The sequence below is a fragment of the Mustela putorius genome, unplaced genomic scaffold (assembly GCF_011764305.1).
Source record: "Mustela putorius furo isolate JIRA1106 unplaced genomic scaffold, ASM1176430v1.1 tig00000508_pilon_pilon_pilon, whole genome shotgun sequence".
NCBI classification, from domain to species: domain Eukaryota; kingdom Metazoa; phylum Chordata; class Mammalia; order Carnivora; family Mustelidae; genus Mustela; species Mustela putorius.
The window spans coordinates 2,843,803-3,420,518 of NW_025421402.1; the positions used below are offsets into that span (position 1 = coordinate 2,843,803).

Sequence of the window (576,716 nt, forward strand, 5' to 3'; positions counted from 1 at the left end):
TCTAGCAATGAGATCCCTGCAGAACAGAACCGGTCACCTTGGGCCGCAGTGAACTCCTTCATCACTGCAAGAGTTCGACTGGAAGTTGATGAGGGATAGTGCAAAGGGGAATCCATGCCTTGGGTAGAAGCTGAGAATAGATGGCTTCGAGGTCTTCTTCCAACTCTAAAAGTGTGGTGCTACCTGACGAAGGAAGTACCTGTTTATGGCTAAGCAGCCTTAACTTCTCGAAGTTTCTGGGCTCCGTGAGCGTTTATGGGTGACTCGGACTTGACCTGAATCTAAAGGACGCGGCTGGAACTTGACTAGCGTTTGGGGATACTGGGGGTGGAAAAACACCAGCAACACATAACACGCGCCAAACCCTCCTCTCACTGCTTTCAGCACGGCCAGTCTTTCAAAACTTGCAAACCAATTTAATTCTGGCCACTGCCGTGATGTCTGCATTTCGTTCAAACTGGTGTTAAGTAGCACGTGGTTCCCCGAGTCCACTGCAGGCATGTTACCTCTTCTCCAGAGACCCATACATTCACTGGCACGCTGTCCGTGATTCTACCCTGGAGATCCTCACACTGGTTGTAAGAATGAATCGACTAAAGTAGCTTATGAATTACAAGCACAAGGAATCCTGGGACTGTCCAGTTTATTTTCCAGTCAGCTGCTGGGGGTTCGCATTTATTGTTAATATTTACTCGTTGTAGTCAAGTGTGTTCTGTCATAAATCTGGAGTTGGATGCTTATTTTGCTACTGGTACTTTGTTTTAATTCCTTCAATGTCTTTTTTTTTTTTAAATTAAGATTTTATTTATTTACTTGACAAAGAAAGAGACAGGGAGAAAGAGGACACAAGCAAGGGGAGTGGGAGACGGAGAAGCAGGCTTCCTGCCCACAGGGAGCCCGATGCAGGATGGGGGGCTGGATCCCAGGACCCTGGAATCATGACCTGAGCTGAAGGCAGATGCTTAACGACTGAGCCACCCAGGTAACCCCTTTTCAATGTCTTCTTTATTTTCTTCCTACCCCAAATGTAATTACAGTTCTGTCTTCAGAACTGAAACTGATCACTTCCTTGATCTCTGAGATCAAGGTGGTTCTCTGAGAAATTAGTCTTTAAAATGTCTCTTAGAAAAAGCAGGAACTTTGTTGAGTCTGGGGGAGAGGAGAGATGGTATCATAAAACAAGTAAATGCCAATAATTTTGGCAACTAAACTCAAAGGATTGAATAAAAGGAAAAAGGTAAAAAGAACTCCATAGGCTAAATGTACAGTTTCCATTTGTCCACCAGAGGGAGGTATGTTAATTGGTGAGACTAGAGGCCAGGCTGGAAATTTTTCCTTACCTATGTAGGGTGTCATTGCTTTTAAAAAGGGAGCATTTTAACATTATGACTTATTTCTTAAGTGTATGTGTGGGAAGTTATTTAACAAAAGTTTCTTCACACAAGAATATAGATGCATCGTAGCTGGCTCAGTACATTAAAAGCACAAAAATTATATTTTATTTATACACAGGATTATTTGCCAGGATTTATCACTTTTGCATAAAAAATTTTCTATATTTACTATATATTTATATTTACTATTTATATATTATTTATTATTACTATATATTACTACAAATATATACTCTCTATATCAAGTAAATCTAAACTATTTTGTTTGTTAATGGGCTGATTATATAAGTTTACTCTCAGAAAGTCCTGGGGGAAGATGTCACAGGAATAAAAGCTAATGTGATTTTAATTTTGAAAACCTTTTTGAGCCATTATACACAGATTAATTTGGGGGTTTTTTGTGGCATAACTTTTTTTTTTTGGTTGAGCCAGTTAAATTAATTAGATTATAATAATTATTACTTTCATTTATGCTAAAATACTTTTATTTATATTAATTATTACTTGCTTTTTGTAATCATGTAGCTGAAGATACATTCCTCTCCTTCCAGGTAGGGATGCACTTAAATTATCCAAGGAATTTAGGACAAGCTCCAAAGAGGGTATTATATAGTCTAACAACTTCAGTGGAAAAAAATAAGTAAATAAATTAAATATAGTAAGGAAGTATTTCCTGGAACTTCCTAATATTAAGATTGAATTCTTCCTGTTGAAATTTAAGTTTACTTCTTAAGAATAGAAGGATTTAACTTGAACTTGGCCAATTTTAGCATATTTATACAACTGGAGCCATGTAGTTCTTCTTCCCTGATTCTGAATGTGAAGATAGTATAACCAAAAGAAATGTAACATTACTGATCCTTCAAAATTTTACCCCTGGGGACGCCTGGGTGGCTCAGTGGGATAAGCCTCTGCCTTCGGCTCAGGTCCTGATCTCAGGTTCCTGGGATCCAGTCCTGCATCAGGCTCTCTGCTCAGCAGGGAGCCTGCTTCCTCCTCTCTCTCTCTCTGCCTTCCTCTCTGCCTACTTGTGTCTCTCTCTGTCAAATAAATAAATAAAATCTTAAAAAAAAAAAAGAAAGAAAGAAAGAACATTTTACCCCTGTCAAAAATTGTTATTACAAAATCATTATGTTGGGGTGCCTGGGTGGCTTAGTCAGGTAAGTATCTGTCTTTAGCACAGGTCGTGATCCCAGCGTCCTGGGATCAAGCAGGGAGCCTGCTTCTCACTCTCCCTCTGCCTTTCCCACTGCTTGTGCTCTTTCACTCACTCACTGTGTCAAATAAACAAAGTATTTATTTTTTTAAAAAGATTTTATTTATTTGAGAGAGAGTGCATGAGCAGGGGGAGGGACAAAGAAGGGGGGAAAGGGAGAAGCAGACTCCCTACTGAGCAGGGAGCCCGATTATGACCTGAGATGGATTGAAGGCAGTCGCTTAACAGACTAAGCCACCCAGGCATCACTCATCTTGATTGTTTTATTACACATTGTTATTCACTGTTTACAAAGACTCTGTAGTAAGAAAATTAATAGTTACAAAGTATTTAAGAATACCTAATTAAAACATATTTTGGACAGACACAGTATTCTTTTTTTTTTTTTAAGATTTTATTTATTTATTTGACAGATCACAAGTAGGCAGAAAGGCAGGCAGAGAGAGAGTAGGGGACGCAGGCTCCCTGCTGAGCAGAAAGCCGGATGTGGGGCTCTATCCCAGGACCCTGGGATCATGACCCGAGCTGAAAGCGGAGACTTTAACCCACTGAGCCACCCAGGCACCCCCAGAAACAGTATTCTTAAACATAGTATTTTACATGTGCATGTCATTTTTCATTTAATTCTCAGTTCATGTCAGGGGAGGTTGAGGCACCCACAAATGTTCACAATGGAATATAATAAAGTTTCCCTTTAGAATGTCCTAATCACTTTTGTAATAATTTTTAATGAAAAATTTTAAACACGCAGAAGACTATTTGAAAACTTAACCTAATAATTGTATATGCTCTCTTTCATTATGGACAGCACATTTAATTATATTTTGTCCAGGGCTAAGGCTGTGGGAGTAGGTATAGGCATTAAATCAATTATATGGGTTTTATAACAAAGTTCACTGTAAATATGAAAATGTTCTGCTTGCTGCCATAGGAGTTTAATATGCCCATTGTTGTCTTTTTGTAACTTTGGGGGGAAAATTCCCAAAAGACCAGGTATCCACTCTGTCTCCTAAGAATTTAAGATCCAGGAAAGGAGTAGAGAAGGAGGAGGGAGTAAGAAAGGAAATTACTATTAATTAGTATAGTAATGAACTGATATGTGCCAAATATAGTACTAGGTAGCCTTGCATGTATTATTTAATCCATAGGACTATTCTGTGAGGTATTACTATTCCCACTTTACAAATCAGGAAACAGGATCAAGGAAAACAAGTAACTTGTTTAGGGATGTGAATTCAATTTTAATTGAAAGCTTTCATGTTCTTTCCACCATGGTTGGATGCATCCTTTTCTGGATCTTTTAAGGTTTAAGAGCCTAAAATATAAGTGATTCATTGAAAGAATTTATGCATAATATATGACATTATGACAATATATGTATCCATGCTCCTCCTCCCCATGCACCTTTACATTTACTGTGATTAATATACGGTAATGTATTACACGCTATAATGTAAATAAAATTTAGATTTAGAACCATGGAATAGATTTGAGTTTTTCGAGTACTTTATGTCTAGTTTTCCCCAACAGAAAATAGGGATAATTACTGCTTCTTTTCCACTTCAAAGAACTGATGTGATAATTAGGGAGCCAAGATTAATCACAACAGGAATAAACTACAATTCCCGAAAGGCTCAAAGAGGCTGACGCCGGTCTGGGACACGGTTCCAGCTTTAGGGCAAAGGTGACCCCTCTGGCTCCCGCGGCCAAGTAGGGAGCAGCGGGTCCTCGCCTCTTCCCTGAGGCATCCAGGGATTTGTAGTTCCCTCAAGGCCATGATCTGCCGTTAGGGCCCGTCTCTCACTACAAGTCCCGTGATGACCAGAGGCGCGGGCAGCGCCTGCGTGTTGAAGCCGAGGGAACCGTGCGGGCGGTGCTACTGGCGGGAGGAGTAAAGATGGCGGTGCTGGGGTCTCCGCCTTCTGCTCCGGGCTGAATCGCTCTGAGGGAAGCTGCAGCGGCAACTGGGGCAGCAATAGCAATCCAGGGGTGGTGAGTTTCAGCAGCAGCTGCGGAGGTCGGAGCAATGGCGGAGCTGGAGCACCTGGGCGGGAAGCGGGCAGAGTCCGCGCGAATGCGGCGGGCTGAGCAGCTTCGGCGCTGGCGGGGCTCGCTGACAGAGCAGGAACCCGCCGAGCGACGAGGCGCGGGGCGGCAGCCGCAGACTCGTCGCGGGAGCCCCAGGGTCCGCTTCGAGGACGGTGCTGTTTTCCTGGCCGCTTGCTCTAGCGGGGACACCGACGAGGTGAAAAAGCTTTTGGCCAGAGGTGCGGACATCAACACGGTCAACGTGGACGGCTTGACAGCCCTGCACCAGGTAACTCCCTTTTCGGTCGGATAGGCGTCGAGTCTCTTACAGATGAGACTGTGACCCCTGCGGGCCGTCCATGGGGAGTGTTAGTGTCACCACCGAGCTCTCCTGCACGGACACTGGTCCTTTGGGGCTAGTCGGTTTCATTCCCGTACAGCTTGCTCCACTAATCAAGTCTTTTTCCGACCCCAGGGTCTCTACCTGAAGTAGTGTCACCCCGCTGCCTGGTCAGTGTTTGTATTTCCCTCCACCTACTTGAGTTGTCATGGTTACTGATGATTTGGTCGCTGGTGTTATCCCTATAGATTAGTCATCTTCACTCTCTAGTAGGTGTGCCTGTACACCATGTCACTCGTATAGGCATCGTCAATGTCATCTGATGCCTTTTCAGAAAATTCAGTTTTCTGTTTGTGTGGCCCTGTTATCTTAGATCATTCAGAGAGTAAACTCCTATATTAGGTTAAAGGAAGCAGATCTTCTGAAACCATACCTCTTGTTTTGCTGGTTTGTAATGATTCATAAACAGCTAGTGTCTCCCACAGGCTCCTAGAACACCTTTGACCTCTTTGTTATGTGTTTCTTTTTAGGAATATTAAGAGCTTCCTATGGAGAAACTGAATACTTCTGAATACCTACTGAATCACTTATGTTTGTTTGATACTTGTGGAAGTCTTTTTCTTTTCTTTTTTCTCAAAGCTTTTTATAAAAATCATATGCCCTATATATACCTGTAGTATATAGGTTGTGGCTATAACTTAACAGTGGTGTGCTTAGTAATAACACTCTTACTGCCCTCATCTTATGCAACAGTATTCTTACTTATGCAGTAATGTTCAATACATTCTGACTGTCATAACTAACTCCCGCTTCCCTCCCCTAATGGAACTTCATTCCTTATTTTGGTGAGCTGAGAGCTGGTCACCCACTCCTAATCTTTCTTATTTTTTTTTTTTTCCTGCCGTGTGTACAAAGTAAATGTGTTGGCATGAGAATCCACTTCTAAATAATAATTCCATTTTGTGTCATACCACTTACTGAATGTATTAGCCAATAGCCTAAAATTATCTCTTACCATGTTTGCAACCCTTCTCTTTCAGATGGAAGAACCTTCTCTTCTTTTCATTCTGTTTGTATCTGTTTTTTTTTCCCCCTGTTTATAATTGTGGCCCACCTAAGGTAGGCCCACCTAAGGTAGCAAGCAACATTAGTCGTTTGCTGTTTAAAAATTCTTATGTATGTCTTCCCCTATGTGGATCTCAGTAGTGATTCTTGAAGTAGGTGTGGCAAGTAGTGTTGTAACTCCCATTTTACAGATGAGGAATCTGAAGCTTGGAAAATTGTTACTTGTGCAAGATTAGAAAAGGAACAAGTTGCCCTTAGGCATTGATTTTTCAGACTTAAATTCCAGAGCTTTATATCTCACCTAATAAGTAGCTGAATTGAATATAAATAAGCTAGATGCTAAGAGGGCCATATGCATTAAGTTTCTGGACTCTTTGAGAAGGTGAATATTTATTTTTCAAATATATTTGGAATGTTAAGGAGATGGAGATCTGGATTCTGGAAGGAACTGTTTCTTGGGTTCATAGATGATAGAGAAATAGAATACAGCTTTCTGGTCCATGTGCTCCTTTACTGAGTCACCATTCTATCAAAGCACAGTTTTCTTAGTGCAACTCAGGAGCCCTGTTTCTTCTAAGGTGACTCTGCTACCTGAATCTGGTTCTTACGTATACATTTTAGTAATGCCGTGAGAAAAGCACGTGCTTTGAGGTCACTCTGGTAGAGCTTCTTCTCATACAAGGTAACCACTCTTCTGTTCCCTTCTGAAACTGACTTTCTTGGTGCCTTTCCTTCTGTCTTAACTACCGTCTCAAGTTGTGAAATACAACTTCTCTCACTTTATATGCTGTTCACCTTCAGTTATCTCTTGAAACAGGAGAGGAAGGAGATGACAGCTATGAGATTTTTAAAAACAACGACACCTGCATAGGCAATGTAGGGATTTGTCCCTGTTTATGGGCCTGACAGTGAGTTGAATTGAATAGGTATACTTAATACTAGACAAATTCAGCTGAAGATTAAGCTGCTTCAAGATTTGGAGCCAAACAAACCTTCTGTTGAGAAACTATCTCTTTGTTTGAATCCAGACAAGGGGCCTTTATTGGCTCAGGAACTCTTTTACAAGTCAGTTTCCGTGGAGTGACAGTATGTTTCTCCATGCTCTGAAGAACTCTTAAGATACATAAAAGGTTATATTCAAAATGTGAGACTGGAGCTGCCAGTAGCGGAACAACTTACTTTGTGACTGATTGTCCTTCTGTGAAATGGAGAGTGGTACAATTATCTGAATTATTTAGTTAAAATATCCATCGGTTATATAAACACTGTATGAATTATCAGGTTAATTGCTTTCTTTCTCCCTTCTGTTTGGCCATGGCCTCTTGACCAACTGTGAATTACCATCTCGGCATGTTGGAAGAAACCCCCAGGTGATAGTGGTGGTTGATTTTTCTCCTCCCCCAACAAGGTCACAGTAAATGATTTACACTTCAGGTTGTGGTGCCTTGATGCTACTTTTGACGTAGAGATCTTTCTTTCTTGGCAGCCTTTGCTTAGACCACGAGGTGCTTGAGTCAATGATAAGCTCCAGGGGGCCTATTAATAATACTTGAAATAGACTGAGGTAAGAAATATCTCAAAGGTTAGACCTTCTCTGATGAAAGCCTTGGAAACTGATGCAGACTAACTAAACTTGGGTGAGTAAATTGTATATGCCCTTAGTATCCCAGAGTTAACAATGGAAATTAGGCATTACTCAGATTATCTAAGTTGTGAAAGTGTTTGTTTGCTCACAGAGGAATTCCCATTTCATTTATTTATATACACTATCAGTCATGACATATGGGTTAATACAGTTCTGTGTAAGGTGGTACTTCTTAAAATTTCTTTTATTTTTATTTATTTATTTTGCAAGGTTGATTGTTATCACCTATTTTGGTGTCCTTAGTATTACAATCTCGGGTGCTCTAGGTGTAGATACAGGCTCTTAAAACTATATCTGTCAAATTGTTGGGCTGCTGTAAGAGGCAAGTGCTTGTTTTCAGAAAGGAGATTTTCTGGGATTTGTTAGAATGAGTGCCTGCATATTTCTTCAAAACATATTTTAGAGATAGAGAAATAGAATTTTTATTGAATTTATTTTATTGGCGCTTATCTGTGTTGGGTGTAATGGATTCTAATGTCAGTCCACACAGAGATGAGGATGATTCTGTACATGATTCTGTACTTGATTCAGAAACTCAGGTCAGTTTTGTAGTGGTCTCAGAGTCCAAGTTTGGGGACACCCCAGACTGGAATTCAACTCCTAGTATTTTCTGTTATTCTACAGCTGCCTCCATCTGACCCTGTAGCTTCAGGGAGATTAAAATGATCTATCTCTCTACAAGATAGAAACAGATGAGGGAAGGAGGAAAGGCAGAGCAATTTATATTCAGAGTAAGACAGAAGAAGACTAGGATGGTAATGTGTTCAGTTCAGTACAAAATAGTATGTATATGTGCCAACAGGGGTGGTGAAACAAAACTTTGTATTCTTTGTAGTTTATTTTTAAGTAATTTCTCTGCCCAGTGTGGGCCTCAAACCCATAACCCCAAGATCAAGAGTCTTGCTCTATCTACTGAGCTAGCCAGGTGCCCCTAAAACTTGTATTCTTAACCCTTTCTCTTTTATTGCAAGTTCGTTACTTATTTCCCTTATAGTTCTGCTTGTGAGATGCTTTACCTCACCTCTGTGTATTGATGAATTCAGTTCAGTGTCAGGACCCAAGTCAATATGGGATTAAGAAGATCCTGTTGGCTTCATTATTGTGGATCTAGAACAGTCATCCTGAGTCATTTAGTAGTTTACCTCTTTCAGTCGGTTATGATGCATCAGACTATGTCAGGCACCTGGCTCCTTGCCTTATGAGTATTAGTCCCAAGTTTCCATGCTATAATGGACCTCAAAGCCAGATTTGAAAAATAGGCTTATTTTTATGGTGGGGTGTTTTTTTTTGTTTTGTTTTGTTTTTGAGTATACAAGCAAGTTACTTTTATTTGTTCCCTAGTCAGATTTTTGTTGCCCATTATTAAAGTCCTTTAGAGTAGCAGTATACTATCATTTGGGTTTATAGAATCTTCTCTGTGAATATTTTTAAATAGGCAAGCTGTCAGTGTGTTTGGTTTAAGCATAATTCTGCTAAAGGTAGAAGGTTGGGTGAGTCTTATTGGTAAATTAAAATTAAGTCATTGTTTGCCTATTTTTATTTTTAAGTATTTTTAAATTAAAGTACACTTTATTAGGATGCTGGATGGCTCAGTCGGTTAAATGTCTGCCTTTGCTTAGGTCATGGTCCCCAGGTTCTGGGATCAAGCTCCGAGTCAGGCTCCCTGCTTAGAAGGGAGTCTGCCTCTCTCTCTCTCTCTGCAGCTCCCCTTGCTTGTGCTTGCTTTTTCTCTCTGTCAAATAAATGAAATCTTTAAAAAAAAAAGTATACTATATATACAGTAAAATTCACCTTTTTGCATGTAGGGTTCTGTGAGTTGTGACAAGTACATGCAATTGTGTAGCCACTATCGCAAATCAACATATAGAATATTATCATTATCTCCAAGATTTCTTTGTCCTCCTTGTAGCTACCTCCTCCTCCACCCCCCAGCCCCTGGCAGCCATTCATCAATGTTCTGTTCCCATAACCACAGTGCCCTATAGATGAATCGTACAGCATGAAACCTTTTGAATCTGGCTGCTTTCATTTGCTGTAATGCATTGACATCCATCCATTTTGTCGCATGTGTCAGTAGCTCACTGGTCTTTATTGCTGAGTGGTATTCCAGCATATGGAAGTACTACAGTTTGTTTATCCATTCACCAGTTGAAGGACATTTGGATTAATTCCAATTTTTGGTAATAATGAATAAAGCTGCTAGAAATATTTGTGTACACATTGTTGGTGTGGGCATGTTTCGTTTCACTTTGGTCAAATTCCTAGCAGTGGGATAATTGAGTTCTGTTGCAATGAATGTTTAACACTTTTTAAAAAGATTTTTATTTGTTTATTTACTTGAGAGAGAGGGAGAGAGGGGTAGGAGTAGAGGGAGAAGGACATGCAGATTCTGTGCTGAGCGCAGAACCTGGGGCGGGGCTCCATCCCATGATCCTGAGATCATAACCTCAGTGGGATGCTTAACCGACTGAGCCACCCGAGTGTCCCAGGGAATGCTTGACTTTAAAAGAAACTTCCATAACTGTTTTCCAGAGTGCCTCTTCCATTTTGCATTCCACCTAGCAATGCATGAGTTCTAGCTGCTTTGCAGCCTTACCTGTACTTGGTATTATTATTTTATTTGAGCTATTCTAATAGTTACATCGTGATAAGTCATTTTTAATGACAGTAGTAAGAATAGTAGTAACAGCAGCCGTGGTAGATATGGGGTACTACTGCAGTATTTACTCTGAGCCAAGGACTCTTCTAAGTTCTTTTAATATATTAACTTGTGTGGAATACTCAAAACAACTCATGAATAAGGTACCTTTATTTTTGTCTGGAGTTTATAGAGATAGGGAAACTGAGACACTGCCCCTGGTCACACAGATAATAAATGGCAGAGTGAGAATTTAAGCCCAGCAGTCTGGCCGGAGAATCCATGTTCTTAACTTTATATTGCCTCTTCCTGGACTAAATTACTTCTCATTCTAAAAAAATTAGAAAATGAAATTATAAAAAAAAAGTTGAAAGTAATTTAAAATCAGGCTACTCAGAGATATATACTACTAACATTTTAGTGTATTCCTTTCAGGGTTTTTATTTTTTAACATTATACTGGGTTCATATGTATGGGTATAAGAGCATATTTACAAAGTTGGTATTATATACTGTCTTCTGATTTTTTCACTTAACTTTCCTTGTAATTGTTTTCTTATATCACTAAATGTGATTTGAAAGTAAAGTTTTTGACATTTGAATAGTATTTGGATATGCTTTACTATATTATCTTCCTTGTTAAAGGTTTTATTAGATTGTTCAATTTACTGCTACTATTGAATGCCTAATAACAGATTCTAAGTCTGTGTTAAAGTGTATGTTTGTTGATAGATATAGTTTCTTCCCTAAAGACTCACAGTCTAGTTTGGAGATAGATAAATCAGAAACAGTTACTTTTAGAGTGATAATTTCTATGATGACAGGGAAAGATGCTTTCCCAAGTGGAGGGACGAAGGAAGACGGTCCATGATGATGGAACAGTGTGGGCAGGGAGATAGGAAGAGGTGTGGTGTGCAGGCAGAGGGGACTCAGTGGAGGAGTCCTAATGGATGCATTTGGGGGCTTTGGAAATGGGTGAGGATGACATCCTAGAAGACTTTGAGCATCAAACACCAGGCCAAGAATGCTTGTTGGAGTTCTTAGCAGAAGACTTTTGTGGGTTTGGGCAGGGAACCCAACCAAAGCAGCATTAAGGAATATGAGGCTGCATTTGGATTTCAGAGTGAATAGAAAGATGCAGATGAAAGAACCAGCTGAGAGAATGCAGATGAGAAAGGGAAGTATAATACGGTTCTAGCCTGTGAGTCTGAAAGAATTTTGTTACTCCAGTGGATATAGGAGTCAGTCTAATTTTGGACCTAGGAGCTCTGAAGACATCCAAGTAGATATACCCTGTAGGCATCTATGATTCAAAGCTAATCACCACTTCCCTATCTAGGCTCCAGTTTCCTCATATTTAAATGAGAGTTGGTGATTACCATAAAGGTGAGAGTTGAAGAAATGAGTATTGAGGAGGAGAGAATATAAAAGAAAAGAACAAAAAAACACACGATTAAGTGGTAGGCAGAGGATACAGAAGTTTCCATTAGGGCCATAGGAGTATGTGGTGGTCTGACAAAGGCCCCCTCAAAGATGTCCATATCCTAATCCCCAGAACCTGTAAATATGTTACCTTGTATGGTAAAAGAATTTTGAAGATATGATTAAGTTTAGGATCTTGAAGTGGAAGATTATTTTGGATTATCCAGAGGGAGTCCAGTGTAATCACAAGGGTGTTTATGGGAGGAGAGGCAGGCAGGAGAGCAGAGTCCGTGATAGATGTGCTGATAGAAGGAAGCAAGGGAGTGGTCTGAGGAAGGGGCTGTGAGCCAAGAAATGCAGGCAGCCTTTAGAGGCTGGAAGAGGCAAGGAAATGGGGTCTCCCTTCAGAGTCTCAAGAAGGAGTGAGCCCTGCCAAAAATTTGACTTTAGCCCAGTGAGACTGAGTTCAGACTTCAGATCTCCAGATCTGTAAGATAGTAAGTATGTGCTGTTTTAAGCTACTAAGTTTGTAGTGATTTGTTGCAGTAGCAATGGGAAACTAATACAGAGAACCAAGAAAGCACAGTGAAACTAGGGAGGAGTTTCAAGAAATGGATGATTGATAATGTAAAGGGAAATTGAGGGGAAGACCTAAAAAAAAAAAAAAACCCAAACCAAAACCCGTTGGACTTGGCCATTTATAATCTTGGAAAGAAAAGTTTGATTGAAAGATGTTTTTGAGAGCTTTTGTGGAGATTATTTGAAGTTTTTTCTTATTAAGGATAAGTTAATCTTTCTGTTGATTTTTGGAAAGAAAAAAAATAGATCTGCCATCAGTATGATTCTCAATGTAAATAAGGACCCAAAGTATGTGGGAAGACTCCTAAAAAGCTGGCTTTTGGCTAATTCAAAATAATAAAAATGGTTTCATTATTTATGAGTTAAGAATATTATAGAATATTAAACTTGACTCTGGAAACAAAAAGGTTATAGTCCTATTACTGAAGGGCTAATTAGCTAGTTGAGATTATTTTATTTCCCAGTTCTGGTTTGGCCCATTTCCCACTCATTAGCACTGTCACTGGAGGGTAGCCTTAGGGGAACAGTGATAGGGAGGTTAGGACCAATAAAGAGTTTCTTCTGCCATTTATTCTTTCAAACTCATTTATTGAATGTCTACTTTATGCCTGACTCTGTGCTTCTTGTTGTTACTTAGCAATTCATATATTTTAGAAATGAACTAGAATTTTGGGAATGCTTTCCAGAATAGCTGGTTCCTATTATTTATAATAGGAAATTGGCTACGAAGTGATTTTCTATTTTAGCATCATAGCTCTTGGGGATTGGAGGGAGAATCTTGTATTCATCAATATTTGTGATTATTTTCATCTGTGCTTGTGGATTTATACCTTTATACCTAAAGATGGTGAAAAATGGAAATTTGGGATCTTTAATAAATGTTTAGTGTTTTAACAGTAGTAATAAATCCAGATGAAAGATCTTGACCCAGAATTTTATATAGGGCAAGGAAAGCTTGCTCAATTTGTTGACTTGGGGCAGGAGGCTTTGAATGCATTGGGGATTTCTCCCCTACTTTTGAAGTGTAATTTGAAAAACCGTTTCTTAGGAGTGCCTGGCTGGTAGAGCATGTGACTCTTGATCTCAGGGTTGTTAAGTTCAAGCCCCGCATTGGGTGTAGACATTACTTAAAAATAAAATCTTTTAGGGGCGCCTGGGTGGCTCAGTGGGTTAAAGCCTCTGCCTTCTGCTCAGGTCATGATCCCAGGGTCCTGGGATCCAGCCCCACATCGGGCTCTCTGCTCAGCAGGGATCCTGCTTCCTCTTCTCTCTCTGCTTGCCTCTCTGCCTACTTGTGATCTCTGTCTGTCAAATAAATAAATAAATAAATAAAAATTAAAAAAAAATAATAATAGGGGCGCCTGGGTGGCTCAGTGGATTAAGCCGCTGCCTTCGGCTCAGGTCATGATCTCGGGGTCCTGGGATCGAGTCCCGCATCGGGCTCTCTGCTCAGCGGGGAGCCTGCTTCCCTCTATCTCTCTCTCTGCCTGCTTCTCCATCTGCTTGTGATCTCTCTCTGTCAAATAAATAAATAAAATCTTTAAAATAAATAAATAATAATAAAATAAAATCTTTTAAAAAATAAAATGAAAAATTGTTTCTTAAATCTTGGATTTTAGATTGTAACCAGTTAGAGTAAATTTGGGAGACTTGAAGTTTTATCAGGCAACAATGAGTTTATATTCATTTCATGGGTCAATTTAATTAGAAAACTGAATCCTTATTTCTTAACATTGAAAATTGATCTGCATGTGGTTTCTTTTTTTTTAATTAATTAATTTATTTATTTGACCGAGATCACAAGTAGGCAGAGAGGCAGGCAGAGAGGGAGAGGAGGAAGCAGGCTCCCTGCTGAGCAGAGAGCCCGATGCTGGGCTCCATCCCAGGACCCTGAGATCATGATCTGAGCTGAAGGCAGAGGCTTTAACTCACTGAGCCACCCAGGTGCCCCTGTACTTTGCATCTTAAACATTGTCATATTGTGACAATCTTCTGAATCATAGTTTGATGCAATTTTTGGAAAGTATTTTACAATGCCATGCTCGGAATACCCATGACATATATGGTATACAACCTGGCTGTTACTTAGGAATTTTTGGTCTAGTGACCCACTTTCTTTAATTTTTTATAAACCTTTTTATTGTAGAATATTTAAAAATACAAAGTACAAAAGTAAAGAGAATAGTATAAGTGAATTCTCAAAACTTACCAAGTCATGGCCAGTTTTGTTTCATGTATAGGTCCTTTTCTCCTCACACCCAATCTACTGGATTATTTTACAACCAATCGTAGGTGTAACATACTTTTATTTGTAAATATTTCAATATGTATTTCTAAAAGATGGAAGTGTAATAAAAACAATTACAATCTTATTAGTACACCTAAATATTGAACACTTAACTCCCTAAATTATAAAATATTCAGCAGTGTTTCAATTTCCCTGATAGTTCATGGAGTTTTTTTTTTTACAATTGTTTTATTTAAATTAGAATTCATGTAAAGTCTGCATGGGTTCATATGTATCTTAAGATTCTGTTAATTTATACTTTCCTCCTCACTTTTTTTCTCTGTATCTTATTTGTTTAAAAATAAGGGTTGTTTGTACTGTTGTTTCCCACAATCTGGATTTTACTGACTGCATGCTTGTACTGCTAACATGTTCATTTGTCTCCTATATTTTCTGTAAACTGGTAGTCAGATCTAGAGATTTGATCTGATTCAGTTTTGAAGTTTTTAGCAAGAATTCATCATAGGTGGTGGTATATGTTTCTCTTGGGAGGCATATAGCATATAGTGATCTCTTGCTGTGCTTTAATGGCATTGATGGTCTAACAGAATTTTGACACTTCAAGACAGTCTTGACTAGACCTGAATTTTAGTGATTAATTAATTTTTAAAAAGATTTTATTTGTTTACTTGACAGAGAGAGAGACAGCGAGAGAGGGAACATAAGCAAGGAGAATAGGAGAGGGAGAAGCAGGCTCCCACTGAGCAGGGAGCCCGTGATTAGTTCATTTTTATGATTATTATGTTTTCTTGTGTTGACCCTCTAACTGGGATACCAGTGATCAACTAAAATAATTGTGAACATTGTGAATAAAATTGTTAATATAGGTATAGCATATTGACTGTTGGAAGGGTGGATGTGGTACTAGCAAATTTAGATCCGTACTCTTCATGTGTAATATTTGTCAGTGATGATGACAATGGAGTAAGCCCTCTATCACCTCTTCATATCAGTTCCTTTAACTCTCAACTGAAGTTCCCCTTATTTTGAAACAGTGTCCAAAGTCCAGTTCAGTAATATGATTTCTTGTCCCCTAAGATCACTACCAGCCCTTGACCTTTATTAGAAAAGAAAACATGAGGGGCACCTGGGTGGTACAGTCAGTTGAGCTCGAACTCTTGATTTTGGCTCAGGCTGTGATCTCAGGGCCCTGAGATAGAGCCATGTGTTGGGCTCTGCGCTCAGCCAAGAGTCTGGTTGGGACTTCCCTGCACACATGCGGGCTCTTTCCCTCTCTCTCTCTCTCTAAGATAAATAAATAATTAAAAAAAAAAGAAACCCAAAATAAAAAAACTTGAAAGCCTCCAAAGAAAACAACAACAACAAAAAAGTAAATTGGCTGTACAAGGAGAGACCTTCTCAGTAGGCATCTGGCCTTATAGGGGAGACGATAGGAAGAGAAGGCTCATTCCAAGTGCCACAGTTTTGGGCAGTCGACTGTAGACAAATGATGTGCTCATCTTAGAAAATGGAGGTGACATTTGGAATATTCTTATGGAGGTTGGGCTGGCCGACTTTGTGTTGTACCCTTTGAGGCAGAGGAGAGATCTGCCCTTCTAATTGAACGTGAATTTCACAGTAGAGTATATGGTTTTATGAATTATGTTTTGTTTATATGGGGCATTTCATGAAAAACAGGTTTACTTTCTTTCTGCTTCTCTGCAACTTTTTTGCCAGCTTTCTTATTTTGGTTAGCTGTTTTTGTTCATTTACTTATTTTTTAAGTCAGTTGGCCTAGCTATGAGATACGGCTGCGAAGTGCCAAGGCAGATTGTGTTTGGGTCTTTTGGATGCAGCTTCAGTGTTGTATGATCACGACTCTTGCATTGATTTTCCTCCCCATGTTTAGATTGTTTCCCTTTCACAGTAAATAGCATGAAAAATGAGGTCAAAAGAATGACTCACCTCATTATAAATCACTAGAGGTAATGGAAAATGATTTGAAGGATGACCGAGCTATGTCCCATCTGTGGAGAATCACTGTTGGAAAGCTCCTGCAGCACAGACCCGAGTGAAAAGGCCCCCCAATTCATGTCTCACCAAGTGCCATACTGGGCTAGTATCAGGAAAATGTTACTGCTGAAACTCTTTTAAGTGCTTAGTAGATTTTTTAAATAGGCAACATATTTTTTATTGGCGTCCATTTTCAGGTGAGAGTGGAGACTTGTTTGCCTTGATTCAGTTCTTTCTGTGCTTTAGCAGGATCACCAAGACTCAAAAGTTTTCATAGGGGAATAACTTTGAAATATAATGATTTTTATCTCTCTGTTTCTAGTCAGTATCTAAATTAAGAAGGCTCTTATCTGCATTTTTTTAAATATCAAGAGAAGAGAGAATTCCTGATCTTGTAATGTGCTTCTGTGGTTGGATCTTTAAAAAACCAGGAGTCTTTAAAAATAAAAGAAAGCTCCTTTATTAATTGTTTTTGGCCAGATATTTATTGTATACTTCCTACATGCCAGATCTTTTAGTAGATGCTGGGATACAGCGATGGCAAAGTCTCTGCCCTTAGGGATTCTGCAGTTACTGAGAAACTCATAGTTTTAAAGATATAATCTGGTTCATATTGCTCCCATTTATCATTGAATCCATTTCCTATTATCCTGTTCATAGTAAAAGAGAAAAGGGTATTGATTGTTATCCATAGTTTGCCTTTCTATGTTTTTTAGATTATCAAGTGTTGGTCTTCAGCCTTGTGTAGTTCAGTCCTTAGCCTTCTCTAATCTAATGAACATGACCATCCGTTTAATTTAATTTAATATCAATTTCCAAATCATTAATCATTTGCTATCTCTACTGTGGATTTTTAAGCTCTCCAGCTCTCTTTGGGCTCAGTGATAAGAGTCAATAATGGCTTCAGCCCTGGGGAGAACACTATTAGAGGGCCACTTGAAAGTAGTTGTAGGACTAGTCATTATGTATTTGTTTTGTTACAGGATTATCAAATTCCAGGACCTTATAGCAAAAAGAACATTAGAGGACAACATCTGATCCACCTCTGTCACTTGACAAATGAGAAATCTGAGTTCTAGAAAGAAGCTAAAAGAATGCCATAAGCATAAAACAAATAAAATATAATGAAATGTTTTACTTATAAAACAAATGATCCAGTATCTGCTTGATATTCTTTTCTATCTATGAAAGATAAGTTTGGGAAAAAGTAAAATATTCTCTAAATTCTTTTAAGAACTTTTGAAGAACGATAATACCCTGTAGTGTATTTCTCTTTTGTAAGCCTCAATATGATAGAATCTTCATGTTATGATTTTTCACATTTCAAGAGAATTAATCTCAGAGTTCTTTTAAAGTACTGATTTCACATTTAATTAAGTCATCTCTGTATTTATTGTTAAGTAACATCATAACATTACAACAAAATTATATAGAGGCGCCTGGGTGGCTTAGTGGGTGAAAGCCTCTGCCTTCGGCTCAGGTCATGATCCTAGGGTCCTGGGATCGAGCCCCATATTGGGCTCTCTGCTCAGCAGGAAGCCTGCTTCTCCCTCTCCCTCTGTCTGCCTCTCTGCCTACTTGTGATCTCTGTCTGTCAAATAAATAAATAGGGGCACCTGGGTGGCTCAGTGGGTTAAGCCGCTGCCTTCGGCTCAGGTCATGATCTCAGAGTCCTGGGATCGAGTCCCGCATCCGGCTCTCTGCTCAGCAGCGAGCCTGCTTCCTCCTCTCTCTGACTGCCTCTTTGCCTATTTATAATCTCTATCTGTCAAATAAATAAATAAATAAAATATTTTAAATAAATAAATAAATAAATAAAATCTTTAAAAAATTATATAAAAGAAAAAAATAATTCACTAGTACAAATAACACCATAACAATGAACTTTTTTCATTTTTCTTTGTTTTCCCCCCCCCCAGGCTATTAATCTTTACAAATGTTTTACCATGGTAGAAATCAGTGTGTCTTGATTATAGCAAGTACTATTTACTGAGTGCCCACTGTGTACCAAGAGTTGCATTATGCATTTTGCTTTTAAAACTATTTTTACATCAACAACTCTACCAAGTAAGCGGTTTTATTTCATTTAATAACAAGGAAGTAGAATCAGAGAAGGTAATTTGCCCTTTCCTAGGTCTCATTGAATCTAGGTCTGTCTGACTTAGAAGCTTCAAGTTTTCTGCCTAGGTTTTAATGCTTTTACTTTCTTCTTTTTTTTTTTTTTTAGGTTTTTTGTTTTTTTGTTTTTTTTTTTTTGAGGAACAGAGAAAGACAGAGTGTGCCTGTGCGCGCATGAGGAGGAGGAGGAGGGGCAGAGGACCCCAGGCTGCTTTTCTGACAGTTCTGGTCCACCCTCTCCTTTTAGAACTAATATTAACTTTATTTATTTATTTTTTTTTTTAAAGTAGGCTCTATGCCCCACATGGGTCCTGAACTCACCACCCCAAAACTGAGAAATACATGTTCCACCAACTGAGAAAGCCAGGCACCCTTAGACCTTCTGTTTACTTTTAAAAGGCCTCTTAGATCTTTTAGATTCATACCATTTTGGGGTGAAGGGGGAAGATTTCCTTTTTTGCATTCTATTGCTCCTTTGATTTTTTACATTGTCAGAATTTACATCTCAACTCTGTGAAATGATGCACGGCTTCCCTACCTCTTTCACGTCATGGTGTGCAGAAAATGACATTATTTGTATAGCACACTTGGGAGGCGTGGGAGTTTTATATAAAAGTGCATTGTATTTCCCTAACATATCATGATAAAATCTGTTAAAAAATTAAACTTTGGTTAATTGTTAGCATTAAAATCTATTAATAATAAATGGGGCGCCTGGATGGCTCAGTTGGTGGAGCATGTGACTCTTAGTCTTGGGATTGTGAGTGCCAGCTCCACCTTGGGTGTGTAGACTACTTAAAAATAAAATCTTTAAAAAAATTTTTAAAAGGAGACAACTATCATATGATCTCCTTGATAGGAGGAAGTGGTGATGCAACATGGGGGCTTAAGTGGGTAGGAGAAGAATAAATGAAACAAGATGGTATTGGGAGGGAGACAAACCATAAGTGACTCTTAATCTCGCAAAACAAACTGAGGGTTGCTGGGGGGAGAGGGGGTTGGGACAAGGGGGGTGGGGTTATGGACATTGGGGAGGGTATGTGCTTTGGTGAGTGCTGTGAAGTGTGTAAACCTGGCAATTCACAGACCTGTACCCCTGGGGATAAAAATATATGTTTATAAAAAATAAAAAATTAAAAAAAATTTTTTAAAGGAAAATCACTATTTAAAAAATAAAAAATAAGTAAACCAAGGTGTAAGTCAAGAAATGAATAAAATAAATCTTATTTAGAAACACCTATTAATAGCACATAATGATGATGTTGGTCATAGTGATAATTATGACATACCCATCTTCTAGTTAGAAATATTGTGGAGGGGCGCCTGGGTGGCTCAGTCGTTGGGCATCTGCCTTTGGCTCAGGTCATGATCCCAGCCTCCTGGGGTCGAGCCCCGCATCGGGCTCCCTGCTTGGTGGGAGGCCTGCTTCTCTCTCTCCCACTCCCCCTGCTTCTGTTCCCTCTCTCTCTTGTCGCTCTCTATCAAATAAATAAATAAAATCTTAAAAAAAAAATATTGTGGAAAAATTGGAGCAAATTAAATAGAAAACCAATATATTTTACATGTGCATTTAAAACATAGAACTTCACTAGTGTTAAACAGTGGAGACTAAAATTAAAACATAGGCGAAAATGATTCAGTAGGAAGATCAAGGAAAGGGCTATGTTATGGAGTCACTATAGCAAAATCACTGGCAATGGAGTTTTATATACCAAAATTATTATTTCTAAATTTAGCAAGTTTATAGAGGTAGCCATAAAAACTAAATATAACTTTACCTATTTTAAATTTTGATTGGCTGCTAAACATTTTTAATAGTATTAAAAATTCCATTCAAAAAGATCTTTGCGTCATACTTGTGACACATATATGATTGGAAAGACCTGAAAGAAAGTCCTTTAGATTTAAAAAAAAAGAAAAAAGCCCTTTAGGTCAAACAGTTAATAGTTAGCACTCAGTAAATATTGACTCTTATTATTATGTTGAGTTACTATAGCAAAATGGTTAAGATTATGGTTAAAATATACCTGGGTTCTAATCCTGGCTTTGCTTCTTACTAAGCTTTATTATGTAAGCTGCTGAGCAGTGCTGATTCCTAATAGGCATGTAGGTGATTTTCCCATTAGTCTTGAGATGAATACCAGAATCTTTAAGGAGGCCTTCTGTGACCCATCAGGCACTATATGATCTGATCTCTATCACTATTTGATTATCTACCTGAACTCATTTTTCTTCTTGTTCATTCCACTCCAGCCACACTGGCTTCTGTCCTGTTTCTGAACTCCAGTTGCTGTTCCTGCTAAAGGACCTTGTATCTGTTACCCCTTCTGCCTAGAAGGCTGCTTGATCAGATAATCTGCCTGCCTTGCTTTTTGACTTTCAATAGATCTTTATTCAAATGTTACCTTTGCAGCAAAGCACTCCCTGTCACCGGTCTAAAAATTTCCAATGAACTTTCCTCATTTTCTTATTCTTTTTTAAAAGATTTTATTTATTTATTTGACAGAGAGAGATTACAAGTAGGCAGGCAGAGAGAGGTGGGGGGAAGCAGGCCCCCTGATGAGCAGAGAGCTGGATGCAGGGCTCGATCCCAGGACCCTGAGATCATGACCCCAGCTAAAGGCAGAGGCTTAACCCACTGAGCCACCCGGGTGCCCCTCTCATTTTCTTATTTTTTAAAAATTGAGGTATATATTGCATTTAGTAAAATGCATAGATCTTGTGTACAGATTAATGGGTTTCTGACAGTGTATATTACCATATAACTATCATCCAAATCAAGAAACAGGACATTTTCATCACCCTTGACAGTTACATTTGAGCTCTCCCAGGCAATCACTACTGTGACTCTGTCATTCTGGGTTAGTTTGACTGTTCTTAAAATGGACTAATATATGCTTCTTTATGTTTGATTTCTTGAACTGAACATGTTTTTGAAGTTTATCCATTTTTTGATGTATCAGTAGTTCATTCTTTTTATGGCTGAGTAGCTACTCCATTTTGTGAATTTTTGTAATTTGTTTATCCTCCTGTAGATTGACTTCTGGTTCTTTCTTTCCTTTTTTCTTTTCTTCCTCTTCCTTCTATTATGAATAAACCTGCTGTGACTATTTTTCTACTGTACAAGTCTTTTTGTAGATATATGTTTTCCTTTTTCTGGGTAAATACCTAGAGATGAAATTACTGGGTTGTAGAGTGTGTGAAATTTTAACTTTATTAATAACTTAAGCTTTCCAATGTGGTGGTACCATTTTACACTACTACTAGTCATGAATGATAGTTGTTTGCTCCACTTCCTTCTTAATTTTTGATTTTGTCAGTCTTTTTGTTCTTGTTGTTAATCTTCTTAATACTAGCCATTTGAGTGTTTGTATATTGCTGTCTCATTGAGGTTTTTTGTTTTCGATTTTTTTTTTAAGATTTTATTTATTTGAGAGAGAGAGCAGGAGTGAGGGGCGTGGCAGAGAGACAGGGGGAGAGAAAATCCCAAGCAGACTCCTGGCTGAGCCCAGAGGGCTCAGTCCCAGGATCCCGAGATCATGACTTGAGCCAAAAATTAAGAGTTGGATGCCTAGGTGACTGAGCCACCCAGGCTCCCCTCTCACTAAGGTTTTAATTTGGCATGACAAATGATGTTGAACACCTCATGTACTTACTGGTCATTTGGAGTATGTATGTGTGTGTGTGTGTGTGTGTGGTGTCTGATGTGGTGCAAAATCTTTTGCACTTAAAAGTATTTTTTGGTCCTTTTCTTATTGATTTGTAGAAGTCTTTTTTTTTTTTTTTTAAGATTTTATTTATTTATTTGACAGAGAGACACAGCCAGAGAGGGAATACAAGCAGGGGGAGTGGAAGAGGGAAAAAGCAGGCTTCCCGCCGAGCAGGAACCCAATGTGGGGCTCTATCCCAAGACCCTGCAATCATGACCTGAGCCGAAGGCAGATGCTTAATGACTGAGCCACCCAGGTGCCCTTTGAATGTTTGAATATTTATGTGCACTCAGGCCTTCATGGAAATGAAGATATAAAGAGTGAGTTAAACTTACCATATTAGGGGCATCCAGCTGGCTCGCTGGAAAGAGCGTGTGACTCTTGATCTCAGGATGGTGAGTTTGAGCCCTATGTTACAGGCAGAGGTTATTGATATAATAAATGCTTGTTTCTGGTTTGTTAAGGTTTTGTTTTTTTTTTCCTTTAAGATTTATTTATTTATTTTAGAGAGTAAGCACACTCAAGCAGTGGGAGGAACATAGGGAGAGGAATCTCAAGCAGAGCCTAACAACAGGGCTCAATCTCACAACCCTGAGATCATGACCTGAGCTGAAATCAAGAGTCAGATGCTTAACCAACTGAGGCACCCGGGTGCCCCTGTGAAGGTTTTTTTGGTCATTGTTTTTTTTTTTTTTTTTTAAGATTTTATTTATTTATTTGACAGAGAAAGAGATCACAGATAGGCGGAGAAGCCGTCAGGGAAGAGGGGAAGCAGGCTTCCTGCTGAGCAGGCCCAGGATGTGGGGTTTGATCCCAGGACCCTGAGATCACGACCTGAGCAGAGACTTAACCCACTGAGCTCCCAGGTGCCCCCCTGTTAAGGTTTTTTGTTTTTTTGGTTTTTTTTTTAAGATTTTTATTTATTTATTTGAGAGAGATCACAAGTAGGCAGAGAGGCAGGCAGAGAGAGAGAGGGCAAGTGAAGCAGGCTCCCCAGTGAGCAGAGAGCCCGACGCGGGACTGGATCCCAGGCAAAGGCTTTAACCCACTGAGCCACCCAGGCGCCCCACACCCTGTTAAGGTTTTTAAGAACCGTTTTATATTGCAAAATGTAGTATGCATATAGAAAAGTGTGCATAAAACATAAATATACAAATTAGTGGAGTTTTATAAATAAAGGCTTGAATTACCACCACCTCGGTCAAGAAATTAAAGATTTGCTAATGTTTTAGAGAACAGGAATGGGTATTAATTTTTTAATACTTCTGACATTAAAAACATTAGTTAATAACCTTGGGAAGTTTAAAGGGACTATTGGAGTGATATCATAGATGGTATCCTTTAAAAGTGCTAGTTATCAACTGTAGCTTTAATTGAGGCACTGAAGCTGCCATTATTTTACATTTCCAGGAGGATCTGATTTTCTCCTGTGCTTTGTAATTGATATCCGTCTGTGTTCTCATTATCTGTCCTTGGATGGCTCACGGGTACTTCAAAGTCAATGTATTTTATACGAACTGCTTCTCTTCTGGTATTTCCTGTCTTAGTAAATGGTACCTCCGTCTCTCTACCCAGTTGTTATGTGAAATCTGAGTAACATCTGTGACTCCTTCTTTTCTTGACTGATTTGTTCAGCAGTGTTTATCTAGCACTTACTATGGGCTAGATACTTATTAGCACTGAGGAGGTAATAAGTAACAAAACAGACATGGTATTCTCATGAGCTTACACCCCCATATCCTGTGGATCGCACCTCCTGGAGTGTCTCTGAAGTCTCTCTGCTTTCGTTTGTTCCCCTCACCATGACTGTAGTCCAAGTCATTATCTTTCACCTGGGTTACAGAAATAGTCTGCTGAGTAGTTTCCCTGCTTGTCCTTTGCCTTTCCCAACCATTTCCTGTACTCCAGCCAAGAACAGCTGAACATTTTATACTTTCCTTAAAATCCTGCGATGTTTGTCATTGCTCTGTTTTGAGAAGTGAGAAGTCCATTCTCACTTCTTGCCATTCCCAACTTCAAATTCTGTGCTTCAACAATATTTTATTTACTCAGCTTGTGTTCTGTTTTTAGTACATCTCCGTCTACTTCTCCGATGCCCGTTGTCTCTGTTTGCTTACCCATTTTTCAGGTCTCAGGTTCAACATCATTATCTCCAAGGAACTTCCCCATAGCTTACCCATACTATGTTTTTTTTCCCATGGTAGGTACTTCTCCTGCATTTTCCCCTTGGTATCTGATAGCATATGTGTCATAGCACTTGTCATATATTTTTCTAGTTTCTCATTTCTTTGGCTGTCTTCCCCTAACCAGACTTCAAGCTCTGGGAAGGCAGGAACTATGCCTACCTTATTTGCCATTGTGTTAACTGCATCTACCACAATATCTATTAAATTTTAGGCACTGGGAATAAATATTTGTTCAGTGAATAAACTAATTAGGGATAGGGGATGGTATCAAGGGAGGAGCAGTGAATTGTTCCAGCCAATAATATAATGAGAATAATCAGAATTGGTATTAGGGTTCATATTTCAAGTCTTTTCCTCAAAGTGTTTTTTTTTTCTTGGTAATTCATTTTCTGTTTTGGATTTTTTTAATCACTTAAACTTTGGTTGGTTAGGACTTAGAGGGAATTAGGAATTGGATATCATGTTCTTACATCTTTTGAAGACCAAGAGAACAAGAAGGAAAACATAAACCAGGATTTTGGATGCTAAAAATATTGCAGAATTTAGAGCCTTGACCTTCAGGCCGTGTGTCAGTATGATGAGTACAACTGTTAGGAATAAGCATCTCTGATGTAGAAAGTTTTTGCCAAGTTCAGACAGTCTGCTATGTCGTAAGTATTATAGCTTTGGAAATCAGCAGAAAGCAAATCAAAACACTAAATCGAATGGATTGGTAGAAATGCAAGCATTGTAATAAAAATAAAAAGATATTTTTAGCATTGTTTGGGGATTGGTATATAAATGCAGTGTTGTCCATAAAGCTAAGAATTGCATCCTTTTAGAAATTACAATGAATTAAATAAAACTAGTCTGTCATTTATTTGATATAAAAATTATACTGGAAGTTGTTATTTGTAGTAAAGGAGTGTGGAAAGGATCTTTAATGTTTTTTCAATATAATATAAATACTAAATAACGTAGTAGGATAATACCAAACCAGAGTTCATCAGGGACCATTCCTTCAACCTGGCGCTTCTCTTGTTATGGTTGCTGGGAGACTGTTGGTCAAGGACGGTAGATACTTTTGTGCACTGCACTATGCTTGAGGTCTCAGCAGGATAAAAAAAAAATAAAAGAAACCTTTTCTTCCTTCAAGGACTTTATATACTATTTGGTACGATAAGACATAGTTACATGAAAAAAACCAACAGCAACAAAACAAGGTGTTTAAGGTAGAATAATTATAGAATGATTAGACTAGATAATTAGTACAGAGGTTTTGAAGAAATAGGGGTTACTGTCAATGGGAAAGGCACTTTCCTGGCAGGTTGGCATCTCGTAACTACGTATTGAACAGATTGGATATTTTGGAGCAAAGAAGTAATGTGAAAAGAGTAGTAATTTAAGTGAAAAGAGTAGTAATTTAAGTGATTAATTTGGCAAAATTGTATTGAATAGATTGATTTGAGGAGGGAGAAACATAAGATGTGTAATAGCTTATGATCTGGCAATAGTGAAAGGGGTTGGAGAGAACAGTAAATTGTGAAAAGGCATTTAGGAAGGATACAGGATATTGAAACTTACTGGATATAGAAAATAGAAGGAGAGGTCAAAAACAATTTTGAATTTTAAGAATAATACTGAAATTCAACAAATATTTATTAAGCATCCATTCCTTACCACATACTGAACTAGGTGCAGAGAAAACATGGTAAGAAAGACAGTCCTCTTTCATTCTGCACTAAATTCTAAATTGAAATGGGGAAGGCAAGAAAGGAAGCTGATTTGGAGCAAGAGTAGAGCTTAGTCTTAGGTTATGAATTAAGGATAAGATATCGAACGGCTAATATGCACTGAACAGTTGGAATTTAGAGAAGAGTTTAGGATCTATGAGATAGATTATGAAGTTAGAACCGGCTGGGCTCCCAGGCCACTAGTCATCACAACTGTCCTTTTGTAAGTGCCCTCGACTTTCTTTATGGTTTGTCAAGTTCACAGTCCTTACCCTGCCTCTTCCCAGTCCTTCTCTCTCTCTTAAACTGCTCAGCAGTGCTAGGTAAAATTTTAGAATATTTCTTACTGGCTACATGACAGACATACTGATTTTTGTATTAAAGAAGCAGCACAATAGAGTGGTTCAAAGCACAACTTTGGAGCCAGACCATCTGGATTTGAGTCTTGATTGTGTCACTTGCTACCTTAGGCAAGTCACTTCATCTCTCTGTGTCTCAGTTCCATCTCACGTGCAATGAGAACCATAAGAGTGTCAAACACATGGAGTTGGTATGAGGGATAATTGAGCTAATCTATGTAAAGTACTCAGAACACTGTCTCGGCACACAGAGTGCTTGTATATGTATTTGTTAAGTAAATAAATTGAAACGCCCTCCTTTGGGCCCTCATTACCACCTACAAATGTTTTAATCATCCCTAGTGGCTCCATATCTAACCACATCTTTCCTTTCTTTCCTGTTAAGACCTGACCTAATCATCATCTACTCAACAAACAAAACAAAACAAAACAACCCACATCCAGTACGCTCTTCTCCACCTCCAAAATGTCCCTGTTGTCATTTCTTCTCCCCTCCTTTCAGGGGCTAGTATCCTCCTTCCCCACCTCTTCCATGATATTACTAGATCAGTTATGTCTTCACTTTCTTCTCCTCTCCTTTCTCCTTCTTTTCTTTAAAATCCCTCAAGTTGGGGTGCCTGGCTGGCTTAGCCAGTTAAGTGTCTGCCTTTGGCTTAGGTCATGACCCTACGGTCCTGAGATAGAGCCCCACTTTGGGCTCGGTGCTCAATATGGAGACTGCTTCTCCCTCTGCCTCTCCCCCTGCTTATGCGCTCTTGCTCTCTCTCTCTCAAATAAATTTTTTTAAAAAAGAATCCTAAAAGTAAATAAATGAATGAATAAATAAATAAAAATAAAATCCCTCAAGTTGTCTCCATTCTTAGAAATAAAAATGACATGGGGTGCCCAGGTGGCTCAGTCGGTCAAGCGTCCAACTCTTGATTTTGGCTCAAGTCATGATCTCAGGGTCATGGGATCAAGCTCCACCTTGGGCTCCACGCTGGGCCCTGTTTAGGATTCTCTTTCCTTCTCCCTCTGCCCTTTCCCCCCACCTCCCACTTGTGCTCTCTCTCTCTACCAAAAAATAAAAAATAAAATAAAAATAAAGAAAAGAAAGGAAAAGACAAAAGAAAAAAAAATGACCTTAACTGGACTTACTGTGGTGCTCATTTTGCAATATATACATATATCAAATCATATTGTATACCTGAAACTACTATAATGTTATATCAATTATACCTCAATAAAAAAATACACAGATAAAAATTACTACCAAAACCACTTTTTGTCTTAACTCTTGCTTTCAAACTACTGACTTCTCTTTCTGTCCTTTCTCCTCGGATTCTCTAAGGAGTGGTGTTTACCTACTTCGATTTCTGTCATTCTACTGATAACTGCTTTCTTGCAGGTCACTACAGACTTCCTAAATACCTTCCATACCTTCTTAGTTCTTTTCCTTTGGGACCATTTTATGATATTTTGTCTGCTTGATCCCTTTTATTAGTTAAACACTCAACCTTTGGCTTCTAAAACATTGCTTTTTTTCCAGGTCCTCCTCTGCCCACTCTTTTCCAGACTTCCATCCCCAGCCCACTTTTCTCTCTTGCCGTTTCTCCATTTGTAACTTTATCCACTCCCATGGCCTCATCTAGTGCGTACATAACCCATGCTGTCCCGATCTATCCAGCTCTGACCTCTCCAAACTTTATCTTTTCTCTGGACTTCAGATTTGTATTTCCCAGTCATCAACTACACATCTTGATCTACATGTCTTACAGATTTGTATCAGTCTCAGTATTTCCAGAGAAAAACTGTTTTTTTTTTTCATCCTGTTGCTGCTCCTCCTTCTTTTCTCATCTTTTCTTCATAAACCATTCAGTCATCTAAGACATTAATGCTCATTTGTCAGTCCCACCGCTAACTGCAGAGGGCACATGTTAAAAATAGAAACTCTTTGTCCTACCCTCCAAAGAACCTGATTCAGTAGGTCTGGGGTAGGACCCAGGAACCCTTTACTCTGATGCTTATCCAAACTTGGGAATCACTGATGAAAACTGGAATTTGCTCCTTTCCTTCCTTCCCCTGTGACCTATTGAATCATCAAGACTTGTCAGTTCTATCTTTTTTGTGTCTTGACTCTGTCTTCTTGTCTCCATTTACATGGCTGGTACCCTACTTCATTCAGGCTGTCATCTCTCATGTGAACCAGTAGGCACCTATTTATTTAAATGGCTGTTGAATAAATGAATGCCTCATTGCCATGGTCTGCTATAGGTCTCTCTTTTTCTAGTTTTGCACACACTACTGTCCATTTTTAATGGAACCTTCAGAGTTATCTTTAAAATATCAATCTAATAATAAAAGTTTCCTTAAAAAGAATCTATTAATGGTTACCAAATTTTATAACACATTAGGATACTCATTCAGATACACATGTCTCAGCCCTGTCTCTGGAAATTCCAGTTCAGTAGCTCTGGGGTAGAGCCCAGGAATCTGTATTTTTTCCATGGATCTCAGGTTATTCTGATGCAGCTTTGCATTTTAGAACTATTGACTGATGGAGAGTAAAAAGGCTGTTTCCATGGCATGGAAATTTTTTTAAATCCATCTTACCAGTTTCTTTCCCCAGGACTGCTCAACCATATTCACATAACCTGCACGTTTATTACGTGCCATTTCCTGAGCACTCCTCGTGAACATATGCTCATGCTGTTCTCCTTGCTTACACTGCCCTCCCTGCCCTTCTGTACTTGCTAGAGCCCCCCCCCCATATCTTTCAAGATTCTGTTTAGATGTCACCTTCTCTCCAAAGTCTATCTTGTCAGAATTTATTTGTCCTTCCTTCTTGTCCTCATATACTTGTTCTTCATGATAGTTTAGCAACTACCTGTGAAATCATCTTACACAAATTCATAAAACTTTTCTTATGCTAGACTGAGAGTTCCTGATAAGAGGAAGTGTGTTTCAATCATCGTTTTCTCCTTAGTGCCCAGTATACTCCTTAAATGAATGAATCAGTGTCCCCTAAAGTTCTGAAAGAAGAGGAACTCTGTTATTGTCAGGAAGAGCAGACCGAGGTCTGACCCTTCAGGAATTTACATGTTTCAGAAGAGAAAGAGTGATCATACAGAAAACTGAAGAACTAGTTAGTTATCAAGGAAGCTAAGGAAGCCTCAAGAAAGACCATTTAATGGCTCCTTCATCCAGCTGTTTACTAAATACATATGTATTTATTGAGCATTTACTATGTGTCAGGCATTATTCTGGGTAGTGAGGGATATTATTTGCTGCAGAGAACTTGGATGTGTATTTGCGTCTAAAATAGAAAAATAGAAACATCAAAATCTTTTTTAAAAACTTGATTTTATCTTAATGAGGTTTATAGTTGAGGTTTCTTTCTACACTATTGAGTCAGTTATCTCCGTCTTTTAGAGGACAGAAGATCAATATGTAACTGTCACACTAGCCCATGAATGCCTGGCCCCCACAGAGGCTCAAGTCTGTTATTTTCCATCATTCCCTAAAGCTAATAAAGTCCAGTTAGTTGTAGGTTTGAGAAAGTTATAACACAGTTTCCGAAACTGAATTTTCTAAAAGATTGTGAGGATTCGGACCTTCTTAATTTTGGAATAAACTGTTAATCTTACATGAAAGCGCAGGCATAAAATCTTTTTTTCCCTTTAATCTGAGAAATCATTTTCTTTCTGGTGAGATTCCTGGGAAAGCAACCAACTCTTAAGAAAAGTTTAGCTGGTCTGAGACGAACATCTCAACTAGTTTTTCTGAACACATTGGGCAGAGGGAATTGTCTCACTCCCTCCTGTAGGGGCTCAAAATCACAAGAGCAACTTGATGAAATACCTTGTCCGTTTCCAGATCCAGTAGTCGTGTGCTGGTAGAACTCTGACTAAGCCATGATTGGACATCTTGACTGATTGTTACATTTTCATGATTACTTGTTGGACAAGGATGAGGAGTCCCATGTCTCCTGTATGATTTCTGCTTTTAATGAGGTTCTGGTAATGCCTCTACAAGGTTCCTGTTTTGCTTCTGTTTAGCCCTATCCTCAAGCAATTTTATTAGGTTCCATCTGGCCCATGGCTAACAGCAACAATTTATTGCCTGGATTGTGCCTTTTTTGGATCTTATTTATTACTGCTAAAATCAAAGACGTTATGTTTTAAACAGTGGGGAAAAAATTTAGTCCAGGACTCCAAGTTAGCATCCATATGCTTAAATTTTATTATTGCAAACTATGATCAATGGCCAAACAGTCGACATTTGGAGGCATATAGTAGCTTCAGACTTTGCAGACTATCCATCAAGTCTTTTTGAGCAAGTCATGCTGTGGCAGGTGGAAGACTCAGGAGCCAAAGCAGTTTCATTATTTACCTACTGTTTCCAGCCTAAGGGCTACTGTTGCCCCAGTGGAGAGATTTATCAAATGGTTTTGATATGATGACCTGTGAGTAAGGAGGAAAATGTATTTCAAACAAATTCTATGAACATAAGTGGAACTTCGGATTATTGTGCTTGTTTCTATCCACTCTAGAGAGGGGATACACCTGCCTCATCCCCTGACGGCAGAGCCCTGATGATTTATGCTCTTAAACCTGCCTTTCCCCTTGGTTCTGTCCTTCCTGGCCATCTCTTCAGAGTGTCAGTAGAGGCCTTCTCTCTGCTTTGCTGTAGGCCTGCTTTGGTTACTGATATAGTATAAAATCTGTTTGTCCTGGTTATTTTTCTGAACTTGAGTTTATTCCCATTTAGGACCTCTTACTTCTCCAAAGAAAGGATTACGCATATTCCTTCTGAATTCTTCATATTTGAGTCATGTTCTGTTATAACACTTGAAGGACTAAGGTCTCTACTATCTGTGGTCTTTGAAAGTCACTGTCTCACCTTTTATCAGGGTTTCACGTGGTTATTTAGGGAGTGATTGGATTGCACTGAGAGAGTTAGGATTTGTAAAGCGGTTAACTTGCTTTACTAATGACTGTTCTTCTTTCTTTATCTTATTCATAGATTGCTTTTATTGATATATACATAAATTGTTTCTTAATAACATTCCCCTTATGCAGATTTCACTAGTTTCACATGCATATACATATAGGCATACATACATGCTTTTCAGGTTTTTAAATCCCCAAGGGGCTCTGATGGTATCTGCAATTACTCAGTGTAAGAATGTTACTATTTCTCTTCTAAACTTTAGTGGGGGCAGAAATCCCTACTGATGACCTGTCTTACTCTTAAGAAAAGGGGGAAAAACACATCTTTTGGTCTGACCTGATCTAGATTAGCTGACTATTGCCGCTTTGTGTTAAAGAGTATTGGAGTGCTTTTGATGAGCTTTATTGTGATTGTGCGTATGAGTGTGTATGTATTTCTTATCCCTCAACTGTCTGCTGCAGACTCAACCACGACTCAAGGAGCAGTGCTCTCTAGCCACATTACTGCTTGTCTTGGCTTTCAGTTATGACTTGTGAATTCCATCACTGTTTTTCCTAAGCTAATAGGGGATTACATCTAACTGCCAGTTATCCTGCTCTGTGCTTTTGGACCAGCTCGAAGATTTTCCGGTAGGAAAATTAGTATTGCATTTTCTGTGGTTTCTGGGAGTAGCATAAGAAAAGGAAATCTAGTAATTCTAAACCCTCTTCTTATGGTCTCTTTTAATATGTAGCATATTAAAATTATTAGAATTTCACCTCTCTTCCCCCTCTCATGGACTAATAAATAGTTTAAAGGCCAGAATTATTAGAACAGTGGCAAGTCAGGAGGAGAAACAAAGAAAGTGGGACATCTGTAAGCCAACCCCTGGAACTGAAAATGTCTGGGCAAAGGAGTCTCATGCAGAGCTCAGAGAGATATAGGTAAATTATTGTCTCAGTAGCTCATGTTAGATCCCAGGAAATTTTTTTTTACCCTTTTATTTTGAAATAATTGTAGATTCATGGAAACTTACACAGAGAAGTCCTGTTAATCCTTCATCCAGTTTTCTCCCACTAGTAATGTCTTACATAACTGTAGTATGTTATCAGAACCAAGAAATGGACATTATACAATTCATAGACCTTTATTCAGATTTAGATGTCTTATGAGATGCCATCTAACTGTTGAGTTGTTTCCCAGCCTTTAACTTTGGTTGTATACTTGCTAGCAGTGTAAAGTGCACAAAAGTACTAGATGTGATGGCCAGACTTTTTCTCTCATTGACTTATTATTTTCGATAAACTCTTTGAAACCTTGCAGAGAATGATATAACAAATACTTGTGTAGCTGCCAACTAGCTTAAGGGATAGACTATTAGCAATACAGTTGAACATATCTTTATATTTTTACTTCATATGAATGCATCCCTGAATAATGTATGTTGTTTTATGTTTTTAAAATATGTAAATGGTGGGACACCTGGGTGGCTCAGTGGGTTAAGCCTCTGCCTTCAGCTCAGATCATGATCTCAGGGTCCTGGGGTCGAGCCCCACTTCAGGCTCTCTGCTCAGCGGGGAGCCTGCTTCACCCTCTCTCTCTGCCTGCCTTTCTGCCTGCTTGTGATAGCGCGCTCGCTCTCTCTCTCTCTCTGTTAAATAAATAAATAAAATCTTAAAAAATATATGTAAATGGCATATTCTACATATTCTTTTGCTATGGGCTTATTACAGTTTAATATTATATTTGTAAGATTTGTTATCATAGCATTAGTTTATTCATTTTTACATTGATACATGGGATACTTACTCATTTTCACATTATCATATGGTAGCCCAGTATATGATAGTACTAAAATTTATTATCTTCTGCTGATGGGTATTTACATTGTTTTTAGGATGATGATGTTTGTTTTGCTCTTAAAACATAATGTTGAAATGAGAATCAAAACCACAGAGATACTACTTCCCACCCACTTGGATGTTTGTTTTTTAATTAACATATAATGTATTACTAGTTTCAGGGGTACATTTCTATGATTCATAGGTCTTACACAATTTAGAGCATTCACCATAGCACATACCCTGGCAATGTCCATCATCCAGCTGCCCCATCCCTCCCACCCCCTTTCCCTCCAGCAACCCTCAGTTTGTTTCCTGGGATTAAGAGTCTCTTATGGTTTGTTTCCCTCTCTGGTTTTCTCTTGTTTCATTTTTTTCTCCCTTCACCTATGATGCTGTGTCTTTATTTCTCAAATTTTTCATATCAGTGAGATCATATGGATGGTTTTAATTAAAAAGATGGACATTAACAAATATTTGTGACAATGTGAAGAAATTGGAACCTCATACATTGTTTGTGGGATTGTAAAGTGCCATAGCCACCTTGGGAAACAGGCTTGGTAGTTCCCCAAAATATTAAATGCAAAGTTACCACATATGTCCACGCAAAAACTGGTTCATGAATGTTTATAGCAGCATTATTCCTAATAACCAAAAATTGGGAAAAACTCCAGTGTCCGTCAGCTGATGAATGGATAAACAAAATGTGCTGTATCCATACAATGGAGTATGATTGGCCATAAGAAGGAATGAAGTACCAGTGTATGTGACAGTGTGGGTGAACCATGAGAACATTATACTAAGTGAAAGAAACCAGATGCAAAAGACAATGTATTGGGGCGCCTGGGTGGCTCAGTGGGTTAAGCCGCTGCCTTCGGCTCAGGTCATGATCTCAGGGTCCTGGGATCGAGTCCCGCATCGGGCTCTCTGCTAAGCAGGGAGCCTGCTTCCTCCTCTCTCTCTCTGCCTACTTGTGATCTCTCTCTGTCAAATAAATAAATAAAATCTTAAAAAAAAAAAAAGACAATGTATTGATTCCATTTGTATGAACTGTCTAGAATAGGCAAAGACAGAGACAGAAAGTAAGTTAGTAGGTGCCAAGGGCTAAAGAGAGGGAGCATTGGGGAGTGTTGACTAGTGGATATGGGGTTTCTTTCTGGGGTAATGAAATGTCCTGAAATTAGATGTTGGTGAGAGTTGCACAATTCTGTGAATATACTAAAAACTGCCAAATTGTATGCTTTAAAAGAGTTAAGTTTTTATGGTATGTAAATTACAACTCAGTGAAGATACTATAAAAATAAAAAACCCATAATGCTACCGTGAGCATGCTTGTTCCTGGTCCCATGTGTACATGTGTTACAGTTTTTCTAAGGGTTATAGGAAAGATCAAATGTTTGTGCATCTTTACCAGATAGTGCCGTTCTGAATTCTTGGCTATACCAATTTGCATTTCCTCCAACTGTGTGTGAAACTTCCTATAGCTCCACATTCTCATTTTGTCTGATTTTTTTTTTCATTTTGTCAGATTTTTTGTGTCATTGACTTGGCAGCTCAAAGCTGATGTTCTCAAATCAATTGCTTACTATTCTCAGACAGTGCCAACAGTGTGATGCTATTTGTAAATGCCTATTGACTATTGCTACAGATTTCTTAGTGATTAGCTGTAAAATATTAAGGTCCAAGTAGCATATTGCTTGATATTTGAGGTTGGTGCATGAGTAACATCATACAAAGTTTATGAAATCAGGGAGAGATTGGACTGGTCCATTACTAAAAACCTTCCTTAGCATCAGACAACTGCATCTCAGCAAACCATATTTGGATTTTTTAGTTTATTAATTATCTAGACACTATACATTTTTTCCACTGCCTCTTCTGTCCTACCATTTCCCTCTGCAGTTTCTTTATAGTAAAAGTTTTTTTTTTTTAAGATTTTATTTATTTATTTGACAGAGAGAGAGATCACAAGTAGGCAGAGAGGCAGAGGAGTGGGGGGGAAGCAGGCTCCGCGCTGAGCAGAGAGCCCAATGTGGCCTCAATCCCAGGATCCAAGGACCCTGAGATCATGACCTGAGCCTAAGGTAGAGGCTTAACCCACTCAGCCACCCAGGTGACCCTATAGTAGAAGTTTTTCATGTTGTAGTAGAGTTTTTTTGTTGTTGTTTTTCTGGGTTTTTTTGTTTGTTTGTTTTTATTTTTATTTTTTTAGGATTTTATTTTTAAGTAATCTCTATACCCAATGTGGGGCTTGAACTCACAACCCCGAGATCAAGAATTGCTTGCTCTAGTGACTAAGCCAGCTATGAGCCCCTAGATTTTTTTATTTTTTAAGATTTTATTTATTGGGGCGCCTGGGTGGCTCAGTGGGTTAAAGCCTCTGCCTTTGGCTCAGGTCATGATCCCAGGGTCCTGGGATCAAGCCCCGCATCGGGCTCTCTGCTCGGCGGGGAGGCTGCTTACCCGCCGCTCCCCACCATGCCTGCCTCTCTGCCTACTTGTGATCTCTGTCAAATAAATAAATAAAATATTTAAAAAAAAAAGATTTTATTTATTTACTTGATAGGAGACATAGGGAGGAGGGAACACAAGCAGGGAAAGGAGAGAGGGAGAAGCAGGCTTCCCGCCAAGCAGGAAGCCCAGTGCAGGGCTTGATCCCAGAACCTGGGATCACGACCTGAGCCAAAGGCAGATGCTTAGTGACTGAACCACCCAGAGTGCCCCTAGATTTTTTTTTTTAATGGCAAAATTCTGGCTGAACACATAGAAAAAGAAACTTAGATCCTTTAGATATATTTTCCATTTCAATCATACAATAATTGCCACCCTTCCCTCTGGTTAGTGTTATAGTTTAAATAATTACAATTATTCCAAGAACTTTTTTTTTTCCTCCCAGCAAGGAGAGTCTTTATTAAAAAGGATTATTCCAAGGTAGGAAGGGAGTGTGGTTATAGGGGAAGGGGGATATTTGCAGTAGGGAAAACACTGTGGTGATAAGATCTGCAACTTTAAGAATGGCTAACTTCATAAATGTACATGTATGTCTGAGTACGTATTATAGGTTCCTGTATATTTATATGATATGCTGACTTTCTTTGATTTTTGGCACATTTAAGGCACTGAATAATTGAGAATCAGCGTAGGTGCTATTGTTTGACAAAGTTTTGTTTGTTTGTTTGTTTGTAAAGATTTTATTTATTTATTGGACAGAAACCGAGAAAGAGAGAGAGAGAGAACACGAACACAAGCAGGGAAGCGGGTGAGGGAGAAGCAGGCTTTCCGTGCGATGCAGGGCTGAATCCCAGGTCCCTGGGATCATGACCTGAGCCAAAGGCAGACCCCCAATGACTGAGCCACCAGGTGCCCCTGTTTTTTTGAGGATGATATATTTTTCTTACTGCTACTTGCTTTTTGTAATATACCTGTGAGGACTGTTTTATGAGGGTGTATTGAGGCATATCTTTGCCTAAGGATTTTGCCAAATTGCAGTTGAAAGAATGGAATTACACAACTTTTCATGGTGTCCTATTCTTTTATAAAAAGGAATGAAGATGTGGGGTAGCTGGGTGGCTCAGTCGTAAGTGTCTGACTCTTGATTTTGGCTGAGGTCACGATCTCAGGGTTGTGAGATAAAGGCAAGCATTGGCTCTGTGTCAGGCTCTGCACCTGGCTTGTGCTGGGGGTGGAGCCTACTTCAGATTCTTTCTCCCACTCCCTCTGTCCCTACCCCCCCCCCCACAAAAAAAAAGGAATGAAGACATGAAATAAGAGTCAGTTAGGGGGAAAGATCATTTTAGAAGACATTAAGTGGCAGTCCAAACACAGTCTGTTGTCTAAGAAATTAGGGCTAGTGATCATGTTTGCATGCAGGTGTTAATTTTGTGTCAGAAGTCCTTCTGGTGCTTACTTACTCTGGCCTTGTCAGTGCTCTCTAGGCTAACCTGGAAAAGTAAGTTTGCTCTTGGCCTTTCCCTTAGCCTTTGAAAACAGATATATTGAATTACTTTAAGCCCTTGATTTCTACCATTCAGTCTTAAATTGGAGAACTCTGCCAGTCTGGCATTCTAACAGATTAGTTGGTGTTCTGGGAAATAGGGTGGGCTATAGTACTAGGTATGTAGGATGTTTCTTTGTTTTTTTAAAAAACTGCAAATCAACAAAGGTGAAACTTGGTTTCAAAAAGATAAAGGGATCATTGTTGTTTAATTCTTAATTAAGTAGAGATTTCGGCACTTTACAAGCCTAAGGAATGAGGTGTGTGTTTCGTGCACTGCTACTTAAGGTTTATTTGAATTAATGTCAGAAGTTGATAAGTGGATAGCTGTATCTCAAAAAAGACAGCTTAAAACTGCTGGCAATATTTGGCTGCTTTTTATTTTATTTTATTTTATTTTTAAAGATTTTATTTATTTATTTGACAGATGGAGATCACAGAGAAGCATGCAGAGGGAGAGGAGGAAGCAGGCTCCCTGCTGAGCAGAGAGCCCAATGCAGGGCTCCATCCCAGGACCCTGGGATCATGACCTGAGCCAAACGCAGAGGCTTTAACCCACTGAACCACCCAGTTGCCCCTTGGCTGCTTTTTAAACCTGGCTTAATTTTTAATGCTTCAGTGGTACAAGAATTTTTTTATGATTCCCTGATGGGTAGAAAAGAGTCCTTTAGGGATTTGAGGGGCAAGGGTGGGGAAACAGTTCAATGATTACACTGTTTAAAAACCAACGCAAAGGGTGCCTGGGTGGCTCAGTGGGTTAAGCCGCTGCCTTCAGCTCAGGTCATGATCTCAGGGTCCTGGGATCGAGTACCTGCTCAGCAGGGAGCCTGCTTCCTCCTCTCTCTCTGCCTGCCTCTCTCTCTGTCTACTTGTAATCTCTCTCTGTCAAATAAATAAAGAAAATCTTTAAAAAAAAAAAAACAACAACGCAAAACAAAACAAAACCCAACTCTAAATATCAGTGCCTTTCTACCTATCCCTTTGGATTTGACTATTGTGATCATCTAGGTCAGATTCTGCTGGGTGAGAAGACTGCTTTCTAGATACATTAGAAATTTAACCTGATAATAGGGTAAGCCTGAATAGTAAATTTGAGGTGATTGAGTTTTCTAAAAATTGACTCTGGCAGTAGTTTGATTCACTTATCTCTGGCTATACTAAAAAAACAGAAACAAAACAAAACACACACACACACACACACACAGAGTCACTAAAAAGTAAGCATACCATTGAATTACATACTTTAAATGGGTAAATTGTATGGTATATGAATTTTATCTTAATAAAGCTGTTAAAATAGGGTGCCTGAGTGGCTCAATGGGTTAAGCCGCTGCCTTCGGCTCGGGTCATGATCTCAGGGTCCTGGGATTGATTCCCACATCGGGCTCTCTGCTCAGCGGGGAGCCTGCTTCCCTCTATCTCTCTCTTTGCCTGCCTCTCCGTCTACTTGTGATCTCTCTCTGTCAAATAAATAAATAAAATCTTTAAAAAAAAATAAAGCTGTTAAAATAAAAAAGAAGCGAGAAACTGCCCAATTTATTATGAATGAGCAAAATGCAAATTGAAACTCTGATCCTTTTTGTTAAGTACTTTAATAGAAATTTTTATATTCGTTCTGTCAAATGTGGATATTGGTATGAGATTGAGGAACTTGGCACTCTGTTATTAAACACTGTCTTATAAATGGGTAAATCGTTTTCAGAAGGCAGTTTGGAAGAATTTATAAAAACAAATGCAAATTATGTGACCCCAAGTTGTCTGTCTGTCTGTCTGTCTTTCTTTGACAGAGAGAGAGAAAGATCACAAGTAGGCGGAGAAGTGGGGGTTGGGGGAGCAGGCCCCCTGCTGAACAGAGAGTTTGATGGGGGACTTAATCCTAGGACTCTGGGATCATGACCTGAGCTGAAGGCAGAGGCTTAAACCACTGAGCCACCCAGGCGCCCCTGTATTTCTTTCTTATATGAGAACATGTATGGAAGGATGTTGTACAGAAATATTCTTTCTTTTTTTTTTTTAAGATTGTATTTATTTGTTTGACAGAGCAAGAGATGACAAACGGGGAGCAGTAGTGAGAGAGGAAGAAGCAGGCTCCCTGCTGAGCAGGGAGGCTGATACAGGGCTTGATCCCAGGACCCTGGGATCATGACCTGAGCCAAAGGCAGATGCTTAACCAGACTGAACCACCCACGTGCCCCCAGAAATATTCTTTAATTCATTGTTTATACTAATAAAAAATTAGAAAGAAAACCTCTAAGTTTTTATAAACAAGAGAATGAATGGTTAAATAAATTATATGTCCATAGTATGGAAATCTTTTACAGTTATGAACAAAAGGCAAACATCATAGACCTCCACTAACATGGACAGTCTATAAAGATTCGTGAATAGAAAGAAAAATGCACAGATAATACATATAATATGTCTCTATGGTTTTAAAAATTCTAAGTAATACATAAAAATATGTCATAAAGTGTCTGAGTTTTGAAAACATTTTAGAAGGATATATACCAAACTGTATATAGCTACTTTTCAATTTTTTAAATCTTACAGTAAAAATATACTCTTGTGTTACTTTAAAAAATTACTTAAATCATTTTGAAGAAAAAAGCTATAGTAGGTAGTGGATAGAGCCTTGGGGGGGGCGCAGTTAGGAACCCCAGAGCATTAGTTCAGATACGATCATAGACTTAAGCCCTCTTGAGTAGTTTTATTCTCATACATCTCATGTAACTCAGTGTCAGGAAGTAGGATTAATATCCATGTTGTTCACCATTATCACTTCTTGAGCATAACTTTCCATACTCGCTTATAACAGTAAAATACCTTCTGCTTCTTTGATTTGCATGCCAGTTGGCTAAGCCACCTTCTTTCTTATACTTCAAAGACAACTCACAACCTCCCTGGTCTCATTACTATCGGAGCATCCAGTCCTTTGGCCTCTTAGTTTCTTAGCTTCCTCCTTTTGGGTGACTCATCCCTCCATCTTGCTCTGTCACCCACTTCCACAGTTACATCAATGATAGTTTTCATCTAGAGATGCTTCTACCTTTTTGAAAGTAACATGTAATTCTTATTGGGACCTCTAGTTCTTCTCCCTGTATTCTTTCTTCCTAATTTATCAGCTTCCCTTACTATCTTTTTTATTAAGATAATTTTTTAAATTTTTAATTATTTCTGCTTATTTATTTAGAGAGAGCATGAGCAGGGGGTTGGGCAGGAGAGAAAGAGTCTCAAGCAGACTCCATGCCGAGCGCAGAGCCTGATAAGGGGCTGGATCTCATGACCTGAGCTGAAACCAAGAGTCAGATGTTTAACTGACTGAGCCACCCAGGCACCCTTTATTTATTTTAGAGAGAGAGAGAGCAAGCGAGTTTGAGAGCATGGGCAGGATGTGGGGGAATGCAAAGGGAGAGATTCTCAGGCAGGCTTCATGCTGAGTAGGGAGCCCACCTGGGCTCAGTCCTATTACCCTGAGATCATGACCTGAGCCACAATCAAGAGTCTGATGCTCAACTCACTGCATCACCCAAGCGCCCCCTGCCTTATTATCTTGCTTAGATTTTGTGTGCACACTTCCCTTACTACTAAATTAAACCCCTAAGCTTCTTTATCTTTCTGAAATTTTTGAACTTCCGACAGAGTCCCAACCCTTAATGAATCCAATTCTGATTTCTCTGTGGTTACACCTAAGTGACTCAAAAAATCACAAAATTTTTTTTACCAAATTCAAACAGATCTTCCCATTGTCTGGAAACTCCATTACATCTCAACTCACTACTTCTTTCCCCGAAAAGATCATTCTCCACTTCTTTACCCTCTCCACCCTTCTGACCACCCTATTTCCTCCTGTTTGTCAGCAGATGATACTACCTCTTATCGCTCCACAAAATCTCTTATCTGGTTTTTGTCTCCATCACTGTGCCAAAAAAAGCTCTTTAACATGAGACTTCTTAAAGGTCTGGTGATCCTCAGGGTCTAAATTGAGAGTTGATATAATAAAGTAGTCCATAGTGTAGGCTCTGGAGCCAGACTGATTGGGTTTGAATGCTGGCTTAGTTTTTAGCCATAGGACCCGGGACAAGCTACCTAACCTTTTGTTTATTTTTTTTTTTAAGATTTTGTTTATTTATTTGACACAGAGAGAGAGAGAGCACAAGCAGGGGGAGCGGATTGATGCAGGGTTCGATCCCAGGACCTTGGGATCATGACCTGAGCCAAAGACAGACACCTAACTGACTGAGCCACCTATGTGCCCATCCTTTTAAAAGTGAAATCTTCTTAAAAGTTTGCTAGGAGGATTAAATTAATGTATAAGACAGTGCTTAACCCATAGTACTCAACCTTATTAGCTGGTTAATATTATTATTATATTTGTTAATTATAATAACCACCATTCTAATAATTCTCTAAATATAGTCTGTCAATTATATAATTAATGTCTTTATTAAATATTAGTATTCAATATAATAAACACTATTATTACTCCTACCACCACTTTCATTAGTAGTATGATTATTATTACTACTTCACAGACAAGATAGAAAACAGAGAAATTAGAATTTCTTTAAGGTTTTCACTTATAAACCACTCCACCTTAGTTGGAAACACTCTTTCTTCCTTCCCTCCTGGTGCAATGGCAGGGGTGTTCTTCCCATCTAATGCTAAACCTTCCATCTTTGTGTTGGAACCCTTCTTCTCCAACCACACACTGTTCAGTTTCTCTCTGCAAGCTTTTCTGTTTCTTGCTCAGATCTCTTCCGTCTTAGAATAACAAAATCCCTGGGACACCACCTTGGCCTCTAGTTATCACCCTGCCTTTTTCCTCCCTTTCTTAGCCACATTTTTCAAGACTTACCCATGCTTTCCTTTCCCCTCACCCTTTATTCCCTTCCTGTCTGAACTCTGTCTCATTGCTGCGTTGAAACACTTCTTGTTAAGGTCATCAGTGACCTTCAGATCGCTAATTCTGACATTTCCATTCTTCATCTTACTTGACTCTCAGCAACATAAACTACTCTCTCCTTCTCTTTCACCTTTTTATCCTAAGACTTTCATGATAAATTTGTCTTGCCCTTCCCCCTCCTTCTCTTGTTGCACCTGCCTTGTTTGCACATTCTTCCCTACATGGTTTTTCAGTGTTAAAAATTTTCAGATCTTGGTGCTTCTTTACAGTGTTTTCTTACAGTCTTCTCGCTCTACTCTCTTTCCATATCTTGTTCACTTGCCCAGCTTCAAATAGTCCTCAAAGAACACTGGGTGTTATTGAGATTATTATCATTATTCACATTCTTTCCCTTCCTTGGAGAACTTGAGGGAAGACCCATGGGTATATATTTAAAATTTGAGTATGGAAGAAAGAAGGACATTATAATTTGCTTATATTTTATTATTTCATTGCAATTAATCTGACACTAAAATAAAATGAAACTTAATCCTACTGCTCAGCTTTATTATAATATTGGAATAAAAAAGTTGTTGACATGATGTATCTAGAATTATATAATGAATTAGCAATCATGAGAGGGTCCAGATTCAGCAGTGTTCAGATGCTATACATGAAGCCATTTCTTGGCACTGAAGGAAATGATAATGGTGAGGATGAGGATGATACTAATAGAATAACTACAATCATAAAGACAAAAATTCAACATCTCCCTAATACAAATATCATTTATATGTTGAATTTTCTGTTCCTTAAATTGGCAGATTGTCATAGTGTGTGATCTCATGACCTAGAAGAGGGAAAGAGACTTCTGGAGAAACTGAGACTTCTCAGCCAGTGCACCACACACACACACACACACACACCCACCCCATCCCAAAAAGCAAAAACAAAAACCTAAGGGAAGACCAATTATGATGTCATTTCCACAGCAACCAGCTGGGATTTTACAAATGTGACAAAGTAGATAATGAAGTTTCTAATTCATGTGATGTCATGTTAGTGTCACCTGCTAGGCTGTGATCTCAGTCCTTACTGGACCCTCTTCATGGCTGTTATAGCATTTGACTGATTCTGATGGCATTAAACTACCTTTCTGGAAATGTTCACTCGTTACTTTGAAGTCCCTTCCCCTTCTAACCTGTTCTTCCAAAATAGCTTTGATTTTTAAGAGGTTGTGTGCCAGGTATACTGGTTAGCCCGATATTACCAGACACAAGGAGTCTTCTGTCAGAGGGAATGTTGTGTCAGGCGCAGAATCAACTGGGCACAGGATCATAGTTTGCCTGGCAGAGTTCTAAACAGAGAGCCAGAACACCCCTGGCAGGCTGAGAGTGAGAAGGGTGGTGCCTTGGGTTGCCCAAGTAACTCTGTTTCAGTGAGGATCCTAACCGGCTGAGAAAACATACCTCTTTCAGTGGCCTTGGTGAAGCCTTTTGATCATTGACTATTTCCTTCAGAATTTAAGGGCAGGATCAGAAAAGGGCTCCTATTCATACTTCTTGCCCTGTGCAGTGTTATGTTGGTGGAAATTTCAAATTTCAATGTTTAGTGCCCTCCTTCACCCACTACCAAACACGGGTTATTTTGTATCCATTGAGGTGGGAGATGGATTTTTATATCACTAAAAGCTAGTATTGTGATTCTCATTGTGTAGATTCTGAGATGTCCGCTACCAGCTAACAGTGCCAGGACGAACTGGTTTCTCACTGGGTATGCACAGGAATGAATAGTAACCTGATTGATTATGTTAAAAATAGGATATTTGAAATTATTTTCATACTTAGTTATAGTCATAGGTTTGTCATATAAGTAGGAGATTTCTATCCTAGTTACACTTCATATGCTAGGTTCTGTTCTGTATTGTTAATAATACCCTTAAGCAAATAAATATTGAATGCTTTCTCTTTGTTTAGCACTATTCTGGGCCCTAGGGATACAATTAGTAATTCATAGTCTGCATAGAAAGAGTTCATAGTCTGGTTGGTAAGTTGACAAAGATAAGTACAGTAGAATGCAGTGTACTCTAATAGGCCCTCAGGAACACAGGTGGTGGTGACTAACTCTGCTAGGGTGGGAAGGACAATCAAGGCAGGCTTTTAGTCTAAGTCAACTAAGCCTTTGAGACCACAGAGAATCTCCAAGCAGAGAAGTATATTCTAGGCTTAGGAGATGACATGTATAAATGTTCAGAGGCATATTGAAGTGCGGTACATTTGGAGAATTGTTATGGGAATGGCCTGTGACAGCTAGTAGCAATATGTATGAGCAGTCCCATTGTGCCAGTCACATACTTAACATGTACAGATAGTAAGTAATGTAGTCCTTACAAGACACTCTAAGAAAACTATTAATTGTTATTCCCATTTTAAAGATGGGGTAACTGAGGCAGAGAGAAATTAAGTAACTTACCTATGGTCTTATAACCATTCAGTTTCACAGCTAGCATTTGAACTCACATTTTTTGACCAGTGCTCTAAATTGGGTGTCAGCAAACTATGGCCCACAGGCCAGATCCAGCTCTCTGCCTGGTTTTGTACAGCCTACAAGCTAAAAATGGTTTTTGCATTTTTAATTAGTTGCAAAAAACAAAAGAAGAATAATACTTTGTGACATGTGAGACATATATGAAATTAAAATTTCAGTATCCATAAAATTTTCTTGAAACACAGCTACACTCATTGGTTTAGGATTGTGATGGCTGCTTTCACACTGCAATTGGCAGAGTTGAGGATCTGCAAGAGACTCTATGATTTGCAAAGCCTGAAATACTTATGGTCTGACTCTTTACAGAGAAAGTTTGCCGACCCTTGCTCTGAAACAATTCACTAGATTGCCTCATCATATATTTTGTCTGCTAAAATAATACAGAGTGTGTGTTAATAGCACTAGTTGACTTTATGTACTACTTATCTTTTTTTTCTTTTTAAGATTTTATTTATTTGACAGACAGAGATACAGGTAGGCAGACAGGCAGGCAGAGAGAGGGGGAAGCAGGCTCCCTGCTGAGCAGAGAGCCCATGCGCGGGGCTCTCTCCCAGGACTCTGGGATCGTGACCTGAGCCAAAGGCAGAGGCTTTAACCCACTGAGCCAACCAGGCTCCCCACTCCTTATCTTTTTAAAAATCTGTTTTCATATTTGTTATCTTATGTGTCCTCACATCAGCCCTGAAATGAAAGGAAGGTTAAGTTTGGTACTTTCTGTCTTACAGCTAGGGAACCTAATTGTGGGAAGATTGGGATGGACTGTGACATTGAAGTTGGACTCTTTTTCCTATACAATGTCTTGTAATATCCTGCACTCTGTCCTAAAATTTGCCCTCTACCTCTGTCTTAGATACACAGTTGCTCAGAGCTTGGGCTCAGGGCCACTCCATAAATCAGACAGTTGGGATAGATTGAAAGAGCAAGGTAACAACACTCTTTCCTTAACCTTCAGCACCTCTGCAACAGTGTCTGAGATTCTGTGTCTTGGCAAGGTTCGACCTATTGGGAGCACACTACCAGTGAAGTGCTCCAGGAGGCTTGTATCTGATTTCAGATAAGTAAGCACTTACGGTCAAAGGAGATAGGGCATTTCTCATTTTCATTTCCATGAAGGATGCCATTGCATTGGTGGGCTATGTGGAAAGTCTTTGATTTAACAGTAAATTTTGAATTTTTTTTTTTTTTTTTTTTTTAGGTTCTCCCTTGTCCATTATTCTGCCTGTGGCGCGTGAGATTTCTACTTTCTACAGAAAAGATACCAGATCTTATCTGAGCTTAGGAATGCTGCCTCTTAAGTAAAGGAATTTCCCTGGTTATCTCGGCACTACCACCAAGCTAGTCAGGGAGAGTGAAGTCTAACTCTTATATGTGACCGCCAGGGGTGTTTGTGTTATCTGTGCTTTTTATTATTCATTGCCCTCTCCTACCTCTAAGACATAGCAGTCTGAGGATTGAACTATAAGCCATATTTCTTATATTATTAAGCTTGATGCTTTCAGGAAAAAACAAGTCATTCAGATTTCCAAAGCCTTAAACGCTGCGGTCTGCTCTTTCAGCCCAAGTGGTAAATTCATATTATTAGCAAAATTGATTATACCCAGATTTGGTCTGTTAAGGCTCATCAGAAACAAGATGGTACCTTAAGAGAGGTCAACTACATTTCCACTGATGGTCAGCCTTTTCTTAGCCACTGACAGTGCTGAGGTCAGAGCAATGTAGGAAAACATTTTCTCTGTCTCAGGGGTCAGACACCTCAGGGATGCTGAAATGCCTACAGTGATGGATTATTATAAGGGTATACATTTGTCAAAACTCAGTAAATGTGTACTGAAGATCTGTGCTTTTCACTATATGTAAATTTAACTTCAAAAGAAAAATAATACTCTAAACAAGTTTTGAACTCTTTTTTTTTTTTTTTAAGATTTTATTTATTTATTTGGCAGACAGAGATCACAAGTAGTTAGAGAGGCAGACAGAGATGGGGGTGGGGGGGCGGGAAGCAGGCTCCCCATTGAGCAGAGAGCTCCATGCAGGGCTGTATCCCAGGACCCCGAGATCATGACCTGAGCCGAAGGCAGAGGCTTAAACCACTGAGCCACCCAGGCACCCCTGAACTTTTGCTAAAAATGTGCATGTGCCATGTTTGGGGAAATTATTATGAATGTCTGAAATGAGAGCAATGAGTGAAGGGATGGGCATGTGAGTGCAGCGCAGTGTTAATGGCGGACTACGGGTCATGTGAAGGTAAATGGATATTCACTGTGGGAATTCTTTAAACTTCTCTATGTCTGAACGTTTTCATAATAAAATATTTGGAGGAAATGTCTAAAAAGGATAGGCAGGTAGTGTAACTTAATAAAATAGGCTAAGTATAAGATAGTAGAGAATGGTGGAGCGTGGGCCACCAGGTATCATTCTCTGCATAGAGAAGGCAGCTGCCATTCAACTCGGACTAATTGTTCCTTTGCATTGCCAGATATCCTAATTTTTAAAAAATCTCAAATGTAGGGGCGCCTGGGTGGCTCAGTGGGTTAAAGCCTCTGCCTTCGGCTCAGGTCATGATCCCAGGGTCCTGGGATCGAGCCCCACATCGGGCTCTCTGCTCAGCAGGGAGCCTGCTTCCTCCTCTCTCTCTGCCTGCCTCTCTGCCTACCTGTGATCTCTGTCTGTCAAATAAATAAATAAAATCTTTAAAAAAAAAAAATCTCAAATGTAGAATTTTTTAATGCGAAAAATCTTTATTTTTAAAATGTCACATGGACCAAACAAAATGCTTTTAATTTACCAACACTTCTCTGCCCCAAAGATTTTAATTTTAGAGGAAAAATTGGAGGTGTCCATTTGAGTTGTAAAGTCACCATTATTATCACTAACATGTGACTTTGAAAAGATCTCAGCAGTAGTGGAGACCTTCTGCCATCACCTCAGTTCCCCTGTTCTGTGGGCTGTTGTACAATAATGTTTTGCCAGGGCCAGGCCGCCGTATTCATGACACTGGCCCAACCAGGGCTTTGCTGTGGGGCTGGGAACAGCTGTGAGATTGGGCTGGTTGGCATGAATTTCCCTGGGCTCACTTTAGGATTATTTAATAGGGAAAGGGCAGCGAGTAGTACATGCTAGTTTGCTGCTCAGAGGTAGTTCCTGGATATGTCACTTAGGCTTTAACAGAAATTAGCACTAGGTGGGAATCAGCAACAGAAAAGACTTCTAAGACTTCCTTATATTCCCTGTTCTGGTTACGGTGGTGTCCCAGTCTACCCAGGGTCCTAAGCTCTTAACAGTCTCTGTGTTAGCCTTTTTCACTGTGGGCATTCTGATCAGCTGTGCTGTCCGTTCTACCCCGGGGATGCTTCTCAAATCCTTCCCCTCCACGTCTTCACTGCCAGTATCTACTTCAAGACCTCGTCCTCTCTAGCCTTGATTAGTTCTCAGTGGTTGTCTCTCTATTGTGAATTTTTCCTGGCAGCAGTTCAATCTTCATATTCCCACTACAGTTACCATTCTTAAGATACAATTCTGGTAATATCAATCCCTGGTTTAAGAGATAGTACCTCCCTGTTGCCTTCAGGATAAAGGTTAAACTCTTTATCATGAGATACATGGACCTTTATTGCTGCCAACCTATCCTACCATCCTCTTTTCCTTCCATTTCCCATTAACCTGTAGGGTGAAATTCAGATTCTTCAGTATGGCAAATGAAGCCCTGTTCAGATTTTCATGTGTGCCCCCACCACCTGAGTACGAACATGCCAAACTTCTCACCATTCCAAAAGACTTTCTTTTTTTCTTTTCTCCAGGACTTTGTATTATTGTTCTCTTTGCCTCTGATGTTCTTCATCCCTGCATTTCATTTCATTTTTATTTTTATTTCTATTTTCATCCCTGCGTTTTAAACTGGCTAACTCTTTCTTTATAACTCAGGAGAATAATATCCATTCTGTGAAGTGTTCCCTCTTACCCCCAGACAAAGTTAGTGACTTCTTACTCTGTATTTTAATACTTTATACATATCACTCATTTTATATTAGAGTTTGATTTCTGTTGCATGTATCATTTGCATATCTCTTTCTGCTACTAAACAGTAAAGTCTTATTCATTTTTGATTTTTGCATCTCCCCCTTAGGATCATGTCTGGCAGAGTATAGGGCTCAGTAAATGTTTATTACATGAATAAATGGAAAGACACTTTACAGTCAAGGAATGTATTACTAAGATAAATTCTTAACTTGTTCTTTGGTAATGTGAGTCAGTTGTCAGATCCGGAACTTAAATCTGTGTTCCCAGATTTTCTGCCTCTTCTAACAATAGACTTGATGGACCCCTCTGTAGCCAGGGACTCAAATGAGTTTTGGTTATGTCAAAACCCAGCATGCAGCCCCTGAACTTCCTTTGCCAGCTGAAGGAAAGTCATTTGTCAACTCCTGGCTTATTGTTTTCCCTTTCCTCTGATCCTTCTAATTTACTTCCTTCTCTTGTTCATAGAACCTGACTATGGTCTGTTGGCATCTACTAGAACTTACAGAGAGTTTATTCTATATTTATATTTAAGAATATATATATTTTTTGCTCTTTCTGGTGTGGAAAGGAGTGTTCTTGCTAACTCTTAAAGATGAGGGAGGGGAAAGCAGTAGTAGTAATAATAATACTAGCAGCAGTCAACATGTGGCATTTACCTATATGCTGGACATTAAGTATTTTTATGTACGTTAGCTCATTTGTAACCCCATGAAGTAGGTACCATAGGTGAGGAAACTGGGACATACAGAATAACTTGTTTTAAGAACACAAAGTTTAGTAGACCTGGGATTTGAACCCACGAAGGCTTATTCCATAGTCTGTACTCTTAACCAGTACACTATTCTGGGTGGGGGTGCTTTCTTTAGTACTCTCTTCCACAGAGGACCCTGCATGTGGCGAGACATGCAGTAAGTGGTATGGTCTAACATATGACTAGCTTTGCCCGTGTAAAACTCTTGATGAAAATGTGCTGGAAAAAGAGTAACCTCTTGTTTTAATATCTCCTTTTAGGGATAAAATTTGCTGTACTGATTTATACTTTCTGGGAATTCGGTCTTCCTGTAATTTTTTGTGGTTTTTACTCCTTACCCAACTCAGATCCCAGAATTGCCTTCCTTCTTTTCACAAGGCTTACTTGACAGCCGTGGATCCTTGCCCATGCCATAGCTTTCAGGCCGTACTCTTGCGGCTTATGAAACACTTGTTTATGGGCACGGAGTGATCTGGAGTTAAATAGAAAAATCCCTCTCCCTGGGACAGCAATTTACTCTACATGCCAAGTTGGCAGCAGAGTAGACCTTTGGGGGGCTGTGGTTAAGACAGGTAGCCAAGATATGAGGGAGGTTTCTAATCCAGACTCATGCTAATAAACAGAGTGGTAACCAAAGCACTTTAGTGTTTTGCATGTAGTCTAGCCAGGAGTGACCAACTCAAATCAACCAATTGGCCACATTCCTCATATGAAATTATTTGAGTTGACTAATATCAGTTTACCCTATATATGCTAAAGCAAAGTTATTTTTAGGAAGATAGTATCAGGTATTAAAAATGTTCCATGAGCCAAGTGGTATCTGGAGACTGGCCCATGAACTCTATTTTGGATACCTCTAAATTGGTAGGTAGAAACATTTAGGTGAACTGCATCTGTGACCTTAAGTAAGTCATTTAACTTTCTCGGGACTAGTTTCTCCATGTGTAACATGAAAAATCCTAGTGCTTATTGTGCCAGCTACCATGTTCTTTCCTTTGCATCTTTGTTGTAGCGCACTTTTCCCAAGTGTGTAAAGATGAGTCAAGTCTGCTCTTTTGCTCAAGTCTGTGAAGACAAATCATCCCATTAGTGTGCTTCAGCTCTTATGTGCAGAGTTTGTAAGGAAATAACTTCAAGAAGGGCTTTCTTATTTCTATACAAGTGTCCGAGTAACTCAGCTGTGTACAGTCTTCTGACCTGAGAGGAATTCATACTTACATTACATTATTACCAGGGCCTCCTGTATTGGTCCTCCAAGTCAGGATTATCAGTGAATTGTGACACAGCGATTTGGACATTGGAACTGTAAAAGTTCTGTTTGAAGAATAACCATGAGCTTTAAAAAAAAAAAATGGGCCCTTTATTCTTTCTTCTTCTCAACTTTCTAAAAAGCTGCCTGGATCTAACAACAGGCATGTCAAATGTGTATAACCTTGTATGGCACAAAAGTTGCCCAAGTAATACCTGTAAGACAATTTAATAGGCTTTTCTTCATTTAAGTATATAAATGCATGGGGAATGGAGAAGACTGAAGGAAACATTATTTAAAGCGTTTGGGCCTGGGGCATTTAAAGGAGGCCTTAGTAGAATCCAGAATGAACACATTTTTGATATCTAAATATTATCAACCCTTAGTCTGATACTTGCTCTTAACTGAAGGAAAAGTGTTTTCTGGTCCCAAATTATAAACGTTTACAGTCTTGCAGTTTATATGTCAGTTTACTGAGAATAAAACCTTAGTCAGTGTGACACTCCATGGAAAATTCTTTGCTTCTGCTTTATCTCTTGGCTATCTCTCCTGAAAGGCTACAACAAATCAGTGTCCAGAGCCTGTCTGATCACTGAGTACATAATCAGATAGAGTTCTCACCATCTGGGAGCCAAACTGTCTATGCCAGTGGGGTTGTGAGTCTTTCACCCAGGGCTGACAGTTACTGGAGTCACCTGTCATGTTGGAGCAGAATGCTATTCTGATTTTCACTCGAGTAGTAGTTCTACTATATCATGATTGGAATAGGGAGACAGGTACTTGGAAGGAGTGACTCAAATGTTGGATCAGTCAATCTTAACTACCAAAATGTTAAAGCCTACTTGTAGTGATAATCTGCTGATGGTGAAGATTTCCAAATTTACTGATTCCTTTATCACATTTAATTTGCTGGCATTCATTCTTGTTCTGTACTGAGGCTACCTCATTCGAGCAGGGTGACTTTGAGCTTTGAAATGTTGGGTTTCACAGCAAACTCCTCAATCATTCCTGCCCCCTAGTTTCAGTTTCAGTCCTCAGCCAGAGTACTTCCAGCAAAATACCTAGTGGGAGAACCATGGGCAGGTCTTTCAAGGCATTTGCTATTAGGGCTAACGACTAGAAAAAAAAGCCTCCGAAAATTTTCTGTTAAATGTAGTCGTCTTTCAAAAAGTGGTATAATTAATGTTTTGACCATTTTAGATCTGGCAAAGAAAGGATGACTCATTGCTGTGATTTTCATGAATACCAAGGAATAAGGATGTGGCAGACTCTTCAGGGTCTGGTTTCCTGTTTTCTGCCAGCTGCATTTTCTATGGGGTTCAATAACAAATGACCAGAAACATGGTGACTTAAAACAACAGAAATTTATTATTGCACAGGCTAGGTTGTATTACCTGAAGGCTAGAAGCCTGAAGCCCAGGTGTTGATAAAGCCGCACTCCTATAGGCTGCAGCGGAATGTTTGTTCTTTGCCTCTTCAGATTCTGGTGACCGTCAGCATGCCTTGGCTTGTGGCTGTATCAGCTCAGTCTCTGCCTCTGGGGTCACATTGCCTCCTCCTCTTCGGTCTGTTTCAAATCTCCCCCTGCCCCTCTCTCTTTCTCTCTCTTTTTTTTTTTTTTCTTTACGATTTTATTTATTTATTTATTTGACAGACAGAGATCATAAGTAGGCAGAGAGTGAGGGGGGAGCAGGCTTCCCTGCTGAGCAGAGAGCCCAATGCGGGACTCGATCCCAGGACCCTGGGATCATGACCTGAGCCGAAGGCAGAGGCTTAACCACTGAGCCACCCAGGCGCCCCTCTTTCTCTCTTTTTTAAAGATTTATTTGCTTTGAGAGAGAGAGAGAGTGTGTGTGTGTGTGTGTGTGTGTGAGAGAGAGAGAGAGAGAGAGAGAGAGAGAGGGAGAGGGAAAGAGAGAGAGCAAAGGGAGGGACAGAGGAAAAGGGAGAGAATCCTTGAGCACACTCCACGTGGACTCAGTACCACAACTTGAGATCACAACCTAAGCCAAGACCAAGAGTCAGACACTTAACCAGAGATACCACCCAGGCACCCCCTGTCTATCTCTTATAATAATACTTATCATTGGAGTCAGGGCCCACTTTGATAATTCAAGATGATCTTGTCATCTCAACATCCTTAATTATATCTACAGAGACCTCTCTTCCAGGTAAGGTACATTCACAGGTTTCAGGGAGTAGGACACGGACATATCTTTTGGGGAGCCACCATTCAACATACTGCACCATTGAAAAGGAGAGAAATGGACAATACAAAATGGTTGGTAGGCAGCAATGTACAACATCCTTGACCTGGCCCTAGTCCATGAATGGATGTGCTGTATGATTTTGATGGAATCACCTTGGGGAGCCAGAGAGAAGTCTGGGTGATTCTAGATATCTGAGAATCAGCTGAACAGAAAATGTGACTTTCTATGCATCTGGGCATTTATTCTTCCACTTAACAAATATCTAATGAGGGCCTCTTCTGTGCCAAGTGCTGCTCTGGGTGTTTGTGATACATCAGTGGACAAGTAGCCCTTGTGGAATTTATATTCTAGCTTTGGTAAGAATGACTTGAAATACTCATATAGCTGATTCAGAAATGCACTGCTTGCCTGATTAGTGTTTGTGTGAAAGAAATTATGCTCTTTGTCTTATCTCTAATCATTTAGAGTTTCCAGCATAAAGTTGAAATTATGTAATTTGGGGGGTTATATAAATTTCAAATTATATACCTTATATGTAAATTATTATTATTATTATTATTATTATTGAATTATATAAATTTTGGGAGGTTGAAGGACAAAATAGTGAAATGGATAGAATGGGGATATATTACAAACGTCATCATCTCCCAACATGTTTGTCAGCATGATTTGTTGAAATCAAGCAAATGTGAGCTGAAAAGTCCAAACACACAGGTGGTATGCTTCATAAAGCCCAGCTTCTAAGTGTCATCTGGTCTGGCATCTGGAGCTGGGTTTTGTGGGGAAAAGAGTTGTTCTGGGACAAAGGCAGGTAGTTTTAGCAGTATTCTGAGACACGAGAGCAAGGTCAGCTCTTCGAGCCAGCGGCACTTGGTGGTGGCGACAGTTGCAGGCTATTTTGGGAATGGAGGAGGCTTTGTTTTGTAAGGCTTTCTCTGCACTCCCAGATTTAACTCTGGCACTGATCAGCCATCAGCCACTTTTGTCTTTGATATAGAGAGAGCAGTATTAGGTACAGCAGAGAGATCATAGTGCTCTTTTGTCATTTTATTGGTAAAATCAAGTGTTTTTCCTTGGAGATAACTTATCACTGCCAAGGAAATGGGACATGCTGATTTTAGGAAGCTTTAAATTATTACCTGGCAATTTTTCTAATATTTCTCTGGACCAATAAATAATATCTCCTTTTGTTAAGGAGCTTAGGACTACTTGTTATTTTAGGAATGTTCTGTGTGTCCTTAGGAATGAAAAGCAGAAGGAAATGACATAAGCCACAGCAGAAGGAATAGGGTTAAATGGCAAAGAATATTCCCACTGATGTCATAAGTAACATCAGAAACGTCTTTACCATCCTTGGCTTACTCAAGGGAAGGAAAGACTCATCTATCTGGAAGGTTCATTATGGCGCCATGTAGAGGACATCATGTTGGAGTCCGTACCCCTGGACAAGGTTTGATAGATGGACAGATCTGCTCATCCACCGTGCTTCGTTGTAGATGAGTCAGCAGCACAAGCTGCAGACAGAGTGGGCAGAAGGGCATCTAAATTTAGTCATTATTCACTCGAGAAGGTTTTCAGTGACTATTTGTCTCTCCTTCATGGCTTTAGTCATATTCCTTCTTCTGGAGATAGAAACAAAAAGAATGGAGAATGGTCAGTCCAAGATATTTCATGAGCACAACTTTGTTGATTGTATCCGAGGACGATTCTCTTTCAGTTGAACAATCATACACACTATTTATTCACACAGCTTCTGAATTTAGGAACCTAAATTCAGGTTTAGATTCTTAAACCTAAGGCGCAGAATCTTGGACACTAGAGAAGGAATTTTTTGAAATCAGACTTAATAAACAAGCTCTAAAATCTTGATAGTTCAAAGACATTTTTTAAACCAAACTGCCTTCCTCCTATAAGATCTGGGAGGTGGGGGAGAGCAGTGGTGGGTGCTTTTTGTGCTTTCTCTTGGGGAAGTTGCTTGCTATTTGTTAAACTGGTGGCTTAAAAACAAAAATGCCAGGGTTTAGCTCCTTGAATCCTCACAGAATCCTATGAGCTAGGTGGTGTTCTCATGCTGTAGTTGGGGACAGTGAGGGCTCCTGGGTGGCTCAGTCGGTTAAGAATCTGCCTTCAGCTCAGCTCAAGATCCCAGGGTCCTGGGATCGAGCCCTGCATTGGGCTCCCTGCTCAGTGGGGAGTCTGCTTTTGCCTCTCCCCCTGGCTTATGCTGTCTCTCTCTCTCTCTCTCTCAAATAAATAAATAAAATCTTTAAAAAAAAAAAATGAGTACACTGATCCTCAAGTTACAAACTTCACTCCAGGTTACACATACTGGCCGAACTGGTATGCAACCCCAGGTGGGTCTGACTTCAAAGCTGATGTTTTTAACAATATAATGTTCTTCACTTTGTGGAGGGCATGGGGACTAATTTAACTGTTGACCTACTTTATTTTCTCTGAGATGATTCTTTGGAGACTGATGATCTGCCAAAGTACATTGCAGATTAGGCTAGCTTTTTGTTGTTGTCTTCTCCAACATCCTCACAATGTCTAAAAATACTAAAAATACTGTACAAGAATTTGAGATTCAAAGATAAAAATGTCACAGAACTGAAAAGGAAGAGAACTGAAGTGGTGATAGGGTGAAGGAGATTAAGAAAAGGAAGGGAGAGAAGTAAGGGGGACGGAAGAAGTTTTCTCCTGTTTGATACCTGGACTCACTAGGCTTATTTTAAGCCCTCCGGGATTTGGCTGCTCTCATCTTCAAGGGACAAAGAATGATCTTGAAAACCTTGGCTTCCAAAAGTCTGCCGGGTGGTGACATGGATATTGGAGCTAAGTTTTTAGATTGTTGAGCCAAAGAAATTTTGCAACCGAGCAGGAAGCAGTTGACCCAGCTGCTTAACACAGGTTAAGATGGCACATCTGATCTTCATGATACAGGAGTTTATTATTACATGAGCAAAGCATTTTCTTCTCCTTAGACTTTAGTGCCTTTTTGAAAAGTATTCCCTTCCATCCTTTCACTTGAAAGTCTTTACTAACAGTTTTTAGCAAGGTGCTCTGCAATAAGTTGGCCAAATCTTACCTTATGGGGCTTACAGACTGGCAGACATTCAATATATCTGAAATTTTGTGAGAATAATAGCTATGGAATATTTTATGTGGTAAAGAAGTAAAGAGTAAGTGAGGAATGCTTGTAGAAATTGATAAGCCTAAGAGAACGTTGTAGAAGAAATGTAATTTGGGGAGCTGCTTGTTGAAAAAGAGACCAATATGAATTTTGGCAATAAGAGTCATCTGGCTTCCAAAGGTCAGGTTAGAGGAATATGTTATATTGCATCAAATCAAATCTAGGCTGATATGTTAGCTAATCCCAGTATTTGTAAAAAGAGTATCAAATGGTTTGGGAAAAATGAACAAAGATGCTTTTTGTAACCAGGGTTACCTAATTAAATTTTCATCCAAATTGAATCAGTCTTTGTTCATGCATGCCCCTGCTTCTAGGCAGGGTTGATGTGAGGTTTATCTCTGCAGATAACTTAAGTTCCTTTAAGTTCTCTGAGTAAGATATGTATTACTTAAGCCCCATAGACAAATAAACTTGGAAAGAAGACTATTTTACAGAGAATTGTAATGTACAGACAATTGTGGATACTTTTCTTAACTCTTATACTAAAAGTCCAGCAAATAGGAGTTTCTTAAATATTAGTTGCTGTGCAGAATCTGAAACCATGTCGGTGGGTTTTTCTTACTTTGTGACATCAAAATTGAGTGGTCTGACTTACACTTTTTTTTTTTAAGATTTTATTTATTTATTTGACAGAGATCACAAGTAGGCAGAGAGGTAGGCGGGGGTGGGGGGGTGGGGGAAGCAGGCTCCCCACTGAGCCGAGAGCCCGACATGGGGCTCCATCCTAGGACCCTGGGATCATGACCTGAGCCAAAGGCAGAGGCTTAACCCACTGAATCTTTTATCCATGTATGATTATCTAATACCATGTATTTCATTAGGACTTGGAAAATAAGGCTTCATTGCGCTATTCAGATTTTCCAAATGTTAATGCATTTTCTTATATGCTTGTGTATATTCCGAATGATCTCATCAGAAAAGTATTAGGAAGCTGTCAAACTCGTGGGAGTGGTATGTTTCCCAAAATTCCAAGTTTTTTTGGATGGTCAAATTTTATCACTGGCAATAAATGCTATTTATTTTCTTTGAAGTGACAGGCTCACCTTGTTCATTTTCAAGTCTTAAACCATAATATGCACATCAGTTGTTCTTTTGAGTAAAAATAGCATTCCATGAAAAAGTGGCTTTTTCATCTCACAATAGATGCACAAGTGCTTCTTTCTCTGTTCCTTCCTTCCTTTCTTCCTTCCTTGCTTCCTTCCTTTCTTTCTAAAAGATTCTATTTTTTATTTGACAGAGAGAGACACAGGAAGAGGGGGAACACAAGTAGGGGGAGTGAGAGAGGGAAAAGCAAGCTTCCCACTGAGCTAGGAGCCTGATTCAGGGCTCGAACCAGGGTCCTGGGATCATGAGCTGAGCCGAAGGCAAATGCTCAGTGACTGAGGCACCCAGATATCCCACAAGTGCTTTTTTCTTGGAGGCAACCATCATGCTTTGGGATGCAGCAGAAGTGCTTTATGTGTACCTCCTATGTCACACAAATATTTAAAAGACTTATAGCCAAGGATTGAGATTTAATAAAATTGATAATATTTTACTGCTTCCCCAAGGTTATTCTTTTTTTTTTTAAGATTTTATTTATGTATTTGAGGGAGGGAGGGAGAGAGAGAGAGAGAGAAAGTGAGAGAGACAGAGAGAGAGCATGAGCAGGGGGGAGGGGCAGAGGGAGAGGGAGAAGCAGACTCCCCACTGAGCAGGGAGCCCGAAGTGGGGCTCAATCCCAGGACCCTGTGATAATGACCTGAGCTGAAGGCAAACACTTAACCAACTGAGGGACCTAGCTGGCCCCATCAAGGTCATTCTTAAATGAAACTTTTGTTTTAAACTGTGAGTGCGTGATAGGGAAGAATACAGTGAGTACTAGTATCCTTTGATGGTACTGCCTTGATTCATATTAAGGCACCAGTAGTTTTACCCATAATACCTTTTGTATCCTTAGTGTAAATGTCAGCACAGTGAAAAGGGCAAATAATGTCTTAATATTGTTATAGAAAAATCATTTTGATCTGATAATAGCTTCTCAGCTGGAGTTTTAACTCCCACCACACATCCACCCAACCCCCACGGAGAGGATTTAAAGACAGTTTTTTTTTTTTTTTTAAAGGAGTCTCGGGGCACCTGGGTGGCTCAGTGGGTTAAAAGCCTCTGCCTTTGTCTCAGGTCGTGATCCCAGAGTCCTGGGATCTCTGCCTACTTATGATCTCTGTCTGTTAAGTAAATAAATAAAATCTTAAAAAAAAAAAAGGGGGGGGATTCTCATTTGTTTCTAGGTCCTGAATTATTCCAGCTGTTTTAGAACCATCAAAGTCTTGATAATGACTGCCTTTATCAATGTGGACATTTTACCTCCTTTTTGTTCTATAGATAAGTTAAGACAGCCTTTTGGTCTGCAGATCTCACTGCTATTTGCTATTGGTTCATTTAGGCTTATGGTAGGTCTAAAGTTTCTATTCAAAGAGCTCCTCTGCTTTCTCCTAATTGTTGCTGTGAGATGGGCAGCTGAGGATCCTTAACCATCCATAACGACAAGACACATGGACTTTGCCATATTGTTTGGAGCCATTCAAAAAATACATGAAAAGAAAGTACATTTCTTCACGTTGAAATGATCACCTCATCCTTCCTCACCAAAGTGGGGATTGTGCGGCAACCCTAGAATCTTAAACTATAGCCTCCTACCAAGAAAATTGCATTTGATTCTGTGTGACTGTTTTATTTTGAAATTAATAAGCAGATTAGTGGTTTCTAGCATGTCCTTTTTTATATTATGATGATGAAACAGCTCATCCATTTATAGTACTCTGGAAATCACTTCATAATTAATCCTAATAGTACTGTAAATAAAATTAAGTATCATTCTACCTATTTCACAGCTGAGGGTTTTTTAAAAAAATACTTATTTATTTATTAGAGAGTGTGTTCATGTGCACCCATGAGTGAGAGGGAGGGAGAGAGAGAGAATCTCCAGGAGACTCCCCACTGAGCACGGAGCCTGATGCGGGGTTTGATCCCCCAAGACTATGACCTGAGCCAAAACCAAGAGTTGGACACTCAAACAACTGAGCCACCCAGGCATCCCTACAGCTGAGATATTGAGGCACCCAGACAATTCAGGGGTTTGCATAAATTCACAAAGCTTAGAAGTCATCCTCTGGACACTTTTGTCAGCATGCAAGAAATAGACATTAATGTGCTATTACAGCTGCCATGTTGTCAGTACCCAGAGCGGTGTCTGGCACATAGTAGAACTCAGTAAGTACTTGTTGAGTCAATGAATGGATTTTTCTTTTCAGGCCTGTATTGATGAAAATTTGGACATGGTGAAGTTTCTGGTGGAGAACAGGGCCAATGTAAACCAGCAGGACAACGAGGGCTGGACACCTCTTCATGCAGCAGCTTCCTGTGGCTATCTCAACATAGCAGAGTGAGTCTCTGTTTGGGTTTGGATTATTTGTAGGAATAGCCTTCATTTATCTTCTGCTCTTAAAAACTTGAATTCATAAATAGTTTTAATTTATATTACAAATTATAAAAGTGGGAGGTTGAATAATTTTTAAGAAATAATTGATACTTTTTTTTTATATACCTGCTAAATCCACAATTTGTTTTTTGTTTTTTGGGTTTTTTTAAGCTTTATTTATTTATTTTAGAAAGAAAGAAAGAAAGTGCAAATCAGGGGAGGGACAGAGGGAGAGAATCTTCAGGTGGACTCCCCACTGAGCGCAGAGCCCAACATGGAGCTCCATCTCATGACCAATGAAATCATGACCGGAACCAAAACCAGGAGTCATCTGCTTAACCAGCTGACCAACCAAGTGCCCCAAATCCACAGTTTTGTAGTTGAAAATTTTTGTTTCTTTCTCTTCTCCAGTAATTCATATTTGCTGAGCTATTAGGAGGTGGCTTCTGTTGAACTCTCTGGGTCACAAATATGTAGGCAGGCCTAGAGATTTTTTCTGGACTTCTTTGTAAACTTGTTTTATTGTTTAAGAAAAAAAAAAAATCAGTGCTCAGTACAAATGAAGGTAGAGAATTCCTGCATACTGATCACAATACCTATACAGTTAATAGCAGAAGAATGAGCCTAAACATGGAACAAAGGAAGCTAGTAGGGTTTGGCATGTGTTCTCCACATTAGTAGAATGGGTGTGTTTATTAAGACACATAGGTAGCTCCTGACCTCCATGACAACCAGTTGTCCCTGTTTTGGGCAGAAGAATCCTGGCCACATCATGTCTGGTAAGAAGGAATGAAGGTTATTGTTATTTTTATAACACTTATTTATTTTAAAATTTTAATTAATTTATTTTTTTTAAAGATTTCACTTACTTTGAGAGAGAGAATACACATGCAAGTAGGAGGAGGGACAGAGGCAGAGGCAAAGGGAGAGAGAGAATCTCAAGCAGGTTCCATACTGAGCATGGAGCCCAGCATGGGGCTCAGTCTCACTATGCTGAGATCAGGACCTGAGCTGAAATCAGGTGCTGGCCACTTAACCAAGTGAACCACCCAGACACCTCTGTTTATTTTTTTTTACATAATCTCTACGTTCAGATGGGATTTAAACTCACAACCCAAAGATCAAGTGTCATTTGGTCCACCAACTGAGCTAGCCAAGCACCCTTGAAGGTTTGTTTTTTTTTAAAGATTTATTTATTTATTCTTATAGAGCAAGAGATAGAGCAAGAGTGAGTGTGCCTGTGAGTTGGGGGAGGGACAGAGGGAGAGAATCTCAAGAAGATTCCCTGTTGAGTTGCAGCACCTTTTGGGGTAGGAGGGAGGCTTGATCTCATGATCCTGAGATCATACCCTGAGCAGAAACTAAAATCAGACATTGAGCCTGCTGAGCCACTCCGGCACATCTGAAAGTTTTTTTTTTTTTAAATAGGAAAGAGGTTGGGGCGCCTGGGTGGCTCAATGGGTTAAAGCCTCTGCCTTCGGCTCAGGTCATGATCCCAGGGTCTTGGGATCAAGCCCTGCATCAGGCTCTCTGCTCCCCAGGGAGCCTGCTTCCTCCTCTCTCTCTCTGCCTGCCTCTCTGCCTACTTGTGATCCGTGTCTGTCAAATAAATAAATAAAATCTTTAAAAAAATAAATAATAAATAAATAGGAAAGAGGCTTAGCAGTTGAAACATCTTTAAAATGAGACAGTTGAGTGTATTCTAGATAAGAGTAGATTTAGGTTGATAAGGTAAATTCACTAAATAAAATCATGATATTCTGTGATCCTTTGCAAATCAGATGCTTGTTTTAAGGCACTTTTCCATATAATTAGAGCTCTATTATATTTCTCTTACCCAGCAAACAGCAGGGAGGATTCTGTTGGCAGCTCTGTGGAGGCCTGGAAATGGCTTCCCACACAATCTGATTTGCCCAGGTTTCCTGGGGGAGAGCCTGTGTCTCAGTTTTGCTTTTGAGTCGGGGATGCTCAGTGGGAGAATTTAAACAATGGGAGAGTCAGAGCCAGAGAAACACTAGGCAGCAGTGCTGGTGTTTGGGCTGCTTGTTCTAAAAAGTGGACAACGGGACTGGTCCCAAGCCAACAGAAACGAACAATGCCGTTTTCTTTAGTCTCAGTTCTTCTCCTTGTTCTAATTTAGTAAAAATCAGTCATCTCTTCATCCCTTAGGCTGCCCTCTTTTCAGAGTCTCATAGGAAAGGCTCCGATTCTTACTCAGCCTTACCACTAATGCCAGCATTCTGATGTCTAAGAGTTATGGTGGCTTCCTCATAGATATTGTTTTTACTTTAAAAAATTTATTTAAGAAACAGTTATAGAACATTCCAGCACCTCATTTTTAATATTTTATTATTTGTTCAGGTAGCTTGTTGGTGATTTTTAAGTTACCGAATCTCATTACATTCAAGAATTCCACTTTTTTCTGTTGGAAGGTAACAAGCAGAGCTCATGCTTGGAATTAGGATCACTTGTGTTGGCATTGTCCATGGGGTCTCTTTCTTTCACTTCTTTTTGTGAAGCTGAGTACAGAGAATGATTGTAAATGCTTTTTTACAGTGATTTCTTTAATTCTTCTCTCTGGATGAACACGATTCTTTTGGAAATAAGTTCAAAATTTAACAGTCTCCTGCCCAAATAAATATTACCTTGAGTGAAAGGAATCGGTAAGAGTTACTATTTCCTCATATAAATTATTACTCATTAGACATATCAAAGTCTGATCAGGAGAGTGATGATCTAGACTAGACTGTACTGTATACATGGGGTGATGGTTAGGGATGGCCTTCTTTAATTTATCTTTCATTATGCATATCATTATTAGACAGGTTTTGACCTTGTCATTATTTACTTATTTGTGATTATTTTCTGTACAATGGAAAAGAACGCCACTGTTTATGTAATTCATTTTGGTTGCTTTACCTTAGGGCCTATGAACAATGTTTTAGAGAAGATTAGCCCTTGGTCATTTTTTCTTTCTTTTTTTTTTTTTAATCTTAAAGATCTTAAGTTTTATACCCTTATGCTCTGAGTCATAGGAATTCTAAATTTCAAGGGAGTGGAAACAAACAAGAGGCAAACTAGCTTTCCAGGAAGAATCTAAGGGGCACCTGGGTGGCTCAGTTGGTTAAGCCTTTGCCTTTGGCTCAGGTCATAATCCTGGGGTCCTGGGATTGAGCCCTGTGTCAGGCTTACTGCTCAGCAGGGAGTCTGCTTATCCCTCTCCCTCTGGCTCCCTCGACCCTGCTCATGCTCTCTCTCACTCTCGCTCTCTCTCAAATAAATAAATAAAATCTTAAAAAGAAAGAAAGAAATGCATTCTGTTTCATGTTTCATTACCTTTTTGTCTCATATTTGAACTCAGTATGGTATATTTTTAAAAAGAGGTTTAGAGGCTGTTATTTTTCTCATTTTAATTTGAGTTCAGGCTTATTGTTAGTTAGCTGGATGTTTTATATTTTTGTTACCAATGACTGTTTAACTTAGAAGCAACAACAGATAGAGCCAAGGGCACAGCATTTAGTTTGACTTTATAGTTTATTAGGACGCTAATTTATTCTGAGTTTTTAAATACATTAAATTTTCTTTCTTCCTCCTTTAGATAGTAGTAAAAATATCTTATATCAATTGTGAGTTAGGAAGACACTAGAAGGGCTTTATTTTCTAAGGGCTTATTTATTGAGCTCATGGGTAGTTCTGAGCCTCTGGATAACTATAAAGATTCTCATGGGTAAAGTAAATATTACTTTATAGATTGATATTTATTATTTCTCAGGTAGACGTGGGAAACTAAACAGGTGTTTACTTCTTTTTTTCCTAAAAATGGTCTAGAAAGGTAGCTTTGATTAACCATAATCTCTGATTCATGGTGAGCCAGATTGCTTTCTAGAAATGAGTCTTCTTGATCATGAGCGTAAGAGCATGTCAGAAAAGGGGAAAAACAGGGGCCGTTATACAGTGCCTGATCTAGTAAGGGATGGAGTAGATGTCAGAGCAGAGTAGTTAAGGTGTTTCATTTATTTCAGGTAATGTTTATATAGTGCCGAGATAGTAGAGATGCTATCAGAATGTCATAGCAATGATACTAGTAAGGAAGATACAGTTCTTGCCCTCAACTAGCTTTCAGCCTGATTGGACAGTTGGGTCAATAGTGTCTTGGCAGAGGTCCAGAATTGGTGATGCGGAGGACTGTGGGGGGAGGGTGGAGTTAAAGGAAGGAGACAGAAAATTCAGTTGGTGAGAACAAGCAAAGGCTGCATGAAGGCAAAAACATTTCAAAATGGACATTGAAATACGGAATTTCTAGAAGGAAAAGGATAAGGGAGGGTGTTTGATTTTTCAGGGTGGGGGAGGTGCAATTAAATGTTTCTTTGGCCTGAAGTTAAGGAGCCAGAAGAGAGAAGCTATTGAATACGTGGAGATGAAGGAGTAATCTGGTACTTGATAGAATTAAGAAAGCAGATACAGAGAATTAACCTTTGAATTGAAAAAAGTCTCATCCTCAGACTCTGAGGGAAGGACAGGGAGAGCTGAAAATTAGATGAATTGTGAGTGCTTTTGCACTTTATATATGCGCAATTAATCCAGAAATTCACATTTATTGAGGCTCTGTTATACCAGGTACTAGGCACTGAGAAAGCAAAAACACAATTTCAATATAGTCTTTGTTGATTCTCTTTTGCCAGCTCTTTGAATATAGCGACAATCTTGATTATCTTTTGAAAGTCTATGATATCTGAAATGTGGTGCCTTAAATAGGGGACCAATAAATGCTCACCGCTTTGTTGAAACTGATTTAAATAGTATTTCTTTCTCCCCTTTAAATACTCTGAGTATTTGGTAGAGTTCCCAGCATTACTGGGATTCTCACTGGCCCAAAAGCAACTTGATCTAGTGAACAGATGAACTAGACCTGAAGATGGGAGGCTGGGGCCACTGCCTTTGTCGTTTGCCACTTTCTTGATTTTAGGAAAATAACATGTATGAGCCTCAACTTCCTGTGCTGATGGTACTCCCCATATTGTCTACTTCTTAAAATTGCCTGACACATTATGTAATTGTATGTGAAAGCACTTTGAAAATCAAAAAGGATCCATTTAGGATATTAAAATAATCAGACCTTTCTTCTTCGGGGTTGACTATTGTATTTCAATATAGAATCTAATTGAATTTAACTATTTCTTTCTTTCTTTTTTTTTTTTTTAAGATTTTATTTACTTATTTGACAGAGAGAGAGAGAGATCACAAGTAGGCAGGGAGGCAGGCAGAGAGAGTAGGAAGCAGGCTCTCCGCAGAGCAGAGGGCCCAACGTGGGGCTCAATCCCAGGACCCTGGGATCATGACCTGAACTAAATTAAGGCAGACGCTTTAACCCACTGAGCCACCCAGGCACTCCTAACTATTTATTTCTTAAGTAATTTAGTTTCCTCTTAGAGTGTAGAAGGTTTCATGTAGATGGCTGGTTGAAGGGAAAGTTGTGTAGAGGCATAATTTAGGCAGATTCATGCACATTTTATTTCATTACTTTTCTGTTTTCATACCCAGCACTACTTAATATACTCTAATGCGACATTGAGAAAGTTTTTGTGAGAATTACTTCCTTATATATCTTCTGAGGGCTCTTACTGCCAATATTCAAGTGTATAAATCCTTTTGGGAATCTGTGTTTGGACCTCAGAGAGATGGTGGGTGAGTTTTTATGGCTGCATGTCTTCCTTAAGGTATTTAGAAAATCTCTTACTATCCAACAGGAGTGAGAGGGCGGAAGTTAGGAATATGAGTGTGAACGAAATCCTGCTTGTTGGTATTGCTCATCATGAAATAGAGAAGCTTCCAGTCCTAATTATTGAAGGCTAATGGAGTTAGAAAATAACAATGGCACATGTTATCTGGGACCACATTTAAGACCCCAAAACAGTGGCCTTGCTCTGCAGAGAAGACAATATGCACAAGTATAAATCAATATTAGACTGACCGAGATAATGTAGATCCTGGATCTTGTCTACGCAGGTATTTCATTAACCATGGAGCCAGTGTGGGTATTGTGAATAGTGAAGGTGAAGTCCCCTCGGACCTTGCAGAAGAGCCTGCCATGAAGGATCTTCTTCTGGAGCAAGTAAAGAAGCAAGGTAACCTACGCGATTCCAGAGGGCCAGGAGAGACTCTCAAACATTGCTACTTAGAAAATAATCCATTTGCTGTGTAGAGCTTTTCATTATCAGATTATGAGAGGATTAGATCTATCTCCACAACATTGGGTATCTTAACTATCAATCACCAAAATCACGTGTCCTCTTAATAACTCACGCAAGAATAGGCCAGATGTCAAAAGGATGACTGGTGATTCCTTGTTTTTGCCATATCCAAGGGTGTATACACATTGAATAGTTGGGAGTGACCTGAGTATTCTTTGATAATATAAGTCAGACTGATGAGGAGCATGAAGTTTATCACTGTGTGGACATAATACTGGATTTTGCTACACATTGTGAAGTCTAAAGAAAGGATGATAGCTAGTGTAAATTGGAGTATTGGTCAAATTCTGTTGATGACTTTGTATCTTTTCTCTTGATGAGAACTAAAAGTGGTGCTGCTAAAAGTATTATAACCTCTGAAATGATCCTTAACCATACTGACCATGACAGTTATTCTGTAGTTTGTTATTTAGAAGAATAAACTCTATAAATACATTTTCAGAAGAATCCATATCAGAGAGTAAGTCAGGATCTTCCTGAAGTCTCTGGGTTCTTTTAATTGCAAATGGTCAGATGGGAAGGAGGACAGGTTTTTGGAAGTTTGCTAGAACCGTCAAAAAACTTTGTGGACATGATTTGTGGTGATGTTTATTTAGTCTTTCTGTTAAACTAGTTTACCCACAGTCTGCACTTTATTCCAGAAGATTAAGCTCCAGTGGCCTTTCCTGATACGAACCTTTAGAATAGGCAGGCCAAGGCTGGCTACATCCATTTGTTCATATATTACTGAAAGCTGCGTTTGCACGACCACAGCAGAGTTGAACAGACAGAATGGCCCACAAAGCGGAAAATATTGAATATCTGGCTTTTTATGGAAAGTATGCCAGTGCCTTAAAATAATGATGTTCTAGTGTAGTAAATACTTGTTTTTACTGCCTTCCTGTGTATAATTTTTGTGCCCTTTGAATTAAAGAAATTTATACTTAGTTTACCACTCAGTCCCACTCGGCCTTATACTAAGATAGACATCACAATTTACAAAGACTTTTTTTTTTAAACAGTTTTTTAAGATGGCTTTGATTTAGAAAACCAACTTTTCTTGTGTTTAAAAAAAAATTATTTATTTGAGGGAGAGAAGGGGGAGGGCAGAGGGAGAGAATCTCAAATAGATTCCCCACTAAGTACAGAGCCCCAGTGGGACTTGCTCTCACCACCCATGAGATCAGAACCTGAGCCTAAATCACCAGCCAGACGACTGACTGAGCCACTCAGGTGTTCCAAGAAACCAACTTTTCTATTTTGATTTCTGACTCTTCAGTTAAAGAATATGCTGTGTTAGATGAGTGTTCAAATGTATGCTTAACTTTGTTAGCACTGTTCTCTGTGTGGAATTCTGGTATGTTCTAAATCAGATACCTCTTTCAATTAATCAAGAAGATATAAGTCATAAATACATATGTACCCAACTTTTGAACACCTAAATATATTAAACAAATACTGACAGATCTGAAGGGAAAAATAGATGATAATGTAGTAATAGAAGGGGACTTCAGTACACCCCTTGCAAACTGGATAGGTCATCTGAACAGAAAACCAACAAGGAAACATTGGACTTGAACTATACTCTAGACCCTATGGACCTAATAGACATATACAAAATATTCTATCAATAACAAGAGGAAAACTGGGAAATTCACAAATATGTGGATATTAAACAATCTGCTACTAAACACCCTGTGGGTCAAAGAATAAATCAAAAGAAGAATTTTAAAATATCTTGAAACACACAAAAATGGAAACACAGCATGCTAAAACTTACGGAATGCAGCAAAAGTAGTTCTTAGAAGAAAGTTTATAGTGACATGCTTACATTAGGAAAAAAGTATCTCAAATAAACAACTCACCTTTACATTTCAGAGGAATAGAAAAAGGAACAAACTAAGTCCAAAATTAACAGAAGGGAGGAAATAACAAAGATCAGAGCAGAAATAAATGTAACAGAGACCAGGACAAAAAAAGAAAAAAGATCAATGAAACTAAGAGCTGTTTTTTTTAAAAAAATAAATAAAATTGAAAAACCTTCAGCTAGACAAAGAAGAAAAGAGAAGACTAAAACAAAACCAAATGAAAGGAGAGGCATTACAACTGATATCACAGAAATACAAAGCTTGGTAAGAGACTACTGTGAACAACTATATGCTGAACAACTGTATGCCCACAAATTGGATAACCAAGGCAAAATAGATAAATTCCCAGAAATTTACCACTTACCAAGACTGAATCAGGAAGAAATAGAAAATCTGAACAGACTGATAACAAATAAGGAGATTGAGTCAGTAATCAAACAATAAGAAAAGCCCAGGACCGGATGGTTTCTTTGGTGAATTCTACCAAACATTTAAAGGTTAATACCATTCCTTTTCAAATTCTTTCAAACCAAGAGGAGAGAACACTCTCAAACTCATTGTATGAGGCCAGCATTACCCTGGTACCAAAGCCAGATAAGGACAGTATAAGAAAAGGAAACTATAGGCCAATATCCTTGCTGAATATAGGTACAAAAATTCACAACAAAATATTAGCAAACCAAATTCAGCAGCACAACAGAAATATCAGACACTATGATCAAGTGGAGTTTATCTCTAAGATGCAAGGGTGGTTCCGCTACATAAATCGATAAATATGATACACAGCATTAATAGAATGAAGGGTAAAAATTATCATCTCAACAGATGCAGAAAAAGCATTTGACAAAAATGCGACAACCTTTCATGGTAAAGATTCTGAACAAATTGGATATAGAAAAAATTATCTCAACATAATAAAGTCCATATATTACAAGCCCACAGTTAACATCATACTCAATGGTGAAAGGTTGAAAGCTTTTCCTCTATGGTCAGGAATAAAACAAGGGTACCCACTCTCATCACTTCTCTTCAACATATTACTAGAAGTCCTAGCCAGAGTAGTCAAGCAAGATAAAGAAATAAAAGGCATGTAAATCAGAAAGGAAGAACTAAAATTTTGTTTGCAGATGATTATGATCTCAGATATAGAAAATCCTGAAGACTACCAAAAAGCTGTTAGCATCAAAAGCAATAAATTGGTTGGGAATAAATTTAACCAAGGAGGCAAAAGATCTGAAAAGAAAGAAATTGAAGAAGACACATATAAATGGAAATCCACCCATGTTCATGGATTGAAAGAATTAATATTGTTTAAATGTCCAAAGCCATCTATAGGTTCAGTGCAATCCCTATCATTTCAGAGGCATTTTTCACAGAAATAGAAAAAAAAATCCTAAAATTTGTATGGAATCACAAAAGACCCCTAATTGCCAAAGCAATCCTGAAAAAGAACAAAGATGGAGGCATCATACTTCCTGATGATAAAACTATACTACCAGGCTATAGTAATCAAAATAGTGTGGTACTAGCATAAAAATAGATACATAAACCAGTGGAACAGAACAGAGAGCCCAAAATTAAACCCTCATATACTAATGGTTAACTACTATTTGAGCAAGAGAGCCAAGAAGACTCAATAGGGAAGGGATAGTCTCTTCAATAAATGGTGTTGGGAAAACTGAATATAATCACATGCAGAAAAATGAAATGAGACCTCTATCTTAAAACACTCACAGAAATTAACTCAAATTGGAGTTAAGACTAATGCATATGACCTGAAGCTATAAAACTCCCAGAAGAAAACATGGGGGAAAACCTCCTTTTTACATTGGTCTTGACAATAATTTTCGGGATATGAAACCAAAAGCACAAGCAACAAAAGCAAAAATAAATAAGCAGGACCACATCAAACTAGAAGTTTCTGCACTGCAAAAGAAACAATTAACAAAATTAAGACATCCTACAGAATGGGAAAAAAAATCTGCAAATCATATGTTCGATAAATACAATACATATATGTTTGATTAAAAAAAATGGGCATTTTTTCAAAGAAGATGTACAAATAGCCAACAGGTTCATGCAAAGATGTTCAGCATCACTAACCATCAGGGAAATGGAAATCAAAACCACTGGGAGAGATAACCTCATACCTGTTCAAATGGCTTTCATCAAAAAGAGAAGAAATAGTAAGTGTTGTCAAGGCTGTGGAGAAAAGGGAACTCTTGTACACAGTTGGTGTGAATGTAAATTGGTATAGCAACTATGGAAAACTGCATGGAATTTCCTCAAAAAATTAAAAATACTACTACTATATGACCCAACAGTCCCACTTAAAGGTATATATCCAAAGGCAATCGAACTAAAATCTCAAAGAGAGGGGTGCCTGTGTCGCTCGGTTGTTTATGCAGCTGACTCTTGATTTCAGCTCAGGTCATGATCTCAGGGTCCTGGGATTGAGCCCCACGTCAGTTTTCTTGCTCAGCAGGGAGTCTACTTGATTCCCTCTCCCTCTGCCCCTCCCCACTAAAATAAATAAATCTTAAAAAAAAAATCTCAAAGAGATATCTGTATTCCTCTTTTCAATGCATCATTATTCACAATAGCCAAGATACGGAAGCAACCTAAGTGTCAGTCTATGGATGAATGGATATATATATATATATATATATATATACACACACATATAATATTACATATATATATGAATATATATGAATATATATATATTGTGAATATATATATATGTAATATTATATGTATATATATATATGAATATTATTCAGCCATGAGAAAAAAGAAAGAAGGAAATATTACTATGTACAACAACGTGGGTGGACCTTGAGGGCATTATGCTAAATGAAGTAAGACAGAAAAAGAAACAAAGAGAGTAGAATGGTGGTTTCCAGGGGCCAGGGATGGGGATAAATGGGGAGATAATTGGTCAAAGGGTACAGACTTCTGGTTATAAAATAAGTTCTGTGGATCTAATGTACAGCATGGTAACTTTAATTAACAGTATTATGAACTTGAAAGTTGCTAAGTGATTTTAAGTGTTCCCAGCACAAAAAAAGAAATAATTATGTGAGATGATATTGTTATTAGTTAACTTTATTGTAGTGATCATTCTGCAATATATAAGTATCAAAACAACATGAACAAATTTAGCTTACACAGTGTTTTATGTCTATTGTATCTCAGTGATGCTGGGGGAAAAAAGAAATAAATTGCTTACCCTTTCACCCCATCTGTCTCTCCAAATCAGACAGATAATCCTTAGGGTAGTTCACAGGTTTTCATTTAGGAAGTTAGTTGGGAGTAGACCAAACTCAGATAAAGCCTGCTCATAAGTATAGAACTCTTTGGATGGGTATGTTTGTATTTGGGACATGCCATTTTTGGGGTAATTTTTTGGTATTTTTTTATTAACATATAATGTATCATTTGTTTCAGGGGCACAGGTCTCATCAGTCTTATATAATACATAGTGCTCGTTACAAAACATACCCTTCCCAATGTTCATTATCCAGTTACCCCATCCCCCTGACTCCCTCCCCTCCAGCAGCCCTGTTTGTTTCCTAAGAGTTTCTTATGATTTGTCTCCCTCTCTGATTTCATCTTTGTTCATTTTTTTCTCTCTTCCACTATGATCCTTTGCCTTGTTTCTTAAATTCCACATTTCAGTGAGATCATATGATAATTGTCTTTCTCTGATTGACTTATTTCACTTAGCATAATACCCTCTAGTTCCAGCCACATCATTGCAAATGACATAATTTCAATTTTTGATGGCTACATAATATTCCATTGTATATAGATACCAAATCTTCTTTATCCACTCATCTGCCAGTGGACATCTGGGCTCTTTCCATAGTTTGGCCATTATGGACATGGATGCTATAAACATTCGGGTGCACTTGCCCCTTCAGATCATTACATTTGTACCTTTGGGGTAAATACCCAGTAGTGCAAATACTGGAGCATAGGTTAGCTCTATTTTCAACTTTTTTAAGGAATCTCCATGCTATTTTCCAGAGTGGCTGCACCAGCTTGCATTCCCACCAACAGTGTAGAAGCGTTCCCCTTTTTCTGCATCCTTGCCAACATCTGTAGTTTCTAGACTTGTTAATTTTAGCCACTCTGATGGTGTGAGGTGGTATCTCATTGGGGTTCTGGTTTGTATTTCCCTAATACGGAGTGGTATTGAGCACTTTTTTCGTGTGTTTGTTGGCTACTTGGATGTTTTCTTTGCAGAAATGTCTGTTCCTGTCTTCTGCCCATTTCTTGATTGGATTATTTATTCTTTGGGTGTTGAGTTTGATAAGTTCTTTATAGATTTTTGATACTAGCCCTTTATCTGGTATGTCATTTGCAAATATCTTCTCCCATTCTGTCTTGTCTTTGGTTTTGTTGACTATTTCCTTTGCTGTGCAAAAGCGTTTTATCTTGATGAAGTCCCAGTAGTTCATTTTTGCCTTTGTTTTTCCCTTCCCTTTGGAAACGTGTTTATCAAGAAGTTGCTGCAGCCAAAGTCAAGGTGGTTGCTGCCTGTCTTCTCCTCAAGGATTTTGGTGGATTCCTGTTTCACATTTAGATCTTTCATCCATTTTGAGTCTGTTTTTGTATACGGTATAAGGAAATGGTCCAGGTTCATACTTCTGCATGTGACTATCCAATTTTCCCAACACCATTTGTTGAAGAGATTGTCTTTTTTCCAGTGTATATTCTTTACTGCTTTGTCAAAGATCCATTTCTGGCCTCTTTATTCTGTTCCATTGATCTATGTGTCTGTTTTTGGCCTGTACCATACTGTCTTGATGATTACAACTTTGTAATAGAGTTTGAAGTCCAGAAGAGTGATGCCACCAGCTTTGGTTTTCTTTTTCAACATTCCTTTGATTATTCGGGGTCTTTTCTGGTTCCATACAAATTTTAGGATTATTTGTTCCAGCTCTGTGAAAAAAGTTGATTGTATTTTGATAGGGATTGCGTTGAGTGTGTAGATTGCTTTTGGTGGCTTAGACATTTTAACAATATTTGTTTTTCCAATCCACGAGCTTAGAACATTTTTCCATTTCTTTGTGTCTTCCTCAGTTTCTTTCATGAGTATTCTATAGTTTTCTGAGTACAGATCCTTTGCCTCTTTGGTTAGGTTGATTCCTAGGTATCTGATGGTTTGGGTGTATTTGTTAATGGGATCAAGTCCTTAATTTCTCTTTCTTCTGTCTCACTGTTGGTGTATAGAAATGCAACTGATTTCTGTACAATGATCATGTCATTATTTTATCGAAGGGGGAATGCCCCACCGCAGCCCCTTTTCAGTGGCACACAAATGTTGGAGAGTTTCTGGCTAAAGAGAAAAACTTTTTGGAGTTCCTCTATAATGTTTTAAAGCGAAACAAAAGCTACATTCCCTTGGAAGCTTTAACTGCACGTGACCTACTCAGCTGCTCTAGATTATATGGCTTCAAGTCAGTATATTTCCCTACATGTGGAAATGAACATTAGGGCTACCTCTAATGATATACTAAAGTATATCATACCTGAATCTAAGATTTTTTGATACCAGCCTTATGGACTAGTAAGTGGAAAAGAACGACAGGGACCGGGATGCCAGGTTTCTAATGACAGCTCTAATGTGTTTTGTGGTCTTGAGTGAGGCACCTTTCTATGTTATTTTGTCATCTGTTAAATGGTGATAGTGATATCTGTTACATTTACCTCAAAGGATTGTTAGGAAACTAAAATGGTAAAACATGTAAAAGGTCTTTGAAATGTAGAGCATTATATAAATACTATAACACAAAACTCAAAGTCCACTTCGGTCTTTATGTTCTTAAAACTAAAAACCATTTTAAGCATGTTACTTTAATGGATCTGCCATCACACCGTATTTAAAATGATTTAACCCTGATAAAACTACTAATGTGTGTATAAATGTCATTGTTCTTCTAAATAAAGAATAAATTTAATGAATACCCAACTTGATGACTTAAACCATTATTTGCGGTTTTATTTATGATGTGTTTAAAATCTAAGGAAAATATCTCGTCGGATTTAAATGGACCCTGAGTAACTCTGGCTGGTCTGGTTTCTACAGGAGTTGATCTAGAGCAGTCAAGAAAAGAAGAGGAACAACAGATGTTACAGGATGCCCGCCAGTGGCTCAACAGCGGGAAAATTGAGGATGTAAGGCAGCCTCGCTCCGGGGCCACGGCCCTCCATGTGGCTGCTGCCAAGGGCTACTCGGAGGTCCTCAGGTATCGTCCATTTACATCAATCAGGAGTTGGCCAGACTGGGAGAAGATGAGCTAGGGTTTGGAAGCAGGGAGTGAATTAGATTTTCAGCTACGATGTTTTAGATTTTCAGCTTCCTTATTGTTTTCCTCTCTAATCATGCAGTCTTTTCTTATATTTTGCTGATAATAACCCGTAGCTGGTCTCCCACCCCACTATTGTCACTCTAGCTTCTCACTGACACGTATAATAAGAAGCAGATGAGGTATACTGGCCTAGAAGATGACCTTACATGATCTCTTCCAGTGCTATGACTTATCGTTACTATCCCAGCAGTCTCCTCCCCTGTTGACATGTAATACAGGACAGGCTTGTGATTTGGGTCCTTTTTGGACAGAGGTAATTTCTCTGGGCTCTTTAGATTAAGGGTATAGATCTTGAGTGTGCAGTGTGCAGTTAGAGTGAAGTAGTTAAACTGATAAGAGGGATTTGGATTCTACTACTCTACCTGTTCCATTTTTTCCTTGTCCGTACATGCTTTATGTAGCTTTTGATGCTTACGGGTTGACAGGCTTTTCCGGATGCTCGTAGCTGATAGCATTGTGTGTGTGTTCGTTGCCAGACTCTTCCAGTGCTTCACTTTCCACTGAATATGGGGTTTCTAATGGGTGTGGCAATATGTCAGTGTACTGTTTCTGCCTGAGAATGACATTCATATTCTGGTCATTTCTTAGAAGGTGTCTGGAGGCCCATGATATGGGTAACCTCAAGTCAGGCCAGTGCATTTTGGGGTCTCAGGAATCCTACCTTTCTTCCTCCATGCACACAGATTTTGATAGTTAGCAAGAAGTCCAAGCAAATACTTCGCAGAGTTGGGAGTTTGAGGGTCTGCAGTAAATATATGGGATCCTGAAAATATCAACTAGAAAGTTAGTAAGTAAAGAGCCCGGAGGAGAATTGAGCTCTCATTCTAGATGTTCTTTCCTCCCCATACTGGGAAATGGAAAACATGCCTTGTAACAGAGTTGTGATTTGGCAAATTTAATCAGGCTTTGGTGACTCTCAAAGGGATACACCTTTCTAAACACTACGCTTGTGTGGTATAACATGGATATGCCTAGGAAATACCTTATGACCTTTCAGGGTGGTTGATAACTGCTGTCTCTGGTTGACTCTCAGTGTAGGAACCATGAAGCCTGAGCTGTGTCTTAGAGGCCAAAAGTAACCACAATTTCCCAGTGGTTCAGGGCTGAAGTCTGAATATCAATTAGGTGATAGTTTATTTGGCAGAAAACTGCAATATAGAGAGTATAAGTCTCTTGTTTGGTGTTTTCTTCTTAGACTTTTAATCCAGGCTGGCTATGATCTCAATGTTCAGGATTATGATGGTTGGACTCCCCTCCATGCTGCTGCACACTGGGGAGTGAAGGAGGCTTGTTCCATCCTGGCGGAAGCACTCTGTGACATGGATATCAGGAACAAACTGGTTAGTATGCCTGACCTCTAAAAGGGAGTAAAATTGGTGGCTGGGTCTCCAGAACAAAAGGCTTAAAGTTTCAGTTAAATGGCCAGGCTTACTGTCTAGGGAAATATGTATCACGGGTAGCTATTGGCTCTGTTCCCTGCACCCTTCTCCCTCCCCACTGCCCCATTACCAACACTGTAGTGTTTGCTATGTAAAACAAAACTCGACTGATCAGCATTCTGATTCTATTTGTATTGAAGCCCCTAAAATAAATTGGAAAAAAAATTTTTGCCCTTGACAAAAATGAGCACAGGGAAATCCTAAGGTTACTGTCTATGGTGGAGTTATGAAGGATTTTATTTTATTTTTAATTCAAGGACTTTGATCGCTGAGCTCTACTCTCATCTAGTCATCAAAAAAATCACTATAATGATAAAGATCCTTGAGTCTGGCTGAAAATAGTTACTCAGCCTCACTAAAGCAACTTTAGAGGCCTTAGAACTCCTGTCCCTACTTCTAGTGATTTTCTAGAAATACAGAGACATGGCTTTTTATTTAGTAGCTGTTCTACCTGCTTCACATCTCTCCTGAACCCAGCTTTCATCCCCAGATTATGGGTTAGGGTCCTGAACTGCACCAATGTGTCCTAAAAGAGATACCCTTCTCTCACTTAAAGGGACATGACTGCTGTGACTTAATCTTTAGTGCACATGAGCCCTGGACCCCCTTCTGAGGCTTTTAAAAGCCCCTTATTGAATTTATCATATATATTAAGTAAGACCATTTAAGAACAGGTACAAATAGAGATTTCAATTGATTATATGCTGAGGTGCAGTAAGCATTAGAGATAATTTGGTGATTTCCTCAATCCCGTTTTATAAAATGGAAAAACATGTATTTAAAGGATTTGATATATTTTGTTTGTTTTGGTTTGGTTTAGAGGAAGAGAGTGTGCGTGGGTGAAGGTGTGTGTGTGTGAGGGGCTGCAGAATCCTAAGTGGGTTCCACGCACAGAACATGACCTGAACCAAAATCAAGAGACGCTTAAGCAACTGAGCTATCCAGGTTCCCCAGCAGACTTGCTGTTTCCTGTTAAGTTTCCTCTGTGGTAGATGAAGCAATTATTATTATGTAGAGTAGGTAAGTTAAGGAAGTAGCTATCAATTGGAACAAAGGCATAAAGTGAGTATTGACTAGTTCTCTGATAAAGTCACAACATCACTACTTCTGTTTTCTTTTGATCATGGTACCCCCTTTTCTGTGCCAGGGCCAGACGCCATTTGATGTCGCTGATGAGGGTGTTGTGGAGCACTTGGAGATGCTCCAGAAGAAGCAGAATGTGGTAAGTCTTTGGTTAATGCTTTAAAGCTTTTATAACAGTGCAGGTATCTCATACCTTGTTTCAGTTGTGTCTGCTGAGAGCTGAAGTGGACATAGCTACATTTCAGAGATGACAACTATTCCCTTCAGGGACTAACAACAGTCTGTTAGAAAATATCCCAGAAACCATTGTTGTTAAAGTTTGCTCATTATAAGCTAGCGTTCAAGCAGCTGAAAGTCAAAAATGATGAGAACAGCAAACTAATAATTACCCTTGAGTTCTAGGAAATGAATGTGGTATATTCAAAGTTTTTTCCAAATAGGGAGTACTAGAGTAGAGGACATCTTGTAACTTTTTTCTCCCCTTATTGACTGAAAGGACACGTTTATTTAAAGCAAATTCATTACAGAGAGAAATTCATTATTTCTTTCTTAAAGAGGTTGGGTGAGCCTGGTAGTGGGTATTATGGAGGGCACGTATTGCATGGAGCACTGGGTGTGGTGCATAAACAATGAATTCTGGAACACTGAAAAGAAATTAAAAAAATAAATAAATAAAAATTAAAAAAAAAAAAACTAAACCTATCTTTTTGTATTGGACAATACTTGGTCAGTGATTCATACTTAGGATTCATCAGATATCCAGAATTCAATCCTCCTCTCCCTTCTCATTCTAAATCTTTTATTGTTTGCTTACATGTACCATTATGTTGTTTAGTGCTATACAGGAGAACTACCTAAGTATGTACTCATGTACAGATTGTGGAAGGAAAAAACCCACCCAATATCCAAAAAAACAGTGAATAATTCACATTTTCTACCTGTAAGTGAGATGAGTAATTTGGGCAAAGAGAATAAAGATCAGCTACTGACGATCATCAGGGCTGATGTCTGAACAGAGTAGGACAGAAAAAAATCACTAGCTTTCCTTTGTGTTTTCCTTTGCATGAGTTGTGACTAGGGCGTGTGAACTCAAGTTTAGGACAAAGGAGAGAAGCTTGGAGCAGTCCTGAAAAAAGTAACTATGGAGTTCCCTGGTGGCACAGCTCAACTGTATCCCACCTCACACATGTACAGCACTACGTCTGGACTGGTAGAGGGAAAATCCTTCGAGGCTTAGTGGGACAGTTGCATGCATAAAGCTCAGACAAACACAACTTAGTATTTCATTTTGTCTTCTTTGGTAAGCTGTGGAACCTAGGCTAAAACTTGGAACTTATCACACACTATCTGGGCTGTTATCTTGCAGAATCAGCCTTCCTAAGGTGTATGCTTTTTTTAGTTAGGTTTTTGTTGTTTTCTTAAACTTTTCATTCTGAAATAATTTTTAGAACCACATAGAAATTACAAAAATAATAGAGAGTTTCGATGTATCCTTTAACCAGCATGGTTTGGTTTTTGAACATAAATGATATTTTCACTAAATAACATTTCTGCTTCTCTTTGCTCCCTGCATAACTTTGGGGTCTAGGGATATAAACTCATTTTGTCTAGAGCATGTATCTAAATACCAGATAATTTATTCTAAGGACTTATTTCCCCTTTGGTACCTGTTTTTTACCTTGAGAACTATTGCCAGCCTAATTCAGGATATGGTCATAAAGAATTCTTTCAAAGTTCCTCCTTTTTTTTTCTTTTTTTTAAATAAACATATCATGTATTTTTATCCCCAGGGGTACAGGTCTGTGAATCGCCAGGTTTACACATTTCATAGCACTCATCATAGCACATACCCTCCCCAATGTCCATATCCCCACCACCCTCTCCCATCGCCCCTCCCCCCAGCAACCCTCAGTCTGGTTTTCGAGTTTGAGTCTTTTATGGTTTGTCTTCCTCCCGATCCCACCTTCTTTCATTTTTTCTTTTCCTACCCACCCCCCCACATTGCATCTGCACTTCCTTATATCAGGGAGATCATATGATAGTTGTCTTTCTCCAATTGACTTATTTTGCTAAGCATGATACCCTCTAGTTCCATCCACGCCGTCGCAAATGGCAAGATTTCATTTCTTTGATGGCTGCATAGTATTCCATTGTATAATATATACCACCTCTTCTTTATCCATTCATCTGTTGATGGACATCTAGGTTCTTTCCATAGTTTGGCTATTGTGGACATTGCTGCTATAAACATTCGGGTGCACATGCCCCTTCAGAGCACCACGTTTGTATCTTTAGGACATATACCCAGTAGTGCAATCACTGGGTCATAGGGTAGTCCTCCTTTTTTTTTTTTTTAATTCATCAGAAGCCAGGCTTTTTTTTTTTTCTTTTTAAAGTTTATTTTATTTTATTTTAGTAATCTCTCTACACCCACCATGGGGCTTAAAGTCACAAACCCCAGATCAAAAGTCGCATGGTCTTCCGACAGAGCCAGCCAGCTTCCCGTAGAAGCCAGGGTTTTTTTTAAGATTGAGTTTGGATATTTGATACAGACAGTTTTATTGAAGCTCTAACACCATGGTTTTTCTCTAACCTTGGATGAGGATTTTTGTCTGTCATTTTCTTCGAAGGAGACCCAACTGATGGGTTTCTCTCTTTCTCAGTTCTTTCTTCCCCTTTTGGTGTTAGTCCTGTCTTCTTCAGAATGACAGTACCATTTTGAGTTCTTCTCATTGCTGCTGATTTTTACCAATAGTCAACTTCTTCCCTTTCCTCTCTGTTTTCTCAATTTCCAGCTTCGAAGTGAAAAAGAGACACGGAATAAGCTCATTGAGTCAGACCTGAACAGCAAGTTGCAGAGTGGACTCTTTAAGAAGTAAGACATTCGGGGCTTAAGAAATGCAATGAGTTTGCTGTGTTTGGGTACATATGTGTGTGTGACATACTTAGTTCAAGAATTTATACAGGAAAGAAACTGTGTTCAATTTAAACCAAATGATCTTTAAATATGTGGGAAGTTTGAGGGGCAAAAGAGCTGGCATTGATATATGAGGGAGACACTGAGGATGGATGAATGTGGTTTTTTTTAATTTGTTTTTTAAAAGATTTTATTTATTTATTTGAGAGCAAGAGTGCAAGCATGAGCAGGGAGAGGGGCAGAAAGGGAGGGAAAAGCAGACTTCCTGATGATCAGGGAGCCCAACACCAGGGATATGGGGCTTGATCCCAGGACCCTGAGATCACAACCTGAGCCAAAAGCAGATACTCAACCAACTAAGCCACCCAGGTGCCCCAGGTGATGATGTTTTAAATTTAGAAATTAATTGAGACAGTGTACAACATATTTTCCCCCCAGCTTAGGAGTTCTTAGTCCTAGCTACATCTTTAACTGTAAGTTCTCTGAACTCAGGGACATGTGTGTTTTGTTTATCACTGTTACCAGCTTGATTCCTGGCAGGTAATAAGCACTCAGTAAACATTCGTTAAGTGACTTTTTAAAAACACTTACCTGTTTCATCACCATCAAGATTCATAGCCCTCCTTTTTCCTGTGTGTTGAAGATGCTAGATCTACTTAAGTCATATTCTAAAGTATGAACCTTAGTCTACAAAAACCCAAGGATTCAGAAGAATGTAAAGAAGGATTTGATGTAGTTCTGTTATTGCTGTTACACAGAAGTTTATGGATTTGTTTTCCTTATGTTTGATTGTCAATGAACTTAAATAGTTTGCCATTTCTGAGTTACACTCAAATTGTCATCTCTAATTAGCAAAGAGAAGATGCTGTATGAAGAAGAGGTACCCAAGTCCCAAGAAATGGAGGAAGAAAGCAAAGAGTCCAGCAGCTCCAGCTCAGAGGAGGAGGAAGGTGAAGATGAAGCTTCTGAGTCAGAAACTGAGAAGGAAGCAGGTAATGTAAAGATGTTGGTAGCAAAGGTCCTCTGTTTCCATAATGCAGGGAGATAACTGCTTATCAGAGCTAGGAGGCCTTAGAGGACTTTAAGTTCTTTAAGTTTAGTTTTCCAGGATAAGATACCAAATTTTGAGTGAAAACTTGGTTGTAAAAGCCATAAGCTAGGTTAGAATATGTGTATTAGTTTCTATGTAGCCATATGACAAGGCACACACAAAAATTTCTTTTAAAAAAAGGGTTTATTTATTTATTTATTTATTTGAGAGAGAGAATAAGCCAGCACCCAAGCGTGTGCTTGTGAGCAGGCAGGGAGGGGGAGAGGGAGAGGATCTCAAGCCCACTCGGCACTGAGTGTGGAACCCAACAGGGCTCTTGATGCCATGACCCTGAGGCCATGACCTGAGGGGAAATCAAGAGTCAGATGCTCAACTGACTAAGCAACCCAGGTGTGCTGCAAACCCCCTCCATCCCTCCCCCACGCCCTGCACCAAAATTCTTGTGTAAAGGAGCCAACTCTCTGACCTCAGGTTGGTAGGGTATAGAGATCAGATACGCAGTAGGCTGAGAAGGTGAGATCTTGCATTCATATTTGGTCAAGTATCTTTAACCAGCTGGTGAAAATTTACATTTAGTTTTCAGGTTCCTCTGATTCCCTAAACAAAATCCCAAGATCTTTTCATTTTCCTTCTGATTATGTGAGGCTCCTTCAATTCCTGAGTTGGGGATTGAAGAAGAAACAAAATCATATTTACCTTTATGACTCTTATTGATATTGTATATGCTTCATATGGCATTTCTTAAGGTTATCATATGGAAGCCCAACAGTGAGAGTGAGGTGCTGAACATGGTTAGATCCACAAGTTGCAGAAGTACCCACTGGTTTTGATACATAGGCAAACACTGAGAAAAGAGATACTAGGTTTTACTGAATAGAGGTTCAGTGGCAACAGAATAGCTCTCATGGATAACTGGAAGTTAACGATAACTAAGGTTTGGTTTTGTTTTGTTTTTAAAGATTTTATTTATTTATTTGACAGACAGAGATCACTAGTAGGCAGAGAGGCAGGTGGGGGAGTGGGGAAGCAGGCTCCCTGCTGAGCAGAGAGCCCGATGCAGGGCTTGATCCCAGGCCCCCGAGATCATGACCCGAGCCAAAGGCAGAAGCTTAACCCACTGAGCCACCCAGGCAGCCCAACGATAACTGAAGTTTTATAGTACATGTGTCCTGCACTCACTGTTTTATATTAGTATAGTATTAGCTCACTGCATGTCATCAAAGGAAATGAAAGATCACTGATTGTATAGAGAAGATAGATACCAACTAAGTTTGTAGCATAGGAGATGACTTTTTACTCATGGAGCCTTGAATTTCTATTATTAAGCAAGCACAACTTGCTCTGGAGATGCTAGTCTAGTACCTATCAACATTTGTAAATGTTCATCTTTTTAATGTTTTTATTATTTATTGAGGACTTACATGTCTTAAGCTTCAGGAATTAATTACTATCTGGTCTTGCTCTATGCTAGATCACTTTGTTAGCTACCAAGGTATTTGAAGAATGGGAGGGAGCTCCCTGAACTACTGGAATTGCTTTGCAATATGTTCCCATGCTTCAGGTCTCTGGTCCCTGCAGCCCATCTCCACATTGTGGTTGGAGTAAAACACCCTCAGCTCCCTTTGATTATATTACACCCCTGTCCAGAAACCATCTACGACCTCTTTCGCTACTTCCATCTTTGCTTATAGAGTAAATCCCAAGTCCTGTAGCCTGACCTTCAAGATCTTTCATAATCTATCTCTAGCTGAGCTTTCCAGTACTATCTATAGGCAGTGTCATTTACTAGCCAAGCTGGATTTCTTGATTTCCCCAAACATGCCCTTAGTTTTCCTACCCCTGAACATTTATTTGCACCTTAGAATTCCTTTCTATCAAATGTTTATTGACTGATTTCTGTTACAAGCTATAGGATTTACTGGAATGAAGAGCCCTTCTTTAGGTTTTTCTATATAAAAAACTGAAAAGGAGTGGATTGCTTCACTGTTCTCCCACCCCATGATAATTGCTCCCCTGTTTGTATCCCTCTAGCACTTCATACTTACCTCTGTTGTAGCACTCATCATTCTTGCTGGAACTCCAGGTTTATCATTTACACCTAAGTCTCTGCATGACGCCTGACACAGGACAAGCATTCATGTTCATTAAATAAATGCTTTTTGTTGGATACATCTAGGACATACAGGGGAATAGGAAGGCATGTACATGAATAAAATACATGTCACATGAGAGATATAAATGTTGTCAATGGTATTCACTAGTAAGAGAGATTATATTTAGTTTGAGGGATTATAACAACATTTGGGTAGTGCTTTTTACTCTGCAGTGTACTTACAGCCACACTCTGAGGGAGGTATTATCACCACGTTTTAGAGTGGGAAATTGACCCTGTAAGGGGTGAGGAAAATTGGGTCTCATAGTTGCCAAGTCGTGTGCCTGAGATCCTGACTTTGATCTGGGACTCCTTAGAGTAGCAGGGGCAGAGTGAAATGTGGAAATTATCTAACTAAAAGGTAGAAGCTAAAGGTATGGGAAAGGAGGAGATTCCCAAGGGAGAGATTGTAGAGAAAAGATGTACAAGAAAGAGTCATGGGGCATGCTGTGTTTAGGAAGCAAAGAAGATATGGTCAGAGAGGTTGATAACCAGGATATGTGTTTCTGCATCAGGAAAGCCAGGGTAAGGGGATGCCTATGTGACTCATTCAGTTAGACAGCTGCCTTCAGTTCAGGTCATGATCCCGGGGTCCTGGGATCGAGCCTCATGTCAGGCTCCTTGGTCACGGGGGAACCTGCTTCTCCCTCTCCCTCTCCCTCTGTCTCCCTCTCCCTTTGCATTCTGTTCCCCCTGCTTGTGCATGCTCTCTCCCTCTCTCTCAAATAATTAAATAAAAGCTTAAAAAAGAATGCAAGAAAACCCAGGGTAAGAGTGGGAAGGGAGAGGTCAGGAAATAGACAGCATTTAGGGAGTCTGGTAATCTCAGCAGTTTCTGTGGCCTGATGGAGGCAGAAGCCAAATGGTTCCAACAAGCTTCCCTGGTCATTTCTGCCAGTTGAAGTTTTCCTCATATTTCAAAGCCCAGCTCAAATCGCTTCTCTTATGAAAAGAAGTTTCTTTTATGAAACTTGTTTTCATCACAGAAACAAGTTTTTTCCCCCTTCTCTGACTAGTAGCTATCTGTTTGAACTTCTTTCATATTACTTACCCTACCTAATAGTAGTGTTATTTCTGTTTGTTTCTCATCTCCTCTCTTCTTCCCTTACCAGCAAGTTTCAGAAGCACTGAAATGTGTTGTGTGTTTTGTTTATCTTTCTGTCTTCCATAATGCCTGGCACTGGGTCTTCTAAGTGGTAGGTGCACAATAAATATACATTATACATAAGTGTATATTGGAAGAATATGGGGAACTGGATTATAGCGAAATGTTTCCAAATGCCCAACACATTATATATGTACTAAACAAGTATTTCATTTTTTTTAAAGGTTTTATTTATTTATTTGACAGAGAGAGAGCACAGGCAGGGGGAGGAGCAGGCAGAGGGAGAGGGAGAAGCAGGCTCCCCACAGAGCAGGGAATGCCCGATGTGGGCCTCAATCCCAGGACCCCAGGGTCATGACCTGAGCTAAAGGCAGTCGCTTAACCAACTGAGCCACGCAGGTGACCCTAAACAAGTATTTATTGAATTCATTTATCCTGTTTTTAAAGATCCACAGAGTAGGAAAAGAATTAATGAAACAAGATGGGATCGGGAGGAAGACAAACCATAAGAGACTCTTAATCTCACAAAACAGAGGGTTGCCAGGGGGACGGGGGTAGGGAGAGGGTGGTGGGGTTATGGACTTTGGGGAGGGTATGTGCTATGGTGAGTTCTGTGAAGTGTAAACCTGGTGATTCACAGACCTGTACCCCTGGGGCTAATAATACATTATATGTTAATTTAAAATTTAAAAAATTTTTTAAAAAGATCCACAGATATAGTCTCATAAAATGACAGTTTTCATGTGTCTTCCATGTAAATGTAGTTGTAAAGAATACTAATTCTCTCTTGAGGTGAATGTAAGTGGTTTGATCTGGATTTCTATTTTCCCCTTTCTTTTACTTATTCAATTTAAACACTTGGTATATTAGTTATCTATTGCTAAATAACAAGCCATTCCTAAATATAGTGGTGCTTAAAAAAACTATTTATATATACCCAATTCTGTGGGTTGGCAATTTGGGAGAGACTTCCCTGGGATGGCTTTTCTCTCCATGTGGTAATACTGGCTTACACCTGTGTTGGTGGTCAGTTGGTAAGTTAGTTGGGGCTGGCTGGTCCCAGATGGCCTTACTCACCTCTCTGGTGGTTGGTTAAAATGAAGCAAGTGGGCCATGTTCATCAAGCAGACTAGCCCCTGCTTCTTCCCACAGCAGTTGGATTCCAGAGAAGAGAGGGCAATGTTCAATGCACAAGCACTTTCCAAGCCTCTGCTTGTGTCACATTTGCTAATGTCCCAGTGGCCATAGAAGGTCACATTGAGGGGCGCCTAGGTGGCTCAGTGGGTTAAAGCCTCTGCCTTTGGCTTGGGTCATGATCCCAGGGTCCTCGGATCGAGCCCTGAATTGGGCTTTCTGCTCAGCGGGGATCCTGCTTCCCCCTCTCTCTCTGCCTGCCTCTCTGCCTACTTGTGGTCCCTATTTGTCAAATAAATAAATAAATAAATAAATAAAATCTTTAGGAAAAAAAAGAAAAGAAAGTCACATTGATAAGCCCAGAGTCAATCTGAGAGGCCACTACACAGGGGTATAGATTCATTGAGGGTTCTTACTGTAATGATCTGTCACATTTGAGTAGTAAGGTATGCTTCTTAGGGAGAGAGATATTCAGATAATATTTAAAGAATGTCTTAAATATTCATAATAACCACAAGAAATGATAACATTAATAATAAATAACTGTTTACTAGGGACTTATTATGGCCAGACATTGAACAATGCAATTTAAAAACATTATCTCTAGACTTTATAGCAATTCATAGGTAAGAATTAAATCCCTGATTAACCAGTGAGAAAAGAGAGGTTCATATATGTTAAGTAATTTGCCCAATGTCCACAGCTAGAACGTGGCTTAAAATTGTCACGTAATTCATAGGTGGATTACTCTGGGGCCCTATTTCCAGAGTACATGGATCAGAAGGCCCCACCATACCTATTAGGTGTAGGCGCTGATGTAGCAGTGAACGAGACAATTGGAGTTTCCACTTGATGGCCCTATAAAATGGACTACCATTATTTATTAAGAGGGTTCGCCTACTACAGTTCTGTAGCTTAACTTGCAATACCCTTTGTAACCCTTTCTACCTTTATTTCCTATTGTAGTCCCAAGAATATTCATTACTTTAGTTCGGCCTGCTTAAATTAGGCCCACTTAGACTTAAATTTACTGACCAACAGATGTGTGTATTTTGATTTCTGAATCATTACTCATACCCTTTCTTTCTCCTGCCAGTTGGTATTTGTCTTCCAGTTTTTCTATGGCATCTTTCCTTGTCATTTCCTGCCTCAGAGGATTTACTCTAGATTCATAAAGCCCCATCGATCCAACTCAGCCAATTTAGCACCTGACTTAGATACGATCTTCTGTTGTTACTATTATCATTATGCATCTTATCTCATGTCTTGATTATAATTACCTAGAAAGCAAGATCTATCTGGTTTTTCCTGCCCAATCTCCCAAAACAGAGTAGATTCTTACTATGTACTTACTGATGAATTTTATATATGGTACATAATGTGGAGGAAGTTTTCAGCTATATATCTGGGAACAAGAGCCTATCGAGAAAGAAATTTTACCATGGAGTTTATTTCCTTTTGGCAACAGTTGCTAGAGATTTCATTTTAGTTTGAATCCAAGCATTACATGGCCCTAATACTCTGTTTTGATAATGGGTAAACCTTTTCTGTTAGCAGAAAAGTACATACATAAATGCACAGATAAGGTTTTTATATTTGCCCTTGTTGCTTCTCTTTGTCTTAAATAATAGATAAAAAGCCAGAAGCCATTGTCAACCATTCCAACTCTGAAAGCAAGAGTATTATCACGGAACAGATACCACCACCAGCTCAGAATACCTTCTCTGCCTCTTCAGCTAGGAGAGTGAGTATTTTGGAACTTATTTGAATATTATATTTCTCCTACTATGGTTACATACAGTTTGAAAGGCCTTAAAGATGCACTCTTAATATAATATAGATACATCTTGCCTATCCTTGTCTGCTTAGTCTGCCGTAACAAAATACCACCAACCAGATGGCTTTAAACAATACAAATGTATTTCTCACAATTCTGGAGACTGGGATGTCCAAGATCACAGAGCTAACTGAGTCAGTTCCTAGTGAGGTCTCTCTTCCTAGTGTGCAGATGGCTACCTTGTCTCCAAATATTATAGTCATATTGGGCAGAGCTTCAAAGTATGGATTTGGGGGGGTGTGCAACCATTGCATTATAACATTGCCCACAAAAGCTACAAATCCAGCACCAAATTTGGCTACAGTGTGTTTAAATAACATAGGATATAGTGACCTGGGACCAAAGAATTTTGTCCATTGCTTATTTTCTTCATATCTAAGGCTAAGTAAGGTAAGTATATGTAAAGTTCAGACTGGGTTAGGAGGATAGCTAGCATTCAGTATTAATTGATTCAATGACTTACGTCCTTTTTTTACTTCTTGTTTAAAATTTTACTTTCATAAATAAAGTCTTGTCAGTACTCATCATAATGTGTAGAGAGCAGAGGTAGAAAGAACTTTTCAAAATACCAGAGACACCTCCTCCTGCAATTCAGCCCAGACCTCTAAGAAGCTATAGGCTTCTAGGCAGTGAGATGGAGTTGAATAATGACCTTGCTCTGCAAAGGATACAGTTAGTTTTGAGATTAAGAATTGATCTGAGTTCTTGGGAAGGAAGTTGTCCAAAACCCTATGGTTTTGTAGACACTAACTTACACCGATCTTAGTGCCTCATGAATGGAAAAGACAGGACTATGGTATCATTGTGGAGACGGGGAAGCAAAGGCCTGGCTGCTTGTTTATTCCCATGAGCATCGCTTTGAATCTGTAGCGATGTCTCCGACAGAGCCCAGACCTCCCTCCTTACCCAGGCATATAGCTCTACCTCACATATTCCCACTGCTTCTAAGTATGACTAGACTTCTTGCTTTCTTTTAATTTATTTTATTTCTTGTTTTTTTTTTTTTTAAAGAGAGAGAGTGTGTGCGTGACTCCCAGAATCGGGGTGGATTAGAAAGAGCTGGAGGGAGTACATAAATATATCCATTCAGGGACTAAGTAAAAGAGAAAGTCTAAGTGTGAGCTGGAGATGAGTGATTTAGTGTCTCTATTGCATTTTTCACTCCACCAGGCAGTAAAGGTGGCCTGATAACCTGGAGAAAGACCAAAGCCATCTTGCAGAGGTCCCCCAGGTCCCAGGCATGGATCATTGACTGCCGTTCGAAAGAGCAGCTACTTCAGACCAGTGTTTGGGCCTAACACTAGTCTATGATGTTTTCTGTGGTTTATGGCAAAATGAGATGAAGACAATGTAAGCTTTTCAGAAAGCTCTCTTTTCTGAGGTTAAAATGTTCTTCTTTTTTTAATGAAATGATAGTGATGGAAATGATAAGCAAGTGTTTGAAAGATGTTGTCCTGGCAAAATCTAGACAGATGGCAATTCTGTGACTTCTGCCATTTTTCTTCTTTTTTAATTTTGCTGCTTGGTGAGATCTGAAACACTTGGAACTGCTACCCAAGATCAAATAAACTATTTTCTTGAAATAAGCAATTAGAATTTGAGTGGAGTGAGTTTTAGATTTTTTTTTTTTTTTGAAAGAAAGAGATCACAAGTAGGCAGAGAAAGACAGGGAGAAGCAGGCTCCCCGCTGAGCAGAGAGCCCCAGGATCCTGAGACCATGACCTGAGCTGAAGGCAGAGGCTTAACCCACTGAGCCACCCAGGCGCCCCAAGTTTTAGTATTTTTATTACTGTTAACTTAAATTGGCTTACCACAGCCTTACCACAGTACCTTAAAACATATTTATACATTGCCTCATCTGTGTTTTCTAGTCTTCACATGTTATAAGGAGGAATTAAGCTTATTATCACCATTTTACAGGTGAGCATGTTGAGACCTAGGGAAGTAAAATGTCCCATTTTCAGTTACACAGTCAAGCAAGAGAAGATGTTTTTACTAGAACGTGGATCTCCTGGTGTTCTAGGTCAGTACTCATTGCTAAGAGAGCAAACAGTGTTTAATTTCTCAGAGAGCAACTCTGTCAGTAGGAGCACTGTGTTAAGAATCTGAGGCTATTTCTGGCTCAGGGAGAAAGGGAGCCTTGAGCAGTTACTAGCATCTGCCAGGTGAGGAAGGGAACATTGGCAGAAAGCCTGCCATGTGTTTGTTCTTGTACTGCCCGATACTGCCTCGCTGAACTTAGTTAAGTGTGGGAAAAGGCAAATAGGCTGAAAAGAATCATCAGGACCTTTTTTTATTCCTCCTTTTCTTTTCTTTGCTTCTTCCCTTGTAGTTCTCCTCCAGCCTTTTTAACAAGCCGGAAGAGCCCAGAGATGAATCTCCTTCTTCGTGGAGACTGGGACTCAGAAAAACTGGCAGCCACAACATGCTGAGTGAGGTGGCCAATTCTAGGGAGGCTCTGAGGGACCGAGGCTCCTCCATCCACCGGTCGTCATCAAGCCCTCGGATTTCTGCCCTGCTGGACAGCAAAGATAAGGTGCAATTTAGGCAGGGTGTGGGGGAGTTCCTAGGCAGTTCCCTTCTGTGGAAATTCAGTCTCAGAGCAAAGGAAAGTGTGTTCTAGTCCCTGGTTTGATTTTGGGAGTACAAAGTCTTTAAAGGGAGATGGCACATCAGTAGTTTAATCAGTTAGTGATTTGCTTGCTATTACTACTTGGCCAAAAAAGAAAAACCCTTTACCTTTTGGCATAGTTTATGTTTGTTCTTCCTTACCCTCCTTACCTAGGGCAAATTAATTAATTAATTAATTAAATCAGAAACAGGAAGATTTGGGTATGGCCTAAGTTTCCCTTGAACCAATACCAGTAATTTATTCTTTCAGTGTTTGGAAGCAAAGTTCCTTAGCTGGACTTTTTTTTTTTTTTTTTTTTTTTTTTAGATTTTATTTATTTATTTGACACACAGAGAGAGAAATCACAAGCAGGCAGAGAGGCAGGCAGAGAGAGGGGGGGAAGCAGGCTCTCTACTGAGCAGAGAGCCCAATGTGGGACTCGATTCCAGGACCCTGAGATCATGACCTGAGCCAAAGGCAGAGGCTTAACCCACTGAGCCACCCAGGCACCCTGGACTTTTGATCCTAATGAAGCTCAGGCAAATTAGCACTTAGGAAAATCATGTTTCAGTGCCTCATTTTTTTCATGACTAGATGTATGATCAGGCTTACTTCACAAACCCCTCATCCATGTAATCATCCAAGATCAGTGCATTGTTATTTCTTAACTTTTGGTTCTAGGTTTTCTAGAGCTCACCTGATGCCCTTCTCCGGGGTCAAGTCTGCCCTGTAACCATAGTGCCCTTGCTCAGGATTATATTTCTGGAGATCCTGAAGGAGAGAAAGCCTATTAGTTGGATGAACTCTGCAGCATGAAGCTGCATTTCAAAGGGAAGATGGGCTGGGGAAGAAATAAGGCTTATTTCATGAAGAACTTTCGAGTGGAGCTTTCTGTTTGTGGCTTTCAAAGGCTCCGTCTCTCTTGGCAGCTGCTGCTTTGTGTCATTTGTGCTGCTGTTTTCCCTTTTTTGATCATCTTGGCTTTTCCCGTGAGAATTATTTCCCTACATTTTGGTTTTTAATGGAGGAAATGTAGGAATCAGCCTTTGGAAGGTAACCTTTTGTAATACCAGTCAAACCAAAATTGGTATTGGATCAGGAAATAAGATGATATAGGTGTATCGCTTTCTGCTTTTTCACCCAGAACGTTACACTGTGTCAGTATTGTACCTTCTCTGTGCTTCACTTGTTTTGATTTTACAGGAGAGAGAAAACAAAAGCTATTTTAGTTCGCTAGCCCCCCGGAGGCTCAGCAGCACAAGCGACATTGAAGAAAAGGAGAACAGGTAATCCGAATACAGGCCAGAAGATGGTCCTCTAGGGGCAGGTGCCCCTGGCCCATTATGGATTGTTTATCCCTTCTGCTTAGAGCTCCTCCCAGCCCCAGCCCTAGCTCTTGTGCTTTGCCAGTTCTTCACCCTTCATGCTTTCCCTTCAGCTTGGGTGTTACTGTCTTTAGGAAGTCTTCCCAGACCCTTCCAAGGTAGGGTCTGTATCTGTCTGGTTTCTCAGGGACCCCTAGTACCTAGCACACGACCTACTCCATAGTAGATAAAAAGATAGTGTTGTTTAATTAGTGATTAACTTCTAATGTGTATGTACATAAAATTTCAAGTCTTCCTCATCAGTGAAAATGAATGTGAGGATTTTGAGATACTGCTGCATCTCAGGCAGAGCCTGAATGAGAGCTTGCTTTTCCTTCTTTTTTATTTTATTTTATTTATTTGACAGAGATCACATGTAGGCAGAGAGGCAGACAGTGAGAGAGAGAGGGAAATAGGCTTCCTGCTGAGCAGAACCCGATGCAGGACTCGATCCCAGGACCCTGAGATCATGACCTTAGCCAAAGGCAGCAGCTTAACTGACCAAGCCACCCAGGCACCCGAGAACCTTCGTTTTCAAGGTGTGGTCTTCCCACTCAGCAGCACTGGTATCACCTGGAAGCATGTTAGAAATGCAGAATCTCGGGCCCCACCTCAGACCTGCTGAATTAGAACTTGCATTTTAACAAAATTCTCTAGGTCATTCTAATGCACATTGAAGTTTGAGGACTGTTATGGAGAGCTGCAGCTTTGGTCGCAAAGGCCCTGAGTGAACAGTTGTGAATTAGAAATCCTACAACTGCCCTTTCCTGGATGGCTTTTATTTATAACACTAAGTAAACTTCCAGCATGTTCTTCTCTTTTCCTCTTTAGTTACCTCTTTCCCTTGTGACAGACTTCCTCATCTTCCCCATCATCCTCTTCTCTGCTTACTTAGGAACAATCTGTTGATTTTGTAAAGCCCTTTAAAGGAGAAACAAAAGTGAGTTCTTATTACCAAAGAATTGGAGACCTTTGATACAAGGATTTGGTACCTATTGAAGTTAGTTGGCTTTGAAGCTGATAAAAGAAAGCAGGCAGTGTAATACTTGACCCATCCTTTGTGTATATAGAAAACAGGTTCATATAAAACTAAGCATCGCTCGAAAAGTGTTTCTATTTCTTTAGCCATATTATAGTTCCTGTCCCTGGCTCTTCTCTCCCCGTTTGGAGTGTTTTTGTTTGTTTGTTTGTTTTGTTTTGTTTCATTTTTTATTATTTACTTGCAACAGAGAGAATGTGAGTCGGGGGGGGGGTAGGGGCGGGGCAGAGGGGGAAGCAGACTCCCCGCTGATCAGAGAGCCTGATGTGGGGCTCAGTCCCAGGACCCTGAGACCTGAGCCAAAGGTCTCTGGGTCTCTGACCCAGGACCTGAGCCAAAGGCAGACACTTAACCAACTGAGCCACCCAGGCAACCCTCCCAGTTTGCATTGTATCATGGACAAAACTGGTGGCAGGAATCAGTGCTTTGTTTTATTTTTCTTCCGTGCCTCTCCAGAGAATCAGCTGTTAATCTAGTGAGGAGTGGTTCGTACACACGGCAGCTGTGGAGGGATGAAGCAAAGGGAAGTGAAACTCCACAGACAGTTGCTCCTTCTACCTATGTATCAACCTACTTGAAAAGGTACCAGGTTCCACGCGGCGGGAGATGATTTTTCTTCACTCTGGTTATGGGTGTATGGGTAATAATTGCATGCCATTTTATATCCAATTAGCACCACAAAAATGAATCAAAAATGAATTACTTTTAGATTTCTTGGGAGTAACATCTTGACTAATTTTAAATTAACATTTATTTTTCTAACTGAAGTAAAGTAAGCTAATTCCAAATTCTCACCACAGACAGATCCGAATTTATACTCTTCCTTCTCAGTCCTATTAAAATCTTCAACTGGAAGTGACTTCTAGTAATCCCCGAGCAGGACTGAATCTAAATCACCTTTGTCCAGTAGCTAGTTTTCCTTTTTCTAAAACTTGAGTAGTTCTCATCTCAAGTTACATTTTTATGGGGAGGAAGGGAGGGACCCTATAGGGTGGTGAGGGGGTTGGGTAATGGGGACAGTTTTGAATTGCATTAAAGAAGTTTCATATTGAAGCCTGTTAATTTAGGGACTTGAGTTGTTGTTTTTTTTTATGACTTTAATGGCCCTCAGATCCATCAAGATGTGAAACTCGCAAGTTTGGTGCAGAGAAGGTACATGGGTTTCCTTCCCCTTTTCTCATTTATATATTCTCTTTTCTGCCATTATTTTCTTTGCCATGTACCAGCCAGCAAGCAAAGCACCTTTGCCAGAGCCATTAAGCTGTAAGATACACTTAAGTAGTGTTTTGATTTGAACTTTGCTGCTGATGTGGAAGAGTCTGGCTCTCATTGCTCACTGTGAATTCTTTCTTCACTTTGATTTACTCAACCCCTCCAGCTGCCTCTTCATGCCATGGGCTTCATCATTAGGTTTTATGGATGATTGGTTGGCTGCCCGAGAAACAGCCTTTTGCCATAAAATATGTGTTTGGGTTTAAAACTTATTTCCACTGGATTGAAGGAATCTTGTCAACTAGTTAATGTCAGAACGTGGGAACTAGCGAGCTATAAAACAAACAGCCACTGTGGCCTTTGGATGGTCTTCAGTTCTACAGGGGTAGTGGGTAGTTCAGTGATCTCACTAACACTTCATTATATATACAAACTCGGTGTTTTTGGCTCAATGAAGCTATTACTTACCTGTCTTCAGGGCTAAGGTCTTAGTCTGTCTAGATACATCATTACCTCTTATGGTTGTATCCAAGACCAAGAAAACTTTTCTAAGAAAGTAACATTCTAGATCTAGGAAAGAGAGAAAACCACATTTAAATTCCATGTATGTTGTTACATTGTGGTGGGGTTGTTCTTTTTCACCATCCAGATCATTAACACATGGGTTGAGGGAGTAGCATCTGGATAGATAGATAGATACAGTTGGCATAATTATGGTAAACAGAGGAGAAAGGGACTGTTTCTGTTTAGGGTGGAAAGCATGCTTAATTATGAGTTGAAAGATCCACAACTTGCTTCATGCTTTGGATTTCCAAACCTCTGTCACCCTTAAAGCATTTTTTTATTATACAAAATCTCATTTTATGATCTTTTCAAAAGGGAAGAATTGTATGCTATTGCTATTTAAAAAAGAAAGTGTGAGAAGATACGTGACCATCTTGGGCTCCACCAGTCCTCAACAAACTTTCCATTTTCTTCTAGTTCATCTCTTGTCCTTGGGCAGAAATTTCTTTCCTGTGTCCCAGTAAAATGAATTTTTACCAAAGAAGGCTTCATAGTTTGTCTTGGTCACCTCTGCTTGTGTCTCATTACTATAATAGTCAAGACTTTTTAAAAAAAAAATTCTAATCCAAATAATTTTTTGCTTCAATTGAGATGGTTCTTACTTATCTTCATTTGAAACAAAGGAAAGTTACCTTCTATTGCCCATGCAGTATTATGTTCTAGACTTAAAACCTTGAATCCTCCCAAGACACATTTTAGGCTAAGTAACCACAATTCTCAGAGACTTTTTTTTCCCCCCCACAGAGCTTTTTTATTCTTCTCCACTCTTTAATTTTAAATTGCTACTCCAAAACCTCTCCAAATTCTTGGTCTTACTTTAGCTTCTGCACTGCTACTTCTGTATCAGGTAGACATTTGGGGTTGCATGATTTTTTGCCTTGGGGTTTGTTGGAAATTACTTTTTCTAATGAAATTATTCTCTTTGCTAATATTTCGTAGCCCCTCTTCTGTTCCTATATACTACTCTTCTGCTTTCTCTTATTGCATATCATCTCTCCTCCATGTTCCTTCACTCTTTTGGATGATTGACAGATGCCTGCTTGCTGCCAGTGACACAGCTCTAGCTGGAGTTGATCACTCACTCCACTTCCCAGTTGCCGTACCCTCTCTTTGGTCTACATTCCTTTTAAATGCACAGTCTTGGGGGGGAAGGTGGTGCTGGGAAATGGTGGGTGAGCAGCATGTCCTGAAGAAAGTGACTGTGTGCTGTTTTGCAGTGCTTCATTTGGTAGAAGTAGTGACCCCACAAGTCCCTACATTTCAGCCAATCGCAATCCATCTGCTACCTCACCCATTACCATTGGTTCATCTACCTCTCAGGGCAGCAAGTGGCAACCTGCCTCTTCTTGCCCTGCACCAATCAGTGCAAACACTACTGCATCTGTACACCATGGCAGGTAAGGCTTCTTGGGGCCATTTGAGTTACAGTCATCGAAACTCATGCCTCTAGATGCACATATGAAATTCGAACCAAAGGGACTTTGGCACTGGGGATACAAGTTTGAATTCTTTGTGAAAATGTCCGTGATTTAACAAGGATGTTTTGTTTGGACTTGTATTAGCCACTCAGCAGTTGCTCATTGGGTATATATATATCTTGGTACTTGGTGTTTAGGCATCAACTTAAAATGACTTCTGTTGTGTGATTCCTGTGTAAGGGTCATCCTATTATGGGAAAACACATATTAAAAATATCCCCATACTTCACTTACATTAATTTTCCAGTAATTGTGAGTAGGAATCTTTTCTACTTACTCTTTTTTTCAGAGTATGAGATACAAACCCGAATCAGAAGAAAAGCTAACTCTTGTTCCAAAAGCTTCCTATAGCTTTCTAAAAATTCCTAGTCAATGAGAGAATTTTGCTGGAAACACTGTGGGAGGGAAGAGATTTGTGTTTGTCTGAATTTGTCTAGATTTGTGATATTCCTGGGGCAATGGTGTCTAGTCTGCCTAAGGGGTAGCATCAGGGTAGCATGGGCAAGGCTTCATTGTGAAAGTGCAACAGAACTTCAGCTGTGGTTTTGACTATGGCTTTTGACTGTATGTATGGTCAGAGATCTTTTTTACTTTGGGGTATGGCAAAGGGACCCCTTTTTGGGGGTTTGTTTCTAGAACTGACACAAAGAAAATGAAAAATAATGATGATAGTGTTGCTTGTTGCTGCAAGAACACTTGCTTATGGTAGTGCTTGATTGATTTTTGTCCATTTATTAGATTTCTTTCCTTAAAATAACTGGTGAGCATTGGTTGGCTCAGAGGGATAGCCTCGGGTTGGATTTATTATTAATAATACTATATAATTATGTAGAAATTTATTAGACCCTCACAATAATTCATCTGCACAGGCATAGTAAATATTATATCATAGATAAAGAAACTGAAACACAGAGAGTTTACTTGCTTAAGTATTAAGAGCTAAGACTAGGGAGAAATAGTAATGGCTGCCATTTGTTGAACCCTATCATGTGCCAAGCATTGGCTTAGGTAATTACAAAAATTTCATGAGCAATTGGTTTACTCCCATATAGCAGTAAATCTAAATAATTAAGGTTAAAATATGATAAAGGTTTATCTTGTTTTCTCTCACTTAAGAAGGTCCAGCAATAGCCAGGGCTGGCACCATAGCTTTGAAGTCATTAAAGAATCCTGGATCCTAATGTCTTTCTGCTTCACAGTCCTTAAATCATGCTTCCATTTCCATGGGTTGCCTCATGGCACAAAACAGCTGTTGAAGCTCTAGGAGTCATAACTGCATTCTAGGCAGGAAGAAGGAAGAAAGGGAGAAATACACAAAGAGGGAAGGCCTCTGAACGGAAGTTTCCCCCAAAGCACCAATTTCTACTGATGTCTCACTGGCTACCTCTAGCAGCCAGGAAGACTTTGGGAAATGTGAATTTTTTTTTTTTAAAGATTTTATTTATTTATTTGACAGAGATCACAAGTAGGCAGAGAGGCAGGCAGAGAGAGAGAGGAGGAAGCAGACTCCCCGCTGAGCAGAGAGCCCGATGCGGGACTCGATCCCAGGACCCTGAGATCATGACCTGAGCCGAAGGCAGCGGCTTAACCCACTGAGCCACCCAGGCGCCCGAAAATGTACAATGCTGGCCTCAATAAAGTCTGGGTTCTGTTAGGAAGAAAAGGAAAATGAATATGGGTCAGGCAACTCGCTATCTCAGGCACACGTACATTGTTTATAAAGAGGCCTCCAGTATATGAAGTACCATTTTAATTTTATAGACATGGAAAGTGAGACCCAAAACCTATTCATCTGCTCAAGGTCACATATCTAGTAAGGAATCGAGGTAGAGTTTGAACCTAGATTTTTCCATGTCAGAGATCCTGTTTAACTATTTTGTTTCCACTGAGCTTATGTTTTGTTTTTGTCAATACTAAGTATTTGCCAATACTAAGTGTTCTTCATAAATTATTTTATTTAATTATCACAAGAGCCCTGGATTTTATGGTATCATTATTCCCATTTTACAGATGAAGAGACTAGAGAGGTTAACTTGGCTGCAATGTAACACCAGTGGTTCCAGAGCCTCTGACGCCTGCTTTGGAGCTTTTCCTATTCTGGCAATCATTTTTTTTTTTTTAAAGATTTTATTTATTTATTAGAGAGAGAAGGTGTGTGCAAACAGGAGGAGCAGCAGGCAGAGAAAGAAGTAGGCTTCCCACTGAGCAAGGAGCCCACAATGGGACTCAATCCCAGGTTATGACCTGAGCTGAAGGCAGACACTTAACTGGCTGAGCTACCCAGGCGTCCCTTCCTACTCTGCTCTAATATTCTACTTGTAAAATCGTATCACACATCCAAATAATAGTTCAAGTCCTATTCTGTAATTCAGTAAAATAAAATCCTTGGCATTTCTACAGCAGAAAAAAATCACAGAGAGAACAAAACATGTTACTAACCTAAAAAGAATGTCAGGTAAGATTTTGATAAATGTAATTCTTTATAGCTTTGTTGCTGGGTAATTATATTGGTATGTCCTATAGACTTATACATCTTGTAAGTCTGAGGAATTTAATTTCACCTTTTTTCTGAGTCATTAATTGCTTCTGGGGAAGTGGCTTGTGTTTTTTAGATATCTCTTCAGAACTGTTCTATTTTTATATTTGCATCTAGGTACCCTGTTTAGATTTTTACAATCTGATTATTGCTTTCAAGCTTATTCTAATGATGTAATTATTTGAAAATGAGCTTATAGCTACTTATAAGCATTTCTGGTAATTGTGAGTAGGTGAAAAAAAAAAACAGATTTTTAGCATTCTTTATTTTCATTGCTTTTCCCATCTCTGTGAATATCAATTTTGGATCTCTGTTACCCCAGCAACAAGCTGTGACATCACAAATGATAGCTTTTTGGGTGGAGAGCCAATGGTTGCTCTCAACTCTTTGTTAAGAAACAAAGATCTTGTTTTCATGTAAATGAGTTTAATTATACAGCTTGCTGTTGGAAAGTCTGCAGTTAAGGTTACATATAGAATCTTAATAGTTTTTGTTTCGGTGGCTCATGTATACACTTAAGGATACAGGCAGTCAGGCCATTTGGTTAAATAGAGAGCAGTTGCTGAGCTAGGTGAGAAAGAACTAGACATATTGAGGTTGTATTTATCACATATATCTGGAATCCAAGAAGATGGTCATCTAATCTAGGCTGAGGACTACCACAGACTCCAACTGTCAAGAATTAAGGGGCAGGTGGAGATTAATATCGTAAGTGACTTTAGTGTTGTTTTCATGTGTGTGGAGAGGCCCTGCCTCTGTGTGTGCGTGTGTGTGGAGACCAGATGGTACTCAGGAATCATTTAAAGCACTCTTGCATATGTTACTATCTTCTTGTGCCATAGCTAATTTTTTAAAAAAATTTTAATCTTAAAAAATAATTCATGAAATAGAACTCTTTGGGCAGAGGATATCATATTAAATGTATAATCATACTGTTCTAAGATTTAAGAGCTCAGAATTGAAAAAACCAGTCAACCAGCAAATAAAATCTGAGCCAGAAGAGTCTCTAGTTAAACTTATCTCAAACCCTCTGTCTGTGTGCTGCTAGTGCTTTGTTATGTAGCATGCCTGACCATTCTCTTTCTGCTTGTGTTTTTGTGTGTTGGGTTTCAGGACTCCTTACAAATCCCAGGCTGACTCAACAACAGAGAAAACAGTAGACAATGTCTCTTCTAGCACCCCGCTCTGTGTGATCACTAACCGCCCTCCACCTAGCACTGCCAATGGGGTTACAACTGCCACTCAGCTCCCCACTCCTGGAACAGACTCCTCTGTGGAAGCCCGGGACAGGAGGAGGTATGTTCTGTACTGATTGCATTTGCGGGATTCTGCTTTGAGGTAGGATAAAGGAGTGGGTGTGAAGTCTTTCCCCCAATCCCAAATATATTTGTGAAAGTAGATCTTTATATTACAGTTTGGGTTTTCTATTTCGCCTCTGGGAGACTTTTGATGGAGCTCTTAATTATTTCTGATTATTTAACATAGATACTTATTCTGTTACGAATATAGGCATGTCTGTTTTCCACTTATCTTATAAAAGAAATCAGGGTCAGGCATGTTTCCCCCATTTTGTGATGGAGAACCTGAAGCACGGAGAAGGATCTTTTCTTTTGTTCTGAGGAGTCGATGAAGACTTTTTCGGCAGCAAAGAAAAGCAGTATCATGAAAAAGACTCCGAGAAATAAAGCTAGGATATCATTTTAATTCGTAAAAAAATACCAGAAAAAGAACTCAATAGTATATGATGATATGGTGGAACGGTAGGGACTGGTTACTGTACAATTTCTTCCAAGAAAAATTAGGAGAGAGCAGTCATATGTAGCACAGGAGAGGTTTAAGGTAGACGCTAAGAAGAACTTTCTGATAGCATTAGGAGATCTTGGAAAACGTGACCAAGAAAAATGGGACATTTTCCTCCACTTGAAAAAGTGGAAAAAATAGAATGCCCTCCATTTGGCTGTTTCAGATCTACTTAAAAACTGAAGCCATACTTATCCCTTTTTTAAGACTGGAAAAAGAAGTGAAATCTTATCAAAATTTAAATTTCCGTCTGGCTTCATTTTCTTTTGAATATCCAAAGGAAGAAGATTTTATGTTTGTGGGTGTGTGTATATGTGTAATAAATCAAGAAGTCTTATCATCTGTAAGAATAACGAGTTAAACTTTTTAGATGTTTGTTTATTGTAAAGACAGTTCGAAGAATAAAATTCTGAGAAGTTGAAGAGAGATGTTAAGTGAGTTGAAGAATAATGTTTTTCTTCTTCCTTTCTTTTCCTTTCTTTTAATTCCTTCCTTTCTTTTTTCATTTCTTTATATAAAAATAGAAGGAAGTCAGTTTCCTGGGCTAACACATTATAGAGCGTCATCTTTTCATTGGTTTCCAGCTAAGGAAATTTTAATTAATCAGTCTTGAATATTTAATGTTTATATATTTAATAGCTCAGATGGAATTAAGGTATTATTAGTTTCATCTAGGAACTAAATGCAAAATTAATTTTTTTCTGAATATTAGGTGAAAAAAAACTCCCTTTAAAAAAATGCTTCTGGGCTGAGGCAAGTAAAATGAGTTAAATTCATCATTAAGATCATGATCCCTGAAAGGATGGCTAAATCAGGCTTCTTATCAAACTGCATTATTAAATACTCATTGTATGCACCATTATTTAGAGAAACCTAGAGAGAGAGTTACTGTCTTCTGGGATTTTTATAACCTACAAACAAAATATAGTGCCTGCTACAGATTGTAATTTTGTTTTAGAAGTTTTACTTAAGCCACAAATATTTATTGGTTACATACTGTGTACCATATATTGTCACTAGGACATAATTCCTCAAGAAGCAGCAAATATAAGAATAGAAGAATTATATCAAAACATCACTGAATTAAATGAATGTGGTGTATCAAGGTAAGTGCATTTTTAGAATGGTGCAAGATAATAAGGAGATATAGCTATTTATTAGATAGCAAATAATCTTTATTAGACAAATAAGGTAATGGCACAAGATAAATAAGGAGATATTACATAAAGAGCTGTTGGACTCAGTCACCAGCATTCATTCTGTTCAAAATTTTATTGAGCATCGGCCATTGCAAAGTACTATGATGAACCTCGGTAATGCAGCAGTGAATGAGAAAAACAGTCTCAGCTCTTGGCAAACATATATGGTAGTGAAGAAAAACAAACACTAAATAATGTGATATATACTGTGAAGAAGTAGTATGAGTTGTTATGACCAAAGATCTGCCTACAGAAGACTTCCTTTCTTCTGTAGGATCGGAGAAGGTTATCTCAAGAGGATGATACTCCAAGTGTAAAGGGCAAATAACAGCTGGGAGAAGGGGATGAACATTCCTGCCAAAAATGTGACTGTTGAAAAGCCACTAAGGTGGAAAGGTGCTTGATCCTTTGGAGAATTTGGGGGGGAAAAAAAAGATTTTATTTTTTTGACAGAGAGAGACACAACGATCTAGAGAACACAAGCAGGGAGAGCAAGAGAGGGAGAAGCAGGCTTCCCGCTGAGCAGGGAGCCCAGTGCAGGGCTCCATCCCAGGACCGTGGGATCAGGACCTCAGCCAAAGGCAGACGCTTAACAACTGAGCCACTCAGGCCCCTCCTCTGGAGAATTTGAGAGATGTTGTGGCTTTGGGGTAGAGAGTTAGGGAAAGAGCAGTCTAAGGCGAGGCTTGAGGAACAAATAGGAGCTATATAATGCAAAGTCTTAGAGCCAAGGACAAAGATTGTGGATATATATGTTAAGAACCATGATGAGCTACTGGGAACATTTATTAAACAGCTTTATAAAGATGTAATTTATATACCATATAATTTAAGGTGTACAGTTCAGTCATTTGGGGTATATTCACAGATATGTGCAGTGATTACCACAGTCAATTTTAGGACATTGTCATCATCTTAAAAAGAAATCCCATACCTACCTTTCATTATTGGCCCTCTTGCTCCCACCCCCATCTCCCCATTCCCTAGACCTCAGCAACCACTGATCTACTTGCTGTTTCTATGGAATTGCCTATTCTGGACATTTCATATAAATGGAATCAATATGTGGTCTTTGTGACTGACTTCTTTCTCTTCGAATAATGTTTTCAAGGTTCATCCATGCAGTAGCATGTATCGGCGCTTTATTCTTTTTTATGGCCAAACACTATTCCATTATGTGGATATACTGCATTTTCTTTGCCATTCATAAGTTGGTGGACATTTGGGTTCTTTCCACCTTTTGGCTATTTTGAATTATGTTACTGTGAACATTCGTGTACGAGTTTTTGTGTGGACCTATGTTTTTATTTCTCTTGGCTATATATGTAGGCACAGAATTGCTGAGTCTTATAGAAAATATCCAAAAAGCAAAAATATAACATGACCTGACTTACATTTTTTTAAATTCTGGCTTTTAAACTCTGGTTACAGTAGTCCATATGAATTGGACATGGGAAGGATAGAAAGGAATAGATGTGGGAGGACCATTGCAAAAGAAAGGTGCATGAGAGCGAGCAGCGGCTTGCCCAAAGGTAGTAGCAAAAGAGATCGAAAAAAGTGAATGGACTTGGCTCAGTGGGTTAAGCCACTGCCTTCGGCTCAGGTCATGATCTCAGGATCCTGGGAACGAGTCCCGCATTGGGCTCTCTGCTCAACGGGGATCCTGCTTCCTCCTCTCTCTCTGCCTGCCTCTCTGCCTACTTGTGATCTCTCTCTGTAAAATAAATAAATAAATAATCTTAAAAAAAAAAGTGAATAGACTCGAAACTTATTTAGGAAAACGTTTAGCAACATGGTAGATGAATTTATAAGGACCCCTTTCCCATTATAAACATAGGAAAATAGAGTTGAGTTTAGAAAAGTGAAAGGAAACTGTGAAGTGACAAAAATGAGGAGAATCCAAAAGCCAGAATGGTTTGAGTGGCCCAGGGTTGGTATAAGACCTCTAGAACAGACGTCAGTGTCTGGAGGCTCAGATTTTAATGCCCATGCGTGGGTGTACGAAGTATGGCTTTGGACCTGACTAGGTCAGGAGCTGTAAGTAAGAACCCGTCTAAAGCTGGAGCTCTCGAAAGGCTGCCCAGTTCATGAAAAGGATACTTTGCCTGTGACCTGAAGAAGTGTCAAGGATGGCGCCTATTCAAGGGTCTGAGCAGGGACAGAAAAGTCTTCTGTGGGAAATTTTTTACTATCCATATATATATGTGTGGAAATCCCGAGCCAAGAATTTTATTTATTTATTTGTTTGTTTATGTATTTATTTATTTATTTAAGAGAGAGAGCGCAAGCATGTGCAGTGGGGAGGGATAGAAGGAGGGAGAGAGAATCTCGGGCTGACTCCATGCTGAGTGGGGAGCCCGATGTGGGACTTGATCTCAGGACCCTGAGATCATGACCTGAGCTGAGACCAAGGGTTGGATGCTTAACCCAGTGCACCACCCAGGCACCCCCGACCTAAGCCGAGAATTTACCATAGAAACTAGGTCTGCATTCTTGAAACTCTGAGGCCATAGGCACAAGCAATTTGAAACCACTGTGAAGAAACACATCAAAAACCCAGGGTACAAAGGATTTCTATAAAACAGTTGCCTGCCAAAGACAGACTCACGTAGGAAATGAACCACTCTGAGGAAAAGTTAACAGATGCAGATACTTAGATACTTAGCTACTTTTAGAAGAAGTACATGCAGATCACTATGTAGTAGAATTTTTGGATACAAATCAGAAACCTCAAACTATTACTTAATTTGGTAACAATAACTAGACGTGAAACAGTTGTACTGAGGATAGACGCATCTGTAAAAATGGCAAATTAATCAGAAGTGGTGCCTAGCATAAAATGTTTTGAAAACGTGTTGTTCCTATATAAAGTCCTATTTAAATGGGAATCCACATATGTAAAGCCGACTATCAATCCTTTATTGACAGAGTGCCATGTGCCAGGCACAGTTATTAGAGATACAAGGTCAAAGAAAAACGTCTTTCCTGCCCTTGAGTGTTTAAATTTATCTATTGTGGGAAGGCAAACAAGTAAATCAAATAATATAGTCAGTTGTTAAGTGCTCTGATAAGGATGTGTATAGATTGCTGTGGGAGCACAGAGGAAGGAAGACTAAATCAGACTGAGTAGGGTGACAGAGAAGGTATGCCAGAGGAGGTGAGTGGAGCTGAATTTTGAAGGCAGCTGGGAGTGAACTCTGAGTAGTAATAGGATGCTGGTATTTTAGAGGGCACACAAGAAATTCAACAAACAAGTTTAATATGCCTGAAGCAGGGAGCAGGCAAGGCCCAGTGTTGTATTCCTGAAAGTGTCTTTGTGAAGTAGATTTAGATGAATCAAAATTTAAAAAAAAAAAAAAATCTGTGGGCAAATGATTTTGTGAAAGAACGGCTAAACAGAGTTAAACAGAATTACTCCAAAGCCGCCTCAGAATCCTTCCTCTCAGGGGGCGGGGGTGGGTGGGGGGAGTTGGGTGAGGAAAGGGGAGTGTGGGGGTGGTTAGAATTTGCAGCATTTTCCAAATTTCTGTGTCCATCGAATAGTTCCGTTTTTGTTTTTTGTTTTTGTTTTTTTCCACAAAAACCCAAGACTGGTATCCCACTGGGTATACTTTGGAAATTGTGGAGCTAGAGAGGTAGGCAGGAACCAAACCATGTAGATTTTTGTTGTGCTATGCTGAGAAACTTGAACTTCTGTTTTCAAAGCTATGGAATACCATTGAAGTATTTTCAGCTAGGGAATGACTTGATCAAATAAAACATATCATTTAAGCCTTTACAGAATTAAAGCCAAACATAAGCTGAAAGAAAAAAACATAAGCTGAAAGAAAAAAAAATATCACATGTTTTGAAAACAGCTAAATTTTCCTTTTGAAAGAGCATGCTGGGTGCTAATTCTTCTCTTGAAGCTGCAGCTTTCTCTGTAATCAGCTCCTTGTGGAAGCATTGGGACTCCTGCTGAGAACCATGATGGAGGCCTGAAGCTCACATTCACAGGTCCAATTTGAAACAATTAGTGAACACTGGGATAAATGGGGCTTTAAAACTGGCCACAGGGAGACCTACCCAGTGGAAAAGCCATCTTCCAGAAAGAATCTCCATTTGCAATGTAATCAGAGCACATGGACTGAGGAGTAGGTCTTGCCATTAAAGCCGCACGGCTGGCATTTCTTTTCTGAGAATGCTTAGTCCTAAGAAGGGGTAGACGGGTATAGACGGGTATGTGCGTACCGACTGGCTTAAGATGAGTCTCAGCTTTACACTGTGTGCTCTCGTCTGTTCATAACTACGGATACATGATTGAATGGACAGAGCTAGAGACAAAAGAAATGGATTATGATACCAAACAATAATAAACATGGAAATCTTAACATTAGATTTTTCAGAGGGGGCCAAGGGTAGCTTTTTCTTTTCTTTTCTTTCCTTTTTTTCCCTGTATTTTCCGAAGTTCCAGAGTGATAAAGTATTACCATTACAAGCAGGGCAGAGGAAGGAGAGCTTGAAAAAAAAATTTTAACTCTAGAAACCACAGTCTTTCTTAACGATGTAAGTCTCTGAAGATGGCCATAGTCACTGAAGAGTTAACAAAAGAGTTGAGTTTCAAGGTTAAAGCCTCTGCCTTCGGCTCAGGTCATGATCCCGGGATTCTGGGATCGAGCCCCGCATCGGGCTCTCTGCTCTGTGGAGAGCCTGCTTCCTCCTCTCTCTCTCTCTGCCTGCCTCTCTGCCTACTTGTGATCTCTGTCTGTCAAATAAATAAATAAAATCTTTAAAAAAAAAAAAAAAAGCCTCTGCCTTCAGCTCAAGGTCGTGATCCCAGGGTTCTGGGATCCCAGAGCCTGCATCAGGCTCTCTGATCAGGGAGCCTGCTCCCCCCCCCCCCCATCTCTTTCTGCCTGCCTCTCTGCCTACTTCTGATCTCTGTCAAATAAATAAATAAAATCTTTAAAAAAAAAAAGTTTCAAGGTTTGTAGGATTTTAGATAATTTATGATTTTGCTACATAAGCTCAGTGCAGGCCTTTTGAAATAGTTTATTACTTTGAAGAAGCACATGATCTTGGATTTGCAAAGTTCCTTTGGTTTTCTTTCCTGAAAAGCTCAAGAGTGATTAAATGTATTCTCTTTACAAATGGAATTGCTGAGGCCCTAAGAGGTGGAATGATTTGCTTAATAGCACACCTGAGTCAGAGGCACAGTGGAGATTGTCACCCAGGCCTCTTTTTCCCTTGTCACTGAGCTCACCAATCATTTCTTTTGGATTTCAGAATAAAGGTTTTGATTCAAGGGCCCATCCATCTTAGTGGGGAGCCCAGCATGCAGCAGTCTACCTCCATGGCACCCTAATCACTGTCGTCCGGTCTTTGGAGTGACCCTGAGGATTTCAGAAACCAACAGGGTCATCTGATTGTAAAGGAGTTGATTTGACTGGCAGACAGCGGGACAGAAAGGGCGAGTGGCAAGCAGTTGGCAGACAACTCTACAGGGGCATTAGAGCCAAGCGGCAGCTGTCACAATAGCGTAGTGGCTGGGTTCATTTTCCAAAGCGCCAAGTTTTCCTTAGCAACAAAATGTAAACAGTTCCCTTGGCTAATATTAGAGTCTGATAGTGTCTGCCTTTGATCCTCTTGCTGTTTCTCCTTTAGCTTTTTTGCCTCTCAACCCAACCCCTGAATTTTGCATCTTTCTTTTTTTAATGTATGCAACTTCGGTAAGAAATGAGATCTAGATTACAACATACTACCACTTAATGCTGAGTTTTACATCTTTTTTATTGATGCTGTTTCCTTTTTTTAGAGAAACAGCCAAAATAGTTTTTCTCCATAGTGAGCTAAAATTGGGGGCGCCTGGGTAGCTCAGTATGTTAAGCATCTGCCTTCCACTCAGGTCAGGATCCCAGGGTCCTGGGATCCAGGCCCGCATTGGGCTCCCTGCTCAGCGGGAAGCATGATTCTCCTCCCTCTGCTCCTCCTCCCCACTTATGCATGCTCTCTCTCTCTCTGTGTCAAATAAATAAATAAAATCTTAAAAAAAAAAAAAAAAAACTAAAACTAAAATTGTTTCCCTTTCCCAGATAGCCCGCATGCGACCATGCTTGGTCAGGATATGGTCAGTATTGGCTGAGTCATATATACCACACTTACCGACCTTCTTGAATCCCATGGGGTCCATGTAAGCTAGGTAGTTATTCCTGCTAATGTGAAGCTGTCAGCAAATTAATTTGGCATCGTCTTTGGAATGTTAGAAATTTAAACCAAGTAATTAAACTCTGAGTCATGGTTTTTTAAAGTCATTTGACTCATCTCTCTGTCTCCAGGCTAAAGACAGGCAGTTGTCCATTGGAAAAGGCGCCCTAGAAAGGGGATTCCACAGCTCCTCCACTCTCAGCTTTGATTCTAAAATTAGTATTTTTCTCTCCCTATCTAAAAGACTGCAAAGAAGCTGAACTTAATTCATTTTTCTCTACTGAGATAGTTCTTTCTCTTCCTAACTGTGACTGCGAACAGGAAGAGAGTGAAATGTGTATAGCAGTAGATACATTTTCTGCCCCCATCCTGGGGGTTTCTGGGTTGCTTAGGTGATAAGTTACTATGTTACCTTATTAGTATATATAGATTATGCTCTCCTGATTCCTTTCCTGCCTAGTTAGTGAAGTCAGTATCTGTTGTTTTGTAACCAAGGAGGCTCCAAACCCTGCATGCACTATTTGATACTGTTGATTCTAGGGTGAACATTTTTCACATTTCAATGTCTCTAAAGCCAGGATGTCTTACTGCTGGTTGTTCTAGTGCATGTGTGAATTTGGTCATAGGTATTTCATTACTACCACTGAGGTATGTGCATTGCTGGTACAAAGTATGTCTAAATCTGAAAGATCCCTTTCAGTAACTATTATACCAAGTGCTGAAAAGGTGATGAAAAAAAGCATGTGTGATTGGCACTGCTTTTTCTTTATTAGTGGTAACGTGCCAGTGCAGCTTACAGTGGGCAATCGTTAGCTTTGGTGCAATGTGGTCCCCTTTAGCCAGTGAGAATGATGCTATTGATTTATATTTTAAAAACATGAACTGGAAAGTGACTGCTAATGCGTATGTGGTTTCTTTGTGGGGTGATGAAAATGTTTCAAAATTGATGATGGTGATAATTACATAACTGTGAGTGTACAGAAAACTACTGAATGGTACGCTTAACTGGGGATGGGAACTGTATCTCCAAAAAGCCATTTAAAAATAACACTAAGACCATATAGGTCCACAGAACTGTTCTGGGAAAGAAGACCTTGATGGTGCCTGCTAAGAGTTACTATGGTAAGATTTAAGGGTCTTAAATTTCCAAGTCTGTTATCTTTTTCCCTGTATTTCTGCGGCTAACCACAGCTGTTAAGACACAAACTCACTTCATTTTCCAGAGACAGTGGCATTTGTCACATAATTCCTCAGCACACCACTTAACAGTTGAGGAGTGGAGCTTTAAAACGTTCCCCTACCCCTTCGGGACACATGCATTCCAAAGAAAGGACAAGAATCTGTTCCCTGGTGCGGTAGAGCCTCTAGTGGTTCTGTCCCAGTTCCCCAACCACTTCAGAGTAAAGTGAGCATTCACCCAGCACCTGCTACTCAAAGCCCTTATCAGCTGTGTTTTTACAGTTAATCTCCTTCTGATAAAGTGGTTCTTTTTTCCGAGCTGTATTGTGACATGTGGGAGGGACCAAAATGTTGTGCCCTCTCTCAAATCCCCCTCCCCTTTCTCTCCTATGAGTTGATTTTCCCGTGTTGGAACAATCTCATAAAATGAGCTCTGGTGTTTACTAGGTTACTAGGGAAGGACAGTCCAAGGAGTGGCCACCTGTTTGTGAAAATTGGGCTTCTGGGAAGCTGCTGCACAGGTGTGTGGCAAGGTGTGTCTCAGGTAGCTTGACCTGCTCTCACCTAGAATGATTTGATCTGGCAGTGGAGTTCCTTACTCTTCCTGGTTTTATGGAAATCCGAGGCACAGGAAGTTGATCTTTGTGTTCTGGGGAATTGAATCAAGCCCCTGCCGTAATTTACTAGCACCTTCTGTATTTGGGAGCTAACTCGGTATGCTGAGTTGAGACATCAGGAATGGGCATGGAATAGCAGAAGCAGAAGGTAAAATTTCTTTGCTTGTTGGCTTTGATGTCCTAGATGTGTGTATCTACCCTCCGTGCTCTTCCCTTCCTTATGGTCCTTTGGGAAGCTGACTTTATTGCATACCTTGTGTTGGTGGTGGTGTGGTTGGGAGAAGAGGGAGAGGGTGGGTGTTTAAGAATAAGATGTACATGGGCACCTGGGTGGCTCAGTGGGTTAAAGCCTCTGCCTTCAGCTCAGCTCATGATCCCAGGGTCCAGGGATAGAGCACCACATTGGGCTCTCTGCTCAGCAGGGAGCCCGCCTCCCTCTCTCTCTCTCTCTCTCTGCCTGCCTCTCTGCCTACTTGTGACCTCTGTCTGTCAAATAAATAAATAAAGTCTTTAAAAAAAAAAAAGAATTAAAGGTGTACAGTTTCAGAATAACCGGTTTAGAACTTCTCTGGTGTTTGTTCATATTCCTAAAGAATTTAAACATGTGCACTAACTTAAGGATCCCACCCAAGAGGTTAGAGTGGCAGAGGACAACTAATAATTTTAAGAAGTAGAAACATGCTTCTCTTTTCAAGAAGAAACTGACATCAGTAATGTATTCTTAAGTTGGATGATAGGTGGTGGTTGTATTCTTTTTTTTTTTTTTTAAGATTTATTTATTTACTTTAGAGAGGAGGGAGGGGCAGAGAGAAAGAAGGCAGACTCTTCGCTGAGCACTGAGTCTGACATGGGGCTCCATCCCAGGACCTTAACCATAGCCTGAGCTGAAACCCGAGATTTGAACTCTTAACTGACTATGCCACCCAGGCGCCCCTGGTGGTTGTATTCTTTGTATCTTTTTAAGTCTTAAATATTATATAATATATTTTAAATAAATGAAACAAAAAGAATTTTTGGATATGTAGGACAATTGCAGAGAGAAGCTGGTTTAGGTAAATGAAAGGTTAGACTACTCCTTGAGTTGGCCTTTGAACAGGAAATTACAAAATGCAAAGACTAGCTCATTGAGCTGTTTACATACTACAAACCATACATTCGCATTGAATCTTCATGGAAGTAAATGTTTCCCATACCTACAAGAGGAGAAGTTTCCTAAGTCATCTTTTATATTCCTAGGACCCATTTTTCTAGACAAAATTCAAAATCATGCTGTGTCCGGCCATGTAAAGAATTCTGTGGATGGGTAGTCATTTCAGCCCTGTAGAGAGATCACTCACTAGAGTCTGAGCTCAGCTTGTCCAGAACTAAACTTTGGCTCTTCTCACTGGTCCCTCTCTACTCTTCTTCTTGGGCTTTGTGTCTTTGGCATCGTATCACTCTGTGTACTCAGGTAGAAAACGCTGGCTATTTCCCGAACATGCTTTTCCTTTTATGACCCTCTTTGTGCTCGACCTTTCTGGAAAGGGCTTCTATCACCTTCCCCACTGAACAAGAGTCTATTCATGGGGTGAAAACCCACCACTGGCTACCCTGTTTCCCCAGCTCCAGGCTGCACTCAGTGCAGTCTCTAGAGTGTTCTTCGGTAGCACTTTTCTTAAGACTGCTTTAACTAATTAATTAAATTAGATGTTGTCTCTCCTCATTACTACATTGTGAGCTTCTTTTTTAAAAAAAAAAGATTTTATTTATTAATTTGACAGACAGAGATCACAAGTAGGCAGAGAGGCAGGCAGAGAAAGGGAAGGAAGCAGGCTCCCTGCTGAGCGGAGAGCCCGATGTGGGGCTGGATCCCAGGACTCTGGGACCAGGACCTGAGACGAAGGCAGAGGCTTTAACCCACTGAGCCACCCAGGCGCCCCTACATTGTGAGCTTCTTGAGAATGCTTTTTTTATTGGGTTTTCTGCATACCACAGAGCCTAATACATAGTGGGGGTTGGGTAAATACGTATAGAAGAAACTTCTCAGTGAAAATGGGCCTCTGTGTAGTAATATACTCTTTCCAGAAGGTGGCAGCAGAAGAACGTCAGTTGATCTACTTCATGTAAGGTGCCCTAAGACCTGATTTTGTGTTTGGGTCAGTTTGCAGATAAGCGTGTTTATCCCATTCCGTATAAAGTGTTTTTCTACAGGGAGTGCAGGTGTTTCTGGCATGGGGAGGCCCTCTGTGGGCATCGCTGGGGTGCTGCTTCACCAGAGCTCAGCAAACTCTCTGGGGGCAAGGCAGGAGACTCCAGTTTCCTCTTCAGTTGAACACACAGTGTATGCCCTCTCAGGCAAGCCATTTAACTTCTTCACTCTCAGAGTCTTAATTGGTTAGTCAGTGGAGTTAGGAGATTTGTAGGTAGTATTGGATTCTAAAATCATCGGATTCTAAGTCTTTGATGGCCATCTGACTGTTTCTGTGCTCAGTATTGTGCTGAGTATAATAAAAAAGGGGTATGTCCTAGGCAGTGCCTAGAAGATCAGGGTTACCACATACACACACAGTAAACCAAGAGTATACATTAAGGAACTGTATATCCTTGACTGCAAGACTGTGTTCCTGTATATTAGGAGTTTAGAGAAGAAGCTGAATGAGTGAGGGAGGATGGAGAGGGTAGGAAGGGCTTCGTGAAGCCACTGAAGATAGAATTTGAGTTGGCTTTTGAACATATGAGTTGGTTTAAATGGGGTAAGAGAATTCATATTTTTGGAAGCTTGTTATGTTATACGCCGGTACCCTCCTAGATGCATTTAATCCTCCCAGCTTTGTGAGATAAATAATATTGCTTTCTTAAAAGATATAAGGAAGTTAAGGCTCAGATAGACTATGGAAAGTGCCCACACTCACAGAGCTAGTAAATGGCAAAACCAGGATTCAAAACCAGATCTTTTGGAATTTAAAGTCCATGCTTACTGTACACCACTGAGCACACAGATGTGTGCCAGGGTGCAAGTCTTCATTGGACCATTGTATACCATAAGCTAGCAACGAGCACAGTGGTTAAAATCTCTTGACATTTTTTTGAAGGGAAGACAGAACTTCTAGGAAATGAGTATTCATCTTGGGAGATACCACTTTTGAAAACAAAGCAAATCAAACACTTTCTATCCTATCTGAAACTGAAATAGGAAGTAAGGGTTTTGGGGAAACAAATGAGAAGTTGTCTTATAGATCCACTGGCTTATTCAGTGTTTTGTGAGGATGCTGGATATGGGAAGGTTACTTTTGGGAGAATTCCAGAGCCACGGGCAGGCTTGTTTCTATTTTAAGAAATATTTTAAAAATTGGGATTGGATGACAGCAATTACCTGAATAATTCATTGTTTCTGGTTTGTCTTTAAACCACTTTTCCCCCTCTTCCCCAGAGTCTTTTAGCTAATTCTGGGTAGTATAATTGACCCAGCTCTTTAAATTGTTTCCTCTGAATAAATTTTAGTCTTTTAACCTGAAAAAGGAAAATTGAATGTGATTCACAAATCTGGTGCATTTGTGCTGAAAATGGCTCACTGCTCATTGCCATGTAAATAAAATATAGTAATAACTCAAGGACTACGTTCCTTTACAATGAAGCTTATAATCTTTAAAAGAAAGAACATTTGGCACACAAAATTCATAAGTCATGGGAACCAGAGCTGCAAGCTTAGCTGTATCTATGACAAAAACACTCCTGCACAAAGATGTTGTTTGTCCTAGACAGGTGCTTGTCTCTTGTGTCTTCATAGACTTCCCTTCGGTGCTGCACTACCTTCTGAGGTCATCCTGTCTCACTCTGTCTTCCCTATTACTCTTGGAAAAGCCCTTATGTCACTTTATTTACTTCCTAGCCTCCTGTTCTCTCCACAGCCTATTAAAGTAGAAATTTTGCCCCACTCCCATTTCCAGTGAAATTGCTCTAGGAGGGGGCCCAGTGGCGTTCCTAATGATCAGATTCCTTAATCACTGCTTCATCTGTTAACCTGAACTCCCAGCAGCATGTTATGATGTTGACTGCTGTCTTCTGAAATCTTTATTCTCTCTTGACCCCTGAGATACCACTTCTGTCCGAAAGAGAGACCCCTGAGGGCTCACTTCTGTTCTTTGGGACTGCTCCTTCACTGTGTCCTTTTAAGCTCATTTTCTTTTGCAAACACCCTATGTACTGTTCCTCGGGCTTCCTTCTTTTCTCTTCTCAGGACTCTCTAGTTGATCTGGTCCACTCCAGTCTCCTCAGCCATTACTCGACTAGATTTCTAGCCTAGACATCTCTGATGAGCTTCACGGCACTGCGTGGAAAGGACTTAGGTAGAATAGTGCCTGACTTCCGGTAGCCACACCTAATGTTTTCTGGCCATTGTTTTCCTTTCCCCAATATTCATGATTTCAAGTGTTATTACAGGTGCGCATTTTTAAGGATTCTCTAGTCCTCTATAAGAAAAAGAATATAACCAAACCAAACCATTTTCTTCCTTCTGACCCAAAAAGCCTGGAACGAGAGACAAAAGCCTGTTAGTTTTCATGTATTTCTTTAAGATTTATTTATTTATTTGAAAGAGAGTGAGAGAGAGAGCGTTGAGTGGGGGCGGGAGGGAGGGACAGAGTGCTAGGGAGAGAGTCCCCAGGCAGATTCCCCGCTGAGTGAGGAGCCCTGCACAAGGCTGGATCCCAGGACTTTGAGGTCATGACCTGAGTCAAAATCACGAGTCAGACACAACCAATCAAGCCACCCAAGTTTTCATGTATTTTAAAAAGTCTTTTTGTCCTGAAGAAGTGTCACCCAATTGGGAAACACAGAAATCAAACTAGAAACCTTCTCTTTACTTCCCACCAAGAAGTGACATAGTCCTCACCAGGTCCTGTCATTCATTGTCAAGAGCCCTTCAATTATACTCTCTCTCCATCTGCACTGCCCTCTGTTAACTTGGCCCCTCCCAGCTGGACCCTTGGCTACCTTCTCCCCTTCCCCATCCCAACAGTCCCTCCTCTACAGTGCAGATCTGATCGGCTCACTCTCCTGCTTGAAATCCAAGAATGGAGCCATAAGCAGTGTTGTCCCCCGGCTTGGTGTAGGAAGCCCTCTTCCCAGTCTTTCCAGATTCCGTTCATATCACCTCCTCTATGTTTTATCTCTCACCCTTCAGATAATTCTGGGCTTCCTATTCAGAGCACGAGCTCTTTATGTCATGGCATTTCTTATCTTAAATTTTAATTATCACTCCTTTATATGTAGGACTTCCTCACGAGATCCTGTTGGAAATCAGGCCTGGTTTGTTTTGAAATATAGTATCTGGAGTAGGTTTAAAAAAAAGTGTAGGATGGGGCAATGGTTGGTTAAATGGAATGAAGAAAATGAATGGATCAACACACTGATGGTGAAACTTTCCAAATGGTAAATAAATGAGCGTGTGATTGGGACCAACCCTAAGACAAAGCTATGTTAACTTGAATTCTAAATTTCCTCCATAAACTTAATTGAGTCCAGTAACCGTGTTGGAGCACCTACTATAAGCTAGACACAGTGCTAAATGTTAATGATGTGATGACAAAAAATAGCCCTACCTTCCTAAAACTTAGAGAATGATGGCTAGTGGTTCAGAGAATATAAGGAATTTTATTTCACAAGAGCTTAGGCTCGTTTTTGTTACGATCTATAAGGTAGTGGCTAACACCTGATTTAGTGGGTTAGGACAGTTATTGGTTTACTTACTACTTTTTAGTGTGAATGAAAAAGTCAGTGTGTTCCTTTAGTATCAAGTTTTAAAGCTTTTTGTGTAATTACAAAAAATTCCCATAGACTGGGATTGGGGGAGATGGACTACAAAGGGACATGAGAATTTTGGGGGCTAATAGATCTATCTCTATCCTGATTGTAGTGATCGTTACAGAATTATAGGCACTTGTCAGAACTTACAACTCTTCGACCTGTATACTTTCTAGGGCAAATTTTACTGTGTGTAAATTATATCCCAGGAAGCCTGAATTTTAAAAAGTGCCACTGAGGGTTAATTAATCTGTCATCTGAAAAGTGGGGTGGTTGGCTGGGGAAGATAATCTGTTTTACAGGCCTTCTCTGAAGAGAAATCTGATTTAGGTCCCCGAAGTCCTTCCATTGTAGACCCGTCTCTTCTTAACCCAAGCTTCAGGAAAGTTCAGAAATCCCTGAAATTGTTAGCAAAATTTTGTTAGGTGTAAATTACTTTTTTTTTTTTTCTGGGAAGAGATGACAACTTAAATCTTGTTGTTATAAGTAGGCTACTGTTCAATAAATGTTAAAAAAAAAAAAAAACAGGTTGGGGTGCTTCCCCACTTCCCAGGTCCTCCCTTTTTCCTAAGGAAGGCCATGCTAGTGATTACAGCAGTTGGAGACCACAGTTTCTGGAGGGTGAGAGGAGTCCGTGAGTCCACTGACCTTAGTACTTAGAGCCCACCTGGTGCTAACACAGGCCTGTTCCTAATTCCCCACTTACATGGATTAGAGCCCTCTTTTCCACCTTCTTAAACCCAAACTCTTACTCCCTTCTCTGTCCTAAGGGTGACGAAAGGATATTTTTTCCCTGAAATATTTATATTACTTTAGTATATCCTAGAAAGTATCTGTCCTTTCTAGGTCACTGCCAATTATGGTAATAAAGGATTTTTCTAAGTGTGGAATATAACTACATCTTACTCCTTAAAACAGTCCTTTGAATATTAATAATCAGTTTTTAAAGTTTGGGATGCCTGGGTGGCTCAGTCGGTTAAGTGTCCAACTCTTGATTTCAGCTCAGGTTGAGTGCTCGGGGTGGTGGGGTGAACCTGCCGCATTGGGCTCTGCACTCAGTGCAGGGTCTGCTTGTCCCCCTCCTTCTCCTCCCTCTGCCTCTCCCCCCACTGACTCTCTCAAATAAAATCTTTAAAGGTTTTGGAGTTTATAAAATTTTCCACCATGTGCATATTTTAAGGAGAAAAATAATTATTTATCCATAATCTTAACCATTCAGCAATACCCCTACTAACATCTTTTTATGTTGTATTGATTTTGAGAGTACACTATAGATTTTTTTCTTATTAAAATATTATTATTAAATATTACAAATACCCAACGTATCCATTTCTGGCTCAATTAAGTTCTAGCTATATTAGCTTCAGTGGGGTTTTTTTGCTTGTTTGTTTGTTTTTTGTTTTTTAGCTTCAGTGTTTTTTAAATAAAATATTAAAAATGTCGTTGAGGCCCCTGCGTCTGTCTCAGTCTCATCCCCTTGACTCCCTCCCTAGCTGGAGATAGCTACTATACTAAATTTTGTGTTTGTCATTTGCAAATTTTTATTAGTTATTATTCTGTTTATATATACACATATTACTACTTTCACATGGTTTTTTTCCTTCCTATAAATTACATCATTCTGCACACATCATTCTGAAACCTCCTGTGTTTTACTTAGCATTCTTTTGTTCATTTTGAATGCTCATTTTAGTCCATTGTGTAGATATACCACATTTTGGTTTGGGGTTGGTTGTTTTTTTTCTGCTAATGTACATTTAGGTCATTTTCTGTCTCTCTCTCTTTTATAAATACTGATTATTCTGTTGCGTTGCTGTGTACATTCTTCATGTTTTCTTATCTAAATATGTAACAGTTTCTCAAGGGTATTTATTTTCAAATGGAATTCCTGGATCTAAACAGGGAGTACCTCTTTACTTGAGATGCCAGACTGCTCTCCTATTTCCACTCTCACCAGCAATGTAGGAGAGTTTCTACATCTTTACAACTAATGTTATACTTGATAATGTCAGTGGTTTGTGCTTTTGAGAATCTCAGGAAGATGAAGTGGTTTTCCTTGTTTTAATTTTGCATTTCGTGATCATTAAGCGAAACTGAACATTTTCTCTTATGTGTATTGGCTTTGTGGGTTTCCTGTTTTGTAAATTCCCTGATTATATGCTTTGTTATTATTTCCTCTTGGATTCTTGGTCCTTTTTTAAATTGGTGTAAGTTCTTTACATATTCAAAATGCTAATATTTTGCAAGTTACGTATCTGTAGTAGTTTGTGGTTTGTCTTCTAATGTCTGTACAGACTCTGTCATATGAATGTTCCATAATCTATTCAGTTGCTCCCCCTGTTGTTTCTATTTGGATTATTTCCATGAATATTTTGTGTTGACTTTTTGAATTTTTTTCTTTTTTTTTTTTTTTTAAGATTTTATTTATTTATTTGACAGACAGAGATCACAAGTAGTCAGAGAGGCAGGCAGAGAGAGAGGGGGAAGCGGCCTCCCAGCTGAGCAGAGAGCCTGATGCGGGGCTCGATCCCAGGATCCTGAGACCATGACCTGAGCCGAAGGCAGAGGCTTAACCCACTGAGCCACCCAGGTGCCCCTTGAATTTTTTTCTTAAAAAAAATTCAGTGGTGGTGCTGAATTTGACCTGGTCTATTTTGTAGTTAGTGATGAATGTTCAAGACAGTTGGCCCAGTCCAGTTGGTACAGCCTGTGGGTATGAAATAAAGCAGCCCTTGTGCTTTTGGCACCTGAATCTGCCATTCTTGGCATCCCTAACACCTGTTCTGACCAATGAACTAACTGTAGAGTGACCTAAATAAGTAAAAGATTGTCATTTGTGAAAGTGGTTTTGGCACTTGAAGCTGGAGTGTTTTTAATGGAACAAATGTTCAGAGATACAGGAATTTGAGGCAATATAGTACTTATCAAAGGTAGGTCACAGAAACACCAGGCTCACGTGGTTTGTAAAGCAAAAGGAGTTCTCTGAGCTGTCATTTGGTGCCATATAACTTAAGAGGTTAGGGCAGGGGATCAGCAGACTTTTTTTGTAAAGGGCCAGACAGTAAATCTTCTGGGCCTTTTGGGCCCTGTGCTCTCCGCTGCATCTGCTCAGCTCTGCCCCTGCAGCAGAGCAAGCAGTAGGCACACAGCCTCACCCCTCATTTCTGTATTGTCCGTGACCGCTTTGGCACTATAGTGGAGGTGTTCCGTAGCCTTGCAAAGCCTGGAAGATAGACTGTCTGGCCCTTCACAGATAAAGTTTGCAAACTTGGCAGTATTGACATTTGGGGCCAGATAATTCTTTGTCATTGCCCCTGGTGGGGACCAGATTGTTCCCTGTTGAGGACTGCTGGTCTAGGGGATTCAGGAAATTCTTCGTTTAGTTGAGGGAACTCCTCCCTCCTTTTTAAATAATTATTCTGCGTCGGGGAGATGTAGCTTCGATTGTTTGCTTAAACTTTCACTCTGATCTCAGGGTTGCGTTAGGAATGTGTCAAATGAGCACTTGAATACAGTTATCCCTAAACTGTGAATCTCCTGATATGTGACACATACCGTATCTGGAAGTCTTTCTGATCTGTAGGTAGCTTATCAAATTGAGCAGTACTTAGTCTCTCTGTGTTTAGCTTTAACCCACTTATGCCAGATTGGAAATTTGTCCCTGCATTTGTCTGTCGTGTGTTCTTTTTTGTCTCTGTTCCTTACCGCTGTTGACCTTTGCCAGCCAGCTGGGCCTGAGCCTCTAGTGAGGCACGTGGGTAGATGCAGCTACCAGGATAGCCCAAGGGCAGATGAAATAACATCCAGAATAAGAACACAGCATCTCTCTTGCTCTGTCTTTCTCACACAGAGTTCCTCCCCCTCCCCTCTGTATGAAATGAGAAGTAGTATTGATTGGTTTCGTACAGTGTATAAAATATGCATCTAATGGAATGGTATTTTGGGCACTATTAGCAGCATTTGCTGTGCCGAGCCCCAAGATTTTGCCTTCCTCGCCTTTTCTCCTCCCCTTCCTTCTCCTCCTCCTTAGTAGCAGGTTCTTAGCAAATTGCAAGCTTTGCCTCTGGCTTGCTGGATAGCAGTGGAAGCGCAAGCCTTTCCTAGTTTCCAAGGGAGACCGGGTGCTGAGACTGCAGTCTTGCCCAGCAGCCGCTTACCTTTCTTGCTATTCGTCTCCACACATCTTTTGACCTTCATTCTGCTATGCAGGCCTGCACGAGGAGGTAACAGTCCGTTTTCTTGACGCTCTCTTTGTAAAGGGGGCAGAGGGAGAGAACGGTGGTACGGGGTAAGGCATACGGCGTTAGCAGAGAATAAATGCTGCCATTAGGTAAAAAGTGTCTTTGAGGTGTGCTGTATCTTAAGCTTGTTCCTGTTCGCTATGTCTATAAATATCTTACAGACAGGAGCCCCACCACTACATTATAGGACTTAAAAGCACCCCATGTAAAAATGCAAAATTAATGTCATAATGCCTCTAGAGGCACAGAAAAAAAAATGGAACTTTAATCTTTGGAAATAAAATAAAATCAATTGGTTTTAAACTCAGCTGTCTGACAAACTGCATTCTGTTAGCTTATGTTGTATGAGCTGAATCTAGTTTTCAGGTTTAAGGAGAGAGCTTCGTGATAACGTGTCTTAATTGGATTTTCAGGACTTCTGGAGCTGTGCTTTCCAGGATGGTAGCCAGTGGCCATGAGCGGCTGTGTAGATTTAAGTTAACTAAAACTTAAATAAGATTAAAAATTCATTTCCTCTGTCACACTAGCACGTTTTGGGTGTTTAGTAGTCACACATGACCAGCAACTGCTGTTTTGGACCAGGCAGGGATACGACTTTTCCATTATCGTACAAAGTTCCATTGGACTCTACTAAAGCAAGTGACCTATAGAATATAGGAAATCTAGTATTTGAGCAGAAGCAATGAATAGGCATTTTAGTGAGAGACTTAGAGATGGTTTGTCCAGAATCAGCGTAAAAACGGACTCACTAGGAATTCAAGTTGCATGGGACCTTAAAACTATAGACTTAACCCTTCATTTTGTAAGTGGAGAAACTAAGGTACCAAGAAATCAAACAATTCTCTTGAGGTCAAACATGTAGTTAATGGCAGAACTGAAACTGGAACTCAGGTACGTGTTCTTTCTGCCATACCACAGTGTTAGCATTTCTAACACTAGAAATAGCGAGGGAAACTTGAACTCAAGCTACCTGCCAGAGCCCTGGCGACTGTAGCGTCAACTGCATTCTCTGTCACTTGTGCTTTGTTCATGACAGCTTTATAATGTGTTGGTGGCAGGCTCTGAAAATGGAAAAATCATTCTTTCCCAAGATAGAGTGTTGATTATGGCATTCTTCTGGGAGACATCAGGGGAAGATAGGGGAAAGTCTAATGCAAGGCATCTTGATACACTCATTCCTGATATTGCTAGATTTGGAAGAAGAAGTGTCCTGCCCCATAAATCCACATAATTAGGGTACCCTTCACGGTGCTGGGTGGAAGAAACAGTTTTCAGTTCTTTGGTGTAATCTAAAAAAAGCTGTACTCAAAGCAGGAGACCACAGTTATAGTCCCTTTAGGCTTGTGACTGAACAACACTGTGAGCTTAGGCAAGTATGTTAATGTTTCCTTAGGCTTTTATCGACTCATCTCTAAAACAGGAATTTATCATCTTTGCTGCAGTCTTGGAATTAGATGACTTCTTGGAGTCATAAAGTCTTTATCTACGGGTTTATGAATCTGTTAATCCTCTTAAGTTGTCCCCCTCCCCTATAGCTATCTATAGGTGCTTCCAGATTGATATGGAAGCGGTTCTCTTTGGCCTTTCTGGAATACCTTGTCTCTATATCCTTATAACATAGGATATAGTCCAAGGAATGACAAGCTATCTCATAAGACCACTAAATATTCTATAATTAACGACCGCAGCCTCATGAGTGCCATAAAAGACACATATGGAATGGTCCTTCCCAGTTTGAAGCTAACCATGTAAGTACCCTCTCTCTCCAGTACAGATTTTGGATACAGGACTCCTTAGCGGTATTTCAAAAACCAATTTCCTATTGGTAGATTCCAGACAAAAATTTTATTCTAGGGAAAACAGCTTTGTTCTTATCTTGGAGATCATGGAAATTTATCTCTCTTTAAGTCTTCTACTTATGGTAGTTTTATTTTACTCAGAGAGCCCTTTGATCCTTCCTAGGGCATATTTTCAAGGGAATCAACACCTCTTCCAAATGAATTATCCATTTCTGGTAAAAATAATTAAGGGGAACACTTAGATTAGATGGGTTGCCTATTACCGTATACACGGCCTTTCTTTTCCAATTGCCACTGCTGAGCTTTTACTGCAGCGATGAGAATGATGTCGTAGGCAGTGTGGTGTGCCCTGGTGGCGGCAGCAGCGACACTGTGCTGAGTACTGGCTGCGTGCCAGCTCGTGTTCTAGGCGCTTTATGTGTTTTCTTATTTAATCTTCACAAGAACCCTATCTGTACCTGCTAATATCTATCACAGCTGTTAATATCTTCATCGTATAAGAAACTTGGGTTTGAGCGCACTTAAATACTTTATCCAAGGTCATTATCTAGCAAGGAACTTGAGGAGTCAGGGTTCAAACCCAGGTGATTTGATTCCTACTCCCGGGTATTTTATCACTACACTGTCCTTGTCAGAAGATATATTAGGTCTTCTGTTATTATTTATTGTGACTTTCTTCAGGTTCACTGGTGATTTGCTAGGCATTCTGTGCAGCTTCTTAAGATAATATCAGCCCATCTCTGGTATATAAAGGGGCACTATGAATTTAGATGCAGAGAGCAAATTATTTTTGTGATGTCATGCTAATTACCTGTAATTATGTGAATTCCACTGATTATGTAACCTCAAAGTCTTAGCAAATACAAAGAAAAATGCTTCCTGCCCTCCAGGAAACATAGTAGTAGACAAATAGGGTAATCAAAGGACTTTGGCATTGGAATCCCTTTCTGTGCCGTTGAACTGGGGTTTTAGCCTAGTTTTATCTGGATGTCACAAATATGTAGAGCCATGGCTTCTGTTATACTTTATTGTACTATTTTGTGAACATAGACCCATCTTCTTTTCCTAGCAATAAGGAATTGTGTTGCACTCAGATTTTGTGGATGGCTCAAATGCTTCTCAGAAAGAGCAAGGTGTGTGGAGCATGGGCTTGGTATAGGAGTCACCAGATTTTTTTCTGTAAAGGACCAGATAGTGAATCCTTTAGGCTTTGCAGGCGATTTTGTCTCCACTGCAAATATTAAGCTCTGTTGCTGTAGTTACATACAACTTTATTTTACTTCCAAAAATATGGCAGGCCAGATTTGGCTCAGGACCAGAGTTTGTTCACTACCTGGTCTAGATTTTAGAAAGTGTTAGGACCTGGGCTCTACTTAAAACTTAGTATGTCCCCAAGGCAACTGTAAGTTAGGTGTGTCACTTTTGTGAACCTTGGGATCCATATCTAGGTAAAGGAAAATGAATGGAAGTGTTACTTCCTTCCTCAAAATATTTACAAATTCAAGTATTGGAGTTTTCTGGGTTTTTTAATTTTTCTTTTACAATTTAAATCATAAACCTCTCATATATTGACACAGGTAATGAAATAGTATACATAGTATATACTACATGTATACTGTATAATAGTATACATAGTATACTATAATAGTATACATTTACTAAAAAGATACACTAAATACATACATATGTACATGTTAATAATCTAGACATAGATGTGGTAGAATGGAAATGGGTTATTTTCATGTGGTGGAATTTAAGTTTATTTTTTATTTCTGTTTTTGTCTTCTCATTTTTCTGTGAAAAACATGTATGACTTCAAATATTTAAGACTTCTTACCTACCAGGCCTGTTTTTACCTTGTCTCTCATCCAGGAAAACCCTAGAATATGCAGTGAGAGTATGCAATGGGAGAAGCCAGTTTGAAGCTCTTTTCTTTCACTGTTGCTCCCATCTAGTATGGAAGGAAGGTTAACAGTCAAGAATTAAGTAGAAGAGTGATGCTGTCTTTATTTTGCAGGTAGAAATGACATGTGTGTAGGCCAGTTGGTAACCCAGACAGAATTTCATGGGGAGCTAGTCCTCAATGGTCCAGAGCTTTCCATGTTTGGAGACTTAATTTTTTTCAGTTCACCCAGAAGAGAGGAACATATTAAGGAAGGACTCAAACCTACCAGACTTACAGTGGATTAATACATGTATCAGAATTCCAAATTTACTAATCCATATCAAGGGAAAAAGTAAGACTGTTAAAATATAGCTTGGGGGCACCTGGATGACTCAGTTGGTTAAGCATCTGCCTTCAGCTCAGGTCATAATCCCATGGTCCTGGGTTTGAGCCCCACATCAGGCTCCCCACTGCTTCTCCCTCTCCCTCTGCCTCTCCCCCTGCTTGGACACTCTCTCTCTCTCTCTGTCAAATGAATAAATGAAATCTTTTTAAAAATCTCTATAGCTTGGTTGGGGACCTCTGCTTCAGGCTATGGCGTATCTTGTATTAGACAAACTCTCCAACTGAGAATAACTAGGAAAACTGGACAAATATTAAAAAGTATCTTTGAAGATATTGGAGAGTTATTAAGGAAGTGAAGACTTGAGAGATCAAGATCCTAGAGAGAAAGAAATCATAAAGAGGTGAACCCAACAATTGGCCTCCCTTTGAGGTATTTGCTGATTAATAGAGCTTTAGCTACAAAGCTAAGAAACTGGGCAAGATTTTCAGCAATTGAAGTCTCATGGAGCTGAAGGAACAAAAACTGGGGTTCAGATAGTGGGGCCCCATATATTCACCTGGGACCACTGAAGAACTACTTTCTAAAGTGAGGACTTACCAGAAATAGACCAGCCCTTGCAAACACTGAAGTTTGCCTTCCAATCAGCTCAATCTCAAGGTAGATGAAGGTCATTTGCCTTGGCCCTGTAGTTCTCAGAGGAGGTCTCCAGATCAGAAGCATCACGGAGACCTAATTAGAAATACAAATTCTTAGACCCTACTCCAGACCTGATGAATCAGGACATCTAGGCGTGGGGCCTAACAAGTTGTATTTCACAAGCCCCCTAAGAAACGCTGATGCAGATGGAAGTGTGAGAATCACTTCCTTAACCTAAGTGCCAGAGGAAAAGAATATTCTCTCATTAAAAATGTTTGGCAGTTGATGCTTGCTGGATGCTCAAGCTCTGAGCAGTGATGGGTTCAGTGTTAAATGTGATAAATACTGTATTTTGTATTTTTTAAATTGGAGCTATAATGTGGAAATGGTCCAAAGAAGACAGCTTCCTTTATGCAATGTGCTTTTTTTTTAAACAAGTAACAACTCCATTTAAGAAACAGTTACTACTTTGAAGTCATATCAGTGAGAAAGATGTATATGCACTTACAGTTTTCCTAATAAAGACATGTATTCAAAGTAAAGCAAAATGTGGATTTTTTTTCAGAGATTAGCAGACACCAAGAAATAAGACTGATTTACCAAAAGACTAAGAAAACTAAACAACATGAAACAATACGAATAGAGCCAAATATTGATGTTATCAAACATGGACTTTAAATTAATTATGGTTAATATGTTCAAGAAAATAGAAGGTGGAGAATTTCCACAGAGAACTGCGGTCTATTTTTAAAAAGAATCAAATAGAAATTCTAGAACCAAAACTTTAAATAACTGTAATTAGAAACTCAACTGGTGAGTTTATAGTAGACCAGCTGAAGAGAGGATTAGTGAACTAATTAGATGGATGATAACAAATATCTAATGCAAGGTGTCCAGCTGGCTCCACTGGAAGAGCGTGCAACTCTGGATCTAGGGGTTGTGAGTGCAAGCCCCATAGTGAGTGTAGAGATTACTTAAATAAATAAAACTTAAAACAAAAAGAAAAAGAAAATAACTCAGAATGAAACTCAGACAGAGACTAGGAAGGGAAATATAGAAAAAGCATAATAAATAAATAGAATATGGCAAATAAGGTCTAACATAAGTAGAATTGGAATGCAGAGGAAAGAAAAAGAAGAATTAGCTGCTTTTTTCCTGGGACACCATTTTTTACTTGAAAGAATGACTAGGCAAACTATAGTCCTTTAGACTTAGGTATCTGGCAGACATTTTCTTGAAAATGAATACAGTGAGCTTGTCACAAAGTTAGTTGTTGCCAATTACAAAATAAATTTCAAGGAGAGATTAGAATTTTGGAAAACCTGTATCTGCCATTATGAGTGGTATTATTGACTGCTTCCCAATATTTGAAGACTGTCCCAAGATCAAAGGTGATATTAAAGAATGATTTTTTATGTTTTATTTTTCTATTTTTTTGAGATATAATTGACATATTGTATTAGTTTTAGGTGTACAACTTAGTGATTTAATAAATATGTTACAACATGTTTACTACAGTGAGTTTAGTTAACATCCATCATCACACATAATTATAATTTTTTCCCTCTTAAGAACTTTTAAAATTACTCTTTTAACAACTTTCAAGTTTATAATACAGCATTGTTATTTATAGTCACCATACTGTACCTCATATACCCAGGGTTTACTAATCTTATAAATGAAATTTTATACCTTTTGAGCACCTTGACCTACTTTGCCCAGCCACAGATCAGTTTTCTGTTTCTATGAGTTTGTGTTTTTTTAAGATTTCACATATAAGTGAGATTAGATTTTTTTTCCCCTCTTATTTTGTATGAGTTCTTTATCTGTTTTGGATATTAGCCTTACCAGATATATGATTTGCCAATGTTTTCTTCCATCTGTAGGTTGCCTTTTCTTGTTGATTGTTTGCTTTGCTGTGCAGAAGCTTTTTAGTTTGATACAGTCCCACTTAATTTATTTTTGCTCTTGTTGCCTTTGCTTTTGGTGTCAAATCCAAAAAAATCATCATCAGGGCTATGTCAAGGAGCTTACCCCTATGTTACAGAATGTGATTTATAAAACTATTACTTTATAATGCAATGTGTCAACATTTGGAGGATCTGCACCAGTGTTTTCCAAATGACCAATGTGCGATGACCTAAATTCGTGCAGGGGTAAGAAGGTCCATTCAAAATGCAAGGCAGACCAATAGATTTCAATATAACAATATGTACAGTCTGTTAACATGGTTTCAGATTCCACTTGCTACTAACCATTTTTGTCTTTCTTTTTTCTGCTACTAACCTTTGAGAAACTGCCATTTGTGTTTTAGTATATAGTTTTAAAGAAGAATATCCATAATTATCTAAAAAGGCTATTACAACACTACTGGATTTACCAACTACAAACCTGTATATACAAACCTTTATATATTTTAATTGAAACACCATTATACAACATATTGAATAAAGTATAAAGTATGAATGAAAATCTGGTTATCTTCTACTAAGCCAGTGTTAAAGAAAATGATAAAAATGTAATACAACACCCTTACCAAAATCTTTTGTTTTAGATAATAGTTATTTTTCATAAAAGCTAAGTTATTGATATAACTTTTTATAATAGGGCTATTATTTTTAAACGCATTAGTGCATATTTTTAAAATTGATCAGTTTTAATTTCTGCTAGGGTAAATATGAATAGATATACATAAACAAAAGCCCTTTGGGGGTGGGGTCTTCAGTAATTTTTAAGAATGTAAAAGGGTGGCACCTAGTGGCTTAGTCAGTTAAGCATCTATCTTCAGCTCAGGCCATGATCCCAGCGTCCTGGGATCAAGCCCCACATCTGGCTCCATGCTCAGTAGGGAGTCTGTTTCTCCCTCTTCCTCTGCACTTCTCTCTTGCACACACTCTCTCTCAAATAAATAGATAAAATCTTAAAAAAATATATATATAGGGGCACTTAGGTGGCTCAGTTGGCTAAGCATCTGCCTTTGGCTTAGGTAATGATCTCAGGGTCCTGGGATGGAGCCCCACATCTGGTTCCCTGCTGAATGGGAAGCCTATTTCTCACTCTGCCTGCCACTTTCCTTTGTGTGTGCTCTCTCTGTCTGTCAAATAAGTAAAATCTTAAAAATATATATATAGATATAGATATAATGTAAAAGGACCCTGAAACCAAAAAATTAAAGTATCATTGCTGTAGATACTAAAATGACCGTTGAAATATACAGGAGTAAAATAAATAAATAAAATATACAAAAATATTATGAATAATTTTGTGCCACTAAAAGAATATTAAGTTCTTTGAAAAATAAATATTATCAAAACAGAAAATCTGACTAGGCCTAAGTCAATTAAAGAAATTGAACCCCTTATTTAAAACCCTCCCGTAAGGGGCACCTGGGTGGCTCAGTGGGTTAAAGCCTCTGCCTTCGGCTCAGGTCATGATCTCAGGGTCCTGGGATAGAGCCCTGCATCGGGCTCTCTGCTCAGCAGGGAGCCTACTTCCTCCTCTCTCTCTCTGCCTGCCTCTCTGCCTACTTGTGATATGTCACATAAATAACTAAAAATCTTTATTTAAAAAAAAAAAAAACAACCCTCCCGTAAAGAACACTTTAACTCCAGATGCCTTCATTCGTGCACTTTACTAATTGCTTAAGAAGGAAACAACCTTAATCTTATACAAATTCTTACAGAAAATAGACAAGGAGAAAACACTTCCCAACTTGTATGATCTTACTTCTAGAGCTGACCAGGTTATTACAAGAAGGGAAAATTACAGGCCAATTTCTCTAATAAACGTGGATAGAGAAATCCTAAACTAAACAATACTGAATCTGTAGAAAAGTAAGTCTATGTAGGGGTCTCTGGCTAGCTCAGTCAGTAGAGTGTGCAACTCTTCATCTCAGGGTTGTGAGTTCAAGCCCCATGTTGTGTATAGAGCTTACTTAAAAAAATAATAAAATAATATTTCCTTAAAAAAATGATACATCATGGCCAAGTTGAGCTTATCCTAAGAATCCAATGTTATTTTATCATTCAAAAATTATTCAGTGCAATTCACCATATTAACAGAAAAAAGAAGGAAAATGATAATCTCAGTATATGGGGAAGAAAACCATATGATAAGTTCAACACACACTAATGATTAAAAAACAGAACCAATAACAACAAAACCCTCTTAGCCTACTTCCTCCTGGAATAAAAAGGAGTTGATTGAACTTGAGAAGCAGTGTCTACAGAAATCTTGCATTGGACATCAGGGTGATAAAATGCTGAATGCTTTGTCTCTGAAGGCAAGAACAAAGCATGGAAACTTGCTATCATCACTCCTTTTCAACATATCCTGGAGGCTCTAGCCAGAGCATTAAATCAAGAAAAGAAAGAAAGAAAAATTGTAAGGATGTGGAAAGAAGAAATGAAATTCTTATTTTATAGATGACATGATTCTGCTTGAACAGTAATACATTTACAAGTAATGTCTTATTTTCACTGTTAGCATTTCTATCATTTTGATTCTGCCTAAGTTCATTCTAAGAGTATAGAAATCACCACAGCATGTGGAAGTACCTTGTCATTCCCCATTTCCCAAGTACATGCAACAGAGGTCTCTTACTTCTGCTATGACTTTTTTTTCTCTACAGATCATATCTGACTCCTGTACGGGATGAAGAAGCAGAGTCCTTACGAAAAGCACGCTCCAGACAAGCTCGGCAGACTCGAAGGTCTACCCAAGTGAGTGTGGCCTTCTTTTTTATGTCATTTTGTCTATCTTCCTTTCTGTTGGCGGAACGATTAAAAAATCTTAAGATGAGTTCCTTACTCCAGCCACTGTTGTAAGAGTTTTCACCTGTGTTAAATCTTATACTACGTAGGACCAGATGAATTTATAGGTCCATCTGCCCACTCTCACTTTTATTTCTCTAGGCTCAGAGCAGGTTTATCTCCTTTCCTTCACAAGACTAATCATTCCATTTGTATTTAAGAGGCCACATCTGAAGAATCCCTAAAGGAGAAGGGTTTGGCAGTTCCTCAAAATGTTATCTGTACAGTTATCATATGACCCAGCAATTCTACTGTTAGGTATATAGTCAAGAGAAATGAAAACACATGTCCACACAGAAACTTGTACATAGGGGTGCCTGGGTGGCACAGTCAGTTGGGCAGCTGCCTTCAGCTCAGGTCATGATCCCGGAGTTCTGGGATCAAGCCCCGCATCAGGCTCCTTGCTCAGTGGAGAGTCTGCTTCTCCCCTGCCTGCCATTCCCCCTGCTTGTGCTTGCTTGCTCTTCAAATAAATAAATAAATAAATAAAAGAAACTTGTACATAGATGTTTATATAACAGCATTATTCACAACAGCCCACATCCCAAATTCAGTGTCATCTCTGAACTCTGACCAGAGTTTACTTGCTGTGTAGACCAACTCATGTGGAGTTTACAAGCTTGCTGTAGAGTTGAGTCCTGGGCCCCCAGCAGCAGCAAGGGTTAGCACTGTGTGGCTGGGTGCCTCAGCTATCTTCAGCAGGTGTAGGAGTGGTGGGCACAGGCTGAGCCATCAAGAAAACCAAATAAATTAAGCAGTTAGCATAATTGGGAAAAAAGAAAACAAATTTCCATCAATAAAGGAATGGATACGCAAAATATTATAGATCTGTACAATAGAATATTATTTGGCAATGAAATGATACATGCTAATGCTACAATGTGCAGGAACCTTGAGAAAACATTATGTTAGGTGAAAGAAACAAGACATGATTCCATTGATATGAAAAGATCCAGAATAGGCAAAGCCAGAGAAATAGAAGAAATTAGTGGAGCACCTGGGTGGCTCAGTCACTTAAGCGTCCAACTCTTGGTTTCGGCTCAGGTCATGATCTCAGGGTCATGCATCAGGCTCCATGCTGGCCATGGAGCCTGCTTAAGATTCTCTTCCTCTCCCTCTGATCCTCCCCCAACCTCACACTCACTAGCTGTCTCTCTTAAAAAAAAAGAAAAAAAGAAAGAAAAGAAAAGAAAATAGGTTAGTGGTTGCCAGGGTGGGAGAGAGGAAGGTGACTGCTGATGGAAGGAGTTTCTTTTTGGGGTGATGAAATGTTCTGAAATGAGACGGTGATGATGGTTGTGGAACTCTGAACATGCTAAAACCACTAAATTCTATACAGTCATCCCTCATTTTATTATGCGTTGCAGATACTGCTTTTGTTTGTTTGTTTGTTTGTTTGTTTGTTTTTAACTAATCGGAAGTTCAAAGTTCAGTGGCAGAAGTCACTGCGGATGTGGTGGAAGTAGCAAGGGAACTAGATTTAGCAGCGGAGCCTAAACATGGAACTGAATGGCTGAAATCTCATGGTGAAACCTGAACAGGTGGGAAGTCGCTTCTTACAGATGAGCAAAAAAACTTGTTTCTTGAGACGGGATGTACTCCTGGTGAAGAAGACCATTGAGATGACAACAAAGGATTTAGAATATGATCTCAACTTAGCTGATGAAACAGTGGCAGGGTTGGAGGGATTGACTCCAATTTTGAAAGCAGTTCTTCTGTGGGTAAAATGCTGCCAAATAGCATCCCATGCTACAGAGAAATTGTTCATGAAAACAAGAGTCAAGCAACACAGTACACTCCTTCACTGTTGTTGTATTGTAAGGAATTGCCACGGCCGCTCTGATCAGTCAGCAGCCTTTAGCGTAAAGGCAGGAGCCTCCACTAGCAAAAAGACTATGACTTGCTGAAAGCTCAGACAATGGTTAGCCTTTTTTTTAAGCAATAAAGTATTTTTTAATTCAGGTATGTACATTGTTTTTTGGACATAATGTTATTGCATACTTAATAGACCACAGTATAGTAGGAACATAACATTTCTAAGTATCGGGAAACCAAAAAATTTATTTGACTCACTGTATTGTGATACTCACTTTATCATGGTGGTCAGTATCTCTGAAATATGCCTGTTTGTTCTTTCTTTCTTTCTTTCTTTCCTTCTTTATTTATTTTTAAAGAGTTTATTTATTTGACAGAGAGAGACAAAGTGAGAGAAGGAACACAAGCAGGGCGAGTGGGAAAGGGAGAAGCAGGCTTCCCACTGATCAGGGAGCCTGATGCGGGTTCGATCCCAGGACCCTGGGATCATGACCTGAGCCGAAGGCAGACACATAAAGACTGAGCCATCCAGGCACCCCATGCCTGTACTTTAAAAGGGTAGGTTTTATGATCTGGGAGTTAGTTTTCAATAAAGAGATATATATATATATTTTTTTATTATTATTTATTTATTTTAGAAAGAGAAAGCGTGTGCATGCCTGCCCAGGGCAGAGGAAGGGGCAGAGGGAGAAGAGAGAGAATGTCAAGCAGACTCCTTGCTGAGCGTGGAGCCTGAGGCGGGGCTCGATCCCAGGACCCTGAAACCATGATCTAAGCCAAAATCAAGAGTTGGCCACTAAACCCACTGAGCCACCCAGGCACCTCTTCAATAAAGATAATTTTAAAAGAAAAAAAAATCACTAAGGGAGCCACTGAAGTAAGGAAGAGTCTGGATATAATCTGCATTTATATAAAATATACATATAAATATTTATATAATATTAAGAAATAAATTTATATATATACGTATATAATTTTTTATTTATTTTTTTAAAAAGTAGGCTCCATGCCCAGTGTAGAGCCCAACACAGGGCTGGAACTCACAACCCTGAAATCAATACCTGAGCTGAGATCAAGAGTCAGAGGCTATGGAGTGCTTAGGTGACTCAGTCACACTCTTGCTCTCTCTCCCTCTTAAAAAAAAAAAAAAAAAAGCATCTGATGCTTAATCAACTGAGCCACCCAGTGCCCCAGTCTGCGTAATACTGCAGAAATTACCATGCAGAGAATTGATGGGAATGGACGGCGAAAGTATGTTTGGCAAGGCAGGAAACAAGAAGATGTGTTAGGAAGCGTCACAGTAGTCCAAGCTGGGAGAAACAAGATCATGAACTCAGGATGCACTGGCAGGGAGAAGGGAAAGAAAGCTGTGACTTGGCATTAAGGAGGCAGAGGATGATGAGCTGATAAAACACAATTAAAAGGAGCAGCCAGAGAGATGAAATGTAAGCCAAGAAATAGGAACAACATAGAAGTCAATGAAAAGTCAGTTTCCTGGTAAAAGGTGAAGGTAACAGTTGTAAATGTTACAGAGGTCAGGCAGGAAAGCTGAAGACTGAAGAAAAGAACTTTTTTTTTTTAAGATTTATTTATTTGAGGGGTGCCTGGGTGGCTCAGTCGGTTAGGCATCTGCCTTCGGCTCAGGTCATGGTCCCAGGGTGCTGGGATGGAGCCCTGCATAAGGCTCCTGCTCGGTGGAGAGCCTGCATCTCCCTCTCCCTCTGCCTGCCTCTCTGCCTACTTGTGCTCTCTCTCTCTGTCTCTCTGTCAAATAAATAAATGAAATCTTTAAAAAAGGAGATGTATTTATTTGAGAGGGAGAGAGAGCACAAACACGGGGAGTGGCAGAGGGGGAGGGAGAAGCAGACGCCCTGCTGTGCAAAGAGCCCCATGTGGGGCTTGATCCCACAACCCCAGGATCATGACCTGAGCCAAAGGCAGATGTTTAACTGACTGAGCCACTCAGGTGCCCCAGAAAGGGACTTTATGAATAGTCACAATCGTACCCCAGTCTTCCCTGACTTTTTCCAAAGTAGGTTAAGTGTCCTTCCTTTGTAGTAACTATGACTACTGTTACTTTGCTTTTGCTTCATTATTTCTCTGTTTTTCCCTCATGGAATGTAACCTCCATAAAGATCAAGACTGACGATAACTTTTTTGTTTTGGTTTGGTTTATTGTGGTAAAATACACATAACATGCAATTTACCACTTTAACCATTTAAGTGTACAGTTCAGTGTTGTTCAGTTCATTTGTGTTATTTTGCAACTCTTACCACCATCCATCTCCAGAACATTTTTGATCTTCCCAAACTGAAACTCTAATGTATATTCAACAGTAATTCCCTCTCCCACCCCCTTCAGGTTCTGGCCACCACCATTCTACTTCTCGTCTGTGTGAATTTGATCAGTCTAAGTACTTCTCACAAGTAGAGTCATACACTATTTGTCCTTCGGTGGCTGGCTTACTTCACTTAGCGTAATGTCGTCAGCATTCATCCTTGTCACAGCCTGTGTCAGTGCTTCATTCTTCTTTAGGGATGAAGGGTATTCCACTCCGTGGTTAGACCGTATGCTGTTCATTCATTCACTTGCAGATAGCCACCTTTTGTCCACTATGAATAATACTGCTGGGAGCGCGGATGTACGAATGATCTCTTAGAGACCCTCTTGCAGTCCTTTTGGGTAAATACTCAGAAGCAGAATTTTCTGGATCATACCTTTTTGTCTTAATGACTTATATCCATTCCATTATGCTCATCTGTTTATTATGTCTTTTCCATTAGATTAAAAGGTTCTTCAGTGCAGGAATGATTTGATTTGTCTGTAGTTCCAGTGCTTAAGGACACTTAATTTATTAAGAGAATGAGTGAGTAAATTCATGAATAGTTAACAACAATAATAACAGGGTATAGTACTTGCTTAACTACCTCCAGCTTTAGAACTTCCTTCTCCTGAAGACTTGAGCACATAACTGCTTGAGTTGGAATCCGTTCGCTCTCGTCCTAACTCTTTCCCTTCTTCTTCAGATGGCTCTTCCTTGTTTTTCTTCCGTACTGCTGCTCCTAAGAGCATGGGGGAAATATCAGTTGTTGGAATGTTTCTGTGTCACATTTCTAGAGTTACTTAGGAAATCATCTTAGAGTAAAGCTAATTTAGGTGGTATCGTTTTAGTTGGTTGTTGGTTGGTTGTTTTGTTGTTCTAGCCTGGCTCAAATTTTCACCTTTTTGAGCCTGATTTTTCTTTCTATAAATAAAATCAAGTTTTTCTTATTATCCACTGTTTAGAGAATTTGTTTCGGTAGCCATTTGTTCTTGGGAGGTATGCAGCTTTCAAATGAAGGTGTTGAGAATTAAGGGTATGAGAGAAGTACATCTATGACAGGCAGCCATCAGTGTTGCCCTATTTTCTGGCACTCAAACTGGAAAAGCTAAAGTATTACATTTGAAATACGCATGGGCTCAGTCTGGGGCTCTCTGCACACCAAGGTGTTTATTTTAATCAGATCTTACTTGAAATGGCCTCACACGTTTTGAGAGCTTCATTTGGAATTTGATACTATTAGAACTGTAAGGCAGTCTCCCTGCTTATTTATCAAGAGTTACTCCACGGTTAAGGTGTAACTTCCCTGACCTTGTATCATTTTCCCAGGGCGTGACACTGACGGACCTTCAGGAAGCAGAAAGGACTTTCAGTCGGTCGAGAGCGGAACGGCAAGCTCAGGAGCAGCCTAGCCAGAAGCCCGCAGGCACCGAAGGGCTTGAGGGAAGCTCAGAGAAGCATGAGCCCTCTGCAGTCCCGGCAAAGGAAGCTGGCGAGGGTGGTCAGCCCTGGGGCGGGAGTCTGGATGAAGAAGTAAGTCACTGGCATGTACTATGCTAAAAGCAGGGTCATTAACATGGGGAATCCCTCCTCGCTGGTAACTTGAGCACAGTGCTCCTTTGCAGTGGACAACGCATAGAAAACACTGGTAACGTCTGTCTGTCATTGGCAAACCTGAGTGGCTGAAAGAACTCAGAGGATATCTGTCCGTCAGTCATCATTTTGTGCTCGGAGTTAACTGACGCTTATTTTTCATCTAGTTTTATTGAGATGTTGACCTATAACAGTGAATTAACATGCAACATTTTATTAACTTTAGGTTATGTACAACGTGATGATTTGATACATGTGTATGTTGTGAAATGATTACCACAATAAATTCCATTAACTAAATTAATTCTTTAACTAAAGATGTTTTTCTATTCTCAAGAGAGAGGTTATAGTATAATAAAAATACAAATAGAAATAAAAGGATTTACTGAGTGTCTACTTTATACTGGACATTATTTCAACAATTTTGTATGTATTCAAAACAACCCTCCGAGGTAGATGATATTATTTGTATTGTACATGTGAGGAAATCAGGTCACAAAGAGGTTAAGTAACTTGCCCAGCATTTCACACAGATGCGAAGTGGTTAAGCAGGACTAGAGCACAGGCAGTCAAGCTCCAGAGTGCTCTCCCAACCATGATTAAATTATTGTCTAAACCCCTGCAAACCTAGGAGTTTACAAAGCACCCACTTAATCCCATGCCACAAGATGTCACTATTGAGGTGGACAGTTTTAGCTTATGGTTCCCTTTCTCAAGTGGAGTTGGTAGTCAAAGGTATAGGGTTCTATTTAGGGTGAACGTAACTTCTAGTTTACTTAAGACGGTTCGAATTACACCTGTTATCTTAGTGTAATTATTGATATCATTCATCTCTACTCTCCGAAGTATCTTAATTGGGATGACAAATTTTTCTCGTCACCATAGTTAGAGGAAGAAGAAATCTCCTTGCTCCAACTCTAAATGGCTAGGTTATATAAACTAATTGAGGTTCTTTTTTTTTTTTATTTTTTTCTGTCGGCTACTGTTTATTGATTAGTTACTACTAGCCACTGTTCTAAGGAGAGCGTACATTACCTTTATAATCCTCACAACCCTCTCTGAGAAAGTTATTATCCCTACTTTACATAGGAGAAAGCTGAGGCTCAGAGAAGTTAAGTAACTTATTCAGGGCCACACAGCTAGTAAGTGGTGAAACTAGAATTTGAACCAAATTCTGTCTGATTCCAAAGCTTACTATATTTTATTGCTTCTGTCTTTATAAACAAAAACATACACAATCTCTACATATAGTAAGAATTTCTCTCTCTGTGCACCTTTAATAAATCAAGCTAAGGCTTATTGTCAGGCTCTGTCTTTCTCCTTAGGGAAAAAATTCAAAGTGGAAAATGGGGAATTTTTTAAAAGAGTTATTTATTTATTTATGAGAGACAGAGAGAGAGATTGGCAGAGGGAGAAGCAGGCTCCCCACTGAACAGGGAGCCTGATGCAGGACTCTATCCCAGGACCCTGAGATCATGACCTGAGCTGAAGGCAGATGCTTTACCACCTCAGCCACCCAGGCACCCAGGAATTTTTTTTAAGTTTTAATAAGCCTGGTTATGGCAGGCTTGTAGAGTATTCAGAAATTGGTACACTGCTCAGACTTGGTAGCTATTCTCGGATTACTGTCTTATTTCTTCATATTCCCAAGCTGCTTTTTATTTTTCTCTGTAAACTTTGCTTTTCAGCGCTCCATCTTAAACAGATCATCATCCTTCTTATTTTCATTCCAAAATGAAAGGAATTTTTATTAACAAGGTTAATGCTACAGAGTACCCTTTGGTCAATTTAGGGAAATTTTTCGAAATTTTTCCTGGGCTGCTGTCAACATGATGATGTTATCAGATAGGAATCTAGAAGCTGTTTCCTTTCTGGCTAATTAACTAACTTTAGTTCAGTTCAGTAGCTATTTACTGAGCATCTACTATTAATAAGCCTCTTGGTATAGGAAAAGCCCATTGTTATAAGCCTGCTATCCTTATCATTTGGTTGGATTTGACCTCTAACATCTCAGCCTATGGATTATTTCCAGCCTGTCTATCGTCGCCTGAGGTATCCGGCTCAGCCAGACAAACCCTCAACACCAGTGTCTCCTTCTGCATCAAGGCCGTCTCTCTACACCGGTTCCCATCTGCCACGGACAAGCAGATCTTCAGTCCCTGACTCTGAGAGTTCGGAGACCACCACAAACACTGCAGTTGCAAAGGAAATGGACAAAAATGGTTTGTAGAGCTTCAGAATATGCGACCCCCACTCATGTACATGCCCCCACTTCTTGAGATCACATTTTGTTTTCTCTCTGGCCAGAGAGTGAAGAAGCGGATGTGGATGATCAGTCCTCTAATAGACTGTCCATCCGTGAGAGGAGGCGGGCCAAGGAACGACGGCGAGGCACGGGCATCAATTTCTGGACAAAGGATGTAAGTAGATTGGTCCGGGATGGGACATATCACATCACCCATGGCTGCCATCCTCTGTTTGAGGGTCCCATGTGGTCCGATGAATCTTGCAGATGATCAAGAAATATTACTGAGGAAAGAGAAGAAAGACTACCCTGGAGTGGGACTCCTTTCATATATTCTTAGCTGGATACCCAGTGCCTAGAACTGTGCCAGGCACAAAGTAGACACTCAGTAAATAATAGGTGATAAATGAAATGACCAGAAATCTATAACAACTATGTAAGCAAATATAACAAGGGAATAAGCTTGTCAAATATTAGCAATTCTCCCTAGTAGTCCCAGAAAATCATATAGTTAGACAATAGTATTTTCCCATATAACCAGAGGTTCTAATGAACTATTTTAGGAGCATTACAAGAATTTCAAGGATTTGTGTTACTAAAATCTTAGTAACACAAGTTCATCTGATCCAATTTTACTCTTTTAGAGGAAAAAAGAAAAAAATACATATAAAACAGATTAACTTCAACTTTAAAATAAAGGCAGGTGCACTGGTGCCTACTAACTGCAGACACATTCAGTACTTTCATTTACCCTCTTACTCTGTGCCGTTTCACTCAACTTTGTTATTGGCATTTTTTAAAAGGAAGTGACCAAGAATCAAGATGTCCCTGCTTACCAATGACTCATTTGAAAACTAGATGAAACCTTCAGGGAGACAAGGAATGAAACAGTAATAGTCATCTTTTAGAATCTATTCTTTAAGATAAAAGTATCTCATGTTTATAGGCCCCGATAGACTACTAACTATTGACAGAGATGAAATAAAGTTCTGTCTTTTCTAAAGATACCCCTTTTTCTGCTGTGGCCTATGTGGTGTTTTTGATGACAGGTGATGTTCCTGCTCTGTCTGCCTCTGGTGGCTGTTAAAAACAGCAGTAACAGAGCATCACTTGGCAGTCAGTTCTCACTGCCTGTGTTGGAAATGCCGAGATGCATAATGGATGGGAGCTGACCTTGTTGCTTTCAAGGAGGTCTATAACCATGGTCTTCTTGTTTTTCTCCCTCTTCCCTTTTCAGGGGGATGAAGCTGACGTGTCCGAAGAGGTAAAAGCAGCACTGGTAAGTGGCAAGCCAGTGAGGCATGTCCCTTTCGGTTCAGCCTCTCTCACGTGCATATAATTTTGAGAGAAAAGAGCAGGCCCTATGCAGATTTGAGTTACAGGAGGATTTGGAGATAGACATTGCTCTGAGAGATGGGGCAGGTGTTAGTTGGCGGTACATGGTCTCAGGTGCTCTTGAGCAGGTTTCCTGCACTTCTCTATGTCTTCTGCTGATCCCCAATACAGTTCTAGGAGCTGTTTAGGATCTAGGATCTGTCTGCTTTTTCTCTCTTTTGAGTACGCTACTGGATTGTAGAAAGTACTTTGAAGTCTTTGGAAGAAAAGTGAAGACTGATACTATTTCTTTAATGGATTTATACTTACATACATGTGAAGAATGTAAACATCGCACAATCCAAAAGTCACTTATATTTGACTTTGAAATGAGGTTAAACCCTTGACTCTTATACAACTCAGGCCTGGCATCCAACTTCTCTCTGTAGTGGATGGCCTGGGCCCAGCTTTCCTGACATTCCAGGTTCCTGAAAGCCACTCAAAAATGACAGAAAGTTAGTGGTTTCCTTATCAGTACTGTTTTTGAGGGAAGAATGAATTTGGTTTTGACTACATGAATTGAGACTTACATGTACGTTTCTACTGGAAATTATGTAAAAAGATGGCCTTTTTATATTCTGCAGTTAGCTGAAAGTAGGTTCTTAGAATATATTTGAGGGGCATCTGGGTGACTCAGTTGGCTAAGTGTCCAACTCTTTTATTTTTTTTTAAAATTTATTTTATTTTTTTAAAAGATGGGGACTGGGCAGACGGCAAGGGAGAGAGAATCTTAAGTGGGTTTCACACCCAGTGTGGCACCCACTTAAAAAAAAAAAAAAGGAATGTATTTGATAAACCATACTGAAAATCAACAACTAATGCATTCTTAGCAGAGAAAATAGAAATACTGCATTATGTCATTGACCTGCCTGTATTTTAGTCAAGATGCAAAGCAATCAGTACGGCCTTCCAAGAAAGCAATGCCTAGACGACTAGTGGTGACATAGGTGAGAACTGCCCACCCTTGGTTAAAGCCAGGTGGACTCACAAAGAGGAGCTGTGTCGGTCGAAGTACCACAAAGACGTTCCTACACTTGCATAAATAACAGCAACTCTTCAGTTCTTCACTGAGCTGGAATGGGCTTTTGGAGACATAAAGAGTGAATGTAGGGAAGTTGCTTTGGGGAATTATAAAATACCTAAAGAGAGAATCTGAATAATAAATTACAGAGCACTAAAATGGACTGTAATTCCTAGAGAGTTATAGGGGCCATTAAATCCATAAAGGGAATGACAACAAGAATGGCTTTGTTGTGACAGAATGTCTTTCGTCAGTGAAAATCTGTGACTCCACCTTTCCAAACCACTTGGCATGGGAAAATCCTGACATAGCGCACAGGTTAGGAAAGCTAGAATGTTCTTGATGCAGTGCTTCCCAGAGAATTTCATCTCAGGCCTTGAATGAAAATTATAGAAAAATTTTTCTGATTGGAGGAAGAACAGACTATTGAGATTTGATGTGAAAGTCATTTGTCAGACTGAAAAACATTTCACTCATTCAATTGCTTGAGGCATCTATTAGTGTCTGCCATGTGTCAAGCGGACTCCAACAAGAATCTTCAGAGAAGAATGAACGGTCTGTTATCTCTAGAAGGTAATTTAACTGAAGAGGGAAAACAAAAAGCCAAAAAACACCTGTTTTTCTCGCAAGTACTCTCTTCTAACACGAGCAGGCATGATGCCATTATCCTGTGGACCCACAGACCAACACACCAGGCCGCATAAGGTGCGGTTGTACTACAAGACAATCAGTGATCTCTTAGGACCAGTCTTTCTCCCCCTCCTCCATGTCCTTCCATCGGGCAGCAGAACTGAGCCAGCCCGAGGAGGGGGCATTCTGTTGAATTGGCACTGTTAGCTAATGAGCGTGGATACTACTGAGAAGCCAGGCCAGTTCTTTCTTTTCTTGGTTTTTGGTTCAGTAAGACTATATATTGCTATTGAGGTCATGACAGCTCCCTTCTCTTTCTTAGCCTGTTGTTAAAGAGTAGTGTCGGTATTTTTAAAATTAACTCTTCCCAAGACTCTGGCATATATGTTTTTTGAAATATAATTTACAGTCTATAAACTGCACAGATCTTTGGTGTACGATTTGATGAATTTTGACAACTGTATACACCAGTGTGAACACCACTCAAATCAAGATATAAAATTTTTCCATCACCTTGAAAAGTTCCCTCATGCCCCCTTCCCTGTCCCAAGAGGCAGCCATTCTTCTGATTTCTGTCACCATGGATTAATACTGCCTGTTTTTGAACTAAATATATAGGAATCATACAGTCATATTTCATTTTAAGAGTAGAAAGGAAACTTTAGTGGTTATCATCCCTATCTTATGTTCCAGTTAGAGTTAGAATTAAAATGACTCCAAATAAGTACAGATTTTGTTTCCTTCTCTTAAATGATTTCATAAGAAGATTCTTTGCCCTCACGCCCATCTATCAGTAACAACAACATGGTTAAGAAAACTTCTCTGTTGTTTAATCTAAATCTCTGTTGGTATCATTGAAATCCATTTCTTCTTTATGTGTACCTGTGCTAGAAAAATGTCATCAGCATTTATATACACATATCATTTATTGCCAGGAAGGACCCTGGTGTTTGTTTTCAATTGTGTGGTAGGAGAAAGACCATTCGTGCATTTCTATGGTGGTGACACCAAGGAATGATACTTAGAAGGCTGAGGACTTCGCTTAAGCCCAACACATTCCATGATTTTAGTCAGAACCCATCTCCATTGGTAAATCCATGAACAGGTGAGACTGACAATATATAATTTGATGTCTTAGCACCTCCTTGACAGGTGTGTTCAAAGCACATCTGTTAATTATCCATATTAGGTATGTAATAGAGACTTCCCAGAAGTCTTTTTTTTTTTTTTTTAAGATTTTATTTATTTATTTGACAGAGATCACAAGTAGGCAGAGGAGGCAGACAGAGAGTGGGGGGCAGGAGGCTCCCTGCTGAGCAAAGATCCCAATGCAGGGCTGGATCCCTGGACCCTGGGATCATGACCTGAGCCAAAGGCAGAGACTTTAACCTACTGAGCCACCCAGGCGCCCCCAGAAGTCTTAATAAATCTTTTATCTTGCTAAATGAAAAAGAGACTGTATCCAGATCTTAATGTGAGGAAGAAGGGTATTCCAGTCATACCTGAAAAAACTTTTATGTTCAGGAGCATGTTTGTTTTCTTCACTGTAAGTAATTACTAGAGGTAATTCCTTTACAGTGTTTGTTCTAGACGGCACAGTCATAGCCACACTGCAGAAAGTGATAGCCATTTGATTTCCTTCCAGCTGTTTGTTTTGGTTTTGTTTTTTTGTTGTTGTTGTTGTTTTGTTTTGTTTTGTTACCTACATCTTTGGCCTGCTTCTCTTTTGCTTAACACTGATTTTATCTACTGCGTTCTTGCTGTTTTCCCCCTTTTACTCCTCTGGAACAGTTTCCCTAGCCAGTTCTGTTGTATAATTAAGTGTGTCACTAGAGGGCGTAAGTAGTCAACAGAAAAGATGCTGGAGAACAAGAGTAGTGCCCTAAAAAATTTGAACAGAAGACAGATTCTTTAGTTTTAAAGGAATTGTTAAAGAACCCAGCTCAGTGTATTAAAGTTACTTGCCTCCCAACTTTTGGGAATTTAGAGAGATAACCTGGGTTAGGGACTTCATTTACAGTTAAGAAAACTGAGGCCCAGGGAAGTTAAGAAGTGTTCACGGACTTGAAAGCTCTGCTAGTTGATTACCCTGTGCCCCACATGAGGGAATCTTTTTATTCGACCTAAGTGAAACAGACCTGCAATCAGGGCTTATATCCTTCTGCATTCCCTGTTGATCCATTTGGTTTTTTACTCAACAGATTATATGTTCAAATTGACTTGCTAGTAGCTTCTTGCTTCCTTAAGTGAAGGAATGTCTTCCTGAAGGACAACTGAAAAGCCTCCTCTGAGTATCAAGATTCAGTCGGTAGGTAGAATAGCAGCATTCTTCTGTTGTCCTTGACATAGTAAGAATTTCCATACAAAATGCTTCCCTCCCGTCCACGCCCTCCCTCCATCCCTGTTGGCTTTAGGCCAATCAGGTAGCACTCCATCGGAACAAATTCACTGACACCTCACCTCAAAATTAGCAATGTCATTTTTCCAGTCCAGAATGGAACCAGTAGATCTTGATTGCTAATCACCCCTCACAATGCGTTGGTAAAGGAGATATTGTTAAGGAATTACTAATTCATGAACATTAAGATATCTGTCTTATAAAAATGGTGGCCTGGGTCGCCTGGGTGGCTCAGTGGGTTAAGCCTCTGCTTTCGGCTCAGGTCATGATCCCAGGGTCCAGGGATCCAGCCCTGTATCGGACTCTCTGCTCAGCGGGGAGCCTCCTTCCCCTGACTCCTCTCTCTCTGCCTCCCTCTCTGCCTACTTGTGATCTCTCTCTCTCTGTCAAATAAATAAGCAAACCTTTAAAAAAAAAAAAAAAGATAAATGGTGACCTGCTAGTCGATAGATGTGTTGGGAAATTGCTCCAAAAGAAGCAAGCTATTAAATGTAAGATTTTCATATTACATAAAAGAGAAACCATACAGAGACTTGCTGCCAAAGCTTGGTTTTGAACTAAGTTTTAACAGAAAATGAAACCTGCCTTGGGAGCCACTTGGCCTCAGAAATGTCTCTACTACCAGAAGTCACTAAATGCATTTCCCATTTTGTCCTGCCTTCTCCCTTTATAACCTTCTTCTCATTTATTCACTGAGCAAGTACTTTTAAGTAACATGTTATAATCAGGCAATTTTTTAGATACTGGAGATGCAACAATGAATGAAAAGTCCTGCTCTTATGGATTATACATTCTAGTGGAGGAAATCTACAATAAATAAAGGTGTGAAGTAAGTAGTAGGTGAAAAGGTAGTAAGTGTTTTTGGTAAACCCACGTAGAATAGGCAGGAATCAGAAATGCCTGAGTGGGATAGGAAGTTGACATGAGAATTTTAAGTAGGGTAGTCAAATGAAAGCATCATCTGGACCTAGACTGAACATCATCTGAAACTCTGGAGCTAGCCAGGGGGAATAGCACTTACAAAGATTGAGGCGGAAGTGTGCCTGATGTGCTTGAGGACAGGTGAAAAGAACGATGTGGCAGAGCAGAATGGGCAAAAGGGCCCAAATGACATAGACTGATAAGTCATTTTAAGGGCTCTGGCTTTTGATCTGAGTGAGTGGGTAGCCATTGTAGAGTTTTGAGCAGAAGAGTGACATGATGATACTTATATTTTAAGGAGTTACTCTGCCTGCTGTTTTGAGGATGCCCTCTAATGGGGTTTGGGTGGAAGCAGGGACGTCAGGAGGCTGCATATAATTATCCAGGGGAAAAGTGATGGCGGTTTGGACCAAAGTGATAGTGGGTACTAAAGATACCGAGCAGTTTTCAGAATCAGGATACAGTTTGAAATTAGAATGAATAGAATTTGCTGCTAGATTGGGTATAGAGTGAAAAAAAGCCTGGGGTTGTGGGGAGGTGTAGTGATCAAGGTTGACACTGAAGCTTTTAGCCAAAGCAACTGAAAGTATAGAGTTTTCATAACTGAGATGGAGAAGACTGTGGAAGGAATGAATTTAGTGGGGGAAGAGCAAGCCTATAGTTTGGCTTTTAGGAGTGTTAAATTTAGTATGTCTGATTGACATCCACTTGGAAATGTCAAGAAGAGACTTAGTGTTTGGAGTCTGGAGTTCAGGTGAGCGGTCCAGACTGGACATACAAACTTGAATGTCAGCAAATATGTAGATTGTATTTAAAACCATGAGATTGAATGAGATCACCAAGAGAATGAGAGTTGACAGAGAAATCCAAAGAAAATCCAAAGTGCCCTGGGGCACTCCAAAATTCAAAGTGAGAAGAGGAAGAACCACAGAGGAAACTGATGAATCCTAGCACTTCACTCTGAGAATATGACTGTTTTTGGTTAAATTAGAAGAATTCTATTGATAACCATATTGCAGGTGATCTTTTAAGTAGACTCAGCTTTTGGTCTCCTTTGCTTTACTTAACCTCCCTTAGCTTTATTACATCTTTGAATAACTAGCACTTCCATTCCATTTAAGAATAAGAGACTTTCTTTGAAAAACTTATTTCTGAGTGGTATCATAAGCTAAATTCTGAGTTAGCTCTGTGATATATAGAATAGAAATTACAGAGTGAATTTTAGAACTGAAAGAGACTTACACTTCTAGTAAGTAGTTAAACTTCTCATTTTAAAGATAGCCACTGAAGCCCAGAGAGATTAAGTAACTTGCCAGGATCACATAGCTGGGTTCCTAGTCCATGGCTGTGGTACTGCCCTCAGGTGTATTTTTATGTCTGTTATGTATCCCCTACTAGTTAAGAGTGCAGACCCATGATCTAGATGGACTCCCTGGGCCACATAACTGCTTTGGATAAGTTGAAACTCACATGCTTCAGTTTCTTCATCTGTACAGTAGGGATAATCATAGTAGCTACCTCTTAAAGTTGTAAAGTGAAAATGAAGAAATACATTAAATAGTTAGAGATGATTGAGATTCATTCATGCTATCTTCCAAACTGTAGGTTCGTAAATCTGCGTGAGTATAAGACTTTGGGAATACTTTCCTTGACCTTAGAGTCATGTGATCTGGAAGTTATGTATTCATTTATCCCTAAAGAATGGGTTCTTTGGAGAGTCAGGGAAGTAACCAGGCTCCTTTCTGACTCCAGTATATGTCCGTGCCCTGAGAATGTACCTGATGAATTTTGAGAAAGAAGTTTTCGAGGGGGTTGCTGGAGTAGGAGAAACAAGTAATGAGTAGAAAGGGAAGAAAGAAGAACTAAACATTGGGACGCCTGGGTGGCTCAGTGGGTTAAGCCTCTGCCTTCAGCTCAGGTCATGGCCTCTGCCTTCATCTCAGGGTTCTGGGATCTAGCTCCGCATCAGGCTCTCTGCTGGGCAGGGAGCCTACCTCCCCCTCCCCCTCTACCTGCCTCTCTGCCTACTTGTGATCTCTCTCTCTCTCTCTCTCTGTCAAATAAATAAATTAAATTAAATAAAACAAAGAAGAACTAAATGTTCCCAGTTTAGCTGGGAACTCTCTGAGTACCTGACCAAGTCAAGTTCCTGCAGATTTCTCTGTCAATCAAGCAAGCTTTCATTTCTGTGCCTCAGTTACCCTTCCCATTTATCTTTCTCTGCCGGTATTACTCCAACAGTTCTAGTTTTATAGATGTTTACTCTCTTCCCATACTCCACCCTCCCCCGCCAGCACACACTCTTTCTTTGAGTAAATAATAGCGCCTTTGCCTATTTGCTCTGTTTTTTTCCACAGCTTTGCTTCTGGCTATTTGCTGGGTCTTTTCCCCTCTCTCAAGCAGTATTTTTAAAATCTTATTACTTAATCTTGTGAAGCCCCTTAATCTGCTGGAGGGCATCCAGCGATTTTCTGTCTGCTCTCCACCACGGGGCAGTATCCTTGCCATTCTCCTTTTAGGTAAAATCCTAGAACTGTTTTGCTTTCCTCTCTCTCTGGGGCTTGATTACCTAATATGGTAAGGTATGTCCCGGACAAGACGGCACTGTCGAGATGGAACAGCAGTTTGACTAAGTTTAAAGACAGTGTAGGTGAGCCATCAGAGCTAGCAGGATTAGTTATTTATGTAGGAAAGTCGTATTTTTCACAGTATACCATGTAACAGCCACAGTCTTGTGTGTGTGTTTTTTAAAGCAAGACTTTCTTTCTTTTAATCAAGTGAAAGGATAAGAAAATACAGATTTTCCTCCCTCTGCCTCTTTATCTTTAGCCAGATAAGGAAAAAAACAAAACAAAACAAAACACGAAGAGAACGGAGTAGTTTGTCCCCAAATTGAGAGGGTTTTGAGAAGTCTGAGAAATTTAGTTACATAAAAATGCTTATAAGGATATTAAAAAGAAGGGTAGATTTAATAAGTGATGGCTGTTATAAACAGTCCTGTGGGAGCAGGCTAGCATTCACATGAAGAAAAGCAAGCCGTCCTGGATTTGACCAATTGATGACAATGGGCAGTCCCAAGGAAGGAGATGAAGATTGAGACTTGGCAGCCAACCAACGCTGTGTGGGGGAGGCTGCCTTCTATCCAGTGTGCAGTAAAGAATCTTCTCTAGTGGTTGACTCCACATTAGCCTGGAAGGATCTTTCCTTTCACTGTACATTTGCTCTTGCTTTGCGACTATAGTTTCTTAAAATACTGCAGATGCTGTGATTTTCTATATATGGGTCATACTGTGCCTTGCTCTAGCCCAAGCTATATAAACCAGCAAAGTTTCTTTTGGCATCTTCCTTTTAAGGCCTCTATTAATTTTAGGTCGTGCTGTTGCCAAGGAAATCTCAGTAATCAAAGCTCACATGTATTCCTTTGAGACCCTGTAATTTTTGGACCCATTGTCCCATTACATCAGTGAATTCTGCTCTAGTCAGAAATTGTTTTTGAGATAGAATAAACTGACCTTCGAGGTATCTGTTTGGGCCCTGCTCACACTTCTTATCCAAAGATGTGGAGGGTTTATCAACTAGTAAGAAAGTACAGTTAACCTCTTGACCTTTTGCTTTTCTTCCAATTTCTTTCTTCTGCTTCCCACTGCCTTCAAGGTATTGCTTTGTGTTAGTCACCTGTGACCTTCTGTCTTTTTGTTGGAGAGACACTGATGAGCTTGAAACTCTACTGAAACTTTTTTTATGGCTATAAAGTCAATATATGTCATTATAGAAAATATACTAAGTATAGGAAAGTGTAATGCAGGGTTCTCAAAAGCAGCAGCATGAGCATTTCTAGAGGTTATAAACATTCATTGGCATACTTGATGGGTCACAGTGATGGGGGGATGGTCTACATGCATTCAGTGGACAGAGGCCAGAGATGCTAGATGTCCTCCTATGTCCTGTATGACAGTTGTCCCTGTAGCTTGCTTGACTTTTGACTACCTTCCTGGACAGTCAGAGATGAAATCTGTTATCTGAGTATAAAACCAAACTTGATTTTATGAAGAAGTTCACATTTTATGGCAGAGGGAATCTAAAAATTCAACCACCATCTGAACGGAGGAAAAACTGTAGTTTTAGTTTTACTCATTCCTGATAGCACTGCCATTTGTATAATGGCATTGTTATAAAACACATCTGCATCTGACTTTGTTCTTCACGGCTATCTGTAAGGGGTCCAAGCCTCTGATTACTTCATTATACTTTCTAGTACTATTAGCCCAAGAGTGTATACATTGAAATAAATATTTCACTATAAATTTTTGTTTCTCTTCATAGTCTATTTTTTTTTTTTTTAAATGATTTGGGCTAAGTTTTGTATCTGTGAGTTCAGGATAATAAAGATGGGGAGAGGCTGTCAGAAAATATTTGTTATAAAAGGGGATTCTTTGTACGGTAAAGAACAAGAAAATAGTTATACCACTGAATAGTCCAAAGTTATACCACTGAAAGGAAATTACTGTTTAACATTCTGGTGAGTTTTCTGCTGGTATTTTCCCCAAGTTGTTTTATTTTGTTTTGTTAAACATATTCAAGATTGACTAAGGACATTTTTAAGAAAAAGGATCATTTCCAACCTGAGCATTCCTGGGACCCCATCATTACCATGATGACAATCTCATGGCATTGTCTTCAAAGCACTTGGGTCCAACTCTTTTATCAAAGTAGTCAGTCCTGTGATGGCTTTGATTACAGAGAGCCTCCTGGAATCATTGTTTCTCTTTCAGTTGGAATCTAAGAGTTACCTTAGTTATGAAAGTATTCATTTCTTCTGTTGATAGCATGGCTAGAGAGTTTTAACCATGGCTTAGGCTTAGCTAATGTCAGAGTTCTGGCCCCATGATTGAGGTAAAAAGCTTAGTGTGGGATTTACAGCTCTTTTTCAGCAAATGGAGTGTTTATAGATTTGCCCCAGCAGGAATGTTGCCCTCAAGGCGCTAACAGATGTTGCTTTTAAAGCTATAATTCATGTACGAGCTAAAAGGTAGGATAGTTGGGGTGAAAACCTAAAGATAAATGCTTACAGTCTACCAGTCTTAATTTTGTCTCTACCATCTCAGTCTTCGATGAAACAAGTTCAAGAGTCAGCAGCCATTTAGTGACATGACTTTTTTTCATAGAAAATCCAAAGTTTTATATCCAAGTATGATTTTTCAAGACAATGTTCATACAGGTATGACTTACCAGTATGTGCTTTTGAAAATACTTGGCTTTTCATTGCTTTAAAAATGTTTTTTATGCCCTGAACTCTTAACACCTTAAACTATACCAATGTTACTGACTACTGAGAAGAAAAGAGGGGACATTTTTAAAACCCATTGGCATAAGTCATGAGGACTTAACAAACAGTATGGCAACTATCGTTTAAAATGCTCTGTGGGGCGCCTAGGTGGCTCAGTGGGTTAAAGCCGCTGCCTTCGGCTCAGGTCATGATCTCGGACTCCTGGGATCGAGCCCCGCATCAGTCTCTGCTCAGCGGGGAGCCTGCTTCCTCCTCTCTCTCTCTCTCTCTCTCTCTGCCTGCCTCTCTGCCTACTTGTGATCTATCTGTCAAATAAATAAATAAAATCTTTTAAAAATAAATAATAAAATAAAATGCTGTGTTTCATGGGGCACATGGGTGGCTCAGTGGGTTGAGCCTCTGCCTTCAGCTCAGGTCATGATCCAAGGGTCCTCTCTGCTTAGCAGGGAGCCTGCTCCCCCCGCCCATGGCCTTCTCTCTCTGCCTGCCTCTCTGCCTACTTTCGATCTGTCTGTCAAAAAAATAAAATTTTTAATAAATAAATAAAATGCTGTGTTTCATGGTTGAAGGTTGCTAAGAGAATAAGTCTTAAAAGTTATTATAATTAAAAAAAAGTTCTTATGGTAAGAAAAAAAGTTCTGTAACTATGGTAAGGGATTTTAATTAGACTTATTATGTTTATTTTGAAATATATACAAATATCTAATGATCGTGTTGTACACGTGAAACTAATATAATGTGTATCATATACACCTCAATTAAAGAAACATGGGCAAGTTTATAGCTCAAACTAAAATTACTTAGCTGTTGGGTGACTTTGAAAAGTGGTATACCAAGTTGGTGAGTCATGGGCTATCTATGGTACTGAATTCTTAGTTTCTTATTTCTTCAGGTGTCTAGTAGAGCTGCTTGCTGGCTCTTGTGGAGGGTCAACACCCCCTTCTTGAGGTCCACAGGGAGGGCAGATGTCCATGTCTGTTCTCCAGTGGTGTGTATTGGGGGAGGGACAACAGCAGCAGGGCCAGCCTAGTTTTCATCTTGCATACATTACACTTTCTAGGTCAGGGCTTAGCAAACCTTTTATATAAAGGGCCTGATTGTAATATTTTCTACTCTTTGGTCCATATAGTCGGTTGCAACTACTCAACTCTGCTGTTATAGTGGGAGAGTAGCCATAGACAGTATGTCAACAAATGGAGTGGCTATGTTCTAATAAAACTTTACTTATTAAAGCAAGTTGGTGGGCTGGCTTTGGCTTACGGCCCAGGCCACAGTTTGCCAGCCTCTGCTCTTGGCTACAGATTCAGAAATGTTTGCTGATGTAAACGTGGCTCCAAATGTCAGTTTGTTCTCCTCCAAGCGCTTTTCTGGTAATTCAGCATTTTTCCAATTCCTCTGATTCTTTAGTATCATTGACACTTTGTGGGGCAAGGGGAATCATGTGGAGTGAGACATGCTGTTTTTCTGCGCTTGGAAAGCATCAGTTTTGGTCACGCCGCAGAAAACAAGCTCTAACAATTCCTGAATGAAGGAGTAAAAGAGGGAGAATTTCTTCCATGTCATTTTAAGTGTAGTTTCCCTGTTCTCTTCGTTCTGTACCTTTTTTCTTTCTTAAACATTTACCTTTTTAATGAAGCATAGTTGACACACAGTGTTACATTGGTTTCAGGTGTACAACATAGTGACTCAGCAAGTCTGCAGGTTTACTGGGCTTACCACAAGTGTAGCTGCCATCTGGTAGTTCATTACCTTTTAAGGACAAAGTCTGAAATTCTCCTAATATGTCCCTATCTGCTTTTTTTCATCTGATCATATCCCTTTTTACCTCCCAAAGACCTGACTTTGAGGTTAGCTAAAATTACAGTTCGGCGATATACAATCACTTAACACTTGAGAAATTCTGCTTTTTTTAGGCTATGGCCATAAATAAGTTTGCCTTTAAGGCTCACAGATTCTTGGAAGGATACCTGTCATTCACTTTAATTGCTGGTTGTCATTTGAATTCCTTAGTCAGGAGTAGGTTATGGAGTATATTAGTTTTGGGTGGTTTTTTTTATTCTTTTTTTGTTTTTGCCTTGTTAACTTTGGAAGAATTTGGGGGAGATTTACAAAGGGGATGACAGAACTCTTTAAAGCTTTGACCTTGCACTTACTGAAATGATCATTAAGAGCAATGGATTTTTGGAAAGAGAAGCTAAAATTCTGGTTATTGAACAGATTTAAGGAAAAAAGTGATGAGAGCTGACAGTGATATGTCACAGTAAAGACTCATATCACATATGGGAATCAGCGATGGGTTGGCACAATGAATTTTGTGCCAAGTAAATGAAACCAGATCCTTTCTATAGAATAAAGTTCTGCCTAATATATGACATGTTGTCTAAGAAGTCTTTGCAGTCACTGGTGACCTCGGGTTCTCAAATAAACCTAAGGAAATAGTGTTTGGGCAACTTATAAATCATTTTGGGTGTGTTCGACTTAGCACTAAGGGCAAATTTGGATACTGCTACCCAGCAAGCTGAGCCATTTTCAATAATTACATAATTATGAAGCTTCTCTAGTCGTCTTCCTCAGACTTGTCAGTAAGAATCATGGGGGTCATTTGTTTATAATACAGAATTTTAGGCCTCTCCCCATTGAGGTTCTGAATTAGGAGGGGAGATGGTGGTGGAGGATGGAAAGCCTGGGAATCTGTATTATAATAGAAGTCGCCTAGGTGATTCTTAACAGGCAGATTTGACACTCTTCCTACAGGTATAATATTTAGAGATTGCTAATCTCCCAGGTCATTATTAAAAAGTAGGATTAACTATGGCGCACTGAGGGGACTTAGAGCCAATCTGTACTCCTACCTCTACTCCAAAAATGTCCATTTAACCCGCAAAGAATCAAATTCTTAAAGGCCCCCTAGGACAGTTCAGTCCCATTCAGGAAGTCTTTGGCTCACATAGCAGCATGCCTTTATTCAATAAAGAAATGGTTATTGGTTACCTAGTATGTGTTAAGTATTATGCATTAAGGATACAGAAATGTATAAGGTAGACAATGATCCTGCCAGACTCATAATACTCGTATTTTAATGGGGCAGGTGGTATTCCTATCAGACAGACAAGTTGAGATACTGCATAGGCAGTTGAATATATGAATCTGGTGATCATGGGAGATATTAGAGCTGGAGATGAAGCTATTTGGAAGTCATTGTCTTAAAGATGATACTCAGAGATGGTGAACTGGGTGAGATCTCTCAGGAAAAGAACATAAAGAGGACAAAGGCGTCCATGACCACGCCCTAGAAGACCCCAGGGCCAGCTCTAGACAGAAGCAGGAATAGTTCTTCTGTGGAACAGAACTTATACGGGTAAGTTGGTGGATCTCAAATGGAGAAAATGAAGTAGTTCTGATCTGACTTTATGTAATATGCAACACACACACACACACAGTTGTTTTTTTTTTTTTAATATCTAGAGAACAATTAGAGTCTATTTGTATCTAAATGAAAGGTAATGAACAAGATTTCTAATATTAAGTGTGGTTTGAATGGGAGGAACTTAAGAAATATGAAAACTCAACAGGATTTGATATTTTACTGGATGTGGACAGTGAACATAAAGAAGGGTCTAGGGGACGCCTGGGTGGCTCAGTTTGTTAAGCAGCTGCCTTCGGCTCAGGTCATGATCCCAGCGTCCTGGGATTGAGTCCCACATCGGGCTCCTTGCTCGGCAGGGAGCCTGCTTCTCCCTCTGCCTCTGCCTGCCTCTCTGTCTGCCTGTGCTCACTCTTTCTCCCCCTCTCTCTCTCTGACAAATAAACAAAATCTTAAAAAAAAAAAAAGAAGAAGAGTCTAGAGTGGTTGAGAAGATACATGGATCGGTAGAAACTATTGGCTTTGGAGCCAGAAAACCTAGGGCCAAAGCAAGTTCCATCTCTTTTTAGCTGTATGGTCTCAGAAAAGTAATTTAACCTCTCTGAATTCTAAAAGTGCTTTAATTGACTGTAAAAATGGGATTGTTATTCCTATCTTGTAGGCTTGATGTAAGGACAGCAATAATAATGTATTTCACTTTAAATAGTGCCTAGCTTTAGCAAGTTTTTAATTAACGAAAGCTGCGAGTTTAATAGTACTTCATCAGTCTTCCCCCCGCCCCGCCCCATATTTTTGAGCTTTCACACTTCATTCCCGTTTCCTGGAATGCTCTTCCTCCTACTTTACTGCCTATTCCTCTGCCCACTCCCTTTTTTAACACCCATTTATGACTTAGATTAGGCCCCAACTAGGGCCTCCAAGAAGCTTCCTTTGACCCCTCCTTAGAGTAGATTAGGTTCTCCTCAGTATCTTGAATTAATCTTTAATATATAGTGGTAATTATTACTGTGTGGTATTCACCAATTAAACTAAAATCCTTAAAAGCGAGGTCTGTTTCTTGTTCGTTGTTTTCGCTACACAGGATGTAGCAGAATATCTAGTATTTAGGTATGTCTTCTATGAAGATTTGTAGAACAGTCCAGTTGATGACATTCATATTTCCAACTTTGATGGCTGCATGGATCATATGCCATTAATGAGATTGGGAATTCAGGAGGAAGAACATGTTTGTGATGAAGATAATGTGTTTGCTTTTGGACATGCTGACTTTGAGGTACCTATCGGACTTATGAAATTAAATATCCTATCGGCAGTTAGAGAGGCCTGAACTGTGGGAGGTTTGGGGGCTAGAAATAAAGAGTTAGAGGTATCAGCCTGCTGGTAATAGTTTTGAACTCTGAAGAGAGTGATATTTTCCAAGAATAACTTGTAGGACAGTTGCTTCTCAACTTTTTTTCTTCCCCATTGTTGTAAGGGATGCACTCATTTGGGTAACTGGTTCAGCATCACAATGGTTCTGAAGCAGGATGGGCAAAAGGAGCACATTCCCCAGGGGAGGCCTCAAAATGATTGAGGAGGAGAGGTGCCCATGAAAGAGATCAGGGTGGAAATGGTCAGAGAAGAAGCTAAAGAGTCAGGGAAGAGTATGTCCCATCCAAAAAGGGAGTGAAAAGTTTCAAGGACTCGAGGTGACTGAAATGTAATTTCATGTAGCTCAGGCAGAAGGCTCATGTAACTGAGAAATCTGCACATTGATCCAGGCTGGTATCAGGCATAGCTAAATTCAGGAGGCTAAAACTTGGTCATCGGAGCTCTGCAGCCTCCTCTGTGTAGACCACAAGAGGAAGAATTTTGTCTCTGTCTTAGTGTCTGTCTATCCCATTGACCCTGTCTGGGTCAGTTGAACCTCCTGAGCCTATTTCTGTAGCCAGAGATTAGACAGAAGGGCAGTGAAGCATAGTGGTTAAGAGCCAGCACTTTGGAACCAAGGAATTTGAGTTCAGATCCCTGCTCTGCTACTTACTGTGCAACCTTGGGCAAAGTACATACTCCTTCTGTGCCTCAGTTTCTTAGAACTCTAACATGTAAGAAATAACAGTAGCTATCACATAGGTCATTCCTTTAAATGAGATAATACAGATAAAGCTTACCTTACTGGACATGGGAAGTGCTCAGTAAATGGTAACTACCATTGTGGTGGTAATGATGATGACAGTGGTAGTGATGGTTGTGATAATGAGGAAGTAGCAGCAGGAGCTACCCCTTGTTGCAAGGGGAGGGTTAGGAGAAGGTCAGCTATGTGTATGGCTCCCCACAGGCTAAAAGGATCCTGTTACCAAAAGAAAAGAAAGGGATAAATTGCTGGAAAGACAAACTGTAGCTACCACAGCCCTCTGTAATCATATCCAGTTTGATTCTATAATCCACATAGAGTCTGAGTGGATTTGGCAATAAGAAGATCTTGCTGCTGTGAGAGCAGTGTGGTGGTCTGGGTGACGCTGAATTAGTGGCCTCTTCTCTTTGTGACTGTCCACAATAATGATCTCAGTGAGCTTCCTGGGGGTTCATAGCATCTTGTTAGCAGCCATTTGCTCTGTAGGCGAAGCTCCAAGATGGTTTGCTCTGAAAGAAGGAAAGAAGGAAAGAAAAAAGAGAGGGAGGGAGGGAGGGAAAGAGGGAGAGAGAAAGACTTTGTCAAGACTTAAAGAGTTCAAACACATCTAATCACCATATCATTTGGCAGATTGTGGTGACTGTCCGATTTCATGCTTTACTCTGAATTGGGCTTCCTCTTAACAGTCCTTATTCCACATTTCTGCTCCCTCTCCTTTTTGAGAACAGATGGTAGGCCAACATTCTTGCCTGCTCCTGCAAGCATATTTTGAAGGAATGAAAAGCAAATATTCCTCTACCCCAGAGGAGCATTTTCCATGTTATGCTGGCAATTATGAAAGGATTAGCTAGTGAGATGCAATTATCAGTCACTGTCAGGTTCTCATTACTGATCATGTTGTCCAGACCTACCATTTTTTTTCTGACCATCTTACCTTTTTTGTGTTTCACTTGTTTCCAGAGCACCTAATTGAGGATTAGACAGAAAGCCTAATTCAGGATTGACAAAGTTCTGCTAAGCCACCCCAAGATTATCATAGCTAAAGAAGTTCAATAGAGTGCAGTTGTGGAAAACAATCCTGAGAGGTTCTGGATTAATCTAGAATGGCTTCCTGAAAGACAAATTCCAGAAGAATTATATGGGAACCTTTTCCTCCCAGCATGGCCCCTCCTCAGCTGTATCATCACCCCGGAAAAATGACACAAATAAAACAGAGCTGTATACCGGGACGCCTGGGTGGCTCAGTTGGTTGGACGACTGCCTTCGGCTCAGGTCATGATCCTGGAGTCCTGGGATCGAGTCCCGCATCGGGCTCCCAGCTCCATGGGGAGTCTGCTTCTCTCTCTGACCTTCTCCTCATTCATGCTCTCTCTCACTGTCTCTCTCTCAAGTAAATAAATAAAATCTTTAAAAAAAAAAACAAAACAGAGCTGTATAGCAGATAAGTGTTAGGGAAAGGTCAAGAACTGAGACTTCTCGCTTCCAACTTGACAATTAATAAAAGCACATTGCAGTGTAATAATAATGCCTAAGTATGAATAAGCTACTCCCAGCTATGCATTTAGGTTAGTCTCTTAAAGTTTCTTCCAGAATTTGCTCCCTAAAAATGTCTTTTTTTAATTGCAGCCTACCACTGAGCTTAAGGAATAAATTTGATTTAGATAGTAAAGATTATTAGAAAACTATTTCAAGATGGACAGTGGTGAACATCTATAAGAGAAAGTACATAACCTCACTAGTATTCAAAACTGTAAATTAGTATTGTAAGTAGGGCTTTTTTTTTTTTCCCCACTAACCAAAATACGCAAAGTTTTAAAAAGATAATGCCCAGTTTACATGAGTATAGTGAAATGGGCCTCCGTGTATTTTACTGTTGAGAATGCAAGTTAATACTTCCTTTTTGGAAAGCAAACTGTCAGACTATGAAAAGCCCCAATTTGATACAGAATTTCCACTTACGGGAATCTTTCTCTAAGACACAGTCCTAAATCTAGGAAAGTTGGGAAGCTTTATATACAGAGATTTTCTGTATATATATTCTTTATATACAGAGATTTTTCTGTATATTATATGTATGTAGCTCTATAAACGTTTATTCATTCAATAAATACTTGAGTACCTATTATGTGAAACACTGTTTGGGAGGTACTATTGAACAAAACAGATTGAGTCCATTTAGCTGTTCGTGATGGTGGAAGAATTGGAAACAACCTAACTGTCCAGTATTCTGGCAACAGTTAAGTAAACTATGATTCACCCATGCAAGGGAATACTATGAATCATAGTTTGCTTTCCTGTTCCCTGACTACTAGCCATTTACGGGTGTTTCCTTGGAACAGATTAGAGTATGAGGCAGCCATTTAAAATTGAGTTACAAAGATAGTGTAATAACCTGGATAAATGCTTATGATAAAATATTACTATATGAACTAGATGTACAATTATGTATGTAATAGGAGTACAACTGTGAAGGGATAGAGGACACCCAGGTCCAGGTAAAAGGACCAGGGGGGAGAGTCTCCAGAGTGTTACCAATGATTGTGTTTCTAAGGTGAGACTAAATATGACTGGCTTTTTTCTATTTTTCTTTAATGCTCCTGTGCTACTTATATATATATATATTTTTTTTTCCTTAAATGCTTTGGCCACACAAACTTCCATAAAGTGATGGCTTGCCTGAAAGTGAAGACTGAACCAAGTGGGAATTTTGTAAGAGCACTTTTTCTGTCTCTGGTGATGGGTTGTGTGTTTCTGATGGAGTACACGTGCTGGATAGCGGAGTCAGAAGTCTCCTGGGCACCCACCCCGCCCCTAATACAGTCTGTGTCCACACATAGCTGTGTATCTGCATGTGGATGGTAAGGTTCCTTTCAGTGAACGTTGGGTTCTGGGTTTTTTGTTTGTTTGTTTGTTTCGTAAGTGTCTTTAGAATGTTGTCTGAAGACTGCTTGGGAGTGGGGCTGGTCACATGCTAATTCTCCATCTTCTCATCTATGCAGTTGGAATCTCTGTCACTTTTAGTGCAATGTGGTGAAATTAAACAGTTCATAGAAATTCACACTGTGACTTAGTCCAGGTGCTAAGAAGCTCTAAGATGATTGAGTTTTCCTTGCCACCTTAACTGAATTTTTAGATTTTTAATTCACTCTTCCTTCTTTTCAGTAGAACTTCAACTTTATTCTTTCCTTCCTCATTCTTTCCCCTACATGAACTCTATCATGGTGCAGACTTTACAGTGAGCACAGTCAGACCCCTCACGTCCTGTGACTGCGGCAGGATGCCTACTTTTGCCACTCTCTGCACTTTGATGTGCTCAGTGTATGATTTTTCATTGTCTTCTCAACTATTAGTGACAGATATGTTTGTAGAAAAGACCTGTTTCCTCTGTGGTGTCTGAGACTGTGTAGGGGTTTTGTTTTGGTCTGGCTTGGTTTGCTTTTCTCTATTTAAAACTTAGATTGTGTCTACACCCACACAGAAATTTCATACAGTCATCAGGCACCAGTAGGCTGTTCCATTGCAGAGTGGTGGTCAAAAAAAGCCATACCTCTGGTGATCATAAGTTTCAGTTTTTGAAGACTGGGTTCAGAAATGCATGGTTTTCTTCCTTTACCTGGCAAGTTATTGACTCAGCAAACCAAAGAATGGAAGATTGGGCATACTTATGAAGTACCAAACTGTTGAGATCACAGAAAATTATTTCTGGAAGGTACTTTAGAAGCTCTTCTAGCTCAGCTCCCTTATTTTACAGATAAAATGCCTGGAACCCCAAAAGGGATCATGGCTTAACCTATGCTGTACAATAGCTTAGTGGCAGAGAATGAGCTAGAACAGTTCTGAATTCCCAGATCGGCATTCTTTCCACTGCGCTGATGGCTGTCTTCCAGGTGCTGGAGTGCAGGTGGTGCTTATGACAAGACTCTGCTGGCGGCAGTGCTGGCCCAAGGTCACGGGAAGCACCCTCTTCTTTTGCTCAGTCTGATTCCATTTATAGTAGAGTTTATACACAAGGTCTACAATTAAGTCTGCTGCTGTCCCAAGTTTCTTACCTTTTAAAATCATCTTCCCTCCATTTCTGGTCTTTCAATCTATCTGTTACATATTTTAATCCAAACTACTTAGAAGTAATCAGAATGTTCCTCTACTACAGTTGATTTTAAGTTCAAACCCTGGATATATTTGCTAATGTTTATAGACTGGTGAGATTAGGAGAATTGAACTGTTATTATTTCAAAACTAAAAGCTACTCCTAGGACTTCCACGTCAGGATGGCAAAGTAAGGACACTGAATCCTGTTCCTCTCATTACAAAATTAAGAAGTAGTGGGTAAATATTTTTTAAAGATTTTTAAAAGTACACAATCATACTTAAAAACAAGATGGAAAGTCTCTTTGGGCCAATAATGGAGAGAAAAGCCACTGTGGGAGGGGAGCCATAAAGGGATATAGGCAATTGGGTCAGGGTTTTTTTGTAAAGATTCTGCCTACTCAGAACATGAACCAGGAACACACTATGCTACCTGCAAATGTGGGCTGGGTTAGTTCAGCTCATCCCAGTAGCATTATAGAAATACATCGCTTGCACCTGGCCAGAAATTAGAACGGACAGCCAGAGGCTGCAAGCACAAGGACCCACTCAAGACAGAACCATAGCTGTCAACTTAAGATGGGGTTCAAGGCCAGCATCTTACCAGGTCTAAGATGAGGCAACTTGAAACCACCCTGTAGAGACAGATACTCATATTTTAACACTGTCATAGAAATTGAGTCCTCAAAATCCTATAAAGAATTCATAAAATTTAAGACCATGAAAAGCAGTCAGGAAACCCAACAAATGAGAGAATTGATACCTGAGAGAAAAGGTAATAGAACAGTCTAAAGAGGGTTTTAAAATAAAATTCTCAACATACAAAAGAAGTTAGATCCCACAAAACAAGAATAACAGGTAATAAAACAAGAACAGAAAGGTGTGCAGGATGCCTAGGTGGCTCAGTTGGTTAATCGTCTGTCTTTGGCTCAACTCATGATCCCAGGGTCCTGGGATGAGTCCCACATCAGTCTCCTTGCTCAGCGGGGAGCCTGCCACTCCCTCTGCCTGCTGCTTCCCCTGCTTGTGCTCTCTCTCCCTTTCTGACAAATGGGAAGAAAAGAAAGAAATCTTTTTTTAAAAAAAGGAAGAAGAACAGAAAGGTATGAGAAAGAACCACTTCGAGGTCTTGGAAGTGAAAATGTAATATTTAAATGAAAACAATATCTAATGAGGTGACAGAAGAAAGAGACTTGCACAGCATACTGCTTCCAGCTTCAGAGAAAAACCAGTGAACTGGAAATAGGGTGGAGAAAACATCTCAGTGCAGCGTGGAGATGGCAGAGAAGTGGGACACAGAACACAGCCTGAGGAGCTCAAGCTCACGTCTGCCAGGAGGCCAAAGAAGCAGAGAGAGGGAATGAAAAAGAGGGGATAATAATAAAGATTGCAGTAGAGTATTAATCCATGAAGGCAGGAGTCCTCAGAATAGAAAAACCTCATCCATAAAGCACAATAAATAAACCCATGGCTGTTAATCATTTCCATAATGAAATTGTAGGATATTAATGATATAGAGAAAAAAATTTTTTAAGATTTTATTTATTTATTAGAGAGAGAGAGAGAGAGCGCGTGAGCAAAGGGCGGGGCAGAGGAGAAGGGAGAGAAAGAATCCGAAGCAGGCTCTGTGCTTGGAGCCTGACATGGGGCTTGATCCTGTGATCCCAAGATCATGACCTGAGTGGAAACCAGTAGTCAGACACCCAACTAACTGAGCCATCCAGGTGCTCTGAGAAAAAATTTTAAATGCAAAGAAAAAATACAGATAATGTATCTACAAAATCGGCATTAGGCTCTGGCTGCAGTAGACAATATCCTCAAAGTACTGTGGAAAGACAATTATAAACCTACAGTTCTGTGCAGTGCTTTGTGTGTACAAGAATGAAACAGGGGCGCCTGGGTGGCTCAGTGGGTTAAAGCCTCTGCCTTCAGCTCGGGTCATGATCCCAGGGTCCTGGGATCGAGCCCCAAGTCCGGCTCTCTGCTCAGCGGGGAGCCTGCTTCCTCCTCTCTCTCTGCCTGCCTCTCTGCCTACTTGTGATCTTTGTCTGTCAAATGAATAAATAAAATCTTTAAAAAAAAAAAAAAAGAATGAAACAAAAGCATTTGCAGATACACAGGGGCTAACTTCTCAACCCCCAAACTCTTGCTAGTGAAAGAACCAAAGGGAAAAAGCAAAAAGAGAAGTACATGCAAGAAAACAGTGGAATACTAGAAGCAGAGATAGTAAAATATGGTGATAAACCCAATATTTTTTCTTTTATGTGTAAAAAACTGGATCTAAAACTCTAGCGACAACAATGTGTTAAATATATAAAAGCATGGTGAGGTCCTTATTTTAAGTAGAGAGGATACTGATTAAGTTTATAAACTGAAAAAATAACATTTAAATAACTTTGTTGAATGTAGGAATGACCACTAAAGAGGAATATAGAAATAGAAGATACAATTCCTAAGTCAGTAGTGGAAAAATTGGTAATTTTTAAAAAAATTTTTGAAGTTTACTTACTTATTTAAATAATCTCTATACCCAACATGGGGCTCGAACTCATAAACCTGAAATCAGGAGTCACATGTTCTTCCTATTGAGCCAGTCAGGCGCCCCTGAAAAAATAGGTAATTTTAAAAATATATTTACTCGATTCAGTAGAAGGCAGGAAAGGAGATAAAAAGAAGCAAAGGGAAAACATAGTAGATAGGAAATATAAAATAAAATACATAAGCAATCATAATGAACATAAATTAATCTACAAAGCCAGAGAGGCACTCAGATTATTCTGCTTACTTTCTGCTGTCTTCAAAATGATACTGAAGGGGGTAAAAAAAATATGGGGAAAAATATATGCAGATACCCACGAAGAAAAAAACTGATATGACAACATTAATATCCATCAAAAGATAATTTCCTGCCACCTGCCTCCTGCTCAATGCCAAGTCAACACACCTTCACCTCAGATTGCCAGTGGCTCAAACTGACAGTCTGCCCCCCAGATTCCAACCCTGTGCTCGAGTCTGTGCACAAAACTGGGCTTGATTAGAACAGGAGAATGAAGCATCCCGAATAGTGACACTAATTCTGTGGAATATATAATGGGTAAAAGGAGTGTGCTAGGCTGAGAACATCAACAAGCACTTCAAAGAACAATACATACAGCATGATTCTGATTCCTAAAAGAAACAAACCTGGGAAAAATAAAATAAGATGAAAACAGAGAGGGAGACAAACCATAAGAGACTCAACTATAGGAAACAAACAGGGTTGCTGGAGGGGAGGGGGTTTGTGGGTGGGGTAACTGGGTGATGGGCATTAAGGAGGGCACGTGATGGAATGAGCACTGGGTGTTGTACATGACTAATGAATCACTGAACTCTACCTCTGAAACTAATACTACACTCTATGTTAATTAACTGAATTTATATTTTTTTAAGAAGGAGCCCCCCAAAAAAGATAATTTCAAGCAAAAAGCATCAAATTATAGGAAGATATTTCTTATTGTTAAAAGAAAAAAAAAGGAACAGTCCACAAACAAGATATAAAATAATGGACTGTAGACACTAAAATACAGTTTCAACATTTATAAAAAGCTGACAGATTTGCCAGGAAATAGTATATTGACATTCAGCATTGCAGATTTTAACACACCTCTATCAGAAACTAATGTCAAATAGACAGAAGTACTTAAGGACATAAAAGATTTGAACAACATAATTAACCCTCTTGATCCAGTAGATATAAAGCACACATGGAATGTGTGTACTGTGAAGATCATACTAAATTTAAAATCAACATCACTCACTCGTTCATCAAATATTTGAGTGCCTGATATTTGCCATACATTGCTGTAGGTACTTGGAATACGTGAGTCAGCAAGACAGTTCCTGGCCTCGTGAAGCTTAACATTCCATCAGGGAGGAGGAGACAGACAGCGATAAACATAATGAAGTATATAGCATGTTAGACAGTGACAGGTGCTGTTTGAAATAAAAAGAGTTGGAATAAGGAGGATTGGTGGAAAGAGGACAGGTTATAGTACCAGGTAGGTTGCCTGAGTAAACCTTGTCGACAGACTAAGATTTGAACAAAGATTTGAAGGTGAGAGAGTTAACACGAAGATATCTGGAGAAAGAGTGTTCCCGGCAGGGGAAACAGCTAGAGCAAAGGCCATGGGGTGGGCAAGTTCTGGCACATACAAGAAATTATAGAGGAGAATTGTAGGAAAGAGAATCAGATCATGTAGGTAGAGGATGTTGTAAACCTTTGTTTTTCCTCTGAATAAAATGAAGAGCCTTTGCAGGATTTTGAGTAGAGAAGTGACATGATCTGACTTAAGTTTTAAAAGAATTCTAGCTGCTGCATTGAGATTAGACTTGAGACAAGAGTAGAAGCTGAGGGACTATTATGGTAATCCAGGCAAGAAAAATGATGGGAACTTGGATCATGTGGCAGTGGTAGAGGTGTTGAGGGTTGATATATTCTGGATCTGTGGGATGTAAGGGAAAGAGGAGTCTTGGATGACTCCAAGGTCTATTGGCCTGAGGAATTGAAAAAGATAGAGTTGCTGTCAATTGACATGGGAAAGTCTACAGGTGTTCAAGGTTAGGGAGGAAAATCAGGAATCCAGTTTTAAGATATGTTAAGTTTAAGATACCTATTAGATATCCAGCTGGGAAAATGACAGAGCTGTTGCATCTTTGGAGTGTATAGAGGGCAGATGGTATTTAAAGCCATCAGACCATATGACATGATGGAAAGGGGACTAAAGGGATGCCTTGGTGGCTTAGTTGGTTGAGCATCTGCCTTCTGCTCAGGTCATGATCCCAGGGTCCTGAGATTGAGTTCTGCATCGGGCTCCTTGCTCTCTCTCGGCCTACTGCCCACCCGCTTGCTTGTGCTCGCTCTCTCTCTCTCTCTCTGACAAATAAATAAATAAATAAACACTTTAAAGAAAAAAAAGAGGACTAAGGACTGGAACAATATGGATATTTGACTAATTAGAATGGATTAAAAACCTAAATGTGAGATCTAAAACCATAAAAATTGAAGAAGTGAACACAGGCAGTAATTTCTCTGACTTGGCCATAATGATATGTCTAGATACGTCTCCTAAAGCAAGGTAAACAAAAGTAAAAATAATCAATTTGGACTACATCAAAATAAAAAGCTTTTTGCACAGCAAAGGAAATCATCAACAAAACAAAAGGACAACACACTGAGGGGGTGATGTTTGCAAATGTGATATATCCGAAATCTCCAAAATATTTAAAGAACTTATACAACTCATCATACATACACACACACACAAATCAGAGTAAAAAATGGTCAGAGGACCAGAATAGACATTTTTCCAAAGATGGCCAACAGACACAGGAAAAGATGTTCAGCATTACTAATCATCAGGGAAATGCAAATCAAAACCATAATGAGATACCCCCTTATACCTGTTAGAGTGGCTAAAATGTGAAACACAAGATTTAGCAAGTGTTCACAAGGATATAGAGAGAAAGGGAACCCTTACACACTATTGATGAGGATGTTAGTTGGTACAGCCCCTTTGGAAAACTGGAAGTTCCTCAAAAAATTAAAAATAGAAATACCATCTGATTCAGTAATTCTGCTATTGCGGTATTTAAAAAAAAAAAAAAACACCTCATTAGAAAAGATATATGCAGGGCGCCTGGGTGGCTCAGTTGGTTAAGCAACTGCCTTCGGCTCAGGTCATGGTCCTGGAGTCCCGGAATCGAGTCCCGCATCAGGCTCCCAGCTCCATGGGGAGTCTGCTTCTCCCTCTGACCTTCTCGCCTCTCATGCTCTCTCTCACTGTCTCTCTCTCAAATAAATAAATAAAAATCTTTAAAAAAAAGAAAGAAAAGATAATATGCATCCCATGTTTATTGCAGCATTATTTACAACAGCCAAGGTATGGAAGCAGCCTAAGTGTCCATTAATAGATGAACAGATGAGGAAGATGTGAGTGTGTGTATTTGTGTGTGTGTGTATATATATATATATATACACACACACACATGTGCCATGGAATATTATGCAGCCATAAGAAAAGATGAGCTTCTGCCATTGGAAATAACATGATTTGGACCTAGAGGCTATTATGCTAAGTGAAATAAGTCAGACTGAGATGAAAGACAAATACCATGTGGTTTCACTCATTCGTAGAATCTAAAGAAACAAAACAAAAAACCAAATGAATAAAAAATAAAAAGCAGAATCAGATCCATAAATACCAAGAACAAACCGACGGTTGCCAGAAGGGAAAGGGTTAGAAGATAAGACTTTCAGTTACAAATGGACTATGCCATGGGAATAAAAGGCACAGCATAAACGATAGAGTCTATGAAATTGTAATAGTGATGTATGAGGACAGATGGTGGCTACACTTGTGGTGAACATAGCATAAAGTATAAACTTGTCAAATCACTGTTATACACCTGAAACTGTTGTAACATTGTGTATCTGCTGTACTCAGAATATTTAAAATGTAACCAAAAAAGACATTTGACTGTATCTAGGTGATACAGGTTTCTCTAGTTGGACCATCAGACTTCGTGATCATCCTTCTGGATGGTTAAAAATAGATTTGCTTTCCGGGCGCCTGCTTGTGCAGTCAGTTGTGCATCTGACTCTTGGTTTTGGCTCAGGTCAAAGTCTCAGGGTCTTGAGGTCGAGCCCTGTGTCAGGCCCTGTGCTCCACACAGAGTCTTGAGAGTCTCTGCCTCTGCCCCTACCCCCCTTTTGCTCTCTCTCTCTCTCTTTTTCCTCTCTCTCAAATAAATAAATAAAATATTTTTTAAAAACAGATTTGCTTTGCTCTTAGAGTTTTGATTCCAGTTTTAATGATAGGTATTATGTACTCTCAGTTTGTATTAGGACCAGTGGTATACATTTGTAAGATAGCTAGGTCACCAGTAGTCTGTTATGGAAAAGGTAATTTTATTTTTTGGTTTGTTTGTTTAAATATGTGTTAACTAACCGTATAGAGACTATGACCTTAACTCCAATAATGCATTGTTATCAGCACCCAAATTGACTAGCCCAGATAGTAACATTACATGCAGCATCTCACAAACTGATTAGAACAGTGCCCAGCACACTCAAATATTAGTTCTTATATGCCCTTTGTGCTCAAAGCAATATTTGGTTCTATATATGCCAGTCAATCAGTCAGTCATCATGGAGCTTAGTTCTTTCTGGAACTGCATGCTAAGCAACACACTCCAGGAATCTAATTAATTTGATCCCCACTTTGGTCCTCTTTGCTACAAACATTGCCATGCCTCATGAGTGTTATACGTTGTGTTTCTCGGAGAAATGCATACGTAGCAGTATATTTATATTCTACAGCAGTGTTTGCCTCCACATAATTGTGTTTATGTGGAATTACATTGGCACTGCAATGTGGGAATGACGGGGTTGACAGGACCATTAACTTAAGTACCCTGGGAATTGTCCCCCCCAACCAACCATGGCTGACTAAAGGAGCCGTGTTTCTGAATGATGTTATGGTGTGGGGGTTTGAAATGGATTTCTTATTAAACAGACTGTTCTTTACCTGCCATGGGCAAAAATAATTTGGGCAAAGAATAGTACTCTCCCTATGAAGTGTTTTATCTTTCAACTTTTTCTCTGTAATGAATGGCTTTCTTTTTTTTTTTTTTTAATCTCTTGTACCTTAGATATAGGGAGAATCTTTTATGTCCTCTTCAGAGTTATAGCTGTACTTTTTAGCCAGAACCAAAGCTTAAACTTCCTCTGGCAGATCCCTGGTGAAGGGGCAAACTTAGGTCCAGTGGAAATGAGAAAAGCAGAAAAAGGAAAAATTGGATATGGAGAGGATTCACTTGGCACAGAAGAAAATAATTTGAGTGTAAGAGAAATGAGGGCATTAGAAACTAAACCTATAGCAGTGCAGTGGCATCTTCCATTTCCAACTATTTTGAAGTATTTTTAGCAGAGAGCATGAACATAGAGCATATATACACGGCACACAGACAGCTCATAAAGCATATGGACACCCATTGATGCTGTGTATGTCAGCAGTACCTGCAAAGCAGAAAGGTGCGTGCCAGTTCGTTGTAGACTAGGAAGCTTCCTTGGTGGCTTTTCCAGGATCTGTACTAGCATAAGAAAATAAAGTGTTGAGTTTTCTCTCTTTTTTTTTTTTTTAAGATTTTATTTATTTGACAGAGAGAGATCACAAGCAGGTAGAGCAGCAGGCAGAGAAAGAGGGAGAAGCAGGCTCCCTGCTGAGCAGAGAGCCCAATGTGGAGCTCCATCCCAGGACCTTGAGATCATGACCTGGGCCGGTGGAAGGCAGAGGCTTAACCCACTGAGCCACCCAGGCGTCCCAAGTGTTGAGTTTCTAACTACATTTTTAATGCTATGGAGTAGTAGTCTTAGTAAACCTAGATGAGTGGAGCAGATTTTATATCTGGACCAACTATAAACTCACAGTTATGAAAGATTTAAAACTTCTACATGAACCACACATAGATTGCTTTTCTTTTATAATGACCTTTTTCCTTAAAACTCTGCCATTACTAATGATGGGAAATATTGTTCCTTTTCTTACCACCTGATGGAAGATTCAGCCAAATTGATAGGCTGTAAAGAAAGTTACCAAAATATTACAAAAAATAATAAATCAGGCTGATGACAGTTAAAAAACTTGAACTTAAGATAGAATTTCTGAACCTTTGTGTTTATAATTTGTTTTTAAGTTGTAGTTTACATTGTCAAGAAACTCATTATTGCCAAATACTGAGGCTTAGTTTAAGGCATGTTGCCACCAGATGGTAGTACAATTTGCCTGATATACAGATTATAAGCACAACATAAATATCAAACATATCTTTGTGCACCAAACAAATTTATTTTAAAGACTACTCTAAAGTATAATTAAGTATATTAGGGTATTATAAAAAATATGGTATTATTCAGCATCATTTTCCTTGGTTTTTTTTTTTTTTAATTTTATCCATTTATTTGAGAGAGCACACACATGAGTAGGGGGAAAGGCAGAGGGAGAGGGAAAAGCAGAATCCCTGCTGAGCAGGGAGCCCGATGTGGGGTCTCTATCCCAGGATCCTGGGATCATGACCTGAGCTGAAGGCAGACACTTAACTGACTGAGCTACCCAGGCAACCCCTTTCCTTGACTTTTTTAAGTAACTGTATTAAGATAACTTTTTAAAACAACTCTTGGGGCACTGGATGGCCTAGTCGATTAAGTGACTGGCTCTTTGTGGCTCAGGTCATGGTCTTAGGGTCATGGGATTGAGCCCCAAATTGGGCTCTGCACTGGGCATGGAGCCTGCTTTAGATTCTCTCTCCCTCTCCCTATTCCCTACCCCCCTCCCACCCCAACCAGTGTGCATGCTCTCTCTCTCTCCCTCTCTCAAAAAATAAAAAATATTAATAAAAAAGTAAAACAACTCTTTACTCTTTACTGAGTATATATAGTTTTAACAAAAGGTTTAGATAAGTTACACTGTTTTAAGTACTTAGTGTTTAACCAGCCATATAACCAGAGAGCACCCTTTGGGCTACTTTTAAGCTAATCAAAAAAGATTTAATTTGCTCTGTTAGTGCTTCTGATCAGTTGCAACATTTTGACTGATCAGGGTATTGTGAGCATTTTGACAGAGTAGTTACTCCTTCCTCGTGTGGCTCTGTCTGGAGCAGAGCAGGGCACATTTTGAGCATCCCTGACCCTGGCCTGCTAAATGCTGCTAGCACTCGGCAGTCTCTGTGAGAGCCAGTGTCCCCACATGTTTGCACATGCCCCTAAGGGAGAATTGCCCCCACTCCCACCAGTACCCTTGGAAAAAACCTCCACTCCTGTTCTGAGTTGCCCCACCTAACTTTACTTAACTGCTGTTGCTATCAGATACGGCCTACAAAGAAAGTGTGAATAGAGGAAAAACTACGTAAGTTAATTCACATAAAAAAGGAGGTAGCTTCTCACTTCTCTTTGTCCTTTTCTGTTACTCACTTTAAAATTAATTGCAAAACACAAAACCTACAAACTAATTCTGGGACAGGTTTCTTAAAGGATCTGTAATAATCCCTTACGCTTAAGTGAGTTTCTGGGATTTAAACTTTTATAACACTGGGACATTATTTAAGTGTATGAGAGCAACATGGGAAATGTGCTGTAGACTAATAAAAACTGGTGAACTCCATGCTAAACAACTTGTAGGTCTTATCTCACTTTGCTTCTGTGTTCCTACCTTGTACCTCAAAATGGCATCATCTTCTGCTCCTTCCCTCTGCAACCCACCAGACTATACACAAGCCTTTTAGTGGTTGTGTTTTGTTGGTCTGATTTTTAGCTTTTATTGCTTTTTCATAAAGAACACATGTCAAAAGCCCTTTATTAAATGGAAAGAATTGCATGACTTCCTTCTGCTCTTTATTTCCTTATATTGTAATGAAGGCCGATTGACTCTTCACTCTGCAGTGATTCATTTCAAAGGAGAAGTTGAGGGTAAGAGAGTCATTTCACAGTAAAATCCCTAATATGTCTGCCTCACTCAAGAGCATTCCGCAGAAAGAATCATGAAACATGAGTTCCCATCATTGATCTTCCCCATCCTCAAAGAAGGGGGAAGATTTTCATATCACATACATTAAAAATGAGGATTAAGATGGGAAAATGGAAGGACAAAGGAGTTATGTGACAACTTCCTGTTCCCTTCAGAACTTCTCATATATCCCTTTTCCCCCAAGTAATGCTTGTGGCCCCTCCAGATGCCCAGTAGTCAGAACAGCAGTGGAGAAGTAGGTGCATAGCTCTCACTCAACACAACAAAAAAATAACGGAGGAGTAAATGCACCACTCTCACTCTCACTGCTCTTCTGACTTGGCTGCGTGCTTGTGATGGTCGCCTTCAGAAACAGCTTCTTTGTTTAGTGTGAAGTTAGATATTACACTGAGATCACACGGAAGAGTAGGGCTTGATTGGGTTTTTTGACTTTTATTTTTTATGTTTACAGTTGCTTTTTTTTCCTAAATATTTATTTATTTTGAGAGTGCCAGATCGAGGGAGGGGCAGAGGGAGAAGAAGAGACAAAAAAAGAGAGAGAGAGAAAAAAAAACAAACTCTTCTGAGTGCAGAGCCTGATGCAGGGCTCGATCTCAGGATCCTGAGGTCCTGACCTTGGCCAAAACCAAGAGTCAGTCTCTCAACCCACTGAGCCACCCAGGTGCCCTTTACAATTCTTTTTTTTTTTTTTTTTTTTTTTTAAAGATTTTATTTATTTATTTGACAGACAGAGATCACCAGTAGACAGAGAGGCAGGCAGAGAGAGAGAGGAGGAAGCAGGCTCCCTGTGGAGCAGAGAGCCTGATGCGGGGCTTGATCCCAGGACCCTGAGATCATGACCCGAGCTGAAGGCAGAGGCTTTAACCCACTGAGCCACCCAGGTGCCCCTTTTTTTTTTTTTTAATTGAAGTATAGTTCACCTACAGTGTTATATTAGTTTCTGATGTACAGCATAGCGATTTGACAATACATCAGGCCATGCCACAGTGAATAGTCACCATCTGTCACCATACAAAGTTATTACAGTATTACTGACTACACGCCTGATGCTGTACTTTTCATCTCAGTGACTTGTTTATTTCATAACTGGAAGTTCGTACCTCTTAATCCCTTTCACCTGTTTTGGCTACCCCCCAACCCTCCTCTTCTGGCAATTGTCATTTTGTTCTCTGTATTTATAAATCTGTTCTGTTTTTTGTTTTTGTGTTTTTTAAATTCCACATGTAAGTGAAATTGTACAGTATTTGTCTTTCTATGTCTGACTTATTTCACTAAGCATAATACCCTATAGGTCCATCCATGTTATAACAAATGACAAGAGTTCATTCTTTTTTATGGCATATAGTATTTTTATTTTTAGGTTTTTGAGAAACCTTTATAGTGTTTTCCACAGTAGCTGCACTAGTTTACATTCCCACCAACAGGCATGAGGGTTCCCGTTTCTTCACGTTCTCACCAACACTTGTTATTTCTTTTTTTTTTTTAAGGTTTTATTTATTTATTTGACTTGACAGACAGAGATCACAAGCAGGCAGAGAGGCAGGCAGAGAGAGAGGAGGAAGCAGGCTCCCCACTGAGCAGAGAGCCTGATGTGGGGCTTGATCCCAGGACCCTGGCACCATGACCTGAGCCGAAGGCAGAGGCTTTAACCCACTGAGCCACCCAGATGCCCCAACACTTGTTATTTCTTGTTTTTTCTATAATAGCCATTCTGACTGGTGCGAGGTGATATCTCATTGTGGTGCTAATTATTAATTTAGCAGTATGGGTCCTCACTTTGTCGTTATGTAAATTTTGAGATTTCCTATAATCTCTTTGAAGACAACAGTCATGTCTTAAAGAACTTTATATAACCCTAATAATACCTTGCATGGAGTAAGTACTTAATAGTAATAGATTAGTGGAAGAAAAGTATCAGTTGATGATTAAAAATAAAAATGTTTTCAGGGGCACCTGGGTGGCTCAGTGGGTTAAGCCGCTGCCTTCGGCTCAGGTCATGATCTCAGGGTCCTGGAATCGAGTTCCGCATCGGGCTCTCTCTGCTCAGCAGGGAGCCTGCTTCCCTCTCTCTCTCTCTGCCTGCCTCTCTGCCTACTTGTGATCTCTCTCTGTCAAATGAATAAGTAAAATCTTAAAAAAAAAATTTTTTTCAGGACACCAGGGTAGCTAAATCGGTTAAGTGTCTATGTTCTGCTCAGGTCATGATTGGGATGGAGTCCTGCATCAGGCTCCCTGCTCAGTGGGGAGCCTGCTTCTCCCTCTGCCTGCCAATCCCCCTGCTTGTGCCCTCTCTCTCTCCCTCTCTGACAATAAATAAATAAATAAAATCTTTAAAAAATAAGTAAGTAAATAAATAAAATATTTTCTTTGGCCCTTATATTCATAAATGGGGCTGAAAATGATTGCTCTATTTTAAACTCTTAGTTCCAAAAGGAGGAACAGGGATCTTAAACTATTTATAGTTTTTAATTGTTAATATTTGACTCATTACCTTCTTCCCTAAATCTAAACTAAAATACTGTATAATGGTCACCTGGGTGGCTCAGTGGCTTAAAGCCTCTGCCTTCAACTCAGGTCATGATCTCAGGGTCCTGGGATTGAGCCCCACATTGGGCGCTCTGCTCTGCGGGGAGCCTACCTCCTCCTCTCTCTCTGCCTGCCTCTCTGCCTACTTGTGATCTCTCTCTCTCTCTGTTAAATAAATAAAATCTTTAAAAAAAAAATAAATGAAATACTGTATATTGTGGCTACTTAGAAGTTTATAAACTAAGCTACCCAAAAAAAAAAAAAAATTGATTTGCCAAAAGCAGCATAAAAATTTTTTTGGAAGACTAGGTAATGTCTGCCAATTTAACAATGTCCTTTAAGCTTTGAAGACCTTGTGGTTTGGAATCCAGGCTTACCTTCCAAGAGGAACTTTCCTATGCTTTCTTTTTTTTTTTTTTAAGATTTTATTTATTTGAGAGAGAGGGAGAGATCACAAGCCGGGGGAGGGGCAGAGGGAGAGAGAAAAGCAGACTCCCTGCAGAGCAGGGAGCCTGCCTCGGGGCTCAATCCCAGGACCCTGGGATTATTACTTGAGCCAAAGGCAGACACTTAACTGACTAAGCCACCCAGGCGCCCCCTACTTTTGCTAGATCTGATGAAATGGTGATGGGAAAGGATTCTTTTGGCACTATGAAAAATAGAATTTTAGAGATTAAAGTTCTAGATGATTGAGTTTCAGGTGTGGGACCCCATCAGTAAAATCTAGGCCTGATGTTTCTGACTATAGTCAGACAACATTTATTTATTGACTTAAACATCTCATAGTTCAGACTCAAATCTGACATTCACAAGTGCTAATAGGTCTTTTCTGATCCCCTTTGCCAGAAGCACTTCAGAACTTAATTCTGTTACTGTATTTCCTTTTTTTAACAAGAGTTTGGAAGGTATAGATAGGGACCATTTGAGATTGTGAAACCACTCTGAGATCATTTTCATTTTAAAAGTGACTAATTCTAAGAGATTAGTTTTTCTGTGACCTAGACAATGATAAAATAAAGCCTCTGTGGGTTTTACAATCTAATAGAATTATGAAGTTTAGGGGCTTCTGGGTGGCTCGGTGGGTTAAAGCCTCTGCCTTCAGCTCAGGTCGTGATCCCAGGGTCCTGGGATCGAGTCCCGCATAGGCTCTCTGCTCAGCCTGCTTCCTCCTCTCTCTCTGCCTTGCTACCCTACCTACTTGTGATCTCTGTCTATCAAATAAATAAATAAAATCTTAAAAAAAAAAAGAATTATGAGGTTTACTTTAAGCAGTTCATAGTTGAACATAATTCTGCAGGTATATCCATGCCTTTCCAATTCACATCCATTTACATTTGTCTACTGTGCCCTCAGGAATTTTAAAAAACTAGTTTGGGGGGCACCTGGGTGGCTCAGTAGGTTAAGCCTCTGCCTTTGGCTCAGGTCATGATCTCAGGGTCCTGGGATCGAGCCCTGCATTGGGCTCTCTGCTCCATAGGAAGCCTGCTTACCCCTCTCTCTCTGCCTACTGGTGATTTCTCATTCTCTGTTAAGTAAATAAATCTTTAAAAAAATAAAACTAGTTTGGCTCTGAACCAAAGAGCAAATTATGTTCTTTCTAGCTGGCTATTATCTCACCTGTGTCTTCACATTCTCTCTGTCCTTATATACTCCTAGTCCTTGCCCTATTCAAATCTTTACCAGATTAAGTTTTTTTTAAAAATATATATTTTTAATCTGTCCTGGGTAAGCATCAGGACCCCTTCTACAGGCTCCTAGTCAGTGTGGAAGAACAAATACAGCAAGCAGAGTATCTAAAATGGTTTTTTTCCTGTGAACTTAATAATACCATGTTTAATACCCAAAATGTAATATGCTTACAAATTCTAACTACAGTCTCCCTGTTCATATGGTAATGAACACTGTTGATCTTGAATTATGAGTTTATTGGGGAAAAGGGGGATCTGTGTTCTTCAACTAGGAAAAAAAAAAAGAGTTGGAATTCCAAGCATACCTGTTTGAGATGATAATCAGGGGTATACTGGTTCCTCTAGTTAAAACCCTTCAGTGACATTCAAGGAATCTCCATTCGTGCCTTAGACCACACAGAGGATTTGCAGGGTGCACTAAGTACAAACTTAGTGTTTGTAAGGTGAAACTCTGAGTCTGACACTAGAGATGTTTCTGGGAAATTTATCAACCATAATAAAATCATTCTCTGGTGTTTGTCCGCCAAATCCCACCAAAAAAGAAAATTTTATTTAATAAATAGTGACTTCTTGTATTTTCAGATTTTACTGATCAAGCAATATAATATTGGGTCAAATTGAGTTCGAAGCACATATCTTTTGTCAATTTGATAACTCAACAATGAGAGTCCTATCAGGCCAGAGTAGAAACTACTCTTTGGCTTCTTCCCAGTGAAAGACTTGTACTGGCTCTTTGTTCTGTGCTTTCAGACTTTTTGACCATGACCCACAGTAAGAAATCCATTTTACACTATGACCCAGGATACATATAGATGTATTCTGTCTAACAGAAACAATGGTTCCATGAAAGCATACCCTTACTTCATGTGTAATTTACTCTGGAATTTGCTATTCTGTTTCACTGTTGTTGTTTTTTTTTAAGATTTTATTTATTTATTTGACAGGCAGAGATCACAAGTAGGCAGAGAGGCAGGCAGAGAGAGAGGAAGGGAAGCAGGCTCCCTGCTGAGCAGAAAGCCTGATGTGGGACTCAATCCCAGAACCCTGGGATCACAACCCAAGCCAAAGGCAGAGGCCTTAGCCTACTGAGCCACCCAGGCACCCTCTGTTTCACTTTTTATTGATCTGGTTTGTGAACCACTAAGTTGATTCATGGTCACCTAGTTCCTTGTGCTTTAGCCCAAGTGATTGCTTACTGCTATTAACAAATCCATTCTTTGGTGAACGCAAAATCTTAATTATATCTGTAATGAGAGACTATGTTTTGAAAGTTCTCTGGAGTTAAAAGACGTTACCTCGTTTGCCCCCATTTCCCACCTTTATAATACAACAGAACTGGGTGGGTATTTTTTAACTTTTTATTTTGAAACAATTTCAAACTAACGGAAATATTTTAAGAATAATACAGGGGCGGGGTGCCAGGGTGGCTCAGTGGGTTGAGCCTCTGCCTTTGGCTCAGGTCGTAATCTTGGGGTCCTGGGATCGAGCCCCGCATTGGGCGCTCTGCTTGGCAGGGAGCCTGCTTCCCCCTCTCTCTCTGACTGCCTCTCTGCCTACTTGTGATCTCTCTGTCAAGTAAATAAATAAAATCCTTTAAAAAATAAAAGAAAGAAAGAATAGTACAGGGGCATCTGGCTGGCTTGGTCGATTAAGCGTCTGACTTCAGTTCAGTCGTGATCCTGGGAAGGAGCCCTGTGTCAGGCTCCCTGCTCAGCCTGGAGTCTGCTTGTCCTTCTGCTCCTCCCCCTCTCGTGCTTTCTTGTTCGCTCTCTCTCGCTCTCTCTCAAATAAATAAAATCTTTAAAAAAAAAAATAGTCCAAAACCCTTATATATTCTTCACCCGGAGACCACATTCAAATTTTTCCACTTGTCCCAATGATGTTCTTTGTAGCAAAAGGATCCAGTACAGGATCTCACATTAGACCTGATTCTCATGTCTCTCTAGTTTGATCCTTCCCTTGCCTTTCATGATGTTGTTTTTGGGGTTTTGCTTTGTTTTCAAGATTTTATTTATTTATTTGACAGAAAGAGAAAGCACACAAGCAGGGGGAAAGGGAGAGGGAGAAGCAGTCTTCCTGCTGAGTGGGAAGTACCACGCAGGGGTGTGATCCCAGGACCCTGAAGGCAGACTCTTAACTGACTGAACCACCCAGGCACCCCAACCTTGGTATCTTTTAATATAACAGGCCTGTCATGTATGTCCCTCAGTTTGGGCCCAGTGGTTCCTCATAAGTATACCCAATTTATGCCTTTTTTACAGTGTCGCAAAAGTGATCCTTTGCTCATTGTGTTCTAACAATTTGTCCAATTACTGGTAGTGCTGAGCTTTGGTCACCTGATTAAGGTAGTGTCCGCTAGGTTTCTCCACAGTAAAGCTCCCTTTTCCTCCTTTGTGATTAATAAATATTTTATAAGGCAATACTGTGAGATTGTGTAAAATCTAGTTCCTCATCCTGTATTTATCTATCTTTGGTATCCACTATGTTCCTTTCTTGGATTGATTTTGCAAAATGGTCATTTTTCTAATTTCATTACTTCTTCTCCATTTATTAGTAGGCATTCTATTGTAAGGAAGAACTTTCTGTCCTCATTTCTTTTTATCATTCATTTATTTATATTAATGTGTGCTCATGGGTTTTTATTTTGTTCATTGGGTTGTAATTTCTCACTATTATATTTATTTTGATGCTCAGATTGTTTTAGGTTTGGCTTTTTTTTAAAGATTTTTATTTTCTTGAGAGAGAGAGAGCAGGAACACAAGCAGGGAGAGTAGGAGAGAGAGAAACAGGCTTCCTGCCTAGAAGGGAGCCCAATGTGGGGCTCGATCCCCGGATCCTGGGATCATAACCTGAGCTGAAGGCACATGCTTAACGACGGAGCCACCCAGGTGCCCCCAGGTTTGGCTTTTTAAGCAGGTCTCTGTGTCCTTTTGTCATGTTCCCATTATTGTAAAGTGCTTCCTTACTTTCCGACACAAGAGACCCAGGCTCATTTTCTATCCCTGCCCCAACTCTGGAATTAGTCATTTCTCCAGGGACCCCCGTTCCTAATGGAGAATGGCATGTAGAAACAACAATCTGGGCACTAGATGTGCAAAATGCTGCTAGAGTGTCGGTCTTCCCACATGTCTCAGTGCACAGAGGAAGGAAATACACATATAGATGTATTTACTTAGACACATGTGCACACACACATCCTTGCGTATTTTTTTAAGATTTTATTTATTTATTTGACAGAGGGAGAGAGATCACAGGTAGGCAGAGAGGCAGGCAGAGAGAGGGAGGGAAGCAGGTTCTCTGCTGAGCAGAGAGCTCGATGTGGGGCTTGATCCTGGGACCCTGAGATGATGACCTGAGCCGAAGGCAGAGGCTTAACCCACTGAGCCACCCAGGTGCCCCACATTCTTACATCTTTCGTTGTTTATGTCTGTATATATTGCAGATCACTTGTTCACACCAATACCTTCAATCCTGTGTATCACAAGGTTTATCCTAGGTTTCCCTTTTCTTTTATACCTGCCTTCGCCAACATTGAGAAACCTAGCACCCATTAGCCTTAATATGTTTGTTTATTTGCTCAACCCTCCTGTATAAAGCCAGTCCCCTAGCTAGACCAGGTTATTGCCTCTTGGTGTTGAGAAGATCAGGTGAGATAACGTATGTTAAAACACTTTTTTCCCCTAAGATTTTATGTTTTTATTTGAGAGACAGAGAGTGAACAAGAGAGCATGAGTGGGGGGAAGGGGCTGCAGGAGAGGGAGAAGCAGGCTTTCCACTGAACAGGGATCCCTTTTTGGGGATTGATCCCAGAACTCGGGGATCATGACCCATGCTGAAGTCAGACGCCGAACCAACTGAGCCACCCAGGTACCCCAAAACACTTTAAAATATAAAAGAGTTTACCACTGCCTAGAAGCTGATACAAGAAAGAAAGAAAAAGAGACAGGAATAATAGTTGGGAGTAATAGGCTTTTACATTTCCTGTTTAGTTGCCAAGGAGTAATGAAATCACTGTATAAACCTTACAGAAACAGGTCAGAAAGTGACTGATCAGGGGGCGCCTGGGTGGCTCAGTGGGTTGAGCCGCTGCCTTCGGCTCAAGTCATGATCTCAGGGTCCTGGAATCGAGTCCCGCATCGGGCTCTCTGCTCAGCAGGGAGCCTGCTTCCCTTCCTCTCTCTCTGCCTGCCTCTCTGCTTACTTGTGATCTCTCTGTCAAATGAATAAATAAAAAATCTTTAAAAAAAAAAAAAAAGAAAGAAAGAAACTGACTGATCAGACTTATTCTTGCCATGTCTTTCTTTCTTTCTTTCTTTCTTTCTTTTTTAAGATTTTATTTATTTATTTGACAGACGGAGATCACAAGAAGGCAGAGAGAGGCACCTGGGTGGCTCGGTGGGTTAAAGCCTCTGCCTTCAGCTCAGGTCGTAATCCCAGGGTCCTGGGATCAAGCCCCGAATCGGGCTCTCTGCTCGATGGGGAGCCTGCTTCTCTCTCTCTCTCTCTCTCTTTCACTCTCTCTCTCTGCCTGCCTCTCTGCCTACTTGTGATCTCTCTCTGTGTCAAATAAATAAATAAAATCTTTAAAAAAAAAAAAAAGTAGGCAGAGAGGCAGGCAGAGAGAGAAGGGAAGCAGGCACCCTGCTGAGCAGAGAGCCCACGCCTGGTGTGGGGCTCGATCCCAGCACCCTGGGATAATGACCTGAGCCGAGGTCAGAGGCTTTAACCTACTAAGCCACCCAGGCGCCCCTTGCCATGTCTTTGAGGAATAATGTAACCTGATGACTTTCATTCTTCCAAGTGAAAAAGTATCCCTCCTAATCTTTCCCTAGACAATCATGCTTGTTATGAGACTGTTACTATTTAGGTTTACATCAATATTTCTTTTCTAAGTGAAGAGATGTAATAGAGAAAAACTCACTCTTATCAGATGAGATTAATTGTATAAGTAGGATCTAAAATGTAAGATTCATAGATCTGAATTCCCAAGATAATTGGCCTTTCAGACACAGTATAGTTCTGGTTTGTGGTAAAATTAATTAGTCTGCTTAAGTTTTTTTAGATTGGGAATGAATTAAGACCTCTCCTAATAAACCCTTATCAACCTGTATTCCTCAGACCAACCCCCAAGTAGCTTATCACTTCCCTTCATTTAATTTCACAAAATTTGTCATAAGAATAAGGAAAATGTCAAGATAATTAGAGGGAAAAAGAGTGGCATGCTGGGAAGATTTGAAGGAAAAAGTATAAATTTCGTGTAGGAAAAGGAAGGGCAGGATAGAGTTTCCAAGAGCCCAGAGAGAAGTGAGTTGTCACTTTGGGGCTAAATCCACTGGCTTAGAAAGCATTTGGCCTAGAAATGTTGGATAGGGTAGTGATGACAACAGAGTGCAAAAGATTAAATTTGAGATGTTTCAAGGCCAAATCCAAGAACCTTCAACACTAAGAAAATAAATTCCTTTTTTTTTAACTCTTGGTTGTGCCTGTGGATAACTCAGTCCTGTAGTCTTGCATTTCCGCTCCTGTCTCTGCTTTCTCTCTTCATTTCTGACCCTTTCTTTCCCCTTACCTGAGCCCCTTTCCTGTCTTGTTCTTCCCTGATTGCGGCATTTTGGAAAACTCTGGTAAGCTGAATACTCAGAGACTCAGGCATTAAAGTCTCTGCTGTACAGAGAGATTCCTTTGCAGTGGGCCAGAGTTTCAGTTTGCTGGGCTTCCTTGTGCAGCCAGAACGATATGTCATTAAAGTGAAACACAAAGGGCCTGAAGGTGCTCTGACTGATGTGTCTGTCAGGGCTTTGTTACTGAAGAGATCCAGAAGTTGAAAAGTCCCCATTCTCATATTTAACTCACTGTTAGGAGAAATCAGCGTTGAAACGGCGGCTCACTCTTACTGAAACAGTGGTACCAGAAGGTTTGGTGGGGTTCGCTCCTGAGCATGTCCCCAAAGAGCCTCTCTTTATTCCTAGAAGCTGGCAGGCTTTCTTTTCCTCCTGCAAGTGGCAACCCGAATTCTGAGTTGAAAGTGAATCTTTGCCCTTGGCTCTTCTCCAGCATTCCTCGCTGAGCGAATAGGGATTTGGAATGTCAGAAAATAGAAGAGGGGAGGGGAAAAGATGTGTGTATGACTGTGAGTGTTTATATGTAAAAGCAGCTTCGTCTGGGAGGACTTCGGGAAACTTGACTTCCTCCGATTGCTTCCTTCTCATAAACTCTTGGTTCCTTATTTGTTTTGTTTTTTGTTTTTTGTTTTTTTAAGTTGTTTAATCTGAATTATCACGGCAGTTCTAAACCCCTTCCAGCCCAGTGGAGTCAAGCTAAGGAAAGACAGCATGATTTCCAGAGGATTTCTCTTTCTTCCCTCTGGATAAAGTGACGGTAGTTCGTCCCAGGCTCGCCTCCGGCAGGATCCAAGGTCGTCTTTCCTCTGGGATTTAATCCGGTGTCATCGGGAAACTAGAGTCAGGTTTTATTGGGGAGCAAGTCTCACCAAGAAGTGTCCTTTTGGGAGAATCAAGGACTCGATCTAGGCAGAAAAGGTGTGGCTCAACGCAGTACTCTCCATCGTAAGCTACCAGTCCCGAGCACTTGTGGTTGAAGCTGGACTGAAAATATTGATGGAACACGCCTCTCAGACTCTGTTTAACTGTGGACTGGTTCAGAGTGCAAGACTATAATTTACAGGGTGGCTTTTATCCTTTATTTAGTTCTATCCAAAGTCTTCTCGCATCAAATCAAAAGGAGAGATTCTGGGAGGGTAACCTGCAGGGCCAGTTTCCCAGCGTTACGTGAAGAATCCAGCGGTTGAGTATCTGTCTCCATCCTGAGGAACCATGTCCTCTTTATATACCCGAAGTAAAGAATTCACTCGGAATAGGAAATCTCAGTCTGATTCTCCCCCAGCCTCTCCCTCCCCGACTGCCAAGACGCTCCGAGTAAGCAGCATTTTATTTACATATGTTCCTAGTTGTGTCAAAGGTGGAGAATGTGTGTGTAACTTGGGGAGTTAAGTTTAGAGCAAAGGCATTTCAGAGCATATGGGAATCGGTAGAAGAAAAAAAGAAAATTTGCAAGTAAAGACCGTGTATGCTTTTCTGCAGGAGGTTATGGTTCACAATACTTACTGTAGTCTTAAGTAAAACCAGATTTAACTATGTCAGACTACAGTTTCTGTCTTTTAGCTTTCAACCATCAGTTGGTAAGCTGTCTGACAGATTTTAGAGTCCTTGTCACTGTATCTTACACACATTTCTTAATTTCTGTGGCTATTTTTAGTTGCTCCCTTTCCTGTTTTTTTTTTTTTGTGGGTCAATACTATACTTCTAGAGAAAAAGCTCCCAAATGGTCATGAAACTATATACATTAAACTTCAGTTATGTGCAAGTTCCTCGTGAATGTGAGAGAGAATATGCCCTTGCCTGTTTTATGTGTCCGTTGAGTGATAGAGAGAAAAAACAAAACAGAGCAAGGAATTATGGACACTTGGAGTCTTTCTTACTCCTCAGTCACCAACAGGAGATTTCCTGCTTATAAAGGCAAAGAAAGAACTCCTAGCTATTGACAACCAGCTGTAGGGAGGTGATTGTAATGTCCTAGGCAGATTCACTTGAGTTTTTTCTCAAGTGCATATTTCTGTGGAAGCAATTTGCGTCTTAAATTGCCTCCATAGGAAACTGACCAAAGCGAGGACTGTTACCAATAGCAAGCGATGAGAAGCCCGATGGGCATATTAGGTAGTAGGCAAGGTAGCAGTTCCTTCTAGGGAACAAGATTGTGCTCTACTGCATATACAGAATAACAAGCATGATGGTCACAGCTTCCTTATTTGGGGAGCTGTTGGGGAAATATCTGCGAGAAACCAGAATTGACTGCTGCATTTCTGAGTTATTTTATATTCATTTTCAGTGTCTTTCTCATGGGATAAATTACCATGGAGTGGCATTTGGTGTGTGACATGTTGGTCTAGGACATCAGCTTGGGATGTTTAGTTATCGGAATACCAAAAGGATTGTTACAAAGCTCTTTCATTCATGACTTCTTTCTGTGAGAGGAGTGGGAGGCTCCAGGGTATATGTCACCCGTGTTGAGTTCCGGGAGAGTTCCATAGGCTGCTGCCTTTCCTTTCTAGGAAGCCACAGAGTGTGGGGCACCACGGGGGCTCAGCTGGTTGAGTGTCCAACTCTTGGTTTCAGCTCAGGTCATGGTCTCAGTGTCGTGGGATAGAGCCTTGCGTTGGGCTCCGTACTGAGCATGGAACCTACTTGGGGTTCTCTCTCCTTCTCCCTGTGCCCTGCCCCCTGTACACACATACATTCTCCCTCTCTCTTTCTCTCAATTAATATTAATTAAAAATAAAAGGGACTATAAACATACAGTTATTTAAAAAGAAGCAACAGCAGCCACAGAATGCTTTCCCCTCAACAGCTGTTGGGTACTTTTTGGTGGCCTCCAGCTGAGGTCCACAAAATGGAGCACTTTTACTTCAGTAGTGTGTCCCTTTGTTCCTGTCCCTCTTACCAAACTGGTGTAAAGAACCCATCGTTAACATTTGTTCACTGCTGTAACCACAGTTCCCAGAGCACTCAGCAAAATCTGTTTGGCGACACACGTGCCTTTTCCTTTTCTCTTTGAACCCATTTCTTCTTCACAGTTAAGTACTACTTTCTTCTTGTCTTAGTCCTCACAGCTGCCATCCACCGTTTCCAGCCTCTTTGCATCATCCCCCCACCCCCATTCCCTGACTTTTTAGACAGAGGTCACCATGGGACGGAATTTGAAAATTTGGATTTACAGGAAACCAGCACATGGATGGCCTTAATAAGAGACCGCGTCCCAGTGTTAGTGGTCAGTGGCTGTGGATTCCCATAATAGCATCTACTTACTGTGACCAGCTTCTAGGTCCACACAGCCTTGGGCTCTACTCTGGAGACTGTTGATTTTTGTATATCATTCATGTTCTATTACATTGCTTGTGTCTTTACTGTCTGAGAGTGTGAAGGATATGCAAGACTAATTTGGAGGCTGAATAGGTTACAAAACCAGGATTTATCTCCTACGAGTCCCCTGTAGCCTAGTTTACTCTCACGTCCTAACTAACTAGGGTGCTAACTGGTTTTGAATGCTGTGACCATCGCGCCTCTCACTCTGTATGTGGTGCTCTTTAATGACTAGTGTTGTGGTGGCCATGTTGCGCTCATTTGCGTTCTGATGCCCAGTTACTGCACTGGCTGCTGCTATACCATCATTACCGCGTTTCACCCCTAGCCACCCTGAAAGGTGAGTGTTGCTCTCACCATTTTACATGTGAGGAGACTGAGATACATGGAAGAGAAGTGGCTTCCCCACATCACTCAGCTAGTAAGCAGCAGAGCGTGGCCTCTCTGGCCTCAAAACCCATATTTATCCACAACACTGGTTTCATACCAAGTACATTGGAAGGTTAAGGACATTCTAGAGTCAAAGAGGACAGTTAAAAGCTTGGATAGCTGTGGGAATCCAAAATTCAGGCATAATGAGGACCCAGGAAACTGAAATTGCAGGAGGGAGGAAGACGGTATCTGTAGACCAACGGAGGGAATTGACAGGCTCTACTGATTTTCCCACGCCTGATTCTCGAATCCTAGTCAGAGCTTATGGAAACATGGATCCCACAGAGCCTGAGACTGTGTAGGCTACAGGTCTTCATATTTCTCTTAGAGGCAGAAAAACTTGAGTAAGGATTCAAGGACATGTCTGTGGTCATCTTCAGAGTTAAGATCGGAACACCTCTTGTTCTCCCCATGCAAACTTGTGTACCTTCGGTTTTCTGCTAAAACTTGCACAAAGAATCCAACATTTTTCAAAACAAATGATTGAAATTTTGAGCCAGCATATAAATATTTATGGTGTTTTTTTTTTTTATTATTGCTAAACAGGCTAAATACTAAATGCTTTCAGATACGGAACATGCTCTCAAAGGGAATTTTTAAATAATGGCTATTCACAGGGGAGCATGTTTTGGACCCCTTGCTCTTAGCCAGATGTTCGAGCAGCAGCTTGGGCAAACTGTAAACTGTAACTCAAACAGGTATGAATTTTAACTCGAGAAAACAAACAACAGGATGATTTCTCAGTACTAGAAAACTGAAACTCTCTCATCATACCTTTACTTTTCTTTTTTTTTTTTTTTAAAGATTTTATTTATTTATTTGACAGAGAGAGATCACAGTAGGAGAGAGGAAGGGAAGAGATCACAGAGAGAGGAAGGGAAGCGGGCCCCCTGCTGAGCAGAGAGCCCGATGTGGGACTCGATCCCAGGACCCTGAGATCATGACCCGAACCGAAGGCAGCGGCTTAACCCACTGAGCCACCCAGGCGCCCCCATACCTTTACTTTTCAACTCTCATCAGCTTCTGATACTTTTAACATGACATAATTCTGTGGTTCTGTACTTGGCAAACTAGGACCCTTTTAAATAGTATAAAAATGTAATAATGGGGGCTCCTAGGTGGCTCAGTCGATTAAGTGTCCGCCTTCGGCTCAGGTCATGATCCCAGCATCCTGGGATGGAGCCCGGCATCAGGCTCCCTTCTCAGCAGGAAGTCTGCTTCTCCCTTTCGCACCCCTCTGCTTGTGTTCCTTCTCTCACTGTGTCTCTCACTGTGTCTCTGTCAAATAAATAAATAAAATCTTTAAGAAAAAAATGTAATGCTGGCCTAGAGATTAAAGAACTAGTATTCTCCCTAATGAAAGTCACTTGCATATGGAAGATAATATGTGTCTTACCAGCTAAGATTTTACTTTCTCTAATTTGTATTTTGAAAATAATATTTTTCATTCTCTGAACACAAAATTACACTGTCAAACATGGTTTTTAAAAATACACCCCTCTCTTTCCATAACAAAAATATCCATCATCCATTCTTTTAGTATCCCCACCGCACTCTAAAATGACTTGTGTCCTGGGATTGAGGCCCTTGTGGAGGCCTGCTTCTCCCTCTGCCTCTGTCTCCCTCCCCTGCTTGTGCTCTCCCTCTTTGTCTCTCTAATAAATAAAATATTGAAACAAAGAAAAGAAAAGATATCTGAGTCAGTCTGGAAGTTGTTCTGTTTTACCTGAGTAAAAAAATCAGAGATGAGTAGATCTGTTATTCAGGGAGCTCCACAAATTTTAGAGACAAAAGAGATGTTGAACTAGTGTGAAAGCCCAAAGACTTGTTTAAAAAAAAATAATTTCACTCTTCAGGGTCAACAGAGACCAAAGCAATATTAAGAGCATACCATTGAGAATAGTCTTCTTATTTTTTAAAAAAGATTTTATTTATTTATTTGAGAAAGGGTGAGAGAGAGAGAGCACAAGCTCAGGGGAGAGGCAGAGGGAAAAGGAGAAGCAGACTCCTGGCTGAGCAGGGAGTCTGATGTGGAGCTCAGTCCCAGCATCCTGGGATCATGACCTAAGTGGAAGGCAGACACTTAACCGACTGAGCTACCCAGGCGCCCCAATTCACTCAAATTTCTAATGCAAACCACACCAATGATTTATGTATGAGAATTTGAAGGCTTAGCCTCTGTTCTCACATCCTGAAACAACTACGTGAGGTGCTGGGTTCACACAATTAGTAAACTTCCTTTTGGGCTGCCCCGGTGGCTCAGTGGGTTAAGCCTCTGCCTTCAGCTCAGGTCATGATCTCAGGGTCCTGGGATCGAGCCCCACATCAGGCTCTCTGCTCAGTAGGGAGCCTGCTTCCCCCTCTCTCTCTGCCTGCCTCTCTGCCTACTTGTGATCTCTGTCTGTCAAATAAATAAATAAAATCTTTAAAAAACAAAAACAAAACTTCCTTTTGATGTAATTTCCCAACAATTGAAAAAAATAATAATTCTGAACTATAAATACATTAAACACCTCTAGCTCTTGCTTTTTCCTCACCATTTATATTATCAGTTCTCAAGTATATAAATTCTATTAACTTAGAAATTAGTCCATTTAAATGGCTTAGCAGTTCTAAATCATCTTGAAAACAAGAGCCAGGTAATCAATCATTGGTCAATGGTCTCAAATTATTATTTGCTAATTTAACAACATAGTTTTCAATATAGGTATATCCAAAGATAATAAAATACTAAAGAATGTCCACATTGTAGGGCTTAGTTGATATTTACTTATTATATGGAACATTCTTGAAGTAAGTAGGTCATCAGCTGAACCCTGGGAATCTTTTAATTAGACAGATTTTCATTGAATTGCTTGGCATTTATGATAATAGGATTGGGCCTGCATCTATAAAGCAAGATCCGTAGCATTTTTCCCATTTAATCTGGATTGTTACTCCTTTAGGATTTATATCTCAACTGAAAATGTAGAGATTTTTCATAACGTTTGTCACCCCAGCCATTAATATAAATAAAGGGAACAGTTAGCCAGTTTGTTTTGTTTTATAACCAGTTCTACAGACTAATCAGAGAACATTTGGTAAACAAGTGAGTGATAAAGGATCGCTGCTTTCACAGACCTCTCAGGTTAACAGCCTCCCCTCAGCCTCTTAGCCTTCCAGACCATTCATTATTGATAGTCATTCTTTGCATGTCCTTTCTGCTCTCCTGTGGCAAACACCAAACAGTTTTTTCATGTATTATCCTGTTCTTTCTACCTCTCATTCTGCATCTGGGCACTACCAATCTGGAATTCATACTTCACTTTGCTTTATAATCCATTGTCATGGAATGAGAAACATTTGTCTGGGTGAAGAAGGCTAATGAAGGATGCAATCTGTGAACCATTTTTTTCCTAATGAAAACCACTAGCGTGTCTGTTTTCTTTTTTAATTCCACTCAAGAAAAGCCAATGGCAGGAATTCTATAACCCAAGGACCCTCCTAAGCAAGAGTAGTAGAACCTGTAGAAACAAAAGCGGATTCCCCATTTGGAATCTTGGGTGCTGGACTCGTTAACCCGTGTTCTCCATAAAGCTGCATGAGATGATGTGGCGCCCGGGTGGCTCAGTGGGTTAAAGCCTCTGCCTTCGGCTCAGGTCATGATCCCAGGGTCCTGGGATCGAGCCCCACATCAGGCTCTCTGCTCAGCGGGGAGCCTGCTTCCCCCCTCTCTCTCTGCCTGCCTCTCTGCCTACTTGTGATCTCTGTCAAATAAATAAATAAAATCTTAAAAAAAAAAAAAAGGCTGTATGAGATGGCATCTGAAGTCATGGTTTTTCGACCAGAGAGACTGGGAGTTTTGAAAGCATCAGTTCCTTTTGTGGAGTTTCCATGTGACAACACAGAGAGGCAAGCCGTGCCCTACCCTTGGCCCTCCAATTTTCTGTTTCCATGATAAATGTTTATCAAGGCCACCTACTCTATTTCCAGTCTTCTCACCATTAACATTCCTGGAGCATCTGCTATGCAAAAGCCCTATGCTGGACACTGGAATTCAGAAATGATAGATACAGTCCCCGCCTTCAGAGAATTGACAGTCTAACTAGGGAGATGAAAAAGAAAATCAACTACAAGGTGTTTTTGTTTTAAGAGATCAGTCAAGTGTAAATGCATTAGCCGGATATTTAAAGAACAATAGAAGATAGGTGATTGAAGGAGGAGGAGATTACATTACAAAAGTGGGAAAAATATGTATGAGAAAGTATAGGGTTATTTTGAGAGCTGCAGATCAGTGTGGCTAGAACAAAAGATATATTTAAGAGTATAATAGGAAATGAAACTGGAGACATAGCAGGAGCCAGGTCATATGGGGCTTAATATGTCATTCTGAGGATTTGGGGAGTTATCCTGTAGATGAAGGATTGTAAAGTTGCTGTGATCAGAATTGCTTATTTGAGAGATTTCTGGCATCTGTGGAGGCAGGATTGAAGCAGGGGGAGTCTAGAGGTTAAGTCCGTTGCCCCGAATGCTATACTCCAGGTGAGAATTGATAAGGTCCTGAACAGAGACATTCTCCAGGCAGAACAGAGAAGCATTCAGCTGTTTAGAAGGTAGAACTGACAAGACTTGGGAATTGATAGAATAGGGCTAAGGATGTTCTTGTGAGAAGGCAGAGTCCAGGATGACGCCCAAGTCTCTGGTCTAGGTGACTCAGTAGAAGATGGCGTGACAAAACTTAGTTGGCATACAGGGGAGGGGGAAAAGGGCATGAAGTGGGGGAAAAGATTTCACTTTTGGATATGTTAGAGGTTTGGAACATCCAGGTAGTGGTATCCAGGAAGAATTTGGTCTAAAGCTCAGGAGAAAAGTATGGGCTGAAAACACTGATATTTATGATTAAGCTATGGGAGTGGTAAGCTTGTCTGAGGCATAGATACAACATAAGAAGGGAGCTGAGAATAAAACCTTGAGGTGGGGGAGGTAGTAACAACGTGTGGCTTCTTCCCGTCGTTTTTGCTATTCAGTTACTGCACAGAAAGCAGAAGATCTTATATATTGTTTGTTTGTTTGGAGGTATTATAGTCACCTCTGTTAACGGTGATAAGCTTTAGTTCCCAAAGAATCCAGAAATTTAGGAGGTCAGTTTAGGGTGAGATAAGAGTTTAGGGTTCTCATTTTATTTTCTGTACATAATCAGCTGTGCAACCTGGGGTTGTTTTTCGAATTTGAAAAAGTGCTCATTTTATTCAGCTTTGTTTTTCACTTCTCTTTCTCAGTCATAATATTTGTGTGAACAGACAACTAATTATTGTCAGAAGACCGAAGGGAAGCAACTGGAGTTGGCTTTCATCCCCTTTTGTTCTTTTTCAGCCCCTTTTTGTTTCTGTTCTTAACCTGTTTATTATGCAGTGAGTGGCGGTTATCCACAACTGGGGCATTAATTCTTATCACAGCCCATCGTCTTTGGTTACACAATCTGGGAGTTCTGCGGGTGCAGTGATTAGATGATGATACTAAAAGTAAGGCTGGCCTTTATGGTTCATTATGAAAGCAACATTTTCATACAGGACTCTTCCCACCTTTGTGTTTGTTGACTTCATGTGGTTGGTTATCTGGGAGAGAGTATAAGTCTCCAGACAGTAAAATAATGACCTTAAATGTCTGTAGGTTAGAAAGGGTAAGTAGGAATTAGCCTGGATTATCAAAATCTACAAATAATCAAAACCCTTTACTTGTGTGCCAAGGAATTTGTTTGAGCTTTTTACTCTTGCCACCAAGAGGCATTGGCAGAGCCAAAGGACCAAACTGGAGTGGAGAGAAGAATTAAAAAACAGAGAAATTGTGGTAATATCAGTAGCTCACATTTATAGAACATTTGCTGTATGCCAGGTACAGTCCCAAGCACTTAGATTTATTGTCTCATTTAGTGTTTTTGATAACATTATACACTGGGTATTTCCCCTGCTGTAGAGATGAGGACATTGAGGCAGAGAGAGGTTAAATAATTAGCTAAGACCACCTAACAAGAAAGTGCTGGAGTGCTTAACCAGTAAGCCATCTAGCCAGGCCAGTGAGACTGCAGTCTCCAGTAGACAACTCCCGAATTACAGTTAGTATCCCTGCCTACTGAACCTATTTTGAAAAGAGACAGTCATCACTAAACCTTATAAAAGAAACAAAATCTTTACTGAATAATTTAGGAAGAAAAAAATCTAAATTAGTCAAAAGTCAGAATTTTGCATCATCTCAAAATAGGTAGTTTTATTATTTGTAAGTATCTGTGATGAACTGTTGCCAAGGAGTGAAGATCTGCTGTACCCTTAAAGGTAGTAATCTAGACTTTTTAGTGAGTGTATTAATTGTATATAAGTAATTATGCTAAAGCTCTCAGTGCTCAAAAGTAGATCCTTTAATAAGGTTATTTCTCTTCTTTTGCTTATGCTACTATAATTTGCTTTATAAATTAATTTTTAAACCAGTGGACAAGGGGCACCTGGGTGGCTCAGTTGGTTAAGCATCTTATTCTTGATTTTGGCTCGGGTCATAATCTCAGGATTTTGAGACTGAGCCCAGCATTGGGCTCTGTGCTGGGTGTAGTGCCTGCCTAAGATTCTCTCCCTCTCCCTCTGCCCTTCCCCACCCATAAGTAAATAAGTAAAAGATGGTACAAAGATACGCTTAAATTCAGGACTTGTTAACAAGTTCTGAATTTGAAGAGCCTGAGTTATTGAAGCTTTTCTTATCTGAGAGACCCTTCTCCTGCCAAAAATCAGACTGCAAATACTTCCCCTCTCCCAAATTTCTTCATTCTGAATTACCTGTTTTGTTTGGGGAGAAAAACTTAGCCCCCTAAATCCAAAGAATCTTAGGCATCTAATACCTAAGGTCTATATGGGGGGCGGGGTATAAAACGTTTCTAGTGGAAGAATCAAATTCAGTGGAATTAAATTTAGTGAAAGAATGCAAAGGAAAAAAAAAAAAGCTTGAGTTATCTTTTAGAGCTTCCAGTAGCACTTAGGGATAACTATGGCCCCAATAAGGTCCCAACTTGTGCCAGACTTCTTACAAGTCACTCATGATAGTGTCTTTCTTCATGACTACCTAGTTTCAAACTCCAGACTGATGAACCCATTAGGCCTGTTCTTTCCATGAAATTTTATGGAAAATCTGTAGTCGGTATTGGTCTCTCTCTTTTCTGGCTACTTTTTTATTTGCTGTACATAGCAGAAAATCTAGTATCTGATCAGTTTCTTGCATCACTCTCTTATTGTTTTATGAATATGCTTATCTTTCCTTCCTAAAGAAGAGCTCTTTGACATTAGAGAACCATGTCTTAGATTCTGCACATACCTATTTTTTCCTCCAAATATCACTCACAGAGCTGGGCACACAAAGGCATTTAATATACATACAAGGAATGAACACTGCTGCCTAATTAAGATCTAGTCTCTCTGTTCCTATCCTATTTGCACACCTGGAAAGGAGTCAAAGGCCACATACTAGAAAACCCTATTTCTGAAATGAAGACCAACGATAGGTCTTCCTGGGGCAATTCAGATACCTGCTCATTGCAGTTGGATAGTGCATCGGTAGCTCCAAGATACATGAGTTAATATTTTGGCTTCTGTGGGGACAGAAAGAGAAAAGACTAAGAGCAAAGAAAGTGCCTGATCTTATGTGGGACCTTCTTAGAAGTAAAAACGTTTACCTTATGTTATTTAGGTTCCCAAGTGGTTATTTTCTCTTGAAATGTGAGGTCTGGAGAGCCTCACTAACCCCCTTGCAAAGGTTTTGATTTGATCGTAGCTGTCTAAATCTAAAATAACTGCTGCTCAAGCAGGCTGTTTGTTATACAAGGACATTTACCATGTTAAGAAAAAAAAATCCGTCTTTTCCCAGGCTTTGGGAATGGAGAGGTAAGTTAATGCCTAAAATAGGTGTTAGTGGTGATCAGTAACAGCATCTACTGCAGAGCCTTTTTTTTTTCTTTTTTAAAGATTTTATTTATTTATTTATTTGAGAGAGAGCATACGCCCAGGGCAACAAGCCCTGCGCCAGGGAGTCTGCTTCTTCCTTTCCCTCCACTTAAGTGCATTCACTCTGAAAACTTGAAAAAAAAGAAATATTTATGATATAAACTGAACATTAAATACTGTATTTCTTGACTTTTCTTGCTTGTTTATGTTCCATGGGTATTAAATAATTGGGAAAGACAAATCAAGGAGTATAATATAATAAAGTTATATGTAATTTAATCCTTCTAAAAGCTAAATTTTACTTGGACGTACACTCTCACACACAGCACCTGCTTGCATGGACACGTGCTTCTCCCCAGTGCAAGACCACGTTCTCGTCATTCTGAACGCATATAATCACTAACTGCAGCTGATTGGCCATATGTACTATTGATATTTCTTATTTTGAGGAAGTTATAAACTAGACCACATGTTTTCGTTTTTTGTTTTTTTTTTTTAAGATTTTATTTATTTATTTGACAGAGATCACAGGTAGGCAGAGAGGCAGGCAGAGGGAGAGGGGAAGTAGGCTCCCTGCTCAGCAGAGAGCCCAGTGCGGAGCTCCATCCCAGGACCCTGAGATTATGACCTGAGCCGAAGGCAGAGGTTTAACCCACTGAGCCACCCAGGTGCCCCTAGACCATGTGTTTTTTAAAGAGGGATCCTTGTGCTAGTTAGAATTCTAAAATGGCTCCGCAGAGATGTCCTGGCCTAATCTCCAAAGCTCAGAAATATGATGAGACAGTTCTCTGATTATGTCATGTGGCACAATTCCCCTTAAGACGGGGGGATTTTTCTGGGTGGGCCTGATCTAATCACATGATCCCTTAAAAGTAGAGAGCTTTCTTGGCTGATGACAGAGGGGAAGCCACAGAAATTTGAAGTGTGAAAAGGACTCAGTCTGCTGTTGTTGGCTTGAAGATAGAAGAGGCCTTGCGGGAAGGAATGTAGACACCTGTAGGAGCGGTGAGCGGCCTCCAGCGGACAGCCAGCAAGGCAATGGAGATCTAAGACCTTCAGCCACAAGAAACTGGATTCTGCCAACACCATGAATGATCTTAAAAGCAGATTCTTCCCCCAGAGCCTCCAGCTAGGAGCCCAGCCAGTAGACACCTTGATTTCTGCCCGGTGAGAACGTAAACAGGGAACCCCGTAGACCTATGCTGGACTTCTGACCTGCAAAAACTGTGAGATAATAAATGGATGTGTTGAGGGCACTACACTTTGTTACAGTTTGTCACAGCAGCAATAGAAAGCTAATACAAGTAAGATTTTTTAAATGATATTAAGGAAATACTAAATTTTTAGATGTGGAGAAAAAACGTGATATAGGCCTCATCATCACTATCCTTTCCTGTCACACCTTTGTGTAAGTCTTGAAAGTTCTTCTCCACCCCCCCTGTATTATTCCAAATTGTGCAGGATCCCCAAGTTTATTACTAGAACAATATAGATTCAGAAAGATCCCTTTCAAGCTAGACTGGGAGCCTCTCCTTTCAAATTACTCAAGTCCCATCTGTTTGAGTTGTAAAGAGTATTCTTCCCTTAAGGTAGAAAGATAGGAAAACTTTGTCTCTCTGAGACATATGTAGGAAACCAGAATGATTCTTAAGCTCAAGAAGTTATAGAATTCTATTACTTGTCAATTAGCTCCGATATTGAGTAGCTTTGCAGTAGCTCTACAAATCCGAAAGGTCCATGTTGCAACCACACTCCCATCCTTGACTCGTTCATCATCAGTCATTAATCTGAGAACACTGAAGGGAAGGCTGGTCCTCTGTAGGCCATCCCAGAATAGCTCAAATTGTTTCCCCTGGCTCTGCTAGTGCACGAAAACATGATATAAAATGTTCTTTCTGCTTCGTCCCTTTCAGGCAAAATGTAAATAGGAGATTTTTTCCCATCACTGTGGGGTCAGGCCCTAACTCCAAAGGAACATAAGTTAAACCCCTTTCAGTCTTGGCAGAAGACATGTGACTTAGTCTCATTCCTTTCCCTTGGGCCCAGCTTTCCAGAGCCACAATTTTATTTTAAACTTGGTCGGAAGAGTTTGGTTTTAATTACGTGCCTTCCTGAACTCCTGATAACTTTCAAGTTAAAAGCTTTTGTGGGGATTTTTCTAAGCCGGTCTCTGGTGTTCTGAGAGCCCTACACATTTCACAAATCAAAACCAGCCTGGTTCCCGTCCCTTTCCAGGATTGCCGTCTGAATTAATGACGATCTTCAGTCTGTTCTTTGATCAGAAACAGGTCCCAACCAATGAAATTATTATGGGAGAATTTCAAGAGGCATGAAAGGAGAGAGCCCACTTCTTGGTTTTGGAGCATTTTTTAAAACTATGGTCTATGTAGCTGATCATTCTTTTTATCTCTGTTTTCTGTGTTCCTAGTGGTTTCTGAACAGCTCTTAGTCTTTACCCCTCCAGGGTCTCATTCACAATACCTAGTGCCCCAGTTGGGCCCTAAAAAGCTGTGAAATTAATTCCTTCTGTGAACAGTTTTTATCTCATCAGATGCACTGAAGAGTTTCTCCATCATTCGTCTTCAGTAGAAGGTAGAGGAACAATCTTTAACTAAAACACTTAGAGAAATGCCTTCTACGGCTTCCTGACTAGAGCACCTAACATAACACGTGTGTTAATTGCAAATAGGGTAGAATACTCATGCCTTCTCTGAAATATATGATGTCATCATGTACAGATGAGCTCTTCAGACCCTATCGAAAGAGTAGACTAAGAGTAACTGTTGTTTTTTAAAAGTGAGAGCCTGGGGCACCTGGGTGGCTCAGTGGATTAAGCCTCTGCCTTTGGCTCAGGTCATGATCTCAGGGTCCTGGGATCGAGCCTTGCATCAGGCTCTCTGCTCACAGGGAGCCTGCTTCCTCCTCTCTCTCTGTCTGCTTCTCTGCCTACTTGTGATCTCTATGTCAACTAAATAAATAAAATCTTTAAAAATAAATAAATAAGTAAAAATAAAAGCGAGAGCCCATGGGGGCACCTGGGTGGTTAACCGTCCGACTCCTGATTTCTGCTCAGGTCATGATCTCGGGGTCCTGAGATCAAGCTCCACGCTGGGCTCTGTACTCAGTACACAATTTGCTTGTCCCTCTCTGTCTGCTCCCCCTGCCCTCTCTCTCATAAATAAATAAATAAAATCTTTTTTAGAAATAAAAACAAATAAAAGAGAAAGATAGGGCTATTGCCAGAACATAGGTAAGAAGAACTCACATTCCTAGCTTCCAGATCCTAGATTTGGCTAGCATCCCCGAGCCCTGTGTTGTAGGGCTTCTCCTTATTTGCTGCCCAATAGGCTGACTTCTTAGAATCTTCTCTTGGAAAACCTTCAGTGTTCATTTCCCCAGCCTGTGTTCTGCTTACCTTTTATGATGTCACTTCCTGGCTTGCTGTTCCCCTGAGACCACTTAGGCAGACTCCCACTCTGTCTTGTCTCCCTCTCTCCACACTCACTCAGTAGTCTCCCTGCAGGGATGGCAAGCAGCTTTTTAGAATGAGAAGCAGTGTCAGGATAACGGTGAACTGTGCTTTAGTTTGATCGACAGCAAGATGAAAAGGGAAGATTGAAGTGAAGTCTTCACCAGTTCAGCAGCTCTGCTCCTTTTACCCAAGAACCAAGAAACCCAAACTTTTCTCTCCCTAAATCTAACCAGTGTTTTTTCATCAAACACCAGATTATCTAGAATATCAAGAGGCCAAACAAAATACTCCACCAATGAAAAAACGAGAATGTATGATCTGAAAAGGTTTTTATTAGAAGCTGGGAAATTGTACCCTAAGTCCTGTGTGTTTTGTTGTTGTTGTTTTTAGAGAGGGAAGTGGGGGGCATGGCACGGGGGAAAGGAGAGAGAATTTTAAGCAGGCTCCATACCCAGTGTGGAGCCTAGCACAGGGGTCAGCCTCACAACCCTGAGATCGAATGGGCTGCTTAACTGAGCCTCCACGTGCCCCATGTCATGTATACTTTCAGCCTATAGGAGCACTCCTCTTAAGCTAATTGCTGTTATAGTGAGAATACCATCACCTTGAGAAATCCCAGTTGTTTTTTTTCTTTGGAATGATACTGTGTTATGCTAATATGCTGCCTCTACTGTATCCACATCTCAGTTCATAAGGTTTATATGCTCTCCTCTAATTAGTTGGGTTGACCTTCCCAGGACATAGCTAAGGTAGCCCTTGAAAGCAATAAAAAAAAAAAATAAAAAATAAACAGAAAACGAAAAACAGGGAGTCCAGATAGCTCCAAAGGTCAGGTAAAAGCAGGAGGAGAGGGAGGAATGTCTGAAGTAGTGAGGAGAGATCAAGGATTAGCGGGAAGTCCTTCTTTCTTGGATATCTGGATCTAGGGACATCATCTCCCCTCATGTCTCCTGGATCACTCATCACCTAGACTTTGTTTAGTTAAAGTTCACCCCAACATCAATTGATAATGCAAATCTTTTTTTTTTAAGATTTTATTTATTTATTTGACAGAGATCCCAAATAGGCAGAGAGGCAGGAAGAGAGAGAGGGGAAAGCAGGCTCCCCACTGAGCAGAGAACCCCATGTGGGACTCGATCCCAAGACCCCAGGACCATGACCCTAGCTGAAGGCAGAGGCTTAACCCACTGAGCCACCCAGGCGCCCTGATAACGCAAATCTTAACATGCCTTAAAAAATGATAAACAGCAGACTGTGATACCTGCTTTCAGTTGCTCCCAGCAGGTGGAAATAAGTGTCCTTCATCAGTTTCTAAGGGGCTGTCTATGGGAGCTGTCTCCTACAGTATGCCTGGAGGGACAGAACTGGTACGGCAGGCACAGGCTTGAGCACCCTTAGCAGTACCTTTCTCGGCATGCTGTCCTCTGTGGAGAAATTGATTTAGGCCTCTCGAAAACACAGTGGAATCTACCTTTTCCCATCCAGGAACCTGATTGCTGTGTGGTAGCTCTAACCTATTTCTTGTTTTTAAGTGTTAATATTTTATATCAGCCTCCTCAGTGGTGGCCAGACGGTATATCCAGCCATACTGTGCAGTCACATATCTGTCTGAGAACTTTCTTGGGGGTGACGATAGGACATAAAAAGCTTCATAGTGTTTCCAGACCATCCTAAATGAGAAAGGTTAATTATGTGTCATTCTTATAAGGAATAAGTCAGTGGAAATGATTAGCATGCTTTGATGTCTATGTAATAGCTAAAACTGATACCTGGTAAAATCCTTATTTCCTTGTCTTAGTGAAAAGAAACAATGTTTCTTCACTCTAGAGGCAACTGCCAGAGTCTACAGGGCCTGCTGGACTTAAAGCTGAAGCTGTAGCTAAAATCGTACCCAACAAATTAGATTTTTACAAGGAGGAAACTAAAGTATTTTCAAGTGAGGTCCCACATTTTAGGAATAACAAAGTCAATAGATAAACATGATCTGTCAGTAAATGAATCAGGCCTCAGTCAGTGTATACCATGCAAGGCAGACTTCTGTTTCAGTTAGGAGGAAGCAAAAGAAGGCTTATATAAGGCAGAGCAGTTTGATTATACATGGGTCCTTTTCCATACCTAAGACATGGTGTGGCAGGTCTGTCTTGGAGAGACTGACAAGAATGGTTCTCCCAAGGGGGTAGGTGGAGGAAGAATGATTATCTCATATGGATAATGAAATTTGAAAAAGGCAGCTCTGCCTAGAAGCAGCAAGAGAAAATAAGTGGTCTCCTGAATTGTTAAATTGTTGTTTCATTTGGTTTTCTGTGAACTCAGTTCCCTGAATCAAAAGTCCTAAGCTAACTTACTGCTCTAACAGACATCAGCAGCCAGTATAGTATTTCTACAACCAGAAAGGGAATGGGGGAGGGGGGTTCAGGGCAGGAGAGGAAGCTGACATTTTAAGGATATACTTCCTCGTAACTATCAAATTTAATTTTTACCACAAGAGTAGCTGGTAACTTGCACAAGGTCACATAGCTAAAAGATGTCAAGGCAACAATTAGAGCTGAGGTCCAGCCAAGGACATCCCACTCTTTCCCAGAAACATTAACAGTTTAGTTCAGTGAGTCTTTACCAAGCACCTGTCATGTTCTGGCACTGAAGGTGTCACTGGGAATAAATGCATGGATCACTGGTAAGGACCCCACCCCCACCCCAACAACATATCTTTTTTTAATGTATGTATGTATATCTTTGTATTTCTCTAACCTTCTCTTCTCATAATTCATGAGTTTCAGGAAGCCTTTGTGGTTGGAGCCCACTGGTGGGCACACTTGCTCACGTGGGTTCCTCCCATCGCTTCAGACGATTGTTGATTCTGTTCATGGGGCTCTCCTCACTCATGCAGCTTATTCTGGCCATTCTTCCTTGGGACCTCTTCTGCAGGGCTTTGTGTGCAGTGGGTTCTTAAATTCAGTAGACCCTTAACATTTGCTGGTATAGAGTTGATTCTTAATTCATGAATCTTTGGCATGTCAGTTTACAGTCCTCCTAGGATATGAATTTGAATTCACCCAGATGCCTTAAAGGCTGGACCTTATCACTAAGCTGGTGAGTGGGCATTGTCAACAGTGGAGGATCTCAGTTTTACTTGAGTAGACTTGAAACATGTTTGCACATTAATTAAATTCTCAAGAGGTGATTCAAATTTAGTGCCTTTGTTTAAAAATAGGATTTAAGTAAGAGGAAGCAACCCTAGGGTCGCCTGGGTGGCTCGGTTGGTTAACCTTCTGCCTTAGGCTCAGGTCAGTGATCTCAGGGTCCTGGGATCGAGCCCCACATTGGGCTCTCTGCTCAGCAGGGAGCCTGCTTCCCCCTCCTTCTACTTGCCTCTCTGCCTACTTGTGATCTTTCTCTTTGTGTCAAATAAATCTTAAAGAAAGAGAGAGAGGGGGGCGCCTGGGTGGCTCAGTGGGTTAAAGCCTCTGCCTTCAGCTCGGGTCATGGTCTCAGGGTCCCTGGGATCGAGCCCCACATCGGGCTCTCTGCTCAGCCAGGAGCCTGCTTCCTCCTCTCTCTCTCTCTCTCTCTCTGCCTGCCTCTCTGCCTCCTTGTGATCTCTCTGTCAAATAAATAAAATATTAAAAAAGAGAGAGAGAGAGAGAGAAACAACCCTAGTTAATGTTGATAGGGTAGTCATTGATAGTGTAGGCTAGGCATATGGTTCTCACTGAAGATCAGTTATGAATGTGAGACAGAAATTCCTCAATCCCAGATTTGTAAGCTTAGGATACTCCAAGTGTCTGAGAAGGCTAAAGATGCACCATATACTTTTCTTACTGGCTTCCTCATCTCCAGTGGTCCACATCCACATGTTGAAAAGCCTTTGTTTAGTCCAGTGGTGCTTGGCCAGGGCTGTAAAACAGAATCACCTGGGGGACTTTAAAGAAATACATGTCAGAAGGCACTACTCTAGACCTTGGGAAAGAGAGTCTCTAGGACTGACGTTGGGATATGTGCATTTTGAAAGTACACAAAAGAATTCTTATGAATACACTCATGATTTAGAGAGAGAATTCCTTTCAGCAAACACTTCTGGACAGATTTAGGGAGTGGTCTGTATTGTACTGCCATGCTCTGTTGGTTGGCAAACCAGTGGCTTCCAGGGACTGTGTAATGCTTCTACAACAAAGCAGTGTCATTGAGCGAGTCCTCAGTAGTCAAAGAATTTATTATTCATTTTGTAGATTATTGGGCCCTTGTTTCCCTTCCTCCTCCTCTTGTGTGTCATTGAGGACTTTATTGTTCTTCAGTATCTCCAAAGAGAAAATAAGTAAATACATTGAAATCAACCAAGTTTCTGTTTGCCTGAGTTCTTTAAAAAAAAAAAAAGTGGAAATAAGAGGGTAATGGTCATCTATGATTTTTAAAAATGTAAAATATCGACATAATTATTGTTTGTTGTTTGTTTACAACCATAGATAGACCATCGGTAGATAACCAAGCTTACAGTGTGCATCTACAAAACTCCTTTCTGCTGGGACCTCAAAGTACTTTCTTATTCTTTTCATTTTCTAACCACCCTCCTAGGGACTAGGATTCCTGTTCCCCGCACCCTCTTACTCACCCTTCAGTAGGGTGCGTGGTAAAGCTACTATGTTAAAGCCAGGAACTGTCCTGGGTTTATTTTTTTTTTTTTAAAGATTTTATTTATTTAACAGACAGAGATCACAGGTAGGCAGAGAGGCAGGCAGAGAGAAAGGAGGAAGCAGGCTCCCTGCGGAGCAGAGAGCCCGATGTGGGGCTCGATCCCAGGACCCTGGGATCACGACCTGAGCCGAAGGCAGAGGCTTTAACCCACTGAGCCACCCAGGTGCCCCCCTGGGTTTTAATATTTGTAGATTGCAGTACTCAGGGCAGGGCTGGGGGTATGTGAATCAAAGGAAGTTAATAGAATGGACATTGAAATCCAGAGAGGCTAAAGGCCACACAGAAAATCAGTCCCTCCTAGAACACAAGGGTGGTTTGTTGGGTGACGCAGATAAGAGTGGGGGTGCAGTTTTTGTTCATTTTACAGTTTGCTGACTTCCAGTTAAAAAAGATGCTTTCCCCAAAGTCTCAAGTCTACTGTGTCATGGAAGACAGGCTAAGTAGCCTTCTGTGCCGTCTGTTGAATTGCTCTTCTTAATTTGCACCCGTACCTCCAACTGTGAAGTTGAGACATCGATTTGAAAAGTGCATTTGTAAATGGAAATAATAATTTTCAGTCCCTTGCTAATGCTGGTTTTTTGTTTTGTCTCTTCCTTTCTCTAGCATGAAAGACTTTCTAGGTAAGACCTTTCCCTGTTTTATATGCATGCTTAATACTTGTGAGAAGTGCATGTCTAAAGCTTTTTTTTTTTTTTTTTAATTTTTTTTTTAAGATTATTTATTTATTTGCCAGTGATAGAAGGAGAGAAAGCGAGCAAGCACAGGCAGACAGAGAGGCAGGCAGAGGCAGAGGGGGAAGCAGGCTCCCTGCCGAGCAAGGAGCCCGATGTGGGACTCGATCCCAGGACGCTGGGATCATGACCTGAGCCGAAGGCAGCTGCTTAACCAACTGAGCCACCCAGGCGTCCCGAGAAGTGCATGTCTAATTGAACTTAGCTTTATATCGTACGCTCATATTACTTGCATCCTTTCCTTCCATTTCCTCAGCCACCACGGTAGTTCAGACTTCTGTTATTTCCTGCCCAAGTTAATGCCGCAGCTTTTCAACTCACCTCCTGCCATCAGAGTCTCCTCCTTCCAATTCGGTTTATGTACTTCCACCACATTAATTTTCCTATAGCACCTACCAGGCACTGTGCTACAGAAACAACTTGAATAAAACCCTATCCTCACCTTCAGTAAGGGCCAAGATAGTAGTATGGACAGGTATTATGAGCAGAGAGAAAAGGCCATTAGCCTAATCTGGTGGTTCAGGGAAGACTTTGTTGCAGGGTACGTGCCTGAATTGTGATTGCGTTTAGATACTGTCACTTAATAGTGAACGTAACACAATTCCTTGTACCTGGATGGTGCTCCATAATAATTTATTGAATGAGCTAAAGACCAAAGTTGCGAGTGCTAAAAAATTAAGGAAACAGATCAGAGTTTGGGGAATGATCCTAATTTTTCACCTAGCTTCTGAGGGTACAAAACTGATCTTCCTGAAGAACAAAATAAAAAAATATAAAGACTGTGGAGCCAAAAGTATGAACCTCTCCCTTTCCACTTTTCCTCTGATAGAGAAACTAAGAAGAGATTGAGGGGAAATGTGGTTATGGGATAACATAGGACAAATGAGTCTTATAATTTATTTGATAATTGAGCTTATCCTACCTTAATGATATATTTCAAAATGTGTAAACTTGCGTGGATTCTTCCTCTGCTTACCCTCTAACCAGGCGCAGGCTGAAGATAAATAATTTACATCTAACCCAGCAGACAATTAGCTTTGCAAAACTGGTGGAGAGTGGTATTTTGCTATAGTTAATTTTTTTTTAATTCTGTTACATTATAATAGCCATTTATGAAAAGAGACTTCCCTATAGACCTCAAAATATGTTACAAAACTAATGGTTAAAAGAGTGAGGTGTTAGTTCAGGAATAAACAAAGATATCAGTGGAACACAGTAGATAGTCCCCGAAAAGTCACGTGTTTATAAGGTGATGATGTCTCAGCTCTGTTGGGGAAGAGATATTTGGTAAGTGATCATTGGCACAACCAACTATTTGGAAAGACAGATCCTTCCCTGAAGCTATACCAAAAAAAACAAACAAAACCAGATTCCAGATGGATTACAATTTTTAAGAGAAAATTATTTTACTACAAAAGCAATAGAAGAGAATATTTGTAATCTTTATATAGGAAAGACTCTCCCAGGCATGGTACCATAAAAGTAAAAATTGTCCAATTTAGTTATATAAAATGTAAAATCTTTGCTAGTAATAGACACCATAAACAGAGACAAAAAATAAAGTAGGAAAAAATATTTGTACCTTATGTTCATCTTAAAAGCCTTGCTCTATAGAGCGCTCCCACAGTGTAACAAGCAAAAGATTCACAAAAACTTTGAATAGACAATTCAGAAATGAAGATGAATAACCAAAGATACTCAACCTTCTCAGTGATCTACAAATATTTAATTTAATGAGAGTGTTTCTCCTATTAGACTAAACTCTCTGAAGGACAGTATGACAATACGTATATCAAAATTTAAAATAGACTTGCCCCTTGACCAAAGGGTTCCACTTCTAAGATTGGACAAATGCACTAAAATTTATGGACAAGTCTTCTCGCTGTAGCATCATTTCTAATAGCTAAAAAGTTATAAATAATATAATTGTCTGTCACTAGAAGATCCAGTTGCCATACAACCGCTCGGTGGAAGACTGTGCATCATTTTTTTTTAATGAGGCAGATCTGTTTACTTACATGGTGAGATGCCTCCAAGTGGAGGGAGAAGGAGGAGAGTTAGATAATAGTATGTATTATCTGGTTTTATTTATAGAAGTATGTACATTTTAACATGTGTTTAACTTTTTGCAAGGATATGAAATAAACTGTTAATAGTGGGTTCTTTCTTGGGCAGGATTATGGAGTGACTTTCACTTTCTGTTTTAGACACTTTGGTATTACTTACATTTTTCTGTTTTAGACACTTTGATATTACTTACATTTTTCTTCAAGCATATATTTCTTTTGACATCAGAAAAGCCAGTAAAGAGGTTTCTATTTACAAATTAAAAAAAAAAAAAAAGTGTAAGAAGAAAACGAACGTTTCAAAGAACGTTGTAGGACTTAGCATCTCTGTAAGACAGTGGCCATTAATGTCATTAGGAGCTTTGCCTCTCCCCCTCTGTGTCCTCCCTGTTGTCCCTTTACTACTTCTAACACTTAGTCCAGCGCCCCGACCCCCAGCTTTGGCAATAGCTACCGCACGACAGAGCCTTCAGATGGAAGTTCCACAGCTGTGACTCTGTACACCATCCCCGTTCGGGGAGGGAGAGCTCTGCAGGGCTGGTCTGTACGTAGCAGTCTCATGGGCCACATTTTCATTTGGAAAGAGCAAACTCTGAGAAAAATGTAAACCACGGTTAAGAATCAGGATAATCGTTGTACACTTAAACAGATAATCAGCTGAGAGACCCTTCCACTAGTGAACTTACCACTCCTGGAAATGAGGCCCCCATCAACTCTCAGAGCTCAACTGCTGGAAGACGTAGAAACCCTCATCACAGTCCACAATGTGGACCGGAGAACAGAGGGTAGAAAAATAGCTGTGGTGGTACCCTGAAATGTTTGAGATTGCAGCAAACCTGCAGTGCACCTAAAAAACATACGCACCATGCCCTCCTTATCACCCTCCAGACCCCTCCAGCTCAGAACTCCCAAGTCCATATGTTTCTGATTCATTGACAGTTCGTTGGAATCATCATCTAAGAGCACTGAGATCCAAAAAACGTATGCTTTTAAAAGCACACTCTTTGAGGAAAGCTGTTCAAACCCGAACTAATTTGAAAAGCTCTAAGATTTAAATCGGCACATGAGTCCAAACCGCCAATTTTTCAAGTAAGCTCCATTCTTGGCAAAAGACAACCTCCTCCTCCAAGCTGGCGCGGCTTAGCCCCAAGGTCCGAGAATGCTGGCGGAGGAGATTCAAGGAAGGAATGTGCCTTGTTTCTGGCCAAGGCTCTCAAGTGCTTCTTAGAAAAGGCACGACTCCCCTGAAGCATTACCCTCCCCCATCTCTTCATTCTTGAAAACCAATGTTTACCTTTAACGTATCTCCGACAGGTTGGAATCAGGAGGTAGTAACCCTTCAAGCAGCGATTCTTATGGTGACCGGGCCTCAGCGAGAGCCCGCCGCGAGGCCCGGGAGGCGCGCCTCGCCAGCCTGACCAGCCGCGTGGAGGAGGACAGCAACAGGGATTATAAAAAAGTAGGCTCCCCTTTCAACTTTCCCGTTGTTGGGTTACAACACGTCAAGCTCTCAGCCTTTTCCCCAGTGGAGAAAAATGAATGTAGTTCCCATAAACCAGAAGAAAAGGTGCTTCCGTGATAAATCCGAGCTACTAATTCCTTTCGGGTTTCTTGGTTTGCTCCATCTCTCTTCTAGCTAAATACAGACCGTTCCATATATTGTTTTTAGTGCAGTAAATCTATGCCTTGAATCTGGTATTTAGAGGTGTAGGAGAAAGTAAAGATTGACAGTTGTAGAAAGGGAAAATAAAAGTAGTTTTTCGTGTGTCTGAGCCGTGGAGAGTCATTTGGTAAGACTTTTAATATTAACAAACATGTGCTTTTCATGAAGTCCTGTGAATGTCAACCAAATACTTCTTGGTGATGGTAAATGATAATCTGGTTTGGGGGGGTTTAAAACACTTTATAGTTCATTGCCTTTGGTTCTTGCAGAAGAGGGCCTAGCTCCAGGGGTCAGCTTGAAAACCTTCCCTTTCAAATGCTTGAGATGCCAGGGGGAAAAACCGTTTTTGTTAACGAAATGTTTGTTTTGTTAATGTGTTAAGCAGAACTTGACTAAAATTAATATATACACTAGACAGGCTCTAAAAAAAAAAAAAATGTTCTCTTTGTACGGGGAACCACAGTGACTCTTTTTTCCCCCGGAGATTAACATTTTTGAAGTTGGAGCACCATTCTATTCATTTATGTTCAGCACCTGGGACTTCACCAGTACTGAGAGGCAAGAAACCAATTGGCTGAATATAATTTGTTTCCTAGACTTCCTCCATCTTCTCCATCTGCCCCACAATGATGGTCTGGGGCGGCGGGGATTCTCATGGGATGAAACTGTGGGAGCGCTAATCCTGGGAGCCCTGCCTAGTCGGTGACCTGATTCTTTTTCCCTCCCCTCAGCTCTACGAGAGTGCCCTGACCGAAAACCAAAAACTGAAAACAAAACTTCAGGAGGCCCAGCTAGAGCTAGCAGATATCAAGTCCAAGCTTGAGAAGATGGCCCAGGTAAGGGAGAAGAGGAAAAAGGCTGGGTGGCACGGTGAGCGCAAGGAGGCAAAGTAACCTAGGGCTGTGAGAGAGGGGAAGTGACAGGGAATGAAGACTGGCCCTCCCCAGAGACAGGAGGACAGAAGTAGAGATTCTCGTCTGCTTTCAGGGTTCAGTCGGCATTTAACCTAAAGTGGAAAACTGATCGTTCAGTGAACAATTCCTAATAGCCTGAGTGCTAATAATTAATATTATGGATAATCTACTTATTTCTTAGTAGAAGGGTATTAACCAGTATCACAAGATTAGTGCCTAACAGTGTCTCCTGTTGTGATCATCATGTTTCAGTTCAGTTTATCTGCAGGCAGCTCCTAGAGAGGGATAAGCAAGATACCATTGAACCTAATGTAGAGAGGCAGCAAATTAGGCCTAGAGAAATAATGGTTAGCATGGGTCGTACAAGAAATTAAGGACAGGAGGACCTGGGTGGCTCAGTCAGTTAAGCATCTGACTCAGTTTCAGCTCAGATCATGATCTCAGGGTCGTTAAGATAGAGCCCTGAGTTGCTTTTTGCTGGGCATGGAGCCTGCTTCGGATTCTCTCTCTCCGGCTCCTTCGGCCTCTCCCCCTTCCTCATGCTCTCTCGTGCTCTCTGTCTCTCTCTTTAAAAAAGAAATCAAGGACAAATGTCTTGTTAGAATGTACAACCAGATCCCAAAGCAAAGATTCTGTCCTACAGCATATGTTACCTCCTCAAGCCACCACCATTGTTCAGCCTAGGAATAAGGAATGTTAGCGGCAAACGGACCAGATAAACCCTTTTACTGCCAGGCCTGATTTAATTAGGCAACGCTTTAGAGGGGACTAGAGGCAATAACCTCATCACCAGTGAGACAAACACTGCAGCAAGTGCCGTCTTGGGTGATTGCTGAGTTAACAGGAAACCTATGGAGTTATCACCCTCCTGGAATGCCCAGTGACTAAGAATTTTGAAAGCTGAACGGAGGTAAAAATGGCTCTTTACTGGGAAGCCATAAATGAAAACCAGAGACGGCTAGTTGTTCTGGCTGTATGATATAATGGAAAAGCAAAGCCTAACTAGGAGTGTACAGTACTGAATACTCGGGGCTCGGTGGGACAGGGGTGCTCAGGCACCTCTGATCATCTTACGGCATCCCCTCTGGAATGGGGTGAGCTGGCGCTGGGAGACCGCACGACTTAACTGCAGACAGCTGGAATACGGGCGCTCTCCGGAGAGGGGCCCAGCCAGGCGCCCAGTGGGTGGCCTGGCCTGTGAACTGCCCGTCAGTGGGAAGAGGTCCCCCTCCGCCTGGTTGGAGTAGCTGAGCATGGCTCTTCGGCTGGGGTTTGTAAGACCTGCTGTAGCGCAGAGGACAGCTGTGCACAGAGTGATGCAGTGGGACAAGAAAAGTGGGTCTCGATCCAGAAGAAAACACACACACACACACACACACACACACACACACACACACGGCAGGGGGATGGAACTAAATGAACCTCAAGGGCTCCGCTGACCCCAGCATGCCTGAGGCAGGCAGAACGTCTCATTCACAGCACACCCATGGAAGATTCCGAAGGCTGACTTTTCTTCTGAGTCGTGCCACGAACTGACAACAATTAATTAATACAGACCTGCTGCTGCTTCCCGTTAGGAATGACCGGGGGTATTTTACAGGAAATGGGGAGGGGGGTGGTCACGTGAGGAGCCATGGGAGGATCCAATGTCACCTGCTCCCCACTCTCTTCAGAAGCACATTTCTTGACCTTTAGGGGTTCTTGGCTTTTCCTCCAGCTCCGGAGCAGTGAGCAGGCTAACAAGCGGTGACATTGACTCGCACGGGGGACACTGAAAATAAAATCAGCCCTTCCAGTCACCGGGGAAAAGGGCTTTACTTTCTAGCCAACCGCTCTGCTGGGTGTGTCTGAATATACTGAGTTTTGCCAAATACAAGTGATGGAAATTCAGAAGAAACAGTGGTGCTACAAACCAGTCCTCTGCTGTTTACGACAAATCGAGTGTCTGGCAAGAGAGGAGGCGAGCCTGTCAGCCCCACACGTCGTAGGGAGACACTCACCACATGGACACATGCGATGTTTTACATGAAAGGTCTGCCCTAACTCTAACGGGGTTAAGATTTTAAAAGCAAAACAAAACGAGTTCTTTGTAGAAGTGAACTAGTTAAGGTCACTCTGTAGAAGGGGACTAAATGAAAATACTGAAATCGTGACAGCTTCTGTGCTTCTCAGGCTCAGGGAAGGGAGTCAGACGAGGATATAAACCAGCGCCCGGATCTACTTCTGCCTTTTCTCTTTTCCTTCCGCTTCTAGTAGATTCAGTGGAAAGGCAGATAGCCCTGACCTTCAGAACAGAAGGTGAAAGCCCAGGACAGGAGCCAGAAATCAGAGTTTTACTGTTAGCTCTAGCTATCCCTTAACATTCTGAAAAAAGAAACCTCTTGCCAAAAGACCAGTATACTTTCTGTATTCTTAAAGTGTTGCTTGCACATGGTACTAGGCAAAACACCCCGTATTTATTAAATATAGTCTATTAAATATAAGAAATTTTATAGTGCTACCGCCAAAAGGAACTTAAGGTTCATTTCCAGTCCCTGTTTAAGAGTCACTACCTGAAGTTATTCTACTTTTTAGCTACGGTGGCTAAATCTTCTTGGCCCTTCAGTGACATTTATAGCAAAAATCAAAGATGTTCTAAGTTCCAGTCTTTTGTTCAGGTAAAATCTCACCTCACCTGGAAGCTCAGTATACAAAAGAGATAAAAGTGGAGCTGTTCAGTTCAAAGCAGGGCTGATCGCACAAGTGGGCTCCCAGAAGCCCGGGAAGCCCGCCCACGTGTGCACACCACTGCTTTAAAAGAGAAACCGTGTCAGTGCCCAAAGCAGAAGGACGACAAGTGCAAAGGGATTGCTTAGAGCCATGGGGCTTAGACCCTCAAGTTCATGAGCCTCTAGCTTTCAAAGGAGAAAAGCCACTTTTCATTTCATCTGAGTCGTGAGATTACTCACAGACCAGGAGAAGAGAGGGGCGGTGAGGTAGAAGGAGACAGTTGGCGTTGAAGACCTAACAAATGTTTGTGTGTCTGTGTTGTGGGTATGTCTTTGCACTTGGGACTGTGCTAAATTTTAATAAGCATTACTACCACCTCTGCTCCCTCATGGGAATCCTGCAAACTTCAGAGAGGCAATAATGTCAGCCCTAGAGATCTATCAGAATCTGTTAGCTAGTGGCTTCTGCCCCAGTGAGAGCCCAAGCCCTGACATCTATTTCTGGGTGTCTCACGGTGAAGCTGAACCAGACTGGGCTTCCTAGTGACCCTGAGACAATCGAAGTGACTACTGTTTGTCTTCAATTTGCACTAGCAGAAACAAGAGAAGACCTCTGACCGATCATCAATGCTGGAGATGGAGAAAAGGGTATGTGTGTTTCTTCCCCTGCTCTGTTTCATCTGAGTTTCTCTGACTTTGTTGTTCAGGCCAGTGGAAAAAGTTTGTCTTAAGAAGGCGGGAGTTCTGCCACATTCCATTCCTAGCTTGATAATAAATTCTTTTTGTGTGACTCTGGACAGCAGTTTGATTGCTAGTCCTTTTGGCTTCTTTAGATGGTTAGTGCTTTTCACTTAGTCCAGTCTTAGGGTCTGGGGTGGGTCCTTGGAAGGTCATCCCCATGCACTGGTTTGGCCTATAGGCAGAACTGCACACACACATACACACACACACACACACACACACACCCCTACAGTATATTTTGGTTTACTGTAAATCAGCACACATCTACACATCCGGACCAAGGTTTCTTTCCCCTTCCTGTCACCTTGAACAGAAAGGAAGCTTTCCGCAGGACCCTCTGCCATTGATTTAGGTCTTTTGACTTGTTCTATGAGCCAGCAGAATCTTGCACTCACTCTGACTGGGAGTGGGGAGGGGACATTCCAGCTCAATTGCTGACCTCCCAACTGCATTCAGAATATTTTTCTGGGATTTGACATTCTTGGATTGGGAAAACTCAGATTTATTGATGAACCCTAGCTGTGATTTGACCCTAAGGGTATAATATGTTCTCATCCCTCCTGTTTAATTTGGAAAGCAGCAAAGTTTTATATTTTATTTCCTTGGCCTGTAACAAAATCTCACTGGCATCTCATCTAATCAAGGAATCTTCAGAGTCCAGGCTAACTCAGGAGTGGGTTGCTGGGAGAGAGATGGACTAGGGGGAAGGGTGCTGTTTCTTCCCAGATAATGATGGCTGCTTCCCCACTCACCATCTGCTCCCCATCATGGTAGAAGCAGCTTCTTAGGAATTTGAGGGGAGCATTATTGAAGATAAGGATGCCTTTTATTAATAGAAAACAAGGGCCCTGGTCACTGGCAGTCACTTGAAATTCCATAAAATCAGAATATCCAGAGGACCCTGGTCCTACCATTTGCTTCTCTTCGAACATTCTGATGGAGATTTAAGTCACGTGATTTCTATCAATGAAGTAGTTTCATCCCACAGATCAGTCTCTTAGTCTCCTGCGTGAGGTTTGCCTGAGATGTGACACTGCTGATCACGTGGCCCCTGGGAGGCAGCATTTTGACTCCCTTCTAAACCCAGTCGATGTTCCAACAGTCTCGTTGTTTCTAAACAGGAGAGGCGAGCCCTGGAGCGGAAAATGTCAGAGATGGAGGAGGAGATGAAGGTATGGAGAGCTCTTTCTTCTTCCCTTGTGTGCTCATTCCCTAAATGCCTGCTAGGACTGGGTGATTGAGCCTAGGCCTGCCCCTCCAGATTTCCCCACACACTCAACCTCCTCCAGAAGAGAAGATGTGTGAAGAGGAGCCGAGCATCTCTCCTCAGCCATTTCAGAGGCCCCCTGTGGGCACCTCGCAGCGTCTCTGGGAACCAGTGCTGCTCTGGCTTAAGGGGAGGTGTCTGCAGGCTGGAGACAAAGCTAAGGTCAACTTCTAAGATTTTTCCAAGCAATAGCTTCACCCTCAGGGGCTGGATGAAAAGGCTAAAACAAGGGTCCCGGCTCTCTAGGCCTCCCATGCGGTGCCCAGGGAAGCCTGAACACAGCCAGAGACTTTCCTGGCTGGTGTGCCTCCCTGTCGCAGCCCTTCGCTGCGACACAGTTTGAGTCATTCTGCAGCAGAATGCAGATTAATTCACACATCCATTTCCTGCCCCAGCCCATTTCCCCCGAAATATTCAGTAATATTCGGCACTCGCCCACTAGAATAAGCTCATGCCCCCACTGACACCCCCCGGCTTACTGCTTTCCCCTCTCCCTTGACTGTGCCCTGCAATGACCATCATCTCCATTAGCCGCTTTAATGAACAACTGCCATCCCAGGCAGCTTTGAGTGCTGAGAACTGGCAGTCGACCCAGAAAAGGCAATCCCTGCTCTGGAAGGGGCCTGCAAAGCAGTAGGGACATACTGCTGCTCAGGGTAGCCACCTGGGGTGACGTGGGAGCATCTGAGCCCTGAGAGTACATGTTGCCGCATGCCCATAGTCACCTAGCACTTGCTCGGCTTTGGCCTTCTTTTTTTTTTTTTTAAACTTCAAGGATCTTATTTTACCAGCTATATCATACAAAGCATTCGTCTGATGAAACTTGGGTTTCCTGACCTGGGATCAACAAACACTGGGGTAGTACAAGGCAGATCCCCAGAGCCCTTGCTGTGAGCGAGCATCTCTAATATGCAGTTAGAGCACTTTAGGAGAGACATTTATTACTACAATGGCCAAAAAAATCGGTTATTTACTGAAGAAAAAACTTCTCAGCACCTGACAAGGCCCAGGTTTACAGAAGATCCAGTGCTCGTAGTCCTGTTACTCTTTATATAATTCCAGAATGAGGGAGAGATGCCCTGCCCTTGAGTTCTTAGTCACCATTCCAAAACTGTAACATCCCATTCACATAGAATTTCAAGCAATACCTATTTATATCTCCAAAAAGTGGCACTTATATCTTTTAAGTTGATGTAAAACAACAAGAAGTAAAAACACTTAATGGTTAATTCTCCTATGGTAAAAACAGGATGACCCAACACCCTTAGCTTCTCCTTCTTCTGAATTTTTCCAAACACACCTCACCTAGAGCACAGAAGTATTCTCTCCCATTTCGAGCAGTATGTTAGTAGAGCTAAACAGTTCTGGATGAATGAATATCCACAGTTCTTGGTTGCGCTGGGGGCTCCTCCATTTTTGAAACCCCTTGAGTAGATGCTGTCTGTGCTCTGCTGTTAGGCAGCTGTCGGTGGTGCTCATTAAGGAATAGCCTAAATGCTGATCGGGAACATGTAAATGAAGCCAAAGGTGGTGCCTTCTCATGAGGACCCCGGAGCCCAAGGCTAGCCCAGACCCATTTGTCACAGAACTCCGCACTACTCTGCCCAGACCCGCACGCAAAGACCCAGAAAGTCGCCAAGTGGAGCAGCTGAGGTCCTTCTTTATTTCTGTTCCGATCCTAAATTGCCGAGCATGAGAGCCCCTTCAGTGGTTCTAGTTGTTCTCAGGCCTGTGGTTTGAGATAGGCTTCCATATTTCTTTCTACCTGTTCTGTCAGGGCGAGGACTTCCTAAACTAGGTCACGAGTTCCTTTCTTTCCTCAAGAGATCAAAATACATGAAGGTGTTCACTCCCTCAGGCTCAAGTTGTTTGCCAGCCAGCTTCAGATCCAGTTGTTTAAATTATCAAAGGAAGCCAGATTCTGGCTGTTTAGACCTCAAAAAATAGGCACATTGATTTGAAACTGGTTTTTGTTGTTGAGTTTTTTGGGTTTTTTTTTTGGGGGGGGGGGTTGTTTGTTTGATTAAAAATGGATGCATTCAGTCAATTGCCATTATTCTCCATGACCGATTGCAAAGTCAAATGGAGAAGACACACCTGCAATTTCTCAAGCCCCTAAACGCCCTTGGCTCAGGTCCAAGCCCAACACCAGGTTTACAGATCATCCGGCTCCCCCTAGAGGACGAAGTGGGAGGAACATACAAGCCTCACAGCCAACACCAGTTTCATGTTTGTGTCTATACCTTGAGATAAGCAAAAACGTCAAATATTTAGATACAGACATCGTAAAATTGATGTCACTGACCTTAAAGGAGTCTAAGAAGCTGCTTGGGTAGCTTTCAAGTCCTCCTTCATCCAGGCTACAGTTTGTGATCAGTAACCTCTTGGGAATGATCAGTGGTTAAAATCTGTGTGTGCTAGGCAGCCAGTCAACCACACAGGTAACTGTCTTATCAAATCTGGGACCCAGTACAACTAAAGTCCAGTTAGCCCCCATGCCTGTTGCGTATTTGGTTTATACAGATGCTCAAACCTCTTGGAGCAATCAGTAGGGAGCAGGTTGAAGGTTGACCTCCAGTGAACCTCCAGTGAAGATCCAGCAGGTCCTCAAGGATTCTGGTGCCTGTTTTTCTGATTCTGGCAAATAAAGTGCAAAGGCCACGTGAAATGGGGAACCCTGAGTTGGGCTTGCCCAGATGTGCATGGGGCTCTGAGCTTGTGACATGGGTTGCATCTTTCTGGCCTTACTAGAAAGGTAAGTATTTATGAGTTCTCCCCAGGACATACTGCACTCAGATCCTGGATTGGAGTGGAATGATGTGCCAGCCTCTGACAGGTGTGCATGTCGGCGCGAGCTGTGCGAGGCTGCACTGGGTCTGGCCCACATCAGACCGGATGACTTTTCCACTGCATCAGCCATTCGGCATTGGCCTCCTTCCCAGATCTCCTCCCTGCCTCTCCAGGTCCTTGCATGAGGGGCCCGGCAGCCACTCCCCTTTTAGATCGCTCTTGGAATTTTTATTTTTACTTACTCTGGAAATACCACTAGCTGATCCTGCCCTTGCCCACCCTGCTCTGTGCCCTGCCCTCCCCTCCATCTTGCTGCCTTATTTTCAGTACTATTTCCTACGGAACATTCCACCAGATGGTTTCCTGCCTCTCTCCCTCATGCAGATAACTTCCAAATTCTTCCACCTCGATCTACTTGTACTCACTTGTTAGACTGAATCATTTTCATTGCTCGTGCCTTTTATATGACTCCCTAGGAGGCAAGGACCACTCACGTAATGACTATGGTTATGTTGAAAGCTTTGGTCCAAGGTCAACACCAAAGAAGGGTGAGAGCCAGGGACTTTCTATTGGTTCTTACATTTGGTCCCTGCCCATTTCTTTAAATATTTCCATATGCTGCACCATGATCTCCTCTGATCTCAGTCCTCTCCATGGCCAGGATGCTTGCAGAGGGTAAGAACCACTGCCTGGTCCCTACCCTTCAATGGCTCCATGGAAGTGTTGGGCTGCTCTGCCTTTTTGCCAAGGTGCTCATTCTCCTTCTCTGGGGAAAGAGATATTCTGCAGTTTGTCTCTGCTTGTTTTTCCTTTTCACTGTTTTCCCCGCCTCATGCTGCCTTTCATTTTCTTGCTTCTTCACGTCCAACTCTAACTCTGCTCATCCTTCATTTCTGTGCCTCACATCCAGAGAGACTTCTCTCTGGTTTGTCATCACTGTAATCCGCAGGATTTTTCATCTTCCTCTGTGAAGCCCTACATAATAAAATCCTTTTCCTCCTCCCAAAGAGCTGAAGGTCTTGGTTACAGGGTCAGTACAGACAACCACTTAGGGAAGGACAGTCACAGTAAGGAGGCCTGTGATATAGTCCCATTTATTGAAGTCTTTAGGTCCTTTATGGGCTATGAGGTATTAGGAAGAGTATCTGTGGACTGATTATTCTGTCCCATTTGTAACACTTACAAATAGTGAGGTCTGAACTAGTACATCACTCCAAGCAATTCCACTGTCTTGGATATTTATTTCTCTAACTTTTGTGCACAGCTGTAATTTTCAGCGCACGAGTCTGTATGTGAACACCTCCAAGCAGCCGCCCGCCTGTTCATGAGCTGGGACAAAAAGCAGAGTCAGCTGTGAATTTCACAACGCAGGTAGTCCTCTAGCAGGTGAAAGGCGGGTTGGCAGTTCTTGGATCCTGGAACAAGCTTCGGGACTGCAGTGGAGAACTAGCAGGGTTAATGAGGCACCCCAAAACAAACCCCTGCTGATCACTGCCTGTCTCTTAGCTTGTACGTGCCCCTTAGGCCTTCTAAACAGTACATGCCCCGTGCAGAAGGTACTTAAACAACAGGCCTCTCTTTTGTTTTCCTTGTTTCATTTTTTTAAATAAAAAAATGAAGTAAGAGAAGGACCCGGGGGTCGGGGGAGTAGGAATAGGGGCTAAGTATGGGGCACGATGAGAGGAGGGAGAGAGGAAAGGGCCACAGCTGGGTTTAGGAATGCGTGGAGTCCTCACCTCCAGGCCCCACTGATGATGAAGAAGGGCCCCTGAGGCTGTGGCTCAGGCTTGTTAAATCTGTTCAGAAGGCCCAAGCCACATGGTGGCAGTCCTTCTCAAAAGCCATCCGCACATGCTGTTCGAGAACATGGTGGTCGTATTCACGTGCTGACCTGCAGCGTAGATAGACCTTAGCCAAGAGTCGTAGGCCCGGCTCTCCCCCTCGTGGGTGCTCTTCTCCCTCGTCCCTCCTCTCATCCTGCACCATCACTCCTGCCTTCCTCATTTCCTTTCTTGCATGCCAACTACAAACAAAAAACAGAAAGTCACGTGATTTCTTTGTCCTACTTTTATCTCTTCTGGTCTGTCTTGTCTCTCTTTTGTCTGTCTGTCCCCTCCATGTTTCACTCTCTACAGAACCTCCACCAGCTAAAACAGATTCAAACCTTGAAGCAGATGAACGAGCAACTGCAGGCTGAGAACAGGGCCCTGACCCGAGTTGTGGCCAGACTCTCGGAGTCCGTCGAGTCCTCGGAAACCCAGGAGCTCTAGTTCTTGCCCCTCTTCTCCACCTCACTTCCCTCCTCCACCACTCCAGGCATGTTCACTCTTCTTGTTGGACCCAGAAGCCCTGTGCTCATGCCCCTCCACCGGAGCCACCGTATTGTGGGTGCCTCTAAGTGTCGGTCATCTGCAGATGGAAAGAGCCAGGACTGAGACCACAGAGTGAGACATAACAGCCTAGGTCAAGGGGAGGCCGTGGAGGAACCCTTACCTGGGCCGGTGGTCTATTTGGTAAGATCACCACATCACCTTCTCCTCCCCTGGAGACTGAATGTGGATTTGCTCACTCGGCTACACATAGGAGTACACAGACGTGCACACATACCTGTGGATGTGCAGACTTGGTGGGGTCATTGCCGAACTGAGATTGAGCTGCTCAGTCGGCAGCAGCCCAAGTACATCATGGTCGCTGGAGCAATGGGGGCTGGTCCCGGACTCCAAATTCTTGTTGGGCCTGGGGTAACCAAAGGCAGGGACTCTGAACCCTGGCTGGGAGCTTTGAATGTATGTAGTGCCTGGTGGGCCCATGCCCCCCTCCCCGCCCTGCCCCAGTCCCCAGAACGTACCAGACAGAACGAAGTCTTCCACATCTGACGACATGCTGCGTGGGGCTGACTCGCACTAAAGGCTAGAGCTCCCCCACCAGCGACGCCACTGTCCTGCCCACCATTTGAGTAGAACTGGCTGTCCTTTGCCTCCCTTCTGCAGTAATCTTTGCTTTCTTCCCCCTCCTCGGGAGGCATCGTTCTCCTCCCTGTCACAAATCTCTGGGTCCTAAGGATGTGCCCCTTGACCCCCACCCCTAGCCAGTGTGTGGGCTGTGAGGCAGAACACAGCCTGGATAAATGAGACCCGCACACAGCCAGACCTTCCCTAATGGGAGTCGGTTTGCAAAGGAGATGACAGTCGTTGCAGCAGAGAGGAGGGATTTCTTCTCAGCTGGGAACCAAAAACTATGTTTGCTAACCTGGAGCCTTTCCTTGGTAGAAGCCTGAAAGACAAGCTCACAGATAACTTGTTTTCCCATCCCGCGGTGGTGTGATGGGGTCACCGCCGCTGAGCAGTTTCACTCTTTGAAATGAGTTTTTAATTTTCAGCAACAATCTAATGAGTCCTGACCAGCGCCTGTTCTTTTCTCTGCCTATTTGCTTGTGCCTTCAGGGTCAGTAGCTGGCAGCTAATACCCACTAGATCTCAAGCACCCAAATTACCTTAAGGGCTGAGCTAATACCAGCTGTAGATGTTATCACGCACAGAAAGAAAACTGAAAGGGAAGTAATACCGTGGCCTGGCACCAGGCAGCTTACCGAGTGCCATGTCAGGTCCTAGCTCCATGCTTTAAAGTAAGCCTCAGGATTACTGGGAAATTCGACAGGGGTGAACTAGGGACCCACAGAAGATGTCCCAGTTATTTTTAGTTTCCCTCTTTGTGCAACATAGTATAGAGTATGGAGCAAAACTAGATCTTGTGCTTTCAGTGGTTAATAACTAAGGTAACAATTATCATTTATTAAGGCCTGTGCACAGTACCTTCTATGCTTTTTCCTCACTTATTCCCCAGAACAGTCATTTTAACATGTGGGGGAAGAGCAAGTTACAGATCAAGTAACCTGTCCAAGGTCACTCAAAGAGTAAATGGTAGAACCAAAATTCATACCCAATATGTCACGTTCCAGACCCAAGCACTCAACCACTGTGATTTTAGCTGCCTCGTGTTTGGCACAGAGTTTTAGCCATTTGTTAAGCATATGGCCTAAACAGTGCAAGAAGAATCTGATCGTGTGCCCCACCTTTGCAGCTGAGGGATGGGGGACAGCATTCTGCTTTCTCTGCACTCTTGACTTCTTCAACAGCCATTACCACCCAAAGATTTTGCCACTGAAAAGAAACCATTGCATAGCACATGTAACAGATCAGCAAACTGTGGCCCATCAAGTCTGGCCCATAAGCCATACAAATAGTGAGGGGGCGGGGGGCAAAAATCAAAAGGTAAAGACTATTTCATGACACATGAAAATAATGGAATCAAATTTTGATGTCCAGAAATAAAGTTTTATTGGAACTGAGCCATGCTCATTTGTTTACATATTATCATTATGTTTATAAGTACTTTTGGGCCACAAGAGCAGAGTTGAGTAGTGGGAACAGAGACCGTATGGCTTGATACCAGTTGTCTGGCCCCTTACAGAAAACACTTGCCAACACCCACCAGAAGGAAAGAGGGAATAACTAAGCCAAACTGACAGGGTGGCCAAGAAAGTTTGCCCTGCCTTTTTGGGTGTTTTGGGGTTTGTTTTGTTTTTTAATAATCCCCTAGAGAAATCATCATCTCAATGTGTTGTATACGCCATTTCCAAAAGAATGTAAGCGTGGGACGCCCTCCCCACTTCCCACGTAGTCAGAAGCGAAGCAGCCTAGGTAAGGCTCTTCCTGAGCTGCCATCACCCTGCAGCTAGCCTTGTCCTTCCCAGGACTCCGCAGCTTTAAGACCCTCATATCCTCTCCCTCTTCAACACATTCCTCATCAAAGGCTGGACAAAGTCATGTTTGGGAAAACATGCACTGAAATTTTATTTGCCCAAGACACCTTACCATCAAACCTGTGAACTGGTAATTTAGCAGTTAAGAAAGCTGACCTCCAGGGGGCTGAAATGATAAAGCTCCATTAAACCTCATACTTCTCTAGTGCTTCCGCATGTGTTCTTATTTAATCCTTCTTTAACTCCAAGTGGATATCAGATAACACTGTTCATTTCCTCCTCTCCCTTTTGAGAGTCAAGTTTATGAGACTGTTTTCCCCCTTGATTTCTACATTCCACGTCTTGTACTTTTTGACACTCCCTTAAGATGTCAGTTGTAGCATATTGCAGCTGGGAAATTGCCTTGTCCAAGTTTTTTGGGTTTTTTTTTTTTCAAAGAATTGAGTTCTTAATGTGGAAATAAATCACCAGGCCCAGCGAGTTGTTTGTACGTTTAAAAAGCAGGGAGGGGTCGGTCAGCTCAGTTCTGATTTGGTGAGCTGCTGGCAGAGGAATGAAATCCAACGACACGTACAGCTCCTTCCCTGCCTATGGAACGCTGTAGTGGAAATACGACTTTCAGAGTCTCACTGACACCCAGGCTGGCTGTAGGATCCAGGATGGAGCATTGGAGAGCAGATGGGAAGCTGAAGCACTGTGGGGCCAACCTGGCTGACTTTTTCTAAAAATCTTCTCAGACTGAGCTTTCTGAGCATTCGATCTGGTAGCCAAGGCCACAGGGATGGAGGCTCGGAAGAGAGCAGCCAGAACAGCTTTGATTAGGCTGGAGGTAGGGGAGGCAGAGGCAAAGGACCACAACTTTATTTTGATACTATCTGGATTAAAATCTTTGTAGTAAAATTTGCAGATCACCTACCTGCCATCCCACATTCATGGGAGGACTCACCGTGAGTGAGAATCCCCAGAATCGCAGAGCACGTCCTGCCCGTCGGCACACTTCCCCGTGCGGTTCTCCCGGGGCCCTCAAAGGGGCCCAACTTGATGAGCGACCGGGGCAGAGATGATGATGGATTCTTTAGACACAGAAATGGAAGCCCAGACAAACTGAGTGATTTGCTTAACATAATAGAGACCATTCATGACCGCAACGGAGCTGGAATTCTGGACTTCTGGGGCTGTGTTTTCCGCCCCCACACGACCTCCGTAATGAAAGAATCATCTTCAGAGTCAGGCACACATGGGCTCGGTATCAGCTTTGCCATTTAAGAGCTGGGTACTCTGGACTAGTTAGGAAGTTTCATTTCCTCATTTGTAGACGTAAGGATAGCACCTGTGTCACAGACTCTTGCGGTACTAATGAGCCGATGGGAGTGAGACCTTCCCCATTATGGATGTTCACTGCTGTTTTCGTTCCCTTAATACAAATCCTTTATGTCTCTGTGATACATATATTTGTGCTTACACATAGTATTCGTGTAATCAAGGCTACATCCTCCATAAGAGATTGAGGAAACAAAAACTCTGTTTCTTAATGTACAGTTAGAGCCCCTAGGTAGTTAGTAGCAGTGCTGGAGCTAGAATTAAACAGGCCTCATGATCTCCAAGCCCAGGCCACCTTGACTGGTAACCTCACCTCCTGCTGGAGTCCTGTAGGTTTGCTGACTAAATACATCAAAGCACGTTTGCCTTGATGGGATGTAGATGTAGATTTCTGTAGCTTTCACGGTGAAGATGTACTTCCCCTCTAACCGAAGTCTCCCTAAACTGCCAGCAGGGCCCACACAGGAACTGTCCCTTCAGCAACGTCCCATGGTAGTGCTTTAGACGCTCAGCACACCTGCCAGCCTGTCCGGTCCCCTCTGAAGACTTGGCTGTCCAGACTAGGGCCTGGGCTGCCGTGTTTCCTTTGTTCGCCTGTTGAACAGCACTGTGTCGTGTTCCAAGATGGCAGAACTGATAGAATAGAAATCTCTATTCCCCCATCCTCCAAAGCACCTATTTCCTGGATTTGTAACACTATCCCCTAAAACTGCCACTGAGGACCCTTGGTATCCTGTGGTGGCTCCCCACAGGGAGCTCCGGGTGAGAATTCAATACATACCTATCGCTTTCTGTGTGTCACAGCTGTGCAGTGACCGAATTTGTACACTCCCTGGGTTTTAGTGGTTGAAAGTAGACACATGTAGTATGGCCGGCAGGAATTTGGGTGGATTTTATCACAGAAGGCACGAGGAGGACCTTAAATCTTGTGGGTGTGACAGAAAGCCAAGCTGTGCCCCGCCCCCTTGCATTCCTATTTTTGATGGGGTGTGAAGCAGTGTCTGCCCTTAACTCTTTTAGTTGACCAGGACTCCTTTCTCAGTTTCTCCTGAGAAACTGTGTCCTCACCAGCTCCCTTTGGCGCACTCCTTACTATCTCCAGGCTAGAAATGAGTTCAAGCGCCAGAACCATTGTGAACAGTTACCAATTCAGGAGAATGAAAGGACACGTGGTGTGGAACGTGAAATAAGACGCTGTTGCTGAATATGCTAGTTCAAAAGACGGAGGGCTGTGGTCTCCCTAATGCACATCTCCCTTTGCACATCACCAACTCAACAAACATGAAGATTCGGGGGACTTCCCTCTCTGGGAGAAAGGGTGGTGGCAGTACCCTGCATATGCTGCCTCCGAACGCCCCGCTCGCTGGGCTGGCCTGGCCTGGCCTGGCCTGGGCAGGGACGGTACGGAGGTGATGATTCCAAGCTCTAACACACCTTTCCCTCTGTCACCCTGCAGGTGTTAACAGAACTGAAATCCGACAACCAGAGGCTGAAAGATGAAAATGGTGCCCTCATCAGAGTCATCAGCAAACTATCCAAATAGACTAGGCTCCCAGTTTGGGAGGGAAGGGGCAGCATTTGCGGTTCCCACCCCTCTTTTCCAGCCATTGCCTTCCAACCAAATGAAGTGAATGTTTTGGTGGAAGGACTTCTTTCTGACCCTCCTCCAGTCACCTCCTCTGCACCATACGCGTCCTCCGCACTCTGAATGCCCTGTCCCTCCCGTGCCCCCCACCCCCTGAGTTTATGGCAGTTTTAATTGAAGCATGATTGTGATCATTTGAGCCGTTCGAGCCATCTGGAGAAGGCCTTGGGGAGTCCACCAGGCTCAGCTGTGGGTCCCAACTCCCTGCTGCGCAGCTACTCGTCCACACTGGATTTGATCCAAACATGTAAGGCTCTACCCAAACGAGTACCCCACAGCCTTTTACACGGACCCAGTGTCCTCTGATCTAGGTGAGTCTTACGGTGGCCATTCCAGGATCCTGTCTGGGATGCCAAGGGAAACAGGATGTTGGCATAACCACCGGACAGCCTCTGGAGCTGTGTTTCCATTAGATTCCAAGGTGACCGTGACTCTGCACTGAAGGTCTCTGCTAGTCTGCACCTCTCAGGAACTGACTTTTCTCTTACTCTTTGCTGGTGTTACTGTTATTTTTTCTATCAACAACCCAGTAACATGCCTGATTCGTCTTAATTCTTATTCTTTCCTCATGCCTGGCCCCCTTCCCCAGGGCTCAGATGACCCTGGCTTCCTTATTCCTTTTCTTTCTATCCTTCTATTTTCCTTCCTGTGTCCCTCGTCCACCTTACCACATTGTGTAAGAGCTAGAACAGAGCATCTGACCTCACTTGTCTTTGGCCATTATGGAAAATCATTTCTCTTGGGGCGCTCTGGAGACCAGAAGAATTGCCTTGTCGGCACCGCTGGCCCTGTTGCAGAAAAGCCAGACCATGGCATAAGTGTCAGCCCACTGTTCTCATCTCCCACTTGTCTTCCCTACACAGTGATTTTCCTTATTAGAAAATCTGGGCTCTGAACACGCCATTCTGCCTCACCTCCTTTCGACCTTGTTTTCCTCTCTTCACTCTGGCACCTGCTCCAAATGAGAAAGGAGGTCCTTGCAAGGAGTCGAGAGCTGGGCTGGGTGGGAGGTGGACCGGGGAGTGGAGGCACACATACCTGGTGTGAGTAGACTATCTGGGGACATCTGCAACCTTGTGACAAAGAGGACAGAAGATAGATCGTGCTGTGGTAATGGTGGTGAATGTGATGATTTCCAGTGGCTAGATGTAGGGGAGAGACCATTTGTTTTCTAGAAGCAAACAGGAGAAATGACCTCTTAATAGAGGCTTAAAGGGATGGGATACTTCCAGCCCACTGACGAGAGTCTCAGAATCTTAGAGTGGCAAAGCCCAGAGGTCATTTGGTTGAGCTTTCCATTGTCATGTTAGAGGGACCCCCGCTGGGACCCCACTGCCCCAGCTCTGGCCCGCCATCAGGTAGCTGCACCTTTGTCCCTCGAAAGGTGAGCAACTCTGACAACCAGAAAGCTTTTCCTAAGATGAGTCGAGGTCTGCCGTGGGGGCTCCACACGGTCCAGTGCTGCCCTTTCATGTGACAGCCCCTCGTGTCGTTAGTCATCTCCCCTTAACCTTACTTCCAACTAGCGTTTTCCCAGCCCTTGAACGCATCCCTCACATGGCATACTTTTCCTGCCTGTCACATCTCGTCCATCTTCCTGACGTATTTAGCCTTTACAGGCATTTTCTCCCAAGGTTGGTTTGAGTGTGCGGGTCATGTAAATCCTCCTCATTTTAGAGTGGCCCATGGTATTCAGTGCTTAGGGTGGTCCGTTCTCTTAACATATACCATCTCTGCCCATTTTTAATTTCTTTCCCAAAAACGACAGTGTAGTTCTTCACGGCCCTCTGAAATGTTACATGCTCTTTAAACCAGAGGTCCTAATTCCAGAATAGGAAACATGTCTCCTCTGGCAAGACCCCATTTTTAGAATATACAGAATTCTCTCTTCCGTTTCCAACCATTTTCCAGGAGAAGCCACTACTGATTAGGATTTCGTATGACCTTGGGAGCACTGTCAGCTCAGTTCTCAGGGAATGCTAAATTAGAGTAAAATGTTTCCTCACTTTCACTATAAACATCATCTTCATTCTAGGGAGAGGGGAAATCAACAGAAGGTGTTGACTAATTGATTCTCCTGGCACATCCTGGATATTGGGCAAGGCATGGGGGTGGTTCCTGCCTCTTTCTCAGGAACGGAAAGCTGAATTATTAGGAAAATACCCTGACCCTCTCGCATTAGATAGACCAAGTAAAAGGGTTACAGTTCCCTCATCTGTTTGTGCCTTTCAAAAGCGTGGGACAGAATCTAAAAACTCTTAGGTGGGTGTTAGGCCCTGCTGCTTCACACAGCCCTTTCACATTAAAGATGCCTTTTCTTGCCAGAAAGTTTTCCTTGTGATGAAAAATTTACAAGCTTTTCAATCTCAGGAATAATGGATTCTATGGCCAAAAAACCATGAAAGTGTAAACCATCCCAGGTAATTTCAGGCACTCTCTCTTAGGCAATTAATTTTATTGGACAGATAGACTGAATTCTGGTCCCTTCCCAGAGAATAAAATACCCTTTCCTCCCAGTTGCGTTGCCTGGAAGCCCTGGAGTGATGTCTAGAGACCCAATGGCCAGCCGTGTGCTCTCGGCGCCAACAGCAGCAGGCCTCCCTCCACTTGTGCTTTTGGTCTCTGCAGTGGCCACAGACCTCCTGTCCTCAACCTACTGGTCTGGATACCCAAGAGCACCCCAGATAGCTCAGGCTGTGTGAATACTGCCGGTCTGGCCAACAATTTGGGGCTCAGCTGTGCTGGGTCACTTTCAGACTCTTTACAGGATGAGGACGAGAAGGTTCTTGGTACGACTTTATATCCTCTGTTCTCATTAATTTGATATTTTTCAAAATCAAGCCACACCTTCGGGAGTAATGATTCGGCCATTCCAGAGATTCTCTGGCTGAAGTTTCACTGCTTCAACTGTTTGGCCTTCAAGGACTGCTTACTCTTTTCCAGATAGCTCTTGGGCTTGATGGCCCCTGTCCCAGTCCCAGTCTCCAGTGCAACAGGGTCATGCAAATCTTGGGGTGTTGCCTGTAAAGAATCTGGAGAACAGACATGCCCTGGGCTTGTGCAGTGTGCTGGGTTCTCTCTCGGGCAGTCTTGCTTGACATCTCCTGGAACCCGCCTGGCTTTTCCTATCCAGCTACAGGATGTGCTCACTTCTTTCTGCCCCTTCCTGTCTCCCTCTCCGCGTTTGAGACCAAGATACATTTATTGCTCTCTGAGGCCTCTGGTGAAGGAGGCTTCAGATCTCTGGTTTGGATCATTTCACGGGCTTCCCCGGCCCAAAACAAAACGTGCTTATTCAGTGGTTGTGCTCAGAAATGAGAAAGCTGAACCCCCATGTGTTAGCCTGTGAATTCCACAAAATCGTGCGTGAACTCTCAGGGGCTTTTAACTGAGCCACGGATGAGAGGAGAAGAAAGTCTCAAAGCCACGCATTTGGTTTGGTCTCTGGCTTTCTGGCCCCAGTGCAGCCTCCCCTAGCCAGACAGACAGACTGCCTCCCCTCAGACAAAGGCCAGCGTTTCTATCCCGACCACGGTGGCAGTCCTTCTGCAGTGGGAGAAGCATAGAGAGGAGAGATGAGCTATTGAAAATATTGCCAGTTCCTCAGCTTCCAGGTTGCTCAGCCCCACAAAAGGAAAAGCCTGAAGGATTCAGCAGCTGAGCCATGAGGCAGGGGGCAATTCCTGGTACCACCCCACTGGTTCCACTGGAGCTTAACAGGTGACACTAGATGGGCACTGGCTGCAGTCCTTCCCTCCTGGCCCTTCCCAGGGCCACTGTTTGTGCCAGCACCACACCTAACTCTAGACACACAGCAGCCCCAAATCTTGGCCCGATTCTAACTGCAAAGCTTGCACCCCACACTGATTTTTAAGGCAGGTTTCAGCCCATCAAAGGATGTGAGTCCCCTCACCCAATAAGCAAGGCAGCTTTGAGGGCAGAAGAAGCCAACAGGAAAGGATAAGCCCCTAGGAGTCAGAACAGCTGCATTGTAGGGCCAGCTCTTAGTAGCCATGTGACCTTGGGAAAGTCACCTTCGCTGTCTGCAGAATGCAGTTTTGGACTAGATTGTCCTTAAGATCCCTTCTAGGCTTATAATTCTGTGATATATTTATTCCTGGGAAGATCAGAACATTTCTTAACTCAGAATTTTTGCTCTTTCTAATGGCAAAAAATCTTGTTTTCTTCTGGATTCGTACTGTTTAACATCAGCACGTCAAGGTTGACTTCTCATCCTTGTTAGAAAGTGAATTTAATATGGAAGGTAAAATGGAATGGTGTTGCAATTGCTTTCCCTCCTAATGGCTCGGTAAGAATATTAAAACCTGCAGAGGTGGAAATTGGAGCTCATGGGGAAATGGATAGAAAGCAATTTGTTGCAGGCAGCCTTCGGACAGGTGGTTTTAATACAGGAAATAGAGCTACTGCTTCATAGATTTCGTCAGCCTTCTCGAATGTGTTCTTCATGGCCCTTAACATCCAAAGGGCAGACATGGCCCCTCTGCTTAGCACCAGCTTACCCATAGTCTTAAATTCTGCCCTACAGCAGCAAGAGAGTTTTCCTCAATAAAAACCTCAACCTTTAGTTCTGGGGAGCCCCTCTGGGTTCTGGACTATCCAAAGTAGGAGGTTCCCGTGCTGTTCAGGGTGATCCTTCTTTTAAGCAGGTCTGCAGAGGAGACCGCTGGTGCAGGAAGAGCTCAGAGACCCTAAGTCCACACAACGGTGTGGCATAGAACAGCGCTCGGCTCCAAAGAGCCTCCTGCAGGACTGGGTGTGAGTAGAGTGAAAGGCCAGAGACCCTGAAAGTGAAGGTGGCCAGTGAGCTGCGGTGGGAAGATGGGAAGGAGGCAGAAAGAAGAGCAGGGTGGAGGCTGCCAGCGGGGAGGGGAGGGGGAGCAGAGGGAGGGTCACTGAGCAGTGGAGCCGCAAGCAGGGAAATGAGTGCTGGTCCCTGGTACCCTGGTCCCTCTGCCTCCCGCAGAGCAGAGATGTTAATCAGCTTCCCTAATGGTTATCGACATTGCTCCGGAGCAGTAGACCCTATCAAGGACAGCTATTGATCGCTTGTGTTTTGATTAGATTGGAAAACAGATCAACTTCATTGCAGCCCAGGAACTGTTACTGTCACAGCTACTAGGGGGGAGGTGGTCTCTGGGGTCTGATAAAAACCAGCTCGAGAATCTTGACTAGCCTGCTAGCAACTGCAGAGGAAGAGATGCTTTCACTTCTCCTTTGAGATTTGTGGTCGAGGGTCAAATTGAGCATAGGTGTGGCTTGCAACCCAGTGTCCCGGAAGAGTATAGGGAGTAGGTTTGTTCACAGACAGACACCACTGGTGAGTGATGAGTTGACGAATGATCTGATCTTACCTCAAGAGGTGTAACGACTGGGAGATCGCCCTTGCTTCTAACCTGCATGCACGCGCATGTGCACATCTGCTGGCCTGGTGTGTGCTCGGATCAATGTTATCCAAGTCTGTTATTCTGTTAATTCATATCTTTTGCTCTTCCCCTGCCCTTCCAATCCCCAAAAGGCTTTCTCTCTGAGCCATTCTCCAGTCCCATCTGCTCATCATTTCAGACTGTGAATCTGCCAGAGTAATAGTTTCTGTTATTTCTCCTCCAAATTTCCCCTTCATGCTTCCAGTAAACTTCTTGGGTGTCCCCTTAAGGTGACATTAGGATGCTCTTGTGTCCCTACAAGCAAAGAAACTTCTCGTTCACCCTTCCTCTCCCATCTCCCACCATTCTTTGTTCTCTGCTGTCTCACTTGGCGCTAGTGGCACTTAGGAGGTTTTCCACACATCAGCCATGGTTCCTGTTCCACTCCCATTCTCCAACCACAGCCACCACCACCCCTCTTCTAGTTTCAAAGGTCCCTGGCCGTTCTAACAGCCTCTCAGAGAGGAGGTCTGAATGGTGGGCCCATCTGACTTGTCCGTGGCCTGGCCAGGGAGACCATGGGTAGCCGTGTGGAGCTTACTCAGTCTTTGTCCTGAGAGCTTTGACTATTTCCAGCTAGGGACAGAGTATTTCCCCAGAAAAAAACCTCAGCCCATTGCTCCCTTGCAGGAGAGGAGGCAGGAGAGGCACACTGACTGCAGGGAGCCTCTGAGAGCCTCCGATGTCCCCGCAAAACCAGATTTGAGGATGAGGGGCAGATCCTGAACAGGGACACGTGAAGTCAACACTAGACTCTCACCTTAACATATCTGACCCTGTCTTCCCTCCCTCCCCCACCACTGAAGCCTGGGACAGATTCCAGCTTGTCCTCCGGTGAGGAAGGCCAGAAAACGAGAGGTGAGGGGAAGGAGGATGTAGGGGCTCAGGCACAGACCACCAGGAGGCGGGCTGCAGGGCTGCGAGAGGGTTCTGGGAGGTTGCAGCAATCCAGAAGAACGCCACTTCCGCCTAGAGTCCCTTGAGCCTTTTGAAAGACTGGGCCTGCCACCTCACTGGCCCCCAGGAAGGGCCATCATTTCCCCGAGGAGGGACGAAACCTGTTTCATCCTTGCTCCCCCGCTCCTGGAGAAGATACAGCCTGTTCTCACGGGACTCCTGCAGACTCTGGCGTTGGCTTCATGGTTTCCCTCCCTCTGTTCCTCCTTTGCCCTTGACCGTGATCAGTTAGGGGTGAGAAGAGCTTAGAAGAACCACCCTGGGGTCCTCATGCCTCTCCCATTTTAGGGGTTGAATTTTGTGTTTTCTCCATTCAGTTCACCCTTCACTCCCGACCTTACTTCCACCACAGTTAAAGCACCAGATGTAAGTTTTTCAGCTGACTTGTACGGATTAACTTCAGTCCATTGTAAATACACCTGGGGTGGGATAAGGGCATTTAGGGAGGGGGAGCCAGATTCGCTTTGTGAATTGAATGTATTTTTATGCAATTTTGAGTGGCCTTTCAACCCTGAGATGAATGATTTTGTTTTACTGGTTGTTATTATATAGTATTATTAAGTATTCTGTGTTTGAAAGTTTGGGAGTAATATTCACATCTATATGATGCCTGTAAACACGACCATATTTATAAATGAGTAAATAAAACCGTGTTTTAACTTTGTGACTGTGTCTCCACGGTTAAGGAAGTGGGGTCTATAGACTGTCCCATCTGGGGCAGCCCATTCCAGGTTTACCGGGGTGGGGGGTGCTCACCCTCCTGCCTCTGTCCCAGGAACAGCCAGGAGTGAGTCACTGTCACTGAAAGTGGGATCTCTGGAGTCAGACCAAGGAAAAGCCGAGATTGGACGTTCAAAGGAACCATTCGAAGAAATGAAGATTCCCGGTGTTGAGCGACTCGGAATACGGTGATTTCTTTGCGGGGAGCAAGCTCTGTGACTGAGGGGCGGAGCCGGTCTGGATGGACACTGACACGCTCGGGCACACGGGCAGAGGAGGGCTGGAGAGGCGGCGGCTTTCTTGGGCTCCTGGAGGTCGCCCGGCGTTCCCCCTCAGCCCTCTGCTGTATGCATAGTGGTCTTCGCTAGGCCACCCTGTGACTGAGGAGAGCCGAAACCACGCAGCAGCTTCCGGCGACCAAGCTGCGGGGTTACTGGAGGTTAAATCCGAACTCCCAGCCAAGCAGCCGTGTCCAGGGGGGCGGCCGCTCAGGCCCCCCGGGCGGGGGTGCAGGTGGGTGGCCAGGTCTGACCTCGCTCAGCCAAGGTTCGGGTCTGCTTTCTCCATCCAGCAAGCCCTGCCTCCAGCTTGGCTCAGCCCTGTGTTTGCCGCCAAGCGGAAATCCCTGGTCACTGACTTGGCGCAAGCACCGGGAGGAAAGATTCTTTTCCCTTGCTGTCACCCAGCTGCTCGGAGCCCAAGCAGCAACACAACGAACATGACGTCATGGTTGAAGAGTTCAGACCTGTCCTGGGGCCCGAAACAGAGGCAAAGCAGCATGTGTGATGTGAGGGCCTTCGAAACCACAAAAATCCTTTCTCCTCCTGTTCTCCCCCGCTTGAGCTGATGAGGACTTGTTCCCGGTCCTGGTATCCCCTGGCAAGCCCTCTGCAAAGGGGAAGAGCCCATGGCGGAGAGCTCACGTGTTCAGCCAGGAGACCCACCACTGGCAAGTCCTCAGCCCTCCAGGCTACCCAGCCCACCCTGCTCAGGAGCTAAAGCAGCAAGCCCAGATCCGCCTTCTGGTCTGGGTGCCGTCGCCGCCTCCTGTGTCCGCACCCGACAGGCAAGCTCAGGTTTGGGCCCAGCGGCCCCGCGCCCACTCGGCTGCCCTTAGACACAGCGGGAATCTCAGCCAGGGGGAAGCTCTCGAAATGACAGAGATCTGGTCCGTCCTCGAGGCGAGGAGACAGGTCCACAGGAGGGAGCGAACCAAGGAAGGGGCCTCACCCTTGCCAGTTCTTAGGGGTGTGGACCTGCGTGAAACCTTAGAACGTAAGAGACTCCATTCTGGGACTGACGCTTCATCGTGCTTTCAAAAACACGTACTGAACTACTGAACTAGGCAGAGGCACAGGCCTGAACACTGGCCTGCTGCCTCCACATTCTTTTTTTTTTTTTTTTTTTTAGAGAAAATAGGCAGAGAGAGAGGGGGAAGCAGGCTCTCTGCTCAGCAGGGATGCTGAGGCAAAAGCGGGGCTTGATCCCAGGGCCCCCGAGATCATGACCTGAGACAAAGGCAGTGGCTTAATCCACCGAGCCACCCAGGCCCCCCTGCCTCCACATTCTTGATAACAGTCGGACCCTGTGCAAAAGATTTTCCTAGAACCGACCGTACTCGGAAAACCAACTGTACAATGTGATTCTATCCTCCAACCATAATTTTTAGAAAACAACTTGTGTGCATTTCTTAATACTTCCAATCTGCTGATAAAAACCTCAGGCTTTTACCCTTGAAGGGACACCGCCGGTTTGCTCTCCGAAGCTGGGTCCCCTGAATTGCAATTCTAAGACCCCACACAAATGCCTTTGTTTTATTTCAGTTCACCCTCTTTTCCTTCTCAGTAGGGGCGGTTGCTGCCCTACTTTCTCTTTTCTTAAAATTCTGAAGCTTCCTCTTTGGCCCCTAACATCTTTGCCTCAGTAGTCAAAGACATTACAATGGGGCAATCGAGGACTTCTTAGGCATTCTCTTTTCAAACTTCTATTCCCCAGGCCCAGGTTCCGTGTCTGAGCGCTCGCAAGGTCTGTTCCCCCAAGCCCGCCCCACGGGAAAGGAATGGAGGATCCCCCAGCCTCCCAGGCCCCCTCCCCCAGCACCACTGCCCTGACCCCGTCACGGGGATGTGTGCGCCCCACCACCCATCACAGACTGCATCCCCAAGAAGAGAATGAGCCTCAGGCCCCTTGCACTGCTTCCCTGAAGGAATACGCTGGCCTCAAGGCCAGGTTCTCCAAACCCGCTCCCCACACGCACCCACCACCCAGACTCTCAGGAGGCAGCTCCTGCCAGGCCCCTCCCCACAGCCCAGCAAACACAAGAGACAGCCCCCCACCCCCGGGTTTCTTTCAGCTCATTTCTTTAATAAGGAGACGCAGCTCATTACAAAATAACATTTGACAAGAGATCAGACAAGAACAACAGAGTCCACATAAGGGGGGTGTGGAGAGCATTGCCAAGCAGAGGAGGTGGGGGGCGAGGGGTCGGGGCGAGGGCTACACATGTGTCCTTCTTATGAAGACAAAGGCAGGGTTCCTGGCAGGGTCGATGCATCCCAGCGGTGACCTGAGGCAGGCTAGGGTCTGCCCCTCTGGTTTTGAAGTTTTCAGATCCCTGGGATTTCAGAAGCAGCAAATCAAGTCCTTAGAGGGGGAGGAGTCAGGGCAGAACAGTCAAGCTTCTTTGAAGAGGGTCCCCCCCCCCACCCCCGAGTCCTGATGGCTGAGGAGGGTCAGGTGGAGAGACCCCCGACCCCTTGCACCCAGCTCTGCCACTCCACCAGGCCGGACCCCCTCAGCTCTTGTCGGCACTGCTGTCTGCCGTGGGTGGGGACAGCGGGAGGGTCCCAGAGAGCGCTAGTGGGAGGCTGGGCTGGTCTTCCCTCCTCCAAGATCCCAGCCCACCCGGAGACAGTCCCCAGCACCGGGATCCCTGGGACTTCTGTGTGCTCATGAGTCATGGTTTGTGAAGGGCAGAGCCCACCTCACCGCCTTCGGCCTTGTTCTCCTCAGGTTTTTGTCTCTCTTCTCCCTCATGCTTATTGGTTGCCATGCCTCAGGCCTCCTGGCATTTTCCACACAAGTCTAGTCTGCCCTCGCCGGTGCCCTTGGGGCGAGGACCTGCAGGCTGGAAGCTATGTGTCCGTCCTGGTACAACACAGTGACGTGGGACCTGCAGAGCCCCCAGCGCCCCCACCCCAATTCTCTACCACAGGATGCTCCTGGCTGGGGCTGCCCTGGAGAGCTGACGGGAGGGTCTGCAGGCCACAGGCCACCGGCTCTTGGAGGGAGCCTGCAGGAGAGAGCATGGTGGGAAGAGGCCAACCCATGGCACGCTCCAGTGTACCCCCCAGAGGCCCTCCCCCATTGCCACCCACAGCCCCTGAGCCCACAGGGTCACAGAAGCAGGGCTGGTTCTGTCAAGCCCGGATGGTGATGGGAACCTGAGCCGCTGACTAGCTGCTCCCGAAAATCCCGGTGGCTTCCTCAGTGCCCTTTGAGAATGTAGCCAACACTATGGCATCCCCGCCACGGCCCCATCCACGCACGGGGTGGAGATGGAGCTGGACTGTCAAATCCAGGTGAAGGAGCCCGCTCGGGCAGGGCCAGCGGGGACGCCTCCTGGGACTCAGCCAGAACCCCTGGACGCCATCCGTCCTACGACACGGGGCTGAGAGAGCGGGAGGGGTGACAACAGGTGAGCCCTTCACAAGTGTTCTGTGGGGAGCCAGTCAGAGGGACACGGGGGGCTCCTGGGAGGAACCACGGGCAGTCTCCTGCAGGAGGCTCCCTTTATGGCTTTTCAGTTAATTCATACAGTGGGAGGAAGGGGCATACCGCACACACACACACACACACGGGACACAGAAGCTACTGGGACAGCAGACACCAGGCTGGACACAGCACTCAGTATACTGAGGGTCAGCTCGGAGATGGGGGGATGGGCCTTCGGGGCGCCAGGGGTCCTCCCACGTCCCCGAAGGCAGGGCTGGGGCTGGTGCCAGAAACCGGCGCCCCCGGCCCGCGGCTCCCACTGGGGGATTCCTGATGGGGTGAGACAGGGTGGGGCTCGGGGACAAAGACTGGACATGACATAAAATCGAAGGGGCAGCCTCAATGAGGTGTGTCAAGTGGGATCGAGGTCAGGGGTCGGGGGTACTCTCAGCGTATGGCCATGCGGCTATTTACAGAAAGTCAGAGACATGCATGTTGAGTAAACAAGACTTGGTTCGTAGGTTTATAGGTCACTATCTTCTTGTCTATCTAACTAAATGCACATGGAGAGGGTCATGAGGCTCAAATGGCTTCAGAAGGTTCTTGTTTTGTTGTCACTTAAAAAATAAAGTATATTCGTGTGTCTTCAAGTCACAGTGTCCCCTTCTCAATGTTGCAGCTCGAAAAGCAGGTTAAGTAAGATCCTCAGTGACCAGTCGTCTCTGGCCCCCCGGGACTGAGGGGAGAGGGGGGAAGTGGTCATAGAATGGGGTGTCCGATAAAACAGGATGGCCAGTTAAATTTGAATCTCAGATAAACAACAAATCCCTCTTTGTATCGTATGCTCCAATTTTTGCCCAAGACATACTCAGGCTTTAAAATTATGCATTGTTTATCCCAAATGCAAATCGAACTGGGTATCTTGTATTTTTTATTTGCCAAATCTGAGAACCATGTCGTGGGGCTCTGGGCCACCAAGGTCAGGCCTTGGGACTCTTCCCTGCCTGCCACCAGCCAGGGCTCTGAGAAATGACCCCCCACCGAGCCTCAGGTGGGAAGGGGGTGGAGGGTGAGGACAGAGTAGAGGGTAGGAGGGCAGGTCCCGGCTCAGTCTCTTCCTACCTAGGCGTGGAGGAACAAAGGCCAGCCTCTCTCCGTATATAGTTGGGTGAGACCAAGAATTAGCATACATTAGCATCCATGGAATCTCTCACTCCCAGCCCCAGGGGGGGTTTCTCCTCTCGGGGAGCTGGTTTTACCCACAGGAGGACCGCTGCAACCTCTCTTTTCTCTCTCACTGGAGCCCTGGGCCAGCAACATCAGCCCAAACTGATTCTGCAGAAACCTAGCCAAAGATGGTTTCCTGGGAAGAAAAAAAAAAATCAGGATCTGAGGCTGTGCTCTAATCGCGGCCGGCCCACCCTCCAGCTGAGGGATCCCTGCAAGGGCACTTCTCCCTGTCTGGGGCTGCCTGAGCATCCTCTACCTTACTTCCCCCCAGACCTCAGCTTCCACTTTCCGAAGTCCAAAAATCTGGCCACAGCTCTGGTAGAGTTAGCTTCCCCTCTGGAATGACTTCCAGAAAGGAGAGGACCAAGTTCTCTGGTCTCCCCCAGTTCTGGGTGGGACTGGGTTTGGGTCTTTATGATCTCAGCCCTTTGGAAGAAAATCACTCCTATGCTAGGTCCCTGTCTGCAATAGACTTTGGGCGTGAAAACGCACAGCCGCAAGAGACCTCCAGAACCCCTCACTACTAGCCAGACCCTAACTCTGTCCTACTTAGGGCTTGCATGCCAGCATCCTAACATCCCCAGAAATAAACCTGCTTGGCAGTGAGGGTTCAGAACAATGCTCCGTGCTTCGGGTAACATCCTCACTCAGGTGTGGAAAACTTACAAGCCTAAGTATGTTTACCAGCCTAGTTCATAGACCTGGATAGAGGCCCTCACTAGGATGGCTCCTCTTGGCCAAGAGCCCATCCAAGGACCGGCAGGAACCTAGGCGGGTGGGAGGGGGGAACTGTTGCCTGAGAGACACTCAGGTCTCTCCCTGGGTCACACTGGTGCCAACACCCAGTCTCTCGGCAACATGTCCCCACCCCTCAAGCCTGCTCACTAGAGGGGGGTCCAGAGTAACAAAATCCAGCCCCTGTCTTCTTTCTGGAACATCACCCAAACCCACCATTTCCTCTCCTCCCCATCAGGAGAGTGGCAAATCTCGGGCTCTGGAAGGGCTAAATGAGGTTCATGGGCACAGAAGAATCTCAGGGGGTAGAAAGTACATCAGGAGAAGCCAAAGAATGGAGGTAAGGAAGATGAGATCGACAGGGAGGTCCTATGAACAAGGATTGTGGGATAGAGCGGGGAGAGAGACCTGAGAAAGCACCAAAATCCCACAGCTCTGGGGATGGGAGAAGAGTCCAGTGACTTCGGATGTCCATACCAGGACATCCTACGCTGCCCTCAGCCAGATTCTGAAGGCACCCTATTTTCCTACAACTCTCTACTATGACCACAACTCTGGTCCCAAGGTCCAAAGTTCACAGTCCTTGTCAGAGTCCTACCTTCTCATCATTGAGTACACACCCACACTCACACAGGGTCCAGTAAAATACAATCTCCCATGTACCAAGGGCCACTAGCAAGGAGAAGGGTCTCTGAGAGATGAACAAGGCTGAGCCCTGCTTCCCAGTCTGTTTCTGGTGGAAGTGTTCCCTCGTCCCCAACTCTAAACAAAAAAAGTTGGCACAACAGAAACAAAAAACCTTTCTTTTAAGAAAATAAAAAGACACTCTGCACCTTCTTCATGTGGATCCTCATAGCCTGATTTTCTCTAACACTGTCCATCTGTCTCAGGTACCTAGAGGAAGCTGAGGTGGCCCAGATGGGGCATGACAGGAAGTGCTGCCATTTTTGCCAGGAAAGAGGGAGATCCCCAAGGTTCTGAGGAAGCTGTGAGTATTCTGTGGCGAAGAGATGACAAGGGCCTCAGGGCTTCATGGTTGGAAGAGAGAGGCTGAAGGCTGAAGGAAGGGAGGCAAGAATGGGAGAAAAGGGCGGAAGGAAGTGGCGCTAACCTCAGGCCGTGTGGGGCCTAACTCCTTGCCCAGGCTGAGTGTTTGGAAGGAGGCTCAGTGCAAACTTGACTAACACATATATGGCTTTTTATCAGTGTTGGGGACAAAAGGTGAAGAAGGAATGGGACACAATGGAGCGTGGGGTAGAAACCCCCACAGCTGTCCTCCACCTCCCATTTGGAATGGATATCCTGCTTCTTGGCTTTCATAGAGAGAAGCCTCCCTAAGAAACGGTAGGATGGGGCTCCCCACAGGTCTCCCTGGGCCACGCCAGCTACCCATAAGCTGTCTGGCGTGGAAGGCAGAGGAGTGGGTGCTGGGGGGGACTCTCAGCACCCCCACCCGTCTCATCCGGGAAATCTCGGCCTTCTGTCCACCATCGTCCCCCTTCTTACCTGGACCTCAGGGGAACTAAGAATACTTAAACCTTCCTTTTAAGAGTTCTCTGGCTCTGTACAGATAACAGTCTTCAGATAGCATTGCTCCACTTAGATTAAAAGAGAAAACAGAAGCAAAGGCATGATGGGGAATCAATGCAAATCAACCGCATAGCTTATATTCTGGAAAGGGAGAAAGCATCTGTGTTTCCCACTGGAAGGGACTGAAGAAGATCCAGGAGTTTCATTTGGTCTTTCTAGGTAATGGGTCTTTGTTTCTTCATAGTTTGATGTTAACTGTCAACAACAGTGAGATCCCAGGAGTGATGGTCCCTTGTTAGAGCCTGACCGATCTAGTAATAGTTCATGTCCATGAATGTCCCAGAAACCATACTTGTGGGGAAACCATGCCTGACGGGAGGAAGTCTATGATGGCATCAGGGGTTTGGTCCTAGTTCTGGACAAATCCAGTCTCCACATCTTGCCTCCCACACCCACCCACAAGGAGTATGGGAGTTTCTGGCATCTGGCCAGGATTCTGAGCCCTCTCCACGAGTTGACAGATCTTCCACTTAGACAGTGGAGGTCTCTTCATTTCAGAGTCCCTGAAGAGCCTTCTCTTCCCACACAACTTCACTGTCCATGGCTCATTCCAGGAATGCAGAGAGATACTCAAACACACACACACATACACGCACACACACACACACACACACCTTAGGCCACTGTGTTGCCTTTCCTGTCAGGAAACGGGATGTGCTGCCATTTTGTTGGTCCAGAACTCTCGAAAAACAGGAAGTGCTGAGACTTTCTGCCAGAAGAGGGCCTCACTCAGGGTGAGGCTTCAGAGAAGCTTTGAAGGAGTGAGAGGGAAACGTGACAGGGCATGCAGCAAGGACAGCTCCTGGGACGATGAAAAGAGCCAGGCTTCTCTTTCACCTGTTAGGGGACTCTCCTCACATAGCCTTCAGAGGGAAGTTGGTCTTTAAAAAGAGATGAAGGAAGGAAAAACAAGGACACAACCACAAACAAATGAGAAAGAAAACCTCTAAGGTCGCATAACTGAGGTATTGATAGCTCTGGATCTTGTCAGTGTCTGTCACGGCGCAGGCTCCCGGCCACTGCTGCCTACTTGTTCTTCCCCAGAAGCGCGTCCACCTCCTCCTCAGGCTTGAGTGAGTGCCACTGGGCGATGGGCCTCCGGGGGTTGGCCAGCATGTCGGACCAGTGCCGCAGCTCCGTGCCCGTGGCGTTGCTGCCCACGAAGATCTTGCCAATGGCTTCGTTCTTGCCCAGCTTGTCATAGTCCAGCACGGTGACCACCACCTGGACTTTCTGTGAGGAAGCAAAGGAGGGGAGGAGTTGGCAGGTGAAAACGAGCGATCACGTGACCGAACTTCTCCTCTTCCCTCCTCTAGTCCAAATGCTTGGCAAGGAGAGCACCTTGCTTCCCTTTCTGGCTCCAGAAAGGCTGGACTTACACACAGGCAGGGGCTGCACCTTCTGGAAACAGCCTTTGTTTCTACCAATAGCTACTTACTGAGCACGTGCCATGCTCCGGCCACTGCTGAGGGCCAGGGGGTGGAGGGGGGTGAGGAAAAGGGAAAAGGCAACATCACCTCTAACGAAAGCAGCAGACACGTACTCAGAAACATACAACTCAAAGTGATAAAGTTTACGCTAGAGAGGTAAGTAGAAGGTACTATGGGAACTCGGACAAGGTGACCGTCCTCCTCGGGTCAGTCAGGAAAGGCTTCACAGAGGTGACACAGATTCACTGGAGGGGGACTGGGCCTGGCTGGGGGGCCGCGGCAGGGTTGGGGGGGGTGGGATCGTGAATGCCTGAACCAAGGTGGGGGCAGTGGGAACGGAAGCAGAGGCCAGACTGGAGGCGTTGAGGGGAGAGAATCAAGAGGACTTGGTGGTCAGTCGGACTGACTGAGGGGACAATCAGTGCCTTCCTCTGGCCTGGCCACCCCTGCCCCCAGCCCTTCCACCCCTCCCCCATCTCAGGCTCATCCTTTAGGACCAAACTTGCTCTGGGGAGCCTCAGCTGAGCTGTTCACCGTGCTCTGCGGTCACACACACTGAAGCCCCATCTCCCTGGATCTCAGTGGCCTGTTCCTGCAGTCCCTCCCGACTGTGAGGTCCTCGACAGTGAGGACTGTGTCTTCTACACCTGTGTTTCTCCGGCATCTCACGAGTTCCTGGCACTTAGGGAATGCTCAGCGAAGTATGTTGGATAAATGAGGAAGGAAAGAAAAAGGACAGAGGGTCTGAGATGATGCCCAGGTCTCTCACTTAGCGAGCTTGCTGGTAGGAGGCAGGAAGGAGAGAGCAGAGAAGGGAAGGATGGAGGAAAAGAGGGGAGAGGAAGGGGGCAGTGGGGGGAGCTGGGAGCAGACCTAGGGAGCAGCAGAAGTGGGGGAAGGATGACCAAGGCGGGAAGCGGCCGGGCCAGGTGGAGGCTGCCGCCCACCTCCTCGGCAGCTCAACCTCACCGGCCCATCGCACACTTGGGTGCCCCCCGGTTCTAAAGGAATGACTGGTAGAATTGTTTTGAGTTGTTCGTGTTCATCTCTGAAACACTCTGGAAGGAGGCCTGGGAAGGAGACCCCAGGACAGCACCGTGAGAGCCAGAGCCCTCCCCGCCGATCGAGGCGGCTCCAGGGCTGCGGGGGAGCTCCCTCACGCCCCTCGAGGTCACACCTGCCGCCCCCACCCGCCTGGGCCCCCGCGCCCGGAAACGCGAGCACCTGAATCTGCTCAAAGGGGATCTCAAAGCTGAAGGACTCGTTGAAGTAGGGGTTCAGCGTCTTCTTCTTCACCGTTGTCTTCTTCTTCTTGAGCCTCTTGCCGTTCTGCATCAGGTGGATCTTCACGTAGGGATCTGCGCAGGGAGAACCACGGCCCCGGAGAGGCCCCCTCAGTCCCCCACCCTCCCACCAAATGCCCTTGCCCAGAGCATCCCCAGGCCAGGGCCAGGCGCCCAGCAAGCCCGGAGGCACAGGTGGCTGAGTCCCAAGGAAGCAGAGTGAGTGTCTAGTTCAGGGATGACAAGAAGGCTGAACTGGGAGGACCAGCGCGGGCTGACTGGTTGTGGCTGCCTGGAGCACTGGATGTGGGCCATTCCTGAGACTAAGGCTTCTTCCGGAAGGAGTAAAGTGGTCATGTGCTGCTCTCTGTCCTGGGCAGGGGACGGAGGCATGCCACAGGCACCACACACATCGCCATCCCCTATTCAGTCCAACTCTCCAGACCTTGCAGATGAGAAACTGAGGCCCACAGAAGGGAAATGGCATGTCCCCGGTCTCACGGCTGGTCGGTTATAGAGTGGGGGACCAGCCGCCAAGCCTGATTCCCTGCAAGGCATGGCATGCTCCCCTGTCCCAGCAGACCCTATGCCATAGGCCAGCTCCACTCCGAGTGCTCCCCACCCCGCAGTCCCCTTCCAAGGTAGAGCCGGCAGGGCCTCCCTGGAGAAGCGTCCCAGATGGTTGGTGATAGGACAGAGACGCAAGCTATGGCCTGCAACCCGTCCGCTTCCTACACCTCCCTGGGAGAAGCCATTAACTCATCTGGGAGATAAGACTCCGATCATTTCCTCCACAGCCCATACTGCCTGGCAGCTCAGAGTGGGGGCAGGGAAAGCCAGGTGTCTCCTGTTCCATGGTCCAGCCTCTGGGTCCAGGGACAGGAAAGAGTTCCTGGAACCAGTGCAGCAACAGAGGGCTCTGGGTCGTGACCGGCTCGCTGCTGCCACCCAATGGCAGCCAGAAGCCCTGCATGTACCTGAAAGGCCGCCCACGTCCATCTTCTTCAGGTTCTTGGCCTCCAAGATGCAGACAGTGAGTTTCCCGGCTGTGGGCACATAGCGCAGGGAGGTGCAGATGTCGCCCAGCTTCTCTGGCTGTCCAGGGCAAGAACGGGACTCAGGGTCATCTCAACCATCCCGCCATTCCCCCCCCCTTTTGCTGAGACTGGCGAGATAGTGGTCCTCCCCAACTCTCTCAGTCCCCAGTCCCCATCCCCATATCTGTGATCTTTGAGGTCTCCCGGCCTCCTGCTCCAGTTCAACGAAGCCCCTGAGAGTGGCGCTGCAGGAGCCATGGCCTCCAGAGTGAGAGGAGCAGAGCACAGGCTGCGGGTGATCATAGACTCGGGGTACAGGGTGTGGCCCGGCTCCTACCCCAGGCCTAGGGGAGGTGGGAAAGAGTGGGTGTGGTACACTGGAAAGGGTTTATTTCCAAGGACACTGGGAAACTGTCTCGGAAGTCTTCCTCCCTGATTCCTCTGCCTTTGAGGCCACTCAGGGTCAACCATTCTGCCTGAAGAGGGATCTGCAGTCTTCCAAGCACTTTGCATCTCTTTTCTTGGGTGACTGTCCCCAGAATGCTTTCACATAGATAAGTGGGGGGTTCCTTGTGACCAGTGAAAGTTCCACAAAGTCCACAACAATTTAGCACTGGGGACAGGGGGAGAGCCCAGCGCTGGTGGGTACTAAGAGCTCTGCCAACACCAGGCCAGAGTCGAGCTGCTCAGAAATGGGGTGCTCAGAGACGAGGCGCTCAGAGACGGGGCCACTCGGGCCAATTCTGACCTCTTCACTCTCAGCTCAGGTTTGCTGGGCCTGCCTTCACCCAGCGTGAGCCCCAAGGGAAGGAAGGGTGTCGTAAGTGTCTCTTCTCACCTACCCCCCATTACCAGTACTGCACTGGTCACAGAACAGGGGCTTGGCCTAGACAAAGGATGGATGCTTGGAAGGAGCGGTGGCTAAAATGGAATGTTCGGCACAGTATATGGCACACAGGTGTTTAATAAATGTTGGGTAAGTGACTGAGTGCCGTAGCAGTTGCTGGGAGGGCAAGCCCCCATGCTGAGAAACCTTTATAATAAACGTGGGCTTTCCCTGTGGGTAAACTGAGGCACAAAGTCAGGAACCCCCTGGCCCTAATGATAGCAGAACCTTAGGAGTAAAATAACAATGGTGTTCTCCTTTACTTGAGCACCTACTAGATGCCAGATGTCTACTGGGTGCCAGGGGCATTACAGAAATAGGTAATTCTTACCTGTAAAGACAGACTACAGGAGAGAAGCCAGGTCTAAAGAGATTAAGTGACGTACCCAGGGTCACACAGCTCTGGCTGCAGAGCTGGGATCCTAACCCAGCCCACCCACCCTAAGGCCGCCCTCTCCCTGTCGTGCCAGTAGGTGGCAACCCAGGTGGGCAGCCACATTCATCTTCCATCCGGCCTCTCCTCTCACCTCCTCCTTCTCCCCGCCCTGCAGGTCTCTCCACTCCTCGATGGGCTGGCCAAGGTCCACGGTGTTCATAGGCACCTTTACCTCTCCGATGATGTCGTGTTTAGAGAAGCGGTCAAAGTCGTAGATAGCCATCACCAGGGTTTTGCCTCCTAGCTCCTGGTATGGCACCTGGAGGGCACAAGCAGGATCAGAGAGGGGTCAAAGCAACTCACACACCTCCAGGGGCTGCTGTGGGCGGGACCCTGGGTCTGAGCTCTACTCCCCCTAACCCACGGGACTCCCGGCAAGTTTGCAGAGACAGAGAGACGACTTCGGGGTCTAGGGGAGACGAGTGTGTGTGGGAAGGTGGGATATCACCGTCCTACAGGAGCCTGAGTAGTGACCTCACCCATAAGCCCACAGTCCAACCTGCCACTGCTCCAGCCTGAGCTCATTCCAGGGCCTTAGCCGCAGCCAAGGATGAAAGAAAGGACTGAAATGGAATTGGGATCAGGGAGGGAACTTTCTGGCCGCATCACCTTGAAGGTGAAAGTTTCATTGAAGGCAGGGTTCAGGGTCTTCCGATGGACTTTGGTCTCATATTTCTTCTTCTTGTCTGGAAGAAGGAAGACTTTGACATAAGGGTCTGAGGTGCCTCCCATGTCCAGGGCGGGCAATTCGGCAGCCTGCAGAACGCCGACGGTGAGCTGTGGAGAGAATGAGAGGGGCCCTGCGTCTCGGGACTGCTCCAACACCAGACGTTGTCCCGGACCCAGCACGCACCAACCCTTCTTCAGTGCTGGGCGGCTGTGGAGGCGGGAACGGGGTGGTGCTAGAGAGGAAGACCGGTCTCCCACCCCAAGAACTTGGCATGACATCGGTGGATGCCGGAGCTGAGAGGTTAACTGATTTACCCAAGGTTGGTAGGCCAAGTTCACGGCAGAGCCCATCCGAGCCAGGGAACCTTCTCCAGAGCACAGTGGTGGCCAAGGCAGTCTTGGGGTACATGCCTGTGATTTCCAGCCCACCCCACTCCATGAAAAGGAGCAATGCCTATGGGCCGAGGCGGGAGTGAGGTGTGTGGGAGTGTGGAGCTGTTTCTATCCCCTTCCCACCCACATCCCAGCCCTCTGCTCCAGCCCCCACTTTACCCTCCAGCCAGGTCCTCATACCTGGTTGGCCTGGAAATCATAATCCAGGGAAAACTGCAGTTTGCCCAGATTCTCTGGCTCTTTCTCTTCCTCTCCTTCACCCTCTCCCTCAGTCAGGCCAGTCTCTGCGTCGTCATCATCCTGTGGGGGCTGGGCAAGAGGATGGGCGAGTTAAGAGGAGAGAGAACAGAGCCTGGCCAGTGCAGGGCCAGCGGGAAGCCAGCCCCTCCATGCAGACCCTGACTTGGAGCTGGGTGTGGAACAAGGAGTGGGAATGCGGCACTGCCCTGGGGGACTTGCTTCTGCACAACCCCTCAAAGCCCCCAGGCAGCCCATCAGGACCCCAGCCTGTGTCTGGAAGACATGGCTCTGGTTTGGGTGTGCCCCTCTCCCTGCAAGACACAGTCCTGTGAGCCCAGGCACCATGCCAATGCTCTAGGGCTTCTTGAGGTGGGGGTAGGGTGGGGGGGTGCTTCCCTTGTTAGCCTCTCCTCAGTGCTTCCCCAGCTCAGCCCCCCCCCTCCCAGGGCAAGACTTACCAGGAGCACAGTCCGGGCATTCAGGAGTATGGAAAGTCCACAGAGGTGAGAAGGGAAGGAAAAAAGGATGTAAGAGAAAATCCTACAGCTCAGACCAGCCCCTGAAGTCACAAGCACCTGGTGAGAGCAGACTGGGTGGGCTACATCCAGATCATTCTTGGAGTCTTGCCTACCCCCCTCGACTGTAAACTGCAGGCTTACTTTGGGCAAGCGCCGTGCGCACGCACACACACACACACACACACACACACGCATACAGGCAGGAGTATACGAGCACACACAAGCCCTCAAAGGCTTAAATCTCTGGCTGACTTCTTGAGATCAAGACCTTCCTTCCACCCTCCATATTGATTCCTTGAGCAAGAGACTTCCCCTCATCACTCCCAGAACAAATGAGCAAAAGTGAAGCACACAGGGGCCTTTGTAAACTCAAAAGGAGAAACAAGAGTTTATCAAAGGACCTTTCCGGGCCAATGAACATTTAAAAAATAGGGGTAAATAAGCCAAATTATTATGTGAGAGATGGATTCCACTTGGCCCTGTCTTGGTGCCTCGTGACCATTCTTTTACCTCCTTCGGTCCCCCACCTATCCCTAGCAGAGGCCTCCAGCAAGACTTTGTCCTCTAGTCTCTTCGGGCAGGAAAACACAGGGTCACTCCAATGGTGGTTTCTTGGCAGGCTGGGGTTTCTCTTTCCAACATTTTGTCCCATAGCCTCGTTGGGCGCCCATATATTGTTCTCATCCTCTGTGTTTTCAAGGATGAGTCGGGCTAACATGTGGGAAGGGGGCTTCCCACTAGCTGATGGGTAGACAACAGTTCACTTGAGATGTAGCCAACAGGCACAAAGGTGGGGGGCATGTGGAGTTCTAAGAAGGGGAGCTGTTTGGGCTATAGAGCCCAGAAGCCTTCGCGTCACCTTCTAGAACCTGGAATGGCCGGCCTGGGCCCCTTTCCGGTCCTCCCGCCCCTGCCTTGTCCTACCTGACCCCCTTTCATGTCCTTCATGTTCATGGCGTTCTTCATGCCTTTGCCTTTCTCCTTCTTGTTCTTCTTCTTCTTACAGCAGCACTTCTTGCAGATACAGAAGCAGCAGGTGAGAAGCAAGAGGCCCGCGACCACGGCAATGGCGATCAGTGCCCAGGGTGGTACTGTCCGCACAGAGAAGACCCCAAAGTCAGCAGCGCTCTGCCATACAGCCCCAGATCCCAGAGCACTGGCTAGAAGGGGTGGAGACTAAGAACTCCAATGCCCACACTCCACCTTTGTGAACCACACACTCACGAGTGATTGACATAGAAGTTGCATATCCTTTTTGCGTGTCTTTTCATTAATACCCTCCTCTCTCCTTAGCCTACTACCCTTGTGGTATAGGTCCCTGAGAGACAGCAGCCAGGTGTATATGAGGAAGAACATCAACTCTGGTTGTGGAGCTGTCTTCCCACTGGCTCTGTTGAGTTTTGACTCCTTTGATCTATGGAAAACTGGCTTATAGTGGAGAGAATGGGATGGTCCTTACTGGACCAAGTATAGAAAGAGCCCCTCCAACCCACTGCCAATGCCCAGTCTTGAGACGGCTGACCCAGAGCCAGCAGGCCAAGCTCCTTTAGGACCTAGAAGGTTCAACTTGGCAGAACTCGTGGGCCCTGGGCTGCTCTCCGTGGTCCTGAAGCGCCATCTCCCACGGGTGGGGCTGCTCCCCTTCAGCTCTGGTGATCCTATATAGCCTTTGCCAAGAATTCAGAAAGCAATGGGAGAGGAGGGGAGGTATTTTCTGTCTTTCACACTAACGTAGTTTCAGAATATGACTGGAAAACCTCAATTATAACTTCTGTTTTGTGATTTTTCATCTTCCTTTGGTTTCAAATTTTGATAATTTTCTAAACGTTAAGACTGGGGCATATAAAACCCTTTTTCCCTTTATTAGTGCCAGACCACACTCTCCCCCACTCCTGAAGGAACTCCCCAAATAACCCATCCTGAAATCCAAACATGCAGCCAATCTCATCCCACTGGCACTCCCCACTCTTCCCCACCCTGCCCTGCCCATAAGGCCTTTCACTAACCCTAGCCTCACCCCACCCTCTCAGCCCCCTGGGACACTCACAGGGGATCTTCTGGATCTCATTGAAGAATTTGTCCTTTATCGTGGCAAACATGTCCTCCTTACTCTCCCCAGCGCCCCCGCTCTCGGTAGAGTTGTCTAAGAGCCCAGTTGATATTGTAGCGGTGGTAGTGGCAGGAGCCACAATGGGCTCCTGGTTCCTCTTGAAGATGTTCCTCATGGTGGCAGAGGAGATTACTGCAGACGAGAGGGGAACAGGAGCAGATGAATGTCCCAGGGGTCATTTCTGAGTACAGAAAGCTCTACCCAAAGGACTGGAAAAATTCTTTCAAAAGTGAGACTATTTGGGCGCCTGGGTGGCTCAGTGGGTTAGGCCGCTGCCTTCGGCTCAGGTCATGATCTCAGGGTCCTGGGATCGAGTCCCCTCAAGTCCCGAGAGCCAGGGATCGGGCTCTCTGCTCAGCAGGAAGCCTGCTTCCCTCTCTCTCTCTCTGCCTGCCTCTCTGTCTACTTGTGATCTCTGTCTGTCAAATAAACAAAATCTTTTAAAAAAAAAAAGTGAGACCATTCAAATAATTCCTTATAATTCAAAGATATTTCCTATAATATTAATAACTATGGTAAAACAACAATAATAATTGTCATCATAAAGTTACGATGTATATGAGTCAGGCATGGTGCAAAGTAGTTCCATGCATGACCTCAACTAATCCAAACAATTGCCTAATTTTTTTTTAAATAATTTTTGCTCTATTTATTTATTTGAGAAACAGAGAGGGAAAGAGAACACAAGCCAGGGGGAGGAGCAGAGAGAGAAGCAGTCCCCCAGCTGAGAGGGAGCCCTATATGGGACTCAATCCTGGAACTCCAGGACCATGACCTGAGCCAAAGGCAGCCACTTAACCGACTGAGCCACCCAGGTGCCCCAATTCTTTTAAAGATTTTTATTTTATTTATTTATTTGAGAGAGAGAGAGAAAGAAAGAACACAAACCGGGGGAGGAGTGGGCAGGGACAGGAGCCAAGGCAGGAGCAGACTCCCCACTGAGCAGGGAGTCCGATGTGGAACTCAATCCCAGGACTCCAGGATCATGACCCAATAGCCTAATGTTTGATTATTATTCCCATTTAACTGATGTGAAAATGGAGGTTCGGAGAGCTCAGCCAGTTTTCCCAAGGTCACTTAGCTGGTAAGTTCTGAGACTGATGTATGAACCGGATGGCCTGACTCCAAAGCCTGTAAACCTTATCTCTTTCGTATATCTCATTTAAACCCAAACACACAACTCTAGGAAGGAGGCAAGGTTATGCTATGGAAGACTTCTTCTTGAGCCTGTCTTCTCCTTAACTTCTTCCATGACCTCGTTCTGCCTAGATTCCTGCTCGTTCCTCTCAAATTCCTGCTGTCACCATCCCTGCCCTCAGTCTACATCAAAATCTCTAGAAAACAGAGGGCAAGAGACTGAAAGAGAAGCTTCCCAAAATTTTATCACCCAGAGATAACTCAGGTTTACATTTTGCAGCATTTTGTAAGTTTTTCTGGGTGTGTTTGACTTGTTGAGACCATACTATGTGTAATTCCGCATTTTGCTTTTTAAATTTTTTAAATTTTTATTTTTTTCATGACCCTGACTTTTTAAAAGATTTTTATTTATTTATTTGACAGAGAGAGAGAGATCACAAGTAGGCGGAGAGGCAGGCAGAGAGAAAGGGGGAAGCAGGCCCCCCCGCCGAGCAGAGAGCCCGATGTGGGGCTCAATCCTAGGACCCTGATTTCATGACCTGAGCTCAAGACAGAGGCTTAACCCACTTAACCACCCAAGTGCCCCATTTTGCTTTTTTTAATATATAATTTTATCATAAGCCTTTTCTCTTTAAAAAAAAAAAGATGTATTTATTTATCTTAGAGAGAAAAAGAGCACATGCACAGGCAAGTGGGGGAAGGGGCAGAGAGAGAGAAAAGCGAACTCCCCCCCGAACTCAGAGCCTGATGTGAAGCTTGATCCCAGGACCCTGAGATCATGACCTAAGTCAAAATGAAGAGTTATTAGATGTTTAACAGACTGAGACACTCAGGCGCCCCCAATCTTTTCTCTTGTCATTAACATCTTCCTTTATTATTAAATAACTAGACAGTACCCCATTCCGTGGAAGCCTCGTATTTGCTTAACCGTTGCACTATTAGACATTTAGACGGTTTCCAAGTTTTTGCTGGTAAAAATATTACTCTGGTGGCATTCGTTTAAGGCAGAGGAGTGACCTGCTCTGTTAAAAGTGGGGCTTTGGGAAGACAGCTCCACAGGCACTGGAGGAAGTGAGGCTGGGGCTGAGGGCCAGCATAGGGTTAGTTCCACAGACCAGACAGAGACGATGTGGATCCAGACCAGAGTAGGAACACAGGGGATGCACTAGAGAGGACAAATGTGAGAACCATTCATTCATTCATTCTAAGTGAAAATAAAAGTGTAATTCTGAGAAATGCCACAAAGGAGTGATACTTGGTGGTATGAGTTTATAATGGGGTACATCTGACTTAATCTGGGAGAGAAAAAATGCTTTCCCAAGGAACTGACCAAGATCTGAGGATAGTGGGAAATATCCAAATGAGGGGGACAGGAAGGAGCAGCCTGAACAGACAGGACAGCATGTGCAAAGGCCCGGAGGCAGGAAGCAGTGTGCTGAGTGCAGAACCTGAAGGAAAACCAGAGTGGAGGGAGCCTGAGTCAAGATGGGGCTGGAAGAGCAGGCCGGGGAGACCCAGGCACAGACCATCACAGGCCACAGCAAAGACTTCGTCTTCACCCAAAAAGTAATGGGAAGCTGTCAGAGGGTTATAAGGATGCAGGTAATGTGTACAAATTTACATTTTGAAAACTGCACTCTGGTGCCAGTGAGTAAAAGCCTAGAAGGCACCCTGACTCCAGAGGGAAGGGGAAAGAGTTTAAAACAGCCAATAATGGATGTCATGTCATCCCCAAGTTCCCATGAAAGACTCTCCAGTGTTCTTGGGCAATCCCCACAGGGGAGTAACAACAGCGGCTTGGAGGTTACGTGGGGGCTGTTAATAAGGCCGCAGCACAGAGCAGTGGCTTCTCCGGGGCCCGGAGCCTGGAATGCCCTTTTAAATCCACTTCTGGCCAAAAAGCATGAGAACAAAACTGCCCAGCTAAGCAAGGGAATAACGGAGATGCTGGAGAAGATGGCTCTTGACACAAGGCAGGGGCAGGGGCAGGCGCGCGGAGACGGATGGGGTGGATTTAGGGCCCACCTGCTCAGCTACACATCTAAAAAGCGCTACTTTCTAGATGCATCACTTTCTAGAGTTATCCTGAGCTCCTCACCTGCCGTCACCCACACAGGGGGTGCGCAAACTCGTCAGCTCCACTCGCAGTGGTTTCCAAGTCCGGCCACTTCCCACCTCTCCACCTGGAGTCCCACGGTAGCCACCTGTCTGGAAGCTCCCCGCTCTCCTCTGCCCAGTCTAATCACGCAGCAGCCAGCCACGTGTTTGAAAACCCTCCAATGGCCTCTCATCACACTTAGATTAAATCTCTGCTTGGCCTGGCCTCTGGCCCCTGGCTGGCTCCCTGGAGCATTTCCTAACTCCCCTGCTCTCAGCTCCTCAGTTCCTGCCCCAGTGGTCTTCTGGCTGCAGGTCACAGGCTCACCAACCCGACTCACAGCTTTCACACTTACTTTCCCCCGGCCTAGCCTGCCTTTCCCTCCAGAAAGCTCCTGGACCTCCCTGAGGCACCTTCAGTCCCTCCTGTCTTCATCTCCCAGAGTGGTCCAGCACGCCAATAACTTTCTCCCTAATTCCCTACATACCCTCCCCATCTCTGCCTTTTCAACATCCGCCAGGCTAAACACCACCTGGAGAAATCCCCTCCCCCAGGAGGGCTGAGTTTTTGTTGTGTCCCTGCCCCCCAAACTCCTATGCTGAGATGTCGAGCTCAACATCATGACGTTAGGAGGCAGGGTCTGGGAGGCATTTAGGTGATCGGGTGGAGCCTCTGGGATGGGGTTAGGGCGGGAGAAGCAGAGGCCAGAGCTAGCCGGCTCCTTTCACCAGGTGGGGAGCCAGACGTCTGTGGTCTGCAGCCTGCAGGAGAGCCATCGCCGGAACCCAGCGGTGCTGGAACCCCAATCTCAGACGTCCCAGCCTTCGAGCTGTGAAAAAGTTCTGTCATGGATAAGCCTCCTGGTTTATGGTATTTTGTTATGGCAGTCGGAGCTAAGACCCGCCCTATCAAGGTCGTCCTCTCGGCTGCCCCCCAGACCATGGAGCACGGTGGGTGAGCAGCCGCAGGAAGGCAGCCGGGCGCCCCCTGGATGCTCAACATGGAAACCTTCGCACACATGCCCCATCAACTCACTCCGCCTCCCTTCGCAATGGACACAGCCACGTGACCCTTCTATTTCCGTGGCCCCAACACCTGGCCCGTTATTATTAGAAGCCACTGAAAGAAATCTGAGAATGCCCCACCAGAGGCCAAGCCACCCACCCTCTCCTCATGACGACCTGTTTCAGCTGAGTATTTTCCTCCTATCGAAGACCAGGCCCTCCATCTCGGTTGGAGGCGACCCCTCTGACCTCAGGACACCGTCTTGATCTGTGGTCTTCCTTAGCCCGACCTTTCCTGCTCAACCAGTTCATTCAGATGTAGTTGCTTCATAGCCTACCGGGACTGGTCACCAGGTCTCCCAATGCCTGCCCAATCCTACTTTCCTCTGGACCATGCAACCTCTTCAATGGTAGAGGATACACTAGTAAGAAAAGTTATTTGTAGGCTCAGGAATTATTTTAGAACAGTGGATGTTGTCACTTGAGCCACCACTGTATTGGTAGCAGCTGGCAGTTGGTGAGGGACACAAAACAAATACAAAGTGCAAATAACAGAAACAAACAAGACAAAACAAAAATGGGAACAGGGCAAGGCTGGGGATAAGAAAATTTCCCTCTCTGGAGCGCCTGGGTGGCTCAGTCAGTTAAGCATTCAACTCTTGATTTCTGCTCAGGGGCAGAAATGATCTGAGGGTTGTAAGACGGAGCCCTGGGTCCGGCCCCGCTGGGGAGTCTCTCCTTCCGCCTACCCCCTGCTTACTTGCTCGCTCTCTCTCAATCCTAAGTGAATAAATCCTGAAAGAAAGAAAGAAAAGAAAGGGAGGAAGGAAGGAAGGAAGAAAAAAGAAGGAAGAAAAAAGAAGGAAGGAATTAAAGAAAAGAAGAAAAGAGAAGAAAAAGAAGGGGTTCCGTGTGCTGGATTTTTCCCATTTTAAAATACCACCAACCAGGTGCCTGGGTGGCTCAGTGGGTTAAGCCTCTGCCTTTGGCTCAGGTCGTGATCCCAGGGTCGTGGGATCGAGCCCGGCATCAGGCTCTCTGCTCAGCAGGGAGCCTGCTTCCCTTTCTGTCTCTGCCTGCCTCTCTGCCTACTTGTGATCTCTGTCTGTCAAATAAATAAATAAATAAAATCTTTTAAAAAAATTTTTAAATAAATAAAATAAAATAAAATACCACCAACCAAGCAATGAAGACCCTCCCTTCCTCTCCTCATTCAGATGCCTCAGTCTCCCCCTCCCCTCAGGGTCACACCTACCACAGGGTCTCTGTTTCCTCGCCCCCCTCCCTTCAGCGCCCCCTCCACGGCTTCTGCCCCATCACCCACTGATGTGGCCCTCTGCCTAGCCACAGATGACCGCAAGGTCGCTGAGCCCAGCAGAACCTTTCATTTGGTCATACTTGACCTCCCTCGTGTTCACCCCCACCACTCCCTGATTTTCATCCTAATTCAGCTTCCAGCTTCCATCCGTTGCCTCAAGGTTTGCCCTCGAGCCTTCTTTTTTCAGGCCTAGGGTCCCCCCAGGTGACCACAGTCCCATTCCAACGGCTGTCACAACCCACCTTACTTCTGAGCTCCGAGGCCCAGAGGTCCAGCCATTGACACAGACCCTCCATCCCCTGTATTTCCTCTTGCTCACCTCCAATCAGTGCTGCAGGTGCCACCGAAGCAACCTTCATAAAACATGAATCTGACTACATCACTATGGTCAAAAGCCATCCCAGAGGGGCGCCTGGGTGGCTCAGTGGGTTAAAGCCTCTGACTTCGGCTCAGGTCATGATCCCAGGGTCCTGGGATCGAGCCCCACATCGGGCTCTCTGCTCCGTGGGGAACTTACTTCCTCTTCTCCCTCTGCCTGCCTCTCTGCCTACTTGCGATCTCTGCCTGTCAAATAAATAAATAAAATCTTTAAAAAAAAAAAAAAAAGCCATCCCAGGGACACAAGCCGCCATCCCAAACGTGGCCTACGAGGCCGTCCTGTTCTGTATCCACTTCATCTCCTCTTCCCCTCCCCAGTCTCTAACACCAACCACACCTGCCCTCTGCTGTTTCCTGTAATACACATGCACCGCCCCCCGACACACACACTCTACAGGGCCTTTGCACCCGCTGTGCCCCCACTCCCCAACTTCACAGAGCTAAGGCCTGCACAGCCCTCTCAGCCCAGCTCAGATGGCACCTCCTCCAGAAAGCTTTCCCAGACCATGCCCACGGCTCCTGCCGCCACCCGCACCAGATCAAGGCCTGCTGTGCGTCCTCACTCTCCCAGCCCTTACGTGGCCTGTAACTATTTAAGCAGAGACCACGCTAGTTTTGCTCACTCCTGTAGCTCTGGGGCAGGGTTTGGTAAACTCTGGCCCGCGGGTCACACGAAGCCCACTGCCTAATCTTTGTAAATAAAGTTTTATTGGAATACGGCCACACTCATCTGTTCACACGATCCCTCTGGCTGTTTTCCGCACCACGACAGAGCCGAGTGGCTGGGACAGAGCCTGGGTGGCCCGAAAAGCCTACAGTCTCTACTCTGGTCCTTTAAGAGAAACTTTGCTGACCGTGCCCTCGCAGAAACCACAGCATCTGACATAACACAGGCATTCAGTAAACATCTGATACGTGACTGGAACACTGAGTGAGCAGGACACAGACTCTTAGATCACTGGGCACGTTATGTCATCTCACAGATGACACCGGAGCCCATCCTTCCCCGGACACGGGGAGCACCACTGCCTGACTCTGCTGGCGGGGCTCTTTCCAGAAGCATGTTAAAGACTCCATCCGACTGCTCCAGTAGTCCCCTGGCTGGGTTCAGTGGGTGTGCACGCATTTGTGCGTGTGTGCGACAAGACAGGTAAGTGGGGGTGTGCACAGTTCTGGGGGCTGCCCACCCTTCCTCTCCCTTGGCAGCCAGGCCCCTGCCATGGAGTCGAGCACATTCCCAGATGAGCTGTCTGACCCTGGCTGGTTTCTTTGACCTCTCTGAGCATGAGATGGCTTCACTGTCAAACAGATGGCGTTCCTCTTGCCTTTAGTCTCGGCTAGGATTAAATGGGCTGGTGCGAGCGCTTTCCAGGGCCCTGCGCCTGCCCAGAACACTGACAAGTGCTTCTCCTCTTTCCAAGGCTGCTCTTTGGGCTGCATTTCCATTTCCCCTCTAGAGTCACTCCCTCCGAAGTGACTCACTGACTCTGATCTCACTCTCCCAAGCCCTCTCCCCACCACCCCATAATCCCACGGTGCCCTCTAGAGGCTCCAGGCCTCTCTGTCCTTCTGCCCTGCCCCAGAGCCCTCCCAGGCTTGCTCTTCCAGGGTTTTTTCTTTCTTTCTCTCCCCGCATAATCCTCCCCCTCCACTCGGGGTTCCATCCCAAGACCCTGGGATCATGACCTGAGCTGAAGGCTGATGCTCAATCAACTGAGCCACCAAGGACCCCTCAGGGGGCCTTTATGTCAGGACAAGGAGGATGGTAGGCTCCCTACTTTCCCTCTTGTCCATCTCTAGTTTGTCAGCCCAGCAGGCAGAGGGATCCTGTTACAAAAACAAAACGCTTACAGTGGCTCATTCCCCCTCAAAGTACCCCATCCTCCCAACAGCATCCTGGCCCTGCACACAGAGCCCGTGCCCTTGGTTCTCCCCTCCTTCTGCCTCGCTGGCCTCCTTCCAGATCTTCATGCATGCCAAGCACATCTTAGCTCAGAGCCTTGGCACCTACTGTTCCCTCAGCCTGAAACACTGTTCCCTGCAGGTTTCCACATGGCTACGTCTTTAGCTCAGTGAGGTCATCGGTGATGACCGTTTTTGAAAGTGCAAACCCCACCAGCCACTGGCACTTCCTCCCCCCACTTTTTTTCTCTATAGCACTTATCATCAACTGACATGTGCTGTATTTTATCATTTTATCTGTGTCTCCACTCCCCAGACTTGAAGATTTATGAATACAGGGATGTCTGACTAGCACACAGTAGGCCCTCCCAACCATCTGTCAGGAATGGATGAGTCCCATGCCTTTCATGTCCGAAGTGCCTCCTAGAACTCACCCAGCTGTGAATGTTTGTGACATCACCAACCATTTCTAGAGCACGTATGCATTTCTAAAAACTACGAGGTTTTATGTTCCCTCTTGGGTAAGCCTAGGGGGTCAGTGTTTTCTTCCCTACTTATTCCACCAGAAGCTAAGGAAACAAGGGGTTGAAGACTGCGTGCCAGTTCCCAACAGTCCTGTGGAAAACAGAGGCCCAGAGAGGTGAAGTGACTTGTCCAAGGGCACACAGCCCATGCTGCTGGCAGTGCTGGGAGCAGAATCTTCTGGAGCCCCAACCAGTGCTCCTTCCCTCCCAGCAGAGCCACCTCCTTCGTCTCCAGGGCTCTTCCCCACTCTAGGCTTCCAGGGTCTGAGCAGAGGCAGAGACAAGCACAGAAAAAGAGGAAAAGTCCAATCCTCAGGGATTTATAGCTGCCGTGGCCTCCCCCGTGGCTCAGGCTGCAGTCCTGGGGAAGGCAGCCAGCTGCAAGTGTTGAGGATGATAAATGATTAGAGGCTCCAGGGGCTCCCACGACGGAGTGAACTCCTGTGTCTGGTGAGAACTGCCAGAGCGGGAAAGCATGAAATGGCACCATCAGGCAGGGAGGGCTGTAGGGTGCTGTGACACCAACACCGGGACAGCTGGGAGATGGGCTGGGGGCTGGGTGGAGGCGCCCGCTCTGGGCCTGCAGGGTCTGGGTCAAGGTCTGACAATGGGGGGGCAAGGGGGATCCCCAGGAGACCCAGCCAGGAGCAGACAGAGAGGAAGGGATGAGGGAGAGTCTCATTCCTGGGGAGACCCTGGGAAGCTTATGCAGACCCACACCGCCCGCGCCCTCAAGGCCTGGCTCTGCGGGGTGGAAGTGTGACCCTGGAACCCCTAAGCAGCCGCAAGCGCCCTGGATCACCGTGACACAGGAACTCAGGGGCCACACTGTGGTAACTAAGGTTCTAAGACTTCAGAGAGGCTTGTCAGGGGAAGTTCAAGTTCAAGACTAGTGCCTGAAGTCAAATAAGCCTTGAAGGCTCTGCGACAGCGCCCTCTGCAGGCTGCTGGAGGAAAGGCAGGCAGGAAGGACTAAGTAGTCAGGTCTCCAGTCTTGTTCTCCATGAATCCGCCTGGGAGGGCTCGGCCATCAGAGATACAGCAAATTCCGCTCAGCTAAGTGCCTGCCCCACAGTCAGCATCATGACTGGAGCCCAAGTCTGCCTGAGGCTCCTCCTGCTCTACCACTCCTATCCCCCCCACCCCGGGGTGGCATCGGGGGAAGGGGCGCAGCGGAAGCTCAGGACAGGGGAGTCTCCAACAGTGGGAAAAGAAGCCCCAGGAGCAGGGGTGGAGATGAGCTAGGTAGCTGGGTGGATGGAGAACCCCGCAGGTATTCACTTCTACCCCCAGCCCACTGGTTGCCATCCGTCTGTCTGTCTGTCTGTCCAGGATGGCCACTTGGCTCCTGTGACGGTCTGAGTCCTCAGCACTCTGGCCTTGGCTTCCCTCCTCAGGGGTAGTCAGTTGGGCCTCTGGGCTGCACTGCAGTCACCACTCAGTGAGCCCTCTCCACCTGCACATACTTCGTCCCCAGCTTCCCCTCCTCCACCACCCCTGCACTATCCCGGAGAAAAGCAGAGAGGAGGCAGGCTTGGGTGGGCAGGGCCAGGTGAGGTGGTACAGGTGTTCTAAGAGTCCTTGCACACTCAGAACCACGCTGGGATCTCTGAGCACTAGCTTGCTGCCTCTGGGCCCCTCTGCAGGATGAGCAGACACTGGTGCTGGGGGGCGGCGGGGTAGGGGGGCAGTGTAGGGGAGCCAGTGACAACCTGATTGACTTATTCCTTATCTTACCCATCTACATGAGGAAGTGCCCTGGAGCAGGGGAGGAAACAGGCTAGCCCATGGGGGCTAAGCAGGGCATATGAACAGAGAGCCCTGGGGTACAGCAAGACAAGGAGGGCTACCCCCTTCTCCAGAGAGCCTTCCCAGCAAGCAGAAACAACAGGCCCCTGGAGGTGATCCCCCTCATGAGCCAGAGGCTCTCCGAGATCCCTGTTATCTAAGATGCCCTTGACCACAACCTGTCCGACAGGATGGAAGGGGGTCAGACGAGAGGCAGAAGGTGGCTTGAGCCAGCCTCGCACCCCCTCCACACCCACAGAAGTTCCCCAGTGCTCTGCTTTTAGGGTCTTTGCTCAGCTCATGGTCACCAGATTCAAGAGGGAGGTTAATCTGCCCCAGGGCTTCAATCTGTGGGTGCAGATATGGAGCGACCTCAAGAGAATGTTAATCAAAGAATGAATATGCACGAGGGTAAGCATAATATCGGTGGTGGGGGGGGAGGAGACATGTAGATATGGGCTTATATATTCAGAGACTGCTTCTGGAAAGATGCAGAGGGAGTTGGTGACATGTGTTGTCACTGCTTCAGGGGAGGGGAGTTGGGAAGGAGTAGTTGGCAGATAGATCGCTGTGCACCCTGCTATGGTGCCGGGGTTTTGAAGCACACAGGTAAATCTGCCTATCCCCTCCCCAGCCCCAGGGAGGCTTCCAGAACCAAGAGCCCAGTCCCCAGCCTTGCAAAAGACGGGCACAAAGGAAGGGGCTTGTGTAGCTGACCCAGGAATCACCCAGCTTGGGGGTCACTGAGACCTCCCCTGCCTCCCCTACCCAGAACCCACCCTGCTCCCTGCCCCTGCTTCTCCTCTGCCCTAGAAAGCATCAGCAGCTCTAGGGCCCCACACGCTTCTCCAACAGGCCCCCTGGACCCCCACGGTGTCCTCCCTGATGAGATTCCCTTCAAAATCAGACTCTGACCCCACATCAAAGCTGAGTACATTTGATCCCCACCTCGCACCCAAAGCACAGGAGCGTGCATGTTCACGCACGCACACACACACTCACCAACTGCCACCTCAAACCTCTTCAGAATGATCTGGGGACTCTGCACCCCTGTGGATTACCACACTCAGGTCCAGATCATGGGGCGCTAACTGGATACAACTTATTTAATGTCTCCTCAGGTTGTACTTGCAGAAACCATCATAACGAGATGGAAACGCACAACCAGCAAGCTGCCTCTCACCAAAGCCGGGCAGGCTAAAAAGATCAATACTTCAGGATAAGTTACTTTCTTATTTTTTTGAACCAATGCTCCAATCCCTCATTTGGTCCAGGGAAGCAGAAGATAAAGTTTCAACGAATTACTTTTTTAGCTCATTTTGGAAACCCATGAGCCATCTCTGCGAGTTCCTTGTGTAGCGAGGCTTGGGACAGGCCACACGTCCCGCAACTTGGCAGCAAGGTCGCCATGGCTTCTCTATAGAAGCAGAGCCTGCTGTGGACCCACCACAAGGTCCCAGGGAGCAAGAAAGTCCTTCCCAGGGTCTAACTTCAATCCCTCCTGCTGCAACACTCCACACTCCTTTCCCTTCTTTTGCATCTAGGCTGAGGTCAGCAAATCCTAGGCCACCTGAGGAGAGGCCCAGGGCAGATGGGGGTGATGAGCGGGACTGAGTCCCCCCGGAGCCTTCCCTGGCACCTTGCTAAATTAACCATCCCCGCTCGGCTGCCCGATGGTGCCAAAGGGGAAGGCCGCACACCTGGCGCAGGGTGTCTGTCCCTGGGCCTAGACTTGAGGCGCGGCTACTCTTCATCACAGAACTAAGGAAACCCAGCAGACAACGCAGTCCAAATCCCTTGTCTGAAAAGTGAGGAAACCGCCCCCCAAGGGATGTGAGTTCTCACCTCACACAAGCAGCAAGGCAGAGCACAGAGCGGCAGGAGCAGTCGTGTCCTCGACTCCCCGCTCTTTGTCGCCCCTGCTCCACCCCCAGCAGCCCACAGGAAAGCAGGGCGCAGGGGGACTGTGGAGGGGGTGGGGTCAGGGATGCCCTAGTCCGGCCAGGCCCCGGGGACCTGCGTCTCTCTGCCACCCCAGCCAGGACCACAGCTGGAACCAGGAGGGAGGAGCGCCCACCCACCCCCTGGGCGGTAGGGAGAGGGGCCAGGGCCCTGACTCCCTCAGAGCAAGAAGGCTCTGAGAAGCTGCTGAGTCACCTCCCCAGGCTGCCCGCCAGCCGCTGGCCTGTGCAGAGCAGCCGATGGGGGCTCCCGTGCCACCAGTCTAAAGGGTCCCTCTACCCCTGGACCTGCTGCTTTCCCTCCCCCTTCTCCCAAGACTCAGAATCCTGGGTCTTGGTCCAGAGCCCTGCTGCCTGGCACCCGACAATGTCTCCCAGACCCACAGGCAGCTCTCCTGGGGCGGAGGAAAGGGTTTCCAAGGGCTGGGTATCAGGATGCTTGGGAACGGGCTAGGAAGGCTGGGGGACCCTGACCAAGTGGGGATACATGGCAGCTTGAGGACGCATGCCTCCCAGGCTGCCTGGTGCAGTGGGGGTGCAGAGGGCTGACCCCCAAAGGTCACGGAGCCTCAGTGTACGGGGCAGAGAGGGGGCTGTGCCCTTGTCAAGGGTACCCAGGACAGCCGCTTCCTGTAGCACATGGGGAAGTACTGGTTTCAGAAGAGGAACCCGATGGCTTAGTAGTGATTACCTGACGCCAGTCCATGGGCTCCCTGCTCTGCCACGTGAGCGGCCCTGCACTCCCCAGCACGGCCCCATTACCCTGCACGCCAAATGCACATCTTCATTTTGAGCTAAAAACCGTTAAAAATTGATGCATCTTCTTCCTGACTAAACGTTACTGCGCTTTGAACACACCAGCTCCGCTCAGCGCTGCCCGACTAAGGGACCGGGGGTTAGAGGCTGGGCTGCAAGCAAAGGTCTTTGAGTTTGAGTGTGTGCATGTGGTGGTGCGGGCCGGTGTGTGGGATGAGTTTATGAGCGTGTCGGAGGGGGCGAGCGTGTGAACGTGAGTGTGTGATGCGTGTGTGGGGAGGGTAGTGTGGGTGGTTGGGGAAAGAAGGAGCAGGCAGGAGCAGGAAGCCGTAGCAAGGTGACAGGGGCCCTAGGTGGCTCTGAGGAGGAAGTGAGAGACCCCAGGAGCCTCCCCCTCCCCGGCGGCCTGGCTGATAGGGACCCCGGTGGTGCCCCCACTGTCTGCCAGGAGGCTGCAGCCAGCCGGCCCCATCTCCATTTCCACGTGGGGGGGGCATGGATGAGGCCCCCCAGCCCTGCTCAGGTTCACGGATTCCTAGGCCCCACTCAACGCTCACAGCCCAGAGAGGAGGAGGTGGGCGAATGGTGGAAGGCCCCATTAGCCGAGTGACGGAGCAGAACTGCGGCTCCGTGGCGTGTGCTGGCAGCCGCTGGGAGACAAGGGAGGCTTGGCACCCCTCAGGCCCAGCCCAGCCAAGCGACAGCAGCCACTGAAGGACCGGGACAGTGAAGGGCCGAGGTACCGGCGAGGCTCTGTATGTGACATCATGTGCCACTGTGCTAACACGTGTGCACGGCACTGGGAACACGTTACGTGAACAAGCGAGTAAATGTGTGGGTCACGCAGCCACATACAGGAGTGTGAGAAGCCCTAGGAACAGAAAATTGGGGAGTCCCAGACCACACCCTTGTCCAGGACTTGGGGTGACATGGGAAGACCCTGTACTTGGATGGCAAGCGGGACAGACCCCAGCGTGGGACACCTTGCAATACCACAGAGCCCTGGGGGTGGGGGAGACAACAGGCCCCCAGCCCCACTGCAGCAATCCTGTCACCTCTCACTGGTCCCCAGGCGAGGGGCTCCTCTGCTTCCTCAGGTGGCCTGAGGTACGGGACCCGACGGAGGCATGGGGGGACCTGGTGTCTCCCCGCTTCCTTCCACTCTCTGGAAAGTGCCTCTGCACCTCCCTGGGTGATCTCGTGACCTTCCAAGATGCTTGGAGACCTTGACCTCTGGGTAGGACCGGGAGCCTAGCAGTGGGGCACCTCTGGGAGCAGGGCTCAGGCCCCAGCAGAGACCGGGCGAAGTGCCTGTCCCAGCAGGGCCCCATGAGGACAAAATCAGCCACGAGGCACGGCCACAGAGTGGCCCGAGTGCCCATGCCTTGCCCTTCCTCACCACTCCCCAGAGGGGCTGGCAGCGTCTGAGCTGACCATGGGCCCCAGGTTAGGGCTAGTGTCCCCAAAAGGAGTCCGCAGCCCTGGCTGAGAGTCAGGGACTCTCCCCCTAGCCCCGCCTTGTCCTCGGGGAGACTGCGCCACTCCTGTGTCACAGTCCCTGCATGAGGCTGTGAGGTGGGAGGTGTCTTGTTGGCCTCCGCATTTCCTGCCAGCACTGGCCCTGCACCCTGGAGCAGCCTGGCTGCTGGGCTTGACAGGCAGGGAACGGAGAAGGGGGGGTGTCACAGGGCACAGCACCCTCCCCTCCGGCAGCCACACCAGCAGGCTCCCTGCTTCGGACGGGAGGGGAGAGACTCCAAGGCTTAAGGCATGCTGTCAAGGCCAGACCTCCGCAGCCTAGGGCCTGAGCCGTCCTTGGTCTAGGAGAGGCTGGCCTGCTTCCCTGGACGGCTCAGCAGGGAGACAGACACAGACAGCCTCCAGCAGGCTGTTCCCTCGGGCTTCTCCCTCAGGAAAGGCAGCACCACACGGTCCAGACCTCAAGAGAGACACAGGCCGAGGAAGGGCGTGAAAATTCCTTCCCTCCTTAATGAGGGACCAGGCAGAGGTTGCCCGCCTCATCCAACCTTGAAGGTCATGTCAGGGCCAAGTTTCGGGAATATGAATGAAGAAAACTCAGCCCCATCCTCAAGCAGCTCGGGGCAAGACGACACACTCAGGTTTTCTCAGAGGTGGAGCAGATGGGATTCTCCCCAGTGACAGGAGACCTCTGAGGCTCAGAGATCAACGTACCCAAAACCTCACTGTGAACTGGAACCCTGATTTCCTGGCACCCAACCCAGGGCTCTGTTCCCTCCTAACAGTCAGCCCCAGCTCGTGGGACCAAGTGTCGGGGGAAGAGATCACAAAGGCCCTGGGCCCGCAGGTGGGGGTGTATGTCAGGGGAAAGGAAGGAAAGCTTCCCTTCCTCGAGTTTCTACTGCCTGCCACACTGAATTTCATTCATGCTCAGCCATGTCAGATAGGTACAATATTCCCATTTTACAGATGAGGAGACTGAGGCCGAGCGGGGTACACTCGCATCGTGCCCAATTTCCCCTGCCCCATAGGACGGGAAGAGCTGCCCTCAGGGGCAGAGCACTTCATACTCTGAAATACTGAGATCAGAGTATTTTACTGGCGGCCGATCAGGAAGCTGGGGGCAGTCCGAAGTCAGGGGAGCCCAGGGCGCTCTCAGCACCTAGGCGGGGGGTCAGCTTGAGGGGGATGCTGTCTGCTCTCCCCAAATCCCCCCAGATGCTGGACAGGCCCTGGGGAAAAAGACGTGCCCTTCACTTTTCGGATAAAGATGCCCATTACTGCCAACACCTCTGACAGCTCAAGGTCTCCAAAAACTAAAGTGGGTCACGTAAGTCCCGGGGGCACAATTATAGTCCCCGAAGAAGCAGACTTTCTCTGGCCCGACCTGGGAGTGAGAAGAGACATGGGGAATAGGGGCCCACAGGGGCAAACCATGTCCTCAAAATGCCAGCGGGCTGGAGGAGGGAAGAGATGCAGGAAAATTCCAAGTTGGAAAGTCCAGCTCGGATTCTATGTGGATCCCAATCTGGGAGCAGGACCATTAAGGGAACGGAGCCCCTGGGGCCAGGTTGGAGGGGGGCGGTGGGCAGCGACGTGGTGCACGTTAGCACCCGACCTTGGGGTCAGACGACCTGGCTTCAGGTCTCAGCTTTGCCACTTGCAGCCCTGCGAACTTGGGCGGGTAGCTTAGCTTCTCTGGGTCTTGCTTCTCCAACTGTGAGATGAGAACCAGGAGAGTTCCTGCCTTGGAGGTTTTGAAGCTGTCCTGTTCCTGAAGGGGGGGAACCAGCAGGTGAACCTCTCCTGAGCACTTACGGTGGCCCAGGTTAAGCCTCCGGCCAGCACCCCCATTCTGCAGTGACAGAGCCCGGAGGCAACGGAGCTAGTGGTGCTGGTGCCCGGAGGACGTCCCAGTGGCACTCTAGCCGTGCCAGTGGGCCACCGAGCGGCGGTGATGTTGGCAGGTACCTGGAAGGCTCGTGTGCACTCAGGAATGGGCGCTATGGGGAGAACCAAGGTCTGGGAGTCATTAGCACAGGTTGGGGGGGGTTGGGAGAACAGTCACCCCAGGGAAAAGGAAACCAGAGACGGGCTCCCGGGAACATCCACATTGAGAGGAGTCGCAGGAAGAAGGGAAATGCCAGGCAGATGAAGCACAGCCAAGTACGGAAGGAGACCCAGCGAGAAGAGAACCGGCTGGGCGGCAACAGAGGAAAGAGAGCAGTGGGCGGGGACACAGGCAGCTTTTGGGATACTCGTGCGGAGAACATTCCGGTGAGTTGTGTGTATTAATCTAAGTTCCACCTCAATCAGAAAGAACAAAGAACACGCAGAGCAGAAAGCTCTCCCGGCAGACCCGTGGTCAGTGCTCCAGCTCTGCACTGACACGCTCCATTTGGTCCACGAGAGCCGGACTAGAGGGCCACCCGGGGAGACTTAACACAGCCCCTGCCCCTGGCGCTGGGCACCAAGCAGGGCACCTGCTTCCTCTGGGATGCACAGGTGCTCCTGCCGAGAGACCACGGAGCAAAGGCACAAAGAACCAGGGAGCACCCCCGAGGGGAGGCTTCCTGAGCCCCAAGCCAGGGACACAGACGTGGACCTGGAAGGGGCTGGACAGTTCTAGGTAAGAGATCTGGCAGGTGGCAGGGGTGGGTGTCTGACAACCACAAGATGAGATGGGCCCACTCGCCACCACGGCCCCGGAAGGTGCAGGAACGACATCTGACGGGCAGTAGGACATCGGCCCGGGCTTGAGAAACCCCACCTTCTGGGACATCCACCCCAGAGCCTGACCTGGGGCAGGAGAGTCTCCTTGGGCCAGGACACCAGAGGCCTCTCGGCGTTCTCTCCGGGAGCTGAAGTACTGCTCTACACCAACCATTGCCAAGCGCACTGGGAATGAGCCAGGCCGTAGTCAGGGGCAAAAGGCACACAGGTTTCCAGCCTTTCTGCCATAGGCTAAAGGAGACCAGAAAAGGCATCAGGCGGGTGATTGTCCCCTCCATGCAACCAGGGACACTGAGCATGACAGCATTCAGCAACCGCAGGGCGAAGATGCCCACGTCCGTTCTGAAGGGCCACACGCAACACAGGTTAAAGCAGAAGAAACGGAGCCAGAGGGAGGAAGTGACTGGCCCAAGGTCACAGGGTTCATGGGGCAGAGCCTGGCTCTCAGTTCAGTGCTCTTCCAAGCCGGCAAAACCCTCAGGCCTGGAAAGTTTCCCAAAATAGGCACGATGTGAACATCAGGGGTTTCCATCTCCCTATGGAAGGGCCTGGGTTAAAACTTCAGCTGGCATTCCTGCCGTGGCTCCCATCAGACCCCGCAGCCCTATGGCTGGTAAGCGGGAAGCTGCATTTCACCTTTTCCATATACGGAGCTGGTCTGTTTCAGTCATTTTGATTTTCTGCCACAAATTCAAGCTCCTCACACACTTGAAGCAGGAAAGGCTTCGGGCATCTAACTTCAGTTTTCTCCGGCAGCCATCTTGGCTCTCCTTGGTAGCCTCCTCCGAGGTGAGGACCATAGCACACCTCCTGGGCTCAGAGGCCAGTCTGCCCCTGCCCCCCACACTGCGCTGAGGGATTCCTCTGCTTCCCCTCTTCAATTCCAGCAGTGTGAGGGCTGGGGAAGAAGATGAACTTCAAGCTCAAAATGGGGGAGGAGTTTTGCAGTCAGCGCTTTGCAAAATCCTGATGGGATGGGGGTTTCGTGAGGTAATGAGTACCCTGGCATGGAGGGCCATAGACAGGGACGGGACACAGAGTTGGCCTCGATGAACTTCAAAGTTCCCTCTCCAACCCCATAAGACCACACACCATCCCACCGCCTGCTGGCCCCTGGCTTCATTCGCTCCCAGGCTCTTTGTCCTCAAGAGAAGCCACCACCGATTACGTGGGGGAGCTCAACAGTTCTCTTCAGAACATCACTACTCGTGGGGTGCCTGGGTGGCTCAGTGGGTTAAGCCGCTGCCTTCGGCTCAGGTCATGATCTCAGGGTCCTGGAATCGAGTCCCGCATCGGGCTCTCTGCTCAGCGGGGAGCCTGCTTCCTCCTCTCTCTCTCTCTCTGCCTGCCTCTCTGCCTACTTGTGATCTCTCTGTCAAATAAATAAATAAAATCTTTAAAAAAAAAAAAAAAAAAAAAGAACATCACTACTCGTGCAGGGATGGCTTCGGGGTATAGAAATTAAATACAAAACGGAGACCAAACTGGAGAATTCCCTGAGCAGACAAGACCATTTAGGCCATATCAGCAAAACTAAATCTAGCTTATTTGATAAGTAAAATTTTACTTAGATTATTCTTGTAAATGCCTCCAATGATCATTTAAAAAAAAAAAAAAAAAGCTGCCTTCCTAAAAAAACCATGTAAGATAATCACCTTTAACCAATCCCCTGCCAAGTGGAAACCTCCATTGTAATAAGGTACTCTTGGTAAAAGGTAAACAACTTCCTTCTCACTTGATAAGCCATCCTGTGATGCCAGGTCCCTGAGCTTCTTATCAGTCTTTGGATTTAAAAGCTCCCAGTTCACCAACTGTTCTTAAATACACAATAAACTCTCACTAAATACTATTTATTGATTTGGTGGTTTCAATTTTGCTTTTTCTGGGCTTGGGGCAGGATCGGGGGGAAAAAACAGGACAAAAGACAGCATGGAGGGAGGGGGGGCACCTGGAATCCAGTGTGGCCATCACCAAGGCCAAGTTGGGGGGCACCTGGGAGGGCGGGTGTCCTTGAGCGGAGTTGGGACCCAGACAGGCCACAGCCCAGCGCTGGCCTCCTGATTGGGGGTGGTTGTCAAGTGAGAAGGGAGCCCGCTCAGCTCTCCAAGGTTCATTAGAGAAAAAGGTGAATGTTGAATACGTGTCATGGCAGGCAGCTCATTAAGCCCACGGAGCTTAAAAATAGTGAGATACACAGGAATGGGGAGAGGGGAGGGGAACTGGGGCCTGAAACCAGCTCAGCACCCCAGAGGAAGGAACAGCAACCCCTGGAGAGACTGAAGCCATCCCCAGGGGAAGGAAAGTTTGCTTAGATCTCACCTGATCTTCCCGGGTAAGCTTGGAGCAGGACCCCGCTGGAGACACGGCACCTGCTCAGCGAAGAGAAGACGAGCCCCAGAGGATGACTGAGCTCCGTGCAGATGTAGACAGAGATACGGCAGCGGGACACACACCTGCCTTGGAGGACTGCAGAGCCGGCCTGCTCACAGACACTACTCGGTTTCCCTGGGTCTGAGCACCCCTCAAACGTCCTTTATACCACCTTTCTGATCAGTCTGCTGTGCAGGCTGCGGGATTAGACAGCCTTCACTCAAATTCTCCCGCTGCCACCTACCAGCCTGGTCACCTTGGAGAAGGCACTCCCCTCTCCTGGACTGGCCTCCTCTTTCATAAAACAGAAACACCATGGATCCCTACCACGTAGGGCTACATGCACTAGCCCCACTATGGCTGAAATGCAGTAGGACCTCTGGCAGGTTCCAGGAAGCAGAGAATGCGGAGTAAAGGGAGGGCCTGGGAAAGGCTGCCATAGCTCTAAGAATATGCAGAATTGTTGCAGCTGCCTTGCTTGGTGGTGCTGGGCGGGTTTGGAAAACAGTTACGGCTCTCACTGAAAAAGGGTGGGAAACTAGGGGAACCAGATTCCTTCAGCCAGCACACACAGGGCACCTGCTGTGTGCTCTGCCTTTTTCCACAGGTGGTCCCAAACCAGGAGGTAGGGCCAAGCACCAGAAGCCAGCTAGGTAGTTGGCTGGTGTGGGGATCACACTGACTCTAGACAGCAGAATTCCAGAAGTGCAGGACTCAAGAGAAGGGAAACCGAGAAGGAGGGATAGAGGTCGGGGGGAGGTGGGATGTGAAATGGCTCTTTTCTGGGTTAGATCACAGGAGAAGGTCCCCAGTCCAAGGGCTCTAGGATGAAGGGGGCAACCAGGGGGGGAGGGAGGTCTCGCCTACCACCACCCGCAGCCCCAACCTGGCCTGTTAACACACCGAGTGGGAGAAATATTGCCGAGCACCCATGGTGACCCAAGACCCTGGGCATCTACTCCAGGCTTCGCTCCCAGGGGGCTCAGGCCACTGAGGAGACAGCACGGGGTTTACACAGGACAGAAGAGCTGCAACGCACCTTAGGGTAGATTATTACAGCCCCTTCTGGAACAAAGGGAAACCAAGGCCCAGAGAAGGGAAGTTGCTTTTTCTTTTTTTAAAAGATTTTATTTGTATTTACTTTAGAGAGACAGAGCATGGGGGGTGGGGCAGAGGAAGAGGGAGAGAGAATCTGGAGCAGACTCCACACTGAGCGCAGAACCTGACATGGGGCTCGATCCCACAAGCACGAGTTCATGACCTGAGCCAAAATCAAGAGTCGGGTGCCCGACTGACTGAGAGCCCACCCAGGAGCCCCAGAAATTACTTTCACGTCAGTAAGAGAGTCAGAGCTAGAATCTGGGATGCTTTCCACTGCACTGCACTTGCCACACCCTGATCCTGGGTCATATAGGTCCTCTCTGCCTCTTCAATTCCACACTGGAAGCTTTATATTCTGGAGGGAACTGGACTAAGGCTCAAAGGAACACAAGATGTTCCGAAGGCCACACAGCAGGTCAGACAGAGAAATGCAGGGTGTCTGGTCATCTTCCCCAGGATACAACAAACATTTACTGAGCATCTACTATAAGCCAGGCAGTGTGCTGGGAACACTCTGGTGCTAACACTCTCATTTAAACCTCACATACAGAAGCAAGATGCTCTGGCGCTATCGTCATATGCTCAGGGTTCGTCCTGGCCTTGTTAGTCCAGCATCCCCAAATACGTTATCTGGGCCTGGGTCTCCTCATTTTGCACAATGGCACCTGCCTCACAGAGTAAAGGAGATAATTCATGTAAAATACTCACAAGAGGACCTGATAGAAGTCAACTTTCAAAATAAGTGTACATTGGACCTAGAAATTCCACTCCCAGGAATGTGCCCCGGAGAAGTGAAGATACGTGTTTTCTCAAAAGTCTTGACATGCAGAGCCCCCTGATGGCTCAGTGGGTAGAGCACAAGACTCCATCTCAGGCTTGCGAGTTTAAACCCCACATAGAGTATAGCGATTACTTTAAAGAAAAAAAAAGGACATGAATGCGCAAAGCACTCGTAATAGTTCAACTCAAATGCCCATCAACTGATAAAGGATAAACTAAGTGTGGTCTATCCACACAGTGAAACATGATTTAACAATGAGAAGAAATGAAATGGCATCTGCTATAGCCCAGAGGTGCCTTGAAAACAACATTAAGTCAAAGCCAGACTTGAAAGAACATGTATCATATGATTCTGTTTCTATAAAATATCCAGGACAGGCAGATGTGGAGAGACAAGCCGTAGACCATCCGTGGGTTAGGCTTGAAGAAAGGAATAGGGAATGACTGCTAACGGGTGCAGCTTTCTACCTGCGCTGAAAAAAAAATTCTGAGATTAGATCGTGGTGGTGTTCACACAACTCTGTGACGGTACTAAAAACCACTGAATTGTGCACTTTAAATGAATGAAGTATATCTCAATAAAACTTTTTTTTTCTTTTTAGTAAAAAATCGATATCCCCCAGTAAAAGGAAGGAGCTTCCAATCACATTTAGAGGGGGGAGGGTGATGAGGTTCAGAGAGATCCAGCACTTAGCCCAATAGGGCTAGAGTGTGTAGGATCTGACTTTGGACTTGGTGTTATTGAACTCTAAGTCCAAGGCTCTTTCCCGAAGCTTCTCCTAAGACCTAATCCAACCTGGACCCCCAAATGTCTTGGGGAAATCTTCCTTTTTCTCCCCTTAACAAAGCTACTCTGCAAATTCTCCTTGCTATTTAATCTAAGTCCTTCCAACTTCCTGAGATAGGAGGTCCAGGGAAATCTGAGGTCAAGGCCAAGGTCACAGGAGACAGGCATCAGGCTGGGCCCCTCCATTTCTAGCCAATGTCCAACGTCTTCTTTAGGAAGCCTGGGGAATGGAGCAGATGAAATACAGTGGACTCTGAGCATGAGCTCACGGCTGACTTTGGAGGTGACCTTGGCAAAGCAACCTCATCTCTGGGGCTCTGGGTAAAATGATATTTAGAAAGAGGCTCTGAGGAGGGCTCCAGAGGAGACATTTCCAAGGCCCTGAGTAACTCTGAAATAAAGTGTCCTCCCTTCTCCAGATCTGCCATTCACCCCAGATGACCAGCTGTGAGGGATGGGGACAACGGACAGCTGTCAGTTGCCAGCTTGGGTATCTGCAGCCTGGTCACCCCTGTGGTCTTTGGCAGACACCTTTGGTGACCTCGTGTGAGACACTTGGCCTAATCATCAACCCAATACTGTCAGCAGGTCAGCTTGGTGCCATCTCCCACCCCAGGAAGGAGACGGATAAGGGAGGGGATAAAAGCGCGATCAAGCAGGGTCCTTGACTTACTTGGCAGGAAAGGTGCTGAATATGACCTGTGCCACTGCCCTGCTTCCGGGCAGCGCCCCCTCTGCCTCCTTGCACTGCAGACAGCCTGGCTGAGGGTAAGAGGAAGGAAGTATGGCCTGTTTTGGCCATCCCAGGGAAGGCATGACCCAAGTCTGCCTGTGGCTCCTGGCCAGGGTGTCCCAGCTTGAAGGAGAGATGGTCAAGCCTCCTGCTCCCTGTTTGTACAGCTGTGGGCCATATCCAGAAGCACTCCTGTCCCACTGCTAAGGAGCATGGAGAGACACAAAACCATCATCCCTTTTCCTGGCCAAAATGAAGAAGAGCAGACCTAGAGAGAGGCCAGATTCCCCCAGAATCACCCAGAGTCTGAGCGGTCTCACTGGGAGAGCAGCCCACTGGGTTTGGTGCCATTTGTAGAAATTTCAACGGGCCAGAGCCTCAGCCAGGAAGCCTGCCTGCGTCACAGAGGCTCAGACAGGAGGACGCCAGGGTGTACATCCTCCAGGCCCACTGGTTTTTCCAGACCATCACCCACCTCACTGGATGCACAGGCACCCTGGAGGCGGTGAGAGTCATCCTTCTCCACATTTTCAAATGGGGACTAATGAAGTCCAACGAAGGGAAGACACAGCATGTGTGGGACCATGTGCAGTAACTCAGCAGTGAAACCATTGGCTTCTAGATCCTTCTAATCAAATACGGTCACATCCCTGCCTCACCCCACTCCTAGCTCCAGTGACACGTTTCTTTTTCTGCAAAATGTCCCTTTTCAGTTTTAAGAAGCCCCACAACAACAGCTGTGCTAGCACAGAACGCCAGGTACTTGCTCTTCCTGAACTTCTCATGTCAACCCTCCGGCATACCAGCTGATTTATTTCCATGTTAAAGGTGAAGAAACTGACATTCCCAAGTGTTTAAACCACAAAATCCCAAAGGAGTTGGGGCAAGCTAGCGCCCTGGTGTCCGAGAACTCAGTCACCGTCCCATAGTACCGAGGACCCAGGAGGATCTTTATGCTCCAAATCCCACCAAAACGGGGAGCAAATGTCCCCAGGCAGGCCCAGGGAGTCTGCTCAAGATAGAGATGTGGGGAAGCGGAACTTTGCTCCCGCCCAGAGGCCATGTGCTGGGAAGCCTGGGGACAGGCTGCTATCTGTCCCTGAGCAGCTGGCCGCTCCCAAGGCCCAGCCCTGGCCAAGCAGCGGGGAGCAGGCTAAAGACAGGCCCCGAGCTGGCAGCCTTGGCCTGCCCCACTGTGAGCAGCAGCTCTGAGAGACTCTCCTGCCACCAGGGCCCTGAGAAGCTGGGCGGGGAGACCCAGGGCCCTCCTTCTCCCCCCAGCTCAGCCCCACAGCCCTAAGCCTGCAGCAGCAGCAGAGTGGGCCCCGATGGCGGGAGGTCACTCTGGCTGCATGGTCTCCAGGGCCCATCGGTCCTGCTGGTTAGTTTTGGAGCTACAGCACCAGGGTTAGCTTTAGGGGGCACGGCTGACCTCCAGGAAGGTCACTGCGGCCTCTTCCGGGGGCAGGTAAGAAAGCTAGCTCATTGCCAAATGAGCTCAGATCCACCCCCACGGTTCCCCCCTAGCAGTCGCACGGAGAGCCAGTGAGTCCCACCATAGGAAGTCCTTCCTCGTACCTCACCTGAGTCCTTCCTGCTGCAGTTCAACCAGGCCCACTGCCTCATACAAGAAATGCTTCTGCTTCCAAAGGCACCCTTTGTGACATTGCTAAGATGCAACTCCACGAGCAACACGGCCATCACAGAAGCCACTAAACCAGCCGGCAGCTGCCGTGGGGTCAAGAATTTCATTTCAGTGAGAAAAGGCTGGGGGCTTCGATCCTCCTCCCCCCCCCCCCCGCCGCTATCCAAATTCAGGACCCAGAGAACAAGTAAGTGGGATGCAGAGGAAAAAAAAAGAAAAAGAAAAAAGGAAAGATAACAAAACAATGGCAGGGGGAGAAAAAATCATTCACAGCTTCTCTTGACCTGCCAAGGACTTTTACCACATCTTTCCCTGGGCTCAGGGGCCTAGATAGGGAAGCAGCTTCTGTTTGGCTCTGCCTGAGCTTCACTCAATGGGCATCTGCTCCAAGGCCTTTCTGCAAAAGCTTTAAAAGTCCCATTTCTCCAGGGAGCTGGAAGCTGGGGGAGGCATCGGCTCCAAACAATAAGGGGAATTTATTAGGGATCAGGGCTGCCAGGAGGAGGGAGCAGGCAGATGCTGTCCGAGAGGCAAAGGGTTATTTAATGCGGTAAACCCAAAGGCTCCTTTAGAAGTCAAGTACTCACACGGGAGGCCCTACACTCTGCAACCTTCCTTTTCAGAATCCCTCTCCTCCCCCACAAACCTCAATCCCAAGTCAGACTTATTTCCCGTCCTTTGCCACTGGGCAAATATTGACTTTCTTTCACTCAGCGTTGCCAGTGGAACTGAGACCAGCGGGGCTGGCTATTGTCTCCTTCCTCGGCGAGGGCAAGGCAGGCTGTCAGCAGAAGAGCTCCGAGCGGGGGGCCCCAGAGACGCGTCAGGAAAGCAAGCCTGGAAGGAATATCATGGTCATGGGAGTAATATTTCTGTCTTTCTTTCTTCTGCTTTGTCTTTCTGTCCTCTGTCCCTCTCTCAAGCACACTGGGTTTTATTTTCTCACGTTCTGGCTGTCCTAAAGCCACGAAGCGTGTCTGACCCAGGAAAGGCAGCCTATGACAGCTGGCAAACGACCAGAGCTCTGGCCCGGGAATTACAGTCTCAGACACGGGGCAACCTTTTGCTAGTCTTGTCATTTTTCTGGGACCTCAGTGTTCTCATCTGAAAAATGGGAATGTCAGACTAGATGCTCTCAGGATTGGGTTAGAGGTGATTTCCCACCCATGATTCCTGTCCTCTCCATGGCCATCAGGCGTAATGCCTTGTGCTCTCTGATTTTAGAAGATCTGGAAAATACCTGCTTTGTGCTTACTGGGAAGAGTGCAAAGAGCACTGCACGAGGGCCCCCAGATGCAGACTCAGTGCCGCCCCTGGCACCAACGGGTCATGTGGTCCTGGGCAAGGGGCTCCCCCTCCCTGAGTCTCAGTTTGCCCATAATCAAAGTCAGACTGGATGAGATGAACCGCACGGCCTCTTCCAGTGCCTCGTGCTGTGATTCCATTCACCTAACCCATCCCCAGGAGCAGAGATGCCTTTTCCCCAAGACCTCATTTTACAGCCCTTTCCTCGCGACTAACCTTGAGTGGAAGGCTGTGGCGCCTCCAGCTTGTACTCCCTGAGCACCGCACAGGGCGCGCGTGTTGTTAACCTCCATGCTCTCTCTGACAGTCTCACACTCTGCCTGCAGCCCCCTGTGGCTGAGCTCACCCCTCCATGGGCCCTGGGACAAGGACCAGTGCAGACTCCTGAAGCCCAAGCTAGGGCACGGAGGGAACTGGTCTCAGAAGCCTGTGCCTGGTGACAACTGCACCACTGTGGGCTCTGTCCCCACCCTTCCTTTAACCCAAGCCCCCCTCAGTGACAACACAGAGCCTCAAAAACTCAGTGCTTATGCAGCACCCAGTCCCCACTTAGAAATGCCCATACTCATGGTCCTGGGAGGAATTTTATAGAAGTTATTCTCATGTAATCTTCATAAGAACCCTAGGCGATACGTAATTTTCTCCCCAATTCACAGATGAGATAGCTGAGGCTCAGAGAGCTTACATAATTTGCCCAACTTCACACAACTCATAAGAAGAGAGAGCCAAGATGAGAACCCAGGTCTGTCTACGTGCAAAGCCTTTGCTCTTAACCCTCAGCATTCTTACTAAGAGAAAGATGGCATGCCCTCTCCCCAGGCTGTCCTTGAATTGTGACCAAGGGGCAGGGAGTCTTGATGCTCAGATGATGCCCACAAATCTCCCACTCCACCCCACTGAGCCTCAGCGAGGGCAGTGCCAACCGGGCCCTGAACCCAAAGGGTTGGCAGGACCTTGGATTCATCTCAAGCAACCTTTCACTTTGGAAATGAAGACTCAGAGGCCTGTGGATGGGACTTGCCTAAAGTCACCCCAAGAGCTGGCCCTGCCACCCCTCCTCCCAGCCCACCAGCGCACCCGTCCGGTCTGGCTCTGTGGTCTGGGATCCTGAGAGTTCCCCCAGGGCTGAGTCAGGGCCTTTGCCAGCCCTTCTACCCAGCCCAGACATGCCTCTGGCTCCTTGCCCCCCAGGATCCAGTCTCAGCCCTCCCTGGGCTTGGGGGTGGGGGGGCTCGTTCCTGGAAAGTTCAGGAAGTGGAATCAAACCCTCATGTGTCCTCACCACGGAAGGGACCAGAGGTGTGGCAGAAAGTGGGGAAGGGAGAGCTAGAGGCAAACAGGTATGAGGTTATAGGAAAGTCAAGCAGTTTTTTTCTTTCACATGAAGTTTCTGCTGCAGAATGATGTTAATGATGAGAGCCGAGTGGGGAGAGGGGGACAGAGGGAGGGAGAAGGGGAAAGAGGGAGGGGGAGAGGGGGAGGGAAAGACGGAGGGAGAGAGACAGCCATCCCATAGGGAAGCTCTGGAAGCCCAGAGGAGATTCCAGGGCCCCCTCCACAGGGAGGCACACCGGCTCCTGCAAGCTTTCTGGGTACCAGGGCTAGCAGCTACCACTCACTGAGGACACAGAGGGCTCAGCACTGGATGAAGCATTTTTTGAGCATTTCTTGTTTAATCCTCACAACAATCCTAAAATACCACCACTATTTTCGAGTAACTGAAACCCAAAGATGTAAAATCCTGTATTCGCTCAAGGTCACTCAGCTAACAACCAGTAGATCCCAGGGTCTCCCGGGGATTCACTCCTTGGCGTGCAAGGCCTTGAAAGGGGTCCCTCTATATAGGGAGTTGAGGCTCCGGTGGTCTCTGTGCTGGAGACAGAAGTACTGGGGACAGAAGTGAAGTGTGTGTGAGGCCGAGGCTGGGGAGCACCACCTGCCCCCATCACCCAGCCAAGCCCCCTGGCTGGCTACTCAGACACCAGTCCGGAACTCCAGCCACAGAACCACAAGGTGGGAAGGGTCGGGGGGAAGTGATTCAGTTCAACCCTCTCCATGGACAGGTGAGGAGAGCAAGGAAAGGGCTTGCCCAAGGTCACACAAGGTCACCCAAATTGGAGGCAGGGCCTAGAATGAAACTCTTGCCTCCTGTCTTAAGCCAGGACTCGCCCCTACGACACCCTGAGGCCCAGGGAGAAGCTAAGGTCCCACCCCACCTGCAGACAAAACCAGAGTTCACCCGAGAAGAAGTGAGACGAGGTTTTCCTATGGTGGAGGCTTCGAGGCTGCCCAGTGGAGTGCTGGGGGCTACGATAGTGGAGATCTCTCTAATCAGAGACAGGATCTTTCTAAACATAATTCCTTCAGATCACCCTTGTCTGAGGTGGATGCAGCCTTGTCCAGAGCCAGCGGCCAGACAGCATGACCTTGGGGGGATCCTTGACATCCTCCCTTTTGCCCAGGGGGCTCCTATCTGTCCCTGGGAATCTCTTCCCAGGGAAGCTCTGCACCCTACAAGGACATGTGGTGCTAGGAAGCCGGATAATCTCACAGCCGGACTGGAAATTCTTGAGTGGGAAGAAATGATGGATGAGCAGGCAGAGGGTCTCAAGGCCCTGCTGACTTTCTTAGGTGGCAGGGACCCACAGCTTCCCCAGAGGATAGGTCACAGCAGGAAGGCAGCTCCTGCGGGGGGGGGGGGGGGGGGGGGGGAGAGGGGGGGGGGTGGTGCGCACCTCATCCAATCCTTCCATTGGCCTCCCTTGTATGCTGGGGCCTGCACAGGTGTCAGAACCGGGAGACTTCAGATCCAGAAGCTCCAAAACCCCATTCTGCAGATTACCAGACTGAGGTTCAGAGGACTAAGTAAGTTGTCCAAGGTCACAGGCTGGGTCAGAATGGAAGCTTCCTGACTTCCCCTGGAACGCTGGGTACACAGTTCCACACTGCCATCTCCTCCCCAGGAAGTGAGCGCGGAGCTCCCCGCAGAGAGGCCTTGGATCAAGGGCGTGAGTTCCTAGGCTCCAAAGCAAAGGACAGGCATCCCGGAGGCTGGTTCCCCTGACCAACCTGTTCCCCACCTGGTCCCCATTCCTGACTGGAGCACCAAGTGTCTCCATCTTCGTGAAGTTCAGAGAGGTACAACAACTTGTCCAAGGTCACACAGCAAACTGAATAGAGCATGCCCTCCTCCTGCGCTGTTGCCCCTTCCCCACCCCCCACCCGTCTCTCCAAGCTCTGCCGATTGCCAGAATCCTTAGGACTGGGCTTCCTCCAACAAACGGAGCCGCGGCGCTTGTTGGGAGTATGAAAAAGTTTCGAGGAGAGGAAGGGGCGAAGATGCCGCTGTCCATTCCAGCCCCAGACCGCTGCGGCAGCGCGGGGGGCGCGGAAGGGAATAGAGCTCCGCGCACCGCCAGTGTCCACAGCGCGTCCCGCTCTGCGCCAGGGGGCTCCCGAGCTCCGCGCGCGGGGCCCTTTGGCTCAGCCTCACTGCGGCGGGGGCGGCGGGGGGCCCCACGTGCCCCGCACCCACTTTTCACAGTACACCTACTCTATCAGCCTCCCCCGCACCGCCTCCTGCCGTGCCCCGCTAGCCCCGGGTGCCCGCGCAGATGCGCCGCGGCCTCTCTCGCCTTCTCCCCGCGCGCATCCCGCGCTACCCGCGAGGAGAAGCAGGGCAATGGCGAGGGGTTCCCGGCATAATTCAGGACGCTTCCCCTGGGACGCCAACGGTGGTCCGGAAGCAAGTGGATTTCCGAAGCCCACTGCTCCCACCGCGGGCTCCGTCCCGCACTTAGTTTATCCGGCTGCGAGCGCCGAGCCCAGAAAAAGTCGGAGCGTCCCAGATTGGCGACCCTGCATCCATCTGCCCCGCGCCCCAGGCCCTCCGGGTGGCCGCGCATGGTTGGCGCGCTGCTGCGCTCGGGACCACGCGTTGCCCTCGCAGGGTGTCCCCGCCCGGGGCGGCTCTTACCGCGGACGTCCGTGCGCGGTGCGGCGTGAGCTCGCCCAGAGGCCAGAGTACGGGGACGGCCGGGGTCTCGAAGTCGCGGTCCCCTCTTTCCACTTCGCGGCGGGCCGGGCCGCTGCGGCTCTCCTCCCGCCCGCCGGCTCCCGGCTCGCCGGCTCGCCCGCGCTCTCTCTCTCTCTCTGCAGTAGTAACAGCCCGATCCCGCTCCCCCCGCCCGCCAATTGAGATGCTCCTCACATCCGCCTGCACACAGCGCGTGCCGGCCCCTCCGAGGGCGATCCCCGCAAACCGCGGTGCAGGGCCCCCGCCCCAGCAATCCCCGCTCAGGGGAGGCCGCCCCCGCACGCCCCGCGCCCCCCTGCTCGGGTCCGGACCGCCGGTGGGCGGGGAGGGAGGAGCGACAGGGAAGGGGAGGTGTGTGTGAGGGAGACACGGCGTGCGGGTAAGGGGTTCGACCCGGCGCGCCCCTAAAGAAGTTTGCGGTGAGTGGGGCTGGCCTCGGGTCCCCAAACCCCGCGGGGCAATGCGGAGGAGTCCCCTCCCGCCCCGTGCCCTCCTGCGACACTCCCCACCCCACCCGCGCCACCCACGAGCTTTACAAGCCACTCCGGAGCGGGGACTGGATGGGGGAGGGGCGCGGGGAGGGGGATCGCTGCGCGGTCGGGAACAGACTAGCGGGTAGGAGGGAGCGGATTTGCTTCAGGGGATACGGATGAAGGTTTTCCCGAGTCGGGAACGGAAAGAAAAGGGAGGGAGAAGGGGAGTGATGGAGACAAAAGGCAGAGAGCAGAGGAGAAGGGGCGGTGGGGGTGCCTACCCGGAGAGCTCGGACGGGAGGGTTAAGTAGGGACGGGCACCCGGGGCTCTCCTCCGGTCTCTCGGGAAGGGGAGGAAGCGGCTGGAGGGGCCCCTGGGGAGCGAGGGGGAAGTGTGCGCTGCCCTGGACCTGGGCCTGGCCCCCAGGTAGGAACCCACCGAAAGGGCTCAGGCCAGAGGAACCCAGAGACTCCCCGCTTGCCACAACTCCGCTTTCTCCCTCTTAGGGAACGCCAGGCCTCAAGCCTCCCAGAGCAACGAGAGGACCAGGAGTTGCCCCTACTCTCAGGGCAGGAAGGGGCGGGGAGGGCTGCGAACCGGGTCGGGCTCCTTTGCCTGGGCCTCACCCTCGTGCCTCCGCCCTCAGGGCTCCAGCTCAGCCCCGTCCAGTTTGTGCTGGCGTCGTGCCATCACCCATCCCTGACCCTTCCCAGCCCCACCCCACCCCACCCCACCCCTGCCCTCTTCCCCACGGCTTCTCCTCCCCCTCAGCTTCCTCCCGTTTGCTCCTGTACTTCAGATCCAGACTCAAGAATCAAGTTTGACTCAGGAGGTGATTCTCCCGTCACGCCCCTCCCCCGAAAAACGTGTATGTGTTGGGGAGGGCGTCCCTCAGAGCTTTCCAGGGCTTCTTATCTCCACAGCGTGTGAGGAACCCTGGGAATTCCCCATACCTGCAGCGAATCCCCTCTCCTTGGCCCAGCCCCCTGACAACATCACCCCAGAGCCCGGCCACTGCAATACTGCGACACCCGCCGCTTCTGGCTGGGCTGGAGCCTCTCTTTAGAACAGCAGCTCGCTAGTCACGGCCCCTGGGCTGCAGAAATAGCTGATTCGGGGATTTCCAGGCTGCGAGCGAGTGGGGGAGTGTGTGCCACCCATGTACCGGGCTGGGGCCGCACATCGCTGTTAGGAAGGGGGTGTGTGTGCACACTGCTGTGTGTGAGTTTAGGTGTGGGCTAGGGGACAAGACAGAGGCCGGACAAGAACTCTCTGGTCAGCTCTGCTGACCCCTCACCATCCTTCGGATGGAAAAGGGGATAGACCATCAAAGCTTCAAGGTCAGATGCTCCACAGGGAGGACACTAGGGATTCTCCCCCACAGCACCACAGGGACAGACCACAGGGCTGCTGGCCTCCCACACTGCGGGGGGCTTGTCACTTGGCTGCTCCCTTTCTAGAGGAAGAAACGCTTCTCTTTTGAGATCCACCAAAGGCTTTTTTGCCAGGAGGAGGGATAAAAGGGCTGAAAGTTCAGCGGCCTGGATGGGGCACAGACTGGGATGTCCTGAGACACTGGGGCGGCAGATGCCTTGATGACTGCAATGGACTGCTGCGTGGATGCTGGGGGATGGAGGACAGGAACCCCCTGGCTCCTTCTGGTAAAATGGAGGAAAAGACACCTGAGTCTTACCAAAACTGCTGCCAGTTAAATTGGGTCTAATGACAGAAAATAAAGCATTTATATAGGACTGTGTCTGCTCATGAAAATCCCTGTGTTCAATGTATAAGCTTCCTCCACTGTGGCCTCTCCCCTCCTGGGGGAGTGGGATCTGATAGGGTAGGGAATGATCAGGTGACATTTGCACAGGCAGGGGGCTGGGTCAAGATGGGGAAGGGGAGCAGTGTGGTCCTTTGAGAAAAGCTAGCTTGGGTTTGCTGAAAGTCCCTAGGGCCCCAGAGGGGCACCCCCACCACAGTCCACTATAGGGTGGTAGCAACAGCTTATAGCCTTGATTTTACTTGATCCTTTCAAGCAATCCCAGGAGGTAGCAAGGCAAGAAAGAGACAATCCTTCACTGAGCTATAGGGAGCCCTCAAAGGGGGAGTGACTCCCCCAGGTGCCTGTGTTGTTTTGGTAGGGAGTTAAGAGCATGGAGCTGGGTCCTGTGACCTCACATGCTGATCCTCTGAGCTGGTTGCAGCTGCTCCAGCTGGGGCCTGTTCCCCAGGGGCTCCTTATGGTTACCTCTCCTACCAGACGTTTCTAAATGTGGCCCCTGCCCACCCTCCAGCTCGGCCTGCCACGCCCCCAATCCCTCACCCTCTGAGTTCCAGCTGCCCTGATCTTGCAGGTCTGGAAAGGGCTGTGCTCTTCCCTGCCACAGAGCCTTTGCACAAGCTGTCCTCTAATGGAGGACATTTGTCCTCTCTGCCCCACGTCACCACACCAACTCCCCTCTGTACTGCCTGCCAATCTCAATTCCCTGGCACCTCTCTTGTGTACCCAGTATTTCTCATCTGTAGCACTTGTCACCCTTGCCATTTCCTGCTAGAAAATAGCACCCCCCCACTAGACTGTAAGCTCCAGGAAGGAAAGGAACCCCTGCCCATCCAGCTGGTGCAGAGTCAGCACCCAATAGATCTTAGTGGTTCTAAGTTTCAGGGTCCTCAAATCCTGGCACAGCCACATGTGTGCTGTGCTGTGTGACCTTGGGCAGATTACATAACCTCTCTGAGCCTCAGCTTTCTTACGTGCAATGTGGGGATTTTAATTATAAAATAGAGTTATCTTAAGGATTATAAGGGGTAATTAATGTAGAGAGACTAACAGTGCCATTCCTCACATATCCATGTTAGAGAAATAAAGGTTGTAAAGAAACACAAATAAATGGGGGTTGAAAGAAGAAAGGATTGGTCCATATTCCTCTGCTTCTAAGCTTCTCCATGGGATGCTCAGTGAATCTCCTCTCCTTGCCCTCCCCAGGCTTCCAGGACCAAGTAGTCAGCATCTGCCGTGGCTCCTTCCTCCCCAACCAGGCTTTGCCTTTCAGCCCAACATGGCTTCTCTGCTCTGACCCCGCGTTGGCTTCAGCGGCTGGCACAACCCAAGCCCACTTGGAGCTTGGCAGCAGGCACTGGCAGAGCCTAGCAGAGGGCAGCAAGGTAGCCTCCTTCCTGATCTGTATCAGCATCTCCCAGAAAATCATCTCCAACTAAAACCAGTCCCCTCACCTCCCTTCCGGTGAGATGGCAAAGTTTGAGCTCCTCCTACACAGAAATTCTGGAGCTGCCCCGGAGCTCTGGGCTCTAGGCCAACGCCGCAGGATCGGGCTCCTGTGGCCCATATGTTTCCTGGGCCCGGGGATGGAGGGCCATGTGGGGAAGAGGTGTCCTGAAGAGGACTTTGCAGGCTCCCCAGGCTGGCGTCCTGTTGCTGGTCGGATGTCCTCCTTTCTGTGTGAGGGACCCGGGCCTTCCTGAAAGCTAGTGCTTAGCAGGTTGACAGCCCCTTCCCCCCAGCCCTGTTCCCCGAGTAGCCCCACAGCTGGTGCTCTGGAAGAGCAGCTAAGGCAGCCTTGCTGGAAACCCCCAGGCCACAGCCCAAGCCCAGGCTGACTGAGAGAAAGAGGGGAGGAGAGAGGAGAAAAGGCTGGTTGAAGAGCTAACCTAGCTCTTCACCTTGACCAAGTTCCCTCCCCACTCCAGACTTGTCCAGACAAAATAAGGACTCTCCATTCTTCCCTTACAGAAATGCAACTGGATTTCTGCAAAGAGCTTCTAAATCCTGCAGCCGCCACTAAGACCATCCCTAGTGCTAACAGAGCCCCACTCCTCCCCTCCCCCCCCACTCCCCTCCCTCCCTCCCCCTCAGCTTCACTGAGCAGCGGTCTCTAGTGTTTGTCAAGGGGCCAAGACTTAGAATCATGGGATCTTCACAGCAGTCCTAGGTGACAGGGTAGAAACTACACTGGATTAAAACACAGGCTCTAGGGCACCTGGGTGGCTCAGTCATTAAGTATCTACCTTCAGCTCAGGTCATGATCCCAGGGTCCTGGGATCGAGTCCCATATTGGGCTCCCTGCTCAGCGGGGAGCCTGCTTCTCCCTCTCCAGCTCCCCTGTACTTGCATTCCCTCTCTTGCTATCTCTCTCTGTCATAAATCAATAAAAAATATAAAAAAAAAAAAATAAAAAAAAAACACACAGGCTCCAGCTGTATAACCTTGGGCAAGTTTCTCAACCCCTGGGCGCCTCATCTGTAAACTAGGAACAAAAATGGTATCTATCTCGTGCAGTCATTATGCATATTACATGAGTCAATACATGTGAGACACTTAGAACAATGTCTGGGACATAATAAGTAGTTAGTACATGTTAGCTCTTATTTTTATATTATCTCTATTTTGCAGGTGAGGAAACTGATAAAAATAGCTACTGTTTATTAACTGCTTACTCTGTGCTAGGCAGTTTATATGTTGTAGGGGGGGAGAAGTCTGGGACAGTTACAGCCAAGAAACATCTGCACACACTAAATCTGGGGTGTGTGCGGACACCCCTCCTCTTCTGGAGTATATATTTGCATCCGTTGGTTTACATGGGGGCTACACATTATAGGGAAGTTTGAACTTCGCCTATAATGGGCTCTAGACACAGGACATTTCTGATAGTCAAAAAGAAGGAATATGGCTGACAAAAAGAGCCAGACCCCACAGGAGGGCTTGAGGGTCAGAGGGAGTGACCCTCCAGGTTGGGGAGAGTGGCTGGCACTTGACCTTGCCTGACTCAGAGGTCTGCAAAGAAAAAGAGCTGTGTGTAAACTGAAGGGAGGTCTCAAGGGCTGGCTTCCCAAATCTGACACCTCGGGCTCAGGCCACCCTGTCCCTCAGATGAGTATCTCACGGTGGGGGGTGGGGAATACTGTTCTCCATCTCTCCTTTGAAAGAGCGCTTGCGGGGCAGGGGAAAGATGGAGAGCCCAGGCTGATAGGCACATCAGAGGGAGGAGCAGGGAGAGGCTGCAAAGAGCAGCTGGGACAATGACAAGGTGTGGGGAACCAAGTCACCGACAGAAGGGTCAGCCTAGAGCCACGTGGCAGCACACATTAGGAGGACCCCACACAGGCGCCAGCTGCGGCAGACTTAGGAACTAGATTTCCTGTAGGAGCAGGTGGGTGCGTGGAGCTGATGCAGGGCGGGTACTGAGATGCTAAAACACAGTGACAGCCGTGGGGACAGGAAACACACATGGGGAGCGTGTTCTGTGCCAGGCACTGTTTAAGTGTTCAGCATGAACTTACTTAATGCAACAACCTTAGGACCGAGGATCTTCTTTTTCCCAGTTTACAGATGGGGAAACTGAGGTAGACAGAGGTAAAGTAATTTGCCAAGGTCATGCAGCTAGGAAGTGGAAGATGCAGGATTTGATTCTGATTTTCTGCTTCTGAGGCCATGCTCTCAACGCCTCTGTCCCATGTCTTGCCAATCCTTAGCATGTGCCCTTGTTCCTAACCAAAGCAGGACAGGGGTGGGGACGCTGGGTCCTCCATAAGTTTTTACAACGACCTTATGAAATCAGTGTTTGTCCCCATTTCACAGCTGAGTAAACTGAGGCTCAAAAAATGCAAATGATTTGTCCAAGTTCACATAGCTGGGAAGTGCCAGAGTTGGGATCCGAGGGCTGGACTATGGGGCCCTCATAGTCATCCAGCTCCTGGGGTGTGACATGACTTGTCCAAGACCACCCAGCTACCTCCAGTCTCTCAGGCTGCTGTAAGTTCAGCCCCAGTCTTACTGTCACAAGAGAACAAATCATCTCCATGTCCCCCGTTTTCCTGGACATGAGGAGGGAGTCCGGGTGCTCTCTAGTCTCAGGCCGGACATGTAGGCCATCTAAGAACAGCTGTTTGGCAGAGGGCCCTGAGGGGGGAAAGGGACTTGTGTCAGAGGATCTTCCCAGAGAATTCAGGAAGCCAACGTAATCAGCTCCCATTACCGTGGGTGTGTAAGTGGCAGTCCGAGGAGCTCTGTCTACCTGGCAAGCCTCACGCTTCCAGGTCAGTCTGCCCACCTGCGAGCAGGGATTTTAGCTGGCCTGAGACAATCACCAGAAGGGGACTCTTGTTTGCACAAGGTGACATTTCTGTCGCCATCTACTGGTCAGAGGATATATGTACAGGACATAGCACGATCGTATATTCCTTTTAGCGTGACTTTGGTCTAGTGGGTCACTGGAATTTATTTGTCAGAGGGAGAGGGAGAGCACAAGTAGGGGGAGCGGCAGGCCGAGGGAGAAGCAGGCTCCCCAAGGAGCAGGGAGCCTGACACAAGGCTCCATCCCAGGACTCTGGGATCATGACCTGAGGTGAAGGCAGATGCTTAACCGACTGAGCCACCCAGGAGTCCCCTCAGGGGGTGGCTTTAAGCCACCCAGGTGAGGGCCCCGTGCAAGGCCTGGAAGCCGTGTGCTGTCGGCAGCAGTGTGCTCAGCGGCCACACTGGACAGAGAAGAGGCGGGCCACTGCCATAGGTAGGTGAGAGATGATCCCAGCCTGGACAGGGAGCACAGGGGGAATGAAGAGGAAGGGGAGGAAGGCTCCCCATACTGGTGACTGGGAGTGCAGGGTCGGGGAGAGGAGCCCAAGATGGCCCTGATGTCGGGCTTGTGTCTCACCACCTTCCAAGATGACGGAGTCATTCACTAAGAGAAGTCGTTCCCCCAAAGGGGGATGCGGGGCGGGTGAGGGAGGGGGATGTGAGCTGTGAGTTCATTTGCAGGTGGGTTCCGTGGGGAACCTGTGCTAGATTCAGGAGATGTCTGGTGGGCACTTGGAAACGTGGGCCTGGAGTTCAGGAAGGAGGCTTTGACAGGAGATATGCCTTTGGAAGTCACTGATTAATAAATCAGAGAGCAAACCTTGCTCTGAAGATGTTAATGACCCAGTGAGTGGCAGCAACTGGATCTGACCCCCAGCTGTTGCATTCCTATGCTGGTTACTTCTCCCACCTCAGCACATTCCTATTAACAGTTACTACTTTGGGGCACCTGGGTGGCTCAGTCGGTTAAGCGGCTGCCTTCGGCTCAAGTCATGATCCCAGGGTGCTGGGATCGAGCCCCACATCAGGCCCTTTGCTTGGCAGGGAGCTTGCTTCTCCTTCTCCCTCTCCCTCTGCCTGCCTCTCTAACTGCTGCTCTCCCTGCTTGTGCTCTCTCTCTCTCATTATCCATCTCTCGGTGTCAAATAAATAAGTAAAAATATTTTTTAAAATAGTTACTACTTGGGGTGCCTGGGTGGCTCAGTGGGTTAAAGCCTCTGCCTTCGGCTCTGGTCATGATCCCAGGGTCCTGGGATCGAGCCCCGCATCGGGCTCTCTGCTCAGCAGGGAGCCTGCTTCCCTTCCTCTCTCTGTCTGCCTCTCTGCCTACTTGTGATTTCTGTCTGTCAAATAAATAAATAAAATTTAAAAAAAAATAGTTACTACTTTTCAAGTGTAAGTTTCTATTCCAATATTATTCTACCCATTTTACAGAATTGGAAAGTCGAGACGCATTTTAAAATAAGCCACAGACGTTGATTAGAGAGTCCGTCCCAGCCATTCAGCCAGAACTCTCTGGGATTCTCCCTCTGCAGAGCGGGTGGCAGTCGATGCCCATGGAAAGGACGCCGCTGGAGAGAGAACACCCCCTACCCCTTTGCCTTGGGTGAGTGGCATCTCAGCTCAGAAGGGCAGTTTGGAAGTCTGGCTTGCTGGGGAGAAGCGGGCATGTGTCGATGGTTGTGGTGGCGGCGAAGCTGGAACTCAGGGGCCGTGCAGGGAGTGTGAGGGGGTTCAGTTCCCATCTTCACTGTTTTCCCAGAATCCACCACAGACCCCCTAAGCTTCTCATCTCTCACCGTCCTTTGGTGGCTGGCACCTGTCCTTCTGCAGGAGACCCATCCCAGATCCATCTGTCTTCCCTGCTTTCTGCGTCCTTGACAACGGATGAGCACCGGGGGACAGGACCGCCCCCTGTGATGGTGGGACGGCTGGAGCCCCAGGGCCAGGGCGGGAGGCCACCGGCTGCGGTACTTCTCAACGTCCATCCGTCACCCGAGGAGCTGGAAAGAAAGATGGCCAGCCTCCCCCTGCCCCCACCCGGAGATTCAGATTCAATTAGCCTGGGAGGGGCCCCGGCATCCGTCATTCTCTGTGTAGCCAAGGGTGAGAACAGAAGGCTTCAGAACCTGTCTTCCCCTGTGGCTTCAAAGTCAGACCTGGAGTCTCTGCTCTGCCTTACTGTCAATGGTGCGACTTGGATGAATGACTTAAACTCTCTGAGTTCTGTTTCTTTCTCTGAAGGAACGTTCAGAGCCAATTCACCCAAGAGCCAATTCACCGTGCCTCGAGCTTGGGCTGCCCTTTGATACCTGTCACTCGGCCCCCAACCTCCAACTCCCTCAGAGTTTGGGGTTTCCTCTTAAGCAAAACTTGTGAGAAGTCCCCCAGCTTGGCAACCCACGGAAAATTGGTCTCTCCGGAAGGCTGGCGTTCCCCCCGATTCCGCATTGTGGCTGGATACCGCGGTGCCATTACCTTCACTGAAAACCCTGAGCATCACCCTTTTCCAGCAGCAGCCAGGCAAAAGGCTGCCCTCTGGCCATCGTGCCCCTTCCTGAACTGGCTCCATTGGATCATTCCAGCTCCCTTGCTCTGCCCTCAGCGCCGACCCTCCTGAGCCATCCAGCCATCTGTACCTCCCCGTGCAGGGACGGGTCTCCCTGCACGTATTCAAGTAGCCACCTGGAGCACCTTTCCTTGTCCCTCAAATTCCTCCCCTCCCCAGACACCGTCCCTTCCCTCGTGGCGCCAGTCCTCCCTGGCTGGACCTCGAGGACACACCGTTCCATGCTCCATTACTCACTCTTCTGTGCAGCTCTCGGGCTGCTTCAGGCTAAACTGTAAACTCAGGGACGTGGGGGCTCATCCTAGCAGTTGGATCGAGCCCCTGGTAGGTGCTTAGTCCATCTGGACTGATCACTCAGGGGATGTGAGAAAGAGACTGGAAGCTATGCACGCAAGACTGTCCCCAGAGACTGGGAGCAGGGCGTTGGGGGTGGGGGGAGGCTCTTCAATCCTACTTCAAAGAAACTCTAGCCTCAGTTTCCAGATGTGGGAACAGAGACTGGGGGCTAGAGTCCCAGATGGGGGCGGGGGCTCCTCAGGTCAACCTGTGTCTCTGGGTGAACCATGTCATGTGACCCTGTCCCCACACCTCCTGGGCCACCATGGTCATCATCCATACATCTTCTCTTCTCCCCATCAGGAGGTCCTGGTCTAGGAAGCTGGGAATCAGGGTTCTGGGTCTGCCCCTGTGTGAACTTGGCAAAGTTATTCTCTCTCTGGGGTGACATCTCAAAGCCCTGGAAATCCTGTCTTTATCAGAAGGTCCGTGAGGTAATGGATGGTCACGGGCCTTCTGGTGCCCAGGCAGCCTACTTTCAGCCCCCAGGGTCCCTCTCTCCTTCCCCCTGCAGGCCCCAAATGGGGGAAATTAATTGTGTGTTCACGTCCCACCCCTTGCCCAGCCACAGCCGAGCTTACTGGGGAAATTAGGGTGACATTGGTGCAAATAATTGAGTGTCTTTCCCAAAACGGTCTTCAGGCCCTATTGCTTTAGCTGCTGCTTAAATGGATGAGCTAATTAATTTAACTAATTGTTCTTGAGGACTCATATTTTCAATCACGTCACCTAAAGGCACATTCTCCCAAGAAGGCCACTCAGTGCCCCCCCCCAGTCTCTGTCGGACCAGGCTTTGGGGGAGCCTGTGATAGCTGCCCCCACCCTGCGTGCTCTACACTCCCCGGATCTTTTAGGAACCAGAACCTTCTCCAGCCTCTGTCCACACACAAAACCCAGGGCTCTACACTCTCCCTCACCAGTTCATTCATCCGTTCAACAGTTTTGTGTTAGTTGCCTACTTCATGTGTCAAAGCCTGTTCTTGGCATTGAGGGGTCAGTGATGAGTAGGAGCAGACAAGGCTGTGCCCCATGGGGTGTTCAGTCTACTTACAGATAAGACAGTAATCCTACGACCACACACACACACACACACACACACACGCATGCGCGTCAGATCTATATACTATAGTCAGTACTGTGAAGGGGTGTGAGACGGTACTATACAACTCTACTAGACAGACTTCATGGGGGAGATCAAGGGCGGCTTCCTGGAGGAAGTGGCCCCTGAACCGAAGCTTAAAGGCTGCACAGAAACTAACCAGAGAGGAGGGAGGGAAGTGCATTCCAGGCAGGGTGAACAGCTACTTCGCAATGCAGGTAAGAGACTGGCTGGACCAGAGTACTGGAGAGGGACATAAGTGGAGGGTTTCAAGAGAGATTAAGGGCCTGGCTTTGGTCTGGGGTTGGATATGAAGGGACGGGGTTGGGGAAGTGTTAATAATCACTCCTAAGCTTCTGGTCTGTGCTGCTGGCTGGATGGGGAGGTCACTCACTGGGACAGAAAACCCTAGAGTCAGACAGGTGTGGGCAGTGGGTGTAAGCATGAGCTGGATGCCGAGGTGCCTCTGAGGCCCCCAAACAGGGATGCTGAATGCGCAGATGATCAAGCGGCGGTGTTCGTGGGAAGAGCGGGCTACGCTGGAAATGCGCGTCTACACGTCCCCTACTAAGAGGTGGGGGCTGACGCGGCAGGGTGTGGTCGGTCAGATGACGACTGTCCTGGGTGCGGTGGCTCGAGTGAGCAGGTACAACTGGCCCCAACCGCAGCCCTGCGAGACGACAGATGCAAGCGCGCGCCCCATTTCCACAGTGTCATCTGGTTCTCTTTTCCTCTCTCAGGGTCACGTAGGTTTCCTGTTTCCTTTATCTCCTGTTAAAACGACAGCTGTGTGCGTGAGACTCTCCCTGTGACAAGGGAGCACAGCCTCGTTCACAAGGGACACCACGGTTCAGCTGGGCACTGTGCTGAGTCTTTCCCTGTTTTCACTCACTGCGTCTCTGAGGCAGAGACCCCTGTCCTTGCTTTTCAGAACAGGATGCAGAGCTCACAGAGGTGAGCAGCATTCCCAGGGTCAGGCCTGTATGATGCGTTCTCACTGCCACGTGTGTCTCCCCAGAAGCAGTGGGTGTGTGCTGCAGGACCTACGAGATCCTGAGAGCACTGAGGACCAGTGCCTAATTTCCTCCAGCTGCTCCCAGGCCTGCGAAGATGCAGGTAAGGAGGGCACAGGGGCCTCCGGCGGGCAGAAGTGCTGGGCCAAACCGCGGAGAGGTCTGGGCCAGGGACTTCCCGGTCAGCACAGCAGGGGGAGACTGAGGCAGGGAGTGGGACCAGAAAGCGTGGCTTGTGCACCCAGAGGAGGCTGTGCTGGGGCGAGGGGGAGGGCAGGGTGAGAGAAGTGAGCCCGCACACAAGAGTGGGAGCAGAAAAGGGCAAGCTAGCTTAGGGGGGTGCCGAGGACTCCAAACCTGAGGGCCAAGGGGCTCCTGCCATGTCCTGCCCACCCCACCCACTGCCCACCCTGGGGGCTTCACTGCCACTGGGAGACGAGGGTAGGACCCAGTCTTACTGGGGCTGTGGAGGATCCGGGAGGGGGCTTAGCTGGACAGAAGCCGGGAAGTCCTCCCAGCCGCAGCCGCTTAGAGGTAGAACAGCAGGTGTTTCCAGCAACTGGTCCGGCAGCTCGTGGTGGGCTGGGATGAGGGACTGTGAGGCACTGCCGGCAGGGGCGGGCTATGGGATATACACGTGTGCGTGCAGGGACACACAAGTGTACATGCACATATGCAGGGACACACACGAGAGCGCACGCATACACACACACCCCAAAAGGGGTAGTCAGTGGAGGTGGTCAGTCATAATCCAGGGGCTGGGATAACCCAGGGGCTGAATGATCGTAGCTGTATGACTCCGAGGCAAACAATCCTCTCTGGACCTCCACACCTTCAGCTCCCCAGGGCTGCTTCTGCTCCCCCCTCTCCTTGACTCTGCTGCTTTTTATTCTAGAGCCAGAGGAGGAGCGGTGTGGTCCTCCATCTGGGCATTTGGCCGCTCCCTCCTCTCCAGGGCCCCAGAGAACCTGAGACTCAAAGCTGAGAGTGGGCGGGGGCCTGGGTTTGAGTCCTGGCTGCTGCTTCCTAAGCTGGACAGCCTTGGGGAAGAGTCTTGAACCTTTCCAGGGCTCAAGGGTCATCCTGAAAAGCAGAAAATGACACTTCTTTCAGCAAGGATGCTGCGAAGTTTTGAGGATTACAAAGCACGTTGACTCAACCCACTCAGACCCACCGCGTGCAGAGGGCCGGCCACAGCCGTCACTGGAGGTCCCTTTGCTTCTCTACTAGGCTGTCCACAGCCCCAGCTCCTGCTCCCTGCAGGAACTCCCTGTCCCCATCCCTGATGACCTGGCCTCTGCCTGCACATTCCAGCAGTGGCCCAAGTGAGGAGACACCCCTTCCCACTCTGTACGTCTTTAAGAGTCAGCACGGGCTTCCTTAGCTTGAACTGTAATCTTTTGCTGGGGCTTACACTGCCGATGAGAGCGGAGCTGCCCAAAAGGGTTGGTGGTCCTCCCGCTCGCTGACAACAGCCGCTGGGGCCCCCAGAGGTGGCCCTATCTACCAGGCTCCCTAAATCCTTCTTTCAGTGTTTGCCACTGCCTCCACTGAACCGGCCCAAATCCCTCTGGACAAGATTTGGTCTGTCTGTCCTTCTTGAAATGGGGTATCCAGAGAGGTACAACTGACCCTACAGAAGAGCCAGGGAGGCCAAATTCCCGGCATCAGACTTTGGCAGAGCCCTGGGCAAGAGGTATGGTTACATTTCTCCCCCACGGATGTACTTCCTATGACCATTGGATGTTTACATAATTCATAATCTTATCTGGAGAAGTTCTCAAGAGTGACCCAGACCTGACTGAGATTTCTGGTCAGCGGCACACAAATGTCTTCATCCCCCTTGAGCAGAACTGGTCCAAACACCGGCACATGGGAGGGGCGCTCACCACGGTCAGAGGGCAACCTCCCAGAAGGTCCCCACGGCAGGCTTCAGAAGGCGGGGACCCGGGGAGGCCTCTTTGCCCACCCATAATCCTGTCCCCTCTCAGGCAGACCTGGAGCAACTTGCCTGGGAGAGGGCGGGTCAGGCCCCTGAACAGAACTGCTCTTTGCTTTTATTTATTTATTTATTTTTTAAAGATTTTTATTTATTTGACAGACAGATCACAAGTAGGCAGAGAGGCAGGCAGAGAGAGAGAGAGAGAGGAGGAGGAGGCAGGCTCCCTGCTGAGCGGAGAGCCCAATGTGAGGCTCGATCCCAGGACCCTGGGATCATGACCAGAGCTGAAGGCAGAGGCTTTAACCACTGAGCCACCCAGGCGCCCCTGTTCTTTGCTTTTAGAAGGGACGACTGGAGGGGTGATCACACAGCCCTGGGGAGAGTCGGGTGAGAGGGAAAAGTCGGATAAGTCTGTGATCTGGAAAAGGTTGGCAGATCTTTGTCTTTTTCCCTATTCTCCCTCACAGAGGGAGCTATGAGCTGGCTTTGGGTGCATGGCTCCTGGGGCGATGAATGGAAGGTGCCCCCCTGCTCGGCCCCTCTCCTGGATGTCGGCACCCTGGTCCAGAAACGGAGAGCTGCCAGCACAGAGGAGGGCCCTGAGAACCCCCTCACTGTCCTTGACAAGTTCTGGAAGATAAGTTTGGAGCAGCAGTGGGGAGAGGGTGAGGACAGAGGGCTCCAGCGGGGACTTCCCCTGGAGGAGGCTCAGAGTATTGGCGGGTGACACTGACCCCACACCTCCTCTCTGGCTGCCTTGAACAGCTAACCTAGGAATTCATTAATCAATCAACAGAAAGCCACTGGACCCCTGGGGGGTGGGGGAGTGCGCTATCCCTTGGTCTCACTCAGCATGTCCCCATCACTTCCTGTACTACCTCTGGGCCTCTGCTCTAGGACCAGCTCTGACCCCAGCTCGCCGAGTGACCTTGGGCAAGTCACTTCACCTCTCTGGGTCTCAGGTTCCTGGGTGATACAATAAAAGGATTGGGCCGGATGGCCTCTCAGGTCCCTTTCACCCCTGATGGTTCTAAGAGTCTGCAAGCTGGACGGCAGGAAGTGGGGGGACAGCAAAGGCTGTGCAGCCCCTTTTCTGGAGAAGGAGGAGAAAATGAAGGGATGTCTCCCAGCGGGTGGCATCAGGGATGGGCCTGCCCTCGGCCATGGAGATACCCAGAGGGTTGTGACAGAACCCCGCCACCAGGTCCCCCCTGCTCTCTCCCCTCCCCCGGCTCTGTCATCCCCAACCTTGCCTCTCCCAGCACCCCTGGGATCCTGCCTGGGCCTGTCAGGAGCTGGGTGGCAGGAGGGCTAGTGACCCGCTGCCCCTGCCCCTGGCCAGCAGGGCTGTGTGGGCAGGTGCCTGCGGGGCTGACTGTGCAGGGTGCAGGCCGGGTGAGGACGAGCAGCGGGTGTGAGCCTCGAGCACACACCCAGCAGCCGGCACCAATCTCACAGGCACTGCAATGCAGTGGCAGGGTTTTTTTGGTCATTGTTAGTTTTTTCCCTAAAAGTCCTCATTTCCCAGGGAAATGTGCAGCCAAATGCTTCCATAAAGGAGTGGCCAGGTTGCCTGGAGATGTGTCAACCCTTCTACTTCAGCATGGTGCCCCCCACCCCCAACCCCTGCCAGGGTACAGCCCCCTGCCCTCTGCTCCTGGAGGAAGCGGGAGGCCCAGGTGGAAGGAGCAGTAAGGGGTCCCATCTTCGCTTCCCAAGGCCTGGGACACAGGCTGATGGAACTTAAATATCTGCTGATTGCGAGCACTTGTCAGTTTCCTGATCCCCGGGGGCTCTGGCTTGAAGCTCCTTCCCTGAGGCAGAGATGCCTTCAGATTCAAAGAGAATCCATCTCTCTCTCTCTAGGAGCATTTTTTGGGGTGTGGGGGGGGACAATGCCCCTCTTTAGAGTGTCAAATACCAAATCTGCTGCAGGGTCTCCTAGGAGGCCAAGAACTTGAACCACCATCTTTCTCCCCTGTTCGTTCCACCGCACAGCCCACTCCCCTTGCACACACTCCCCTTCTGTGTTCTTCTGTTCTTGGGTTTCATTTTAAGGGGACTTTGCTTGCTTGCTTCCTTCCTTCTTTTCCTTTCCCCTGTCTTTCTTTCTAGATTTTATTTATTTATTTGACAGAGAGAGAGAGCGCACGAGCAAGCTCAAGCAGGGGGAGCAGCACACAGAGGGAGAAGTAGGCTCCCAGGATCCTGGGATCAAGACCTGAGTTGAAGGCAGACATTTAACTGACTGAGCCACTCAGGCGCCCCTTAAGGGAAGTTTTTTTTGTTTTTTGTTAATGATTTTATTTATTTATTTATTTATTTGACAGAGAGAGAGATCACAAGTAGGCAGAGAGGCAGGCAGAGAGAGAAGGAAGCAGGCTCCCTGCTGAGCAGAGAGCCCAATGCGGGACTCGATCCCAGGACCCTGAGATCATGACCCGAGCTGAAGGCAGCGGCTTAACCCACTGAGCCACCCAGGTGCCCTTAAGGGAAGTTTTTAATCCAGCTCCGCTCTCCCAACAAAAAAGGTGATGGGTTCAATCAGCTATGAAAATAAAGCCAGACAAGGAGTCTAGGGGAACAGGGGAAGACCTATCCCTGCCAGCTCCACCCCTCCCCTTCCCTCTTTTCCCCCACAACTCCAACAGGGTTGGGAGGGGGTGGCCACGGGGAGCAGGGGTGAGCTCTTTGCTGACAGAGAGCAGCAGCAACAGAGAGCTTAGATGAGTAACTATGGAGTGGGTCAGCAGCATTTGCTAGGGGAGTGGCATTTCCTCCTTAAAAAGGACTTTGAAAACCCTCTCTCTGCAGGGGCAGGTAAGGCTGAGAGCCAGCTCCCCCTTGCCCTAAGCTCTCTCCCCACAACCTGGAGGGGCTCTGAGGGCCCCGTCTGCCCTTCTCTGTGGCGTTGGGTCTCTCGGGCACAGATGGCTCTAGCTCAGGGGCAGCCAGGACACGGCTGAGCCATCTGGGTACAGCCCAGGGACAGGGGCTGCCAGTCGGCCATCTGCCGAGCAGGTGACAGCCAGCGACATGCAGGTCCTGGCTGAGGGGCAGGGAGCTCAGGGCTAGCAGAGTCCGAGCTGCTGCCTGCAGAATCCCCATCCCCAAGCCCCAGACAGGAGGTGCCTCCAGGCTCTGAGTGGGCAGGAGTTCTTTAAATGAAAACAAACCAAGTCTCCGCCCCCTTCTGCATTGTTTATTTCCATCAAAGCACAGGCTGTGGATGAAAGTGACAGCGCATCTCTTCTCCCTGAGATGGGGACAAGGGACTCCACTCCAAGGACCAAGGACCAAGGACCAAGGACCGTGAGGGGAATCGAGGTTAGCCACCAGGAAACACCCCACCAGGACAGCAAAGGGAATCCCACACAGTGTGCAGTATTTATAAACCACACTTTGGTTCTGACTCTGCTACCATCTTGCTGTGTGCTCCAGGGCAAGTTCCTTAACTCCTCAGAGCCTGTTTCCTCTCCTCTAATAGCTGTGTTTCCCAGGGCTGCTGGGAAGTTACAGGACCAAGTGCAAAGACACCTGGGGGAGTGACAGCTGTTTGTTTTAATACTACAACCCAGGAGAGCAGGTGAGAAAGGCAGGGAATCTCCACCTAAGCAACCTTAATTAAACAGCTCCCAAATTTTTTTAGAAGGCTGGAAGGAGGGGCAGAGGGAGAGGGAGAGTCTCCAGCCCCGAGGGAAGCCCAACTCAGGGCTCAACCTCGCAACCCTGAGATCATGACCTGAGCCAAAATCAAGAGACTGCGCCACCCAGGCACCCCAAGGCTCCCAGATTTTAACGTACATTAAAAATCTCCTGGAAGGGGCACCTGGGTGGCTCAGTGGGTTAAGCCTCTGCCTTTGGCTCAGATCATGATCCCAGGGTCCTGGGATCAAGCCCCACATTGGGCTCTCTGCTCAGCAGGGAGCCTGCTTCTCCCCCTCCCCTCTCTCTGCCTGCCTCTCTGCCTACTTGTGATCTCTGTCTGTCAAATAAATCAATAAAATCTTAAAAAAAAAAAAAAATCCTCCTGGAAGCTTCCAGAAAGTACAGAGTCCCAGGCCCAGCCCCCCAAATTCTGATTCAGTAGATTCAATTTGGGCATCTTGTGTTATTATGACATGGATGGTTCACAGACCACATTTTGAGAAGTACAGCCCCCGGAGAGATGGTCCCAAGACCTTGGCTCAAGGAAGACCCTTGCCCTTGCTCCTTTCCCCTGACCAGACCTTCCTCCTCCCTGGGCACGAGGCCTCTCCTGTGCCTTGTCCCTGCCGCAACCTCACACTTTGGCTCCCGCATTGCTCAGTCAGGTCCTCGTTCAGCAAATCCTTCCTGAGTGCCCACTGGGTTCCAGACGCTTCTAGGTGCTGGAGAGAGGACAGCAAGTAAGACAGAAGTCCTTGCCCTTGCAGACCATATAATTCATGTACTGATTGACTCACTCAGCCACTCACTCTTTCATTCATTCATTCATTCATTCACTCAGTGAACACTACCAGGCACCCACTCTCTCCCGGACACTGGGCTAGGTGCTAGCGTTGACATTCGCAGAGTCCTTCTTGTCCAAAATAAGGGCAGGAAGAGATGCTCTTAGGGACCACATGCCCCTGGGGACTCTCCGATCCAAACCGCAAGGCAGAGGGCAGTGTCAGGCTGGCTGCTGCCCCTTCCCCCACAGAGGCAACCTGTGGCGGACCATCCGCCAGCCCCGCCAAAGGCAGGGTGGGATCATTAAGCAGAAGCCATCTGCAAGAGATGGATGGCTTGCCCTTCCTCCCCCGCTCACTCATCGTCACTGCTGGATACAAAATATTTCTTTTTTCCTGATCCAGCCCTGTCCCTTTACATAATCCTGTGCCTCATAATTACATGTGAGGACAAGCCAGTTCCCCCAAACACGGTGTCAGGCCATCGATAACAGTCCCTTGCTGTTGCACTGCGCCACTCAGTGGCCCTCAAGCCACCTGGCAGGGGGGGCTCAGCCCCTGGCCTCGATTTTTCATGCCAGTCCTGCATCCATCACCAGGCCGCCAGCTCCGGTCTCTGCTCCAAGGGGGCAGGTGTTCAGCGAGAATGCTCTGCGGGCGCTGGCCCATTCCCACTACCCCTGTCGGAGGGTTTAAAAGCACTCAGGGCCTTTGGAATCCATCGAACCCAATCCCCTCACTTTGCAGGTGGGGTAACTGAGGCTCAGGGTAGGGCCTTAATGTGCTCAGAGTTGGTCACAAGGCTAGTGTGTTTACGTCATTCATTCATTTACCCATTCATTAATTCACCTGTCAAACACCTCAAGAGTCTGTTAGGTACCACAGCTCTGCTCATCACTGAACATGGAACAATGACCAAGAGCCTCTCGACCTCAAGAGGCTTACAGTCCATTTAGGAGACACACATCACCAGAGTTTAATATAGTTAGCTCACTAATGTGTGTGGTGGGATTAGAAAGGAGCCGAGGGGGCTTCTGGGCAGAGTTTTAGAGGGAAAATAGGAATCATCCAAGCACATGGGACAGGAAGGGCGTCCCAGGCAGAGGGCACATCATAAGCTAAGACCAGGAGGGGTGCCTGGGTGGTTAAGCGTCTGCCTTCAGCTCAGGTCACGATTCCCAGATCCTGGGATGGAGCCCCGCATCATCGGGCTCCTTGCTCAGTGGGGAGCCTGCTTCCCTCTGCCTCCCTGTCTCCTGTCTCCTGACTCTCTTTCTCTATCTCTCTGCCAAATAAATAAATAATCTTAAAAAAAAAAAAAAAAAGGAAAGACCAGGAAGTGACAAGAGGCTCATTGTATGCAACACTGGTGGTAGAACTGGGCCCAGATCTCCAGATTCCAGTGTTTTCCCCTCCCTCTGCAGCCTTGTGGCTTCCTAGGGTCCTAGGGATGCAGGAATTACACTTCCGTCTGTGGAGCCAGGCCTGCCTGGGGGAGAGGTAACCCTCTAATTCACGGCGATGTCCAGGGTGACCTCAAGAAGGGAGCACACCAATTACTAATACCTGCTGGGGCCAATGGCCCTTCTGGAGGTAGAGCAGGCACAGATGCCAGCAGGGCCGAGTGCAACCCCTGCACCTGCTCAGGGACGGGACAGTTAGGCGGCTGCAGGTCATCAGTCAGCAGGGGGCGGGGCTGGAGTCAGCAGGCTGGAGACCCTGAAGCCGAGCTGCCCCCAGACTCTGAGCTGACTGTACATGTCCCCCACCTCCTGGGCCGGTGTGCCAGGCTCACCGGGAGACTCTATGGTAACGACAGATACAAGCTTCGGCATCACACCAAGCTTGGTCTGATCCTAGTTCAGGCGCTTACTAGCTGAGCAGCCTTGGGCAAGTCAGGCAACATCTCTGAGCCTCAGGACCTTCGTCTGCAAAAGAGGATTCCTAATGCCTGTGCCAACAAGTCAACACGGTGTGTACAGAACGGTGAGCCTAAGGGCCTGGCACATGCTCAGTAACCTGAACGTAACAACAGTGGAGACATGATGGGGATTGGGAAAGAGCTCGTTCCTTCTCAGAGGACAGAAGCCACAGCAGGACAGGACCCTGGGTCCTTGGACACAGCTCCATTGCCCAGAGTTAACTGACTGAACTGGCCCAAATGACTCGTCTCCTGGCTTCATTGGTTCTTCCTTTTGTTTTTCCCTGTAATGGAAATACTGTTTCACAGGGTTATTATGGGAATGACCCAGCCTATGCCTGGGAGCTGCTTGCTGTAGCAAGAGTGTAATAAAATTGTCTCTGCCTTCTGCAGAACCAGGCTCCCGCTCATGGTGGACACATGACGGTCCCCTTCCCCAGATTAGCCTGAAATGATCGGTAGTTGGCGCCACGGATGGGGCCAAGGTACCAGAAATTACCCCACACATATACAGTCAGTTTATGACAAAGGAGCCAAGACTATATCAAGGGACAACGGGGACCAATAACCCTCGGCCAGAAGAAGGCCTCTCGGCCAACACGCTTCCTTGGTGGTCCCTCTAGCACGGAGGCTGGGTTCCCATGCCGGCATGTCAGCCTTGCTCCCAAGGCCAGGCCTCCCCTTTCCAGCTGTCTGCTAAACCCCATCACAGGCATCCGCTCCACAGTACCCTTCCGGGCCAACTCCTCCAAGCAGGCTCCTCCTCCTGACTTCCCTGTGCCTGCTCGTGGACCCCTGTGTCTCGGTCTACTCTGCTTCAAACCCTTTGGGACATCTTCTTAAAAAGACTTTTTATTGGGGCGCCTGGGTGGCTTAGTAGGTTAAAGCCTCTGCCTTCAGCTCAGGTCATGATCCCAGGGTCCTGGGATCGAGCCCCGCATGGATCCCGCTCAGCAGGGAGCCTGCTTCCTCCTCTCTCTCTGTCTGCCTCTCTGCCTACTCGTGATCTCTGTCTGTCAAATATATAAACAAAATCTTAAAAAAAAAAAAAGACTTTTTATTTATGGACATTTTCAAACTTCCAGAGAAGAAGAAAGACTATAATACGCCTCATGGGCTTGTCACCCAACCTCAACATTTATGAACATTTGACCATCTTGTTTTACTAGCGTCCTCTACACTTTTTTTTTCCCCTAGAGTATGTTGTTTATTTTTTTGAAGACTTTACTTATTTATTTGAGATGGAGAGCTTGAGCTCAAGAGCGGGGAGGAGCAAAGGGAGAGAGAGAAGCAGAACCCCTGCCACCCACTGCGCAGGGAGCCTGACATGGGGCTCTGGGGCTTGATCCCGGGACTCCAGGATTATGACCTGAACCAAAGGCAAACTCCCAACCAACTGAGCCACCCAGGCGCCCCGTTCTGGAGTATTTTAAAGCAAATCCAGACATCATATTATTTTTCCCATAAATACTTCAGCATAGCTCTCTAAAAACCTTTTTAAAACACAATCTTCGGGGTGCCTGGGTGGCTCAGTGTGTTAAAGCCTCTGGCTTCGGCTCGGGTCACAATCCCAGGGTCCTGGGATCGAGCCCTACATTGGGCTTTCTGCTCCGCGGGGAGCTTGCTTTCTCCTCTCTCTCTCTCTGTCTGGCTCTCTGCCTACTTGTAATCTCTGTCTGTCAAATAAATAAATAAAATCTTAAAAACAAAAACAAAAACACAATCTTTGTAACTACCATGTCACTATCACACCTAGCACAGTAAGATTCTTCAGTAGTATTTGACACCCCATCCATATTCAAACTTTTCTGATTGCTTCAAAAATACCTTCTCCCTCTTATGTTTTCTTCTAGAATTGTTATAGTTTCTCATCTTATGTTCAAGTCTGTAATCCACTTTGAGTTAATTTTTGCGTGTGGTGTATGATAATAGTCCAGTCTTCCCAACACCATTTATTGAAGAAACCATCCGTTCCTCGTTGAATATTCTTGCCTCCTTTGTCATAAGCTCACTGACCACGTATATATGGGTTTATTTCTGGGCTCTCTATTCTGTTCTGTTGATCCGTGTGTCTGCTTTGATGCCAGTACCATACCATTTTTTTTTAAAGATTTTATTTGACAGAGAGAAACACAGCAAGAGGGGGAACACAAGCAGGGGGAGTGGGAGAGAAGAAGCAGACTCCTTGCTGAGTGGGGAGCCTGATGGAGGGCTCAATCCCAGGACCCGGGGATCATGACCTGAGCCGAAGGCAGATGCTGAACGACTGAGCCACCCAGGCGACCTGGTACCATACCATTTTTGATGACTGTAGATTTGTAGTATAGTTTTGCCCTTTCGAGGTCAGTTTGTGGGGCGCCTGGGTGGCTCAGTCGGTTAAGCGTCTGCCTTCATCATGATCCCAGGGTCTTGGGATGGAGCCCTACATCGGGCTCCTTGCTCAGCCAGCCTGAACTCGGCTTCTCCCTCTGCCTTCTGCTTGCTTGTGGGCGCATGTGCTCACTCTCTCTCTCTCAAAAATAAATAAATACAAATTAAAAAAAAAAAAATTTCAAGGTCAGTTTGTTTGCGTCCACACCTTGCATTTGGTTATTGTATCCAGTAAGTCTCCTTTATTCTATGAAAAACCCTTCTGTCTCCCTTTTGCGGTCACTGCTTTGTGGCACAAACCAGGTCACTGCTCCTGCACCGTGTCCTACTCTGGGGGGTGGGCTGACTTAGTCCTCCTGGTGTGGTTTAGCTTTCCTCCTCTTTCCCGTCACAGCTCACGCCTCCACATTCTTCATTTACCCGTTTACTTACATGTTTCTCCCTGGACTGGGAGATCCTGGGGTGGGGGAAGGGGGGACTGGGTTATAATCCTCTTCCCACCCCCAGGGCCCATCACCATGTCTGTCCCATCTTAAGCATTTAATCAATATTTACAGAACAGATGCAAGCCCCCCAGAAATGGCCCTGGGATCACAAAGCCTAGGGCAATGACAGGGTTTTTAGAAGCACTCTCTGGCCAGACGCTGGGAGCTCACAGGCATACAGAAGACCAGGGACCCACGGAGCAAGAGGAGCCTCCTTTGCAGGGAGCGGGACTGAAAATTCCCTCCTGCGCCTCACATCTCCTCCCTGTCTGTCCTTCACCCCATTACCCTACCCCTCGAGGCTTCCTTCGGTGGACTGGAAACGGATGCTCCCCAGGAGGGCTAAGAAAGCCCTACTCTGGCCACAGGGCCTGTGGGAGGCAGGGCAGCCCAGGACTCAGTCCCCGGCCTGAGCACCGTGATACTCAACATTCCCCAGCAGCCCCCAGCACCCGGGTGCTCTGTGCATTGGGGTCTCAGGAAAACGGGTTCCCCTTTCTCTCCACTGCACAAATTTTCTCACGGCCTTGAAACCCAAGAAGTTCCTCTCCCGGATGCAAGTCAGCCAGATTACCAACTCCAGGATTCTAGGAGAGTGCCCTCTGGGGTTATACCATGAGGCAGAATTTGGGGGTGAGGGGATCAGCTACTCTGCCTGGGCTCTTCCTGTCACTACCCTCAAGTAACTCTCTTCTCTTCATGCTCACAGGTGGGGACGCAGGTTTACCCAATGCCTGCAGCCAGGATTCCCCAAACAGAAGACGTGACTGGTAAGGGGATATTGGGAACGACATTTCCACATGAAATGAGAAAACCAATTCCTGGTCCCTCTTCCTAACATAAGGTCAAGACATCCTTATGAGGTCTAACCTCAAGCCCCTCCACCTGGTCCAGCCTTAGCTGGCAAGAAGGCAACTCAATTACATCCAACTTAGATTTCCCCAACACACGCAACACCAGCAAAGCCCAATCCTTTCACTGCTCTATTTTCATGTTTTCTAATCAACTTTATAAGGTATAATTACATAATACAATAAAACATACCAATTATAAGTGTACAGTTTGATGAATTTTGTTAATTTCACCAGCATTCTAATTTAGAGGCAGAACATCCCCATCACCCCAAAAGTTTCCTTGTGCCTCTTTGTGCTCAAGCCCCCATCATCCCCAGGCCCAGGTAACCACTGATTTGTTTTTCTCACTATAGATGAGTTCATCTGTTTGAAAAGCTCATCTAAATGGAATCCTTCAGTACATACCCTTCTGGACTGGCCTCCGTTACTCAGCATAAATGGTTTTTTTTGTTGTTGTTGTTGTTTTTTAATTAACAGATTTTATTTATTTATTTGACAGAGAGATCACAAGTAGGCAGAGAGGCAGGTAGAGAAAGATAGAGAGGGAAGCAGGCTCCCTGCCGAGCAGAAAGCCTGATGCGGGGCTCGATTCCAGGACCCTGAGATCATGACCTGAGCTGAAGGCAGAGGCCTAACCCACTGAGCCACCCAGGCACCCAGCATAAATGTTTTCATTTTCACCCACATTGTTGCAGATAGCAATTCATTCTTTTTTGTTGCTGAATATAGTATGCCATTATACACAGAGCCTAGGGTTTTTTTTTTTAGATTTTATTTATTTATTTGACAGACAGAGATCACAAGTAGGCAGAGAGGCAGGCAGAGAACAGAGAAAGAGAGAGGAGGAAGCAGGCTCCCTGCTGAGCAGAGAGCCCCACGCAGGGCTCTATCCCAGGACTCTGGGATCATGACCTGAGCCGAAGGCAGAGGCCTTAACCCACTGAGCCACCCAGGCGCCCCTGTGGAGAGCCTATTTCAATTTAAATTCCATTTAAAATAATTCAGGCAGCTCTTTCTGCCCATGGGTCCTGTCTCCATGCGTTAATATAAACACCTTTTTGGGGGCCCCTGGGTGGCTCAGTGGGTTAAGCCTCTGCCTTTGGCCTAGGTCATGATCTCAGGGTCTTGGGATCGAGCCCTTCATTGGGCTCTCTGCTCAGCAGGGAGCCTGCTTCTCTCTCTCTCTCTGCCTGCCTCTCTGCCTACTTGTGATTTCTCTGTCAAATAAATAAATAAAATCTTAAAAAAAAAAAAAACTTTTTGCACTGAAAAAAAAATAAAATAAAATAACTTATTTATGTTTTCTGTTCTTACCCTTCCCCCAGTCTCCTGTTCTAAGAAATTCTGCTGCCTTCTAAGAGAATAATGAGTTTGTCTCTGGGATGAACATGTTAAAGTTAAAAAAGGAAAACTGCAAAAAAAAGAATAAAAAAGGAGACTCTCTACTACTACCTCTTACAGACAGCATGAAGTCCAAAAGGTTATGCCTGGACTAGGGAGAGGCTGAATCAAATAACTTCTTACACTGATTTTCAGCTCTCTGATTCCCTTTCTGTGACATTCATCAAAAAAATGTGAGCAGCAGGACACAGTCAGTGGGGCATGTGACTTTTGATCTTGGGGTCATGAGTTCGAGCCCCATGTTGGGAGTCCAGATTACTTTTAAAGGGGGTATAGCTCAGGGGTAGAGCATTTGACTGCAGATTACTTTTAAAAAAATATATGAGCACCGACTATGTCCTTATCCCGGGGCTGAGGACACTTGACAAGGTTCCTGAGTTCAAGGTACTTATCAGGGAGGTAGGCAGATAAACACGTGTTTCTACACTGGACTAGAGCCGCAGAGACCTCTGGGGATCTGCCTTCAGATAGGGTCTATGCCTAGAGCTGGGAAATAAAACTACTTAAGTCTTTAGCTGTGATATCCTGAAAGACCACAGGAGAGAGGCATCACGTGGTGAATTATACGTTATTTCTCTACATTTCTATCTTGTTCTGTACATGAGGGTCTCTCACAGAGCCTCTGAGCAGGTCTCTCCCCCCCCATCCCTCGCTCCCTCGTTGTCTACCCACATTAACTGGTCATTAGTCCAAAACTTAAATTTTTGTTATTTTTAGTGCTTATTTGATATGCTTTTTAAGAAGCAGATAAATAGGACACAAGTTTATTTCCTTAAAAATCTCACTAAAATGAGTCAGTTTTGTCAGGATGACCTGGTCCCTGGCCTTCATAACCAAACAACTCCTTTAACTTAAATTTCCCTGGTGATGTGACAGCTTGACTGATAGTTTCAGCAGAATCTGGGTCCAATCTGCTTGTTGAAATGGCAAACTTCTGTTCACCCAGAGAAATCTCCCATCCAGGAACCTGGGACAGACTGGCACCCCTCGGAGCAATCCTGCGGAGATTACGACCCCGTAGGATTCTACACGACCTTCAGGTCTTACACAGAACATCAAAACAAGGGAGAGTTTGAAGGGCGGAAGCCAACTAGGGGCAAAGAGTTACTGCAAAGGAAAGCAAAAGCAAGAAACCCCGACCACTCCTAGAGCTGGTACGGAAAGCAAGAGGAGGCGGTACCATCAGGACCCAGAATCTGGGGCCATCTATTAGGAAATATAGAGCCACAGAGGAAACACAGGTGCTGCCAGAGAGGCCTCAGTGAGCCAAAGGGAGACAGGCCCCTCCAGCCCTCCAGTCGACCTTTGGCTGAACTGGCCCAGATGCCAGTTAGCAAAGGAGCTTGGGAAATGTAGTTCCTGCTGTCAGAGCTCAGCAAAGGGCAGGTAGCGGATCTGAGGGCAGGCAAAGAACCAACATGTTTGTGTGTGTGTGTGTGTGTGTGTGCACGCACGCGCGTGCGCACATGTGTGCACAAACAGTCATTGTCGTCGTCGTTGTTGTAGTTGTATGTGTGCGTGCCTGTATAGCTATTGCCAGAAAGCAAGAGATACTGATACTTTAGTTTATGCTGGCCATTCTCAGCAAGCCCCACGAGAGCAATTCACCGGGCCCGCAGCAGGCTTCTCAGACATTCCAGGCAGCTCTTCCTCCCAGCACTATCCGCGCTCACAGAGCAGCTCAACAGCACACAGGGGGATGGAGGTGGACCGCCTGCCGCGACCAGAATAGAGGAAAGAGGCCGGAAGTTCACCCAGAATAGAAAGGTCTGGAATATACCTCCGCCGACTGGCCCTCCTACTCACAGACACGTGGAGATAAGCATCGGCTCACACACTTACCCATTTGTATACTCAGACACACATATTTACACTGTGGCTAGCATACATAATATCTGCTTTAAATCTTTTTTTATTGTGGTCTGGAACTCTCAGGAGCGGTGTGGGATGTAAACAGAGTAGTCTACATAAAAACGGTTTATGGAGTTTATAGCACATTACTTAAACAAGCAGAAAAATGGAACCTGGATTCCAACTTTATTCTGTAGTTTGTTGTGAATGAAGCCTGCTCGTGATGGTTAGAGACGGAATTATTAAAAGACTTACTAGGTTTAAAGACTCTGGGATGGGGGCGCCTGGGTGGCTCAGTAGGTTAAAGCCTCTGCCTTCAGCTCAGGTCATGATCTCAGGGTCCTGGGATCACCCCCACATGGGGCTCTCTGCTCAGCGGGGAGCCTGCTTCCCCCTCTTTATCTGCCTGACTCTCTGCCTACTTGTGATCTCTCTCTCTATATCAAATAAATAAATAAAATATTAAAACAAACAAATAAATAAAAATAAAGACTCTGGCATCAATAAAGAGGAACCTTTATTTGGGTAAAATATCATAAGGACAACACCCACTTATCACATGCTTACCAGACACCAACTATTTTATGTGCATTCTTCTATTTACCCCTTGGAGCATTTCTGAGAGGCAGGCATTACTCTTCCAGTTTTCCAAAGGAGAAAAGATTAAGTAACCAGGGGAAGAGCTCACGCCTGCCAAGGGCAGAGCCAGGATTTGGGGCTTGGGTCTGCATGGTTCTGAGTCCCACCCACCCCTGTGTAAGGCATCTCTTCAAAGAAGGGAATCAAGGCATTGCTGAAGGGTACCCCAGGAACCTGAGGGCTTTCATTTTGAAGCCATGGGTATTTCTTGAAGCAGCAGCCAAGAACAGTTAAGTCAGGTAGAAAGGATGTAAGGAAAAATGGCCAAATGGAGAAGAACACAGCGGTCAGGTTATCTATTTGTATCTACTTTTTGTCAAGCCTTCAGAAATTTTGGAACCCTCTGATGATTCTGAAAGTCTTGAGCTCTATGAATAAATTCAGAGTGCTTGAATTCCACACAAACCACGAAAATATCAGCTACTAATACAAAATTAGATATGGTGAGTGAGTCACATAACTAGCCAACGTCTTTGCATCTCTTTAAATTTTGCATTAAACTATGTGTTAAAACACCATTCAGAAATACTGGCTGAGGTTTAACCCTTAACTTTCATAGATTTTAGGAACCACAGTCGAGCAGAAAGACACAAAGATGCTCCCCTCACCCAGTCTACTTACCCGGGAGCCCTGGTCTTTCAGATCACGGCATAACTAAAACACCGCCTCTGCCTGGTGACAGCTTTTCCTAGTTGATGTGGAAGTAGAAGGTCTGAAGAACTCAAGGTTTGCACGTTCAGACCCAACGGAGGTGGGCGTCACACTCCACTCCAAGCACTGATTCGCCTGCCTTTATGCTCAGATACATATGGCGGCGCTCAGGAGGAAACAGAGCCCACAGAAGCCCCAGAAAGGACAGAGACCCACAGAACACCCCCATGCTGTGAGTCAGAGGGAATGAGGGACGCGGTTTTTAGAGTTTAGGGTGATGCCGGAATGTTAGAATTTAGCTCCCCTTTAGACTGCCAGGTCCCGCGAGAGACTTTCCCTCACGGGAGCTCTGGAGGGAATGGAGAAGGTACTGGGGACAGGCTGTCTATCATTCCAGAAGCTCAGGAACCTCCAGAGAGAACAGGGCTGAGGTTAACAGAAAAGTGGGAGAACTTAACTCTCTAACCCCTACTTCGCCAAATGTCCTTTCACCCCCAGTGAGCTACTGGTTCAAAACTGGGGTGAGGCACCTGAGGCCCCAAGGAGCTGAAGAACCCCAGAATCTCCCGTTGCCCAGCTAGACATCACCAGGAGTAACGCTCTTCTCTGAGCCATTCACTGTGTAGAAAAATGAAGGGGAAGGGGGAAGGGGGATGCTAGTACATTGGGCACTAAATCAAGATTAATGAAGTTCCCGCCAGGATTAATTACTGCTCTCCCTGGGAGCTTGCGAGCATAATGTGGGCATGGCCATTTATAATGGCGGAGTCTGGATCTGAACAGCATGGGCGGGATGGGATGGGCACCTTAACCCTCTCGCACCTGACGTTTGAAGGCAGCTGTGAAGAAAGCAGGGTGAAAGGAAGGCACCCCTGACAGCCCTGGGTCACTGCTCTGCAGAAAATTCATCCTTTGTTCGTCCCAGTTCTTTCATCTGTTCTGATCAGTGTGGGCTCTGAAGAAGTCACACCCAGCGCGGATAAAACAGAAAAGCAATGTATTCATTGGCCTGTGGATGGGGAGGCGGAGTTGAAATGTGACCTCCCTTCACAGATTCTTCCTCCCCTTTCTGGACCCTAAATGTGCACCACACCAAGGCCTCCCCGTGATGGACAGGCCAGCTGAGCCTGTGTCTGCTCACGTGATCAGTGCTGATCTAGGGGAATCCAGCCAAAGAACCAATCCGTTTAGCTAAGCGACCCATCATCTCCTTGGGACATCAGCTGGTCTCATGAAGCAGTCAGAGCAACCAAAGCCACATTAGTCCTCAACCAGTGTGCGTACGGACAAGGGACACGAGCAGCCGCCCCTCACCCCTTCACACACACAAAAAAAATTCGTGACCATCATCTCTGACTCTTGAAAATAAAAAGCTAAAAGAAGTTTGCGGAAGAGTGAAGACCAGAGCCAGAGCTGTGTGACCTATAATCTCAGAGCTGGAGAGAAGTGTCACTATTCCTACCTTCGTGGGACAAGGTTACAGCTCCAGGATACCACCCTAGTCATGGCCGTGGGGCTGTGGGGGGCCAAGCGTGCACAGGCCAAAACAGAGGGATCCACTTTAGCAAAGGGAAATTAGGGAGTGAAGATCAACCCTCCCACTGAGGACAACTAAGAAAAAGGTTTGAGGAAATACAAAATCACCTTTTTTTTAAAGTTTTATTTAAGTAATCTGTACATCCAAAGTGGGGCTTGAACTCACGACCCTGAGGTTAAGAGTCGCACACTCCTCTGACTGAGCCAGCCAGGAAATGAATATGAAATCATCCTAAAAGCATCAAACACCCAACCAGGTAATGAGGAGGCCCTGAGCCAAAATCTAGAAGACAACAAAAGCCTGCAGACGAAATCTGGAAGAAAAACCACTTTTGTCCATGAGGAAGATACTCTGAGAAACTGAGTACAGCACCACGACCCCTCTGGCAGCTGTCCTGGTTCGGGGGAAATTCGAGTCAATGCCCAAGGCCCCCCAAAGCAGGACTATGATAAACTACCTATTGTTTTAAAATGGTCTCATCCTTTAAATGCATTTCAGAATGAGACTTCTGGTCTGATTTCTGCTCTCTGATTTAAGGAAACTTAAGGCTTGAACTTAAATTAAGACACCCTGCTCTAGGAATGTCCCTAGGCAGCCTGTGGAAGCAAACAAAAAATCCCTTCCAGGGGAAGACGGCATACAATTGGCCCAATGTAGTGCTTATGAGCACATCATTGAAGAAAATCAGATGCGCCAGGAAACAAGACTCCTCAAATGAGAATGGGCAGGCACAACAGATAACAGAAAGAGACCCACAGGCACTCTGGGAATGAGAATTAGCAGATGCTGATTATGAAACTACTGTTTGCTATGTTCAAGGCAATAAAAAGCCAACCATGGACATTTTAGCAGGGAACCAAAAACTGTAGAAAGGACCACAGAATACGTTTAAAAGAATGAATTGTAAGCTTTTAAGTGATAAATACAATAAATGAAAATAAGAATTCAGTGAGCAGATTTAAGCACAGGTTTTATACAGCCGAAGAAGAAATTGATGAAGTAGAGGAATGATCAGAAGAAATAATCAGTGCACAGCGGCAAAACTTGGCAAATGCAGAAGACAGGTGAAAAGACCTAGTGGAAAGAGTGAGGGGCATGTGGGTGGCTCAGTCGTTAGGCTTCTGCCTTCAGCTTGGGTCGTGGTCCCAGGGTCCTGGGATCGAGCCCCACATGGGGCTCTCTGCTCAGTGGGAAGCCTGCTTCTGCCTCTCCCACTCCCCCTGCTTGCCTGTCCCTCTCTCTCCCTCTCTGTAGGTCAAATAAATAAAATTTTTTAAAAAAGAGGGATGCCTGGGTGGCTCAGTGGGTTGGGCCTCCATCTTCACTCAGGTGATGATCTCAGGGTCCTGAGATTGAGCCCCGCATCCGGCTCTCTGCTCTGCCTCTCTGCCTACTTGTTCTCTCTCTCTCTGTCAAATAAGTAAGTAAAATCTTAAAAATAAATAAATAGTGCTCGCTTCGGCAGCACATATATTAAAAATAAATAAATAAACAAATAAATACAAGAGTGAGAGGAAAATATCTATTTCATTGGAATTACAGTAAGAAAAAAGAGCTGAAGGGACAGAGGTTATATTTAAAGAAATGAAGACTGGGACAGATATCCAGGGCTGATATTCGGAGCTGATAGGAGATTCAAGGACCCCAGCAAATCCCAAGTGAAAAACGGGAACTGAAATTCACAGTGGACATGTCCAAGAGAAACTGCACAAAATCAAAGGAAAAAAAATCTTAAAAATATAGAGCCAAAGCAAGCAAACCAAGAGCCAGGAGAGCAGTACAGATGCCGGTTGTCTCATGAAATCCAGAAGTTTGCTAGGATGGAAGCTGAATGAAGACACTTTTTACTCCTTGCCTGGACATCTGGGCCCAAGGATGTGGGGGGAGGGAGAAAAGAAAATCTCGGGGATGGGAAATAGGAGGAAATGAGAAATGTGAGTCCACCAAGTGTAGATGGAGAGGCTGGATTTATGGAACATTCTAACAAACCAACCAGGAAGAGACAGGCGTCTAAGTGATAGGTACAATTAAGCCTCGCTTAGTGATACGAATGAGAAGTCTTTTAGAATAAACAGCAGGATAAATCTCCCAAGACCGTGTAGCAGGTCAACTTCAGCACTGGGACATAGAAGTCAAAAAAATAAGTGAAAAGGCCCAAACAATATTGTAAAACCATGGGCCTGAAACCTCAGTAACTTTCCAGGAAAGAATCAGCAGTCTGTATCCGATCAGGCCCCAGAAAGATACAGATGTTTTGGCTAGATACTCCAAAAACAGTGGGAAGTGAGTTTGGACTCAACTAACGCTTCTCCTCCCAGAATGAATCAAATGATACGGACGTTTCTATGTCAAGAAGACCAACAACACTCAGCCCCATCCTTGGGGGCGGACCGGACAGCGAGGGCTGACAGCACACGTCACCTGTCACCAGGGAAGGAAGCTTCCGTTACCTTGGGGTGACCTTCCAGCCTCCTTCCCCGCATTCGGGCAAATGGAAAGCCCCAGCTGCCGGCACGCCCCTCACAGATTTACTACCCTGTCCCCACCACCATCTACAGCCGCCTCTAGTCGCTAAGACTTGAATGCATTTTCTACATCTGTACAAGATTTATTCGAGGTAGGGAGATTTATTTAGCACATTCATGCTCAACAGAAAGGACAATTCCTCACAGAGTTCTGATCTCATTTGCCATTAGAAATCTGGATGAGATTGCCTGGGTGATGGGCGGCGCGCGTTGGCCGACTCCGGGTAGGAGTGAACGTGTGTGTGTGCATTGACGCGGACGTGAAATTCGTGTGTCCCGTGGAAGTCAAGTCCAGGCTGGAGCATGAGCGTCCTCGCATGTGGTGAGAGTGCAGGTGTATTTAACTACACCTAAGCCCAGAGGTTGGCATGGCACAGTCGAGCATCTGGACATCTGTGCAGAAGAGCATGGAAGTCTGCAGCATACGGTGCTATCTGTATACATGCACAAATAGAGGGAAGATGAGGTTTTCTTTTTTCTTTTTTTAATTTTATTTATTTATTTGACAGAGAGACAGACACACACACACATACACAGCGAGAGAGGGAACACAAGCAGGGGGAGTGGGAGAGGGAGAAGCAGGCTTCTTCCTGCCGAGCAGGGAGCCCAAGGAGGGACTCAATCCCAGGACCCTGGGATCATGACCTGAGCCAAAGGCAGATGCTCAACAGCAGAGCCACCCAGGCACCCAGGAAGAGGAGCTTTATCCGATGACGATGTGTGCATACCATGGTCACATATATTCAGCCACACACCTGTATCTATATAATCCATGGGAGCACAGTCCATTACCGACCAGACAGTTCTTCCGAAACAGTGAGCCACATTACCTCTCTTCAGCTTACACTGCCCCAAAAGTTCCTGGTGCATTTAGGATGAAATCCCAAGTCCCTATTCAGACCTTGAAGGCCTTTTGTGGTCCAGCCTGTCCAGCACACAGACCTCAGCATCCCACTGGCAGCCTCTCCTGCATTGCTCTGGTCACAGCAGCTCCCTAGTGTTTCCTCCACCCACCACGCTGGCTTCTTCCATCATACTCGAGGACCCCTCAGACTGTCGCCTCTGCCCCAGGCCCTTCACCACTTCTTCCACCCCTCCTCCCCCAGATGCGTTAGTCTGCTCGGGCTCCTACAAAAATACCATAGACTATGTGGCTTATAATCAGAAATATATTTCTGGAGTCTGGGAAGTCCAAGATCAAGGTGAGGGCCTGTTCCCTGGTTCACAGATGGCCATCTGTTCACTGTGTCTTCACACAGTGGAAGGAACAAGGGAGTTCTCAGGGGTCCCCTTTATAAGGGCACTGATCCTGTTCATGAGGGCTCTGTTCTCATGATGTGGGAACAGAGCCCCCCAACCAACACCAAAGGCCCCCCCCCAACACCATCACATTAGGGATTAAGTTTCAATTTATGAATTTGGGAGGGAACACAAGGACTCGGTCTCAGTTCAAATGTCTCCTCTTCGGAGAGGTCACTCCTCATTCTATCACCATAGCATTTTCTTCAGAGCACTTACTACCCTCCGAAATGATCTTCTTCCGTATTTACTATGTTTACCATCTGTCCCTGCCTTCCACGACAAAGCAAGAGGCAGAGGGGGGACCCCGGACTTCTTGTTTATGTCTGTACCCCAAGAACAGCTTGGCACCCAGGAATGGCTCAGTGAGTATCTGTTGAATGAAGGACTCTACATGCTCAACCATGAGATACACATAAGGAAAAAGGAGATGCAGTGAGTGTCCGTGGACTCCGGGCACAGGAATTAGAGTGAGTCTCTATTACCCTATATTTAATATACAGTCATCCATTCAACAAATATTTACTGAGCTCCTACCAGACACTCTAACAGACCCTGGGGACATGCTAATAAGCCCCGCTCTCATTGAGCTTACAGACTAGTGGGGGAGGCACACAATAAATTTTCAAAAACATAAAATTATGCCCCGACTAGGAACACAAAGCCCAGAGAGCCGAGAGTATTTGACCAGGACACATGATTGAGTTGAGGACTGAACAAATGCACTCCCGAGGGCTGCAGGCATGGCCGGGCTGAGGTAACACCAGTAAAGGCTGCACTTTGCACTCTCATCCCGAGTGTGTATATCCCTCCACAGCTGTCATCACTAGAGGTGCTGGACACAGAGCAGGGAGAACTTCCAGTCTTTCAGGATGAAACCTACTCGTTCGCTGACACCCAGATGGGTTCCTCGCGTGGCCTCCTGGCTGGTCTGGCTCCAGCTTCCCCCACTTTATCCATCCCACCCAGCCAGGTTGCTAACCTGAAACAACACCTAAAGGACCAAAGTCAAGCTCTTCGATTGAGGTTCCAGCCACCTGTCCCCTGGCCTTTGCCTGCATGGCCATCATCGCTCCTAGTCTGCCTAGTTTACAGATGGAGAGACTAAATAACTTGTCCCCGGTCATCTGACGAGGAAGTGGTGGAAGTGGCAGGTTCCATCCCAGCCCAACTCACTACAAAGGACAGTCTCTCCAAGGCCACGGTTTTTTCCATCCAAGCAGCCAGGCAGGTGGCTCGCGGTCACTCCCACCCCGGTACCCAGGTTACAGCCCCTTGCCACGGAATGCTTATCTTCTCTCCTCCCCCCATCAACTCCAGTCCCATTTCCTGCATTCAGCATGCATTTAGGAAGGCAGGAGCCCTTCAGCGGACTGGGGACAGGAAGCTGGGTGAGAACCAGACTAGCCTCAGGAGCCCAGGGGCAGGATACCCCCGCCCCAAGGCAGCCTCTAACTCAGCCCCTGCTGATCACACCCTCTGAACTCCACTTACAGACCTCGCCATCCCTGTGGGTGCCTGTCTCCTCTGCCAGATTACTAGTTTCTCAGGGGCGAGAACCCTGCCTTAGATTTCTTTGCCTGCCTTACAACTCAGCATACAGACTCTCACTGAATTCATTTTGACTGATTACATTTCTCTTTGCCTTATCTTGCTGAGATTTACAGTTGAACAAGTGGCAAGAGTCTGGAATTTCCCAACAGACAACCAGGCTCAGCCTTTTGGCAGTGATAGCACTCATCAAAGCAAGAGCTTCCCACCAGGTGAGCTGTTGGCCTTACTAATATAGGGCTACACTGAAACCAAACCCATAATATTGCTAACAACTCTCCCTCACTCTCTGAACCTGAACGCCAGCTACAACATGTATAAGAAGTAAGCTTGGTGGGGCACCTGCGTAGCTTAGTTGGTTGGGCATCTGCCTTTGGCTCAGGTCATGATTGAGCCATGACCTGAGCCAAAGTCAGAGGTTTAACCCACTGAGCCACCCAGGTGCCCCTTGAATGGACCACCTTGACTCTCCAGGCCTCCGTCAAGCTGACACCACGTGGAGCAGAGAGGAACCGTCCCTGCTGAGCCCTATTCAAATTTCAGATGTATCAGCAAAGTAGATGCTGGGTGTTTTAGGACACTAGTTTGGGGTGGCTGGTTCTCAGGCATTTTATCAAGTCCCATAAGGTAGGCTGTTGCAACACACCACCCGGTTTATGAAGTCTGCACAGCAAAATCCTCACGGCAGCCTTCAAAGAAGTGGACAGGGAGCGAGATTGGAAGGGACACTCCAGGGGGGACCCTGGCTTCATTCTGCGATGTGTCCCATCCATACACATATTTTCATAAAGGGCAGTGTGCACCTACATTATTTGTATTGTTCTTTTTTTTTCCTTTTTTTTTTAATTAATTAATTAATTTGATAGACAGAGAGAGATCACAAGTAGGCAGAGAGGCAGGCAGAGAGAGAGGGGGAAGCAGGCTCCCCTGTATTGTTCTTAAATATATAGAAAAAAAGACTGACACACATTCGAAGTTGTTAGTTCTGTGAAAATGGACATTTGTCACGTTCTTCCGTGATTTTAATTTTCCAAAAACAATTTTTTTAAAAATATGGCAACTTTCAAAATTGATGCTACAACCTGTGCGAATCCAGATGCAGTCTGTGATTTGGAGAGTGAGACTGTGTCTCTCAAGGCACTTCTGCCTCTCCCCTTCCTTTTTGTTTTCATTTCGAGGCTCTCCCAATTCCCTGCCTCCCCCACGGTCCCACAGCTCCGTTGTTAAACTCTCTCCCTCTGGGATCCTAAATGGGTCTCCATCTCCAGGGCTTCCTCCCTGTCCCTGTCTTCCCCCACCCCCACCATTCTGCCCCCCCCCCCACCAAGTCTCCCAGGCAAGGACTGGCCTTATTCCAGCATGAACCGGTCTCCTTGTGCCCTTCTCCTCACACTCCCCACCACGGTCCTACTCCTCGCCTCTCCCCAGCGGCTCCTCTATCTTCCGCTTGCCTTGCCTTTTCCACTTACAGAGGAGCTCAAGTTTATTCCATTGATAAATTTAAACACACGTACAACCTCCAGCCATGCACACGTATCTCTTCTTCCCGACACAAACACACTGCTATCACCTGTTGGAGCACACGTACTCCCCTTCCTGCTCACCCCAGACCTACTGGCCCCATAATCTGACAGGGTCTGGCTCTGGCAGTAGCCCCTGGAGGGCCGATTCTCAGGGACACCTCCAGCCGCTGCCTTGCTTGACCTCACTGGCATCTACATAGTCCCAGCCCCTTTACCTCCCCCTGCCCACCTGCTCTGGGGCAACAACCCACCTTCTGTTCTGCAGCAACTGCTCCCCTCCCCCACCAGGCCTGTCCTGCTGGGGCAGACCCCCCCACCCCCTTCTCTGTCTTCCCTCCCTGCCCAGCCCCCCCCTCCCCTGACATCTGATCCTCAGCAACCACCCCATGGGGCAGACCCCCCCACCCGCTTCCCTGTCCTCCCTCCCTGCTCCCCCCACACCTCCCCTGACATCTCATCCTCAGCAACCCCACCCCCATGCCCCGTCCCTCCGGAGCACTAGACTCACACTTGCAGCTGTTTATCTGTAATTTCCACACAGACGTCCCAGAGGCACTCTGAACTCACTCCATCCCAAACTGAATTCATTCTCATCTCTCGAATTAAACCCATCCTTCCTGCCCCACTTGCCTTCTCAACGCACAGCGCCATCATCATTCACTCATCTCCGAGTTCAGAGGCTCAGGGATAACCCCCAGCCCCCTTCCCCTCTGCCTCCCACGTGTAATTGGTTATCAGGTTTGGTGCATTATTCTTCCTAATTAGCTCTCGAACGCAGACTCCAGCTCCCAGAGGCCCAGGCCTCATCTCTTCTCACCTACATTCCACAATTATCTCCTTGCAGCTTCCCCTGCCTTCTGTCTTTGCCCCCCTTCAAACCAGGAATCGCACCTCTGTCAGAATGAAGTTTCTAAAATGCACGTCTGGTCTTACTTATCAAAACCCTGCTTATTATCCGGCAAAGCATAAAACCCAAATTCCTCAGCCTGCCATGCACGATCCTTCACGGTCTGGCCTCATTCCCAACTTCTCTGCACACCCCAGAAAGCCTTCAGTCCTCATCACGCCTTTCCATTCGCATCCATCGCCTTCCCTCCATCTAGGAGACTCTATTCAACAAGCGACCTCTACTCCTTCACATTTATGGAATGACACCTCCCACCTGCTGTCCACCAGGTCTTCCTTAGCACGTATTCCCATCCTTCTGAACGTCATCTTGCTGAACTGAGGTACCGTCTTGCATGTCAGTTTCCCTGGGACATGGACTCTCTGAAAGCCGGGGCCATGATCATCTCTGTACCTCAGAAGCCAACACAGTGAGTGTGGAGTGTATGGAGTTGGAACTCCATACATTCTGGCTAAATATAGAGCTTCCTTAAATCAAACATGAAAATTCAGAGGATTCTAATTAATATGGGCCATCATGTAATTGTTGCTGAAAGAGGAAACCGGAACATGCGAGCTTCTGCCTCTAGGGGGTCTAGCAAATGGGACCTACCTATGCAATCTTTGTGAATGATTCTTCCTCTCATTATGTAGAACCCGTTGGTGATGAAATGTGTCACTGTCAGAAGCGATGGAGCAAGAAGGTGGGCAGGGAGGTGCCCGAGAGGAGAACGGAAGAGTAACCCCACATCCCACTTAACTGCAGAATTTGCATCGTTCCCGCACATTCTCAGCTTCTTCCCCGCTACCTGCTGCCCCTGCTTCTCTCCACCTAAAAGCATTCCCAGAGAACCAAAGTCCCAGCCCACAGCAATGAACCCTTGGTGTTGTCCAACAGCAAATTCCTGAAGCAAACCCGCCAAGAAGGAATGTAGACAGAGAGTGGAATGATCCATCACTCCTGAGTGAGCAAGCGGATTTCTGCAGGCCCCACTGATTGCCGTGGACCCCAGGAAAATGGCCCTGAGCTACAATATCAGTATCGGGTGACTTGAACAGACAGAGAAGAGCCCTTGGCAAAAACAGCTGTCCCATCCCCGCAGCTGGTGCCCAAAGCCCACCATTATGCCTCCAAGATGGCGCCATGTCCAAGTCCTTCACTCAAGTGGAGGTGGTTCTGGCTGAGCCAATGCAGCATGGCCAGTGCCTCAGCGAGGTGTGAGCTCCCTCAGCACCGCCAGGGCCCAGGCTGACTCCCCGCCACATCCCGCTCCAGTCACACACACACACGCCCCGCCCCCAGCCACGGCCACCGGGCATCAGGAGCCCACCTTCCCTTGCTGCCCATCACGCTCAGAGCGTTCTCGAGGCCCACTCTACCCACTGGCCTAAACTCAAGGGGGCCCCCCGCGATGCTCCCAGGCCCAGGGGGCCCAGAGGGTGGTAGCAAACTAGAGGGAAGGATCCCCGCCGCAGGAGATGGAAAGTGCGAGGTGGCCATTGTAGAGGACCTGCCGCCTCCCCACAGTGTCTCTGTCTCGTCTTACTTAACAGGGGAAATCCCCAGAGCAGGGCCCTTAACTTCTCCAGGTGAGGCCGGCAGACAGGAGCACTCAGGAAATGTTAAGTGAATCTCTAAGAGGTCCCACTGAAAGCCCATCGGCCTCCAGGGCTGAGAACAGGCTTCAGACCAGAGGAGAATCTGCAGCCACAAGAGCAAAGGCTGGGAATGCACCCCCTCTGCCTCCCCAGGGGACTCAGTTGGGAGCAGAATGAGTCACCCTCCAGAGTGGGGGCAGTGGGGTCAGAAGAGCCCTTCTGCGGGCTGCGATGCTATCCCAGGGCAGTATGGCGGGGGGGGGGGGGCAGAGGCTCCTTGTTCCCAGCAGTGGGGAATGTGTGGCAAGGAGCTATTCCTGTTGCCCCCACAGCCCCCTGTTGCCCCCAGCTATAGCACTAATAAGCACACCAAAGTAGCAGGAAGTGAAGAATTCCCATCTCCTAGCACAGCCTCCCCTGTGAGGTGGGAAATGGGGTGCATGAAACAGAGGTGAGCGACACTGCTTTCCTGAGAGCAGCTGTGAGCCTTGGTGGGGATCAGATCTGGGACAGTGACCTCATCAGCCACCCCATCAACCAGTCAATGGTGCAGCATTCTGATTATAGGACCTCCTAATGAGGTCGGGGCCACAGCCTGGCAGTGACCTCGGGTTTCTCAATCTGGACCCCCCAGCCCATACCTGCTCTCGTACCACCTCTATAGCTCCTGGGCCCCTGTCTTGTTTCCCCAAAGAGAGTGAACTCATGGAGGGGAGGTACTGCTCATGGCTACATCCCTACCCTTGCAGTGCAGAGCTGGCACCTAGCAGAGGCACAGAAAAGGTGTGTTGGTTGACTGAGTGGCCTGACAAGTGGGTCTGCAGAGAGGACAAAGGGAGGATGATGAGGCTGTCCTGTGACCTTACTTCTGACTGCCCCCTCCCCTTTCCTGGCGCAAGTAAGCACCTATATCATGCCAGGCACTGCGGAAACACAGGGACACCACCAACTCCGGGAGATGAGGCAAAACCACACAACAAGGGGCGCCTGGGTGGCTCAGTGGGTTAAAGCCTCTGCCTTCGGCTCAGGTCATGATCCCAGGGTCCTGGGATCGAGCCCCGCATCGGGCTGTCCGCTCCGCGGAGAGCCTGCTTCCTCCTCTCTTTCTACCTGCCTCTCTGCCTACTTGTGATCTCTGTCTGTCAAATAAATAAATAAATAAAATCTTAAAAAAAAAAAAACACACACACACAACAAGTTAACAAAATAAGACAATAATGGAAGAGGTGTCACAAGACTGACTGAATGGATGGATGGACAAATGGATGGATGGATGGATGGATGGACAGACGGACGGATGGACGGACGGATGGACGGATGGATGGATGGATGGATGGGTGATTAATTGCTAAAGGAGGCCAACAGACACGAAGGGCCAACCATCAAAGGGGAAGGGACCACGGTGAGCTGTTGGAGGTGAGAAAAGTCTCACAGAAGAGGGGGGATTTCATCTGAATGGGGTTGGGGGAGCACTGGGATTTGAATACCCCAAAAGGCTCCCAGAAAGCATTCCGGGTGAAGAGCATGCCAGAGCAAAGGCCCCAAGGCGGGAAGCGGAGAGTGGATCTGGGGCTGGGATGTGGTCTATTCTGACCCAGCCCAGGATTTTTCTGAGTGGGATGCAGGGAGGAGTGAGGGATAAAGCCCGAGAGCGGATGCGGGGCCAAGCATGGACACTAGACAAGCAGCAACTGGATCCAAACAGGTCAATGTTGATGGAAATCAGGGAACATGCAATTAACCAGCCAGGTCCCGGTTTCCTGAACTACCCGACCCTGCTCTTGTGCTTTCGGAAGAAGAGCACGAGTGAAAGGTCAGGGCATGGGCCTTTAAGAGAAGTAGGCCTAATAGGCCTGATGTGCACAAATCAACAAGAAGAAGACAGACAACCCAGCAGAGAAATGAGCAGAAGACTTAAACAAGAGTAATTTTAAAACAAGCTGTCCAGGGCCACCTGGGAGGCTCAGTTGGTTAAGCATTGGCCTTCGGCTCAGGTCATGATCCCAGGGTCCTGGGATGGAGTCCCACATCAGGCTCCCTGCTCAGTGGGGAGTCTGCTTCTCCCTCTCTCTCTGCCTGCTGCTCCCCTGCTCATGCTCTGTGTGTGTGTGTGTGTGTGTGTGAAATAAATAAAATCTTTTAAAATAAATAAATATAAATAAATAAATAGATTTGTCCGAACCGCCAACAGGTACATGGAGAGAGGCTGAGCTTTTTTTCAGTCACAGGGGACGTGTACACTGAAATCAAAAGGAGAAAACAAACACCCACTAGAACGGCTAAAATAAAGAGACAGATAGTACTAAGTGTTGGCAATATGGAACAGCAGCGACCCGCCAACACTGCTGATAGGAGTGTAAACTGGCAAGAGCATTTTGGAAAATGCATGGCCTCCAGTGACAAAACAAACCATGAATGGACCCCAAGACCCAGCAGGAGAAATGTGTTTATTGAGAGGCATACAGAAATAAGTCACAGCAGCACCGTTCACCACAGCCCCAGGCCAGAAACGATCTACATGCCATTAACAATGGAATGGACAAATAAATTGAGGTACATTGTCATAAGGGGCTGTGACACAGCAATGAGAGGAAACAAACTCCAAGTACAGACAATGACATGGTTAATGTCACAAATGTGAAGTGGAAGAGGACGGTCACAGGTGAGTGCACTCTGAAATGTATTATTCCAGTTCAAAGACTGAAGCTATAGTGCTAGAAGCCATGGCTGGAGAAATGAGGCATTTCTCATTTACCCGGTGCATCTCCTCCCTCTGGGGGACTGGAGATGTTCTATCCCCTGGTCTGGCCGCAGGAGACACAGGTACGTTTCATTTGTGAATTTCACCCAACTATACACTTAGGATGTTTATATTTCAGTCAAAGGTTTTTAAAAAGAGAGCATATGCAGAACCTTGTCCCCAGGTAATTGTCCTGAGTGTCCCCCCTCCTTCTTGCCCCCGATATAATGGGTCTCAGTTGGGAGTGAACCCTTCCTCCTACCCTGCCGAACTCAACATGTTTCTTGACATGTTGCAGAGCTGACTCTCTGTCCCCAAGCTATGAGGATCTGTCAAAACTCTCCATCCCAGCTAACCCACCTCCAACCCACTCGCCCACTGTTGGCATCAACACCCAGACCCTCCCTCTGGCTCCCTGACACCTTCTGGGAAACAGCATTTGAGTGGGGGAGGGGAAGGCAGGGACATGCTCAAATGACAGTTCAGGGATATCAGTGTAGCCGTGGGCAGGGGGTGGGGGCTGGGGAATGACCAGGAGCCCTGGGTGCCAGGACACTGGTCTAGATAGGATGACAGCAGCAGCATGAAGAGAAGGCTGCAGAAGCTTGGAATCGAGAATCATCCCTGGGGACATCCCCCTTGCCAGGGAGGGAGACAGAGCCCTTGGCAGAATCCGGCTCTGGGAATTCAGCCCTCTCCTGGCAAACCGCCCGCTGAGGAAGTAACTGCCCGAACAAACAGTACTTTTACCTCCTAAGGAGTAAAATAAACGAAAATAGAGCCATTTCCCATTCACCTGGCTGGCATTATTCATTCTCTGGGTACAGTCTGTTTGCAGGTTATGAGAAACAGAAGTGGGGTGTGCTGAGAAAAACCCGATCCGCACCAGTGCCCACACACCCCCGGGTGCCAGGCCCATCCTAACAGCTCCACTGCTCACACCAATAGGAATTCCACTAGCAATGCAGAGAATCAATGGAATTTAATTATTCAGGCCCAGGTATCCAGGAGCTTTAAACATGCCTATTATTTCTTCTGTGTGTCTAAAGTCGCCATCATTCTAGAAATACAAGGCTTCAGCTCTAGCGATATCTCTGGCGCTTTGGGGTTCTGGAACCTCCACAGCTCCTTTCCCACATCTTTCACCCCCTCACCCCACCCCACCCACACGCTGGGATGCTCAGGTGGGGGACAGAGGAAAGTCTGGGGGAAATGTACCCTTGAAAGCTGGTGTCTGGATGAGATCCCCACATTATTCCTTTTTAATGCTCTGTTGCAAAATACACCAAGTGTTTTATTTCAATCCACACTGAAGCATATTTCAGGGCAAATTTCCTATTGCCTGTCACAGCTCAGGGGAAAAATGAATGCACATTTCCCCAGCTCCATTAGCTAGGGAAACAGGCTCACATGGCTAGAAGGCATGGTCCCCGCAAGCGAGGCGGGGGAAATGAGATCACTGGGAAACAGTCCCATGGGGTCCGGGCATGGGGTGCACAGGTGCACAGAGCTCTCGCCTTCCCGGGGGCGACTGCCAGGAGACCCCGGGGGCAGGGACAGGCACATCCGCTGGAGAGAGGATCAGCCCAGGGGGATGTGACCCTGGTCCCCATTAGCACTGTGCCCCATGGGTGCTCCCCTGTGGCCTTCCTGCGCCAGCCTGTCTTCTTATCAACCCTACTTTAGACAGACAGACAGACAGACAGGGTCTCAAGGAAAACAGTGAGGCCACAACGTCTCTCTTTCTTTCTTGAAGGTGGAGTTCTAATGCCTGTCTCTATTAGACTGAGAATGCAAAGGCATAATCTGGGGCAGGTTCCCCACTCCCAGGTTTCCCAAGGAGCCAAGGACAAGCTACCCTGACACCCATTCCCTATACTCTGCTGAGGTGGGGGGGGGGCAGAGACCCCTTCGGGCTCCAACCAGTCCCTTTGTCCACCACCTACAGGGCCAATGCCGCTCAAAAGTCCCCAACCCTAGCTTCCTGTCTCTTACCACGCTCTCCATGCCATTCTTTGCACCCTGCCTGAGTGAGAGCCCCGGGGGCTCAACTAGCTCACCTCCATCCTTCCCACTGAACATTCACCACCTTCCTGGGAGGGGCCCCTGCCTGTCCCCCCCCATTTCTCACTGCCTCTTTTGGCACTATTTTTGCCCCCCCACCCCACCAGCCTTTCAAATCCCCCCAGGATAACTCCAACCTCCAAGTCTCCATTCCGGTGACTCCCTCTGCTGGAAATGAGCATCCTCCCTTTGTTCATCTGGAAAATGCCTGACGTTTCTTCTAGCACCAGCTCAGGCTTCTCCTGGTTGAGGTCCTCCCTGATTCCCTTCAGCAGAACGGACAGGGCTGCCTGGGTAACAGAGTCGGCTAAGCATCTGGCTCCTGGTTTCGGCTCTGGTCACGATCTCAAGGTCCTGGGATGGAGCCCCGTGGCTGGCTCCCTGCTCAGCAGGGAGTCTGCTTGAGATTCCTGCTCCCTCTCCTTCCGCCCCACCCCTCCCCCCACTCACTGAGTATGTGCTCTCTCTCTCTCTCTAATAAATGAATAAATCTTTAAAAAAAAGAACAGACAGTTCCCTCCCTTGTCCCACTGTACACTGTAAATTTATCTCAGCACTTACCTTTCTATCCTGAAATTACTTGCTGATGTGCTTGGACCCTAAGCCCATGGGGGGAGGGGCGCATGTCATCATTAAACATCTCTACCCCCAGCACGCATAGTGACTATCCCCTGATAGGTACTCAATGAAATATTTGTAAAATGAATGAGTGAGCTCTCAAAGACCCCAGTGAGGCGTGCTTCCGATCTAAGTGTCCTCCTCCAGGAGGTCCTCCAGCCTGCAACAAAGCAGTCTTCGGTCTCCTCACCCTCCTGTCTTGTGTGGCTGCCCCCTCCCCCCCCCACCGATGCTGACTGTCCCATCCGTGTGACAAGTTTGTGTTGCCGTCTCCTGCCATTTCCCTCACCCCCCTGGGGAGTTGAATCTTTTCCATGTCACCCAAGGGCAGAGAGGAGCCTTTCACCCTGCACAGCCTAGCCCTGGGCTGGTGTGCGGTAGCCCTGCAGCAGAGCCTGAGGACTCAGTGACTGAAGGATGGAGAAAGGAGCTCTGTGAGAGGGATGTCCCCTCGACCAGCTGCCGGACAGAAGTCCAGGGACGGTAACTCCAAAGGCACGTGTGGCTCAGACAGGAGGAGGGCTGCTCTGTGAGAAACGGCCTTGTTGGTTTCTTTATTTTTATTTTTATTTTTTTTAAGATTTTATTTATTTATTTGACAGAGATGGCAAGTAGGCAGAGAGAGAGGAGGAAGCAGGCTCCCTGCTAAGCAGAGAGCCTGATGCGGGGCTCGATCCCAGAACCCTGGGATCATGGCTGGAGCTGAAGGCAGAGGCTTTAACCCACTGAGCCACCCAGGCGCCCCTGTTTCTTTTTTTAAAGAAGAGATCCTCTTCCAAACCATTAATATTTCCCGAGGCATGAAAGCTATCCTTTGCCTCGAACCCTGTGCCTTCCTATTTGCCAAGTCCTTTGCACCTAACACGGAACTAAAGCTAAAAGAAGCAAGAATAGCCTTTGAAGCCGTCACAGCTCAGAGAGCATATTAATGGAACAGGGAGGGATGCCTGGGTGGCTCAGTGGGTTAGGCATCTGATTCTTGATCTTAGCTTAGGTCTTGAGCTCAGGGTCATGAGTTCAAGCCCTGTGTTGGGCTCCAGGCTGTGTGTGGAGCCTACTTTGAGGGGGGGTTAGATAATGGAATAGGGACAGTGCCCCAGATGGCAGCATGGGCCCACTCTGTGCCTCAGCCCATCTAGTCCACCAGGGCCCCTCCTGTAGCAGAGGCCAAGAGAACAGAGACAACTTTCGAAGGTAGGATCCTCGTGGCTTTCTGGTCATGCTCACTCCCCATACCCACAGCCTGGATTTCTGAGCAGAACACACCAACAACACTTTCACACTCCCACTGCAGTGTGAACTTTGGCATGCCATTTTACTCTGAGTCTCAGCTTCCCCATCTGTAGAATGGGCTAATGAAATCTGCCATCGTGACCTCACTCCTTCTCTACCCCTAGCATCAGGAGGGTGAAATGAGGAAGGTGGTGAAAGTCCACTGAGGTTTTTAGTCATTCCTTAGCAAGGAGGACCCTTTTATTATAACACTCCAGCCTGCCCCAGTGGGAGGACACAGTCAAGGGTCTGTCTACATGAGGCAGGGAACCGGCCTGCTAGATGTTCTGATTTGGCCTCCTGGACAGCGCCCAGGTATCGAGCGGAGGAATGTGTCAAGTTGGAAATGAGAGATAGCGACACAGGGATTTGGCTCCCAACCCCAAATCCTGAATTGCGTTTTCCTCTCTGTTAAGCAAGCATTACTCATCCATCTCCCACGCCTGTGGTGTTACAGGAGACCGCGGAGGGAGAGAACTGCAGACCCGAAGAAAAGAGGATACACTTGGTTGCAGCAGGAGGCCATGGGACTAGAAGCCAGAAGAACTTCCTGATGGTGGGAGGAGCTGGTGAGATGTGGAAATGGGTGGCCAGGGGCAGGGGCCCTCTCCCTCTCCTCAGGCTATTTCAGAACTTAGGAGGGTGGGCTGAGTTAGGTTGTTCATCCTACAGTCCTGTCCTCAGGCAGCCCCTGACCCAGCTTCTGGTGGGGATGGAAGACGTGGGGACAGAAGGAAGATCTATGGGACTCAGGATTTATGGGTTCTAGTTGGGGTCTAGAGCTCCATGGAAGGTTAAATGCTCCTGGGAGCAGCATCAGGAAGGCCAACCACATATTGACCGAGTGGGCTGGGGCTTAGCAAGGGAAGGCACTCCTTTCAACCCCACCATGGAGCCAGGCCCTCACTGAAAATCTGGCAGTGTCCTCCTTGAATTCCTGGCTCTGATATACTCGGGGGCTTCCTCTCCTCCCTGCTGAGCTGATCAGACTCAGACACACACACACACACACACACACACACACACACACACTCTCCCCCCACCCCCACCCCATCATCCCATCCCCCACAGGGGACCAGCCAGCCCTCTCTGCACAGCTGCTTGGGGCTGTAATTCAATCCCGGGATCCCAATGACATCATTCCCACAGGGTCAGTGGGAAGGAGAGGAGGGGACAAGGCAGAGTTGGGGTGGGGAGAAAAGGCCAAGAGACTGTCAACTGCAGACCCAGCTCTGGGAGGCATTGTGGGAGGAGCCCAGCTCGGCAACCCTAGAACAGTATGACCTTAGGCAAATCGCTGAACCCCTCTAACATTCTTCCTCATCTGCATAATAAGGCCATTCTACAGAGTTGTTTAAAGTACCCAAGGGGTAGGGAGCACTGTGAGAGAGGGGGTTTCCCCCATCCTCTGTGCCAGTCAGCATCTCACTGCCCCCTCTCAGATAGCCCAGGGGTGTCTGTGTTATCATCCTCTCTGTAGTTCAATATCCTGAAAGTAGGGCAGTACACTGCCCCACAGAGCAGGCAAGTCCAGAAGAAAGGATTATGGGCCTCTGCCCCCTTTCTCTGTAAAGTGCACCCCATAAAGGCCGCTGTAAGGGGCCCTCTGCACCAACCTACTTCTCTTTGGGGAAGTGCCCCCCCCAGGATTCTGAGAGTTGGGGAAACCCAGGAGTCCCATGCCTACCAGGAGGGCAGCATGAAACATCTGATTACACAAACCTGCCACAGTCCCTGCTGAATATTTCATCCGGGAGCAATGATCCATTAGTCACCATCAATTATTCATCCTCATCTGGGCCAGGGACGCAGCATGGGAGCAGCTGGCGCTGGGACCCACACCCACTCCACCTCCACTCCCCCTAGAAGGCGACCAGCAATCTCTCCCATCCCCCTGGCCCACCGAGGGTCCTACTGAGCACACATCTCCAAAAAGTGAGCATGGCAGTCAGACGGACATCACAGCACCGAACAGATGGCCAAGCAAGTCACAGGCCAAGCTGAGGCTGTCACACACCAGCCGCGCGCTGAGGATTTCCAAGAAATGAGAGAGATATTCTCCTTTATCAAGTTCAACAAGTGTCTTTGGCAGTAGGTTGATTTCACAGAGGTGGCTGGGCCAAAGGTATGGGGCTATCTGTCCCTTATAAAGACTCCCATGGTCAGGCCAGTTCTGGCCCCATTCCAAAGGTCTCCCTTCTTCAAAAGAAATCAGAGTCCTCTCAGAGTTGGAGAGAAAGGGCCCTGAAGACCAAGTCATCAGTGTCACAGGAGCCCCTCCAGCGACATGACAGTGAACGCACCTTGGGACAGGATGCTTGTGTCTCCTGAGAAAAGGCACTGAGTGTTTGGATGTACTAATCCTTCAACATCCGTTCAGTAAATATTTGCTGAGTGTCTTCCACATGCCAGGCACTGAATGAGACACTAGGTTTACACCCAACACAGACCAAATTTTTGCTCTATTAGAACTATCTTCCCCACGGTGGGTCAAAATTAGTGTCCACATGTCTTGTGCTCTCTAGACCTAGAAGATGAGAAATAGAATCGATTGTCTTTTAAGACCAAAGCCTTGGGCTCACTGGAGTAAGACTGTGGGACCCAGCTTGCTCCTCCAGGCTGAAGTTGTACCCCAAAGGGTCATGGTTAGACAATGGTTTTCAGGACAGGACCTGAGCAATGGGCACTCTTGGGTGGCTCAATGGATTAAGCTTCTGCCTTCGGTTCAGGTCATGGTCTCAGGGTCCTGGGATTGAGCCCTGCATTGGGCTCTCTGCTCTGCAGGGAGCCTGCTTCCCTCTCTCTCTCTCTCTCTGCCTGCCTCTCTGCCTATTTGTGATCTCTCTCTGTCAAATAAACAAATTAAAAAATCTTAAAAAAAAAAAAAGAATAGTGTACCCACAAATGCAAATGCCAGTCTTCTCTGCCAAACAAAAGACTTGCTCCACCTCTCCCTGTCCCCACTCCACTCCCAAGAGCAGGCTCTGCCCACTGGTGAGGTAGGCAGGGTTATAAACGACAGAGGAAAGCACTGCCTTAAATATGTTCCCCAATAGCCCTCGCCAGGCCTGGAATCCCATCATTATTTATCCAGCCTTTTCTGGGTAGGCATCACTGCCTGTTCAACATGCAGATGCCTTTTTGTTGGGAGGAGTGCCATGTTCAGGAGAGGAGCAGCTTGAATCTGTTCCTGGGGCTGCAGAAAAAGACATATTGCACTGTTCTCGGGGCTGGTGAAAGGGAGATGAGGTGAGCAGAGCAGAGTGGGGAGGACTGGGTAGGACAGGACAGCTGGGAGGCACTTGATGTCTCTAAGGGGAGGAGCACACAGAGGGGAGACAGAAGGTAACCGGAATATTGCCTGGAATTTGCCTTTTGTATTGGGTAAGTTACGGAGGACTCCAAGGGATCCCACCCAGTAAGCAGAGCCCCAGCTGCCTCTCTAATGACCCAAAGAATGACAGGTACACACTCTCCCCCACACTAAGTGCCCTGGACAGGGAAACAAGGAGTGTTGGGATTATCATTTTAGGAAAATATATGGTGATCAGGGAAGAAATGTAGATGCAGGGAAAATGAGAAAAGGAGGAACTAGAGGACAGAAAAGAAGAGCTTCGCTCCCCTTACAGGATTTCTGGGGGGCAGAAAGCAGAGGAATGACCCCATTCAGATGAACCAAGAGGCTGAAAGGGTGGTGTAGTCCTCCTACAGGCACATAAGGACACAGTCATGGTCTGATACTCTGATACAGTCATGGTCTGATACATGGTCTGATATCTTCTCTCCCACAATCACAGGCTCCCCCAGTCCTCAGAGCTCTGCAGAGCTTCCAGTCTCTGCCCACCCAACCCCCACACCTGGCCCCATGCCAATCGATGCAGCCATTCTTCCTCTCCTGTTGTAGGCCTGCTCCCACAGCAGCCCAGCCCTCCCACAAATGAGGGAGGGCCTCAGTTCTAACACCCTGCTGACCTCCCAACAGGGAGAGGACTGGATTCTCCACTCTAATTCCGACATAGTCCCCTCCCCTGCAGGGATGACCAATCAGCTCCAGCTTCATTTCAGCACTCTGTCTTCAGTTAAGCTACATGTGACCGCACCCTACCACGAAAGCCCTCCCCTCCCACCAACCCAGGCTAGATTTTGTCTACGAGTGGAGTGGACATCGGGTATCTGGAATAGTGAATATTACAGGAAAGATGCCCCTGCTTTACACATCTCAGCAAGCTGGAGGGAGATGCAGGTCACGGACTCCAGGAGACGAGAGCCAGATTCCAGGATTTGAGGTCATGAATTCCTATCACCTACAAGCTAAACTGACCCTCCCCTAACCCAGACCAGGCGTGTCAAAGCTACTTTTGAAGACCTCCTGGGAAAGATGATTATGTAGACACTCAGGCTCATAGCATGTTTGGAGTTCATCCCTCTCATTTTACAGAGTAAAAAGTGGAATCCAGGAAGAGGAGGTAGCTTGGCCAAGGTCTCACAGTCAAGAAAGGGTGATAACAAATTTCTACAACACCAATGTTCCTCTCACCCCTGCCTCTCTATCTCCAAAATTGGAAAGTTACGGCTTAGCCTGTGACCATCTAGTCTGGACCAAGTGTGCGGGTGCAGTGCTCTGTCCATGGTGCTGAACCTCCCAGTCCTAGAAGTCTGTTTGCCTTTATTTTTAATTTTTTACTTTTATTTATTTTTTTTTCAGACCTGCATTTTTTAAAAATTTTATTTATTTATTTGATAGAGAGGGAGATAGAAAGAAAGGGAACACAAGCAGGGGGAGTGAGAGAAAGAGAAGCAGGCCTCCCGCTGAGGAGGGAGCCTGATGTGGGGCTCAATCCAAGGACCCTGGGATCATGACCTGAGCCCAAGGCAGAGGTTTAATGACTGAGCCATTCAGAAGCCCCTCAAGACCTGCATTTTTAAGCACTGTCAGTGTTGGGGCCTGTAGCATCACAAGGGTGCTATGGGAGATTCAGGGGAAAGTTGATAATATAATCCAGGAGACCATTTATGTAATGGAAGGAGAGACTAATCCAAGGAGATAAACAGGCAAGATGTGCAAGAGAATGGGGAAGGGGACAGTGCACCATCCCTACCCCTGACCTCTTTTCATCCTCTTGAACTGGGGATGGCTTTCTGGTTCTAAGATACTGAGATACAGGTCCTTTCAGAGAAGCTGAAAGTGAGAAAACTATGTGACTGACAGCATTTAGTCTCAAAGTTTCCAAGACAAATTTTCTAAGAAAGAAGTCACCAGATGCAAAGGCCAAAAGAAATTTGGAGTATATGTAGATAACAGGCGAGTCTTCAGAAGATGTGGGGGATTTTGAAAAGTTCTGCCATGAATATGGAGACTGGATATCAGGATCTTTCAAGGTCACACCCCGAAAGTCGAGAATCATGACTGGGACCCTTCTGCGGTTCCTTGGAATCAAGTGGGGGGAGAGCGGGGATGAAAAGTAAATCCACTGTCAGGATTGTTCCAAAAAGGTTTGTCTAGCCTGAGCCCCAAACTGGAGTCCATGCTGAGAGAAATCCAGAAGCCATATTCTTCACAAAGTCCCTGGCTCTGTACTCTCTTCAATATGGAGGCTGAATGACGGTGCCTTGTTGGGAAAGCAAATCCGCAGCATGTGTGAATGGACCCCAAAAAAAGGAGCTGTCTGATGGGTGCTCGCTTCGCTCAGCTGTTAGAGCATGTGACTCTTGATCTCAGGGATTGTGAGTTCAAGCCCCGTGTTGGGTGTACAGCCTACTTAAAACAAACCAACAGGAGCTGTTCTAGCAAGAGATGGACAGCATCTTGAACTTAAACGGGCAGCTCACAGGATAGCAGGCATCTACACATTCTGCTGCAGGTTTGACTCTCCTAAAAGAAGTCTCCTGATACTGAGTTCACACACACACACACACACACACACCATCCCTTACCTCAGAGATATCATCTTAATACTGATAAAGGGCTTTTACTCTCCTGAGCCCTATTATGCACAGCATTATTCTCTTCCCCTTCCTCCTCCTCCTCCTCCTCTTCCTTTTCCCCTCCCATACTGTGATACACCGCTGAATACAAGTCAACTGTAACAACTGTGCACACAGCCAACTCTCTTCAGCATGTCTACCTCCACACTCAAGAACCCTAGGATGCAGAAAATCTTGGCAGTCAGTCTATCCTTTCTAAATATCTACGCTGTCCTGGGGCACCTGGGTGGGTCACTGAGTTAAGGCTCTGCCTTCACCTTGGATCATGGTCTCAGGGTCCTGGGATCGAGCCCCACATCGGGCTCTCTGCTCAGCAGCAAGTCTGCTTCTCCCTCTCTCTCTCTGCCTGTCTCTCTGCCTACTTGCGATCTGTCAAATAAATAAGTAAAATCTTAAATAAATAAATAAATAAATAAATAAATATCTACCTTTTCCCAGACTCTCTTCTTTTTGGAGATCTCACCATCTGTTTGGTTTTCTGTCACAACGTCTAACCACATTTACCATTCAGAAATTCCTCTTTATGTCTACCTGAAATCCTTCATGCTCTAGGATGCTATTCTGACATTATGAATCACTGAAGATGAAGAGCGTCTTCCTCAGGGGGAGTGAGGAGCAGGGTGTCATTGGACCTTTCAGTCTAGAGGCAGAGACATGCACCAGGACAATACTCACCCCACCTACGTACACACGGAGGACCTGTGACTGTGGAAAATAACGACAAAGAAGTCCAAGGTCACAAAGAACCCTTGAGATGGCATCAGATCTATCCCCCATTCATGGAGAGAGAACTGCCTCAGGGTCCTCTGAGAAGAAGGTCTCGTGGGCTGCCCAATCCCATACCTTCAAGATGCCCATCTCCAGCCTTTGTTTCTGGGTCTGCAACATAAAACACCCTGGCCTCCCTTAGCCCCCAAACCCAGCCTCCCAAGCGATCACACTGCCAGCAACTAATACACTTCTCAGAAGCCATATTTATATTACAGCCGGACAAGAGAGCAAAGGTGTAATTGGGCTCGATTTGATTGAGTGTGACAATTGCAGTTAGCCACATGTGTCACTGAGAGATGTGAACTGGGGATAGTTTATGCTCAAAAACTCATTTCCAAGAGGACCTGACATCTTCCTCTCCCAGACATCAGACAGCGCTGACATCAATGGCAATGCAAGATATCCACAGACTCGCTTGGCTGAGGGAGACCTAGTAAGGTCATCTATCCGCCCCCGCACCCACCTCCACACAAACATTCCCTCGGAAAAGCTTTTTCTCTACTTTCTGGAATACCTGATGCTCTCTCTTCACCCCCTTGATGGCCTGCCAGATTTCTCAGTGCAACATGCATGAAAGTGCTGCCGGATATCTAACTGAAACCTGGCTTGCTTCAGTTTCCACTCCTTGCTGTAGTCCTACTCCTGGTGCAATGACAGCAACCTTATCCTGTTATGTTTCCATCCCTGATTCCAGCCACTCCGGGGACACACCGCCATGCTCACTCCCCACTTTGTGACCTCAAAGAACCATGATCCCCTGGCTCTGGGCTTATTCTCTCCCCACTGCTCTCTGGAGTCAGTGGCCAAGAAGCTTTCACATCCTTGTTCCTGAATTCCTTTCTCAGTCTCCAAGAGAACTATAGTTCGGCCTTTGAACATCTCTAATGCTTTTGCTGGGACTCTGAGAAAGGACTGCAGGGGTTTCTGGTCAAAGATCCCCATTTTACAGAGGAATGAACAAATTCAAAGGGGGAAAATGACAAGCTCAGGGTCACCAGTGTAATCAGAAGCAGAGCCAGACACTCCCTTGCCCTTTGCAACCTAGAGCCTGCCTTGCAGCTTCCTGGCAGTGACCTGAAGTGGCCCAGGAGTGCTTATGGCTCTCCAAAGCTCAGGAGCCATGGGGGCCATTATGCCCACTAGCCCTACGCTGCTAGGTACCCCCATTATAAGCCCTAGGAGCACTGAGCTCTTTTTACTTCATATCAATTATCATAACTGTCGTTGAATAATCAATGGTGTGCTTCTTCTCTTCAGTGCCCTGCTTCCCTCAGACTATAAAGATCAGACCAACTTTATTACCACTGTAGCCTCGCTCCTAAGTGCTTGTTACATGAATGAGCGACTGAATAAAGTCTTTTTTTTTTTTTAAGATTTTATTTATTTGAGAGAGCATGAAAGGAGAGAGGTCAGCAGGAGAAGCAGACTCCCTGCAGAGCAGGGAGCCTGATGGGGAACTGGATCCTGGGACTCCAGGATCATGACCTGAGCCGAAGGCAGTCGCTCAACCAACTGAGCCACCCAGGTGCCCTGAGACTGAATAAATAAATGAATGAGTGGGGCCTGTGGAGGGGTGGCCATGGCTAGTGTGAAATGAGAGAGGCTGCAAGGCTTGGGGGTTCTAGCTTCTTGCCCTGCCTCCAACACTGAGGAGAGGGAACAGGTAATGTCACCACTCTCCCTTTACTAGAGAATTGGGACACAGAAAGGAGATTTGTCACTATGGGGTCCACGCGAAGCAGTCCCCTGTTTTAGGTGAGCCCTTCACCTCAAGTGGTTGGGGAAAGGATTTAGTGAGTCTACATATTTTCTTACCTATCTTTCTCCCCGCCCCCACCTCTGCCACATCACCTCTGTCACTAGAGCCCCAAGCCCGGGTCCCAGACACCCTGTCTCATTCACCTTCCCACCAAGCCTCCTGCTTCTGAACAACACAGCACCCCCCATCAATGCTGCCTCCAGAAAGGTCTAAGCTAACAGCCACCGCCAAGCAGGCTTCACCTACATTAGCTCCTAATCACAGATGGCAACTGCCACAGGGTCTGGAAAGGCAGCAATAGTTACGGGAGAAACCACGGGTCCAAATCCTGCCAGCGGACCAGAGAGCTGCCATGCGCCTCCCCTGCCAACCCCCCCCTCCCGCCACCCGCCCCCAGGCCTCCCCGCCCCCGGCCACCATGCCAGACCCCAGCCTAGCACCGCCCCCAGCAGTTCCTGGCCTAGCCGGGAAGTGGCAGGTGGAGGGAAAAGGAGAGCACATGTCACCTGGAGAAGTCCTCTCCAACCTGAAGATACGGTCTCAGATCCAATTTCATTCTCAATTTCCAAGGAATGTGAGAGGGAGGCCCCACTGCCCACAGGCAACCTGCCAAGAGCTCTGTGTGTGTGTGTGTGTGTGTGTGTGTGTGGTAGGTCTGCATCTGTGTGTTTATGTGGAGTTGTGAGTCTTTCCTACTCCGAGCCAAGTGCTCCAGGATGTCACAAACCCCAGACAAGGAAATGCTTCTGAAAGTAGGGCAATGGGATAGACTCTGGGAAGGGCTGTTTGGGAATCTGTCTAGCTTGTTAAAGGCCAGAGCTCTGCACCCCAAACAGAGAGTCCTGGGGGTACCACCCTGCCCTATGGAGGCAGCCCCGTCCTGTCTCTCTGTGCTTCCAAATTTACTTTTGAGTCTCCCCTGCCCACCAGCTGCCAAGCCCAGGGTCTCTCTCCAGGGCATCTCCTGCATCGAGAGAAAGAGCCAGAGGGACAGAAACACATTCATGGGGCTGAGAGAGTGGATCAGGAACCCAAATCCTGCTTTAGCTCAGCGACCCCATAGGATGGCTTCCAGGGGTTCCATGTTCCCTCCCCTCTCCCAAGAAAGGACAAATTACTCCTGCGACCCTCTCATCCAGGAAGGTCTCCATCTTTTATTATGTCTCCGTCTTTCCCATTCCTGATCGAGGATGACGAGTCCAGGATGGCTGAGCCGGGGAAGGAGCCATGTGCCAGGACAATCAGTTCCCCAGCCATGCGGCCGCTGAAGATCTGTGAGACACATGTCCCGGGGGGGGAGGGGCAGATATCGTGTGCAGACACCTGACCTCGTCTGAAGGTGGCTCTTCCAATGCCCTCCAGAGCCTCCCTGCCCTGTCCTGCACTTGTCCTCCCAGGACGAACCGACCACATTCCCTCAGTGCCCAAGCCACAAAAGCCACAGAAGAGCCACGAAGACTGCCTGTCCCTCCTGAGGCAGGAGCAGTTACCTCCCAGCCTCTCAGATCAGGGTGCTGACTCTTCATTACAACAGGCGGGTGCCCAGGCAGACACAGCCTGTAACACGGGATCCAGCTTGCAGCCTCTCTGTGGCTACAGGACTGAGTACACTGACCCCCAGATTCACCCGGCAGGAGGCGGCAAAGGATGTATTTTATAAGAGGAAATAGGAACTCTACAGCAGGAGAGATACGGTTAGAAACAAAGAACTTCCTCACTCTAGGGGGTTACCATTAAGGACTGATTTTACTTCCCACCAGGTGGCTCTTGGAGGGCCGTCCAATAAGGAGTTCTAGATGCCCTTACAAGATAGGCAACAGGAAGCCTAAAGGTTACTTCTAAAGGGGGCTGACATCCAGGTTTCCTTTGCATCCCCAGAGCTGTGTGGACAGAACCAGTGTCCAGACTCCACCAGCATGACCAGTTCCAGAGACAGCCCTGTGAATACCAGTCTGTAGTGGGCATCTATCCATGGTCTAGCCTGACTGCCCCCCACCCACACACAGTCCAGCCTGACCAGCCCCATCCACAGTGTGCAGTCTGGGGAAGTAGGGCGGTGACAGGGGGAGGTTTGGTTTTGTTTTGTTTTAAGATTTTTTACTTATTTGACAGAGGGACAGTGAGAGAGGGAACCCAAGCAGGGAGAGCAGCAGAGGGAGAGGGAGAAGCAGGCTCTTCACTAACCAAGGAGCTGGATGCAAGTCTAGATCCCAGGACCTGGGATCATGACCTGAGCCAAAGGCAAACGCTTAACAGACTGAGTCACCCAGGTGCCCCTCCCCCTTTTTTTCCCAGCAGCAGCAGCAACTGTTTATTGGGGGGGGCACCCAAGCCTGTATTTGTATGTTGACTCAGCCCCCCACTAGCAGTGTGACCTTGGGAACATTCCCCTTTCTGAGACTCACAAAGAGGGTGAGAAATCATAGGATCTAAAACAAGAAGGGCTTTGTGTGTCCTCATTTCTTCACAAAGAACATTAAAAAGATGAGCACTTGAGAGCCAAGATTTAATAAAACTTGTAATCTTTACTCCACCATCAAGAAATTCTTAAGTGAAACCGGCATTTATTTGTTTCTTGTTTAGCAGGCATGTGGTGGGGAAGAATGCAGCGACCAGAACAGTTTGGGGCTCTGCCTTGATCCACACTACGGTACCAGGAGTTCAACCCATGGCCTGGGAACCGTCACTGTCTCCATATTACAAATGGCATATAACCCTAAGATTACTCGGAAAATAGCTTTGACCTTATGGCTCCCCCTGAACAATTCTTGAGGACCCTCAGAGGTTGACAGCCCACAGTTTTGAGAACTGCTGTCCTAGGACATCTCGTGTACTCTTCCCATGGGCTATATCCCTTGAACAATACTATCACCGTTTTCAAATGAGAACCTGCATGCAGCTCAGTCCAAGTGGCTTCCCTGGGGAGACACAGGCAGGACAGGGCAGGTGCAGTGTCTGTTATGCCCTGCAAAACTCAGAGCTGTGGGGCACTGACCCAGGGGGTGTCGGGCATCACCTTTCCGCCTTGCCCATCACCTGTCCTCCCCAGCCCTTGGAGCTCACCGTCTATATCCCTGGGGAAGACTGAGGACACCTGCTGGCCTCTGCAGTAGTGAGGACCTGGCTTTTGCTACAGTCTGTCCCCCCTGGGCACCTCTGTTACTCTTCTACCAGAAGGACACCTGCCAGGACTGGGGACCGAGGTCTCCCCGGGAAGCCTCAAACTCTGGGGGCCTGAGCTGCCTGCCCATTGCAGGCTCAGCCCTCACTACTCCCCTGCCTCCTAGAGCAGCTGCCGGCATCAGGCATCAAAGAGCTAATCCAATTTCTCCGTGTGCTTCCCCACTCGCCTCCTGCAAAGCCAGGATTGATCTGGAACCAGGGCAGCCTTATTAAAGTGATGCCTTTTCCTCCTCACGGGAGAGTCAGACTGGGAGAGGGAGCCCTCTTGCCTTCCCTCAATTAACTCCAAGTGTCTTGCTGACTCCAACCCCACCTTACCGCCACCCTGTGCTTCCTAGAGCTTAATTCTAACTCACCTTGGCTCCTAATGATGAGGTTGGGTTTCAGCCCCCAGGTCTGCTTCTGTAGGATCCCAGAGCACTAAAATGCTAGCTTCCTGTTCATCCTCTGTACACTCCTCAGATAGGGTGGAAACACAGGAACGCAATGGTGTGGCACCTATTCTCCGACCCCATCACTTGGCCCATGACTTTCGTCCATGGCGGTTGGCACAATAAGGGATCCATGGCTACCAATGAAAATGGGGAGCCAAGGAGCCCCAAGGAGGATAGAGATAAAGGACCATGTGTTCGCTTAATATGCTTTTCTCAAAAAACAAAACAAAACAAAACAAAACAACAACAACAAAAAAAAACACAGAAAATGAAAGACAAAGAGGGTCCCTTGAGACCACGATGCAGGGCCCATGCCCAGGACCCCCTCACGTCGCCTGTCAGGCTCTCCTCCTCTCCAGGAGGGAGGCAGGGGATATGAAGTTGAGGTGGAGCAGAAAGACATCAGAAAGGAATTCCTTTCCATAAAGACCATAAAAAGCTGCTTCCCCACTAAAGGAGCATGTTGAAGGCCCAGGTGAGTCTCCTTGATTCGACCACAGTCACCTCTTGCCATCTGCAGGGGACCCAGCCTGGGTCTCCCCTCCAGGTCATGTTCTCCATGCCCCACCCCCATGCTTCGTCCAAGAGGCCCCCCCCCATCCCATTCCTCCATTCATTTCCATTTCCTCTGCTCCCTAGTGCCAAGCTCCTCGTTATAACCACTTACACTCAATATTAAGATGTATGCCATGGTAATGGGTGACTGCCACCTCCAATTGCTAAATTCCAGAGCTACCACTTTAACCCAATTATCAGATGCCCTGTCAGGGGTTTCAAAGGCCTGAGGACTCTGTCCCACCCAGAGACACCTGGGTCTCCCTGACTCTCCCGCTCAGCCTCTGCCTCACCCTAGTCCCAGGCTGTCCAGTGATGAGCCCTTTGGGGTTCTCAGTCTCTCTGCAGAGACAGGAAGGGCACAAGCCTCCAAGGACCGAGGGAAATCTGGTCCTGGGGTCGGGGAGCTCTGAGAGCCCAGGCTCCTTGCAGCCAGCCATCACAAATGCTCCTGGCTACAAGCACTACTCTGAGGGCTGGGGGGCACCCAGCAGAGGAGAGGGAGCCTCATGCTGTCTGCCTTTGGGGGAACCCCAGGCCAACGAACAATACGTGGTTATTCCAAGCTCCCTTTTCATCCCTAGAGCCTTTTCTAGAACAGGTGCTTGGTCCATCTGAACTGGAAGTGGAAAGGAAAGGAGGAAAGTGGGAAATCAGGAACAGTGTGCTCTGGCTCTGCCACTGCTTGGACTCTAGCTGCCGCTACACAAGACGGTTGAGTGCTGGGCTGTCAAGTCCATGGGGATCTTGACTTCTCAAGCCTGGACTTTCTGAAGAAAAGAGGCAGTCAGATACCAACCAGACACGAGCATCTGTGCCCGTGCCTGGGTCCTCTGGGCTTCAGAGAAGACTTGACCGAGCTGGGACTTGCTGAAGATGCCAGCACCCCATTCAGAGAAGGCCGCCTGAGGCTGGGGACAGAGTCCCCGGGTGCCCCAGCATTTGCTCTGCTCCTTCGGCCGGGGCTCCTCCCTCCTCACTTCAGAGCAGGTGCTCCTGAAGATGCCAAATTCCTCACGGGGAGTCCCAGAGAAACCCAAGACTGGAGAGGGAGAGCCGATTCCCTTTCTCCAAGGGATCGCTGCCTAATTTTGTAAAAGCCTGCTACGTGATTTCAATGACCGGCCCCCTGCTTATACTCAGAGCATTAATGACTCGGGGTACCCCTGACCATGTGGGCAGGCTCCACACTCTAGATGGAGCTGGGGAGAAGGAAGAGGGGAGGTAAAGTTCTGACTGATCAGCTACAGCGGCCTGGAAAGACACCCCCCCGCCCCCAGAGTGCCCACATTCTGGGTTTGAGACCTGGCTCTGGCCTCCACGGTGAGAGATTTTAAACCACTCACGCAACTTCTCTGGGCCTTTGCCACTTTGTTGGAAGTGGGACTGTGATGTCTGCTCGAGACCTCTGTGGTCCTGAGACCCGCAGGGATGGGACACAGAAAAGCGTTATCATAGAAGGAGAAACAAAGAGGAGAGCTTGAGACAGGAGCGGACCGGGGTGGGGGGGCTGGAGAGCCAAGTGTTGCCTACATCCAAAGCTGGAGTGCCAAGGCCCTGGACTTGGGAGCTGCCTGGCAGCACCCACCCCTCCAAGCATCAGTGGCTATGATAACAGACCGAGCAACTCCCAGCCTCCTTCCCTAAGGAGCCAACCTCCCCATCCCAGGCATATTCAGTCCTGCGGTCTGCTGACCAGCCAGGTGGGGAGGTCTGTCCTAGTCTGGAAATTATCCAGGGAGGAAGCTTTTAGAACATCTCTTGCGTACCACATATTTGGGGCATCCTTCCTGATGTTTAATTTTAGACCCCCCTGCCGAAGCACAGACCTCTGTGTGTGTCTGTCGGGTGGGGGGAGAGAGGGGGCTGACAGCTAGGTGCTCTATGCACTCGACTCAGCAGGACTGTTCATGTCCCTCTAGACCCAGAGTCAAAGGGACCCATCACTCTAGCTCCTACCCTGAACTATCAGTTCCTGGGAGGAAAATGAAAGACTGCTGGGACAAATCCTTCCCAGAAATTAAGCTTTGGCAACATAGGGCCTCGTCGGGCATAAAGAACTGCGTGAAAATCAGAGGAAAAAAATTCTGGAATGGCCACCAAAGTAGTTATAGCAGTTCCTTCGAGTTTTTAAGATTAACAGAGGTGGAGAGTGTTCTGAGAGATTCTGGGCTGCAGGCAGGGAAAGGGCTAGGAGGGCCAGCAGGTAACAGGACAACAGTGGAACACATTTGCCGGGCTTTGACCAGCTGCTAGACGCTGCTCTAACCTTTTCCAGGAATTCACGCTTCGCCTTGGCGGAAAACCGCCCAGGTCAGATTCAGGTTTTATCTCCACTCACAGACAGGCAGACTGAGAAAGAAACTGAGAAACTAAGAATTTGATGAACTTGCCCCAAGTCAAGAGGGAGGGGCAGAACCAGGAGGAACCCAGGCAATCTGGCTGGAGGCACAACGCCATCTCCACCACTTGACCTCTCACCGGTGGAAGCCTGGTATTGGTCACAGGCTCCCTGTCCTCATATGAGAACCCAGGAGCGGATCCTGGTGTCTCTACCTTGGTTCCTCTGACCTAGTGGAGGACAAATAAGCAACTCGTGGCATGGAGGAACTTTAGAATTGTATCTATCCACAGCACCACATGAACAGGTTATCATTTACTGGATGCTTCCTACCTTGTGGGATAATATATTGTTATATTATTGTGGGATTTATGGATGAAGCCTTCCAGACATGGTCAGGTAACCCCACTGCACGGTCTCGAGGCATCCTATACATCTCCCTAACAGGTGTCACAGTTATGATGAATTATTTATGTAATAATCTGCTTAATCCTGTGTGTTACACACTAGATGGTAAGTGCCATGAGGGCAGGAACCAGGCCTGTTTTGTTCCCAGCTGAGTCTCCATGGACGAGCAAACTCCCCGGTACACAGCAGACTCTCGTAAGCTAATAGTTGAATGAGTGTAGAAACTGATCCTCAAGAGCAGCTAAGCAACTTGTCTAGGCCCATGGCATGCAAAATCCACAGCGCCCAGGGCTTCTGTCTGTTCACTGCTGTATCCAGTGACTAGAAACACATAGTAGGCGCTCACACGGCAGGTGCTCACCAGTAAATAAGTAGCATGAATGAATGAACAAAGTCACACGCTGTGTAATTAGTAGCCCTGGGATGATGGACCCAAACCTGTTGGGTTTGCTGCTTCCTTTGTTAACCGCTACCCTGTCCTGAGTAAACAACCTCTACTGTTCCCTCTGGCTTGCCATTCCAGTTCCCAGAAATCATCTCCATCACTCTGGACTTTGTGTGTGTCTCGCTCAAACAAAGCAGATCCAGCTTCAGCTAGAACCCAGACCAGGAAAGCCCAAATCCCAAAGGCAAACAAAATAACAAGTCTACTCTCCAGGGTCTCTGACTATCCCCGAGGATGCTTCTGTCCGAGGAAGGGGAGGACGAGCCACTCTCCCGGCCCACTGAGCCTCAACTTCCTCCCCCTCCATCCTCCGTCCCATCCTTCCCAGGCCCTGGATCCCCGAGCACTGCTGGCCATCTATCCGCTCTCCTGACAGGGCTCCACAGACTCCACAGGGTCTGCGGGAAGAGACAGGAGACTCCACTGAGAATGGACAGAGTGTAGGTAGAGGCACAGGGTGTCGGGAGGTCAGGCTTGCCTGGGGCTGGGGAAGAGGCAGGGAAGAGGCTTCTCCAGCCATATCCACAGCCCACCCGCCCACAGTTCCCTGCAGGGCCAGGGACATTCCTGCCACTCCTGCACAGCAGCTGACTGAGAGTGAAAGGGAGAATGACCTCTGATCCCCTTCTCCTAGGGACAACCGGCCAGGTCTCTGTGATTCTGGAAGTAGAACACTTATATCTGCCTTCCCCTTTTTCAGCTTTCCAGAAGTTCCCTAGCTCCTCCTTGGGCAAGGCATGGAGAGCGGGCCAGGGTCAAGCCCAAGAGGTCCCCAGAAAAAGCAAGTCCCCCCAGGAGTGTCCTAGAGGGTGAAGCCAGGGTCTGTCTGAGCGCCAGGCAGGACAGAAGCTGGCAGCACCCCAGAGCAGCCCAGGACTGAGGGATGAGCAGGTACCAGTCATTCCCAGGGGCATGGGGAAGAGAAGCAGGGTTGGGGCTGGGCTCCCTGGCCCAGGTCTCAGTTTGCCTGCTTTGGACCCCTGAAGCTGACTCACCCCTGGGGCCCTGACACAGGCCACAGCCAGTAGTGGCTGCCAGGGACACACGCCAGGCACGCACGTCCCACTGCGAACCGCCCCATCCCTCCCACCTGCCCCTCTGGCCCCATCTTAGGGCATGGCTCTTCTTTTGGCTCCTCTGGTGGGCACAGAGATAGTTCTAGCAGCCCAAAATCTGCATTTGGACCTAAGCAGGGGGAGAGGAAGATTAAGGGCTATCCTGCTCCTCGTGGTCACACCCTCTGATGAAGGGCCCATGTTGCCAAGGACTGGATGACTCAGGTTGAGGATCATCTATTACACATGGGAGACCCTCTCAGGATGGCAGCAGGAGGAGGGGGAAGGGCACCCCCAGCTCTCTCCAGGTTAGACATGGCCCACCTTCCCGTCTCTCTGGGTACACAGAGCCTAAGGACTTCTCCATCCTTCCACCTACTCCATTCCAATCCGGGTCCACCCACCCCATCAGGCCTCTGCCCTTCTCTCCCCAACTGCAGCGCCCCCCCCCCATCCTGGGCCACCTCCTGTGTCCTTGCACTCCTTTCTGCTGCCACAGGAGAAAGCAGCCAGAACACTTACTTCTCTACCTCAACAGAGAATGGGGGGAGGATGCTGCAGAGGGCGCGATGGGACTTTGGAGGCCCCCACACATACCCTGGGCTGGGGGTGTCCAGAAAGCACCTGTGGAATGCAACAACGGAAGGGGAGAAAGGAGAAAGGAGGGGGTATTGGGTTAATGGGATAGGAGAAAGGTAAATCATCTACCCTTTTAGTTAAAGAAAAATAAAGCCCCTGTGTCCTGAGAGAAAGGGGGTTGAACAGAGACAGGGGAAGGGGGGACCCCAAATGGGGAAGGTAAATGAAGGAGTCCAGAAAAGCCGGGTGGGATTGTTGGCACTTTCTGGGCCTAGGTCTGGGAGCTCAGCCCTGGGGAGGAGGGCTGAAGCAGGGACGGGACGTCCTAGGTCGTGCTGAGTCATGAGATTTGGAGAGAGACTAGGGGTGCTTCCATCCCCCTCTCGCGTCCCTGTCCCAGTTCCTCTCGACCCTCACTTCCGGATAGTCCCTGGAGTCTGTCCCCCGCCCTCCCGCGGCCCCCAGCCCTCCCCTCGCCTCCTAGAGCCCGCAAACCCTCTCTTCCCCTCCCACGACGGCGGGGCCGGGGGTCCCTGAAGCGCGAGGCGGGGGCGAAGGAAGCTGCGTTGGAGACGGCCCCGAAGGGCAGGGGGAGGGCGAGAAGCGGGGCGGGGGGCGTCCAGGAGACAGGGCGGGAGCCGCGGGGACCCAGAGCTCCGGGGACGTCGGCCCGCCGCTCCGCTCTGCACCTCATTCTCCCCCTACCCGATCCCAGGGAAGAAAGCTGCTCCCTCCTCCCGCCCCAAGCCCGCAGAGCCGCGGACTCCTCGCCCCTCGGGTCCAGCTTCCGCAAACGAACCTCCCACCCGCACGCGTCCAAACTGCCTCCGAAGGAAGGACGGTGCGGACGCACGGCCCCTTTAGCCTCGAACTTCCCGGACCCTCCCCACCCCCGCCGGAAGCCCCCTCGGCCCACCGAGTGGCCCCTCCGCTCGGTAGCGGAAAACCCGCCCGGGGAAGAGAAACTTTGGAGGGGGGAGTCGGTGCCCCCCCACGGGCGGGGGGGACGGACTTACCCGGAGCGGCCAGGCAGGAGGGATCCCGGGTCCCCGAAGTGAGGGGGCGGCGGGCTGCAAGGGCGCTGCGCTGGCCACGGCGCAGAGGGGCGTCCGTTCCCCCGGGGCCCGGAGTCCCCGCTCCGCCCCGGCCCCAACTCGGTGCGAAGTGCCTTTGCCGCAAGACTTGCTGAGCTTGGCAGTCTGCGCCCAGGCGGCGGCGAGAGGCGGCTGATGGATGGGCGAGCGCGGCCAGCGCTGCAGTGAGGGGAGGAGACGCGGCCGCGGGGGGCGGGGCCGGCGGGGCGGGAGAGGCCGGGGCGGGGCGTGGCAGACCTGCCCTGCGGGGCCCCGGCCGATTCGCGCCCCCGCCTCCCGCTCAAGGTCACGGCTGCAGCTAGGGGTCCGGGAGAGTCGGACCGGGACCCGGGCGTCCTCGTCCCCACCCGCGAAGGGCTGTCACTCTTGAGCCAGCTCCCTCTCCCAACCCCCGGAACCCACCGCAGCTCAAGGCTCCATTATTGGCCTCAAGAGCCCATGTAGCCATTTGGGATCTCCGAGCCCCTCCCCCCCATCTGTTCTCCAAGTTAAGGCCACCTGGAGAGTAGGGGCTTCTGAGCCTAAGGGGTTGTTGACAAAGAAGGGGATGCTTGGGAGAAGTTACAGGTGGAGAATAGGGTGGGGGGGGGGGGAGAGAAAGCACGGGGAGGGGTTAAGGAAAGGTGGGAGGAGAGGGAGGATCTGGAAGGAGATGGAAAGGAAAAGAGGAAACTCCCATCTATTCAATGACACGCTTTCCACGCTGGAAATCCATGCTGGTTTCTAAATGCTTAAGACATCCCTTTAAGGTAGGGTCACGAGTAGTTTGCAGTGAGGAAACAGCCTCTGTATGGTACTTTGGGCAAGAAGCCTCAGACACACAGTCAGGGATGGCATGAAAGAGCCTGGGGTGAAGAGTTTCGAGGACAAGGTGGAGCCTTCCTCACCCGCCCAGGAGCCCGGGCCAGGGCCAGGAGTGGGCAGCAGGACTTGCTGATGGCACAATTTGAATATTCACTTTAGCTCTTGTGGAGTCAACTTTTTTTTTTTTTTAAAGATTTTATTTATTCATTTGACAGAGACAGAGATCACAAGTAGGCAGAGAGGCAGGCAGAGAGAGAGAGAGGGAAGCAGGCTCCCCGCAGAGCAGAGAGCCCGATGCAGGACTCCATCCCAGGACCTGAAATCGTGACCTGAGCGGAAGGCAGAGGTTTAACCCACTGAGCCACTCACGCGCCCCTGGAGTCAACTTTTATAATAGGACATGAGCACCCAGCCTCTCCTCTCCCGTGGATACTGCAAGAGGCTCCCCTCCGGATCTGACCTGATGTCAGTCCTCAATCCCTAGTGACCCAGTGAAAGACTAGCTGAAGGACTGCAAAGAGGAAATGGGATTTCAGGCTTGGGGGCAGGGAGGGAAGCAGCACCGAAGGGGGCTTCTTCAGATCACTTTGCCAGTAATGTCAGGTAGAACATGGAAACCATGCCAGGCCACCTTGCCTCAAAGCAAGGGGCCAGGGCTGCCACTCAGTGGCTCTCACAAAAGAGATGATGAAGGTCTTTAGGCAGTCCTAAATGAGACTGAAGCTGTGCCTGCCATCCCCGGAGGCTCAGAGGTCATCCCCGCCCCCCTGCAGGGCATCTGCTGCAAGGGGCAGAGGAGGAAATGGGGAATTGAGTCTGAATCTATGAGGGACTGAACCAGACTAATAAGTCATCCAGTGTCCTCAGAGGACACTCAGTCCCACCCTCAGCTGGGAGTATCCCAGAACTTGTTGCTTCACCAGAGGGGCTCAGTGTGCTCCTCCGTGACAACGAATCTGCAGGACCTTCATTAGGGAGGAGGCCAAAGAGAGCTGCAGCCTCCTCACACAGACCCCAGCCAAGCTAACTAGTCCTACTCCTGGGCCACCGCTTGTCTCACCTTGTTACCCATCTGCTGCCCCCGAGTTCTCCTAAGTCCACCTGGGAGCCTGGGGTGGAGGTGTAGAAGAAGCCAGCCTGCCTTTCCAGACTATAATTTAGAGAGTCAGTGCTGAAATCAATTTGGTTAAATGAAAAATGTGGTGTCCCTAGCTATGGCCTTAATGTTCTTTTAATTCATCAGGACCAGCAGTGTCTGAGTTATAAACCTAATCAGGAGCTCAGCCTCCCTCACGCTTATTCCCCCAGGCTTCAGCTGGAAAAGGAAAGAATGGAAAAGACATCCATCCCCTCCACACCCAGCCAATTAGCCAGTACTTTTTTTTCTTTTTTTTTAAGTACTTTACTTTTCAACTTTTTTAAGTACTTTTACTTTTTTGTAAAAAGAAAAGCCCTTGGAAGTCTTAGACCCGCCATCCCTGACTTGCGTCAGGGACCATCCAGGTAACTGACCTCTTTGGCTCCTTACCACATCCCCTCGCACCCAGGGCGATGCTGGGGAGACAGGGTTGCCTGACTAATCACAAGCGTTTTCCAGGGAGGAAGAGTCTGTAACTCCCTGGCTACAGGTGGTTTCACCACTTTCCACTGAACAGTGCTGCCTGGAGGTTTCATTTTTCTGGTTTTCCTGGTTTTCCTTAGGGAGCAGAGAGGACAGGGCAGGGAAGTGCACCATCGCCTCCATAGCCCCTCTCCCGGGAGGGGGACCCAGTTTCCCTGCGCCCTCCCCATGGGTGGCTTATCTTCAGCTTAAATAACCCTGTCCTGCACCCCCCCACCCCACTAACACTTGCACTTCCTCACACTTGGATTGGATTCCCCTCGTGCTGGTGAGGTCTTTGTCTCCACCAAGCTTTCCAAAGCTCTGCTTGTCATCAGAGCAAATAGAAAAGAGCCGGAGACAGGCGAGCCGGCCTTACCGCAGGCCCGGCCAAGCTCCTGTGTCCTGCTTTCTCTTCTCACGCATGCCAACACTAACACCCCCTGCTATTCCCATATCCCAACCCCCACCACCACCCCACCACCCCGCACACGCCTGCCGTTTCTCCTCTGGAGCAGTTTCTATCTTCCTGACAACTAAGCAAACAAGGATTAAACTCTCGGCTGAAGAAGCAACACCTGCTTTACGGATGGGCATTGAGAAAACAGTTGTAAAGATTTCCTTAGATGCAAGTCCTGTCGGCAAAGATCTTGGTTTTCATCTTCTGATCTGAGTTTGGGGACATGCCAACTGCAACTGTATTTTAAAGTTTATTTAAATTAACATATTTCAGGGACGCCTGGGCGGCTCAGTTGGTTAAGCAGCTGCCTTCGGCTCAGGTCATGATCCCAGCATCCTGGGATCGAGTCCCACATCGGGCTCCTTGCTCGGCAGGGAGCCTGCTTCTCCCTCTGCCTGCCATTCTGTCTGCCTGTGCTCACTCTCTCCCCATCTCTCTCTCTGATAAATAAAATCTTAAAAAAAAAAAAAAAAAAAAAAAATAAATTAACATATTTCATACTAAAATCCACTTAACTTTCAGATATTATCTAGAAATGGTTTTAATCCAGAAGACATTAACTCATTAGATGGGGAGGAAAAAAAAAAAAAAACATGAATAAAGTTAAATATCATACAACCCAGGGCAGTGATGACCCCAGTGTGATTTCTATCCCAGCAAAAATGAGCTCCTCCAAGGAATACTTGACCTGTAAGAGCATTCTGGAACTGTGGGTGAAACCAAAGACCTTAGTGTTTCTGTTTATCCTAAGCTGGTGTGTGGGGTTGAATAGGAAAATTTCCCTGCGGCAGAACTCAGCCAGATTTTGAGACATTGGGAGTGGGGTAGAGGGGCAGGATAGGAGATGACTCCTGAATTGAATGAGTGTGTATGTGTGTGTGTAATAATATTCAGTCTGGGGCGCCTGGGTGGCTCAGTGGGTTAAGCCGCTGCCTTCGGCTCAGGTCATGATCTCAGGGTCCTGGGATCAAGTCCCGCATCGGGCTCTCTGTTCAGCAGGGAGCCTGCTTCCCTCTCTCTCTCTCTCTCTGCCTGCCTCTCCATCTACTTGTGATTTCTGTCAAATAAATAAATAAAATCTTTAGAAAAAAAAATTCAGTCTGGAGTTCTTGATTTTTATTTTTTTAACGATTTTATTTATTTGGCAGAGAGAGAGCACAAGCTGGGGAGAGAGGCAAAGAGAGAGGGAGAAGCAGACACCCCACTGAGCAGGGAGCCAGACATGGGGTTTCAACCCAGGACCCTGGGATCATGACCTGTGTCAAAGGCAGACGCTTAACCACTTAACCGACTGAGCCACCCCGGCGCCCCTGGAGTTCTGTGATTTTTTAAATGCAATAATAATAATTTCTTATTTGGAAAGAAAAAAAAGTATACACTCTACACAATATCTTAGGTCTAAATTAAAAATGACCCCTGATTGGGGGTGCCTGGGTGCCTGGGTGGCTCAGTGGGTTAAGCCTCTGCCTTTGGTTCAGGTCATGATCTCAGGGTCCTGGGATCAAGCCCAGCATCGGGCTCTCTGCTCAGCAGGGAGCCTGCTTCCTTTCCTCTCTCTCTGCCTGCCTCTCTGCCTGCTTCTGATCTGTCAAAATAATAAATAAAATCTTTAAAAAATAAATATAAATAAATAAATAAAATCTTTAAAAAAAATTAAAAAAAAATAATAATAACCCCTGGCCTCTAAAAGGCCAGTGAAGGCCAGCTCCTCCAGGAAGCTGATTAAGTGGACTGTAATTAATTCTTCCCCATGCAAGAAACAAAACAATAAGTAAAATGGAGTCAAATAAAACTCTTAAATACAACAGAATGAGGAGGAGGATGAAGGAGGTCTTCCTATCTATAATTTTACACTACACTCCTCCAGGGGAGGCATTCTAATGTTTTCTGGACCCTATTGGGCATATAAAAGAAATTCATAAAGTTACAAATAATAATCTCAGAATTTTATCAGATTCCAAGAACTAATTTCTATCATGGGGACTTCATCTTTTTACATTCTTCTATCTCCTAATTTGTCTGGAAATTATTTTCTTTCTCAGAGAGAGTAATAATTTTAGAGGCGCCTGGCTGGCTCAGTGAGAAAAGTGTGAGACTCAATCTTGGAGTCATTGGGTGTAAAGATTATTTAAATAAATAAAACTTTAAAGTTATAAATAACTGCTTCTTCCTCTCTCTCTGCCTGCCTTTCTGCCTACTTGTGATCTCTGCCTGTCAAATAAATAAATAAATCTTTAAAAAACAATAATAATAATTTAAATAAAGATTATTTAAATAAATAAAACAAAAGGATTAATAATTTTAACCACCAGAATAGACTGGTCCTCCTTCCTCAGGGAAGCACCTGTCACACGGCTTCATGTCCTAGGTAAGTCAGTCTGAGTGTTTTTTCATTCTTCTAATAGAGGACATGGTTCTTCTGGATTAGTCTGCTCAATGTCCAAACTGTCTCCTTCTCCAGCCACTTCCCCTCGCACTTGTACTCTTAGTGAATCCAAAAAGAAGCAGGAGATCGTATGCGCAGAGATGTGCTTGCTTTCTGGAATGTGAAGAACGAGTGGCTCAGAACTAGAAATCATACAAGGGAAGGATGTCTTTTCTTCCCAGGGAGTGAACACGGGCTTTGAAGCTACCCATCCCTGGGGCGCCTGGCTGGCTCAGTTGGGAGAGCATGTGACTCGACCTTGGGGACAGGAGTAGGAGCCCCACATTGGGGACAGAGTTTACTTTGAGGAATTAAAAAAAAAACCTTAAACCAAAAATAAAGCTACCTGTCATCGAGGGGATGGAAAACAAGTCAGTTGAAACACTTTCTGAATCATTAACCCTGGCCCTTTAATGTTCCTTTGTCCAGTAAAACCCTCCATAAACTGGGGTGCCTGAGTGGCTCAGTGGGCTAAGCCGCTGCCTTTGGTTCAGGCCCTGGTCTCAGGGTCCTGGGATCGAGCCCCACGTTGGACTCTCTACTCGGCGGAGAGCCTCCATCCCCCCGCCGCCTGCCTCTCTGCCTACTTGTGATCTCTCTCTGTCAAATAAATAAAATCTTAAAAACAAACAAACAAACAAAACAAAAAAAAAAAACAAGCCTCCGTAAACTGAGGTTGTATCGCGGATGTGCTATTGGTGCGTGCGCTAGCTGTGGGAGGGAAGCATCAGAAGCCAGAGCGGAGGACATCTGGGGAAGAAGCTCTAGGAAGAATATGCTCTTTGCTTGGGGGTCCCAGGACCATCTGCCACCTTCCTCTCAGTCTTAGGTGTAAATCTGGAGCAAAATCTGGTAAACTGCAGACTCCTTGACTCATGTCATCATCACCCAAGTCACAAAATTTTACCACCAAAATTTTACCACCACTAAGGATATTGTCTGCCAGGCACTGTGCTAGGGTCTGGCAATGTGGAGGTGAGTACCGAAAGAGTTCAGAGCCTAGTTAGGGAGGACGGGCGGGGAAATAAGCAGCCACAGTGCAGGGAGTGAGACATGTGCGCCAGAAGAGTGTACAGTGTACGGCACGAAGGTGGCAAGAGCCACCGACTCCACAGGGTAGGAGGGCGAGAACTAATGGCAGGCTTCCCTGATGCAAGAACCTTCAGCGGCCTTCAGAGGAAGGGCTGGTTGTCCAGGTGGGCGATGAAGGGGGAAGGCACTCCAGGCAGAGACACCTGCCTGGTTAAAAAGGTACCGCACTCACTGCAGATCTTCAAAGTCCAAATCAGGAAGCTGGGACCTTGGGCACATTTCTTAACATCTCTAAAGCCTCCATTTCTTTCTCTGTTGGAGACTTCGCCACATACCTTAAGGCATTGTTGTGAAGATCAAATAATGTAATGTTTGGAAGCACTAACCGGGGGTCTTAATAAAGGATAGTGACTATTATTCTGCTTAAGGAAATGGAAATCGCTCCCCGGGGGCTATGGAGTGAGGGGTGGCTTTGGGGAATCAGGAAAGATCAGGGGGGCAAAAGCAACATCATGATGGGTCCTGCAGATCAGGCTGTCTGGATTTTCTTCAGAGGCCACAGAAACTGTGAAGGAACACAAGAAGCGCAGGGCCAGTTTTATGTTTTGGAAAAACCACTCACTAGGGGGTAGGTTTGGAGATCCTGTAAGGTCCCTTCCCCTGCTGGTTTCTCAAAAGAGGCAATATGGAAAGTGGTCACCAGCTGGGCTTCTGGAGCCCAGTTGCCAGGATTCAAATCTCAACTCGCCTCTCACAAGCCCTCAGGCAAGTTAGGTGACTTCACAGAGATGGGCTTATAGGATTAGTTAACTGAGGGGATCCGGCTCCTGGCACTGTACCAGACACCCTAGTAAGCACTCAGCAGTAATTATTGCTTCTGGTGCTAGGAGGCAGCAAAGAGGCGTCTTCTCCTTTGCCCCAGAGCACCTGAGTGACTCCCAGGGAACTTCAGTAAGTCTGGAAGCCAGCTCCGCTAGGGGAAGGTTCAAAAAGGACCCAGAACTCTGAGCCTGCCCCCCGCCCCCTAGGGTACCGTGTTAGGTGCCAGCACCTGTCTGGACTGAAGAGGGCTCTGTGTGTGTGCAGCTAAGCCCCACAGGCAATGCAGGTCTGCTGGGTCTTGCATGGTGCTTAGGAGCCACTGACCACAGCTTCTGGCCCCTCAAGGGCAGCTGATCTTGGGGCAGGTCCTCTTTCCAGTTAGGCCAGTCACCTGGAGACTCTCCATACTTATGCAACTTTTATCACTAAAGGTCTTGGTTTTCTCGTACTGACTTGGTCTTGTTGCCAGGAACACAATAAATCTGCCTGACCTCAGTCCCAACTAAGGGGACTTGGCTACTAGTGGGCGGAGTTGCTGGAGGATAGCTGAGGGGGGCCACTATCCACCCCCAGGAAGCTCCTGAGGGCAGAGTCCCTGCACACAGGCCTGTATGACGAGGCACCCTGTACCCCGAGGCAGCAGATACCGGGATGTTAATGAGGCAGCTCAACACCCAAACCAGTTTAGGAAAGAGAAGAATGTTCACTCACTCCTCTAAAAATAAGGCTTCTATAAGCCTCAGCCTACTGGTGGTGGGAAGGAGAAAACCCGCAGCATTGAAGGGTGGCAGCAGGTTTGCTGGGGAATTTTAGGAAGGGCTGATTGCTTTGGAGAGCCATAGGCTAGACTCAAGATTTTTTTTTTTTTTTAAAGATTTTATTTGACAGACAGAGATCACAAGCAGGCAGAGAGGCAGGCAGAGAGAGAGAGAGAGAGAAGGAAGCAGGCTCCCTGCTGAGCAGAGCGAGGCTCATCCCAGGACCCTGGGATCAGGGCTGAAGCTGAAGGTAGAGGCTTTAACCCACTGAGCCACCCAGGTGCCCCTCAAGAGAGATTCTATCTTGTTTTTATGGGTCCAGACCCTAGAAGTAGGCTGTCTGGGTTAAAATCCTGGCTTCTCTACGTACCAGTTAGATGGCCTTCAGTCTTAACCTAAGTTCCAGTTTCTCATCTGTAAAATGGGTAGGATACTGCCAACCTCACTGGGATGTTGTAAAGACTAAATGACTTTATATATGCAAAGTGCTCAGAAGAATGCCTGGCACATACTAAGGGCTGGGCTGGCCTTTTTTATTCTATGGCATTTCTTTGCCCGAAATGTCTTCTTCCTCAGCTTGCCCCAGATGTACATCTTGTCCTGGTCACATTGTGAATCCTTGCAGGTGCTAAGCAGACTCATGGGACCACTTCCCTCCTTCTCCACTCACACAGCAGAGTGCGTGTATCCAAGTGTCCCACTCTTAGGTAAGACCTACTCAGACGCTGGAACAATTTGCTGTCCTTGTTTGACTACCTTAGGTGGTGCTCTAGGTAGCTGTTGTTAAACCAAACTTGGGTGAGGGAAGGAGAAATGATGTCCCTGGGGATCCTGTAAACCAGTCTTAATTTTTTAAAAAAGATTTTGTCAGAGAGAGCACAAATGGAGGGATCCCCACTGAACAAGAAGCTGGATGTGGGACTCAACCCCAGGACCCCAGGACCTCAACCTCATGACCTGAGCTGAAGGCAGACACTTAACCAACTGAGCCACCCAGGCGTTCTAACCAGTCTTCATTTTACTTTTTTAAAAGATTTTATTTGACAGGCAGAGATCACAAGTAGGCAGAGAGGCAGGCAGAGAGAGAGGAGGAAGCAGGCTCCCCACTGAGCAGAGAGCCCGATGTAGGGCTCGATCCCAGGACCCCGAGATTATGACCTGAGCCGAAGGCAGAGGCTTAACCCACTGAGTCACCCATACGCCCCAGCCTGTCTTCATTTTAAATGTGCTAAGCCTTCATCCTCAGCAAGGCCAGTTTGGTAAGGACATAGTTCAAGTGTCAACTTTTCACTTTTCCGAAGCCTTGCTCTCCTCTGGCTCCATCACAATTATGCGTGCCCGCTAGAGAAGAAACCGTTCACATAGGTACCTTCTATGCTAAACTTGGAGCTCCTTGGGTGCAATGTCCATGTTCTAACCACCCTGAGTCTATAAAACTTAGTGCAGGGCTAAGAATATAGGAGGTGCTCAGTATGCTGGGCACATGATTAGGATAGCCAGCAGTTTAGGAATTTGCTCTGCCTTAGGTGGAATGAGGACCCAAAGCCTGGGCTTCGATCTTAAGTCTACAACTCAAGCTCTTTCTAAACAGCGAGTTAGATAGAGAACTGAACTTTGTAAAGGGGTTAACATCCTATTAGTCTGTGTCTGAAGGCAGGTTACAGAGAAGCAAAGATACGAAGAATGATCTTAAGTGTTAGCCTACCATGGCCTCCCCTCCGGTGGGCTCCATGCCAGCTCTGGGAACCAGGTAGGAAAACAGCCCAATCCTGGTCCTCTGCTGCCCTCTTGTGTTGCTTATAAGTAAGAGACGTTCCTGTAGCCTTGTCCTGAGGTCCCGGCAAACACCCACTTTCCTCCCCAGTAAATCATGCTGCCCCACCCCATGGCAGCAGTGTATTAGAGCATTAATAGTAGAAGCAAGAAAGAGAACTGTGATTGCCATTAGTTCAGCTAGGAAATAGACCGCTATCTTCCTGGGCAAAAAGGCTAAGGAATCCTGAATGTCCCTCCTTCAAAGGATCTGGATGTGGAGCAAAAGAAATACTGATGTGCTCCCTATTCCAATTTTTTTTAAAGACTTTATTTATTTAACAGAGATTACAAGTAGGCAGAGAGGCAAGCAGAGAGAGAGAGGAAGCAGGCTCCCTGCTGAGCAGAGAGCCTGACTGGGGGTTTGATCCCAGGATCCTGGGATCATGACCTGAAGGCAGAGGCTTTAACCCACTGAGCCACCCAGGCGCCCCTACTTTGTTTCTGTTAGCAGGATTAACTAACAGATGTAAAGCCCCGAAGAATACTATCTGGCCATTTGTGTTGTATAAGCATTTTATTTATTTAGATTTTTATTTGAGAGAGCACGCGCGCCCAGGCAGGCAGAGCAGCAGGCAGAGGGAGAGGAAGGAGCAGGCTCTCCACCCAGCAGGGAGCCCCATGCAAGGCTGGATCCCAGGTCCCCAGGATCATGACCTGAGCCACTTAATCGACTGAGCCACCCAGGTGCCCTTACATAAGCATTTTAAAAAAGAACTTAGGAATGTGGTAGAGGTCACGGCACAGTGGAAAAAGTAGGAGCCATGTACTAGCAGGATATGGGTTTGAGGTCTGGCTCAGCAACTGGCTTCAAGCCTCATACAAATTCTATCTGTATTCTAGCTCAGCTCAAATCCTACACTCCCAACTTCCTCAGTACTATCACCACACAGCAGAGATAATGAGCAGCTCCTACATCTGCTTCCTTGAGGACCCAGCCACTACGGATTCATAGAAAGCCCTCAATTATACGTTAGTTTTGTTATGGCACAATCAGGGTGGCCCTGAGGAAGACACAGGCTTCCAATCAGCTCACCTCACTCCTCTGATCAGGCCAGTCTTTCTCTGGGGTTTTCCCTTTTATCCCAATCCCTTCAGCAAGAGGACCTTTGCTCCTAATCTCTACCTTTCCCATTTTCCCTTGGATTTATAAACTTATTCAAAAACCAAAGCCGGGGGGGGGGGCTTTGTGTGCAAGAAAGGACTGGAGCCTTAACTCCTATTAAAAATAGCCTAATTTGCTTCCCTCCTGGTCAATCTAAAGGGGACAAACCTACATCAACATGGCAGGAAGATCAATGGCGTTTATGGAAACCAAGTAGCACTCCCTGGTGGCCAAACCTGGAGCGACAGCCAGGGTTGCCTATAGTAGCGACTCCTTCAGGGACATGCATCCATGTATAGACTAGGAAGTCTGAGAGCTTTTGTATCCCGCCACACTTTTCAGATTTTATTTGACAAAGAGCACAAGAAAGCAGAGAGGCAGGCAGTGAGAGAGGGAGAAGCAGGGTCCCCGCTGAGCAGGGAGCCTGATGCGGGGCTTGATCCAGGACCCTGGGATCCTAACCTGAGCCTAAGGCAGCTGCCTCATCGACAGAGCTCCCACATGGACTTATTTCTTCAGACTCTCCTCTGCTTTGGTTTCTGGACACCACTTCCCCTGGATTCGTTAAGAAGCCCCACTCTAAGCTGCCTACTCCCCCCTTGAAGGATTTCTTTGGGTGGGGGGACAATGGGGTGGGACAGCAGCGGAGAGATCACGAGGACAGCCTGGACACTCGCATCCGCCATGCTTGGACATCTCGCAAGGCCTACACAAGTTTGAGAGGCCTGAGCCCATGACCTGCCTCCGCTCATGAAACTGCCTGAGGGGACACACAGGTCTCTGGCAGGCCAGCACTCTCATGGGACACACATTATGGACTGTGTTCTCACTCACTGTTGGGAAAAGGAAACTTGAGGGCTTTTTGCCAATTTGGGAGTGGCCACTTCAAGGCTAGTGATGGCTGCTGGATTTCATGTCATCTCTAGAAAATAAAAAACCTCTCACAACCATAGTCACAACAGAACAAATGGCCCACTGGGGACTACAGCCCTTGGTTGTACTTGCCCACTCCTCGCCTACTGTCTGGAGACAAGAGGAAGGTGGGGGCTGGGGCAGAGGGTGAAGCGGGGTCACCAATGCCAGGAGCCAATATGCTGAGTCATTTGAGACTCAAAGAGCCCCAGACCAGAAACCAACAAACCACAGAGGGATTGGTTCTTCCAGATCAGTCTCCTCACATTCCTAAGCCCACCTGACCTAGGACTGGCTTGCTTTAGTTTTCACACCGGTGAAATACGGATACTTGCTACCTATACCTTCAGACATCACCCTAAAGAACAGTGACCATGACAGAGACTCCCTTAGCATTAAAGGAACAGAATTCTCTGCGCTTTAACTGGTCAGTGCGTAGGCCAGCTCCAGAGGCTACATACAGGTCATCTCTAACAGCCTCCTCCGAGCGGCTGAGAAAGCCTCGCGAGAGCTGGACCAAGTGACTTCGAACACAGGAGACACTCCGCCAGACCAAGTCTAGCTTAAGCTAAGCTTGTACTTTCTGTAAAAGGCACTGGTGGTCTTGGCCTGAGGAGCGCTGGTAATTTGCTCCCTTCTGATCACCTGTGGAGCCCCATTTGTTCCTCATCCTATACTAGTTCATCTGTACAAGTAATTATGTTCTCATTATTACACAACCAACGAAATGTGTGAAAAGAACCTGTATAAAAACTAGATTGGGGGAGTCAGTAGAGCACGTGACTGGCTGACTCAGTAGAGAATGTGACTCTCTACCTCAGGGTTGTGAGTTTGAGTCCCACATTAGGCATACAAGTGACGTGAATATTGAGATGCTTATAAAACTTGGCTATTAAATTAGATTTAGGTCAAACTATAGATTGGAGAAATGAGTAAATTATCTAGAATCCTTAAGTCCAGATATTGCACAATGTCTAAATTCCTTATCCATTTTAAAAGAAGTCCAAGCTAGGGATCCTGGCTGGCTCTGTCAGTACAGCACGCCGACTCTTGATCTTGGGGTGCGGAATTTGAGCCCCATGTTAGAGTAGGGTTCACTTTAAAGAAGTCCAAGCTGAAAATCATAGATCATTCATTATGATTATTGTGAATGAAGGTTCCTTGCCTTCTAACCATAATTTTCCTCACTTTTAGAGTTTATTAGTAAACATACGTATAATAACTATGCTGTATGGCTAACTTAAATGTACAACTTTTTCACACTCAACTGACTTAACTGTCAAACTACCCATCCCAATCATATGTAAAAGCGGCTTTTGTTTAAATTCCCGCTAAAATTATGGTGAGAAACCACTGGCAGGGGACAAGAGGAGGAGTCAGTGCTAGAAAGTGCACTCCTCTCTAATTTTGAGCGGGGAAGAGACTGCTGGGAGCTGGATTTTCTTTTTTTCTTTTCTTTTTCTTTTTTTGGAGAGGTTCTTTTGGGCATTTTTTTTTTTAATCATTTTTGTTTTCCCAGAAAGGCAACTTTTTAATTTCTCTGTTTTTCCATCCAAGGGGAAACAAAGAATAGTCCTTTGGCCTCTACTCACCTGGAACAGATCAAATGACATCACAATTCCATCCCTCGATGGCAATGCAGCAGTTGTCCTGAAAATAAAAGACATGTCCAAACCCACCATGTCCCAGCCCTCCATTATTTACAATTAACCCAGAGCCAGGACAGGGAGCTGGATGGCCTGTTGCTGGGTTCCGTTCATACTGACAAAAATGTAAAGATGTATTCCTATGTAAGCAATCATGATAACATGAAAACTTTACATAAATTTGGAAGACATGAAATATACACTTTACAAATTGATTCTTTATACTTTCAAAATGGATTTACAACAGTATTACTTTACACAAGTTCCTACTTTATACAATATTTTGTTTAGGCAGCTTTTCAGTAACATTTCTATTACAAGTTAGTTACACATGGAACCTCTCAGAAAGTTGGGAAGCCTGAGGAGCTACATGCAAGGGGCTGATGACAGAGGCAAAAGGTGTGAGGCCATCGCTCTGGTGCCCAAATAGGAGCTGAGAAAGGACTCCGACTCTCATATGGAGCTAAATCAAGGCACTGGGATCTTCACTGTTTTCCTCAGCTCTTCTTCCCAACAGGTAAACTTTCATCAGAAGAGGACTGTGTTTTCTACATCAATATGGCAACGAAAGGCCTCTTAATACAGGTAGACACCTATCATAGACTAGCACAGTCAGATATTGAATGGTGATGGTTAATGACTTGAAGTATCTGTCGTTCAATTCTATCTCCTGTTACAGATCTATAATAGCATCCATAACCCATTCCAGTCTGTGCTATGTGGCAAGAAATCTAGGCAGGACTAAGCCCAGAACACCCAGGAGCACAAAATATCACTCAGTGCCTGATCCAAGCCAGAAGCAGGTCTTAATACAGTGCCAAATACCCAGCAAGATTATGAAAAAACAGAAGAGGCAGAAACCCCTGACAAAAGGGTCTTGAGTTCAACAAAACGTACAATGCAACACCAAGTTTAACCCGCTTTCCAGGTAGGACTCCACTTTGTTCTCACGGTTATCCTGCATAAATACCCGAAGGGTCATGTTAATTCTAACAGCAAATTAAGTGAATCCCAGATACTTCTGTCAAAACGAAGACCTAAAGTCTCAAGATATTTATATAGCATTTTTTGAAGCTCTGTATGGCAGAATGAAGCATGGAAAGCAGGCTATTACCAACCTCCACCACCATGGACTTTAGGCTAACCTTGAAATAGAAGAAATTAAGTTCCACCTCCCACAATGCTGAAACCAAATTGTGAAAAGAAGTCTAACTCCTTTACAGCTAGTCTAAATTACACAACCTTTCTCCAGCCTAGAGCCTACATTTAAGAAATAAGCCCTTTCTTGAGTCCACATAAGAAATCCTCCAGTCTGATTTGGAAGAAGGAAAAACAAAAACACAAGAGCCACCGGCATGAAGCAGGGGCACTCATCTGCCCTCTGGCACTGAGTTCTCTAGACTCCTCCCCTCTCCCGGCTCAGACTCCGGCTGATGGTCCTTCCTTCTCACACCTCATGCAGCTGCAGGACTATGGAGACGAAGCATCAGTTTCTCTGTGTTTTCTCCTCTTTCTCAGGTGCAGAAGTTTTTCTAGGACACAGGCCAGCTTCACAGCTAACACCCCGTAAACAAGTTTTTACATAATACCACTCTGCAGTTGAGATCTGGGTTCTTAACAGTGGGCAGGTGACAGCTCTCTCCAACTTCAGTATCATCGTGATGTGAAAACATCAGAGGCTTTCTCCTGGGAGAGGGGGTAGTAAATACACACATTCTTGCCCTTCCCCCGACTCAAGAGAGGCAGAGAAGCTACCTCACTGGGAATGCTGTCGTCAGGGACTGTGGACAACCCACACGTGAGGAAGAAAAATGAGGAGGGGGCAGAGGAGGTACATACCAGATGGGCAAAAGCTCTCTAAAGGCAAAGGCTTTAACTGCAGTGTATCCTTTTAGCTTATATTCTCAATGGAATTGGGACAGCTGGCATCCTGTCCCAGTGTCAGGGGTTCTAAGAATTTGGATACTTAAAAAGGCCAAAGCACGTTTATTCCAGATTGTCCTCTGGAGACTCTTCTCTTTTGGCCCCAGAACTCTCAACAGACGAGGACAAACATCACAACAACTGTGGGAAAACTGCAGACAATTCCAAGTCATTCTTAAAGAGATTTAATTATTTGAATTGCATCAAAGGGGATATAGTACATTTAAATCTCTGCTACATCACAAACTGCTGTTTTTGTTTTCTTTCATTCAAGACCCACTAGTTCTACCCATCTCCTGGTTTATGGCTATAGAACGGGGGGGGGGGTGGTGGTTAAGTATTACCAACAGAAGATGAAAACCCAAGCAAGCGTCTGTTCTGTTCAGCAGAAGGCCTTCTTCACTGCAGAACAGAGCCTTTTAAAAAAGAGAGAAGGAGAAAGACTGTGGACTATGGACAACCACTAATGACAGCTAGAGTCAGAGGCAGGGAAGGAAGTGTCGGAGGCACAGCCTGCACGTTTATAAGCTGCCCCTCGACCCACACTTTCCTAGCCCTCTGCAAGGACCATCTTCCTTAGATTTCCTTTTGACATCTTAACCCTAAACCAGGTTTTCCTGTCAATTCCAATATAATGAAGACAACATTCTCACAAGGAGGACTGAATTGAGGATTGGAATGATTTGCCACCATTCTGAAAAGCTTACTGAAAAGCATCATGGCTTTAAAGACAAGTTCTACTCCTTGAAGACTAGGTGGGGTTCTTTATTTGTAGAGACAGGAGGCATATGGCCCACCAAACAGAACAGGATACAGAAGAACCATCCACCGCTCCTGTAGTCTAGTTGGGCAGAGGCAAAAGCAAGCAACCCCCCTCTTGCTCTTCCAAGCCCACAAAGTAGAGGGGAGTATGAAGCTGTAGTCTAATGGCTCTAAATAACCAGCATTTAGTGTTAAATTAGGACCAAGGATTTATTCCACAATATAAACTGCAACATTTGATACAAGCTACCAAAAAAATAGTAGGAGAGGAAGGAAGGGGCAGGGGAAAAGCCAAAATACAGCTGTGGCAATTACTTACAGAGCAGTCTCTTTTCTACATCACTAGTTCATCAGTGACACTAGAAACTAGACATTTGTGTTCTGTACATCAACCAAATGCTAAAGCACCAACACACTGTTTGGAAGTTTGTTTTGTTTTGTTTTAATTCCAGCCACTGAAACCAACATAGAAGTTATTGCTTTGATAAATAAACCTAGTCTACCAGGAAAAAGAAAAGTGGATAAAGAAACAAACAAAAACCCCAAAAGTGAAAAACTTAAGTTCCCCAATATGGTAACAGAGTAAACAAGAGAGAAATTCCTCAAATGAGGATTTACTGGAATCTCTGGAGCCCTTCTGGGCACTGGAACTGAGTTGGACTCTTAAGCCGGTAAATCCCAGACAGAGGTAAGACTTTAATGCTGTACATGAAAAGGTGAAAGCTCCAATGCCTTCCAAATTGCTGGAAACCCCTGCAAAAAACCAGTCAGCATTTCACACCTCAACAACCACAAACAGCTCTTAAGGAAAAAAATACAAAAGTGTCAAAAAATTTTTTAGTTGTTTTTTCTTTTTTTCAAAGAGTTCTGGAAAAATGATCCCGTAAGGAATAGAAATAGCACCGTTTACAGGCTGGTCTGAATACCAGTCCTGTAGCTTTGCTGAGAAATTGAAGAAATCTTCTTGGTTGGAGTCCTGAATTACATTAAGTGGTTGGGGTTGGGGGTGTTTGTGTTTGTGTTTTTTATTTTCGGCTTGGTGCGTCCTTCACAGTACAGCGCACACAGATGTAGTCTTCTTTCTCTGCCATCTCTGGAGAAACACCAACACAGACCTGGTGAAACCACTGATTGCAGCTGCCATCACACTGGACCCAGTCCACCTGGTTACAAAGAGCAGGGAGACGGGGTTTTCAGAGGAAAAAAATGTGATTCGAAATTGGGCAGGCCAGCCTCAAGATATTCAGGCCGTTTGCCACCAACGGCCACCGTCCCACCACTGGGACCTCCGGCACAACAGCTATGCCACACGAGTGTAGCTGGCCCACCAGCCAAAGCAACCAAGTCAAAGCCATTCTTCAAGTCGTGACTGCTTTGGGGTTAAGACAGCGCCGCCCTGTGATAAGTAAGCAAAAGGGCATTACATCAGCATCCCTCCCACCTTCTTAGCGCCGGGAGGTGAAAGCTGGAAGAGCAGGAAAAGGAAAAAGGGAAGAATAAGAGTTTCTTCAAGAGAAGGGAGAAGACCCAGGAACGATGTGAGAGCAGAGATATCAGTGGGGGAGGGCTGAGCAATCCATTCAGATCAGCTCAAAGCAGATAAGCAGGAGAGAAAGACCCAGCGAGATGAGGTGTAGCTTACAGGGTTTCTGAGTTAAGGGAAAGCACGTCCTCTATGGCCCAAACCTCACTGACCTCATCTCCTTCTGGCTGCAGGCAGCTCACAGCTGGGCAGATGGCATCTTCATCCTCAGAGTCCTCCTGTTCGGAATAGGATGTGTCTGAGGGCAGGGAATGAGTTTCGGCAGAACGGACTAACTCATAGCTACGCTCTCTCTCTAACTTGAAACTGTTCATGTCCTTGGAGTGGCTCAGTTTGATTTTCTTCTTTTTGGGGGTCCGCATTTTTTTAACTCGATCCCATCGGTCACTGGAGAGGCCTTCTCTTTCCAGGCGTCTCTTCAGTTTTCTCTCAAGACTGTTGATTCCGTCTCGCTTCCCACGGCAGCACTCATTCTGGGTGGAAGATAGGCAAATTGGATTTTAGCCGTCCCTCGGCCTGTTACTCAAACTAGTGAAGTATTAGCTGTATGAGAAACCGGATGATCTCTCATCAACATTAAAAAAAAAAAAGCCTGCAACCCGGGGCGCCTCGCTGGCTCAGTCGGGGAAGAGCACTCGCCTCTATCTGGGGGTGAGTTCGAGCCCCACATCAGGTGTAGAGAAGACTTACTAAAAACAAAACAAAACAAACCAAAAAACCCCAAACCCGCATCCTAACACCCCTGCCACCAAGTTCTCTCATGTCCTACAGGACAACCTGTTTGGGTTTAGCTAACTTAACTGCTAGTGCTATCAAAAGAAAGAATAGAAAAAGGAAATGTTAAAGACATGATTAGCTTTCAAATTAGCAGCAGAAAATGGGGAGATGCCATTGTCTCTTCACCAACTACAGGAGTAAAAGACTACCATGTAGTTCCTACCTAAGTGTGTATGCTTATCCTCTTACCTACGGACTTCTAAGGAACTGTGCTGATACTCCTTCTTTAAGGACATACATCCCGACCCCTTAAAGAAATAAAGTGCCTTAACTGAACATCATCAATAATGGTGCTACAATACTATTTGGTATCATAATGAAAAATAAAATTCTAGGGGCACCTGGGTGGCTCGGTTGGTTGAGCGTCTAACTCTTGTTTTAGGCTCAGGTCATGATCTCAGAGTCGTGAGATCGAGCTCCATGTCAGGCTCCAAGCTCAGTGGGGAGTCTGCTCTCCCTCTCCCTCTACATTCTCTCTCTCAAATACATAAATCTTTTTTAAATTTAAAAATATAAAAATAAAATAAAATTCTAAATGATAGTTGATAATGAGATTCTTTTCCCCACCCTGACTACATTTTCATCAGGAGTTTTGAATGTTATAGGTCAGCTAGCTCACTAACATAAGAGTAGCAGCATCTTTAAGCTAAGACGTAGGACATACATGATATCTATCCCCTTCAAGTAAGTCAGCACTCAAAACGGGCACCCTCAGTCTGATGACCCAGTCCTCACACCAGCTGTCCTGTTAGGGTTAGAGCAGTTAAAACATTTGTTAAACATTAACTCCAAGATATTCTTTAAGTTTTGAAAGCTTTATACCAAAGCCTTCCCAGCTATAATTACATTTTCATCTCTACCGTCTTTCTCTTACAGAAAAGAAATTCTACTTCTAGCTATTAACATATGGAAATGATGAAAAGCACCATGCTAAAAGGAAAAAAAAAATTCACAGTCACTTAAAAAACAGCACCAGGGGCGCCTGGGTGGCTCAGTGGGTTAGGCCGCTGCCTTCGGCTCAGGTCATGATCTCAGGGTCCTGGGATCGAGCCCCACATTGGGCTCTTCTGCTTGGCAGGGAGCCTGCTTCCTCCTCTCTCTCTCTCTCTGCCTGCCTCTCTGCCTACTTGTGATCTCTCTCTGTCAAATAAATAAATAAAAATCTAAAAAAAAAAAAAAAAAAAAAAAAAAACAGCACCAAACTCTAGGATGTGAGGCCAGAGTGATGCCTAGCACGCTTCTGTTTATCAGAGCCTTAGGAAATGAGGCTGTGAGGTAGAAGTTTGCATCCTTTTCTGGATCGAAAACAGAATCCCATTCACTGAACTAATTAGATGGGATGACACTAAACATCATGCCCCCCATGCCAGGCTGTCCTCCCCGGCTGCCCGGTGGACACTCACCTTCTCACTGCTGGGTCTAGCTGGTGAGCTTCGATCAGTTTGCGGAGCAGGGGCTGGCTTTGCAAGTAACGTCTGGTAAAGTTCCTGAATTTCAGGAAGAGATACCTGGAGCAACTGGGCTTCCATCAACAGTTCATTCACTTCTGGACTAACACCTGCCAAAGAACACACCAAAGTGTAATGACAACAAATGGAGGGTGTTTCACATGGACACGGACATGCAAGCAAAGCAGGATTAGCCCTCAAACCACTGCCACTTTCTCCTTGGGAAATTATATTCAGTTGCGGTCAGGTTCACATAATGTGTTTAAAGCCATAATATAGTAAGAGCCCATACAAGATTTTCTCAGGCTTCTGATTCCTGGGAAGTACTAATTCTACACGGAATCCCTTCTTCACTTTCAATTACTGCTAACACGGAGGAGGCCGTACATCTGCCTGGATAGTTTCTGCTTTCAACAGAAGGCAGGGAAAAGGGCAAGATGTGGACAGTCTGGGTGAACTGAGTAGCTCCAACCCCATTACCAAACAAATACTCCTAGGGCCTGACTAAGGGTCAGAACTCCCGTGTGGCTCCAGGCAGAACTCCTGGGACAGCCATGTACACACAAGCACAGCGGACCCCTGAACAACGGAGTCAGGGGAGCTGTGTCCCTGCACAGCTGAAAATCCATGTTACTTTCAACTCCCCAAAACTTCATGCTAACAGCCTACTGTTGACTGGAAGTCTTACCAATAAAGCTGATTGACACATTTTGTATATTTATGTATTATATACTATTTCCAGAATAAAGTAAGCTAAGGAGAAAAAACTGTTCAGAAAAATCACAAGGATGAGAAAATATACATTTATAGTCACGTGTTTATTGAGAAAAATCTATGTTTAAGTGGACCTGAGTTGTTCAAGAGTCAACATAGGAAAAAAAAAAAGGAGGCAGGTTTCAGGTATAGATTATGTCTAAGATCCCAACAGAACCCATGACTTGGCATCCGACTGAAATGACTGGTATTTAAATGTCAGCTGGCACGGGATTAACCCTTTTGTCTCTGAAAGCAATGTGTTAAAGCCTTTCTCTATTTGTTTTGCATTTATAAACCTTCAAGCATGATCATTCTCCTACCTTGCAAATACACAGTAACCCATATCCGAATCTGAAGATAAAGTCTTTCTATGGACCTGAACAACAAAACCCTATTGCAAGATTACTTGTTCTTACCCAGCCCTCCCCGCTCTTCCTCAACATTAATACAAACCATGGAGGGGGATACAACTTCGGCCAGTGGAGAAGGGAGAGAGTACGTATGAGGCTTTGTTGTCCCAGTCATCAGGCAAGGAGAAGGATGTTGTGCCAGTAGGCTGAGACACCTAATGGAAGGAAAACATTTTATAGAAAGGCCTTCTCAGGATTAAAAATTCTCCTACTAGTCCAGGGAATGCAGTCTGGGTTATCAAGCAGGCAAACAGGAAAGAAGGATTTCAATTCCCAACTGAAAGAAGTCTCTAATTATTTTAGATCAAGCTAAACCAACTCATATCCAACAAGCCTTTAATCTTCCAGGTTTTACCTGGACTGATTCCACAGAGATCAAGACCACCATTGGGAGATAAGGCATTTTCTTTGCATGAGAATAGATCATACAGCCTTGTATTCCCTATGTAATACAATGAACACAGACATGCGCCCCCCTTTGATCAAAGCGAGTGAGGAACTGCCAGATCTCATGCATGTCCACCTTCTTCCCTTCCTCAGTGTTTATTAGAAAGTGCTAGGACAAACACTCCTTTGACTTAGAAGAGTTATGTCCTCTCCTTTTATCAATAGAAGTAAACCTCTAGCCTATCTTATGTAAAGAACATACATGTTTCCCCTGTAGGCTACCCAAATGACCACAACTCACCCTATGCAACAAGAATTTAATTCATCATTTGCTAAGTGCCAGGCACTGCCTGCATTTCACAAGCCCGGAAAGAAATGTAAAAGAAAACAAGGAAACATATATGATAGAAATCAATTTTTTTTATCTTTTATCTTTGGTCAGCTGAACAATTTAACTCATAATTCACTGTCTGTGTTAGTATAGCATAATATAAGCAAGCTATGAGATCTCAGCTCGAAAAATCTGTATGAGATCTGAAAATCAGGTCAAACTCATAAGACAACTGAATATGGCCCTCCTGACTCTACTTTTCTGCTATTTCACATTCTTTTGCTGCAGCCACGTTCTATGGAAGAAGACAAAACACTCTGCCCACCCCAGTGATGGTCAGGAGAATCTGGCTTTTATAGCAGAAAGATCACGGCTGGTATGAAACCCACTGCCTTTCCTCTGAAGCAGCACAGTACTCAGACACTTCAAAACCTACTCCTTCCTCAAGGGGCAGTAAGAGACACAAGGCAGAAAGCACCTTCCCCTCTAGTCAGTGACTTACACGAGAGGAAGCAGGGGGGAATAAACAGTCAAGCAAAAATTCCAAAAATTGATGTAGGTTAAGTACATATCCCACAGAATGGGAAAACGTAGATAGCTACGTTATCTATGAAAAGGTGAAAACTGCTCTCCAGAAGTAGACTGCCTGAGAGACATCTTCCCAGTGCCAGGAGCAGAGGAAACGAAAACAACACGGCAGGGACACAGAGCCCTCAAAGTGGAGAGCTGCGCAGTCAGCACTGGTATCAGTCAAGCCATCGCCAGGAGCAGCAGACGTCCGGGGCAAAGGTGTAGGGGAAAGGGACAGAGCTCGGCAGATCCCAGGAACTGGCAGAGACAAGTCCAGACTCACCTTATTTGTCTCGGCCACCTGTCCCGCTGAGGCCTGCCATCTGCTGTACCACAGTCCCGATCCCCCTCGATCCTGCACAGACTTGAGGTTCCCTGATGAGAGCAGCTGCTGGGCTCTGTGCTGCCAGTTCACCGTTCTTTCGATCATGTATCGAAGTGCATCTCCCTCAGGAAGGCGAACGCGGATACGCTGCAGGGAGGCCAGCAGGGGCAGAATTTTCTCTAATGGAGGCTTCTCTGATCTCCGACAATGGGGACAAAGCCAGATTCGGGGGCCTTGTGAAATACTGGGTACCGCCACACAGCTCGTGTGGAAAGCATCCCTGCAGAGTTCACACTGGATCATGGGGGCAGCTGGGGCCTTCTGACACAGGCAGACTCTCAGCTCCACATCTTGGACAGGTGACAGCAGCTTCCCTTCATTGGCTAGCCTGAGAGACTGCAAGGCTTCCATTTCCCTTAGGCGAGCTTCCCCAAGTGTTGCCATCTAAAAAGGAGTTACCAATCAAGGACTACGTCAGAGAGAATTGAGCCCTCTCCTAAACCCCAGGTCCCAGAGTAGATGATCTACGTTTGAATCCTGGCTCCATTTCACTGAGCTGTGTGAGTGGCCCTGGGCAGCACATTCCACTGCAGCTCAATGTTCACATGCGGAGCCCACCCCCCAGGCCTGCAGGGATGATTGCGGGGCAGCCGCTGTGCCTGGCACACAGGGAACAATGTGAGCAATGACTGAGCACACGCTACTACTTAAAGTCTAACTTCCTTGCACATTTACTTCTCTTAAAAGAAGCAGCTTCTCACACATCTGCATGCTCTAATTCCCGGGGTTCTCCATGTTTTCGTAGTTCCATTAGCTCCTATTCTCTTAGAAAGGCACTTTGGGTAGAAAAGTCTCAAGCAGCCACTACACGACTGGTAGTTTATGCCTCCTACAATCTTTAACATTGAGGCCTTTGTGTGTGCTGAACACAGCCACTGTAGATAATGAACCTCATGCCTCATGAAAGAATTAAACAGAGAGCACTTTATCAGACTTCACTTACACACGTGTACCCAGCACATGTCCATCCTAGAAAATAAGCTCATTGGGGCACAAACAAAAGCAAGTTGCTTTTGTGCAGAGTGTGGCAGGTATATTCAAATTGAAAATCTTTCCTCCCTATTAATACACGAGACATGTCCCAGAACAGTGGGGAGATCGGTTAACCTGTATAAATGACTTAAAAATAACTCATGAACAGAAGCAACTTCACAGTAAAAACCTGAGGTGACACTGAACATATTCCTGAACAGTATTTACAAGATGTCCATAATTAGAACCTTTATATGAACGGACTAATGAACTATATAAGCTATCCAATACAAAAACAGGTCTAGGCATTAGAGATTTATCCATTATGCACCATGAAGTAAAAGCTATTTAAACGTGATAAACTAAAATTACTGGCTACATGAAGAGTTAGCTACTATGGGCGCCTGGGTGGCTCAGTGGGTTAAGCCGCTGCCTTCGGCTCAGGTCATGATCTCAGGGTCCTGGGATCGAGCCCCGTGTTGGGCTCTCTGCTCAGCAGGGAGCCTGCTTCCTCCTCTCTCTCTCTCTCTCTGCCTGCCTCTCTGCCTACTTGTGATCTCTGTCTGTCAAATAAATAAATGAATAAAATCTTAAAAAAAAAAAAGAGTTAGCTACTACCACCTTGATCTTAATACCCAGTTTCCCCCATAAAAGGCTGGACCACCGTAGTCCTCCAACAGCACTTTATTGATACAGAAATATAGATAAATGGAGGAGAAAGTGTAAACTTTTAAAACTGAGCTCTGCCCTCTAGAAACAGAAGCTACAGGCTGTGGGAACCATCCCTTTCCCCAATTCTATTCACAAATACTTAAAATGTTAACCTGTTAGTTAAAACCATTCACAGTTATCACACCCACCCACCATCAGACCCATTATGATTCACCAGATGAGGTACCCTGAGTCATAAGGCCAAAATGAACTCTCCATTATCTTTTTGGAATGGAAAAAAAAAAGTATGAATGAATAGGAAGAAACAAAAAGATCTAGAAGTAAATTAGGGAACAAACCTTTGGCGTATTTTTAAAAGCTCCACTGTTTCTGTAGATAAAAACAATGTACAGGCGATACATACATCTTATATGATAAGATGCCTTCCTAGAACTCACAAATGGAGAGCCGACAGCTTGTTTTTCAGAGTTTTAAATGAAGTCAACAAGTAATGCCTGAGTTCTTAAGCCACAGCTTCATACACTAGATGGGGAGAGACTAGACTCTGAAAGAGCATGCAAAGTTCAAGAAAATGGCTTTACAAAAATAGACCACAGAAGTTAACAGTGGAAAGCAGCACCTTAAAAAAACCAGAATGAGGGGCGCCTGGGTGGCTCAGTGGGTTAAGCAGCTGCCTTTGGCTCAGGTTGTGATCTCAGGGTCCTGGGACTGAGCCCTGCACTGAGCTCTCTGCTCAGTGGGGAGCCTACATTCCTCCTCCTTCTCTGCCTGCCTCTCTGCCTACTTGTGATCTCTCTCTGTCAAATAAATAAATAAAATCTTAAAAAAAACCCAAACAAACAAACACAGAATCATGCTCAAGCAGCAGAATCTGATTAGAATCTGACTCAATATACAAATATGCCCTAAGGAAATCTGTGTCAAAACACATAAATCAAGGCAATCCCATGTCAATCACCAGAGAGGTCAGACAGCTACAAAGGAATGGACTGGGATGAAACTGGAAGAGCGGGGAACATTTTTTTTTTTTAAAGATTTTATTTATTTATTTGACAGACAGAGATCACAAGCAGGCAGAAAGGCAGGCAGAGAGAGAGGAAGGAAAGCAGGCTCCCTGCAGAGCAGAGAGCCCGCCTTGGGGCTCGATCCCAGGACCCTGGGATCATGACCCGAGCCGAAGACAGAGGCTTTAACCCACTGAGCCACCCAGGCGCCCCAAGGGAGGAACATTTTGTGCAACTTACAGCACCCACATGGGACTACATCCAACTAAAAGCTTCTAAAAACGGAATTAAAAGCTGACCTATAGAACAGAAGAAAATACTGGCAAAGCACATACTGATAAGGGGTTAATATCCAAAATTCATAAAGAACATATACAACTTAACAGTAGAATACAAACATAGGCAGAGGATAGGAGTATTTTTCTAAAGAAGACAAACAAAGAGGACACAGGTACATGAAAAGGTGGTCAACCATGAAACTGCAAATCAGAGAACCACAATGCAAGATCAATTCATACCTAGCAGAATGGCTATTATAAAAAATGCCAAGAAGTAACGTATGATGGTGAGGATGTGGAAAAAAGAGAACCCTGATGCACTGTTGGTAGGAACGTAAATCAGTGCAGCCATCTTGGAAAATAATAAGGAGGCTCCTCAAAAAATTAAAAATTAGAACTACCAAATGATCTGGCAATTCCACTTCTGGGTATTTATCTGAAGAAAAGAAAAAAACTAACTTAAAAGTTAGTGTTAACTAACCTGCACCCCCCATGTTCACTTCAACATTATTTCCAGTAGCTAAGACATGGAAGCAGCTTAAGTGTCCATCAGTGGATAAATGGATAAAGATGTGGTATACAGAGGTGCCTGGGTGGCTCAGTGGGTTAAGCCTCTGCCTTCAGCTCAGGTCATGATCCCAGGACCCTGGGATCCAGCCCCGCATCGGGCTCTCTGCTCAGCGGGGAGCCTGTTTTCCCCTCTCTCTCTGCCTGCCACTTTGTCTACTTGTGATCTGTCAAATAAATAATTAAAATCTTTAAAAAAAAATGTGGTGTATGTATATATAATGGACTATTACTCAGCCATTTAAAAAAAAAATAAAGAAATCTTGCCACTTGCACCAATACAGATGGAATGTAACTGCGTTAGGCTAAGTGCAGTAAGTCAAAGACAAACACTGTATGAACTGAGGAAAAATAAACCAAACCCAAAAAACAAAAAACCAAATCCACGGATATAGAGAACAAATTGGTGGCTGCCGAGGCCAGGGGTAGGGAGTGGGCTAACTGGGTAAAGGCAGTCTAAAGGTACAAATTTCCTGTTATAAAAGAAGTTCTGAGGATATAAGGTACAGCACGTTGACGACAGATAATACTGTACTATACTGTATACTTGGATGTTGCTGAGAGTAGATTTTTTTTTTTTTAAAGATTTTATTTATTTATTTGACAGAGAGAGATCACAAGCAGACGGAGAGGCAGGCAGAGAGGGAGATAGAGGGAAGCAGGCTCCCTGCTGACAGAGAGCCTGATGCGGGACTCTGATCCCAGGATCCTGAGATCATGACCTGAGCCGAAGGCAGCGGCTCAATCCACTGAGCCACCCAGGTGCCCCAAGAGAGTAGATTTTTTTAAAAAAGATTTTTAAATCTTTAATATATAAGTATTTTTATTTTTTATTTTTTAAATTTTTAAATCTTTAGGAGTGCACAAGTAGGCAGAGTGCCAGGGAGAGACAGACGGAGAAGCAGGCTCTCCATTAAGCAGTGAGCCAGATGCGGGGCTCGACCCCAACACCCTGGGATCATGACCTGAGCTGAAGGCAGCATTTAACCAACTGAGCCACCCAGGCACCCCAAGAAAATAGATCTTTAAAGTTCTTATCATTAAAAAAGAAAAAGTCCATAACTATGTACACCTGAACCTAACAATGTTATATGTCAATTACAGGTCTATAAAAGAAAAAAAAAAGAAAAAAACCCACTAAACATCTAAATCACCTGTCTTCTTTTGTCCTAATACTATGGCTCACTAAACATGAGCTAGACACTGCTTCAGCTCCTTATGATGATATCTTTGAATCAACAGCGCTTACGACATACAGTCGGATGCAAAGGTATCCAATACACTTTTCTTTTTTAAGCATGTGTGTTTGTGTATTTATTTATTTTTACTTAGTAAGCTCTATACCCAAAATGGGGCTTGAATTCACATTCACCTTTGACAATTTTCAGACAGTCTTTCGTGAAACGGAGTACTTTTAAGGTTATTCTTTTACATGCTTTACCAATATCCCTGTGAACAAGAAAGGGTTAGAAATCCTCCTCCCTAGGCGACAGAGAAAGAAGAAAAAGCCCACTACGTACAGCGGAAGCAGTCTCCTTGCTTTCACTTAAAGCTCTCTCCAGGTCACTCAGACTCTCTAGTTTGGTGCTTTTCTTCTTTCCACTTGGTGAGGGCTCCTTGAACTTCCTCTGCTTCCTCTTCAATCCCCAAAGGCCAATGTCACATCGAGGACACAGCACCTAACGTGGGGCAAAGCGCAGATTTCAGATTCAGCCTTAGGAATAAGCCCCACAATAAAAGCCTAAGCAGTGGTTAGGATGGAAACTTATCTAACATTTCCTCTGTCACATGCCACCCTAAAGTTAGAAAACTCTCCTCTTCAAAGGGAGGGCCGAGGAGGGAGGGAATGAATTTCACAAAAAAGACTGATTTGATTATAGATTGGATGAAACAGTAGTTAAGTTCAACATGATATTTACCAATTCTAGTCATAATGTACCATCAGTATCAGCTACAAAAAATACAAGTGCAACTCCAGAACTTCATGAGCTGTGGATGAGACCATTTACCAGGCTTATTAAATGCAAATGGTACCGCATGGCCAAGGTTAGAAGTCCAATTTCAACCCAGATTGAGGAACTTCAATGAGAAAAATGTTCTTCTTTAGACACTGAATGTTATCCCTAAGTATATCCAGATGACATTTAAAGGTTATTTCACTGGAAGTTTAGAAGAATCTCCCTGGCTCTATTGAAAAAATAACTCCCAATATGTAGACCAGTCAGTGATACCACCTTTGTAATGGAAGGGACTACATGTTCTATAAGCTACGAGATCGAAGGTCTTGTAGGTGGGCTGGTTGCAAACTTACCTCTAAGAGAGAATATGGAGAATTCTCAGTCAAGAATGTATTAGCAGCACATTCTTTCCAAGCCTGAACCTCAGCTACTAGTAATTCCAGTCTTGGTAAAGAATTCAGATGTACCGGGATAGATCGGCCTCTGGTAACAAGTTCTATGAGTGTGTCTAATACTGGCACACGTCCTCCAACCTAGTGAGTCAAGAAAAATTGTAGCAACTTAGGAAAAAGAATACTTCTCTGCAAAGTGGGAAAAGCACAATTCAGAGTAGACCTACTCCATGATTTCAACATGTTAATTTCACAGAGATGGACAAAATTTGCCAGCTGACCAATGGCAGTGGGGGTGTGGGTGACATGTGTTCCTTCACTTAATACTTCAAAAGAACGTAGTTTGTACTAGTCGCCAAGGATACAACTATGAACATGACATACACTGTAATCTCTTGTTGACTTTTTTATTTAAGATTTTATTTATTTATTTGACAGACAGAGATCACAAGCAGGCAGAGAGAGAGAGGAGCAAGCAGGCTCCCCACTGAGCCAAGAGCCCGATGTGGGACTCAATCCCAGAACCCTGGGATCATGGCCCGAGCAAAAGGCAGAAGCTTTAACCCACTGAGCCACCCAGGCGCCCCTCTTGTTGACTTTTAATGCCCTTCTAAATTTGTCATCTTGATCCCTACAGACAGCCTGAAAAAAATTCAAGAGAAATGCAGATTTGCAATAACTCAAAAGGTTTTTACACAGACTTACGTTGATAAAAACCAACCGTATTTTACTCCAATCCACCCAATGATGAAGCAGCTCAGTATAAATTATTCAGAAAACTAAAAGAAGGCAAAAAGTCCCATGGTACTCAAATGTTCATATGCATTAAGAATCAAGCGGAAGCTTGTTTAAGTAAGTTTCCCAGGCCCCATCCCCAGATATTCTGATTCAGGTCACCAGCAAAGAGCCCATAAATTTGCATTTCTTTCTTTTTTTTGTTTTTGAATTTGTATTTCTTCATATGTTTCCAGATTATGCAGATGCTCTTGATACTGAGACCACATTTAAGATTTTATTTATTAATCTGAGTGAGTGAGTGAGTGAGCATGAGCAGGGAGAGGGGCAGAGTGAGAGGGTCAGAGAGAAGCAGATTTCCCACCAAGCAGGAAGCCCAATGCGGGGCTCTATCCTAGGATTGTGGGATCATGACCTGAGTCAAAGGTAGATGCTTAACTGACTGAGCCATTCAGGCGCCCCTTGGGACCACCTTGAGAGTGAGAGACCCAAACAGGAGAAGAATAAAAACATGAGGCTGGGGGTAGGGAGCACTGGTGTGCTTGTTCTAATACAATGGTAAATTCTAGCGTCACTAAGTAGTTATCCAAATATGTCCTGACGTGATGCAATACAAAGTACACAGTATCACCTGATTACTCTAAGTAAAAAATATTTAACTTTAACCCATCAACTCTTTGAAACTAATTTCCAGTTTAGAGGAAATACCAAAGCTAGAACACACCATAAAGAAATAACGAGACAAGGGCGCCTGGGTGGCTCAGTGGGTTAAAACCTCTGCCTTCAGCTCAGGTCATGATCCCAGGGTCCTGGGATCGAGCCCCGCATCAGGCTCTCTGCTCAGCGGGGAGCCTGCTTCTACCTTTCTTTCTGCCTGCCTCTGTGCCTACTTGTGATCTCTGTCAAATAAATAAATAAAATTTAAAAACAAAAACAAAACAACAACAAAAAAACAAATAACGAGACAAATCCAGGAGGCAGAACTCACCACAGGATGACTATTCTAGACAGTGACATGAAAGAAAGAAGGCTCAAGAAGAAAACACCACGAGACTCAGAGCAACTTAAAGCCCTATGTCAGTTAGGTGCAACATGTGGTGGTAGACGAGATAAACAACCAGAAGGGACATTTTTGGGGAAACTGAGGAAAACTGAACATAGACTAGGAACTTGCTGTTTCATTGCTTTTGATATTAATTCTTTTTTTTAAATTTATTTATTTGACAGGGAGAGATCACAAGTAGGCAGAGAGGCAGGCAGAGAGGGAGAGGAGGAAGCAGGCTCCCCGCTGAGCAGAGAGCCCCATGCGGGGCTCAATTCCAGGACCCTGAGATCATGATCGGAGCCGAAGGCAGCGGCTTAACCCACTGAGCCACCCAGGCGCCCCTTGATATTTATTCTTACAGGCTGGAACTGTAAGGGCATAAATGTTCTACTAGACACTTAAAAGCGGTGACTCACAAATTACATGCTGTCTTTAGTATTTAAATTAGAAATAAATGGAGGGGCGCCTAGGTGGCTCAGTGTGTTAAGCCTCTGCCTTTGGCTCAGATCATGATCCCAGGACCCTGGGATCAAGCTCCGCATTGCATGGGGTTCTCTGCTCAGCAGGGGGCCTGCTTCCCTTCCTCTCTCTCTGCCTGACTCTCTGCCTACTTGTGATCTCTGTCAAATAAGTAAAATCTAAATAAATAAATAAGTAAGCAAATAAATAAATAAACGGAATGCTTCCTATGTGTAGAGTACTGATTAACATTGAAAGTACACAACCCACTAGGTACGAAGAGGCTCTGTGCTGTTCATCACGTCCCTCCGTTAGTCCTTAAGGACATAGTACAAGTAAAGGCCAGGCTGTTATTTTAGGAATGGAGCAAGACTTGCTTTTTGTCCTTGTGGGCACTGTGGAAAACACAGTACTAAGTAGTATATAGTACGTCCTCCTCCTGATTCCACATGTTCATCTCTCCTTACTGCAATGACCTCACCCTGCCATTCTGGTTGCCACCAACTGTAAGTAAAAAGGGAGACCGCGACTAAACCTAATCAACAATATCTCCATCGTTATCAAGAGTTTGCACCTAAAACTCCCATTAACGAAGTTTATGTACACAGTACATAAATTTTTTTCCTTTGGCTAGCTGGGGTCACCCCTTAATTAGCTAATAATATCTATCAAACAATAATGTCTTCTCTCTTCCCTTTCAACTAGAATAGATGACCAGATGTTTTGTTGCAAACATCTGGCTAAAACTGTCTGATTTGGCATTGCTTGTTAGCAAAATTTATCAATTAGCACTACTTAAAATGAGAAAAATATTCAGAAAACCAGGTAGTATTTTTTATTTTTAGAATCCAAGGGCTTCGGGGCGCCTGGGTGGCTCAGTGGGTTGGGCTGCTGCCTTCATGATCTCAGGGTCCTGGGATCGAGCCCCGCATCGGGCTCTCTGCTCCGCAGGGAGCCTGCTTCCCTCTCTTTCTCTCTCTCTCTGCTTGCCTCTCTGCCTACTTGTGATCTCTGTCTGTCAAATAAATAAATAAAATCTTAAAAAAAATAAAAAAAAGAATAGAATCCAATGGCTTCAACAAAACAGAACTCGAGACTCGGAATGAGATAAATTTTTAAAAACCTAGCCTATTTAAGAATTCAAAGATCTTTTTTCCTCAATAGGTCCGTAAGACTGACCTACAACAATTACAAAGACAAAAGCAAGACACTATCCACCAACCACTTTTCAATTGAAGCAATCCAACTGAAACTGGGTAAATCACAGAATGCATTTTGTCTGTACCTTAATAATGCTACAAGTGAATTTAACGCTTTTATAAAATATAGGCAAGTCATTTAAGTATGACATCTAGCACGTACACTTAGTGCTAATTACTTGGAACTTGTTAAGTTTCATTTCTTTTGTGGGGTGGGGAGGCACTGTTCTTTTTTTTTTTTTTTTTTTTTTAAGATTTTATTTATTTATTTGACAGACAGAGATCACAAGTAGGCAGAGGGGCAGGCGGAGAAAGAGTAAAGGAAGCAGGCTCCCTGCAGAGAGCCCGATGCGGGGCTCGATCCCAGGACCCTGAGATCATGACCCAAGCCGAAGGCAGAGGCTTTAACCCACTGAGCCACCCAGGCACCCTGGCACTGTTCTTTTAAGTCACTACTTAGTGAGGGGTACTGGGGTGGCTCAGTTGGTTAAGTGACTGCCTTCAGCTCTGGTCATGATCCTGGAGTCCCCAGGATCGAGTCCTGCATCAGGCTCCTTACTGAGCAGAAGTCTGCTTCTCCCTGACCCTCCCCTCCTCTCATGCCCCCTTCTCATGTGCTCTCTCATCTGCTTTCTCATGCACTCCCCAGTCTCTCATTCTCTCTCTCACATATAAAATCTTAAAAAGAAAAAAAGTCACTACTTGGTGAAAAATGCCAGGCCTTGTGGCTTACTTTTGCCTTGTAATCATATAACCAGACTCACTAAATCTGCTACTCTTGTCTGTACTCTAAGTTGTTAACAAGCCAACAAGAGACAACTGTACTCAAAGGTCAGAAACTACCTTTCTCCCACTTTTATTTTTAGCTTTTTCTTCTAACCTTAACCAAGTACTTAAGTTTGTCAGGATACCAAGCTCCCCCTAAAAGTTGGTTGAATTATCTAAACTTTAAATATTTAAGCCAACTGGTCAGGACAACAGGTGGGTAAATAGGTCTAGGTAAGGCTGAATAGAAAAAGTTATTAATTTGGCCAACTGAAAACAATCTATATGGTGAGATTCAACACAGTACCTTTTAAAATTTTTAAATTATTACTCTTCATAGATGCACCTATACATGCAAGGTCTTTTTCTTTTTTTTTCTTTTAAAATTTGACAGAGTGAGAAAGAGAGGATAAGCGGGGACGTGGCAGGCAGAGGGAGAAGAAGCAGACTCTCTGCTGAGCAGGGAGCCCAATGTGGGGCTAGATCCTAGAACCCTGGGATCATGACCTGAGCCAAAGGCAGACACTCAACCACTGAGCCACCTAGGCACCCTAAGACATTTTTTTCTTACACCAACCTGCAGGGCCTCCACATCCTGAAGCCAGTCCCTGGCTCTCTGCACCGAGTCTTTGAGAGCTGCACCATTTGGCAGATATGCAGGGATCTCCTCAATCTCCTTAACTGCCGTAGCAAGGCTGTTCAATGAATGCCGAGGTCTAAAATATGAAATGTAAGAACTAGTTAACATTTTATATTGTGGTTCATTTTTTTCTTTTTTCTTTTTTTCCCCCTGTGGTTCGTTTTTCTTAAGGTTTACAAAAGAAACTAGAAAAGCCATTTCAAAAGAACTTCAGGATAGCAAATAATTTTTTTTCAAGTGTCAGTAACTACTAAATATCCAAATAACGAGTTTCAAATGTCTGCATAAAACTTTAGAGCATAAAAGATAAAGGAAATAACCAATATAAAGCATTAAGTTCTACCTATTCCTGAATTTATGCTGCTATAACCACAAACTTTTCATTTGCAGAAGGTAACTTAAAGATCATTTACTGTGTTGAATTACATACACTGTTAAGATTCATACAGTTTCACTAAGGAAATTTAAATTCTCTAGGGTATCAACATACCAAAAACATAGTATCAAAAAATGTGCTCTCTACTCAAAGACTACTATTTTAGGATTACAGAACAATGTCTGTAACCATGCATTTTTTGGATACTTTATGTCATCAGTTGGACCAGTGAAGATCTGTCAGACAGAAAGCAAAACTAGGGAGGGCCTGATCTTTCTCTCAGATGGTTTACCTGAGTCTAATCAAATCTAACACAGGTAAGATGTTCCATGTTATTACCCAACAGCAAAAAAGTACATTCCTACTCCTGCAGGCAATTACTGGCACTACCTTCATTTTACCGAACAGTGCCAGCAAGTAAATGTCTTCAACTCAAACATTTCAAGACTCTTTGGGAACTTACTATCTGTGGGTTTCAACAGTTTGCTACTTATTCGTAAAACTTTTTCTTCTCTTGAAGATGGATGGTATCATAGGGGTCCAAAGAAATTTCAAGCAACTCTAGGAATGGCAATTCCCCTTTGAACCATTCATTTCACAATCAGGAAAGGAAGAAAAAAAATTAATATTCCTTTACTCGAGTTCCAAAGCAACTCCAAACATCTCAAATATTTCTACATGTATTCTATACCTGTATCTGCAGCTTCTGAACACTGGTGTGCTCTACTGCTCTAAGATGAGATGTATTACCCAACCTCCCCCAAAAGAAAGAGGTGGGTTTGCTTTTTTACCTGGCCTTGAGAAGACTCTTGGCTTTGTCATCCCAGTGCTCTGACACTGTGAGCAGTTCCTGAAGCCGGGCCATTGCTTTCTCCACTGCTGAATACGGGGCCAGACCCACCCCTAGGTCTATGAGACGTCTCATATCATCTAATGTAAGGGAGCTGGGGTCTAGGCAAGCTTGCTGAACCTCTTCTAGCCAACGGGCCTGCTCCAGACGGATACGCATCTCAGCAAGCTGTGGAAGTTCAACGTCAAATTCAAAGCTGACATCCAGCAAGTCTTGCAGCTCTGCAGCACTGGGCATTTCCTCAGAGAGCAATTTCTGACTGTGCTGTTGGAAATCTTCTACACGATTCAAGAGATCCTAAAAAAAAACACAGGTTGTTGTATCAAAATAGCAATTTTAGTAATTGGATTCTTTCGTACTTAGAATCTTCAAATCATATTAAATGGACTCTTCCATCTCATAGGATTTTATCAATAGTACGGGTAAATGAGAGAATATATAAGCCAAATGACAACTGAAAGAACTGACTATAACAGACCTTTTACCTACCGCAAAGAGTGGCAGATGGTTACTTTTAAGGTAAAAATTTCCAACTTTACCTCTCCTTTGTAGGCCTGTTATAATCTCTTTATACACACATCACAAAACACTCAGCAGGTTATTAAAAACATCTGCAAATAGGGTTCCTGGGTGGCTCAGTTGGTTGAGCAACTGCCTTCAGCTCAGGTCATGATCCCTTGGTCCCACCATCAAGCCCCACAGCCCCAAGATCTAGTACCGCATCTGGCTCCCTTATCAGGAGGAGTCTGCTTTTCTCTCTGACCCTCCCCACCCTCTTGGGCTCGCGCTCTCTCTCAAATACATAAAATCTTAAAAAACAAAAATAAAATCTGCAAATAAATGTACAAATTAACCACCCAAGATGACTTAATCATGTCCGTTGAATTCATTTACAAAACAGAGGATTACCAAAGTACTTCCCCACACATAGCTCTAAGAGTTACCTTTAGCAAAGGTGTTTGACTGAGGACACATGGAAGCGCATACAGCTGTGTCACAAACTGTCGGAGCTCATTCACTGTCAATTGATTTTGGGATTTTCCACCACCAGATCGGTATCTATAAAGACAAAGGCCCAAGAAGCCATGAGCACATGATACATTCATCATTCTCAGATTCAGTGTCACTGGAATACAGGATGGAAGGAAAAACTAGTTACAATAGGTTTCCAAGTTTAGCCACAAAAGAGTCCAAACTCAAGCAGAAGTATATACCTAGTCTGTCTTTTGCCATTAAGCAGCTGCTGTGCAACAGAGGCACACTTCTCTGCATCCTGTGTGACTAAGCGAAGGTGACGCAAAAGATCATTGTCTGGGAATTTCTTCATTTCAGATTCTTCAATTAAAGCCTTAAAGCTGACAAGACCTAGGAATAAAGAAAAGGTCATTTTTTATCTGTGATTATTGTTTATTACGAGTGATATGAAATATAGGAGGAGAGTTCGTCATTTAATTTTTATTTTTGGGCTAAGGGTGGAGTGTTTTTAATTATTTAAGTTTTATTTATTTATTTATTTATTTACTTAAATTGTTTCCCGGAACTATTACTTTTATATATTTTTTATAAATATACACTGTATTCTTAGTCCCAGGGGTATAGGTCTATAAATTGCCAGGTTTACACACTTCACAGTACTCACCACAGCACATACCCTACCCAATGTCCATAACCCTCCCCACCCTCTCCCTACCTCCCCCAACCCCCCTCAGTTTGTTTTGTGACATTAACAGTCTCATGATTTGTCTCCCTCCCGATCCCATCTTGTTTCACTTATTCTTTTCCTACCCCTCGAATCCCCAACATTGCATCTCCACTTCCTCAGATCAGGGAGATCATAAATTGTCTTTCTCCGAATGACTTATTTCACTCAGCATAATACCCTCAAGTTCCATCCATGTCATTGCCAATAGCAAGATTTCATTTCTTTTGATGGCTGCATAGTATTCCATTGTATATATACCACCTCTTCTTTATCCATTCATCTGTTGATGGACATCTAGGTTCTTTCCATACATTGGCTACTGTGGACACTGTTGCTATAAATATTTGGGTGCAAGTGCCCCTTCGGACCACTACGTTTGTATTTTTAGGGTAAATACCCAGTAGTGCAATTGCTAGATCATAAGGTAGTTCTATTTTCAACTTTTTGAGGAACCTCCTTGCTGTTTTCCAGAATGGCTGCACCAGGTTGCATTCCCACCAACAGTGTAGGAGGGTTCCTTTCTCCGCATCCTCACCAGCATCTGTCATTTCCTGACTTGTTAATTTTAGCCATTCTGACGGGTGTGAGGTGGTATCTCATTGTGGTTTTGATTTGTATTTCCCTGATGCCGAGTGATGTGGAGCACTTTTCATGTGTCTGTTGGCCATCTCGTTGTCTTCTTTGCAGAAATGTCTGTTCATGTCCTCTGCCCATTTCCTGATTGGATTATTTGTTCTTTGGGTGTTCAGTTTGATAAGCTCTTTATAGATTTTGGATACTAGCTCTTTTTATCTGATATGCCGTTTGCAAATATCTTCTCCCATTCTGTCAACTGTATTTTGGTTTTGTTAACTGTTTCCTTTGCTGTGCAAAAGCTTTTAACCTTGATGAAATCCCAATAGTTCATTTTTGCCCTTGCTTCCCTTGTCTTTGGAAATGTTCCTAGGAAGAAGTTGCTGTGGTTGACGTCGAAGAGGTTGGTGCCTGTGTTCTCCTCAAGGATTTTGATGGATTTCTTTCTCACATTGAGGTCCTTCATCCATTTTGAGTCTACTTCCATGTGTGGTGTAAGGAAAGAGTCCAATTTCATTTTTCTGCATGTGGCTGTCCAATTTTGCCAACACCATTTGTTGAAGAGGCTAAGTTTTTCCGTTGGACATTCTTTCCTGCTTTGTTGAAGATTAGTTGAGCACAGAGTTGAGGGTCTATTTCTGGGCTCTCTATTCTGTTCCATTGATCTTTGTGTCTGTTTTTGTGCCAGTACCATACTGTCTTGATGATGACAGCTTTGTAATAGAGCTTGAAGTCCGGAATTGTGATGCCAACAACACTGGCTTTCTTTTTCTTTCTTTCTTTCTTTCTTTTTTTTTTTTTTAAGATTTTATTTATTTATTTGACAGAGAGAGGTCACAGGTAGACAGAGAGGCAGGCAGAGAGAAAGAGGGAAGCAAGCTTCCTGCTGAGCAGAGAGCCCGATGGGGGACTCGATCCCAGGACCCCGAGATCATGACCTGAGCCGAAGGCAGCGGCTTAACCCACTGAGCCATCCAGGTGCCCCTGGCTTTCTTTTTCAATATTCCTTTGACTATTCGAGGTCTTTTCTGGTTCCATATAAATTTTAGGATTATTTGTTCCATTTCTTTGAAAAAAATGGATGGTACTTTGATAGGGATTGCATTAAATGTGTAGTTTGCTTTACGTAGCACAAACATTTCACAATATTTGTTCTTCGAATCCATGAGCATGGAACATTTTTCCATTTCTTTGTCTTCCTCAATTTTGTTCATGAGTACTTTATAGTTTTCGGAGTATAGATTCTTTGCCTCTTTGGTTAGGTTTATTCCTAGGTATCTTACGGTTTTGGGTGCAATTGTAAATGGGATGGATTCCTTAATTTCTCTTTCTCCTGTCTTGTTGTTGGGTGTAAAGAAATGCAACTGATTTCTGTGTACTGATTTTATATCCTGACACTTTACTGAATTCCTGTACAAGTTCTAGCAGATATGGAGTGGAGTCTTTTGGGTTTTCCACATGTAGTACCTTATCATCTGAAAAGAGTGATAGTTTGACTCCTTCTTTGCCAATCTAGATGCCTTTAATTTTTGTTGTCGGACTGCTGAGGCTAGGACTTCTAGTACTATGTTGAATAGCAGTGGTGAAAATGGACATCACTGCTGTGTTTTTGACCTTTGCAGAAAAGCTCTCAGCTTTTCTCGAGTGAGAATGATATTTGCGGTGGGTTTTTCATAGATGGCTTTGATAATATTGAGGTATGTGCCCTCTATCCCTAAACTCTGAAGAGTTTTGATCAGGAAGGGATGCTGTACTTTGTCAAAAGCTTTTTCAGCATCTACTGAGGGTATCATATGGTTTTTGTTCTTTTGTTTATTAATGTATTGTATCACATTGATTGATTTGCAGATGTAGAACCAACCCTGCAGCCTTGGAATAAATCCCATTTGGTCGTGGTGAATAATCCTTTTAATGTACTGTTGGATCCTATTGGCCAGTATTTTGGTGAGAATTTTCGCATCTGTGTTCATCAAGGATATTGGTCTGTAATTCTTTTTGATGGGATCCTTGTCTGGTTTTGGGATCAAGGTGATGGTGGCCTCATAAAATGAGTTTGGAAGTTTCTCTTCCATTTCTATTTTTTGGAACAGTTTCAGGAGAATGGGAATTAATTATTCTTTAAATGTTTGCTAGAATTCCCCTGGGAAGCCGTCTGGCCCTGGGCTTTTGTTTGGAGATTTTTGATGACTGTTTCAATCTCCTTACTGGTTACGGGTCTGTTTAGGTTTTCTATTTCTTCCTGGTTCAACTGTGGTAGTTTATATGTCTCTAGGAAAGCATCCATTTCTTCCAGATTGTCAAATTTGTTGGCGTAGAGTTGCTCGCAGTATGTTCTTATAATTGTATTTCTTTGGTGTTGGTTGTGATCTCTCCACTTTCATTCATGATTTTATTTATTTGGGTCCTTTCTCTTTTCTTTTTGAGAAGTCTGGCCAGGGGTTTATCAATCTTATTCTTTCAAAGAACCAGCTTCTAGTTTCGTTGATTTGTTCTATTGTTTTGGTTTCTATTTCACTGATTTCTGCTCTGATCTTTATGATTTCTCTTCTGCTGGGTTTAGGGTTTCTTTCTTGTTCTTTCTCCAGCTCCTTTAGGTGTAGGGTTAGGTTGTGTATTTGAGACCTTTCTTGTTTCTTAAGAAAGGCTTGTATTGCTATATATTTTCCTCTCAGGCCTGCCTTTGCTCTGTCCCACAGATTTTGAACTGTTGTGTTTTATCATTTGTTTCCATGAATTTTTTCTATTCTTCTTTAATTTCCTGGCTGACCCATTCATTCTTTAGAAGGATCCTGTTTAGTCTCCATGTATTTGGGTTCTTTCCAAATTTCCTCTTGTGATTGAGTTCTAGCTTCACAGCATAGTGGTCTGAAAATATGCAGGGAATGATCCTAATCTTTTGAAACCAGTTGAGACCTGATTTAGGACCCAGGATGTGATCTATTCTGGAGAATGTTCCATGTGCACTAGAAAATAGTGTGTATTCTGTTTCTTTGGGATGGAATGTTCTGAATATATCTGTGATGTCCATCTGGTCCAGTGTGTCATTTAAGGCCTTTATTTCCTTGTTGATCTTTTGCTTGGATGATCTGTCCATTTCAATGAGGGGAGTGTTAAAGACCCCTACTATTATTGTATTATTGTCGATGTGTTTCTTTGATTTTGTTATTAATTGGTTTATATAGTTGGCTGCTCCCATGTTAGGGGCACAGATATTTAAAATTGTTAGATCTTGTTGGACAGATCCTTTGAGTATGATATAGTGTCCTTCCTCATCTCTTATTATATAGTCTTTGGCGTAAAATCTAATTGATCTGATATAAGGATTGTCACCCCAGCTTTCTTTTGATGTCCATTAGCATGGTAAATTGTTTTCCACCCCCTCACTTTAAATATGGAGGGGTCTTCGGGTCTAAAATGAGTTCTTGTAGGCAGCACATTGATGGGTTTTGGTTTTTTTATCCATTCTGATACCCTGTGTCTTTTGATTGGAGCATTTAGCCCATTTACATTCAGGTTAACTATTGAGAGATATAAATTTAGTACCATTGTATTGCCTGTAAGGTGACTGTTACTGTATATTGTCTCGTTCCTTTCTGATCTACTACTTTTAGGGTCTCTCTTTGCATAGAGGACCCTTTCAATATTTCCTGTAGAGTGTAGAGCTGGTTTGGTGTTTGCAAATTCTTTCAGTTTTTGTTTGTCCTGGAAGCTTTTTTATCTCTCCTTCTATTTTCAATGATAGCCTCGCTGGATATAGTATTCCTGGCTGCATGTTTTTCTCATTTAGTGCACTGAATATATCATGCCAGTCCTTTCTGGCCTGCCAGGTCTCTGTGGGTACGTTTGCTGCCAATCTAATACTTTTACTATTGTATATTACAGACTTCTTGTCCCGGGCTGCTTTCAGGATTTTCTCTTTGTCGCTAAGACTTATTAATTTTACTATTAGATGACAGGGTGTGTACCTATTCTTACTGATTTTGAGGGGGGTTCTTTGCCCCTTCTAGATTTTGATGCTTGTTCCCTTTGCCATAGTAGGCAAATTCTCTATAATAATTCTCTCCAATATAACTTCTGCTCCCCTCTCTTTCTTCTTCTTCTGGAATCCCAATTATTCTAATGTTGTTTCATCTTATGGTACCACTTCTCTCTCAAATTCTCCCCTTGTGGTCCAGTAGTTGTTTGTCTCTCTTTTGCTCAGCTTCTTTAATCTCTGTCATTTGGTCTTCTGTATCACTAATTCTTTCTTCTGCCTCATTTATCTTAGTAGTAAGAGCCTCCATTTTTTATTGTACCTCATTAATAGCTTTTTTGTTTCAACTTGGTTAGATTTTAGTTATTTCTCCAGAAAGGGCTTTTATTTCTCCAGACAGGATTTCTCCAATATCTTCCATGCCTTTTTTGAGCCTGGCTAGAATCTGACATATTACCATTGCCCATATTGATTAGGTCCCTAGCCTTCAGTACTGCCTCTTGTTCCTTTTTTTGTGGGGAGTTTTTCTGCCTTGTCATTTTGTTCAGATAAGAATATATATGAAGGAGCAAATAAAATACTAAAAGGGTGGCAAAGACCCCAGGAAAATGTGCTTTAACCAAATCAGAAGAGACCCCAAATTGTGGGGGAGAGAAAGGAGGTAAAAAGAAGTTCAGGAAAAAAAAATTTTTTTAAAAGAAAACAAATAAAGAAAAATTAGACTGGTGACTAGAACAGCGTCACCCACTTAATTTTGGGAGTATTTTAGTCTCTTAGAAGAAACTACCTCCCAAAATTCTAAAGAATGAAAACCACATATAAGGATAAATACAATGAAGCAATGGAATATAACTATAAAGATAAAAAAAATTTTTTTTAATTTCTAAAAAAAAGGAGTTGATAAGGTAAGTTGGTTGGGAGAATAAAGAAAAAGGAAGTGGAGAGAATTTGCTCGGGATGGAGACTAGAACAAGCCTGGTGCTAGATTTAGGGTGTATTTTGATCTATTAGAAGAAGTTGTACCCCAAATTTTTTAGAAGAAAAAATGCTATGTGTATACAAAAAATAAAGTTAGATACAATGAAGGATAAAATATGACTATAATAATGAAGGTTTAAGAAAGTTTTTTTTAATGAAAAGTATTGTTAAGATAAACTAGTTAAAAAACGTTAAAAGAGGAAAGGACAAAAATTAAAAAAAATTTAGCAGAAGAGAAAAAAAATTAAAAAATTTAATTAACTTTGCAAGACTAAAGATTCATGGGAAGAAAGCCATGAATTCCATGCTTTGCTTTCTCCTCCTCTGGAATTCTGCTGTTCTCCTTGGTAAGTGAACTTGGTCTTGGCTGGATATCTTGTTGATCTTCTAGGGGAGGGGCCTGTTGTAGTGATTCTCAAATGTCTGCCCTAGGTGTAATTGCACCGCCCTTACCAGGGGCCGGACTAAGTAATCTGCTGGGGTTTGCTTTCAGGAGCTTTTGTTCCCTGAGCGCTTTCCGCAGAGTTGCTTTCCGCAGAGTTCCGGAGGGCGGGAATGAAAATGGTACCTCCCAATCTCCGGCTCAGAGGAGCCGAGAGCTTAGGGCCCCACTCCTCAGTGTGCCATCAGAGAAAAGCGCTCCATCACTCCCGTCTCCCTGGCTGCCGGACACACTCTGAGCTCACCCAGCCTGTGACCAAGTGTCTCTGTCTCTGGCACGCAGCTCCACCTGGAGTCACGGAACCCCGCAGATTCCTGAGCTCCTTGGGGGGGGGGGGGGGGTCTCCCTGATCTTGTGGGGTCCCCACTCACAGAGCAGTGGCCTGTGCCACGGATTACGGTTCAGATAACACAGAGCTGAGAGCTCACTCCTTGGCTCTGTCGGTAGCCAGCTTCCCTGCAGTAATACCTGCAAGCTCTGCGACACTCAGACACCCCAGATCCTTCTGTGACCGCGCGGGACCTGGGGCCATGTTGTCTCCACATGGGCTTCACCCCGGTTTAACCTCTGGAGCTATGTCCCTCAGTGAAGCCAACTTTTAAAAGTCCTGATTTTGGGGCGCCTGGGTGGCTCAGTGGTTAAGCCGCTGCCTTTGGCTCGGGTCATGATCTCAGGGTCCTGGGATCTAGCCCCGCATCGGGCTCTCTGCTCAGCAGGAAGCCTGCTTCCTCCTCTCTCTCTCTGCCTGCCTCTCTGCCTACTTACGATCTCTGTCTGTCAAATAAATAAATAAAATCTTAAAAAAAAAAAGAAAAAAAAAAGTCCTGATTTTGTGCTCCATTGCTCCGCCCCTTGCCGAGAATGGGCCCCTACCCCTGCGGCCTATCTTCCCGTTGCTTTAGATTCACTTCTCTGCAGGTCCTACCTTTGAAAGTGGTCGATTTTCTATTTCTAGAATTGTTGCTCTTCTTCTCTTTGATCTCCTGTTGGATTTGTAGGTGTCTGCAATGGACTGATAAGCTATATGGTTGATCTCCTGCTACCTGATGTCATCTCAGCCAGCTACTTCACCATCTTGACTCCTCCCCCACCAAAGACCTATTTATTTATTTTTAAGTAATTTCTGTACCCAATGTGGGAATAGAACTCATGACCCTAAGATCAAGAGCTGCATGGTCTTCTAACTGAGACAGCCAGGAGGAGCCTGTTTAGAGTTGGCTCTTCAATGTGCAAATATATCAGAGATGGAAGACAATGGACTTGTCAAAACAAGGCAAATGTAGATTTCCCATTGTTGCATGACCAGTCCTTTCTCCTACACTCTGTGATGGGAAAGTCATGACTTTCAAGGTAATAAGAGACAGAAACTGTGACTTTGATTAGCACTGAAAAATGATAAACCAGAAACTCCTAATTTAATATAACACACTTCCGGACACCTGGTGGCTCAGTTGGTTAAGCAGCTGCCTTCGGGTTGGGTCATGATTCTAGCGTCTTGGGATAGAGTCCCACATCCGGCTCCTTGCTTGGTGGGGAAGCCTGTTTCTCCCTCTGCCTGCCATTCTGCCTGCCTGTGCTCACAAATAAATAAAATCTTTAAAAATATATATATAACACACTTCCTTTGTCTTCAGCTCTAGTTTTTAAAAATGTTTTCCTAGGGTTCCATATAAAATGTGAGATATTTTTGTTTCTGAGACAAGAGGTATAAAAGGTTATTCTGTTTCCTAATAATACGATCATTGTTAAAAACATGATCTTATACATTAATTCATCTATCAAGATTTTCCTCTGCCAAATCTTGTGTCTTAAAACTTTGTATGCTTACACTCCATAAACCTGGCTAAAAAGGGGAACTTCAGGGGCATCTGGGTGGCTCAGCGTGTTAAAGCATCTGCATTCCGCTCAGGTCATGATCTCAGGGTCCTGGGATCGAGCCCTACATCAGGCTCTCTGTTCAGCAGGGAATCTGCATCCCCCTCTCTCTCTGCCTGCCTCTCTGCCTACTTGTGATCTCTCTCTCTGTCAAATAAATAAAAATCATTAAAAAAATAAAATAAATAAATAAAAAGGGGAACTGAACAAGGAAAAAGTCAGGTTGTTTCAAGTAATCTGTTGATAACTACATTGGCTACATTAGAATCAGTCCCATTTTGTCAATCACCAAGACACACTTTGTATACCACATACTTTTCTTTTTGTTAATCTTTGCCTCCAAAGCTTCATTCACATTCAGGGCCCATTCATTGTAAGATTCTGCTCGAAGCTTCAGTGCATTCATCATGGGGTAGAGATCATCCAGAGTGTATCTGTACCTGGACACAAAATAGCAGACTTAGTTTTGACATATTTGGGTTTGGAGAAAATCATACATTTTATGTTCAGTATTTCAATCCTAGAACAGAAAGATCACTTTCATAAGGATTTAGGATTTTCCACAGAAAAATGCCATTCTTCCTACTCACCTCAGTTTATATTTGTAAGGAGAACAGGAACACAATTCTTTTACATGATGCAGGCAAACAAGCAGGCCAGGCTTACAAGAACAGGAGATGGCAGACATGAAGCATGTGGTTTTACATTTTATACACTGACGCTCATCATCTGGCAACAGCTCGAAATCCATTCTTTCTGAATCAATTACTCCCTAGAATAAAGTGTACTTTAGAGATCTCCAAAGGAATATATAATCCACCAGCCCCCAAGACAAACACGCAATAGGTGAATTTTAAAAATGTTTTTAAAAAGGGAGTAGGGGGAGCCTCACCAAAATAGGAGTGCATGATTAAAAATGTGTGGAATACAAAGTAACAACGATCTAGCAAATATGGGCAAGGTAAACTACCTCACTTATTTGGGAAGAATGTCTTTCTGGACAAGATAGGTCCTTATGTTTGGCCACTTTTAAAAAAGATTTTATTTATTTATTTATTTATTTATTTATTTGACAGACAGAGATCACAAGTAGGCAGAGAAGCAGGCAAAGAGAGAGGAGGAAGCAGGCTCCCTGCTGAGCAGAGAGCCCGATGTGGGGCTCGATCCCAGGACCCTGAGATCATGACCTGAGCTGAAAGCAGAGGCTTTAACCCACTGTGCCACCCAGGCGCCCCTATGTTTGGCCATTTTGATCAGAGTAAGAAAACAGTTATTAATAGGACTATAGACTATTGAGATTTGCTCTTTATTCTACTCTAAGCTGGCTCTATCCACAGTTTGGGTATAGATGATAAGAGCAAAAGAAATGTTTATGTTTTGTACTTCAGAGGAATTATTATATATACAGAACGTCAGAGTAATACTGCTAGAGAATCCATAAAAAGAACAAATGTAAATAAGAGGAAGAAGAAAAGACTATCATGAATCAATGACTAATTAGAAGATGCTGAGTAGTCAATTAGCTTTCATAGGTAAAGTTACCTAAAGGGATAGTATTTATCTAAAATTTTAGAAATATGTACAAGACACTAAAGTCATAATAAATCATTTCCTAACTGAAACAGTATCAAGTAAAATGAGGTCTTAAACCAATAAATTTTAACTGCAGTTTGTACCACCTAGAGAGTCCTCCCTACGATATACCTTTTGTCACTGAAAGATCAAGCTTTGACCACTTTTTCTTCCTATCAGAACCTGCATCCAAATCCAACCATGAGCATGCCAGAATCCGATTAAGTCAATTTATAAACCATCAAGCTCCTTTGTTTTACTGTTTTATTCTATATTTTAACCTTTTGATCCCTTCATACTGATTACATGGACCAACAAAAACAGAGGAGAGTAAAGAAACCGCTAATGAGTGAATTTCAGTTTTAATTGGAACTGATCAGGGATACCTGGGTGGCTCAGCTGGTTAAGCCCCTGCCTTTGGCTCAGGTCATGATTCCAGGTTCTGGGATTGAATCCGGCATTGGGCTTTCTGCTCAGCAAGGAGCCTGCTTCTCCCTCTCCCTCTACCTGCTGCTCCTTCCATTTGGGCTCTCTCTCTCTCTATCTCTCTCTCTCTGACAAATAAATAAAATCTAAAAAATAAAAATAAAAAAATTAACTGGAACTAACTAAAAAGGACTACAAGATTAAAAAAATGGTTGCAATTTTTATTTAAAATGAGCTTAAGGACCAACTTTATGGATCTTAGTTAAGAATGAATTATACAGTTCACCCAATTTTAACTTGTCAATTTCTACATCTGGAAAAGCTTGTAAGTTCTCAAAGTTCCTCAAATGAGTTACCATTTTTGATGTAAGACATTGGTAAGGCACTTAAACCCTCTGGGTATTGTTTCTGTAACCTATAAAATATCAGAGGAAGGTGAATAAACTTGCTGTTGGTCCATAACAGGCTTCAGAGAGCCAACATTCAAGGATTCTATCTGAAAAGTCATATTTAAAAAAAAAAAAAAATATCAGTGTGACTCTATTTGTAGATTCCAAAACAATCTATTAAAAAAAGCCAATAGAACTATTGAGTTTAGAAAGGTTGCAGAACATAGAAAGACAATATACAAGTCAATTACATTTATAGATGCTACCAATAAACTGTCTGAAATAAAAAAAGTTTTAAGGCATCATTTATAATAGTACCAAAAAACATAATGTACGTGATTTTTTTTTTTAAGATTTATTTACTTGACAGAGGAAGAGAGCTCAAACAGGCAGAGCAGCAGAGGGAGAGGGAGAAGGAGAAGCAGGGCTCCCCAAAGAGCAGGGAGTCCATTTCAGGGCCTGATCCCAGGATGCTGGGATCATAACCTGAGCTGAAGGCAGTCACTTAACCAACTGAGCCACCCAGAAGCCCAAGTACATGATTTTTAAACCCAAGAAAATATGTGAAAGATATGTGTTGCAATCTGCAAAATAAGAAAGAACTCAAGATTTAAATAAATGGTGGATCTACTATATCCATGAATTGGAAGACTCAACACTGTTAAAGATATCAATTCTCCCAACTATATTCATGGATTTAATGGAGTCCTAATGAAACTGTCACAGGATTTTTGGTAGAAATCAATAAGCCAATTCTCAAATACATATGGAAAGCAAAGGAACTAAAATAGCCAAACCAGTTTTTAAAATGAACAAAGCTGGAGGACTCACACTATCTAATTTCAAGACTCATTTCAAAGTTACAGTAATCAAGACCATATGGTAATAGCAAGAGAATAAATGCATAGGTTAAGAGAATGAAACAGTCTAGCAATAGACCCACATACAAACTGATTTCAAAACAAAGATGCCAGGGCATTTCAACAGAAAAGGAAAGGTATTTGCAAGAAATGGTGCTGAAATGATGAGAAATCCATATGTAAAAAAGGGTAATTTCAACCTACACATTGTACCATAAATAAAAATTACTTGAGACGGATTAGAGATTTACTTGTAAAACCTAAAACTAAAAATTCTAGATGACTAACAGGAAAAGGCCTTTGTGACTTTGGGTGAGGTAAGATTCCTTAAAGACAAAAAAAGATAAAGGGTGGCTTAGTTGGTCAAGCATTTGACTCTTTTTTTTTTTTTTTTTAAAGATTTTATTTCTTTAACAGATAGAGATCACAAGTAGGCAGAGAGGCAGGCAGAGAGAGAGGAAGGGAAGCAGGCCCCTGCTGAGCAGAGAGCCCGATGCGGAACTCGATCCCAGGACCCGGAGATCATGACCTGAGCAGAAGGCAGCGGCTTAACCCACTGAGCCACCCAGGTGCCCAAGCATTTGACTCTTGATTTCAGCTCTGGTCAGCTCAGGTTGTGATCTCAGGGTGGTGAGATTGAGGCCCACCTCAGTGGGGAATCTGCTTTAGATTCTCTCCCTTTCCCTCTGCCCTACCCACCCTTCCCAAAAGATCCATAAAAGAAACAACTGCTTAACTGAACTTCATCAAAATAATAAACTTCTGCTTTAGAAAGTGCTCTGAGAATGAAAAGTTAAGCCACTGACTGGAAAAAATATTTGCAGAACACTTATCTGATAAAGGACTGGTATATAGGATGAATGGACATCTCACAACAATCCAATAAAAAAAGGGGTGGGGGGAAAATATCTGAACAGTTAACCAAGGAGATAATATACAAAGAATAAATACGTTTATACACGATAGGATGTTCAGTAAATCAATGGCCATTAGAGAAAATTAAAACCACAATGAGATATTAATACACATCTATCAGAATGGGTCTTAGAGGAAAGTAGCCAAAGAAAAGACTTCTTAAAATGGTATTAACATGTAAGAATTTTACTAAGTTATACCCAGAGCCATACAATTGGGATTCCAGAAACCTTACCAATTTACGGACAGTTTCTCTTAAAGCCTTCTCATCCTCAATCATAATGGCCATGTCTTTCTGAACAGTTGAAGCGACCACGACATCTAGTACATCAGCCTTGGAAGCCATCTTGCAAATCATCTCATCATGGGAAAATACACAATAGCGGTGAAGCAAGCGGTAATGCTCCACACACTGTCGGCCTAATGGCAGCTGTGTCAAAAGACAGAGGATAATATGTGACATTCATCTTTTTCCTTCCTATTCACAAAGACTTCTGACCATTATCAAATTACCAAAGATCATATTCCAGGTCATAATACATACATCAATCCTACAGCCAGACTCTAAGAGGCCTTGGGCCTTTCTTAATCTTTGCGTCTCAAAGATCAGGCATATTAGATACCTTAATTAAAAAGCAGTTTGAAAAAGCCAACATACAGTGGTACCTGGCCAGCTCGGTCAAAAGAGCATGCAACTCTTCATAGTGGGGTCGTGAGTTCCAGCCCCATGTTGGATACAGAGATTAATTAAAGACACTTTTAAAAAAGCCCAACGTATTAACAATGTAGTTAATGTCCAGAACAATGTATAATCTAAATGGACATGTGAATTTACACATTCCCTGAAACAACTATGCCAAACTGGTGTGGTTAAACCTACTTCAGGGAAAATGATGCTCCAAACTACAAAATGGAAAATAATTTTAGATATAGGTAGTACTATTACTCAGTAAAGCACCGAAACAAGGCTGTTTATTAGATTTAACATCACATACTTTAAACGAGATCTTTTTACGTAAATGAAAAGTATTAATACTAATATAAAAATTCTACTTTAAACTGAAAGCAAGTGCATCATTAAAAAAAGTTGTGTTGTAGACGATCTAAGATAGCGTTGTATAGTCTTAAGACAGAACTCTTTGTTAGGAGTTTGCATTGAGACTGAATTTTGCCCCCAGTGTAAATCAACACTTATTTATTCATCAAGCCTCACTTTTACAGAAGAAAAACTTATCAGCTGAACTGAGCAGTGTGTTGAGTTAGTAAAGGCTTGGTTTACAGTGTGGTGCCAAGTGCTTTATCCCACTGTGGATGGTAAATAATTTGTAAGACCAGCCATTTGAGGAGCAACAGGTTTAAGCAACCACACCTGAAAGCTTCTTAAGTATTATATGCCATTTCTGCAAGAAAACAATACATTTGAAAAGGCGCACTACATCATGATTACATACCCAATCAACAGTACAGAAGTTAACGGCCTCAGCAAAATTAAAACCTTGATTAAAACCACTGTGGTAGGCTCTTGGAAATGTAATCACAAACTCCCCAGCACACTGATTAGTTCGGTAAACCTAGAGAGACAGAAATTGGGGATTTTTAGTGACAATCATGAAAGATAATCTGGACACAGACTATCAGATGATTCTCCAGAAGGGAGGCTTTATTCCAAAACAAAAAACAAAAAACAGAACCCCAAAAACACCACTACAGAATGTAACAGGAAGAATTACGGTAAAATAATCAGAGAGATACTCAATTCTGCCACAAGATGGGAGTAGTATCCCAGATTATAAGGGCTGATTAGTATCTGAAAGGAAAACATGGCTTTCACTAGGCTTTGACTACAAAAATTTAGCTACATCCAGGATTAGGACATACCTAAATATAACTACAATTAAGAATATTCTAGGGGTAGGGGCACCTGGGTGGCTCAGTTGGTTAAGTCTCTGCCTTTGGCTCAGGTCATGATCCCGCATCTGGCTCTCTACTCAGCAGGGACTCTGATCCCAGGACCCTGGGATTATGACCTGAGCCGAAGGCAGACGCTTAATGACTGAGACACCCTGGAACCCCCTTCAATAAAGTTTTAATTTAAAAAACCTATATTGGGGTGCCTGGGTGGCTCAGTGGGTTAAAGCCTCTGCCTTCGGCTCGGGTCATGATCTCAGGGTCCTGGGATCGAGCCCCACGTTGGGCTCTCTGCTCAGCAGGGAGCCTTCCTCCTCCCCTCTCTTTCTGCCTGTCTCTCTGCCTACTTGTGATCTCTGTCTGTCAAATAAATAAATAAAATATTTAAAACAAAAAAAACAAAAAACCTATATTGCTCTAGGCACCAAACCCTCAGACTGAACTTACGAAATAAGAAAATTAAATAGCTTTTCAATGTATCTTTCTCCATCAGTGGTTGTCCAAAATGTAGTTCCTGGACTGAACGGGGAACCTGTTGAAAATGTAAATTCTTGAGCAGCACCAAGACTAGCAGAACAAGAAACTGGGGGTGAGGATCAGCCATGTGTATTTATTTTTTTAAAGCTAAGGTGTATATATATATATATTTTTTAAACATTTTATTTATTTGTTTGACAGAGATCACAAGTAGGCAGAGAGGCAGGGGGAAAAGCAGGCTCCCCGCTGAGCAGAGAGCCCGATGCTGGGCTTGATCCCAGGACCCTGAGATCACAACCTGAGCCAAAGGCAGAGGCTTGACCCACTGAGCCACCCAGGCGCCCCTCGCCATGTGTACTGTAACCTGCCATTCAGGGTTCAAATATAGTTAGCAGTTTGAAGACCACTACCCACCACATGAACACAATCCCTCTTACTGCTAGTACTTCCTTCCCTCCACCCCAAATCTGCCAAAAATATTCCTTCTCAGAGATCCAAGTTTTAGTTCAAATGGTCATTTTGGGTCCTTTCTAATTCTCTATAGAGTTAATGGGTCAGCCTCCTCGACACCACCATCAAACCACACCACAATGCCATTATCTGTGTAAACACTATCTGCCTTTTCTGATAGGTTATGATTACAGGGTCCTGGTATCCAGCCCCGCATCAGGCTCTCTGAGTCCCCAAATGCACAGGTTCGCTCATCCATCTCTGTGGTCCAGAATCAAGTCTCAAGGGTTCTTCAATTTAATAACTGAGAACCATGGCCAGAAGTCCCATTAGGGCAAGTTACTTATAACAAACCAGAAATATCAATCAATATGAGGGGGGAAAAAAATCAATGTGGAAAATACCAATGAGGAGACCACCATTTTACTGGTCATAATTTTCTAAGCTATTGTCCATGAATAATTTATAATCCCTCAAAGAAAAATCCTTTCCATCTGCCCCCATTTACTAGCCTGTGAACCCCAAAAGCATGAAATTTAGGTCACAGCAGCATTAGGAATTCACTTTAGCACAATAAATATATCATTTACATATGACTTAGCAAACTAAGATGGACCCCCTCAATTTCATACATTTCAATCTGGCCTCCCAACATATCTTCAGAGCATTCTCCAACAGGAAATCAGTATATAAGTGTCACTTTATATATCAACTGCAGAGGTAGTATCATCAACAGCACCTTTCAGTCTAGAAGAGACACCCTTAAATCCAAGCCCAGGAGCTTAAAATTAATTTTTTCTTTATTTTTTTTTTTAAAGATTTTATTTATTTATTTGACAGACAGAGAACACAAGTAGGCAGAGAGGCAGGCAGAGAGAGAGAGAGGAGGAAGCAGGCTCCCTGACGAGCAGAGAGCCCGACGCAGGGCCCGATCCCAGGACCCTGGGATCATGACCTGAGCCGAAGGCAGAGGCTTTAATCCACCGAGCCTCCCAGGCGCCCCTAAAATTAATTTTTTCTTGAGGGGCACCTGGGTACGTCAGTCTCAGGGTCCTAGGATGGAGCCTCCCATGTTGGGGCTCCCCACTCATCAGGAGTCTGTTTCTCCCTCTCCCACTGCACTTTCCCCCCAACTTGTGCATGAGCTCTCTCTCAAAGAAATCAAATCTTAAAAATTAAATAACCAAGCAAGCTTAATTAGGGGTGGAGGTTTAATATCTACCGAGCATGTAAATTATTTCAGTTTCTCATTCAGAATTAAGTTCATGCAGATTTCATAAATTATTTTTTTTAAGTATGGACAGAGTATGAAGGATTCTGACACTAGAGTTTAGATCTAATTGTAACAGAACCCAGACGTTTTCACAGTAATTTATACAGACGAATAATATTAAGGTTTTTGTTTTATTGCATTTAAAGACAGAAGTTCTATGGAAAAATTATAGTTTAGAAACCCTAAAATAGACAATGAATAAAAAAGAAAGCATCATACTTATTATTTGCAAAATATGGCCGCTAGCAACCTAGTTATTATTAGTTTTTATGGTGTCTGAGGATCCAGTCCTACTGGTTTATTGCAATATAGTATCAAATTTCACCAAACAGCTATTTTTTCTACCAGTTATAGTATGGAACACACATAACTAAATCAACTTCATAAAAAAAACTGAGTAACAGGGAAGAGAAGAGGTGGGTTAAGCCTAAGTACAGGAGAATTGACCCAGAACGTACAGGCACTTCGTGAGTCATCAGGGTATTGGGGTTCATGATGGTCACAAGCTGATGGAGAAGATCTGGCTGGGACACAAAGAGCTCTGGAGCTAGTTTCTTCATTACATTTTCTAGCTGCTCGGCAGCATACCCCGGGACTCCATACCAGGTTTTTGGCTCACCCCTGGAAACAGATTGTAAAAATAAATCAATCTCAAGAAATATATAAACATCAAATTTCATTAGAAAAAAATCAGTCTGCAACACTAACACAAACAAAATGGTTAAAAAGTCATGTTTTTCAGACCCTGCTTTGTAAGATTATGCCACAAAGAAAATGTTCAAACTGAGTGTCATTAGAAATGTGATCTAAACATATGTGATGCATTTTCCCCCTTCACATACAGAGTTTCAATGAGAGACTTTCCATCTGAGGCTCCCCTCCTCTCTCCCATTTTTATCTGACTCTTTAGAAAATGTAAATATCTAGAATTTCTAAAAATATGAGGCATCATATGTTAGCTACAGGATATGTGGTTACCACAGTCTCTTACAGCAACTGACAAGGGATGGCAACTCTCCATCTTCCTTTTCCCTTGTCCATTCTGACAGGCAAGGGTAAATCAAACACTAATAAGGCAATTAGCATTTCCAAAGAGCTCTTATTCTTCAAAGCACTTTAAACTGTCAACCAATTAATCTGTAACATCCCTGTGAGGTATGGTAAATACAATCTTCATTTTACAGCTGGGAGCAATTGCCTAGGGAGGCAGAACTGATGCTCCACATATATTTCCTAACTCTCTCTTTCTTGTGGTACATACTCAAATTCCTCGTGTGGGGATTTAAGTGAGTTACAGAGCTTCAGATATTTCTGTACTTAGAAAAGCAAAGGAAACAGAGAGGTTAGAAACAGATGTGAAAAAAGACACAGCTTTGGAAGAAGAGTTTAAAAAGTAAAAAATGTCTGAGTATCTGTACCCCGCCTCCATGCACTCGTGCACTGATGAAATCCATTCTACTGTGTGTAATGATGCCAAAACTCAGCGCAACAAAACAAGCTGGCAGGCCCAAGGAGCTGGAGGGCACTTTGGAACCTATATTCCACTACCCAAAGGATATCTGGGCTGTCCCTGCCACAGAATGGGATTTCTCCATAGGAAAAGTAATGTTCAGTGCTTTTTAATCTTTCCATGAGCAAAGGCTTTCACTAACAGCCGTTTATCCCCTCCCCGGAAATATGTTATACTTGAAAAATAGTGTATATGCCATTTCAGGGGATTGATTGGATTTCCTAGGATCATTAAGAACCACTGCCTTATTAAGACGCCTGGATTCAACAGTAGTGAAAAAATAGTTCGTTACTCTTCAGACACATTTAAAAAGTTTCCAGCCTAGCTCGCATACGATTCAAAGGTTATGTGGAACTTCTTACCAGTGCAGGTAGTTAATTGAATAGCTCCAGTGGTCTTCAATATGCCAACAGAATGAAGAAAAGCACATTCCTACATACAACCAAGGAAGTTTCATGCCACATATATCAGCAGTAATGTGAGCAAGGACAGACTGTTCCATCACCGGCATATTATTCAAATTCCAGCCACTATCAAGGTACTCCTAAAAAAGGAAACAAAAAAGGTATAAAGGATTAGCTATGCATGCTAACATTTTAGATTCTCAATGTTTCAAAAAGCTGGCTGAAAACAGTCTCCCTCAAAACTAACGGGTAAGGGTTGGAGAAAAGGAGGGGAGACCACTATGCTAACTTCTTAGAGGCCCACTTCTGCTCGGTTTTGAGCTTAATATAAATAGATTCACATAGTATATATTTCTGTATCTGTATAGCCACCCCCTTGTGTTGGCTATAGAGGAAATAAGATAGTAATGAGTCTGTTTATATCAAGTCCAAAAACAGGCAAACTAACTTATGGTGCTGTAACTCAGGATAGTGATTGTCCTGAAGGTGGGAGAAGTGGTTTTCCTGAGACAGGGAAGGTAGCGAAAGAGGGAGGACAAAAGGGGAACTTCTGGGATAAGGTCTGGTAATAACTGGTAATGTCCTAATTCCTGTTCTAGTGCTAGTTACATGCATGTACTCAATTTGTGAAAATTCAGTGTGCATATGATTATGTACTTTCCTGTGTATATGTTACATTTGAAAAAGATTTCTAAAAATCTGACTTCCAGGTGCCTGGGTGGTTCAGTGGGTCAAGCCTCTGCCTTCCGCTCAGGTAATGATCCCAGGGTCGGGATCGAGCCTGCATCAGGCTCTCTGCTCAGCAGGGGACCTGCTTCCCTCTCTCTCTCTTTCTGTCTGCCTCTCTGCCTACTTGTGATCTCTGTCAAATAAATAAAATCTTTTAAAATCTGACTTCCTACTAGAATAGGAATAGAAACCCTCCTAGACGTTTGCTATTGTGGAAAATAACAGACTCATAAACACTAAAGTTCAAAGATAAATTGAGGTCTGGTCCCAATACCTCACATTTTCTTCAGAAGGTAGTATCATAGTTATAGACTGAAGGCAAAGGGAGGTTAAGTAATTTTCCCGTATCATCACAATGTAATTGAACAGCTGGGACTAGAATTCTTCTATGGGCTCTTTCTGCTTTTCTTGAAATCATTAAAAATCTAGTAATCAGGGTGCCTGGGTAGCTCAGTGGGTTAAGCCTCTGCCTTCGGCTCAGGTCACGATCTTAGGGTACTGGGATCGAGCCCCGAATCGGGCTCTCTGCTCAGCAGGGAACCTGCTTCCCCCTCTCTCTCTCTGCCTGCCTCTCTGCCTACTTGTGATCTTTGTGTGTCAAATAAATAAATAAAATCTTTAAAAAAAAAAAAAATCTAGGGGCACCTGGGTGGCTCAGTGGGTTAAAGCCTCTGCCTTTCACTCAGGTCATGATCCTGGGATCAAGCCCAGCATCGGGCCTTTCTGCTCAGCGGGGAGCCTGCTTCTTCCTCTCTCTCTCTCTGCCTGCCTCTGCCTACTTGTGATCTCTGTCAAATAAATAAATAGAATCTTAAAAAAAAAAATCTTAATAATCATGGGTGCCTGGGTGGCTCATTTGGTTAAGTGTCTGGCACTTGTTTTGGCTCAGGTCATGATCTCAGGGTCCTGGGATCCTGACAAGAGTCCTGTCAGGCCTCCCTGCTCAGCCGGGAGTCTGATTATCTTTCTCCCTCTTCCTCTCTCCCCGCTCGCTTGTTCACTCTCTCTCAAATAAATAAGTATTTTTAAAAATCTGGTAGTCAAAAATGTACTGAAAGTGATCATAAATTATTTCAAGCAAACCTAACAGAATTTTAATTAATAATTCAAGTTCCAAATACATGCATGTTTGCACTAAGGCAATTAATCCTGTATTAAGCACTTTACATAAGGATATGTGGAACTATTAGGTTTAAACGCAGGTCTCTGCTTGACTAGAAGTGCCTCCTGGTGAGAGCCTACCTCCTCCTCAGGCGAAAGTTTGATTTTTCCATCTCGGACAGGGAAGCCACTGCCAAATTCCTTAGAGGCAATATCGGCTCCATATTCTACTGTGACATCCTCTTCAATAGTGCTTACCAGTCGCCAAAATTCTTTCTCTACTAGTTCTGTGGGAACCATCTGGAAACAAAACAATGAGGAAGACAAAAAACTGAATTTTCAGTCACTCATTAACTACCCATGACCAATCTGAAGATATTAGCTAAGTGACAGGAGTCACAGGACAATACACCCTAAGGAAAATCACACCCATAATATTCCACAATTGATCCCGAGCAGTTTAGACACAGACTATTTTCTAAAAGCACTTCTGTAACTAAAAAAGTAAGTACTAATTAAGAATTCATGTTCCTCTATCACTGATCTGGCCACTATACTAAAAGGAAATCAAGGAAAGCAAAATTCTGAATCAAAATGGAGATGTTTTTGTGTGTGAGAAATGTAACCTATAACTTGGTAGACCATTACACACTACTAATAGCTGTGTCTGAATGACGCTTCATCCTTCCAGACGTGTTCAAACACACTACCTGAGTCCATCATTTCACTCCTTGCCCTTGACCTGGCTGAGAGTAAGGCAGACAACCATGATGAAAAAGACATAGTGCAAAATATGAACAGAAAGAACAATTCCTTTGCAGAAGCCACCAGCAGTACAAAGAGCCACCAGACAGCGTGTCCAGGATCTGTTGTTAATCTAATGCAAATCTAGAGAAAGGTAACTTAAATGCCTTAAATTTGGGCACCACCAAGACTGGCTAAGCAAACACACCGGGACATCATACAACGTTATAAGGCGTCAAAAGAACTGAAACTCAAATGAAGTATAACTTGAATTTATAAGCCCTTCAAGTAAGCAAACATTTTAAGTAACTAACAGCTAATGCTAGTGCTATCAGAGAAAAACAAGTTCACACACACATTGCTGGGTTCCCATAAATGATACAGCCGTTAAAGGGGGTGGGGGAGATGGATAAATATTCTCATCGTACCTCAGTAAAAACCCCAAGAAAATAATCCAACTAGAGAGATATAGATGTTTGAAGTGTCTGGTACAGCACTTTGTTGGTAAGTGAGAAAAACACAGCTCAAGTGTCCAGAATTAGGGCAGAAAACCATTTAATTCTGCTGCTCTCACTTGACAGAATGTTAAATGCTGAATGAAACATGCTTATGCTTCTAAGAGCATAAATGAACTCATCCTAAAGTTTACGATACTAACTTACAACATTAACAATATATAAATGTGTTCCCAATGCATAGCATGATGACTGGCACATAAGAGTCATTCAATAAATTATGAAATTTTCTTTAAGTTACATTTGTTGAACTGAAAGGATTCCTGATAATTTCCTTTATTAACATCCTGTTATTGCTACTTTATGATGTGTGTGGAAAAGACTACCTGTAGAGAAATCAAGTGAAAAATCAGAATGCATTTTAACATTTTAATTTTTAGTATCATTTTTAACACCATTAAACAAGTTAAAAATAAATGCCAAGTGAAATGGTCTTGATACACTTTTTTCTAACAGTTATTAAAATTCTAAATCAAAGCAGTATGTATGTACATACATGGACTGGCATGTTGAAATAATCAGATTTGAATGCATCTGCCATTTCCCCAAAAGTACGGAGGGTATAGTCCCTGGCTGCTTGTTCAAAGCCAAATGCTTCTTGTGGCTTGCTACACTCCTGCCAAAAATAAAAAAAGGTAAAAAAGAGTATTTTTATTTATATACACATAGTTATATTTTATTTATATATTTTTAAAAAACAGATCAGTAAAATTAGTTATGTAGTGTTTAAAATATAAAAAAAGTCTGGATGGATATACAACAAAATAACTTGTCTATCAACTGCGAAATCATACTCTCTTTTAAGTCATTTGGTCTAAGAATTTTTGCAAAGAACATGCAATGCTTTTTTAAATGGAAAAAAAAAATTTTTTTTAAATGTAGTTAGTTAGAAAATTTTTTCTGCCTCTTAGCTTGTTTCGTTGCTGTGGGACACACTGCCAAGACCTCCTTCCTAGTCAGGTCCAGCCCACTCTTTATCATGAGGCTCACTGTTATCAACTGCTAAACCTAAAACCCAAAAGCAAAAAAAAAAGTACTGTGAAGGAAATTTTCTAATACAATCTCTGCTATTAATTCTTACCTGAGCCAAACACTTAGGACACCTCCAGTCTCCCTTGGGAACATCATGGAGAGGGGGGATCAAGCAAAAGGTGTGGTAACTGTCGTCACACCCATCACACAAAAGCAGCCGGTCTTCATCATTGCCACTGCCACATAAGAGGCAGACATATAGATCCACCTGCAGCAGTGCAAACAGGTATAGAACAAAAGAGCATGAGCTACATTTGATTTTGTGAAATTCTAAGAACAAAATGGATAGCGGCGTAATCTAGTATTCCCGTCCTTCAAATGAAAATGATTCACCTCCCATGAGAGGTATTTTAAATAAAAATGCTTCACCTTTTTTATAAGAGATGTTTTATAATGCTTAATGCATTCTCAACACTAAACTCTAATGTCAGAACTTTTTCAGCTGTGTGTGTGTGTGTTTCTAAAGATTTCTCTGCGGTACCCAGGTGGCTCATTCCTTTAGGCCTCTGCCTTCAGCTCAAGTCATGATCCCAGGGTTCTGGGATCAAGCCCCTCATCAGGCTGGGCTTCCTGCTCAGTAGGGAGCCTACTTCTCCCTCTCCCTGCTGCTCCCCCTGCTTGTGCTGTCAAATAAATAAATAAAATCTCAAAAAATAAATAAACTATAAATAAATAAATAAATAAATAAAGTCCCCCCCCCCCCAATTTAGGGCACCTGGGTGGCTCAGTCAGTTAAGCATCCAACTCTTGATTTTGGCTCAGATCATGTTCTCAGATCTCATGCCCCTTTCCCTTTTTTTGAAAAAAATAAATAAAATAAAATAAAATAAAAATAGATTTATTTATTTGAGACAGAGTATACATGGGAAGGGCAGAGGCAAAGAAGAGAAAATCCCCAGCAGACTCTGGCTGGGCAGGGAGCCAGAAGTGGGGATCCGTCCCACAGCCCATAAGATCATGACCTGAGTCAAAGTCAAGAGTCAGACACTCAACCGACTATGCTGCCCAGGTACCCCTCAGCTGTGTGTTTTAAAGTTTATTACTAGGACATCTAGCTTCCAGTGGCTTAGAGAATGCTAATCTTTTAGAAGAACATGTTCAGTAATAAATTATCAGCTTAACCAAAAATAGAATTAAAAAAAAAAAAATTTCCATTTTGCCATGCTTAAAAGAAAAGAAAAATGTTTAAGTTCATTAACCACATTAAATTACTTTATATTGAGGTGCCCAGGTGGCTCAGTGGGTTAAGCCTCTGCCTTCAGGTCAAGTCACGATTTCAGGGTCATGGGATCGAGCCCTGTATCGAGCTCTCTGCTCAGCAGGATGCCTGCTTCCCCCCACCCCCGTCCTGCCCTCTCTGCCTACTTGTGATCTCTCTGTCAAATAAATAAAATTTAAATAAATAAATAAATAAATAAATGGGGTGCCTGGGTGGCTCAGTGGATTAAAGCCTCTGCCTTCAGCTCAGGTCATGATCTCAGGGTCCTGGGATCGAGCCCCACATTGGGCTCTCTGCTCAGTAGAAAGCGTGCTTCCCCACCCTGTCCCCTCTGCTTGCCTCTCTGCCTACTTGTGATCTCTGTTAAATTAAATAAATAAATAAATATTAAATAAATAAATAAATAAAAAGGCAAAAGAATGAATAAAATAAATCACTATATATTCTAATTAAGGATTCATGGTTAAGAAGTTCCCCCCAAACACAGTGATAAAAATACATGGTTATTATCTGTTAATGGACTGAGCCCCAAAATTCGTTATCTTGATGTCTATTTTTTTTTCCTGTATCTTGATGTTTTAACCCCCAGTACCTCAGAATGTGACTATATTTGGAACTGGGTCTTTATAAAGAGGTTAAGATAAAATGAATTCATAATGAGTGGGCTCTAATTCAATATGACTAGTATTCAAGAAGAAATTAGGGCATAGACAGGTACAGAGGAAAGCCATGTGAAGACAAGAAGGAGACAACCATCTACAAGCCAAGGAGAGGGGCCTCAGAAAAAAACCAACCCTCTAGACAACTTGATCTTAGACTTCCAGCCTCCAGAACCATGAGAAAATAAATTGTTGTTTAGGCCAGTTTGTGATACTTTGCTACGGCAGCCCCTAAAAAATAATATATATCCCAGTAATGCTTTCCGTATTACTAAGAATTTAACTACTCAGGAAATCTTCTCAGTCTTTCTGTTGTAGCAAATAAAAACCTGGGCTCTGATCATTTTCTGATTGTATTTTTTTTCTTTTAGTGGTAGGGTGGGGATGATATTGATGAATAGAAGAACACGTAATTAGAATAATTTCAAATTCCAAGATAAAAAGCACTGTTGTCAAGCTATTCACTGAGCTCTCAGAAGGGACAGAGAAGAAGAAAAGCAACCAGATCCTCTGTAAAGTCCTCAAGCTTTAAGTTTCCATTTGAGTAAGTGGCTACCTAGTCCTACAATTCTTGTTGGATGCTCAAGTCCTATTCCCCCAATTCCTTTCCTTTTCTCTTCCTACCCTGTTGTAAAGTTGGAAAACATCAACCGGATTTCTGATCTAGCTCTCAGATCATCTGGACGTGATCTAGTGACTTAGGAACATTCCATATACAATCCAGCTCACATTATTTGTCTTTAAACTGCATGTACTCCAGAAAAATGGATGTGAATGTCCTCCTCCCCCGTGTTACTATTATCTTCACAATGCATTTGTGTATTTCTTCAATTAAAAACTGATAATATAAATGGACAGAAAAAGTTCTTTTAATTGTCACACTCTAAACTAGCAGTCCTAAGTAAGGCACAAAAGTGGTTAAAGTGTTTAAACATGTCAACTCACAGCATTGGTGGCTTTTTTAGATCGGCTTTTGGGTTTTTCCTTCTCGCTTTCTACAATGTATTCTTTCTTCTCAATGGTTTCTTGCTTGAGGATGCCTTTCATTTCTTTCTCTGTAAAAGAGGCAATCTGAGTTAGAGCTTCATGTACTACACTTGGCTCACCTTGTTCCCTCACCTCTCCCTCCCCCAAGCACACACAGGACACAAACACAATTTCCTTGTTTCTTTTCAATGCAGGAGCAGCACCCAGTGTTATCATGTTCAAGAGCTAGGTGCTGATAGCTTGTGATAAAATGAAAACTCTCACACCATTTAAATGTGGTAATAAATACAGATATGAGTACTTCTGGAGATGTTGCTCAGGTCTGTAGGCTTTTAATAAAATAGGAGCTGAAGATACAGGCTTCTTAACATGTTACCAACATATATTATACTGACATATATACTTAGCATGACATATATTGATGAAAGCAGGTTCCTCCTGACCTTAACTGTACCTCCTCCACATTACAGAGTATCCCTCCATAACCTATGACTACTTACTACCCCAATATCCTGGTTCCAAAGACTGACAATTTCAGCTATAAAAGTTAACTATCAATTAATGAACTATCCTGGGATGCCTGGGTGGCTCAGTTGGTTGGGCAGCTGCCTTCGGCTCAGGTCATGATCCCAGTGTCCTGGGATCGAGTCCCACATCGGGCTCCTTGTTCGGCCGGGAGCCTGCTTCTCCCTCTGCCTCTGCTGCCACTCTGTCTGCCTCTGCTCGCTTGCACGTGCTCTCTCTCTCCCTCTCTCTCTCTCTGGCAAATAAAATCTTTAAAAAAAAAAAAAAAATTAATGAACTATCCTATCATAGGTAGGTGCTGTGCTATATGCTATCCATAGATTACCTTTTGCAACAAATCCATTTCAAAGACAAGAAAACGGACATTAAAAAAAATCAAGAAATATCTACAGTCATACTTGTTGGTTAGGCCAGGATTCAGATTCAGATCTGTATTTTTAAAAATCCATCTACTTTCCACTACAATGTGCAGCCTTTCCACTAAATTCACCAATCACTAAGAAGCAGCAATTTTATTAACTTCTTCATTTGTATGTGCCTGCCCATATAGGGTTGAGGACTTCTCTTTCTAGAGTCTTGAACTTACCTCTCAGTGAGTAACATCAAGCAACAGCCAGCTAAGCAATTATCAACTAAAATTCAGATTTAAAAACCATGTCTGCCTGCCATGCCTGAAATAAACTTATCAGATATTCAGTCAAAAGCACCTATGCTACGCACAAATCACTTTTTTCAATGAATGCCATTTAACCTAATTCCAAAGTAGCAATTAGTGACAGCTGAGAAACTCAGTCATATTTCTAATATGCAGATCTGTTTACTTCTATTGGTCACTATGAGAACTGGGACATTAACGTACTAAGATTTTATTTCAAGACCCAACCCACTGACTAGTATTCAACAGCTGTTGTAATGTTTTCTTAAAAAAGGAATACTTGTTTTTACTAATTTACTTTTTACTTCTTTCCTACTCATGGATAAACTTTCTTACCATTTTCACATTTTGGAGTTGGACAGCCCATTCGTCGTCTCAGGTTATGAGTTCTGGCTTCTGCTGTCTCTTCTGGTTCTATTTTAATATTCATGGCCTTTAAAAAAGTTGTAACATAGATAAATATTTCCTTTTAAAAAACAAATCTAAAATTCAACTGAAATCTCCAGGTGACTATAATCTTATAAACTGACATTCAAAACCTGCTTCTTTCTCCCCACAGAGGTGTGATATACCCTTAAGATTATTATTATTTAAGGAAAGGAAAAAAATCTAGTAAGTTAGAAGAGTATCTACACTGACAGGTCAGAAAACAATAGGGAAAGATAAAAATAGGGAAGAATCAAAGGATCAGGAACAAATTCGGGGGAGAATAATTACCCCACTGGGATCAGCTCTGATTTTCCGCCCAGAAGCTTCCCAGTTCTTATCTACTCACCTTATGCTTGACTCAGTCATCACTAAGCCAAATCCTTATTAGTTATATAAATATATAATTTCATTAGCCTTGAAAAGTTTGCTGGCTTCTTCCAAAGCTGGCTCGCATTTACAGAAAACTCGGCTTCCATAATAATTTTCTATTAATTCTTCTGTTAAAGTGTTAACACAAGCTACTCTTCTAACATCAATAAAGTATTAAGGATTCCCCTATCATTAAGTCAGTCTAAATTTCAAATGTTTCCCAAAGTGGTAATACTTACTAATAAAGCAAAACAACTTTTGTGAAGTTTGCAGAACTACACTCAATCATTTTTGCCCGTGTTCATTTGTATGTACTCAGGGTGTCCACTGCTGACCAAATCCCTCCCAGGGTGCTATTACCACCCTCTGCATCTCTCATCAAGGCAAACCTAGACACCCACAGCACTAGGGCATGTCTTCTATATTTAATGATCAAGACGTGCTCAAACAAGAATATTTTAGACTAATGAAATGTAAGTATGTTTATGGGTTTCAAATTACCCTATTTTCCTATTCTGAGGCAATCTTAATTCAGAAAAATGGAGTTACTAAATTTTTTCCTATCTCTAACTTACCTAAGTTAAAAATAATCGCCTTATTTATATCCATTTCTTCAGGAAAGAAAATAGATATTTTCTTTTTCCTTTTTTTTTTCCCCATCTTGACCAATAATTACTAATAACCAGGGACTGATTTAAATACCTGATTAATGCGACAAGGCTTCCCAGTTCTAAGATGTTCCTAATACATTATCACTGATTCCTAACATTTACATGTCCAGTTAAGGTAGGCAAAACCTCTTAACCTTCACACCTCTGTATGGAAATAAGGTAACCAGCAAAATATACCTTTCGTAGCAGAAAAATCTTGACGCAAACTGGCTTTCTTATCCATTCATTCCTCCTGATCATCCCTCATGTTCTTTCCTCTTATATATTCAAAGCCTCCACCCCCACGCTGCCTAATTATTTCCTGTATTAGTGTAAGTGTCTCCCATAGATTCCATACTCCTTTTCAGGAAGCCTGAGAAAAACAGTTTTCACTATCCTCTAACCTCTCTGTTCAAGAAAAAAGTAAAGTTTCCAGTTCTCTATTCCCTAGCCTCAAACCTCAATAAACACTGCCTAATTTCATCACGGTAACAGGCAAACCAAACTACATCACAATGAATGCCTATTCTTCCAAACTCTGTCAATAAAGCAGCTGTCTGTTCAGGCAGAAGAAACCCAGAAAGAATTCTTCAATCCCTTATCGTTTTGACAGTACAGTCTCCCCAAGTGTGAAACCTAGAATACAAACAGCATCCTTCTCTGAGGTTAACAAGGTTCAAAACTATGAAGAGCACACGCATGAGAGAAATCCAGTGTCAGACAGACATTGGTATAAGAGCTCAAGAATTCTGTCTGATCAACCTCATGAGGCTCTCACCTCTGCTCTCATGCGTTTTGCTCGTCGGGCTGGGGGGCATGTTTCTGAGGGCTGCACAGACTGCCTCTGGGGAATATCATGAGGTTTGTATTCCTTGTCCTTTGTGTCTGTGCTCAGGTTTGGCTTCTGCAGACACTAGAAATAAAACACAATTTATTAATGAATTTCCCCTCCTTTTTTAAGAATTTCAATGTATTTTTGCAAGGTATATTTTATAGTTGTTTGCATAGATACATAAAAAGTCTGCAATTTTTAAGATCTAAATAAACACAAGTCTGCAGTTACCAATCATATACACACACACACGTAAGAGTTTTAAAAAAAATTTAGTAGGTGAATGGCGTTGCTTTAACTCATGTAACTGCTCATGACATCAGGTTATACCAGGCCACAGCAGGCTCAAGGCATTCCCAATGAACCACTTGCAATTATCCCTGCTTGCAACTGTCAATTAATTGAAGGCTCAAACTGTTAGATAGGCTTCTTGTAAGTTTCCAAAATAACTTTCCATATTAAGAATATTTGATTTTTTATAGTGTTTAGAGTCATAAAATATGGAACCTAATAGGTTTTCTACATTTTAGAATCCTGCAGTTTCAAATATAACTAACAATGTTGTGATCAAAGATATCACCTGAACTGAAAAAACAGGTAATAAGACTGAAATGTTCTCCCTTATTAGTAGTTTTACTTACTTCAACATATCCTACAAGGTCTAACTCCCAAGACAAAGGCTAATAGGTAGCTCACAGCAATAACTTCTGGTTCTGATCAGACAAGAGTTTCTTCTTGCTTTGTTTTTTAGTTTGTTTCTAAACTTGCTGATAGAGGGTATTTAATGCCAACACAACAAAACACAGTAACATCAAAATATTACCATGAAATCTAATATGAATTTCAAGTAACACTCCTTTGTAATAGGACCCACGAGTATCACAAGAAGCACTTTAAAAAGCAGGTTCCAAATTGTAACCACTTTAGGTATATCATCTATGCTAGTGTAAGACACAATAAATTAATACTCTTCTAGAACTCCTGGCTCTATGGGTACCATTACTACTATACAGTCTCACTATTGGCTCCTTCCTCCTAATGTTTGCAGAAAGAATTCAGTGAATGGTGAGAAATACAAGAATAACAAAAGTTGGGGAGCCTGGATGGCTCAGTGGATTAAAGCCTCTGCCTTCAGCTCAGGTCATGATCCCAGAGTCCTGGGATCGAGCCCCACATCGGGCTCTCTGCTCCACGGGGGAGCCTGCTTTCTCCTCTCTCTCTGCCTGCATCTCTGATCTCTGTCTGTCAAATAAATAAATAAAATTAAAAAAAAAAAAAAAGAATAACAAAAGCTGAGTAATCATCTAACAAAACTTATTTCTAACATTTTAAAAATATATAATACACTATAAAAGAGCTGATAGATTTCCTGATATTCTAAACAAGTAATCTACCACAGATACAACAAACATATATATGCGTGTGTGTGTATATAAGTGTATGTGTGTGTGTGTGTATACGAATGCTCTTTTTAATTAAACTAATATATTAACTTGTCTGGAAATGTTAACAAAATTTGTATGGACTACCACCCTCCATTCCATAACAAGTTCTCAAATTAAGTACTTAAGAGTATATTCAATGAAAGCATGCAGATGGGAATAAAACCTATCATGTAAATTAACCTCTTTTATGTATTTTATAAACTTTCTATGTGATACCTAACAGTACATGTGATCATCCAGGTAACAAACTGAACTGAATCAAGGAACTTTTATAAAGTCGATGGTCAGATACTCAGAGATTAGGAGCACCTGGGTGGTTCAGCTGGCTAAGCATCCAAGTCTTGATTTCAGCTCAGGTCATGACCTCAGGGTCCTGAGACTGAGCCCCACTTAGGGCTCCACACTCAGCAGGGAGTCTGTTTCTCTCCCTCTCCCCTTCCCCACTCACATGCTCTCTCTCTCCCGAAAATAAATAAATCTTTTTTTTTTTTAAAGGAAATTAAGAGATTATATATGTGGTCCCTATCTCTCACAAAGTCTATATAGTCCCATAAACAATGGTCTGCTTTGTTCTATAAGGACTTTAGAGATTGAAGGTAAAATCAAGCTCTGAAATTTTCAGAATATATATGAAGATCCTTATTATTTTTTTAAGATTTTATTTTTATATATTTTTAAAGACTTACTTGACAGAGAGAGCATAAGCAGGGGGAACAGGAGGCAGAGAGGAGAAGCAGACCTGAACCAAAGGCAGGCATTCAACTCAGCCAACTGAGCCACTGAGGTATCCCCCCCCCTTTTTTAAGGTTTTTTATTTATTTATTTGACAGACAGAGATCACAAGTAGGCAGAGAGGCAGGCAGAGAGAGAGGAAGGGAAGCAGGCTCCCTGCTGAGCAGAGAGTCCGATGCAGGACCCTGGGATCATGACCTGAGCCGAAGGTAGCGGCTTTAACCCACTGAGCCACCCAGGCGCCCTGAGGTATCCCTTTTAAAGATTTTATTTATTTGAGAGAGAGTGAGCAAGCAAGAGCATAAGCTAGCGGAGGGGCACAGGAAGAGGGACAAGCAGACTCCCCGCTGAGCAGGGAGTCCTAGGTGGGACTCGATTTCAGGACCTGGGGATCATACCTGAGCTGAAGGCAGATCCTTAACCGACAGAGTCATCCAGGTACCCAAAGAGTTTTATTATTTTGTTCCAAACCACAATTCCCAACACACAACTGATGTGTATGCTCTGTATCCACTGCTAGTACATCAGACTAATTTTAACCTTTGAGAAAGCGGGACTGAGAGGTGACTGATACCACAGCATGAGGACACCGTGCTACAGAGACAGGGACGTTTAGAAAACACAGAAATACAAGAGGGGCACCCGGGTGGCACAGTCGGTTCAACATCCAACTCTTGCTTTTGGCTCAGGTTGTGATCTCAGGGTCCTGAGACCAAGCCTGGCATTGGGATCCATCTCAGGGCAGAGTCTTATAGAGTTTCTCTTTCCTTCTCTCTCTCCCACTTCTCCCTCTCTAAAATAAATAAGCCTTGAAAGAAAGAAAGAAAGAGGAAAGGAAAGGAAAGAAAAGAAAGTAAAAATGAAAATGAGAAACAGAAGAAAACAGGACTACAGGAGTGGAGCCTCTGTGCCACTGCACCAGTACATCTCTACTCAACTTTTCTTTTTTTTTTTTTTTTTTAAAGATTTTATTTATTTATTTGACAGAGAGAAATCACAAGTAGATGGAGAGGCAGGCAGAGAGAGAGAGAGAGAGGGAAGCAGGCTCCCTGCTGAGAGCCTGATGCGGGACTCGATCCCAGGACTCTGAGATCATGACCTGAGCCGAAAGCAGCGGCTTAACCCACTGAGCCACCCAGGCGCCCACTACTCAACTTTTCTTAAGTTTCCCAAAACTTGCTTCGGTTCACCCTTTTGCAACAATTCCTTTGTTGGGCATCATTTTTTTCTCTTAATATTAAGCCTTTTTTTTTTTTTAAGAGAAGTTTTAGGTTTATAGCATAGTTGAGATGAAGGTGGAGATTAACTATACACCCCGCTCCCCCACTCCCACGCACAGCCTCCCCCATGGTCACCACCCCCACCAGAGTAGTGGTACATTTGTTACAAGTGATGAACCTATGAAGTCCATAGGTGACATTAGGGTTCACTTGTGGTATACATTCTACAGGTTTGGACAAATGTATAATGCCATGGAGGATATTTTTATTGCTCTAACAATCCTCTGGGCTCTGAATATTCCCCCACCCCTGCCCTCCCTCTTGCCCCAAAAACCCTGGTGACCACTGATCTTTTTACTGTTTCTATAGTTTTGCCTTTTCTAAAATACTATGTTTGGAATCACACAATATATGTAGTCTTCTCATGTTGGTTCATTCACTTAGTGATATATATTTAAGGCTCCTCTCCTTGTCTTATCATGGCTTGAGATCTTTTCCTTTTTTTTTTTTTTTAAACATCTCCTTTTAATGCCTAATAATATAATACTCCATCGTCTGGATACACCATCATTCATTTATCCACTTACCTACTGAAGGACTGCATTCAACTCTTGGCACTTAAGAGTAATAAAGTTGCTAAAACACATCTATATGCAGGTTTTGTGTGGACATAAGTTTTCAACTCCTTTTTGTAAATACCAAAGAACATGACTGCTGGACTGTACGGTAACAAAGTATGTTTAGTTTCCTAAGAAATGGCCAAGTGTCTTCCAGAATGGCTGTGTCATTTTAACATTCCAGCCAGCAATGAATGAAAACTTCTGTTGTCTTTGCCAGCCTTTGTGCTGTCAGTGTTCTGAATTTGGCCATTCCAATAGGTGTGTTGTGCTATTGCTTTCTCCATTCTTTTAAAATATATGTATTCTATTTATCTTTTTTCTAAGAATTATTTTTAAAAATCAGAAATGAGCCAAAAATTAGGTACAAAAACTGGCCATCTCGGTATAATATAACATTCGATAATAGAGAAATCAAGTCTAGCTACAAAAATGGAATGCCAGAGACATTCAACTAGACTTTCAAAAATATTCAAGGACATGGCAAATGCTCATGATATATTAAGCAGAGGAAAAGCAGATTATAATATTGTAAATGAAAAATACTATCCCAGTGTGTATATATATGCATAAAAAGAGCCTTGAAAGAAAAAACAGGTGAAAGGTTTAAAGAGTGATTTTATTTTTATCACACTTTCCTTTGTTTTTAAGCTTTCTGCAATGAACACCTTTCAGTGCCTAGAACATACTTGGCACACAACGGGCCCCTCAATAAGTATTTACCTGTGTTGTAAACGTAATGTTTGTAAAAGGTATCTTTAAATACCCACTCCCCTCCAAACTACAATTGAATAAATGCTTACATGCTTTTCAACTACGAAACTTACACTAAGTTTATAGATATTCTTAAAATGTTGCCAACCCATAAAGCAGGCAGACTCTTTCCTCTTACTCATTGTGACTTCCACACTGAAACGGAAAGGTTATGTAGGAGAAAATCTACTGTAGGCAACTGTATATAGATCAGACAATAAAACAGAGACTTATAGATTCCAAATACAACGTTCTAAATAATTTCATCCCTGGGTTCATTAAACATTCACATGTGTATATTTAAAAACGACAACTTTCTGAATATCAAACTGATCATGTTCTTCTAAGCTGAAAAGAAAGCTCTCCTGGAATGGAGAAGGGAGAAAGAAAAGAAAAATGCAATGCTATAAAAATCTATAGGATTTGAGCATTACAGATGGTACGTCTATAATATCAAGACAGAGTTCTGATAAGTAGTTTACCCTCTGAAACTATGTTATTAACTTTCTAACTTCACTACAGCACAGTAACAATTCTTAAAATTACAGGGCTTACAGCTCTTGCCTTAGAATAACTCAAAGGGTATAAACGGATTATGACATTACTCTTTCCATCAGTGTCTTGAAATAAGTAGAAAGATTTTATAATACAGTTATACTTTAATTACAACAAAAAGTTCCTACTCGAATAAGCTGGCAGATATCATCTTTTTTTTTTTTTTTAAGATTTATTTATTTATTTATTTGAGAGAGAGAGACAGTGAGAGAGAGCATGAGCGAGGAGAAGGTCAGAGGGAGAAGCAGACTCCCCATGGAGCTAGGAGCGATGCGGGACTCGATCCTGGGACTCCTGGATCATGACCTGAGCCGAAGGCAGTCGTCCAACCAACTGAGCCACCCAGGCATCCCGGCAGATATCATCTTTGTAAGAACAAACATGGATACCCAGGAACTATTAGAAGAGGGATCCATTAGCTATCTAGCCATTATTAAGTCCCCTACCTTTTACCGCATCTGCACTGTATCTGAAAATCTCCTTGGAGATTTCAGCTGACCAGAGAACAGGTAGGCAAGTTATTTCACAGGTCGGACTTTCATGTGGCAATTAGGAATATGATCGCCAACATAAGTGAATGCAAAAGCATGAACCATAACAAGATAATAATCAACCTGTCATAAGGAAGACGCAGTTTTCGTGAAGTTAAACACAGACTTCAGCCTCGGACAGCAAAAGGCTATTTCCTCCACAAACATATCCATTCCAGAAACAAACTTCTAAGTATGGCTGCTCTCAAAACAGAATACCACATACACTGGAGGAAAAATTCACAAAACAAAATCTTCTCAACAATTCACAAAACAAAGTCTTCCACAGAAATTAATTAAGGCCTCTTCATTCACCCTGAAAGACAACATACCAATAAGCTGTGAAATAAAACAGGTTAAAGTTGGGGTGCCTGGGTGGCTCAGTGGGTTAGGCCTCTGCCTTTGGCTCAGGTCATGATCTCAGGGTCCTGGGATGGAGCCCTGTGGCGGGCTCTCTGCTAGCAGGGAGCCTACTTCCCCATCTCTCTCTGCCTGCCTTTCTGCCTACTTGTGATCTCTCTCTCTGTCAAATAAATAAAATCTTAAAAAAACAAAAACACCAGGTTAAAGTTGACCTGAATACTCACCCTCAAACTATCTCCTGACAGGAACAAGTTGTAGGGATTGAGGATGCGTTCATAATGCCCTCTGATATGGGACCCCACAGCTTTGCCAGGAGCAAATCCCATCTTGGTGGCAATTTTGGTCCATTTTCTGTCCTTGCAAACAACTGTAAATCCACCTTCTTCTGCAACTAACTGTTAACAGCAAAAGAAATCAGAAATGTCTATATAGAAATCACTTCTAATTCCCTCTTACCTAAGTACAATTCCAAGAACAGAATGTTCTTGGCTGTGGTAATTTTTTAAAATACATTTCCCAAGTCAGACGAAAATATATATGCAATACTTATTTCAAGCTGGAAAATTAGAAAATCACTTTTGACAATACAGTCCATAAACATTTTGTACCCCCCAAAAGCTACTTCTCAGCTCCCCAGAGCAGTCTAGACTTTCTGGGAGGAAGAACTAGATCAACAATTAAATCTGTAACAAAGAACAAATCCTAGCACTTGGTCTAATGCAGAGACCCTCAAAAATCTCCATAAACTAAGAAGTGGGAGAGATGGCACCATTTTGGGGAAAAGAACATAGGCTTTACACTGAAGTAAACCTGAATTTCAGGTATCAGCCTTTAGAGCTCGGTCAATTTTCTCCCTAAGCCCCAGTTGTTTTAACTATAATAAAACAGAAAGGAGTATCTTACAGAAATGTTAAGTTTTAAAATGATACCCACAAAAGGTGGCAGCAAAATATTTCACAAGGCTTTCAGACCTGACAAATAGAGCCTAATTATCACTCAAGTGAACAGAGAATTTCATTTTACATTTCAAACAATAACTTTTTTTTTTAAGATTAGGAAGATGAAGCTGGCAGAAAAGCACTAAAATGAGGGAGATTGCCGTTGGCCTCTTACCTTATTGAGCTGAAACAAGTCCAAGATCTTCCTCTCCACATGTGGAATTTTCAGAGTACTTCCCTGTAACTCCCAGTACTTTGCAATCTGGTCCAAGAAATTCAGTTTTACTCGAGTTTGAGCCTAAATGACAAAGAAATGGATTTTAATCTCACCTAGCTTATTTTAAAAATCCTGTGTGTGGTATTTTCACTCTTAGAATAGTTAAGTGAGGTGTGCCTGGGTGGCACTGTGGGTTGAGCATCCAACTTTTCCTTTCAGCTCAGGTCATTTCAGGGTCCTGAGACTGAACCCCACATGGGACTATGTGCTCAGTGCAGAGACTGCTTGAATTCTCTCCCTCTGCGTCCCTACTCATGCTCTCTTTCTCTCTCTAAAATAAAAAAATCTTAAAAAAAAAAAAAAAAAAGATATTTAAGTGAAGTATCACTCCTAAATCCAATAGAGAAAGTGCAAAAAAATATACAAAATAAAGCTGGTTGAATAATTATACATTAACTCAACAAAAATTTAATTCAGTGCCTACCATGTGTAAGCAAAGAATTAAACAAAGCAAGCCTCCCTTAAGTAGGCACTCTGAAAAGGGCTTCACTTATGGAGGACTAAAGCACAATTTTGTTATTGGTTAAAATTATATGACAAGTTCCTATATGCCCCTCTAGGTCTTTTTACAATTTGGGTATTTTATGAGACTTGACACACTGCCTACTGCGCTAAGGAGGCACCTTAATTGGGGTATTTGTTCTTTCCAAGCACAAATTTTCTTACTTTCTCAAACACAAATCTAAAAACAGATTTTACAACAGTGATTCCATATCAATTTTAATGAGTCCTGATACGGTAACAGGAAACTTGGAGACAAATTTTTTTTTTAAGATTTATTTATTTATTTATCTGACAGAAAAATCACAAGTAGGCATATGTAGGCAGAGAGGCAAGCAGAGAGAGAGGGAGAAGCATGCTCCCTGCTGAGCAGAGAGCCTGATGTGGGCCTCAATCCCAGGACCCTGAGATCATGACCTGAGCTTGAAGGCAGCTGCTTAATCAACTGAGCCACCAGGCGCTCCAAGGAGACACTTTTTTCTTTTTTAAACTTAAAAAAAAAACGTTTTTTTAAAGATTTTATGAAGCAGGCTCCCCGCGGAGCCAGGGGCCCGATTCGGGACTCGATCACAGGATCCTGGGACCATGACCTGAGCTGAAAGCAGACCCTTAACCAACTGAGCCACCAAGGTGCCCCAGGAGACACTTTCTTAATTAAATGTTATTCTTTTTATTACTGTTGTTTGTAAGTTATTAAAAAAAATTTTCGTCATTTTTCTTTCTCCTCCTTGAAAATTAAGTCAGACAGTTTTAGCAGTTTTATCTTGCTCAAGGGCAAAACTGAGATGAATGTTCAGATGTTCCCAAACACAGTCCAAGACCTCAGAGTTAGTACCCATTTCCTATCTTTGGAGCTCAACTTAAAAATACAGACACTAGATTCTACTACCACCAAATCCATGCTACTACCACAGAATCCCAGCAAATATGAGCTCCATTTAAGTTAAAAAGGCTTGGTTTTTCTAATAAAAAAGCAAAACATGATTCAATGTTAAAATCAGATTAGAAGGCACCTGGATGGCTCAGTTTGTTGGACGGCTGCCTTCCACTCCAGTCATGACCTCAGGGTTTCAAGATCGAGTCCTGCATCGGGCTCCCGGCTCCACAGGGAGTCTGTTTCTCCCTCTTACCTACCCCCGCCTCGTGCTCTCTCTCAAATAAATAAAAATATTTAAAAAAAAAATCAGATTAGAAAAAGGTTAATGAAACATTATTTCTGGGTTATCAACACCCAACTCTCATTCACCCCATACTTTAGGGTTTCAGTAGCAAAGAGATTGAAGAAACATCATCTCTTCTCTAGAGAATACCCAAATAAGTATTCCTCACCCCTTCTTAGGAAATTAAAGTGTGTTATTAAGTCTAAGTAAAGATGTGTATTTGGAAGAAAATTAGAGCTGGAAATCTTTTACATTAGATGGTTCCAAGGTACATTCCTTTCAAAATCTAAATTCTTGTGGCTGTCACCTAAATTTAGAAAGATGTGTATGAATTAAGAGGCCAACAATGATTGACTAAAATTGGTGTTTTTAATGAAATCTTGATTGCTACAAGGGCCTTACTGCCATTTGTTTTACCATGATTAACAATGTTTGGCCATAATTTAGCTTCACTAAAACCACCAGATTTGTTACAGAGATTCTTCAAAGAAAGTCCCTCTGGTATACAATCCACCAGAACAACAGTTAAGATATTACCTCCAATTCATTCAGCCTCTGGATACGTGGAGTAAAATGAAGTTTGTCAACATCACATGCAAATGGTGGCTGCCAATCCTAGGGGAGAAGCAAACGCTTTGATTAGAAGAATTTGTCATTCTGACATTTTAAAAAAATTCTGTTAAAACCCCAGGTGAGTAAAACACACTATCTCTAACCAGTTAAATAAAACAGAACATGGATAATAGTTTAACCTTTTTTCCACCAGAACAGCAGAATATGTATGATTACCCTTCCCCATACAAATGATGCAGCCTGTACACACCCCTATTCACACCTTTCAAATGAGTAGTTACTTAACCGCAAGCTGCTGAAAAACCCCTGCCTTTAAAGTTTATTCATGGGGCCCCTGGGTGGCTCAGTCCTTAAGCAGCTGCCTTCAGCTTGGGTCATGATCCCAGGGTCCTGGGATCAAGTCCTGCAATGAGCCCCTCATCAGGCTCCCTGCTTGATGGGAAGCCCGCTTCCCCTTCCCACTTCCCCTGTTTGTGTTCCCTCTCTCGCTGTGTCTCTCTCTGTCAAACAAATAAATTAAAGGAAAAAAAAAGACAAAAACAAGTATTTTTTAAAAGTAAATAAGTAAAATAAAGTTCATTTATTTTTAGTAATCTCTACACCCAACATAGGGCTCCAACTCACCACCCCAAGATCAAGAATCACATGATTTTTGGACTGAGCCAGACAGGAGCCCCCTGCAAAAGTCACTGACTGAAAAAAATCAAAATTCCTCTATTCCATAAAAGCTATCTTTTTACAAAATAGCTGTATTAACGTCAAAACATCCATAAACTAAATTTTTATATGTAACTTCCTAGCTACCTTAACTTTTATTATAAAATTAAAGTTAAGTTTGGAGGTGGTGGTGAAGACTGCCATTCAAGGCTAATTTTAAAAAATCGTCCTTAACATATCTACTGCCACAGATTCTTAGAAGAACTGCTGTCATGAGGAAATAATCAGACAAGGAAAAGTATTATGCTACCTCTAAGTAGAGAAAACTGCAAACAACTTAAATGTCCACAGTAGGAGAATATTTAAAGGAATAAAAATTATGCTGTATTAATGGGGGCGCTTGGGTGGCGCAGTTGGTTAAGCAGCTGCCTTCGGCTCAGCTCACAATCTCAGTGGTCCCACATCTGGCTCCTTGCTCCCTCTCCCTTTGCCTGCTGCTCCCCCTTTGTGTTCTGACATGCGCACACACTCTCTCTCTAATAAATATATAAATAAACCTTTAAAAAGAAAAATTATGGGCCACGTGGGTGGCTCAGTGGGTTGGGTCTCTGCTTTCAGCTCAGGTCATGATCTCAGGGTCCTGGGATCAAGTCCCACATTGGGCTCTCTGCTTGGCAGGGAGCCTGCCTCCCCCCTTACCCTCTGCCTGCCTCTCTCTGTCTACTTGTAATCTCTGTCAAATAAACAAAATCTTTAAAAAAGAAAAGAAAAGAAATTATGCGGCATTAATTAATGAGTACAGAGTTCAGTTTGGAATAATGAACAAGTTCTGAAGATATTTTAGTGTTAATGGTTATTTTTTTAAAAGATTTTATTTATTTATTTGACAGAGAGAGAGACAGTGGCAAGGGGTGGGGGGAGGGAGAGCGCCCACAAGCGGGGGAGGGAGAAGCAGGCTTCCCACAAAGCAAGGAGCTGGATGTAGGGCTCAATCCCAGGACCCCTGATCATGATCTGAGCTAAAGGCAGAATCTTAACAACTGAGCCACTCAGGTGCCTGGCGTTAATGAACTGTACCCTTAAAATTATTACAATGGTAAATTCTTTATTATGCATATAATACTTTAACACATTTAAAAAAGCAAAAAGACAAAAAATTATGCAGCGGTAGAGCTCTATTTATTGACACTGAAAGATGTTATATTTGTTAAGGAGGAAAAGAAATACAGACTATGCAATATAAAAATATAACATTGGAAAGATATACAGCAAAAACAATTAGTAGTGGTTGTCTTTGGTGGTAGGAATACATATGATTTTCTTTTACTTCCTTAACCATTTCAAATACAATCTGAACTATGTTACATACATTAAATAACATTTCTCACATATTAAATTACCTTGGATTAAGAAAACAATACAAGGAAGTTCACAGTCTTTTTACCCTATTTCATACCCAGGAGTTTGTTCTAAGAAAATAATTCACCCAGAATCAACATACATGAAATTAACTACAGTATAATGTTAGAAAGATGACTGATATTATAACAACACTGAATATTATACAGCATTTTAAAATTCTAGATTTATGAAGAACTCATACCAATAAATAAGGAAACACAGAAAAATGGACAAATTGTGTTAGTAGTTACCAAGAAAAAATGGCTAGCTTTAAAAAGACTGTTGTTCAACTTTACTCAAAATTTAAAAAATACACAAGATTCCCATGTTTTTACCTACGAGGTTACCAATGATTTAAAATATACACACCACCATTATTAGCAATATGTGAGGAAATGTGGATCCCAATGATTAGTACGCTGTTTCTTTCTTTAATTTTTATTTATTTATTTTTTTAAAGATTTCACCTATTTATTTGACAGACATCACAAGTATGCAGAGAGGCAGGCAGAGAGAGTGGGGGAAGCAGGCTCCCTGCTGAGCAGAGAGCCCCATTCCGGGCTGGATCCCAGGATCCTGGGATCAGGACCTGAGCCAAAGGCAGAGGCTTTAACCCACTAAGCCACCCAGGTGTCTCTAGTATGCTGTTTCTGGAGGTCAATTAGAAACATCGAATTTTTAAAGGTCTATTGACCCAGCAATTCCTCAGGTTAGAATTTAAAAATATTTGTTAACATTCACAACACCAAAATAGAGGAAAAAAAAAATTAACTGCAGAATTGTTTTAACTTAAGACCTTACTAATGGGGAATCTGGCTGGCTCAGTGAGTGGAACATGAGGCTCTTGATCTCAGTTTGAGCCCACATTGGATGTGGAGAGTACTTAAAAAAAAAAAAAATCCTAAAAAACAAACAAACAAACAAACCTTAGTATCTATCAGTGAAGAATAAGGTAAGTAAATGTTGACACATCTATAAATAGTAATAAAATACTCTGCAACTGCAATAAAGAAAAAAAAATCTACATGTTCTAAATACAAAAGACAGCCAAGACTGAATGAGTAAAAAACCCTCAAACATGTAAAATCATGCAAACCGTATTACATGTATATAAATTTTAAAGACTTTCATAATAGGAGGGGGAAAGATTATTTGACACACAGATCACAACTGGGCAGAGAGGCAGTCAGAGAGAGAGAGGAGGAAGCAGGCTCCCTGCTGAGCAGCGAGCCCAATGTGGGGCTCGATCCCAGGACTCTGGGATCATGACCTGAGCCGAAGGCAGAGGCTTTAACCCACTGAGCCACCCAGGCACCCCAAAAGAGATTATTATTATTTCGAATCTATATTATTAGAATTTTTATTACTATTGGTTAGTTTTAGTTTAAAAGTAAAACAAGGGGAGTGAATGGGTGGCTCAGTGGGTTAAGCCTCTGCCTTCAGCTCAGGTCATGATCCCAGGGTCCTGGGATCGAGTCCCACACTGGGCTCTCTTCTCAGCGGGAAGCCTGCTTCCCCCCCCCTCTCTCACTGCCTGCCTCTCTGCCTACTTATGATCTCTGTCTGTCAAATAAATAAATAAATAAATAAATAAATAAATAAAATCTTCACAAGTAAAACCAGGGTCTGGTGCACCTGGCTGATTCTGCCTCAGTTCGTGGAGAATACAATTCTCGATCTTTGGGTCCTTAATTCAGTCCCACACTGGGCACAGAGCTTACTTTAGACAAAAAAAAAAAAAAAAAAAGTAAAAGAAGGTTTTGTTTTAGTGATTAGAAGCCTTCAGTAAAGTGCCCACCAGCGATGCCTGATAAACTATTATGTTAAAAAGATTACATCTTACCACAATTTCTTTTAATAAGGAAAATGCAGATCAGAAATTGGTACAAAGCTATTTACTATTAGAATACCAAAAAGAGGGGAGCCTGGGTGGCTCAGTCGTTAGGCGTCTGCCTCCAACTTGGGTCATGATCCCAGGGTCCTGGGATGGAGCCTGGGGGGATGGGGAGTGGTGTTCCTGTTCTGCCGGAGGCCTGTTTCTCCCTCTTCCACTCCCCCTGCTAGTGTTCCCTCTCTCGCTGTGTCTATGTCAAATAAATAAATAAAATCTTTAAAAAGAAAATACCAAAAAGAAGAAACAAAAAAAAAGAAAGAAAAGGAAAAAGTAAAAAAAAAAAAAAAAGTGGCAGCACTACCCATTTAAAAAGGTCATCACAGATAAGGGTTTCAAGTATTTTATGTTGTCACACTGCCTCTTCCACAAAGACTATGGCTCTTGTTTCAGCTGTCATTTAAAGAAATACTATACTTTGTTAATCAACTTAAAAATATTACCTACTCCAACCTGGGTTGGAAAGGTGCAAGTCATTTATTTTTGTTTGGCTTGATAACTAAAGATAAAGAAAGCAATGTGTTTAATTATATAGAACACAATGTAGTGGAAGACAATCACATTGCTCAATATCCTATCACAGGCTAAGAGGAAGACTTTATGTTGTTCAGAGCTTTGCTCTCTAATATCTCATAAAAGCTGTAGGCTTTCTGAAATGAACTGATCTGCATTGAAGGCTACACCAAAAACGTATCAAAGATAATATGTAAGAATATACAAGTAAATGATTAACATACTGTCCACATGGCCTAAAAATTTTATAAACTAAGACTTATGGGTAATGTAGGACATCCCCTGATTAATCAAGTTGGACTTTTTCTTTTCCAAATAGGCCTTCTAATCCCAAAACACAATGATAGGAAATTAATTTCATCTTATCTATATATTAAAGTTTTAATACTATAGTGAGTTATGTCTTTGTATGTACGTATGTATTTTTATATATATATGTATGTATTATATAATATATACTTATTCTATACTGAAGCTTTTTCAAATAAAATGAATCCTAAAAATAAAGCATCAGGAGGAAAACAGAACTTATCTATCACTAAGGAAGTTCACACAGCAGGGATAATAAGCTAAAAACTAAAACTCAGAAGATCATTCCTTCATTAAATACAGATCGCTGAAAACTATCACTTCTTCTAGTTACAGAGAATGAGGGAAAATGGGATGCCATTTAGTTTCAAGACTTTCACTGTCAGCTGCAAAGCTTTACTACAATAAAAGAATTACATATTATTTGCAATGCTCACATTGAAATATCATTGGCTGAGTCTCACCTCAATGAGCTCTAATTTTGAAATGGGGAGAAAAAGCCAGCAAAGAAGGAAAGAAATCATTAAATAACAGTGCGATAATTTTGGGTTTGACACTTAAGTATCTAAAGGGGATACCATATAATCTAACCAAAACTTTTAGTCCCGAACAATAAAATGATTCACAAATATTTTTCTAGCATAAAAAGAGTATTTCCATACTAACTAGGTGTTCTAAGGGTTCATAGATTGCAAGGCATCCCATATAAATTTCCTGCTAAGATTCACTCACTTTTAAAACTTCAAATGTCTTTTAGAGGTGCCTGGGTGGCTCAGTCAGTTAAGGGAACAACTCTTGATTTAGGCTCAGGTCATGATCTCAGGGTCATGGGATTGAGCCCCATGTCGGGCTCCAAACTCAGTGCAAAGTCTTGCTTGAGTTTCTCTCTCCTTCTTCCTCAGCCCTCTCTCTCTCTCTCTCACTGAAATAAGTAAGTCTTTTTAAAGCCTTCATTTTGAAAGGCTTATTTATTATTATTATTAATTATTATTATTTAACTATTATTTAAACGTTCAATTATTTTCCTAAGCACTAAAAAAATATATTCCTTGCAAGGCAATTAAATAGGAAGTTGAAGCTTCAAAATCGTCAGAGGCCTGGGACACATCAAGCAACATTTTCCTTAGTCCCAGCATTAACTGAGCAACAACTTACAGTACATTTAACTGAGAAATGTGCAATAAAATTGACCAGTGGGAGATTAACTTAACTTTCATAGGATGCTAAGAATTTTTTAAAAACTCCATGAAAATTCACTCTGCGAATCATCCCCAACTAGCAGCCACATACCAGAATACTGTCTTTATCTTTCTAAATACAGAGAAGCTATCACCATTTTAAGATCTAACACTAAGAAAAATTAGAAAGTACATACTTTACAAGAGGCTTTTCCAGAAGCTGGTTCTCGGACTCTGGCAGACAAACTAACTTTTAAAAATTAATGTCAAGGGGCGCCTGAGTTGCTCGATCCGCTGGACATCTGCCTTCAGCTCAGGTCAAGATCTCAGGGTCCTAGGATGGGATCGAGTCCCATGTCAGGCTCCCTACTCAGGAGGGAGTCTGCTTCTTCCTCTGCCTCTGCCCCTCCCCCTGCTCCGGTTTGCTCTCTCACTCTCAAATATATAAATAAAATCTTAAAAAAAAAAAAAAATCAATGTCAAAAGCTCATTCTGGTTAGTTCACAAAGAATAACATTAACTAAGGACCACTGTATTTTATAACTGCATGTGTTCTATGAAAGCTAGTCATGACAGAATATACGCATTCAAAGGATTTTTAATCCAGTGCAGCAGAGCTAAACTTTGTGCCTGAATCCAGAGTCTGTTTTTAGGTTATCAACACAGTAACACAAAATGATAGTGCAAAATTTTAAGGAACTGAACAAAGAATCTGTTAGTATTTTAAGTCAAGTCAGAAAATTTTTCAGTTAAGCCACCAAGATTTATCAACCTGAATTAAGATTTTTTTGAGCTGTTTATTTGAGAGCTCAGTGGTGGGAGGAATGGTGTTGTTGAGGAAGCAGAGGAGGAGAGGGAGACAGAGAATCCCAAGCAGGCACCACATGCAGCACACAGCATGGAGCCCAACATGTGGCTCAATCCCACAATTCCAAAGGAATTGACCCCAGCAGAAATCCAGAGTCGGATGCTTAACTAACTGAGCCCTTCAGGGGCTCAGTTGGTTAAGCCAAGGGCCCCCACCTTGGCCCCTTAAGGGCCCCCAGGCGCCCTTCAAACTTAATAAAAATCTGAGTAGCACATATGGAAGTATGTATGAAGTACAATTTAAAAGACTACTTTCTCATACATTAACAGTTTTATGTCAACACGATGTCCTTAAGACAAATTCAAGGAGGAAGAACTGGGAAGAGCATAATCATTATAAATCCCCATTTATAAATTAAAAGACAAGCAGAGTTACTATTTGTGAGTCCCTCAGTGGAATCCACTGACCACTCACTGATGGGCGGTCTACCAGGACAGTTCTGTAATACAAGACTTCGGTGTCTTCCCAAAAGAAATAAAATGTGTTAGATACGACTAACTTCTCCCTTTTTTCTTAATTCCCTCTAGATAGGCTTGGCACTAAGCAGCTTTAGTTAGCCACCCATTTGTTCAAAGTCTGTTTAAGACCTCCCATCCTTAGTGAGCCACTAATAAAAAACAAACAAAAACACTGAGAATTTTCTTTTTAGACTTTAGAATCACACTTTCTTCCTTAAATCAGAGGTTCTTACATTGTATAGAATTGACTGTATGTGGATTTTTGCCAGCCAGTTCACAGCTTTCACCAGGGTTTCAAAGGGGTATGTAACCTCAAAAAAGAAGGAAAAAAAGTCCTGGGAATATGTTTGGCTTTCATAAATGTTTGTACCTCCAAGTTCTTTCTCACTACCCCAACCTACTTTTTTCAGTTCCTTCTTGTACTTAACCAAGACATGATAATGGATAAGATGCGTGGCTCCTCAGAATGTCAGAGGTTGTAGATATTATAGTACAGGACACAAAGAGCAATGCACTTAGAAGTCAGAAGACCTGGATTTGCACTTTGGTTCTTTAACCACCACCAGAAGGATCTTAACTTTTCAATTTGAACTGTACAAACAAGAGCCACCTTCAGAACTATGGCGAAAATTAAAACGACAAATATAAAGCACTGTTTATTGTAAAACAAAAATAGAAAGTACTATATTTACATTAAGTTCTGATCACTGAAATATCATTTCTTCTAGCAAAAAGTCACTGCAAGGTGACACCTGGGTGGCTCAGTGGGTTAAAGCCTCTGCTTTCGGTTTGGGTCATGATCCCAGGGTCATGGGATCGAGCCCCAATCGAGCCCCCACCCCCACCCCGAGCTCTCCGATCGGTGGGGAGCCAGCCAGCTTTGCCTCTCTCTTTGTTTCCCACTCTGCCCACTTGTGATCTCCGTCTGTCAAATAAATAAAGAAAATCTTAAAAAAAAAAAAAAGTCACTGCAGGGGCTCCTGGGTGGCTCAGTGGGATAAGGCCTCTACCTTCGGCTCAGGTCATGGTCCCAGGGACTTGGGATAGAGTCCGAATCCGGCTTCCTGCTCAGCAGGAAACTTGCTTCTCCCTCTCTCTCTGTGCCTGCCTCTCTGCCTACTTGTGATCTGTCAAATAAATAAATAAAATCTTAAAAAAAAAAAAAGTCACTGCAGCCTCAACTTTCAAGGACCATCGGACATCTAAGCTTTATCTTTAAGGACTCTATCCTTCCAGCCTAACTCTAGTTGGCATCAGGGCAATTTCAACCCAGATTAAAGGACTACCTTATATTTCCACACCCTGCCACCCAATTACTCCTTCAATGCTCTTTTTTTTTTTTTTAAAGATTTTATTTATTTATTTGACAGAGAGAAATCACAAGTAGATGGAGAGGCAGGCAGAGAGAGAGAGAGAGGGAAGCAGGCTCCCTGCTGAGCAGAGAGCCCGATGCGGAACTCGATCCCAGGACTCTGAGATCATGACCCGAGCCGAAGGCAGTGGCTTAACCCACTGAGCCACCCAGGCGCCCTTCAATGCTCATTTTTTAAACACAATTATATCATTTCCTTTATCCTTGTAGAGTAAAACAGATGTGAAAGAGGATACACTTTGGAGTCACACTGCCTGGGTTCAAATCCTGACCGTGTGGCTTTGTACTAATCTCCCTGTAGCTCAGGTGCATGTATAAAGGGGAAACTATGAGGCTTAAATACATGTAAAAAGCCTTTAGACAGGTCCTGGCATTTACAAAGTAAATGGTCAAAAATGTTAGTCACGGGACGCCTGGGTGACTCAGTGGGTTAAAGCCTCTGCCTTCTGCTCAGGTCATGATCTCAGGGTCCTGGGATTGAGCCCTGAATAGGGCTCTCTGCTCAGTGGGGAGCCTGTTTCATCCTCTCTCTCTCTCTCTGCCTGCCTCTCTGCCTACTTGTGTGATCTGCCAAATAAATAAATAAAATCTTAAGAAAAAAAAAGGACCTTTAAAAAAAAATGTTAGGGGGCGCCTGGGTGGCTCAGTGGGTTAAGCCGCTGCCTTCGGCTCGGGTCATGATCTCAGGGTCCTGGGATTGAGCCCCGCATCGGGCTCTCTGCTCAGTGGGGAGTCTGCTTCCTCCTCCCTATCTCTGCCTGCCTCTCTGCCTACTTCTGATCTCTGTCTGTCAAATAAATAAATAAAATCTTTAAATAAATAAATAAATACTTTTTAAAAGATTAATATATAATATTCAAGGCCCATTAGTCTAATTTTTTGCTGGATTTTTTTCAGCTTTACTGAAATATATACAATTGTGCAGAGGGAGAGGCAGACATCTAGCTGAGCAGGGAGCTGGGTGTGGGGCTTGATACCAGGACCTTGAGATAACAACCCCCACGGTAGGCAGACATCTAACTGAGCCACCCAGGAGCCCCTATGCAATCTTGCTTCTTCTTCTTCTTCTTAAGATTTTATTTACTTATTTGACAGAGATCACACGTAGGCAAAGAGGCAGGCAGAGAGAGAGAGGAGGGAGTAGGCTCCCCACTGAGCAGAGAGCCCTATGCGGGGCTCAATCCCAGAACCCTGGGATCATGACTTGAGCCGAAGGCAGAGGCTTTAACCCACTGAGCCATCCAGGTGCCCCTGAAACCTTGATTCTTAAACAAGAATATACTGTTAGGTTTCCATGCTTAAAGAGCTTTTTCTAAGATTGTTTTAGGTATGTAATTCAAGAGTAGAGGCACTTAATGGATCTGCTAAAAGAGGAGCTCGCCTGGGTGGCTCAGTCAGTTAAGCAACTGCCTTTGGCTCAGGTCATGATTCCAGGGTCCTGGGATAGAGTTCCACATTGAGTCTGCCTCTCCCCTTGCTCGTGCTCACTTGCGTGTGCACACGCTCTCTCTTTCTCTCAAATAAATAAATAAAACTTAAAAAAAAAAATGACAGTTATTCTGGCTCTACAGATTATCAGCTACATCTAAGTATAAAAATTATTTAATTATTTAATTTAAAATGAAGACTACCTTCACAGAACAGTACTGAGGATGTTCAACAAATGCTATCGAACAAGTAAAAATTCCAGTCATGAAAGTTAGTGTTAAACATTTCTACAAAGCTAAAAGGTATAAAGTCAAAAGGTCTGACTGGTAAAAACATGCCAATGAAGAAAACTTGATAACAAGACTTCGTAAACGAAGAAAACAGTTTAGTAAAAACACATCTGCTCCTTATTGAGATATGGGTTAGTCTATCAAGGGAGGTGAGGCTCATGTTGTGGCACAGGATTTATGCTCATTATGATGATACAAAAATTCTCAGTTTTAAGTCCTTCCATAGACAAGACTGCAAGAATAGGTATCCCCTTTAAAAAAAAAAAAAAAATCAGAGGTTCCTGTCTGGCTCAGCCATTGGAGCATGCGACTCTTGATCTCAGGGTCATGAGTTTGAGCCCCACACTGAGTGCAGAGATTACTGAAAAATAAAATCTTAAAAATAAATAAACAATATTAAAAAAAAAAAAATGAGTTGCCAATATACGTAGTCTCACCATGAGAAAAACAAGAGATAAATTCCAATAGTGGGACAGCTTACAAAATTCCCAGTCAGTACTCCTCAAAATCGTCAAGTTCATCAGAAATAGTTTGAGAAACTGCAACAGCTTAAAAAAGCCTAAAGAGGGGTGCCTGGGTGGTTCAGTGAGTTAAGCCTCTGCCTTCGGCTCTGGTCATGATCTCACGGTCCTGGGATGGAGCCCGCCATCAGGCTCTCTCTCAGCAGGGAGCTTGCTTCCCCCACCCTCTCTCCCTACCTCTCTTAATACTTGACCTCTCTCTCTCTGCCAAATAAATGAATAGAATCCTTGGGGGGGAGCCTAAAGAGACATGACAGCCAAATATGTGGTACCCTGGATGAGATCCTGAAACAAAAGAAGGGTATTAGCTATAAAACTACGGAAATATAAATAAAATGCATGGACTTTAGTTAATAACAATGTCCATTCATTAATTATAGCAAAGATGTCATAATAATGTAAGGTGTTAATAAAAGAGAAAAGTAGGTGAAGGAATACGTGGGAACTCTACACAATTTTTCTAGAAGTCTAATAGTTCTTTAAAATACCAAGTCAGGGACGCCTGGGTGGCTCAGTTGGTTAAGCAGCTGCCTTCGGCTCAGGTCATGATCCCAGCGTCCTGGGATCGAGTCCCACATTGGGCTCCTTGCCCCGCAGGGAGCCTGCCTCTCCCTCTGACTCTGCCTGCCACTCTGCCTGTGCTCTCTCTCTCTCTGACAAATAAATAAAATCTTTAAAAAAAAAAAAAACTAATAAAATGACAAAATAAGACCAACAAAGCCCACTTTCTCACATTTTAGTTGATACTGGTTATAAGGGAAGTGTATTGTTTTCCCTTTAGGAAACACATTTAAATTTTCATTTCATTTCACAGAAGCACAGATAATTGAAGTTCTTACCAAACCCTCTACTACTGGTTTTAAATGTCCTTTGCAACCAGTGTACGTCTTACACATGCACAGATCCTAGATTTATTTCTCCTGAGTCAGGCCTTTGCAGAACTGTTTCTCTTATGACTACAACTCTCAAACTTTTGGTCTTAGGACGCCCCTATTTTTTTTTTAAAGCTTTTATTCATTTATTTGTCAGAGAGAGAGAGAGAAAGAGAGGCAGGTTCCAGCTGATCAAAAAGCCTGATGTGGGACTCGATCCCAGGACCCTGGGAGCATGACCTGAGCTGAATGAAGGCAGATGCTTCACCTACTGAGCCACCCAAGCGTCCCATGGACCTCTGAAAACTCTTAGAAACTGAGGCCCTCAAAGAGCTTTAGTCTATTTAGCTTGTATCTATTCACTCTGATGACAAAAGAAATTTAAAATATTTTATGTGCACCTGGCTGGCTCAGTTGGAAGATCATGCTACTCTTGATCTTGAGGTCCAGAGTTCGAGCCCTACTTTGGGTGTAGAGATTACTCAAATAAATTAAAACTTAAAAAAATAAAATGTTTCAAATAAATTCATTTAATAATAATCAAAAAGTAAAAGAATGGCATTGTTTTATGTTGCATATATTTTACAAGTCTCTTTAATGTCTGGCTAATGGAAATAAGTCGTTGGGTGTGTGCCTTCCCACTCCCTCTGCTTGTGTTCCTCTGAGAGAGGCTGTCCCAGTCAAATAAATAAAATTAAAAAAAAAAGCTAGAATTTCATATTTTCTTTTATAGTCAATCAGCTGTAGTATATTGTCTTGGTTTAAAGCCTATCAAGAAAATCTGGTTACATATATTTAGTTGAAAAGAGGTAGTTCTGGGGTGCCTGGGTGGCTCAGTGGGTTAAGCCGCTGCCTTCGGCTCAGGTCATGATCTCAGGGTCCTGGGATCGAGCCCCACATTGGGCTCTCTGCTCGGCAGGGAGCCTGCTTCCTCCTCTGCCTGCCTCTCTGCCTGCTTGTGATCTCTCTCTGTCAAATAAATAAATAAAATCTTTAAAATTAAAAAAAAAAAAGAAAAGAGGTAGTTCTTTTGGACCTGCTGAAAAGGTCTCAAGAACACTCCAAGAGTCATTTCCTCAATCCAAACCCTGGAAACAGGGGCGCCTGGGTAGCTCAGTGGGTTAAGCCTCTGCATTTGGCTCCGGTCATGATTTCAGGGCCCTGGGGTCGAGCCCTGCAGGGGGCTCTCTGCTCAGTGGATAGCCTGCTTCCCCCTCTCTCCTGCCTGCCTCTCTGCCTACTTGTGATCTCCGTCAAATAAATAAAATCTTTAAAAAAAAAAAAAAAAAACACCCTGGAAAACAACTCTTAATAATCCTTATCCCTAAAGAATTCCCAACCAGTCTGTCCCTCCAAGGAACTCTATCCATCCAGATTTTTTTTTTTTAAGACTTTATTTATTCATTTGAGAGACAGTGAGAGAGAGCATGAATAAGGAGAAGGTCAAAGGGAGAAGCAGACTCCCCTTCGAGCCGGGAGCCCGATGCGGGACTCGATCCCGGAACTCCAGGATCATGACCCGAGCCGAAGGCAGTCATCCAACCAACTGAGCCACTCAGGCGTCCCCCATCCAGATTTTTTAAATGGCCCCTTTATAGCGAAATAAGTCAAGCGGAGAAAGACAACTATCATATGATCTCCCTAATATGAGGAAGTGGTGATGCAACAACATGGGGGCTTAAGTGGGTAGGAGAAGAATAAATGAAACAAGATGGGATTGGGAGGGAGACAAACCATAAGTGACTCTTAATCTCACAAAATGAACTGTGGGTTGCTGGGGGGAGGGGGGTTGGGACAAGGGGGGGGGTTATGGACATTGGGGAGGGTATGTGCTTTGGTGAGTGCTGTGAAGTGTGTAAACCTGGAGATTCATAGACCTATACCCCTGGGGATAAAAATATATGTTTATAAAAAATAAAAAATTTAAAGAATAAAAAAAAAAGGTCCCTTTAAGTGTTTTCTCTATTCACTAGCAATGATTTCTTGACCTTTATATGTACTGCCAACCTTTTTAGAAAAGGTATACCAGTGTCAGCCCAGTCTTCCCTAAAAACCCCACCACCAAAAAGATCTTGAAACTACCAACTTAATCATATGCAAACATAAAGAAACGATTAACGGAGGTACTAAAGGGGCACCAGGGTGGCTCTGCCAGTTAAGGGTCTGCTTTCAGCTCAGGTCATGATCCCAGGGTCTTAGGATGCAGCCCCCAGTTGGGCTCCCTGCTCAGTAGGGGAGTTTGCTCTCACTCTGTCCTTACTCCTGGCTAGTGTTCTTTCTTGCTCATTCTCTCTCAAATGAATAAATTAAAAACAAAAAACACCACTTGTACTAAAATATTAAGGACCTTTGTTAAAATTGTAATGCCTATAATTGACAGGACCTGGTAAAAGCTGTCAGTTTACATTTTACAGACATCTTCACAGACTCTTTACAAGAATATTAAGTGTCCGAGCACTATTTCTATGGAGGAGAATCTATTAGTAAATGAAAACACACTGGTATAAAAGGGACACCCCATGTACTTTTTAAGCATCAGTCCCAATAAGGTCCTCTTTCACCACTTTTTAAAAATCTTATTTATTTATTCAGGAGTGAGAGAGAAGAGAGAGAGAGCATGTGTTGGGGCAGAGGGACAGAGGGAGAAGTGGACGGCCCACTGAGCAGGGAGCCCACACGGGACCTGATCCCAGGACTCTGGGATCACGATGCAAACGAAAACCGAAGGCAGATGCTTAGCCGACTGAGCCACCCAGGTGCCCCTCTCTTCCACCATTTTTTTTTTTAAGATTTTATTTATTTATTTATTTTATTTATTTATATACAGAGAGAGAGAGACAGAATGAGAGAGAGAACAGAAGTAGGGGGAGTTGGGAGAGGCAGAAGCAGGCCTCCCACGGGGCAGGGAGTCTGATGCGGGACTAGATCCCAAGATCATGAGAACATAACGTGAGCTGAAGGTAGAGGCTTAACGACTGAGCCACCCAGGTACCCCATCTTCACCACTTATAATAAAACTTGGTAACAATAATCTGTATTTGTAGGACCCCTAAATGACTTAAATTTATTATTGTCAAAACCATGTGGAAATACCATGGAAAATAGTCCTTCCAAAACTTCAAAAAGATGGTTTCCTTTCCAGGACAGTTACAGGAACAAGCTAACTAAGTACCACCTTGTTTATAAACAGTAAGAGCAAGAGAATAATAACAAGATCACGTGAAGACCTTACTCTTTCAAAACATCCCTAACAGGGGCGCCTGGTGGCTCAGTCGATTAAGCAGCTGCCTTCAGCTCAGGTCATGATCCCAGGGTCTTGGGATCGAGCCCCACATCGGGCTCCCCGCTCAGCAGAGAGTCTGCTTCTCTCTCTCCCTCTGCCTGCCACTCTGCTTACTTGTGCTCTCTATGTCTCTGTCAAATAAATAAATAAAATCTTAAAAAAAAAAAGTCCCTAACAGATGTCTACCCCTACCAAAAAGTTACGTACTGAGGTGATTCATACAAATTTTTGGCATATTCCCAAAAGTCTTATTTATATGCTTCTATTTAGAAGCATCCTTTTAAAAATCACCCGGAAGGATCATAAGAAAGCTAAATCCCTAGTATAAATCATCTTCCACTCAAATAGGTTGACATGATAGATCACTCATGAAAATTTAAGAGGAGAGCATTATTTCTCTTGGATCATTCATTGACACCTCATGACACAAAAGTCACCAAATAAAACCAGAAGAAATGTCAGATTCTTCTCCCCTACAGCAATTATAACTGGCATAAATATTGCTTCAATACAATCAAGTAGCTATACTGCCAGATTTTCTCCCCCAAGAAAATTTAATTAAGTAGTTTTGATTCTGTTTTTCTTTTTTTTTCCCAAGTAGGATCCCAGTGAGGAAAAGACAATTTCTGAGAGAAAATTGAGGCTACCAAGGTTAAGAAAAAATAACATGCTTCAGAGAAAGGTTCCAGAAATGATCTGTCAGGGGAAGGGGTTGAGGAAAAAGGTTGGACACGGCCCCTACAACCTTCCCCTCAGCAACACCCAAACCCACCTGGGTACGGAGGGGAGGGAAAGGTAAACAGGCCACACCCTACCTTGAAGGCCTTGCTGTATCTGTAAACACATGTTCTACAACTTTAGTACTTTACATCTGGACACTCCAAGATTCAAAATCAAGGTCACGAAAGGGACAGTAACTACACTACCAAATGGCCTAGGTCTCTAAGAAGATACTAAAAGACTACAAAATCTTTGTTTTTGCTTGATGTTCCATATCAAGACATATTTGGCAATTGTACTAAGAGAAACATAAATAATAAGCCATTCATTTCACTAGATGCAAATATTTAAGTTATTTAGCCCAGCTACAATTAGCTGCAAGCCTAACGTTAAAAGTAGAAATAAGGGGCGCCTGGGTGGCTCAGTGGGTTGGTTAAGCCTCTGCCTTCAGCTCTGGTCATGATCTCAGGGTCCTGGGATCGAGTCCCACATCGGGCTCTCTGCTTGGCAGGGAGCCTGCTTCCTCCCCTCTCTCTCTGCCTGCCTCTCTGCATACTTGTGATCTCTCTCTGTCAAATAAATAAATAAAATCTTTAAAAAAAAAAAAAAGGTAGAAATAATTTTAGAACCTGTATGATCCCTAACAGCCACATCTGAAGTAAAAGACTGAAGTCTGGACTTGAATAGGAATTGATAGGAAGCTGCTCTATACATCACTGCCAGATCACTTAGTATTTTTAGGGCAATATGCAATTCTACTCAATATGCTATAATTCTGACCATGTTTCAAGGCTAGCTACATCTCCTATTTGAAAGAGAAAAAGATGCACTAACACATAGGCATGCTCAACTTACAATGGCAGATAAATAGGTCTTACCTCCAAAGGTCTTAAATTTATCTTGGGATATATCTCAAACCATGCTGGTATTATTGTAGAGACAGCACCATCAACTGCCTTATTTATTTCACATTTACTGCCACATTTAATAATAGTTTGATTTACAAGAAAACCCACTTTAATGTAAAATACGCAGAAATTGCAGCCTAATAAAATTGGTCCTCAGCTGAATGGCTGCCGGGTATCAAAGGGACAAACTCCATAAAACTCTTCTATTTTTGCAGGTTTTAAATAAAGGATTTTGCAGCTGTGGACCCAATTCATTTCTTCATTCACCAGAGCTGAAAAAAAAGGAGTCCCTAGTTTCTGGCCCTATAGTTGAGAAATTCTGCTAATTCAAAGTCAAAAGATAGAGAATTCCTTATATTAACAGCTGCCTAAACCTTATCAGGGAACTATCTAAAATCAGTTCTTAAACCTAGATGGGCGGGGGGGGGGGGGGGGGCACCTGGGTGGCTCAGTCGGTTAAGCATCTGGCTTCAGCTCATGTCATCTTCTCAAGGGTCCTGGGATCGAGTCCCACATTGGGGTCCCTGCTCAGTGGAGAGGCTGCTTCTCCCTCTCCCTCTGCATGCCGCGCTGCCTACTTGTGTTCTCTCCCTCTCAAATAAAATCTTCAAAAATAATAAACACACACACACACACACACCCCTTGGCTTTTAAAATGACCAGAGGAGGGCGCCTGAGTGGCTTAGTCAGTCAAGCATCTGCTCAGGTCATGAATCCAAGCTCCTGGGAATGAGTCGTCCCCCTCCTCCCAGGATCCCTGTTCAGTGGGAAGTCCGCTTCTCCCGCTAACACAGCCATGCCCCCGCCCCGCCATTTTTTCTCTCTCTCTCAAAAATAAGTAAAATCTTTTAATAAATAAACAAATAAATATGACCAGAGGCCAGAGGAATGCCTTAAAATTCAAACGTGGGCATTCCATGAGATTCTAATTCAATTCTGCAGTGGAGTCCAGGATGATTTTGATGGGAGTTAGGGCTACATTCAGGGTGCCTAAGGCTTAATGGATACTCTTCCATTAAACCTGGGTGGTTACTGAAATTGATGAGCCAGGATTAAGAATTAATGAAATGGGGACACCTGGATGGCTCAGCTGGTTAAGCAGCTGCCTTCAGCTCAGTTCATGATCCCAGGGTCATGGGATCAAGTCCCACATCAGGCTCCTTGCTCAGCAGGGAGTCTGCTTCTCCCTCTGCCTCTGCCTGCCATTCTGTCTGCCTATGCTTGTTCTCTCCCCTTTCTCTCTCTCTGATAAATAAATAAAATCTTAAAAAAAAAAAAAAAAAAAAAAAAAAGAATTAATGAAATGGTATTTTAGTATCATTTGGTATCACTACTAATTTTACTGATGTTCCTTCAGTTGTGTTTGGATGGTGAGAAGGAAGCTAGGGAAAACCACTCTTTGCCCCAAAAAGCCTATGAGAGGAAATGAGAAGAGCTAGCTAATTAGTGGGACTTATTAAGGGAGCCACTGTATATAATAAGGAAGAACAGTGAACTTGGAAGTAAAGCCATGGTTTGGAAGTTTCTAATCTGTCCTTTAAAAGCTGTGTCACCTTAGGGGGTACACCTGGGTGGCTCATTTGGTTGACCATCTGACTCTCGATTTCGGCTTAGGTCATGATCTCAGGATCCTGAGATCAACTGAGTCCAGCATTGGCTTCTACACTCAGTTGGGGGCGCCTGGGTGGCTCAGTGGGGTAAAGCCTCTGCCTTTGGCTCGCCGGGGTCCTAGGATCGAGCCCCACATCGGGCTCTCTGCTCAGCAGGGAGCCTGCTTCCTCTTCTCTCTCCCTGCCTGCATCTCTGCCTACTTGTGATCTCGTTCTGTAAAATAAATAAATAAAATCTTAAAAGAAAAAAAATACACTGTTGGGAATCAGCATGAGATTCTCCCTCGCCCTCTGCCCCTACTCCACTCACACACACACACTCTCTTTCTCAAATAAATAAATAAACCTTAAAAAAAGGCTTTTTCACCTTAGACAAGTCACTTAACTTCTCTCAGCAGTTTCCTTATCTATGAAACTGTCATATGTTAGCAGAAAGAACTAAGTAACAAAAATGTTTTCTGCTGAGTACATCAGAAAAAAAAAGGGTAGCCTACACCAGGACAGGAATGTATAAGCAAAAGAATAATACAAACAGATAATAAAACAGCCAATAATAAAGTAATAAAAGATTCATAATTTTCCATCAACTGTCTCATCTATTAACTGTTATCTTTACAATGGATATATGAGGCAATATAAGTAGTGGGTATTTTTAAAAGATTTTATTTATTTATTTATTTATCTATTTATTTATTTTTAAAAGATTTTATTTATTTATTTGACAGACAGAGATTACAAGCAGGCAGAGGCAGGTAGAGAGGCAGGCAGGCTCCCCGCTGAGCAGAGAGCCCGATGCAGGGCTCGATCCCAGGACTCTGAGATCATGACCTGAGCCGAAGGCAGCGGCTTAACCCACTGAGCCACCCAGGCATCCCAAAGATTTTATTTATTTATTTGACAGACAGAGATCACAAGTAGGCAGAGAGGCAGGCAGAGAGAGAGGAGGAAACAGGCTTCCTGCTGAGCAGAGCCTGATGTGGGGCTCGATCCCTGGACCCTGGGATCATGACCCGAGCCGAAAGCAGAGGCTTTAACCTACTGAGCCACCCAAGAGCCCCTAAGTAGTGGTTAAGTGCACTAACTCTAGGTTCAAATCCTTACTCCATCACGTACTGGTCAGGTGACTTTGAGTAAGTTTACTTACCTCTTTTAGGACTCACTATGTAAAGCAGGGCAAGTTCAATGGAATAAGAAACTCTGAAAATAGTCAGGACCCTCTTAAAGCTAACAGCTCAAGGATAACACATTAACAATGGAACACACACCAGAAGGCAAATGTTTTGTTTCCTACTGTAGTATTCTTTCCATGAATCTGCTCTCTTCAAGTTCTCACTTCCTAGCTGATACCAATCTCCAAAAACAAATTACCTTGGATCCTAAGTCAAATTCTAAACTCCGTTCCTCTCAAAAAAAATCTTGATAAGCAATTAAAACGTAAGTTGAAGATAAATTTTATAAATGAAGAGGAGAAAAGCCACAGATTAGCAGAGAAAAAAAGGGGTGAAAGGAACCCAGTAGAATGGACTGCCATGAAGTACAATTTTTCCTTTAATGACAATCTTTCTTTTTGTTTTTAAAGATTTTATTTATTTATGACAGAGAGATCGTGAGAGAGGGAACACAAGCACAGGGGAGCTGGACAAGGAGAAGCAGGCTCCCCACTGAGCAAGGAGCCTATATGGGGCTGGATACCAGGACACTGGGATCATGACCTGAGTCGAAGGCAAATGCTTAACGACTGAGCCACCCAAGCTCATGAAGCACAGTTTTTAAAAACCCTAAATCCACATCATACACAAATCCCTGAAGCCAGCTTCCTACTGGAAAATCTGGTGGCCAGTCTCAATTAATCCATAATACATCATACCACTGGATAGGAGCCTCTCTGGGAGAAGAAAAAGCTTTGAATATGTGAATATCTAAATTTTACAAAATGGAAATTATACTCCGAAGTCTGTCTTTGTAGACCTCTCTCATCTCCACTCCCTCAACCCTGTCCCATAACTAAGATACCATAATACAAATCCTAAGAGATCCTGCTCTCCCCATCTCTTCCCTCCAAGTTAGAGACTGGCAAAGATGAGACATTACCATCTGGTTTAATGATGAGTTGGTACAACCACACAGAAAATTGGGAGGATTTTTTTTTTTAAGATTTTATTTATTTGACACAGAAAGAGAAAGGAACAGGGAGAGAGGGAATACAAGCAGCGGGGGTGGGAAAGGGAGAAAAGCAGGTTTCCCACTGAGCAGGGAGCTGGATGTGGGCTCCATCCCAGAACCCTGGGATCGTGACCTGAGCTAAAGGCAGAAGCTTAACGACTGAGCCACCCAGGTGCCCCTGGGAGGATCTTGCCTTAAAGACCTTGTAAATGTGTGGGTTTGATAAGGATTTGTTCTTTGTTTCGGAGTTATGAGATTAGAGTAAAATGGTAACATTTCAATATCTAGTCTGGAGTATGTATGCCACATAGGAATATGAGCTGAATGAAAGCCCCAACCAAGTGCTCAACACACACTAAGTTTTCAACTTTCAGTTCTCTGAACATTACAATCTGGTCAAGCCAGTGAGATGGCATGAATTAGCACAGGAATGCACAAAAATCTGCCTACGGCCACATAAGGAGCATAGCTCAGAAGAGAACTCTTAGGCTAGGTGCATGTTCCCTAACTAAAATACTCAACGTTTGAAGACTTAAAAGTTGTTTAAACATACTGGAAAGTGTTTTTAATACATCTAGGAAGCAATACTAAATAAACTGCTTGATTCAAGATAAAAACAAACAAACAAAAAGGAAACGGGCACCTAGGTGGCACAGTCTGTTTAGCCTCTGACTCTTGGTTTCGGCTCAGGTGGTGATCTCAGGGTCGTGGGATCAAGGCCCACAGTAGCCTCCACACTCAGTGCAGAGTCTGCTTGAAATTTTCTCTCCCTCACCCACTGCCGCTCCCACACTTGAGCACTTTCTCTCTTGAAACAAAAACAAACCAAAAAACAAAAAAAAAACAAAAAAACAAAAAACCCCACTAGTACAAACAATATATATGAGTCTACGTAAGAGACAATGTTATGAGGTCCAATAACAAGATATATCCGGACAAAAGACTGGGGAATCCAGGTTTGTATGGGAATTCTCAGCAGCTTTTTTTTTTTTTTTTTTTTTAAGTTCGCCTGTTACTAAGGAAAAAAATACAGTCTGGCTCTGTCCTGAGGATCAAAATAAACATCTTCCCTGCCGCCTTTTACTTTTCTTTCTCCCCATTTTACAAGAAGAATTACTGTGGAATATTACATTAAAGACGCAATCGAATAACTCAATTTCCTACTTAGGAAAAACTGGGATTATTTGATTGTTAGGTAAGATAAAATGCCCTCCATTTACAGGGCTTTGACAACATCACAGCCATCTCATACTAGGAGAGATTTAAATGATTTTAAACATTTCTTAATACAAAGCTCACCTAATACAAACTCTTGCCTGAATATGCATACTACACAAGACACACATAACATATGCACCTGCAAATTTTCTGAAATAGTTTATAACAGTTCTACTTAAAAAAAATTTTATTTATTTTTTAAAAGATTTTATTCATTCATTTATTTGACAGACAAAGATTACAAGTACACAGAGAAGCAGGCAGAGAGAGAGGAGGAAAACAGGCTCCCTGCTGAGCATAGAGCCTGATGTGGGGCTCGATCCCAGGACTGTGGGATCATGACCTGAGCCAAAGGCAGAGGCTTTAACCCACTGAACCACCCAAGTGCCCCTAAAAAAAGATTTTAATCTAATTTTAACCTAATTTTTAAAAATATCTAGGAATAAACAAGCTTCATCTAGACCAAAAGAAGAATTACATTCTGTACATCATAGTTTTAATGCTGAGTTTTTTTACTTTTCAAGTTTCACTTTTTAAAAATCCTTTCTTTCACTGTAGGGGAATAGGAGGGACACATATTTGTACTAACTCTTGCCTCACTAAATCTGTTCCCAGACTCTTCCTAGCAGTGAACAAATAAAGCTTTAGGATTTAAGCTCCTTGCAACCCATCAATTAATTAATCTGGACAGCAGCCCTAGGTCAGTGTCAGATCCCCTTAAAGCAGATGAGAAAGCACACATTGGAGAAAAATGACATTGTCCAAGGTCATGACAGAATTAGACTCAGAACTCTACCTACCTATGCTCTAAAATCTAGAAACACATGACTCCTTCTTTTACATAATAAAGGAACAGACTTTAGGGGCTCCTGGGTGGCTCATCTGATTAAGTGCTATGGTCCTGGAGTCCTGGTATCAAGCCCCAGTTGGGCTCCCTGCTCAGTAGGGAGTCTGCTTTCCCCTCTCCCTCTGCCCCTCCCCCTGCTCGTTCTCACACACACACACTCTCTCTCTCTCTCTCTCTCTCTCAAATAAATAAAATCTTTTAAAAAAATAAAGGAACAGACTTAAAAAATAATAATCCAGGGTCACTGGGTGGCTCAGTAGTTGGGCATCTGCCTTTGGCTCAGGTCATGATCCCAGGTTCCTAGGGTCAAGCCTCAGCTCAGCAAAAAGCCTGTTTCTCCCTCTCCCACTCCCCCTGCTTGTGTTCCTACTCTCACTGTGTCTTTCTCTGTCAAAAAAAAAAGAAAAACTTCCTTAAAAAAAAAAAAATTCCACATACACTTCCCTTGATAAAGCTTACTTTTACCCATGCAAAATATTCCTTAAATTTTACACCTATTGTAAAATAACGTATTACCAAGTGAAATGAAATCAGTCAGTTCTAAAAAACCATTCATGGGACACCTGGGTGGCTCAGAGAATTGAGCCTCTGCCTTCGGCCTAGGTCATGGTCTCAGGGTCCTGGGATCGAGTCCCGCATCAGGCTTTCGCTCCCCTGCTTCCCTCTCTCTCTCTGCCTGCCTCTATGCCTACTTGTGATCTCTGTCAAATAAATAAAATCTTTACAGATAAATAAATAAATAAATGCAAACATTAATTATGTGATCTTCTGCCTGGTGTTGTTTAACCTGTTTCCTACTGAGAAATTAAGTTATTATTTTGACGGGGAAAGCAATAAAATTTTAAGGGCTTATGACAGAAAATATTTTTCAATGACCTGATTTTCAAACTGTCCCTTTTCAACTTTTGACACCACAGAAATGTTTATCAGCAATTCGGCTAAAACAGAAACTGCACCGAGGCTGAAGGCCAAACTACCCCTCTTCACAGAAAAGTGAACCTAACAGCCTAAGCAACAACTAATTAGCCCCCTTTGATTCTCATGTTCTTAAAACTCCTTTTCCAGGAGAAATTTCAGATTCTTTTCCACTATAGCAATTGTAATTGGTGCAAATAGTATTTTAAACATGCTTATCCCAAGCCATGTTATAAGGAAGTAGCTACACTGCCACCATTTGTCCCCCAAGGGAGAGAACAGTTGAGCTAGCCTGGCAGACAGAAATGGACAGAGAAAGAATGGAAGGATGCTTGCAGAGAATGCCCTCCAACCTACTCCAACCTACTCCAACCACCACCACAACCACCACCACACTTCTGGGTGCCAAGAGTTGACTGAAGATGGTCAAATTTCTGCACAGGTTCCAATAATGTGTAATAAAGCAACAAAGCCACTGCTTAAAACTGAGAAATGCAGGGTGCCTGGCTGGCTCAGTCAGTAGAGCATGAGTCTTGATCTCTAGGTTGTAGGTTCAAGACACAAACTGGATACAGAGATTACTTAAAAATAAAATCTTAAAAAAAAAATTTGAGAAATATAATCCCCATTCTAAACGGGTAAAGAAACCATCACTCACTAAAGGCTAGAAACCCCATTCCTAACTGCCCAAATCTCACTCACACCCTTCATAAGGCAAAATTGTTCTTTATAACTAACTGAAGGCACTAGCTTACTCTCAATCCCAATGCTACTAATCTGCTTTCTGCTCTTCTATATCCAGGAAAATAGCTAAAAGGGACTACATTCTCTGTGCTTTTGTGTATGGTTGAGTATTTTCATAATAAAAATCTTTGACTTTACACACTGGAAGTGATAGCTCTGGCAGAACAAAGTAATCTTTCTGTCCAGAAAGAAAGGTAAATGAGAAAAAAAGAAAAAACAAAACAAAAACAGATGGGATGACTGTAGACAGTGTCTAAGGTATAAGACAATGATAGCAACTTTTTAGAGGAATGATCTACAATGAAATGTTTAAAAAAACAAAAGGACTTTTAAGAATGCATTTAGTCAAATTCCAAACATGGCACAATTATGGAACAGAAATGTCTCAGTGCCCTGGTGGTGGCTTTTCCTCATTACTCTGGTTCATAAACACGGGGATTGTATAAAAAGCACATTCACCACAGAAATCATCTAATAGTTAATGACAGAAAAAGCAGCACTTTTGGAAGAATTTTTGGAGGTTATTAAGGTAGCATCTCATTTAACTTTTTTCCATGCTAAGACACAGCAGTTAACAAAAAAGTCCTTGGTATGCTGCATACAATTCTCAGGTCTCCAACAAGTTTCTCACAAATTACATTTTAAAATCCAGTTATAAGTTTCTCGAACTTTATTTTTTTAAAAGATTTTATTTCAGAGAGAGAGAGACAGAGAGCGCGTGCACAAGCAGGGAGAACAGCAAAGGGAGAGAGAGAAGCGGGCTCCACCATCCCAGGACCCTAATCCCAACACAGCCGCTTAAATAATCTGAACCACCCAGGCACCCCTCTCAACTTTAATATAAAACAAAATGGGAGAAGCCCAAGTGTTAGGCTTTCCAAAGTATCACTCTACTCACCTCACCCACTTACCCTAAACTCATCAGTTAGCCTCTGGTAATGCCTCTTCAAGTGACTCAAACTTAAAATTTCAGAAAGAAAAGTACAGAGAGCCTTTCAATTCCCAACAATTATCCCACTTAACCTTTTTTTTTTTTAGATTGGTTTAAAAAAAAAAGGTTTTTTGGGGGTTGTTCTATACTTTAATTATATTATTAGCATCTCTACAGAATATCTACAGAATCTCTACAGAATATCTAATTCTCTTAGGAAGGAAAAAAAAAATCACACTACTAACTCAACACAAATCAAGCTGAAAGATCTGTACAACGAGGAAAGCAAGGATTTTCTAGGTTCCTGGTTTTTTAAACCTATATACAGCCTTTATATAGCCTTTGGAAAGAGGTAACACAAGTAGGCTTCCTGGAACCCAAATCCAGGAACCTAATTAGCAGTTTCATGGCGGGGTGGTGTACCTAAGTTCTCCCTTTAACCCTTTCTATAGCCAACCTTTAATATGGTCCAATTAAAACAAGAAGTTACAAAAGTCTAGAAAAATATCCCATTTACAGCACATAAACCAGATTCAATTTTTTTTTATCCAGTAGTTTGCAATGGTATTTTCTTTTTTTTTTTTTAAGATTTTATTTATTTATTTGACAGACAGAGATCAGAAAGTAGACAGAGAGACAGGCAGAGAGAAGAGGAGGAAGCAGGCTCCCTGCTGAGCAGAGAGCCCAATGCAGGGCTCAGCCCCCATCCCAAGACCCCAGGACCATGATGACCTTAGCCAAAGGTAGAGGCTTAACCCACTGAGCCACCCAGGTGCACCTCCCCCCACCCACCCCACCCCTGTGCTTTTTTTAAGAATTCATTTGACAGAACGAGAGAGGGAACACAAGCAGGTAGAGTGAGAGGGAGAAGCTGGCTCCGTGATGAGCAAGAAGCCTGATGCAGGGGTCCATCGCAGGACCCTAGGATCATGGCCTGAACCAAAGGCAAAAGCTTAAAGGCTGAGCTACCCAGGCACCCCTTTTTTTCCTTTCTGAAAGAAAACTCGCTCCCTGGAAGATTTCTACCTGCATATTAAAGTATCCTAAACATCCTGAATTTTCTGTCCCTCAAATTAAACAAATAATTAAGTTCTGCTGATCAAACAGAAATACTCTTAAATTTAGGCTAACACATCATAAAGAAAATTAAGTACCTCAGAGACAAAGATTGAAATTGAGGGCTAAATAAATTTTTCCAAATTTTTTCTTATCAGTATATCTCAATAATGAAAGCTTTAACCCTAGCTTTACCACAACATTAACACTTTTCAAAGGTAATTCTCAGTTCATTTTGCTCTTGAAAAAGGTTTAGGTTGCATGCTTAAACAAATCCTATAATCAATGGTAGGGAAATTTTTCCAGTGGGGTATGAATCTTAAGCTGAGCTGGCTCATGTATTTATAACACCACTCACATTCTATTCTAAAAATCTATCAATTTTGTTGATCAGTTCACTAAAAGTCACAGCTAGGTGGATAGGTTCGTGGCTCCCTGTGTAACCAATTTACATTTACTACTAGCAAAGTCAAATTCAGCTAAACACCCATTCAAAGACTAATAACAAATGAATTTTGTTTTTATGTTAAGGCAGACACTTTCAAACTACCTGAAGGACTTAATCCAGTCTCCTAGTTAGTGAGAAAAAAGTTTTTCTTCTGAGCAGCACAGTCCTAAATTTGTCTTAAAAGGCAGTTACAAGTGGGCACAGGGTTTCTTTTGGGAGTGATGAAAATGTTCTAACATTGATTGTGATGATGGTCTTACAGCCCTGAAACTACTTAAAACTACTACGTGTTACATTTTAAGTTGATGAATTACATAGTATATATGAATTATATCTCAATAAAGCTGTTATTTTTAAAAAAGTAATTATAAGTTTTTCTTTCACTCAAGGATGTTTTTGATTGATAAGCCTTTTCTCCAAATGGTAAAGGGTCTAAGGTGGCTAAAGAATCCCAACCAGAGAAAAATTCCGAGACACCAAAGGAACTGGGAAAACAACAGAGAGAGTTAGGCCAAAGTCAATCAAACCTAAAATTAGGGAGATTGATAGGTTGGAATGAGAGTAAATGAGCTCCATATCATTAACACCTCTAACCATACAAAGAAATGTGTATTTAAATTCCTCCCTGCTCCTAATGGAGCAGGCTCACTCAAAGATGCTGACTGCATTAAAATACTCCAAAGTTTTACACTTTGCCTATGAAGATGAAGGGATCAAACTAATGACCCACGGGAAGTTAAAGCTGAAAAAAATGTGTCTGTTGTGCCATCTGGGGTTTGATTTAAATCCCTGATTTTTGGACACTGCCAAAAAAAAATATGTGGAATCTGACTATCTTTGGCCAAATGTTAGACATTTGAGGGCAACAAAGTTATTAAATCCATCAAATATATTCCAATCAAACTTGGGAGACTCGGTAAGTATCACTGAGCAGCCAACCTATTTTTTGCTTAATAGTTAACACTCCTAAAATTAATCACTTCCAAATACCACAAAGCAACATGGAAAATCTGCCCTTAAAAAGACATCTAAGCACATCAAGGAGGAAATGAAAATGTGCATTTTTCAGGTAGCAAACCAGAAGTCAGATTAATTGTAAAGTTAAAAAAATTGAAGCCCAGGAAATAAGACTTGTTATCCTACATACTTCATTTGAGAGACATTTATTTCCTTCTTTAAACTTTTAACTCAGGATTTAACAGTCTTCTTAATTTATTACCTTATATCACATTTATTAAAATTTCACAAATTTCTGTGAACCCCAAGTTTTCAGAAGCAAAACAGTTTAGGACCCTCACAGAATGCAGCTATAAACTGAAACTATGTAAGTAACATTAATTAAAGATACAAAGATAAGAACAAAGGAAATAGAAATGCTTTATAATTCTTCCCTTACTCTCCCAACAACAAATACCAACAGACCCAATCTCCATTTTAATACAGCCACTTGTATTCCAAAAAACTAGAGAACAAAAACCATCTAGAAACACAGGCATTATATAACTATACCAGGGACAATATTTCATACCTCTTGGATTTTTTTTTGCTTTATTTCAACTATATGAAACCACTTGTTCACAGCTTTCTAAAACAGAACAGTTTCTAAAACAAAGACTGTTTACATCCCTTAAGAAACCTTTGTTCCAACAAGACCCTTCTTCAAGAGCTACAACTTCTGGAAAGATTTCCCTTTTTGTGGTTATATCAACAACAAACTCTTTCCATTTGGCACAGGAGTTTGTTAAACAAAGGAGGAAGAAAGCCCCCCTCACACAAAGGAGGTCTCCAAAACAGAGCACTGTTTATGTTTGTAGATTATTTGTGCCTACTTAACACCCTTTCTCAGGCTGTAGAATGTACTACTCTCATTACAAAATGGTGGCCATCATGTCTGTCTGGCATTCAGAATGGGAAAAGGCAGTATGATCACACATTTTGCAAAGCTTACCATTAATACCCTAGCCAAGATGAAGAAATGGGTAGCCAAACCTAACCAGAGCCAACACTATCTTTCTGGGAAAGGGCCCTACAAAAGGCACAGAATAATAAAGTAAAATAAAGGGTTTACCCCAGCCCTAGTATACCACAATACCAACATGGAGGACAACTCTCACTCCTAGGAACCCGACTCCACACATTTTGGTTACCAAGAACTTAATCAAGTTGCCGATTTCTGAATAAAATCTCACTAATGCAAATGAACAATACTCACATTCACCCTCCCTAGCATATGACATAAAGCCAAACTGCTAAATGTTTGAAACATGACCTATTCTTCAAGAATTAAAACCTTAGCTCTAATATGTCCCGGCTAGAACTTCTGCAGGCCTCTTTGCACTCTAGAAGAAATACACTTCCCTTAAGCAACAAGAACCAACCTTATCCACTTCTTGAAACAAATGGTTCTATTTTCAAACATTTCCCCCATTCTAACTGAGCAGTTATTTTCTGAAGCATACATAGGTCTCATCTCCATCTTCAAACTTGTCCAAGAAAAACCAAAGTGTGGTGTCTGTGTTTTAATTTTGGGGGGAAGGAGATGGGAGACGCGAGAAAGGAGACATACAGAGATCTCCCTCAAAACTGCTTTTCCAAACCAGAAGGATTACATACAGAACCCCTGCAACTCCAAATGTCATTACAAAGAGCAAGCTTAAGAAAGAAAGGGATGGGGGGGGGCGGAATCTTCCTCCAGCGGGTGTGGGAGCGGGGGTAGGAGTGGGGGTGGGGTGGGGGGGTGGGGAGGATAGTGGGGAGAAGATTCTTCAACTGTAGGAAAAGCAGTTAAACATCCTTCCCAACGGTTCCAGCCCGTCCAGGCCCATCCCAACGGTTCAGGCCAACTCGGACTCGGACCATCCGCAAGGTGGGCAAAAAAACAGGGGTGTAGGCGCGCACCCAGTTCCGGGTGGGGGTGGAGGCGGAGGTGGGGGACAAGGAAGGGCTGGCCCGGCTCTGCTCAGCGAACGTTGGAGCCGTTAGGGATGACTTCAGCAACACCCCACCCCTCACACACACAGCCCCCAGGCCCGAAGCGCTTCAAACGGGGCTCAGAGAGCTGAAGTGGGGCTGCATTTCAACCTCCGCGGGCTGCGGGGCGCGGGAAGTGCGCGTGAAGCCTCCGGAGGTCTTCTGGTCTGACACGTCCCCCTACTGCACGACCTCGCCCCCACCCCACCGACACAGCCCAGATCTCCCAGGGGAGCCGAGCGGCCCGGCCCAAAGTCGGGTGTGTGCGCAGCCGGGCGCGCGGGCGGGCACCCGGCCCTCCGCCGCCGGTCCTGCGCCCCAAGCGCCCCCACACACACTTACGCCCCCCACACCACCACCTCGGCTCCGGGGCCGGCCCCGCGGCTCCTCCCCGCCCCCCGGCAGCGCTGGACGCCCCCTCCTCAAGCTCTGCCCAGGGGACAGCAGGAGGCCCGGGGCCCGGGGGGCAGGGGGGTGCCCCCGCCTGCAGGGTGGGGCGCCCAGGTGAGGGCCGCTCCGGGCCGACGCCGCCACCACACAAAGGACCAGGGGCTCCCGCCGCCATATTGAAAACTTTCCTCCGCGCACGACAACTCGCAAGTCCCCCACCCCCCCACCCAGCACACACCCCCGCACCCCGGGGGAGGAGGCGAGCCCCAGCCCGCGGAGCGGCGCCGGGCCCGGCGCCCGCCCTCCTCGCCCGCGACGCCGCCGGCCTCCGGCAGGAAGCATCCCCGCGCCCACCCCGGCCGCCACTCCATCCGGAACCGAACCCGAACCCCGGGCCGGGCTGCACACCCGTCCGCCCGAGCCGCGCGTCGCCCGGGCCCTCGGGGTGGCACCACCGAAGCGCCCGCTCTCCCACGCTCCTCTTCTCCAACCCTGCAGAAGCCCCGTCCTCCTCCCCCGGCCTCAACTCCGACCCTGGGGCAGCCCCAAACTTGACGCGGCATCTAGGGCGACCCCGCTCCCCGCCCCGCCGCGTTTCGGGCCTCCCCGGCCCGCGAGTCCCCGCTCCCTCCTCCAGCCGCAAGCAGGATCCGGGGTGCCGGCGTGACTCACCGGCGGCGGCCGCACCTTACAGATCCCAGTCTGCTCGGCTATGGGCCGGATCTTGTGGATGAAAGCGAAGGGGTCCGCGAACTCTTCCCAGCTAGGCTCGAAGACCGGGCACTCGGGGGGAGGCAGGAACTCGCCCAGCGGGCCCGGGCCCCCGAGGGGCAGCGCCGGGCGCGGGCCCGGGGGCAGCGCGGTGGCCGGCTCCATCACCGCTGGTCGGAGACGGGTGAGGACTGGCTGGGCTCCGGGAGCGCGGCGACGGGCTGCGCTCGGTCCGAGACGTGTACAGACGCGGCTCCGGCGACAGCAAATCCGACTTGTACTAGCAACGGCAGCACCTGGGGCTTTTTCAGCCTTCCTCCGACGACGTCTTGCCGCTACCCACGCCGTGCGCCTCCGCCGCCACGGCGAGGAAAAAGAGTCCCACCCCCACCCCCACTTATTCCCCCACACACCCCCCGCGCCGAGCTCTCGGCCCCGCCCCTGAATCGGGCGGGGCCGGGGCCTTTAGCCTGGGGATGGAGTTGATCGTTACAGTCCAGTCAGGCCAGCATTTATTGACCATTTACTACGTGCCAGAGTCCCTTCCCTCAAGAAGTTAATACTCTGGTGAAGAAGATCAGACACTTGAGTGGGTTATTCAATCATGTCGGCACACTCTGGTAGGTGCCATGATAGAAGTGTATACACTTAGTAAAACCTGGGGAGGGGCAAAAAGTGTCCGGCATAATGGAGAAGGATCTTCTAGGTAGGGGGAGAGGCTTGAAAGCAAGAACAAAATGGAGGGGAGAAAACAATCGTTTTAATGTTAATAATAAGCCAACTCTTGAGCGCTTGCTATCCTGGGAACCATTTCTGAGTGCTTTGTCTGAGTAATCATTTAATCTGCACAGCAGCCCTATGAGGTAGGTACTCTTATTTCCATTTTACAGATGGAAAGTGAGGCACAGGTTCAAAGTTTACACAAATTCATACAGCTCATAAGGAAAAGAGACTCTGTCTTTGGGAAGAGGCAGGGAAAAGAGTGATCCTTGAGCAATAGAACAAGGAGGCGGTGGTGAGAGAAGCAGAAGACTTTAAAAATAATCTAGATGAGAAACTGATGGTGCCTAAATTAAGGCAGTGGTGCTATTCATTAGGAAGAAAGGGTGCAAATGTAGGAGACAAAATTAGGACTCAGTGATAAATTGGGGAGGGATAGTAAGGTATGGAGGATGATTCAGGCGTCCAAGGTACGTGCCTGAATGGTTGCTCTGCCCATTGGCATTGCTGAGACATTCCCCTAGATTACATACAGGAGAAATCAATATGAGGAGGGAGATAATGTGTTCAGTTCTGGATGCATTTTGGATATTGTTGAGTTTGAGGTGTCTTTGGTACAGCTGGAAATATTTTACAGGCTGAATAGTATGAATCTGAAGTGGAGGTGTAAGTCTGGAGTTTTTGCATATGATGATAGCCATTATCTAATGCTTACTGTGTGTAAAGCATTGTTGTAAATGCTTTGAGTGTGTTAGTATATTTGCTCATTGAATCTACAGAACCATCCTGTTGGGTTGGTACTATTATGTCCATTTTTTAAAAAGATGTTATTTTATTTATTTGTCAGAGAGGGAGAGAGACACAGAGAGCACAGGAGCAGGGGGAGCGGCAGAGCAAGAGCGAGAAGCAGGCTGTCCACTGAGCAAGGAGCCGGATGTGGGACTTGATTCCAGAACCCTGAGATCATGACCTGAGCCGATGCCAGACACTTAACTGACTGAGCCACCCAGGCATCCCCTATTATGTCCATTTTGCAGAGGAAGCAATGGAGGCACAGAGAGGTTACATAACCTTAAGAGATATGAACACTTTTGAGGCATCAGGGTAGGGGGACAGGTTGAGTGCCTAGTGTCCTGCCCAGAAAAGAGGAAATTCAACAAGTAGGACCTCAACACAAAAAAGATCTCTCTTATCTAACCAGTAGGACCTCAACACAAAAAAAGATCTCTCTTATCCAGAAATCAGCTAAACCCATGAAAGTACTGTTTGGGTCAACATAGTCCTAGTTCTGTTTTCAGATTCATTAGAAGAAAGAAATCTCTCTTATCCTTAAGGAGTCCTCAATTTAAAAGGGGAGGAGAGAAGACTCCTCTTCAATAAACTCTTCCCAGAAGTACTTGGTCCCAAAAGAATTCAGAAAGGGACCTGTACCCCTGGGGATAAAAATATATGTTTATAAAAAATTAAAAATTAAAAAAAAAAAAAAGAATTCAGAAAGGTCCTTTACAGAAGGTACTGCTTGTCTTAGCTCTCTAGGGCTTCAGACCTAGGTGAGCCTGTTTGGCTCCACACTGCAACAGACACTTAAGCCAGGGGGCAGCTGGCATCCTGTTGGAGAAAAAGTCTTCAGTGCAAGATAGATACGAGATACAGTAAGTTCTAATAAAATGCTAACGGTAGAACCTAGGTAGTGGGTCTAGAGGAATTCGCTGCAAAATTCTTTTAACTTTGCAGAATATTTGAAAATGTTTCATAATAAAATGTTGGGGGAGAAGAATCACTGTTGATCTTTGCCGAGAGTATGTATGCTTTTGAGGGTCTCGCTGCAGTTGATTTCCTGTCATGTGCTCTTTCCTGGGAGAGCGTTAAGACGATTTTCACACTTAACACTGGCATCCTTCAACCCGGATAGGTATAATTTCGGGGGCAATTCTAGGGACATATCAGTAATGACTAATACTTAACTGAGGGGCACTGGAAGGAGTCTAGGAAAAGCTTTCCCAACCCTCGGCTGTGTACTAGGACTCCCTCACGCTCCCAACTCGCAAGCTCTCTCCATTTCCGGTAGTGACCCTAAGTGAGGAGATTTTGTTGCTCCCAGATCTGGCAGCAGCTGTTTGGCTCCCCACGGACCCGATGTGACGTTGAGGGAGGGGGCGGTTGCCAGGGTAGGGAGGGGAGCCTGGGGACCCAAAGGGCTCTCCCGCAAGGCGACAACTCCCCCACCTCGCACCAGACGCTTCCCTTGCCCTTTATGATGTGTGTTTACATGGGCGGAGGGATCCCTCGCCAGCTGACAGCCACACCGCGGCCGGCTCTTCTTTTTTTAAAGAGCCTAGCCACAGGCGCTGATTGGCCGCGGCCGGGGCCGCATCAGCCTCCGGGGGCGGGGCCCGGGCCGCATTGTCTCGACTGGGGCTGGCCGGACGCCCCAGAGGCCGGACCTGGGTAACCCCGGTCCGGAGGTCCCAGGGCTGGAGCTCCCGGAGGCCTGGGTGCCAGGCCTGGGCGGGTCCGGTCCGGCTTACCGGGGGAGAGCGGGGTTGGAGCCCAGGCGCCCGAAGCGGAACCAAGCCCCGTTCGGAGTGCCACGTCTCCAGGAACCCCCTCCTTACTCTTGGACAACACTCCGCCCCACCCGGGCCTCCGTCCCCCAAACCACCCCTGTTTGTGCAGCCCCAAGTGCTTCGGACACATTCCTAACGGTCTCCATCCTCATCGGGCTCCCTTGGTCTCCAGGCCTCACTCCCGAAACTGCGCGATCCTACTCCGCCCCCGGCCTGCGCCCCAGATCTGCAGCCTTCGCCCCTAGATCCGCCCGCCTAGTGATGAGGCGCTCCCCGCGTTCCTTCCGGTCGCCTCTACAGGACGGCCAGGCTCCAGGGTTGCAAGCCGGGGGAGCGACTTTCTCCTTCCCCAGCCCCCACCCCCTCCCCCCTCCGCCAGTCCCCAGCTCATTGCGGGGGGATTGGACTCCAGGATGAGGGGCGGCCCGACTCCCCAGCAGCCAGGGAGGGGGCGGCGGCCCGCGCAGCACGTAGCGCACGTGTAGGGGCCGCTCTCCACCCCGTCTGCCGCCCGCCGCCTCCGACCACTTTCCAGAGCTCCGGGTGTCGGCGGTGCGCCTGCCTTCCGCCCTGACCTCCGGTGTCTGCGCCCTCCGAGTGCTGCACTTCTTCGAACACCACCCTTCCCTTCCCCGCCCTGATGATCCTCTGCTCTTTCTCCTTTCCCCCAAGTTCCCCGGTGCACGGGCCTTTCCTCCCCGCCTCTGCACAGTCGGTCTCAGCGCCTCCGCCAATTCAATGCCATCCTCTCTCTCCCTGTGCCCCCCTCCCCCACTCTGGGTGTCCTGGAGTGTTTTGTGTGGGAACTCACAAACTCTGAGATCTCGAGATGAGCTGCAGACTCTTCGGCCTCCCTGTTTTATTTATTTTGTGTACTCCCACAGCGTCTCGTTACTACTCTCTTACTGCACTCATAACTCGGTAATTGTCTTTAACATCGCCTTCTTCCCCTATACATGGCTCTCCTCCAGACTGGAAGCCGCTAGCCCTGGCGGCAGGCACGTGGTAGAAACCCCAGAAATATTTGTTGAAGGGGACGGAAAAAGGCCTTGAGCGTCTGTGGCTCCTGCTGGCTGAGGATGCAACTTTGGGCTGGAGAGGAAAAGAATCTGGCCTCCACAATAGATCAGTATGTGCCGGGCGGGGGGGGGGGGAGGGGGCGCGGGGGGGCACATAATGGGATAAATCCATTTCCCCCATCCCCTGCCCTGTTCATTTTCCTGGAACCAGCAATACTGTTTCCTCTACTGGCTTGTCTCTCCTGTGGGGCTTCTTTGCTCAATCCTCTGCCCTACCCCCAGCCAAGGGGACTGTCTCTTCACATCAGCTCACCACCCCAGGACAAGGGTCTCATCTCTGGGCTGCTTTCCTGGGAAGGTGGGTCTGGATTCTGGATTATTTACCTAATAAGTAAATATCTCTTCCTCCTCCCCACCTCCTCTTCCTCTCCAGTCCTGGGATCCCTTCTCTACTGATTCAGCCCAAGGGGATCCAGGATTCAGGATTTTGGTTGGCCTGGGTGTGGGGCCTAAAGGGCTAAACCCTCCAGGACCACGGAGCCTCCAACAGACACTGGCAAGTAGGGCAGTTCCCACGGTGTGGCCAGCCCTGCCTGTAGGGGTGGGGAGGGCCAGAGTCACCCGTCACCCGCACTAGGGCTTCAGGGTGTTTCCTCCCTTTCTGGTTGGACCACTTTAGAGGCCCAGGACTCCTGTGGAACAACACTGTGCTGAGGAGAGAAGTGGAGAGGCGGAGAGGGAGACGCCCTCTCTGTTCATTCTGCAGCAAGACTGCAGCTAAGTCTGGGGACAGAGGCGTCCCTCTCAGCACACTGTATGGCCTTGGATAGCTGGAATGTTTGGAATTCCTTATATCCGGGATGAAAGTCTTCCAACAGGAAGAAAATGACTTCTACAGGAATTATGTCAGAACTTTAGGGAGCACTCCCAAATCTGCCATGCTCCTTGGAAATGCGCAGTGTTCTGCCAGATCCTGTTGAGTGACCCACACAGGGTCTCACACACTAAATGCTAATTCCCTTCCTTCTCTCTCCTGGCCGGAAGTGGTGATAGGTGAACAACGAGAGAAATTCTGCCCTAGCATGAACGAGACAGGGCCAGCGGCAGGGAGTAATTCAGAGTCTCTCAGACACATCAACAAGGTGAAGTGGGTGGCTATTAGTGGCATTGCTTTTCAGAGGGGGAAAATGAGACTCAGCAAGGTTAATGAGCCAAAGTCACACAGATAATAACAGAGTCAAAACAGGAATGGCGATCCTAGAGCCTTTGATCTTTCCCAAACACCAAGCTGATTTCTCTAAAGCTGAGGAAAGGGAACACAGACTGTCACCCCTACCCAGCCCTTCCCGGGCCAACACACAGCCATTCTCTTCCCTAAGCCACAGTGGCTTCACTTTGACTGTGATCTCCAGGACTTTTGTTTATATCCCAAGACTTTCACAAAACAATACAAGTTTCACAAAACAGCACTTGCCCTCACACAGTGACGTACTTCCTTGCTAATTAAGATCCACGGAAGCTGGTTGTATAAACCATTAATGGACTGTGACCCTCCATTTGAACAAGGGTGCAGTTTGTTTTTCCTGCTGTTTGGGAAGCTTTCAAGATGATACAGATCAAGCAGTGAGTTTTCTCTACACATACCCATCTAATCTTGAATTTGGGGCACTGCCCCTTCCCCCGCCCCACCTCATGTCTTCTGTAAGCGCTCCAGAATGTTATCCACATCACATACAAAATTGGTCATCATCTCTTCCCTCATTTTTGTTTTTCATTGTTTATCATTCACTTGTCTGCAACCCTCTATTCGTTTTCTTCCTACCCCTGACCATGGCACTTCAACCCCAGGGATGATTCTGTTGCCTCCTCTTTTTAGCACCTTATCCCAAATGGGTGCCCAGTATAAGACCAGGATCTAACATCGCCTTACAGTCTCCTAAGGCCTGACTGAGAGCAGTGGCCGAAGACATGCTTCAAGGGGCAGAAGTAACAGGAAAGTCAAGCAGGTGGTGTCTCAAACAGGGAGAATGCATGTCTAGTCACCGGGGACCATCACCCATCAGGCCAGGGGGTGCAGAAAGCTGCAATTTTTCAAGAGAAGCCAAAAGTCTAGGTTTCTATACAAGCTCCCCTTGTGTTGAAATATTCAATCTTCAAACAGATTTTTTAAAAAACAGTGTGTGGGCCAGGGGCACCTGGGTGGCTCAGTAGGTTAAAGCCTCTGCCTTTAGCTGGGGTCATGATCCCAGGGGTCCTAGGATCAAGCCCCACATTGGGCTCTCTGCTCAGCTGGGAGCCTGCTTCCTCCTCTCTCTCCCTGCCTCTCTGCCTACTTGTGATGTCTGTCTGTCAAATAAATAAATAAAATCTTTGAAAAAATTTTTAAAAAATAAAAAATAAAAAACAGTGTGTGGGCCAATCAAATGGGCTTGTGTGATTGCTGTGAGCTGTGTGGGGCCCCCTGTCCTGGAGAGGCCAGGGGGATGATGAACTTCAGACCTTCTGAAAGAACAATGGTTGCCAGGGGGATCACTCACTGAGGCACCCAGAGAGAAATGCTGGAATAGGGGTGGGCTCCTGCCCCATCCCTACTCCGTGGGACAGGCTCACGTGCCCAGGCTTAAAGGAGAACTCTGATTTTCAGCCAAGTCCGGAACCCACACCCAGGACATACCGTGACAGCAGGCCTGGTGTCAGAGTTGGTCTCCTCATAAATGCAATGCTAACGAGGGACCTGGGGGGTGTCGGTGCTTTTCAGTATTTACTCCCCCACCTCCCTCTATTTTCTATCTCCTCTAAAGCCCTCAGAGAAGTGGAAATCAAATGACAAGACACGGAAGCATCCTCAAAGTGTCGTGCATCAGTGTAAGAATCTCAAAGGAAAATTGGGGTGAAGGTTTAGGAATTAAAGTAAGATGCTCTCCCAAGGGTGAGGGAAAAGAAGACCATGCTGAGATGCCTGGTGGGGCTCAGTCAGTTAAGCATCCAACTCTTGATTTTGGCTCTGCTCATGATCTTGGTCGTGAGATCGAGCCCCACGTCAGGCTCGGCACTGGGCATGGAGCCTGCTTAGGATTCTCTCTCTCCCTCTGCCCTTTCCCCACTCTGTAAATACGTAAACATATAATGACTGTGCTGTCATGGGTGAAAATGATAGTTGTTCAATTTACTGAATGCTAGCTGTGCTAGGCATTTTTGTGTGAATGGTCTCTTAAAATCCTCATACAAACTCTTAAGAATAGACATCATCTTCATTTTCTGGATGAGGAACTGGGGTTCAGAGAGGCTGAGTCATTTAGCTACGGACACACAGCCAATAAGTTTAGCAGAACCCAGATTCTGCCTAGGCTGAGTCCAGCATCTGCTCTATCCATTGGCCACACATTGCCTTTCTCTGGCATACTGCACGGTCCCAGCACCTAGCACAGTGCCTGTTGAAGACATATATGATCATTCACCATTATCACATAATGCCTGATAATTAATGAGATGATAACTAGCTGCAGAGCATGTTCTCTGGGCCAACTACCAAGCAAAGCACTGTAGACATAGCATTGAATAAAACAAAGTCCTACCCTTCAAGAGATTATGCTCTAGTCCAGTGGATAGAGACAGGCAATAAACACATACGGTTTCTGGTAGAAACCGATGCTAAAGAAAAGAAAATACGTGACAGAGTGATAGGAGGCTGGTGAGTGAGTGGCTACTTTAGGCACAGTGACCTGAGGCAGGAAGAAAAACATCTGCGCTCAAATTTTGAATGTTGGGAAGAAGATGGCTCTTGGAAAGTCTACCGAGAATAGCTCCAAGAAGAAGAGTACCATACACAGAGACAAAAAGCTTAGACTATCCAAGGGATGATGCCCCTTCCCCAGAAAAAAACAGTGGGTAGAGGGAGATGGAGTCAAAGAGGCATGCAGAGGGCTGGATCAGGCAGGATCTTGTAGGCCATGGTCTGGAGTTTGGATTTTGGAGTTTGGATCTCATCTTTCAATGGTAAGCCTTTGGAGAATGTAGTCGAGGAAGGGATAGCATTTGATTTACAATTTTAAAAGGTCTTTCTGGGAGCACTTGGGAGAATGGTTTCTTAAAATCCTCATACAAACTCTTAAGAATAGACATCATCTTTATGTGTTATGTGTTATGAGTTATGTGTCCAACTCTTGATTTTGGCTCAGGCCATGATCTCAGGATGGTAGGATAGAGCCCTAAGTCAGGCTCTTGGCTCAGCGGGGACTCTGCTTGGGATTTTCTCTCCCTCTTCCTCTGCCCTCCTACCCACCCACCACACTGTCTCTAAAATAAATAAATCTTTTAAAAACAAACAAATAAATAAAAGATCTCTCTGCCACATGGAGAGTAGATTGCAGGAGAATGGGGATGGAGTGAGAAATCAATTAGAAGGCGGTTCCAATAGTCCAGGCAGGCGATGACGGTGGACCAGACTCACGTTGTAGCAGTAGAGATGGGTGAGAAAAGCTCATGCTGGGGATACGTTTTGAAGGAAAAGGTAACAGGGCTAATTCAACTGAATGTAGACTGTTAGAGAGAGCTATCAAGGATGACTTGTACATTCTTCCCCTGAGTGAATGGGCAAAGGGTAGTACTGTTTACTGAGATGCAGAAAACTTGGGGAGGAAGACACTGGGGAGGTTTGTCGAATCCGTGTTTCTATTTTGGTTCTGTTAAAGCTCAGATACCTCTTGTTCACCCGGATGGAGGTGTACAATAGTCAGGTAATCTGGAGCTCAGGATAAGGGGTCAGGGTTGCAGGTAAGATCAGCTCTGGGTTATCTGTGTGTGTGTATATATATGTATATATCCACAGGCTTATATCTATATAAGCCTGTAGATATAATGTATACACATCTATAAATATGCATACATATACTGTATATACATATATAGTTACACACACATATATAATATTTTGTACTTAAAGCCATGGGACTGGATAAGATCAGCAGGGAGAGCATGTAGGAAGAAGAGAGTCAAGGACAGAGCCCTAGAACACTCCTACAGTGACAGTTTGGGAAGAAAATGAGCCAGGAAAGAAACAGAACAATCAGTGTGGCAAGAATGATGTCAGGGAAGAAAGTATTTCAAGGAGGAGGCAGTAGTCAACCACGTGAAAAGTTGCGGAGGGGTTGAGTAAGAGGAGAGAAAAAGTGACATGAAGTGGGACGACATAACAGAGGCAAGGCTTTCGAGGAGTTTTGCTGTGTTAGGGTAGCAGAGGAATGGGCAGGATTCAGAGAGACCATGAATTTTGAGAGGGGTTTTGCTTTTTGCCTCCGTTCCCACCTGGATATAGTAGAGCTCCTTGTCAAGATGACAGGAATGGCAGAGCAGAGAGAAAGAGAGTAGCACAGAAGAGAAAGGGTTCGTTGCAGGGGTGAAGCATCTGAGACGGTGAGAAGGGGGTGGAAGTCAGGGCACAACCACTAGAAGGGGTGAGTACGGCATTGAGGTTCAGGGAAGTAGAGGGCACCGTGGTGGGAATGTTTGGTAGTTCTTGGCATCTCTTTGTTAAAAGATGCTGGTGCTGGTCTTTGGAATGCATCATACCAGCTACCAGTTCTGAAATGTACACCTGTGCCCTGGTGAGTCCTGTGCCTGCTCTGATGGTGGGGCTGTAGGTGAAGGGGACACAAGAGTAACATCACAGAGGGGGCTTAGCTCAAAGCTAGAAGACTTGCTTTGCTGGCCTCACCCTCTCTTGTCATTGTGCCTGCAGTGACTGGTCCTCTGCAGCCCAGCTCTCTTTTCCTCTCTCTCTCCTGCCTCTTCCAGAAGTCTGTTGAACTCAGAGGGCTACAGGAGAGTGGTCCTCTGGCTGCGATTGGTAGGTGACCCAGGAGGAGCCGAGGAGAACGGGCTATGGCTATGGCCATGAACTCCTTCAGCGGTCATTGTAAAGCCTTTTAATCCGATATGTATCTTTGTATTTATGTTCTGGAGGAAAGAAACTGATCTCTTTGACATCAAGTGGTTTGTATGTGAATCACCTAACTGACTTGAAGTCCTGGCTTAAGGCAACTAGGTAAGAAAAGTTTACTCTGGGATGCCTGGGTGGCTCAGTCTGTTAGGCTTTTGCCTTGGGCTCAGTCATGATCCTACGGTCCTGGGATTGAGCCCCGTGTCAGCATCCTTGCTCAGCAGGAAGCCTGCTTTTCGTTCTGCTACTCCCCGTGTTTGTGCTCTCTCTCTCTCTCTCTGTCAAATAAATAAATAGGAAAGTTTACTCTGTGAAGCCTTCCTACCATGTATAGGTTTTCTCTTTACAATTCTTATCAAAAAGCTAAAATTTTAAGGGAGGGTGTTAAGCTCTGCGGAAATACTGCACTGGCAGGGATCCAGAAAACAGGGAGATTCGAGAATATTACAGCCTCAGGAACACAGAAATTACCCACCACCATTTCTTTTCTTTTGTGTGTTGAACATAGAGGGAAAGAATCAAGAGCAGGTGACGAGGCATATTAAAGCCTTTCCTCTGATCATTTAGAAACAATCAGGGAAACACATTCTCACGGGAGAAAAGACACTGAAACAGAGGAAAAAAGCTGTAGACAAGTGATTTTGAGGTTGAATTAGCTTGAAGTCCAAAGCCTAACGTTTACAAAAGGATTTTTTTTTTTCACTCTAACAGAATCACGTTCTGATCAAGGTATGTGAGTAAGATTAAAGATTGGAATAAGTTAAGGAATATCCTTTATTAAAAAGGAAGAAAGGCACCAAATTGTCTAGAACTTAGCAGTACTTCAAGTTCAGCTATTGTAATAAACTTGCTGTTTTTTAAGATAGCAAGGGTGGGTGGTAGCATCTGTTTTCCAAGATAAAACAGCCTTATCATTGAAGCCCCAGCTGACCCTTATCATTTCGAGAAGAGAAAACTTTGGGAACATTGAATCTCCAAACAAACCTATGATGAGAAGGCAGCGGAAGTCCCAGGACAGGTGACATTCCTTTCGGTCAGGGAATAAGGCTATTGTTCCCAGCTCAGATAAAAAGTAGGCTTTGGTAATAAGTTAACAATGAGGAGGAGGAAGAATAGAATATGGGGAAGCGTGTGGGGGAAAGCTTCCAGGGGACGAAGAAGTTCTAAGCATGGACAGACGGAGAGAGTGCCCAGCTGCTGTCCGTGTTGACTTTTTGCTATAGGAACCACAGCCTACAGCCCCCATGCGGTGTTCCATCAGGTGCAGCTTCATAACCTCCGTGAGCATCGGATTCCTGTGGCTCTTCATCACTTTGAAAGTCCCGGAGGAAATTGAACATGATCAGAACGAGATGACTATCAAAGGCCAGGTAGCAATCCTTGCTTCTCCATATGGGAATCGAGGGTGTAGGGTGGGAATGGTGTGGACAGGTGGTTCCTCAGAACACCTGTGCCTTTTCACCTGAGAGCAGGATGCTCCAAAGGGAGTTGGAATATGAACCTGAACCCATGGTCCATAAGGAAGCTGCCTGCCCACCCCCAGTATTTGTTAAGGTAAGGAAGAGAGCAAATAGAGCTGGAGCCCTTGACACTTTGGCTAGTGGTCAGACATCCTGAGAATGTGCTGGGCCCACTCTAGGGACAGTGATCCATTCCCTCTCTTATGAGAAGCCTCTAGGAGCTAAACCCTATTCTTTTTTATGAAAGGAGATACATGTTTTGCCTTTTGTGAATGCTCTAGGAGGACAGTTATGACAAAAGGAAAGACCCGAGACCACTAGAAGACTGGCAGAATCTTACCTTCAAATATTTTAAAACGGTTCAGCAGAGAAGAAAAAGTGAGTTCTAAGGAGGAGAATGGGGGATCCTAGTGGAAGTAAAGACATCAAGAGAAGTATGGTAGCTAGGAAGGAAAGAAGGGAGAGGAGAAAAGGCAGGACGGTGCCGAGGAATAGTTGAATCTGGCACACAATTCCCTCTCTACCATGACATTTGCATATCAGGAATGAGGAGAAGGAGGGAAAAGATAATTGTTACAGGAAGGCAGAGTCACTGCATTAGAGAACATCTAGGTTAGAAGAGGCCTTAGAGTCAGAGTCCAAACCCCTCTGTTTCGTGGATCAGGACTAAGCTCAGGAGTAAAGGGCCTTGCCCAAAGTCACACAATCAGGACTCCTAACTTATGAAGAAGTACTTTTCCTCTCACCTAAAGATGAGCTTTAGAAAGATGAACTAGATAAAACAAAAAGAATGATAATAATATAATATCTATTGAGTGTGTAAACCATGTGCTACAAAATTCTGGCTCAAAAAAAAAAAAAAAATTCTGGCTCAAAGAAGACTCAAAGGGTCCCCTAAAGTAGCATCACCTAGTTTAGTGCTTCTCAAACTTTAACGTGCATGTTAGGTTCTTGGTGATACAGTCAAAATGCAAATTCTGCTTATCTAGGAACACAGATTCTGCGTTTCTAATAAGCTTCCAGATGAGACTGATGTTACTGGACTAAGGCCCACATTCTGAGTAGCAATGATCTAAGCATCCCCTCTACCAAAAGAGAGAATAGAGTGGAAATAGGAGAGAGAAGAAAGAAATAGAGAAGGTCCCAAAGAGCATCCCAACCTGAGCCTTCTGACCACCTTTATCATCAACCCAATGGACCCTGACAGTTGTCCCTATTTTGCCTCTCCTCAGCATGGCTGACAGTGGGGATTTCCTCAGTGCCACAACCACATCAAAGAAGCCTCTTGCACACTTTGGTCTCTCTGTTTCGTGCTTCCTCTAAGAGCGAGAAGAAACGCCTCATGGTGCTGGTCCACCTTGCACATTCTGACCTCACCCAGCTCAGAGAAACCATTCTTCGTATTTCAACCCTCTTCAGCCCACAGATCTTGGCAGGGCAGCTGCTACTGATCCACGCTCCGCCTGATGTCTACCCGTCCGTGGATGACATGAGGAAGGAGGCCCGTCATGGGGAATTCTACTCTAGGCAGAATATAGATCACGCCTTCCTCATGAGCTTTGCCACAAGTCTCTCTGAATACTTCCTGTTACTGGAGGACAATGTCTTTTCTGCCCCCAACTTTATCACCCACATTGATTGGAAGGTGAACACCATGAGGTCTGACCCATGGGTGCTCCTGGAGTTCTCGAATCTGGGCTTCCTTGGCAAACTCTTTCACAGCAAGGACCTCCCACTCCTGGCCCATTTCCTCCTCCTCTTCTATAAGGAACTGCCCCTTGACAGGCTGATCCCCCACTTCCGTACCCTCCTAGCTCAGAAAAACCCAATCATCTGCAGACCTTTCCTTTTCTACCCCAGGTTCTTCTTCCACATCTCTAATGACACCCAGAAGGCCAGGCCAGCTCCGAAAAAGGACCCCTACATTCCTGACAACCCACCTGGAGCCATTTTCACAGATATGAAGGTTTTTGATGTTCATTTCCCCTGGGAAGCCTACACTCTGGATGAATCATTCTTCTGGACCCACAATGTTAGTGCAGGGAACCACCTGACAATCATTTTGAACCATCCGGCGAACTTGAGCAAAGTGCAAGTGTTAACAGGCACCATCGTGGATGGAAAGTACGCCCTGGAGAAGGGGCAAGTGGAGCTGGGCTACAACCCCGAGGGAATGCCCCAGTACTGTACCAGCTTCGCCTTGCTGGGCCATCTCTTCGAAGGGCAGATGAATCAGGAGATATTTCTGAAAAGTATGGGGCACGATGTGAGCTGCGTAAGGCTGGTGGTGAAGGCTAATCAGGTTGGCAGTCTTATAATCAGGCATATTTATCTCTGGAAGCAAAATGCCAAAGATATGGAAGGAGTTCAGAGTTGGAGGTAAATCAATAAGGGTGTAAAAGAAATTAAAGTCTTGAAGCCATTCCATTCTAAGCCTATCTGACTGACATAGGGGAGATGCCAGGGAATGAGGGGCAGAGAGCGAAGGCTCTATGGTTCTTTTGGTGCCGCCATGATGTTAAGAGACCAGTTCCTTCTTTTCTTCTACCCAGACAAGTGATTCTTATAGGACATCTTTTTCTGGGAGCAGATACAGCTTACCCCACCTTGGTGAAGGCCTCAGTCACCCCCACAATGTTTAGATTTGGGGGGATGCTGTTTTTGTTTGTGTGTGTGCATATACACAATTATATGTTGACACGCAGAGGTGGGGGAGTGTAAATGTGGCAGTAGGAGGGTAAATGGGGAAATCCTGGGGTGTCCCTAAAATTGACATAAGAAGCCAAGAAAGTGGCTCTCATTAGAAGTCAAATTCTCTGAAATCCAGGAAAGTGGCAGATGGACTGATAGCAATAAAACTAAGCCCATAACTCTACCCCTTTAAGCCGTTTCATAGTGCCCATCTAGTTTCATCCTTTCCTCACAAACTTGGCCATAAACAGTTTGCAACTAAAACTTCACTTTCTCATCAACAATTCACTCCTTAACCCTCACCCCCTACTGGCTTCTACATCCACAATGCTATGGAAACTCTTCCCTATTTGTAATGACAAAAATAGTAAAAACCCCGGTGACATTTTTTCAGAGCTCATTCCCCTAAACTCTCCACAGCAATACACAATACTAACTAGTGTTCCTTCTTGAAACAACCTTCTTCCTTGACTTCTGGGATGCATCCATTCCTCAGACACTTACTGAGCGGCTACTATGTGCCAGGCACACAAAAATGCCCCTGTTGGGGTTAAGTACATGGTGTTTTGGAAGCACAGAACTACTCTTCCTAAAACATTCTTGGGGTCTTAGGAAAGGCTTCTTGGAAAATAAAATATCCAAGCCTGGACCTGACAGATAATTAGAGAAGATATCCAGGTAAAGTGGGAAGAAGGTCAGAGAGATTTTTCAGTAAAAGAATCAGCATGCTAAGAAGTAGGCCAGAGGTAAGAAAGGCTCATTTGGGAAAATACAAATCATTTAGTCGGACAGGAGATGGAGAAGGGATAGGGCAGAAGATGAAGCCACAGGACTGAGAGAGGACCAGTTTGAGAAAGACTACAGACAATTCAATGGACGAAAGAATTGTCTTTTCAACAAATGGTGTTGGAACAACTGAATATCCACATGCAAAAGAATGAAGCTAGACCCCTACCTCACATCATATAAAAAAAAATTGACCCAAGATGGATCATAGATCTAAATGTAAGGGCAAAAACTATAACATTTTTAGAGGAAAATATAAGGTGTAAATCTCGATGACCTTGGATTAGGCAACAGTATGTTAGGATATGACACCAAAAGCATCAGCAATCAAAGAATAGGTAAGTTGGGCTTCATCAAAATAAAGACTTTTGTGTTTCACAGGACACTATCAGGACAGTGAAACACCACCACACAGGATGGGAAAAAATTTGCAAATCATATATCTAATAAGAGACTGGTATTCAGATTATTATAAAGAACTCTTACACTCAATATAAAAATATAACCCATTAAAGATGGTCAAAGGATTTGAATAGAGATTTCTCCAAAGAAGATGTAGAAATGGCCCATAAGCACATGAGAAGATGCTCGTCGTTGGTCACCAGGGAACCGCAAATCAAAACCACCATGAGATACCACTTCACACCCACTAGGAAGGCTCTGATTAAAAAACATGGAAAAATAAGTGTTGGTGAGGATTTAGAGAAATTGGGACCCACATCCTTGCTGGTGGGGTTGTGAAACAGTACAGCCACCTTGGGAAAGTATTTAGCAGTTCCTCAAAATGTTCAAGAGATTACTGTGTGATCCAGCAATTTCACTCCTAGGTGAAACTGAAATTTACATCTCTCTCTATAAAAAAAAAAAAAGTGAATTATGGTATGTGAATTGAATCTCAATAAAGCAATTGTTTAAAAAAAAAAAAAAGCTATAGAAGCACAGGAAGGGGTTTCGACTACCCTGATGGCAACAGGGGACTGACAGAACAGTTTTAAGCAGGAGAGCAAAGGGATCTGTGCTGTGCTTTGGAAAGATCACTACTGCTGTGCCAACAACTCTGAAGGGGGTCCAGATGGAGAATCCAATTAGAATTAAACAAGGAAATACAGACAGGTGTCTATCTCAGCACCTGGCATGAAATAGACACTTAATAAATGACATTGCCCACTTTCCTTTCTTTTCTCCCCTCTTCCCTTCTCTTTCCCACCTTTCTTCCACAAATCCTATACCAAATCTATATTTCCACCTGCCTCTCTGATGGTGACCCCTGCCATTGACACTGTTTCCTCCACCCATCCCTAAACATGGGAATGTTCCAATGTTCGTCATTGTAATATTCCAATATTCATCATCTATATCTTCTTTCTCATCTCTATCTTCTTTCTCCGATTTCTCGATCACGCTCAGAGGCACCTGAAGGAGTTTCCAGGTGTTACCTAAGTCAGCAGCATCCTCTGAGGTCTCCAATCTGAGCCTCCGTGTCTTCTCTCTGGCTCTTACAGGTACCCTACACTTGGTTCTTCCACTGTCATCGTGAGCTCAGCATGCTTGAAACCAAATTCTTTAGCTTGCTCCAAAAGCCAGGACACCCTTCCAGATGTTTCTATTTCTGGCCATGGTTATCTTACATACCTAAACTCAAAATCTTAAAACAGTGTTTTAAAAGAGTGGTATGGGGGGGATGCCTGGGTGGCTCAGTTGGTTAAGCGGCTGCCTTTGGCTCAGGTCATGATCCCAGCGTCCTGGGATCGAGTCCCACATAAGGCTCCTTGCTTGGCAGGGAGCCTGCTTCTCCCTCTGCCTCTGCCTGCCACTCTGTCTGCCTGTGCTTGCTCTTGCTTCTCTCTTTATGACAAATAAATAAAAAATAAAATCTTAAAAAAAAAAAAAAGAGTTGTATGGGGTACCTGGGTGGCTCATTGGGTTAAGCCTCTGCCTTCGGTTCAGGGTCATGATCTCAGGGTCCTGGGATCCAGCCCCACATCGGGCTCTCTGCTCAGTGGAGAGCCTGCTTCCCCCTCCCCCTCTGCCTGCTTCTCTGCCTACTTGTGATCCCTCTCTCTCTGTGTCAAATAAATAAATGAAACTTAAAAAAAAAATAAAAGAGTGGTCTATGAACCACTTGCAACAGAATTACCTAGAATTGCTTGTCTAAAATGCTTTTACCAAATCTTGCTCATTCTCCATCCGAAGTGCTTCAACCTCTATGATTTTCTATTTTCATATCCTCCCCAGTGTAGACCTATTACTTCGGTTCACGTTAAAACTTTTCCACGGAGTGACCTCTTTCGAGCCAAGGAGCGTTCTGTGTCAGGCCCTGGGCCCCAGGGTAAGAGGCCTCTTGGCTGTGGACTCCGGCTTAAAGAGCTCTTGGTCTAGTGTGAGGGACAACTAAAATACAGAACTCAAGGGGGCACAGTGGAGGGAGGGAGTGACTGTGCCTGGAGCCATTAGGGACAGTTTCACAAAGGAGGTGACGGTCAAACGGGTGAGGTACTTCTTAGGCAGGGGAGTGGGGGGAAGAGTATTCTAGGTGCCAAGTGTAAGTGAATAAGTCAAGCAAGAGGAAGAGCAGGACTTTATCAGGGCACCTTCTCCTTGGACAGTGCCTGGGCCTTATTCACGTGTCCCTGGGACCCTGAGGTAACACCAGTGGGTGAAGCAAAGCCTGGTAGCGGGGCACCTGGGTCACTCAGTGGGTTAAAGCCTCTGCTTTTGGCTCAGGTCATGATCTCATGGTCCTGGGATGGAGCCCCGCATCAGGCTCTCTGCTCAGCAGGGAGCCTGCTTCCCCCTCTCTCTGCCTGCCTCTCTGCCTACTTGTGATCTCTGTCTGTCAAGTAAATAAATAAAACCTTAAAAAAAAAAAAAAAAAAAAAGAACCCAGTAGCAACACTGTTGTCCTAAATGGCCGCTGGTCCTCAGCCTCAGTGTCTGGGAGATGGTGGAAAGTGGTGAGGCCTGTGGCCTATAGGTCCGCACCCCCATGTGAAAGGCTGCTCAGCTTTACTGCATGGGTGCCTTGTAGGCATGTGGGCCCTGTGTTGCCCGATCTGGAGATTTCTCAAGAGAAGATGGAAATCCCAATTTTTATGTCAGACTACTTAATTTTTAATTTTTGTTTTTTTTTAAAGTTTTAAAGTAGGGGCGCCTGGGTGGCTCAGTGGGTTAAGCCGCTGCCTTCGGCTCAGGTCATGATCTCAGGGTCCTGGGATCGAGTCCCGCATCGGGCTCTCTGCTCAGCGGGGAGCCTGCTTCCTCCTCTCTCTCTCTGCCTACTTGTGATCTCTCTCTCTGTCGAATAAATAAATAAAATCTTTATTTTTTTATTTTTTTATTTTTTTTTAAAGATTTTATTTATTTATTTGACAGACAGAGATCACAAGTAGGCAGAGAGGCAGGCAGAGAGAGAGAGAGGAGGAAGCAGGCTTCCCGCTGAGCAGAGAGCCCGATGTGGGACTCGATCCCAGGACCCTGAGATCATGACCCGAGCCGAAGGCAGCGGCTTAACCCACTGAGCCACCCAGGCGCCCCAAATAAATAAAATCTTTAAAAAAAAAAAAAAGATTAAAGTTTTAAAGTAAGCTCTACATAGACCCAGCATGGGGCTTGAACTCATGACCCTGAGATCGAGGATTTCACGTTCTATTGACTAAGACCCTAGACCTCTCAATTTTTAAAATGCCAGCAACTGGGCGCCTGGGTGGCTCAGTGGGTTAAGCCACTGCCTTTGGCTCCAGTCATGATCCCAGGGTCCTGGGATCGAGCCCCCCATTGGGCTCTCTGCTCAGCAGGGAGCCTGCTTCCTCCTTTCTCTCTCTGCCTGCCTCTCTGCCTACTTGTAATCTCTCTCTGTCAAATAAATAAATAAATCTTAAAAAAATAAAATGTCGGCAACTGATTCAAAAGATATAAAAACACAATTTTTTTAAAAGATTTTATTTATTTATTTGACAGACAGAGATCACAAGTAGGCAGAGAGGCAGGCAGAGAGAGAGAGAGGAGGAAGCAGGCTCCCTGCTGAGCAGAGAGCCCAATGGGGGGCTCGATCCCAGGACCCTGGGATCATGACTGGAGCCGAAGGCAGAGGCTTTAACCCACTGAGCTACCCAGGCGCCCCTAAAAACACAATTTTATTATTATTATTATTTGTTAAGATTTTGTTTATTTATTTGACAGAGAAAAGAGCAGAAGCAGGGGGAGCAGCAGGCAGAGGGAGAGGAGGAAGCAGGCTCCCCACTGAGCAGAGAGCCGGATGCGGGACTCAATCCCAGGACCCTGGGATCATGACCTGAGCCAAAGGCAGATGCTTCACTGACTGAGCCATCCAGGTGCCCCTAAAAACACAATTTCAGAGCACAATGTGCGACGACCCTGCCCTGCTCTGGGGAGGCTTTCCCAGGCTACCAGCTATAGTTCAGATTATAAAGCCCTTGATTCGATCGCGACGTTCTTGGATACCCTCTCGGCCATTCTTTCTGCTCCAGGAGCACGAGTCACTCAGACGGAGTCTCAGGACACACCCACCTCCTCTCCCTCAGTCCTGCAAACCATCTTTGAGCGTGGATTCGTCTGCAGATGGCCGAATCGATGTGCTCCATTTCTTGGCTCCACTTTCAGAGGCTGCCAGGGTCCTCCTATAGACACCCCCACCCTATTTGAGGCTTAATGTCCTCCAGAGGGACCACACCATTTAGCACAAGCCATCTAATGATTTACCCTGAGTGCTATAATTCAAAGAGAAGCTCTGTCACTACGGATTAGGGCATCCAAAGGTTGAGAAGCCGAAGGAGATCGCCTGTGTAGGATTTAGGGTGTAGCTCAGGCCAGGTCCTGGCTGGGTGTGACTGACCCAGCCAAGGAGGGCCATGGGGGTCGAAGTCACAGACACCAGAGTGGGCGTGCAGCCCCCCCCCGAGATGGCCTCCTTCCCATGCTCTGGGCTGCGGGGGTCTTACCTTGAAGGAGCCGAGTGGTAAAGGTAAACAATGAGGTGAGGCATCATGGGGTTGGCAGATGAAACGCAGTTAGGGAAGAAAGCAGCCACATCACTGGGGAATGATTATAGGCTGTGGTGATGAGTGCTGAGAATGACATGCCTCGTCAGACCTCTTTTTATTTATTTAGATTTTATTTATTTATTTGAGAGAAAGAGAGAGAGCACGAGAGTGGGGGAGGGGGGTTGGAGGGAGAAGCAGACTCCCCATGGAGCAGGGGATCTCCCGGGACTCCAGGATCATGACCTGAGCTAAAGTCTCCCAACCAACTGAGCCACCCAGGTGCCCATCAGACCTCTTTTTAAAGAGAAATCCAGGGGTCATTTGGGTGGCTTAGTTTGTTGGGCTTCTGCCTTTGGCTCGGATCATGATCTTGGGGTCCTGGGGTCAAGCCCTGCATTGGGCCCTCTGGGAGTCTGCTTCCCCCTCTCTCTCTCTGCCTGCCTTTCTGCCTACTTGTGATCTCTCTCTGTGTCAAATAAATAAAATCTTAAAAAAAAAAAAAAAAAAGGAGAGAGAGAAGTCCAAGCAGAGGTTTGGAGGGCATCAGGCTTGTGGCTCCCATGTCTGATTGAGACTTATAGGCTTACCTTCCCCACCATCCCTTTCTCTGGAACATTCTTTGTCTCTTTGTTGTTGTTTTAAAATTTTTTATTATTTACTTTATTTTTTTTTTAAGATTTCATGCTTGCCTGACTGAGCCACCCAGGCACCCCACGTTGTCTCTTAAAGGGGATGCTCTGCTGCTGTTTTCAAGTGAGGGGCAGGGGAAGCCAAGGAAGTCACTGATCAAAGTTGCCTTAATTTTCCTCTGGAGGAAGTAAACTCTGTAAGGAAACTAGCCTTGGCTATGAGAAAGCAAGATGCTTCTTTGAGCCCGAATTCTGCTCTTGCTTTTCCAACTCCTTGCTGGGGCTTTTTGGATTGCTGAGATGCAGAGCTTTTGGTCGGGTTTTGAGTTCAATCTAGGCCTCAGCCCCTTCCTAAATACATCCCTCTGACTCTTCTTCGTGTGTCCCTCTAACCTTACTCTGGACTCTCTCAAGCCAGAAACCCTCTTACGAAAAGCTAAAGGAATTGAGATTTTTGATTGGAACTCATGACCCTGAGTTCAAGAGTCTCATGTTCTAGGACTGAGCCAGCCAGGCACCCTGGGGGGGTGTCATGCTTAAGGAAAGGAAATGTTGCTTTGAAAGGATATTTTGGAGGGTTGAAAAAAGTAAGAGGACTTCTTTTTTTTCTAAATTAACATATAATGTATTATTTGCCCCAGGGGTACAGGTCTGTGAATCATCAGTCTTACGCAATCCACAGCACTCACCTTAGCACATACCCTCCCCAATGTCCATCATCCAGCCGCCCTATCCCTACCCCCCCCCCCCGACCCACCAGCAACCCTCAGTTGTTGCGGTTTTTTTTTAAAATATTTTATTCATTTATGTGACAGAAATCATAAGTAGGCAGAGAGGCAGGAAGAAAAAGAGAAGGGAAAGCAGGCTCCCCACTGAGCAGAGTGCCCGATGCGGGGCTCCATCTGCGGGGCTCCATCTCAGGACCCTGGGATCCTGACCTGAGCCCAAGGCAGAGGCCTAACTGAGGTGCCCCCCCCAGTTTGTTTTGTGAGATTAAGAGTCTCTTATGACTTGGCTCCCTCCAATCATAAGGTGGCTTCTTAAAAAGGAGGTCTTAGGTGTGACTCAGTCTGTTAAGGATCAGCCTTATGCTCGGGTCATGATTCCGGGGCTCTTGGCTCAGCTTGGAGTCTGCTTCTCCCTCTGCCCCTCCCCCTGTTCATGCTCTCTTTCTCTGAAAAACAAATAAAATCTTTTTTTTTTTTAAAGGAAGTCTTACAGTGAGTGGTTACAACCGCACCTTTTAGAGTCAGCCTAACAGGGTCCAAAGCTCAGGGGTCATTTACTGGCAGAACGAGTTTGGACCCAAGTTTTCTCATCAGGTACCAATGGGGGTAATAAGGAGCAGAGCTGAGAATTAAGGGTGAGAAACACAGGAAGCCCTTAGAATTTTGTGGGTACTTAGTAAGCACTGGATGAGTGTTAGGCTTCGCTAGAATTACCCAAAAGAAAAAAAAGAAAAGATTCTGTCGTGGCCATCAAGTGTGCCTTGGCTCCCTGTCGCCCACATGCTCCCCACCCAGTCTGGATCCCTCCCTCCGTTTCTGCATGGTTAACCCCTGCTTCTTCCGCAGGATCCAGCTCAGCGGCCCTTTCAAAGAGCTCCCAGGGCAACTTGAGTTGGATTTGTCTGGACAGTTCCTGCTTAACCTCCAATTCCATTGCCCAAAAACTCTGTGGGTGTTTGTTGAATGAGTGAATAATCCTCTTGCTTTTTATAGTCACTTTAGTTCATAAAGCTCATAGGAAGGAATACCTTATCTGATTTAATCTTCAGAAGCACACCGTATAAGCGATCTCTCTTGCACAGATTAAAATATACAAATACAAATGAGAGAGATGGATGACCTGGAGTTTGCAGGGGTCCCACGGGATTGCCACAACCCAGACCCTGGCTGAGGCCCTTGCGGTAGGAGAGAAGCCAAAGGTGGCCGTGCTGGGGCTGGGCCCCTCCCCCCAAACCCCATGCCTGAGGGACAAGGCTGCCCAGAAACCTCACAAAAGTCACCACCCAGCCGCCTGCTGCCCCCAGCCCTTGGTGACGCAGTGGGGTTGCGGGGGCGGATGTTGAGGAAGCGCAGCGGGATCACAAGCCACCCCCCCATCCCATCTGGGCTCCCCCAGGTCGGTCCACGCTGTCCCCTTCGCTGGCCTCTTTTCCTCCCTTTATGCCTGCCACATCCTTTATCCAAAGCAGCTGCTTCATGTCCTCTGAATTGCCATTTCGGGGAATGGCGTTTCTCCTTTGGTAGCTAGATTCCGGCTCCACGCCTCAGCCTGGCAGCACAGCAGCTGGTGCCCAGGTGAGACTGGGGAGCCCCGACACCCACCACTCCGGGAAGGTTGGGGAGAAGGCTGCCAGCCAATGGGCCCCGCAAGAGACCCCTGCCTCCCTCGCCTAGGCCCCCACCCCCACCCCACCCCACCCCCACTCCCAGGACTCAGCAGCGAGCCCTCTCCCGCCAAGTTTCTCATTCATGCAAACCTTCGCTGAGCTCCCACTGAGTGCTCAACACCTGGGGTGAGGGGCTGCGCCAGTCTCACATCCTGCTGCAAGCCTTTGAGGCTCTCCCTGGGAATAAGTAAACTCTGTTTACCCGGTGAATGCGGTTCAACGGGGAAGCCCTCAGGCTTGGGGTCACCCAAACATGGGCTTCAGTTCCGCTCTGTTTACTAGCTGAGATTTTAAAATGTTATTCCCTGACCCTGAGCCGGGGGTGGACGATCAGAGCACAGCAGTTTACCCCTCCCCTCGCTTCAGGAGACCCGGCAGGATCAGCCCTCCCACGGGGTCTGAGCTCCTCCCCTCTCCTAGGTAGTCTCGGGCAGGCCCGGGCAGGTAGACCGTTTCCTTTGTGTTGTCTGTCCAGACCCGGGTGGGTGGGGAGGGGCAGATTTTCCCATCGAGACACCTCAGGGTATGATCCTCCTCCTTCTAGATGGGCTGCTTGTGAAGCCCTGGACATCCTCGGAGCGGAGGGCCCAGACGGGAAGGCCACCCAGGCCCCCTGCCCCTCCCCCAGGCATCATCATTACCACTCCCCTCCCATTGGTCCAATTGGGCACTGGCTGTGTCTCCCTGGCCTGGGGAAGGAGAAAGGAGTGGGACCGATCTGTGAACTCAGACACTTGACCTCTGTGATCCCAAGTGTTCTTATCTGTCCGTGAAGGTATTACCCGCACAGGGTTGCTATGGGAGTCAAATGAGATTAGCATGTGTGAGGGCTCAGAATTTTTAGGAAAGGAATACATCAGGTTGGGTCACGACAGTGCCTCTTACCGTCCCTCCAGGGGCTGCCCCAGGGCTCTTTGGGGTAAACCCGTTTTTCAACACTGCCTACAACTGCGTCACTGATCTCTGCTCCACCACCGCAGCCACACGGTTCCTGCAGTTCTTTCCATGGGTCTGACCTGGTGCTAGACCTGGGGCTTCCCCATGGGCTCTTTCCTGGCCTTAACCAAATCCATCTGGCTAACTCTCTGTCCTCTGCTTCAGTGAGGGGTCCTCAGAGGGGCCTCCCCGGCCTACCCACACAAGGCCAGGTCTCCTGCTTCCTACTCACTCTGCGTCCCCCCAGCTGGAGCTGGGAACTGTGGCAGATCTGTCATCCGCTCCTAAAGAATGTGCCTCTCCATAGTTCTGTGCCTGTTTGTTCACCCCTGGACCCCAAGGCTTCACAGTACAAAGTAGGCATTTTGTTACCTGCTGAAAGAAGAAGCTGTAGAGGGGCGTCTGGGTGGCTCAGTGGGTTGAAGCCTCTGCCTTCTGCTCAGGTCACGATCCCGGGAGCCTGCTTCTGTTTCCTTCTCTCTCTCTGCCTGCCTCTCTGCCTACTTGTGATCTCTCTCTCTATATCAAATAAATAAAATCTTTTAAAAAAAAAAGAAGAAGCTGTAGAATCCTAGAATCTGAGGCAGCTTCCCATCCAGTTTCAACGCTCCCTTAGCCTAAAGTCTGCAACAGTCACGTCGTTCCCACTGCCCCCAACCCCCCAAGACACAACAGGCCCAGCAGAAAGAAGAAATACAAGGGTGGGTCTGACTTCTCCCTCCTCATTCCCTCCTACCCAAACTTGAACTTCCGGTCACTTGCGTCTTCCCTCTCTGCTCCCTTTCCGGACCCCAGCGGAACTTGCCCTGTTCACTCTGTTGCCTCAGTGTCTGGCTGGGGGCTGGCCTGTGGATGATTAGGTTCACCTGTTAGCCGGCTCCCATCCCCCTCTGCCAACCAAGGAGCGGGGCATCTCCTAGCAGCAAGTGAGTGCAGGTCCAGGGTCCAGCCATGCCCTGTCCTAGCTGTACCTTCGTCATTACAGCTCAGTGCCATGGAACCCGCTGACCTTCTGTCTGAGGTCGCTGAAGCACAAAGAATGAAGCACACGAACCCAGAGCCTTCCCAACTGTGGGCTCACTTTGTCAAGGCCAAGGGCAGAGTAGGTGCCCAGTAGGTTTGGGTTATTTCGACTCAAGTTCAACAAGTTACTGAAGGCACATGGGGGAGGTTTATGTGCTAAGGCCAAGAGCCTCCTCAAGTCCGTGCTGCTGTTTGAGGCGGGAACGCAGAAAAGAGGGATTCCTCTTCTCCCTCCTTGTGAGGGCTGAATTCCCACCTCTTTCTTGACCAGTGGCACGGTGTTGGTCATGAAAGGGATATGGGACCAGAGGCAGTTACAAAGTGTTCCGGAGGGGTGACAGGAACTTAAAAGTCAAATTCCTTAACCTCAGGAAGTGAGGGAACACCTTTTTTTTCATTGAAAACTGTATCCTCTTTGGGCCATTGCCGGTCAGATTGAGGAACAATTTTTCTTAAAAGCACTTTATTGTACTGTTTCTGTGAAAGTCTGGGTTCCTTGAGCCCTGGCTTTCAATTCTGGCTGCACATTCACTTCACCTGAGAGTGTGGATCCTAGAGCAGTTAGAAGCTCTAAGCGTAGGGCCCTGGCCTTAGCGTTTGGGAAAGCCCCCCAGGCAATTCTACAGGCAGACTGGGCTGGGAACCACTGCTCCAACTTCTTAGAAATGCAAATTCTCAAGCCCCACCGGGACCTATAGAATCAGAAACCCAGAGTGGGGGGGTGGTGGTGACCAGCCATCGTGTTTACAAACCTTCAGGGGATACTGATCCAGGCTACAAAAGAACTCTTAGGAAGCCCAGTTTTAAAGCTGGCAACAGTCCAAAAGGTCATCTTAGCTAAGCTTGTCCTTAGTGTCCGGGAAAAGGGGGTGAGAGCCACACGGCTTCTCCAACACTACTCAGCAAGTTCTGGGCAGTCAGGCGTAGAACCTGGGCTTCTCTAGTCCGTCCACTCTTGGGCAATCTTGGAGCAGACGGTCTGCAAGGACAGCCACACTTCCCCCATCCCTGTACGCGTAGGGCTCCCTTCCCACCAAGAGGCAGACTTCATTTACCTTTGAGTTTCGTTTGCCGGGCTGTTGTAGCAAAGTCCTACAAATTGAGTGCTTAAGACAACTGAAAGTTGTCCTACGGCTCTGGAGGCTAGATGTCCAAGATCAAGGTGCAGTCGGGATCGCATTTCCTCCGAGCCACTAGGGTGGTCTCTGCCCCAGGGCTCTTCCCTAGCACCTGACAGATGTATGAGCATGAACTCCAACCCGTCTTGGTATTCTCCTTGTGGACATGTCCAAATTCCTCCTCTTTTTTTTTTTTTTTTTAAGATTTATTTATTTATTTGACAGATCAAGTAGGCAGAGAGGCAGGTAGAGAGAGAGAGGGGAAGGGAAGCAGGCTCCCCACCGAGCAGAGAGCCCAACACGGAGCTTGATCCCAGGACCCTAGGATCACAACCTGAGGCCGAAGGCAGTCTTTAACCCACTGAGCCACCCAGACGCCCCAAACTCCTCCTAATAAGGGGTGTAGAGGTCCACCCTCCTCCATGATGACCTTCCAATTAAGGCCACATTCTGAAAAACCAAAAGAACGTCAGCGTATGAGTTTGAATGGGTAAGGGCCACAGTTCAACCCATGAAGCCTCCCACTGAAGCTGGGCGTTAAGGCCTCAGTCTCCCGAGTCCCCCAAGCTTCTGGCTTGACGCTCTAGAGGCCAGCGACTCTGTAATGCCTGACTACGCCGCAGGATGAGGGACGTGGATGAGAGAAAGGGAAATGCAGGCCACCCCCAGACATCTGTCACCTCTGCTGAGGCACCAGACGTGGGTGAGGCTGTCTTGGGATCTCGGGCTGCCCCAGCCAACCCCACTGAGCAACCGTGAGCCTCCGCCACCAAGCTCTGCCCAAATTACAGAATCATGAGCAAATACATGGTTGTTTTAAGCCACTGAAATTTGGGGTGGCTTGTTTTAGATGGAAGGAGAGCACAGGAACGAGGCTCAAACACAGGGCCTTCACGATTCATAGGGGATTCTTCCTGTTGGCACCCTTCTGCCAGAGCCAATGCCTGCCTATCGCTCTGATAAAATATTTGGGTCTCACTGCTGGCTGAGTGGCTGGGAATTAGGACAAAGTTCTGCTGGTACATAATGAATGGCACCCTCTGACCTACCTAGACGCTTCTGAGAGCACGGATGAGACGCCGAGGCCCTGGCTGCGGGCAGGGGAGGGGGCGGAGAGGTACTGAGGGGTGCTTTGTGCGGGTGGGCCTACGGCCAGAGCTTGGATGCACAGAGCCAATTGTGCGGGCTCCAGAACACTGGGACTTGGGGAGAGGAGGATTGCAAGTGGTGAGAGGTCTTGGCGGAAAGGAAAATTGGAATAATTAACCACTGAGAATGAGTATCTTCAAAAGAGCTTAATTTGGGGGGAAGGAAGAGCATCAGGGAAGACAAAGACGTGATTGCTTAGAATAGGAACAGAGGATTCTATATGGAGAACAGTGATGGAAGATGCTCAGACCAATACAGAAAGTCCCCTTCTTGCCCCCTGCAGCGGGTTATGCTAACTGCCGTATTGACAGCAATGAGTGCCAAAGGACACTTGCTGCATGTCCCAGGTCCTATTCTAAGCACTGTGGGTTTAGCCTCATAACCACCCTAGGAGGTAGGGCCTGGTGTTCTAGGCTCATTTGAGGGATGAGGCCTGGGAACATGACAAAGGCCACACAGCGATTAAGTAACCAAGCTGGGATTCAGATCTAGGTATTCTGGCTGCAAAGTCTGCTCTTAATCATGAGTTAAGCTGCTCTGTGCTTTTTAAAGCCAGCTGAATGGATTTGCACACTGCCCCTCACACCTCTGCAGAGTCTTAAATATAGCAATTAGACATGACTTGTGCTCAGAGCTTATGAAATCCACTCCAGGGGCCCATCCCCCAGTGGGGATGGGGACTAATCCCTGGTAAGCCGCTCGTTAGTACAAGGTGACCAAATGGGCCAGGGTCTGCTTTTTCGCCTTTAGTTGCTGCTCCAGAAAATCCTGTATGGGACTTGCCTGTGGACTTCCTGATGTGATCGTCTCAAAGCAGCCCCTCCCAGAGGAGGCAAGCCACAGCCTTCCAAGGAGCCTGCCTGAGGCGGGGAGCCTGCTCAGACTTGATGGGAAGAACCAGACGCTAGATCAGCAAGAAAGGGAGAGAGAGAGAGAGAGAGCACGAGCACACGTGCACACCTGTCCCTTGAACACCCGCATCGCTGAATTTCTTCCTTACTGCCTAGGTTCTGTGTCCATGTCCATACACAGGAAGCGTCCTTAACTGGACATCTGGTCCATGGCCTCCACTTACAGACAAGGAGTGTCCGGGAGGAGAGAGTTACTTGACAAGGTCTCCACCCCTCCCCTGAGAGCTGGGTCATCCCTCTTCCCAGCCTGCTGTACTGCACGCCTCCCTCCTGAAGGCTAGAGCAAAGACGGGGAGAGGAAGCAGGGCGGGCCGCAGCCAGCGGCCCTCCCAGGAAGGTCCCCCCAGCCCTTCCTGTCAAGGAGGGAATCCCACACAGCTGCCTTGGCTGAGTCCGCCCAAGTCTTCATGAGCAGGTGTTCGAGTCACGGCCGAGCCAGCACCCAGAGCGCCCACCTGCTCTTCGGATGGGGGGGTTGGTTGGTGCGTGTGTTCGTGTGTGTCAGAATGCTCCAGGAAGTGCAAAAGCAGTCTCTGCCTGAGGCTAGGGCTGGAGCTCTGTCACCAATTTTGTCTCCAGCTTCTTTCTTTCTCCCCAGTACGACAGAACCCGCTTCACTGTGAGGTGGGAAATAAGGGACCAGGGATGTGGGCAGTCAGCAGCATTTATAACCATCTTCTAAACCTTAACTCCCAGACTTCTGAGGTCTCAGGCGGTCACCATCTTTCTGTCCTTAACAGAGCACTCCGACTCCCATCTTCCTGACTCAAACCTGAGTCCGTCACCTTAACTTAGTACCCAAATGGGCACCATGGGCCCGTACTATGTGGGGCGTGACTGAAACATAGGCCCTGTCCTCAAAGGCTCAAGCACAGGAAGGGTCCTTTCTTCTCTCTCCATAGGGACCTCTTGTTTGGGTGGGAAGATAGCTCTGCTGTGAAGACATGGCCTGTTCCTGTTGAATTTTCACCTGTCTCCCACCATTCTGCCATGAATCGTTGGCCCTGGCAGCAGAAATCTAGCTGTAGTAGTTCTGAGATGTTATGCTGTGCCCTCTGCAGTGTTTCTTTCTGGCCAACTCCTATTCAGCCTTCAAAACCCAGTCACCATCAACCCCATAGACTAGACTCTGGACTTTATTCACATTCCTACTCTTCTTTGTTGCATATTGTGATCTGTTCACATAGCTTCCTCTTTGTGTTTCTTCCCTTCTAAGCTTAGACTCAGGTGTCCCCCCACCCCATGCCAGGGACCCCTTCCTTGGTAGTGGCTGCGTTGAGGGGTCTAGGACCCTGAGGGCTCAGAGAAGGTGAGGCGATGTCTGCTGCTGGGCATTTTCAGATTCACTGGGTAAAGAGCAGGGATGCTTCTTCCCATTACCCCCCAGAAAATCAAAAGTCTCAAGTAGTATCCTATTCTTTTTTTTTTTTTTTAAAGATTTTATGTATTTTATTTGAGAGAGAGACAGCGAGAGAGAGCATGAGCGAGGAGAAGCAGACTCCCCATGGAGCTGGGAGCCCGATGCAGGACTCGATCCCAGGAGTCTGGGATCATGACCTGAGCCAAAGGAAGTCGTCCAACCAACTGAGCCACCCAGGCATCCCAAGTATCCTATTCTTTTTATGCCATTCACGTGAATGAATCAAAGATGAATTTTTTTTAACATTTTATATTTTATTTATTTGTCAGAGAGAGAGAGCGAGCGCGAGGGCAAAAGCAAGGGGAAGTGGCACTCGAATCCAGGACCCCAGGTTCATGACCTGAGCCGAAGGCAGACAATCAACTGAGTCACTCAAGTGTCCCAAAGATGAATTCTTCTACTTTAAATAAAAAATAGGGGTACCTGGGTGGCTTAGTTGGTTAAATGCCTGCCTTTAGCTGAGTCAGGATCCCAGGGTTCTGGGATCAAGCCCCACACCGGGCTCCCCGCTCAGTGTGGAGTCTGTTTCTCCCTCTGCTCCTCCCTCTGCTTGTGCTTTCTCTCTCTCAAATAAATAAAAATATCTCTTTTTAAATTTTTTTAGACTTTTAAAAAAAGATTTTATTTATTTATTTGACAGACAGAGATCACAAGTAGGCAGAGAGAGAGAATGGGAAGCAGGCTCCCCGCCGAGCAGAGAGCCCAATGTGGGGCTCAATCCCAGGACCCTGAGATCATGACCTGAGCTAAAGGCAGAGGCTTAACCCCCTGAGCCACCCAGGTGCCCCAATAAATAAAAATCTTTAATAAAAAATAAAAAACAGAAGCCAGGAATTCCAACCTCCCACCTGCAGCCCCAACTATACCAGTACTTGTCTGTCTCTGTCGCAGCTCTGACTCTAGCATCAAGGACTAAAAACACATCCTGTCCCCAAACCTTCTGTGACGGTTCTCTCCTCTGGGCTGGGAGGTCTCTCCACTCCTCTGGACAGCAGAGCTCTCTGGGGCATCTCCTCTGTCCTTCGGTACTCTCCATGGGTGATCTCACGCCCTGACCCTGAGTTTCAGAGTAGCATCTCCGGGGGCTCCGTGTGCTTTGGCTGGCCCCCAGGGAACTCAAGCTCAGCATTGTCTGTTAAAGGCTGAACTGTGCCCCTGCAAAATTCATATGCTGACATACCTCAGAGTGGGACTGTATGAGAGATAGGACCTTTCAAGAGGTAATTAAGATAAAGTCATACGGTGAGTCCTAGATGACTGGTGTCCTCATAAGAGGAGGAAATGGAGACACAGACAGGCACAGAGGGAAGACCATGTGAGGACACAGGAAGAAGATGGCCATCTGTAAGCCCAGGGGAGAAGCCGAAGGAACCAACCCTGACGACACCTTCGTGTCAGACTTCCGGCATCCAGAACCGTGAGAAAGTTGATTTCCGTTGCATAAGCCCCCCCGTAGTGGTCCTTGGTTTATGGCAGACTTAGGAGATGAATACAGTGTCTGAAGATGAATTCCTCTCCAAACCCAAGTAGAATAACATAGAGGGACAGCATTTCACGGCGTCCATGGCAGGAAACCGGTCATGCACAACTCTCTCCACGGGCCACACCACCAGCTGGTCCTAAATATTGGGATTCCAACCTCTTCTCTTCCCCATCTCACAGCTCTGGCTGAAGCATCAGCCCTCACCTCGCTTACCACAGCTACCCCTACCCCTCTCCTGCACTGTGCTTGGGAACTAACCCTTCTTGCAACTGCCAAGCAATTCTTTAAGGCAAGGTTTTCAATCTCGACACCACTGACATTTTGGGGCAGGACAGTTCTTGTTGAGAGGAGGTCTGTCCTGTGCCTCGTAGGATGCTTGCAGTAGCAGCCGAGCTCTCTCCCCACAGCACGCCCAACACCCCCTCTGCAGGTGTGCCAACCCAATCCGTCTGGTGACATCACCCTAGCCTGAGAACCACTGCTTTAAGGACAGGGGACCCTGGATGCTGGCACTCGACATCCACTGAAGGTTTTATACAGCAGAAAATTCAAACTCCTCTGTTGCCTCATTGGTTCTGTCTAGCATCTAGAATAAGCTGTGCTACATAGTAGGTACTCACTCAATAAACATTCGAGGAAGAGAGGTCAAAACCAAGGTCCTTTAGGTCAGTACCTTTTTCTCTAGCTCCCCCTTCTTCCATCTCAAGTTTCAGCTACAAACTGAAGAGAATGTATCTGTGCTTCCTGTATCTTTTCCTCCGCCAGTCTCTGCCGGGAACAGCCTGCCTTCTCTCTATCCCAGTAGACCTTCAGTATCTGGCTCAAGTGCCAGCCCTCTCAGAAGGAAGAGCTGGGGATCCCCATGTCCTTTAGGTGCACCCTGCACATTTCTCTCCCCAGTCTGAGCTTTAAGGAAGAGGGAAGACAAAGAGAGGCAGCCCATCGGTTCCTTGCTGTAGCTAGGCCTGGTGCGCGACACTATGTGCTTACAAGAAGCAAGAGGGCTCCCATCACCGATCTCCAAAAGGCCAAGGGACTGGAAACCCTGGGGAGTTCAGAAGGTGGGGGGGCGGGGAGGGGCATACAGGGAAGAGGCAAGAACAGCAAGACTAGTCAAAAATCTTCACAAAAAAGCAGGGGCGCCTGGGTGGCTCAGTGGGTTAAAGCCTCTGCCTTCAGCTCAGGTCATGATCCCAGGGTCCTGGGATTGAGCCCCGCATCGGGCTCTCTGCTCAGCAGGGAGCCTGCTTCCTCCTCTCTCTCTGCCTGCCTCTCAGCTTACTTGTGATCTCTTTCCATCAAATGAATAAATAAAAAAATTAAAAAAAAAAATCTTGAAAACAAGGTCACACCTCGGAGCAGTCAGATCTAAAAGGCATCTCAGGCACAGCTCAGGGGAGAGGTAAGGAGCAGCCTGAATACCAGGAATTAGTGAAAATCTTCACAAGAGAGAGAAACAAACAGCCGAGGCCTCCATACTTTTTTGAGGGTGGGAATTTTTTGTCAAGCTTCTAATACCAGCTAGCTGTGGTAGAAATGCTCTAATCTTCCCTGTCATTGAGGCTAACGCCTTTTAGTGTCCTGTTCTGATCACCAGCGGGATAACCACCCTCCTTTGCAAGGATTCCGCAGAGCCAACTTCCCACCAGGCTCCCAGGTCCTGGGTCTGTTACAAAGGGAAGGGGGTACCTGCAGGAGGCCATCTGGGTTTAGGCCCTGCTATGGCCAGGGCCAGAGCACACTTGCTGCCAGCTCCAATAAAAACTCTGCATGCACACCCCATCCTAATGCTCAAGTGAGGGTCATGCTTTACGTAGAGTACTTGTTAAGACACTGAGTGCTCTCAGTGCCAGACCACAGCTCCCACGGCAAGAAGCTCTCTGCTTCTCCATCATTACCCCACCAACGACTCCATAGCTGGACAGGAACCCAGGCAAGCCTCTCCCTGGGGACCCAAGGACATGCCTCTACCTGGGGCTCAGCAGTGGGTATTGGAGGGGAGGGGCGGAGTCCAGACACAGATGTAACAAAAGACCCTTCTGCTTATTTCGAAAATATACACAGAAAAGGGATAGGAAGTGAGAGAAGGGAAAGTGACTGATCCCTATTCTAGTTTGGGGCCACAGGAGAAGAGGATGGCAACCTCAAGTTTATCTAAATAAATTATCTGGCTCGCTCCGCCCACTTGTAACTGACTCACCCCATCCCCGGTTCTCATCACAGGAGGGCCTCGGGGTTAGGTGTCTAATTCTCACTGGCTGTTCTCCTTCCCAATGCCTGGGGCACCTGTAGGGCGAGGAGGGGTCTATTTAGTGGTTGGAACCCATAGAAGAGGAACTGCTAGTATGTATGAATTCATGTGTCCAGTGAGACAAAAAGCAGGGAAAGAAAGAGGAGAGAAAATGTTAGCTCTCGGTTTCTGGGTGAAGCTACCAGTAGAGCAGGCTCGACGTACTTGCTGAACATAGACTAATCCTAACCTTCCCTTCCTTCTACACCTTAACTCCACCTCTAACCCAAGCCCTAAGTCCTTGTGGATCTTCAGGAAGAGACCCATTCAGTTCCTGGGTTTGACAGTTTGCATAGGTCCACAAGCCCTCTTAAATGTCTGCAGCTTCACGGGTAGGGGTCAAAGTCTGGATCTGAGTGCTGTGCTCATGCACTCTAGGACACTGAACGCCTCCCAGGGATCAATCAAGCAAGACTTATAGATGTTGGGAATCAGTTCCTCGGTTAGCATTAAGAAACTTGTCCCCTGAACCCAAAGCAAGGCCACTACGGATACATCTGGGTAACCCTGAGGCTCACTGGTGCCTAAAAAAAGCAGAGACCCATCCTGAGTGACACACTGCAATTCAATGTCTGAAAAACAAAGCAGGTAGACTCGGATGAACAGTACAGGCTGGGCTGGGTTCTGCTCAATGGCCTTGCCAGGGGCTGAGTTTGGTCCAACGGAGATATCCCACCTCTTCAGAGAATACATTCCTGTCTGGCTGAGAGGCTTTCAAGCATATTAAGGAGAGACCTCCCCGAACCCAGGGCCATGCTGGAAGGGACCCTCCACTTTCCTCCCAGGTCCTGTTAGGTCCTTCTACTGACTAATACATTGATCTCTAAGACCGTATGTAGCCAGGTCCTAGAACATACCTTTCTCATCAGGGACCTCTTTAAAAATAAAAGATATAGACTTTTTTTTGTCTAAAAGGCTCATAGGCACTTTGAAAAGTATTTCAGATGTTCACAGCCCCAAGCTAAAGACTCCGTCTTTTGGGATCCTGTTTCTTGGACCCTGTGCCTTCACTTCATATGGCATCCCGCTGGAGCCCTAAATTTTAAGATGGCTGCTGCAGATTGGCTTGTCAATTCTTGTGGCTTCAACCTCTACTGCCCTCTGTTGGCCATGAGGAGGGAGGATAGGTTAAAAAACAAAAAACAAAAAACAAAAAACCCCAACATACTGGACTCCTTCCTGGCATTGAAACTGAGACAGACTTTCTCTCCTGGAATGCTAGGGGCAGACAAACTTCCAGCAGCTTTTGCCAGAACCTCTAGAAGGTTTACCTTTCCTCGGGGGTGGGGGTGGCTGGGATAAGGGGGTACATACAGGGAACCATCACATGAAGTCAAGGCCCCACAGTCCAGGTCCTGAGCCCCTGCCTATGTGTCAGGGTGGTCTGATCGGTCCTCCCGTAGGCATCCCCCTGGCTGGAAGCCCGGGAGGCAGAGGCCGCCCTGCCCCTTAACTCAGAAGGACGACGAGGATGTTGGGAAGTTAGTGAAGGCCCGTGCCTGGCCAGAACTTCACATCACAGAGCTCCACATCACTTGCAACACTGACTGTATTGGTAGGGGGTTAGGGAAACAGTGGAACGAGAAATACAAAACCAGGTAGAGAGGCCGGGCATTGCAGGGGCCAGGACACCCTAGAACTCCTCACTTTCATCTTCGCCGTCCATAGACTCTGTTCCCACTTCTTCATAATCCTTCTCTAAGGCGGCCAGGTCCTCCCGGGCCTCTGAGAACTCTCCTTCCTCCATGCCCTCGCCCACGTACCAGTGCACAAAGGCCCGTTTGGCATACATCAGGTCAAACTTGTGGTCGAGGCGGGCCCAGGCCTCGGCGATGGCTGTGGTGTTGCTCAGCATGCACACGGCCCGCTGCACCTTGGCCAGGTCACCCCTGGGCACCACAGTGGGGGGCTGGTAGTTAATGCCAACCTAAGAAGAAATAACAAGGAGGGTAAGCTCCTGGTTCTGGGTTCCCAGGAAGGGTTCTATGGAAGGACTCCCAAAGCCCGGAGAGGGGCTGTCCCCTGGTGTCTGGCATTGCCAGTCTATAAGGAACACAGGGATAAGGGAGCAAGTTTACCACCATTAGGAAACAAACTGATCCAGAATGTGGGACTTTCAAGACACTAAGACCAGTCCCTTCAAAACCACCACCCAGAAAAAGGGTGGCTGCTTTCATTAAAAGAATGAAGAGGGGCGCCTGGGTGGCTCAGTGGGTTAAAGCCTCTGCCTTCGGCTCATGCCATGATCTCGGGGTCCTGGGATCGAGCCCGCATCGGGCTCTCTGCTGGGTGGAGAGACTGCTTTCCCCTCTCTCTCTGCCTGCCTCTCTGCCTACTTCTGATCTGTCAAGTAAATAAATAAAATCTTAAAAAAAAAAAAAAAAAAAAAAAGAATGAAGAGACAAATACTATGCCTGGGCCTAGATTATATCCTGACTTTGGCAAATGGATATGAGAAATACTTGTGGAAATTGGGAAAATTCAGATATTGACTTAGGTATTCTTATTTTGGAGGAGTATTAATTTTGTTAGGAACAAAAACAGACCAGTGGGTCAGAAATGCCTGTAAATGAGTGTAAATGGGTCAGCAAAGCAAAAATAAAGGAAGCCTAGGAGAGTCAGATTTTGAATCGAGGCAGCGTACATGCAAATTATACTAATCTCCCCATTTTTCTATAGTTTAGAAAATAGTTTTAAAAATATAAAATCTTGTGAGATCTCCAATTGGATCTAAACCTAACCTACTTTAAAAATTGCTCTATTCAGATATTCAGAATATATACATTTCATATTCCACGTTTAAAAAAAAGAAAGAAAAGAAAAAAAAGAAAGAAAAGTCAACTTCCCCCTTAACTGCCTCTCCAGACAGCAAGCTTACTACTTCCTGAAGGCAGCCTATTCTTTCTCCCAGTAGCTGAAGCTTTCCTAATATGGACTTGGGAGAATTCACCTCCCGCACTTCCTAGCCCCGGTTGCTAGTTTTGAGCTACAGGACAGCTCTTCAGTCCTAGCACATGGCTGTTAGCTTTAACACCGGAGTCCCTGTGTCCCCTCCCGTCATGGTCACATCTGCAACCAACAGCAACACCAGGCAGGGTTTTCTAAATGCCACAGCTGCCACCTTTAATCTTTCTAATCTCACCCTGGAACAAAACCCATAAAACTTGAACTTGCTCAGTACCCTTTGGGAATGTGGAGCGGGAAAAGAAAAGGGCATAAACAAATTCTTCCTCATTACTTCAAAAGGAAGGGGCTGCATTCATAGATCTTCTGACCATGTCTTGCCCATTATCTGAATGGAAGGTCTTTTGAGTTTCCAGAAGCATGCTCTTCCCAGCAGGAGTCGTATTGGGTGGGTACATTCCTGGCACAGGTGAACGATCGATCCCAACCCGACTGGCAAACCCAGGGAGTGCCTATTTGCCAGGCTAAGAGACGTGAAACCTACTTTTCCTTTCATAAAGACAAGATTTGGGGCAGAATAAAAAAGCTGTTATTTGCCCGAATCTCTCCATCCCTAGCGCTTTTTTCGTCCTGCCTGGCGCTCTGTAGCAATCTTCCCTCTCAGCGGGTACACAAGCCACATGCTCACCGCCTCCCCTCTCCCCCACTGCACCCCTCCCGCCCCCGACTTCATTCCCAGCTTGCCTTGAAACCTGTGGGACACCAGTCCACAAACTGGATGGTGCGCTTGGTCTTGATAGCAGCGATGGCGGCGTTTACGTCTTTGGGCACCACTTCCCCGCGGTACAGCATGCAGCAGGCCATGTATTTGCCATGGCGAGGGTCACACTTGACCATCTGGTTGGAGGGCTCGAAGCAGGCGTTGGTGATCTCTGCCACTGACAGCTGCTCATGGTACGCTTTCTCGGCCGAGACGATGGGGGCGTAGGTCACCAGGGGGAAATGGATGCGGGGGTAGGGCACCAGGTTGGTCTGGAACTCCGTGAGGTCCACGTTGAGGGCCCCGTCGAAGCGCAGGGAGGCCGTGATGGAGGACACGATCTGGCCAATGAGCCGGTTGAGGTTGGTGTAGGTGGGGCGCTCGATGTCCAGGTTGCGCCGACAGATGTCGTAAATGGCCTCGTTGTCCACCATGAAGGCACAGTCCGAGTGCTCCAGGGTGGTGTGGGTGGTCAGGATGGAGTTGTAGGGCTCCACCACAGCCGTGGACACCTGGGGCGCGGGGTAGATGGCAAATTCCAACTTGGACTTCTTGCCGTAGTCAACAGAAAGCCGCTCCATCAACAGGGAGGTGAAGCCTGAGCCAGTGCCACCCCCAAAGCTGTGGAAGATGAGGAAACCCTGAAGGCCGGTGCACTGATCTGTCTGGGGTAGGAGAGAACAGCGTTAGCAGGCAGGTGACCCACCCCACCCCCTAGTTCCCCAGCCCCTTTCTCCCAACAGAACCCTCTTCTGGGGACGCCTGGGTGGCTCAGTTGGTTAAGCAGCTGCCTTCGGCTCAAGTCATGATCCCAGCGTCCTGGGATCGAGTCCCACATCGGGCTCCTTGCTCAGCAGGGAGCCTGCTTCTCCCTCTGCCTCTGCCTGCCATTCTGTCTGCCTGTGCTCGCTCTCTCCCCCCCTCTCTCTCTCTGATAAAAACAAACAAACAAAAAAACCCTCTTCCGTCCCCAAAGCTACTGTGACCCAACCACAGCTTTATTTACTTCTGTATTTAGAAAACAAACACAACAAAATCAATAAAATAAACAAAATAAAACGTGTACCACAATTTGTACTACATCTTATTGCTGGTATAATGAACGGTTTGACAAGTGTGTATACCTACCTTACCAAACTAATCAAGATAGAGAAATTTCTGTGACTCCAGAAAGTTCTCTCATGCTCTTTTGTTTCTTCTCAGGAGAGGTGAGAAGAGAACACCTACAGGGGTTTGAAGTTCTAGGGGACAGATGACCTCGAAGGGCGTTGCTGTGTTCATGAAGTGGCAAGTGAGGGGCGGTGGGAGGGGAGAGGTGAGGAGGGTCGGGTGGGATGGAACATTGTTGTCGGACAGCTGGGCCCTCTCAACTCTGCAAGAGAGTGAGAGGTCGGGGGAGGCGGTGGCGGCATCTTGTTGAACATAGAGATCCCTCGCCCCGCACTTGAGCCTGGAACCCAGGGACCTGCGGGTTTAACAAGTACCCGGGCTGACTGCTGATGTAGCTGGAACTTGGACTAGAAGAGCGTCAATTTGGGGGCACCTGGGTGGCTCAGTGGGTTAAAGCCTGTGCCTTCAGCTCAGGTCATGATCCCAGAGTCCTGGGATCGAGCCCCACATTGGGTTCTCTGCTCAGCAGGGAGCCTGCTTCCCCTTCTCTCTCTGCCTGCCTATGATCTCTGTCAAATAAATGGATAAAATCTTAAAACAAACAAACAAAAAAGCACCCTTTATGGAATGTACATTTTTTTTAGAAGAGCATCAATGTGTACCAGATGCACAGGGAGTAAGGACATAAAAATTCTCCATTTATTTGCGATATATCCATATAGCAAATCACTGTTGTACACCTGAAACTAATGCTATGGTAATTATATCCCAATAAAAATCACTTAAACAAAAAGCAAGCTTTATGCAAACTGAAAACAACAACGAAAATATCCCAAACACCTCACCAAACCAAAAACCAAAACCCAAAAAGCAAACCACCCCTCCTCCCCACACCCCCCAGCCCAAAAACCTCTTTAAAAAATCCTAGGACACTTGGGTGACTTGGTTAAGCATCTGCCTTTGGCTCAGGTCATGATCCCAGGGGCCTGGGATAGAGTCCTACATTGGGCTTCTTAGCCAGGAGTCTGCTTCTACCCCTCCCTGCTGTTTGGGATCTCTCGCTCTCTCAAAAAAAATAAATAAATACAATCTTAAAAAAAAAAAGAAAGAAAAAATTTGAAGCCCAAAGGGAACTTTGTTTTTGCAAGCACAGAATCCCATTCCTCAAGTCAATGACTGGCAAGTCCTCCGTCCAAACTAGTGAGCAGAAGTAGGTCTGGACAGTCCCCTCTAGAGGACCAGTGCCGGTAGTACCAGCTCCCACTTGGCCTCGCTCCTGGTTTTCAGTGCCTCAGGCAAGGGATGGGATAAACTGGGAAGTGGTTAAAAACTAACCAGTAAGTGAGAGCCTCTCCCAGCTGTAAAGTTCTGCTTAGGAATCTAAGAACAGGCTGAGCGGCCAAAGCAGCTTCTACCTACTCGCTGGGGGCAGAGAGGGATCAAAGCTCAAAGGCGGCTTGGATTGGACGGTTGGACCTGCCAAAGCTAGGAACCAGCCGCGAAGGAGCCGGAGTCCAGAGACTCAGGCAGAACCAGTTATTCCGGCTCCTAACCCTAGATCCACACCCGGGACACGCAGCTCCCCCTAGGGGCAGGCGAGGATAGACAAGCCAAAGGAGCCATCAGGACACCACCGCCAGGGCCACGGCCACAGATCTGCGGTTTCCCTTTCTTCCACACGTGTCCAGGCTCCCAGGCCAGGAAGGGAGAGTCAGGACACATGGAACTCCTGAAGGTGTCAAGGGCGCTCGGTCTGCTCACCAGTTTTCGGATTCGCTCCAGCACAAGATCGATGATCTCCTTCCCCACAGTGTAGTGGCCTCGGGCATAGTTGTTGGCAGCGTCCTCCTTGCCAGATATCAGCTGCTCAGGGTGGAAGAGCTGCCTATAAATGCCAGTTCTTACCCCATCTTGAGGGGAAGAAAGAGGGCAAAGGTAAGAGAGGCTGGTCTCATCCCCCACGAGGACACAGGTGCCAGGACCGCTGCTGCGTGGACACAGGTGCTAGGATTTACGCTGTTAAGCTAAGCTCCCCTAGGTAAAACTGCAAAAGGGAGCATGAATGGCAAAAGGCCTTCCAGAGACCCCCTTCCAAAGTCTAGTTAGTCCTCCCTGGGCCTGAGAGGGGTAAGTCAGGGGGCCCCTTTAACAGCGCCTTCCCTCATAGCCACTTCTACTTGGTGAGGAATCAGAGGGGGTCTAGGGGAATCTCAATGACTTTTTTTTTATTTTTAAAGATTTTATTTATTTATTTGAGAGAGAGTGAGAGAGAGCACGAGAGGGGGGAAGGTCAGAGGGAGAAGCAGACTCCACAGGAAGCTGGGAGCCCGATGTGGGACTCAATCCTGGGACCTTGGGATCATGACCTGAGCTGAAGGCAGTCGTTCAACCAACTGAGCCACCCAGGCGCCCTCAAAGACTTTTGACTGGGACTAGAACACAGACTGATGCAGAAAACCCACTCCACAGTTTAACATCCACAAAACGGTCTTTGGAAAGATGGGGAGATGGAGAAGTGCTTGGGTGGCTCAGTGGGTTAAGTGTCTGACCTTGGTTCAGGTCACAGTCTTAGGGTCCTGGGCTCGAGCCCCTCGTTGGGTTCCCTGTTCAGTGGGGAGCCTGCTTCTCCCTCTCCCCCACACTCTCTTTCAAATATGTTAAATCTGAAAGGAAGGAAGGAAAGGAGAGGGAGAGAGAAAGAAGGAAGGAAAGACACAAGGAAGGAAGGAAGGAAAAGAAAGAAAGATAAGAGAGAAGAGGAAAGAGAAAGAAAGACGGGGAGGCGGTAGGGTAAAGTTTTCAGGAACAGGAAACTGAGGGGATCCAGATGCAGAAAGAAGGAAGCAGAGAACCCCCTGGGAGCCAGCAACAGCCGAGTTCCCACAGGTCCACATCCTATTAAGGGGCCCACCCCTTCCAGTTAAGACTGAGTAAGGGGCCATTAAGAATGTTCTCAATGCCCGATTCCTTAGGCAGCTCAAGAGTCTGTGGGTAGGAAAAAGGAAGTAAGTTTAAAGTTTCTGCTTTTATAACCATTCTTTTCTGCAGCCTTCATTCTGCATCTCACCCCTGACTCAAAAATCTGGCAGTTTCTGGGCAGAGCAGTTTGACTGATAACCCTCTTGGCACAGGAAGCCCTTAGGACCCCTCCTGAAGTCAGAGTCTAGACAAAAGAGCAGACTTTAGAGTTGTTCTTGGCAGGGGGCTGCCTGCATTCCAACAGCTTTTCCCCTAAGCAGAGCTCCCCACTGACTTTGGGGCTGGCGAAAAATACAGGCTGGAGAGGGGAACCTTGCCCACTCACCTATGACAGCAGGCTCCAGGTCCACAAAGACAGCTCGGGGCACATGCTTGCCAGCCCCGGTCTCACTGAAGAAGGTGTTGAAGGAGTCATCACCGCTGCCCAGCGCCTTGTCACTGAGCATGGTGCCATTGGGCTGGATGTCGTGCTCCAAGCAGTAGAGCTCCCAGCAGGCATTGCCCATCTGCACGCCCGCCTGGCCCACATGGATGGAGATACACTCACGCTGTTGGGGGAAGCAGAGAGATGATGTGGTGTGAATGGAGAAGGGAAGCAAGTTCCCTCCCTGGAGCCTGAGGCCTGACAGTGAGTTACATGGTCCAAAACCCAAAAGCCTGGGTTCCCTTTCCAGACTTTCCCACACTTTAAGCCAAACGACCTCATTTTCTTTCCATTTCCTTAGGGCTCAAGAACGAAGGTGGCTAAAAAGCCTAGGTCTTCAGGGGCAGGAACTAAAGAAAGCCGATACCAAGCCACCAAGTCCCAATGCCTAGTGCCCTGTGTGCTGGGCGGGGCGGGGACAGGAAAGCTCAGAGTCCTGCACACCAAGATGGGGCCTCCAGCACTGGACCCCTAGGAGAAGGGGTCTCCCATGGTGGGGACTCTGTGCCCCTTCTGAAGGGGCAGAAGATGAAGTTCATGTCTTTGGGTTAACAGAGGCAGGGGCTCTGGAGTTAGAGCTAGTCTGAAAACACAACCTCCCCTTTTTTGGGGGGTGGGGGATAGGCCCTGACTCTGGACACTTGTCCCTGCCCACCGCAGTACACAGTCAACCTAGGTAAGTGCTGCTGGATGGTCATGATGGAGCCAGAAGACTCGCCCTGCCCTTTCAGCTCTCCTGAGGTAACTCCTACAAGGGACAGACTCTTTTCTATTCTGGTCCTTCACCCCCAGCCCACAGTCTAGAGTGTGAAAGGGCTTGCATATGTCCCAGAGGCGGAGGAGGTCTTCTAAGACAACTGGCAAAAGTTTAGCGATTTCAGGAGCTATCCTTCAAGACAGCCTCCAAGCCTCTACAGGGCCTCAGGACACAGGCGGGGTCTAAAGATTCCTGGGAGGCCCTGACGCCTGACACACCCCTAGCTCTTCGGTTTAACGGAGGAATTCACGGGCTTAGGCAACTAGGAGAGAAGTAAAGATATTCCTCCTGAGACGGCAGGAGGAGCTCACGGTCATGCCTGACCAGGGAGGGGTCAAGGTCGTGCACCTCAGACTTCTGGCTGGAATCTGGCCGCGGGAGACAAAGGCATTCAGACGAACAGTGCAGAACTGGAGAAACCTGCCGGAGTTGGCCGAGCGGCCCGGGTCCGGCCTCCAGCGCGGGAGTGTGACTTCACAGGGAGGCGGGGACTGCAGCTGGGGGCGGGCGCCCCTTTGTCCCGGACTGCCGCGGGACAAAACTGGGGCGGGTCCACGCTCCCGACTCCGAAGCGCGCTGCCCAGCCCTGCCGGGGTTGGGGGCCCCCAGGCTGCGCGCAGCGCGGGACAGACCTCACCACGCTGGCGCCCCGCCGGCCCCGCGCCCTTCCCTCCCCTCTGCAGCCCGAGCGCGCAAAACTTCTCCAGCTCGCGTCCGCCCCTCCCCGCCTCTCCCGGGCAAGGAGCTCAGAAGACCAGCGCTCGGACGCGGCGGGCGTCCCCGGCCTTCCGCACAGCCCCCCACGCCGTGGTCGCCGTGACCACCCCAAACCCCCAACACACCCCGGACTGCCCGACCTCCCCTCCTTCCCGCGCAACTGGCCCTTTACCCGGGACCCTCGGGCGCCCCCAGCACGCTCTTTCCCGCGCAGCACCCCCCTCCCCGTGGACTCCGCCAGTGCCCTCAGCTCCCTCTCACCATGGCTGTTCTGACAAGTGATGCTTGCGGAGGGTCGTTGGCTGCAGACGCGTTACGGGTCTCCAGCAACACTAGGAATCCCCGAGCAGTCCGGCTAGCTGGGGCTTATATATCCCCGCCCAGCCGCCAGCCATGCCTCCTGGCGGGGCTCCCGCCCCCTCCGCGCCTCTCATTGGGCCGAGTTCCCAGCGAGGCCCGCCCCCCTCTCCGTTATTGGGCGGGCGCTTATGAAATATCCCCGCCCTAGCAGGTCATTGGGCAGTTTGTAAAGCCAAAGGGAGGGAAAGCCTTGGGGATCCGAGTCCTCCCGGACCGATCGACCCTCGTCCCCTCTTTTGGAGCGTGTGCTGGATCTGAGAGGTTGGCGCTTTGGAGAAACGCATTTGTTTCTTTGTTGCCTTAAGTCATTTTACGGGTAACGCGGCGGACCTAGTTCGAAAAGTGCATAAACCTTGGACGGTGGCGCAGACTGGAGCTCAGCAACCGCTAGAGAAGGAAAGATGCTGTGATGAGAACCAGGTGCTGAGAGCTCAAAAGGCAGCAAGGGTGGGGGAGGGTTGGACAGGCAGGTATGGGAGAGAGCATTCCAGGCGCAGGTAATTGCAATTTACCTCCCTTTCACTGCGGCAAGCGCTTCAGATCAGGTGACTCCGATTGCGAGAGAGCAGGGGGTCCAAGCTGGGTAAAGCACATTGAAGAGGACTTGTAGGGTGAACATGGATGCTACTTTGAAGAGTTTGCACATAATTCCACTGGCTGTGGAGCACCTTTGAGGGCCAGTGATTAGAAGAGTGATGTGATAAGCAGTATTTCAGGCAGTCATAGATGTTACTTCTGTATTTTTTTTTTCTCCTGGTGGTGATTTCATATATTTCCATGCGAAAGGGCATACACACATTTTCCTTCAGTTGTTTCTTAGCTGTCTGAGATGGGGTCTTCTAAATACCTAAGTGAAACAAATTAGCCCATTTCCTAGCTTGGGAGGGTTAATTGGCATTTGGTTTAATCAAATATCTGGACACCCCACAAAGATTACCTTAATATTTGTTCAGCACATTCCAGAGGAGTCTGAAGCATCTGTCACCTCCTGTTCTCACTTCCCGCTGGCAAGGCGACTGCACCCAGATTATGCCAGTCAGTCCTGGAGATTTGAATTGTTGCTTTAGGAAAATCTGCAGCTGCAATGACTTTCTGTTGATACAACTCATGAAGATTTAAAGTTACTGTGTCACTCACCAGTGTGACATCAGATCAGCTGCCCCCTGGATTCCTCCACCTGTTTCTCTATAAGACTCCAGACATATTGTTCAAAAGTGTTCTGACATGTTTTTGAGACTAAATGTTTGTCTAGGTGGCTTGGTGATTTAAATTCAGGGTGCAAAGGTTAACTTCAAACTCTGAAGTGTGTTCTTTGATCCCAACCCTTGTATTTTATGAGGCTGCTCGCTTTAAAGTGGTTATCTCTGGACAAGGGATAAGGTGAGAGAGTGTGGTTGAACATTCAAAGAGGTAATTTGAAAACCCTTGGATATACAAAGCTAAGTCATAGTTATTCATTGTCTGTCACTGGCCCAAGCAAAACAACTCAAATGTTACATCTTACTGAATGTGGGCATATCAGTGATTAAAATGAAGCGATCTGGCCATAAACTCAAAAAGCATAAACTCCACACCATCATCTCTTCCTTGCCTGGTCCTATTAGATATTCATTCTACCAGCTTTGTAGCATCTGCTGGTTCAAAATGTCCTTCCGTTTCATTATTGAATACAGTGAGTGGGCTTTACCCCCAAATAAAACTATATTTGCAACAGTAATCCTGTGTTATTTGTGGAAATGACACAAACCAACCTCTCTTGACAATGTGCTTCTTTATAGAACACAGATTAAAATCAGTTCTCTCATAAGGTGTTTGGATTTATTTTTGTCATCTAGATGACTGCAAAGCTTAGATTTTTTTTTTTTAAGATCTTATTTTACTTATTTGACACAGAGAGAGAGAGATCACAAGCAGAGAGGCAGGCAGAGAGAGAGAGGGGAAACAGGCTCCCCGCTGAGCAGAGAGCCTGATGTGGGGCTTGATCCTAGGACTCTGGGATCATGACCCAAGCTGAAGGCAGAGGCTTAACCCACTGAGCAACCCACGTGCCCCCAAAGTTTAGATTCTTTTTCTAACTTTCATCTTTTTCTCTATATTACTCCGCTGATCTCAAGCTTAGTGCCATTGCAGACATGCCATTTTTACACAGTTCTTCAGGAATTTAAGATATACTGAAGTTCAGAGGGAAAGGTCATGGTTACCTCTAAGTTTCAAACAATCTAAAGATTCCTGATAAGTCTGCATCCTTTCCTGATAGGTACTTCCTTCCTGTCCTGCCTTGCCACAAAGAATAAAATAACACTGAATTGAAAGGAAACCCACAGTCCTGTCTGGGTGAGGGAGGGACAAAGAAGATGGAGAGGCTTTGTGGGAACAAGAATATCCTGTTCAGGGCGCCTGGGTGGCTCAGTGGGTTAAGCCTCTGCCTTCGGCTCGGGTCATGATCTCCGGATCCTGGGATCCAGTCCCACATTGGGCTCTCTGCTCAGCAGGGAGCCTGCGCCCCCACCCCCTGCCTGCTTCTCTGCCTACTTGTGATCTCTGTCAAATAAATTAATAAGATCTAGGGACGCCTGGGTGGCTCAGTTGGTTAAGCGGCTGCCTTCAGCTCAGGTCATGATTCCAGCATCCTGGGATCGAGTCCCGCATCGGGCTCCTTGCTCAGCGGGAGCCTGCTTCTCCATCTGCCTCTGCCTGCCACTCTGTCGGCCTGTGCTCACTCTGACAAATAAATAAAATTTTAAAAAAAATTAATAAAATCTTAAAAAAAAAAAAGAATATCCTGTTCATCCGCTGGTGAAGAATCAAGGTAGATAGGAAGACACCAGGGCCATAGCTGACCATTCATTTTTTTTTTTTTAAAGATTTTATTTATTTATTTGTCATAGAGAGAGAAGCGAGAGCAAGCACAGGCAGACAGAGTGGCAGGCAGAGGCAGAGGGAGAAGGAGAAGCAGGCTCCCTGCCAAGCAAGGAGCCAGATGTGGGACTCGATCCCAGGATGCTGGGATCATGACCTGAGCCGAAGGCAGCCGCTTAACCAACTGAGCCACCCAGGCGTCCCCATTTTTTCTTTTTTTAAAGATTTTATTTATTTGACAGAGAGAAATCACAAGTAGGCAGAGAGGCAGGCAGAGAGAGGGGAAGGGAAGCAGGCCCCCTGCTGAGCAGAGAGCCCATGTGGGACTGGATCCCAGGACCCCGAGATCATGACCCGAGCCGAAGGCAGCGGCTCAACCCACTGAGCCACCCAAGTGCCCTGACCTATTCATTCTTTTTTTTTTTTTTTAAAGATTTTATTTATTTATTTGACAGAGAGAAATCACAAGTAGATGGAGAGGCAGGCAGAGAGAGAAAGAGAGGGAAGCAGGCTCCCCGCTGAGCAGGGAGCCCGATGTGGGACTCGATCTCAGGACTCTGAGATCATGACCTGAGCCGAAGGCAGCGGCTTAACCCACTGAGCCACCCAGGCGCCCAGACCTATTCATTCTTGAGTCAGTGCCAACATTGTAGAGGTAGTACCTGCTTTTCAAATGACTGAGTTACCTAACAACTGATGGCCACTCTAGCAAAGTTGCCGAAGTTGGGTGTGTCTGTGAGCTCGCTTTTTCCCCTATTGTCTTATCTTGAAATTCACCTACCCTGGGACTGGGGCAACTGCTCCCTAGGATGGAACCTCCTTTCCACCCAGTCCCTATTTCACATCTCATAGCAGAACCCATTTAGGACAAAGTAGGGAAGGATTGTATAAACCCACCAGGAGTTGGTCATTCTTCCCTTACTTCCTTAGGACTGTAAGTGTCCCTAGCCCACATTTAATCCCCTTACCAGTTCCCAAAGGTCATGGTTCATTCTGGCCCTATATCTGAAATAGGATGTCTGGGGTCACCAGGTCTGGATTTTGAAGGGACCCTGCTCTAATTGTTGCAGACAACTTGTCCCTGATGTGCAAAAATTAGAACCACTGATTATAACACCGTGCTTTGGGTACACAGAGTTTTGTGTCACTGGCTACTAATTACTCATCGTGAATAACATTGTTTCTATACAAGGCTAAGTGAGTTCTAAGTTTCAATAGATTTGAAGCGAACTGGGTGGATACTTCTCTTGACCTTAAATTCTGACATTTAGACACATTTTGACATATTCCAGGAATTTAATTCTCTGAACACAAGAACACCTTGGTCACAATGGAAAGATTGACAATACTGAAGTTAACACCTTTATTTTCTTACCCTGTGAAGCCTTAGATGTGGTCATGACCACATAGATGCACTCTGTGCATGATTCTGTACCACAAGTTTTCATTGTCTTTATCAAAAAGCATTGGGAAAACAACAACAGTGCTGTATCTGACCTCTAACCCACTATTATTCACTGCATCATAAATATAATTCATTGTAGGGATGGCTGGGTGGCTCAGTCTGTTAACATCTGCCTTCAACTCAGGTCATGATCCCGGGGTCCTGGGGCTGAGCTCCACACCAGGGCTCTGTGCTCAGCGGGGAGTCTGCTTCTCCCTCTCCCTCTGCTCCTTCTCTCTTGCTCTCTCTCTTAAATAAATAAAAATCTTAAAAAACAAAACCAACTTCCACTGAATTATTTTGGTTATTGGATTTTTTGAAATTCTAGAATTTATATTTTTTTCACATGTCCAGGTATCTGTTCAAATTCCCTAAATTTGTTTATCTCCTTGAACAGAGTAAGCAGTTATTTCATAGTCTGTGTTTGATAGCTCCACCATCTGTGGCTCCTGTGGGCTCCTTTCCACGGTCTCCTGTTTCACTGGTTTTCTTAATATCTTGTCTCATATGCTTGGTTCCATTTTATTGTATTCAGGATATTGTATTAGCAAAATTACTGTAGAAACAAGTCAGTTTAGAGTGATGACATTTTTTCCTCCAGAGAGAGTTTTTGTCTGCTTATGCCAATGGTTTGGGGAAATCACTACTTTGGGATCAACTTAATCTGATTTTCAAGGACTGGTATCATTGGAAGCCTAGATGCAATCTCCTGAGTGAGCCTATTTCCTACTTCTGGCTCACCCCTATTCTTGGGGTGCAAAGGACTGAGAGCCTCGACCCAATGTGAGAAACATTTACCAAGTATACCACCCCCTGACAGGCCCAGACCCCTACTTCTGGAAGGCTTTCACAGTCACCCACCAGCCTCTGACCTGCCCCTCTCCACATTGCAAATGCCCCCAACGGAAGAGTGGCCTGTAGTACTGAGCCAGGTTCTCAGGGCCACTATCTTCTCAGTGGTACTGGTCCAGTAATTCTTCAAACATATGTCAGCTCTCTGATGCATTTGGATTTTTAAAATACTTTGTCCAGCCTTTCTAGTTGCCCTCAGTGGGATGGTCATCCAAAATTACCCATCTACCATGATCAGGAACCGAGGTTACACTTAGAAGTTACCTGAGTAGGTTCACACATGGCACAGTAATGATATGGAAAATGTCATTACACTCCTGTCCGTCTTTGACTCTGTGTTAAAAGAGTTTTGCAGAAACAATTAGGCCTTGGAAAAATCAATTGCTCTCCCTAACAGGAGCTGCTGGTTTCTGTACTCCTAGCAGCGGGTTTCTATACTCACGGGTCACTTCTATCTGTGACAAAGCAGTTAATGATTTCATGAGTCTTTTCCTGAGAGCCAATGAGGGCCTATTATGCATAAGGGGAACAAAGAGGTGACATCCTCATTTTACAGGGACACTAAACGATTAATTAATTAGTTGACAGACCTCAAGAGAAACCCTAAGGTTCAGGTTTCCGCTTTCCTCTGCTTTTTCAAATTGCGTATTTTCCCCAAGGACATACAGGAATCTAATTTCTACTGTTTAAATGCATTTATTTCCAATTAAATTGCAAAGGCAGAATAACAACTTGATATTTTTGGCTCTTCGGGCAACAATATTTGGCAATTCTCTAGAAAAAAATACAAATGACCAGAAAATATATAAAAATTTAATTAAACATAAAATAAATGCAAATTAAAACAAGGAGATACTTTTTCTATTAAAGTGGCAAAATATTCTTTCAACGATAATAAATACCCAGTGTTAGGAAGGTTTCAGAGAAATGGGTGCTCATCTACGCTGCTGGAGGAGGGTGGGTTTGCACAGCTGTTTCTGAAGAATATGTGTCAATCCATGAAAACGTGCATATTTTACTTCTAATAATGTAGGAAAAAATTACAAATGTGTATTCAGATTTAACTATAAAGTCACACATTACATCACATTGTTTATAAGAAACTGGAGACAATCTAATAGTAGATTGTTTAAATAAATGATAAGACAGAAATATAATGGAATGCTAAAAACAAGGGTATTCATGGATGGTTATCTGTTAACATGGGAAGTCATTATTTTGTCAAATGGAAAAAGCAAGTCGTAAAAGAGCACAGTATGATACTGTATTTATTTTTAAAAATCATACATGTTTATATATACATTTAGAAAAACACTGAGAACCGGAGTTTCACCACACTACCAGAAGCAATCTCTGGATGGTGGAAATGTGGATTAAAAAAATGTTTATACCCATTTTTGTGTTTATCTTCAGTGAACACATGCTATTTCTGTGATTAAAAAAGGAAAGAGAAGTCAAAAATCTAATCTAAAAAAAAAAAAAAAAAAAAAAGCTTTGCTTAGGTTTTGGCTTGTGATTGAAGGGGCCATGTGCCCCTAGAGGCATCTACTTGGTTTTGTTGCTTCTGACCTGAGTGGATAATTCTCACAGTTGTTTTTCTGCAAAAATCACGGACATTTGACTGTCTAGAGAACAGTTCTCTCATTTTCAACTAGAGCTCACTGAGGCTATGACTGGGGAAGGAAGCCACCTTTCTAGATATGTTGGTTGCAAAACCGTGCCCAAGGCCCACACTTTTTAGTTGGGGAGCCCTTAGAAAAGTTCTCAGGAGAAAGAAGGCAGAAGCAAGCAGAGAACAGATATAGAAGGAGGGGCTGTAGATTGTAAGGTTTCTGTTTAGTCCTTATTTCAATTCTAGGGTCTCCTCAATCTTAGACATAGGGCTTATGCGAGGACACCTGAGACCGGGTCACAGAAATTCCTAAGATGTTATTTCAGAAGAGAAATGACAGAACCAGTGACGATCATACTGAAGGGTGAATCAGTCTGCTAACCTCGAACTGTTAGAGCAGTCCCCACAGCTATAGAGATAGTGGCATCTGGACAGAAAGTCTGTGTTCTGGGTTGGTACAAGGATTCTAAGTGAACCAAAACCACGATGAGCATGCCTGGTAGGTTCAGTAAGTGATGACTCTATCCATCAGAGAAGTCTTTCCTAAAGGAAGAGTTACCCGCACAGATAAGACAAACCTGCAAAGTCACATACAATGTGGCAAGGGTCTGTCCCTCCTATATCCTGCATCCTCCACTCTGTTTCAAAGCCAGGGCTGAGTTTTCCTTGGATTGGCTGCCAGATAGGGTTGAAAATCTCAACTTACAGGCTATCATGTAAAGAGAAATCATGGCAAGATTTGAAGGGAAAGGGGGATATATTCATCTTCACAATATAAAGTCACTATCCACCTAGAGGCTTGGCTCTAGAACATGGTATTACAGGTGTGTCCAAAGTAATGTGTTTCTTAGTAGTAGCTTAAATTCCAAAGTCTGTAAATGCTACACTTTTAAAAAGAATAAATTACTGTAGATAAAGTTAATCATACGACAAAGTCACTCTCAGACACTTGTATGCTTTCTTGAATGAGACAAAAAGGTGGCATTTCAACTATTAGCATGAGCATCAGCTGTCAGGTGTCATCTTGGCTGAAAGGCTGGAAGTTGCTCTTACAGAGCAAGAAACAAGGGAGTCCAGGGTCAGGGAGCCCAGGCGGGATGCCACAGGGATGAGAGATTTGTGGCCATGTTCCAGTGTCCTGCAACTGGGGGAAAAGGGAGATCAGGAGATGTTGGGCTGCAAAGTGAGCTACGTAGGAGGCATGCACTTGAGGCTTTAAGGAAGCGGGGTGAGCCCTATGCATGTTCAGCTGGACATGTCGATACTCATCATTTACATCAGTACAGAGAAGGCGGCGCCAGAGCAAGTACACCAGCTTACATGCCAGTTCTCGAGGGGAGTAGCTTTTATAGTCGCGGCTGGAGCTGCGTCCCCCTCCCCTCAGTTACTCATGGGAAACCCGTTCCAAGGCCACATAGAAACTGTTCTTGTCATCCAGGCAATGCCAGCCAATTGGTCCGATTTCACAGTCTGCGCACACCAGGAACTTGATGTTGCCCACGTCCTTGGTGAAGCCCACGTTCTCAAAGATGAACATGTCATCAACCAGCCAGTGCTCCTGGAGGAGATCGCCATCAGGATTGCTGCCGTCAGCCAGAGCGGGCTTCTTTCTCATGGAGGGAAGGAAAAGCTGCAGTGGAAGAGAACACAAGCAATTCGCAAGCTGATTGGCCCAGGCCCATCATCACCCCATTCTGCTGATACTTCACATGCTCCCTGGCAGTTTCTTGGAATGAAAACGAAACGAGCAGCCCAATCACTAAGTTATGGACCAGGATGTTGGGTGGCTCTTCTGTTGCCTCTAGTCCATGCCTGGATTTCTTAAGACAAATGAAAGATGTAATGTGCTGCTGTCATGTGGCTTTACTGCTGTCCTCACCGTGGTCTGTAAGGCCCTGCCTGTTCTTAACCTCCATCTAGGCCAGCCACACTGGCCTTCTTGCCTTGCCTTACCTTCTGCAGAATGGGTGAGTGTGCTCTGCCCTCCGATCTTGGCAAGGCTGGCTCCATGATATTCAGCTCAAATACAACCTCTTCAAGGAGGCCTTCTCTGACCAAACAATCTCAGGTAGCTTCCCATACTGCCCACTGTATTTTATTTTTGAAAATACCTTTCCTGAGGTATAATTGAAACATACATGGCACATACTTGAAGTGTATAATTTGATTCATTTTGGCCCATGCAAATACTAATAAACCATTACCAGCAAGATGACAACTGTATTTGTCACCCCCAAAAGCTTCCTTATGCCACTACCTCTTTATTGCATATCATTCTCTGAAATTACTAATTTATTGGCTTAGCTATTGACCATGGGTCTCCCTCCACTAGAATGTAGGCCCCAGGAAAGCAAGGAACTCACCTTTCCCGTTCACTATTATAACCCCGGTGCCCAGAATAATAATGGATACAGAGCAGGAACTCAAATATTTATCAAAAGAATAAATACAGGATATCTGGCTTTGCTATATTCTAATAGTGTTATGTATATGCTGGATTTATCTTACAAAAAGAGCACTAAAAAGGAAAATCTACTTCTAGAATTTGGAATATCATACCAAGGATCTTTGAACCCATTAATCAACATGCCTTCCTGATCATTAGGACAAAGCTTCACGCACATACACAACCTTTAATTTTTTCCCTATGGTTACTTTATACAGCTTTAGCTGCCCCAGCGTACACGAAGACACAATGCCAGCAAAGCTTGTTACCCCTCTGCCCCTCATCATTATGGCTGCTGCCAGTGCACTCATTTTCCACCCCAGGGTACAGTTCTACTGCATCCCCAAACTCGAACAGGATGGCCTCAGTGAGCTAGTCTGACATTAGCAAGCAGAATAAAAGCAAAAAACATTTTTTTAAATTAAAAAAACAACAACAACAACAAACTGCACTTACATTAGTCCAAAAGAGGCAAATGCTTTGGGTCAGATGAACAAGCCTCTTCCGAACGCTATAGTTAGGGAACCACAGAGCTCCTGGTCTGTATTCAATACCCTGGAGTTTGCACCTCTGAAGTCTGGACCAGATTCTGGCCAGTGGCTGTCCCTAATGGGGAGGAGGGAGCACTGAAAGGAGGAGGGAGCACGGATCCAGAACATTTCTACTCCCCATCTTCCCAGCACTTGGCTTATGAGCACAGGTATCTGTGCACTACCCTAGAGGTGTGTCACCTGATACAGCATTTGAGGATGTCACAAAATAGGAGAGTCCCTCCTCCTCTTACACTGTCATTCCAGTTGCCCTTTTCACCTCATCTGATGTTTAAATGAGTCCCCAATGCTTTGTTTTACCCTAAGTGAAAATGGGAACAGGCAGAAGCGAAGAGGAATAAAAATTCAGGGACGGGGAAACCTGGGTTCCAATCCTAGCTCTAGCTCTCTGTGGGCCTAAACTTCCCTACAAGTATTTCTGGCCTTTAGTGTAGGTATAAAAGCAACATCTTAACTAAACAGAAGGCGAGTGAAACTTGAAGGGGAGAAAAATCAAAGACTGTTTAAACGTTAGTTTAAAAAGTGTCTAACAAAGGAGCACCAGCTTCCCTCCCACAATTTTTTGTTTATTTTTTTATAATCCCAAACACCTCTGCAGTCCCTTTTGAGTAGTGATTTTTTAATTTCTTCTTTATTTTTTTTTTAAGATTTTATTTATTTATTTGACAGACAAAGATCACAAGTAGGCAGAGAGGCAGGCAGGGAGGGAAGAGGAAGCAGGTTCCCTGCCAAGCAGAGAGCCCAATGCGGGGCTCGATCCCAGACCCTGGGACCATGACCTGAGCTGAAGGCAGAGGTTTTAACCCACTGAGCCGCCCAGGTACCCCCAAGTAGTGATTTAAAAAAAAATTTTTTTCTTAAAAAAGATTTTATTTATTTGACAGAGACAGACACAGTGAGAGAGGGAATAGAGAAGCAGGCTTCCCGCAGGAAGCCTGATGTGGGGTTTGAACCCAGGACCCTGGGATCATGACCATGAGCCAAAAGCAGATGCTTAATGATTGAGCCACACAGGCTCCCCTCTTTTGAGTAGAGATTTTAAAGGAAATACTATTAATCATTCATTCAAGGAGTCAAACTGGGTCCTGTTCCCTTTCTTTCTCAACATTCCCATTTTTATTTAAATCCTTTAAGTCAGATCCACAAGACTAGACTTGTTTATGTGTACGTTGTATACGTATCTGTGTGGATCCCAACCCATTCTCTGCAGAGCTCAGGGCTACTGCAGGGTCAAGTTCTGGGATCTAACATTTGGAATACAATTAGGCCTTCTAGACAGACCACTGGGGTGGAAATCAAGATATTACTATATAATTTGAGGCTGCTAACTCAGCTGGTTGGGGGCCAAAGTCGCCAGTTCCCTCCCTGACCAGGTGGGTTAGCTGCTCAAGACCCTAGCCAGTACCCTAATCCTGGACCACCTCTTCAAAGAGATGTAGAATGTCCCACCTCAGGAAGTGAGAGTATCAGCAGAACTCCTTTTGCTTTTTCAAGAACTGCTAACAGGGGAGCCTGGACACCTCAGTTAAGAGTCTACCTTTGGCTCAGGTGATGATCCCAGGATTCTGGGATCAAGCCCCACCTCAGGCTCCCTGATCAGTCTGCTTGTCTCTCTCCTTCTGCCCTTCTCTCTGCTCATGTGCTCTATCTCCCAAATAAATAAAATCCTTTTTAAAAGAGAGAGGGGCACCTGGGTGGCTCAGTGGATTAAAGCCTCTGTCTTCAGCTCAGGTCATGATCCCAGGGTCCTGGGATCGAGCCCTGCACTGGGCTCCCTGCTTGGCAGGGAGCCTGCTTCTCCCCCCCTCTCTGCCTGCCTCTCTGCCTAATTGTGATCTCTGTCTGCCAAATAAATAAAAATAAAATCAAAAAAAAAAAAAAAAAGAGAGAGAGAGAGAGAGAAGAGCACAAGCAGGGGGAGCAGCAGGCAAATCTTTGAAAAGGGAAAAAAAAACTGTTTAAGTACCCTTTCATTTCATTAATTTTTAAGATTTTATTTATTTGGCAGACAGAGATCACAAGTAGGCAGAGAGGCACGCAGAGAGAGGAAGGGAAGCAGGCTCCCTACTGAGCAGAGAGCCCATTGCAGGGCTTGATCCCTGGACCCTGGGATCATGACTTGAGCCGAAGGCAGAGGCTTAACCCACTGAGCCACCCAGGTACCACCCAGGTACACCCAGGTACGCAGGTAAGTACTCTTTTAAAAATTCTTTCTCTTTGTAAAAATCCATTCTCATGGTAGAAAACTTGGCAAGCATGCTACATACAATATAGATGAAAATAAAAACTGTTACAATACAGAGTAAACTTCTGGTAACTTTTTTGAAATTTTCTCCCTTCTGCATTTGTGGTGGTTTTAAAACGTGCACAAATTCTTTGACAATCCTTCCACCAGGAGGCGGAGTCTATGCCTCTCTCCCTGAGCATGGGCGGCCCGCTGTGCCAGTTCTGATTAAGTCAAGTGTGAGAGAGGTGACAGGCTAGCTTAGAAAAGGCCAGGCTGCTTTTGGCGGTTTCTGTGGGAACACTTGCTCTGGGAGCCTTCAGCTTCTATGTAAGAACTGCAGCTTCTGAGGACCCCATGGGGAGAGAGGCCCCTGGAACCTGTCCCAGTGCTTAGGTGTGTGAGTCTTCCCAGGCCACATGAGGGAGGGAGCGTTTCAGATGACCCTTCTGACTGCACATGAAAGACCCCAAATGAGAACCGTCTAGCTAGGCTCAGTCAACTCCCCAAACTGTAAGGCAAAATAAATGTTAATAATTTAAATCACCAGCCTTGGGTGGTTTTGTTACGTAGCAACAGAGAACCAGAATATTGCCTAACATAGTTGAGATGCATGTTCCATTCTAATTCCTAATTTTTTGTGATCAACTATATATACATACCATAAAACTTAGCAATTTTAAAAAAGACTGTATTTATTTCAGAGAGAAAGAGAGACCAAGCGTGAGCAGGAGAATGGGGAAGAGGGACAAAGAGAATCTTCAAGCAGGCTCCCTGTTGAGCGTGGAGGCTGATGGGGGTTGGGGATGGGGTTTCCCAGGACCTTGAGATCATGACCTGAGCCAAAATCAAGAGTCAGACGCTCAGAGCTCAACCAACTGAACCATCCAGGCGCCCCTAAAACTTACTGTTTAAGTCATGTTTTAGTGTGTGGTTTAGTGCCATTAAATATCATATATGTTGTTATTGTAACCATCACCCCATCCATCTCTAGAATTTTTTCATGTTCCCGAACTGGCACTTGGTACCCATTAAACACCAACTCCCCATTTTCCAGTCCATGGCAACCACTGCTGTGCTTTTTGTTTCTGTGAATCTGACTACCCTTGGTACCTTGTAAGAGTGGGATCATACAGTAGTTCTTTTTGTGACTAGCTTATTTCACTTAGCCTAATATCCTGATTTTTAAAATGTTTAATCAGTTTTAAAGTTTTATTAAGGTAATTATAGGTTCACATGTAGTGAATAAATAATACAAAGACATATATACTATTTCTATTTAAGAAACAATACAGAAATTCCATGTACCCTCTTTTTGGTAATACAGTTTCCCCAGATGGTAATATTTTGCAAAACCAGAGTATAAAATCACAACCAGGACATCAACACGGATACACTCCGCTGCTTTCATTCAGATGTCCCCAGTTTACTTGGACTCCTTTCTGTGTGAAATGTGTGTATATAGAGTTCTGTCAATTTTACCCTGGGTAAGTTCGTGTCTCCGCCACCACAGTCAAGACACCAGCAGGAGGATCCTTCTCGTCACCTTTTTAACCAGACTTACCAAAGCCCCCGGCCCCCTTTCCTAACCCCGGCAATCACTCGCCTGCTCTCCATTTCTAAAACTCAAAAGCGGCACAGAAATGGAATCATATAGTATGTAATATTTGAGGACTGGCTTTTTTCACTCAGCAGAATTCCCTGGAGATGCGTCCAAGTTGTATGCGTACTAGGTCACTCCACTGTAGTTCACTCCAACGGATGGCTGACCAGTCTCTTTAGTCATTCCTCTGTTGAAGGACACCTGGGCTGTTTCCAGCTGGGGGATATTATGAGTAAAGGAGCAATAGACGGTCCATGTACAGGTTTTTGTGTGAACATAGGTTTTCATTTCCCCAGGATACAGGTCCCACAGTGTACTGGCTGGGTCGTGGATTAAGGACGTGTTTTGCCTCAGAAGAAAGTGCTCTTCGGTGCGCTCTCAGGTCCTCTGCTCTCATGTTCTTCACCAGACACCGCTCTGTACCTCCTCTCTCTGAGTTAATCCTCCACTGCCCACTCCTGCCATCAATCTCCCGCCCCCAAAAATGGAACAAGGGAAATCACCCTCTTCTCTTATAACATCATCACTCTTTCCTACCTTCTCAAACTTTGGTGAGTGTTTCCCCTCTCTTTGTCTTCAAAGAAATAAGGCTCTTGGCCGAGGACAGCGCCACTGACTCCTGGGTGCTGCCCATTCTCTTGACACTCCTCCTACTTCTGGATGGGGAATGGGAACCAGTGCTCTTCTTGCTTCCAAATTATTACTCCTACATCCTCACATCCACCTTTGCTCCTTTTTAAGGTTTCTGCCATTTGGTGACCTGTCATGGTCATCTGAGGTGGCCTCATCACCCTGTAGTATCCACAGCTGACTGGCACCTGGCTTAGTTTCCAAAAAGGAAACTTTTTGATTCCACATCCTACCCTCACTGATGGGCTTCTACCCCGCAAGGGGATGAGTCCTTCCCAGAGCTCCCTCACCTCCTCTATTCCAATCCCCTCAACTCCATCTGGCCTCATTTCTTGCCAGTTTATTACATCCTGTGTTCTGGCCAAGTTTTAGTTCTTCAAACATACCATACTTCCTCTAACAACAGCGAAACATCACACTGCTGTTCCCTCCACCTCTGTTCAGCTTCATTATAATTTCCTCTGTCATCAACTTTAGATAAGATTTCAAGAAGTACCAAATTCAAGGGTATGAACATTTTATTTTTTATTTTTATTATTTATTTATTTATTTATTTTCAAAGATTTTATTTATTTGTCAGAGAGAGAGAGGGAGAGCAAGCGAGCACAGGCAGACAGGATGGCAGGCAGAGGCAGAGGGAGAAGTAGGCTCCCTGCTCGGCGGGGAGCCCGATGTGGGACTCGATCCCAGGACGCTGGGATCATGACCTGAGCCGAAGGCAGCTGCTTAACCAGCTGAGCCACCCAGGCGTCCCAAGGGTATGAACATTATATATGTAAAACCGAACCAGTTATAGGGGCACCTGGGTGCCTCAGTTGGTTAAGCGGCTGCCTTCAGCTTGGGTTGTGGTCCTAGGGTCCTGGATCGAGCCACACGGCAGGCTCCTTGTACAGCAGGGCGCCTGCTTCTCCCTCTGCCCCCTGCTCCCCCTGCTTGTGCTTGCTTTCTGCCCTCCAAATAAATTAATAAAATCTTAAAAAAAAAAGATAAAAAAAAGATTTTATTTATTTATTTGATAGAGAAAGATCACAAGTAGTCAGAGAGACAGTGTGGGGGGGGTGCGGGCTCCCCACTGAGCAGAGAGCCCAATGTGGGCCTCGATCCCAGGACCCTGAGCAGAAGGCAGAGGCTTAACGCACTGAGCCACTCAGGCGCCCAAAATAAATAAAATCTTAAACAGTTAAAGGACTTACAAAGAATACAGATTGCACCAAATAAATAAGTAAAATAAAACAGTAAATAAAATATTAAAAAAATAGATAAGATCTTAAAACAAACCCAAAAGTAATAGGACTTACAAAGAACATATGCTGCACCAACAGTGGCATACTCTCCCTGCCAACTCATTATTTACACTGGGCTAATAGCTTTTGTTCACTAATTTATTTAAATCCAATTATCTATTATCTTATGTGCACAGTGTTTCTTTTTTTTTCTTTGAAGATTTTATTTATTTATTTGACAGAGAAATCACAAGTAGGCAGAGAGGCAGACAGAGAAAGAGGGGGAAGGAGGCACCCGGCTGAGCAGAGCGCCTGATGTGGGGCTCAGTCCCAGGACCCTGAGATTATGACCTGATCGGAAGGCAGAGGCTTAACCCACAGAGCCACCCAAGTGCCCTTATGTGCCCAGTCTTAAGAGTAGGAGATACGCAGGTGGGTAAGATACAGGACCTCACAGGCTAGTGGTACAAACGACCACGATTGTTGGTAATGATTTTGTAAACTCAACTGGGATTACACAAGCGAATGAGCTTTGTAGTCTAGGAAATGGTTTCTCAATCTTGGTACTAATGACATTCTGGGATGGAGAATTCTTTGTTGTGGGGCCAGGTGGAGGGAGGTTGGTGTCTTAGGCTTTGCAGGATGCTTGGCAGCATTTCTGGTTTCTCAGTACTAGCTGCCAGTATCACCCAGTTATAGACTGAGTGTGCCCCCGCCCCCCCAATTCTTATGTTGATACCTAACTCCCAGTGCGTTAGGTCATGAGGGTAGAGCATATTTTTTTTTTTTTTTAAAGATTTTATTTATTTATTTGACAGAGACAGAGATCACAAATAGGCAGAGAGACAGACAGAGAGAGAGATGAGGAGAAGCAGGTTCCCTGCCAAGCAGAGAGCCCCATGCGGGACTCGATCCCAGGCCCCTGGGATCATGACCTGAGCCGAAGGCAGAGGCCTAACCCACTGAGCCACCCAGGCGCCCCGGGTAGAGCATATTTTTAGGAACAATTCTGAGTGACAGAATGAGCTGGAATGAGATTATACTTTGCACTTTCCTGTGGGTATGCTACACCTCAATAAAAATTTACCAAAATACAAAAACTGTTTTCAGCGTTCCCCTTTGGGGGGTGATGGCAGTATGAACAGTTTACAATTGGTAACTTGAAGAAAAGATTAAAACAGAAATTAAATCTTCCTTCAAAACTGACTTGAGGGACGCCTGGGTGGCTCAGTTGGTTAAGCAGCTGCCTTGGGCTCAGGTCATGATCCCGGCATCCTGGGATCGAGTCCCACATCGGGCTCCTTGCTCAGCAGGGAGCCTGCTTCTCCCTCTGCCTCTGCCTGCCATTCTGTCTGCCTGTGCTCGCTCTCTACCCCCCACCCCCCCGATAAATAAATAAAATAAAAAACAAAAACAAAAAAACTGACTTTGAGGTGTCCATCCCACCTGAAACAGGATTCGCGTGGGAAACTTGCGTTCCACCCAGTACCCTGGTAAAGCGTGTAGGTCACGGGAGGCATCTGCCACATTCCCCACACTGAAGTTGTTTCGGGAGCTCCCCTGGAGCCGAGAGGCCGCCCGACGTCAGGAAGAGCGGCGGTGCGGCGCCGTGCGGGCCGAGAGTGCCGGTACACCGGGCGCCATCGGGCCGCTTGGCAGCGTGTGTCCCGGCGCGCCGGACCCTCGGAAGCCGGCGAGCTCGGCTCAGCCCCGCACCACACCGCACGGCACGCGGAGCAGCAGCGTCCACACCTAGCGCCGGGCTGGGGCCCGGGGTCGGTCGTCCCGGGAGACCGGCTCCGGGCTGCGCTCCTGCCGCAACTCCGGCGCGGACAGCCTCGGGCGGAGCCGGGCCGCGACTAGGGGCGCGGTCTCCGGAAACGCGCGCGGGGACCGGGACTCCAGCCGCCGCGGCCCCTGTGAAGACGTGCGGGTGTGAGCGGCCTCCAACCTGCCTCCCTACCTGTCGGCGGGAGAAGAGAGCGGTTCCTGGCTGCAGCACCCGGGAGCCACAGCGTTGGCACAGCACCGCCTTCCGGTTTCGGCCCTCGGCTGACACTAAGTCGTTCAGCGGCTCGGCTGGTTCCATCGCCGCTACCGCCACGGCTCCCTCGGCCACGGCCGCGCAGGCGCTGTCTCTGCGGGATCTTTCGGAACTGCGCTGGCGCGGCTTTCCGAGACGGGGCGGGGAGCGTGCGGCCACTCCCGCTCTGCGCAGGCGTCCGCTGCCCTCGCCCTGGATTCTACTGCGCAAGCGCCCCATTCATCGCTTAACCTGAGTGGTGAGGTGTCCGCTGGCTTTGTGACAGGGTCACCTACTTCCTGGGACGTGACAAATCCTCTTCATACTCACCTGGTCACCGGCCTTCCCTTATTATTGAGTAAAACCCGGATAGGTAATTCACTAAAGTTGACCAAATCTTTGTTTACAGAAATTTAAATTTAGTCCTAGGAACGAATGGGGATGTTTCTGGAGGCGATGTGAAGGGAATCCGGGTCACACTACCTACCCATCAGCAAGTCTTATCCACATTAGTTCATTCAGTAAGAGACTATTTAGAGGGACATGTACCTTTTTGGTGTTGGAAAAAGATGCCTCGAAGCTTTAATTGCTGGTCTCTGTTCTGATCATACTGTTTACTATGTGGCAAAACACCGTGTTGATACGCTTTAGAAACCAATCTATTGAATTATCACAATTTCCGTATGGGGTTGTCACTAATTACTCTCAGTGCAGAACTGAGAAAGGTAAAGATCAGAAAAAGCCACTGCTCTTGGTGATTACACTATACTTTCCTGTTCCATTTGATTAGATCTCTAGCTTGCCCCCCGTTTTAGTGCATTAGGCCATGGATATCCTGAAATGTCAAGGGAAGGAGAATATGAAGGAACTAAGCTATTGATTTTAGGTAACATCTAATCTACTACCTACCACCACCATCTGCCTGTTTTTCTTCTTCCTCTTTGTCCTTCAGTAATTCAACATTTAGTGAGTCGTTCTGTAATATAATTACACCCTGACAATACAATGGTAATAGGGACCCTATATTTGAGAACAGGAAGTCATACTCCAAACTAATGATATGTGATAAAGACTACTATGGGAACAAAGTAAATGGAAGCCAGGATTAGGGAATAATCCTCACCTGGAGAGTCAGAAAGGCTTTTCCTAGGTGACATTTGAATAAGGCATCTGAATGTGACTAGGATTTTTTTTTTTTAAAGATTATTTCAGATAGAACAACAGCAGCATACACAGTTGAGAACAAATGTAAGAATGGTTAGTAGTTCACTGAACTACCTATACCTACGGGAAGAAAGAATAGTAGAGGGAAGTAAGATCAGAATGGTAGAGCAGGCCCAGAGCACCATGGGTCTAAAGTCACGTGAAGGAATTTGAATTTTTTTTTTTAAGATTTTATTTATTTTTTGACAGATCACAAGCAGGCAGAGAGAGATGGGGAAGCAGGCTCCCTGCTGAGCAGAGCGCCCAATGCAGACTCGATCCCAGGACCCTGAGGATCATGACGTGAGCCAAAGGCAGAGGCTTTAACCCACTGAGCCACCCAGGCACCCCCGGAATTTGATCTTTGTAATATGGGCAATGCGAATCAATAGAATTTTGGGCTAGGAATAATTTTGATATTCTCTGAAAATTTGCTGTATGTTAGGTATTGTAATGATCCTAGTTGTACTTTAGGAAGATCACTGATGACAAAATGGAGGGGTTCTAGACTGGAAGAGTATAGGTAAAACTATCAAGAGGCTATTATTCCAGGAGTCTGGGCAAGAGATATAGGTCTGAACTATGCAGTAGCAGAGGGAATACATATATAGGAATGTATTTGGAACTTTAAAAGATAAAATCATGTAATTTAGAAATGCACTGGATGTCTGTATTGTAATAGGGGTGATACAAGATAAATGATAGATTTCTGAGACAGGATAACTAAGTGGCTGGCTGCCATCTAAGAGAGCTAGAAAAACAAGAACCACCCCTAAATTAGGGGTACCTCTGTACACGCATGAGCAAAGCTTGTAAGACTGGGAGGAGTGGAAAGAGAGCAAAGAGTTTCAGTTTCTGCAGAATATTCAGTTATGGATGCCATATATGAATGATTTGGGAATTTGGTCTGAAACTCACAAAAGTCAGCAGTAAAGATAGCCATCGGTTCTTTACCCCCTCACTTCCCTGCCTCCCCTGGATCTCTTCCTGATAGGAGGAGTCACATGTTTCATAGCTGTGGTCTGATCAGCAGGCGCAATCCATCTGCTGAGGAAAGGTTGGCAGGCTCCTTTACAGAAAATAACTTCCTCTTTGGCTCCCCCTTCCCTTTTCTCTGGAAATATCAGGATTTTTTGCAGTGTTGCAGGACAGGCCTTCCGGATAGCTGTTTACGTCACGTGACATAACTCTAAGCGAAGAGTGAATAAAATCCTAAAGTCAAGAGGGTATGTACTAAATGAGCTCAAAATTGAGTCCTCTTTATTCTGTTTGGCTTTCATGTAAACTCCAAGTGTGAGAGGAGTCGATACCTATGCCATTTTTATATAAATATTTTACCCACAAGGATAAAGGGATAGGCTACCTCTTACCCATGTCTAACAGAGAAACACAGAAGAGCTACTTGGCTAACATGTAAGGTGAATGGGAAGAAGAGAAAGGACATACAGCTGATCGCCTGCTCCCCCCAAATATCTGCAAGACAGTGCTGGTTAGCCATAAACTCTCTTACAGGCATTTGAGACAACTGATTTTTAATATTTTCTTAAAAAAATACAAAGGAAATGAACTCTTGAGGTCAATACAACTCAGGGGAAGAGGACAAAATGAAATTTTGGAATAAAGGGAAAGTGCATCCTTGTTTAGGTTATCACATCCCCAACACTCCCAATACCCACAAAATCAAGAATTTCACTCCAAAACACAGGGGAGCCTTGCATGGTGGCTCAGAAATGGCGATACCAAGTACTGGAACTAACAAAAGGATTTTGGTTGTTCTTGATTATTCTGTCCTGGGATGAGTAAAATCCACTCTAAGGACAGGTGAGGGAACCTTCTAGTAGGAAAAGCACTCATTGTACCAAACACAGCAGTAAAAAAGCACTCCTCAGCAGGAGTGTGCCCTTAAAAGAAACGGGGCTGTAATCAGGCAGCTGCATTTGTATGCTGCTCAAATCCTCAAATAAATAGTAACAAAGTATAATAGTGTAGTAGTATTTGATTCAACACAGAAAGAGTGTCTCACCCCCTCAGGGCAAACCATGCCATGGATAGGCGAGCCCTGGCAGGAAATAAGACGATTGTAAAATCACAGGTACTTCTAGTTTGTTCCCAGGCATACCGAACTCCCACATTTATTCCCTATCTGTTCACCCCAACATTTGTTCACTCTTATTCTGTCAGTCTCCAGTGCCAAGATGCACACCATTCTAGTTCAGAAAGACCATGGGGAAATAAAAAGATCCTTCCAATAATACACCCTTGTAAGTCTTCCAGGTTATACTTCAGTGGTGTTCTAGGTTCATTCACATTCCATTAAATTCCATTGACTTCCCTTACTCTAAACCCAGTCCTGATATACCAACCCGGTCCCTTAAGGGAGTGCCAGGTCTCTCCCCAAGCCCTCCAGATTTTGACAGGGGGCTTTTCCCTTTGTTATTCTCCGGAATGGAATTGTGTTGCCCCTAGCTACTGTAGACTAGGAAAGATATTCTTGGAAAACAAGACTTGGGTTTTACCCAGCTTACTCAAGTTCGTATCCTCCCAATCATCTACACGCTGGATACTGCCCACATCTAGTAGGTCACACTCACCGTCCTTCTCTGCAATACATGAGGCACAACAGACACAGATTCTCCTGAGCACACGAGAGTGCTCTCTACACCAGAAGGGGAGGTGATCTGGCCTCTCAGATCCATTCGGTGTGCACGGTCTTCCCTTGAGTGTCTGTTACCCACCCTCCTCAGGGACAACTACCAGTGCAAGGCGGAGTGTGTGTCAAGTAAGTACAATCATCACTGCGCTGGTGCTTGTAATCATCCTGTGCACACAGTGAGAAATAGATATTCTGGAAAGGATCCTTGACTCTCCCATAAACTGTCCCCCTTGGACTGGTCACTAGCTCTGGATGGTGCTCCAACAGTGGTCACTTCTCACGAAGAACACACACGCCAGCATCACAGCGCTGGGTTCCCATGGATGTCACTACTTCCCAGTTGTCGATGATAGGGTCATAGCACTCAATGCTACTCAGCAGGGAATTCCCATCATATCTGAGTGGGGAAGAAGCAAAAGAAGAAAATAAACTTTCTCTTCCTTTCCATACAGTCCTACATTAAAGGCTGCCACTGGAGAGATCTCCCCCAACCTAAAGTCTGTCTTGATCCAAGGATTTGGATTGGATCACTTGGTCCTGGATGCATGACGACTTTAGTCTGGCTTCCAAATCCTTACCCTGCAATAGCATAAAGTCTCCCTCGAAGCACCGTGGCCCCTACATAGCATCGTGGAGTGGTCATACTAGTGACAGTTGTCCAGGAATCGGTGCGAATGTTGTATGCTTCCACAGAAGAAAGGTGGGCTGTACCATCAAATCCCCCTACCACATAAATATGGTCATTCAGCAGGGCTACTCCTGCACCTGGGGGAAAAAAAGGCATAGCAAGTGAATACTACTAACCTTAGGATCAGAATTCTAAAAAAACATGATCACTAATGGCTAGCTAAACTCTAAGGTAGTTGAGGGATGTGGACTAGGGCCAGACAGGCCTAGAATTATCTAGTTGTCTTTATTATCACTATACAGGGATAATAAAGATAGTGATAAGATAGGCAAAGAGGAGAACAGAACCTCACTCCTTTTACTCTTAAGTGTATAGTGAAGAAAGAACTTCAACTCTGATTTGTTGATCTCTCATTTCTGACTGTAGCACCACTGCATAATGTAAAGATTTGTCAGCATGGTCTACTGTCCTTTCCCTTAGATATGACTGGTCTTACCAGAGCGTTTGGTGGCCATGGGTGTAACATTAGTCCAGTGTCCTGTGTGGGGATCATATTTCTCAACTGAATTTAAGATATTCAGGCCATCATATCCTCCTGAAAAAGCAGAGAGCATTTCGGAAAGAATGGGAAATCCTCATGCCCATTCCCAGGCTGCCTTTCTCTTGGGTATTTCAACTAGTTCTTTTAATTTCAGTTCTTAAGAGTTTCAATAATCCAGAGAGAAATCTGACAGTAACCTAATTTTTGCTTCCACAAAAAAGTCCCAGCTAAGAGAAAAGATATGAAGATAGACTAGGATTTTAGTTGAAAAAGTCTATGAACTTTATTTTATTAAAAAGGGATCCCCATCTTGGGGCGCCTGGGTGGCTCAGTGGGTTGAGCCTCTACCTTCGGCTCAGGTCATGATCCCAGGGGCCTGGGATCGAGTCCCGCACAGGGCTCTCTGCTCAGCAGGGAGCCTGCTTCTCCTCATCTCTCTGTCTGTCTCTCTGCCTATTTGTGATCTCTCTCTCTGTCAAATAAATAAATAAAATCTTAAAAAAAAAAGAAAAAAAAAGGGATCCCCACCTAGAAGTTGCCACCCATTAAGTTCCCTCCCATTGCTGCCTCCCAGACTGAATACCTAGGCAGTAGATCACTCCGCTGGCCACAACTAGTCCAGCACCCTCCCGGGCTGTCTGCATATCTCCTAGCATGCTCCACTGGTCAATGTTTGGGTCATATCGCTCCATACTGGTATGACGCCTGCTTCCGTCAAAGCCTCCGGACACATAGATCATATCTGCTCAGAATGAATGAATCATAGACTATTAGAAGATGAGAGATTTCTAATAACTCCTCTCTTTATAAATTCCCCACAAGTACTTCAAATGTTTGGGAACAAAAACAAAGTGTTTTTCATGGGTATGTCAAGTCTTATAGATAAGGAAGGAAGACATCACAGTTAAGACATCTGAAAAGAGGGGCGCCTGGGTGTCTCAGTGGGTTAAAGCCTCTGCCTTCAGCTCAGGTCATGATCTCAGGGTCCTGGAATTGAGCCCTGCATCAGACTCTCTGCTCACCAGGGAGCCTGCTTCCTCCTCTCTCTGCCTGCCTCTCTGCCTGCTTGTGATCTCTCTCTGTCAAATAAATAAATAAAATCTTAAAAAAAAAAGACATCTGTAAAGATGGGGTGCCTGGGTGGCTCAGTCACTTGGGCACTTGACTCTTGATTTTGGCTCAGGTCATGATCTCAGGAGGACTGTGGGATTGGGCCCCACGTCAGGGTCTGTGCTCAGCAGGGAGTCTGCTGGAGATCCTAACCCTCTGCTCCTACCCCTACCACACCCCTGCTAGTATGTGCCCGTACTCTCTCTAAAATAATAAATCTTAAAAAAAAAAAAAAAAAAAGACATCTACGGGTATCTGGGCATTTCAGTTGGTTAAGTGTCTAACTTTGGTTCAGGTCATGATCTCAGGGTCCTGGGATCAAGCCCTGAGATTGGGAGGGGGGTGGTCCCTGCTCAGCAGGGAGTCTGTTTCCCCCACTGTCCCTCTCCCCACTTGTGTACTCTCTCTCTCTAATAAATAAATAAAATCTAAGGAAAAAAAAAAGGACACCTACAAAGAATGGGGTCAGATGGAATCCTCAAAGACTGGCTCGAGTTTGCAAAAATACAACTAGGACCAATTCTCCACTCAGCACATGGAACTTGATTTACCAACTCTGTTGTCAGTGCTGAAATATCCATTAATCCTGAAAAGCTTTGGTAACATTACTATTTCCAAAAGCAAAAAGGAATATTTATCCTTACCAGTATCTTGCACATTTCACATTCCTGCCAGCTAACAGGAGAGGTAGGAATACTGATCCAGCCACAACAGAATGGAAACAATGCCCTGCACACCAAGCATACCTCCGAGGGTAGTGGCTCCAGCGAGGCCTCGTCGGACATTCATAGGGGCTACGGAATACCAGACCCCATCCTCATCTGCTGTGTAGTCGAGGCATTCCACTGAACTGAGGCGGGAACGACCATCATAGCCACCAATTACATAGATCCGGTCATGCAGGGACACGGAGGCCACATAACGTCTCTTACGAGTGATACTCTATGGGTTTAGGAGAGAAGAGATACAGATCATTTTAGGCATGCAAGTCGTAGACTTTACTTTTTGCCAACCTTCCTATTTTTATCTACATTCCTCTCCTTCACTTGTCACCATAAACCCTTTCTAAGAAAGGGGTTCACACTCATGTGGTCTCCACTGTCTACTGAATGAACACCCTCTTGCTTGTTACGATGCTTTTCAAGATGCAACCCTTCTGAACATTTGCCTCTTTCCAAGGTTTCCAAAAAGTTTAATGTCTTCCCATTATCCAGCATCTGATTCCTTTCTAATCTACTATCTATTCTAGGGCTAAAGAACTATATATCCTTTATATCCTTCTATAAGGCAGAAAAGTATCCCCAAACTGCTGATCAAAGGGCCAGCGATCCTAAAAGTTAGGAGGGTAGATTAAAAGATTTCCATGTTTTGTGGGGTACCTGGGTGGCTCAGTTGGTTGAGCTCGTCTGACTCTTGATTTTGGCCCAGGTCATAATCTCAGGGTGGTGGGATCAAGCCCCAAGTTGGGCTCCTACTTCAGTGGGGAATCTGCTTTTCTCCTCCTCCTTTTCCCTCTGCCCCTGCCCTGACTTGACTCCTCTTGCTCCAAATAAATAAATAATCTTAAAAAAATTTTTTCCCATGTTTTCTCAGAATTATTATTGTTCATCCAGCACTAAAAAGAGACATATTGAGGGAGAAAGATAACAAAGACTTCAAGTAAATACTAGCTCAATGTAATATAATTTAACATTGAGTTCAGTTTAAGAGAGTATGATAATAGAGCATGTTGAGAGTTACACAGAGAGCTCAGGAAGGTGCCCCAATAGTGGTGGGCCAGGAAAGTTTAATTTGACACAGGTCCTTTCATAGTTCTGAAGTCTGATCTCCTACCTAAATGGTCGTTAACTACTGACAGACTGATCTAGAACCCACTATGTGCATGACGCCATTATGAAGAGCATCATGCGGTTACTAGACTTTGCTACCTGCAGGGCTGGATTAGTTAGAATCTCGAGTCAGGGACTGAGGACATTTACTCTTTCCCCATGACTGGTTCTCCTACTGCTTACTGGCAAAAAGCTCCACTCCTGGGTCTTGGGGTCATATTTCTCTACCACATCGATGGGAGACTGCTGGCTTCCGAAGCCCCCGACCACCAGAAGCACTTCATTGGCTCCTGAGGACAGAGAGAGAAAAAGACAGGTTACTTTACCATCCCAGGGGAAACGTAAGTAGAAACAGTTATAAGATTTTGTTTTATGTGGCACAGAGAACAATCTGCAATAGGACCTTCATCATAAGGCTGCCTAATAGGAAACTACTTCTTTCCGAGGCACTAGCTCTTGAGGACCTGGATCTCTGAAATTAAAATTTTAAGACAACATCAAAACTCCGAAGGCAAACTTGAACACGTTTTCCAACCTATCTAGATGACTCTGGTTGACATAATAAGTGAGGGTCTCAGTGCAGGTAGGGGACTAAAGCGGGCTTCCCTTCTCAGCCTGTAAAACTCAAAATGGGAGTTTTTGGTAAGGGGGAAAGAACATTCTCCTAATGTAGTCTCAAGAAAGTTAGAATTTATGGTTTAAGAACCAAGTTATAGATTTTAAAACTCTCTTTCCATCAGTTTTTTCCAATTTAGCCAACTTTAAGATCATGTTCCCTGCCCATTCATCACAACTGCCAGGTAGTCGTAACAGCAGGCTTTTAAAGAGACTCTTTCCCTACTGTTTTCCCAAAGAAGGTATTCTGGTGGCCTTTATATCTTCCCCTCTTCCTTAAAGGCTTCTTGTGATATCTCCTCCTTTACCTCTTCAAAGAGCAAAATATTGGGCGCCTGGGTGGCTCAGTGGGTTAAGCCGCTGCCTTCGGCTCAGGTCATGATCTCAGGGTCCTGGGATCGAGCCCCACATCGGGCTCTCTGCTCAGCAGGGAGCCTGCTTCCTTCTCTCTCTCTCTGCCTGCCTCTCAGTGTACTTGTAATTTCTCTCTGTCAAATAAATAAATAAAAAAAATCTTAAAAAAAAAAATTAAAAAAAAAAAAGAGCAAAATATCTCGAGAAAATCCTCTGTACATGTGCTCTCCTAGAGTTCATGGAGAGAATCAAGCATTTTGTAAATTCAATTACTAGAAGGGCACTGAGGAAACCAAAGCAATCTTATAAGTAACTAAACTTGAAAGAGCGAATGGAGTACCTTTAAAAAACACAGATGCAGGGGCACCTGAGTAGCTCAGTGGGTTGAAGCCTCTGCCTTCGGCCGAGGTCATGATCCCAGGGTCCTGGGATCGAGCCCCACATCGGGCTCTCTGCTCAGCAGGGACCCTGCTTACCCCTTTCTCTCTGCCTGCCTTTCTGCCTACTTGTGATCTCTGTGTGGTTGTCTGTCAAATAAATAAATAAATTTTTTTTAAAAAGATTTTATTTATTTATCTGACAGAGAGAAATCACAAGTAGATGGAGAGGCAGGCAGAGAGAGAGAGAGGGAAGCAGGCTCCCTGCTGAGCAGAGAGCCCAATGCGGAACTCGATCCCAGGACCCTGAGATCATGACCCGAGCCGAAGGCAGCGGCCTAACCCACTGAGCCACCCAGGCACCCAATAAATAAAATCTTTTTTTTTTTTTTAAAAGATTTTATTTATTTATTTGAGAGAGAGACAGTGAGAGAGAGCATGAGCAAGGAGGGAGGTCAGAGGGAGAAGCAGACTCCCCATGGAGCTGGGAGCCCGATGCGGGACTCGATCCCGGGACTCCAGGATCATGACCTGAGCTGAAAGCAGTCATCCAACCGAGCCACCCAGGTGCCCCAATAAATAAAATCTTAAAAGAAAACCAAACCACAGATGCACCCCAATGAATAATGGCTCCGATAATCATTATCAAAAGCTACTATAATCATTAAGGAAAAACAAAAATACTACTTCATAATGCTCCATAGGAAGTACACCACCATCACCAATGAAGTATTCTTGCTAAAAAAAATGAACCCAAATCTTGAAACTTACTAGTCTAACCACCAGTTTACAGGCAATTCAGGGGACAGAACATACTAAATGACACTACATGGATGCAATCAGCAAAACTGAGAATGTGGGAAATTCTACAAGTCAAACAGCTTGGTTTCTTCAACAAATAAATTGCAAGGAAATATCAAAGTAGGATGGAAAAACCAATGGATTAAAAGAGCCTAAAGAGAGGGGCACCTGGGTGGCTCAGTGGGTTAGAACCTTTGCCTTCAACTCAGGTCATGATCCCAGGGTGCTGGGATAGAGCCCTGCATCGAGCCCCACATGGGGCTCTCCGCTCAGCAGGGAGCCTGCCTTCCTTCTCTCTCTGCCTGCCTCTCTGCCTACGTGTGATCTCTGTCCGTCAAATAAGTAAATAAAATCCTTACAAAAAATAAATAAATAGGGACGCCTGGGTGGCTCAGTTGGTTAAGCAGCTGCCTTCGGCTCAGATCATGATCCTGGCGTCCTGGGATCAAGTCCCGCATCGGGCTCCTTGCTTGGCAGGGAGTCTGCTTCTCCCTCTGCCTGCCATTCTGTCTGCCTGTGTTCGCTCTCTCTCCCTCTGACAAAAAATAAATAAATAAATAAATAAACAAATAAAAGAGCTCAACGCAACATGTGGACCTTGTCTGGATCACAAGTGGGGCAACATAAGTGTTCAAAAACAAAACTGGGGGAATATGAACATGTCCTTGATATCTGATGAAAATAAACTGGTTGTGGGTTTTCTTTTTTTAAAGGCTTTATTTATTAGAACACGGCAGGGGGAGCAACAGGCAGAGGGAGAAGCAGGATCCTTGCTGAGGAGGGAGCCCAATGTGGGACTCCAACCCTGAGATCATGACGGCCAACCGTATGACCCACCCAGGTGCCTCTGGCTGTGCAATTCCTTTGAAGAGTGAGAATGGCATTTTTTTTTTAAATAATTTTAATTTATTTGACAGACCAAGATCATAAGTAGGCAGAGAGTCAGGCAGAGAGAGAGAGTGAGAGAGAGAGAGAGAGAGAGGAGGAAGCAGGCTCCCCGCCGAGCAGACAGCCTGATGCGGGGCTCAATCCCAGGACCCTGGGATCATGACCTGAGCCAAAGGCAGAGGCTTAACCCCCTGAGCCACCCAGGTGCCCCAGAGAATGGCATTTTTTTTTTTTTTTTTTTTTTTTTTTTTTTAAAGATTTTATTTATTTATTTGACAGAGAGAAATCACAAGTAGGCAGAGAGGCAGGCAGAGAGAGATAGAGAGGAGGAAGCAGGCTCCCTGCTGAGCAGAGAGCCCGATGCGGGACTCGATCCCAGGACCCTGAGATCATGACCTGAGCCGAAGGCAGCGGCTTAACCACTGAGCCACCCAGGCGCCCGAGAATGGCATTTTAAACACATTTTTTAAAAGCCCTTTATCTTTCAGAGATACATATGAAAGCATAATATATATGGGTAGAATTATATCTTGAGATTTGCTTCTAAATTGGCGATGAGTTGCTAATTATTGAAAATGGATGATGGGTATGGGGAGTCTTTATATTATTCTGTTTCTGTGTATGTTTGAAATTTTTCCTAATAACTCACACATGAACCCTTAAGTTTAACCTCATTAAAGAGAGCATCTGTCTTGTGTACTTGCCAAATAAAATAAGTGGATCCTTTTCCAAGGTGAGCCAGTAAGCAGGTCTCAGGAGTCCATTCCTTTTAGAAAAGCAAAGCATTTGAACAAAGGGTTCTTTCATATTATGCTTATTTGTGCATAGAATTCCTTCAAGCTTGGAGAAGCCAGAACCACAAAGTATTTGCTTCTTCCTTGGTAGCATTATTCCCCTATTTGTCCCTTTCTTATGGCACCTTTTCTCTCCCTTTGATTTGAACAGAGGCAATAAAGGCCATCCTTCTATCCAAACATATTTCCCCTGATAGACAAATATGATGCTAGGGACACCTGGGTGGCTCAGTTCATTAAGTGTGAGACTCTTGATTTTGGCTCAGGTCATGGTCTCAGGGTTGTGAGATCAAGCCCTTTGTCAGGCTCCATGCTGGGTGTGCAGCATGCGTAAGATTCTTTCTCTCCCTCTGCACGGCCCCCCACCCCCGGCCCAAGTAAGAAAACAGTAATAAAAAAATCTAAATCTTTTTAAAAATAGTGATGCTAGTGAATGATACCGGTATGGCTAAGACAATGAAAATACTCCAAAACTGAGAGGTATTTTCTATGCTTTGTACATTTAAAAAATTTCCACTGATTTTCAGCTTTAATTCCTGCTGCTTTATGTAATTACCAAACAAAAAATGGCAACAACAACAACAACAAAAAACCTAGGGAAAAAAACATTCTTTCTTGATAATCTGATCTCACTCAGGCAGATTTTGAGGGATGGGGACATAAAAACACATAGGAAATATTCAGATTATGCTACAAAACCCAGAGAACTGACAATACTTCCTCTTATTTCAAAGTTTCTCAGTAACTATATGTCTACAGTGGAACATGGACAAAGGTGTCAGTGAGTCACTCAGTTATTTTATGGCTCTAAATGCCTAGCACCCTAGATCATTGGTTCCAGAACTTCTTTGCCACAAAGCACTCTTTTCATTATTTTTCCAAGATAGACCTCATGTTCTAAAAAACGATCTACCAAGATGTATTAATAAACTAACTTCCCTATTACTGCCAGGGTTACATATAAGTGCCAACGTAAGTATGAGAACACCAGTGTTTTCACAATGAACAGATATAATTTTAGTTTTGATGTCTTTATTTAGTGTAGTAGCTTTGTCTAGCAGAAAAGCCATTTCCTTTTAGAAAATTTGAGAAATAACTTGAGGATTAGTATATTCTTTTTTTTTTTTTTTTTTTTTTTTTTTTTTTTTAAAGATTTATTTATTTATTTGACAGAGAGAGATTACAAGTAGGCAGAGAGGCAGGCAGAGAGAGAGAGGAGGAAGCAGGCTTCCCGCTGAGCAGAGAGCCCGATGCGGGACTCGATCCCAGGACCCTGAGATCATGACCCGAGCCGAAGGCAGCGGCCTAACCCACTGAGCCACCCAGGCACCCGAGGATTAGTATATTCTTATCTTTACTTGCATACTAACCCCCACTGGTTAAAAAGACTTAGAAATCATTTCTTATGATTATAAAACGTAAGTAAAATACATGCTCACTGGTAAAAGAACTTAGAAAATAGAGACAAGTATTATGCAAAATGTTTACCTGTAATTCCACAACATGAAGACACACCAAAATTTAAGAGATTATTCCCTTCCAGCCTTGTTTTTAAATATTTATATAACATAAATGGGACCACATTTTTTGTATCCTAGTTTTTTAAATTATTTTTTTATTATTTTATTTTAAGTAATCTCTACATCCACAACCAATGTGTGGCTTGAACTCACAACCCTGAGATAAAGAGCTGCATGCTTCACCAACTGAGCCAGCCAGGCGACCCCCTCCAGCTGCTTATATATATATATTTTCAAAAATTTTATTTATTTATATGACAGATCACAAGTAGGCAGAGAGAGAAGGAAACAGGCTCCCCACTGAGCAGAGAGCCTGATGCAGGGCTTGATCCAAGGACCCTGGGATCATGAACTGAGCTGAAGGCAGAGGCTTTACCCCACTGAGCCACCCAAGTGCCCCTCCAGCTGTTTATATTTAATTTCCCGAAGATATTAACAAAAATCTTTTAATGCATAATTTTACTATTCTTAGGCATTTCAGGTGCTTGTAATTTGGGACTATAAATAATCACATATAGTCCTGTAATAAATATGCTTGAATATGAAATCCCAGTTATTTTCTTAGGACAGAAATAGGAGGGTTGCTGGAGTGAAGAATGTGAGCTTAAAAAAAACTTCTAATATACATTATAAGAGGAGCGCCTGGGATTCTCAGTCAGTTAAGTGTCTGCCTTCTGCTCAGATCACGATCTCAGAGTCCTAGATTGGAGTCCTGAGATGGGCTCCCTGCTCGGCATGGAGTTTGCCTCTCCATCAGCTCCCACCACACCACCCCCCCGACCTTGCTGGTACATGTGCTTGCTCTTTTTCTCTCTCAAATAAATAAAAAATTTTTTAAAGAATATATGTATATTCTAAGAATACTTTCTGAGGTTTAAACCAATTTATATTGCCACCAACAATATAAGGTTGCCAATTCATTCTACTCTCTGTAGCTAGATAGTTTTCTAATCTCTGATGCTTTGGTAGACAAAAACAAAAAATTGTAGTTATTGTTTTAATTCTTTCCTTATTACTAATAAGACGCTACTAGTAATTAGGTTGAATTTCCCCCCTCATATTTAGTAGTCAATTGTACCTCCTCTGTGAACTATACGTTCAAGTCTTTAGTGTTTCTCTCATGTATTTTTATTATGAGCTCTTTATATACATATATACACACATGTATATATACCTTTATAGATATATATCTTTATATATAATATATATTATATACAAATAAATAACTCTTTGCCACGGTTGTAGCAAATCTACCTAATCTGTCTTATGATGTTGTGCATGATTTTTATTTAGTCAAATACACTGACCTGTTCCTTTGTGATTTCTTCTATTGCTTTGTGCCTAGGAAGTCTTTCTCTCCCAGGAGAACTCCCAAGTGTTTCAATGTCTTCAGACCCTAAGCTGGGGACACTACTTTAACAAGCTAATGTGAAACGAGCTAGTGAAAGGAATAATTAGAAGGAACCCTGTTTCTTCTCTACTAATGAATGGCGGGCTGGGGGGACAGGGGACTGGACTTGTTAAGTTAGATTTCTCTGTATCATGAAGAAAGTATGCCTAAAACACCTGACAAAAAAAGTATGAAAAAAGCACATTAGTAAAACTGAGACATCTTGACAGGGCCACTGTCATTACTGGGTGGTGGGGGCAGGGGACGGAATGTGTGTGGGCTGTGGTGTGCTGTCAGAGGACTACAGCAGACAGCCTGCAGGACTGTTAACATCACAGGGTTCAGAGACTACATTTCCACATGTATTGATTTTTAGCTTAGAAAAGGAGATGGTGACAAATTAGCAACTGCAATTTCCACTGTACCTTCTATAAAAGAATAATGGGTAAAAGGTAACTAAGACAAAATCCCCACCCATTATCTGGCATCAATTTTTATGTAGCTGTAAATTTAATTTCCTTATGTGTATGCAGAAGAATCATTATCCTGGTAGCTGGTTTAGCAATCTGTGTAGAGAGATGGGTAAAAAAGACATGATGGTAGGAACAAATTTACTTTTTTTTTTTTAAAGATTTTATTTATTTATTTGACAGAGAGAAATCACAAGTAGATGGAGAGGCAGGCAGAGAGAGAGAGAGGGAAGCAGGCTCTCTGCTGAGCAGAGAGCCCGATGCGGGACTCGATCCCAGGACTCTGAGATCATGACCTGAGCGAAGGCAGCGGCTTAACCCACTGAGCCACCCAGGCGCCCCGGAACAAATTTACTTTTAAGGCACTGACAAGGAGATGCTAAAATAAGAATCTAGTTGGAGACAGCTTCAGAATTTCTTTTCTGGAACTTCTGAAAAATAACCTCACCACTCTAAGGGCATGTAGAATCATATACTAATCTCTCAAGATCTTCTCTGTATTTCTAACATTTCTACACTGAAATACATCGACGTACAGTGCTTATGCCGTTAAAAAATTATAGGAGACAAATCATCATTCTACTTAAAGCAGTAAGTAAAGCTTAATTATCAATTAACAACTTCATATATATGAGTCCACAGTTAGATAAGAGAAAAAGTAGACAAGAACAAAAAATGCCCCATAGATCATTTATAATCTATAATAGTGGAATAGGAAAGATAGGAACCAGAAGTTAGGTAATATCTGAGTACTTATTTAACCTGTCAGCTACAATGTCAGGCATCTTACATATACTATCCTATTTAACCTCCACAACAACCCACTGAATGAAGACATTAGTATCCTCATTTTAGACTTCCTTTAAAAAAAAAAAAACATTTTATTTATTTATTTGACAGAAAGAGAGATCACAAGTAGGCAGGCAGAGATAGAGGGGGAAGCAGGCTCCCTGCTGAACAGAGAGCCTGATGCAGGGCTTGATCCCAGGACCCTGAGATCATGACCTGAGCTAAAGGCAGAGAGGCTTAACCCACTGAGCCACCCAGGCACCCCAGTATCCTCATTTTAGAGGATAAATTGGCTCAGATAAATTGATACCTTACCTAAGGTCACACAACCATCATTGATGGAGTTGTGATTTGAACCTAAGTCTCTTTGCTAAAGTAACAGCTAATGTATGTGCCAAGAACGGTCCTAAGCCTTTTAAATAAATTACTTCATTTACCCTTCCTAACAAACTTGGACATAAGAACTGTGATGATTCCCACTTTACAGAAGAGGCAACTGAAGCACAGAGAGGAAGTCTCCTGCCAAAGTTAGTATACCTAGTAAGTAGTAAGCTGGGATCTGCACCCACAGAGTCTGGCTCCAGAGTCAAGGCTCTGAACGACTGCATGTCACCACCAAAACCCCTGTACTGCACTCCCATACTTGTACACTTCTTTTCCTTCCTCTTCTCATTCCAGAATGTGAAACTACTACATGGCGTTTGAAATAATTTCTAATCCAGAAACTTCCAAAAATAGTGAGATTAAGGGGCACCTGGGTGGCTCAGTGAATTAGGCCTCTGCCTTTGGCTCAGGTCATGATCCCAGGGTCCTGGGATCCAGCCCCGCATCAGGCTCTCTGCTCATCGTGGAGCCTGCTTCCCTTCCTCTCTCTCTCTCTGCCTCCCTCTCTGCCTACTTGTGATCTCTGTCTGTCAAATAAATAAAATCTTTAAAAAAAAATAAGTGAAATAAAATTATATCTTTCTTAAAAAAGAAATATTTTATTTATTTATTTCACAGAGCCAGGCGGAAAACAAGCAGAGGGAGTGGCAGGCAGAGGGAAAGGGAGAAGCAGGCTCTCCACTGAGCAGAGAGCCTGATATGCGGCTCGATCCTAGGACCTGGGATCAGGACCTGGGCTGAAGGCAGACCCTTAAGCTAGTGAGCCACCCAGGCACCCCAATGAAATAAAATTATAACTTCTACTGTCTAATACTTGACAATTTAGAAAGTGTTGTTACATACTCTATTCCATTTAATCCTCCAAACAGTTATGTGAAAGAGATAGGGAAGTATCCTTAGTTTATAGGAGAGCTCAGGGTGGTAAAGTGACTTGTCCAAGATGACACCATTACTAAAAGATTAAAAACAGGTCTGACCCAGGTCTTTGTACTTCTTACTGAATGTTTTCAACTACATCAGCCACCAAGAGGTGTTGAGAAATATCCCTTCCTCCTGCCAAGATGCTAGCTTACCTAGACGAGCCCTCGTCCTGGGTCCCTGCATCTGACTTCGCAGTTCAGGCCTCAGATGAAACTTCTTTGCTTCATCAACTAGATCCCTGCACTGCAAACTACAGCGGATGAAAGGCTGAAACACAGCAGACAGTACAGTGACCCCCAGGGGCCACATCTTTAATATACAAGTATAAATGGCACACATAGGAAGTAACTTCTTGATACAGAAAATCAGTTCCAAAAGGGCTGCTGGTAATAACTATGCAGTGGGCTTCCACAAATTAAGAGAACAATTTTTTTAATAGACAATATATTATTACATGGTTCAAAAATCAAATGACGTAAAAAGATGTATTGAAAAGTATTCTCTCTCCACCTTAGCAGTAGGCATTAACTCTTTTTATTAGTTTGTTTGTACAGCCTTCCAGCGATTACACAAATATGAGTAGGAAATAGCTAATAACAATCTTTTTTTTTTTTTTATTCCTTCTAGTGTTTTATTTTGTACATTTATATGTGTGGGTAGCTAATAACAATCTTAAGGGAAAACTGAAAGGCCTCTGTTAATTCCTGAAATGGTAGGAAGAAGTAAATCTTGCCTGAAATAATTTCCCCAAGGTTCATAATAGCACCATCAGGATGCCTGTGTCTCCTGACGGAGCTCTGTACTGGGCAGCTCTCCTTTACATCCCCAGATTCACTCCACATCCTTTCCCAGTCCGCTTGCTGGCTTAGAAGGCTGACCTACATGAAGAATGTCATAGGGTCCGTAGGCCCGCTGGCTTCCGGCTGGGCTGAGCCAAGGAGGAGCTCTAGAAGAGCTCAGAGGGAGAAGGGGAGTGAGGCCAGGCTCCCTCACTGCGGGATGAGTGGTGAATTTGGGATTTCAGTCTCCTGACTTGGACTCAAGAGTCTGCACTATGAACCACAGTGTAAAGAACAGAGTGATGGCTATATGAGTTGTTAGAAATTACAAATATGAGAAAAAGTTTGACACGTGACACTAACCAGCCTACAACTTTTCTAATGTGACCTGGAAAACTGTGTACGTAGTTAATTCCCTAAGAGGTCTGGGGCTGGTCCAGGAGGAAGAACACATTCACTGACCTGGTCTTTATTTATATGTTAAATGGCAGTATTTGCCCAAAATACGGTCTAGGTAAATCGGTGATATATATGGTAAAAATTATGAAAACCTACCACACAGGAAGAACTTGGGTCAGAAAGACACTTTTATAAATAAACACAGTATACCCCAAATTGGTACTAAAAATGCATCGAACTACTTTCATGTTGGAATCAGGAGAAGTCAAAAATAGACTTGATAATCAAAGCATCTTTTTCAGGGCTGTTTGGAACTGGAACTAATGGAGAAGGGGACATTTATCACCTCATGTTGCTTATATAAAACACATAGGGACATATAAAACAAAAAGACAAGAAAACAAAAATTAAACCATAGGTTTCCATCTCCAGAAGGCTGACTTGCCAAGCGACTGTCTAGAGACTAGTACCTAGTGCCACCCTCCACGTCAATCCTAGACAGGCTAGCTAATGTAGGCTCATAAACAATTTTGAGGACACAATACTAAGTTGCAAGAGATATTCAAGGCTTTGGACCCTGTGTGTTCTGCGTGCCTTACCTCAGCATCTATTACGTCTGTGATGTACCTGGGGGTCAGCAGGGGCATCCGGACGTACTGCAGCAGGTCAGGCAAGGATTCTTCTCGCTCCTTCTTGGCATGCTTCACCCAGTTGATGACAGCTTCAAAGACGGGCTCTTCAGAATCCACCTAAAAGTGTGTAATTACACAGCAGGGAACTCTGTTTTTCCAATGATCTCAGAAAGCAATCGTGCTTTCTCCTTCCTGTTCCCCATGCTCTCCCACCTTTATTTCTTCTCTTCCAGAAATTGCTAAGCACTTGGGAAAACAACACTTGTCCCACACGACTCACTAAGACCAATTAAAGAGCTGCAGTCAAACTGGATAAAAAAAAAAATCTGAGGGGCGCCTGGGTGGCTCAGTGGGTTAAAGCCTCTGCCTTTGGCTCAGGTCATGATCCCAGGGTCCTGGGATTGAGCCCCATGTCGGACTCTCTGCTCAGCAAGGAGCCTGCCCCTCTCTCTCTCTCTGCCTACTTGTGATCTCTGTCAAATAAATAAATAAAATCTTAAAAAAAAAAAAAACTCTATTAGAATTCTTTAAAACAACAACAGCAACAAAAAATCTGAGATGGGGCCTAATAAACCATCAGTCACAAGTTGGCTTTTACTTCAGAAGTTTTTCCATTTCTGAATTTTTTTTCTGGTCATTTCTGAAACTTTACAAGGGGAGGAGGAATCTGTTGCCCTATTCAAAAGTGGGTTTTTGTTGTTGTTGTTGTTGTTTTTTAAAGTATGCTCTTTGCTCAATGTGGGGCATGAACTCACAATGCTGAGATCAAGAGATGCATGCTCTACTGACTGAAGCAGCCAGGTGCCCCCCAAAATCAGCTCTTAAGATAACTTCTGTTCAATAAGTGTTGTCTGAGGACTTCCAGGATTGCTCCCCAACTCTTCCATCCAAGCCGATGAGGCGGGAACTTCTCTTATGTCATTATGCTATAATGCTGCAGTTTCCTAAGAAGTGTCCATTAGCATCTAAACAATTCCTATTTATCAGGCACTGTGCTTGGAGATGATAAATATAATTAATCATTTGGGGAGTGTATCTGTTCTGAGGTACCTTTCAGAATGTGACAGTGCCTAGATAAAGACATCATTCGTGAACTAAAAATAGAGAAAATGTCTCAGAATATTCATTCATTGGCTTTACTAAACACCTACTAAGTGCCAGCCACAGGGCTGGAAGCTGGTTATACACTGGTAACAAATCAGACATGAACTTTGTTTTTATGCAGGAAGAGAATGCAAAAATGAACAATCCCACTTTGTCATTATATACCATGTAGGAAAAGTACAGGGGCTAAGAGACAGAATAACATGAGGTTTCCTAATTCAGACTGATGGGTCAGAAAAGGCCTCCCTGTAGAAGAAATACATTTCAATCTGATGAATGGGTAGCAGTTAGCCAGGAAGAGTGAGAGAGGACTCCAAGGCAAAGAGAAGAGCACAGCAAAACCCTTGAGCTGTACTGCCTAACACGGTAGTCACTAGCCATGTATGGCTATTTGTAGTTACACTAATTAAAATTAAGTTAAGTTAAAAACTCAGCTTCTCAGTCAACTAGCCACATTTCAAGTGCTCAGCAGCCACATGTGGCTACGGATTAGCAAACCGGACGGCATAACTATCGATCCTCTCCGTCTTCACATCACAGTCTACTGGACAGCACTGTCCTAGAGCAAAAACAGACAGACTACAGGCTGGTGTAGTAGAATGAATGAGGCAGGGGAAGAATGGTAAAAGATCAAGCTGGAGAGGTAGCCAAGGGATAGCTCAGAGAGAGCATTAGAAGACTGGAATTTAGGGGCACCTGGGTGGCTCAGTGGTTTAAGCCACTGCCTTCGGCTCGGGTCATGATCTCAGGGTGCTGGGATCGAGTCCCGCATCGGGCTCTCTGCTCAGCGGGGAGCCTGCTTCCCTCTGTCTCTCTCTGTCTGCCTCTCCATCTACTTGTGATTTCTCGCTGTCAAATAAATAAATAAATAAAATCTTTAAAAAAAAATAAAAAAAAAAAAAAAAAAAAAGAAGACTGGAATTTACTCTAGCAGCAATAGAAAACCACTAAAAGGTTTCAACCAAGCTTGTGATAGGATCATACTGATGTTTGCAGATTACCCTGACTACCATGGGTAGAACAGTTTAGAAGGGCCAAGAGCTGGGATACCAATTAGAGGCTCCTCTGGTACATTAGGCAAAAGGTGATGGGTGCTTTGGGGTACCTGAGTAGGGTGCCTTGGTGATGGGTGCTTTGGGGTGCCTTTGGCTTAGGTTATGATCCCCAGAGTCCTGGGATCAGGCCCTGTGTCAGACTCCCTGATCAGTGGGGAGTCTGCTTCTCCCTTTCTCTCTGCCACTTACCCTGCTTGTGCTCTCTTTCTGTTAAATAAATGAATAAGACCTTTAAAAAAAAGGGGGGGGGGACAGGTGTTTAGACTATGGCAGTGGTGAGAGAAATTTATGCACCAAATCTATGGGAGGTCAAACTAACCCAGCTGCCTGATGCATTAGATACAGAGACCTGTGCAGAAGGTGGTCCACAATTAAAAGTCTTTTTTTACAGACAAGGACAAGTAATAGTTGTAAATAGCTACATGTTAGGCTCTGATATAGTCTAGGTTTAAATGAGATTTATCAATTTATAAAGGGGTTTTCCAATCCTAAGCAGATATCCTTGATCTCACTGAAGATGGAATAAACTAGTATTGCAGAGAAACAACTAAACTGGGAGGAAAAAACCCCTGCATTAATACTTCACTATGGAGAAAAATTTCCCCATCATAAATTTTCACAGGGAACTATTTTATGTATTGGATACTGATATTTAATGATCAGAATAGCCCTATGCACAAAGCACAATTACTATCTATGGCAGAGGAAACTGAAGATTAGTGGTTAGGTTAACATGTGTCACACAGCCAAAATAAACCCCAGGATGATTCTAAACCCCACGTCGTTTTAACCAGTACAATATACTGTTTCCCATTGCGTTAAATACTGTCGTTTTATATAATTAAGAGGAAGTATTAGTTGGGGAGTAAAACATCTGGTTCCTCTTTCTGGCTGGTATATGGAAGAGAAAAAAATGTGCCATTTGCTGTCTTTCCAGAAAAGGAGACAGTCGCAGTTTCTGAATAAAAGTTATTTTGCTGTACCTGTTCCATTTAATTTTATTCCAAAGTTTATATAGTTCTAAAACAAATGATTGCTGTGGCTGCTTGCTGATTTGGTCAATGAGAAACTAACTAGGCAACCTGCTCATAGTTTCTTGGAACAGAACAATCTGGAGCCAGATTGCCCAGATAGGACGACTGGTTCTACCACTTACTAGCTCTCATATGATGGGTACCCTCAAAGCCTCAGTTTCTTCCTTTAAAAAGTGGAGACACTTTTGAGAACTATATTAGATAAGATATACCACTAATATGGTATATCTTATTAATGGTATATATAGTATTAAGGTATATGCCGTATTATTACCAATAATACCAAGAATGGTACCGTTAAAATGAAAAGTCCAGAGTACAGGGATTTTTATCTTTTTTGTCCACAATCAGATCACAGGCACATGGAACTGTTCTGGATACACCGCATATATTTAATAAAGGAACCAATGGTAAAAGCTGAGTTAAGTTTTAGCTCTTTTATTACTATGCACAGTAAAATTTCAAGTCTATGGTACTCATCCTATGTATTTTCTCATGTATGGATAAATCAAGAAAAATCAAGATATCCTAGCAAGTTACCAGTTTCCCAAGTCTGAAGAATGTGCCATTTGTCTATACCTGGCATTTCAGTGCATGGACACAATGTCCTACCATAACAAGAATGAGAACAAAACCTCAGAAATATTTGGCTCAGTAACATTTGTAACAGCAGCTTCTCTGGACTAATAGACACCATGTCGAACTGTAATATGATTCCTCTTCAGTTGGGAACAATGTCACCAAAGTGCCCTAAAACCAATTTTCCTTCAGAAAATTCAGTAGGGAAAGGCAAAAAGAAAAAGTTGACTAAAATTTGATAAGAGACATTATTAATACTATTTATTATATTACATAAAAATCTTAGTTTTAATAAAATAATTATCATTGGGTTTATAAAAGTATATTATAGGATTTCTTTCTTTCTTTTTTTTTTTTAAAGATTTTATTTATTTATTTGACAGACAGATCATAAGTAGGCAGAGAGGCAGGCAGAGAGAGAGGAGGAAGCAGGCTCTCTGCGGAGCTCGATCCCAGGACCCTGGGATCATGACCCGAGCTGAAGGCAGAGGCTTTAACCCACTGAGCCACCCAGGCGCCCCTATTACAGGATTTCTTTAGCAAATTCCTTCCATAGCACTTACAAAATTCATCAGACTTTGATTCTTTCCAATATTAAACTGAGGTGCCACGAATTTCTGGGCTCTGTGAGGCATTTTCTGGGAGCTACTAACTATATAATTCGACCACTGGAAATTAATGCTTTGGGCTTCAAAGACCTCTCTAGCCCTATATTGGACTTCTCACTCCAACTGTCAGCCTAACTACAGATCTCCTGCAGTAAAAACTCGGCTAAGCTACTGACACTGTAATTTAGCATTAGGATTGACCAACATCTCTCTTGCTGGGTAAGTCACTGAACCCTTGCCTGCCCACAGGTAGTTTCCCCTCTGCTAGGTGAAAAACAACTCCTTCAGGGCTCAGTTCACATGTCCCTTCTTCCCACTCTGTCCCACTCCCAGCCCCGTCAGGCATTTATCATTCGCCTCCTGCTTATGGTCACCAACCTTTTTTCACTTCCTTTTTTTTTTTTTTATTTTAAAGATTTATCCATTTATTTGACAGAGAGAGAGATCACAAGTAGGCAGAGAGGCACACAGGGAGTCGGGGGGAACAGGCTCCCCACGGAGCAGAGAGCCTGATGTGAGGCTCGATCCCAGGACCCTGGGATCATGACCCAAGCTGAAGGCAGAGGCTCAACACACTGAGCCACCCAGGTGCCCCTTTTTACTTCCTTTTTGATCCACTTCCTTCTTAAAAATTTTTATTTATTTATTTAAAAAGATTTTATTTATTTATTTGAGAGAGAGAATGAGAGAGAGAGAGAGAGAGAGCTTGAGAAGAGGGAGCATCGGAGGAAGAAGCAGACTCCCCGCCAAGCAGGGAGCCCAATACTTGATCCCAGGACTCCAGGATCATGACCTGAGCTGAGGACAGTCGCATAACCAATTGAGCCACCCAGGTGTCCCACTTCCTTTTTGATCCACTTCTTTTTTGATCTCATTTTAACTTAGAAGGTTTAATTCTTCTTTTTCTCTAACTTCTTCACTTTGAATAAGTTCATTACTCTCATTTATACTCTGTAAGTTTTGCCTTTTTGTCTGTTCTCTACCACTACACGGTGAACTACTGAAAACAAGAACTGTATCTCACTCACTTTGGGATCCATAGCACCTGGCACGTATAGTTTATTGCGAATATCTACTGCTGTATACCAGAAAGTCTTAATAAATGTTTGTAAAATGAATGAATAGTAGAGAAGTGTCCTACAGAAATCTACTTTATTTCCAATTTCTGCTTATTCTACACTCTCTTTAATAGTGATTCTTGGGACACCTGGGTGGCTCAGATAGTTGAATGTCGGCCTTTGGCTCAGGTTGTGATCCCAGGGTCCTGAAATCAAGTCCCACATCGGACTCCTGCTCAGGAGGGAGTCTGCTTCCCCCTCTGCCTGCTGCTCCCCCGCTTGTGCTCGTGCTCTCACTCTCGCTCTCCGTGGCAGATAAATAAAATCTTAAAAATGGTCAGTTGTAAGACATCTAGAGAAACATTAAAAAAAAAAAAAAAAAAAAGTGACTCTTAACCATTGGGATCATGAAGGTGGCTAACTCCCTCCCATAAAAATGCAAATAAATTTGGCATATAATCTCAGGGTATTGAGTGAAACCTTTGGAGCCAATACTGACAACTCGATTAAGGTGCCCTCCTACAGAAACACAGTAATTCCACCTTGTTTTTCCCAAGTTCTGTAATGGCCCAGTCTTGAAGAAACCCCAATACCAAGCCAGATTTGTACCTGAATCTCATCACATTTGATTAGCTTTTCCACCTCTCCTTGACTTAGAAGAATGAATTCTTCATGCTGTACCACTTCAGGAAAATGCTTCTGGCTAAAAACTTCAGCTGCTTGCATCAGGTCAACACAGTTGTGAGTTTCAGCAAAATCCCTGATACCCAGGCAATTGGAGGGGTCCAACTGACTTTCTAAGAATTCACAGCAGGCTTGCTTCACACCTAGGACAAACACAGACAACGAACACTTCAGGGTACTTGACCAGGTGTGAACTGGTCTACATCCTTGGATCGAGGTATCTTCTCTACAAATCTTCTCTACAAGGTAACAGAGGAATCCTGGCTCAACATCTGATGATCAGATTAGAAATTTTATGCTTAAGGAATTCAATTTCTGTTTCATGTGCTATGTGACCTTGGCCTTCACAACTATGTCTCTGTTTTGGCTTTAAAATAAGTATAGTAAGACAAACTGTTTCTATGGACACTGGCACAATTAAAAATGCCTATAAGCCTCTTGGGAATCAAGCTTTTATAAAACCAATCACAATTTAACATAATGTACCCAATTTCTACTCTATATGCAAACTTACTGAAAGACTCCAATGAAGGAAAACTAGAAGATACTAACACCAATATTTTATTTCTCTAATTGACAAGTTCAGATCATAAATCTAACTTTACAGCTGTGCAATAGTGCAAAAGCTTCATACTGTTTTCAGTCATGTATTAAAAAATAAAAATTTTCAACCATGTGTTTGAAAAAACTGAAAATCATAGAAACATCAGGGCAGATTAAGAAAGACAGACTGGGGGGACGCCTGGGTGGCTCAGTTGGTCGGGCAGCTGCCTTCGGCTCAGGTCATGATCCCAGCGTTCTGGGATCAAGTCCCACATCAGGCTCCTTGCTCGGCAGGGAGCCTGCTTCTCCCTCTGCCTCTGCCTGCCATTCTGTCTGCCTGTGCTCGCTCTCTCTCCCTCTCCCTCTCTCTCTGGTAAATAAATAAAATCTTAAAAAAAAAAAAAAAAAGAAAGACAGACTGGGAATACGAATGTTTAATCCTGTGAAAACATTATACACTTTCATTTTTGTATGTCAATTTAAATTTCCAAGAGATAGTTTACATTCAAAAATTAGAAATACAAAAGGGTTTACCATGAATAATCCCTCGGCCTCCCTATCTACCTGGCCATCTAGTTCCTTTCCATGTAGGCCATGAATAGTTATCAGTCTCCTGTGTTTCCCTGTAGAGTTAGTGTATACATATATGTAAGAAAATGTGTCTATCATTCCCTCTTCCACTTTTTAAAAAACAGAAAAGGCGTAAATACTCTCTTTAAAAAGAGCCAAATACTCACATGTGGAGAGGTTCTTTGAAATTACGATTGAAATCTGATCTTCTGTGCAACAAGCAGTAAACATGAGTGCCTACAGTCTGTCTCTGTAATTTTCAGGATTAAGTTTACACCATTAATTTTAAACATTCCCAAGGCTACCCTGGCACGACAGCAATTTTAACATCCGTACCTTTCAGCTGAAGCAGACAGGCTGCAGGGAGCAGTTCTTGCACATTCTCCACTGTCACGTGTACAGTTTCAGTGTACACAAAGTCCAACAGAATTTCCATGGTAGAAGCAGTTAAACCTTGAATATCAACATAAGGTTTTCCCTTCTCTGAAAGCTGAAGATTCAAAGGATATGAAATAATGGTGGTTATACTTCCCATGAGATGAAGGCAGAATCTCATATCCAAGAGCTTGAAGGAATGTTAACATTAATTGAATAAACAGCTTTAAAAAATTATAGTCTAATTTGTTTGATTTGTATAAAGCAAATATGGCATATATTTGTAGCTTTTCAAATTGGGGGCAGCTGTATGTAAACCAAGAGCACACAGTGAGGTGACACCTTGGAATATCAATTTTACTAGTGAATAATTTAAAACACTACTTTTGTAATAAAACAAACATAGATCTATTACAGAATAGAATGCAAGAATTCTGTGAACATACACTACTGTGCCGCTGAGCTTTCACGGTAAAACTCAAAATTTCAATGACATTTCATGCTTGTAGAGGATCCTGTGGCTTACAGCTCCAGACTCTCCTACTACTTAGTATTGTTCTGTTTGTCCTTCTACTACACTTGGTAATGATGAAACATGCACGTCATCTTAAGGGACCTTCTACTGTGACACTGAATGTAACTGAACTTTTGATACTTTTTCAAAATATTGGATTGAGTCTATTTTGGGATTACTGAATTGTTAGTGGCATATTTAGTCCTTAACTTAAGAGTTACGAGTATCAAAAAGGACAGATAATCACAGAACACTTTGACCAAGAGTGGAATTCTTCAGTTTTTACAGGACAGTAAACTACCTGGAAACTGATTACCTTATGAAAATTTTATTACATCTTAACCTTAGTTAGAAATTAAAATTACAAAACTTCCATTATAAACTAAATGACTTTATCATCTTTGATTTCTCCGTAAGCCCAAAATAATAATCAAGAAGTATTCTCGGGCGCCTGGGTGGCTCAGTGGGTTAAAGCCTCTGCCTTCAGCTTAGGTCAGACGATCCCATGGTCCTGGGATCAAGCCCCACATTGGGCTCTCTGCTCAGCAGGGAGCCTGTTTCCTCTTCTCTCTCTGCCTGCCTTGCTGCCTACTTGTGATCTGTCAAATAAATAAATAAATAAAATCTTAAAAAAAAAAAAAGTATTCTCTACCAAAGCCAATAACAAAATCAACCCCTAACATTAAAAATGTCGTTAGTGGGGCACCTGGGTGGCTCAGTGGGTTAAGCCTCTGCTTTCGGCTTGGGTTGTGATCCCAGGGTCCTACAATCAAGCCCCGCATCAGGCTCTCTGCTCAGTGGGGAGCCTGCTTCCCTCCCTCTCTCTGCCTGCTTCTCTGCCTACTTGTGACCTCTGTCTGTCAAATAAAGAAATCTTTAAAAAAAAAAAGTCGTTAGTAATCATTTTGGAAAAATATTTTATTAACATTGCAAAAAGTAAAAATATTTACAAACAGAAACATATAAGTAAATCTATTCCAGAAATTTCTTACTCAACAAACCATATTCCCATCAAATGACTTAAATATGAAAACATTTTGCTATTTATTAACTCAGAACAATTTATAGTATCATTTCACATTCATATTTGCTTTACAATTTTTCCAAGTGCTCCTTATTTCCTATTATTTCACCTAATTCTCACAGCAACCTGGTAAAGATTTAGAGGTCTGGTATTATTCCCACTCAAAGCAGTTATGTGACTTAACCAAGGTATTTAACTAGTAAGAGACAGCTAAAACTCAGGTCCTTTTGTCTCACTCAAACGATCTTTTCGTTGGACTTCAGTCAGGGAGCATTTCAGGGCTGGAAGAGAACAATGAAACCATCTAGTTCAACTCCTTTATTTTAAAGATCAACCCAATGAAGTTAGATGGTTGTCAGGGTTCACAAAGCACTGATAAGAGAACTGAGTCTTGGACCTAGATCTCTGGACCCTCTCCTTTGTATCATTTACTTTAAAAAATAAAGACAAACCATCCGGCATTTTCTTGCCTAATACCAGTTTTTAAAGAAAGACTATAAAATAATCCCTGATGAGAAAAAAGAAAGAATTCTTTTATAGAACTCCATATCAATGTGCAGAAAGAGCAAAGACAGGCTAATTTTCCTCAAGCTGACAAAGAACAGGATGTACAATATATAATTAGTAGTCAGCAGTCCTGCTCCATTAGTACCTCATGCTCAGCAGCTGCTGAGAGAACCTTCCTTACCCAGTTAAATGCCAACTGCTTCTGATGCTCCTGGGCAGTTATTGTTTCTGGAGGAAAACAGGACGTGATCGGTGATGTTGTATTATACAAGAGCGTTTTAAAATTAGCCTGAATTAGCAGGAATGATCTGGCAGGTTTCCATGTTTTTCCTACCAGCCATGTGACCAAGCATTGGCTCAGAGCATCATAAACTATTTTGGCTTTGAAATTATAGAATATAAAAATCTGCATATCAGAGGCTGAGGAAGCACAGTAGTTAAAATTTGTATAAAGCAACTAAGTAAGATTTGTATAAAGCAATATGGCATATATTCATAGCTTTTCAAATATGGCATATATTGTTTAGGTTTAGAGTCAGAAAATTTAGAAGTAAACCCCACCTCCACCATTTATAAGCCACATGACCTAAGGCAAGTCATTTAATATCGGGGACCTTGTTTCTTCGTTTGTAAAATGAGATGGCAACATCTAACTCTAGGGTGAATGAGATATAACCATCACTCTCCTATTCAGATCCAACAACAACACCTTCACTAAGGTAAAAAGATGAAAGAAAATATTGCTGGTTTAAAAAAAATGTCTTTTAAGATTTGAGAAAGAGGGAGAGAGAGCACGTGCACATGCTCACGAGCAGGAGGAGAGGGAGAAGCAGGCTCCCCTCGGAGCAGGGAGCCCAACGTGGGGCTTGATCCCAGGACCCCAGGATCATGACCTGAGCCAAAGGCAGAGGCTTAATGAACTGAGCCACCCAGGTATGCCCCGTTTTCTTTCTTTCTTTTTTTTTTAATTTTTAAAGGGGCGCCTGGGTGACTCAGTCAGTTAAGCCTCCAACTCTTGATTTTGGGTCAGGTCATGATCTCAGGGTTGTTAAGACTGAACCCTCCGTTGGGCTCCCCACCAGAGATTCTTTCTCTTCCTCCCTCTGTCGGCCCCTTCCCCCGTCCCTGCTTGTGTGCTTTCTCTCTTAAAAAATTTTTTTTGAAAATAATGTTAACATGTGATATTTCAGACATATGCATAAATACAGACAGATACATGATATAATACACTGGTATACTCTCACTCAAGCTTCAAGACTTGGGTGGCTCATAAGTTAAGCATCCAACTCCTGATTTTTTAATTATTTGACAGACAGAGATCACAAGTGGGCAGAGAAGCAGGCTCCCCGCTGAGCAGAGAGTCCGATGCAGGGCTCGATCCCAGGATCCTGGAATCATGACCTGAGCAGAAGGCAGAGGCTTTAACCCACTGAGCCACCCAGGTACCCCCAACTCCTGATTTCTTGATTCCAGCTCAGGTCATGATCTCAGGGTTGTGAGATCAAGCCCTGTGATAGGCTCCATGCTCAGCTTCCCTTCTCCCTCTGCCTCTACCCCCTACTCCCGTACTCTCTCAAATAAATAAATCTTTACAAAGAATTCAAGATAATTGATTTAAAATTTAAAAAACCAGACTTGCGATTTTGAAAAATAAAAAAAGTTGCAGTGTTCTCTGTTGTTTGGCTTTCTAAGAGCACTTCACAATATATTCAAGAGGCTCACTCTACATTTTAAGTATTCTGCCAACTACTAAAGCAGTTAAAAAAAAGGATTTATTTATTTATTTATTTATTGGGGGGTAGGGGTGGGGGCAGAGAGGGAGAGATGCTTCAAGCAGACTCCCAGCTGAGTGGAGAGGACCAGGACGGAAGGCAGGTTCGTCTCATACCCATGAGATCACAACCTGAGCTGAAACTAAGAGCCGCTTAACTGGCTGAGCCACTCAGACACCCCTAAAACAGTCTCTTTCTTTCTTCTTTCTCTTTTAAAGATTTTATTTATTTATTTGACAGAGAAAAAAGAGAGAGGAGGGAGAGAGAGAGGGCATGGCGGGGGTAGAGGGGGCAGAGGAAGCAGGCTCCCTGCTCAGCAGGGAGCCCAACGTGGCTCAATCCCAGGACCTTGGGATCATGCATGAGCTGAGCCGAAGGCAGACGCCTAGCCAAGATAGCCACCCAGGCGCCCAACAGTCTTTCTTCATACCTATAAGCACAACCTTTTTTCTTGTCAAGTCAACCATTTCCTTATTCCCTTTAACTGCTTACACCCCACAGCCAGCATCTTTTTCCAGGTTAAACTCCATACACCTCCGCCGTCACGCAGTCATTTATTAAGTCGTCCTCCTCTCATCTGAAATTACTCTAAATCTACACTGGTCGCATGACTGGTGATTTTCTTCATATACTGTTAGGTGGAGTTGGATGAGGACTAAATCCTACTCTTCTTTCCTTCCTTCCCCATTATCCTCCTCGAATTCACTTTAAAATATTAGACTTTAGAAGGAGGAAAAAAAACCAGGAAAACAAATTTTAAAAATAAGTAAAATCCAGTAGCTGACATTTGTGTTTTACCACATGCCAGACACTGCTCTAAACACTTCATGTCATTTTCTCAAATAACTGCCACAATAACCATATGTGATTGCACATTGCAAATACCCCTAATTTAGAGATGAGGAAACTAAGGCATCGTCTAAAGGCAGATTTTGACCACAGTCTGCCCACCGAACCACCATACTATAGAAATGTACTATTACATCAAGCTTCTACTATTTTATCCAATGAGATGAGACAACTACAAGGTTACAAGTATGCGTTTCATTTGTGAGGTGGTGACTGACCACTTACCTCGCTGGTGAACATGGCACAGAAATAGTCGCTACAGGCAGCTAGCACGATCCGATGGGCAGGGAAGTCTTTCTGCTCTACTCTCAGGGTCACATCACAGAGGGTGTTGCTCTTCCGGAGAGAGTTCATTGAATTGAGGATGGATTTAGCGTGAGTATTTGTCATTATGTCTTTGGGGGCCATAATGCCTCCCATCAAGCAATATGGAGAAGGAATGAAAGGGGTCCTTGGATGCTGCACGTGCAAGAGAAAAAAAACCCAGGGCACACTTGAAGGACTAGGAAAATTAAACATATTCAATTAGCTATACAAACTGAGGCAGCTTCCTCAGACCAAACACAAGAGTACTCCTACTACTGGTCTTCACACAACACTCTAGCCACAAACCCAAGTAAAAACAATCTCCTCTTCCTACAAATTCCAATATCGAGTGCCCCTACCACTTGACATTTACTATAATCAATACTCAACTGTACTTTAAATGGAAAAAAAAAACCATACATATCTTGCATATCTTCACAATGCTGTCACAGTCTCAAATGATAAAATGAAAAGATAAAATTTCTTAGAGGTGTGATATCACTATTACTTAATATACATAAATAGATTAAGTAGATAAGTATTTAGAGGATAGGATTCTGTTTTATATATATTTTTTCCCTATACTAGAGCAGGTGTACCTTAAATGTTTAGATATCAAATGCAAGAAAAGAAAGATTGTGTATTCAACTTAGAGCAATAAAGGCCAGAGTCACTGAAAATAACTTTTTTCTAAAGACATATGCAAAGAATTATTATGACTTCCAAATATATCTGGATTTCTTCTTAAAATGACATTTCAAATGAGGCCCCATTACCTACACTACATAATGGAAATACTGCAAGCTTACCTATGGGCTCTCAAGTTATTGAAGGCTCTACATTAGTAGCAAATGTCCAGTAGTAATTCTTCTATACTGAAACCAAGAGCCTAATTATTAGGGTAGAAACCTATTAAAACTCCACTACTAATTTCACTGCTATAGCCTGTCACTTGCAAAGTTCACTTACATGCATCAAGTTAAAAAAAAAAACCCAGTAATACATTCTTATTTAAAAGACCCAATGTACTTTTTACTTTCTTGGTTGTTGCCAGGCTTTAGTGACCTTTCTTTTTTGTCTCAAAAAAGGACAATTTCTGGGGAATGAAATGGGATGGTTATTAAGAGTCTATTTGGAATCTATAACTTTCTGATATAATCCAAGGGGGAAAAAATTAAACAATGATCTTCAAGAGTCCACAACTCACAACCATAATTTTTGAATAGCACAAACGAGATCCTAAATTCTCACCTACTTCTATATGCAGTTAGCATTATTATTTTATAAGAACTCTACATAAGCTCTCCAACAACCTGCAAGATCCATTTTACAGAATAGGAGGCGATTCGTCAAAGTATATGACGTTTTTCAAAAGTATTTTCCTTAAGTCTATTTACTTCCAATTCTGGAGAATTAAGAAAAAATCTGAACAGATGCCCATTTTCGGTGAAGATTTCCTGAGTTACCACAGGGCTCAGCCTAGGACTGGATTTTACAGTTTGTGTCACAACCGACAGTTAACCTTAATTCCGTGTAGTCTTCCTCCTTGGGCATTCCTGCCTCATCACGCAAAACCTCGGTCCTATCTTTCCCTCTCACCTTTCTGGAACTTCTGTTCATCTGAATAGAGGGGTACCACCACGGAAGACTCGGGAGGAGGGCGAGAGCGGAAAGATGTCAAATTCTGGAGAGACTAAATTCCAGATGGAAGAAGGGGAGGATTCCAGGTGGGAGAAGGAAAGACAGCCTTCCCTCCTGACAACACCGGGAACAGCTCTGGCAGTTCCAGGTGGAGGTCGTGGAGGGGCGCGGTCAGGAAGGGGCTGAGAGGAGGACGCTCTACACCAGAAACGCCCCCGGCCCCGCAAGCCTCTCTCAAGTCTCCGGCGTCTCTGCCTTCCAACCCCGAGGGAGTCGATGGGTGGGGGGGCTGGGGGGAGAGGGCCGTAAGCGGCAGCCAGGGGCTAGGAAGGGAAGGGCAGAGCTGCCTGCCACCTCCTCCTGCAACTCACCTCCGCTCGCGGGCCCACCCAGCCACGCCGGGCCTGTTCCCCGCCCGTGGGGATTGGGTGGGGCGCGGGGCCAGCAGCCGGCTCAGGAGGAGCCCAAGCGCTGCCGCCGCCCCGACCCGGAGGCTCTGGAGCCGTCACCGTGGTCGTCCGGGATCTCGCCTCCGCGGCCGCGCGACGTGATGACGTAATGCAACTCGAGACCCGCCCTCCTCCCGGTCCCCGGTTGCGTCACGTGATCAGGAGGCGTCATGTGACCTTCAGGTACCCGGGGGCCGGCTTCGGCCCACTTAGAGAAAGGCGGAAAGAAAAGGTGGGGCAGGGTGGGGTCCGGCAAAGAGGGGCGGGTGTACAGTTCTCTGCCGGGTGATTGGCTGAGACCAGATTCTGCCCCAGTCGCCCGAGACCCGGCAGACGGAAGCGATTCCACGTTTCTAAACTCAAGGGCTGGTTGCAGGAAGCATCTTTTACCTGCCGGGTTTTCAGGAACCCTCTCACATCGAGAAAACCCACGGGGGCTTCAAGTTTCTTTGCGTCCATTGTCCACAACGGCCTTATCCCGCGGACCATGGCTGTGGGGAGAATCCTCTGAGCCTTGCGATCCACTGACCTCAGCATTCTCTGCATCATAATGGGCCTATCATCACCCTCGAGGTGGTTCTCCTCTACTTCTTGTAGTGCAGGACAAAGAAGTGGAAGGAACTTGTGGTCACTAGAAGTTGGGCGCTGTGAGGGAAATTGCAAAGGATCGTATGGGAAGCCCCAGTAGTCATCATATCCCCCTCTTTCTCTTCTGCTGGCTTTTCACCAGCTCGCGGGTGCAGAGTGGAATTTTGTTTCTAACTGATTCTGGCATACTTATCTTAATGGTCCAGAGGGGAATGAGAAATTGCCAACTTCTATGCACGTCCAAACTATTTTTGATGGTACAGTGCTTCTGCTTCTGCCTTATCCAGGGGGAATATGTTCCAAAGCTCCCAGAGGATGCCTGAAATCACAGATAATGCTGAATACTGTTTTTGCTATGTTTTTTCCTGTGCATATGTATCATGAAGTTTAATCGTTAAGTTAGGCATAGTAAGAAATTAACAACAGTAGTAAGACAGACTACACCAACACACTAAAAGTTGTGTGAATGTGGTCGCGCTCTCTAAAACTATGGTACAGTATCCACTGTTCTCTTGATGATGTGAGATGATAAAATGCCTACGTGATGAGATGAAGTGAAGGGAATGATGTAGACACTGTAACATAGTGTTAGGTTACCCACTGACCTGGCCATATGTCTGGAGCATCACCTGGTTCCATAGATCAGTGACTACCAGTAACCGAAATTGTGGAGAAGGGAGAACTACTGTACTGTTTTCCTTTGTAGGGCCTTTGATTTACGGATAATAAAATGATAGCCTAGTGGATAGCAATCTAATTTTACAGTGTTTCCATCTTTTGTAACATCTCTCTCTGATCTAAAAGTATTCCTGATTGGGCCACCTGGGTGGCTCAGTCATTTAAGCATCCCACTCTTTGTTTTGGCTCAAGCAGTCATCTCAAGAGTCATGAGATTGAGCTCCACCTCAGGATTTGGTGCTCAGCAGGGAGTCTGCTTGAAGATTCTCTCCCTCTGCCAAGCAGCCCCCACCCCGCTTCTCTCTTGCATACACATGTTCTCTCACAAATAATCTTAAAAAAAAATGAAAGTATCCCTGATTTACACATTATGGGTGGGCAAGCAGGACTGGCACAAGTTCTATTGCATTTGGAAAACATGAACGAAAATGATGAATGAAGATAACTTTGAGTGATTTTCATAAATTTATCCCTCATATATACTCATGCACAGGTAAAATGATGTGTGCACCAGGTTCTCTGCAGATTAGACTGAAAACGAACAAAGTACATCAGTAGGGAACTGCTTCAACAAGTGTGGTACATTCATATACAATCCAATATCATGAAGTTGTGAACAGTGTGTATAGGTTGCTATTATTTGTGTAAATATTTGGGGAAATATTAATACTCAAAATTGCCTGTATATGTACAGAATTCACATAATGTTGGTTTCTTTGGAGAGAAGAACTGGTTGGTCATGAGACAGGGTGGAAAGATCTTTCCCTCTATAAATTGTGCCTTTTGAGCTTTTTCATCATGTGGATTAAACATACATCCAATTTAAATAAAAAGTGAAAATGGGGCACCTGGCTGTCTTGGTCAGTGGAGTGTGCAACTCTTGATCTTGGGGTGGTGAGTTTGAGCCCCATGTTAGGTGTAGAGATTAAAAATAAAATCTTTAAAAAAGCAGGGTGCCTAGGTGGCTGAGTTGTAAAGCGTCTGCTTTCGGCTTGGGTCATGATCCCAGGGTCCTGGGATCCAGCCCCACGTTGGCCTCTTGGGAAGCCTGTTTCTCCTTCTCCCACTCCCCCTGCTTGTATTCCCTCTCTCACTGTCTCTCTCTGTGTCAAATAGATAAATATAATCTTTTAGAAAATCTTTTAAAGGGGCACCTGGGTGGCTCAGTTGTTCAGCATCTGCCTTTGGCTCAGGTCATGATCCCAGGGTTCTGGGATCAAGCCCCACATTGGGCTCCCTGCTCAGCAGGAAGCCTGTTTCTCCCTCTCCCACCCACCCCTGCTTGTGTTCCTTTTTTCGCTGTGTCTCTCTCTGTCAAATAAAATCTTTAAAAAAAGAAAATCTTTTTAAAAAAGAATCCCATGTTTTCCAGATGCAAAATAGCATTTTAATGATAGAGTGCCTAATTCCTGTCTGCTAAATTGAGAATTTTTCATGATATGAGAGGGAACTTAAAACAAAAAGTGGCTTTGTTTAGAATATGCCCACACTTTTCCCAGAGAATAAAAGATGGAGAAACTGCTAGCAAAAAAGCCAGAACACTGAGGGAATTAGTTCAGGCTTATCCAGTTTTCTTCAGGGATATAGTCTCAGCATGTTTTGAGTCTTTAAGTCATGAGAACGCTATCCTTTCCCCACAAGAATATTTCTAGTCATTTGGATAACTAACCCAAAACCCTATAACCCAAACTTATTCTACATTTTTAGGCCCATTCTGGAGGGCTAGGGCTGGATAGGGTGAGTCAGTCCGGTTCCAAACATCATCCTGCCTTTATGGTTTGGGTATTTATATTAAAGGGTTTCAGGAACAGAAAACAAAGAACTGGTCTTGGAACTCCAGATTAAGTACATAGAATATAGGTTGAATCTCTGAAACCAGCTAGGTAGAATCCATTGCATTTCTGTACCACCAGAGCATGGCAGACAAAAGAATATCTCTCTTAATCATTCACTGAATGTCATCAGAGCAGGTCCCCAGTTGCTTTGAAATTCATCAGTGAATTTGCACCCAGGTCATGTCTTCCAAGGGCTGGTTCCAGGCCCTTTTCTGGGGATAGGAGAGAGAGATGCTAAAGCAGACCTTTTCTAGGGAAAACGGGACTCCATTGTCAGGGAACTCTGGGTCAAGGTCTTCTCCCAAACAAAGGGCTTTGCTGAAGCTTTCTTAGATTGCAAGGCAGTCGAGGATGCCTCTCCCAACCTTCTCTCCCTCTTTTCTTCAGTTGGGGGGTGGTCAGAATCAAATCACAGCTTCATGGCTCTCCCTGCCTTCTCTGGCTCCCTTTGTATTTTCTTTTACATATATGCGTTTCCCATAATAAAAATCCTTGTATACTTAATTTCATCTTGAAGAATGCTTCTGTGAGGACCAGACTGACAGAGTGTTCAAGAATTTCCTTAGATTTTATCCATTTGTAGTAATTTAAGAGTTTACTAATGTTCCCAAACTTCTATGTTTAAATTGAAAATGGATGTTCTAAGAATAAAGATAAGTTAGTCTCCATCCTAATTTTTAATTTATTGATAGGGAAAAGCTAAAGGCTGATCCTTTTTTTTTCTTGGCTTTTCTTTAATCAGAGATTGGCAGTGTTTTGTCATCATTTACTTCTTTTCTTCTAGTGCCTACTATACAGCAGGTCCTGAACAAGTATTTAGGAAGTGAATGAACTACATGTATACAGCTAGAGAAAGAAGATAATATTCATTTGCTACTAGTTAGCAGTTCTGATAAAGGCAAGGGAGGATACTGAAATCAGAAGCAGAAGGGATTTTTAAATGATCCAAAGCTTTAGAGCATGGGGTTTAAGTCAGCATGATCTCCAGATACTGACTCCAAACCTGTCCATCAACTTGGCAGAAAGTCTTGGTCTTTTGGGACCTTAAGTTTTCCTTCCTTCCTTCTTTCCTTCCTTCCTTTTTAAATATTTTATTTATTTGATGGAGACTCAGCAAGAAAGGGAACATAAGCAGGGCGAGTGAGAGAGAGAGAGAGAGAAGCAGGCTTCCCACTGAGGGGCTTGATCCCAGGACTCTGGAATCATGACCTGAGCCAAAGGCAGACACTTAATGACTAAGCCACCCAGGTGACCCACAGGGCCTTAAGTTTCTCTCATCTGTGGATTGGGATAATGCTACCTACTTCACAGGGGTAGAGATAAAAAATATAGAATATGACATATGAAAAGTACAAAGATAAAAACCTTCTCTCTTAGATCCTCTTTTCTGGGTCCTACTACTGACAGATGAGCCAACACCTACACACTAGGGTTTACTAATTGCTAGGAATCTCTGTATGTCCACATGTACAAAATGGATGCAGTCGGGTCAGATGCGGTCTGTTTCCTTCCAGCTTTATACTAGTGACTGCAAACTTAGCTGCTTCCAGAAGCTAGGTCAGTGACCCCAATGAGTGAGGGGCAGTGACGCACTGAGAGCACAAGCCCTCCATCAAGGGCATTGCTGGTACTGAGCAGCAGGTGACTGTTTGCACACTGTAGGCCAAACAAAACATGTTTGTGAAGGTTTGCAGCCTGCCAGTCACCAGTCTGTGACTTGTGACATCAGCTCTTTAAGGACTTTCTGAACTTCAAGTTGTTTTGTATTCAACGGATATAAATACTTCTGTATGTGCAAGAAAACATAACTATAGTATAAGGCACGCCCAGGTACTCACTGCCTGGTTAAAAAGATGGGCACCAGGGTGGCTCGGTGGGGTAAGCCTCTGCCTTCGGCTGAGGTCATGATCTCAGGGTCCTGGGATCGAGGCCCGCATCAGGCTCTCTGCTCAGTGGGGAGCCTGCTTCCCCCTCTCTCTGCCTACCTGTGACCTCTCTCTCTCTTAAATAAATAAATAAAATCTTAAAAAAGAAAAAAGAATATAAACGTTACTTTTGAAATATTCTATGGGCCCCTGTTCTAATCCTGTTCTTACTCTTCCATAGGTAACTATGTTTTTTTCTGAATTAACATTGCTTCTTTCAAGTTTTTACCATGTCTATATCCGTGAACTAGCACTAGTTTTGCACATTAATAGCTTTATGTAAACGCAATCATACCAGATGTATTCTGTGAGTTGTTTCCCTCCTCTCCCTAATCTGAAGATTCATCCATGTTGTTGCTTGTCACTGTAATTTTCACTACTAAATAATGTTTTCTTATAGGAGTAAACCAAGATTTATTTTTCCATTCAATAGTTTTCAACACTTGGCTTGTCTGTAGTATGTTGCTACTAGAGACAGCTACAATCATTCTTTTGGTATAAGCTAAGTTTCTCAAAGGTAGTGCTTTCCCAAGTGTGAGCTGTGGCCCACTAATGACTTATGAACAATGTAATGGGTCAGACGGATCATTTTTATTTATTAAAGATTCTATTTATTTGAGAAAGAGCATGCGCAGGGGGAAGGGGCCGAAGGACAAGCAGACTCCTCACTGAGCACAGAGGCTTGAGGCTGGATCCCAGGACCCCAAATCACGACCAGAGCCAAAGTCCGATGCTTAGCCAATTGAGCTACCCAGATGCCCCAGGAGCATTTCCAAAAATGAAGTGATCAAGGATCGATAGCAGATGCATTTCATAGTGTAGAGTGTTGTTTCATAAAATGTTTGAATATTGTAATCTGTTTATATGGTCTGTGCCATGTCCACATGGAGTCATCTACCAATGTGCACTTCCATCAACAGCATCTGGTCTGCTCCACATCTATATCAACACTCAATATGACCTTCAATTTGTGCCAATCTGCCAGGACTGAAATTTTTTATCACTTTGGTTTTAATTTACATTTCCCTGATTACTACTTGAGGTTGAGAAACTTTTCCTCTGTGTTGGCCTAATTGGATTCTTTTTTAAAAAGAACCATTTGTTCTCCCAGTTGTACAAACTTGACCTTTGAAGTGAACCCAACTCTGTAACTCAAGAAGATTCCTATCTAACTGCATACAGTCAGTTAAGACTGCAGACCGTATGCCAACTAACGAAGACAAATCAAGTTGAGCACAATTCACAAAAGCCCAGAAAAGCATGGAATAACCCCTTGATGAGACATCCTCAAGCAAGGCAGCTTTAGAAGAATGAAACTCTTAAGTAATATGCAGTCCGCATATGCCAGCCTGTCAATCAATGACTATGATTCAAGTTTGTATCTCAGCAGAATCTGAAACTACATTATTGGTTTTAATCCTTCGGAGTTGTGTACAAATAGTTGAGACCACACATGTTAAATCTTCGAATACCGAGTGTCTTCTGTACTTTCTTTTATTATCATCATAGTCTTTGCATCAAGATACATAGCAATGATAGCAGGTTTCTTTTTAAAGCTTAGTATTAAATATTAAATATCTTTCCCCATTTTAATTTTACATTACTCTGCCAAGAAAAAAAAAAAAATAAAAGTCAAGTTATTTGAAGCCTGGACACACTTCCATGATTAGCCGGGCTATGTAAAAGTTGGTGGCTTTGTTCTTCCTGCTGTAAAAGCAGATCCAGGCCCAAGAAAGATGGGACCAGGTTCTAATTGTTTTTGAAAAGTGTGCTACAAAAATGGATGGCCTGTTATAAGCCAGGTTACAAAGTAAGGATGGGGGTAAGGGAGGGATATTTTCCTCCAGAAAGCGAATTTCTGAAGAGTCCCAGTCCATCATTTTTTCCCAAAATGGTTGGAGGAGGGGTAAAATCTCAACATGAGCTTTGAAGTACTGTCTCTGTGAGGGGACGGTAGTTGCCTTGCCAACAAGGGGGAGCTGCTGAAGACAGGCATGGCTAAATTGGGCCATCCCTGCCCTCCTCAGCTAGGGAACTGGAAAGTATTGCCCAGTGGGTGTGAAAGTGGGCTGAAGCTTGGTTGGTACTGAATTCTCTAAGAGGTTTCTTCTAGAAACAGACAACTCAGACTCTTCCTCTCACGTCAACAAAGAAGTTATTTTTAAAAGCACTTGGGAAGTTCCTCCTCCACCCCTCAGGTAGGAAGGCTCAGAGAAGGGAGTCGTCAGTACAGCCGCCCTCTAGGCCGTAACGGAATTCTTGAAGGTTGGAGACCCCGTAGAAGTGGACAAAGGCTGCGGCCACCACCAGGACATGGAAAATCTGATGAGACTGGAACTGTAGGAATGACAAAAGAAGGGCCTTTAGGACAGTGGCAAGGGGAGATCAGAAATTTGCCTCTTCTAGTATCTCCTTAAAAGTCTTTTTACATCATAAAAGTGATGTATTTGTTGTAGAAAATTTTTTTATAAATCTTGTGAGAGATACACCAAAATGTTAATACTGGTTATTCCCCTGCCATTTCTCCCTGTGTATATATAGGTACCCCAAAACACTACACTACGCGGTCCCTGTGTTTCTTACCGCCTTGTACTCAGACCTTTAACTTTGGCTGGCCACTCACATCATAGGCCCTGCTGGAAGAGTCCCTTCTTACCCATATGTCAAATTTTCCAGGAAAGAAACGCTCAGGAATTCGCGCAGCATAAAGGCCAGCTCCGGTGATGTACATCACAGCCATGAGGAAGAACCAGCCCATCTGGCCCACTGTGGTGGCCTTGACAAAGCCCTCAGCGATAGTAAAGTGCATGGTGGGCACAACACCACTCAAGCCAAGTCCCAGGAACACTCCTGAACAGAGCAGACACAAGATTGTCAAGGAAATAGCCACCACGTGGCAAGCACCACTGTCTTACTCTACAATTCAGATGTTTATTGTCACAATTAGCTATTTTCTGGTGAACAGGACATGTTTAGGAAACTCAACCACATGGCGATAACAGACAGCAGACATTTCTTCAACATCCAGAATGGGAAGAAGGCTGTCTGTGTCCGTGCTAATCTAGCCATTACCTTTTAAGGAGCACTGAGAACAAACATCTGACATTCTTAATTATTTGTTAAGAAATGGGAAGCCTTGGCCAAAAGCCTATGTCAAACACCTCTCATGGCTGACTTGGATACAGAACCTAAATGGCAAGGCTTCAGGTGGGTGGCTTCCAAGTCAGAGAGGAGCTGGGCAGCTTTTCCATTAAGTTCATGAAAAAATTAAGCAACGGGACTCTGACCTCTTCTGAGTAGACAGACACACCCAGATCAGAAGTTGTCAAGGCTCAGGGACACACAAGTCAGGTAAGAGGAAGGGAAGAATGGGTATTTGTCTCCACATCACTACCCTCCACTTAACTGGAGGGCAGGGCTGACCTTCTGCATTTTTGTAGGTGCCCTCATTAAAGCACAATGCCGGCACACAGCTGGTGCCTCATGAATATTTAATTCTTTTAACTGAAGGTTTAAGACACAGCACATATTAAGAAGTCCCAAGGGCCTGATAACTAGTGGTAAGTAATGTGCTGCTGCAAAAATGAAGCTTAAAAGGAGAGTCCAGATGAGACAAGACAAAGATGTTTATGTTTGTAGCTGTTACAATAGTTGTGACCAGTGGTTATGTGCAAAGTGTTTTTTTTTTTTTTTTTTTTTTTTTTTTTTTTTTTTTTTTTAATTTACCAAACCAAGCCTTCCATTCCCTTGCCTAGAACTTAGGTCACTAAAATGGCTCTGTCTATTTTTTAACTTTCTCAAACCAAATTTGAGAGCAATCACTTCTATACTTACAGCGAACTGACCAGCTTGGTAGTTATCTGTCCTGCCAGCATGCAACTCAAATACTATGAAACACGGGGAGAACTGAACTTTGAAAATTCCTGGTGCTTTCTGAGTTCTAAACACAAATCAGGGCTTGGATGGGGTCCCCCAACTGCAAACCTTAGGGTCCAGGATTAGGCCTATTAGACTCAAGGGCCGAATATAAATGAAGTTTACCTGCTCTTGTCTGCCGGTGCTTAGGAGTGGCAAACCGGTCCCACTGTGCCACGATGATGGCAGAAATGCCCAGGACACAGACGATGGAGAGGTAGATGAGCCGTGGCTGTGGGGAGCAGTAGAAGGAGTAATAGAGCCAGGGGACAAAGCTCCCCATAATCAGTAGAGCAATCCCTGAATAATCCAGTCTAAAAAAAGAGCCATAAACATGAAATCAATTAGTGGGAGAAATGAAGAAATCCCAGGGCTTGTTGAATTTGTTCTTTCTGTTCACCTGCTCCCAGATTTCAACAGCTCCACTCAGCCTCCCCTCATTTCCCATGCAATCTATCCTGCATCCTGGATCAAAAATCCACCAGGTCAAGCGCATGTATTTTGCAATGGAAAAATTTCTAAGAATCCGGGATCCCAGGACTTCATCCCTTCCCTTAGTTGTGAGCAGCCAAATCTCCCCCTAGTGGAGACTTCAGTTTAGGAGTTCTGTCACTAGTTCATACCCAGCTTCCCACTCACGAAGGGCTCTGAATGTTCTTCAGTTCTGATCACTTAAGTTCCCCAAACAAAACCCGTGAATATGGAGTACTCCTAAGACGTACTGTTGTGATTTAATTGGCTTTTTAAATGATGAAAATGTATTCCTGTTAATGGTGTTATGGGAAAGCCAAACTAACCTGCCGCTGCCACCACCAAAACCAACAACCACCACCACCACCACAAGCAAATAAACAGAATTCCAGGCAGAGAGTTGGAGAATCTAGAAAGCATTAGAGGATGGACATCTGGGGCTTCCAGCAGTGCGTGGGCAGCAAAGATAAGGCCAGCTGGACAAGTGGGGAGAAGCATTAGCAGCATGAAGCAGGAATACCTTATCATGCCCTGCTGTGGCTCGGGCCAACCGGAAGGTCAGATAGTACTGAGTTCCTGGGCTCAAACAGCAGCCCATTGGTACCCCAAATTTCACAAGCAATAGTACCATACAGGTAAAATCCATCTGTTGAGGAGGCTGCAGTGTTATTTTTTCATGAAGGATTTTTTTTTTTAAAGATTTTATTTATTTGACAGAGATCACAAGTAGGCAGAGAGGCAGGCAGAGAGAGAGAGAGGAGGAAGCAGGGTCCCTGCTGAGCAGAGAGCCCGATGCGGGATTTGATCCCAGGACCCTGAGATCATGACCCGAGCCGAAGGCAGCGGCTTAACCCACTGAGCCACCCAGGCGCCCCTCATGAAGGATTTAAGAGAAGAACTTCACCACCCAATTCTACCCACAAAATAGAAAGCCCTTCCTCTGCGACATCAGGGAAACTTTAGGAGTGATTGGACCTTTCAGCACCCGGTCAGCTCATATCACAAGATGTGACAATAGTGTGTGGTCTTTCAGTACTGATGTTCTTTCAACTCACTTGGAAAAAGTCCGAGAGACTTTCTCTGAATGACAATAAACGGTGTGAAAGAGCCAGGAGAAACTGAGGCAGAGCACTGCACCCAAAAAGAACATTCCAAAAACCACCTTCTCCTGTAGAGGGGCCATGAAGTACATATTTGGTCTGAGCATGGTCAAGATTCCCAAAAAGAGAAACAGCACAAAACCTAGAGGAGGGAAAAGAAAAAAAAAAAAAGCCTAAGACAGTACATGCACCTTGATGGTGTTAAATCAGCACTAAAGCAAAAGAGTTTAGAACTGTGGTCTAAAATTTCAGGAGAAAATGGCACCAGTCATAGAAACTCTGACTAAAACAGCACTTTTGGAAATGTTGGTATTTTGTTTGGACAGTGGGAATTCACGAGATAGAAGCGACTGCCTCCACGGAGGACAGTGCTCCCAGGAATCCCAAAAGAACATCTAGTTCCAATTTCTTCTCCTGGTTCTAGACCTTCCCTTTCTAGTCTCAAAGATCAGTGATCAAGGATCAATCAATCAGTCAGAACAACTTTGTTCTTTTCTTTCCCCTGGACAAAGGCTATATAATCCCTCCTTTGGCATTTAAGGAGACCAAAACATTGGATTTCTTCCCCAATCACCCCAATCACTCACCAAGCAGATGGGTCCAGATGTTGCCAGTTTCTGTATGGATGCGGAAAATGCTCTTGAAGCAAGCCCGGAAGGAGGGCATAGGTGGTCTATGGCCATGTAGCAAGTAGTCATTGTCCTTCAGCCAATCAGGGAGTACGTCATATGGGATGACCCTCCAGCGTCCTTCCCAGACCTGGAATACATACACTCTAAGAAGGGCCCTAAAGAATGGTAGTTTCTAGAAGGACAAGGGAATCAGCCTGGACTTGCAGAAATCCAAGACACAGTACGAACGAGCCCATCACAGTACTGTATATCTTGACCAATTTTTGCTAATGCCTTTGTTCTTGCGTCATGTTAGTTTATCTGGATATGCTTTAGATAAATGTATCTCAATCTTGAAAAAAAAAATACGGCAGGACCTTCTTTAAGCTACTTGAAATTTCACAATTAAGTAAAAATAGTGAATGAAAACAAAGAAATAGAAATTACATATAATGGTTTCAAAAACATACACTTTATCCCTCCTTTGCCCCTCTAATCCAGAAGATTCTATTTGCCCCCTGCTTAATCTTCTCCCCCCAGCAGATTCTAAGTCCTTCCTAGGTTGGGACTATGTCTTTACAGAGCAGGGGTTCTTAACCCAGGACACACAGACAATGGATAGAATCCAGGGAGGGGTGGAAATCCAGATGGAAAAAAAATGATCTTTCATTTTCTCTCACCTCTACCTGGAATCTAACACTCCCTTCAATTATAAACATGACCAAAAGCACAGTAGAGTTAGAACCTGTGACTGTCACCCATGGAAATGGGAGAGAATTTCATACACTAGTTTTGCAGATATCAAAATATTGTTACTCTTCACTGCTTAGAAGTATAAATTTTAATAAAATACATTATCGGGACGCCTGGGTGGCTCAGTTGGTTAAGCGGCTGCCTTCGGCTCAGGTCATGATCCCAGCATCCTGGGATCGAGTCCCACATTGGGCTCCTTGCTCGGTGGGGAGCCTGCTTCTCCCTCTGCCTCTGCCTGCCATTCTGTCTGCCTGTGCTCGCTCTCCCCCCCCCCTCTGATAAATAAATATAATCTTAAAAAAAAATACATTATCATTTGTCATTAATGCATATCTAATGTATGCATAAAAGGAGCCTACATTAAAATTTTGGAATTTTTAAAGATTAGAAAATTCTAACAATTGCCAAAGGTATCCATAGCAAAAAAGAAAGAAAAAAAAAAAAAAAAAGCTAAGAACTTCTGTTTTAGAATATATTCTGAGCACTGCCTAACACGGTAGGTAGTAAAAATGTAGCTACCCTTCCCCTTGATATCCTTCATCCTAAGTAAAGACAAACCCACAAGAGGGAGTAAAAGTTCTTCAGTCCAATGCGTGGATGCCAGCTGGGAGAATCCCGGGGAAGCCCACTGCCGTTGTCCCAGGACAGAAGCTACTGGGCTGTACCTTATACACAAACTCCTCCATCTTCTCCATGGCATGGTGGGCCTGCAGGGGAAGCGTCAGTACCCGCACCTCCTCCTCCTCTTCCTGGGGCACTGGGCATGCTTGCTCTTCTTCTGCCTACAGGGATGAAAAATACGCAAAAACCAATCCCAAGAGCCGTCTCATAAACTCTGCTAGTCCAGATCAGAAAGATCCAGAGAAACCCAAACTCAACACTTCCTGCCTGGCCACACTCCTACACATAGGACCTTGTGGCTTTTTCTCCAAAAGCACGAGTTAATGAGTTTATAACACGGTATCTCAAGCTTGTTAATACTTTGCCAGTGCTGGAGTGAGAGCTCGATTCAGCACCCGGGAGGTAGATGGGATGGGGGCTGGCATGAAAGGGATACGGGACTGCCACGCCAGTCCTAAATGTTCTTTAAGTTTGGAGGCCCCTCCTCCTCTCGGACAGTGGTTCTCAACTGTCTCCAATTTCCCAAATATCTCTCTATTCTAGACCACTAAATTCTCGAAACTATGGAAGAGACAGAGTCTCAGAGATTCCCTTAAGAATTTAAATCTGTTTATAGTTCCCGGTCCACAGACTCTGGGGATTATATCGTGACTGTAACTTTGTCTTCCTTGCAGCTCCCAAGGGTCTCAGGGCCTCCAGACTGGTTCTGTAGAAAGCAGCAGCGCTGAGTCCTATACCCCAAGGAGCCTTGACACCAAGTGTGCACATGGGAGAGCACTTCCCTTTCAAGGAGAGAGACTTTTCTCTCAGTCCCAAGGCTCTAAACCATGGAGATGAAGAGCCGGGCAGTTCGGCTCCTTCTCTCTCTCTCCCGTTGATGGTCCCTGGGAAACAAATGGTCCCTCTCAAATTTTGTGGTATAGATTTCTGCTTGCCTACCCCAATATCCATTCTCTCTCTCTCTTCCTCAGTAACAAAGTCCTTGGTTTTACTCAGGGTGGCAATGTTCCTGTAATTTTACTCAGGCCCAAAGAAGAAACTACTTTGCCTATATTCCAGTGCAGCCGAATATAACTATGTAATGAAGTTCCAGCCTATGGGATGTAAGTGGAAGGGTTGTGAGGTACTTCCAGAAAGGGTGGGCCTTTCTTCTCTTTCCCCTTCCTCTTTTCTGGTGGCTGGTAGGGGAGTGTGATGAGTAGAACTGACAATGGAGGAGGGCAGCAAGACAGGGCCTGACTGGAGTGGAGCCTCTGTTATCAGCCTGGGATGGATTACTTCTAGAATTCTTTTACATGAGACACACCATCTTGTGAAGACTACAGGGGCTTTTGTCTGTTATATGAAGCCAAACCTAATCCTAACTGATGCTTCATTCATTCACAGGCATTTACTAATTACTTACTGGACTTCAGGCCTTGTGTTAAGTCCTGGGGTTATAAAGATGAGTGAACTTGCAAAAGCTTACTGTAGGAAAAGGATACAAATAAGTAAGATACATGTAATGTAGTATGATAAGCCTGGGACAGAGATATTCCCAGGATGCTATGGTTCCTCCTTTGGGGAAAGAGGTGAGATCTTAGAAAAATGGATACTGACACAGGCCTAATGAGAAGTTCTGATCAAGGCAATGACTCCTGGGAAGACAACTTACTTTGGTTGGGTTGGCAATTACCCGTTTGCCCTTCTCTTCTAGCAGGGGTCCCAGTTCAGCCAGCTCCACCGTGTCCGTTTCCCTGTTACTGGCCGGAGCTCCATTGCCCTGTGCCACCACAGATCCTCTGTGAGAAGACATCTGGCTGGTACCCCAAAACCCTGCAGCTTCAGCTTGGGGAAAGGTTGGGGTCTCTCAGCCCCAGGGGGCAGAGATCTCCCTGTGATGGTGAACACTGAAAGCAAACACAAACAAAAAGGGTATTGGCAATTGATTCCTCTTCCACTTTCATGACGAGTCAACCCTGAGTAAGCTAATCAGCTGACACCCTATCTCCAATTCTGAAGTCTAGGTAATTGCTAAATTAAAATCTATTCCTTGTTCTCCCTCTTCAATGTTAGTCTTGACTCAGAACTTCACTAATCTTCTTTTTTTAAAATTTTGTTTATTTATTTGACAGACAGAGATCACAAGTAGGCAGAGAAGCAGGCAGAGGGAGAGAGGGGGAAGCAGGCTCCCCGCTGAGCAGAGAGCCCAATGCGGGGCTCCATCCCAAGACCCTGGGATCATGACCTGAGCTGAAGGCATAGGCTTTAACCCACTGAGCCACACAGTGCCCCAGAACTTCACTAATCTTACAGATAAGGCTGAAAATATAACATCTGATTGGCTGTCTTCAAACGATCTGTGGTTATTGTACCAAACTGTCACCACAGAAAACCAGTGACTCACCCTCAACCACCCCTTGCCACAGGTGTGGAGCCCATTTAATGAGAAGAGTCTAACCTACCATTCCCAAAGCTATTCTGCCCAAGAAAGCCTTGGCTCTGAGAATGAAGAGCAAAAATAGGAGGCCAGGCCCCGGCTGTAATGCAGCTGACCCTTCAACAACACAGGCTTGAACTGCGAGGGTCCATCTATATGCAGATTTTCTTCAAGACATATATGTACAGTACTGTGAATATATTTTCTCTTCCTTAGGATTTTCTTAATAAGTTTCTTTTTTCTAGCTTTATTGTAAGAATACAGAATGTAATACATGTAACATATAAAATATGTGTTCATCAACTGTTTATGTTATTGGTAAGACTTCTGGTTAACAGTATGCTGTTAGGAGTTAACTTCTGGGAAGTCCAAAGTTATCCGAGGATTTTCAACTGTGTGGGGATCAGTGCCCCTAACCTTTGTGTTGTTCAAGGGTCAACTGTATTTCAAGACCACCTACGCTTGAAACAAATCAAATGCCAACTGAACTCGGGTGGGCTTTTTCTACAAATGCTCTGCCAAGTGTGTGTCACATGCAGAAGGAACCTGATTGTGAGCCAGATGTTTAGTGGTTAATTTCTTTGCAATGTCTACTAATTCTGTTGTAGGATTATAGCCTGGGTTCAACACGTGGATAACAAGCTTTCATCATAATCTTTCCTTAAAGCAAGCAATAACTTACCTGGGACCAGGAAGTTGAAGACAAGGAGGCAGCCCCAGCCTTGCTCTTTGCCAAACACATACCAAACAACCAGCTCAGCAAGTGCTTGTCACAAACACCGTAGCTCATAATCTAAGCCCCACTCAAATTAGTTTTTCAGAAACTAGAGACAAGTACACAAATCCTTAAGGAAAACCAGAGAAACCTAGAAGTCAGTTTTCTAGGAAAAACTTCTAATACTTGAGGTTTCCTTGAGCCTGACTTCAGGCAGTGATCTTTCAATCAGGCCTCAGGGAGATGAAAATGATATTGAAAAGAGAGGGAGAGTGTCCAAAGATATTCACCATTTTGTATATTACTAGCCCTCCACCCAAAAGAAAGGAGTTTATTACTCACAGCAACACTAATGACCAGAATATTAGCATTTTTATGCCCTGGCTATCTGAACCCAATGACCACAGGGCAATGCAGAGAGGGTTCAAGCAGCACCTGCATGGGGAGCGGGCTGCATTACCAGAGAGGAAATGGAAGCTTAGGGAACCCAAACCTTTTATAATAGGCAGTAACCATGACTGCTCATAAGAGAGACACTCCCACCGCTGTTCACTACATAAACATCTTTGATAGCTCATACCAGTTCTCTTTTTACCCAAGACTAATTACAGTTCCTTCTCAGGGATTATAATTGGATATAAGTAGTCAGATGAGGGCAGTCCTTAAGTTTCAAAAGTCATGCTACGCTCAACTCACAAGCACATCTGAAAGCAACAGGCAAATCTGGTTCGAGAGCACACAGTAACTCACTTCACAACAGACTTTTACACTGTGTCGACACATGGACAGTTCTTCCTTCAAATGGGCGAGATTCCGACAAGACAGATGCCAGCCCACAGTCAAAGCCAACAACTGAGCCTAAGGAGAACAGGCAACTGGAGGCCCCTGAAAACCTCAGGAAATAGGCAATCCCCATAAGAAGCACTGGGAAACGTTTTTCAACAGGTTGACCACAAAACAAATTTCCTTAGAGTGAAGACTACAGAATTAACAACTTTACTAAGAAATAATTTATACTAGAGAAACGAAGAAAAGCTTTCTGCACTTCGGACAAGCCTGAATTGGGAGCATACACTTAGCCTAGAACACTGCCAGGGCAGAAAAAAACCACAACAAACAAAAAAACAACAACTCAGGTTCTGTGCTATGTACCCTTGATTTTGGTCAGAACCCATTTCAGAATGAATGCATGGAGGGGACAGCATTCTAGTCAGCAAGCATATGACTTATTAGCTTCTTGTTACCAACTAAGGGTTTATGTACTTTTTCTTATGTTTATGGGGGTTTTTCCTTTTCCCCCAGGGTAAGCTGAAATATTCATGGAGTATTTAACAAATACATTTAGCACTAGCACCCTAAGGCGTTCTAAGGTACTGTGCAAAATACACAGCTGAACAAGTGTCATCAAAGGATGGCATGACGTCACTTGTAATACGTACAGAGTCAGTGATACAATTTCACAGTCCCAGGAGGGCAGTGGTGGGGAAAGCACTCATAACCTAGAATGTTCCCATACTAAATTCAATTATTTCGAATGCAGTGTCACTATTTCACTAGAGGCAATGAGACTCACAGAGTCTTAAGTGTAAGTTGGGCAGTTAGGGTCAGAGATCCAATGCAGAATTCAGCTTGGTATTCTTACTGATTTCCTCATTTGATCTGCAAAGTTTTTACGCCCTCAAGTCTAGTGTTCTCCTACGTTGATCTCTGTCTCTTGGCCATCATGTCTTTTCCCTTTCAGTCCAAATCACTCTCTGTTAATTCTTCTGATGCTCGCCAGCTCCTCTATCCCTAACTCCTACACCTCCCCTCAGCATTGACTGCTAGGCCCGGACACTACACCTAACAGACATCCCAATTAACTCACAAATCAGCCACCAGCTATGACTCATCATACAAGATATGGCATCATGCATCATGTAAAGTACATACAATGGAGGTCAATGGAGATCATGTCATCATAGTGAGCAAAGTCCATTGTCCAGTTTGGTCTTCTAAACTGTAGCAACACAGAGACAGGAAAGGGAGAGATAGGGATCGGAGGTCCGGCAAGAGAGAAGAGCAAATAATACTAGGACCTGGAAAAATAACTTCTGACAGGGTGACCAGTCACAAACAACTGGGAATTATTACAAGCAAGCCTTTTTGTCTGTATTCTATAAAACCAGCATAAACCCGTATGGTGGTAAGACCAATTCTGGGAACGCTCAGGAGAGCCAAACATACTTCAACTTTCTGCCACCTTTCTATATCCTTAGTATTTTAGAGGAAACACATTTCCCCTCAAACTCACCACACCCAGTGTAACAAATTATAACTGGGCCAAACTCCACTGAGTGCATTTTTGATGGGATTTCTTCAATTCAAGCTAATAAAAATCTTTACCACTAAGCTTTCCAACTGGATAAATCTATGATCTTAAGAGAAAAGAGCTGTGGAGGCAGGGAGGTGTTTGTGCTCCTATAAATAAGATAATCCTCTGCCACACTTGGGGAAAGAACTGATTCTTAATCACCAGCCAGTTAGCCAGACAGTTTACTTCCCTCAGTTTCTGGAGACATTTATTCTGAGAACCAGTTCCTAAATTTTCCAAGCACACTCCTTCCCTGGGGTCAAAGGCATCAAGCTTCTTCTGCAAAGTTTTAAGCCAGGGTTTCTGGACTCTTAGAGATTCTGTGTGTAGGCATGGGTAGGTTCTAACTATGCCTGCCTGACTCTATCATTCCAAAGCAAGATTAGTTTAGCAGTAAAGTCAAAGAACGTGGCCATCTTCACTACATCTGCTCTGTTAAGGGACGTGGCTTCATAGCACTGCTAGGGGAAAATAAGTCAAGACAAAGACCCATGTTTGAAAATTACCAAACTGCAGCAGTGGGCCTTAGCATTCTCACTGGATGCTAAGTGCCACAGACGTAGTGTCTGAAGTGGAAAATCACACTTTAACCTCCCTTGTAGCTTTCCTCCAGCTACCCCAACAGAAGACTTTTCGATCCCACAGACAGAAAAGATTTAAAAAATATATATTTTTTTAATTTACTTATTTGACAGAGACAGCGAGAGAGGGAACACAAGCAGGGGGAGTGGGAGAGGGAGGAGCAGGCTTCCCACTGAGCAGGGAGCTAGATGTGGGGGCTCGATTCCAGGACCCTGGAATCATGACCTGAGCTGAAGGCAGACACTTAATGATTGAGCCACCCAGGCACCATCAGACAGATAAGCTTTTCAAATGCCAGGACCCCATCCCCAAATTTTTTAAAAAATTTAAAATTAAAGAATATACCCAGGCTGATGATGGAGTTTCATGCCAGTCCCTGTTTTTAATATTTGGCTTTTAGACATACAGTCAGTACAGTTCTACATCAGAGCGGTCACATTACACTGTGCACCTCAGAAACCCCATCTAGGTGCATGCCTAAAAGCCAATCAGTTGGAACTGGTTTGCCTACAGGGCACTTTCAAGGAATGCTTCCATTGAAGATAAGTTACAAACTTTATAAACACTAATCACGCCCCCAACATTACTGAGCAGGAAAAGGGAATTAACTTTGAGAATGGTGAGAGGAACAAAGTTTGGTGGGTGATATTAGAGACAAATGGACATCAAGGACAAAATGTAATGACTTGGATAAGTACCAGTACCAGAAAAAACAATAGCAACACCATAATTAATTAAGCTTCTGGGTTTGAACATGACTGTTTAGTTCATCAGTGCAATCACACGTAGACAGGGCAGGATAATACAGCAAGGTTTTTTCTTCTTTTTTCTTTCTTTTTTTTTTTTTTTAAAGATTTTATTTATTTATTTGACAGAGAGAAAGATCACAAGTAGGCAGAGAGGAAGGCAGAGAAAGAGGAGGAAGCAGGCTCCCCACTGAGCAGAGAGCCCGATGTGAGGCTCGATCCCAGGACCCTGAGATCATGACCTGAGCCGAAGGCAGCGGCTTAACCCACTGAGCCACCCAGGCGCCCTCTTTTTTCTTTTTTTAAGATTTTATTTATTTATTTGTGATAGAGAGCACGCATGAGTAGGGAGAGAGGCAAAGGGAGAGGCAGGAGCAGGGGGAGGGGCAGAGGGAGACACAGACTCCCAGCTGCAGGGCTCTATCCCGAGACCCTGAAATCATAACCTGAGCCAAACACATCCTGAGATCATGACATGAGCCAAAGGCAGCTGCTTAACCAAATGAGCCACCCAGGTGCCCCTACAGTAAGAGTGCTAAAGAGTTCACTTTGGGGCACCTGGGTGGCTCAGTCATTAAGTGTCTGCCTTTGGCTCAAGTCACGATCCTGGGGTCCTAGGATTGAGCCCCGCTTCTGGCTCCTTGCTCAGCGGGAAGCCTGCTTCTCCCTCTCCCACTTCCCCCTGCTTGTGTTCCCTCTCTCCCTGTGTCTCTGTCAAATAAATAGAATCTTTAAAAAAAAAAAAAAAGAGTACAGTTGGGCTTTATATTACAGGGGTCAAAGGAAATTTCCTAGGGAAACAGAGAAGAAACTTAATTGGCCTAGAAAGAAACACAAATTCTATTCTTTATCCATCTGACAATACCTACTGATTGTCTGCAGTGTACGTGGCATTGTGGCTGCAGAGATAAGGCAAAGAATTAGCAGTCTGACATGGTTGCTGGCCTCTATTTTAAGAGAGGGGCAATAACTTTCTTCTACTAACATCACTACACAGCTAAATGCCATTAAGTGCTGGAGGAATTCAGAAGAAAAGCTCAATTTTAGTTGGAATGACCAGAAAAGGTTTTGTGGAAGATTTTAAGGAAGTATCTTGATAGGTAAAATGGAAGTAGCGCCCATTCTAGAAGTGTACATAGCATGAACCAAGGCAGGCTTGAAAGAACACAGTCCCCAGGGTAGTGAATAATCCACTTTTCCATAAGGGACTCTTTCACAGATAAAATGAGGCCAGACTTTAAGAAACTGAAGACAGCCTAAAAGCCTACATAAGGTGGAATCCTTTATCCATTAGCAATGGTGAACCTAGTGATGCTTTTCTACTTGCAGGCAAAGTGGTCATTTATTTTTAAATCCCTTGGGAATCATGTAATTTCTTGGCCACTGAGAACAGAAAGCTTTCATATTCTATTCCACAATCAGGTATGGTTTTGTGGCGGTCTACCGGAAGACGGACCCTCACACACCACAGTTTTTCAGAAAATTGATTCCCCAAGTACCAACTGCTATAGGGGAGCACAGAAGTTACTCCGGAAATAAATTTAGTGGCTGCAAGCTGGAAATAGCTACCCTGACAGGGCAATCTACTTAGCAGCTCCCAGTCTAAATTCCTGGTGCTGTACAGATGCTCTAAAATATCAGCAACAACCTAACAGGTGACCCAGCCCCTATTAAGAGAGAAAGGCAGTGAACAACCCCACTAGGACTTCACATTAGAAAAGAACCAGCCATTATGGTGTTAACTTAATTAACATCAGCAGCCTATATATTCCCTGCTGTTTTCTCACCAGTGTTCTAAATACTTGGGGGAAATAGTATGGTTAATCTGGGAAAGTAGTATGTAGGCCTCCTATTGCTCCCGGCACCTGAAATTGTAGAAACTGAAATTCGCCACCTCAGTTTCCCAATAGCCTGAGAAGTACCAGAAACTGAGGGGAAGTATTTATCTATTTTGTTTTCTTAAAAGCCAAAGGCTTGAAGACCCAAAATCTCACACGTAAGATAGTACACATCAATGTGAAATTTCTGACGAAGTAAAATTCCGTTTTTCTCCCAGTTTCGATTTTGCTCACGTTCCAGCTTTTGGGATTACCTTAAATAAAGGTAAATCGTCCACTAATCTCACTTTCTCCCCCCGCCTCCCACCCCGTCGAGGTGGGCACAGTCTGATCTGCCAAAGACTTGTGATCGAGGACCCCTGGGGCTGCCCCTGTCACCAAGGGCTGAGAGAGGCGCTTCTGCGACCCAGGCCCACACCCCCATTCCCCACTTGCCTCGCGCAGCGGCCTTGGGACCGGGCTTAGCTCTGGCCTAGCCCGTCCCGATACGATCCCCGGGTCGGGATCCCGACGTCTCAACCCCCCGCCAGGGCTGGGAAAACTCAGCACTCACCAGGACTGTTGGCAGCCGGGGGGTTAAGCCGAGAACCAGCAGCCCACCCGCCCTTAGACTGCCGTGGAGGCCGCCCCGGAGGCGGCGCGCAGTGGGAGGGGCCGGAAATGTTTACAACCCAGACCGCGGAGCAGCCGGGAGGAGCTGCCGGCTCCGGGGTGGGGGAACTCGAGACCCTCGCGTGTCCGGGCGGGTCAGCCCCACGGGCTGTCCCCGCCTCAGGTCTGGGTCGGGGCTCCCGGGGGTCCTAGCGCTGCGGCCGATCCTCGCCCACCCGCTCGCCGCGGCAGCCCCGGGGGAACTTACGGCCGGCGGGCGGGCTCTGCTGGGGGCCGCGGTCCCCCGCGCTACATCCCGCGGCGCTGGAGACGGCCTGCGGCCGAGGGGCCCCGGATCTTCAGCGCCCTCCTCGCGCCGGAAGGGGCGCGCGACCACACAGCGTCACCTCCGCGGCCGCGTCACCTCCTCTTAGGCGCTCCCTCCCCTACTGCCAGGCATTCCTCCCGCAGTCCCAATCACTGGCCCCGTCCCCTAGGCCACGCCTCCCGAGCGCGGAGTGCCGCCCACTCTGACTCTGTCCCGCCCCCTCCGCGGCAGGCACCACCCTCGAGGCGCAATTTCCCGCGGCAGGCCCCGCCTCTTCGCTCTGTTCCACTGGTAAACTCCGCCTCTCCAGACCCTGCGAGGACCACACCCCCGAGTTACCAACTCCAGCGCGTGATGGGAAGGAATTTCAGGGATTTAGACGGAACCCAGCGAAGGAATGCCAAATTCCCTACCATGCACCTTGTCTTCTAAATTGGGAAACTCTCTCTACTTCATCTATTCCCAACGCTAGTGTTTTTTATCTCTACAACACTTAGTTCCTTCTTCAATCCCACCGTCCCTTTCTCCCCTCCCCGAATGTTTCTTGAAGTGCCTATCGTGTGCAAGGCACTGGGCTAGACTTTTAAGTTTTGACTCCTGAAACAGCGGGGCTGTTTTCTAACTAGTCCTGCTTGAGAACTCTGCTCCAGCTCCCTGCTCCCATACCGCAGCCAGAAGGGTGGCCCCAGAGTGCTTGTCTGGGAGACAACTGGGCGGTGCAGCCCTCATATGAATCACAGAACACAGAAACTTTGAGGAACTGACAATTTTCTCAATTCTCCCAAGGATGGTATATACCTAGTGCTATCCTACATGCTAAGAGAAAAGGCAGTTTATTATATTCTTACATGGATGGCTCAGGGCACTGGGATTAATTTTTTTGGTGCTGGTTTTAAAAGAGACTCAGGAGTCACATAGAACAAAGTTTCTGACCCTGGCCAGCCTATGATCTTGAGTACATTACTGACCAAGAGAATGATCTCATCTGAAAAATGCGAATAAAATAGTGGTGTTTCAGGGGCACCTGGCTGGCTCAGTCATGAAGCACATGACTCTTGATCTCTGAGTTGTGAATTTGAGCCCCATGTTGGGTATAGAGAGTATATTTATTATTTAAAAATAATAAATATGGGGGCGCCTGGGTGGCTCAGTGGGTTAAGCCGCTGCCTTCGGCTCAGGTCATGATCTCAGGGTCCTGGGATCAAGTCAAGCATCGGGCTCTCTGCTCGGCAGGGAGCCTGCTTCCCTCTCTCTCTCTGCCTGCCTCTCCATCTACTTGTGATTTCTGTCTGTCAAATAAATAAATAAAAATCTTAATAATAATAAATATGTATTTATTAAAATATTACACTTATTATTTATAAATAAAATGGTATTATTAAAAATAATAAAAAATAAAAATGTAAAAAATAATAGTCATAAAATCTTTTTAAAAAGCACTAGCTCACTGAATCTTTGTCAAGATTAAATGATAATTTATGCAGTTTCTTAGTGTGATGGCTGGCAAATGCTTCATAAAAGTTAGCTATTATGAGTTGCTCACTGTATAAAACCCTTAGAAACTTCCATTGTCCACAGAATTGAGTTTTAAATTTCATTTTTTAAATTATTTATTTGACAGACAGAGATCACAAGTGGGTAGAGGGGCAAGCAGAGAGAGAAGAGGAAGCAGAGACTCCCTGCTGAGCGATGCTCGATCCCAGAACCCTGAGATCAGGACCAGAGACTAAGGGAGAGGCTTAACCCACTGAGCCACCCAGGCATCCGAGCTCTAAGCTTCTTTAGTGTGACATTACAAAGGCCTCGATCAGCTGGCTCTCACCTACTCTCAGGATTCATCTCATCTTGCTCTACTTTCCCTCTGGCATTTGGGCCTCAATGAATTTCTAGTTCTCCAAATATGGACTTTTCTTTCATTTCTCTAGGTTTTTGCAAATGCTGATCATTCTGCTGGATTGCCCTTCCTCCCATTCTCTGCTGAAAGACCAAAGCAATTTACAATACCCAGTCCTGGGTTTGGCTTTGGACTGAGACAATGCCAGGTGCAATTCTGGCTCTGCCAGCCACTGATCAACCAACTGTATGACCTTTGGCAAAATCTTAATCTTAGACTCACAGGATTATCACAAGGATTAAATTATACAGATGAGTATTTAGCACAGCATGTATTAAATGGCTAACTCAAAAATGTTAGTTCTTGGGACACCTGGGTGTCTCAGTTCATTAAGCAGCTGCCTTTGGCTCAGGTCGTGATCCTGGGGTCCTGGGATAGAGTCCCACATCCGACTCCTGGCTCGGCAGAGAGCCTGCTTCTCCCTCCCACTCTGTCTGCTGCTCTCCCTGCTTGTACTCTCCGTCTCTGCTAAATGAAAAAATAAAATCTTTTAAAAAATGTTAGTTCTCTCTCCTACTCTGAATCTTTTCCCAACCCTTCCCATCTGCATCTTGTATCTCTACTATACTGTTAATCACACTGCACACTGTGTTATAATTGTTTATCACTTGTCTCTCTTACTGTAGACTGAGTTCTTTGAGGGTCTAAGACCAATCTTTGTCAGAATTGTATCCTCAGGAGCTAGCACACTGCTTGGCTGGTGGCAGGTCCTTAATAAATGTTTCTATGTTGAGTGAATGAGGCAGAAACCCATATAAGACAAGGAATGGTGAGCTCTTGTGTGGGAAATTCTCTTTGTTGGGCTGCTTCACTATTTGAGCCTAACAATCAATGCAAGATCTTTGTTTTTGGAGGTGAGGTGAACAAGTGTGTCTCATGGGGCACAGTGGCCTACACATTCTAGTTGATCATGAAATGTTTGATGGCATGCTAGTAACAGCATTCACTGATGACTCCACTTTATGGAGGGGTGAATTCTGCGGGTCCCACAAGCCTTTCTCCTGGGGCCCCAGGGAAAGCAACACATATTCCATGCAGAGAAGCAATGTTGACCTTCCTCCTGGGATTGATTCATTGTTCTGTCCCACTGAGACTAACAAAGAAGATCTGAGGAAGCTGCCCTGGTCCAACCCTGGGAGAAGGGCAGTCAGGATAGATGGGCCTGGAGGAGGCCAACTCTCTCCAGGCACCAACAAGTCTATCTGGGGCTGGTGATATCAGGTTACTATTTAAAGGAGAAAGTGTCTCTTCCAAATAGAAAGACAATACTTTAGTTTGCTTGCCAGGTACCCTAAAATAGAAGTATAGTGAAGGAAGGGGAAGGGTGGGCCAAGAGAAGGCAGCGAAAGAGTGGCCAAACCAAGGGACCACTGAGATCATACCTGGGTTCAAAAAGCATCCCCTCTAACTCCCCCACCCATAAAAGCCTCTAGGGAGAAGCCAATCTTCTGGCTCTTCTGAGGCAGCTGTTTGTTATGTGATCCCTGAGTTGATGGCCGGTCAGATTTCAGCACATGGGCTCTACTGCTCAAAGGTTCTCTGGAAGGCCTGGGAGAAATTCTGTGCTGGGAAAGTCTTCCTCCCAGGATTCCCAGGCGTGAAAAGCCTTAGAAACAAGGACTCCAAACACAACAACCCTTTAGGTATAACACAGGGGCCTGAGCCCCATTTATTTGCATAGCCAGAGGTTTCTGCCATAAGCGGCTGCCTTAGACTGTGGGTAGCCATCTCCTTCCAGCCTGGGCAGGGGCAGGGAGAGACAGACACACACATACATTATTTCAGATTCCCTTTTCTGAAGTCTAAAGAAATCATTTCCTCCTTTCCTGCAATTGCTATGAGACTATGTAAGGCCACTCAATTTGCACTCACACATGCAGAATCTGCTTGGGTTCAGCACCAAATATTAAGTAAAACCCATGACACAGATTGTTCCTTTCATCACAGACACCCAGTGTGATGCTATCAAGGAACTAGCTCGTCTTGGGACGAATGCACATGCTTCCTTCTTTCTGACCCGTGGAAGAAACTGCTCTGTGGGCCTGACCTGGACCTTCTATTACAGGGAGATCTGGGGGGCCTTCCAGGGAACTACTCAGCCCTGGCCTTCCTCCATGGCTACAAGGATGTTGTCCCTGCAGGTAGCATCCAGATTTCTGCTGCAGAGTAAGACAAGAAGGCTGATACTGTCAAGAAAGTAACCTGGGACTTAGAGCATTTGAGTACTGACTGAGGACAACTGCAGGGAACAGGACCAGGGAAACAGCACCATGGAGAGCAGGATGCTCAGTAGGTGAATCGCATCTTTTGGGAGTAGCCCAGTTTGTCCAGGTTGGGATGGCAGGCCAGTTGCACCATCGGGGGTGGCCCACAGAGCAGCAGAAGCATGTCGTCACCTGGGGCCGGCAGATGCTCCTGGATCATGTCCGCCGTCACAAAGCCCTTGCTGTAGGCCCAACCTGAAATACAAAGGCATGAAGAGGGCAGACACTACAGACTCAGGCTGGCAAGGGGGTCGGGGGCCATAGGGTGGGGAGGGGTGAGTCCTGGGTAAAGCCTCTTGAGAAGGGATCAAGTTGTAGCAGTAGCTAGGTGGGTATACCCAGTCTGCTTCAGGTTCATAGTCATCCCTGCCACTACCCCCCGGAAACAGGAACCAGAAGGAAAGAGCTCAGCAGAGGCACTAAGTCTGTGCCCTCACACTTGGGAGTTTGGTGATGTCAGGCAGGGTTGGTTTAACTGAAATCCCCAGGGGGAGAAGGCCCTGATTTGGAGGATGTCCAGAAATGGGGCAGGTACCTTCTGGGGGGTGATCTAGGGTAAACCACAGCTTAAAGCGATTGGGATATCGGGCCTGCAGCTCCTCCAGGTCCTCCCGCAAGATTATGTCCTTTTCAGTCTGAAAGGGGAAGCCAAGACTTTAGGAACCTCCTTAGGTGTGTGTGAAAGAAGTTCTTTGCTATAACAACTTTCCAACCAGGATGAAAACAAAAAGCTGAAGTTATAAGGAAGAAGCAAGGCGTTTAGAGAGGTAGCATGTGGGGAAGAAGAGGGGAGTAGCTCTCACTTACACAGGAATAAAAATGGAATATTTAACAAAGGAAATTCAAGAAGGAGCTTTCTACACTTAGAACTAGGTTCTTTGTACGTTTTCTTTTCATTTTCCCTTGGTGGCCAGGGAAGGAGTTTGGCTCAGTGCTTTGTCCTCCTTGTGGCAGGAGAGGGCCCTCTCCCTTGAAGGGGGGGGGGGGTCCTTGGGCAGAGGCCACAATTGGCACTGGACCAACTGTGCCTGCCTGGGTCACACCTCTCAGCCTCTACCACAACTTAGAAGACTGAGGCCTGACAAAAGTAAACCAACCTGGTTGGCAAAAAGCAGACAGCATTGGGTTGGATCATCAGGGTCTTTCAGGATGGCCCGGATCAGCTGTAGCATGGGGGTGATTCCTGCCGACAGACAGCCCATGTTGAGATGAGATGGCCGCAGCCCCTCCCCTGTCCCCACGCCTTAGCTGATCAACCTTTCATTTTCATTCTACTCCTTCACCACTCTGCTCCGTCTTCCTTTAGTACCTGAATCCTCTGTCTTGCTGTGTGTCCTGCAGCACTGACCTTCCAGGGAAGACATGCCCTTGACCCCACACTCAACTTTGTAACTGGTAGGTGAACTGTGGTCATGCTTGCTATTCACATAAGATTATACTGTTAAAATCCTACTAAGGAACCTATCTCAGACTCATCCTCTGAAAATCTATTAGAGGCTAGGACTCCAATGTCACAGATAACTATGAGTACCTACTGACTGATTCAATGATGAAGTTTCGGGAACACCAGGCTTGTGGGTAGAGAGCATTTGCTTTGGAACTGGACAGAGCTAGATACTAATCCTGCCCTTGCCCATTATTATTTAGCCCTGTGGAGACCATTCGATCTCTCTGAACCTCCACTGTTCCCATCTGTAAGCGGGGAAGACTGGTACTTACTTCATAGATACACATATAAGGTGACTGGCATCATGTCTAATATTGAGAAATGTCCAGTGTTTGTTCATTTTCTTCCTTCTTGACTACCCTATTTCTAGCTGCTTCTCCATTCTCACCTAAAGATTATTAGATTCATTCAACTGGAGGTCTTGGGAGAGCCCAGATGATTTATTTCTCATTCTATTTGTTAACTATTATTATTATTATTATTCTTTGCTTTCTGCCTGAATATGATTTTGTTTTTCTGATACTGGGGAGTTCCAGGCATTGCCAGGAACCCCCTGATTAACATCTTGGCTATGATTACCAAACCTTCTAAGAGTCACCTGGGTGTTATGGCAACAATTAACAATGGTGGGAGAGAACGGCCCCTCAAGTGACAGTCACCTGTTCCGCCGGCAATCATCCCCAGTTTCTTCACCACTTGGGGTTCTGGTGGAGACTTTTTGTTTGGCTGAATGCTAAAACTCCCTGAAAAGTCAAGTGAAGAGAGGGTGGAAGAAAAAAAGGCAATACCGGAAAATAAGAAAACAAACACAGAACTGAAAACATGTCCCAGGCCAGTTCAGCAGCTGCTACGAAATTGGATCCCACAGCTTGGGTGTGTGGAGGTTTGATCTGAGCAGCCCTGACAATAATATACTTGAGGGACAATGGGGTCAGGACTATCTGTCCTATATTATTAAGTCCCAGTCAGTTTAGGGCCACACAGAGAGTCATTAGCTGCTTCTGGCAGAGGGTCACTCCCTGGTGAGCGCGACAGGCATGGGGCCAGGTGGGAATCTGTTTTCCCAAGTGGCACAGAGCAGCTCTGGAGGCTTGCTAATGCACGAAGCTGTTCCCATGGGCAGGGATGAAAAAAGCTATCTCCAGCTATCTGAACTGCTCAGCCCAAGAAGTGAATCTCCTGAGGGCAGGAAACAGAGATATGGGTTTGCTTTAGGCATCTCCACAGCAGTCATGGCTGGTGAATTTGAGTAGCTAGGGAACCAATCCCTGGGGCAAATGGAGCTGAGAAATATGCCTATCATATCAGTGCTGTGTTTAAAGGAAGGGTGGCTCTGGGCCTTCCCCATGGGCGCACATACACGCATGTGCATGGCCACACAGTGCCAAGACGACTACAGGCACTGGAGAAGTGGGAGACAGGCTTAGGGAGGAGAGAGACCATTACCTTTTCCATTGTAAGTGAGCAACCCGCTTGGCCCTCGAAATTCCACCACATCCCCAATCTTCAGGCTATTCAGGTATTGAGACATCTTCCCTCCCTCAGGAAATTTGGGGTGCACACCTTTCATGTAGACCTGGTAAAAGAGGATGGAACATACTTTATTTGGAATGTCACTGACTTCTGAGCCGCGCGCTGGAGGATCCTCCCTGAAGCTGGGGCAGGAATTACGCACGTGCTATCTTCCCCAGTCCACATACTTTTCATCATATGCCCAAAGGACACATGTCTCCTGCTATCAAACAACTCCCGAAAGTTTACAAATGCCAGAGAGAAAAGGATAAGGAGCTCCTGGGGCTCCTTCCCACCCCCTTACCTTGATGACAAGATCCACGTAGCCTTGGTCCTCGTCACTGGTGACAGGAGTGTATGGCCTGATGACCAGGCTGCCATCGATCCGTGCAGAGAGGTAGACATGTTTGCCTGGGGATCACGTGGGGAGCTACATAAAGGCTGCTTGTAGATGAGTGGCATTCCTTTTCTTTCAAAATACTTAAGGAGTTTGAGAGAATAAGGATGTCTTGCTTCCTAGCATGGTTCCAATGAGCTACCAGGCATGAGGTGACCCTTTGGGCCGCCAGTTGTATCCCTCATAAGCCCCCCATTGGAGAAACTCATCAATTACTGCGAAGGGCGGGTGAACTGATGGTCTGGGCAGTGAGAAAAAAATTAGTGTTTGCTCAGGGGGAGGGATAAACAAATCCTGCAGGGAGGAGGAAGAACTGGTTTGTGAAGGATGTCTGGGGGCACAGAAGCCACACCCGGAGTGGTCCAAGGGTCAGTGGTACCTGATGGATGCAGAACTGGGTGGGGAACGGGAATTACCCTGTTAGGATACCAGGGAAAGGAGCCCACTCCACACTTTCCTTACCCACAGGCAGCCCCAGAATGTGGTGGGCGGTGGGCAGGGCAAAGCGGAATCTCTTGGTGTTGTGGCTCACAGTCTGGAGGGGATGCATGACACACAAGTTTCACCAGGCAGGTCTGGTGCTGCGAAGCCCCCCGGGGCATCCCAACCACAGTGGATAGTCCCCCCTCTACCCAGGCTCCTTCCTTCGCAACTTACCGTCTTGTCTAGAAGTCGCAGCAGGTACTTCTCATTGGGATCCAAAAGAGTGACCTTTGGCCGGCGGGACCTCCGAACCAAGTAGGAGCCCAGAGCCAGGCCCAGCAGAGTCAGCAGCCCCACCCCTAGGGAGGCCAGCAGGACTGGGCTCTGTGGGTAGAGGAGGCAGCGTGACCATCATGCTGGGGAAGAGCCGGGGAGTGGGTGATGACTGCCCCGTACGACCAGCCGCCCCAGGGATAGAGACCCCGAGCTCCAGCGCGGGAGCCTCTCAGGGCCAGAAGGGTAACCTTAGCAGGGTCCCGAGCCCGACTGTGCGGTACCGGGACCCCGGCATCCTGGGTAGGTGCAGCGCCCTATAGGGCGGGGTTGGCGGCGAGAGCCCCTGGTCCGGAGCAGAGTTCCCAGAACCAGATGGGACGGAGCCCCCTGGTGCAGGGCAGCGAGCAAGGGTCTCACCGGCTGGACGCCCATTTCCGAGAACCGCGTCCTCCACAGCCAGGCCGGTGGACAGATCCCACAATGCGCCGCGGGGCGGGCAGGAGGCGGGGCCTGGTGAGGGCGGGGCCCGGTGGGGGCGGGGCGTTCGGGCTGGCGGAGTGGCTCGGCGCTCGACCACTTTGCTCCCAGACTCGGGGCCGCGGGGCATGGATTAATCCAAGATTTTTTTTAAGACCGCAGCTCCATTCCTCCTTCTCCTCCCTAGCTTTCCGTCCCTGCCACTTAGATCTACTCTTCCCGAACAAGATGGGAGACCCGTCAAATGTAGAACCACACCAAGGGTGGGGAGGATTGGAAAAACCGAGTCTGCGGAAACTAAACAGAAAGCTGTCTGGCATTGAGCCAGAGATGGGCCCACAGTCGAGAAGGAAAGGCTGAAATTAATTACCTTAGTTTTCCAACAGAATGAATTGCAACAGAATTGCACAGTCTGGTGGGGGTTCTTTCAGGAATGAACCGTGTGGCATTGCAACTTCATTTTCCGGTCCCCCTTGACTGGTTATGCTTATAAGCGCCAGGCCATCTGGGCTGCTCAGTAGCTTCCTTTGGGTCCAAATCCAGCTTGTCCTGATAGGGGTTCTCCTATCCTCAGGGTCAAAGTCTTGGGATTTGGAGGCTGACTGTACTGGATAAGAATCTTGCCTCTAGCACATCCAGGCTCTGTGACCTTACTTAACTTCTCTGGGATTCCTTGTCTATAAATGGATATATACTACCATCTGTCTAGTCCATAAGGTTGTTGTGAGGCTTGAATGAGATATGTGCCTAGTGTACTACCTGTTAGAGCAAAATACTTGACAGATATCAGCTGCTATCATGGCTCAGAAGATAGCACTGATAGGGTTTTAGAACTGAGCTCTGTTGGCAACAAAAATGGGACATGAGGAGTCAGAAATAGACGCTGAGAGCCCCCAGATGCCAAGATGGCCATTCTTTCTCCTATACAGTTTCCCAACCAGACTGACATTTGCCCTTGGTTTCTTCCTAGGTCTCTGACGTGGGCTGGTAGATACACATCTTCCGGTATTTTCCCAAGGTCTTATCTCTGTGTGTTTGTTTCCTAATCTCCTCTCCTTATAAAGCCACTAGTTGTATTGGATTAGGTCCCACCTACTGACCCCTTTAAAGTCTCTATCTCCATAAGAGACTCTTAGTCTCAGGAGACAAACTGAGGGTTGCTGGAGTGGAGGGAGTGTGAGGGGTCGGGTGGTTAGGTGATGGATATTGGGGGAGGGTTTGTGTTACGGTGAGCACTGTGTATTGTGTAAGACTGATCAATCACAGACCTGTTCCCTGAAACAAATAATACATTATATGTTAATAATAAGAAAAAAAAAGACTATCTTTGAATACAATTACATTCTGAGGCTAGAGGCTAGGACTTCAATATATGAATTTTGAGGGGGCTGGTGACACAATTCAGGCCATAATAGAAGGGTCTATTTTAAATGCCATTGCTTCTTAAAGTTTTGATTTCTAATTGTACATTATTAGATAGAAATAGATTGATTTCTATGTGTTGACCTTGTATCCTGTGATCTTGCTAAAGTCATTCACTAGTTCTAAGGGTTTTGTTTTGTTTTGTTTTTGGAATTTTCTTTGGATTTCTTGGAATTTTGGAATTACTTTGGATTTCTTGGAATTTTCTATACAATCATGTCATCTGTGAATAGAGATAGTTTTGTTTCTTCCTTTCAGTCTATACGCCTTTTCTTTTCCTTGCCTTATCGAACAGACTAGTACTTCCAGTACTTGTACTAACTTGTTCCCAATCTTAGGGAGAAAGTACTCAGTAACCATAAGTGTGGTGGTAGGTAGGTGTAGGTGTTTGTTTTGTAGCTGCCCTTTATGAGGCTGAGGAAGCTCTCTTCTACTCCTAGTTTTCTAAGAGTTTTTATCTTGCATAGATGCTGAACCTTGCCAAATGTTTTATTCTATATCAATTGATATGATAATCTTTACATTATAATATAGTGGATTATGTTGGTTTTTTTGTTGTTAATATTGAACCAGTGTTGCTTTCCAAGGATAAGCCCCTCCTGGTTCTGGTGCACTGTTCTTTTTTTTTTTTTTTTTAAAGATTTTATTTATTTATTTGACAGAGAGAAATCACAAGTAGATGGAGAGGCAGGCAGAGAGAGAGGGAAGCAGGCTCCCTGCTGAGCAGAGAGCCCGATGCGGGACTCGATCCCAGGACCCTGAGATCATAACCTGAGCCGAAGGCAGCGGCTTAACCCACTGAGCCACCCAGGTTCCCCTGGTGCACTGTTCTTTTTATGTATTATTGTATTTGATTAATATTTTGTTGATAATTTTTAAACGATATTCATGAGAGATAGTGCTCTGTAGTTTTTTACTTCCTGTACTGTCTCTGGTTTACATTTTTAAAATGTGTTGTTTGAATCAGAATCCAAATAAGGTCTTCACACTGAGATATGTTTCCATCTCTTAGGGTTTTTTTTTTTTTTTTTAATTTATTTGACAGACAGAGATCACAAGTAGGCAGAGAGGCAGGCAGAGAGAGAGGAGGGGAAGCAGGCTCCCTGACAAGCAGAGAGCCCGATGTGGGGCTCGATCCCAGGACCCCGGGATCATGACCTGAGCTGAAGGCAGAGGCTTTAACCCACTGAGCCACCCAGGCGCCCCTCTTTTAGGTAATTTTAAAGGCATAGATTTCTCCTCCATCTCTCTCTCTCTCTCACTCGCCTTTTTTTCCCCTTTTACAAATTTATTTACTGACAAAACAAGGCTATACTCCTAACACTATAATAACTTACTTGTAGAAGGTATTTGAGGCCCAGTATCTAAAAAGCACAGTGATGTCTAAGTCTATAGATATTCCTGGGTGAATCATAATAAGTCACAGGGGGTCGATCAGCAGGAAGGTAAATAGTTGTTATCAGGGAGCTCTGTTACTCCTTCTCAGATAGGGAGCTCTGTCCGGGTAGAAACATGTAGTCCAGGAAAATTTTTGTTCAATCTCTATGAACATAAGTGTAAAATTAATAAATAAAATATTAGCAAATTATACCCAATTTATTTGTTTATTCATTTATTTGCGAGAGATGGGGTGAGAGACAGAGAGTTGGGGGGAGGCAGAGGGAGAGAATCTCAAGCAGACTCAGCACCAAGTGTAGAACCTGATGTGGGGAGCCAATGCGGGGCTCGATCCCACAACCCTGAGCCAAAACCAAGAGGCAGACACTTAACTGACCGGGCCACCCAGGCAGCCCTCCAACAATTGTTATTGTTATTTTTAAAAGATTTATTTATTTGTTCGAGAGGGGAAAAAAAAGAGATCACAAGCTGGAGGAGAGGCAGGAGAAAGGGACAGCAGATTCCCACTGAGCAGGAAGCCCAACATGGGGCCTGATCCCAGGATCCTGAAATCATGACCTGAACAGAAGTCAGACCCTTAACCAACTGAACCACCCAAGCCCCAACAATTATTTAAAAAAACCCCAAAACAATAAACCATAATCATGTTGGATTTATCTCAGGAATTTTAAGAAAGGAAATATCTATATAAAATTCTCTGCATTAACAGATTCATGGAGAATGATCACATGATCATCTCATTAGTTGCTGAAAAAACATTTAATAAAGTTCAACCCTGGGGCACCTGGGTGGCTCAGTGAGCTAAGCCTCTGCCTTTGGCTTAGGTCATGATCTCAGGTCATGATCTCAGGGTCCTGGGATTTAGCCCTGCATTGGACTCTCTGCTCAGCTGGGAGCCTGCTTCCCCCTCTCTCTGCCTGCTTTTCTGTCTACTTGTGATTTCTGTCAAATAAATAAATAAATAAATAAAATCTTTAAAAAAAAATTCAACGCTATAATTCTTAGGAATCTAGGAATAGATGAGAACTTCCTTAACTTGGTAAAGATCATACATCAATACTGTATTGCAAATATCATATTTTAGATACATTTCCATTAATCAGGAACAAAGCTAGAGTATATGCAATCAATGCTATCATTTAATATGATATTGGAAATCCTAGCCCAAACATTGGCAAACTTTTTCTGTTTGGGTTGAATAACAAATATTTTAGGACATATAGTCTGTGTTGCAATTATTCTACTGTGCTGTTATAGCATAAAATCAGTCACAGGTAACACATGAAGGTGACTGTGTTCCACTTAAACTTTATTTACAAAAACAGGTAGTAGGAAATATTTCACATGCAGGCCATAGTTTGCCAATCTCTGTTCTAGCCAATGTAACAAGATAAGAAAAATAAATGAGAAAGAAGAACCAAACTTGACAAAACAGTCATTATTGGCATAGAGTGTTTCTCTGCATAGAGAATTCAATAGAATCAATGAGCTATTATTAATAACAAGAAAATTCAAGATGATTTTTGGATACAAGATTAAACTAAAATACTAGAAAATCAAGGGACATCTGGGTGTCTCAATTGGTTAATCACTGGACTCTTGATTTCCACTCAGGTCATGATCTCATGGGTCATGACATCATGGGTCACGAGACTGAGCCCCATATGGGTCTCCCAGCTCAGCGGGGAGTCTGCTTGTCTCTCTCCTTCTCCCTCTGCCCACTCTCTGCTCATGCTGTCTCTCTCAAATAAATAAATCTTTCAAAAGTCCATTATGTTATAATTGATAACTATGAAGTATAAATATTATAGTAACAGTTTAATATATTAATATCAACAGAAAATAGAAACTATGTAGGAATAAATACAACGAAGGGGGGCAAGGCCCTGATGAGAAAATTACCAAATTCCCTTAAAAGACATATAAAAACTTCTTTCCTATTTCAGTGGAAAACAGCTCCAACTTTCTAAGTGATTTGGTAAAAAAACTTTGTGGAGTTATTCTGTTTTCTCAAACCCTACAACCAGTCATTCAGGAAATTCTCTTAGGTTGATTTTCAAAATGTATTTAAAAATCTGGCTACTTCTCACCACCTCCGCTGCCACCACTCTAGTCTAAATGGTATTCTCTCGCTTGAATACCTATGGAAGCATCCCAATTAACCCCGTTTCTGTCCTTATTTCTCTATAATGTCCTTGTGATACCACCGCCAGAGTAATCCTTTCATAACTTCAGTCAGATCATCTCACTCCTTTACTCAAACCCATGTGATCTCCCTGCCTCACACTTACTTATTCTGCTCACTGCCTCTCTCTCTTTAGTATATGTGCCCCACAAGGGTAGCCATCTCAGTCTGCATCCTGAGTGCCTACAATAGTGCAAATAATAAAACAGATAACCACTAGCTCCAAGGAAAAATTATACGTGAAAGAAAATATAATCATAGATTGCTACTGTGAAATCAAACAATCAGACAGTCCCTAAGCACAGCGTAGCTGCTAGGTTGCCTTGCCACATTGCCGTAATGCCAGTTGCTAAGGAAACAAACTTTGTATTACAAATCCTAAGCAAAACCTTATATTTGACAAAAAACCATAATTCAAATGTAAAGAATCATGAAATTAGAAGAAATCCTAGTAGAAATTCCTTAAAACTTCACACTCATAAATTCTGTTCTTTATAGACATTTTTTAAAGATACATTTTATGCATGCCATGATTTACTCACTGAGCTAGTGGTTTTGCCTTTTGTAGCTAAAATAATTTTAAAATAATGTCTTCTATGTGATAATTCCATTTCCCCTTACATACTTTTGACACCTTCTGCTTCTGAAAAATTGTTTAAAAGCAGTGTCATTTTGAGGCACCTGGGTGATGCAGTTGGTTAAGCTTCTAACTCTTGGGTTCAGCTCAGGTTGTGATCTCAGGGTTGTGGTCTCAGGTGAGATCAAGCCCTGCATTGGGATCCATGCTCAGCAAGGAGTCTGCTTCAGATTCTTTCTCCCTCTCTCCCTGGCCCCCCTCCTGTGCTCTCACTCCCTCTCTCTTCCTTTTTTTTTTTTTTTAAAGGATTTTTTTTAAAAGATTTTATTTATTTACTTGACAAAGATCACAAGTAGGCAGAGAGGCAGAGAAAGCGAGAGATAGAGAGAGAGAGGGAAGCAGGCTCACCGCTGAGCAGAGAGCCCGATGCGGGGCTCGATCCCAGGACCCTGAGATCATGACCTGAGCTGAAGACAGAGGCTTAACCCACTGAGCCACCCAGGCGCGCCTCCCTCTCTCTTCCTAAAATAAATAAATATTTTTAAAAAATAAATAAAAGTGGGGTCACTAGTCAGGTATGCTGCGGCTGATTGATGGGAAAACTGGCTTCTCCAGTGGGTGGGATCTTTCTTTGTTGTCAAGGCTGTTCCATCTGCTGTGGTTTGTTTCGGAGTACTCCCGGCCTCTTTGCATTAGATGTCAGTAGCATCCCCCAGTTTTGACAACCAGAAATATCTCCAGACATTGCCAAAGCTCCCCTCGTGGGGGAAAGGGGCAAAAATCACTCCTGGTTGAGAATCACTGTTGAAGAGAGGGTCAGGGAACCATGGAATGCAGGGAGGCTGGGAAGAAGGTACCTCTACAGTGAGGGTAGAATGGGACTGAGAAAGAAAACCGAACATTTGTTACCTCTGTTAGGGTCCGTGATCAAAGGAACGAGACTGACATAAAGCAAAAGTCAAGCAAAGCTTTATTTCTCGCCAAGCATCAAAAATCAAACCGACCGGTCGGGTCCATCTCTTACAAGAGGCGACCCTGCTGCTCCTGATTCCGCTACCCAACAACAACGCTACCTGACAACAATGCTACCCCACGACAACGCTCTCCACGATGACCCTACCCGACGACGACGACCCTACCCAATGATAACAATGACTACAACCCTTCTGGCTGTGCTGCTCCCCAGTAAGGCCACTCCCCAGCGACCACGATGACCACGCTGCTCCCAACCACCACGCTTCCCAGCCTCACAGACTAACTTTTATTGAGGTGGAGTTGAGCCCAGCCCACACGCAGGTGGCCAATGAGATTGCAATACACAGGGAAAACTGCACAGTCATGGTAGGTGGGCAATACGGGTGACCAACTGAATTTCAATTTACCATAGTAAATATATGTGTGCCCCACTGATTGGATGTCTCCATCTGGCATGGCCCGCCCCTATATCTGGGGTTTGCAAGTAAGTTCTTCTGGGAGGGGCAGGGTCAATCCAAGTTCACAAGGAAATGGCTCCCTCTGGCTAACCAGGCCCTTACAACCTCATTTTATCTTTACCTTAGTTCTGGTCTTTGTCACTTTTTGTTATTTAAAACAGCTCCCAGTCCTCCAGGAATGCTATGCCAGTGTTTCCATATCTGCTAGACTTACAGTGTATCTTTCTTGGGCAGAAACAGATTGGGGGTAAGAAGCCAATATTCACAGAGAATTAACGTTTTCCATGGGCACAGAAAGCCCTCTGGAAATGACAGATCAATTCTTTCTTTTTTTCCCACAATTGTTTCTGTACCCTTTGTTTTTCTGCCTACTACCTCCTTATTGTGGGTGGTACTGTGCCTAGATCTGTCTTTTGCTAAGGACAATTGTATGAAACAAGTCTGAGTTCTTCATGCCCCTTTGAACATGGTAGTTCATCAAAGAATAAAGGCAGAAATGGTATTTTGGGGAGTGAGTACAGTGCAGGATGGCTGGTAGAGGGAGAAGTAGTGAGTGAGCTGGCAGATACAGGTAGTGGTTATATTGTATTTTTGCAAAAGAATTAGGGGTTTCCTTTAAATAATACTACTAAAATCAGATGAGGGAGGAGCAAGATGGCACAGGGGAAGGAAACCTAAATTTCAGTCTGGTCCCAGGAATTCAGCTAGATGGTGATCAAACCGTTCTGAACACCTGCAAACTCCACAGGAGATCGAAGAAAAGAGTAGCAGCAACTCTATGAACAGAAAAGCGACCACTTTCTGGAAGGTAGGACGTATGGAGAAGTGAATCCAAGGTGATACACAGGAAGATAGACTTCAGAGGGAGGGCCTGGCTTGGGGCAAGTGAGAGAGGAGTGGAGCACAAAATCAGAACTTTTAGAAGTCTGCTCCCATGAGGGATGTAGCTCTAATGGCTAAGTGGGGATTGGAGCCCTCAAGAGGACAGTGTGGTACCAGGACCTACAGGGTCACAGAAAGACCTGGGATATCTGAGTGTGGCAGAGCTCCCAGGGATCAGAGTGGAGCAGCCGGCTGCAGAGACAGAGCCGAGGAGGGGGCTCTCAGCTTGGGGTTACCTTAAACTGTGATTGGAGGCACAGTCGGGCCACTGCTTTTCAGGCAGGGACCCAACAAGCAGCAGATCTGGGGAGACCCCCCTCCTCCCAGTTTCCTCCTCTGGGAGGAGTGGCTTGGGAGCATGGGGCAGGAATCTGCTGGGTTTGGAGACTCCAGAGGGGGCTGTGCACCAGAGACAGAAATGCTCCCAGGCCGGGTGAGCTCGGAGCATGGTCCGAGAGAGGGAGACGGGAGTGATTGTGTGCTTTTCTCTGAGGGCGCACTGAGGAGTGGGGCCTGAGCTCTTGGCTCCTCAGGGCTGGAGACTGGGAGGCCGCCATTTTCATGAGCTCCTGCAGAGCTCTATGGAAAGTGTTCAGGGAGCAAAAGCTCCTGAGAGTGAACTCCAGCAGATTACTGAGCCCGGCCCCTGGCAAGGTGGTGCAATTCCACCTCGGGCAAAGACATTTGAGAATCACTGCAACAGGCCCCTCCCCCAGAAGAACAGCAAGAACATCTAGCCAAGACCAAGTCCATGGATCAATGAGAACTGTGAACTCCAATGCTAGGGCAATACAACACATAGAATTCATGGTTTTTCCCTCATGATTCTTTAGTCTTTCAGAGTTTTGTTTTTTTTTTTTAAATTTCCTTTCTTTTTCTTTTTGACTTTTTCTTCTTTCCTTTTTCAATCAACATCTTATCCTTTTTTAAAATCTTTTTAAAATTTTCATTTTTACCGTCATATTTTATCTCTTCATTGTATTTAACCTTATTTTTTGTACAGATACGTTTTTCTTTCTTTAAAATTTTGGGAGGCAGTTTCTTTTAACAGACCAAAAGACACCCCAAATCTAGGGTGTGGCTCTGTTCTATTCACCAGCCTGATCATATTCTTTTTTTTTTTCCCCTTTCTTTTCCCTCTGGTTTTGTGTCTCTTCTGATTTGTTTTGTGTATATTTTTCTGGGGTTGTCGTTACCCTTGTAGCATTTTGTTCTATTATTCACCTATTCTTCTCTGGACAAAATGACAAAATGGAAAAACTCACCTCAAAAAAAAAAAAAAAAAAAAGGACAAGAAGTAGTCCTAACTGCCAGGGACCTAATCAATACAGACATTGGTAGGATGTTGGAACTAGAGTTCAGAATGATAATTATAAAGATACTAGCTGGGCTTAAAAAAAACACAGAAGATATTAGAGATTCTCTTTCTGGAGAAATAGAAGGACTAAAATCTAACCAATTTCAAATCTAAAAGGCTATTAATAAGGTGCAATAAAAAATGAAGGCTCTTGGGGCGTCTGGGTGGTTTAGTCCATTAAGCAAGCATTTGCCTTGGTCTCAGGTCATGATCCCAGGTCCTGGAATCAAGTCCCACATCCGGCTTCCTGCTCAGTGGAGCCTGCTTCTCTCTCTTCCTGCTTCTCTGCTTCCTGCTGCTCCCCCTGCTTGAGCTCTCTTGCTGACAAATAAATAAATAAAATCTTAAAAAAAAAAAAAATAATGAAAGCTCTCAGGCGCCTGCGTGGCTCAGTAGGTTAAGCAGCTGCTTTTGGCTCAGGTCATGGTCCCAGGGTCCTGGGATCAAGTTTCCCTTTGGGCTCCCTGCTTCTGTCTCTCCTGCTCCCCCTACTTGTGGCTCTCTCTCTCTCTGACAAATAAATAAATGAACTCTTAAAAAAAAAAAAGAAGAAGAAGAAGAAGACATGGCTCTAGCAATTCTTCTTTCTGTCATCTGTATCATTAAATTTTCACTCTGCTGGGTTATTATCATCAGCATTCTTTTTTTTTTTTAAGATTTTATTTATTTGAGAGAGAGATAGTGAGAACATGCATCAGCATTCTTAAAAAAGAAAGAAAACTTCTCTTGTCTCCATTTCCTCTGCCAACTATCTCCTGATTTTTTTTTTGTCTTCCTTTGCAGCAAAACTCCTTCAAAGAGCTGTTCCTAGTTTTCCTGCATCCAATTTCCCCTCTCCCACTCCTCTCAAGTTCAATGGAATCAGATCTTCACCCCTGACGTGCAATCAGACAGATATCCATGACTTTTCACCAAGTGAACATACTCATGCAGATTAAGAAGTAGAATGTCACCTGCACCTCAGAAGCCTCCATATTCACTCCCATTCACAGAGGTAACTACTACTCAGATGTAACTTTAGTTTTGCCTTTTAGGAACTTATATAAAAGGGATAATACA

The 576,716-nt window shown here is 44.6% G+C and overlaps 9 protein-coding genes across 27 annotated transcripts; 2 read left to right on the forward strand and 7 right to left on the reverse strand.

Moving 5' to 3' along the window:
• Nucleotides 1-4,465: 4,465 nt before the first annotated feature.
• PPP1R12B (protein phosphatase 1 regulatory subunit 12B) lies at nucleotides 4,466-225,280 on the forward strand. 11 transcript variants are annotated; one of them, XM_004756303.3, is made up of 26 exons: nucleotides 4,469-4,927; nucleotides 59,537-59,667; nucleotides 65,710-65,828; nucleotides 73,899-74,058; nucleotides 75,377-75,521; nucleotides 76,768-76,842; nucleotides 79,499-79,578; nucleotides 80,473-80,612; nucleotides 86,694-86,806; nucleotides 89,232-89,435; nucleotides 90,714-90,796; nucleotides 92,370-92,495; nucleotides 94,907-95,086; nucleotides 98,817-98,999; nucleotides 128,000-128,090; nucleotides 133,646-133,849; nucleotides 135,942-136,131; nucleotides 136,217-136,329; nucleotides 137,392-137,433; nucleotides 198,212-198,228; nucleotides 201,720-201,864; nucleotides 202,800-202,904; nucleotides 206,288-206,338; nucleotides 207,553-207,603; nucleotides 212,624-212,804; nucleotides 218,027-225,280. In XM_004756303.3, the coding sequence occupies exons 1-25, from the start codon at nucleotides 4,637-4,639 to the stop codon at nucleotides 212,756-212,758; spliced, it is 3,174 nt and encodes a 1,057-aa protein (XP_004756360.1). In that variant the 5' UTR covers nucleotides 4,469-4,636; the 3' UTR covers nucleotides 212,759-212,804; nucleotides 218,027-225,280. The 11 variants fall into 11 exon arrangements, with proteins under 11 accessions (XP_004756365.1, XP_004756360.1, XP_044936952.1 ...); XM_004756302.3 differs by having other exon boundaries at nucleotides 4,470-4,927; nucleotides 206,285-206,338; XM_004756304.3 differs by lacking the exon at nucleotides 212,624-212,804 and having other exon boundaries at nucleotides 4,470-4,927; nucleotides 206,285-206,338.
• Nucleotides 225,281-227,681: 2,401 nt separating this feature from the next.
• On the reverse strand, nucleotides 227,682-335,966 carry SYT2 (synaptotagmin 2). Of its 2 annotated transcripts, none has more exons than XM_004756315.3 (9): nucleotides 335,716-335,966; nucleotides 241,545-241,739; nucleotides 240,422-240,588; nucleotides 238,920-239,039; nucleotides 238,287-238,454; nucleotides 237,769-237,936; nucleotides 236,296-236,413; nucleotides 235,260-235,393; nucleotides 227,682-233,838 (listed from the first exon to the last, which is right to left on the reverse strand). In XM_004756315.3, exons 2-9 carry the CDS (start codon nucleotides 241,720-241,722, stop codon nucleotides 233,632-233,634), a joined length of 1,260 nt encoding a protein of 419 aa, XP_004756372.1. In that variant the 5' UTR covers nucleotides 241,723-241,739; nucleotides 335,716-335,966; the 3' UTR covers nucleotides 227,682-233,631. The 2 variants fall into 2 exon arrangements, with proteins under 2 accessions (XP_004756372.1, XP_004756371.2); XM_004756314.3 differs by lacking the exon at nucleotides 335,716-335,966 and adding an exon at nucleotides 271,383-271,903.
• Nucleotides 335,967-352,045: 16,079 nt separating this feature from the next.
• Nucleotides 352,046-441,245, reverse strand: KDM5B (lysine demethylase 5B). 3 transcript variants are annotated; one of them, XM_004756318.3, is made up of 28 exons: nucleotides 440,844-441,245; nucleotides 410,175-410,252; nucleotides 407,875-407,997; nucleotides 406,986-407,156; nucleotides 400,493-400,627; nucleotides 398,603-398,699; nucleotides 397,045-397,154; nucleotides 394,271-394,429; nucleotides 393,686-393,805; nucleotides 392,072-392,230; nucleotides 390,059-390,240; nucleotides 388,645-388,807; nucleotides 385,530-385,649; nucleotides 384,314-384,508; nucleotides 380,507-380,688; nucleotides 380,232-380,356; nucleotides 371,588-371,738; nucleotides 371,318-371,432; nucleotides 370,315-370,670; nucleotides 369,085-369,223; nucleotides 364,266-364,445; nucleotides 363,475-363,633; nucleotides 358,360-358,845; nucleotides 356,832-356,943; nucleotides 355,578-355,732; nucleotides 354,839-354,919; nucleotides 353,550-353,870; nucleotides 352,046-353,017 (listed from the first exon to the last, which is right to left on the reverse strand). In XM_004756318.3, exons 1-28 carry the CDS (start codon nucleotides 441,045-441,047, stop codon nucleotides 352,880-352,882), a joined length of 4,716 nt encoding a protein of 1,571 aa, XP_004756375.1. In that variant the 5' UTR covers nucleotides 441,048-441,245; the 3' UTR covers nucleotides 352,046-352,879. The 3 variants fall into 3 exon arrangements, with proteins under 3 accessions (XP_004756375.1, XP_004756376.1, XP_004756374.1); XM_004756317.3 differs by lacking the exon at nucleotides 352,046-353,017 and adding an exon at nucleotides 353,024-353,250 and having other exon boundaries at nucleotides 440,844-441,188; XM_004756319.3 differs by lacking the exon at nucleotides 354,839-354,919.
• A 6,483-nt stretch (nucleotides 441,246-447,728) lies between these two features.
• LOC101677872 (alpha-1,3-mannosyl-glycoprotein 4-beta-N-acetylglucosaminyltransferase-like protein MGAT4E) lies at nucleotides 447,729-464,094 on the forward strand. Its single transcript, XM_045080988.1, has 5 exons — nucleotides 447,729-448,053; nucleotides 452,350-452,496; nucleotides 452,868-452,964; nucleotides 453,819-454,861; nucleotides 463,945-464,094. The coding sequence occupies exons 1-5, from the start codon at nucleotides 448,012-448,014 to the stop codon at nucleotides 464,092-464,094; spliced, it is 1,479 nt and encodes a 492-aa protein (XP_044936923.1). The 5' UTR covers nucleotides 447,729-448,011.
• Nucleotides 464,095-475,948: 11,854 nt separating this feature from the next.
• On the reverse strand, nucleotides 475,949-484,422 carry LOC101678877 (tubulin alpha-8 chain). Of its 2 annotated transcripts, none has more exons than XM_004756320.3 (5): nucleotides 484,330-484,422; nucleotides 482,496-482,718; nucleotides 480,953-481,101; nucleotides 478,066-478,746; nucleotides 475,949-476,344 (listed from the first exon to the last, which is right to left on the reverse strand). In XM_004756320.3, exons 1-5 carry the CDS (start codon nucleotides 484,330-484,332, stop codon nucleotides 476,051-476,053), a joined length of 1,350 nt encoding a protein of 449 aa, XP_004756377.1. In that variant the 5' UTR covers nucleotides 484,333-484,422; the 3' UTR covers nucleotides 475,949-476,050. The 2 variants fall into 2 exon arrangements, with proteins under 2 accessions (XP_004756377.1, XP_044936953.1); XM_045081018.1 differs by lacking the exon at nucleotides 484,330-484,422 and adding an exon at nucleotides 483,700-483,919.
• A 5,841-nt stretch (nucleotides 484,423-490,263) lies between these two features.
• On the reverse strand, nucleotides 490,264-502,140 carry RABIF (RAB interacting factor). Its single transcript, XM_004756321.3, has 2 exons — nucleotides 501,836-502,140; nucleotides 490,264-492,825 (listed from the first exon to the last, which is right to left on the reverse strand). The coding sequence occupies exons 1-2, from the start codon at nucleotides 502,133-502,135 to the stop codon at nucleotides 492,580-492,582; spliced, it is 546 nt and encodes a 181-aa protein (XP_004756378.1). The 5' UTR covers nucleotides 502,136-502,140; the 3' UTR covers nucleotides 490,264-492,579.
• Nucleotides 502,141-504,613: 2,473 nt separating this feature from the next.
• KLHL12 (kelch like family member 12) lies at nucleotides 504,614-536,140 on the reverse strand. Of its 3 annotated transcripts, XM_045081020.1 has the most exons (13): nucleotides 535,567-535,764; nucleotides 535,154-535,247; nucleotides 533,474-533,707; nucleotides 528,544-528,697; nucleotides 527,020-527,237; nucleotides 520,940-521,089; nucleotides 519,315-519,429; nucleotides 510,043-510,149; nucleotides 508,777-508,972; nucleotides 507,504-507,662; nucleotides 506,876-506,974; nucleotides 506,330-506,516; nucleotides 504,614-506,148 (listed from the first exon to the last, which is right to left on the reverse strand). In XM_045081020.1, exons 2-13 carry the CDS (start codon nucleotides 535,172-535,174, stop codon nucleotides 506,022-506,024), a joined length of 1,767 nt encoding a protein of 588 aa, XP_044936955.1. In that variant the 5' UTR covers nucleotides 535,175-535,247; nucleotides 535,567-535,764; the 3' UTR covers nucleotides 504,614-506,021. The 3 variants fall into 3 exon arrangements, with proteins under 3 accessions (XP_044936955.1, XP_044936954.1, XP_044936956.1); XM_045081019.1 differs by lacking the exons at nucleotides 535,154-535,247; nucleotides 535,567-535,764 and adding an exon at nucleotides 536,035-536,140; XM_045081021.1 differs by lacking the exon at nucleotides 535,154-535,247 and having other exon boundaries at nucleotides 535,567-535,763.
• Nucleotides 536,141-542,126: 5,986 nt separating this feature from the next.
• Nucleotides 542,127-557,852, reverse strand: ADIPOR1 (adiponectin receptor 1). Of its 3 annotated transcripts, none has more exons than XM_004756322.3 (8): nucleotides 557,654-557,852; nucleotides 549,796-550,030; nucleotides 548,186-548,302; nucleotides 546,744-546,915; nucleotides 546,112-546,298; nucleotides 544,712-544,899; nucleotides 543,327-543,520; nucleotides 542,127-543,007 (listed from the first exon to the last, which is right to left on the reverse strand). In XM_004756322.3, exons 2-8 carry the CDS (start codon nucleotides 549,934-549,936, stop codon nucleotides 542,879-542,881), a joined length of 1,128 nt encoding a protein of 375 aa, XP_004756379.1. In that variant the 5' UTR covers nucleotides 549,937-550,030; nucleotides 557,654-557,852; the 3' UTR covers nucleotides 542,127-542,878. The 3 variants fall into 3 exon arrangements, with proteins under 3 accessions (XP_004756379.1, XP_004756380.1, XP_044936958.1); XM_004756323.3 differs by lacking the exon at nucleotides 557,654-557,852 and adding an exon at nucleotides 557,348-557,562; XM_045081023.1 differs by lacking the exons at nucleotides 549,796-550,030; nucleotides 557,654-557,852 and adding an exon at nucleotides 549,547-549,768.
• A 3,393-nt stretch (nucleotides 557,853-561,245) lies between these two features.
• LOC101679968 (NADH-cytochrome b5 reductase 1) lies at nucleotides 561,246-566,427 on the reverse strand. The gene is made up of 9 exons (XM_004756324.1): nucleotides 566,344-566,427; nucleotides 565,885-566,034; nucleotides 565,690-565,762; nucleotides 565,135-565,241; nucleotides 564,765-564,894; nucleotides 563,978-564,061; nucleotides 562,969-563,054; nucleotides 562,407-562,506; nucleotides 561,246-562,066 (listed from the first exon to the last, which is right to left on the reverse strand). Exons 1-9 carry the CDS (start codon nucleotides 566,356-566,358, stop codon nucleotides 561,894-561,896), a joined length of 918 nt encoding a protein of 305 aa, XP_004756381.1. The 5' UTR covers nucleotides 566,359-566,427; the 3' UTR covers nucleotides 561,246-561,893.
• Between the last annotated feature and the right edge of the window lie 10,289 nt (nucleotides 566,428-576,716).

Excerpts from the sequence above, each read along its gene's own strand:
- ADIPOR1 (XM_004756322.3), bottom strand. The coding sequence starts at position 549,936 with ATGTCTTCTCACAGAGGATCTGTGGTGGCACAGGGCAATGGAGCTCCG. Across the intron at positions 543,521-544,711 it reads GCACCGGCAGACAAGAGCAG|GAGTGTTCCTGGGACTTGGC; the intron begins GTAAACTTCATT and ends TGCTCTGTTCAG. Across the intron at positions 543,008-543,326 it reads CTGGAAAATTTGACATATGG|TTCCAGTCTCATCAGATTTT; the intron begins GTAAGAAGGGAC and ends TCATTCCTACAG.
- LOC101679968 (XM_004756324.1), bottom strand. Across the intron at positions 563,055-563,977 it reads GATGATTGCCGGCGGAACAG|GAATCACCCCCATGCTACAG; the intron begins GTGACTGTCACT and ends GTCTGTCGGCAG. Across the intron at positions 562,067-562,406 it reads CCTAGATCACCCCCCAGAAG|GTTGGGCCTACAGCAAGGGC; the intron begins GTACCTGCCCCA and ends TTTGTATTTCAG.
- SYT2 (XM_004756315.3), bottom strand. The coding sequence starts at position 241,722 with ATGAGGAACATCTTCAAGAGGAACCAGGAGCCCATTGTGGCTCCTGCC. Across the intron at positions 239,040-240,421 it reads AGGACATGAAAGGGGGTCAG|GATGATGACGACGCAGAGAC; the intron begins GTAGGACAAGGC and ends CAGCCCCCACAG. Across the intron at positions 233,839-235,259 it reads TCCCCTTTGAGCAGATTCAG|AAAGTCCAGGTGGTGGTCAC; the intron begins GTGCTCGCGTTT and ends GCTTCCTCACAG.
- KLHL12 (XM_045081019.1), bottom strand. The coding sequence starts at position 536,133 with ATGGTCCGCGGGATAAGGCCGTTGTGGACAATGGACGCAAAGAAACTT. Across the intron at positions 510,150-519,314 it reads CAGGACGAGGGCTCGTCTAG|GAGCCAATGAAGTGCTTCTG; the intron begins GTAAGCTAGCAT and ends CTCTGTCCTCAG. Across the intron at positions 506,517-506,875 it reads CATGGCCACCAAACGCTCTG|GTGCAGGAGTAGCCCTGCTG; the intron begins GTAAGACCAGTC and ends TTTTTCCCCCAG.
- RABIF (XM_004756321.3), bottom strand. The coding sequence starts at position 502,135 with ATGGGGCGCTTGCGCAGTAGAATCCAGGGCGAGGGCAGCGGACGCCTG. Across the intron at positions 492,826-501,835 it reads CTCTCTTCTCCCGCCGACAG|CTTTTCCTTCCCTCCATGAG; the intron begins GTAGGGAGGCAG and ends CTTCCACTGCAG.
- LOC101677872 (XM_045080988.1), top strand. The coding sequence starts at position 448,012 with ATGACAAGACACGGAAGCATCCTCAAAGTGTCGTGCATCAGT. Across the intron at positions 448,054-452,349 it reads TCAAAGTGTCGTGCATCAGT|GAACCACAGCCTACAGCCCC; the intron begins GTAAGAATCTCA and ends TTTTTGCTATAG. Across the intron at positions 454,862-463,944 it reads TGGGGCACGATGTGAGCTGC|CTAGATTCCGGCTCCACGCC; the intron begins GTAAGGCTGGTG and ends CTCCTTTGGTAG.
- LOC101678877 (XM_004756320.3), bottom strand. Across the intron at positions 481,102-482,495 it reads CCTGGAGCCTGCTGTCATAG|ATGGGGTAAGAACTGGCATT; the intron begins GTGAGTGGGCAA and ends CTTCCCCTCAAG. Across the intron at positions 476,345-478,065 it reads GGTGTCCCACAGGTTTCAAG|GTTGGCATTAACTACCAGCC; the intron begins GCAAGCTGGGAA and ends ATTTCTTCTTAG.
- PPP1R12B (XM_004756302.3), top strand. The coding sequence starts at position 4,637 with ATGGCGGAGCTGGAGCACCTGGGCGGGAAGCGGGCAGAGTCCGCGCGA. Across the intron at positions 133,850-135,941 it reads GCGGGAGTCTGGATGAAGAA|CCTGTCTATCGTCGCCTGAG; the intron begins GTAAGTCACTGG and ends GATTATTTCCAG. Across the intron at positions 206,339-207,552 it reads TGCTGGAGATGGAGAAAAGG|GAGAGGCGAGCCCTGGAGCG; the intron begins GTATGTGTGTTT and ends GTTTCTAAACAG.
- KDM5B (XM_004756318.3), bottom strand. The coding sequence starts at position 441,047 with ATGGAGCCGGCCACCGCGCTGCCCCCGGGCCCGCGCCCGGCGCTGCCC. Across the intron at positions 407,157-407,874 it reads ACTTGTTTCAGCTCAATAAG|TTAGTTGCAGAAGAAGGTGG; the intron begins GTAAGAGGCCAA and ends TGCTGTTAACAG. Across the intron at positions 356,944-358,359 it reads AGGTGGCCGAGACAAATAAG|GTGTCTCAGCCTACTGGCAC; the intron begins GTGAGTCTGGAC and ends TCCTTCCATTAG.